Source organism: Onychomys torridus, chromosome 3, assembly GCF_903995425.1.
Source record: "Onychomys torridus chromosome 3, mOncTor1.1, whole genome shotgun sequence".
Taxonomy (NCBI): domain Eukaryota; kingdom Metazoa; phylum Chordata; class Mammalia; order Rodentia; family Cricetidae; genus Onychomys; species Onychomys torridus.
Genome location: NC_050445.1, coordinates 32,951,633 through 33,432,029, shown reverse-complemented (window position 1 = coordinate 33,432,029; position 480,397 = coordinate 32,951,633). Strand labels below are relative to the sequence as shown.

General features: G+C 41.7%; 1 protein-coding gene across 9 annotated transcripts; it reads right to left on the bottom strand.

Moving 5' to 3' along the window:
- Positions 1-18,088: 18,088 nt before the first annotated feature.
- On the bottom strand, positions 18,089-470,887 carry Dgki (diacylglycerol kinase iota). 9 transcript variants are annotated; one of them, XM_036180454.1, is made up of 36 exons: positions 470,467-470,887; positions 323,330-323,438; positions 306,472-306,567; positions 282,752-282,826; positions 281,419-281,475; positions 272,627-272,692; positions 258,261-258,332; positions 254,752-254,868; positions 249,685-249,717; positions 249,028-249,150; positions 248,693-248,767; positions 248,089-248,187; positions 239,672-239,754; positions 237,660-237,720; positions 223,717-223,830; positions 222,010-222,147; positions 218,892-218,970; positions 205,191-205,246; positions 203,827-203,889; positions 199,617-199,690; positions 197,928-198,039; positions 183,878-184,077; positions 178,799-178,861; positions 153,666-153,766; positions 119,903-119,982; positions 117,399-117,443; positions 99,909-99,978; positions 96,639-96,679; positions 95,702-95,829; positions 92,812-92,934; positions 73,444-73,469; positions 45,054-45,091; positions 40,525-40,645; positions 30,456-30,492; positions 28,779-28,878; positions 18,089-25,314 (listed from the first exon to the last, which is right to left on the bottom strand). In XM_036180454.1, the coding sequence occupies exons 1-36, from the start codon at positions 470,850-470,852 to the stop codon at positions 25,198-25,200; spliced, it is 3,378 nt and encodes a 1,125-aa protein (XP_036036347.1). In that variant the 5' UTR covers positions 470,853-470,887; the 3' UTR covers positions 18,089-25,197. The 9 variants fall into 9 exon arrangements, with proteins under 9 accessions (XP_036036347.1, XP_036036348.1, XP_036036351.1 ...); XM_036180455.1 differs by having other exon boundaries at positions 248,089-248,184; XM_036180458.1 differs by lacking the exon at positions 178,799-178,861.
- Between the last annotated feature and the right edge of the window lie 9,510 nt (positions 470,888-480,397).

Sequence of the window (480,397 nt, the reverse complement as noted above, 5' to 3'; positions counted from 1 at the left end):
CCTAATTAGCATTTTAATACCAAGTGGTCATACCTAAAATCATATACATATAAATAACACTAAATAGACTGAGCATGTTATATTTATACTTCAAGCAACATTAAGTATGAGTGTGTATGTAACTAAAGAAGCTGGCTGGTGGTGGCACATGCCTTTAATCCCAACAGTTGGCTCTCCGTGAGTTTGAGGACAGCCTGGTCTATAGAATGAGTTCCAGGACAGCCAGGGCTGTTACACAGAGAAACTCTATCTCAGAAAACAAAACAAACAAAGAACAATAGGCCATGATTTTAAGGGAGGTGGTATATGGGAAGGATTAAAAGGAGGAAATGGAAAGGGGAAAGGATGAAATTATATAATACTTTGAAAACATGAAATAAATAATAAAAGAATAAACAAACAGGTTGGGGTAAAGAAACATATATACATATACATATGTCTAAATAGATCTTTTTCTACCTCAGCATAGATGCAACAGATAAATCAAAACTGGAAAAATTCACCAGGCCTATCTGTACAGATATTCTATTATTTACATAGCATTCTTAAAAAGAAATTGTAGGGGGAAGATTTGAATAGATGAACATGGGTCAGATCTGTGGCCTTGCCACCTTCATTGAGGAACCTGGTGTATTCTGTATGGCTATAGACATGACAAGTTTTAAGCTATGAAGCACCATGTATCAGATTTCCTTCTTTTTTTTAAGTGTAATTATTTTACTTTTGCTGCAGAATGTCCTTGTGTATGCTGTGAAAGTGTGTTGCTCTAATTGGTTGATAAATAAAATGCTGGCAATTATAATTTTAAAAAAGTTTATTGATACAAATTTAAAGTTAATTTTGTTATACTATATGTATATTTCTACTCTTGATAAAGTATTTTGTTTGTGCAAGTCATTTGAAATTGTAGTATGTAGTTGAGAAATACAGATTACTAATTAATCATCTATGATAATCAAACTTATAGTCATGTTGGTTAAGTTTTCTAGGTTACATAGATATATTTCAATTAGGTAGGTAATCTTCAAACACTTCAAAGACCCACAGAATATGGCATTTTAAATGTTTTAAAAATTTAGACTTTCTGGGACAATGAGACACATCTGCTCCTGGCAGCACTGATTTACTTCAAAGAAGAAGATGGGCATCAAAGACACTCCATATAGGGTTTATCTTCTTCTTGGCAAAAATAGCCATATGGGCAAGAAACTGTTCTTGCCTGGACTGCATAACAAAATGTTGTATAAACTGGACATGCACAACCCATAGGAAGGTGTCCACTGAACTTTACAAAGCAAGATGGTCCTTCAGGTTCCTGCTTCACAGAAAAAAAACTGCCAGACATTCTACAGGACACAGAGCAAAGCTATTGAGAGATTCTAGATCTATAGACTAAAGATGGATGCCCCAACATTGAAGAGGAACTTTGGGTGACTGTCCAGGCAGCCAGCTGTCTCTGTCATTCTATATTTTTGGAAGTTGCTTACAATACTCTTCCTGTTTACTTAGGTAATATTATATCCTTCTGGGGTCTTTGATGTAGTTGAAGACTAAATAGTTATAATTTTCCTTGGTTATGATAACAGACAAATTAGATATGAAACTTTAGACTCACAAATATAGTATAGATAGAGTATTTTCTTTAATTTTGCCAAATACAAATAGACTAGATATTATAACTGTAATTCTTGCTTGATAACTGTTCTATTTAATTTCACTATGTTAAAGTTAAAGCCTTCCTTTTCGATTAGACAAAAATGAGGAAGTGCTGTGGAATGCCATTCTGTATGCTGTGAATATGTGTTGCTCCGATTGGTTGATAAATAAAATGCTGATTGGCCAGTAGCCAGGCAGGAAGTACAGGTGGGATAAGCAGAAAAGGAGAATTCTAGGAAGAGGAAGGCTAAGTCAGGAGTTGCCAACCAGACACACAGGAAGCAAGATGACAAGGCAGAACTGAGGAAAGGTACCAAACCATGTGGCTAAACATAAATAAGAATTACAGGTTAATTTAAGTGTAAGAGCTAGTCAGTAATAAGCCCGAGCTAATGGCTGAGAAGTTATAATTAATATAAGTTTCTGAGTGATTATTTTACAAGCGGGCCATGGGACTGTGGGGGCTTGGTGGGACCCAGAGAAAACTTCCAACTATAAACCTTTTTATTTTGTGCACACTCATGTGAAGTTAACTGGAGTTACAGACAGTTGTGAGCTACCATGTGGGTGCTGGGAATTGAACCCAGCTCCTCTGAAAGAGCAACCAGTGCTCTTAACTGCTGAGCCACCTCTCCAGGCCCCAGATTTTCTTTTTTAAAAACTTCCATCCTGGGCTAGCAAGGTGGCTCAAGGGGTAAAGAAACATGCTTCCAGCACCAATGACCTGAGTTTCCCATCAGGGACCTACATGGTGAAAGGAAAGAATGAACTCCATCAAGCTGTCCTCTAATCAGCATATGTGCACTGCTGCATGTACACACACACAGGCAAACACGTACATGTGTGCGCGCGCGCGCACACACACACACACACACATTTTAAAAAGTCCTACTCTTGTTATGCTGTACTTACAATAAAAGATGCAGTATGTACCAGTTGAGGTAATTGCTGTGGGAAATAATGGCAGTCTCAGTAAGTAAACGCGAGCTAAGGGACAGCAGATTGGGGAGCACAGAACTGATTAGTGGCAGTGGTCAGTTTGCTATGAGTGGCAAAGTAAATGATGATCAAGAACAATAGTCCATGACTCTCAAGTTTCATAGACAAGAACTCTGGTCTTTGAGTTAAGGAGCAGAAGTGGACTATTAGAAACAAGCCCACCGTTATGAATCTTCAATTTGGAGGTCTGTCAAAGATCCCTGTGATGGAGAATGTATTGTACAGCAACAGTTAGCAGAACTATATACCACAGCACAAATTGGCAACTAAAACCTCCACTTTACATGTAAGTTCACTGAATGCTTCAAAAACTATGAGCTGATTAGTAGTCCACTCGCAATGTTTCTAAATTAGCTGCTGCGAGGAGACCTCACAGTGTAATAAAAACATCTTCAAACTGCTGTTCACCCTTTTAAATGGAGTAAAAATAAACTTTGCTAAGGGCTGACTTTTAATTACCTCTCTACTGTCTTAGTTGGCTTTCTGTTGCTGTGAAACAAGACTGACCAAAAGCAAATTAAGGCAGGAAAAGATTTATGTCAGCTTATGGTTTGTTGTCAATCATGAAGGGGAGTCGGGGCGGGAAACCTGGTGGAGGAACTGATACAGAAGCCACAGAGGAACACTGCTTGCTGGTTGCTCCCTGTGGCTTGATCAGCCTGCTTTCTTATACAACCCAGGACCACCAGCCCAGGGCTAGCACCACCCACATCAGACTAGACCTGCCCACATCAATCATTAATCAAGAAAATGCTCCACGGCCTGGCTTACAGGTCAAAATGATGGTGGTATTTTCTCAGTCAGGGTTCCCTCCTCCCATATGATTCTAGCTTCTATTAAATTGACAAAAAACAAAACAAAACAAAAAAGCCAAAAACCTAGCCAGCACACCAACTTAGGGAGGTAGCCATTCTCTGGTGATGCTTCATGTCTAAGTGAACTGGGAAAAAAAGAGAGAGAGAAACCATGTGTGTGTTCACCAAATTATTTTGGTTATCTTCTAGTTCAGGCTCAATGTTGATAGATTCCCTTTGGTTTTCATACTAATTGCCCTGCATTCTCATTCTCTCTCTCTCTCTCTCTCTCTCTCTCTCTCTCTCTCTCTCTCTCTCTCATTGCATATGTACTTCTTTAAATAATCTTTATAATAAACAGCAACTTTCAGAGAGATGTGCTTCTATGTTCAAGAGCTGAAGTTTTGATGTCTTTAAAATTTCTGGGGTTTTGTTTTAATCCATTGGCAATATTCTTTCATGTTCTTGCTTAAGTTTGGTTCTCTGTTTATATGTGTAAGAAGCTGTGGTGATTTGAGCGGCAATGGCCCCTATAAGCTCACATATTTGACTGCTTGGTCATTAAGAAGTGATTCTACTAGAGAGGAATTAGGGGATATGGCCTTGTTGGAGTAAGTGTAGCCTTGTTGAAAGAAGTGTGCCACAGAGGGATGGGCTTTGGGGTTTCAAAAGCCTAACTAGACCCAGGGTCTCTTTCTTCCTGCTGCCTACAGATTCAGCTGTAGAATTCTCAGTTACCTCTCCAGCACCATGTCTGTCTGTGTGCCACCATGCTTCCTACCTTGGTGAAAATGGACTAAATAAACCTCTGAAACCATAGCAAATCCCAATTAAATTATTTCTTTTATAAGAGTTGCTGTGATCATGGTATCTCTTCACAGCACATAACACTGACTAAGACAAAGGGTTAGCAGCATCTTAATTGATCCTCTACCTCCAGTGATTTACAATTATCCTGGCGTTGTTTTTACATGTGGATCACTGGGTACCTGCCTCTAATTTTACACTCTCATCCTGCAGCCTTTGCCCCCAAATTTCCTTGTGTGCACTAATTTTTATTTCATCTTCAGAGAATAGTATAATGAGAATTTGGACATATTCTCTGCCTAATTTAAATAAGAAGTCAGAAAAAAAGCACCAATCAAAGTTATGCTAAAAAAAGGAACAGATTCATGTATCTGTAAGGCAAATGCAAGCAAAGTCTGTTGAAACATTTGAAAGTTAGAGCTACAGAGATGGCTCAGTGATTAAGAACACTAGCTATTCTTTAAGAAGAACTAGGTTCTGTTCCCAACACCCACAGAAGCTCACAACTGTTAATTCCACCTTTAAGAGATCTGGTGCCCTGCTTTTGGCCTTACCGGTCATACACACACACACACACACACACACACACACACACACACACACATACAAGAATGCAAAGCCACTCATACAAATAAAATAAATAAATCTAAAAAAATCCAGAAAAACTTGAAAAGTGCAACTTAATTTCAAGATTACTCTAAAATTGAATGTCTATTTTTATGAATAAACTCAGGGATATAAATAACGGTAAGTTGAAATTATCCTAATTGTTCAGGAACTGAGGAGTTAATTTGCATATGCCTAATGCTAACTTCACAACAGGCCTACAAAGTAAATGACCTTATAGACCTAGGTTTTCAGATTGAGTCTCAAACCTCCAAGAGGTCAATTTGGGATTTGAACCAGACTTGATCAAGAATGCACTTTGGTCCCTTTTATGTATCCCTTCTCAAATTTTTTTTATTATATTTTTGCCTTGCCATGTAATATTTTGCATGTAACATTTTGATCATAAAGATCATGTATGAAGGAAGAAACTACTACTCTTTTGTTGATAAACAGACATAATAGCAATAGCAACCCTCTCTCCAAATGCTTATCTTTATACCCATAGATTACTGCGTCTCTCAGTCCTCATCAGAGTATCTTTTTTTTTTTTTTAAGGAGATGGCTTAATCCAAAGACCCATAGCTGGCCAATGAGCAGAGAACAAGAGACCGCGGGATGCGCAGCTCTAAATGGAACATCTTTATCATACCCACGCCCCTCAAGGCTCAGGGATCGATGTAGAAGAGGAAGCAGAGAGACTGTAAGAGCCAGAGCAGTAGAAAAGTGCTGGGAAATGATCTTCCAGACATAACAGAGCCAATGTACATATGAATTCACAGTAGCTGTGCCTGCATACATGAGGCCTGCAGAAGACCAAGCCAGTGAATCTTCCTAGCTGAGGAGTGATTGGCAGTAGATGGCTGATGGAGGGGGAGCTTCTGTTTTCTTCAGGGAGATAGCCCTGAGCATGGTACCCATGCTCCAGTGGTGGAGAGGTCTGTACCCATACACCCATCAGCAGCACCAGTTGGAGTCCAAAGAACATGTGAAGTTGAGAGGAAGGCTCAGTGAGGCGCATTTGGGTAACTGGATGGGAGGAGCTACAGAGTGGATTTAATTAAAACACATTGATTGATACCTTAAAAAAACATGATGGACTTTAGATAAGAGATGTATATCTCAAGTATGGCCTCCACTTGTACAGATATTTAGAAATGCTTTAGCTCCATAACGTCTGATTCACAATGCCTCATATAACAAAGGGTTTCTCACATTGGTTTCTTTTCTCAAGGATGTTTGATATTCTGTGTAGTTGTGAGATGTCTGGGGCAGGGACAGGGGTGGAAGGTTTATCTTTCAAGGTCCCCTTTTCAAGATAAAAGAAGGAATCTTTCTAGAACTTTCTGGAAGATTCATCCATGTGTGGTATACAGCAACAATAGGATTATATGTGTTCTTGCCTTCAAGGATACCGAGTACATTAAAGACGAATTTTTGCAGCCTCTGTAATGGAAAGTGGACAGATGACATGTGTGCTAAAGGCTTTGATGTGGCCCAAACTCTGCATCTGCTACAACCAGTGCATGACACATGTGTGCTTTCCCCTGCAAAACTATGACTGTGTGCTAATTATATGCAATCTCTTCTCAAAGACCAAACAAACTTTTCATATAAGGTTTATTCTTTCTAATGCTGAGCTCAAAAATGTTTAGCTACATTTTTTATTTCTTTTAACTTCAAGAGACTTAGTAAGCAGCTGTGACAACAGAGGTCAGTCCCATGCAGGCTCCCTGGTTGTCGCTTTAGTCTCTGTGAGCCCCTGTGAGACCTGGTTATAAACTTTAACTTTTTAATCAGCTGAAAATTGGAGAAAAAAGTGATAGATTATTCCCTAGGTTCTGCTCAAACCTCATCAATAAACAATTTAGGATTATAATTCCTTTTTTTCTACACAACAGCTGACTGACTTCATCCAAGTTACTTAACTTTTAGTGGCTTCATCTTATATACAAAGAAACTACTGACAACCATTTAGAACACTGTGAAGAGAATTTATAATAAGAAAATAAACATAGGTGCAAGGATGAAGGCTCAGTGGTAAAGTGTTTGCCACACAAGCTTGAGAACTTGAGTTCAGACCTCCAGAACCCATGTAAATTCAGGCACAGCAGCTCATGTCTGTGAGCCCAGCCCTCCTACAGTGAGATAGCAGGGGGAGCCAGAATTACCAGAAGCTCATAGACCAGCCAGCCTGACAAATGCAGCAGCAAACAAGAGATCCTATCGATGTGGAAGGCACCCAAGATTGTCCTCTGACCTCCTATGACATACATGTGATGACACATATGAACACATACACACAGAGAGAAGTAAATAAATAGCAATTAATCAAATTAAATAAACATAATGTACACCTAGTCAAAAACATAGGATTTAAAGGATGTCCAGTAAGTGGCTTCCTCTTTCTGTCGTTTGTGCAAAGATCTAAATGTAAGACATAATGCAACTAATAAAAGAGGAAGGTTTCATCGTCTAAGGATAAATAGAACTGAAAAATAAGCTGGGCCGTGGTGGTGCACATCTTTAAGCCCAGCACTCAGGAGGTAGAGGCAGGTCGAGCTCTGTGAGTTTAAGGCCAGCCTGGTGTACAAAGTGAGTTCCAGGACAGCCAAGGCTATTCAGAGAAACCTTGTCTCAACACCTCCCCCCACCAAAAAAAAAAAAATCCCTAAACATATTTGTAAAGGAAATTAAACTTTCATAGCAAATGATGGTGTTTATATTGTTTTAATTGCAAATATATACTGATTATTAACCTAAATAAAAATCAAATGTGAATCTATTTACATTTTACTTTTAGTTCAGTCCACAAAATTTTATAAGAAAAGATAATATGCCCCATCTCACCTTTTGATTCTGCATCGTTATATGTACAATACATGAACCACTAGTCAAATTTCAAACATATTTCCTAGTCATTGTTATTTAAGTCATTCTCATCACAGAGAGTATTTTGTCATGATCCTCTGTCTTTAAAAAGTCTGTAATTTATTTCCATAATTTAGTTTCCTCATATTACATAACATTGGTAGGATAATAGCACACTGAAAAAATAGCTGTGATAGACCGGCCAACAGATCTGGATGAGAGAGTGAAGACAGATAGGAGTGTCAGAGATAGGAAGTGGTCTCAACGGAAACTAATTTGATTAGTGATATATTAAAATATGGATGGTTCTGTGCCATGGCAACTTTCCTTCTGACTTCAATGCCTGTTTGCGAATACATGGACTTGTATAATATTGCCTTACAGCATTACTGGCCGATTGCCTCAAGTTTGCAGTCATTTTGATGACACTTACATTAAATTGCATTTTTAAACTTCAGTAGTCTATCATAGAAGTGGTCCTGGGGTGAGAGAGGGAAGGAAAAAGAGGGGAAATATGAAGAAAAACAGAGACAGACAGACACACACACACATACACACACAGAGAGAGACAGAGACAGAGAGAGAGAGACAGACAGAGAGTTCTCTGAAAAACTTAAGAGCAGTTCTATATATCACCATGGCATTAACAGAGCCTTCAAATTAGAGGTTACTGAAGTTCTGGGTTCCAACATAGCTACTGCTTTGATGAGGAAAGAAAATATATATGCTATTGAAAATTTACCTTCACTTCACCCCTTTCTTCTCAAAAACCTGGTTATCAGAACAAGAACTACGGATCTAGAAGTTTAGATTAACATTAGTAGAAAGAGTCCAACAAATTCATGTTGATTTAGAAGGCTCTATAGTCCACATGTTGCTAAGAGTGAACTTCCTCCATAGCAGTGCTAAAAACCACTAACACCAGCAGGGCAGGTACTGGGGAGACCCACAGAACATGACTCATGCACCTACATTTGCCTTTCCAGAATTTAAGTGGTTTTAGGGGATCATTTTGTTTTTCCTCACTTTTCAAACTAGGGAGTTTGAAATCAGAATAAGTGCTGTGTGAGAACTTTCCAGTTCAGTCGTTCTATGACTACACAGCATCATTGGAGCCCCTCCAACACCACAGATTAAATTATTGGTTGAGTTAAAGAATGCAATATGCCTTTAACATCAACATAAAAGAATGAATCACAAATTGTCGGACTATCTCCTTTCAGACACTGAGGGGCTGAGCCATTAACTATCACTAGGTGACTAACTTGATGGCTTTTTCAAACCAGGAATCATGGAAATCCATCACTCAGGAGGCTAGAGTAAGAGGAGGATGACTTCAAGGCCAACCTAGACTACATAGGAACTCCTTGTTTCAAATATCGAAAGTGTGAAAAGAGAAAAAAAATGATCTATTTGTGATTGTGCATCATGAACAAGGCTCATTGGAAACAACTCCATGCTGCTGTATGTTAGAACCTGAACAGCCCACATGACATCTTTAATCACTCCTATGCTTGAAGCTAGGATGGCAAGAATACACACAGGCTGGCCAGGCATCTTTCTCTGCACCTCTCTGTGAGGCTGGCTTAAACTTTCTCCCAATTGATACTGGGCTCCAGAAAGGATGATATCAAAAGGATCCATCAATAGCTTTATACCAGCTCAAGTCCCAAACTGCAGTTCTAGTTAAATCAATGATAATGGTAAGTGGGGCTGTTAATACTGCCTTTGTAGAACAGGAGAGAGAGTCACTTAAATCTCACAGATAATTCCAGCTATTGATTCCTCTTGCCCCATCCTGCATGTAGTCTTAGAAGATGCTAGAGTATATGGGAGGTAGAAGGTTATGAAACAACAGAACTCCCATTTTTGAGCTTTTGTGAGGTGGTCACCTGTGCCAGGATGGGACTTTGAAGGTGATGGAGTCACCTACCATGATATTTGGTGTTGTCAACTTGATAGAATCTAGAATCATCTTGGAGATAGGACTCTGGACATGTCTGTTGGGAATTGTCTTGATCACATTTGAGGAGGGAAGAACTACCCACTGTGGGTAATGCCATTGTGAGGATGAGAGCCTGGACTATGTAAGTGAAGAGAAGGAGGTGAGCAGTGAGCACTTGAGGCATCCAAGGCTTTTGATGCAATTTGAACAGATGCTTTACCTTCCCGCTCTTGCCCTTAACTTGCTTTTGTCAGAGTATTTTATCACAGCACCAGGAAAAGAGATTAAGACACCCAAGGTCCTCTAACTAAAGCTTCGTACATACCTCTACAAGTAACTACAGTCAATCCATTGCTTATCAAGCTGCACTTGAGTGGAATCCTTTGCTTTGCCATTGGTGCCCTGTTTAAGGTGGATAGACTTTTTTTTAACATCTTCCCAGGAAAATCATGAAACAGAAACACAAAACTACCATCCACCAGAAACACTCATGTGGAATTTCAGACTCCTGTTGTGCCAGTAAGTACCTACCCTTCTCCAGTTTATAGGACAGACTTCTACAGCAACTGCTTCTTTTGAATACAGACAAAAATTATAAGATATAGAATAAATTTCTGAGAAATCCCTTTCCTTGAGTATACCTATTAAATAAAATGACTAATACACTCTTCTACTGAGACTCTCACAGATGATAATCGTTCATTCAGCATTTACTCTCTACTTCTTTTTGGATAAGAAAAACAGAATGGAAAATATGAGTCTAACTGGGGTCAAAGTTAGAAAATTCCATTCTTCCAGTATTACTATTCTGCTGGTGACTTAAATGGGCATTTTGCATTTGATGATTAAGTATGCAGTTCTTACCAGAGGTACCTAGAGTAGCTACAGCCCTCTATGCTGATTGCCTGAGTCAGAGGAAAGTGTATCATTGGAAGAAAGAGTGGCTGTCACCTCTCCCCATGTGAACCAACAGCTCACGGAGCCAGAACAAACTGCTATGATGATAATTGAAACCACCCAAAAGCTGTTTTTCAGACTAAGCAGTGGTGGCATCCAAAAGGCTTAATTCATATAAGTATACCATGGTCCTCATGGTAAACATTAGATTTGAGTTGAAGACACTCTTTTCCCACTATTTCTGTAAAAGCACACAAAATTGTAAATCCAGAGGATTCCGACCTCACTTAGAGTCACTCTGAGCTGAGCACGTGGGAAGAGGGAGACTGGTACAACAGGACAAGGCAGGGACCTGAACCAGCACTGAGCAGGACCAGCAGGACCCACGGTGAGTGTCACTCCAGCCAGGACAGGCACTTCAACACTGTGAGAGAAGAGTGGCAACTTTAGCTTGATGCTCTCTGAAGTTGGAAATATGGCCACAGTTTTAACAAAAGGGGACTTTAAAATAAACATATCCGGAGACTTTAAATTGCTAATGTGCACTTTGCATGTGTGTTCATTCCCCAGAAGCTAGCGCAGAGTGGTTTCCCTTCAAATTCACTGTGCCCACATACTGATGTCATAGGAACATAGATTTGGAAGGAGCTAATAATTTTCCATTTACATCTCAAAACTAGGAGGATGTGTATTCCATATTTTCTCTCACTATCTTCTCAACTGTATCCTTATTTGTTGCTGCCAAAGTTTGCACCTCCTCTTCCTTCTCCTAACTCTTCACATATTCATCACCAACCCCAGCCCTCTCTATTTCATGTTCTCTCTCTCTCTCTCTCTCTCTCTCTCTCTCTCTCCTCCTGTCTCTCATGTTTCTGTCGTCTCTTTCTGTCTCTCTCTGTCTCCCTTTCATCAAATCCAGTTTATGCACCTCAGATACTCTGTGTTGTGGGAACATCTCCTAGAGTGTGGCAACCTACCAGGGATCATACTCTGAAAAGAAAATTAACTCTTCCTTCCCCCAGAGGCCACCAATTGTCAAGAGCTCCTCACCCAGGGAAGGGGACTCATGAGCCTGCTCTACCTCCATCCTGGGATGCTGACTGGCTTAGATATACAGGTCTTGTGCATGCAACCACAGCTGCAGGGAGGTCATGAGTGCAGGGCTCCTGTCAAGTCCAGAAGACACTATTTAGCCCCAGTCATCTTTGACTTCTGGTTCTTATAATTTTTCTACTCCCTTTTCTAAAGTGGTCCTTGAGCCTTGTGGAAAAGCGGGTATGATTTAGACATCTTCTTTATGGCTGAGCATTTCACATATGCTTACTCTCTGCACTTTGACCAGTTGTGATTTTCCACATTAACTACAACGTACTTCACAGAGAAACTTCTCTGATGAGGTCCGAGAGCTTCATCATTTATGGGTATGAATTTAGAAGACATGAGCTCCCCAAGTAGCACTTCTTGGCCATATTTACAGTATTAGACATGCTTTTCTTCCTGCAAAGCATGCATTAAAAACCAATCAGAAAGTAGCTGGTTACCACCTAACATTTGTGTCATTATGTGCCACCCATGGACATATCTTGCCAAGCCAGCTATTATCATAAATCACAATGTTCAGAGCTGGGTAAAACTGTTGATAATTCCCTCCTCAACACCCCCGGAACCCACATAGTAACTTCTAGCACTGTGAGAACTAACCAGTAAGGAGGAAACTTCCTAGTCAGTACAGACTTGATTTTCCCATGTCCATGTCCTGTGACAGATGTGTGTGCTGTCTTCAGCAATAGGGTCTTACCATCAAGCCCTGGTTGGCAGTGAAGAACACTGGCATAGTATGCATTATTTGGAAGATCGCCAGAACACTTCTCATGAACAACTTAAGGGGACATATCCCACACCTGGCACTGTTTTGTTGTTGTTGTTTGCTTTTAATTTAGTAACCTATAATAGTAGGACACTGATAATATGAAAAATGAAAAGTGAATAATAGATCATGGGCTTAAGGGTAGGGTGGATGAGGAGATAAGGAGATGACCAATAGTAAGAATGTTTGAAAAGCCATATGGAAACCTAATTTTATAAACACACACACACACACACACACACACACACACACACACACACACACACACACGGTTTAATTAGAGTCACCCTACACAAAGTTAAGGCAAAACTATATTCTATTTTTTTTCACCCAGTATCATGTTACGAGCACACCAACTCAATTTAATTTATTTTTCCTACTTCCAAACAAGGAAACTGAGGCTCAGAAAGCAAAGTGGTGTGTGCCAAAGTTCACTCAGTTCGCAATCAGCAACATAAGGGCTAACCCCAGAGCTGTCCATATTGATTCATTAAATGCCAAGCTGAGAAGAAACCCCACTATGTAATTAGATTGATCCTTGAAGGAGAAACATCCTTCCTTGTATCATTATCATATCCTTAATGTAGTTGTGAGACATAACAGCCATTGAACATCTGTGCTCTATGTAAGTTCCGGTCCTTTCCATCTGTATATGCTGAAGCAAATTATCTTCATGCCTTTGAACTGATAGCTTGTAGTGCCAATAACCCAGCAACATTTGGCCCTGGAAATGAGCACACATTAAAAAAAAAAAAAAAAAAAAAAAAAAAAACCCTCAAGGATTTTTGCAGTCAACAAAAAGCCAGGCTTCATGGCTTCTTTCCATAGACATCTTATCCAAATGGCATTAGTATTTAAAAACAACAACAACAACAACAACAACAACCAATTATGAACACTATATAACATATACCACTCACAAAGTGTACTTTAGATGGAGTTAGTGGAGACTTCCAAACCGAGGGCTTCCAGTGTAAGCATTTTGAATGAATCTCATATTCAGAGATGCCCTTTGAGAAGGGTTCCTGAGACTGTCTCACACCCCTTAGTCTTCCTCTACAGATGTGGAAAGCAATGAGCAATCCTGGGTCCTTTGCATTGAGGCAGGTCTCCAGGCTGCTCTGCATTAGAACAACCTACCCTGCCCATACATCCCTCCCGGGGTTTCCTCTTGTGGCTCCTGCAGGGGAATCCTAAGCCTGTGCACATGGCATTGTGATGCAAGTGCAGGTGATTCCCTGGGCTTTGGGGACATCTTCCTATCGCTAGGTAGCTGTGTCATCTTGAGAAAAATTTCAACTCTTTGTAGTACAGTTTCCTCCTTGGTAAGAATAAAGTTGTTGGCCTGAGGTGTTAGCAGACTCTAATTTCAGTCTGTTATGTTTATCAATTAGCTTCAACTTTTCATAAAGCACACAGGACCTTATTTTCCTTAGTCCAGATCTCTGGACATCTCAATAATAAATGATGCTGAATCCAGAATTTCAAAAACAGATAAACCCAGAGGAAAGGAGAGAGCAGACATTTTTAGAAGACAATCCGTTTCACTAGACCTTAGTTTAATAAAGGAATTTGTGGGTAGACTCTAGCAAATCAACAACTAAGAAAAAGAGAGAGTTAAACTAGAAAGAAAAGAAAGCCTTAAGGTGGCTGTATAGCATTCCTGTGAACATGTGTTAAAGTTAGAGAAATATCAAAATTCATGAGGATTTGAATATTATCCTGTTTGTTTTGTTTATTTGTTTTACACCTTAAGAAAGTATCTTAGACTTTCCATTGTTTTAACACTGCTTAACCCGTCATGAAACCAACATCTAAAAAGATGAAAAACTTGTTTTTGAATGACTGAACTTCATTATCGTGGAAGAAAATCAAATGTACATCTAACATCTAATACACAGGTTGCCAGAAAGCAGGAAAACATGACATTGAAGTGTAAAATAAGTGCCTAATTGTAACCATCTCCAAACTGGTGCAAATTTTGATTACCAGAAAACAATATAAAAATGCTGTGTGTGTAAGGGCACATGTGTAAGCATTGGAGCAGAGTGCATGTTCCCACATGTACATGTGAAGCAAGAGGAGACTGCTGGGTGTTTTGCTCTATCACTTCCTGCCTCTTTTCCTGGAGACAGGGTCTCTCACTAAACCTGGAGCTAGGCTGGTGGCCAGCAAGCCCCAGTAAGCCTCCTACCCCACATAGCAGAGAATGTAGGTTTATGTATAGCCACACCAGGATTTTGGGTTTTTTGTTTTTTTTGTTTTGTTTTGTTTTGTGGGGGGAGGAGGGGGAGGTGTTTGTTTTTTTAGATACAGCAGATTTGAACTCAGACCTCAAGCTTGTGCAGCAAGCACTTTTACCTGATGATCTATCGCCCTTCTTCCTACAGTTCTCAGATTTGCCACCATGACTAGTGACAACTGGCATACTCTCAGTCCAGTATAAAGCTGCCAATTTGAATCCTCTCAGATTTTTCCCGCTCAGACAGTTTCCTCACACACCTACGTCCAGCAGCCCTCTAGGGGAACTTAAAGGGGAGCTCTCTGTCATATCCTTTCTTTTCAAAAACTCCTCTGTCCAAGATCTGGCTTCCTGTAGACTCTGAACTCTCAGCCCGGTCTCTGCAGCCCAGCAGGCTGTGCCAGAGCTGGTGCTGTCTGAATTACTGCACTGTGTAAGGTGGGGATGATTAGAAACTGTGTCATTTGGCTCTCATCTTTCAGGGACCCATGTCTTCAATAGCTGTGTTCAACATTTTAACAATGATTCTTTTATAATATGTTTTTATTGAGACTGGAAGGTAAACCTGACATTAGTTCATTGTAAAAGCAGAAGTTTAATTTTTCAAAATATTTCTGCCTTATTTAGGATCCTTTTTGCCAATTCTTCATTTACCCTTAGAGCTAAAAAAAAAAATCTGATTAAACTAAAGTTAAAGTTACTATTCTAGAAAGAAAAGAAACAAATAAATTATATTTCATTTTTATTCTGTACATTTCCACACAATTCACAATACAGAAAAAGTGTCCAAAAAGTAAGTATAGCTAGTCAATATCTTTTTCAGAGATTAACTCAGTCTCCCAAATTAATTCCATTGAAAATCTCTGTAGAGCAACACAGTGATCAAGATTCTTTATATAAATAGGAAATGTGAGAAAATTAGGGAAAAATACTTTATGACTTTATTACAAAAAAAACTCCATTCTTCCCTCTCCCCAACCCACCCTTCCCTCCCACCCTCCCTCCACTTCATAGTATCTGGATCCCACTTGACCTGGAAATAAAATTTCCTCCTTTACTGCCATAGCTGCTACCACAGGGGGATGGGGGGATCCCACCCTGCAGCTACCAGCTTTGCAGTGGCATGGCTCTGGGATGTAATCAGACAGATTCAGAAAGCATGAACAAGCCCTTTATAATGTGACTGCAAGTCTTCATAATGCATGTAGCCTCTGTGAGTGACCCACCCACAGCCAGGATGCTCCTCAGCCTACCTGAGGAGTCTTTTCACTCCAGAAAATCAAGTTCCATCAAACACTTCCCCTCTGCTGGCAAAATCAGCCACTTAATGCTTCACAGAATCACTTCCTCACTTTCAGACTGCTGTGGGCCACAGAGCATTCCTGGTTCTCCACCTAACCATCGGCAATTTGAAAAATACAGCTGAGCTAACAAATATGTAGCTGATTTGGACCCTATCTTTTCAATACATGGTTCTCAGAATATCCTACTGCATTGTAGCATTTGGCTTTTAAAAGCCCCCAGATTCATCCCCCGGGTTGGAAGCTCACTGTTCCCCAACTCACAATCGGGATATCAGCAAGCAACAAGACCCTAGCTGCACTGTAAATTCAGCATCAATATGCATGGGTTAATGCCTCATTCAAACCAGTGAGAAGTGTGGAGGCAGGGTGGGAAAGGAAAAAATGTCACTGTTAACTAATAAAACCCAAAGATAGGGGGCATGTGGATGCACTATACAAGGTACAGCATGTATCAGATGAGAAAATGTTTTCAACAATATAAATGTGAAGAATACATTTGTGAGAATTATTTGAGAGTTTAAACAAAAGACCAAGTCAATGTAGGGCTGTCATGTCTTTGGGTTTTGCAATTTTGTTTTGCTTTCATTTAAGAGGAGATTACTTATAAACAACTCATGTCTTTCTTTTTTTAAGAGGAAAAAGGCTAGGTTTATATCCCCAAATAACAAGGTCTACTATCTGAGTAGTTAAGATGAAAGTACATCTAAGTTTGTGGATGAAATTCTTCAGGTTGATCTTTTTCCTCTCAACTTTTATTATAGGCCAACACACATCTGTGAAGGAGTCTAAACTATGGGCAGCTGAAAGTCTCAAACAATATCCATCCCTTTGGGAGTTCTACGACAAAGATCTTCCATTAGCTTCCCCCATTTCCCCACTAAATGCCACATTCAATTCAGTTCTACTGAGTTGCATAAACTGAAACTCCTAACTCATACTCCTCGAAGCCACTCTGTACAAGTTTTTTTCTACACTGTGTTTTCATGAGGACAGTGTTTGTTGAGTATGTATGTTACCTGTGAGTGGCCAGGAGAACCTGCACTGATACCAGAGTCATCTCATTGTGCTACAACTGATAATCTTTTTCAAAATTTTTTTTGTCCCTTCTTACAAATCTGCTCTTGTTTTACTTTCCCAAGCCAAGGACAAAGAGTGGGGCAGAGGAGAAGAGAGAACGAGGTTATACAAGCTCCTTCAGAAGAGAACTACACATCCCCTAACTATCTAAGCTCTGACAACCCACCCTACCCGAGTCAGAAAACCTGGAAGCTAGGACTTCGGCATTAACATTATGGGCAAAGAGAAGATGGTCAATTAAGACTATAATCTCCTTCAATAAAAACAGTATGAAAACATTAGCCTATTGATATGAGTTTATTTCTTATTTGGTCACAGAGAGGTGTAGAAAAGCTTCCCTATCTCTTTATGGTCAGAAACACACAGGCATCTTCAGTCCTTTCTCAAAGCCCCAGTCCCAAACAAAAGAGCAAGGAGAAAAAAAACACCATATATACAAACAAACGTGTGTGTGTGTGTGTGTGTGTGTGTGTGTGTGTGTGAGAGAGAGAGAGAGAGAGAGAGAGAGAGAGAGAGAGAGAGAGAGAGAGAGAGAATGTACAAATATTTAAAGTCACAAAATTTCTGCCTTTAATGGATTTGGGCTATATCTGTTATATTTTTCAATGCCTGAAGTTGCCATCTAATTGTCAGGAATCTGGGAGCAAATGGGCTCTAAGTTTTACGTCAGCCTAAAATAACAGAAACAAAGCCTGGGAAATATTATATGTTTTTTTTTTCTCCAAATTCCCTCACAATTAAGGATTGACTTTCCTATGATCCCTGAGCTGACTTTTAATCTTCACTTTAAGTACTAGAAGAAACAGTTGAAAAACATGTTTCTCGAGGAAGCCCAACTGATTTTTTCTAGAGGCAATGTTTATAAATGAAAAGTCTTACATAATACAGCTCCCAGTGCTTCATGCCTTTTTTGATCTGTTCTGTACTTGGTTTAGAGTGTACACATTGTCCCTTAGAACTTGGATCTGACATCACCAAGCAGCTAGTCTCCTTTGGACATTTTTTTCCCAACCTAACATTGCCTTTTTTTTTTTTTTTTAAGGATCAAATAACCTACTACAAACTCACCAGTCTGCCCAATCCTTGGAGAATATGAGATCAGAATGGGAGAACATTATCTATTCTTTCCAGTTCAAGCACAGCATAATTCCCATATGTGTCAGAGTGTCTATATATGTGGTTTTGTAGGATGAACTTTGCACCTACACCCTCCCATAAACAGATCAATCATGCCTTGAATGATAGGGCCACTCTTAACACCTTTTGGTACAGCATTCTGAAACAACATCAGCCTTCAAAGGAGGTAAAATAGCACTTTCATTTACACACACACACACACACACACACACACACACACACACACACACACACAAAGAGATAGAGACAGAGAGAATGAGAATCACAAATAGATAAGTCATCAACCCTCACTCACCTCTAGCTTCTTTGCATGGAATTTACCAGTTTCCAAATCTTTTGTGTTTGAAATATGTCTACATTTGCATGCCTCTTGATAACAAAAACTCTAGAATTCTAATTTTAAGATCTCTCTTGGTTCTATTCAAGAATTTTTTTTTCAGTGGAGAAACCTTTGTATCATGGAAATCTGAACAACAGATGTAAAAGTCCACTGAAGGCAATGGTGCAAAACTATTTTCCTAGAAAGCATCTATTTGGGGCACGTTGGTTCAACAGATCCCTTATCTGGTGAGAACCCTGTCACTGTGTGAATCTTTGCAGGTTGATCACTATGCTGGAACCCAGTTTAGAACATCTTACCTGCATTATCTCCCTCATAAAATCGTATTAGATGCCAAAGCTCAGAAGTGTCAAAATGCATCAAACTATCAAAGCATTGACTTAAAAAAAATCTTATGGAAGTTGTTAGTAAACAATATTTGAATTGTTTTTTTAAATTACTTTATACTCTAAACCACATGTGTGTCTCAGTACAGAGCTGAGAAATGAGAGAGTGCCAGTTGTTTCCACGACCAAAGGCAGCCAACTTAGACACCATTACCCTCCAGATACTGTAACACTGGAAGCAGAGAGAAAACTTATCCCACCATTTTGTTCTTTATTTCCTCCCTTGCAATTACCAGGTTGGTACCAGAAGCCAAGGCATTCTCCATGATGCCTTTCATGTACATTTACTTAGCTTCTAAATGTCCCTCGGGCAGAATTCCCTTCTGATTAGGTTACAGTTAATTCTAAGAATCTCAAATCACAGCACTTTCTTATATTGGAAGAATGGCAAGATTTCCAATAAGGCTTTACTTGAGAATGTCCAAGAATATTCATCAACACCCAAAATGTTTTCAGAAGAATTTTGAATTTTTATCTCTTTATTTTTTTGAGTTCTTACATCTGTGCTTAGTTGTTTTAATTTTTAATGTTTTAAAATGAGAACTAAAGACCACCCCCTCCAAGGTTTTAAAGTTCTCATGTATAAAATGTTTTAATCAAAAAATCAAGGTTCTCATTAATTTTTAAGATCAAATGTTGCCATCAGACAAAGCCATTTTCAGAATGATGTAAAGAAAATAACAATCTAATTTCCAGCCCCTTCAGATCACAAATCCCTGCTTGTGTCATGCCTAAAGATGGTCAAATACCCTCCGTTTAAGTGTTTCCAGATGTTGAAAGTCTGTAACTCTGTACGGATGCCCACTGCACTATTTGGCAACTCATACTTCATCTTCTTTATATTTAATCAAAACCCACTGAAAATTCTGCTTATTATTTCTGGTTTAGCTCTTGAGGGCTGGTATAAATAAATCTTAGCCTTTACTTAAGTAGGGTTTCTAAGTTTCATCTTAAAGCCAAAGTTTCAAATATATTTTTAAGATTCCAGGGAAATGGAAATACAAAATAATACTATTGCATTTGCTTGCACAGAACTAAAATATGCTAGCCAAAGAGTAATACAAATAACAAAGATCCTGGTAAACTTTCAGGGCATGCTGAGGTTCCCTCAAGTCCAAACACATGGAACTTACAGAACTTGAACTACTTACATTTTTCTCTGTTTCCTTGTCTGCCACTTCCTTGAAGTCATTTATCCTTTGCATTCTTAGATAGCTATATTCTTACTGAGGTGGCTGTATCACAGTGAGTGACAGGTATTTTGAAAGAAATGTTGAAATACTTGCAAATACAATGGGTTTTTGAATATATTATTGGATGAGCATCACTGAGTGTGTGTGTGTGTGTGTGTGTGTGTGTGTGTGTGTGTGTGTGTGTGTGTTTTCCTGGAGGAATGCATCATCCAATATCCAAATTTCTACTGTAAAGTATTTGCTTTAATAGCTTTATGATTATTCTGTTTCCTCTTTGGGACCAGAATAATGAATTTCAATGTTCTGGGTGAGTGGATTATCCAGTGTGGTATCTTTTGCTTATTTCTGTTTTTAGGTTTCTCATTAAACTGCATTAACAAACTTGAAAAAAAAAAAAAACAAAAACCACAGATGGCCCTCAAGAGTATAACCCATATATAATCCTGTTCTTTGGGTGATGTTAAAAGTACATGTCACTTACACCATTTGAAATGGAAGAAATATCTGTAATTGTGACCTCTTAAGTGACTAGAACAAAAAAATAAACTAAACCTCAAAGACTGCTTCTAAGAATCAACTTGTCATAATTCTATTAGACAGCTGAGGTCACTAGGCACATACGTTCCTTTGGGCAACATGGGTACTTGCCTCAGAGGGAAATTTCATGTTGATATATTGCAATCACAACATCTGGGGAAAATTTAGGCAGCTGTGAAACAAAGTGATAGACAATAGTGCCAGAAATGTTGGCACAGCCAGAGAACTGGGGAACAGAAAATGGGCAATGGCTGGAGCATAGAAAAAGGACATTTTATCTGCTGAATGTGGAGCTCAGTGCTGAGAAGCACCGAGAGACTGAAAGGCAGTGTTTTTGAGATGTAGGCAGAAGGGAGATTATACTAGATACATATTACAGTGTGTTCAGATAGCTAATTTAATACATGGTCTCTCTTTTCCTAACACACACATAATTTAGTTGCATAGAACAATTAGCAGTCTTAGTTGGTGGTTATGATGAGCCATTTAACAAAGATCTATTTTAGCTTTTCAAGAGCATAACTGAATAAAACACCATGCTGTGCTCAATGATTTAATTAGCTTCTCCTACTGGAAGACAAGCTGCTCCAACCCCCAGACCGCACCCAAGTATCTACCCCTTCCTGACAATAGCTTGCCCTAGTTAAAGAGCATCAGAAAGTCTGGGTGTTGATCTTATCAACTCATCTTAAGCAGTGAGGGGATCAGAGAAGAAAGAATTCTCCTTTACTCCCTTGAGATCCAAAAGCAGACAAGCCACAGGGCTAATGTTGGTTTCATGCATCATGGAAGGCAACATACAAAAATAAATAAATAATATTGGTCATGGAATTTATGACTCTGACAATCACCAATGCTGTGTGCAGCTACAGTGACACAGGGATAGAAGTAAGCACAGGGATGGAGGAAATAACAATCAGATGAAAATTCTATTACTGTACCGATCATCACCTAGTAGTGTTAACTATACACATAAAGATGGTTTGCATGCTTTTAAAATGTCTTCTCTTCTAAACATACGTAATATGTGTATATGGCATATATGTCCATATGTATACAAATAAATACATTTCTATTTATGTATGGATGCATATGTGTATACATGTTCAGGTATGTGTGTATATGAGCAATATATGTTTCTGACATAACATACAAGCAATCATGTTTGTCAACATTGACAGTGTTTCTTGCTGGGTACTGAGACACACCAGCACAGAGGATGCCTTTCTGCTGCATGTGGTACTTCCTGTGGAGTTAGAAATGTTATTAAACGCATGTGCTACTTCCATAACTAAAATGTGTGTTCATATAATTGCCATGTGATTAAATGAAACTGCCACCTCTCATTTTCTTAGACATAAATATCCTAAAGAGTCTATCAAATACATGGCAGAGGTCCATTAGCCAAAGTAATCTCCACTAGGTCCCAGTGGAAAGAAATGCCCTGTTGAGCATCTCAGAACCCAGACAAATCTGCCTGGGTAGTTCTGGGAAGACAGAAAGCAGCAGGACACAGGGGCCTCCCACCATTCCTTACTAATTTCGCAGCAGTTGAATTCTGTTTTAGAACTCTCACTGGGTTTCAATCATCACCTCTATGGAGGTGACCAGAAATCTCAAGGCAAAAATCCCCAATCACTCTGTTTTAGCATTCTAGGCTAAGCAGTCCTCTCCTGGTCTCTATTGTGCTAGTGAATGTGGTAGGGGCAAGGCTTGGGCTAATATTTCATGGTCTATGTAATACAAGGTTACAAAAAATGATTACCTTTACAGCTGTAGAGTTCTGTCTTTTAATAACACTTCATTTTTCATACTTCTACCAGCCCAATTTAAAGAGGAATTCCATAGAAGACAGTTCTACAGCACAAGGGACTGGATACAGGCGAATCAGCTAGGTTGGCTGTTCCTTGTAACATAGTCCCAGCAGGATGCATAAAGATTGTTTTCCTATAGGTACATATTTTTATGTCTGAAAGTTTGCGGAACCAGGATTGTACCATTTTCTTCTGTACCTCCTGTTGGATCAGTAAATGTGACACTATATACTTAAGCAGAGGCAGGCACCCTGGACCACACGGTTTTAGCTTTCTAATGCTCAGAACTATCACACACAACAAATAATTTAAAGAAAATCCTACAGGAGGTAGACTTAATGCTGAAATCATGAGATTTGTGCCTTCTCTGCTCACATTGTTGTTGAAACTCCAAGTTCTAGAGGTGCTATTTTTTCCAGAGACAGATCATGTATATTGCTCCTCAACAATAATGCAGAATCTATTTTTTTTTCTTTTTTTGGAGGGGGGAGGGTAATTTCAACATGTACCAGGACCCTTACAGTAGTCAATACTGCATCTACTTTCATGCCAGGGACTTATTTGTGCCTTGGAGTCATTGGGAACTGGCCCATAGCCACCTCTATCCTAAATATTCTCTGGGCTGTTTTGAAGCATTCTCACAGAAATGTGAGATGGTGGTTGATGAAAATATAGTCCTACATCTCAGCAGTGGCCAGCTGGATAACCAACTGCTTGGCCAAGGATTTGGCTCAATCTCAGAGATGGAAGGTTCCATTCAAAGCCAGGTTCCAGTCCATTCTAGGGATTATATTTGTCATCACAATATTTCCTTGACAGCCCCAACAACTGAAAAACTCCTAACAGAAACTCAGTGACTTCAGTTCCTGGAAACAATCTAGTCCAGACCCTCTGCTTTCCCTCCCTGTAAAATCTAAGAGAGAGTTGCAGTTCGGAGATGGATGACTAGAAACATATTACTCTTAGCCAACCCACTTCCCCCCAGCTAGAAATGATGCCAAGTTTGATCTTGAAAATGACTATAGGGAGTGTCTGGTAATGGAATCCCCACCTACTCAAAGCTTGCTTACACTTAATATGGTACATCATATCCATCCTTTCAAAATGATGACATAAGATTCTTTAAACAATTTGTCCCCATTGGACTGTGAGATTAATGGTCACATGCAGAAACACAGAGGAACATTTTCCTGAGTTCAAAAGAATAATGGAAGGAAGCAGAAAGAAAAGCCCCCACATACACCATTTGTATTCATGACCCACACCTAAGTCAAGGAGATGTTTGAATAGAAATTGTTTTGCTTTTTTTCCTCCTCTTTATTACCTGATTCCTCCAGATCCACGGGCATGAACAGAAGTGACAATTTCATAAAGTGTTTCTGTCACAGTGGTTTAAGTTAAGAAGTTTGTGACAGGAGAAAATAAAGTCAGGAAAAGAGCTTCATAGACCCCCCAAACATGTGGGAAATAGGGTCATCAAACATGATCTCAGAACCTAAAAAATCATAGGGGAAGCACAGACTAGGAAGGGCCAGGCATCCTGAGAGTCTGGCCATGGAACTGGTGAAATGAGGCTTTGTCCTTGGCTCAAGCCTTCCTTGACACCATGAAAACTGAACTCTTAGAGAAATAAATGTGGACCCCCTTTCACCACTGTATCCATGAGCCTGTAGTAGTGAGCCTCAGCCCAAAATGCTGAGGCTGTTTTCCTGCTGAAGTATATTGTTGTAACACACATTGCTACTTTTATTTTTGCTATTTTTTTTTTCAAGTCAACCAGACCACTTCCTAGTATCAATTTACAAAGCTTAGGATTTGAATGCTCCATTTCCTATACCACTGTCCTACACAGGTCCAACCCTGTCATTGAAACAGCACTTAGAATCACACGGCTCTGTAAACGAGCTATGGGCTCCCATTGAAGCCTTGACGCATCTCTACTGCGGCAGAAGGCAAAGATGGCGACACATAGGCAGTACCGAGCTGTACAAACAGCTCAAGCTGAACCAGTCCTCCCTACCACCGACAGCACAGCTGCCTGCACTGACTTCAAGCACAGACAGCTCCCATGCTGCTTCACCAGACCTCAGAGACAGAGCACACAAGTTGACCTTGCCCCCATGGCACTTCCCGGCTCCTAAGTGACGAAACCAGAGGGGGAGGGGGCATGCAAAGCCACTAACTAGTCTTGGTATATTTAGTCTGCAAATGGAAGTGGTTTTACAGATATATTTCTGCAAAACATCCGGGAGGGTTTCAAAGACCTTCAGACAACCTTGTGGTTGGAAGACTGAAAGTAAAGAGACGATATAGTATATTTTCTTAATTGATGGGTGATTACAGTAGAATTCTGGGGTACAGGGGAAAGATGAATGCAGAGAGGGATAAGGGAGCAGTGCCATTTATGTGAACATCCTCGGAATCTTTAAAATAAATTAGACAGGTGAACACAGAAGTTCATGCTACTTGCTGGAAGCAATAAGGATCAAATTTTGTGGAACGAGTACTCCACAAATCTCCAGGTAGCCTGCCTCTTTCTCAATGGGCTATCATGTCCTGTTGTACATCCCGGTAGCCCTTAAAACCTGGTAGTGTGGTCTCAGATAGATCCTTGCAGGAGAGAGGCGGATATGGATTCCATTAGCTTCTTCCAGGGGAGCTGCCCAGTGGCCAGGAGGGCGTAGGTGATACGCTTGCTCAAGTTCTTTTTGCCTGTCAACCAGGGTCAAACAGCGGTCTCCAAGTCTTCATGGCCAATGATCTTATAGTTCTGTCGGCTTTCTAGATAAGCAGCCAAATCTGGGTCCCCAGCCTGCTGTGCTCGTTCTTGGGGTGTCTTTCCCTGTAGATAACAGAAGAAAAACAAATAGTTGGAGTGAGATGATATCCGTATATCACAAACATGGGCTAGCCAACCATGAGTCACTACACAGAATCCTCCCATATTTGATGCTTTCACATCTATTTGCTTCTGTAATCAGGGTCATGTAAATGTGTGCTGGTAAATTAAAGGACGGTGGTAGAGGATGCATCTCAGTAAAACAGGAAGTCGTGGAGTCTCCCCGAGACAGTGGGGAGAAACCGTGTGCCGTGAGTTTGAAAGCCAAGTGCTTTTCAGAAGGAGACAGGGGAAAGACTGGATGAAATGGGGCTTCTATTTCAGGACAGAAATAGTTCAGGGTTCCTTTTTCACTAAACACTGGGAACTAAGTAGCCGAGGCTGAAAGGAAAAGCGCTAACTCACAGATCAGCTAGACGGTACTTCCTGTGCTGGTTTCAACACCAATCTTCCTAAAGGTCCACTTTTTAGTTCACACCTAGTAGTAAATCATTAGGTTAAGGTTCTTACAGCAGTTTTACATAACTGTAGTAGACCATCTTGCCCTTACTTTGATAATGATGAGGTTGACGTCCCCACCTTCCAAATATTGAGGAAACCAGGGTGACTGGTAGTGAATTCCTTGCTAAGAAAGATCTCCACGGATATTGCTTCTATCCCAAAAATTCCAAGGGAAGTTCCATTCACAGGAACTTCACAGGTATGTTCAGCTTTGATCTAGCACCGTGTTACAGAAATGGTAAGATTAAAGGATTCTGAGAAAGGAATGAAGCACAGCTACGTTACTATGTGGTAAGAGCTATAAAACATAATTTTGAATGAAAAAGTTGGATGTTCAGTACCATGTCTGGTGTGACTCCAACTGAATTTTAAAATAAAAGTCAAGCAGACATACCTACATGGAAATAGAAATTAAATTTTAATCATATTTTGGCCTAAGGGAAAGGATTTCAAGTGATTTGTGCTTTTCTGTATTTCTAGTTTTCTGTGTATGATCATAAAAATCAGAGTCATTTATATTTTGAGAAAAAAGAAAGCACTTATATACTTCTTCAAACTAGGAAGAAGTCTCAAATACCTTGAGTCCATTTGTCTAAGAAACTTGGAGAACAAAAGACAACTGTTCCCAGGCCAGACCTCATGAGTTTCAGTTTGTTTCTCTGTTTCTTATGTCTCTTCCCTTTGTTTTTGGTATCTGACCAGTATACAGGACCAGCCTTTGTGTGACAAGTAGGCAGCAACCATACTGTGGTCTGAATTGCCTTTGCCAAGCCAGTTCTCTCCAGTATGGCCTAGACTAACCCTGCCTACAAAGTATGAATTTCTGGATTCAGTTAAATACTGAAATATTTCAGTGAAACTTCATCTGGGAAGGATGCCACATTAAGCATTTATCTGTCATTTGAAATGTGTTGTCTGCTTAGCTAAACAGGTAACAGATTACCTAGATACCAAGAGCAGGTGTGTTTGGTAAACTCAGAGAGAAGCTGAGGCACCCAGAGATCAGGGACGCCAAAGGGTGCCAGGGAATCCCATGTACTGTAACTGGCTCAGAAGTGGATGAGAGGTCCATTCATAAGGCAACTTGTGTCATAGGGTTTACTGTCTTCTAAGAAAAGCCCAAACTGTACATACGCACATTTTTATCATTTAACCAAATCTAATCGAGTTTACAGCTCTAATGATCAGGCTTCCAAGTTCTGTGTATGCACCATAGCTACAGATACTGGCTCAAGACCTGTTCTTATTTAATGAAAGCCTCACCCATACTTTACAATTCTTCTTTGAAACACAGAGATACAGCTAGTGATAGCCCTTTCTTTACTGTCTACTCAAAGTCCTTCAAAACTCCAAGTGCCTATCAGAACAGAAGATGGACTCCTATGATTGATATTCTCTTTCCCTCCCCCCTCCTCCCTCTTTCTCTCTCCCTCCCCCCCCTCTCTCTCCTCTCTCTCCTCTCTCTCTCTCTCTCTCTCTCTCTCTCTCTCTCTCTCTCTCTACCCCTCTCTTCTCCCTTTTTCTCACTCTCTCTCCCTCCTGTGTGTGTGTGTGTGTGTGTGTGTGTGTGTGTGTGTGTGTGTGTGCCTGTCTGTCTGTCTGCCTGTCTCTGGTCCTGTTTCTGTCTCTGCCCTTCGTCAACTTCCCTGAGTTACAAGACCCCCATACTCCATTCACCAACTGTCTCTTGGTAGTTCTCTGGGAATTGAATCTTCTAAGGATGGCATCATATCTGTCCCGCCTAGACTCTTCCTGGTGTCCTCCCTCCACCTAAGGGCACTTGCTGATCAAAGGGGCTTACACACTCTACCAACAAACAACCTCTGGCCTCAAGACCATCTTAATATGTTTACATACTTTGCAGATTTAGAACCTAACCTAAGAATGTAATCATGACTCTAGCCTCATTGACATAAGTGTCATTGTGAGGCAAAATCTGGGCTATTAAAGTGATACAGGGCAGTGAACTCTGTTACTCTTTGTTGTCACATGTCACATGTGGGATATTCTGTCCCAGATGAGGAGGGCTGAGTGGCTCAGATAGCATCAGGCTACACGTCAACAGAGTTAATAGTGCAAGAGCTATTCTTCCTCTGGCTTTCTGCTCCCATGCCTGTCAATAACAGTGTTTTCATGCTAATTTCTATGGTTGACATTTAGGGAATAATGTAAAAAAAAATACATAGAAAGACTTTGAAAAATTACAGGTAACTGTGGTTGGAAAGATGGCTCAGCATCTAAGAGTACTCAGTACTCTTGCAGAGGCCCCAGGTTCGATTCCCAGCACACATTTGGAGAATCACAACCATCTGGAACTCTAGTTTCAGAGAATCTGACACCTCTTTGGGCCTCAATAGACTCTAGAACACATGGTGCATATCTATATACTCACACACATAAACATATACACATGCACTTAAAATTAAATAGATAGTTACAGAGTGGTGTAGATATACCAGGGTTACAACTGTTACCATCTCAAAGTGAAGTCCCACCACCTGGGGAGTCGGCCAGCAGGCAATCACCTTTGGTACCCATGCATGGAGCAACACAAATAATAGACTTTAAATTAGATTAGATTTGGTGCTATAGAGGAACCCTAAACATACTTTCTGGTAGCCAAGCTAGGACATGCACTCCATCTCATCCCTGTCTTCTGGCTGTGAGTCTCACTTCCCCACTCCTTGCCTGTGGGTGTTTCATAACAACACCTCGAGTCCCGTGTCTTTCTTTAGCATGCATAGAGGTTTATCAAGTACCCAGGCAAGCACACACCCTCCTTTTGTGCTTCTACATTTAAACTGCAGTTTCTCTAAATGAAGCACTCTATTTTTTCCTCCTTTTCCCAATGCTCCAGGCCCTTCCATGAGCATAGAAAGGATGCCTGTGCTATGGGCACAAGTGGAGGCCACAGTGCCTGCGATCTCTCACAGTGGGAGGATGCTTGCACTCACTCATCCTGTTACCTTGGAGTCTGTCTGTCTCAGCGATGCTCCTGCGTCCACCAGAAGCTGGCACACAGCCCGGTTCCGTTGGCAGGCAGCCTTGTGCAGTGCGGTCTCGCCCCTAAATCAAAGATTAAGAAACCAGGCAAGGGTTGGAGACATATGAGGTGATGGAGGCAGCAGAAGGGTGGAGGGACTTATCCTGCCCAGTTGCTGACACTGTGCTCCTTAGCCTCCTCCACGGTGAGAAGCTGAGGCCGAGGCCAGCAGAATACATGCATGCTAGGGAGGTGGCCTAGGGTGTCTGCAAATTCTTCAAGTTACTCATTAACAGACCTAACATCTAACTTTAGCCACTTGTCTAAACTGGATGAGGCTTGGTAATATATATATTTTTTTTAAAATCACTACTACTGTTGGATTTAGGACACACTCAAAGACACTGGGTAAAATTGTGAAGATATGTCCAAACACTGGAGGCAGAACATGAATTAAGCTCCATGGAGCTCACACAGTCCTGCCCTTTCCAACATGGTAGAAGCCATTCTGGCCTTCATGAGTCTGTCCTGAGAATTCAACTTTGAAGAGCCAGGCTGCCCTTTCCCCTCGCTAATCAGCTAATGTTGGATTACATCTATCAAGTGGAAGGATACCTGAGATGCTCTAGAAGACTCCAGCAGAATGCACAGCCCAAATCCTCCCAAGTAGACAACATGCCTGAGACCAGCCCTCAGTGTGTCAGGGAGGGGGCAAGGAAAAGCAGACAGGCCCCCATCTGTCTGTTAGGTAGACCAGTGAAGGAGGTACTGCCATTCTGGATTCTAAGGTATAAAGATGTTTAATGCCAACATGTTTCATGAAAAATCAAATGTCACCACAAAGAAGCCAAACCAGGATGAATGGTGGCCCCACTTACAATGGTGCCAGCACGCCATCTATAAGGATCAGTGGCTCATTTCTGTGACCACCAGCTCATGGTTCTATCCCTTCTCACTTCCCCTGTATTCCATCCATCCATTCCCATGTTTACTCCCTGATCACTAGCTCATCCCTCTCTAAACCTGCTCACTCATCTTTATCCTTTGTTTGACCTCTTTGAAACTTCCCGGTGGTCTCCATATGGCTTTCTGAGTTAATTATTCATTTTTTTCTTATTCCTATTAGTGAAAAGGTAGCTATTTGGATGCCAGAAGAGTAAGAAAGATGTAAACAAACATTTTCAGTGTAGGGACCATCCCAGAGCTTATAATTGTTTGAGTAACTACGTTTTCAGTTCTCCAGGGGTGCTATACAGCTTGTTCCATCACAGACTGACTAACAGAAGTTGTACCATTACATGCAGCAGATGTCTTAAAGCATGGATTCATCATTTTCTCACAAATCCCAGATGAGAAAAAATGTTGCATATGGTGGAGATAACTATAAATGTATTTATTTATTGTTAGTAGTAGAAGTACCAGTTTAAAAGTACCTTGCTGGTAGGATGATAGGTAATGATAGCATTGACTATGTATATAATCATCACAATATAAGTTATTGGTTTTTGTTGTGACATTTTATGCAGCAGATTACCTCTGCACAACCATTAATACAGTTTAAAGTGGGTGTTTAATCAATGAAATTAAAACTGATATGCCTCATAGACTAGATATGTATTGAATACAACTGTACAGACTATAAATGAAAGGCAACACTCACGTTTCACTGTCTGCCATATCCAATAATTCTGCAGGTCCTAAACAATGACAAAAAAAAAACCAAAATGTTTAAAAATATTATAAGACTAATTGTTGACAGAAAATCTATAGGTGAATAATTTAAATGATGAGGAACGGTGAACTGAAGAGATAAATTTGGTGACATGATTAATAATAAGACAAAGTGGGGGTAAGAGGTTCTCTATCACCAGTTTCCCAAACTCCACCAGTCAATATGCACAGAGATGGCTCAGTGGATGAAAACATCCGCTGTGAAAACAAGAGGACCTGAGTTCAAACCTCCTCCAGCACTCAAATTTTTATAAAGCTGGGCATGGCCCTGTGTGCCTGTAACCTCAGCATAGGTGGGCAGAGAAGTAGATCCCAGGACTTTCATGGCCATCCAGCCTAGCTAAGTTCAGTGAGAGATGCTGCCTCAAGGAGACAATACAGAGAGCTGTAGAGAAAGACACCTGACATCTTCCTCTCTGTCTAGATGAGCGACTGCACCCACATGCATGTGTGGATCCACCATGCACATGACAGACACACACAGACACACACACAGACACACACAGACACACACACACACACACACACACACACACATTGAAAAAAGATTATTTCTCAATGAAGTTGAAGAAATGAAATTAATTTGTAATAGAATAACTGAAAAATAATTGTCTCAGTAGAGAGAAAGGGCCAACTGAATGGGCTTTGGGTCTTTTTCATTCTTCAGCTACAGGAAGGGGCCTTCTACAGTACAATGAGAAAAGTAAAGACACACATATGTCATCTAATAGACATATTCTGGAGATAGGATAAAAGTCCACTTTTTGAAATTTTTCGTTTTTAAAATGGAATAACTGCCATGCATGCATGTCAGATTATTATAGATGCACCATTGCATGATATTTCTTCCAAGTGTTAGAATATAAACATACAATGAGTTGGCCTTTTTCTTTCTAAAAATGTCCGTTTACTAATTCATTAATTTCTTCTACAAACATTGTTTGGGATTTTCATTATTCTGTCTCCTGATCACTACTTCCTTCCATGAAATTCCTCGCCCTATTTACTCTGAAGGTATCAGCCAGACACATTTCTTCCACAGAGCTCCCTCTGAGCTGACACCACTCCCTACCTACATGACACCTACCCTTTTGGTGTCAGTCCTATTTGTCATACTTAAGTACTATAAATTGTCATCTAAATTGAACCTATCCTAGCCAAGTGGAGACTGCTGGTCACATTATTCAACATGACACTTGTCAAACTGTTTTAACGTCACTAGCTTAGTTGTGTTTCTGTCCCTTGGAACTCTCATAAACCTCTGAGAGTTTTGTCCTATGCTTTTTCACCACTGTGTCTTCCTTTGGTACCGACTGTAGAATCTGGTCCCAAGCAAATACTTAAATGTTTGACTGAACTGATGAATAAACCTGCTTCAGAGTGCCAAACATGGTTCTGGCACTAAACAGTTTACTCTTTAGAGACATGATCCTTGTGATCTATGACCTATGTTGGTGGAGAGCATTATCCCTGAAAATTATTCATTATGTAGAATGTGAAAGGAAATGAAGAGGGTGTAAGTTTCTAACCATGATTGCCATTAGCAGGGAGATGGTTGAGATGTCCTAGGATCTTTGGGACTCTCCTGGTCATCCAAGAGCTAAGTCACCTTGAACCTTTGTGTGGAATGCAGCTAGCATGCAGAAACCATTACTAAAGAGACTATTACGTATCACTAAGTTTCCATACATCCCATCTGGTACTTACTCTCAAGTGTTCAGATGATGCCCAAGGCCTTCCTCGTGGAACTCCCTCTCCTTAATGTGTTAGTAAGGTTCTATCTTTTCACCTAAGCTAAACTATTGATGGCCTACCTCACTATGTATTTCTCAAGCTTTCCCCCATTCTAATAGCCTGTCTCCCAATTTCCCTGTCCGTGATAGCCTTCCCTCTCCTGACCCTGTACCTAAAACTGAAAACTTCCTCAAAGCCCAACTGTGGCAAGGTCCTCCAAAGAGACATCTGACAACAGAAATCTAACCCTTCTCTGAATCCAATGATGCTCATAGGTTCCACCTTATAGTGTTGTTCAAATATATGTCTTGCTTCCTTAAGTGAATTATTCTCAATCTCTGAAATGTAAGAATCACTTTGTTGATAAAAATTTTATATCAATAATTCTATGGATCAATTCATGGTAACATTTACCTTCCACCTTGAGTTTCCACGAGTCAATACAATCTGTTTAGCAACAGTGCCTGGTACCTCATAAGTACTTCATAAAATGTAGAGTAACAATTGTAGTGCTTTTGGGCACACTGTAGCTAACCATATTAAGTCAAAACACTGCAACATCAGGGAAGGAAGGTGACAAAAAAGGGCCGCTAACTCCCTCTTGATTTTAAGCCACTTGTTGACTCAAATTCTAGAGATCCACACATTCCAGGCTTATTCAATTGTTCAGTTTCTGAGAGGAAAGCCTCAACAGGATCAGGAGCAAGATGATCACAGCACCTGAAGTTCCACCTAAAGAGAACCTACTATCTTCAGAAAGCCTTTTAAGCCATTTACTTAGAGAGATATTCCAGGAACACAGCAGCACAGCTTCATCTGGCAGCTATATCCTCATCACTGCTGCTCTCTGCACAGTGACTATGGCAACAAAGGCCTTATAGCATCTTCTCCTTTAATCTTTCCTAATCTTTAGGACCCTAAGGATCTTTGGTGAGTTCCAAGACTTGCTGGGTCTAAGGCTCTGTGCTGGTAAGGAGCTCTTGCAGCATTTTGATTGGGCTAAGACAGTAATAGTTTGACAATGTAAAGATGAAGATAAGGAAAAAAAGACTTTGTTCCTCACAGTGCTGACCAGGAGCACCACAACTAGACTCCTGAGTTATGCCACAATGCTTATGCAGTCTGATTTGGGTATGCCTCTGGCTACTCAGGGTTCCTCAGCTGTTCCTTCAATCCTCTGCAGCTGGCAGAGGTAAGAGGAAAAGCCACCGGTGCTGGAAGCTGGCATGTGTGCTCTTAAGTCCCATCTAAAGGGACTCCACTTCAGTGAATGACTCAAAAATGATTGATACAACTAACCTAATGTCCCTGGTCCTCCATCAAATAGACAGCTGAATGATTAAACAACTTTTCAAACACTCAAGGGAATAGCCAATGAAGGAGAGGGAAGGGCAGTAGCCAGATCACTCCAGGTGGGAGTAGGGAGCTGTGTTTAAGAGAGCAGGCCCTAGCCTTGGAACCTTTTTCCTCCTACTGGGTTGCCTCACCCAGCCTTGATATGAGGGTTTGTGCCTAGTCTTATTGTAATTTGTTATATCATATTCACTCGATAGCTCTGGGAGGCCTGCTTGTTTTAAAGGGAAATGGAGGAGGAGTGGATCTGGGGGAGAGGAAAGGTTCAGGGGGCCAGAGGGAGGGGAAAATGTAGTCAGGATGTAATGTATGAGAGGGGGAAAAAAGGGTGCTGGCACATTTACTTGTCATTTTCAGAACCAGCTTTTGAAGAAGTGCTTCTCAACCCATGGGTCACAACCCCTTCAGAGATCCTGCCTATCAGATATTTGCATTATGATTCCTAGCAGTATCAAAATTACAGTTAGGAAGTAGCAACGAAGTAATTTTATGGTTGTGGGTCAGTCACTATGACATGAGGAACTGTATGAAAGTGTCAGCACTGAGAAAGTTGAGAACCTTAAGGAGCAAAGACACCAGAAGAGTTGATGCCAAACGCATCTGAATTCAAGCCATCATTCCCTCCTGGTTTGTACTGTGCTGACCTATGGGAAGATACACTTTATTTAACACTGTGCTGACCTATTTAGTAACCTCAGTGTGCAGCTTGGAGAATGGTTAGCTAAAAAGATCAAAATAATCAACAAAACCCACACCAAATTCTTTTAAAAGATAAAATAAATTTTAAAATATAGCACCTAATGTTTTTTGTTGATCTGAGTCTCACTAATAAAGGAAAAAAGAAAGACAATAAAAAGTCAACAGAACTGTATTTTTCTAACGTGTGTCAATGGTTTAGAGTTGGACTTGGGATATAGATAGATAGATAGATAGATAGATAGATACATACATACATACATACATACATAGATGATAGATAGATAGATAGATAGATAGATACATACATACATACATACATACATAGATGATAGATAGATAGATAGATAGATACATACATACATACATACATACATACATACATACATACATAGATGATAGATAGATAGATAGATAGTTAGATGGATAGATAGATGAATATCCCCATTATGCATGCTGTACTCTTTTCCCCACAAAATTTGAAATAAGAACACTGAACTGTCAGCAGACAATTCACAATTCTTCCCCTAAACAGAAGGACTCTGGGGTGGTGTGAGTGAGAACACCCCGCATAGTCTCAGGCATTTGAGCACCTGGTCCCCAGTTGGTGGTGATGTTTGGGTAGGTTCAGGTGATACAGATTTACTGGAAGAGGTCACTGAGGACAGACTTGGAGATTTAATAAGTGTCTGCCACTTCCAGTTTGTCCTCTCTGCTTCATGCCTACAGTTGAAGTCAAGAGCTCTCAGCTACTTCTACCAGCCGCCATGCCTGCTGCATGTTGCTGCATTTCACCTCTGTTGGACTCCAACCTAAAACTGTAATCCTCACAATTCTTTGCCTTGGCCAAGGTTTTCATCACGGCAACAGAAAAGTACTTAATACAGAATCCTTGCATCTGAAGGGTTCTCTCTCTCTCTCTCTCTCTCTCTCTCTCTCTCTCTCTCTCTCTCTCTGTGTCTCTCTCTCTCTCTCTCTCTCTCTCTCTCTCTCTCTCTCTCTCTCTCTCTCTCTCTCTCTCTCTCTCTCTCTCTCTCTCACACACACACACACACACACACACAGAGCTATCCTGCACCAGAAAATAAGTGTTTTGAAATCTTTATTGAACGACTAGGGTGCAAATTTCTCTATGAAATCTTCACCTTTCTTCCAGAACCCTATGCATGTTCTCACTGGAACTCAACAGAGGACACTAGCATGCAGCTACCATGTCTTGTGACTTCTTACCCATGCCTGTGTTCATATCCCCTCGAATACAGAGGGCAGAAACTATATCATACATATGCATGAGTTTGGTCACCTCACAGTGCCTCAGTTTTAACTCCCTGTCCATTGGAGATAGGAGAGTTTACTGTATAGAATTGTAAAAATTTACATTTAACATCTAGAACCACACATTTTAGCAACAATGGGTATGTATTGACCAATAACTACATAAAATTTTCAAAAGCATCTGAAACCAAAATATCACTTAAAAAAAAAATCCAATGGTGATCAATGCTTTAAAACAATTTTGGATCCCAGTTAATATCAGGTGCTTTTCTTTTTCCTTCAGAGAAAGACCCATAGCTGAAACATGTATTAAAAAAGCTTCAGGATACAGGGAAGTGTCTGAGGAACAGTGTTAGGTTCTATTCATGTCTCTGTGGCAACATATATAACAGAAGCAAAGGAGGAGAAGACCAATGTATGGGCTCACATTTCAGAGAGAACCGACCATCATGGCGGGGAAGGCACTGTGTGCGAGTAACGTGGTCCAGGGTGACGGAAGCATGTGGCAGGGGAGTGTTCCATAGAACCAGTCAGGCCTCAGCAATTGCTCAAAAGACCAGCCCCAGCTGCAGACCATGTGTTCACACAGGTGAAAAATGCATGAGCCTGTGAAGAACACTGTATATTCAAGCCATCACAGGTACAATTCAGACTAAGTCTAGGGAATGTAGAATGCAGCAAAATGTCACAAATCTTTCAATGTGAGAATGTGAATGTTGTGGTAAAGACTGGAACTTTCTGAAGTTCTGCCCAGCACTACATCTGTGAGCTCTTACACTGGCCACTCCAGTTCCTGTTCAAGTGACCTCATCATCTGCATTGCATATGCATTCTAGATGATGCGCCTTTTATAATGTGCATTCTTTCATTTGCCTCCTACCAATGCCTCCAAATCCTCTTTGCTGTTCCTTCCATTGCCCCAGACTCCCTCCCAGGACCTCTTTTCCCATCAGTCTCCCTGACGCTGCCAGCAAACCATTCCAAATCCTCCCCTGCCACAGGACAAAGGCTGCACAGATGTGGATCGAGCTGGCACTGGGAATGTTAACAGCACTGTCATCCCATCTCAGCAGGATGGTAGTCCTTTCTCTCTGGGACCAGAGGCAGAGAAAAAAAGTGGGGGTTAAACAAAAAAGAAAGAAAAGAAATACTGGGGTCAGAAAAAGAAAGAAGACAAAATAACCCATTGAAATAAAAAGGAAATGCATGAGTGCAGTTTCTATCTGAGGTAGCAGTAGGGGGCAGCGGGGTGGGCACTGGGAGAAGAAAAACAAAAGAGCAAAATTCTCTGGCTAGAAAAGGGAGAAAAACCACACAAAAGTCTTGGAGGGGCGAACTAGGGGGAGGCAGCCAATAAAAATGACGGTTGAAAGGAGCTGAAAGGTAGCAACCACTGAGAGTCCCTGCTGGAGTCCCTGGATCCACAGCCTCTGCCCTGTCTCTGGAATTGTTTCCTCTCTTCCTCCTCCCATTGGCTTTTCAGGCCTTGAAATGCCCAGATTCCAGGGTTGTTTTTTCCCCTATAAAAGAAAGCAGTGTTTTGTACGTCTGAGAGAAGTCCAAAGGAAGGTGCCTCCTATGGCTTTCTCAGGACACATCCCAGTCACACCCCATACCCCACAGCCATCTTAAAAGAGCCCTTTGAAGGAAATGGTATGGCTGGTGCTGGAGATAACTCATCTCTTGGGACTTTGGATCAGAAGATGTCCTCCTGATTGTGGATCACACTCTTCTCCCTAAGCACCCAACAAAGGGACAAAGCATGGTGAAGCTCAGGGATAGAAAGATGCTGTGAGCTGAGAACCAACTCAAGGGACCATGCAGAATATGACTTAGGTACCTTGAAAAGGGCCCAGCAGTTCCTAATAACAACTGTCAGCAAAGGCTGAGTACAGTCAGAAGATGACAGGGCAAGCAAGCTGTGCAGATCCCTCCATCTTGTGTTCTTGCTGAGGCCATTTCAGATTTAATTAGAAATTTATCTCCTTGATGGAGAATCCCATGGGAAATTACCCAACTCTATTCTAGGACCTGAGGCCAAGATGCCCCAGCTAACTTACCTCAGCTTCTGTTAAACTGCTTGTTTGTGCGAACGTCTTGTTGCAGTTGCTAAGATGTGGTTTTTGCCTCTAAAAGTCCCATTGCTCCAAATGTTTGGGGCTACACTTAGGTCTCAAATACCTGGGTGTTGTCCCAGCTAGCTGGAATAAAGACTTTCAGTTGGCTCTAAATTATGTCTGAATAATCATCCCTGGTGGGATCCCCATAAGAAGCTCTTTGAAAAACTTGTGGGAATTTTATTATCTGAAGCCATAGAAGAGACTTGAGCCAAGCTGATACACACATATACATGAATGTCAAGACATTTTCAGCATATGGAAACATTTCTGTTATTCTCCACTACTATGGAGTCAGAAGAGATTATGTTAGTCTGCAGAGAGTTCATAAAATAATGAGGACCAAGTATGCCCAGGGCAATGCTTTCCATTTATCACTGCCTGACCTCAAGAATACTGTGCACAAGAAGGCTTCCCATCATTTCAGAGAGGTAAATGGTTCTGCCAAGGTAGTGTATGGTTTGAAAATGCACAAGTTAGTTGGAAGTGATAGACAACACCTCTAATCCTAGTACTTGGAAAACAGAAGAGGGAAGATTGCTATAAATTTGAGGCCAGTCTGCCCAGAGAATTCCAGGATACTCAGGACTATATAGAAAGATTCTCTCTCAAATCAGATGGCCACCTTCTTGTACAAATCCTGAGGACTTTTCTTAAAAGGAAAATGTCCTGTAGCTAAGTGTGGCTTTAATTGGTGTCCATGTGCCAATATTCCAAAATTTGCTTCTGCTCCTCATCAGTCTTTTTGAGAAATCACCATGGAAAGCAGAATAAACCTATGGCATATGTGTGAAGCAGAAATCATGCCACTATTTCATTTGCAAGTCTTTCCCTAAAGTGTAGCAGGTAGATGATAGGGGAGCAGAATGAATGATGTCTACAACAAACTCAAGACCACAGTTCAGCTTTCTAGGACAGGCGAGAACTACCCAGTCTACTGGGGAAAGCCATTCTCCAGCACCCTCCATTCTATCTCCACAGCCCTTCCTTTCATCCTTTTAACCACAATTCTGGCCAAGAGTTGAAGCAAACTCTTCACAGTGAGAAGGAGTCACAAGTGATTGACAGCCTAATATCTACCGTACAAGGTCCTTGCAAAGATTAAATTATGTGGTGTGTTCTTTACAGGCATCTGGCATATTATATGAGCTTGAAAAATGGTGGCTGTGTTATCTGTGTGTAGCTTTATAGCAGGACCTAAAACATCCACATTCAACTGTGATGAATTGATTTGTACACTAATGGTAGTTTTTTGTTTTGTTTTGTTTTGTTTTCAGCCTGCTAGTGCTTGAAAATATTGAATGCAGTTTCTGTTGAGTGCATATTTGAGGGTGTCAGCCTATGGCAGGCATTCCGCATGGCTTTGTTGAAAGAATTAAGGAAGGAGGGAAGAAATGAGTGGAAAAATGCAAATGTCCCCAGCTGCACAAAAGGAGAGCAAAGGGATGTGAGTACTCATTAATCTACTCACTGTCTGTAGCCAACATGCCTGTGCAGAGGAAGTAAGCTCAAAGGGCTGGAGAGATGCTCGGTGGGTGTGTAAAGGAAGCAGGCTCAGAATCAATGCTCCAAGAAAGTTGCCTAGGCTTTCTGTGGACCTGGGTCTCACAGACAGACTCTCACTTATTTACCCTTAAATGCCCCCAAGAGAGGCATATTTTTCCTTCTACCCCCTCCCTGTTCTTCTTTATTTCTCATCACATTTTAAAGAAAGGAGCCGAGCCGAGTGGATTGTGTTCCTTATGTGTAATTATATTTCTGTTGGGCTCTAGAGGCAGATGTTAACCCGCCAGCTCTCCATCTTCAGAACGATCTAAGACCAGCCTGGAAGCCCAGTTAGTGCACCGTCTGGGAGGTGAGGTCAGCCAGCCACATGGGACATGGCACCATTTAGGACACACTCCAGGAGGTGAGGCCCAGGCAGCCCCACGGGACATAGCAGCATGAATTTTTCCGGAGGATGAAGTGTGAGTTGGGAGAAAAGACAAATGAGAGCCAAACAACAAAAACTAAGACACTAGAAAAGTGGGGTGGAGCAAACATGGGAACCTGCACAAGGATCAACTGCAAACACAGATGACCCCACTGAGCCCAAACAGCTAACTTATACAAAGTTCTGCCAAATAAAGACAACCAGGTCAAGCTTTATTTTGTTCATAAAAATTTGAATTAATTAAATAATTAAAGATAGGGGCTAGAGAGATGGCTCAGTGGTTAAGAGCACTGGCTGCCCTTGCAGAGGACTGAGGTTCAAATCCCAGCACCCATCCAGTGGTTCACAACTGCCTGTAACTCCTGTTCCAGGGGACCTGATGCCTTCTGACCTCCAGAGGGACCAGGCCCACATGTGATAAACAGACACATGTGCAAGCAAAACATTTGTAAAATAAAAATAAAGATATATTTTTTAAATTAAAATTAATTAATTTTACTTAATCATGTATTTTTGAAACAGGGTCTTACTGTGTAGCCTTGGCTGGCCTATCACTCACTCTGTCTGTCCTCAAACTCATAGTAATCCACATGACTCCACCTCCTGAGTGCTGAGGTTGAAGGCATTCATCACAGCTCCCAGCAATTCAGTAATTTTTGAAAGCTTTTTTAAAAACTTTAAATGAATGACTTCCCCAAAGCTTTCCCTTTTGAAATCTGGATATAAAAATGGTTTATCTCAATTGCTTGGTTAAGATGGCCCAGATGCACCAGTGGGTGTCAGAGAAACAATTGGCATTCCATTGTGAAGATCTCCTGGTTGAGAGTCAGTACAGATGATGCTATCTAGAATCTCGTGGAGAAGTGATCCCTGGTAGGTCACCTACTCACCATGGTCAAGGATGTACTTCACAATCTCCCCATTGCCAGTTTTAGCTGCGTAGTGAAGGAGTGAACAGTGGTCTGGTCCCTGAATTAACAAGCTGCCTCCGTTCTTATAGCTTTCTATGAGCTGAAAGAGAGACACACGAGGAAAGAATATCAGCAGTGTCCAGAACAGGGATAAAAGCTCCAAGGTCACACAGAAAAGTCATTTAGTAAACCACAGATGTTTTTAGCCTCAGAGGATGCAGAGAGAAGTGATGAAGCTCCAACCCTTCATCACTCACATAGATGGTCGATGTCTGACAACTCCGGAAAGGGTCTGAGGGGATCAAATAGCTCAAAGAAGCAGGAATGTGCTGAACTGGCTTTCTTCCCCCTCTTCGGAGCCCCAGACTCTGAGAAGAAAACTAAAATTTCCTGAGGTTTATCCAGATTTTGTTACAGCAGGAAGAACTTGGCTCTGGCTCTCTAGGATCCTTTCCTGTATCTTTAGCTGTTCTTTGACATATCATGAACACAATCACCAAATGCTTCATTTTCCTGCACACAGTGCTCAGACACACATACGTGTGCACACACATGTGCATGCACACACACTAGGAGGGAAGGTTAACTTTTTTTTCATCCTGAAACATTTTGTGAATCAGCAGTGTATACACAACATGGTTAGAGATGATCATGTAAAAAAGAGAAGCAAAATGATGGTGTGAAAGTCATTGTTTCTATATGAGAACAGCCAACAGCCAGTGGTAGAAGCCAAGAATTTAGCCACCAGCGAGTCGGGTGGCAAATGAAGATGCAGACCTAGTTCATGAAGTATCGGATACTCTACAAACTATAAATGTGTCACTGTTTTCCAAACTGTGGGATATCAGGACAAGAGGAGCCTTGGTGAAGCTTCTCATAGATTATTTGAAGACAAAGAAGAATCTACCAACAGAGCAGGTCTCAAGAATACTAACACATAAGCAACAACAATATGACTCAGTCACCAGTCTCCATGGCATCCAAATTCCATAGGAAAAACAGAAGCATTGATTGCAGGGAGAGATGGTATGAGGCCAGCAGAGGGACACCAGGGAAATAAGCAGAGTTTGGGGAAGGAGCCAAGGAAAGTAGAAATTTGATTGAGGAGAGTGGCTGATCTGAGGTGTTGGAAGGTCGGGGGCTAAGGGAAGCTGCAACCCCAAACTTTAGGCCAAGAGAACAGGAGGAAGCAGCATGGAAAGCCAAAGGAGAATCTCGCTGTGTTCTGCCACAATGTCTTGTGATGATACTATTTCTTTGTGGGCAGATCCAATAAGGATGGCAGCACAGACCTACCCAGGCCAAGGCCAAGTAGGGATCAACTGTCCTAACTTGCCTTGCCTTTTGGGAAAGTTGCATACCATGACTAAAAGTCAGCCCATTAGCAATTTAAGTTATGTGTTACATATCCCCACCTCATGGGAGCTCTTGGAGACTGCTCTCCTCTCTCTCTCTCTCTCTCTCTCTCTCTCTCTCTCTCTCTCTCTCTCACACACACACACACACACACACACACACACACACACACACACACACCCTGTTTCATATGTATTGTGCATTCTTCACATGAGTGAAGTAAAAGAAAACTGAAAAGATGAGAGATAAATAAACACACACACACACACACACACACACAGAGAGAGAGAGAGAGAGAGAGAGAGAGAGAGAGAGAGAGAGAGAGAGAAATGATTGAAAAAGAAAGCTTTTCATTGTCCGTATGTCATCTCATAGTAAATAAAGTATTACTGAGTCACTCCTCAGACATTTAGGGAATAATTATAATGTAGATTGTGCCAGGATAACCAGATAGATACAGTGATTGCTTGTATTTTAAGAAATTCTCTGTAAATTCTCTGTATTTTTAAATGTGTAGCAATACATCTAGGATCTGGGGAGTTGTTCACCTATAATAAAACACAAGGAAAGAGCTTCAGATTGCAAACTGGATTAGAAGTGTCCAAGGGCAGGCTTGTTCTTGCTTTCCACAGAATACAAGATAAGTAAGTCCTTGCAGGATTGTAGTGGATAGCCATCCCAGCCTTGGCCTGGAAGTTCCAACCCCCATTGAGGCTTAGGTAATGGTCATGCCCACAAGGCGGGGCTGAGGGAGGAAGCTGAAGACCCAGGATCGAGAGGAGAGGTCTCTCTTGGTTCTGGGACCCTGGACACTGGAGGTAGACCGAGCAGAGTTCTCCAGAGAATACCACCAGATTGCGCCATACCTTTGCCAGACCCTACAACCTATCCCTTCATTTGTAAGTTACCCCACAAAATAAACCTCCCTTTTAACTACATGGAGTGGCCTTAATAATTTCACCAGTACAGGATTATATACTGGTGCTGGCTAGCCCACTAAAGGGCAATGACCATGAACTTCCAGGAATCCTGTTTAGTGATGAGACTTCTCCCCTGGGTAACAATCATCTAGGATACTACAGTGGAAAACTGTAACATAAGTTGCTAAATGGTCTTAGATAGTCTTTTCAAAGAAAAGCCCAGAGCCAGGTATTGGGGTGAAAGCTGAAAGAACACAGAAGCAGAACAAGCCACAGCCAACCTCAACCTTCCAACTCCACAGCTGATCCTGTTTCCACAAATCCTCAGACTGAAAGCCTCTAAGTCCTCACCTTTGAGGGTCTCAGCTGAACTGCTCAAAAGCCTCTAGTTCCTGGTCCTCATGCCCTATACACTTTTCTGCTTCCTGACATCACTTCTTGGGATTAAAGGTGTGTGTGCTTCCTAAGCAAAGGCATGAGATCTCAAGTGCTGGGATTAAAGATGTGTGCTACTACTGTCTGTCCTCTATGTCTAATCTAGTGGCTGGCTCTGTCCTCTGATCCCCAGATAAGTTTATTAGGGCACACAATATATTGGGGTACACAACATATCACCACAGAAAACAGTCCAGACAGCATGGCCAGAATCACATGACTGAGCCTGCAATTGGCCCATATGTAGGCAACCCCCCCCTCTCTCTCATTTTGCTTTCTGCTAGTGATGTGCAGAAAATATGGAATAGGCATACTTTGGTTTACTCAATGGGTATGCTTAAAAACAGTAAGGAAAGAAGAAAAGGAAAGGAAAAGGAAGAGGAAGATGAAAGGGAAAGGGGAACATACTAGACAGGGAAAAGAAAAGAGGAAAAAATTAGTCATTCTCAGGTTCCTTTTACAGCCTTTGGTTTCTCAGCCTGTACTGTACATGGGCTGATGGGAAAGGTATATCCCCCACTGTGGTGGTCTGAAAGAAAATGGCCCACAAAGGGAGTGGCACTATTAGGAGGTGTGACCTTGTTGGAGGAAGTGTGTCACTGTGTGGGCGGGCTTTGAGGTCTCTTTTGCTCAAACTTCCCTCAGTGTATTATTCAGTCAACTTCCTTTTGCCTACAAAATGTAGCACTCTCAGCTCCAGCATCATGTCTGCCTGCATGCCACCATGCTCCCCACCATGATGATAACGGACTGAACCAGTGAACTGTAAGCCACCACTCCAATTAAATGTTTTACTTTATAAGAGTTGCTGTGGTCATGGTGCCTCTCCACAGCAATGAGAACCCAAACTAAGACACCCCTTCAGAGGCAGTCAGTGTCATTCTAGTGCCAACACACCAGCACTGCTGGAGTTATACAGAGACTCATAGGAAGTCATGAGCCCCCAGATAAATAACCCAAGGACAGTTAGATCTTCAGAATACTCACAGAATACATTATAACAAATATTTTTAATAACTATGCTTTTAGAAAAATTTTATATAGCAAGACTAAGCCAGCTAACATTCTTTCTATACAACATGAACAGTATTGGCAGCTTTATCATATGATTACATCCAGTCTCACAGCAAACCAAGACAGAAATAACACTGTTATCCTGTTTCACAGATAAAGAAATCAAGGTACTAAGGAAATGTGCTAAAGGCATAAAACCACACATAGAGTGAATGACAGAGGCAAGATCTTAAGTCAGGCAATCTAACTTCAGAACTGACATTTGCTTTCAAGGAGATGGTGACTATTTCCTTCCTTGTGACCCAAATTCACCAGAAAATACAAGCATGAGTTGAAATGCCCCAGATGGACTAGCCTGCCTTTTTTCAGTCAGCTGTGGACTTCCAAGTAGATGAGTTTATCAACAGGTACAAGCTCTGAGCCGGTACATGCATTTCTGGGTCTTACTAAGGCCATTCTTATATATGTATTCATTCACAGACACATCTGAAAAAGAAGCCTTCAGATTCTTCAAATATTAGTATTAGATAGCAGGAATTCTAGGCATGGTGAGCATTGCATCCTGGGGATACAATCCTTTTTTTAGGGAACCAAGGCAAGTCCAGGGACTTCAACCACACTCCTTTGCTGTTAAGAGATGCAGAGCATGGTGAGGGCTCTCCTCATTCTCTCTGTTCATTCCTTCTTCTCCTCAGCCAGTGCAGGCAAGGGAAGTAGTTTATAGACTGGATCATGATAATCTGGAGAGGTAATCACCAACACTGTGGTAGGAGAATAGCTTACCTTCATAAGGTCACCAGTTATTACTGCCTGCAAAATTGCTGTGAAAAACAAAAGAGAGATGTCTCATTAGTAGAAGACCCTCTCACTGAGAAGTTAGAACTGAACGGTTCCATATGTAGGAGAAGTAATCTATACCAGGGACAGGAACAGGGATTCTTCATTAAACAGATGAAATTCCCTTCTTCAAGCCCTTTCCTACCCTAGTACCAACCATGTACATGATTCTAGTACTTTCCTGCCCCCACCCCCCATCCTAGTACTGCAAAGATGATGTGAAATGTGGAGTCACATTAGATTAAAATCTTAGTTCTGACCTGAAGAGGTCTGAGGTGGAACACTGAACAAACCACTGTTAATCCCATGAGCCTCAGTTTCCACAACTGCAAAGGAGAAAGTCTAGAGCTCGTGGGCTAACTGGAAGGGTTAATCACCATGGCTCCTTCTTTCAGTCCTTCTATGTTGTTCTCTAGAGATTCAGTACATCTCCAGACATTTCAGCTGGGAATACTGAAGTGGCAAATACTCACTGCCACAGATATTAGGGGGATTAGAGTTATAGAAGAGGAAATAAATGTTTCAGTTTATTCTGGGGAGAATAATCATGTTTGACCTTAAATTAATAGGTGGTTGGTCATGATGGAAATAAGCATAAAAGTCTTTGGTAACTTAAGTTATTTGTAAGATACTTGTAGCTTTAGAATGAAAAATTAAAATTTCTAATGGTTTATGCATGTAGGATATAGAAAATAAACAATAAAATTGTGTTAATAAGAGGGAAATGGTAATGCACATCTAAAGACAATCATGGTTCCCAAAGGGAGCTACCTGCATTCTTGTAGAACTGATGCCTGTAGAAAAGGAGATGTATCAATTTGGAAAATATTCAAACAATGGACATTTCAAGTCACAGAGCTTTAGAAGAAAAAAATAAGCTAAGCTTATTTTACAAAGTACCATTTTGTTCTTATTTAATTAAAGTCTCAATTTGATTAAATTAAAGTCTAGTAGCAGGTATCAAGAAACAAGGAGTACAGCGCTAGCTCCATAGCTCACTCATTAAAGTGTTTGCTAAGCAAGCATTAGGACCTGAGTTTGATCCCCAAGACCCACATAAAAAAAAAAAGCTAGACATGGTGGCATAAGCATGTGATTCTAGCACAAGAGAAGGGAGACAATCAAATCCCTGGATCTTATTGACTAGCAAGCCCAGCCTACCCTGCAAGTCCCACGTTCCAGTGAAATATCCTGCCTCAAAAACTAGGTCCTTGAAGAACCAAACCTGAAGTTGATCTCTGGATGTGCATATATACATCACACACACACACACACACACACACACACACACACACACACACACTACGAGAGGGAGAAAGGGAGGGAGGGAGGGAGGGAGAGGAGGGAGGGAGGGAGAGAGAGAGAGAGAGAGAGAGAGAGAGAGAGAGAGAGAGAGAGAGAATGAGAATCCTGGCTGCCACTGACTCTCTATTGCACATTTAAGAGTCCTGAGTAAACAATGGCATCCAGTACTACAAGACTAAGTACCTTCTCTTTGCCAAAGCAGAAGCTTTGAAAACCTACAGAAAAGAGGGTGGCTGTTTGAACATGGAAGGAAGGAAGAGGCAAGGAGGAGGAGGTGAAAATGTGCAGGACTGGAAAGGACTATAAACAGCTATATAAGCAATGCACACTTAGCTTTGAGCCATTTTGTGACCCCAATCTCCCTTCACACAACACATGGGCTCATCAGTTAGTCTTTGAGTTGAATGAAAAGAAAGCAAGGGAAAACCTCATTGGGCCCCAGAGCAATTCAAAAGGACATGGTTGTAGAGGGGATTAGTGGGGGTGGGGAAGACTAACCATGAGAGGGAGAGGTGAGAGGAGTCAGAATGCATTGTAACATGCATGAAATTATCAAGAAAGCTATTTATAAAAAAGAAGCAAGAAGTGGAGAGGTATTGAAACAACAGAAAAAGAATTATGACGCCTACAGAACCTACAGAAATATTGGTTCTGCCCCTTCGTTTAATAAAGACCCTGATACTGGGAGTGAAATGGCACTTGGGGCACAGAGCCTAGCATGGTCTGCCAGCACCATAATGCATGCTTCTATACCTAGGCCTCTGTCCACTGCTACACTGAACTCACTGTGGGCTGAGCTCGACTAGGCACCATAACACCCACAGAAGGTGGCCGAAAACACTGTCCCCAGGTTTGTAGTGCTGTGGAAACAGTGATGGGTAAGGGCATAATTCTGTAGGATTTGCTGAACATGAACATTTTAAGCCATTTGTTTTCTCCTTGACAAAGAAGACCAACAGTTGTAATATTCACCTCTGTAGTGAGGGTTAAAGCTTTTTAAAAGGCTTTATAAATAGATGGAAGGGGTAGTTTTTCAACACTTCTGTGTGACTTCACATAAATACACACACACACACACACACACACACACACACACACACACACACACACACTATTCAGAAGGAAATTTCTGTTAAGGGTAAGCTTGACCTTTGAAGTTACTCATGGGAAGCTCTGTTAATACATCATATTTCAGGTGGGAAGGACAGATCAAGGAGCCATGAGGTGGTGTTTTCTTTCAGGATAGAAACCCCATAAGAGATCACAAGGAAGGGAAGGCTGAGAAAAACTACTAGCAATTTCAGCTTGGAAAAACAAATAAGTTTGGATTTTCACACTATTGAATGCTCCCTTCGCTGCAGTAGACTGTCCTGACTGTAAAAGAAAAAGGTAAACAAAACTACAATAATGAACCTTTATACGGTCTTGTAACCCAGAAGATCAAACAATAGCTCAGCTTATGTTTTCAAGACTATATAGAACTCTTCTCAGAATGTAAGTGATCATAAAAACTGGGAGAGAGAAAGAAAGCTGTGATAAAATGAGGTCATTATTTTTAAACATTTATGTAAAATCAGACTTGGCACGTGTACCCAGTAAAACAAGACAACAGAAGAAATCCCCAGGGCATATGCCATGTAAAGATGTGAACCAATCAATCAGCACGAGAGGGTAGGTAAGACCTGTGGCTAGCAGTACAGTTGAAGAAGATTTTGTGGAGGATGGGAAATTTAAACCGACCATGCCTGAGAAGTAAAATTAATTGGCAAAGAAGATTTGGAAAGGCCTTCTAAGATGAGGGAAGAATCTGAACAAAAACATGGAACTTGAAAATATAGTACTTGAGGGAAGCTGCCAAGAGTTCTGAGTGGAGGGCAGCCCCACATCACATCTACTGTACCTTCACAGGCCATGGAAGTGAGTGCTTGTATGCCTAGATTAGGTACTTGGACTGGCACTTCTTAGGTACCCATCACCATCTTCCAGGTGGTAAGAAGCAACAGAAGAGTTAAAATCAGATCACAGGAGCATCCAAATGCCCTCCAGCAGGCCAGCCTGCTTCTTCTCCCCTTCAGAAATCAGAGTCATGACTTGCTCTTAAGTCATTTACCACCAATCCTCCATGCAGGGCCTCTTTCAACTTCTATCTTATATCATTCATGAGTGATGCTGTTTGTTTCTGAGGCTCTCCAGCAGCCTCTCAGTTTGATATCCCTATAAGTATGTAGAAGATTGTATAACAGATCATAACCACAAATATTTTCCATTGTGTTGGATATGGAAAGCATGGGTACTTACTTTAAGCCAAGAAACACACCCAAGGGTAGCTATTATGCAAACATTATTAGAAACAAGGCTCTCCTCTCTCCCCTGATTAATGTCCTTCCTTATGAACATTTGTGTTTAAGATCTCTTCTGCATAAAGACAGCCTGAGTCCATTAATATTCAACTCCAGGAAATAACCTTGTGAAAGATCAGGCTTAAGAACAAAATAATGAGCTGTTATGATTACAGCGTTATTCTTTATTTCTTGAACTCTGAGTTTCCTCTTTGGCTTTCACATAGATCCTTCATAATGAAAATGAATGCTTCAAATTTCCAGAAGGAAAGGGAACTTCAATTTTTAATATATCACAAAGGTTACTAGGTTGATGACTAAGTTCTTTGGAAAAATAAGTTGTATAAACTTACATAGTAAGATAGGAAAGAGTGAAGAGCATTTTTAGAGGTGAAATGGCTTATTTTTCTCACTATACTATGCCTTCAAGTAAATGAGAGTCCATACTCACCCAAAGATAGACTAATAAGACTGCTGGGAGGGCACTTGTCTTTCTCACAGCCGTTCTTTGAGAACCTGCATTCATAAGAGCTTGGGTGCACTCAGACATCCACATAGAAGAAAAGTATGACTTCTACTACAGAGAATCTCCAAAAGGAGAAGAGGATGCCTACAACCAGAAAGTTTGTATCCCTCCAAAATTCACCTGGAAACCTTATTGATGTGGAATAGGTGATAGGAGGTAGTGAGTCCTCCAGGGAAGTGATTAGGTCATGAGCCTCTGCCTTTGTGAACCACACTGATGCCCTTATAGAAGACAGGTAAATGAGCTCCTGAGTCTCTCCATCTTCTCTGTCATGAGCAGAGGACAGAGCCCCCATTTCTGTGTTGTTCTAGCAGATCATGATGCAGAAAGTAGTTATCCCCTTGGAAATAGAGAGGGAGCCTGTGCTAGACATGAATTTTCCTAACACCTAGATCCTAGACTTCGCAAACTCTACATCAGGAGAAATACGATTCTCATGAAAGAAAGGACACTGTAATCTTAAGAGCTCATTATGGGTGCAACTTGAAGTGTTTTGTTATAACAGCAGTGATCGATTTAGAGCCCTTATGTTCCTCTCATGCAAGGCCTTGTTTTAGACAATGAGGATATAGTAATATAAAAGCAAAATTGATTCTCTCCTGGAATTTACATTTAACCAAAAAGTACAAACAATACCTGACTTTATACAGGCAGGCAGATATAGTAAATATGTTGTGATTCATATTGCTCAGGTATCAGTCTTACGTTTAACTAGCTATAGTCCTGGGCAAATCTGCTTACCAAGATTCAGTTCTCTCATGGAAAACTGAAAATTAAAAACAGGATATTTTGAGACTCTGTTTTGCAAATTGTGGTGACTAGTCTTAAATGTCAACTCGCTAAAAACTAGAATCACCTGGGAAAAGTCTCAGCTGAGAAATTACCTAGGTAAATTTGGCCTATGGATATGTCTGTGAGATATTGGCTTTACTGTTTATTGACCCCACTCATTGTGGTGGTACCATTTCATTGGCAGGGCCCTACATTATAGAAAAGTCAAGAAAGCTAGCTGAGCATATGGAGAAGGCAGCATGGATGAATTCATGCTTCTCTGCTCTTGACTGTGGATATGGTGTTCCCAGGCATCTAAAGACTGTCCCACAATGATGGAATTTCAAACCAAAGAAAGTCCATTTTTTCTTCCCTATGCTGCTTCTGATTAATGTGTTTTACCACAGCAACAGAATGAATTAGAACAGCAAGAAACTCAAGATCAGAGAATCTACTTGACAGAATACTGAGGCTTACTCATGTCTTGAACCTGGCCACAGAGGAAAATATTTTAGATAAAGGAAAATTATAATGCAAGAATTTGGTGTATGGTTACTTGTGAAGAAAAGTTTAAGTTGTTATTCTTGATTTGCCAACAAAAATAGTTAGGAATAAAAAGTATAAAGAATGTGGCAGGCAGGCCAGGCAGTGGTGGCGCACGCCTTTAATCCCAGCACTTGGGAGGCAGAGGCAGACAGATCTTTGTGAGTTAGAGGCCAGCCTGGTCCCCAAAGCAAGTTCCAGGAAGGGTGCAAAGCTACACAGAGGAACCTTGTCTCAAAAAACAACAACAAAAACAATGTGGCAGGCTGGAGAGATGGCTCATAGGTGGCTGCTTTTTCAGAACTCCTGAGTTCAATTCCCTGCACCACATGGTGGCTTACAACCATCTATAATGAGATCTAGTGCCCTCTTCTGATGGGCAGGGATACATGCAGACAGGACACTGTATATGTAATAAATAAATCTTTAAAAAAAAAAAGAATGTTGCAAAGGCACACATATGTATGTAATTCTTTTTTTTTAACTTTTAATTGTGTGTATATGTGTGTTGGTATGTGCACATGAATGCAGTGCCAACAGAGGCCAGAAGAGGGCATCAGGTCCCCTGGAATTAGACTTGCAGGTGGATGTGAACCACCCAAGATAGATACTGGGAACCAAAAATGGTTCTTTTGGAAGAGCAGCAAGTACTCTCAACCTCTGAGTCATCTCTCCAGCCCTGATGTAATTCTTAACAAATCAAATGAAAGAACTGTATATTATATATGGAACAAAATCAAAACCCTCCATACAAGAATATTTTTAAGACTAATATGTAGTCCCCAACTATTGTTCAGTCTTAAAAGTAACATATAATGACCTAGCTCATTATCATCTTCTCATGGTCGCAACCATCCAAATGCTTAAAAATATTGTAGAAAAAAAATTCAAAGGAAAAAGTATGAACAAAGAATGATGTGTGAAAATCTCAAAGGTAAGTTAGTTGATTCACTGAGAGTCATAACCATGGATTTGGAAAGCTGTACATAGCTTTAAATCAACATTTCCCTGTCTAGAGCAAGGATCACAACTACCTAGTTAAAAGAAATGTTCTGTGTCCTCCACCTGTCTTTGTCTGAAATCTAACTCTTATTTCACAGATATAAAATAAAGGATTTAGAACAGGAACTGTCATTTCCTGAGTCTCACAGACAGCAAAAGATCAAAGATACAGATGAGTTTCATTTCCATTATTTTCTGCCCCTCTCTCTCCTAAGGTCAAATGATTTTCACCATAATGATCTGGCTGGTTTGTTCTCTACTTGGACCATGATGCCTCCAAATTGAAACAAAAGACCTATGAAACAGTGAAGTCAACATGTAGTTTTAAGATCAACCTCCTTTTGTGTAAATGGAAACACTGAATGATGAACAGGCCCAAGGTAAATGTTAGGTGCGGAGATTGTTCAGTCTGGTGAGGACTGAAATTTTCAGACATTCCCTGGATTCAGTCATGTCTCTAGAGAGATTTCTCCACATAGCTTTTCCTGTGTTCACTTGATCAGAAACACTTGGTCCAGTTTTTCTCTTTGTGAGCAGCCAGTCATAACACAAGTAACTAACTGAAAGCTTAGTTTGCAAAGATGGAATTTAGTATAATCATCAAACACAGCAAAGGTAATCTAACACACGCTTAATGGTATGGACAGCCACTGTGAATTATGCTAATTAGGCATAAATGGGAAGCAGCTCAGGAAAATGATTGCAATTAATATTATTTTACATGGACACACTGAACAAGTCCAAGATGGGGTGAGGAAAAGGAGAAATCAGATATCTCTAAAGACCTCTGCATTTTAATCTGGGCCTAAGGGAATGTCTGACAATCAGAGCAGGATATGAGACAAGTGATTTTCTTTTTAATAGTAAGAGCTAAAGTACAGAAGTTGCATTGAGTAAAACAGATCTATTGAAGAGATTCATGGCTGTTCTTATAATAACACAGAGGCCTGCATCAGCTGTTATTGCACAGCGGGCGATCTAGAACACCGTGGTTTAGGACACAACTGTTTATTTGGTCCAAATCCATGTGCTGTGCTGTGGACAGAGGTCTTCAGAGAAAGTCTGTCTCTGTTCCATGGACGCCGATCTGTCCCCTGTCAGTATGACCACACACAGGGCTCTGACGTGGAGCTGGCTTTATTGGAGCCTATGGTTGATCTCACTTGTCCTCACAGGGGCTGTTCCAGCTTCCTTGGGAAATGATGGCTGGTTCCAAAAGCCACTGTGGCAGGGAGCCCATGGGAGGAAGCTCCCCATACCTTGGGGGTCATGAACCACTCTTTTCACTGAAGTTCTGGTTTAGCCATAATCAAGGAGGAAAGACTTGAGTTCACTGGACATAGTCACCCCCCAAGATGCACTCACAAATCCAAGTGACGCTGACTGCATTTGTTATCCCACGCTTTCACCTCCGACACCAGGACTGTGATATGCTTTACTTGGAATGCTCATTTAGGCTTTTAATTAATATTGAGAATTGACTCTGACCTGTGTAACCCGTGTCATTTGTGGGGACATATTACACATCTAATGTCATGTGTTTTATCATGTGTGTTTCAGCAGAAATAAAGTTAAAAAAGCCAAGAAATGCATATTTGAAGGAGTACCTTCTGGAGAGGAAGAAAGAATGGCAATAACTGACAGATTTACTTTCCAAAAGTGGTATTAGGACATCTCTCTTCCTGCACTTACATCTTGTGTTGTGGTTTTGACACTCTTCCTAGTGAGATCTGGGGTTTGTGTTACCCTTATCTTGAAGATGGGCAAGCCAGAATTTCAGTGAAAGGAATGGTTCATGACCCCCAAGGTATGGGGAGCTTCCTCCCATGGGCTCCCTGCCACAGTGGCTTTTGGAACCAGCCATCATTTCCCAAGGAAGCTGGAACAGCCCCTGTGAGGACAAGTGAGATCAACCATAGGCTCCAATAAAGCCAGCTCCACGTCAGAGCCCTGTGTGTGGTCATACTGACAGGGGACAGATCGGCGTCCGTGGAACAGAGACAGACTTTCTCTGAAGACCTCTGTCCACAGCACAGCACATGGATTTGGACCAAATAAACAGTTGTGTCCTAAACCATGGTGTTCTGAGATCGCCCACTGTGCAATAACAGCTGATGCGGGCCTCTGTGTTATTATAAGAACAGCCATGAATCTCTTCAATAGATCTGTTTTTCTCAATGCAACTTCTGTACTTTAGCTCTCACTATTAAAAAGAAAATCACTTGTCTCATATCCTGCTCTGATTGTCAGACATTCCCTTAGGCCCAGATTAAAATGCAGAGGTCTTTAGAGATATCTGATTTCTCCTTTTCCTCACCCCATCTTGGACTTGTTCAGTGTGTCCATGTAAAATAATATTAATTGCAATCATTTTCCTGAGCTGCTTCCCATTTATGCCTAATTAGCATAATTCACAGTGGCTGTCCATACCATTAAGCGTGTGTTAGATTACCTTTGCTGTGTTTGATGATTATACTAAATTCCATCTTTGCGAACTAAGCTTTCAGTTAGTTACTTGTGTTATGACTGGCTGCTCACAAAGAGAAAAACTGGACCGAGTGTTTCTGATCAAGTGAACACAGGAAAAGCTATGTGGAGAAATCTGTCTAGAGAAGTAGACCACGGGGCAGCAGATGGTACAAACTTGCCATTGGCCACGCAGGATGTCATACTGATTGGTTAAGGTGACAGTGTGACCTATACTTGTGATCCAATTGAGTCAAGTGTGAACACAGCATTTGTTTTGAGTTTGACAATCATTCAATGTTTTCACTGACACAAAAGGAATTGGCCCCTTAAACTGTATATTGACTTTTCTTAACTTTATGTTTTATAATTTCAAGCAGGATAAATTCGTTTACTTGTTGGTTGACTTATAAATTTAGTTCAAGATATGTTCTGGCCCCAGTGTCTTCTTAGCTACCAATGTGAGATAGAACTTCTCTGATTTTCCCCTTTTTCCTCCACCAAAATTTCCATTTATTATAGTATAATTCAGTGGTTCTCAACCTTCCTAATGCTGTGACCTTTTAATACAGTTCTTCAGGTAGTCATGATCCCCAACCATAAAAGTATCTTTGTTGCTACTTCATAACTGTAATTTGCTACTGTTATGAATTATAATGTAAACATCTATGTTTTCTGATGGTCTTAGATGATTCCTGGGAAAGGGTCACTCAACCCCCAATGGGTCACAACCTACAGTCCTTGAGCTATATTACCAGTGTGTCCTCCAGTTGAAGAAATCTCGTCTAAATGATATAAGCACATATTTCATGTCATTCATCATGATCTTCATTATAGGGACAAAACATTAGCAGCATCTAATACTTCAGTGATCTTATATCTAAAGCACGGCCTGTGCCACATCTACTTCAGAGTGTATAACCATTTATGGGAGACAGAGATAGGCTTCGTTTCCCTCTAAAGATAGACCTAGTCCTCAAATTCAATTAGCTCCTAGTAATTGCATGCATGAGTGTATATGGGTTCTTTCCATCTGCTGTTGCAATCCTTTTGAAACCCCTGTGAGAATGGAAGAAGTTTTCTGTTTGTACAAAAATAGAAATGCAACTATCTAGTGTTCCCTCCAGCAGAAAAAAACTCTACCTTGCTGCCAGGGGACCAGAATGTGCCCTCTTTGGAAGTCCATTCACCCCTTTTATTCACCACTGGAATTGGCTGTAAACAGTGCAGCAACCAGATGTTTCCTAGCAGCATCTCATTTGGTATTTTGTTGTTGTGAAAGTGTTAGTTGTTCTGTGTGTTTAAATCCCAGCACTGCAGTTAAGCTAAAGGTATGTAGAATGTGCTTTTATATCCCCTTACTTTAATGATGCTACAGCTTTCTCTGAAAACTTTATGGTATGGGAAATTAATAAAGTACTGAGAGTCTATATGGTTGCCCCCATAGTGAGTGGTCTGCCTGGTTATCACTTCTCTTGGCTTTTAACTAGGGACTGTGGAAGACATTATAGGGAGTAAAAGAAAGCCTCCTGGGCTGGAATTCAATTCTTCAGTGTTAGTGTCCATGTTTAACATGTACAAGGCCCTGGGTTTGAGCCTCAGTACCACAGAGGAAAAGAGAAAAGGAGAGATGGCAGGTGGGAGGGAGGGAACGAACAGATCCTCCACTGGCATCTGTTTTTACCTGCAAGTCAATTTCCCAGTTGCAGAGATGTTCTACATCCCTTTGGAAATTTAATTGTGCTCATTTGGTGTCTCCAAAGATTTGAAGACCAGAAATACCTACATTAGAAGTCAAATCAGAACTCTACATGAAGTCATGATGCATGCTATTTTGTTAGAACATGGGGAGTAAGCCTTGGATATCTGGATCAAGTCCAAATTCACAGGCTACATACTTTGCTTTGAGCGCTGAATTCACAAAAACCTCCATAGGTTAAGGGGCCAATGGAGCACACACCCTTCATCACTCATTGTGTGTTAGCTTCAGTCAGCTGTATAAAATACATCACAACAATCACAAGAGGAATCAGCAGGGTTCTTGGAAATACCCGTTGGCCGACCTCTACAACTTTCTCTAGTGGTAAATTAATGGCATCATGCTCGGGTATAATGGTTACTACATTTTTTTTTCTTCTGTACCACCACCTGATATAAAGCCCAACTCCCCCTCAACTAGAAGAGAACATCCACTCAAGGCATCAATATCAGAGTCCCATTAACTCTTCTGTGCAGTTAATTATAAGCTTGTACAAACAAGGAGGAGGGTGGTTTTTTTTTTTTTTAATTTTTAAAGGGCTTAACCTAATTATAATACCTTACTAAACTCATGGACCCCAAGTAATTACAGTAGACAATAACACTCTTTTCTTTCTTAACATTTGAATGAAGTAATGCAAATTAAGATGCTGAGCATATTGCAAACCAATTTGGATAAGATATGCAACACAAATGCCAGTATTCTCTGAAGTTCCTATCTCCTCCTATAATGTTGAGAGGATTTCATTTAAATTGACTCACTTTGTTTATTTTTGCTTCTCAATCATTTGGATGAGAAAGCTATAATCCTGTGAGTGAGAGTATTAACATAAAGCCCTGCTGAGCCTCACTAATGAGTGGAAGGTGCCACATAGCAGGGGAGGCTGTGCTGACCCACAGCTCCTCTTGGCTTTTACAGAGCTGATAGAAAGCAGAACTGGGGCTCTGGCTTCACCCCTTCTCTTAGACTGGCATGCTTTTGTGATTGGCCTCTGTGAGTTTATTTGCTCTATTTTAACAGTGACCTTCAGGACCTCTAGAAGGAATTCAAGTTGAGAAAAGTATACAAGTAGTGCATTCAGAACTAACTGCTGATGGGGCCAGAAAAGGAGGATGGTTTTTGGCTTTGACCATACAACACTGCAGAGGAAAGGAAATGAGGTTTAAGGCCAGGATTCAAGTAAGAGTGTGTTCTAGAGTTCTGGAAGATTATAGGTTTATGGGTCAAATGGCTATCAGGTTGGACACTAAGCACCTTATCAGTCTCTAACACAACTGGCCACTCTCTCTAAAATGAGACATTTTTAATAAAAAAAAAAGCAGTGTTAAAACATCCCTCAGTGGAACCAAAATGAAGCCAAGAAGGAGTCAATACAGCAAGAGTTACTTTCAGAAACAGATGCTGGCAAAATATATATATATATAAATGTGCAAAATTTTAAAAACAGTAAGGTAAAGACAGATGAGGTAATTTGTGCTGGCAACTGCTATAATATATGTATATATTATATTCCCCATATAAGCACATGACAGATAGTCATTGGAAGAGCAAAAAGATTTAGAATATCTAACCTGAGAAAAGTAAAAATTAACTGTTAACTTTCGTTACCTACTAAGCTGTCTATGCAACAACATGCCCACGAAGCAAGAGAAGTGTGGTAGTGAAAAATGGTGAGTTCTGAGCATGCTCACAGGAGAAATGTCAGCTAGATTTCAGTATAGCCTGAAGTCATCAGTGACATTCATGAAGGGCTGGATTTTTATGGCCCAGTTGTCATAAAGTGAAATAAAGACTAGACCTTCACAGGAATTCAAATGTTCTTCAGAAAGAAAAGACAAGGGAGAAAATTAGCCCCTGGATTCCCACACAGCCAGATGTGTCCACAGATCATTAAAGGACCAGCCATGTAGGGCAGAGGTGCCTGGCAGGATGAAGAAGTTGTGCAGAAGAGGAACGTTTTCTCCAGAGAGAAGAGATGAGAGAGGGTGGCTAGTACAGATGCGTGCAGGAAGTGCATCACCTGAAAAATGAGAGGGCAGGCAAGAAAGGCAGCGAGCAGACAGTATGCAAGGGATGAAGACAAGACACTTAGTCAAGTGAGAGGTTGGAGCCCAAAGTCCCTTCTTCCACCCCATCACTACACCACCATGTAGAGCTCCCCCAGGAATTTCATTTTCATAATATAATCAAGACTACCACCTAAAAGTTAAAAAAACATACAAAATGTATTAAAATATCTAAATCCGAGAGGTGCCTGGTTAATCCGAGTGCTGAGAAAGAGTAGCATCGTAGGAGGTTTATCCTTTCCGAGGATGGGAAGACAGAGTGGTGTGAGATGAGGAAGGTAATGTGGTCATATATTGTGTACCCTAATAAAGCTTGCCTGAGGATCAGAGATCAGAATAAGCCACTAACATAGAGGCCAGGCATTGGTGGCACTTAACGTTTAATCCTAGCACTCAGGAGGCAGAGATCTGTCTGGATATCTGTGAGTTCAAAGCCCCCCTGGACTACATGAGATTGACTCAGTCTAGGAGAGAACACAGAGCCAGGCAGTGGTGGCACACATCTTTAATCCCAATACTTGGGAGTCACATGCCTTTAATCCCAGGAAGTGATAGCTGGGCAGAGAAAGGTATATAAGTCATGAGGAGACAGGAACTAAAAGCAGAAGCATCCCTTTCAGCAAGAGGCTTTTTCAACTGAGGAATCAGAGGATTTCAGTCAAAGATTCATGGAATTGGTGAGGTGACACATGGCAGTGACTTGCTCCTTTGTCTCTCTGATCTTTCAGCATTTACCCCAATATCTAGTTCTGGATTTTTTTTGTTAAAGACCATTTAGGAATTCGTGTTACAGGTCTGATGATTGGAGGGACACACAGGAAAACAGTTCATTTAACAGGAACACTGGTGGTATAAGATTCTTTGTGTACTCTGATGCAACTTTTGGCCCAATGGCCCAAACAATTTCTTTCATTTGCTAGGATGAGAGGTAGCAGAAATGTCTGTCAGTAGATGAGAAGTGAGCAGACTCTATTGGATTATAAATTATCCTTCTAAAAATGAACAGGTTTTACTTTGTCTCAAGAAGGAATGGACATTGTTAACTTGCAAGGGGGACACAAGCCGTGTGGAGGCACCCTGGAGCATTGCAGCGGCATCCTGGGTTGCTATCACCAGCACAGGTATCACCCTGGCACCTGTATGCCGAGACCCACAAACGTGGCTAGGGGCCAGCACACAGGCGTCTGCACAACACTTCCTCAAAGTGTAGGTGTCATTTTGGTTCTCCCACAGGTGTTACACCACTGACATTCTTTCCTAGCTCAGAACCAAACACACACACACACACACACACACACACACACACACACACACACACACAGCTGAAGGGGACTTTCAAGGCAGCCAGTGCCGCCTGATCCATGAAGAAATTAAGAACAAAGAGGAATGCCTTGTTAAGGGTTACCCAGCCTATGGAGGGCTCTCCCCTCTTCAGACCACAATCCTTATCCTGGCCTGGCCTGCCTTCAAAGCTCAAGTGGCTAGCCATTACTTATAATGACAGAAGTCCCCCTCTGCCTATTGGACTGTCACCTGAAAGAAATGTCTAGTCCTGGGAAATCTGCAAAATAACAGGTTTACTAATTAATGCTGAAAGCCCATGTAAGTAGGACATGGGGCTATAGTTACAGAAGAGTGTATTCCGATCTGGCTATTGAACATTGATTGCCTTTCTCATACTTTTTAAAATTTCTCTCTCTCAATATTTGCAAACATTTTATTTGTTAGGCTTAGATTTAGAAGCTTCACCTTTATAACCTAATCTAATGCTCACTAAGTCTATCATATATACATAAAATTATTATCCTCCCAGTTTCCAAGATGGCACCACAACATGAAACATGTTCAAGGTCACATAGCTAATTTGGAATAAAATCAGGGTGTATATCCAGGCTAGGAGAGGCTTCCTAGAGAGTCTAGCTCTCTAGTGAGGCAATACTCTACTTCCCTTAACTGGCTGCAGAGCGTGCCCAATACCACTATAGTATTGTTATGTGATGACACCTGGTCCTCCTAAACAGACATTTTCATGATTGGTCCAAGAAGTTAAAGCCTTATTAGCTCCACAAACCAAGTTTTTGGTTCTTATGTGGGAAATGTAGAGAATCAAATTGCCTTGCTCTGGATGCTTTAGGATGCCAAGAAAAAAAATTGTAAAATATACAACACCCAAACCTACCCAGATGACTTGCAGGCACATTGTGGAAAACCGTTCAAGAAGCATTTAGTTGATATTATGATTTTGTTGCAGGTCTGGACAGATGAATCTATCTCTAACCAAAACAGTCCAAGCCTAAATAGTTATAACAGACTACACAGGCAAGAAAAACATCAACTGATTAAAAACAAACAAACAAACAAACAATGCTTCCAAGGCTGTGGTGTTATATACATACAATCCCAGCACTTAGGAGGTAGAAGGAGGAGGATCCGGAGTAGAAGGTCCTTTGTAGCTATATAGCTAGTAACGGGACAGCCTACGCTACATGGACCTCTCTATCAGAACAAAACAAATGCTTCCAAAGTACTAGAGCATACTAGTTAAAGCGACACGTCTATGAATGACCTATTAGGAACTGACTGAAATAGAGTGATGCATTCGAATATGTTGCAACTGATTATTGTTAGGTTTCAAACCTGGCACAAATGGCTGAGAGGCCTATTTAACATAGCAAAGCAGACTCTGGCCTCCAGGTTTCCCCTGCATCCCTCAGTCCCTACCTGTTACAGGGCCCTCTTGACTGACTGGCATACTTGGCACCCTACCATGAACTCTCCAGCCCAGGGGGCCAGGCTGTTCATCCCTATACAATCCAACCATTTGGGGTTACCCACTACTCTTTTTGTACCTTTGGGACTCCTGGCTGCTGCACCTGCTTCCCCTCTCTCCCCTCTCCCTCACCCCCTCTCCCCACATGGCACAGCAAAGTCTGGCCCTGTCCACTCTGGACTCTCCCAGATGTCTCTACCTCTGATTAGAATACACTACAATATCTATATCTATAATAAACTTTCTTCTCCACCATACCTGGGATCAGTCATGTCCTTTCCTTTCCTTTGTATTTCTTTTTTTTTTTTTTCATTCAGTTATCATAATGATTCAGGGATCATGACCATTGCAAAAGGAATGAGTGAATCAGCATTAGGTAGAGCACACTGGAGTTTTCATGGAGTATTAGGATTTAAATTACAAAGAAGAACAGAAATGGAATGACAATTATCCTCATTGAGGAACACATGACAAAGAATGCCATTGTGTCAACCTAGCACCATGGTCATACTGGATATTAATATGTCAAATCACATGTTTTCATACAATAAAAACCTTAAACAAATGGCTAGCTTCAATAAATAACCATACTTTAATTCTCCATTTCTTTTCTCATAAATGCGTAGATAGAATCCAAGGCTCAGAGCACCCATGCTTTCTTTTCAAAAGCCAGATTCACTTTTCTATGGGGGTAGAAGACTCTATGGTAACCATTTGTGCCAGACACATCAAGTCATGTGATGGTCTTTGATCTTATCCTTTCATGTAAACACAATCAGAAGGTTAACTCTGCCCTTCCAAACTTTCCATTTCCCCGCTAGTTTCTTATTTTTCAGTATTTCCAAATTATTCTTTTAACTGTTCTCTGTGCCAGAGGGCAACCCACAGCAATGTTGTGAGTCAGTCTTAGTAGAAAACACTCCCCTAGCACAGCACACTCAACAACCAGCCTTCACAGATAGTTAGGTAGTTATTACCAACAAAGCACTCCCAAGAAATCCAAAGGTTCAAAAGGATCATATGCTTACAATCAAGGAAGGGGAAGAGCACACTAGGGTCAGAACACATACAAAATAACATTAACCAGATTTGGGGAACCCTAGTGGGTAGCTGTTTTGTTCCCTTGCTTTATTTTTAACCAGAAGCGGATAATCTACTTTCTAGGGATTTGGGAAAGAAGACTAATAGGGTGGGTGCGCTGTTATTTCTATTTCTTCCTTTTCACACAGTCTTTGGGGAGTGCCCATTCAAACTACTGCAAAAGGCCATCTTCTCAGTACATTAGTAACTGAATCTCTTTGGAAAAGGACCAGGATTGACCTATCTTCTACCACAGGGAACAGCATTAATGAGGCTGCAATGGGATTCAAAGATGTGCCCTGGAAGTTTCTGTTTGCCAACACCACAGAGTGAAGCAAATTTAACAGTAAGGCTTGAATAGAGAAATTCAATTCTGTGCCAGGGCATTGCAGAGAACAGGGCAATGTCTCTATTCACTGGGCTTAGAGTCAATTAAGAGCAACACCGCTCAAGAGGAAATATTTTTTAAAGGAATACATTTTTAAAAATCAGTAAGAGAATAACGAAGGAGAAAGCCCGAGCATTTAAGTTGTCAGGGAAATTCATCTCCGTTTGTCCTTAGGCTCCTGGAGGTGGCTCCAACACACAGGAATTAATAAAGTGCCGAGGAGGGTGTAGAATAAAAGACAAAGAAGGTGGTCTGCCAGAGGGACAGTAGGAGGTGGCGGAAGCTATATGGATGAATGAACCCCAGGGAATTGGGTCCCAGAGGGTTTCTGCAAGCAAAGGAGCAGAAATTACTCACGGAAGCAGCAGAAACTGAGGGGGCATCAGCCCTAAATGCAAGCTATAAAAAGTCTGAACCTAATTAGAAAACCAACGGGGGACTAAAGGGTAAGAAACTGGATATGGGGGAAAAATATCCTCTAGCAACTAAGCATTAGCTAGCCCCAAGTCATTGCAAGGTAGCATACGGTGGAGGCCAGTATTGTAAGCTCTTCCTAGCAGGCAATTAAAGGCTGCAGATGTTTCCGTCTCTATCTCCACTCACCACATTTTACTAATAAGCAGCTTACAGGAAAGGGGAAAGCACCTTCTTTCCTCGGGTTATTCCACTCTTCTAGTCATGAGGATGCCTCCTTTATTGTACCAGTTCCCGAAGAAGAAGCTACATGTCAACAATTTCAAGGGCTACTGGAAGGAAGTGGCGCTCCTATTTCCCTAATTATGAAGCATGGGAATGGGAAAAATGGATTTTCTTCAAGGCCAAGTTACATGAAAATGAGCACTTCTTCATCTTTAAAGTTCAGTTCCCACCAAACATGAACTGGAATGCTTCAGTTTTAGAGGAACAGAATCGCAATGATGCAAGCCCAAGAGAGATGACATGCTGCTGAGCCCTGAACAGAGGGCTGATTCAGAGTCAGTCCTGGATCCTGATGGCCTGAGTCTGCATCCTTCTTTTCACCCTCATGAACTATGTCTGGGATCTCGGACAATCCACTCACTAGGTTTTTGTCTTAGTTTCCTTATCTGTGAAATACAAATAGGAGGACAAGTAAGGTCTTCCAGAAATAGATGGCTCAAGGGTTTGGTGAAGTATCTCAGAGGTTGGAAAAAGAGAATGCATTTTTCATTCATTTGATGGAACAAGGAGTAGCATACAGTCACTAATAAACAGAAATAGAAGAAATGAAAAGAAATTAAAAGGCTGGTCATACCCATGAACACAGATGTCAGATAAATTATTAGCAAATGACATCTAGCACTATGTAAAGGAGATAAATGTGATAATCAATTTGAGTTCTTCTCATGAATATGATACTGGTTTCCACTGGAAAAACCAATTACTGAGATGCATTATGGTAACAAGTGAAGGAGAATAAATAAGATGAAGAAAAGAATACTGACTGAAATTCATTGTATGTCAAATTTGAAAATGAAGATGGAAGAAAACACTTAAAATATCTACAGTCAACTGCCGAGCATTGAAGTGTCAACTTAGTAGAAATTATAGATGGCCTTCATCTTGGCACCGTGAGATCATCAGTGATGCTGACTGTACCAACATCTATTCAATTCTGCATCCATGTGAATAGGAACAGAGAAAAACATGCATAATGAGAGGAGAAAGTAACGTGAAGTCCTCAGTATTTGTTGATGATGTTACCTATATGGAATTATCTCTCCAGAGAAAGGCCCTTCGTGTAAAGTTTATGAAATTAAAGGTTATCAGGAATCTTGATACAAATACAAGCTTTTAAAAGTCAACCTCACTGCAGTATGCCAGAAAAAATAAACACTTAGAAAACGTAATTTTAAAATCACAACACATGAAGTATCACTAATGATATAAAATGCCTAGAAATATACTGAAGATGATAAAACTATAAAATACTATTGATACCCAATTAAATGTAAAGAGATACAACTAGGAACCGAAGGCTTTTTGCGATAAAGACATTACTCTTCTCCATACTGTTTAACAAACTCATGTGATATTCATGAAAAACATGGAAGATTTATTTGTATTTGTATGTGTGATTTGTGTGCAGGTGACTGTGAAAGCCAGAAGAAGATGCTGGATCTCTTGGGGCTGAAGTTGCATGCAGTTTGATCTAGGTGATATGGAGGCTGGGATCCTAGCTCAGGTCCTCTGAAAGAGCAGCACTCACTCTTAACTACTGAGCCAAGCCATCTCTCCAGACTGTGAAATTTTAATACAGAATATGACAAACTGCTTTTAAATTTTATATAAACAGAAAAGGCTACTATGACTAAGTCCCTCTGAACAAATCTGTAAATTTATCCTCTATCAGACTTTAGGATCTTTAACAGTGACAGAACAATTAAAACAGTGTGGTTTTGGTATAAGACCAGTTGTGCTGGGGTTGGAGGGATGACTCAGCAGTTAAGAATGCTGAGGACCCAGGTTCATTTCCCAGCACCTACCTGGCAACTCACAAGTGTCTAACTCTAGTTCTACAGGATCAGACATCCTCTGTTGTCCTCTGACAGGCACTAGGCTTGAATGTAGTGTGCACAAATACATGAAGACAAAATATTCATGTAAAACATATAAATAAGCCTTTAAAAAAGTAACGGACATATTGCTCAATAAAACAAATGAGAAAATCTATTACAATATTGGCATTTATTTCCTGTGATTAACTAACAGCTATCTAATTAGACTTAAGATCTATGAAATAGGAAGAAATCCATGCCTGGTACTGTAAACCTAGCCAATTACTTGTGGCTGGTGAAATCATGGGCCCTAGAAGAGAACCTATTACTCCTATGTTCTCAAACCAGTATAATATCTGAATGTATTATTTTTTAAGATTTCTTTATTTTTATTATGTATACAGTGTTCTGCCTTTATGTACACTTGCATGCCAGAAGAGGGTACCAGATTCTCATTACAGATGGTTGTGAACTACCATGTGGTTGCTGGGAATTGAACTCAGGACCTCTGGAAGAGCAGCCAGTGCTCTTAACCTCTGAGCCATTTCTCCAGCCCCTCTAAATGCATTCTTAATACTTATCTTTATACCCACAGTTGATTTTAGCTTTCATTCTTCACCAAAGAAACTTCTCTTTGCAACAGAGGGAGACCATTCCAAAAGATCCACAACTGGTCAAAATGCATAGAACAACTGTCTATGGAATGCTCCCCATTGATCTATCCACAACACAATCCCTAAAGCTAAGGAAATATCACAGAAAGGACAGAAAGATTGTAAGAACTAGAGAACTAGGCCATCTTTTGTGAGAGGCAATGTCTTCTGCACCCACAAAAATCTCAATGATACAGTATCCTAAGACCCACACACAATGACAGCACTCACTATGTGCCAACATGGATGAGGGAACTCTACAAAGCCCTACTCCTAGGTGAAGACAATTAGTGATTAGTGAAGGCAATTAGTAGATGCTGAGAGATTCAGTCTTCTACAAGGATGAGTCACTTGATAGGTTATCTCACCTAAGCAGTCAGCTGTAAACACATACAAGTAAATAGACTCAGCAGGTTGTATTTATATTTTATGTGTATGTATGTACATATATACAATGTGTGTATTTATACACACAGATACACACATATATAACAACAATTAAAGAAAGAAGAGGTTATAAATTTGAGAGGAAGTGGGAAGGGACAGGGAGGATTTGGGGGAGAAGGAGGGATGAAAATGATGTAAATATAGTACACATGAATGAAATAACCAACAAAATGAAAAAAAAATATTTATGATAGTAATAATAATTTCTCTGTGACCAGCTGAAAAGTATTCCATGATAACTGAGCCCTTTGATTATAATGTTGTATATAACTTTTTGTTCATATAATTTTATGTCATCTTACCAATCCTATATTTATGTGGGTTGGTTTACAATTTCATCTTTGAATTTTCCATAGTTTTTATTTTAGAGATGTATTTAAGCTGCATGTGTGCTTATAATTTTGCTATGTAAATTAATCTATATCTAATAAAAATCATTCTACTTTTAAAAAGCAGGTAAGAAAATGTAAATTAAAATAAAAAATTAAAAAAGGACAAGACAAGAACAGGCTTTATAAAACAGTGAAGGAAATAGATAATAAATGAAATGGGTGTTCTAACCCGTGAACCCCTCCCGTTATAGGCTACCCACGCTCCAGTACAGGGATACGAACACACTGACGGCACTAAGTGGACCCCATGGACTTTAAAATGAATATATGAATGTCTGAAAGAAAAGACGGTAGAAGGATACTGGAGGAATTGGAGAAGAGTGGGTGGGTTTGATCAAAACACACTATATGTTTATATGAATTCTCAAGCAATAAAAAAACAAAGCAAAAGTGCATCTTTATTTCTTACCAAACCACAAATCAATAAAGAATGCAGCTAGGCTTTTTTCTTATTTTAGAATGTAATAAGGATTTCAACTCTGTGTTACACAAGTCTTTAAAACATCCCAATACATCAACTACAGGAAAATACTAATAATTTGAAATATTTTAAAATAATAAACATCTGTCTATTGGATGAAACCCAAAGGAACTTTCAAAAGTAACCCACAAGCTGAAGAAAATTTATAACAGAGAGAAGGAAAAATGTATCCATAGCATACAAAAATATGTTTTTGGAATCATTAAGATACAGATAACCCAAAGGAAGAGCAGTTGGGCCAATAACAAAATAAAGCATTTCATAGATGAATAAACACAAGTGGCCTATAAATACATGAAAAGATATTCCACAAATTTGTAAATACTAAATACAAAATATGTTCTATCACAAGCTACAAGGTCACACTATCATCAGACTGGCAACTATTTTTTAATCCACTACCGTCAAGCATCAGCTGGGTAGAGCAATGGAGGATCTTTTCCACTGTAGCTGAGAGTGCATGTTTAAAGGACCGCTTACACTATTTACCTGAAAAGCTGGAGATGTGTACAACCTGTCACCCAACTAAGCCATTGCCATTGAGAGGCTTAAACATTAGAGTAATTCTCATACAAGGACACCGGAAGAAGTTGTGAAAAAGGACATCCATAGTGGTAGTATTTTCCCAAACTGAAACTCTGTAGTCTGTATAAGCATTTATTGCTCCAATTTTAGTATATGTGCTGCTGAAGTGAGCACCTGTATAATCATTTATCAGTGGCAGATTATACTTAAATTGCTATGTGTTCATATGGTAGAACATTATGCCACGTGACAAATGAACAAGATAAATATGACACTCATCAAAGGTAAATCACAGAAGTGTATACAATCTGATTTATAAAACCCATGACTGGGAGATTATAGAGCCCTGGGGGGTAATCTATCCCTACTGTCTTGTTAAGTGGTCACACCTTCTACATCTTTATGCTTATACTCACAGATTTAGCTAACTTTGCTGAGAGAAGTTTCTTCTTGCAGTTGGTAGTGGTATATAGAGTCAAGCTGCTGAGTATGAGTGACCATGAGTACTCAGCTGTGGATGGATCATCTCTATCAACCTTTTCCCTTCTCTCTAAGCCTCAGGAGACATTTTGGAAGAAGGGGCAGAAAGGGTGTAAGAGCTGGAGGATGGGAAAGAGAGCTTGGAAATGCAGTGTTCTAGAGACCACATGGAGGCTGCACACAATAGCTCATAGCAGCTGTGGTTACCTACACAAACCTGTGCAAGATCCAGCCAATAAACAAACTATCCTTGATAGGGGAGGGGCTCCAGGAACCCCACCCTTAGCCCTTTAGCAGAGAAGCTGTCCTCAGTTGATGGCATTCTCTAAGGGAGGGAGAGCATGGCTGCTGTTGTGTTGACCATATCTTACTGGATGGCCACATACCCATGGCCAGCACTAATTAACTGCACTCAGGATTATTAATTATATTAACAACAATTTAAAGGAAGAGGACATGAAGTTGGGGGGGGGAATAGTGGAGAGTACTAAGAAGAGCTGGAAGGGGGTAGTAGTGAGTGGGTATGCTCAAAACACATTGTATAAGTGCATGAAAATTTCAAAGAGCAAATAAAATGTTATTTTAAAAAATTCAAAGGTTCATACCAAATCACAGAAAAATATGCAGCCTGATTGACCTTGCAAAGATTTAAAATGGGCAAAACTGTATTACACATGTATGTATATATAATCACACATAAATTCACATGTGGGGTATGCATAGATGTAGTAAAATAAAAAAGAAATGATATGACTGACGAGGAAAACACAATTACTCTGAAAAGTTGGAGAAGTTAATATAGTCAGAAAGGCAGATAACCTGAAGCTCTCAAGTTATGTATGTTTTAATTTTTTAATCTGGGAAATGGTTCACAATGGTTGCTTTAGTTATTATTTGAAGTAAGCAGCTAGATTTTTATATATGTTAACTATTTTAGTATATAAATATGTGTTTATATCCATGTTAGAAAAACGATCAAGCCTAATAGCACAGTCCTGGAATCCTAGTTGCTCAGTAGGCTGAGACAGGAGGATTGCAGTTTCATGCCTACCTGGGCTATATAGTCAGTTCAAGGCCAACTTGGGCAAAATAGGATGTAAAAACAGAGGGCAGGAAATACAGTTTGTGGTAGAGTACTTCCCTAGAACACATAGTGCCCCTGCGTTCATTCACAGTACCACACATACAAAGAAAAGAGAAAGGAGTTGCAGACTCATGAGATGGTTTAGCAGGTAGAGAACCCATGGTCCAGCCTGACAACCTGAGTTCAATCCCTGAAACCCACAGAATAGAAGAAAAGAACTGACTCCTGCAAGTTGTTCTCTGGCCTCCGTGTGTGCCTTGCAGCATGCATGCACACATGCACACACATGCATGCACACACACACACACACACACACACACACACACACACACACACACACTAATAATAAATGTAAAATCAAAAACAAAAATCAAAACCCAGAAAAATGAGTTTACAAGGGATAGGTTTTGATATCTCAAAGACTTTTGTACCATATGACAATGTGTATTATTGGCAATACTATGAAGTACAGTCAACTCCAAGCCTGGCCCCCAGATTTGATACTTATGACCACAGTCACTACATTTTACAGATCGGTCACTGCCATCCTTTTCTGCTGTTAACTGTAGCAACACAAAAGAAGTGATCACAGGGGCTGTGTGTGTGTGTGTGTGTGTGTGTGTGTGTGTGTAACAGGGATGGCCACTCAGATGCTGCTGTGGGATCAAGTAGCTTATTGGTGTTCTTTTAAGAATCTAGTGATGCTTTTTATGGTGTACCACTTTTTTTCTTTTGTGAATTCTCTGTTCAGATCCCAGGTCCATTTTTTGAACGAGTAATTTCTTTCTTTTAAAAATTCTCTGATACTCATTTTAGTTCTTTATATATTCTGGATATTAATCCTCTGTCAGATGTACAGCTGGCAAAGATTCTCCCCTATTCTGTACCAGGACAGACATGCATTGGAAAGTGCCCTTCAGTTTGTTCATAGGGGTAGTAGCTCAAAGAACAGCATTCTAAGAGGCTTGGAAAATCAACATGTGCAACCTCCCTGTGGCCTCCAGAAAATCAACATTCGAAAAGAGCAAAAAAAAAAAAAAAAAAAAGGACCCAAGAGCTTAGGGCTTGAGCAGCTGCCTGGACTGGAGAGGTGACTCCAGCAGCAACTGAAATGATGAAGTGTGAGGCACTAAACGGAGAGGAAACTCAGAGGACAGAACCATCAATCACTGCCAGGCTTATCTTCTGACCGACTGGGACTCCAGCTTCCAGATGTTGCATTAAAATGTAATGCTCCCCCTGGGATTCACATGGCAGGCTTTCCCTGAAGCAGCGAGTTCACTCAGCTAACTAATTATGAGAAAATGTGACATCGGTATTTTACTTTTTCTACAGGGACAAATCATTCCCAGCAGGAGGTAGAAGTTGTTATTTTTTATTCAGTTTTCTTTTGTCATTAAAAAGAAATTACTTACACAGCAGTAAATAAAGTCTTGTTAGGGGGAAGGGACTTTCCTTCCCTCTCAATAACTCTGTCAATTTACCTTAATGCTGACAATCATTTCTTTGTTCTCCCAGAAATGTGGTGAAGTTAAAGAAAAAAAAAGGATATTTTGGACATTGAATCTGGCTTTAAATTAACTCTCCCACTTAGTGGCTATGTGGCATCAAGCCAGTTATTTAAGGACTTGTGTCCCCAGTCATAAAGTTAGGATGATGCATGCCCTGTAGGCTGTTAACTATTAATAATGAAATGGGATAATGCAGTTAAAGTGTGTTAGTACAGTTCTGAGTAAGTGCGCAATACATTTTATCTTCTATTCTTGAAGACCCTGATACTGTGTTATGAACATAAAAATAATGTATGTGTCATCTATGCCTGGTGTTGGCTATCTTACATGACCACTCATCCAATCCCAACCTCATACTTTACTTGAAGACTACAAGTCAAATTATGTATTAAACATTTTGTCCTTCCTTGGTCTGATATAAAAATAAAGGTTTCCAGTGAAAAGTTAATGTTTGTAGATAAAGCTAAAAGAAGCAGATTTCTCTCTGATGACCACTATATTTTTAAACTTTTCTTGTGTTTTTTTTTTTTCTGTTGTTGTTCATTGTTTGTTTTGACTAAAAAATAAAAACTCATTAAGTTTTCTATGCCAGCCCCCAAATTGTAACTTTCCTGCCTCTGCCTCTTGAGTAGCTGGGGCTGTATGCTTATGCCAACATGCCTAGCCTCCATGCTATGTGGAGCAAACATCAGCCAATCTACATTTCCTCTCACACTGCCTGGATGGAGGAACATGACAACAAGTGTCTGAGTGTCTGTTGTAACAAACTGAAAGATCATTTCTGCAGAAGATACATAGAGCAGATACAAAAAGCCCCAGTACACAGATGAACAGAGCAAGGAGGAGAGCAGTAGCTGCACCCACATAGTCTCTGAAGGGCACCTGTAAGGATGGGAAATGGCTGAGCTAGGGGACTTTCTAAGTTAGATTTCTCCAAGAATGAGTTCTGTTTCTGAAAGAGCCAAAGGGAGCAGCTGTCACTGAAGGAAGTGGGATTGCTGGTGGACAGGGAACAAAAGAGAACAGTGAGAGGCACAGACTTTTATATTCTGGTTCACAGTCCATTTGCTAATGTGCCTCAATTCTTTTAGAATAAACTGGGAAAACTTGGTTCACCTCTCTTACAGATGCATTGCAATGTTGTTCCAGCAGACGAATGTTATGCAAGAGTGGTGGTGAGACCCTGAAGATGTTTTATGATGGCCACAATATATAGTAATTCCTAAAATGTATAAAGATAAGGAAAGATACAGTATGTACTAGAAAGAAAATCATAGTAATAAAGAAACGTGAAAATATTTCCCTAAGGATGCACAGACTAGTAAATGATGAATAATTCAGCAGCATAGGTAAATCAGCATGCATGCTTAAACTATTTTTTAGAAGTTGCAGGAGACAAAGAAGCATAAATATATAATGCATTTTTTAATTCACCAAAATATAATACTCATCTAATTTTCATAGTAGTTCCTAAACTAATTACATTTAATAGTTATTAAAATACCAAGAGTAAGTTATTTGGGCAGGGACCACCTTTCAGATCTTCAAAGGACCCTCACATATGCCTAGAGATCTCCCCTAACCTGTTAAAAAGTCCTAGTGGATTGCAAAACTTTAATTTAGGATCCCCTACGCCTTGTGAATAGAGGATGTACTCTTATGGATAAGAAGACAAAAGCAACCAGAGGTTACTAAGGGTAAAAATAGTTCAAAATAAAGGCAAACACACATTTCTCATTTCTCATTTGGACATGGAAGCTGAAGGACTTATAAATATACAATCAAAATCCTATTCATACCAGCAACAATCAGCAAAATAGCATGTGATAACGATTTACCATTAGGTGGCTGATTACCTAATTCCCACTTAATGGGCCTTGAACATAATTTTCCCTACAATTCTTCAGAGAACATGGTACAACTTCGTTCCAATATTAGGACAGATTTCATAATGTAGCAGCAGGAGAGTTGGCCTAAAACTCCCTCTCCATTTCCTTAATTCATTCACTTAATAAATACATTTTTAATGTTTGCTTTTTGTTGGACACTATATCAAAAGAAATTCAGTCTCAAGAGCCAGCAAAGGAAAGCATCAGACTAGTGTGTTCTGCTTAGGGAAACATATGTCACCATAAGTGGACCAGAAAGCTTCCACAAAAGGTGAAAAAAGGTGAGCAGAAATCATCTACATGACAAGAAGGAAGAGGCATTTCCTTCTAGGGAATAGCAAGAATAAAAGCAGGAGGTGCAATAAATAGATAAAAATTTAAAAAGGCGGGAGAGACCAAAACTAGATACAGAGTCATGTGCTTGGAGTGAGGGCTATTGACAGGCAAATGGGAAAACAGAGACTAGAGCAATAAGCAGTAGAGGAAGATGGAGATCCCATCCTTAGAGCCTACTAGACCTTGTTTAAAATGCAGTATTAAAAAGCCAACCACAATTTTTGATCTGTTGCAAAGTGTCCATGCTATATGTGCAAGGAGCTATATACACTCAGGAAACTGGACAGCGGTAATCTACAGGTGTGGGTTATGTTTATGGGATAATCTCAAAAGTCCAAGAAAGAGAGACATCAACAAGCCCTCAGCTAAACCTGAATACCAATATTTGTGAAGAATCGTCCTATGATATGATGAACCCATTACAACCAGCTGACAAACAATTTTGAGAATAAGCGATCAAAGGTTAGAGATGACATAATTAGATGTTTTGTCCTTTGAGTGATGCAGCTGTCTCTTAGAATAACTCACCCTCACTTGCCGAGAAGCTCCATTTCAGATTTAAGGCACTCTGCCAATGGCTGTGCAGAGATGTGGCCTCACTGTCTGGAAGAGACTTGGGCGGTAGCTCCTATGATACCTCCTCATTGTAGAGGTGAAAATCAGACTCACAGAAAATACATGCTTATGTAAAAAATTATGTGACTATTCTGATGGTTGGACGGAACCAAGAAGAAGACATTAAACGTCATAATGCCTGTCAACCAAAATGGCTACAATGGATTTGAAAATAATACCAACTATCAAACTCGGCTTCTGTGGATCATGTTTTTAAAAGTGTTTAAAAAACACTTTTAAAACTATTTATTTATTATTAGTTTAAAAAAAAAAACTACAGGGTCAACATCTTAGAGAGACTTTCTTAATAATTTTCTGCTCTGACAGTGATGTATAAGGACCAGGGATAAATTTTGAGTGTATAATTTAGTATAAAAATGACATATTCTTACCATGATCTTCTGAAGAGACTGGTGACCTAAAAAAGATAATATAAACATGGTAAATATTTTATAAACAATAATGATAACAATTAGTATAAATAATTTTACAGAAATTATATAGTGAAAATTCAGTTAAGGTGGGGCTGGAAAGATGGTTCAGTGGTTAAGAGCACTTGCTGTTCCTGCAGAGGACCCAGGTTTGGTTCCCAGCATCCTCATGGTAGCTCACAGCCATCCTTAAACCTAGTTCCAGGTGATCTGACGCACCTTATGGCCTCCATGGATACCAAGCACACACATGATACACATACATACATTCAGGCGAAACACTCAAACACAAAAAATAAAAAAATAATTTTTAAACGTCAGTTAAGGAGAAACTGAGTAGAGTAGGTGATATGATTAATGTACTTGTTAAAAGGCACATTCTAGTTAATACAATTTCCATATTATCTGGATTGATTGAGTAATATTATGGGTTACTATAGTGACAGCAGCTTAGGCATGGTGTCACAGGGCTGCAATAAATTTAATTAAATCTGAACTACCTAGAAAGAATGAGAATGCATTGAAATGTTATCAAACATCTAGAACAAATGCCAGGAACACAAATGTGGGCTAAATTGTATGCACAAAGGAACATGCTTAGATATTTTTTAAATGGAACAGAAGTAAAAATGAATGTACCATTATCATTATTTTTTGTTTCCATTCTTCATAGAATTTAATGTTTGTATGAGCTTAAGACAGATCTGTGTGATGGCCTAATATCACCAAATCTATGATAATCAGAATGAGGCAAAAAACTGTTGGAGCCTCACAAATTTAATAAACCAATAACTTCTATATATCGTCTGTAAGTTTAGCTTCAATTATAATAGTTTTCAAATGGAACATCATGTCAACCATAAAAATACTTCCCCCTCAGTTGACACCCATGTGAGATATCTTGAAAATGAGCAATACCATCTTGAATATAAAGTATTGACTGGTGAGGAACATATGTTGTAGAATTCTTGGAAGCTAGAAGGTAAAAGGAGGAAATCCCATGCTTCCTCTAGATATGCTGTATCCTTTTCTCTTAAAAGCTGGTCCATCACAATCATTAGGGTGGCAACCCATGACAAGTGAAGATGTTGGCAAATGTAGCTAAGTAATCTATCATTGATATTCCTGAGACACGAGAGAGAAATATTAAAGATGTACCAGTTGCTGAAGCAATGGTAACAACTTGAGGATGCAACTGCTTCCCTTGATCTACTGATGAGCAATATGGCTTTTGATTACATGAGTACACGGCAATGGTTGCACACACGGTAGTAATGGAAAGAAAATGTAAACATCCATTAGTGCAAAGTGCTAACCCATTTCAGGCTCATGAGCCTTTTCAAGTAGAATTTTGCACATGAAAGAGAGAGTCCCAAGATTTGATGGGAAAAATGAGTGTCCAAGGGGCAAATAAAGTAGATGAATGATGAGCAGAAATTGACAAATGACTAACCCAAGAAACAGTTAGCCTCCCCTGTTGGAATTGATTTATGTGCCTTTTAAAGTTCCCAGATTTTGTGCTGTCCACACACTGGTCTTTGTAGGTAATTACCTCCTGGCAATGCAGAAACACATCATAGTTAGAAAAAGCAGGATATTGCTTCACAGTTGTTGAATTGAATGGATTTCAGTACTGCCAGGCTGGTATTCAGAATCAGATACATTCAGGAAAACTGTCGGCTTCTGAGCTATCTAGGAGAAAGGGAGCCTTGGAATGAGCACCCTCAAAGCCAAAAGATGCCCAAGACATCAAGCAATAGGGATATCTACATCTGTCTTAGCAAGGAAAAACTAAGTGGGGAGTGTGTTGAATAGAAGGTAAAATTGGAATTCAAAGGTGATTCTAAAGAACATAGATTGGAAACAGCATACACTAATGAAGTTGCCTGAGGCATGAAAAGTGAATAAGTAACAAAAGAACATCTTCACTTCTCAATTTATTTTTTATGAAAAGTAAAGCAAAAACATATTTATAATTAATTTCTGATAGAGACTTAGAACAAAGAGAAACCCATGCCCATGGCCTCTTGCAAGTCTCAGGTGGGAGCTTCAGAGTCTTTTGTCTTTCTGCAAAGCACTGAATACTAAATCTGAAAAAGTCCAGATGGCTCCATGAGAGTCCCATGGGAATGCATTCCGAAGTATGTCCAGGCAGCGAGGATGAACTATCCATTTCAGAGTGTTTTGCAAGGATTAGTCATGTTGAATTTCTGTGACTGAATGTCTCCCACACTCCTGGACGTGTGGAATTTGAAGACATATGGAGTATTTCAACCCTCACTCAGCCTTTCACCTTTCACTGCACAACATCACTAGATTACACTACTGAGACAAGCACATCATCCATTTAGGCTGGAAATGGGCATACAAAGTTTCACAGAACTCGGCTCAAGAGAGAAGAAGTATCCACAATGAGCAGTATAAACAGTTCTTTTTAAACTAGAGGTTGAATCCCAGAGATGGATCATCTTTCTATAGCTGAGTCTGACAGCTGAGGCACACAGGAGAGCTCTCCACTTACTCCCCTACATGCCTGAGCGACATGGGCCTCAACTTGTTCCAATTCCCTTCCATGTATGCGATCTTAGATCTAGAAACTACCTTCACAACGTGAACTATTACTAATTACTTACGAACTCAACAATGTAGAAGCCCTCTCTATATTTTCCTAATCACTGATCCTTATTATAATCTACAGAATATATATGTTTTTGTTATGCTTTATTGAGTACTTGGGACTATTTACATTCTTATTTCATTCAAATTCAGGAAATTGAAAAAAAATAAGATCTAAACCAAAATAATTCAAAGACTACACTTAAAATTTAATATTCTGTTTTATCAAACCTAAATTGTTATCATTCATACTAGAGTCTTTTAATTCATATTGATTTAATGAATGAGTCAAGACCCCAAATGTTTATCTCATATGAAGACATGAAGAAACAAAGGATAATATTAGAAAATTCATAATCTAGTGAAGAATAAAAAAATCCCTGCTTATAACATAGTAACATAACATAGAAAAATAAATGCTTATACCACAGTGAAAAGTATAACAATAAAGAAATATGTAGGAAGTAAAAGGTTAACAATGCAGAGAGATCAGTCATGTCCTCAAGAATAAAACAAACTCAAAAGGTCAAAACCATCTTGCCCCAGCTTTACAAGATTAATAAGAGCTCATTAAGTAAGTGAGAGAAAATTCTAGACAGAAGCAATAGGTACATAAAACAGCCAGAACTGAAATTTCATAGACGTTATCAGAAACATAAATAACTCAGTACTTCTGAAATGCAAAGGGATGATAAAACCCATGACTGGGGGAGTTGGGGCCATTCCATATGGAGCCTATAAATCTATTTTCAAGTGTCTAGATTTACTTTCTAAAATAAATACCAAAAACATGTTTGAAAGTCACATGCTCTGGTTTCCATTTTTGAATGTTCTAGAGAGAACAAAGAGAAGATAAACTCAGAGGTTCCTGTTAAGCTTCCGTGTCAAGAAGGAAGAATAAAAATGTCTGTTTCTCCATTCTCTTTGAAACCCATGAAAAATAACGGGGAGGATGGAAACCAGTAAAAACATCTTTTAATAATCTAAATGTTTATAAGCTAAACCACCATATAACAAGAGTCACCAAATATAGTAAAAGCTGGACTACATTTCAGGAGAATAGTCATGATTTTAAAACGCTATAAAGACACAGCTACATCATATACCACAAAGCCAGGGCAGAAAGCCCTCCTCTGAACTGAGATGTCCTGCTTTTGAGACCTTGGATCAAACCCCAGAGGACAGTCCTCACCAAAAAGCATCTGAAAATGAACAATGCAAAGTCAACCCTCCTGAAATTATCTACCCCAAGCCAGAAGTTGTGGGAAGAACTTACCCAGTGAAAATATCACAAGTAATCAAAAAGCCACCATAGATCCACCAAAAATAAAAAATAAAAAATGTCAGCCCAACATACTAAAAAGATGAGGACATGAAGTTACAGATGGTTACTGAATTTGCATGATTTCAAAAATGGAAAAAGTGAACAGAGTGGTGAGTTGGGAGGGAAACAGAGCCTTTGAGAATTACAGAAAGGAATGTAATGACCAGGAAATCCATGGGGGCAGAAGAGAGCATAGGCTTGCCTGGCCTTTAACCGGTGCATTAGAGAGAGAGAAGAGCCTACCTGTTGCCACAGTAAAGAGAAAAGTAGCATAAGAGGTAAATAATTTAGAATGTCAAAACATGAAACACTTTTAAAAGTGTTCCACCATTTTTCTGATAATTTTTATTTTAGTTTATATTTAAGTTAGTGCAGAAACAAAAGATGTTCAGATTCTTAAAGCGATTTATTAAAAAGTAAACATGCATTGAAGGCAGTTTTAGGCAATATCTCTAGATGTCTTAGGGGCTGAGTTTATTCTCTAGAGTAGGGGGCTTTCTACAGAAAAGTGTAACTGTACAAAATTGATAGAAGAAAGTGGAAAAGGCACAATACAGAGAAAGGCATGCCATGTTCATGGCAATACAAGTTGAGCTACTTGTTAAATACAGTACCAAGGTTATCTTTACATATATTGTAAACACTGTCCTAAAATTAATATAGAATCAAAAAGGACCTCAGGAAACTAGGGCAATCTTGATCTAAATGAACAAAGCTGGAGGCATCATACCATCTGACTCTAAAATACACACTGCTCTCTCCTTGACCATGGCTGCATACCCAAGACTGGAGCAACAGCAATCCCAATAGACATGCTAGAATGGAAAGAGAAAAACTTCACCCCCCCCCAAATAAAGAACTACAGGCAATTAGTAACTGCCTAGAGAAAGAGAATCAGCCTCTCCCATGGATGAGCCCCCTAACTGGTTATCTAACACAAAGTGGCTAGTCCTGAAACCATATATGCACAAACAACAAATATGAACAAATTGTATTTGTATATTTATTCATACATATACATGTAATAATATTAGTAAAAAAAGAAGCTATCAATTTGACATAGAGGAAAGGAACCCTGGAGGTGCAGGAAGAAAGGGATAGGGTTAAGTGATATAATTCTACTTTAAATGTATAAAAATAAATTGAAAGAGAAAAAATACATTACAAAGATTTAGTAAGCAAAACAGCATATAATCTCTATATAAACAGATACACAAACCCAGAAATAGAATAAGAATAAAGATTATCAGTAAAGACACGTAGTTCACCCCACCAAATCGCTACAAAGGCACCAAGGACACCCAATGAAAAAATGTCAGTCTCAGTTAGTGACTCTGGGAAAACTAGAAATCTGCATGTAAAAAGAGTGAAATCTGATTATTTGTTTATATATAAGAGTCAACTCAATTTCCCATAAATGTACAACTATTGTGTGCTTAATTAAAAATGTATTTTAAAAGACCAACACTAATGGGTGAAAGACATAACTGTAAGGCCCTCAAATCACAAAGTTACTACAAAAAGTATTAATAAAAAGTGTTCTGATACCATGTACAACATTTTCTAAATAGAACTTTAAAAGCAATAGAGACAAAAGCAAAGTCAGACAAATGGAATTCTATCACACTGAAAAAGTTCTGCATATCAATGGAAACAATCAACAGACTGGAGATAACATACAGAATGTGAGGAAGTATTTGCGAACTATCTGATAAAGGAATAAAATCTGCAATGTGTATAATGAAAAATGACAGCAAAAAACAGAATCAATTGAGAAAAAAATCATAGTCAACATTTCTCAAAAGATATAAATGCCCCCCCCCCCAAAAAGTAAAAGACTGTTTACAATCATGTCAGCAGGAAAACGGAAGGCCAAAGCCATGAGGTCTTATTCCTGTTAGAGTGACCATGGCCATCAAAACATGCAAATAGTAATATGACAGCAAAAATGGAGGGAAAGAATACTTGCAGGCTGGTGACTGGAATATCAATTTATAATTCCATAACCCACATCTAGGGATGTTATCAGGCTGTGAAAGGGTCATTCCAACCCCAAAGGGGTTGGGACTCACAGATTGAGGACCACTGAACTATATGTTTTTACAATGTATCATTGTACTAAATGCAATGCAATTATTCTATACAATAGGAGGAATCTGAGGGAGTGAGACCTACGACACATACTAACCATTGGTTGCTGTATTGGTCAGTGCTGTATCAAGACTCTGTCAATTATAAGGCACAAGATCAAAGACCATTCTTAAACTGCCATCTATCCACAAATTTCCATTCAACACTTCCTGCCTTTCATGTAGGTCAGCCACAAAGCCTAAGGGCACTGAAAACTTCATGTCCAATTTCCTATGAGCAAAGTGACAAGATGTAATAGCAAAAGACGGCTAAATTCACAAAGGTACATGTTCTTAAAAAGTGTGGTACCTCTTGTGCCATTTCATCATTTTCCATCAGTGAACTTAGAGCTGAAGTAATAGATGTCATGACTATTCTAGTCTTTATAACCTTGCACAATGCTTTGCAATAGGTTTTGGAGTTGTGCATTTGTGGTAGCTCCCATGTGTTGCTCTAAATCTGTAAGATTTATAAATTTATTTATTTTGATGACAGTATCTTAATTCTGTTTTTTAAGTCTCAACTCAGTGTTTCGCTCTCTTCTCATCTCATAGCTTTCATTTAATGGCATCCCTAGTTTGGTCCTTCCTCAGGCTATATGCATCATTTGTTCCCTTAGAAACTGGATGTCAAAGAGGACAGGGTGGATGAATGCTAGGAGCCTGCCCACACACTTCTATTACTTTTTGGAAAGAGTTAGCTACAAAATACTTGTCTCCCTTCCCAGCATCCCCAAGTACATATTTAACATCTACAAACCATCACATAGCTGGGAGACCATCAGAACAATGGGGCCACCACATGGACATGAGCTTAAAATAAACATACAAGAAAGGTATGAAAAACCTTGTCTGAGACACAGAGTGGAAATTATATTCCAAAAATATTAAAATATTCATCTAAGACAATAAACTGTAGATAGGGTAGAAGAACTCTGAGATATTTATAGACTCACAGACTTGTCCAGTATGGCAAAATTATAGCAGAAAACAAAACAGCCACCTATGGCTGGCACCTGCACTGCCTCTACACACTGCTCAGCACATTGTGAATAAGTGAACCGGTCTTAGTGGTCAGATCTTTGTTGAGGAATAAAGCAGGGAATAAACAGAGCTACTGTGTGCATGGATTTTATTAATATTGCTTTCTCATGCATGCCTTTGCTCCTTACCTTTCAGGTGAGGACTATAACTAACATAGTGATTTCTACAGGACTGGGGTGACTACACATCCTATTCAGTGAGTGGCTATATTCCCAGCACTCAAGAGGCAGAGGCAGACAGATCTCTGCAAATTCCAGGGCAGCCAGGGCTGTTACACAGAGAAACCCTGTCTTAAAAAACCAATACACACACACACACATACACACACACACACACACACACACACACACACACACACACACACACAGAAAGAGAGAGAGAGAGAGAGAGAGAGAGAGAGAGAGAGAGAGAGAGAGAGAGAGAGAGAACCTTCTTATCTGGCTTATCAACTCTCCATGTTCTTGCCCAACTCATCTCTTCTTTTTCCTTCTTCCTTTTCCTGACCACAGCCCTCAGATCTTCCTAGGCTCTCCTTATCTATACTTCTCAGACTTTGGTAGAACACAATCTTTTTGTAGTAAAGCCCAACACACAGGAACACTCTGTTCCCATGGTGAATTTTCAGACATATCTGGGCATGGTCACTCTCATGCTTAAAGAGGGTATTCTGGTTCCCTGTGAGACACCTAAGAAGTCTTAAATGGGGACCAATTTCCCATGGGACGGTCATTCCAGGCACATTTTCAAGCTCTGTCTTACTGCTGGAAAAATCCCCCCTTTGTTTTCCCTCTGTTACCCTGTGAAAGGGTGCTGCACACACTTAGCAGTGTCCGGAGCCTGCTGATGGGCAAGAACCTCCATTTAAATCAAGGAAGTCTAGGCGTGGTTTAACATACTTTGAAAGCGGACTATAAATCCTTATCTCTAGGCAACAGCTTTCCTCTAATGAGCTTCCATCCAAGGCCCCTATCCTTAAACAACACCACTCCATGAGCTCACCCCCAGGACTGGGTGAGAAACAGTGAGCCAGCTGATCTAATGGACAACTTTGCTACCATCACTCCAGCCCCAGAGCACCTATAATTAAAGAACACAGGACCAAGAAGTGTTTGCATCGAGAATCTCTGTCAACTCCATAAACCCCCCTTTGTTGGCTTCGGTCCTTTCTGATTATGCTCATTTCTCTAAGACAATGAACAAGGCGCAGACCGTAGAAGAGCGGGCGAGAACGAGAGCAGGGATGAAAGTTAAGCACCATACAAAGTGGCATTGAGAGGAGAGAGACAAGCACACTCTATTCAAGGAGTCACAGACCCCTTCAGGGACAGCCAGGGGGCCTCCAAGGTAACATTCACTCCCAACACAGGGGAAGGGCAGAGAGAGAGAGTGGGGTGGTGGGGGTGGAGAGCACAGAGATGGGCATTGCCGCCAAGGTAAAAGTCCCCAAACGGGTATCACACACACACACACACACACACACACACACACACACACACACACACACGGACCTTCATTTGAAGTGAATATCCACTCATTTGTTTTCCTTCTCATTACTCCCCCACCTTGAAGATTGTCTGTGCAAATACACCCATGGATGGCCCTCATGTGAGCTGTGTTTGAAATATACTAGTTTTGAAATAGATTCTTGCATTTACATATATTAGGCTTTTTTTTTTTTAAGTAGCAATTTCACCATTAGCTTGTACAATCTGCTTTTTCCTCCTGAATACCAACAACCTTCAGTGTGTAGAGTTCCCTAAATGTCCTTTGAGTTGAAATGTGACTGCCACCTACCGTTCCTTTCCAGGAATGTAAACAAAATGAGAAAGGAGTTTCTTCAAAGAGAAGGGATGAGGAGGAATGGAGGAAAGTGGGCCTTCAGCACGGGAAAGCAATAAATAGATAAAAGAAACAGGGAGACTTGGGTTTACCTACTTAGTCAATATGGAAATCTAACCATGATCACACTACATGAGAGCATTTTAAACCCGTGAGGATTCACTGCAAGAATCAATCTTTGCAAAAACATCTGTCAGAGTGCTTCTTCAAAAGGGAAAAATGGAACAGAAAAGATCCAAACAAAGGAGACAGACCCACAGGGGACCAGGGGTGTAGCCTTCAAAAACCAGACTCATTGCTTTAGCAACATTTGGGACACCCTAAGTAACAGCTCAGGCTGAGACAAAATTCACTTCCATTTTGGGAGTATGTAGCTTATTTTATTTAGAAGTTGTATTACAGTAATTTGTGTTGATGGGGGAGGGGGTTGCTGCATACAAGTGGAAGTCAGAAGACAGCTTGGTGAATTGGTTTTTTCCTTGCACCATGTGGGTATCAGGGATAAAACTCAGGTCATCAGGCTTGGCAGCATATACTTTTACCCAGCGAACTACCTCACCGGTCCTTGTGGAGTTTTTAAAACCACACATCATAGAACTATGATGCTCTGGGCTATGAAGGTCTACTGAGGCCTTTAGGATTAGCACTTGAAGCTTCTAAGAAAGGTCATCTCACACAGACATGCTGAAGATACTTAATATTTATGTTGGGGTGTCCAGTAATTGAGAAAGCCTTACCCAGCTAATCATGAAGTCCAAGTAAGGACTCTGAATCCAGCAGTAAATATGGAGAAAAAAATAGTAGATAAAGCCACAGCAGTTTCAGTTCTCTTCCCAAAGAATTCTATTAGGGAGCTGAGGCTTCCCTTAGGAGACTGTGTCCAATGGAGTGGGAATCCTGATCTCAGAAGCCACTGCCTCCCCCAACACATCTATATTCACATGGAGGTCTCTCATAGCACAACCACCCACAAAATATGGAGGAACTACGTGAAAATAAGCTAAAGACCCAAGAACCATAGCAATAAGGCCAGCAAAGTACCCACAGATTGAGAAAAAATGGGCTCTTCACACAGCGTTATTAAGAACTTAGCTCCATCCACCCATGAGAGATGCTCAGAACACTTCCCATGGCACTGTCTAGGAATCTGAGGCGGGTACAAGACTAACTGCTTCATGGCATTGAGTGTGGAGTGTTACTGCATGGCACTGAGCACTGAGTCAGAACCTTAGAAAAAGAGAAACACAGTCTCCATCTCCCTAATTGGGGTCTCTCTCTCTTACTCAGATAGCTTTCTCTCAGTCTCTTCAAAATTATGGGCTCAAGGACCACAAAAGCTCTCACCAATAGTCTCACTTTCATAACCCCTTCTTCTATTTCCAGGAGTGACTCAAGCCGATCATATCCCAGACCACACACTTGTACATGTCCCCATGCCAAACATCCATCCTTGGGATGCACAGACAATTCTTTCAGAGCAGTTTTAAAAATGATTGGCTGTTCATACTCTATACCCATTTGCTGCAGTTTTCCCCAAAGGCAATCAACAGAGAAAACAGGGATTAGGCTGAAGTCTAAGGAGGTAGATTAATTATTTCAGAGGCAAGTACAAGGGAGGAGAGAAGACCATCAGAACTTTGAAACAGGCTTCAGGATAGGAATCTCTGGACTCTGAGAACAGAGGCAAACGGAATGCTGGTGGGTGGTGGACAAGTACACAGAGGTCCCTGCAGCCCTCCCGGCTCCCCAAACACTTCTTCACCCACATGCCCCGAGGGATCTTCCCTTCTCCGTAGAGACAAAGATAGAAGCAGGCCAGCCACAAGCTGACTCCTTCCTAACACCGAGGGGAGACAGGGATGGAAGCACTGGATTTATAGCAGAAATACTTCACGGCACAGTAGAGACAGTCAAGTTGCATTTGACACAGTTATGACCACTTTAGGGTGGTCGGTCTTAACCCTGATTCTGAGTGGTAATCCCCACACTGCTTTCTGTTGCCTGAGTATCCTGTTGCTACGTCCAGTGATATACTGGAAATCCCAAGGTACTGGGGCTCCCCTGGGTGTAACTTGGAGAAGAATGACTCAGTGCTGGGTTTGGTTCCCTTTCAGAGAATGAGAAATAATCATTTTGGACCCCAGTGAAACCGTGCTCATTTTTCTCATAGTGTGGGTGCTGCCCCTGAATGCTCTATAGGGTTATTAATAATCCTAACTGGAACTTGGCCCTTTAAGAAGAGAGGCACTATCAGTTAGCAGAACTAGCTTTGCTTGTACGGATGGTCACTTGTTTCAGCTTGGACATCATCTTCCCTATGCTGTATCCCTACTCCATTTATCAAACTGATAAGAGCCAATACCAGGCTGTCACTATGAGGCCCTCAGGGATGATCCAGTAACTGGATTAAAAAGAGCTGACTGTGCAAAGACCCATGGCATAGAGCACCTGCTACCAACATGGGGCTGCTCCCAGGGGAGACCAGACAGGCTGCACAGCCTCCACTTTTAGCATGCTCTTGCAAAGACTTTTCTTTTTCTTTTTCTTTTTCATATGGGCCTAACAGCATTCCAGCTTCTGCATGCAGGGAGAGATGGAGTTACCACCATCTAGTTTTAAATGATAAAGAAGCAGCTCAATCACACACACACACACACACACACACACACACACACACACACACACGCACACACACAATCGCTAACATTTTGCCAGCTTCTCATAATGCCTAGGGCAAAGTGTGTTGTGAAAAGCAATGCTATAGTCTATGTTCTGACTTTATTTTTTATTTAAACCTTTTGAGATTTTTAAACTTATTTTTATTTTATGTGCATGAGTGTTTTCTTGGTTGTATGTCTATATACCACATACAGGCAGCTCACACAGAGGCCAGAAGATACCTTTGAATTCCTTAGGACTCAAGTTACAGAAGGTTGTGAGCCACTATGTGGGTGCTGGGCATGGGAACCAGTCTTCTAGCAGCCTGAGCTCTTACCCATGAGCCACCTCTCCTGCCCTTCTGCTTTGGTTTTGAAGGATATTCTTACCAATCCCCTGGAGTCCCTGCCCACTGCTGTTCCCAGCCTACTTGGTAAGCCTAGGAGAAGCAGTGAGCTTTCTGCCCATAAGGGTCCCACACTTTCTCTTGCTCAAACTTCCCCTTGTCTCCTTTGGTTTGATTCACTTATGAATGTCTAGGATACAGAATCTTTAGACAGTTAGGATCCTATATGCCAAGTCATTTCCTTCTTCATTCAAAGAGCCTCTAATTATTTAGTCATCAAAGACTAATTAATTAAGAAAACCTCAAATACCCAGGGATGCAGTATGGGGAATATCTCATGGTATAGACTGCTTGACACCACTCTTCCTGGCTCCTCCATCTTTCCACTCAGTTCATCAGAGTTGTCTCTAAGTCCCTGTACCTATCATCTGGACTTTCTACTTTTTAACCTGTGGAATATAAGCATCCCCCAGAAGGAATATGCATACATCTTTATTATTTTGCCACATACTCTTCCTATATCAAATATATTTTAATTGAAGTTTGCAACATAAAAATGGATTGCACAGCCAGACAAAGCACTCAGTATTTTACCCATTATTTTGTTGAAGTGTGGTTAAGATTAGATTCAGCACAGCAATACATCAGATACCTGTTTACTTTGGTCTGTAGCCAGCGAGGCCTTGAATTTGCAATCTTCTTGCTTCAGCCTCCTGGGTAACTGGGAGGCAGGTCTTCAGCACCAGGCCCAGCATGCCTTTTCTCTAAGAGCCAGCATTCATTCATTCATTCATTCATTCATTCAACCTTCCATCTTTATAACATGCTGCTATTCCACATACAGCACAATATGTTGTAGGGATGGAATTAGCATTGCACAATTTGGCCAATCAGGGAACACATAGGATTTAAAGGAGTCTCCAGTTGCTTTTTATGCATTCCAACTACTGTTGCCCAGGTGTGAGCAAGTAAGGTTGCCAACTTTTACAAATGAAAAAAAAAATTAACAGTGATATTCCCAGTGCTGTAATTGTTGGCAAAATTTTGAACTCATAAAAGTGGAAAGCCAGAATTTCCTGGCAGCATTTGCAATAAAATATGTTTTTTAATGTTGGAATATATTTCTCCAAGCCCCTTTTCCCCTTGCAATGCCAGTCAAAACAAGACCTGCTCACAGGGAGTCCATGATGACTATTCTCCTAGGTGAACTTGGAAGCCTGATTTGATTGCCCCAAGTGGAGCAGGACTTCTGTGTGAATATTTTTTTGAGAAGTGGTCATAAAAAGAAAATAAAAAATATCTTATTAGGTACTTTTTACACATCTCACATAGAAGGCCAGAATATTCTTGTGTGTTTGGCTCTCAAAAGGCAGCAAAGAAATAAATTAGACCAAAGGAAGATATGGTTTTCCCGCATTTTTTCCAGCTGGGGTGATTATTCAAGGTGAGGAAGACCTAGACCAGTCAAAGGGGAGCAGGTAGGGTACTCGGACTATCTTGGCAAAACACATGCCAGGGATGATCTCTTTTCTGACGGCACCGAGTCCATCTCACAGCCCAGCAAAACCACGCACCCCACTAAGAAGATTAATTTTCTCCTTCTTATCTGACTGTGACGCTCAAAGGATATCTCTGCAGTTTAAATCCTCACCCAATCATCCCTCTCCTTCCAGGAACCTGGAGCTTTGACAATAAGTGCGACCCCCATTTTCAGTGGGGTCAGGTCATAACCTAATGTTTCCAGAGGAAACTGGGGAGAGAAAAGAGCTGAGAACCAGAAGGGCATGAAGCCTTTTCTCTTCCAGCCCAGAACATGTGAATTTTCAAAAATAAGGAAGGACATAAGGCTGTTTTCTTGATATCATGGCTGAATGGTAAACTATATGAAAAGGCCAATTTTTGGTTTAAAGAATGATGGTATGTTTTGGTTATCCCTAAATGGTTTCTCAGTTACAGATTTCTTTGAACATATCCAGGTAAAGTGATGTTAATTATCAGAGTGTTCCCTGAGGAGCATTTCTATTATATAAAGAAAAAGTTGGTATTTACTAGCTCATGGGCAATAGTACAATAAAGTATGCTTAAGAATCCTTTAAAAGTGTTCTGCTCTTAAAGCCCATTTTCATTAACTATTCCTATTTTTCCACATAAGAAAAAAAATAAAAGTAGAGTACAAGGGGAAGAGAAAATTCTAGTTTCTAGTTTTTTTTTTTTGCGTATGTCCACTATGATATGTATCAGTAAGAATTATAACCAATGGTTTCTGTAAGATTTCCCCATTAAATATAAGTTTTTCAAGGTTAATGAGTTTCTTACTTGGGCTTATATCTCCAGCACCTTTCATGGCTACTGAAGGCACCCAATAGTGATTCAGTAGTCCACTGTGTTTCCTACAAATGAAACGAAATAATAAATCAGACTTCACACACTGTAGCTCAAGCTTGCTAACTGTGACTCTGGTCTGAGGATGAAATATTCTGCCCATGGCAGAGATCCACCAGCCTTGATCAGCTGATGAGGTAACAGATAAATGTTTACACATAGGCATCTCCATGTTTTCATAATGAGCTCAATTTCACTTTTTGTTAGTGTCAGGTTTTGGCCTGTCCCGGGGCTGCTCACTACAGATTCACCCAGCATCTTAGGCCAGAGCCAAGTAGTCTCTTCTTACTTCTGAGATATTCCTTCATCTCGGACCTTTTAGGCTTAGGACTTGGGGGAATAATACATTATTATTATTGTTATTATTATTATTATTATTATTATTATTATTATTATACAATATAACAAACAAACAAACAAATAAATAAATAAATAAATAGATAGATAGATAGATAGATAAATGAATGCATGTCATTCCATTAATTTAGGAGAGTCTCCTAAACCAATAATCTGAAACCTGGATGATTATTGTTACTGGGAAACTAAATCCATCTCTGGGTCCTGTGCAATATCTAGTGAAATGTTAGTCTTCCCTGTTTCTAGAATGCTCATAGCAACCTGGAGTTTTCATTCCTTTCTCATTTCACAGATGCAGTGATGAGCACTCACATAGACTGTTTGATTAAATTTAAGTGAACTGTATCTTTTTTAGTCTTCCATCCAGACAAAATACAGTCTCACTAAGGGCAATTGTTGAACAATTAATGAAAAGGGCAAAGATGTTTTATATTTTAAAACAAGACCTCATGCACTTCCTCTAACTCACTAAGTAGCTAAGGATGATCCTGTAGTTCTGATTTTCTTACCACTAACCCTGGGTGCAAGCATATGTTTGATCAGGTGTTGTTATTGAACTCAGCACTCTGTACATGCTAGGCAGGCAGTCTACCAACTGGGTTACAACTCTACCCACATGCTATTTTAAACAAACTTTCTTAGGCACAAAAACTATTTTGTGAAACCTTTCATTAGGATCCTAACAGGAAAATGTGTCAGTCATCTCTTGCCATTTAATTTCACAATCAGTTCTTCAAGGTTGTCCTTTACTCTGTTCCAGGTTTGAAGACAGCATACATACACGTTGTGTGTCCTTCTTCGGAATGACAGACACTCCTGCAGGACCTGTATGTGCATGGGCACGCACATACCTATCCCCAAATCCTCAGGATTCTAAATGGAAACAATATGAATTCAACAAGACACAGCAGAGACAAAAGTAGAGTTCTTCCTGCTCACAGCTTCCTTCTCATTGTTCTTGAAGAAAGATGGAGAATGATGTATCTAAGAAACTAAGTGTGTTCAAACAATGAGAAAACACTGTGATCCAAGGAGACTTTTGGGTGGGGAAAAGACTTGGAGTGACCTGACTGCTGTGGAGGAAGAATGAGCTGGAACAAAGTATGTACCAGTCTTCTCTCTTCCATCCCTTGGGGAAATCTTTCCAGAATATTGCCTCTCTTATTTATGTACTAGAAGAATCAATTTTTTAAATGTAATTTACATTTTAAAATGTCATTTACATTGTTTTATTCTTTTTGCTATTGATTTATGTCTTTATCTTTATTGTTTGTCTCTCTTTCTATGTCCTTATTCTTTACTGATGTTCTGCTGTCAAATGAAATACTGTACATATTTGTATACAAATACCTTGTGTTGATAAATGATTTAGAGTCACAAATCATTCTGTGAATGCTATTTTAACAGTCAAAATTCTAATAAAAATAATATTTTCAGTTCTAAGGCTTTGAGGATCTTGATTTGTTCTTCAAGAGTCAGTTACTTAGTATCATCAATATGTTGAAATTAAACCCATTTTGTCTTCTTGTTGATTGAGGCTTTAGGGCTGGGTTAACAGAAGCCAGTCTCATTGCAATAATTCCTCATGTCCTTTCCTTGTATTTATTCCTAAATATTTCCACTGTGAAGATACTTTGCAATATTAAGAAACCATGGAACTAATATATATATATATATATAGAGAGAGAGAGAGAGAGAGAGAGGAGAGAGAGAGATAAATAGATATAGATAGATAGATAGATAGATAGATAGATAGATAGATAGATATACATAGATATACATAGATATATCAAGATGCTGCGACTTGGAGGGGAAAGGGTTTATTAGGCTTATACTTCCAGGTCACAGTTCATCATTGAGAGATATCAAGAGAGAAATTCAAGCAGGGGTTTGAAGCACAAACCACGGAGGAATGTTGCTTTCGGACTGACTTTCTGACTTGCCCTGTGGTTTATGCTCAACCCAAGCTCATCTGACCAGGGATGGTACTACCCACAGTGGGCTGGGTCCTTCTACACCTACACTACAGTGAGTGCTCTGCGTCCAGGGATCCATGGAGTCAACAAAGCAAAGATGAAAAGTATTTTAATAAAATATTGTTTGTAGTGAACAGGTATGGCTCTTGTTATTCTTCCCTAAATAATACAGTACCATAACTCCTTGGGCACTGTTCCCCTTACACTAGGTAGTGCATAGAACGGAGAAGTGGATTGAGTGCAAACACTGCTCACTTTACATAAAGCACTTTGGGATCTGCTGGGGTTCATAGAAACAGATGACTTCACAGTCCAAACAGAAACCAAAACCTCATTCCAACACAGGTTTAGAAGCTGGCTGCTATGGGAAGGGCTCTGTGCCTTTGCAATTCTTGGGAAGAACATGCACTACTTCAGAAATGATCACTTTATGTGTTATGAAGTATACATCAATATGCTCTCCAGAGAAAACTCTGACCACAGAAGGCTAGATTGTGATAATAGTCTACTCTCTGGAAATCACATATATACAGAAACACTCAGGTGGTCTGTAAAGACTTGATATTTATTTCTGCCCATAATTAAAACTCTAATTTTCCAATAAGTCTGCCCACAGATAGATGGCCACTTATTTAGCCATTCACGGATGGCTGACTCATCCCTGGTCACGAGCCCTAATACTGTACAAAAAGGAAATGGAAAAACACTCTGGATTGTAAGCAATCAAAATGCCACCCAAAATGAACAACACGGTTTAATTAAAAAGAGAAAATCCATAGCAATTCATTTTTATCCTTTCTCCTCTTCACATAAGAAAATAAGAGGTAATACAGGGAAGTAATTAAAATGAAGTCTCCTTTTGCCCTCAGGGTGTCTGAGTAGAACCTTTGCCAATGAAATAATTAGCTTGAGATTTCTCATTTTTCTCCCTTTGTCCTGGGGAAATTGCTTCCGGTCTTTCTTTAGAAACAATGCAGTGTCTTGCCTCTTCATTTAACTGTGGGCTTCTAAGAAGCTCAGTAATCTTGTTATTCTGTGGAAGGGTAAGAGTGAATGTTATAAGGCCAATGTCACCATTTGATTAGGACCCTGAACCAGACTGAGAAAAAAAAAGCCTAGTTTCATAAATGACAATAAAATTCTATAATGTCTGAGATGAGGTGATTGTCCTGAAGTCAAAAGTGGGTGCAAATGAATGACCTCAGTTTGCACTCTAGAATGTTCTCCTGTAGCAAAATATGAGCAAACAAGAGGGTTCACTTAGCACAAAATACCAACATCTCTGCAAAACTCCAGCTGCATGCTACTTTCCAGCCATGATCAGACCCGAAGAGAAAGGATGCTTGCAAGGCTAGCCTAGACACAGGAGTTGTGTTTGTTTACCCACACATGCCATGTCCACACACAAATAATACCTGGCTGTCTCAGTTTCCTTCCTGTCATCTTAGAGAAGAAAGAATTAACCATAGCTCACAATACCAGGTGACAGTCCATCACTGTGGGGAGGTTAAGGCAGCAGGGCAAGGTAGTGGTTGTCATATCACAGTCATACTCAAGAGCAGAGAAAGATTTAGTAATGTATGCATGCTGACTGCTCAACTACCTTGCTCCTCTTTTATAAAGTCCAAGACTCAAAGTCAAGAAATGCTACTACCCTCTGCTAGACAGGCTCTTCCCACACCAATTAACAGAATTAAGAAAATTTCTGACAGGCAAGCCTGCAGGCCAACTTGATCTAGACAATCCCATGCTGAAGCTCTATTCGCAGGTGATTCTAAATTATGCAAAGGTAACAATTATAACTATCATACCATTGTAGGAAAAAAAACCCTACTGGGCAGTATTACACAAGGCACACATGCATACATTCAGAAATTGAGATAAAGAAAGCAGCAAATCCCAGTGATCACACAATGAAAGCCTGGGTGTTCTTTCCTAATGATTTGCAAGGGACCTGACATACTCTTGTCTCCAGTAACAAGAATACTAGTGAAGGTTAAAATGTTTACAGACCCTGATGCACAATCTTAAGGTAGCTCACCAGGAAGATAACAGAAGATGGAGATCCATCATGATCCGGCATGTAGATAAACCCCAGCAAAGTAAATAAAATGTCAAGACTGACACAGACACATGCGACAGCTTGATCAACACTAAAAACAGGTCATTTTTCAGACCCTCCTTCCCCCAGCAATCACAGTGACACAAATGAAAACAGCAAGATCCAGCTTAGTGGCCCCTGGGCCCTCTGTCTGAAATAAATGATGTTTCAGCAATAAGAACGTACCTTCCACCTCAAGGGAAGAACCAAGGGCGATGACAATAGTCTCTCATGTTTTAGGAGTCTATTGGGTAACCCTGACCAACAACTCAAAATAGGGATTTTCACGTCTAGTGTTGAGGTTTTTGTTAGATAGTCTATGGATCTTCTACAAGTAATATTATTCAGCTGAGCTGGTTACACACACACACACACACACACACACACACACACACACACACCAAATAACAACAACAATTAATGAAAAAAGAGGCCATGAACTTGAAAGAGAGCAAGGAGGTATATGGGAGGGTTTGGAGGGAGAAAAGGGAAGAGAAAATGATGTAATTATACTGCAATCTCAAAACAAAAAAATTACAAAATAGCAAGAGACTCACTGTAGCACTCTGGAGTGACTGAGATCTTTCATATCTGAGTCCTCGTAGTGGGGTGTGATCATCCCCAACCCACTGTCACTCAGCATGCGTTTCCTCAGGGCAGGGTTCCACCAGTCAGACAGCCTGGGCCAAAATTAGTACCAGAAAGTAATTGCACATCATACTCTACTTTTTTCTCATAAGCATCTTGTTTTAAATGTGAGAAGTAAAACCCATTTTTACTACATACACCCTTCATATTCATCATTTCTCAACAGTTCTGAGCTACTTGTATGATTTTGTCCTTTTTATATTGATGAGGTATTTCATTTTGAAGATTAAGTCATTTTATTACATGTGACATGAGTAAAAAATTAATGGAACCAGATACAGAAATTAATTTAGAAAATGAAAAATCCTAACCTCATTCTTAGCATCTTTGTTTTTGGTTTATTTCCAGAAGGCATTGCTGCTGAGAAATAAGAAATCAAGGATGGATTGAAGATCTAATGGATTTTCAGGCTATTCTGTATTTGGATCTAAGTAATAAAACTATAACCCAGGACAAAGCTGCCCCTGCTTGGCATGGGAAGAATAAGAGGGAAAAGTTCAAAGCGACCTTGTTCCCCATCAAATAAATTTAAGAGTCTTAATTATGTGGGATGGACTTTAGACACCAGCATCTGCCTCTTTTTTGGTAAGATATCACACCAGACTGGATTCCTTCTGGTGAGTACACTTGTTTATGCTCTATGGTTATGGGTACACAATCTCTGTTTGCTTTGAGCGCCTGCATATGCTTTCTTGGGCAACCTGTGTTTCAGTCATCAGTCCCAAATACCAGGAAGCTGCTATCTATTAGACTTCACAAGGACAGAGATATTTGTCTGTTTTTATTTTTGCACTATTGGCTCTCACATGTTTAAAATGCTATCTGGTGCATAACAACTCCAAATAAGTATTTTTGAATTGCTAAATATTTTTAAATAACTTAGACATTTTACAAGATGACATTTTAGTAAACTCACCACAAACAAGGCATTGTGATTCTACTATGAATATGGTAACTGTAGTGGCATTTGGTTTAGAAACTTCTATGTTATGTGGGAATGCTTTTTTATACTTTTCTACTACTTTTCAATTTTGAATCATTCTCAAATATTTTTAAAGATTTATTTTATTTTTCATTTAGATGTAGAGTGTGTATTTATGTGTGGGTATGTACACATGTGAGTGTAAGTGACCACAATGTCCAGAAGAAGGAATCAGATTCCCTGGAGCTGGAACGTAGGTGGCATGAATACACAATATGAGTACTGGGAACTGAACCCAGGCCCTCTGCAAGAACAGTGCATGTTCTTAACTGCTGAGCCATCTGTCTAACCTCTCAAATAATATTTTAGTACAGTATCTTGTATATTTTTTCTTTACTGCTGATTAAATGGGGGGGGATAATATCTGCTTATTTAAACCATATGCAAACAATCATTAAGCACTTTGATAGTAACCAAAAGAAAAAAGAAAAAAAACACTGAGGGGAAAAATTATGTCTATAAAATGGAACAACTTTTCTTATCATATGAAAAAAAACAAAAAATAAAGCCAGCCAGGCAGTGGTTGTGCATGCCTTTAATCCCAGAACTTGGGAGGCAGAGCCAGTGGATCTCTGTGAGTTTGAGGTCAGCCTGGTCTACAGAGAGAAATCCAGGACAGGCACAAAAACTACACAGGGAAACCCTGTCTCAAAAGATGAAAAAAAAAGTAACCAAAAAATAAAACCTATTTTAGCTAAAACAAAATACAGAATCTGCATGAAAAACAATGTGCTGCTTAAATCTCAGGTTTTTTGCTTATTTTATATGCAGGATTATGCAAGCAATATAACTCTGAGCCTCAATTTTCTTATCTATAGATTTAGGACAATCACAGAACCTGATTGGTAGAGTCAGTATGAAATGATGTAATATGTCACGATGTCTACTAGTGACAAAAGTCTTCTGAGTACTTTGTCTATGTCAATTCATCTACACTAAAACCAATTCTCTGAGTAGGTGATGTGCTGCCTGGTTGTGTGTGTCCACTTGACACAAGCTAGAGTCATCAGAGAGGGAGCCTCAGCTGAGGAAATGCCTCCATGAGATCCAGCTGTAAGGCATTTCTTCAATTAGTGATTCATGAGGAGGGTCCAGCTCATGGTGGGTGGTGCCATCCCTGGGCTGGTGGTCCTGGGTTCTATAAGAAATCAGGCTGAGCAAGTCATGGAGAGCAAGCTAGTAAGCAGCACTCCTCCGTGGCCTCTGCATCAGCTCCTGTCTCCAGGATCCTGCCCTGTTGGAGTTCCTGTGCTGACTTCCTTCAGTGATGAACAGCAATGTGATGTAAGCTGAATAAACCTTTTCCTCTCCAACTTGCTTTTTGGTCATGATGTTTTGTCACAGCAATAGAAACCCTGACTAAGATGAAGTGATACTATTATGCGTAGTCACAGATGAGGGAAAAATACTCAAGAGAATTAAGTCACTATTAAGGAAGAGGAATAATACAAGAGTGACAGAAACAATCTAGATACTTTGTGTCAAGCAATTTAGAAACAAGACAAAAAGAACAGGATTAAATCACTTATGTCAACATTTCATCCGGATAACACACTAAATAAAACCCCCATATTGAGAGGCTGTGCAATAGTAAAGCAGGTTCAGACAAGGTAAGAGACTGGCTGGGCAGGAGGATTCCTACACAGCCATTTAGAAGATAGCCTTACAGAACTAGCTGCTACATCTTACTTTAAGGAAACATCAATAAATCTGAATTCCAAATGTTTTAGAATATCAATTCCAAAGCCAAAGGAGATAGATATAGAGGTCACACCACAGCCAGCCAATGCTAGCACTGAGTGAGGAGAAATACTCACCCCGAAGCCTGTTCAACCACCAGGTCAGGCATTCCTGGAGGTGTCCCTGCCTGCTGTGACACCACCATATCTGGGTCCAGAATAAAAATCTCATCGTGAGAAATCTCCATTACAAAGTGCAAATGTTCCTAAGGGAGAAAAAACAAGGCTGTCATGATGTTGACATCAACACCCTCAGAATAGGGAATGAACTGTGTGATACACCAAAGAGTTCCACAGTTTCACCAGAAGCTTGGGCATCTGCCATCCTCCCTAAATTAACAGAGTGGCAGACAGAGGACAATGGGAGAGATGAACCGCCCTGGTTTAGGAGTCACACCTGACCAGGATCTTGTTAGATGGAACCAGAAATGACCTTTCCCCTGCTACTTCCCAGATGGTGTAAGATCTGGCATCTGACATGCCATCTGGTCTAGTACAAGGACATGACAGCTCGGACTTCTGCCCCAGGATATAGCCAGAGCTAAGTGGCAATGGTTAAGAAAGACTTGGTTTGCAATAGTTCAACACTGTGTAGTATTTTTCCAGGGCAATCTCAATACTGGGAGGAGTTTTTAGACTTGGATAAACATAATTTTCCCTCATTATTAAATATGGGGGAAAATCTAAGTTGTCTAAACCAAAATGCATTTAAAATATGTAAGCTTCACTTTGGCCAGATTTACAAATACCCATATAAATGAAGACTTAGAGTGCAGGACTGTGATAATAGGTGTAATTTAAGTTATTATCTGTTTTCAATATCCATTTCATTGAGCCCATGAGTCATAAGACAAATGCAGAGAAAAAGCATTGTGGCTTAGATTATAAACACTATCCTATAATCTGGGGATGCTTTAATCTTTTCATTAGCAAAATCTGTGAGACCAGCTACCAACATAGTAAGTGCACTGACTTGGAGATGTTTCACTTTCATAAATACCTGGAAAGAACTTACCTGAGATCTGTCTATTCGATAAAAGCGGTCAGCAGAAGTTGCTAAGGGAAAAAAATATACAAGGCATTTGGAGTCATTCATGCTTGTCATCAGATTTGCACCTTGCTGCTGCACTATCAATCATAACCTTTGTAACAAACATGTTACATAGGTGTCCAGTCCCTAATCAGTTACTAAAAAACCATCACTTCTATGTTTGGGCCACTGCTCTTCCACTGCTCCTCAGCCCTTCCAGCCGCACTGTTCCCTTCATCTCACTTATGCTTAAACAATAATTCAAATGCTTCAGTCTCTGTGAAACTGTGATGGGGCACACAGTGCAGGGGTCCGTCCATCTTGAATTCTTGCTGAGGCCATTTCAGGTTTGACTAGAATTTGTTCTCCTTCATAGAGAATCCATGGAAAATTAACTAACTCCATTCTAGGAACCCATGGTCAAGATGTCCTAGCTAACTTATTATCTCAGTTTCTGTTCAATTGCTTGCTTGTGCAGAACGCCCACCTCCAGCTAACTGCTTATCTTTGCTTCTGCCACATTGCTTGCTTATACAAAGTCCTCCCTGCAGTTCCTGACTGAGACACTAGGATGTGGTTTGGGGCCTTCAAAAACCCTGTGCTCTCGATACTTGGGGCTACAGTTAGATCTTGAACACCTAAGTGTAGTCCCAGTTGGCTGGAATAAAGGCTTTCAATTGGCTATATGTACTGGGTCTGAGTGGTCATCTCTGGTGGGCTCCTCATAACAAAACTTTCCTCCATCCCAAATGCCTACAGCAGAAAGTCTGTTGCTCCTAAACCCCATATCCACTGTCGTTTTGCTTAAACCCTTTACAGAGACTGTCTTCAAAGCTGACTGTGAGACTTAAGCCTGCATCTTTAAAAGGTTCTCTTTCATTTCTTCTCTTCTGTCTCCAGGAACTAGCCCAGGGCTTTAACAGAGGGGAGGGCTTAATATCTTATTAAGGAAATAAACCTAGAAAAGAGACTGTAGTCAGATAGATGTCCCAGGAATGTGACTCTCATTTTGGAAAACAACTTGAAGATGCAGGCCAGAGACCACATGTGGCCGAAAAGAAATCATTTCCTTCCCACACTCTGCCCCTAGAGACAGGTCTGAAGGAAGCCAAATGACAAAACAAAGATGAATGTTTAAGCAGTCCTTAAATGGGATTGGGATGCATCTGTGGTTTGAAAAAGAAAATTTCTGAAGTAAAACATAGGGTGTTTTTGAAGCTAATTGATTCTTCTTAAAAAAAAAAAAACAACAACAAAAAAAAACTATGTGTTTCCTCACTTAAATCTAACAGAACCCAAATATGAGAGTTTTTACAAATCATACCAAAAGCAATAAAAATATAGAGCATAACAGAGAAAAGGATGCAAATATTTACTCATAATCACAAACTTAAAAAAATAACTCTGGCTTCCTCCAGCAGCAGATGGGGGCAGGTACAGAGACCCAAGCCAGACATTATGAAGACAGAGACTCTAAATCGGAGGTCTCCATTGTCTCTCCCCTCGGAGCTCAGGGAATTCAGCAGAAGAGGGAACAGAAGGATTGCATAAGTTGGAGGGGGATGGAGGACACCAGAAGACCATGGCCCACCGAATCAACGAAGCAAGGCACATATGAAGACTAGAGCGGCAAGCAAAGGGCTGCAGGGACCTGCACCAAGTCCTCTGTGCATATGTTATAGCTGTTGCTTGGTGTTTTGCTCACAATGGAAGAGAGGGTGTCTCTGACTCTTTGGCCTGCTCTTAGGACTCTTTTTCTCCTCTTGGGTTGCCTTGTCTAGCCTTGACATGAGAGTTTTTGCCTTGTCTTTTTTGTTTGTTTGTTTTGTTTTTGTTTTTGTTTTGTCCCTTGGAGACCTATTCTTTACTGATAGGATGATGGAGGGGGAGTGGATCCAGGGAGAGGGTAGGTGGGGGGGGGGCAGGGACGAGTGGAGGGAAGGGAAACTTGGTCTGGATGTATTGTATAAGGAAGAATCTATTTTCAATTAAAACAGAAAAAAGTAACTAACTCTCTGAAGAAAACTAGACTCAGAAATAAGAGAATCAAAGTCCTGCTTACAACCTAAGTCTAAAGCAATACAGTCCAAGTAGGACTTCTTCTCTCTTCTTTCAGCTTTGACTTCAGCCTTGATATCAACCAAGAATTGATCATAAAGGATTTTTTAATACATAAACATATCATTTTGTATGCTTACTTAAAAAAATTAAAAACAAGTGCTTGAAACAATGAAGAAAGGTTTACGATAGAACTCTCATATAGCAAAAACAGTTTCACAGCTAAAACCTTTACCCATAATACAGTTTTATCTAAGCCTATATGTGGAACATAATTACTTGTATAAATACTTTATTCCCTTAGATACATACTGCTTCCCTGGGAGTGACTCTGGGAGTGAGAAATGATTGTGCTTCCCACTGCTATAGATTGACAGGAATTGGAAGTAATCAGTCAGCTGAGTTAGGAATGGAAGCCTGTATCCTAGTTGATGTGTGCTAGATTTGGTAGATGCAAATGACCTTGTGCACTAATCCATATGGACTCTACCTCTACCCCTTGCATCTTCTCAGATGGACACACTAATAAACAAAAAGGTATCATCAAGGAAACTGTCTCCGTGCAAACAATAGAAACTTCAGTTAGCTACATTGGGTGCTAGCAGGAATATAGAGATGAAGATGTATTGCAGTATAGATAATTAGGTGGAAAATTGAAATTCAACAACATCTAGTAAAGTGAATAACGCATGAGATAGCAAGCAGACTCATTAAATGATCACATGGTAACTAACCCCATTATGTGTGCAATAGGTCACATTCAGCAGAAAAGTTACAGATACAAGTGAAACTCTCAGTTTCTCACAAATGTATGTACTATACTGAAGTGACAGCCTTATAAAACTAATATGAACATTCCAGGGTACGGAAATAATTCAGGAATTAATATCCATTTTGTGATTACAGACTGTAGTCTCTGGCCCGCAGTAATCTGAGGTAGGCACTCAAGATGGTTAAGAAAAAGATAACATTAAATGATAAAGGGAAAATGTCAGTTTAAACAATTTGATGCTGAGGTGCTTTGAGGGAAATTACTCCAGGAAAGGGCCAATGACATCAGCAAGTCTACATCATTGAAATGTAAATGGCAATCACAGGAAGGCTTTGTGAACAAACTCTGTGGAGAGCTGCTGTGACAGTCATACCTTCTCCTGCTGCCTCCCCAGCTCAGGCCCAGCCAGGTCCCCAAACACTCACCATCTAGGAAGCACCACCGAGGGGACAACCTCTGAGCTGAGAGCGCCCTGGGGAAGGAGGGTTCTTGGTCCTAGAAAGAGACACACAAGTTCTCATGGTTCCATTTGAATGACAGGAGGAGCTGCACCGCCTCCCCTTCCTTCCACTCCACATACTGGGAGGTAAGCAGTCTTTTCACAAGAAAATACTAGAGCAAAGAGCAACTCCTACACAAAAGTTCTAGGAGAGATTCCACTGTTGCCTCCCAGAGTGAGAAGGGACCTCTGTAGAGGCCCACTTCCGCTGGAGAAAGTGCATTACTTTCTTGCCCTTTGTGAAACGGAGAAGTGGCCTGAATTATGTTTCATTCTCTATATGTGTAAAAGGGATGAACACAGATAAAATGGGAAATGTCTGAACTTTCTCCACCAGTCAGACAAGACTTACAGCATGTAAGAGACATGAAAAGCCATGTATAGGTAGTGGTGGGTCTCCAGAGGACTTGGGGAGCAGGTGCTATGCAGAAAGAAACCCCAGTTCATGCTGTATTGGGTCTGTCTCTCTGCCCTTAGCCCTGCCCATCCAAGAGTACAGGTTGGTAGGAAAGAAAAGAATAATTGTGTCCTTTGGAAAACTTGTCTGTCCCACTGACCCATTAGTAATATGCACCTCTATCTTAGCATTCTCTAGGATTCTTGCTCCAAAGATGGCCAATACTTAATCTTACTTGATCCAAAGGCCATCTGATATAAATGTATTCTTTCTTCTAGTTTGAGACTAAAATATTTCCTCTCCAAAATTAAGCATTTTCTAGTCACCTCCATCTTCCCGAGAAACTTCCTTTCTGTCAGATTATTAAAACCCACTCTGCTACTCTTGACCTCATCATTCTCTTTGCAATGGCTTCCTCTCTCTAAAAGCAAATGTCCCTCAATTGATCCCACTTCATCTCCTGATGGTTTTCTTAGTCATCCCTTCTTTGCCCCACTAAACTCCTAACACATGCATCCTGTCCCTCTCCAGGGACACCCCCAGGTACACATTTTGATCATCCCTAGAAACCAATTCTTCAGAATCTTCCCAGACAGTGCCAAGAGCACCCCCACCTTCCTGAGTTAACACTCTGAGTCGTCACACTTCCTTGGAGTCATTGAAGTTTTTGTTTTTTTACTTTTTAAATTTTTCACAATTAAAAGATAATTACATCATTTTTTCCCTTTCTCTTTTCTCCCTCCAGCTGTTCCCATGTGTTCCCCCTCTCTGCTTTCTAATAAATTCATGGCCTCTGGCCTCTTTTTCTTCAACTAATGATAAATATAATCTGTTCAATGCATATGATGTTACTTGTAGGTATATAATTTCAGGGGTGACCATTTGGTACAAATAACCAATTTGGGGCCTGATACACAGAGCCAACTATTTCTTAGGCTCTCAGCATTCCTTGGCTGCCTCAAGTTCTTTGTCTAGTGTTGGGGACCCCTAGTCCATTAGCAAGTCTGTTGGTGTCCTCCAGTGTCCTCCAGGTCTTCTTTACTTTTGTCAAGAGTAAACTACAGGGACAGAAGAGCACACTGGGGCCTGGAAGCAGGGGAGAAGAGTGAGGATTGTCTCCTCATGCTTCCAGATGTGTGAAAGTGAAGACGCACTCCTCTGAAGAGGTGCTCACTCATGACTCCTGGGGAGGGGTGCTCACAGTTTACAACAACGCGTCTTGGATTCTTCTAATAATGGCTGGAGGAAACCTGAACTCACTGACAGAAATGGCCCAAGTACTGACGACCAGGCCTCTGTAGGGGAGATACAGGGAACTTGACTATTCTTGAAGATGTAAAAGTTTCAATGACAGGGAACATGTGTGGAAGACAGATGTGCTGAGACTGAGGTAGTCTTGGCAATGGAAGCCAAGTGTGGATGGCCTGGTATATCCTGATGAGACAAGGAAGGAAATGGTACTGGAGAAATGACAAGAGCCCATCAGAGGCCACCTGGACTTCCTCCCGAGGGAGGCTCTCCCACCAGTGCCTCACTGTGGGCGCTTGTTAGAAACAGAGACTGCAGCTCTGCAGAAGGCTGCAGTGGGGTGCAATCTGCTTCACATGCCATTCAGATGAGTCTGATGCATGGTGAAGAACCACGGGTTTGGGCAGGGCAAAAGAGATCCATTTTGCTACCAGAAACCGTATCTAGACAGAGTTTTCTGCTCAAATAGATTCTATAAATCCAAGAACTGATAGAGTCGTCACTGGCCTCTCTCCAGGCTGTCACAAAAATGGATCTTTATGCAGCTGATTTGCTAAAGCTATCGATGCAGATCTCGAGCTGGCTTTGTCAACTCGCCGGCTGAGCTAAATGAAATCTCCTGGCATTTGCTCAGTTGCCATGTTTATGAGAACTGTGTTTAATGCTTTGAGAATTGTATTTTGACATGTGACAGCTGTATCTAAAGAAACTTAAGGTTCTTAATGTATTTTTATAAAGTGTGTTATGCTACCAACACCTCGTAGGTTTGGGTAAAAGAAAAATATAACTCTATGCCAAGAAATCTGAAATGATTTGAAATGTTTATTGGTAGCTGTGAAAACTAATAAAGACATTAAGCAAAGATAACTATCTCCTTAAAGAATAAAGTGGCTCAGACACCCAGGGTGCTTTCTGAGTCTTAGTACTATTTTCTGTAAACAACACTCAACAGAAAGTGTATGGACGTACTTGACTTACTATTTTTAAAAGATAAGGACACGCACTGTGCTCCCTGCCCCACGCCCAAATATATGTAAGAAAACTTGTGAAAATTTTGTGTGAATTTGGCAGGCCCATGTGTACATGCATTTTCCAGGAGAGATGAACTCATCTTTCTACAGATTATCAAAGTAATCTCAGATTCCTGAAATGCTAAACTAATCTAAAATTTAAATTTAAACAATCCAAAATTTAGGTAAAAGGAAACTCCACACAAAAAGAATATGTGGGTCAGTAGAAACACCTTAAAACATCTGAAGACTCAAAAGCAGGAACTGCTGTTTCCAAGTTGCAGGTGATTCAGTCCAAAGTTGTGGCTATTCCCTTAGTGGGAAGTTGAATCAGTTTCTGTCCTAGAAGGAGTCAGTGGTCCTTGTGCTCATTCCCATCATAGTCCCTCCAATGTATTCATGTTAGAGCCTTAGGTTCTATAGATAGTCATTAAAATTTTTTTAATTGCTTCTACTGATTTTATGTGTATGGGTGTTTTGCCTGCATGTATTTCTGTGCACCATGTGCATGTCTAGTGCCAATGGAGACCAGAAGAGAGCATTAGATCCCTTGAGACTGAAATTACAATCAATTGTGTGATGCTATGTGGGTGCTGGGAATTGAACCTGGTGCTCTTAACCATTAATCCACCTCTCCAGTTTCCTTTATTGTCCTTATTTTTTTTAAAGGAGGAAAGATTTAGATTGAATACAATAGAGCCTTAATAAATGAAGTTGAATAGTACATCATTAATGACAATATAAAGAGCTGTGGTAATAAATCAATTTTACTGAAAGGAAAATGGAATACTTGCTTGGTAAATGAAGATTTAGCTGAATTGGGGAAGCTGTTAGAGAAATAAATATAGAGACCTAACTTCTCTGGGATGCTGCCTTGAAACAGGTCTGCATTCTCTCTAAGTGAGCTCATAAAAGGACAGCTATTAGCATAATGAGGTCTTATGCCACAGTCATTAGCATTCCAAAGAAAATGTAATTAATATATTCTAGATATATACTGAAATCAAAGTATCTATTTTTTTTAAATGTGCATGTGGAGGGCTGGGGAGAGAGCTCAATGGCTATATTCCCAGGCAGACCTGTGCATGGTGCTGCCTTGGCACACTGACGCACCTGTGCAGTAGAGCTCAGGTGAAGAAAACTCAAAGAAAAGCAGGAAATGTCTCTGAACAGACACGAAGGAAGCATGGCACTAAACAAAGGCTGAAACCATGCTGTTTGTTGGTTCTTTCAAGGCTTGCCTCACCCAGCCACCTCACAGTTCTTTGTACATTCTGAAGGGTATGTGAATTACTTAAAAAGAAAAAGGGGCATCAATCTCCAAGGCAATTGTCACCTATCACTGACAGCAAAGCTTTTCTGAACAGTGTCTACTGTTTCTGTTTCCCATCACACATCATTCTGCTTATTGGATACGTAAGTTTTACAAAAATCAACTTCTCCTGTGCTGACATGGTTAGCCAATTGTTACATAACTATAAAATGATTATTATGGCAATTGATTTTTAAATGTTTATTAATTAAATACATCAAATTATAAGACATGTCTTTTAGAGGCTATAAACAGTGAAGTTTGGCACATCAACCCCAACAAGATGACCTCTAAACTGAATGCTCTCCTCATTCTCATGTGGATCTACTCTGGGAATTCCTGTGCAGCCAATATACCAAGTTTCAATTTCTTTTCCAAAAGGAAGGGCATTTTAATTATGGTTTAAACTTATTTCCTGGCTATTGCTACAAATCCACAAATGTAGGGTGAAAGATTTTTAAGTCTGCAGCCAAAAGAATCAAGAGTCAGCAGAGGACATAAATTAGGAGCGAAACACAAGGCTCAGCTCACATTTCATAAAGCCCTTCCCTTCTAAGTATGAAATGTATGGCTAAAGTCTTTGGTCTGAGGCAGCAGATTTCAAACAGTTCTGGAGCAGATGGATGACTGGGCCTTGCCAACAGACACCATCCAGAACCATCTGGTCCAATTCTCCTGAGCTGACTGACAAGGCATCAAGGAGGACAGGCAGCTGCTGACTCTTTCCCTTCTGGTTCCTCCCTTCTCTTCTTGGTCCTCCACCTACAGCTTCGGCACTGAGCCATCTCCATTATCCAGCATTGAAAGATGGGAAACGACAGCTATCTAGAAAATATCCAATAATCTCTGGAGAATTTCAGAGGCTGGTGACTTATCTTATTTCTTTAATAGGGAGCCCCCCTTCCTATGCCCCCAATTATTTTCCAAAAACCTGGATTTACATATATATCCTTTGATGGCTCTAAATGAAATAAAATGGAGGCTATTTGGAGTTATTACTAGTCCATATAACAAATATTTTTTAATGGGGAAATGCTCTCTCAGCAATATGTATTACCAAAATTTACAATTTGAATCTTTAAGTCTCACAAAACTGCCCTACCTGGATAATACAATCTGCTCACAGATTTTATTGGGGAATATAGGTACATCTCATTAAATAGGTTGACTTTTAAGGCTCATGTGCAGGATACTCACTTTGTTATTAAGAAGACTGTACAATCATACCCCCACCTTCCTCTCCTGCCATTCATACTGCCGCTCTGTCTGAACCTCCATTTGCACCCAAGATCTGGCCAGAAATGAAGAACCATGGTTTGAAGTACTGAAATATATCAAGAATTACTCTTTGGATAATTTAAGTAAACTATTTACAGATCCCCACTTACCAAGTGATGGAGCCCATAGACCTCTTTTGCTTGAGAGTTTGTAATCTTATGTGGTACATTTTAGTTTCCTGGGGACTTAGAGCTATTTGAAGTTTTGAGAGTTGGGAAATGTCACATCTGAAAGAGAACCCCCTAGACAGTTTAAGCAAAATCTGGAGACAAAAAAAATTCTAGAAGGATCCTGATGGGTATGAAGACTTTCCTTCTAGTACTACCTAACACTAATGGCCACAGATTCAGCCATTATTAACAGTCAACTTAATCTTCTTTGCTTCTTGTCAGACAAATCATTCCTGGTAACTAAGATCCTTCCTTCTCAAATTCTGCACTCGCATTCCCTGTCGATTTCCTTTCCATGGACCCTGCTGCTTGAGAGTACCATAGAATATGGTGATCAATGAATTCACAGAGGAAACACTCCCAGAGGAAAGGAACTGACCACATTCATTCAAAGAGAGTTCTATCCACTATACTTTCTGGATACATACTATACTTGTATTATGCTTAGGGCCTGTACAAGTATGGCCAATTTTAGCAATTTTTTCTCCTTTTTTAATTTATTATATTTGTGTTTTAATTTTACATGGGTTCCCCTGTCCTCCCCCCTCCCACCCCCACCCCGACCTTCTCCCCAGCCCCTCCCCTCCACTCCCATCTCCTCCAGGGCCAAGACTCCCTTGGGGATTCATTTAAACCTGGTGGATTCAGTACAGGCAGGTCCTGTCCCCTCCTTCCAGGCTAAGCAAAGTGTCCCTGAGTAAGCCCAAGGTTCCAAACAGCCAGCTCATGCACTAAGGACAGGTCAGGATCCCACTGCCTGGGTGCCTCCCAAACAAATCAAGCTATTCAATTGTCTCACTTATCCAGAGGGCCTGATCCAGCTGGGGGCTCCACAGCCTTTGGTTCATAATTCATGTGCTTCCATTAGTTTGGCTATTTGTCCCTGTGCTTTTCCAATCTTGGTCTCAACAATTCACACTCTTACAGTCCCTCCTCTTTCTCGACAATTGGACTCCTGCTTGCTATATGTTCATCTCATGATGTTTATCGCAATATTTTTCACAAAACAATGTAACACCTGTCTATCACCTAAATGTTTATCCAGAGAGTGCTAAAATATACAATGAAAAGAAAAGAATGAGCTAAAAGTTCATTTATCAGCGAGGCATAACAGCAATGGTGCACTATGATGAGAAACAGGCCATATGATAAGAACAGTTGTGCTGTAATATGCATAGTGAGTGCACAAGGAATGCAAATTCATTTTCTTTTAACAATAAACTTGCATATGTATATTTATGCATCCATCTAATGGGTTTAATTCTACATAGACACTAGGAAGGTAGGAAAGGCATCACACCAACCAAGTGCTATCCTATGGAGTATATGAGGGAGGGAGGTGAAGCTAAGCCTGATTCTGGCTGTGTGTGTAGTCTGTAAACTAACAGAAGCCAAGATTATACACCTTTGTAGACAACACAACATGAATGGCTCACTTAGAAAAGCCCAAGGAACTATCAAAAGAACCTTCATGATATCAAAGACAAATAAATGTTGGAGGGGTGAAAAATGGAGCAAGAATGAAGGAAGTATATTGCCAAAGAGGAATTTACAACTTAAGCCATGGTCCTGAAACAGCTTCTATTGGATATTCTCAGTAAACGATGACCTCACGGGAAGGAGTGCAATCCTTGTCTTCTACTCAGACAGACAATCAGAAGATACCTGAGGACAGTGATGATAGAAGAGGGTAACACCAAAGAAACTGCAATTTTGGCTTAACACAGCTTTCATGATCAGCCCATTGTGTGCAATGCATTTCCATCAGGTAAATACCTCACCATGCCCTCATCAGGTGCTGGCAGACAGGAATGCTGGGTTTATGGCTGTCCACCAATGCAATGTGGACAATGACTCTGATTTGAGGAAGAAGAAGAAGAAGAAGAAGAAGAAGAAGAAGAAGAAGAAGAAGAAGAAGAAGAAGAAGAAGAGAAGAAGAAGAGAAGAAGAAGAAGAAGAAGAAGAAGAAGAAGAAGAAGAAGAAGAAGAAGAAGAAGAAGAAGAAGAAAACAAGGGGCTAGGTATTATTTCTCAGGCAGAATTTAATATCATAGAAATGCATCTGTGTTCATGTGTTTCTGAAAGCCACCTAGAATTAATTAGATATAATTAATATAGTTCTGCTCTGAACTACTACTTGGCAAGCATATGCAAAAGCTGCTCTTAATTTATATTCAATTATGCATAACTAACGCACACAGCATCCCTGTTATACACTCCAGTAGGTTATCCAATTAGGCAATATTCACCTAGCATTTAACTATACCTTCAATGTGAATGAAATTCATCTTTGATAAAAATTGAACAGAAGTCATTTGAACTGGGAATCACTGCTTCATTTAATAAGGTCTAGCCCATGATCACCTTTCTCTTAAACATTTCTTACCCATTCACTCTTTCTTCTCCACAATCTATATATTCACTTTCTCTTTTTAAAAATATTTTAATTTTATGTTTTTATTTAAAACTAGTTTACAAGGGAACTTGTTTCTAAATTACATTTTCATGCATATTTTATTTTGGTTGATTCTCCCAGCACTTCTCCTTTCTCATCTCCCTATTCCTCACTGTACCCTTTTGGCTTCCATGCTCCACCCTTCCACTTTGTTCTATTTTTTTCCCATTTCCTTCCCTTCAAACTTCTTCTCCCACACCCATTTCTAGTTTCCTGGCCTTTATCTATGTTTACTCCTGCCCAGGCACACCAATTAAGCAACTAGAAGCTAGGATCTACATACAAGGAAGAACAATCAGTGTAGAGAGCTGCGTGTAGCCACACCCTAAAGATGGAGCTGGCTTCCACCCTCTGCCTTCCTGATGGCAAACACTCTTTGTGGTAAACAGCTCCTTATTTGGCTATGGCTGGATTTGTGTGCCGCTGGCATATGCGTGGACCTGTGGACAGTGCCCACGTGGCTGATTGGGGTTGGTAGCCCAGACCTACTTAGGGGCTGGGAGAGGCTTGCCCCATTGAGAGACAACGCAACTAACAAAGGGTCTGAATAAACTGTATTAAGAGGAGTCCCATTGTTGCGTCATCCTTGCTGGTCGAGGCGGGCGCGACAAGTGGTGGCCCGTATGGGGAAACGAAGAAACGAACGTACAGGAACACTCCCACATCTCTCCGTGGGACTCAGAACTTTTTACAGTCAGGCGGTATACCGGTAAGTCCTCAAAAAAAAAATTGAGGATCCGCGACAAAAGCGGGTAATTCAGTAGAGCTGCAACCAAAGTGGACGGGTAATTCAGTAGAGCCGCGACCAAAGTGGATGGGTAATTAAAATAACAAAACAAGCAGGTAAAACCTGCTCAGCGACTATAGCGGGCGGGTAATTTAAATAACAAAACAAACAAGTGAAACCGGAAGGCTGGGGCTGTTCCATAAAGGCTCCGAGAAACCTCCCAGAAACTTCTCAAATTGAGAAACAAAAGATATACTAACATGGGCGCTTCCTCCTCACACCCAATTTTTCTGGCTCTTAACGAGCTGCTTCTCTCTAAGAAATTGAAAATAAAAAAACACACCCTAGAACGGTTTCTGCAAGAGTGTGATGTAGTTGCTCCTTGGTTTGCAATTTCAGGAAGCCTCACAGTGCCTTCCTGGGAGAAATTGAAAAGAGACCTAGATTTGGATACTGGAGCGGATCGCAGGAGCAGATCTCAGTATCATAGCTAGCAAAGATTGGCCTCGAGGTTGGCCTATACAGGCTTCCTCACAAACATTGCAGGGATTGGATTATGCCAGTGTTCCCAATATTAGTGCAAATTTGTTAAATTGGCAAGATTCAGAAGGTCACTCTGGCGTTATGCAACCCTATGTTCTTGAACTTCCAGTGTCCCTCTGGGGGAGGGATCTTATGAAATCCATGGGCTTTCAATTGAGTAATGAATATTCCAAAGAATCTAAAAATATTATGAAAAACATGGGGTGTCATCCTGATTTTGGCCTGGGAAAATTTTTACAAGGCCGAAAGGAGCCAGTACAAACAGTACCTAGGAAACCCAAACAAGGGTTGGGTTTTTCCTAGGGGCCGCTGAGGAGGGCATTCCCATATCCTGGATAACGGAGGAGCCAGTGTGGGTTCCTCAGTGGCCACTCTCCTCTGAGGAATTACATGCTGCATATCAATTAGTGAAAGAGCAATTGGAGGAAAGGCACATTAAACCCTCCCTTTCTCCCTGGAATACACCCATATTTGTCATCAAGAAGAAATCAGGAAAATGGAGATTGTTACATGATCTTAGAGCTATAAAAGAGCAAATGAGAATTATGGGACCCGTACAGCATGGCCTTCCATTGCTGTCAGCCTTGCCTGAAAATTGGCCTATTATTGTGGTAGATATTAAGGACTGCTTCTTTTCCATTCCGCTAAATAGCAAAGACAGTGAGAGATTCATTTTCACTTTACTGTCCACTAATCATGAGGAACCTGATAAAAGATATCAGTGGGTTGTATTGCCACAAGGCATGGCCAACAGTCCTACTATGTGTCAATTGTTTGTAGCTACTGCTTTAGAACCCTTGAGAGCACGTTTTCCTGGCTTGAAATGCCTCCATTATATGGATGATATACTGTTAGCAACTAAAGAGGAGAGCATTCTTCAAGAAACATATAGCTCACTTGTAGAACTGCTAAAACAAAAGGGACTCTGTATTGCCCCTGAGAAGGTGCAACAGAGCAATGTCAATTATCTTGGCTCTAAAATAACTAATCATCATATCATGCCACAAAAGGTAGAGTTAAGGAAGGATCATCTTTGCACATTGAATGATTTTCAGAAATTATTAGGAGATATAAATTGGATAAGAGGAAGTTTAGGAATGGCCAATTATGAATTAAAACCATTATATGATATTCTGATTGGAGATGTAGCCTTGGATTCACCGAGGCAACTAACCAATGCAGCCCGAGAAGCCTTAACAAAATTAGAGGATAGGTTACAAAGGGCTTTTCTTCAAAGAGTGCAAAATAATGATGATATTACCCTGTGCATTCTGCCTACCCAGTTACAACCTACGGGAATTTTATGGCAAAAAGGACCCTTGTTATGGATTTATACTAAAATCTCACCTGCAAAATCAATTGAGTATTATACTACTGCTGTAGCATTACTTGCGCAACAAGGGTATTCAGCAATGTTTACAATATTTTGGAACATCACCACAAACGCTAGTTGTTCCTTATGATTCTACTCAAGTCAAGGTATTATGTGCTGCCATAGATGATTGGGCAATACTGCGTTGTACCTATCCAGGACACATAGATTGCCATTATCCTAAACATCCACTATTAACTTTCTTTAAAGAACATCCTGTAGTTTTCCCTAAGGTAACTGCTTCCCAGCCCATTCCAGGAGCAAGTGTTATATTTACAGATGGGTCTAAGACAGGCTGTGGTGCTTATATGGTGGATTCTACTGAACCTGTAAAACATCAATTCTTGCCAGGTGCACCCCAACAGGTGGAGCTTTCAATAGTTCTTGAAGTTTTCAGGGCTTGTCCATTTGCATTTAATTTAGTGTCAGATTCTAGTTATGTTGTTACTGCCTTGAAAAGCCTTGAATGTGCAGGGCCCATCAAATCTAGCCCTGTTAGCTCATTGTTTGGCCAATTACAGAAACTGATCTGGCAACGTAAGAATCCCTTTTTTGTGCAACACATCCGCGCACATACCAGTCTGCCAGGTCCATTGGCTAAAGACAATGATATAGTGGACCAATGTACTAGACAGGAATGGATGTTTGTGGCTTCTGCCATACAACGAGCACATGCTTTCCACAAAGAATTTCATGTTAATGCAAGGACATTACAACAAAAGTTTTCTATCTCACGTGCGGATGCACGAAAGGTGGTACTAGATTGTCCCCAGTGTGTCATTTTTTATCATCCTTCTAGATTAGGAGTTAACCCTCGTTGTCTGCTCCCCCTAAAAATATGGCAAATGGATGTTACACACATCTCTGAATTTGGACGTGTCAAATATGTACATGTATCTGTTGATACCTGCTCTGGAATCATTCATGCCACCCCAATGGCAGGAGAGAAAGCCTCTCATGTTATTGCTCATTGCTTAGAAGCTTGGGCAGCATGGGGTAAGCCTCAACAGTTAAAAACATGATCCTGCATATACAAGACAGAAGTTCACTTCCTTCTGTCAACAGATGAATGTGCAACTTGTACATGGCCTACCATATAATCCACAAGGTCAAGGCATTGTGGAGCGTGCTCATCGCTCCTTGAAGGAGTTACTTCAAAAACAAAAAGGGGGAATAGGCTATGGCCGTACCCCTAAGGACAGACTCTCTCTTGCATTATTTACTCTGAATTTTTTGAATTTGGATGCTTCCAATTGTTCTGCTACAGACTTATCTAAAAGGTTGTCTAGTTATCTTTTAGGCAATTGGACCGGAGAGTTTGATAACCTGATGGACCAGCTGAGGTTGGCTATTGTCACGGTGAATTCGACCCGAGTGGATACCGGACTGGCGGAGGGTTTATCTTCCTGGATTGCTACAGCCATGGATCACATGAAGGAGTGGGCAGGAATAGGAGCCCTAGTAGGCTTACTGGTGCTCACCTCCCTAGTATGCTTGTGGTGCATTTGTCACATTAGGATCTCACAGCGTCGCCATGCAGCCATGATTGTACAAGCCTTTATGGCCATTGATGCAGGACAGTCCCCCCAAGCCTGGTTGGCTACTTTAAAAGATATTTAGGCACAGGATGCGAGGCCTGCGCACTGCACTTGAGGTTATGATACGCTGACCTCAAGAAGAGCAAGTCTGATTGCATGTGGGTTGGTACCCTAACTCCCACCTCTGTGAAAAGGGTATTAGATGGGTCTAGTGTTCTCTGGGTAGACGACGCCTGGACAAACATTAGTACATGTTCCATTTTAGCAGAGATCAGACCTCTACTCTTGCCTGTTGCTTTGTAAAACAAAAAGGGGGAACTGTAGAGAGCTGCGTGTAGCCGCACCCTAAAGATGGCGCTGGCTTCCACCCTCTGCCTTCCCGATGGCAAACACTCTTTGTGGTAAACAGCTCCTTATTTGGCTATGGCTGGATTCGTGTGCCGCTGGCATATGCGTGGACCTGTGGACAGTGCCCACATGGCTGATTGGGGTTGGTAGCCCAGACCTACTTAGGGGCTGGGAGAGGCTTGCCCCAGAGAGAGACAACGCAACTAACAAAGGGTCTGAATAAACTGTATTAAGAAGAGTCCCGTTGTTGCGTCATCCTTGCTGGTCAAGGCGGGCGCGACAAATCAGTGCTTGTCTCTCTGAGCATGGGTTACCTTACTTAATATAATATTTCCCAGTTCCTTCTGTTTTCCTGAAATTTCATAATTTTTTGAAGCTAGTTGGTTTTTAGATAAAGGATAAATCCATGTTGCACTTACTATTGAACACTATAATCACTATAATTTCTCAAGTGAAATTGATAATATTCAAGGGTCCACAGGGCCTTCCTGGAGAAATACTAAGACTTAGGGCATACATAAAAATGTTTTTGAAACCCTAAGTACACTTGGCTTTAACATACCCGGCCATAATTGTAGCTGTTTTTATTCTTCCTGGCTACAGTTTCTTCCAGTTCCTCTTCCTTTCTCCTTCTGCCTTCCTCTCCCAGACTTCACATCTACTACAGAGCCTCATCATGTCCCAGTAAAAGACAATGACTCAGAGAGTCTTGGGTTCTAAACTGCTCACATTTGAGGATGGGTAGTGCATTGCTGTAGGAGATGCCCCAGCATTGTATTCATATATATTTAGTGATGCCATTGGCTTCCACTCAGTAGATTCCAAAAATATCTACAGGCATTGCCAGATGTCTCATATTGGGACCAAAAATCATCCTTAGTTAAGAATCATGACAATAGCTGATCATCAATTATTAGAGTACCACATACACACCTGGTACATAGACATACATGCAGGCATTCATACATCTACACAAACAGAAAACAAACTTCAAACAGAAGTTCCTTCCCAAGCACTGCCTTTTTCTGGGTTCAGATAAATTAATTCTAACTTGCAAACTTGTTTCAGTTTATACCAAAACAATCCATCCCATCTTCACCTCATGACTTGGGGTTAAAAATGGACATTATTTCTAAAACAAGAGGGGGGAAAAGGAGTTATCTTATGACAGATGGCCTTTAGGAAGCATTGTTTATCAAATAAAGTCTAATTTATTTATAAGTTCCAGTTTATTTGCCAATCTGAAGAAAATATGAACCTGGACACAATCTATTTGGCAGTTACAAGTTACACCAGATGCCATTAGCATGAAAGGGCTTTTTATATTTTGGCACTAGAGATATGTATGCCGGACCTTTCAGCAGATCATAAACAGCCAGCACGTTCTTGTGTGACCCACACTGCCTTGTTAGGTTAATGCAAGGTGTCATTTTCTGTGCCTCCATGCTTTTCTGCTCATTCTTTGCAACCTTGGATAAGGAAGACACAAAATCAAGGAAACAGGGAACCATGTAGGCAGTGGGAGCTGCCATGTGGCTCACTAACAGGGCATCTTGGGCACATGTACATCTCTGAGGGTTTATTTTTATTTTGTTGTTTGTTTTCCTGACTTAAAAAAAAAGTCAACTAAAACCCCAGCTAGCCATCAGTGGGCTGACAAGATTCTGCCAAGTTGTTCTAACTTACTGGTGTTTATTCATTCCCCCTCACATATATAATAAATTTCATTAGAGAGGAGTGCTGGGGCTATCTTTCTGTATGCTGTGAATGTGTTGTTCTGATTGATTAATAAATAAAACACTGATTGGTCAGTAGCCAGGCAAGAAGTATAGTATAGGCAGGATAAAGAGAGAGGAGAAGTCTCGGAAGGGAAGGCTGAGCAGGAGACACTGCCACCCGCCACCACCATGAGAAGCAAGATGTGAAGGCAGAACTGAGAAAAGGTACCAAGCCATGTGGCTATACATAAATAAGAATTATGGGTTAATTTAATTGTAAGAGCTAGTCAATAGTTAGCCTGAGCTAATGGCCGAACAGTTTCAATTAATAAAAGCATCTGAGTGTTTACTTGGGTCCAAGTGGCTGCAGGACTGGCAAGTGAGATAGATTTGTCCTGACCATGGGCCAGGTAGGACAAAGGAAAACTTCAGCTACAGAGGAGTTAAGACATTTTGCAGTCCTGTTTCCTAAAGCTTATTCTCCTACATCACCAACTCCTACTGAGACAGTCTAGATATCCTGATGTTAAGCTTCTGACTCAGGAAACAAAATTTAGTATTAAATTTCCCATTGGGTGGTTTTGTCATGTTCTACATAAAAAGGAGTGGCATCTGCACTTTGGGAAGATGCAGGAGTCAGCAAGCAGACTGCTCAAGGGCACTTGGCACTCTACCCTCTTCCTCACTCTTCCAAGCAGTCTGTACTTGGCTCTTAGGCACCACCTTCTCCTCACCCTGTACTCTGTGGCTAGGGTCAGTATCCATGGCTCTTTGTGACTGATAATTCTCCCCACTCATGTTCTGCCTGTGGCTAGTAAGGACACACAGAATGGCAGTGAGGCCTCTTTATAATCTAAGCTCGTCCCAACCCAGCAGGTCCAAGCACCATTCATTTGCTCAGGACTTCCCCACATTTTATCTCCAAGGTGGGGATTTTGAGTGGGCTTTATTATTTATATTTCCAACCTATTACTGCTCACCAAAGTTCTTAGATTCTTACAGACTCATCAGTGTGGTCCTTCTAATGGTCCTGAAAATCTCAATAAAGTGTGAAGGTTTATTTCCTGTAGCCCCTTGCCTCCACTTGCACACCTTTGCTATTTGGGAGACCCCTCTTTGTGCTAGAGTAATTCTAGAATATTCTCTCTCTGTGCATTTCTCTCTCAGATGCACACATGTAAACACACACACACACACACACACACACACACACACACACACACACTCATATAAAGAGAAGATCCTGGACTTCTTTATCATGCAAAGGTCCCTGATTACTCTCTGTTCCTTCATTTCAGCAAGATAAGGGGGAGGTTGTTGATGGCCTGATACTCATCCTTGATCACTATCCTTGTTATTCTGTATTCTCAATGCACAAAAGCTTTTGATGTGACATTTACATCATGACAATGTTGACACCAAAGTCTGAGTTGACTATAACTCATCAAAAAGTACAAAAATACTTTGGAAAACAATCATTAATATTTTCCATGTTGTCATTACTTAACAGGAAATGAGACAGCTATCCGTATCATATTCTACAGTGTCACTTATCTCCTAATCCGTGTGGATACACAGTGACATAAGAAGCCATGCTTAAAAAAGACTCATGTTCAAGAGTCTTACATCAAAATGACAATAGCCTACATGACAGTTTAGCTTATCAGTACATGAGTTTCATGAAAACTAGTTCGAATCAGTGTTTAAAGTATTTTGGCAAAATTACAAAAGTTCAAAATTTTCAAGAGGGAAAGTACAACCTTTGTTAAAACAATAGATTTTCTTCAGTCTAATTTCTGATACCAACTGTTAGCTACCAGCTCCAGTCTATAAAAGCTGATAAATTTTCCTTTAAAATGTTGATATAAAGCATCCTAGAGTGATTCAGTGGTTTGTTATCTTTGGGTCTCTTTAAGTGACTTCTGCTTTCAGTCACAGCCAGATGTGACTGAATATTCTGGAATAGTAGAACATGTGAGAGAAATAAACACACAAATAAAAACACCAAGGTCATCCCTGCCCCCTTTAGTCTAAAGATAAATGTGCTGCCTTGGCTGAGGGTATAGAGTAGATCTCAACAGGGAAATACTGCTATTCAGGCCACAAATTTCAAAGTCTTCTTTAAACTGTAGCTATTGTTGTTTTTATATAAAAGATGGCATACTAGAATTATCTGAGTACAGAAAATTAGACACTTAAACCCAAGTGAGCTAAAGGGGGGCTTTCACAGTCAATAGTATTTCATGACAATGGTCAGCAAAGGACTGTATACACATGGTGGACTCATAGACTGTATCTCCTGGTGTCATTGATGCCATACTATCCTGGTTTGTGGAAGTGGACTATGTGGTAGCCACACAATTAAATGCATTTCTCCTGGTGTGTCCTTATTATGTGACCAACTCAATATTCCTGTCATATGGATTCATAAAATGATCTACAGAGATTTTATTTGGAGAAGTTGTTGGAAAGTTGTGACCCTCACACCGCCCTCCTAGGATGGAAGGGCAAATGGCTTCCAAGAGAAGCAGGGAGAATTGTAGGCTTGCCTTACAGTCTGGGTGAAAACTATACATAAAACCTATACCATATCTGAGAAACTGGGTAGATCAAATGATGGATAAGGAGATGTGGGCAGCACAAGAAGGTCAGACAGCAGAGAAGAAACTGCACTTCCAAAGTGGGCTGGGGACAACTGAGGTTCTCCTGATGAGGGCGGGTAAGAGCCCAGAGATAAGAGCCTATCAGATTCCATCCAGAAGACAAGAATGGGAGAAGCCGGTTATATTATAGAACTTTGGGTCAGTGCTATAGGAGGCAGGGAATCTCTTCTCGGGGTGTGAGGGAAGCCACCTGGAACCAGGATAGTATCTAGCCCTGGGGTGAAATTGTTAGAAAAAGAACAAATCAGAAAGATCAGCAGACAAATGGAACATAAACCATAATTGACTGATATGTAAAAACCCACCTTGATCTAGTGTTGTGCTTATGAGACCTGATACACACATTCTCTGCGGAGCTAGCTTGAGTTAAGATTTGCTTTTATATATATATATATATATATTTCATTTTTATCATTTTTTCCAAGTTATCTGAGAGAGTGTCTACAGTCTAGATTTGTACTAGACTACATCAGTACAAAATCTGGAAAATGCAAAATAATCAGAATAACAACTCCAAGGGGTTCTCTATGGATTAAGCCTATTCCAGGATAACGTGTGGACTCTAATTTACACATGCAGTGAAAGAGGGAATTTGACTGGAAAAAAAAAGAAACAAGTAGAAGCAATTATGAGTTACCTGGTAATGAACTCTCTGTGACTCAGAAGAAACTGACTGCAAGTCCTAATGAAAAAAAATGAGGGGAAAAAATCCACACCTTACAGTTAGCTTGAACAGCTATTCCACATTTCTACCAACTGAACTCCCAATTCAATGTCGCCATGCTTATCTCAAAGGTTTCTTCATTCATCAAGGTTGGCCAATGAAGTTCATGCCAGAAACAATAATATCATACTAACTTGGATTGAGAGAAGGTGGGTCATTTGCATCTTACAACTCAAGGGTTTTATAGGTTAGTGATATCCAACTGGTGGTTTTATTATAATAAATGGCAATCCAGTTTCATTTGTATATAAACTCTCTGGCTTAGAGAGAAATCTTCTTGGGCAACCTTAAATGCCTAATATATATATATATATATATATATATATATATATCCATATACTTACAAGATGCTTGGCAAACAGGAGTTTTCATAAACATCAATCAAGAAAAGGTAACCACTGACCATGTCCATGTCATCACAACGGGCAAGTTGACAGATATGAAAAGAAATGGGCTTTTGCCAGCTGATTCTGAAGCTAGACTCCCCTTAAAAAGTTTGATAACTAAGTTGTCACCACTGTCATAAGCCTCAGGCATCCTTGCTAATGAGTATGCTAATCCTCTGTACAGATGTCAGCAGTCCTGGGTACCTCTGTCCTTACACCTGCTTCCCAGAGGGTTTGTCATCTGACTCTGTGCCCATGTCACCTTTGAAACTTCTCTTTACTTATTGAGATCATTTTTTCCTACTAAATCTACTTTTAGTTGAATGTTAGTAAGATAAGCATGCCAACAACTTGGGTAAGTTGAATTTCAACAACGCCAACTAATTAGACATGTGTTTTGCCACTGGAGAGTAATGCTAAGTCACTTGAGTATTAATTTTTTTTAAATGAAAAAAGACATAATATTAATTGTGAGTCACTTTTAAAGAAGACTTTATTTTGTCTGTATTTATGTGTATGTATGTATGTCTTTGTGTATATGTACACATACATGTGTACTCCTAGAAACTGGAAAGGATATCAGATCTCTTGGATCTGGAACTATAGGTGGTTGAGAGCCATATCACATTGATGGTGGGATCTGAACACAGTCCTCTGTAAGAGCAGCAAAAGTTCTTAACTATTTATCAACTCCCCAGTCTATAAATCCCCACCCCAGTTTTACTAAGGTGTAATGTGTAACAGTCCACAGTAAAATGAAGTATTACTTTGAAAACTGAGATATTATAGGTTCTTTAAACTTAAATTAGAACCCAAGTTACATGCTAAAAAGTTCACAGATGTTTTATTCTTTAAATAGTCACCCACACTAAAAATAGCTAAACAAAGCCACAACTATAAAATTTACTGACTTTCTAATTCACACTGGTGTTCAAATTTTGGCATTTATCCCTATATATCTTTTGGTCCACAATTATATCTATACCCATAAGAATTTTTAAAAATGAAATTAATTTTTAAAAACATCAGCATGTGCTTCCTATCCAAATTCCTTTCTAAGGAAATATAATGTTCAAAAATAAGTGACCACAAGTTAGCAGGATTTAAAAACTATATATTAGCTTTATTTATAATTCATTTAGTCTTTATTTTGTCATTATGTATTGAATGGAACAGAGTTATTCCTCTAGGAGAATATTTCAAATCACCTATTGGTTTTAAAATACAACTATTTCAATTAGCACAATTTGAGGAAAGATAATCTAATGAGAATGGGAGTCCTTCATCTGGAAGCAATGATGGAGAGAAATGTTTATGCTTCTAGCACTTCTGGGATGGAGATAGCTACCCACCCCTACCTGACGTACCTACATATACACAGTCTTGCTGAAACAACCAACAATAAGTGTAATGATGAGTTTGGGTCTCTTGACTTTGCTGGCTCGGGTTAAACTCATGAGAAGGTCATCTATGAGACTGATTCCTTCCTGTTTTTCAGTGGCAAGACCAGACTAAGGGAAAAATTATGGGTCAACAAATTATCCATTTGGTTCTGATATATTTCCATGGATAAGTTTCTTTTTCCTGTGGAAGAAGTTTCATTTAAAAAACAAAATCTATCTGTCTCTGACAGAAGTCTGTGCTAGACTTAAAACATCAAGTAGCCTCAAATCTCTATGTTCTTTTGCTATTTATTAGCTCTTCTGAAATTTTGAATAATTATCAGTATAGAGCTGTGTAGCCTGGCAAGAAGGCAGTATTTCCAAGCTAGATGATAGCTATTGAATACACCTGGGATCAATATCTGTAGTTAATCATCAGGGCCTCTCACAGCAACTGGCAGAGGGAACCATTGGTAGAGTTGGGAGGATATACACTCAACAGACAAGGCCACAATGCCACTTCCTCATCACATGTGTCATTTTAGAAAAACACACACACACATGCATATACACATATTTGTACAGAGTTGGTAGTTTCTTATTGAAGGGGAAATCTAAAGAGAATTAATAACAAGATAAATCAACTCACCTCCTGTAGGCGGTCTATGTACATACGGCAAGTCTCCAAGTCACAGTCTCCACGAACAACTAGAATACCCAGAGGGATGGCTGAGGGAGAAGGAGAAAAGAAAACCTAAAATAACATATCTGGTTTTTAGACTGACTTAAATGTGTTTTTCATGGGTAGAAAGAATCTTATAGACATTATGGAAATCTGGATACAAGCATGAACAGAAGTAAGTATACGCTCTATAAACCCCCTCGGTGGTCTCTGGGAGCTTCTTCTCATTCCCAGCAGGTGTCATATATTTGCCCTGCTTGACTCATGTTTCCCCACCACCTGGCTTTTACCTCCATGGGCCTGATATGAAATATACTGTCTAATATCACAGTAACAATAGGACTAGAGAATGAGGCAGCTGCTCACTGCCAGCTGATAATAAATGCCCCACATTTGCAACGGATAGCATGAAGGCATAGCTTGAGGAAGTAATTAATCATTCAGGATTCTGGACACTCACCCTTTCCCCTCCTAAACACACTAGCTTCATCTTTTGGCACATCTGCAATAGCTTGCTGTTTCTAAAATGGAAGCTATTCAAATACTGTGCTGCCTGACGGGTAACAGCAGAATTAAATACCTAAAATTGAAGGAGGAGGGAGTAAGCAGGAGGACATAGAAAGAAAGGATCCTTGAAGATAAGTAGTCATAAACTAAAGTGATTTTAAAGCGATTCAGCATTAACTGTGGTACCATCAAGACCTTGGGTAGTGTTAAGGAGAAGCCTAATTATCTACTCTCTTAGATATTCTGTTTAGGAAACAAGATGTTACACTGGTTCTAATGGGCAGACCTTCCTACTTCAAATATAAACATGGTGATTTCTGAAATATTGAAAAAATATTCCCCTTCCCCAAACAAAAAAAAGTCCACATTTCTTATCTTAAAGTACAATTGCAATATTAGATCCATGACTTAACACAAATGTGTCAAATCCATCAGCAAGAAAGTAGAAATTAACTATATGACTGTGGTGCTCACTGTTTTAAAGTCTTTCATGGATTAAATTTAGTTTTAAAGCTTAACAGCAAACAAACAGAATTATAAAGTTTGGAGCTATAAAAATTTAAAAACAAGATAATATACATTTAAACATATAAAAATGTCTTTAGTAACTCTCAAAGTAGTAAAGGAATAAATTAATAAATAATAAATAAATAAATATATAGTAATAAATAAATACTAAGTATGACAGTTTCTAACTAAGCAAAAGTAAAAGGGAAAGCTGCCTTCTTGAATAAAATGACAGATTTAGCAAACTTCTCTTTCCTCAAAAATGTTACTGACTATAGTAAAAATGTAATTTTAAGATAAAAAGATGTATTATCAAGAGAACACAGAAACGAGAAGTGGAGCAAAGGTTAGTGACTGAGCCAGGGTCCACCAGAGTCTATCCGTAAAAGTGTAAGATAGATACAAAGCAGTGAAAATATGCAGAAATATGCAAAGATGGAATCCCATGGCATATCCTCCATCATCACTCACAGGAGACAAATGCATCTGGAGGTAAATTTAAACAGGAATTCCAGCTGAACACATCATGGAATTGAAGATTTCTCATACATGGTTGGATCTAATCTAATCAACCATGATTTTCAGATTCTAAATAAAGTGTTGATAAGTTACTGCAATTTAATTATTAGAAAATTTCCTGATGAAAGAATTTTTATTTTTTTGTATATTTCCATGCATTTAACTGTATCCTCTGAGTTTAATTCTTATTTTCATCTTGTTGTCTTTCATTAGTTTTCATTATGTAAATTAAATTTCCTAATAATTTTTTGAAAGAATATCAAAGAGAACTAAAAGCGGAGTAGAAAACAGAAAGAACTTCAAGTTTGGATGGAAGCTTGTAGAACAGAGGTAAACAGGACATATGAAAAACGAAACTTCTACTGCCTCCTGGGCATTTGAAAACTTTCATTCTTGCCTTTGGCTTTATCTGAAGCTAATTCAAATTAAACACCTGTGAATGCTTTGGGCCTCCAAACTTTCAGCATATTATGAAAGGATTTTCTCTATATCAAGAGACCCTATCTAAAGGGTTATGTCATGACGAAATCACAGTATGCACACCATCAAATCTAAAACCCTCTCAACTCCAAGAAGTTTAGAATTCTCTCTGAAAAAGGAGAGGGAAGGGGAGGGGAAAGAAAAAGAGGAGAAGGAAAGGGAGCCTCCTCCAAGGGCTTGTGCTAAGCACCACCAGGAATGTCAGACACTGAGTGGAATAGGGTGGCTGAAGTTGAAACACTACGTGTTAGATAACTAGATCCCTAGTACTCCCTCATGTTAGGCACAGTTACTATCTAGAAAATGGGTAATAACTGGACATTTGCAGAGTACAGTGACCCGGAACTTCATCCCCTCATGGGGCTTGCCAAAATCTGGCATTAAGGGATCTACAGACTTGGTGTGAAGAAAGACTCCTTTGAAATCTGATAAACCCATGGGGGGATGTGTTTACATGGTGGCAGGCCCAGTCCCAGCACTTGTTAAGGTCCAAAGCAGGAACATCACACTTGAATTTCATATACCCCTATAGTCATAGTTTTAACATGCAGTTCCAAAATTGTAAGAATAGGGTACACTTTCCTGCTTTGCAAATAGACCTTTCCTGATGTCTGAAGGAGGTGTCAGAATCAGAATTCTGGAGTACTGGAACAAAGCAGGGTGTCAGAGACCCAAAATCAGAGACCTCTTCTCTTTCCACCACATGCTCTATTCAGAAAACTAGGCCTTCAACATGTGGATAAACCAGAACACTCTTTAGGATTCTCCAGAGCTCACACAAACAGTTCCCTGTACCAGGGCTTGCTTTCATCCACACTAAGTACTGTCCCTTCAAGACTAGATCAGAGGAAGAGGCCTGTAAGCATCCAAAGAACAGGCTTAGGGCTACCTAGAACTGCGAGACCCTAAAGCCTAGTCAAGGGAAGCAGTAATAAGTGAAGCCTTTCCCTCAGCACTGACATAATCCAGGAAGCAGAGCTAAACTGAAAAGGCCACAGCAGGGCATGCTGAAGCCAGGGCTCTCCTCATGTGAACCTAATGGGAGCACTGATTTGGAATTCTCAAGGATCAATTTGCCTAGTTCATATAAAAAAGCTTTAAGTCCAAAACATTTACCAAGAATCTTAGCACTCCTGGTCAGCTGTACATCTCTTGCTTATAGTTTTTTTTAAAAGATATATTAATTTTTATTTTAATTATGTATAGGGTTGTATGTCTTTGCACAAGTATGTATACATGAATGTGGGTGCTTGCAGAGGCAAACAAAGGTCATTGGATGCCCTGGAGCTGAAGTTGTAGGCTACCCAAAGTATGCACTGGAAACCAAACCCAGATCCTCTATAAAAACAGTAAGTGTTCTTAGCCACTGAGCCCTCTCTCCAGCCTTGTCTCTCTTGTTGAACAATGAGCAGAAATGTGGAAAATTATCAGAAAACTGGGACATCTGTCTAACCTAGAAGCTAGAGAGTAAAATAAAAGATGAAATAAAATGCAAAGTGAGCTCTAAAAATATTATATGTAAAATGATTGCAAAGTTTTGAGAAAATGGGTCCATCTGTGACATTGAAGTATGATCTGATCATGTTTGAAGAAGATGAAGAGTTTGAGGGGACAAGGTCCCACACAGAAAACAACCAAACATACAAAATATTTTGAAAATTAAAACTTCCTGGAATAAAAATATAGATCTCAGTCAAAAGGCCAGGAGATAGAGTTGAGATAAAAGTGATGATGTGTGTGTGTGTGTGTGTGTGTGTGTGTGTGTGTGTGTGTGTGTGTGTGTGTGTGTATGGAAAACATGACAGGAAAGTAGAAGACTAAGAAATCCAACATCAAAGTGTGAAAAATCTAAAGATCATGAGAAAATAAGGGAATTGTCAGAGACTAAACAATTGGTTTCCAAACTGAAAAGCTCCACAAAGCATCCAGCACAGCACTAAGATTAAGACACTCCACTGTGAAAATACGGGCATTGAGGGCTTCTGTTTACACCTACAGACAAATGCTATTCTCTGTCATGATCAGAGAAGCTTCTCTTTGCCTTATACAGTGGGGAGTGCAGAGAATCATGACTAACCAAGGTCCCTAGACCAAGTGATGGCTGAAAGCTCAGCGCTAAACAGGACAATTATAACAACCCCTCTAAGGCTCAGGGAACATGACTAAAGACGGAGCAGAGGGCATATAAGAGCAGAAGGAGGGAAAGGCGGTCAAATGTAGTCTTCAGGGTCTGACCCAGAGATTGTAATCTTACAGTAATCTTACAGACCCTGAGGTGGCCTATCCTGGGCCTTCACAAACTGAGCTTGTCAACAGCAATCACAGACTGGTGAGGGACTCATGTGGCCCTGTCCCTCCCTGCTGAACTGTTAGCTACTCGTGCATTCTGGGAGAGCCCAATAGGACCCAAAGGATAGTTCCACACCCACTGGAGATGAGCTCTGAGATGAAAGGCCTTGGGCTACCTCCAGTCAACTCTGTTTTGTGCTGTGATTAGGAGGTGAGCTCATCAATCCCTGTTCCTACCATGCCTGCTATTTGTGTTACACTTCTCCACCACAATGTTTATCCCTCCGGAACTGTGAGCTAAAACCAACTCTCCCTTCAGTTTCCTCGGTCATGGTGTTTTATCACAGCAACAGAAAGTAGCATCTTACTTTGACTTTTATTGCCAAAATTAAAAAAAAAAAAAATCAAGTTGGGGAAAGGATTTGTTTCTCCCAGAAGATTACAGTCAGTCATCAAAGGAAGTCAGAGCAGGAGCTCAAGGCAGGAACCTGGAGGCATCCTGAAGCAGTACCATGGAGAAATGCTTCCTCCTGATTTGTTCACCATGGCTTGCCCTGCGGGCTTTGGCGCCACCCTATCTCACGTCAATCATTAATAAAAAAAAAAAAAAAAATGACCTACAAACTTTCACAAAGGCAATCTAACTGAGGCATTTTCTCAACTGAGGTTCCTTTTCTAGCTTGTGTCAAGTTGGGAAAAAAAAAAAAAAAGGCGGTAACTGTCCCAGTTAGGTTTTATATTGTTGTGAAGAGACACTATCTATGACCATGGCAACTCTTGTAAATGAAAACATCTCACTGGGGCTGGCTTGCAGTTTCTGAGGTTTAGTTGATTATCATTGTGACAGGACATGGCAGCACGCAAGTAGACATGGTGCTGGAGAAGGAGCTGAGAGGTCTACATCGTGATCCACAGACAGCAGAAGGAGACTGTATACCACACTGGGAGTGGCTTGAGCATAGGAGACCTCAATGCCTGTCCCCACAGTGACACACTTCCTCCAACAAGGCCACACCTCCTAATAGTGCCACTCCCTATAGGCCAAGCATATGGGGACCATTCCCAGTTAAACCACCACAGCAACTAATACAATAATTTTAAAGCAAGAACACTAAGGACAGAGGTTGTATGTCCTTCAGGAGAGGAAACATCAAATCATATACAAAAGATGTGCAATCAGGATGTTTTTAATTTCACAGAGGTAAATACTACTAGGGGAAGCAGCAAAGCAGCAGCTGGCAAAGTCCTGTCTAACTGTCGACACTGCAGCAGAACACAGCTATCTACAGAGTTCACGCTCAGGAACAGTACAATCCAGTCACAAACCAAATGAAAACAACCTCATAATTTTCAAGCAAACTTGTGACTTAGTGTTGCTCTGCATTTTTATGGCTGTCTCTGGCTGCATGCCCAGGTCACAAGTTGGACTAACCTACAAGACGTTGCTGCATAATCTACACCATTAAACAAGCCCAAGCATGGATAAAGAATGAATGCCCTTTAGTGAGAAGCTACTGGATTATTTACCCCAATAAAAGTTGAGTTTTGTGACAGGATAAAACATGCATGAGATGGAAGAAATGGGAACTCCAAGGTCAAAGGATGTGAGCAAAGGGAATCTCCTGGCATTGGCTCCAAAATCCCAGGACAAGAGAATATACAGAGACAGATTTGCACAAAATGATCATCACTAAGACTGTCATATCGCTTATAGAGCTAGCTTTCAAACTAGTGACAGGTTGTAGGAAACCGTAAACTAGCTAGATGTGCAAGTGTATGTTTGTTCAACTGTTTGTGTGTGTGCACATCTGTGTGTGTAAATATACACATGAAATAAAAACATTATTGTTCCCAGATGTGCTCTTCCTTAATCCACTCCTGAGAACAAGAGTTAGATCACAATAAATCAGAAAAATTGCAAAGACTCTCTCTTCCTAACAGCACTTCCATTAAATAGTGGAAGCAATCCCAGCACCTGCCAAATGCTTCCCAGACTTATTTATCACAATACCCCCTAAATCCTCTCAGAACAGACCTTATGCACTCTTTTGGAAGTCAAAGCCAGATAATGACCAGAGAGTCTTTGTAGCAGCCCTGGAAGCATTCTAAAATTCATTGCATTGTTTGTTGTAGAAAGAGGATTCAGTTTGCTGACCCAGCCATTATCTGATTTAGAGATGTATGCATCAAGAGAATGACATTACAAAACCCAGCACAATAGTTATCCTGATAGAAAGGGCAGGAAGGTGTACATGTTCTGCAAAAACAAAACAAAACCCAATAACAACAACAACAAAAATAAAACTGTATGTGACAGATACATTTCTAATTTAGAATTAATCTTGAAACCTTTCCATTTTACATATATAGCATTATGGCACATTATGTATGCAAGTTAGATTGAGTTAAAGGATGCCCATATAAGTGGTAATGCCCTTTCTGGCTGTGAGAGTGCCCAGAAAAGATGAACAGTATTATCAGTTGACTAAATAAATAAGATCCACTTTTACCAGTGTAATGAGCATCATCTAATCTTTGGAGTACCAGAAAACAAAAGAGCATCCTCTCTTCTCCACTTCCCTCCTCTCCTTTCCCCTCCTTCCCTCTCCCCTCCCCTTCTCTCCTTCCCCCTCCCCTCCCATTATCTCCTTCCCCCTCCCTTCTTCTCTTCTCCTCTCCTTCCTCTCTCCTTTCTCTCTAAACTGGGATGTACCTCTTCTCTGGCCACCTTAGTTTCCTGGTCTTTGGACTACAGACTTTACCTCAGCAGTAGTACTGCTTCCACACCAGCTCTTGGGCTGTGGGCTTCAAGAGGGGAGGTAAACCTCTAGTTCCTATCTCTGGCTTGCAGGTGACATAGGGTGGAGCCTGTCCCACATAATCGCACAAGCTAGTCCCATCTCATAATAAATCCCTCAAGTAGCTTATGTGCCCTGAAGGTTCTGTTTCTCCCATGAATCCGCACTAATATCCATATGTGTAAGGACTTGTAGAGAAGTGAGCCAGGTATAAACCAGCAAAAGAGCCTCCAGGCAAAGGCAGAGCTTTGACAAATTCAGGTCTGGAAACTGGGAAGAAACTGTGCAGTTAACTGGTGACCCTCAATTCTGAGAAAATTATGCCACCAATTCCATAGTTCTACCAAATGAGTCCTGCCCTGGCCTCTTCTCAGGCTTCACCCAAACTCCATTAACCCTTTCCATGTTGCTACTCATTTAAATCTCTCATGATCTGGAATGTGATTAAATTAGTAAGCTGAGAAATACATCACCCATTTCACGTGTGCATGCTCTGGATTTAATGTTTGAAATAAAATGCCAACGGGAAATACTAATTAATTTTTTTCTTCTATACTTGAAGTTAGGAGTACTTGAACTCATTATTCAAATTTATGCCAAATGATGCATACATTAGCACTAGTCATTCTCAGTAAATGCTAATCCTGCAGCAACCAATCTACAAGAATAACTCTTTTATCAACAAGAAACTTCTACAGTTTTCAGGCACTAAAATCAAACATGTCAAGTATGATTTCTAATATATATATATATATATCCACAAACAGGACCAAGGAATAGAAGTAGCCTCAACACCTGCCGAACGGATTGAATTGCTCACACTAGTGAAAACCAAAGTTGGTAAAGGTTATAAGAGAAGGTGTTTGGAGTTTTAAGGAAACTTGAAAACTATTTTCCAATATCAAGAGATACGATGCAAAAAACAATCAAATAAAATTTTCAAGTTAATGAATTATTTGGTTGAAGAAACAAACAAAAAAATCATTGCTTGTATGCTGCCCTTTCTCAGTGTCTCTGAGTGCATTGTTGTTCTGGTATAACTTGGGGGTATGCTGAGAAAGCCCATGAGAATTCACAATGGATAGGAACCTACGGTTATTGCTCATGTAAGCTCTGTGCGTCCCCGAAAGCTGGGCTAACCTAGGCACATCCCTCCACCCAGCCACAGTGCTGTGAGCCCAAGTCTACCTGTTCAGAGAAAGATAGTGCTGGGGGGGATGCTAGTTACCTGATGTCATTCATTGTCCTAGAGGAGTAAATCTTTCTCCCCCTCTAGCAAGGCCAACCAGGCCAGAAGAGACTTTCTCTGAACATGCACTCTGGAAGCATGACATAACGTGTGCTGTATTAAAGGAATGTTCTCTGGAGTCATGTTATCAGGGCTTTGATCTGTAACATGACATGAGACGGTGTCCATGAGTCTCTGGGTGGATAGGGCAAAACTGAATTAACAGATGCTGATAGGAAAGGTCACATGCTAGGAGGAGGAGGAACAGGAGATACAGAGAGGAGTGGGGAGGAAGAGCAAAGGAAGAAAAAGATAGCAATAACTTTTATTAACATCAAAATAGCTATTTACTTCGTTATTTTCTCTGCTACAGTGCTGAGAAGTGGAGAACATCATTCTCAGAAAGATTAGGCAGCACACCCTCAATGGTACAACTTCCAAGCAGAGCAAGGCAGTGCCCATACCATACGCCTTTTATTCCTAGTAGCCACCGACTTGTTGAAGCTGTATGTTCAACAAGGTGTAAGTACAGAAGTCATATATAAGTACAGCGTGCTTTGAGAGACAGAATCTCATCAACTTTAATACTGAGCTCAGGAGAGTGAAGGCAGAAATGTGGGACGGAGTGGCCAATGATGGCCTGATCTGTCCTCTAGCAAGCTTCACAGGGAAAGCCATGAGTAGGCAGGGCCAATCACAATTCCAAGGCTGTACAGAAGAGCAGGACCAGGGAGTGCAAAAGGTATGAGTAAAGCCACATGTTTCTGCAGGAACATACTCGGCACATGTAGAGTCCCTTCCAAAGCTGCCTGATTTCCAACAGACCACGTTCTAGGTGGTTCACAGGCCATGCAGGAAGCTTGCTATGACTAGATAGCCCTCTCTAGAATTCAGTGTTCATGGAACTTAAGTGAACGTGGTTGTCTTTATAAAGAAATGCAACTATAAATTGCAAGCAGTTGCTAACGATTTTGAAGGCCACAGACACAGTAAGAGTACAGTGGACTTTAATCAGATTTGTGATAGACAATCACATGAGTTGGTTTGCTATTATAATCCTTACATTTGAATTTCTAACATGGAACTGAAAAGCTGATTGAAAGTTAACATACTCTAAACAGGAATCAAATCCCACACTCCCCCTTGAGGTTTGGAAAGTATACTTCAAATAGGCAAGATATTCAAAGTGTTTCCCTGAGAGATTTTAAAATGAATTTTTATTAAACATTTGTGTATAGCTGTTATCCATTTGATAGTGGTGCTGTGATAGGTTTCACATACCATTCTGATGCTGAATTATCATTGGCAAATATTAAGAAAACAATGATAATTATAGACCCAGTGAACTTAGCTTGCCCTTCATGCTTCTGCAAAGCCTGACAGTCCAATGTAATAAATGAGATCATGATGTCCACCTCCACATTACCATAAAGATTAAGTAGTGCCTGCAAAACACTTACAGATAGCAAATCCATCCCATATTCTCCCTTCAGACTTACTAGAGTTATCAGGCTTTTCTCCTAATTCTATTATCAGCATATTCTGGCCACTGATAAATAGTCTAAGCAAATTTCAGCAGACCATATGTGAGACCTTTGATAACAGATAAAGGGCATCACCAAAGTTCATCTAAAAGAAATAAAATAATGTACCAAATTGATAAGAACAAGAGGGACCCGCAGCAGGCAGCCCTGCCATCTAAGCAATGGCCCTTGGGGACAGAGCAAGAAAGAGCTGCCTCTGATACCCAGCCTACCTGAAACTAATAATGGGATTAATAAAATGGAAGAAACCCATGGCTGTTAATTCATTCTCTGCAAGGTATTGCAATATGTTCAACAAGGTATCAGTGTGGAAGTAAAGGTATTACAATGTTTGAAATAAAAACAGGATTGACTAATCTGACACTTCTGCTATTACGGTATACCACCTGTAGGATGAAATTGCAGCTTATTCCGAGAACAAGCAACTATCTTCAAAGGGATCCTGGGAAGAACATGTGACTCCTTAGGGAAAAGCTTCTCAGAAACTGCATGGGGTTTGCAGTTACCATAAGTAACTGCAAAGTCACCCAGATAAAGTACACAGATGAAGACTACAGAGGTCGCCCAGGCTTTTCAAAAGGTTGTCACCATGATGGGTGATTGTCAAGTGACATGATCTAGAATCACCTGGGAGGAGAGGCTCAATGACACACTGTATAGATTAGATTTGTCTGAGCATCTATCTGGGAGGGATTGTGACACATATGTTAATTGAAGTAGGGAGACTCAGAGTAAATGTGAGCAGCACATTCGCTGGGGCTGGGCCCTGGACTTTGTAAGAGGAGAAATCAAGCTGAGTGTGGGCATTCATGCATTCATTCTCTATCTGCTCTTGACTGAGCATGTGACCTGACTGGCTGTCTGAAGTTCCTGCTAGTGTGACTTCCCCACAATGACCAACTGGAACCTGGGACTACAAGCTAAACTAAACTGAAACTTTTTCTCAGGGTTATTTTGTCAAGGCAAAGGGAAGTAAAACAAAAGACCAGTTTCTAAAGAGCCTGGTAAATATAATCATGGAGATAAAAGGTCATGAACTAGGAAACACTGAACAACAGAGTAAACCATCAAAATACAGATACTAAACATAGAATCAAGGTGCTTCCTGTGAGCACAATGCAGACATTTTATAAAACCGACATTTCCTTAATCATCCAATGTTAGACTTACTGTCAAACAACAGGGTTTTGTCAAGTATTTCCTACATTTTTAACAACTAATATGCAGCAGTAACAAAGAAAAACTATGCCTTTCAAATTAGAAATTGACACAGAGGAAAAGCTAGGTAAGCTTGAACCGGCAATGATACTTTACACACAATATCAAAATTGTGGTACATGAAAGAAAATATAACTCCACCAATATGAGAACAGCTCTGTGAAGACATTATTAGAAAAATGAAAAGACAAGGCATAGACTGGGAACGGGTCTTTGCTAAGCACACACCTGACAAAAGAATAGCACCCTCAAAGCATAGATCTCTTAAAATTCAACAATAAGAACAACTTTATAATGGCTCCTTTCTTGCTTCCTGGGCTCTACAGATATTCACTCCAACTTAGACACAGTAAACATAAATTTGAAGCTAGGATCTTTATAGGAGAGAGAACATACAGTCTTTGTCTTTCTGATCTCAGATGGCCTCCTCAGTGGGATATTTTCCAGTTCTATCAATTTTATTGAAGATTTCATATTTTTTCTTTAGTGTTGAATAGAATGTCACTGCATATGAACCATGTTTTTATTATACATTCATCTACCAGTTGGTGGACTGAGCAACTGTTGATGCAGAAACTTGTAACTGGTCGAAGTGCTGAGAATAAGTGACCATTGGGCATTCATCAATAAACAGAGCATTTAAATCCTCCAAGCTGGTTTGAAAGAAACTGACCCCCAAAGGGAATAGCATTATTAGGAGGTGTGGCCTTGTTGAAGTATGTGTAGTCTTGTTTGAGGAAGTGTGTCACTGTGGAGGTGGGCTTTGAGATCTCATATGCTCAAGCCATACCCAATGGGACAGACCACTTCCTGCTGCCTGTGAATCAAGATGTAAGGACTCTCAGCTTCTGCTGCCTGCATGCCACCATGTCACACCATGATGATCATGGACTCAACCTCCAAAATTGTAAGCCACCCAATTAAGTGTTTTTCCTTTATAAGAGTTGCCATGGTCATGGTGTCTCTTCCCAGCAATAGAAACCCAAACTAAGACATCATCCCTCCCAAGACCATGGACCAATAAGGAAGAGGAAGTTGAAAGACTGCAAGAGTCTGAGGATGTGAAGGAATACTATGAAATGTTGCCTTTTAGATATGGCATGGCCTTGAAATCATGAACACACAGCAACTATCACTACCTACACAAGACTGAGCTCTCCAACATTCCATGGCTCGGGGTGAGGATCATGAGGTCCCAGCCCTCCCTGAGGTGCTTTACCATATTTCATATATTTTATCATACAAAGTTAAATATAGTCTTAGCATGCATTCCTTTGCAATGAAATAAGCTGAAAATTCTGTCCATATAAAAATGTACGCATGAATGTTTATAGCATCATTTAGAAAATAATTTCCAAAATGTGGATGCAACCATGGTATTCTTCAGTAGGGAAATAGATAAATCAATAGTTGTATGTCTACACAATGAAATGAGCTCTGAAGAAATCAAAGCCATATTAGAATTTTAAATACATGCTGCTAAATGACAGACATGAATCTGAAAGACTGCCTACTATATGGTTCCAACTATATAATATCTTATTAACCAGTAAAATTATAGAGACAAAAGAGATAGATAATGGGGATAACAGCTATGAAATATTGTATTATGGGCACAATCTGCCCACGGCACTCATGAGCTCATGAACTCTGACTGCTTGTATAAAGTCAAGACTAAATCCCTAAACATTCTGTCATAGATGTGGAAAGGGCTGATGGGGCCCAGCCAAGCCCTGCCCAGAAGAGCTAGTGGTGTTAGGCACTACTGGAAGAGAAGGAGCCAGTGATGGAGCCACTGTTGAATTACCAGTTCACCAATGAATGGCTCCACAGCCGTGCCTACATGGGTGGCCCCAGTTAAGTCCAAATAGTTCACAAAATAAAAATAAAAGACAAAACACAACTACGTAATTGTGGAGGTCTTGGTTGAAGAAAGGGATGGGAAGTTGAATGAGTGGAGGATAAGGGAAGGTGGGAGAGGAATGTGACCAGAATATGTTATATGTACTTGTACAAAGTGATCAAGGAATAAATTATAGGACAGTCTAAAAGACGTTGGGGTTGGGTGTCTAGTGGTAGACATATGCTGAGGTGAAGAAAGACAAACATGGTACAACCACGCATACTTTCAGAGTAATGGACATATTGCATGGGACAGTATGGTCATGAACTCATGCCATGATACACTCACAGAGACACGTGGTGCCCAAGAGCAGTTTCTGGGGTACCACACAGGTAGATGTTAGTAACAGGGGTAGGGATAGGGATTTGAGAAGGAGTAGGTATAAAGGAGGGAGGTATAAAAAACTCTCTACTCTCCACTCAAATTTTGTATAAACTTAAATTTGCTTTGAAAAGCTCTCCTAACTTTTTAAGCATGGGAAATGCTCTGAGTTTGCTGTGGGCAGGTACTTTGCTGATAACAGATAACAGACTGATAAATGTGTGTTCCTTTCTGACTCAGCCACAGCATTAACACTTAAGAAGTCCAAGTGGGGCGGAGAGGAATTAGGGACTGAAAAAAGAAGCCAAGAAAGAAAGGCAGGGATGGAGGCAAGGCAGAAAAGCTTGAGAGAGGACAGAAGGAGACATGTGGAATCTCTCCACTTTTTCTCATTAGCTTGAAATGTGCCAAGGTTTCCAGGGACTGGATTCTTACCTGACATCTGATAATAATGAGACAGAATCAATTGGTGGTATTTCAGTTTTCCCCAACCTTGAGCCATGGATACATTTACTATAACTTGACATCATTAGCAGCCCATTGCTTACCTGGAACTAGCAAGGACCACTAATAAGCAGATTAACATACAAAAGGGATCCAGGCACCCTATGAACAGTGTGCCTTGCCTTGTCCTGCTACATCTGGGGCCTGTGAACGATTTCACAACCTCTGTGTCTTATGATTAAAATTTAAATTCTGTAGTTTAAGCTAAAGCAGGCCCTGCCTATAGTTAATTTAACATGTCAGTCACAAGATAACAGCAAGCTTTGTAGATTTTGTTGAACTTTGTTAGAAGGTAAGTTTTCTAAGGCATGTTTTCTGGAAAGTAGCTGGCTCTCCACAAATCTAGGTTTCAAATTATACTGAATTCTGCTTTTTATCACAATAGCATTCTACCTGAGAAAGTATTTCTGGGAACATGGAACTTACATTTTTAAATCTCCCTAAATTATTTTAGCATTTGTAATTTTTAGTAGCAACTTCTGTATTTCCTTTACTTTTAATTTGGCGGACACATTCTATACACATGGGACTGTGCAGAAGTATTTTCAGGCCTTTAAATCATTCAGTGAACCACTTCAGAAAACAGGCTTAAAGCACTTTCCGACATGAGAGACAACTGTAATATAAGCCAGGAGTTTGACCTTTAGTCTTGAGTAAGGTACAATACCTGCCTTGAAGGTGTCAGTGGACCTTGGGAAGGGCTTTGTATATAAAACATCCTACTATTGACAGCTTTATGATGGGAATTCCTATGGACAAATATTAAAGTATGTTTAGCATTCTAAGAAGCTACACATTACCCAGAACTAGACAGACTTTCGCAGCAAATGCTCCCTCTAGTGACAAACATGAGATTTCAGTAAGTGGAAGAATTTTAGACAAAGGAAATTGTAGTCCTGGGCCATCCCTGTACTGTGAGATAGCAATGCCTGGGAAGGAGCTCAGGGTCAGAAATTAGGAAGGGCAGCCTGCACAGACAACTAGAGTAGAGATGAGCTCAAAGACGTCGCCGTTTGTCTTAGTTAGGGTTACATTTGCTGTGATGAAACACCATGACCAAAAAGCAAGTTGGGGAGGAAATGGCTTATAAGGCTTACACTTCCACATTTCTGTTCATCACTGGAGGAAGTCAGGACAGGAACTCAAGCAGGGAAGGAACCTGGAGGCAGGAGCTGATACAGAGGCCATAGAGCAGAGCTGCTTACTGCTTTGCTCCCCATGGCTTGCTTAGCCTGCTTTCTTATAGAACCCAAGGCCAACAGCCCAAGCATGGCCCCATCCACCATGGGCTGGGCCCTCCCTGATCAGTCACTAATTAGGAAAATTTGCCACAGGCTTGCCTACAGCCAGACCTTATTCAGACATTTTCTTAATTAAAGTTCACTCCCTTCAGATGACTTTAGCTTGTGTTAAGTTGACAAAAAACTATCCAGCACACTATGTTATACTGTGAAGCCAAGATTTTGTTCTCAAAAAAAAAAAAATGGGGAGACTGAGGCAGGAGGCCATGCATGAGTACAAGGCCAGCATGGGCTATACGTCTAAGTTCTAGGCAAACCTGCTCTACATAGCAAGAAATCTGTCTCAGAAAATAAACGGGGCTAGTAAGATGACTCAGCAGGAAAAGCTTGTCACTATAAGCCTATTGGCTGAGCTGGGTCCTCAGGACCATCATGCTGAAAGAGAACTGACTCAGAAAGGTGTCCTCCAGCCTCCATATACATGTGGCATGCACACACACACATATACACACACACAATGCATACACACACACATACACATATAAAATACATATACACATATTCACACACACAAATACGTATACACCTATTTCACACACATAATGCATACACACACATAAAATACATATATACATATTCACACATACAATGCACACACACAAATACATATACACATATTCACACACACACCATGCATACACACACACACACACACACACACACACACACACACACACACCAATAAAAAAAAAAAAAAACAAATACCAGAAGCAAACAAACAAGGATGAGTGGATGTCAACAGGTTTTTAACAGGAGATAAAAGTTTCAGATCTATGCTAACGATGACAACATTAATGTTCCCAGGTTGACTAAACTTCAGCCAGTGTCCTCTGAACTCTTATTCTGTAGAGCATTTACATAAGCAAACTTACAATGGTAATGTCTTTCCCTGACACACTGAAATGTGAGCCTTTCTTACCCATTTATAACCTAGCAATTAAAAAAGGAAAAGGGAGATTTGAATGTTCCTGAACACCATTGAGATGTGACCAGCATGAAAGAGAGAGCTCTTACCTCGTAATCTACTAGTAGGAAGAACTTCCATTACTGGCAATAAGATACAACCAGTGTCTTAGTCAGGACTTCCACTGCTGTGAAGAGACACCATAACTATGGCAAAACTTATAAAGGAAAACATTTCATTGGGAATGGCTTATAGTTTCAAAGGTTAAGTCCGTTATCATCATGGCACCATCCAGGCAGACATGGTGCTGGAGAAGGAGGTGAGAGTTCTACATCTTGATCCACAGGCAGTGGATCACACAGAAGCAACCATGTTACACTGATCAGATTTGAGTTCACAAGACCTCAAAGTCCTCCTTCACAGTGCCACATTTCCTCCAACAAAGCCACACCTACTCCAACAAGGTCATACCCCCTAATTAGGGCCATTCCCTATGGGCCAAGCATTCAAACACATGAGTCTATGGGTGCTATACCTATTCAAACCTCAGTAAACATAGATGGGCTATCACACTGACCAACTTCCCACCAACATCCTGCATGTTTTTTTTACTAGCTTACCCCAGGGCTTCAAAATGTTCTCCACCTTTGCCTTTGACAGAATTTTACAAAAATCATTGCCAACAACACAAAAGGTAATTTTATGGTACAAGATGAGTACCCCAGGGTGATGTCTGGGGTGAGGGAACAGCAAAACACACAGAAGGAGGAAAATAAGAGAGGGAGATTGAAAACTGACAATATCTCCATGACCAATTAATTGGGTAGTGAGAAATAGGGGAGCAAAGGTCACTCGGGAACGGCTTGCATGGCTGGAGGAGCACATCTGCTTCAAGCTCCAGCTGTGCTGAAGAAGGTGCAGGAGGGTACCACAGGCATCAGAGCGAAAACGGCACAGAGAATTACATAAAGTCGAGTAGACATCAAGGACCGTGGATTGCAAGACCACGTATAAGGCAGTTTGATAATACCCCAAACATCAGCATACAGCTCTTGAGTTATAGAGAGAAATGGGGAAATAACCATTCTGATGGCTGTAGAGCCAAGATCCGAGTTGGGTGAAGGAGGAGGAGAGTCCTCGACCTCCCTGGACACCTCTTAACCTACAGCTCACACTGCGACATCTCTGGTCTTAGCCACCAATAGACACTTTAATATTCCACTTTCCAAATCATTGTCACACTGCACAAGATACATGGAAAAATGGATGTGAGGAAGTAATAAGATGAACAGATTCAAATTGAAGCCCAGTGATGAGCACTATTTACATTTGTTCTCGTCTTCCCTCTTGTTTCTGATAAATGTGGTTTCTATATTGTCAGTGGCAATCTGGAAAGACTACAAGCAATAAATCTCAAATGCCTCTTTCTTCTCTTACACAGTAAAGATCAAGAGTTCAGGTTGAATAATGTTACAAAGTAGCAGCATTTTCAAATTTAATATGGAAGTCTACCATCATAACGCAAAACCACTACTTTTGGTTTATTGACTCCTATGTCAATAAGGATTCCTACCACCACAATGAAAATTATAGTTTAATAAAATGATCAGTAATCCCTTGGAGTTCACATCCAGTATGATGGTGTTGTCAGATGGAAGAAGGTTCTCTGGGTGTGTCAGTGAGGTATTATCTTGATTAATTTAACTCAAGTGGGAAGGCCTACTCACTGTGGGTGCCACCATTCCCTAAGCATGATTTCACAACTCTATAAAGTGGAGAAAGCAAGCTGAGCACAAACATTCACTCTGCCTACTGTTGACTGTGGATGTGACTCCAAATTGCTGTTGTTGTGATTGTTTACAATGATGGACCATAACTAGGACCTGTGAGCTAAAACAAGCCCTTTCTCCATAAGACGTTTTGTGTGACAGCCGGTTTCCCGACTTCCTCCCAGGGCGGAGCCCTGGGTTGTTTACCACATCGGCTCTCCTGCTCAGATGGCGCTGACTTCCTCCTAGGGCGGAGCCCTGGGTTGTTTACCAAGTCGGCTCTCCCGTTCAACTCCGCCCAGTAACAGCAATGCACCAATCCCAATCCGCCTAGTGTATCAGGCCAGCAGAGCACGCCCACATCCTGCATAAAAAGCCCGTCAACTGCCGTGGTCGGGGCCCCTCACCTTCAGCTCTCCCTTAACCAAGCAGCGCTTCAATAAACCGTGATTGAAGAAGGATCCTCGAGTCGTGGTGTTATTCCCTGCTGGTCAGGGCTCGCCGCAGTTTTGTTGGGGTGTTTTATCACAGCGACAGAAAAGAAAGGAAGATATCCAGTATTAAATCTGATTAAAAAGCCTTTGTCTGTGAGGTCCATAATAATTTGAACAATGGGCACTTGAATATGGTGTAAGTTATTTTTGTTTGTTTGTTGTTGTTGTTTTTCTCCTAAGTGCTCCATCAAAAAAATTTGTATTTGCAAAATTCTTAGATCTATGGAACAACCATTACTGACACTGTACTGCCAGCCCTCAAGTGTTTTGGGAGGGAGACAACAATTACTTAACTGTGACATGGAAATAATTAGGCCAGAGCTGAAGTCAGGCAAACAAATGTGAAACTTCAGATGAAGTTCCTAAAATAATGATTCATAACTGTATCCAAAATTTAAATGCATCAAAAATGATGATCACAGACACACTGGTCCAAATCATTTTCACAATTTCAGCAACTTCTCATCAATTACCCTGTGTGGGGACAGCCAAGGTCATCACTACTAAGTAGATGCTGGAGACTTAGTCATGTAGTTCTGAATTTCTGAACTGATGGGACATGTGTGGAAAATTAATAACAAGGCCTCAAGTCTCTTTTTGGAAGCAAAGAGAATAAACAAATTATGAACAAAGAGCTGTGTTGAGATGTGGGACAGGGCAGCTGACACCCTACAGAGGCCTCTCATTCTGCTCCTGGGAGACTGTAGAATGGCTGGAATCATCAGATGCTAAGAAAGAGTGTTTCCTTCCACTGTGAACTGTGATGGACCTGGGGGCTGAGCCACATATGGCCCGGGGCTTGAGCCACATAACTGGCACACCAATTTGTGGTTTTGAGTCAATCTGCAAAGAGTTTATTTTCAGAGCATCACATACATTTCTGTCCCTGGCTCTGTTCAATTCAATGTCACTACAGATTAACTTGATGCCTCCAGAAGAAATACCCATCATGTTGAGAAACTGACTGAAGCCGTATCTACTGACTATGGTGTGAGAGTAGAAATCACAGCTGGAATTTAGCCTGCCTTGAATTTAGGTTGTAATTCCTCAAATTACAAATAATGAACGTTGGGTTTGGCAAAAGTTTATGCCAAAAGCAATATCCAAAATAAGGTCAGCATTCACTTATATTCTATTTTATTTGGCTAATTTGGATTTGTAAGAAAGTAATGGCTGTCTTGTTTTCCTAGGTAGTAAGCAGGTGAGATTAAAAATTCACAGAGTTGGCCAGAAGGATGGTTGAATGCATAATGATGCATACCCATCTTCAAGCCTGAGTTTCATCCCTTGAGCCTCCATGAGGAAAAGAGAGAACTTACTCCTGCAAGTTGTTCTCTGACCTTCATATGCTCACCTTATGCCAACTCTACCCACTCACCCACAAATAAAGAAAGCTAATTAAAAAAATCTAAAAACGCAGAGAAAATCTAGGGACCAGTTCTCAGGTAAGTTGAACCCCAGGTTACAGACAATTCTAAATATATCTACTTTATCTAGTTGATAAGTGATGAACACACTCAAGGATTCTGTTATGTGAATAGTTCCTTCATCCATTACTTCAAGCTTGCTCTGACAGCCAGCATAGTATTTCTAGACATGAAGTATCCCACTCAGATCAGCCCCATGAGCCTCTGGAATTCTAGGTATAGCTCATGTCTGAGTTTCCCTCCAGGAAGGAAGTTGCTTTATTAAAGGTTTGTCCCTTCCACACAGGAGCCTATTCAAGACGCAGTGACCCTGGTCTCCTATGAGGTAAGTCTACAGGCTGCTCCATATTCAAAGGTCACCATGGGAGTCCTCTGCCACTACTTCATCATATCTCAGCTCCCCACCCTGCCCAATATGTGGTCCTTGCCCTGGACATCTGTGGCTTCCTCTTGGTAATACACCATTAACCCAGTTAACCTCCTGTATACAAAACTCTGTCAGATTGCATTTCACAGAGAGCCCCAATCTATGAACAAAAATAGTGACCCCCCAAGTCTCTTAGAATAGCACATTTTTAAATATGTACAAATGTGTTCAGAAAGAAGCTGAGTATGTACTACAAATTGAACCAAAAAGGGGCCAGAAAGCTAAAATATGTAGTTCAATTTCCTTCTCCACAAGGTGACCCTGTAAGAGACAATGCTTCAAGTGTCTCTGTAATGACATATGTGGCTAATGTAAGCAGTGGACCTCTGAAAAGTAGGAAGAACCAAATGAATAAGTGTTGTGTGTGTTATTATTTATTATAAAATATATTGGCTACAAAGCTATAGTGTCTATTGCACAACTTGTACAATAATATGATAAACGGAAGAGTAATAATTCACACTAGGATCTTAGAAGAAGGCTTTCAGAGAGAAACCAACTACCATGTAACTTCCCATTCACTAGCAGTCAATTTGTGTGCTTGTTTGAATAAGAATGGCTCTCATAATAACATGAATTTGAATGCTTAGTTCCCACTTGGTGGAACTGTTTGGGAAGGATTAGGAGATGGGGCCTTGGTGGAGGAGTGTCACTAGAGATGGTCTCTGAGGTTTTAAAGACCCACATCATCCCCAGTTAGTGCTCTCTCCTCCTCATGGTTGTTGCCTCAACATGTTAGCTCTTGACTTCTGCTCCCACACCAGGCCTGCTGTTCCTGCCATGTTCCATGCCACGATGGTCAGAGACTCTAAGCCTCTGAAACTATAAGCAACCCCCCAATAAATTCTTTCCTTTATAAGTTGCCTTGGTCATAGTGTCTCTAACAAGTAAATACACTACACTAGTATTAAGCAGAAAAAGTCCACCATTATCTTGTGACACAATGTCATACGAGATTAAGCCAGTAGAAAGGGAGAGATTAGTATGAATGGGGCTTAGGAGTGTACCACCAGGATTTCTCTTATTTCCAAAGACTACATCCTAATTAATAATGCAGGATGGAGCAAATACCATTAGCAGCAGTTTGGGACCAGTTGTCTTGTCTGGGACTTTACATTGCTAACCGCTAATAGAATAAGGCTCTAGGCACTTTTGGCCAGTTAATTCAACTATCCATTTCTAAAGTGGTGCACAGCAATTCTATTTGCATCCAGCTTGTCTCAGCTGTCAGAAGGGCTACTTCAAACTTTCCTGTCTCTTTCAGAACAGTGATCCCCCCCCAACCATTACTGTATCTGTCATCAAAACTTTGTATTTTATTGAAAATATTAAATTAATCTGAACAGAACTTATCCCTAGTATGGAATCTAACAATCCACTAGAATACATGTCTTCATTCCTCTCTGGAGGGCCTGCTCCAGCCCTCCCTACACCATTATTGCAATAGGTCCAATTCATCCCTCACCCAAAGGCACTGCCCCAGCAGCTAACCCTATTACTCTTGCATTCTGTTCTTCTTAGTGGTGGGCCCCGTCAGCATGCTTGTCTGCTGTACTATCTTACTAAGTAGAGAAAATCCCTCCATTCATTCTCCATTCTAGATGCCAGTCATTTATTCTCCTCCCTGTTGTAACATAATATAATAATGTAAGATAATTAAAGACAACAACAAGAAAGGAGGAATAAGAGGAAGAAGGGAAAGGAGGGAGGGAAGAAGGGAGGAAGGAAGGAAAAAAGAAAGAAGGAAGGAAGGAAGGAAAGAAGGAAGGAAAGAGGGAGGGAAAAGCAATTAAGGTTGGAGCACTTCTTTGCTGCCATTTCCGTATGAATGTACTTGCTCACCTTCATCAACTTACATCTCCATGTGAAGTAACTTCAATCCACCCTCCACCTAAATCCAATTATCAGTTATTAGCATGCATCTTTTTCAGCCTCCTAGAGGGAATTTCGTAGCTACCCTCTTTATGAGAATTTTTTCTTCTCTTGACTTTTAAAGAGCAAGTGCCTGCTGACTTTCTGGCTCATTGGCTGCTGTTTGCTAGTTCCTCTTCATTTCTCCTCACAAGTCCTCAGGGGCAATCTTCAACCACTGCTCATTCTTAGCAGAGCAGTTTATTACAGTCTACCACCACTGCTTCCAAAGTATGTCCAGAGTCCCAGTGTTTCCCTTCAACTCTGTTAACTGAATGCCTGATTGCTCACACTCTGCCCCTCCACTGTCATAGTCCCTTTGCATGTGTCCCTATGGCCACTCTTGAAACCTGATGGTCAGCCATGTTCCAAACAACATGGACACTTTCTCTCCCATTCTACTACAAGTTCTCTCTTACAAATCTAAAATCACTCTCTATACCTACCTGGCTACAGCCATATAGACTTCTTTGCTGTTCATTAAACATACCAAGAGGATTTACATCACTAACCTTTTCCACATCTCATTCCTTCTGCCTGGGGATAGATACTCTTACCTCAAGAAATCTGCATTCTCTTTGTGGATAGGTACTCTGCTGAAATGTCAGCTCCTCAGAGAGTTGCCTTGTGATTGATCGACTTGTGGAAGGAGGTCTATCACTGCTCTGCTTTCCTTTCCTTTCTAGTACAGTCTGCCGAGCCATATTATTTATTCCCCCCTAAAATGGTGAGCACTTTGAGTCACTCTGCCATCGCTTGATATAGTGCTGAAGGATAAAAAGCAGTCAATAAAGGTAAGTTAAATGCATGAGTGGGTGATTTATTTGGAGCTGAAGATATAAAACTTGGATTGTTTTCAACAAACCAAAGGACAGTAAGCTAAGATAAAGTCGATTGAATGTGAAAAGGACTTTGCCAATGCCTCATGAGCCCTGAGCATGCAAATCTTAACTTGTTCTACAAAATATTTTTTATAAGAAAATCCAGAACACCATATGGAAGACACTGAAAGCATAGTGATTAGAAGAATATTCAGAAAGTTGGCCTCCTCCACAATTCCCTTAAGATTTCTACACATCATACTTTCCATGTGAGATGGGGTTAAGGAGCCTACTACCTAACATACACGAAAGATGAGAGAGTTAAGATGTCATGATATGTGTGGGAAAGTAAAAGTATTTCGTAGCTCAAAGCAATAGCACAATATGCCTTGAACTATAGTATTCATATCAACATTTCACTTTAAACTCAAATAATGAATAGAATGTACAGTCAAAGATAAATAATGGCAGTAAAGGAAACTGACCGGAGAACTCTGGAGAAATAGCCATTTGTGGCCATGGAAATAAACACACTGGGAAGGCATGGACGGTGACTCACAGCCAACACTGGAATCATTTAACTCTGACAGATTTCAAATTGAATGCCTACCTTCATCAAATGAGAGCTAATCTTTACTGACCAGCTCTATTGTCTCATGTGTTAAGTGAGGGGGGAACTAAATTTAGATAAAGAAGTTGACAGAAAAAATACCACATATCTTCTAGAAAAATCTCGAAACAGAATAGACTTACACAATTTGTTAATACTCATATTCTATGGAGCTTAGAAAATATACCAAGAAAATACCTCAGAGGAAAAACTTTCAAGTCTAATGCAATTTCTAGACTTTGATTGTATTATATTCTATATAAGAAATACTCAATCACTCATTCAGGTGATATTGAAGCTGAAGTCTAAAGATCAGTCCATTACCATAATCGCATGGCTTGAAGTGAGAGTTGCTTTTCTTTCTTGTACTAATGTAATTTATCTCTTTCATTCATTATTTATAGGATGCTTGACAGGAAATAGGTTTCCATAGCTCACCCACTCCTTAAAGCAGACAGAAAAAGAAAATCAATTCCCAGAACAGTTCTGTTTTGTTTCATTTTCCTTTTTCTTTTTTGGTTTTTTGAGACAGGGTTTCTCTGTGTAGCTTTGCGCCTTTCCTGGAACTCACTTTGTAGCCCAGGCTAGCCTTGAACTCACAGAGATCTGCCTGCCTCTGCCTCCCGAGTGCTGGGATTTAAGGCATGTGCCACTACTGCCCAGCCTGCTTCATTTTTCAAACAATTTTTACTTACAGTAAGAACTCAATATAGATACTGGAGGGTAGGTCAGAGGGTGACATCTTGAAAGCCTTTCATGAAGCCTTATGAAATTAGCATGGGGGGAAAGAGTTGGGAAAGAAAAAAAAACAGGAAATGCCCAGGCTGAGGGACTTAAGCCAGCTGGTGCCACTGGTACTCCAGATAGTAACTTATGTCTCATAATATTAAAATGTATACCCTTGGTGGAAATTTAAGATGCCAATGAGATACAAGATACATGGATTGTATGCGGAGCTACTCATAATAGAGGAAGTATACCATGAAAAGCCAGGGCTACAAACGTAAGCCAGAAAGCCTGTACTTCGGAGTATGGTGAGAGCATTGCCGTAGCCTCTCTGCTTCAGCCTGCTTCCTACCTCTTAGCAGTGTGCTACCTCCTGACAAACTGTCTCTGCCTCTGCCTCAATTATGTGTCTCTCTTCAATTACTTTTCTGGGATACAAGAACACAGAACCTCTCTGGATGTGCCATCTGAACTGCAAATCCCCTATCACATTGAATGGTTTCCACTGAACTGTGAGATGTCTTAGTCTTATCTGCCAAAGCCCAGGACAGTATGTGGGACACAACTATGCAAGTATGAAGTTGTCAAAAGCATAAATGCATGATGATTGACTTACTCTGCCAGTTTTGCTTACTGAATTCAACCACAGTCAAACACGGCAAATTGAAACAATGAACACTCTAGGGATCCATCCATCTTTTTTTCTCTCTTTTTAAATGTGGCTCAGACTTAGTGACTCCCTTATCTGATTTGACTTAAGGCTTACTCCAGGAGATATGGGTAACTGATTGGGTAACCAAGAACCTAGATAGCTCAGAGACCCAGGATCAAACCAGATACTACTATTCTAAAAACAAAAACAGGAAAAGAAAAAGAAAAAGAAAGTGGCAATAAAATGACTAATAACATTTTGCTAAACTATATCATGGATCAGTGCCTTGCTCAGCGATCATCAGAAAAACTTCCTCCTGCAGCAGATGGGAACAAATACAGAGACCCACAACCAGACATTACTCACAAAGTGAGATGTCTCCAACAAATCCCCCTTAGGGCTCAGGAAACCCTGCAGAAGAGGAGGCAGAAAGAGTGTAAGAGCCAAGGGGATGGGGGACACCAAGGAAACCAGGCCCTCTAACTCAACACAAGCAAAGCTCATATGAACTCACAGAGACTAAGGCAGCATGCTCAGGGCCTGCACCAGTCTGCATCAGGTTCTTTGTGCATATATCATAGTTTCCAGTTTAGTATTTTTATCAGACTCCTGAGTATGCGAATGAGCGGGTCTCTGTTTCTTGTGCCTTCTCTTGGGTCCTCTTCCTTCTGTTTGTTTGTTTTGTCCAATTTGGATGTGTTCATTTTTCTTTTATTTATTATATTATATTTTATCATTATTCCTTAGAAGCCTGTTTGTTCTCTAATGAGAGACAGAAAGGGGATGGACCCAGATGGTAGGGAAGGTGGGAAGAACTGGGAGGAGTAGAAGGAGAAGACACTGTAATCAGAATATAGTATGTGAGGGAAAAAAATCTATTTTCAATAAGAGGAAAAAACATTAAATAAAATAGTAGTGACGGCAAATGCGGCCAAATCAAATACTATGGCTTGGATATGAAGGCCCTCATCCTCCAAGTTACTGTGCTGAGGCTGGATGCCCCCGCTGGTAGTGCTACTGCATCATGAGGCTCTCTGTCTTTGTATGGGCTAATCACCTGATACATTCATAGCTGAATGGACTTGGCTGAAAGAATGTCTTCCTTAGTATATCTTTGAAAGGTATGTTTGTCTCTGGATTCTTCTCATCACTGGTTTTCTGGATTCCACAAAGTAAGAGGCTCTGACCCACCTCACTCTCTGACACAATATACTGCCCCAGCATGAGCCTAAAGGCAGTATGGGTCAGCCAACCATAGACTGATAACCTCTGAACCCCTGAGTCAAACAAGCCCTCCCAGCCTACAGGTTTCCTCAGCCATTTTGTCACCAAGTTTAACAATGAAAGCTACCAGAAATACCATCATCATGGATGTCACATAGTTATCTGGGGAGTCCTAAGATAATGGGTCTGTGGTACTCTTTCCATAACTCATTATTCTGTTCAAACTGAGTCAAACAACCAGACAAATCAGATTACCAAACATCATACCAGTCTCTTCAAGGTCACTGGGAGTGGGTCTAAGAAGCCATAACACTACAGAGGAGACTGGGTAGACTTGCCTGACTCAGTAGAGGTAGTACCCTAGGTTGTACCCTGGAACAGGAAGTCTAAGAGTTAATAGTAGTTAATAACAATAAAGTATTAATATTTGGGAAAAGTATTGTGGTAATGGGAAGTTGGGACTACCTGTGGTCTTAGCAACTTTATGAATCTCAAATCATTATTGAGTAAAAAATTCATAAAATTTGCAAGAGACTTGATGAAATTGGAAAATACTGAACCGATAAAGTAGCTCAGGCCCAAGAAAACAAATACTGCATGTTCCCTCTCATACAAAGACACTAACTTCTATTTTTTATGTTTGCATATTAATGTGGAAATGTGAAAAAAGGACATGAAAGTAGAAAGAAGCATGTGGCATGGAGGATGGGGCTTTGAGGAATGGGGTCATGGGCAGGTCAACAGAGCACATATACTGTGAATGTGGAAGGCTGAGCACCAGAGATGCAAGGTACAAACACGGTGTGTGAGAATGGGGATGAAGAACAGAAGTGGGTAGCAGGGGGAGTCCACCAAAAGTAGGTTTGAATGGAAGTGCCGTAAGGAAGCCTGGTACTTTAAATGGTAATTTGAAAATAAAACTTAAGATTACACTTTCAGGGATCGTTTCTACAGTTTGTTAAAAATAAAACTTAATAAATAAAATTTAAAAATTCAGAGAAGGATGCCAGGTGATGCACCTAGGAAACTGAACTCAGAGATGCGGAAAGAGAAACTGTGATTATCTGGTCAGATGACCACATATGAGCACAGTGTTTACATGCTTCAGGGGCTTCAGCATCTTACCATCCCAGTACTGCCATTCAGGCAGATGTAATAAATGCAACTTGAATGAGTAGAGTTACACTTTCTTCCCATGATAAGGTTGCCCCTATGATGCCTATTCTTGGCTGTCAGACACTTGGCTATATCTGGAATGAACTATAATCCAGAAATGGAGGACATACTTGTGATACAGATCTTGAAGCTGGAAGACACACAACTTTAATCCAGGCCTTGAGGCTGGAAGACACACTTTTAATTTGGGCCATGTCTTCTGCTAGAAGCCTACATAAGGACAATAGAAGAAGGAAAGGTTCCTTCTTTACCTGCTTGCCCTTGCCTTGTGAGACTGAGCAGCTACTAGGTTCGTGAACTTTCCATTCAGAGCTAGTCATTGTTGGACTGCAGACTGTAAGTCATTACAATACACACACACACACACACACACACACACACACACACACACACACACACACACATATGAGAGAGAGAGAGAGAGAGAGAGAGAGAGAGAGAGAGAGAGAGAGAGAGAGATTCATTCCATAAGTTCTGTGACTCTATACTCCCATATCAGAGGGTTCCTGTTCGGAGAACTCAAATATTTCCAAGCCACAGCAGTTAAACAATCCCCTGCAGGGGAAAACTTCATGTCATTCAACTCCCCAGATTGATCTTTTGATGTGTGAACTTGTAGAGATGTTTTTCTTAGCGATACTCTGTTTAAAATTCATTATAATAATTATCTATATAGTGTTTGCACTGTATTGGGTGCCAAATTGTCAAATGATCTAAAGCATATGGGCATGAGATGCCCAGACCACGTGCAAACACAACTCCTGTTACTAAGACAATCAAAGCTGTGGGTTTTAGTAAGGAAGCTAGAGGTCCTAAAACCAAACTGCTATAGGATGACTATATCAGCATCCTCCAGGCTGTTCTCAAAGGTGAGAACGTGAGTTGGAGGGTGGTGGGCTGTAGTTTGCCTGAGGTCAGACTAACCCCTGACCCTGCTTCATGGCCTTGCAGACTCACGGGTAATGTGAAGACTGGCAGTGAAGCTCTTTAATAACAGCCTCACCTCACAGCACCCACATTTGCAGATTTGCCCAGCATGGTAATGTGCCAAGTTCAGCACCGGGGGCTTTATATACACAATTATACATTTAAACCCCTGCACTCTGAGGCTGCAATCACATTCTCATTTTGAAGATGAGAGATTTGATCATCAGGAAAATTCAATTACTTTGCCAAGGTTGCAACTGAGATTCAAATACAAACTTCCTGGCATTCTCCTTTAACTCACTTACCAAGAAAATCCCATTAGTGCAGGTGCCTAAATGTTCTAATTGGAGTGTGATCCTGATAACATTAGTCTGAACCAATATACTGAGGAAGCATGCATGATACATTATAGGCATCCACATAGCATCAATTATCCTGAAATGATGCAGACAAAAATTTCTTAACAGTTCATTTGATATGCAATAAATGTTACCCCTCCTCCTATCTTTGTTTTTATTGGGCCCAAACTGACTTCAGTTGTATTTTAGACTCCTGTGAATTATCATAGCAATTCAAGATCCTGAATTTCTTTTTTCATGGCTATTGTAATCACTTCTGTCTCTCCTGAAGGTTTGCCTACCTGCTTATCCTAGACACATCTTTACCTGACTCTAGGAGAGGCTACTAGCCATGCTGGCCATATGACAATACTTACCACATGCCCAAAATGTAATGCTTGGCCAGTGGAGAAACTAACTATAAACTAAGGTTGCAAAATGAAGCCACACCTGTGTTGTTAGAACTCTAACTGAGGTCAACGAATTTGGAGAGTTAGAATGTTACAAGTCCAAAGCCAGACTTTCTGAGTTATCTTAGTCCTTTTAATGAACAACCCTCTACCATCCCCTGTATATGACTTAAAATTCTTGTGATGGGAACTCCACACTGCTCCATGGGACATCCATAACAATTCTACTAAAACCCATCTTAACTCTCTGATGTCCCTCCTACTGCCTCTCCTAACTTACCTTAAATACCAAAAACACACCTGAACTTCAGGGTACCTGTTGTCATTAACTCTTCTATTGACCCCATCCCTTCCTCTTAATAAATTCAATTCAAAATTAATTCTAAAACTCTTCATGGACTTTCTGACCTCTACCAGTAAATATTACTTAAACAATCACTTTGATTCTTCTATCTGTAGGTCCCTTGTAGTCTGTGTGATACCTCAATTTACTCAGACTATTGTTCAACATACTATATTGACTTACATGGACAATGTCATCCTGGTACAGAACCTGAATGCCAGTCTCTGCTGCAGAGACCTATACCTTACAGCACTCCCTGATACAAGGAGGGTCTGCCTCATCCTACTATACTCCAGCTCAGTTCAAAAGCCAGTGACTCAGGTTTGACATTCATCATCCATCATCTCCTACATCTCCTTGACTTTCCTTTCCTATAAAATCACACCTGTATCTGTCCCCCTCTGTGTAACTGAATCTCTCTCTCTCTCTCTCTCTCTCTCTCTCTCTCTCTCTCTCTCTCTCTCTCTCATGTGTGTGTGTGTGTGTGTGTGTGAGTGTGTGTGTGTGTGTGTGTGTGTGTGTGTGTGTGTGTGTGTAAAAATGCTATGAGTGTTAGAACATGGGCCTGCCACTTTAAGAGACTGGTCCTTCTAAGAGGTCAGATTTGCAGCCTACAGAAATCATGCCACACATCCCTGCCAATTTTCTCTTGAGATATAGAACTGACAAGCCCTAATGTGAACATATAGATCTTAGTGAGGGGAAAAAAACCAGCTGCAAAAGTCACAATATCCCCTGTATTCCAGGAACTTCTCTGGAAGCCTGGTCCTCCGCCTTGTTCTCCACAGAAGTAACTTCCCCTCATGTGTTCATGTCTCTAATGTGCTCCCATGTCAAGTCCCACCAATGCTATGTCAAATATGACATGCCATTCTCATGCTTCCCCACCTCAAGCCCAGCCATGCCACCCTTGGTCATAAGACTCTCTCCCAGTGAGGCTCCTTCCTTAAAAGTGGCTTTTAGTCAGTGCTTTTCCCAAACCTGCTACTCTTACTCTACAGTCTCTTGTGCATGTGGACTCCCTGGACCTTTGTCCTATTCCCTGTACATGGTCACAGTTTTCCATTTTGCAGTTTCTCACAGAAACTCCTCAGATGGTGAAAAGAAACCCTCTCCCACAGAGCCTCGCCCTTGCTTCACATCCCTTTAGTACAAAACTCTGGGATTCCCTCCAGATTGACTTGAGTCCAGTCCTTTCCTGCCACCTTGTGTCTTTAACCCCCTTTTCCTACCAATGTCGGTAACATTCTTGTCACCATGCAAAAGTGACAGCTCCCTACACAACACACAGTACCCCGAATCAGGGGTCTACACTCCCCAGAAAGCTTGTCTCATTTCCCCCAAGGGTTTTTTGGAGTATAAATGACAAATAAAGGCTGTGTCTGTTTGCGGAATAAAAAAGTGTAGCATTAGCTTGTATCAAAAGTAAAGTATAATCAGCCTGGGTAGGAGACAGGTCAACTTTGACCTCAACCAAATTATTCTGTACATTGAACTGTATGCCCAGTTAAGTCTCTTTTGTAGCTAGAAGTGTAACTGTCAAAAGCTGCTTCTCCATTGCATGGACTGTGTAATTGCATCTGTGCTTTATTGGTGACTCATTTGCACACCTAACTCGGTTGGTGGAAGTGATTTTCTGTTGTCACTTTAAGAGATTTGATGGAACCTTTCCTTTACACTCCCTCTTCCTCTCTTGAAAAGCATCACCTTTACACCAAGAATTGATAAATCATAACCAGTGAAGAGACTGCGTTTTAAGCAGCAATTATATTCATCAACACGTGCTGGGAAGGAGACTGTTAAGCATTTATATACCCTATCTGGTATATGAGGAATAGGTTCCCCAGGAGAGATGGAGCTTAACAGAAGGGAGACGTGTGTCTCAAACAGCGAAGGTGTATTTCTGACTGTTGTAATAAGCAGAACAATAAAAGGGCTGCCATGCTGCATTACCAGGGAGCCCTGAGTTGCAGGTGGAAGCAGGGCTTAGTTAGACAAAAAAACACCCAAGCTTGTAATCTAATATGAACAACCATCCAGACACATGAACAAAAATCAACTAGATAGTGATGGCAAGCACCCCACACTGCCCAGGCAAATCACTTGATCATGTCATCAAGAAAGAGCACTAGTGTTTTAAACCTGGTGTGACACCATTGCTCAAGCTGAGACTTTGTTGACAATAGATGAATCTCCTGGGTGGACTCAGTTCCTTTGTTCTTCTAGAATGCAGGTCAGAGTACACTTGTGGGGACGCTTTTATCTAGACGTGTTTCGGGAACTTCATTTAATTAATGCTTCTGAAATAATGTGTGTTTTGGCATGCACATCACATATGAACTTGAACTAGCTTTTATTCATTCTCAGCTTGAGCTCTGTCACCCATTCTATGGCTCTGGAGTCCGCTGCAAGGTAAACCCAAGCAAAAGAGCAAGGGTCAGCAAATCCATAACCTCCAAAGCTAAGCTTCCCTGTGCACCCACAGCTTGTAAGCATCACCATTTATTAAAAGTAGAATGACTGACTTAGCAAGTTTTACATTCAATCAAATTTTTTCAGACTCAGATCTTTAATATATTTCCTTTCTGGTCCCCTTTAAGAGTTTGTTCATTCTCTTGGGTTCCAAAGATACTGTTGAATTTATCTGTGCTATGCTTATGCCAAGTTACTGTTTCCAATTTAAGAAGTTTGCTCAGATGGAAGTTTTATCATTTCAGATAGGATGAGTCAAGAAAGCATTTGCCAAGAAATGTCATCTTCCTGGAAAAACTCAAATCACAATTACCTCCAGCAGCAATGGAGAGATAGAGGCCTAGAGAAGATCAAATAGATAATTGGAAGTTACAGATAAGCCTCAAAGCTCTTAAATGTATCCCACCCCCAGCCAGCTTCTTCGGAGTGGATAGTAAGCTGTAAAATATTACTTGAGATGCATTATCTCTTATTGTTTTTAATAATTGGAAGCTATTAGTTTGGAATCATGAAAAGGGGAAGCAGGAAACATTGCTCTTTCTGAGCAGTTTCTATTTAATTCAGCTGTGGCTATACCTCATCATACATGTGCACGGCTGTCAGTTAAATTGGACTTTGTACTAGTCTGTCACTTATACCTCATTTATATTAGAAAACATAATCCATAATAGATTCTTAACAAAATGAAGAGATGCAGAGGTTCAGAGAACCACTTCTGTCCTGTGGTTCACACTTCCCTGCCAAAGAAAATGAGAGTCAGGGACAGAGAGGGAAGCTGAGAGGAAACTAAAGGTACCAATACCTCTAGAAGAAGATGCTTGCCGAGGCAGACAGCAGCTGAGAGAAGTGAGACAGACTCCCCACAGATCTTCCCAGCAGGCTCAGTGAAGGACCCACCAGGAAAAGGACCTTTGCTCACTGCCACCTGCAGATCCTAGAAACCCTTACACCCAATGGAAAGACCCTCCTTGGGTTCAGGATTTCCATTTGCTAAAGCTTGTGGCAGCTCACCATCAAGGGAGAAGAATCTAGAATCCACTCTCCCAGGAATGCTTTGCAGGTTTTGTCCCCAGAACCATTTCTGCCATTTCAGCTAGTGCTCTCGTCTACGCTTCCAGTTAGGGCCACTGCGAGCCAATCAACACTGGGCTTGACGAAGCCTGGGTTCTACTGAATCCTTTCTTTCCAGAGATACCCCATCTTATTGCATCTGACTATTGGTTCCCACAAGTAAGAAGGAACCCAGAACCTTAACATCTGCAGCACTCACAATAGCAATGTCTTATCTATTTTACTCAATAACCTCTAAACATCAATCAAGGTGTAGAAACTGATCTAAAATGGTGATCAGAACATAAACAATAGCCAATAAGCACCATTTGATGACATAAATGAACCACTAGCTGTGCACTGAAGGATATAAAAGAAAGGTAAACACTGACAGATAATTCATAGGTTGACTCAAATTACAACCTCAGAAACAGTACCCCCTCACAATCAATGAATCACCCCATCACCTCAGCATTCCAAGGTCATGGTCCTTGATGTGACGTCCTACAACAGCATAGGAGATGAAGGAACCAGTGCACCTTCCTGGGTAACTGCTCATGATCCAGAACATGCTGGAAGCATTTTATGAGGCAAACTTCAAGAAGAGATTTGTGGTGGCTCGAAAGTTTCTAGCTGTTTCCGTGTCAACCTTCTGCATTTCTAATTTTAGATGAAGTTGAGACTTGAGAGGTGCCTAACCCAAGGGCACATGTATCAGAATGCCTAGTTTCACAGTTTTTCTTCACTGGTTCCATTCTCTGTGGCCCATATAGCATCACCAGAAGCTCCCATGTTACCCGAACTTCCCCCTTCCCTTCTCTAACCACATTTTTGGACATGAGGTCTAATGAATCTACCCATCAAAAACCCACCATGAGCTGAGACTGAAGAGACTCATCCCATGAAGTCCCTTAGGCGCTGGTAACTTACAGGCTTCCCGGAGTTTCTCTTTGTCATAATGGAGTCCTTCATAGTCTTGTAGACTGACTTTGTTCACTCGGATCCTCAGGCGATCTGGGACAGACTGGGGACTGCAAGACAAGAACCAAGTGTCAGGTATAGTGAGAGAGAGAGAGAGAGAGAGAGAGAGAGAGAGAGAGACAGAGACAGAGACAGAGAGAGACAGAGAGACAGACAGAGACAGAGACAGAAACAGAGAGACAGAGAGACACAGAGAGAGAGACACAGAGAGAGAGACAGAGAGAATGAGAATGAGCAGAACTAGGAGTCAGGGTTCTGGAGAGACTAGGGGCAATTGCGTCTCCTATGGGTTAAAAGAAAAGGTTTATGTACAAACCAGAAGTATATCCTGTTTACTGGGACACAAAAATTATCTGAAGAGTCCTTTTCTAGAAACCTAGTGTACCCAAAATTCAGGAAAGAACACTGGACCAGAAACAAAAGGCTCTGGGGAATATCCCTATGTAATATTGGCTATTAATTTGTCAAAAAATTAAGTAACATCATGCCTTTTATTCTGTCTAGTAAGCTAGACACAAAATAATGAAAAATAATGAGAAACATGTTGGAGCTACAGAATCCTAGTAAGTATGTCCATAATAGTCAAAACTGGTTAATAATGGCCTTACCTCAAAAGAAATTTTTTAAAAATGCATTTGAAAATACAAACTAGGCATCTAGAGTACATAGGAAGGACCAAGGTTGATATTTCTCATCCTATTGAAGAGTCTTTGAAAGTACCACTCAATTAAGGCATGTTGTAATTGACACTGTCTGTAAGGTACCTTGAAATGAGGCACATAATTCATGCTGAAAGAACTCACTCAAGCTAGCCTAGGGTGAGTATTAATTAACTAAACAGGAAGCACAAAATTCTCTGAAGCATCTTGTTCACCCTCCTAGATTCCTTAATTTGTCTTAAGTCACATCTTCAAAGTGATTTCATCCTAGGCCCAAGTTGGGGTGGAACTTAATATTTATCACCTTCAGTACGGATCAATATATTCCTTTTGGTCCATGAGCATCCTTCATTTTCATTGGTTGAAAGAACTTTCTCAAACATAAGATTGCTGCTTAGTTTGTTTGTTTGTTTGTTTGTTTGTTTGTTTGTTTTTATAGTAAATGGTAATAAACATTGCTAATAAGAGAGAGGAAGAGATTTAAAGTATTTCAAATATAAGTATATAAGTACACAAATTCTAAAGAGGGTAATGAGTAGACATTTATGAGGTTCACTGTTTTATACAAAACCATACAAGCAAGCCCTTGAGACAGATGTGATGGCTGCCTGGCCCATCACTCAAAGTACAACTGCTGAGTGCCCAATCTACTGGCATTGTGTGGTCACGGGTAGAAGCACAGGATAACAAATCTGATATGAGTATGTTAGTGATGACAGGAAGAGCAGAGATCTAGTTTGATGGAAGAGCTATAATTCAGTAAACAAAACCTTAGTATCATATGCCTCCAAGCATCACTTCACCAATAGATAAAACTGTGACTTCCAAATATAAAGTGATTTTAAGGTCATATAACTCTATAGTGCAGAGATAGAGGCAGAGATATGATCCCCACATTCTTCATCGTGATCTTCCTCCTATATGATATCCCTCTGAGGAGCTGAGACCATGAAGCAATAGATAAATACACCCAAGAGTCCATGCATAAGATAGTAACATCATAATATGGTTTAGCCTGGCCAGCTGATTTCTACCTGGTGCCAAGAGGGATTTATTTGTCAGTAAACAGTTTACATAGGTTTGTTAAGTGAACTATGGCACATCCTAGCAAGAAAACATGAGACAGATATTATAAATGGATGCACAGATCTATATTTATTTAAAGGGAAGACTGTCTACCACATACTTTAAAGTACAATTTTAGAAGTCATAGAAAATTCCGTGTGTGTGTGTGTGTGTGTGTGTGTGTGTGTGTGTGTGTGTCTGTGTGTCTGTGTGTGTCTGTGTCTGTGTGTGTGTGTGTGTGAGAGAGAGAGAGGTTTCTACATTCCTGCATGTAAATTCTGGGACTTAGAAGTTTATAGGTATAAAAAATATGTCTAAATAAAAGTTCAATAAATGGTTTCAAGTGGCTGTCTCTAAATTACGGATTGAGGTTAATTAGCATTGAATATTATTATTCTGAAAGAAATAATATAGATATTTAAAAAGCATATCAATCTATAAATAAGTGATAACTCCACACAAGAGGAAAAGTAACGATGATGGTAAAGAATGTCAGGTGCTAGATGTAAGTAGAGAGAACTGATTAGTAGTAATCACACTTGTTTCATATCAAGTGCTTATCCTCTTATCAAGGGGTGTCATCTTTTAATTCCCAAGCTCACCCAAGTAATCTTCATAGATTGTAACTGGCATTTTCTCCCCACAAACTGAGCAGACCAGAAGGAGGCTGAAGCCCTGGAAGACTAAGGTTCTTCACAGTCTGTGATGGCAGGCACAGAGAGTGCAGGGTAGAGTGAGTTCTGCGGAAACACTCTCTAAGATAACATTGGATCAAGTATCACAGATCTCTAGCTGTCTCCTGTGGTTAAAGACAAGAAGAGCGACCTCATTAGGGAAGCAGTTGCCAAGTGTAGACAGAATTCAGAGAACTGCTGGCCAGTCCTTCCGTCCACTTCCACGTGTCACATCCCTCTCAGCCCCAACAGAGCCTGTTTCCTCTCTGCCCACTTCCATCTCCTGGCTTCTCACATTGCTATCTGGTTCCACCCCACACAATGCTGCTTCCAGAAACACTGGCCTCCAAACTTCCTCAAAGCTCACTGTGATCACACAATAGGATCTAATATTTGAACAGAATTTTCCAGACACCAAGTGAATTGGCATCTTATTTCATTTCTTCTCCAGGATTGCGTCCCTCACCAGCACTGACTCCTCTTTGCTTTCTTCCTCCTCTCGCTTTTTGCTCCCACCTTTTTACAACCACTTAAAACCCACAGCAACAGGAACTCTCTTAAACCAAGCCGTAAGCTGTCCCATGTTCTGCTTCCTATTAAATGTGACTTAAAACCTTTAAAAAAATGTTAACTTAACTGAAACCCATTGATAAGTTTTAAGGCATCAGAGCATGGGCTAAACAATTGGAAATCCCTTTCAATCACTCTCGACTCTTGTCTAAGAAGTAGGTGGGGGGCAGGAGCAACAGAGCCAACTGCTGGGAGACACTGGGCTCCAAAGCAGCTTGACTGAATCTGAAGCAGCTCTCCCGCCTCCTGGTTAACCTGTGATACAGTCTCCTCATGTGAAAGACGGTGACAACAGGATCAACCTCATAGGCACAATATGGGAACCGAATGGGTCAGTGCATGTGATACACCTTGGAAAAGTGCCTGATACAATCCAAGTGTCAAACAGGTATTTGCTAATATCATTCTGATAATTACCCTCCCCATTTCTCTCCTAAACAAGATTCTGCCTAACCCTAGCATCTGCTACTTCCAAACACGGGGAGAAATTTGGAACTAATACAAGAACCTCCCTCAACATTTCTAACGAGGTTCCTGGGGACACTGTCTCTCTTGGCTGGTGTCGTGACATTCCACATTCATGGATCTTTTCCCACTTGGTTTGTCATGAAGCCAGCTAATGGCAAGGAACTGGACAGCTAAAACACAGGGGACAGAAAGTGCACTGAAATTAAGTGAAAGCCAAGCAATTCAATTTTATTCCTATGTCACATTATATTAGTGTCCCATTACTGGCTGACTGAAGGTGGATTGACAACAGAGCTGTTCCCTGGAGTCTGGAGAATAGCTCTGCATTAGTTTTCTAAAATTACATTTTGTTAAGGAAGTTAGTAGAGCACAGAAGAGACTCCTAACTTCAGTATAAAGAAATTTGTCTCCATGCCAACATCTACAACAAGCAACCTATATTGACTTAGGCATTGTATCAAGAGTTCTAAACCTGACTTCCAGAAGACCCTGAGTTTCCTAGAAGAGATCTAGAAATCTGTGAGCTGCTCTTTCTATTGAGGTTGGATTGTCAATTTCTCACTAATTTCTTCTGCATCCCTTATACAGATTGGAAGTTCACAGTTCTGGACTTAACTCTCAAATGCCCCCAGGAGTACTTCCTCAAAAGTCACAGTGTAATCATCTCTCATTAGTTCACACATGGGGTTTCAACAATCTCAGTAGTTTCTCTTAGCCACATAGCACACAGTTGTTGCCTTGTAAGTTTGGAAGGTAAGGACCACCATCCTTGCAACAACTCCCTGGGTATTCAGTGCCATTCAACTTGCACCTGCTTCTCATTATTCTCTATTCCTTCATAAATGCTGGTGGCAATCTGTCTGTCTGTCTGTGTGTGTCTCTCTCCTCACCCTTCTCTCTCTCTCTCTCTCTCTCTCTCTCTCTCTCTCTCTCTCCTCCTCCCTCCCTCCCTCCCTCCCTCCCTCCCTCTCTCTCTCTCTCTCTCTCTCTCTCTCTCTCTCTCTCTCTCTCTGTGTGTGTGTGTGTTCCAATGAATTGAACTAAATTTGGGGTTTCATGCACACTAGGCAAGTGTTCCCCTACTGAGCTACCTCCCCAGAGGTGGCTCTGATTATCAAACAGCAAACTTTAGCATGATGAAAGTCTGTTGACAAGGAATACAATTAGAGAGAGTGAATGTTTGCAAGAAATTTTACCCAAAGATGTTAATAATGTAAATCCTAATTCCTGTTGCAGACAGGACCCTTAGAGTTATATAATCATTCTAAATGTTATACCTTATGAATCTCCTGTTTTAATTAGCATTTCTGAGATGGCTCATTGCAAGATGCACCCTCTGAAAAACTCATTATACAGGTTCATCACTTTTTTATGCAGTATCACAAAGAAGGTTGGTTTTCTTTACCAAGACAGAAAACCATCACAACCCTGTCTTTTTTTCTACCTTTAGGCTTGATTTAACAATACAAATGAAATTCCTTAAATTCTTTCAACCCATGCAAACAAATACAAGGTTCTACTTGAGCATAATCTAGGTACAACCAAGTGTGTTTCTAACTAATTTTTTTTTCTTTTTTAGTCTTGGTTTTTTTGGTTTTGGTTTTTCAAGACAAGGTTTCTCTGTGTAGCTTTGCATCTTTTTCCTGGAACTCACTTGGTAGCCCAGGCTGACCTCGAACTCACAGAGATCCGCATGGTTCTGCCTCCTGAGTGCTGGGATTAAAGGTGTCTAACTGATCTTTTTTGTTTGTTTTGTTTGTTTTTGAGACAGGGTTTCTTTGTATAGCCCTTGATGTCTTGGAACTCACTCTATAGACCACACTGGCCTTGAACTCAAAGATCTGTCTGCCTCCTCCTCCTGAGTGCTGGGACTAACGGTGTGCATCATCATGCCTGGCAGTCTAACTAATCTCTAATAGAAGTATTTCAACTAGTCCTTATGTTATGAAGGGTCTGTAGTTAAAATATTAATTATTTGTGTAAAATCCTAGCAGGACTGAGTCACTTCCTTTTTGCAGTTCCAACACCTATAGTGCCACTTTGCCCACATTTCCAGTAAACATGCATGAGTTCTTCTGAACTGCCCATGGCCAAGAAGCTGGAGCACAGGTTGGCTCTGGAGTTTCACATAGTAGCTTTCCAGGGGGCTCTCTCTTTGCAAACCCCAGACACAAGTCTGACATGGCTGTCCATTTATGTGTTCTGTCTGATCCCTATCCATTGCAAGAAGTAAATCCATTCAGAGTTATACTTTTCCTACCTATCACTGTATCTCTAGTGGGATCCACATAGATTAAAAGAGAATTGAGAACTAGAAGTCCTTACCTGAAAGCCAACAGTCCACCTCAGGATGCATGGTGTTCAGTTATAGTGAGCCTAGAACAACTACCACCAATTCTTTACATCAGCTGTCAAGCTGGGATTTATTTAAACACAATTATAATCAATAGCTTCCTTCAGGAATTTTCTATAAATTGCTGAAATTTTCCTTTGGGTATTTTTCAACTGACACTGAAAATAACCTAAATACAGATGCATCCAAGAAGCCTTCTACAATAAAACCAAATTGAATCAAGGTTTCTGAGCAGAGATTTAAAATGGAATTTTGACACCTGCCAAATTCAGACAGAATACTCATCTTTCATTATCTTCTGTCCAGAGAAGTGAACAATGCCTGAGGAATCTAAAATTGTGCAGAAGTTTTTGAATCTCATTAAGAACAATCCAAAAATTATATTAATGTTGGGTTGTCATGTGATCCCATATCAGATATGTTACTGCAGAATCCTTCATAGGTTTTTCATTCTTCTGTACAAGGGTGTACTGGGTAGTTCTTTGTCAACTTGACACAAGCTAAAGTCATCTGACATGAGGGAACCTCAATTAAGAAAATGCCTCCCTAAGACTGGGCTGCAAGTAAGCCTGTAGAGCATTTTCTTAATTAGTGATTGATGTTGGAAGGCCCAGGTCATTGTAGGTGGGGCCACCCCTGGAATGTTGCTCCTGGGTTCATAAGAAAGCAGACTAAGCAAGCCATAGGGAGCAAGCAAGTAAGCAGCACCCCTCCATGGCCTCTGCACCAGCTCTCACCTCCAGGTTCTTGCCCTATTTGAGTCCCTGTACTTACTTCCCTCAGTAATGTACAGCAATATGGAAGTATAAGCCAAATAAACCCTTCCCTCCCCAACTGACTTTTTGGTCATGGTATTTCATTGGAACAATAGTAACCTAAGCTAAGACAGCGGGCTATATGGGCTGGTAGGTGTCCAGGGTGCATCACAGAGGCCAGAAGAGGATACCAGATGCCCTGATCTATAAGACTCTGCCTATTCCACTCAAACACTTGGAACTAAGCTGCCAGCCAGCTCCTATGGTCTCCAGCATCTGCCCCTTCATTGAACTAGCATTACAGACACATGTGTGCTTACACCTGAATTTTTACATGAGTGCTGGGGATTTGAACTTGTATCATGCTTTCACAAAACTGATCTTGACTGCTGGGCCATCTCATCTGCCTCAGGCTGTTCATTTTATTTGAAGGACAGTTCTCAGTCTCTACAACTCCTGCTTGTGAAAGGACTAGAGTACTGTGCCAACATACAGATTGATTGATACAGCAGCGATCCCTTTAGATCTTCCTGTAAGATTACAGAAGCACTGGAGTTGAGAGGTATCTTAGATCTTACGTAATTAAATGTTCATTGTTCCAAATGATGCTATGTTTCCTATGATGGAATCTTCAAATGGTGATTCAGTGTGGGCATAATCTTCATCCAGGAATAAGATGCTAGATGGACGTGGCCCAGTTTTTGTTCAGATCATTCTAAGCAGGTGAAAATTCTCTCCAAAGAGTCCAAATCTGCGTCTCCATCATTTCTCTATTGGCCTTCCTAATAGTGCTTTGGCATATAATATGTTTTAAGTCACTCAGAGAATCAGTCACAGGTTTAATGCCAAGCAAGTGCAAACATATCAGAGAAATTTTTTTTTACTATTCTCTCTAAATATCCAGACACTTTTATGGAATAAAATTTAATTTGTATACTTCCTAAAGACCTTCAAGTGTGTGTTGTAATTCCATACTTCTTCAGAAATATGTAGTCAGTTTCTATCCTTTGAAACTGTGTGCTAAATGAATCTGTTACAGAATGAAATATCTATGTGGTAACTGTTCCTTACATGTTTTACCAAGTTTGTATTCATGTCATGGGAGGAGACAAAGGGGAGGGACAGCAATGGCTTTACTCCATGACACCGGAAAGCAGCTGCCAGGTTTCATTATTTCTTCCTTGAGGATGTGAAGGGCCAACAGCCTTGATCATTACATCAAAGGCTCCCTATCAGCTGCTTCTCCCTGCAGCCCCAAATGTCATCATTGCTACTATCCAAGTCAGTCAATTCCAACAGCTTTGTGTGCAGCCACCCCACATCTACACCATGCCCCAATCAAAAATCTGCACCACACCAAACCGCCACACCTGCACCACACGCAAACCACATCTGCACCACTCCAAACCAGAGTCACACTGATTTTTGAGGCTACTGAACAGCTGACTGCCAAACTAGAGCTTCCTCTCCACAAGTTCATACTGTCTCATCGCCACCTCCTCCTTCCTCTCCATCTCTGCAGGCGGAGTCCATCCTCTGTTCTCACCCTAACTCACATTCAGGCAGCACTCCACAATGGTTAGATCTTCTCCCAGGACTACTTTTTCTCTTGAACTTCTGTTGGAAGGTGTCTTCTGACTTCCCACCTAAGCCTCTGAAAAGTCCCCCTTCCTCTCTTGTGCCTCTCCTTCTCTTCTAAGCATCTTTCTACTGTCCATGCTTCTCTTCCACTAAACCTACTACAAACCTGGGCACCACTATTACCCTGTACCCAGAGAAGCTCCCTGCAGCGAAAAACACCTTCCCATTGCCCATTGTTTGAATTGCAAGCATGACCAGGACAAGATGATCTCGCTTCCTCCCACCTGTTAAATCATGAGAACATTGGGGTCAGGAAATCACCTGCAGCTGTACTTCCATCTCTCACAATATATAAGCTTTTAACATGGTAGCAGCTATCGTGTAAATGGAGAAGAATTTCTACCTGTAATCGGATACCATCTACACATTTAATTCTCACTGGGAGGTGGAATCTCTTGGCCCTGATATTTGCTATGCTGGCAATTAAAGATGACAGCCTTTAAGGAAAAATGTCTCTAAGTCCCCGCCTCACAAGGCCAAGTAATGCTCCATGCTCAGAGAGCATAAACACGGAGGGAATGCCATGATGGGAGGTAAAGAAGAGGAAACACACCAGAAATGAAGACGTGTGGGATTTTGATGGAGAAAGAACATTCGTTTTCCTTTTTCTTTTCTTTTCTTTTTTTTAAAAAAATAACATTCTGTAGATTTGAATAGTTGGGATGAAGAGCAGTTGGGAACAATACATTATATACTTGTATGCTCAAGGTACATTACACGATAAAGATGTCCTTATGTAACCCAATACCACACACAATGAATAGACACCAATGGAAATTAAAATCAAAGCTTTGTAATAATCACAATAAAATAACATAATAACAGTGGGAACTGAAGCAAGGGCAGAATTAAGTCCCTATGATTCTAACCTATCAGACCAAAGTCATTTTCACATTAAAAAACACGTCCATGAAATAGAGGGTTCCTGGTTACTAAAAAGTTTCTTAGGATTCTAGGATAAAATGCTGGTTTGAGGTACTTTTAGGACTGTAGCCTGCAAAAGCAGGGAATGTTATTTTGTTGTTCTGACTGGAGGGAGAATCTTGAGAACAAGGAGTTCCTCGGATGGAGCCAGAGAGACATAATGTGACTCACAAGCCATCCGGATGACTTAGCTCTCCTGTGACAGACATTTTCTATGTCAGGACTCAATGTCTGTTTAGTAAACAAAGATCTCACACATATTTGCTGTTTAGAAAGCTTCACATGGGTTTACAATCCCAGACTGTTTTATTATCCTGTTAAATCATATTCACAGATGACAAATTGAGTTTCTTTTGTTGAAGAGGGGTATGGGGGAAGTGCTATAATTTGCACAGCTTTAAAAAATGTCATTTCACAGAAGAAAATGTGTGGCCTTTCACACGTGACAGGAAGAGCACTAGGATTAAGTTTGCAAATACAGGCATGTATGCCCCCTTTCCAAATTCTCAGAGTCCTTGGGTGAACTGAATAGTGTTATTTGAATGAATGTACCAAGAAAATGAGGCAAAATAAATTGCCATAGTTATGTTGCAACATTTATTTCATATACAAACCAATGGGGAGATGAGATAAAGAATTAAGCCTTGTTTGTTGTTTGTTTATGACTAAAAATAGTCCATCAAAGTAATAAAAGCAATGGTCAAGAAACATGAAGCAATAACAGAGCAAAAATCAATTTAATGCAACATGCTGTTCCTCCAGAGGATGGAGTGTGGCCACCACAGGAGTAGTTAAGGTCAGTTAAGGGCACTGGCTTCGGAAGGGATCACAGGACTCCAGGCTCCTTGGCCCTTCATGTTTGGTGAAGTGACCTCTCATTCACTCTCATAAATGCTGCTGTCATCTGCCTGGAGTAATGCAGCCCAGGTGAGCCCTCAGGGAAGCCCATGTCACCCTGTTTCAACAGTTAGCCTCTAAAGCTGTGAGCTAAAAATAAAAAACAAAACTCTTTAGAAAGTTACCTTGCCTTGAAATTCTTGCTACACTAATAAAATAGTGACACCGACAGCAATGCTTTAAGCCCACTGGGTCAGGAACCTTGGGATGAGTGCACTCCAGTGCATGTCCCTATTGAAATGAGACACTGAAAATTATGCATTAGATTTGCTTTCCTGGGAAAGAGACTTGATCAGAAGACTAGTCCCTGCTTTATTCTAGATGAATGTGACCAGATGTGATGAGTAATCTTCACTGTTGTACTGGCTTCAGAATCACCTAATAGACAGCCAGCCTGTGGGTGTGTCTGTGAAGGTGATTCCAGACATGACTGAGAAAGCAATATCTACCGTAAAGTGGGTGATAACAGCCCATGGCGAGAGACAAATCTCTATAAAAATGGGAAAGGTGACCACTGGCAATCTTCTTCTTGTTTTCAATCTGTCCAGATGTGAGCAAACAGCCTGGCACTCCTCCAACCACACCTTGACAGGTGTTCTGGGCACCAGGCCTTCCTCACCATGCTAGGCTGTGCCCTCAGCTCTGAGCCAGAGTAAACCTTCCCTCTGGTGAGGCATTTGGCTAAAGCAATGGAAAAGGTAACTCATAAAACCTCAAAATTTATTTAAACATTGCATAAGAAACATTTTTTGCTGGGTGGTGGTGGCACACGCCTTTAATCCCAGCACTCAGGAGGCAAAGCCAGGCAGATCTCTGTTCAAGGCCAGCCTGGTCTACAGAATGAGATCCAGGACAGGCACCAAAACTACACAGTGAAACACCTGTCTCGAAAAAAACAAAAGAAAAAAAGAAAAAGAAAAGAAAAGAAACATTTTTCTTAAATGGCTTAACAGTACACATAAATATGTTATGTATGCTTGGAATTTATTTATTTACTTATGTATTATTGGGTTTGTATGCATGATGTGTGTTCAAACATATGTGCCACAGCATGTGTATGGAAATTAGATGACAATTTTGTGTAATCTTTTTCTTTTTCCACCTTATATAGGTTCCAGGGAGTGAACTCAGGTCACCAGCATGCAAGGCAGGACTGCCTGTAGCCACTGGGCCATCTCACTGACCCATAAAGTATTTTATAGTCATATTTACAAACATTTTAGAAAATCAACTGTCAAAGAAACTTCTAGAAATTTACTTTATCTTGACTAGACGGGAACTAATATTTTCTCTTCTCTGTTTTGACTTCTTTCTTTGCTTCAGGTTCAGAATTGCTTGCCAAAGTCCAGAATGCTCAGTGCAGATGCATCAACCAGCCTTTTCCCCTTCTTATGTCTTTTAAAATACATAGTCTTGGGGCTGGAGAGATGGCTCAGAGGTTAAGAGCACTTGCTTATTCTTCCAAAGGTCCTGAGTTCAATTCCCAGCAACCACATGGTGGCTCACAACCATCTGAAATGAGATTTGGTGCCCTCTTCTGGCCTGCAGGAATATGTGCAGATAGAATACTGTATACACAATGAATGAATAAATCTTATTAAAAAAATACATACTCTTTTCATTTCATGCAAGTGTCTCAGGGTGTTATGACAGACCAGGAAAACTCAACTGAATTAGTGTAATTAAACTCAAATTCTCTTAGAAGTGAAATTGCCTGGTGGTTCATCACCACGTCAGCAATGTAACCCAACACAAACAGGCTCTTGAACTGCTCAAAACAAAATGCTATTGATAGGTTCTTGTTGCTAACTCTGTTGGAAGACATTAGCTACCAAGACAGTGCTGGAGCAAAGGTGAACTGTGGCTCTTTTGTTCTCAAATGCAGTAACTATAGTGATAACATCCTACAGACTTCTCTCCTGGGTGGAGAATCCATTTATAAATAAATCTGTTGTTGATGGAGATGATCAGAATGACTCTCTTTCCATTTACAGTCTGAAGCCATTTCATGGTTGTCTTATAACAACCATGTTGTCTTAGGAGTTCATATTTGAACTAAATTGAAAGCACCTCTTGTTCAGCTACTTTATTTTATAGAAAATGAATCTGAAGACAGGCCAACAACTTCACTCTGAACCCATGTAATGAATTCTGAAAATACGCTTACATAAAAGGGCAATTTCCTTCATCTCCCTCTATATCCTTTAATAAAAAATATTTTCAAGAATTAAATGAGTGCAAGAGCTAGGCATAAGGCTGTCTTCAACCTGCTAGTGACACCCAGAGAAGATTACAAAAGTCCAAATCCAATGGATTTAGTATGGTGCCGCTAGAAGACTAGTGCCCCACCCCTATATGCCAAGTGTCTCAGCATAGGACTTGGAATATGCAGAGAATAGGTATTTTATGAGGAAATTAAGTTAAAATAAGATTGTGATCGTGGAATCAAGCACACCAGACCATTTTCTTTATAGGAAGAAGGAATCTGGTGGACTCCATGGAAGCATGTAGAGAAGACAGCCATCTCCAGGTCTAGGAGACAGGGTTCAGAAGCCAGCCTTGGCCTCACCCTGACTCAGTGGTCCAGCCTCCTGAACTACAAGAAAACCAATTCTGTGACTTCAGCTGCTCAGTGTGAGGGGCTTTGTTAAGGAAGCCCAAGAAAATTCACAGAAGTGCCAATCCAAATGCAGTGAGGGCCCACTATTTGGTTTAATGTCACAGTTAAAATTAACAAATATGTATATTTACACACACGCACATATGCACGCATGCATGCATGCATGCACGCACATCACTATATATAAAATGATAAAATAAAAAATTTCACTCTCCCAAGTTTCAAGAAGGCCCCCAAATCCCTGTAAACTCCACACATCCCTGGCATGGCTTGTTAGGCCCCAATTTCCACTTCCCCTGACAGAAGATGTGCTATTCAGGAAAAATTGAAACCATGACTTCGTGTTCACTGAACTTTTATTGTTTTTTTTTTAAATGCTAGAGTTTTATATGTTTGTTTTCCCTTCTTTACAGTACAGGGGAATCAAATCCAGGCTCTTATACAGGCTAGCTAAATACTCTTTCACTGAGCTACAGATCCCAATCCTAAATTATTTTATACTTTAAAAAATTATTTTTTGTTAAGACCAGCAAGATGGCTCAATGGCCCTACGCCTGACCACCTGGGCTCAGTTCCTGAAACCTACATTGTGAAAGGAGAAAATTAATTCCCACAATGCCCTCTGATTGCCAAACATGTGTAATAACACATGTGCACAAAAAAAAATCTCAAACAGATAATGCAAAAAAAATTACTAAAAAATACACATAAATTATTCTCACCCCTTTTCTGTTACTCAATAAATATACTTAAGAGCATGTTTGATTAAGAAACATTGCCAAGGATTCTCTCTCTCTTGTCCCAAAGCTGACTTTGACAATGGTCCCTTATGCCCTGCACACCCAGGCCAGCAAAACTAGCCCCAAATACTAACCCTACTCTTGATGTGAACTTTTATTATATAAAAAGTGCTGAGTCTAAAGATTGTCCATCCACCTACATAGATATGAATAATTTACCTATAAATATAAATTTTAAAAGCAACGTGATATACTTTTCAACATCCAGGGAATCCTTAATGCATTGGGCCTTTACATAAGTGTACTGGATCCTGAGTCCTGTACTGACCTCTGCTATAGGAGAACACAGAAGCCAACCCTCACTGGAGGTGGAAGCATAGCCCTTCCTGGTAAGCCTGACTCTGACCCTCCCTGCAGGAGGAAGTATGCATGGCCCTTTCTGATAAGCCTGATGCTGACCCTCCCTGCAGGGGCAAGTATGACCATTCCTGCTAAGCCTATACTCACAGCACAGTCACTAAGCCTTCTAAGAGTTTCTAAGTCCTTCAGCTGTGCTAGAATTTAACTAGCTGTGCTAGGTATCTTTCTAAACCTTTATAAATATATATATAAATATAAATATAAATATAATATATATATATATATATATATATATATATATATATATATATATATATATATAAAACAACACTTGAAATCTGCAACTTTAAAGAGCCAAACACCTAAGATGTGTAAAACTGAGTCCTTGTTCACAGAATCTCTCCTCTCTCTCATCAATTGGATTCCTGGCGCCTGGCTGTGGATCTCTGTGTCTGTTTCCATCAGTCACCAGATGAAGGCTCTATGATGACAGTTAGGGCATTCACCCATCTGATCACCAGAGAAGGCCAGTTCAGGTACCCTCTCAACTATTACCAGTAGTCTAAGGTGGGGTCATCCTTGTGGATTCCTGGGGACTTCCCAGCACTCTGCTTCTCCCTATTCCCAATGATGTCTTTATTTATCATGGTATCTCTTTCCTTGCTCTCCCACTCTGTCTCTGTTCCAGCTCAAAACTCCCATTCCCCTATGTTCTTATCCCCCATCCCTTGCCCTCCATTATGAGCAAGGGACATTGAGATCATGATGGGAAATCGTACAGAGATGGCCAGCCAAACTAGTGGAAATGCATGAACTGTGAACAATAGATGTGGAGCCCCCATGGTACTGGACTAGGCCCTCTAGATAAGTGAGACAGTTGTTTAGCTTGAACTGTTTAGGGGGGCCCCAAGTAGTGGGATCAGGATCCATTTCTAGTGCGTGGAGCCTAGTGTCTATGGTGGGACACCTTATGCAGCCTTGGTGCAGGGAGGAGGGGCTTGAACGTGCCTCCACTGAATGTACCAGGCTCTGCTGACTCCCCATGAGAGACCTTGCATTGGAGGAGGTGGGAATGGGAGGTGGGTTGTGGGGGAAGGCTGGGGGGCAGGAAGAGGGACGACAGGGGAATCTGTAGTTGGTATGTAAAATGAATAGAAAATTTAATAAAATTTTAAAAAAGGAAAAAAACTGAATCCTTAGTAACTCACATCTGCTTTTCTTTATTTAAAAAGCTTATGTGGTACAATTTGATTAAAATATGTAACTCATATACAGATACACATTGGAAATGATTAGAGTTTGTATTGATGATAGAGTTCAATGTCTTAAGCACCATCCTCAAAGAAAATAGGCCTGTGTTTTAACCCTAAATTTATGGACTTACAGTGTTTTAGAAAGCAAGCTTCCTACTATTTCTTTTCCATTTTCTTATCTATGAAAGAGGCATGACAATAATCAATAATGCAATGCAGTCACGAAGGCGCTCAGCTGATCACAATACAATGCTTAATGCCATGTAGGTATATGTCACCTCTCTGGCCAACTGTAAAACCCACGTGGGTTCTTACAGAAGCAAGATAAGGCCTTAACTATGTTTTCCAAGGCAGTGCAGAACCTACCCTTTTGCTTAGTGCCCAGAACCAAAAATGACCCTGCAGTCCCATGACTGATCTTGTTGATGTCTCCTTTGGGGGCAAATTTTAATGGGATTTAGAGTCATGCCTTGGATTTACCACAACAGAACTTCAGAGCTGATGAGAATCCCAAGAATCAAATTTATTTTAAAATCTGTCTTAAAAAATACAAAAGGATAAGGGAAACCATCGTCTGTGCTGTACAGACAAAGGCTGGTGTGTCCAGATGCCCAAATCAGAAGCTTGCTGCTGTGGGGGAGGAGGAGGGTCAGGTTAGGAGGGGATGCTTCCCCAGAGACCCTTGCTTCCCCTGTCCTTCTGTCATGACGTCCCTGGGCAGACTAAAGACGAGACAGAAGGAAGGAGCTCAAGGGAAAACCTGCATGACATAAAGACCCAAGAAGACCATCGCTCGAGTTGCAGCCTGGACATTGGTTTGGAAGCAGCCTGAGAGAAAACCAGAGAACTCCTTACTTGCTTCCCCCACCCCACCCCCGTACTGCTCCATTTATCATGTCTGTCACATGAACTATCAGGGAAGAGTGACAGAAGGAAAGAAAAGGAAAGGTGTGTGTGTGTGTGTGTGTGTGTGTGTGTGTGTGTGTGTGTGTGTGATGACAAATGATCCAGAAACTGGGGACAGTGGAGTCAAATGATTAGTCTGATAACAGAAAATGTGAGTGTTTGTGTTTAGGGAGAGGCAGGAAAGAAAAGCTGGGACTGGGCAAAGCTGGGCAGAGGTTTGGGTCAATGGAGGCTCACTAAAATTATAAGGAAAAGTATTTTTATCCCTCCTGTTCAGAGGCAATTGTTCAAGAATATAATAAAAATAACAATTGTGAACAAATTCATTAAACACAGTTGGGGTGACTACATCTTTTAGTATCCTTAAAACTGGTTTTGGAAGTGAGAAAACATGATACAAATTTTCAAATCCACGAATCTGAATCTGGACATTTTCTGTCTCAGACCCTTCTAGAAGCTCAGCTGGTTTGGCAGTGCCATTCACCCTGAGGCCCTCATTAAGGTTTGTGCATTTTCTATCAAGAGCTTGATCTGTGAAATCAAACCACATCTGAGGTCCCATCCTTCTCCATGAAAGGCAAGCCTCACAATTTACAAAGACGTGCATGTAGATACCTTTCGCCAGCATGTGTGTTGCTTCCTGATACCATCCTTGGTGAAGAAAAGACTTTATCAAAAGAAGAAAAAGGAAAGGCCATTTGCAGAATGTTTATCTTCCAATTCCAAGTCTTATTTTCTAATTAGAGGGTCAGGATTACATAAACAAGACAGGCAGATGTGGTATGATATACCACACAAGGTTAAGGGGATGTCAGGAAAGCTTTGATGTGACTAGCTGATGAAGACAATTACAGAATTTTCTAATGAGTTGCAGAGACTAGTATACCTCCTGGACCAGAAGCATGCAGACATTAAACCACAGGTGGGTGGCCTGTTTGCTTCAGTCATGAAGATTGAAGGTTCTTGGTTCTGCATCTGCAGTTTTTCAACTATGGAACTTTAAATCTAACCCAAAACAGAACCTTAAAAAAATGGCATAGTGACAACATTTCTCCTTCTCTCTGTCAAACTCTACTTTTGCAATGAAAATCAATTTACTTTTTACCCTTTACCAAGAAGCCTTCATTTATCAAAATCAATTTTGCAAAGCTGAGTCATATTCAGCCCCTCGTCAGATATGGCAAGTTACCCTGTCCTTCTGGGTCTGTCTCTAACCCTACATTCCCTAAGGCAGTAAGCAAAACCACACAAGTTATCATCAGGCAGATCCTGTTTGTGTCTAGATCATAACTTTGGTGTAGGACAGTGTGTTACATGTAACATATGCCTATGGTAGTTAGGATGGCCTGGCGTCTGCAGAGATGCTTTGTTGCCATTAGTTGTGTGGCATGTGCTGAGTAGCTGGAGTGGGTAATAAGGAAAGACCCAGGACGATGGATCTGTGTACTGAAGATGCTCTAGACCTGGGATGTTGGCCCAGGTGATCTGATGGATGGAGAGCTCTACACCATTCTTTCTCCCTAACTAAATAAAGCAATAAAACAGCCATAGGGGAACTTTGGAAAGTGAGAACTAGCAACAGACTGGGGAAGGAGGCCTGAATGCAGACTCTCTTCTCCCTGCTAGTGAGCTTCCTTGCTCTCTGCCTCCTGTAGACCAGTAGACCACAGTTGGACTCCAGCAGCATCCACACTGAGATGTAGGCAGGGAGAGGGCTGGGAGGAGGCCTGGGCTCTGCTTTGAGTTCAAGAAAGGGACACCTCAGAACTGAGTCCCTGAGAAAAACAATTTTTCCCCTTCATTTACTCACACTTCAGATTTGGGTTGTTTCACTGTACTGGCAGCCACCATGACAAAGTCTCTAAAGTAGCTAAGACTACTAACATCAAGAAGAGGATTTCCTTTCTGATCTCAGGAACTGTGATGCCCAGAGGGTGCAACCAACCTTCATTGCTTCCCTCTCTCTTTCCGTCACAGTCCTAGGCACAAACACATAGGGTAGGGAAGTGACTGACGCTTTAATTTTCTGGTTGAAGGACTAAGAGAGGAATGACTACCTAGAGGAAGGAGCTCAGGCAGTGACTTCATAAAGGTTTCTGTGCCCTGCACTCAGGGCCTCTCTCCAGGCAGCATTTATGTGAACACCATCCTCAGCATCTGGCCATCGACTTTAAGAAGCTAGAAGACTGATCCTGCCCGGGGCCCTATACTGGTGACATGGTATGGACATGCTGACCAATGGAAGAACACCAAAAAGCATTTTCCAACCCTGTGGACAGTCAGAATTTGTGGCTTGAACTTCATCGTGTCATCTGTCTACTAAGGATAAAAGAAAAAAACAAAGAAAAATAAAAATACTCAAATTCCTTAAGGTGCCAGAACAAGATTAAACAAAACAAACTCAACCTGAGCAGAAGAGAGGAAGTTATAAATGGCAAAACCCAATGACATTTCAAACAGGAAATCAACCAGGAAGGGCAATGTGACCAACAGACAATTTGAGGGGGTAGGGATAAAACAGAACTCTGCCAAGACTGACTGATACATTGAATTACAAATACCAGGAATGAAAGAGAACTCTCACTACAGACTCCACACAAATAAAAGAGATAAGGAAATCCTTTTCACAATCCCATACATATTAATTGCCAGCATACAGGAAATGGACAAATTCTTTGAAAAATCAAACAACTATAAAAAATTCACCAAAGTAAAGATAAATAACCTGAATAGTCCTAGAACTTATAAAATAATTGTATCTGCTGGTTAAAGGTTTATTACTTTTTTTATTTTCTGTGTATAAATATTTGCCTGCATGCATATATGCATATTATATGTGTGCTTGCTTAGTACCCAGGGAAGCCAGAAGAGATTGTTAGGTCCTCTGGAACTGGAGTCACAGGCAGTTGTGACCCAGATCATCAGGGAGAGTACTATGTGCTCCTGTTGAACATTGTCTCTCTCTTTCTCTATCTCTTTCTCTCCCCACCCCCAGGTCCTTCAATATTTAAAGGTTGAAAGAAAAATCCTGATGCCCACATGGCCTCCCTCACTGGCAAATTCTAACAAACAGGGAAATGGTTCAGCAGTTCAGCGTGCTGGCTGCTTACCTAGGACCTGGGTTGGCGACTTGAGCCACACGACAACTCACAACCATCTGTAATTCCAATTCCAGGGGTTAGGACATCCTCTTCTCTCCTCAGGTGACACCAGGCATGCATGTGGTGAACAGACATACATGCAAGCAAACACCCACACATAACATAAATTGAAATTAACCTAACAGTGGAAATAAAAGTGACTTCCTAAAATTGAGAGCAAAACAAGGGTGACCATTCTTATTTAATACCATACTAGACACCCTAGCCGATACAACAATTCAAAAGAAACACACGTAGACAGATTGGAATAAAATGAGCCAAGCTATTCCAATTGATAAACTGGAGGATGTTGTCAGATTCAAACTAAAAATAGTTCTTAAGCTGGGCTACAGGATATGATATAAGGTCAGTGCATAGAAATCCACATTACTCTATAGACTATCACTGAGACATTGAAAACCAGCGCCTTTAAAACATCCAAAATTATCATTAGAAATAGATACAAAAAAATGAAATACCTAGGAACAAATACAGTAAAACATGCACAAGTCTGTATGTTGAAAACTACTATAATGATGGCCAAAAAAAGCATTCCAGGATTACAAAGTTCAGCACAGCCAAATAAACAAACATATATAAAAGAAAACCTCAATAGTTTTTATTTTGGCCTACAGTCAGTACAATTCTAGTCAAAATATTGTTAGGATGTTTAAAAACATAGGCAAATGGCGGATGGCACATCTGTATTAACCACCCCTTCCCCACCCTACCCTACTCGCTCCACCCCTGCCCATCCAAGGCTCACGGAATACCAGAGAAGAGGGGGTGGAAAGAATGTGAGAGCCAGAGGACTGGGTGGGATAAGCAAAATTCTGTCTTGTGGACAGTACCTGGCTATTGTATCCATGAATGAACTCACTCAACAGCAGCTGTAGTTACCTGCATAAGACCTGTACCCGATCAAGCCAGTAAAATTCCAGCAAAGATAGTGGAGCAGATCCTGAGGCACTGCTCCTAGCTGAAGAGCTATTGGCAGTTAGTGGTTACTGGGGAAGAGACAGGCATTTTTCTCTGGGGGTATGGCTGCTGGTAGGTTGTCCATGTCCCAGTGGGTGATCCTACACCCATGCATATACAGGCAGCACTAATTGGACTCAGTGGGCTATATAGATGAAAGAAAGAAAGAAAGAGAGAAAAAGAAAGAAAGGAAGGAAGGAAGGAAGGAAGGAAGGAAGGAAGGAAGGAAGAAAAGAAGGAAGGGAGAGAGAGAGAAAGAAAGAAAGAAAGAAAGAAAGAAAGAAAGAAAGAAAGAAAGAAGGGAAAGAAGGAAGAAGAGGAAGGGATGGATGGATGGATGGAAAGATGGACAGAGGGAGAGAGGGAGGAAAAAGTAGTACATGTAGTATGGGAGGGAGAGGTGTTAGGGAACCCTAGAAGAAGGAGGAGAGGAGTGAGTGGCAGATATGATCAAGATACATTGACGACATGCATAAAAATTTCAAAGAATAAATAAAAATATTATTTTAAAAATAACTGATCATAGGCTGGAGAGATGGCTCAGAGGTTAAGAACACTGGCTGTTCTTCCAGAGGTCCTGAGTTCAATTCCCAGCAACCACATGGAAGCCCACAATCATCTGTACTGAGATCTGGCTCCCTCTTCTGGTGTGCAGGCAGAACAATGCATACATAATAAATGAATAAAAAAGAGTGTTCAAAAAAAAAGAAGTACTTAAAAAAATAACTGATCACCTAATCATCATTAAAATTTTTTGCTGTACTTTGTTGTACAAAGGATTATCAGAATATTGAAAACACAAGAGGCATATATAGAGAGAATATTTTAAAGGCCTGGGGTTTACAATAAGGACCAAAGTAAATTCAACAGGCAGAAAATAAATGACCAAATAAAAAGCAACCAAAGGGCTACAGACAGCTAAGTTAATTGAATACTTGCTTTAACAAACACAAAACCCTGGGTTCAGTTCCCAGCAGCAAACACACCTTGTCAGGTGGTAGTCAACTATAACCCCACCCCTCGAGGTGCAGAGGCAGGAACACCAGATTTCAAGGTCATCCTAGGCTATATAATGAGTTGGAGGCCAGCCTGGGATATGTGAGACCCACTCAGAAACCAACCAACCAAATAACCAACAACAACGACCAAATGATTTGAACATTTGCAAAGAGAATAAGTACATGACAAATAAGAATGTGGAAAGATGTTTAGTATGGTTAGCCACTTGGGAACACAAACGAAACTATCATGTAACAAAACCAGACTCCCACCACAGAGATTAATAGCTAAGCTGACAGTGCAACCATCAGCAGAATACCAGATGCAACAGGGCATGATGAGAACTCTCATACGTCACTGGTAGAAAGGCAAAATGGCAAAACCACCCTGAAAACCGTTTTCTCTTTGCTCTCCTATTAAGGAAAGTAAATCTACTTGCCATGTGGATCCAACCACCTCATTTCCAGACATTTAACCCAAAGTAATGAAAACTTGTTTTTATACAAAATCTACTCCTAATGGTTTGAGCATTCTTAACAATCATTTTAAACTGGCAATAACCCAGGTATCTTTCAGTGGGTGAATGGAAACAGCCACAGAGTGGAAGGTAGCTCAAAAATAAAAACCAACAAATGACCGATCCATATGGCAACTTGAATAAATATCAAAGATGTTATTATATTCAGCTGAAGTGTGTTACATATTATTTGACTCTACATTTGTGGAAATCTCAAAGCCACAAATCTGTGGTGATCAGGGGCTGTCAGATGTTGGTTGATGAGAGTAACCAAAGACAATGGGGTGAATTACCGGGCAGTATTGTGGAGGAAAATTAGTGACACACTATCTGTATCCTGGTGAAGGTGATGGATATATGAATTTACACTTGCTTCAAAACTCAAAGGACTATGCCAGAAGAAACAATGTTGCTGCATATTAGTTTCACATATTTAGAAAACAAAATCAGCCGTGACAAATACTCGGTAAATAATTGCCAACCTAGAAATGCATTTCAGATCTCTCTGTTGTTGTTGTGTAATTGCACTCTAGTCAGCTCAGTCAGGTCTGTGGCTGGCATGTTAATTTCCCCAGGCAGAACTTAGCTTTTTGATCTCAACATCTTTAATAGCCCAGCATATCTGGTGTCTGAAGTAAATAGCGTTGAAAGATGGAAATGATGAGTCAAATGTAAACGGATCACATTATTTCGTTTCTATGCTGGAAGAGCAAGAAGGAAATGGAACCCGGGGAGAAGTGGCCACGAAAGGGGGAAAGAACTCTAGAAAGCCTCACTTCGAGGCTTCATGTGCTTTGTATCAGATGCGAAGTTGGAGTGAGTGGCTGAAGGATTTAAGGCTATTATTCACAATGTAAGAAATGAAGTGCGCATGTGCCCTCCAGTGACTACTTCCCTTTGAGGACACTTATCACAGAGCTTATTAACTCTCTAAGCTTCGTTGTAGAAGATGTGTGTATAAATAGTCTCAGCTTAGCTTTGTTTTATTTAGTGAATGGAGCATTAAACACTTTTGTTTAAAATCCATCAATTCATATGTGGCTACACAGGATCAAAATATTGCATAATGCTAGGGGCTGGAGAGATGGCTCCAAGCTTAAGAACATGTACTGCTTTTGAAGAGGGGAGGGGTTCTATTCCCAGGACCCACATCAGGGTTGCTTATAACCACCTGGAACTCCAACTTCAGGGGATCCAATTGTCCATTTCTGAACTCCATTGGCACCTGAATTCATGTGCACATACCCCCACACACAATTTTTAAATAATAAAAATAAACCATTTCCATAGAGCTGAAATTTTGTATGTTTTTGGGTATGAGTTTTATGTCATGATTCCTAACAATCTATGTCTTACCTTCTTATCACCACATTACAAAAAAAAAAAAAAAAAAAATCACCAGAAAACTAGAGAAAAGGATGCTTTCCAGAGAAGGGTACTTCAGATCATTTCAAGGAGCTTTAGGAGCAGCAGAGGGGCCCCTTCAAAGATTCTAAGAGCATCTATTCCAAGAGCAAAAAACAGGTTCTGAGAGAAACAGAAAACCAAGCTATCTCAGTTCAGGATGCCAAGTCGGGACTGTCACAGGAGCAAAGCAATGTTAGCAAGCTGAGAATGTCTAGGCTTCTCACACAGCATGGGTAGAGAAGGCTAAGCCACCACCTGTTCATGATAGAAAGGCACAAAATGAAGCTGGGCTTGGGCTTCTCTCCATGTCCTTGCTCTATTTGAGAGACTGTACCACCCCACCTGGTTTCTATATGCCACCAAGGTGTCCTAAGTTTTATTACACAAATACTCCCATCTGTTTGTTATTCAAGGCAGTAGTATCTGTATGCTGTAATAGTATGACACAGACAAAATATTTTCATACTAATGCTATAGTTTTAAAGTAGCCACACCTACTTTCTGCTGTACCTATAGAAATGAGTACCATTTATCTTACTGTTGCTACATGTTCCTAGAGTACAAAATAAACAGCCCCACTTAAGATTCATGGCTATAATGTTGAAACAACCAAGCCAGGGATAGAAATTCAAGCGCTCTCACAATCCACTTCTGTTGCTGACATTCTCATGTCTTTGATCTCTGTCAGTGGAGCCTCTAAGAGCAGGATCACAGAAGACTGACAGCCAGTTTTTCCAAGACAAGTTTACTGAGGAGCCTACAGAGTGGAGAATTTTACCCTGCAAGCATCAGTAGATTGGAAATGAAATACTATCACCCTATTGGGTTTTGATTGTTCAATTATAAGCCTCGTGCTCCACATGGGTACTAAGTGGTTGTGCTGGTCACTCACTAGATCTGCAGCATAAAACAGTACCTGGAACTCAGCCAAGTAAAAAAGAAACATTCCTCAATTAATACATAGTTTTAATAAATGGGAATCTATAAGATGGAAACAAGGTCGAGTAACTAAGCTTTGGAAGTACCTGTAACACCAGTAGATTTCAGATTTTACACAGTTTCTCATACACACATATTTTCCTACTCATCAATCCCACCATCTAACTGTAGCTTGGTTTCACAATGCTCTAACAGGGTCTGTGGATAGGTCTGGAACACAAAGATTCATAGGGATATATTGTCAAGCACCTCAAGTGTGGGATATACACATAGAGAGTTCAGACAATGCAAACCAAATTAAACTTTAGAAACTATAACATATTCATCACCAGTGAACTCCAGTGAGGAATGATAGATTCCAATAACAGGAATCAAGGAAGAATTCTTTGAGAATGTGATCACTCCACCGGGTCTGGAGAAATACACAGACTCCAACGAGGTGGAAGGTTACATGAGTTTGGAAGCTTGAGTTTGAGTCTCACTGTATGGCTTGTTAGTGTGTAACCTTGGACATGTATATAGAAAAGAGAGTGCTATTACATATGCATAGTATCACCTGAGAATAAATTGCTTAACAGATGCAAAGCACCTAGTAGAGTACTTGAAGCATAGTAAACAGTAGGTAACAACTATTACATGGGGCAGACAAACCACTGTTTAGCACCAAAAACTAATATTTCCATTTTGTTTATTTAATTTCACCAAAAAATAAAAAGACCCTGGAGTACATTGAGCATAAACCTCTAAATATGCATAATAATAAATTATTGCTAACTCGGTGACAGCTCAGGGCCACTGGTTACTGTATAACAGCTGTGGTTCTTTGGTACAAAAATAAGCTCCACATACAATGTTAAGGCCATAAGCACTTCCTCAAATGTATCTGTAATGCTATGGTCCAACAGTCCTACCACACTTTGAAAAATAACAATGCTTAGCATAGACTGTTACACCGACCCACACGACCACGGGCCCTGAAGTATCTCATAGAAAGATGAAAGTGCAAATACATAGTGCTGGAGACATACAAAGCATAAAGAACTCTACTGCTCCATTTCACATAACAAAAAAAAAAGAGGGTAATGAAAGCATCTATGATTAGGTGGTCCCCTTCTCTGAGCAGCAGACCTGTGGAGGAAAAGGATGCCTCAGGTGATCTACCCCTGAGGAGGAGAAGTTGGGGAAAGAGTGTCAAAACAGAATGGCACTGTACTCACATGGTAAAGGAGCCGGGGGGAGCAGACACTCGCCGCAGGTCCGCAGCTTGCACCTGATGGATGCTAGAGGCAGCAGGGAATGAGCAGCGAAGACAGGGTCAGCAGGACAGCGTGGACAAACAAGGAACAAGCCGGGGAGAAAAAGAGAGACATACAAAGTTTAAACAGAAATTAAATGAGTGCATCACCAACAGTGATGAAAGAAAAAAAAATAAAATTAAAAAAAAGGAAATCAAGCCAGCCACAGGAAGTAATCCAGAGAAGCCGGTGATAGCAGTGAAGCCAACAGGGACACATGGAAGCAGCAAATTCCAGGCAAGCCACACACTGGAGCACAGGGCCAAGGCGGGAGGGCAGGCTGCGGGCACAGGACGCATCGTCAGCGGCACCTTCGCTCCAGGACATTCAAGACAGCTCAAGGGCAGAGGTACAGGTTTCCACATCAGAGTGGGAAACCAGCACCACTGACTTCCACTTGAGGAGATGAGCCAGTTTCCTCTCTGTACCTCGCCTTTGAGAGCCATCAGAGAGACATCTTGAAAAGAGGGACTCAACTACCTTGAGCTTCATTCAGCGAAATAGAAAAGGCTTTCTGGGAGCTCCAGCAATCATTTTTAAAAAATCCATTTTCATCCCTCGAGTGCCTTAGTTTCACTCATATTCTATGTACAAAAGTGAAACCATGAACATAAACCATAAGCATCTCTCGCCTTCCTTTATTCGCTTGTGGTGGAGAGAGTCCACAAAAACTATTAGAAAATGGACATTGCACAATGTAACAAGAATAACCCCCAAACTCACTCTCACTTCTGCACTGTCACCCTCTTTCCCTCTTTGATTTAAATTTTTCTAAGTGCTAAGAAACAGCTCCCAAGATTCTTCATCTACTGGGTACATATATTCTCACAGAAGGTCACCCCATAAGTTTCAGTGTTCTATCCACATTATCTTCAAAGACTCTCTGTTAAAACCAACAATATGCCTCAGTAGCAAAGGATGGTGAGACCCAGTTGCCCAATCCAAAGGTAGCTAACTAGAACTCTTGCTGTTGTGCAAAATGTCTGTCTTTCATAGTTGCTAGTGAAGTTAAGGGTAACAGCTGAAGCCGTCTCTTGCACACCAGTTATTTTAAGCTTCTGACCACATTCAATGTTGCTTCATAATACAGAACATAATAAAATGTATCTGGTTATCATATTGCTAGGATATTAGTTTAAAAAAAACTGGACAACATATCTGACATTTTGTGGAGAAAATATTTACTGGACTCCATAATCTTTGTAGATTCAAATGTTATAATAAAATGAAGTATGTTCCCTTGACAATATGGAGTTAGTGAACACATTTTATTTTTGTATATACTAATAAAATTGGCATTATCTTCTAGAAAATATTTTTCATTTCATAATAAATATGGACTAAGTGGTATCATGAAGGCCTATTATTTAGCTGTCTCTCATGGAGATCCTTCCAATTATGCATGTAACCATATCTAAATGATCCAATACCTGTCCTACACTTGTAAGAGAACATCTTCAGAACATATTTTATATTACCTCTATATTCTTGAGATTTTAGATAGATGTTATTTTATTGATAGTTGCTAAGAAATGTCACATAAATCAAAGTATAATGGGGTCCACTTGTGAGTCAATACGTGTCTCAGAGATGATGACAGGTACCAGAAGTCCTTAGAGGAGAAATCTAGGGCCTCCCCACAGAGCAGAGCAGAGAGAAGCCAGAACTGCTAAAACTAGCTAGGGGACGGTTCTTGGTGGAAGCAGTCCACAATGTGGATTCTGCACTGTGAGCCAGACTGGCAGATAAAAGGAGCAAGGGAGGCCACTGTGAGAAGAAAAATCAGGGGCAAAAGAGTGATCAAGAAAGGTAACAGTTTCCTGTGACAAAGGAGAACAGGATGAGGATGGCAAAGACCAAAAACATCTGTGAAGATAAGGAACATGAGCTTTCCACTTTTAGGAAGACCATTCTAATTGATGTAGAGGAAAAAACTGTCTTTCTGAAGAGGGGCAGCAGAGTGAGCTAGAGAACATATTAACAGTTTCCTAGAGAACAGAAGAGATGGTGTGTATTAAGTATGTGAGTGATGAACTGAACGTGGGTTTCAAGGAACGTGCTAGCTAAGCCTGCTAAGTGTAGAAAAGCGGAGATGAGTGAGATGGCCCCAGGAGCCAGAGGTATGATGAATGAGCATATGGGTGAGAAATAGACTCCTGTGGATGACAAGGAGGAAACACGCAGGGAACAGAGTTAAGAGTCTGGTTCTCCGTGTGCAATCTAAGATTGCCACAAAACCTCATTAAGGAAAACACTGTCAACGGCAGTGTTTGAGGAATAGTCTTCAGTTTTGGAAAAGAGTCAAGGCTGAAATCACAAATCTAAGATTCAACATCCCAAAGAAACAGCAGACGTGTGAGACACACCAGCATTCAAGGGAAGAAGATACAGTTATTTCAGGAACCACACTATTAAAATAGCAAGTCTTCCCAGATAACAAGAATGAAAGGAACTCAATTCCTTAGATGAACTAACAGCTATCTTCCCTTCATTGGGAATAATAAACACATACACACCACCCCCACCACCACCACCCACACACACATGCATACATACACATTTGCACGCACACACATATGCATACACATGCACGCACACACACGCCTTTGAGATACAAACTTTACCACTGTAAACTAGTTGTCTGCCTCTTCTAGTAAAAAAAGATATATAAGCAAATGAATCAAATGGAATGGTTTTTAGTTTATAAAAAAATAAAGCAAGAAAGAGAGAAAGGAAGGAAGGAAAAGAAGCAAGGAAGGAAAGAGAAACAAAGTAGGCAGAAAGAAAGGGAGATAGAGAAAGAAAAGAGTAACATCATACAATGGTGGACAAGACAGAGAGATGTTCAAAGGCCCAGAAGGCTAAAGAAAAAGTCTTCAAATCCAGGTTGACTTTAAACTTGAAACTCTACTTGGAAATACAGAGGAAGAAATTAGATCTAAAAACAGAGAGAGGGAAATAAAGTAATGTTTTATAATGAAGTAGAAATAAACTAACTATAAAGATGAAAAAAGATTAAAGAGAGGGAAAGCCAGGTTTAGTGAACAAGTATGACTAGATAACCAGGTTTATTCCTTTTTCTTTAAAAAAGTACTGTTAGTACTGATTTCCTTAAAATATAGTGAAGTAATTTCATATATAGTGATTAAAATATTTCTTATTCTCCAAATTTTAATTCCTTTTTGAAAACTGAATAGTGTGCTCTGACTCCCATTGCATATAGGTCTCCTGTGTGACATGGGCTGTTACAATGGAACACTACCCCAGCTAGGAAGAGTCAGTATTTTTTAAGACGAGGATGCTCTTGGACACCTGTACAATTAAGTGCAAGAAATACCATATATCATGCATGCCATGAGGACAAAACCAAAAATTTTGTGTATTTATTTTGCATATGAACAAACCCAAATGAACTCTAATTAATAGGATTACCTAGAAAAGACAATTTCTTGTTGACAGAAGCATAAACGTTGTTTGAAACTGAACACCTAAAAACAGTTTTATGTCTAAGAAGGTCATGAGATCATACCCTTCACTTCAGCAACAGCAAACTCACTGAGCTTTAATCTAATCTTTTCATAGATGATCTACAGGTGACCTAGGCACCTCAGCCACTGTACAAATTCAGAGGTAACCTTCCATTCATTACTTCTTAGGTTTCTGTCAAACCACTGTGTCATGGTTTGACTAGCATTTGTAGAAGACATAAGGAGAGCCAGATACAACTGCTGATGTCTTGTCTTTTTTAAACAATATAAACTCAACCATTATGTCTTCAACCTAGAAGAGGGAGAAGGCAGCAAGGACAGAAAGCATCAGCAATGTGCCAAGAGTTTTGCCAGCTGCAAACTGTAAATAAAGCAAGAACCATCAACTCAGAGGAAATGGAATAAACAGAAGCTGTAGGAAACAACCAGGACAATGTTCCAGGAAGTCCAGACTCCAAGAACAGAGGAAGAGGACTTCTCCTGCCAGCCTCCAACTGAGAAGCGGATGCTGAAAGCTGAAGTGCCTGGAGAGCACTGTCTGGTGCTCTTCCTGAGCATATGCTGCCATGGAGAGAGGTGACAGGAGCTGTGGCCCCTGCGTCATCAGCTATTCTGGGAACTTGTGCAGATTCTCCCCTTGACTTCATGAACACATGGCAAAGCATGCCCCTGCCTTGCAGGCACCACCAGGAAGCTAGCCATTCAGTAAATAGGTAACCATGCAACACGGACAGCAAACAGGAGGTGCACCTTTGAGGCCCCTCACTGTGACAGAGAATGACCCAAGTCTAAGCCCTGAAATGACCTGAGGCATGATGGCATGATATCTAGAAGATACTCAAAAAGATGACCCAAATCCTCTTCTCTCTCCAGCTACCTCTCCAATCCCAAGCAGACAATTAAGTCACCAATTTGAGTAAAGTACACTAGAAAAAGAACATATGTTCTGTGTTACCTATTCTTTATTGTCTTACCTTGAATCAATTTATCAAAACACCTAAAAAAAAGGAAAAAGTATAGGAAGGAAGGGATACAAGGTGTTTGAAGTAGACATAGTGAGTTGACTTAAGTATGGACAGTAGTTGCGGACTTGGAGGGCAAAACTGAGTTGAAGCATCAGAGGACATGGGACCCCAAAAGGAAAGGTAGGGAAAGGGACTACTCATTGACAGGCAGAAAGAAATACAACATAAAAAGGGGCTAGTTACAGACCTCTCTAAACCAAACTAAAAATTAAAACCAGCTCACCTGAACACAATAGATACCTAAGAGGTCAGTGAAGGAGAGTGATCTATCTTACATCCAACAAAATTTACCCCAAAGAAGGACAAATAACCATCAAATAAAAGGTAAAACTGGTTGCACATGTTCCCATGACAGCAATCTAGGGCCTGTGGTGCTTTCTTGACTTTTCTCCCCTTTCCAACACAGTGAGGTCCCCAGACCATGCACATGCTCTGCCATCTGCTTTCCAGTATCTCCATGTCACCCAGGAAGGCAAGCCAAGACTCACTCATTGAGCAAAGGCATGGAGGTTCTCCGCTTGCTCTTCTGTACCATGTTGGCCTGATTCCTCAAGGAGATCCGAATCATGGCAGGTGCCAACCTACACGGTTCCCCATCTACTTGCATGGGGATGGACTTGTAAGTCAGAAGCATCACTTCCCGACACTGGTGCAGCCTTTCTCCGTGGCCCCCAACTTGCAGGGCAGCCTATCCAAACAAGGCAAAGAGGAGCCAAGAGTCAGTGACTAGGATTTCAGAACGTCACACCTAAATCCATTGCAGATAACCAAAAGCCTTTGATAACATCAACAAAACTCATCAGCAAGTACTTGAAGAAATGATAGCTACAAATGAATTAAATATGCAAAGCTTCTGAGGAACTGTACCATAAATTCCCATAGATAACCACTTTCCATTTGACACAGTATAAATCTAAATGTAGCTGTGCCAGTAAAAGGATGAATGCATTTTTATGTATCTTGCATGTTGGGGTGGCATGCTATAAGTCAGAGAACAATTTGCAGGAGTGGATTTTCTCCTTCTACCATGTAGATCCCAGGAGTCATAATGCCAAGCTTGGTGGCATGTGCCTTCATCTGCTGAACCATCTTAACAGCCCCCATGCCAAATTAATTAACACGAAATCTTCCCTTAAAGTTATCTATTCCCATTAAGTAAATAACATCAGCATAACAACATATAAGTAAAACGGGCAAAATCATCTTTGCCAACTCGTAAATTGCACTTACTAATGCTTGGATGTACAGCTATCCTTAGCAAAATTTAAAACTTGGACAAGATTTTTTTTTTAAGTCAAGCCTCTTCAAACCATTTCAAATCTGTTTCAATAAATACAGTGATAAAAATAAACAAAAAATGAGTTATTCAATTTAAGACATTCTGAAAGCTTTAAAGTCTAAAATATAACCTAGTACACTTATGAAATCACTCTGTAACTAAGTTTGGAAAATAAATGCCCAAATATAATTAGAATAATGTGGAAGAATATAAAGATCAATGGATATTTTACTATCCTTATTAGAGACAGAATCAAAATGTTTTATTTGAAAAAAAAAAAACATGTTGTTAAAATACTGGTGTTCGTCCACCAACAGAGACAATGAATGGGAATGTTCAGAGAAAAATACACTCATCTTTCTGAGGACATGATCTTATGAATGCAACAATACAGCTTATTGAGTGAATGATGAATAATTTAGCCAAGGGTGTTGGGAATAGTTCTCAGTACATATAGAAAACTATAATCAATATAATATTCCATATCAGATACAAAGAAAAAAATGAAAAAAAGAAATACAAAAATTTCCACCCTGAAAGACAAAGCAAAGTATTTGTTCCATCTTCCATGGTTTGGAGAGTTATTGTTGTGGATGATGATATTGTTATCGTTTCTTTTTATCAAAAGAAGATGCTACCATGAAGCTGATTATTCTGACCTTGAAGCACCAATCTCCCTGCTTCAACCTCTTTAGTACTGGGATTACAGACCTGTACCACTACACAGCACTACTGTTTGGATCTCAGTTGGATGTGTTGAATGTTTGTTTTCCAGTTTATGGCATTACTGGGAGATGGTAGAATCTTTAAGAAGTAGAGCCTTGTGGGACTAAGTTAGGTCACTGGTGTCATGCCTTTGAAGGGCCACCAGGACCCTAGCCCCTCTCAACTGAGTTTACTCTTTCTATAACATGCCCCTGCCATGATGTGCTGCCATGGCATAAACTCAAATACAACGCCCAAGTGACCACTGATGGAACTGTGAGCCAAAATAAACTTCCTTTAAACGCCAATTGTCTAGACATTTGGTCACAGTACTTGAGCTCCTCTCTCTTTTTCAAGCATCCTCTCTGGCAGTGGCTAGTCCTCCTCTGTGATTCCATTCCCAGGCCACCTCTCACTCTTTGACTCACACAAACAGTGCAGCAACGGGCCCACTTCTCGTGGAATAAATCACTCCCTTTCAGAAAACTGCCTCCTGCTTCACAACCCTCAGGAAAAAGCCAGCTTTTCCAGAATGTCATGTCTCCAAAGTTCTAATGATTACCTGGGCTCCTTAGAACTAATACCACCATTTAAGCCCACTCTCTTTGTAGCATCTAAAGTGACAGAGACTGTGTGGCTGGTGACTTATGAGCAGGTAATCTACAGACTGTCCTCTTTTCTGTTCTTCTAACATCTTCTAACTAACCTTCTGTGCTTTGACAGCCTCAGTGAAACTAGCCCATGTGGGCTCCTCCCTCTCTGACCCACTATGCGAGTCAAGAAGGAAGAAATTCTACCTAGATGACTAGTAGTAGCACCATGACCAGTTAGTTCACAATGTCCCACTCAAGCTTTGGCAACCATTCTCTTTCCACAGAGCTATGTCATTAAGTTTTCTTGTTTTCCCCCCCATTTCATCAAGAATTATACTGAACACCAGCATGCTGGAAAGTCTCATTATGCTAGATGCTGTAGAAGCCTTGTAGTAGCAACAGTAAGCAAGAGTACTTTTCCAATGAGTGCCCATATAATTAAATACTTACAAAGGAACTAATCTTACCTCCCTTTTCCCAGATGGGAACTGATTTGGGTTTATTGTTATGATCTCTTTCAGCACTAGTATTTTATGATTCTAGGTTATGCCTATAATTCAATGATAGCATGTTCTCAAATACAACCTCCCCCCCCCCATCTTGAATCATCTCTCCTTTCTCTCCATCTGCCATGGTATTAATGTCCAGTCATTGTCAAGATAAAATGGAGCAGATAGCATGTGGTGTGAGTAGAAAATTTCCTTAAAAAGAAAAATGAAAAAAAAAAAAAAAAAAGGCAGGGAGTTGATCTGAAAATTCTCTTCTAGCCATTGCATATAAGATCTAAAATTCACTAATAATTTTACTTATCTTATGCTTGCAAATCCCCTTTTAATGACAAGATAAAGACTTTGAAAAATCTAAATATTCTTTCTCATTGAGAGTATTTGAATGCATGTGTGCCCTTTTCTCCTTTGTTCATTAGACATAGATTCTAACCAGTACTAACAGGTTATGACTAAGATCATAACAGGACAAAGAGGAAGAAAAATGCCCACTTGATTTCACAGCCCTTAGAAAGACATTAAGCTAAGGATCTATGGCACAATTTAGAGAAAAATCTCTGCTTTAAAGTTACTTTAAGAAATAACCGTTACTCTAAAATCTGTAATATCCTGAAAGTTAAAATAGTGACAGAATCAACAATACATTCTGAGAAATGGGATAAGCCAGGTTTGTATAAATCTGGGAAGAAACACATCCTACTGACATTTTTAAACTCTCAACTGTTAGTATTCATCATTTATATTAGACATGTTTTGTATCTTGTAAAGAAAGAATTTAAAAATGTAATGTTAAAACAATATGTACTGGATAAAAATAAAATAGAATCTAGATTACATTCAATAAATCATCTACTCAGTAGATGATCAATGGAACTTGATATAGAAAGAAGAAACTGTGATCCATACAGAAGGAAAAAATGAAATTATCTCACAGGAAAGCTTAGTAGCAAATTGGATCCTGCGGGAAGAAATGGGTCACAGAAGATGGAAACAGATCGATAGATATTACTGATCTCAGCAACACAGACAGGAATGTTCCACGTTATCCCACTGTCTTTGAGACAGTAATTAGCAAACTCTTTAACTTAACCCATAGGGATAGAATAATAGTGCAGACAGGACATGGATAAAAGTCATCCTTCAATTTCATGAGAATCAATGCAACCAAAACAGACTGCATACAAAGAAAACCACAGCAGTGTGCAGAGCAACGCCCATGCCACCATCACCAAATGATTTCCATGTTCTAACTTATCAAAACTATGAAACCCACACACAGCAAAGCACATTTTCCAACATGAGTAAACAAAGGATGGGAAGGAAGGACAATTGCCCTGGTTTACTGGAGTGAGGACCACATTATCACAAAGGTCCTTGTAAGGGAAAAAGCAAGGTGACAGGAAAGAGCCAATGAGAGGTGACATAAGAACCCAGAGCAGTAAAGATGGAGCTATCAGCCAAAGAATGCAGAAGACCATAATTCCACCTTTCTGAACAAACACATGTAAAAACCATAGCTATGTGATCTAAAGTCACTGTCTGTGGTACAGTCTGTTTACAGACTCATGGAGAGGGGAATCAGGCCTTCATACCCACAAGTGAGTCCATCCAGCTTTGATGGACAGTTCCAATCTTTTGGTCAAGTATATAGCCTGGTGAAACCACAAGTCACAAGTATGTAAAGGGGATAGGTAGAGTTGGAGGGTGGGTTTGATAGGGATAGGGACTGAAAGGAGGTACTTTAGGACATGTGAAATTGTCAAAGAACAAAATTACTATAAAGGCAACTAAGCAAGACATAAAAATAAATGGATGGAAGGAAATAGAATTCAGGGAGAGAGAGATCCAGGACAATTCCTACAGAAGAGGAAACTTCACTCAGCAATAACACTAGAGAAAAGAACGAATGTATTTAATGGAGGAATACTAATTTGTATAACACACAAATTTTCTCTAGTTCGGTTACTTACTTAAACATGAAACCTTAAACTTTAAATAATAAAGGAGAATGCTTTCCCAGGATAAATCAGAATTTATAAAGATTTTAAGTGTGTGTGTGTGTGTGTGTGTGTGTGTGTGTGTGTGTGTGTGTGTAGCCCTAACACAAATTAGGCCTAATTATAAAACTAGAGGTCTCAAAAGTGTTCATGGCGAATCTTAGAGGAAGCAGGTTATTAAGGTGGGGTGGGAATGTTGAAAGACTAATGAAAATGACATAAATACAGTGTATTTATGTATAAAATTCTCAAAAAATTATAAATAAAATAAATAATGTTGAAAATGCATGTTCCTTAAAAGAGATACGAAGAACACACACACAAAAAGCAGATAGGACACATTTGCAATAAATAAGTCTCTCAAAAGACTCGTATCTAGAGTATATCTCTTGCAACTCAATAATAAAGGGTGAACCACTCATAAACATATACAAAAATATAGATTGTTTTGAAAGACGAAGTGTAATAATGAAGATGTGCCTGTCCTTACTCATCTGTGTTGTTTAGTAGGCAATAACTATTTGTTCCAGAGTTCTGCAACTTCACAAGGCATACCTAACTCCTTCAGGCATTTGTTCTCCATCACCACTTTTATTATCTGTAGAATTTCTACAACAGCTCTCATCACTCAGCACATTATGACTGTGTCAGTAAATATTAAAGAAAGTGATGTTGTAATTTTTAGTAAGAGTTTTAAAAACATTTATAGCATTGAATCAATGCCTCCTTCCCTGGGGATTTGTCATAACAACTTGAACTGAGAGAGTTCACACACAACATTAATTACAGGGTTGTTTATGACACCAAACATCAGAAGCATGAAAGTTACATAAAGGAACGATTATTATGTAAATTGTGGTATGCTTATACAATAAAAACATAGTTTACCACTTGTAGTGCATTTTTGTGATAATGTTTAAATACAAAGAAAGTCACCATGGTATGTAGAACAATGCATACTGCCATACAGATGTAACTGTGTGTGAACCTCTGTGTGGGTTTCCATTTACTTTGTTATGACAAATCCCAGGAAAGAAGGTATTGATTCAATGACATTAAAAAAACTCTTAGAGAAATTATACCACTTGTAAAATATGTATGTTTTCAAACATAAAAACAAAGTCAAACCCACTGGAATATGAGTAACTATCTGTAAATGTTATGATTAGATCTGTTATTTTCACTTTAGTTCTTACACTTATGCATATCATAAAATGAGCAAACACTTAGCATTTCATTTTCTAAATAGTATAAGAGATCACATAATGTAGAAGGCTAAAACTTCAGCCTGGGAATCTGTGTATCTTTTTTCAGACTGAATAACCCTTTGCTTTCCTCATTCAGAAATGTAAAAGAACTTACACATTTTAATGTCAACTGACAGAGTGACCAATGTGCTTTCTTCAAAGTTGAGGAGCCTAAAATCAGGCAGAATTGCAAATGAGGGTCCCACTTCCTCCATGAGTCATGCTTTGAACTAAAGTTTTAAATTACTTAGAAATAAACTCAACATGAAAGGCCCTTCCCAACCATAATAGCAAAAAAAAAAAAAAAAAAAAAAAAAAAATTGTGGCAGAAACAAATACAAATTATAATGCCTGATTATGGGTTCTGTAAAACCCAAAAAGGCAATCAGGATACCCAGTACCCAATGAGGAATCATCTTAATTAGCAGGAATGCATCACAACCAACAGAGTCAACTGAAGATTTCTCTTTGAAGTTTGCAATTACAAGATAAACACTCTAAAAGAAAGGTTTTTTTTTTTCCTATTCCAGTAATTCAATTTAAAATTTCTTTCAAAAAACCAGTCTAAGTTTCCTATTGTTCAGATGTACTTAAATTATAAGCAATATACAAAAATATTTATTAGTTGATTGCATGTTCTTAAAAATATGTAGTCTTTAATGACTTCAGACATGTCAATCTCTAAGAAAAAAATAATTTGCTGCATAAAAGCTTGACCTACAAGTTAAGGTTTTAAATGATATTGAATATATTTTAAGTATACACACACACACACACACACACACACACACACACACACACACACACACATATATATATACAAAGAGTACACATACTTTCAAGTACTCATACCATTTTGTTTAGACAGCCATTTTAAACACAAACTTACCGTTTTACATAATTTACCTTCTTGAAAATATAATCAATAGACTCGCATCAATGAATGGAAAATTCAAGGACTAAACATAAAATTCTTACATACTAAATGAAAAAAAAAGTACTACAATACTAAACCATTGCATGAGTGATAGAGTTAGATGCGTGTGAACATTCATAAATACTCTACCAGGGTTATTTAGAGCACATACGGCATTCAGAGGTATACAGCTCTTAACGGAACACTTAAACAGTTAAGCCGAGTTAACTCCATTTTTCTAAGGCAGGATTTTCGGCCTTGGCAGCAACTGCAGTCACTAGAATTGGAGGTTCTATCACACACTTGACACTACCCCATGCAACACTGTGCTGTTCACACTGCGCAAAGAGGAAACAATAGTCGGCATGACTTTAGGATTCCATTTCCCCTTCATCAAATCTCATATATTAATTTTCTCCCCTTCCCATCCCCACTAGCAACAGGATGAGAGAGAAGGGGGTTTCATAGACCCACCGACACCATGTAACGTAGAGAGATTCCCTGACCTCCGCCATGCATCTTCAGTTATCATTTTGTGAGGATATGCTGCCTTCTTATGGGGATTCCAGAGCTCTGTTCCTTTGCAATGCTGTTTTATAGTTTCTGCCTTGTTTAAAGTATTCATCCTTTGACTTACTGCCCCAAGTCACCTCCTAGGATTCACTGATGCTCTTCTCCCTTTCACAGTGGGTCACTATGTCCAAATAACTCTGGGACTCACCAGTCCCTTTCATCTTTGTAGCACCTTCCTCCTCCACACTTCCAGTACATGCATCTTTTCACCCGACACTGACGCCAATGTGACGGTCTCTCTATTAAGCCCCAGCGGTAGAGATTCTGGATCCACCTCACATCAGCTTCCAGGCACAAGTCTGATCACGCCCAATCCTTTTGCCAAGGCACCCCCATCAACAGCTTAAAGGACTGTTTCTTCCCTGCTTCCCCCCTTGACTGCAGTTTTATTAATTGTAAGTCTCCTAAGCCACCACTTGTAGCTCTCCATGTACACGCGCTCTCAGGCTGGTTGCCCTGATAGGTCACCACATCCTAGAGAGTCTGCCTCGCCTAGAAATCTTTGCTGGGAGTATACTGAAGAGGCACTGTTGCTTCCAGTGCTCCTCTCTAGTTTTTCCCAACTCTTTCCTGGAAGTTGTTGCTTTATTCTTGGTCTTCCCTCCATCATGGATGGAGCTGTAAGCACCCCAAAGACAGGGCTTTTCTTTTGCCTCACTCCTTAGCCACTTAGCCAGTTTTACCTAGTAGCATGTTATTTATGTGTGTGGCCCTTGTGGATTCACTAATATTTATAACTGATGCTGAGTGGAAACAGAGGCTTTTTAATTATTCCTCTGAATTTACAAAATTGTGATCAATTAGAGGTGACCGTTGGTGTCCACTTCCTAAAATCCCCAGAAGTTGCACAATATCACACTTGTGTGTGTGTGTGTACATGTGCGTGTGCAAGAGAGAGGGGGTGAGATAGAGAGAGAACACCTGTATGGGTGCACAAATGCTCATGGAAGCCAGACATAGGTTGCACTGGATGCCTTCCTCTCTATTTTCTGAAACAGAGGCTTACATTGAGCCTAGAGCTCGCCCATTTGGCCCAACTGGCTGGCCAGCAGGGCTTATCAAGCCTGCTCTTGCTTCCTTTGCCCTAGAATTACAGGCACATGTTAGTGCACCGAACATTTTACATAGCTGGGGACTCTGAACTCCTGAGCCATCTCTAGCCTCCCACTCTCCTTGATTCATCAGTAAATTCACAGGCCCAACCAGACTCTAGGAGAAGACCACAGCCCCAAACACATGATGGGATATGTTTCTAAAAGCCCAAGTTCATTTTAAATCTACTCTCTGCCTGAGAATGCCCATGGACCAACTTGTTATTGTGAAAGGAAATAATGAAAATGAGAATGGGCCATACTGCATAAGTGTGCAAGTAAGCAACCAAACAGAAGGTGAGAAGGAATTTCCCTTTCTTGAGATATTCCAGTTGACAGATACAGGTCAGAACTAGCATGCTGCTATTTTGCAAGGCTCAATTATTATTGGATTCAGTATCCACTAACATTACAAAAAAAGGTTGAGCCACATACTATCCACTTTTTTTTCTGGAAGAAAATTATGGCCTACAAAGCAGACTGGAGTAAATAACCACAATTTGTCAAGTTCATAGACCCAACTCCAGGCTGAATTTTCCTTATCCATAATGTTTGGGTCAGAAATGTTTTGGGTTTCAGAGGTATTTCTTTTTCTTATTTTTGAATTTTAGAATATTATGTAGACTTCAGCAGTTGATCAATCCTGGTGTCAAAATCGAAAATGGTCTGAAAAATGGTTTTATTTGAAATGAACTACATTTAGACTCTGAAATGAAAAACATTCACACTTTGGACATTTGGACTAGGAGTACTTATCAATGCCATTTTATAAGGACATGCATGTGGGAGATAGGAACCAGAGAGGACCAAAGGACATCTTAAGTGATGCTTCAGGAAATTCAAACTCAAAAATATCACAAAACACTGGCCTGGTTTGATCAATAAATAAATGAGCTATAATAAGAGTTAAGGTGGAGCTATAGAGACTTGGTAAATTTGCCAACTGGTCATAAGAAGGCAAATACTGCTTAAGACACCAGAAAGGCCAAGCACCAGGCAGATAGTCGGTGCTGCCTGGATACACTGATTTTCACATAATATTAGTATGGTTTTCATTTATTAAAGAGAGTATATTGTTAAAAATCATTCTGAGATATTTGTGGGTTAGATAACATAATGTGGGATTCATTTATGGAGAAGGAGTTATGATTGTGTATGAGTAGCCAATATGAAGGCTGGGTGCTGTGATACTTGGGGCTTTATCCTATTATTTTGCCTGCTTTTTAGTTTATTTTATTATGTATATGCCTGTGTGTCTATGTCGGAATATGTGCATGTGAGTGCAGGTGCCCACCAAGGTAAGAAATATCAGATCCTCCAGTAGCTGGAATTTAAGTGGATGCTGGGAACTGATCTTGAGTCTTCTACATGATCTTAACCTCCAAGACATATCTCCAATACCTGTTTTGTCTACTTTAAACTTAAAATCCTCATTAAAATGAACATTTCAAAAAGAACATTTCAGTGTCTGGTAGATGGCTAAGTGGATAAACAGCTTGTCATGCAAGTCTAAAGACCAGAGATCAGATCCCAGCACCCATATTATATGCTGGGGCAGGTGCAGTAGCCTATTGGTGATCCACTGCTCAAGAGACAGGGGACTCTTCAGAATGAGCTGGTTATCTAGAGTAGCCAAATCAAGAAACTCAGGAGGCAGCAAGAGACTCTGCCTCAGGAAACAAAGTGGAGAGCAACAGAGGAAGACATCTAAAGTCAACCTCTGTACTCCACAGAGTCATGAACCAATGTAAACCCACACATGCAAACACTCATACACACACAGAGACACACAGACACACATACAAAGTTTAAAAATAAGTAAATAAAATATCTAAATAAGTCCTCAGAGACACTGAATAGAATGAAAACCCAGATCAGTTCACCAGAGCATCCTCTGTTCCCATGTTCTGGCCCTTTCTTTTTGCTTCATCTGTTGCCCCCTAACTGCTCATCTATATTTATGCACCATTAAACCACTTCCCTGCTGATGATTATGGTTTCTCACGTTTTCACATGTTTATAAATTCCCCTGTTTGCTGATTACTGAATCCCATTCATTTGGTCGACTGTATTTAGACAGTGAGGGTACATAGTGCTGTGACACAGATAGGTTAGATCTGGTACACTGCAGGGGTGGAAATCCACCATTTGCCTCTCCCACCCCTCTATTCTCCCTACTCTTCCTTCTGGCCTATCAAGCTGGTACATCTGGATTATATCTGTGGCTCCCCTATCTTCTACCCCCAGAGAAAGCCACTGGACTTTCAGCAACTGCAGTAAAGAAGCTGTCTTTGTAACAGAGCCCTTTTCCTAGTTACTTGGCAGGTTGGTATCTACAAGACTTCCCCTTCCTTGGTACCCTGTGTTATAAATGATGCTTATTTGACATTGCATCTTCACCTGAGGGTAAACCAGATTAATATGAGTAAAGAGTCCCACCATTAAGCTCCCAGTTAACTACTCAGTTTCTATCTGCTGCATCTCTCCTACTCAGATATTAATTATACAATCATAAACAAAACCACCACCACCCAAAAAAAAAGAAGAAAAGACTATATTAAGATCCTGAGGAAGATAAAGCAGAAGAAAACTAGCAATGGGACACCGTAAAGAAAGTACAAAGGTTTAGTGTTGCAAAAGAGGCAAAGGATGCTCAAAGCTCTGCTTTACTGCAGAGTACTTGAGCCAGGAAGCAAGCAAGGAAGGGGATAGTGCTGGAGAATCAAAGAGAAATCCCTGATTCTAGAGGCCAGGTGTGGTGGTTTAAATGTCCCCCAGAGATTCTTGTATTTTAGGACTTGGTCCCCAGTTGGAACTGTGTGAGGAGTTTATGAAATCCTTAGAAGGCACAGCTTTGCTTGTGGAAGCATGTCACTGGGGGCAGGCCTTGAGAGTTTGTATATCTGTCTTGCTTCCTGTTTCCTCTTTCTGTTTCCTTTGTAAGGATAAAAATGTCATTATCCAGCTTCCTGCTCCTACTGTCCTGCTATGCCTTCCCTGCCATGGTGGACTCTGCCCCTCAGAAACCATTAGCTAAAATAAACTCTTTCTTCTTTAAGTTGCTTTTGGTCATGGTATTTCAACACAGCAACAGAAAAGTAGCTATTACACCAGCTAAGGGTATAAATCTTGATCTTGAGCACAGAGAGAAAGCATGGAAAATTCTCTTTGGCCACTCAGGCCTTAGTAAAAAAATTATCATCACCAAGATAATTCCTGATCCCTTCTACCTCACAGGTAGCATATGAAGCTGTGGTATATGGTAACAACTCAACCAACTTTCACCGGATCAAGGTATAAGTAAGTGAGAAAAAATACAGGAGGGCTGTTTGGGGAGGTATATTATATACCAGCATAGCCTTGTCACTTCGAATAATTTTTCCTTGCACACATACTTTCTGAAGTTAATCCTGTTTTGTCCTTTTTATTAGCTTAGAAAGCCTTGGTGATAAAGAATGTCCTATGAACATCATCTCTCAAAAATAAATCCACAGCATACTTTCTTCTTTTTATCCAACTCCCTCCTTCTCAGAAGCTGAATTTTCAGCTTGCCTGCCCTGATATCTTCCCTTTCAAATGCTGATGAAAAGGTCAGTCTCAACTTTAGAGACATTATCAATTGAAATGACAGATTCTTGCCATATAGTCACAATAGGTTATTGTGCTAAAGTGCTTTAATTTGAGGAAGAAACCAATGTCACCCACAAGATGGGTAAAATGAGATCTATGTTAATTGTCAATTTGACAGTCTATAACCACCTAGGAGACATATTTCTGGGCATTCCTCTAGAGTAACTATCTTGTGATTACATTAATTGAGGTAGGAAGACCCATCTATAACCAGGGGCACCATTTGTTGGCTGGGATCCTGGAAAATATAAAGTAGAGAAAGGGGTTAAGTAGCAGGAGCATTTACTGCTTCCTTATTGCAGATGCAGTGTGACCAGCAGCATCAAGGTTCCACTGCCTTTGCTTCTCCACCATGATGGACTTTAAGCCAAAACAAACACTTTTCCCAGAGTTCCCTCTGCCAGGGGGTGCTGTGGATATCGCTCTGTGTAAATACAATTCTGATTGGTCAGTAGCCAGGCAGGAAGTATAGGCTGGACAAGCAGGGAAGAGAATTCTGGGAAATGGAAGGCTGAGGAGAGAGACGCTGCCAGCCACCACCATGACAAGATGTAAGGTAATGGTAAGCCACGAGCCACATGGCAAAGTATAGATTAATAGAAATGGGTTAATTTAAGATAGAAGAAGTGGATAACAAGAAGCCTGCCATGGCCATACAGTTTGTAAACAATGCAAGTTTCTGTGTGTTTACTTGGTTGGGTCTGAGCGTCTCTGGGCCTGGCAGGTGAGAGAGATTTGTCCTGACTGTGGGCCAGGCAGGAAAACTCTAACTACAAAGGGGTTTTATCCCAGCAATGGGAAAAGAAACTAAGACAGCTGTGTTGTTTATTAAAGCAGAATGCGACCTTCTGCTCTTTCACAGATAAGAGCTAGCACAAGCCCTGCTATCGCAAAGTTACAAGTGGGGGTTTTATTCTGATTTGCTGTACAAACTATGAGTTTATAAATAATTTATGTAATACAACATAAAATAAGTTGTTCTTATAATTCTTAATTGGTCAACGATAATTGAATAAGTTAAACTGTTTGGATGGACTTATACTACAAATCCAGTTTTTAATATAAATATACAATATTGAATATGAAGAGATATGGATACTGTAGCAATTGAACAGTACTAAGGTGAATATAATGGTGTCTTTCTTGTCTGTAAGTATTTTGTGGTAATCCATACACTCATCTCATGCTAAATAAACAAGATGAAATTTGATGTAAATAGCTAGCTTTTAAGTTAAATTTTCATTTCCTTAGTAAGGCAGGAAAAGCATCGATCGGTTGATGTGGTTTTATGTTAATGATAGCTTCATAAGCACAAAATGTCATATTTCCTAGAAAATAAAACAAAATCAAACTGATGTATTATTGAAGTTCAGATGATTATAAACAGATTTTCAGACTTAATTCATGTTTATCCTAAGCATTTCTGTACTATGTACAGTTTATCAGTTGGTAAACCAAGAGAAAAAAAATTATTTGAAAAATATCGTTTTCATACAATGTAGCCTGATCAGTTTTTCCTACACCCTATACTTCCCAGATCCTACCCACCCACCCAAATCCATACCCTTTCTCTCTTATTAGTAAACAAACAGACATTTTAAAACTACAAAGTAAAATAAAAAGAACAGCATGAAACAAACACTTAAAAAAAACAAAGAAAAACATGAGAAACAAATACAGATGCAGAGACACACAGATTTGCACACACACAGAGAAATCCCATAAAAACACAAAGCCAGAAACCATAATATATAAGAAAAGACCGGTAAGGTAAACAAAAAGAAAATGCTCAGATAAAGTATTATGAAACAAAAACCCTCCAAGTACTGTTGATTCGGTTTTGTGTTAGCCATCTACTGCTGGGCATGAGGCTGCCCTTGAGTGTGGTCTGTACACACAGTGAGATGCCATTGGAGAAAACTAATTTTTCATTTGTGAGCAGTTACAATATATTTGTAGCTTACACATAAGGGTTTTCAGTAAAATTGAGAAATTGCTCACCAAAGAGGCCATGGTGAATCCGATGACTTCAATATAGCCGTCATCGTGACGCTGGGGTTCAAAATCATGGTGATCTCCAGGGTTTCCCCAAGGCATTGTGCCAGCACAATATCTGCAGACAAGGTCAGCATCAGTTAAAGAGTCCTCATTCTTCTCCTGATTAGCTCTAGGAATTAACTGTGAGTTAAAGTATACATGAACCAAGGTCTCACAGAGTATGCTCATGACTACACAGGGGGTTTATGATTCTGGGTCAGTTTATAAATAAACTTTTAAAAATAATTTCTTGTGAAGCTCGATGATTATAAAATATAAGAACAGTTTGCTGTTCTTGATGCATACTGTCAGTTATAAAAAAATGAACTTATCTCCAAAATATCATAACCTTGCAAAAATAAGCCACAATTTTACAACAAAAGCATCCTGTTGTACCCATCTTTCCCTTCCATCATTATTTGCCAACCTTTCTCACTCTAGGGTTCATGTTTTCTACATTGTGAGTTACCTTTAATAATTTAACCATCACCTTAAATGAAGACAAATTCATGCTAATATAAAAGAGGACATGAACTAAGGTGGTAGCATTTACCACTACATATAAAATTAAGACAAGAAATTCCCACAGGAAAAGAATAAATGAAAATTACTTTGAATAAGTAAATAAAAGATAAGGAATAAACTATGCTAGGCATGGTGGGGTGTGCCTGCTGCTACAGCACACAAGAGGCTAAGGAAGAAGAACTGTGAATTGTCTAGAGAGATCCTCTCTCAAATGGAGATGAGAGGGGTGAGGCGAGGAAGGTAAAAAGCAAATAAAATTGTAAAATCGGAGAAGCAGACACATAAGAGGGGAGCATCCGGAGTAAAGAGGAAAATATGATAGGAGGCATTGCCAGCTAGTATTTTCTCCAAATCTGTAAGCCTTCTACTAAACCCACGCAGACCCATGCTCCTAAACAGGCTTGGGACTGAGTGTACTGAGCACTGCCAGGAGTGACCTGGAGACCTTGATAGGTTTTCCTAGATATAAATTTCTATAAATCTCTCATTGTCCTTGAATTAAGCAAAGGTCAGCATATCTGCAGATTGCTGTCTGAGTTGGTAGCAAATAATGAAGGGTAATAGGCCTGTGCCTTCTTCTAACATCTTGGCTTGGGAACCTAGAATCAAATTGTATGCCACTGAAGTGATATGCTTCTTCTAAAAATAGTCAGTCCTAAGTGTTCCTTTCTCATGGTGTGTAATAGTTCTAAAGAACATTTAAACCCTGTCTGTAACATGCCTCTCTGATGGGATTCTAGCATCTGGCAGAGAAATCCATACTCATGTGGCTGGATGCATTCCTAACAGCTTTGGAGAGACTGAAAGCAGGGTTCTATTCCCAGCTGCCTTCCTGGAGGCTGTGGGGTGGGTGTGGGGCAGTTACGAGAACCAAATGGCAATGTTCAAGAAAAGGGCCTGAGTCTCTCAAAGGCTGGGAGAATATCAATAATGAATTCTACATCATGGGCAAAATCTCCTACCACAGGGATCAAGTCAAGCAGGAGAAGAAAATCAGCAGACATGGGACCTTTGACAGGACATTAAAATTAGGGATTTCATGGGCTGGATGTTTCACTTATGAAATCTGATGCCCCAAGTCAAACAGAGTTTCCATCAAACAAAGGCAAAGGTATGAAAAGAGCTTACCTGGGTATATTTAAAAATACTATACACTGGAACTTCAGGTCCTGGATCTTTGGGGTGAGATCTGTCCCATCACACTGCAGCAACCAAAGCAGAGAAAGCAGGGCTTCTGAAGTAGTCATGAGTCTGAGAGCCTCATCCAAGAAAACTGGGTTGACAACAGCATAAGAGCATGGAATTCTTTCCCTTGCCCCCGAGGGAATGCCTGCTACTAGGACTGAAATTTACGCTGAGTCTAGTAGAACCAGGGCTTCACTTAGGTTTTGATCTGATTTTATATAAAATAAAACTTCCATTTGACCAGAACAAATTTTGCTGTTCCAATATTCAAAGCAGACACTGTTACCCATTGCCTTGAACTATTATGACACATTGAGACAGACAGTGCTAACATTTAAAGACTACACGCACTTCAAAAATGAAGTCTCCAGTGAAGTCAGCAGCATTCCCACTGTAATCAATTGATCCAAACACAGCATGAACATGGCCATTTGTTTTCTTTCCTGCCTGAGATAATGTTTATTTTGAAAACCAGGAAACATGTTTTGAATACATTATCTGAAAGATTTCCAGGAGTCTGTTCTAAATTGGTATCTCCTGTCCCAGATCCTCTTCTGTTTGCTACAGGGTGAAGCCTGTGTCCCAGGTGTAGGAGTTCACAAGCTCTTGTACAGATGTGACTGTGTATATTAACACTGGGTCAAGAAGACAAAACAGTGTCAAGTGATTTGCTCTCACAAGTCTAATCTCTTACCAAACTGGATGGCACTTCTGAGATTAAACTGTTGGAGTTTGGACATGACCTTAGTCTCAAGGGCCCCTTGACCATTGGCCTCAGTAGCCTTGTCCACAGCTTTCTTGATCACCTGATGTTTTCCCCAAGAGTTCTGTCCTCCAGTCAGTCTCAAAAAAGTCTCCATTCCCCTTTCTCCATCTCCACAGGTGACAAGGTCCAGAAGAGAGGTCTAATCGTAGTCAAGGACACAGCGCCACCATGGAAAGCCATCTTTTCGGCTGGCTTTCTCTCCACTCAACCCCTGCATGCCAGAATCCCGTTGGTTTATTTTCTTCGGGAAGGGGGCTAAAGCATTCCACAGCTCACCACAATTTGATAAAGATTCTTTGAGCAGAGTTTCACTCTAAGCATGATGATTTTCCAAGCAGTCTCGGTTGCTTTGAAGCACCACACTCTCCCCATCTGATCTGAATACACCTCAATTTTCATAAATGGACTCAAAAACAATTTCTGGGAAATCATATGACCCTAAGTTAAATAGTTCCAAAAGTAATTTAGAATGAAATCAAGTTCTAAATAGTGACCAAAGATGTTTTAGAGTACCCCCTATAATCTAAAAATCTTCCAAATCATTTAAGGGCTTTAAGCAGATGGATAGATGACTATGCCCATGAAGAAAGCAGAGTAATTTTATTTAAATGATCAAAGTTCAAGAGTGTAAACAACAACAACAAAAGCCTTACATTCAAAATATAGGGTGCTATACTCTGCTGCTACATACATTACAGAAAAAAATACTATAGTAAATACTACTGAACTTGGACCCAAACTCATTTTTAAATGTTTTAGCCTTTCCTCCTGGGAAATATGTCAGTAAGAATTCATCAAATTATTTAAAGATTTATATCATACAACATGTAATATTTTACTATTTTTACATATTTATTCATGAAAATGTACAGTTCTCTAGAACATCAGTAATCAGTGTTCTCCCTAATTCAAACACACAGAAGGGAAGACATCTGCTTGCAAAATATGGTTCTGTATCTATTCTCATGTGTTGATAAATCAAACAACGGACAATAAATTGTCTTATATGTCATGTTTTCTAAGTGCTTGGTGCTTTCTTGGTCTAGAATTATAACCACCTGACTTCCGTATTACATCCAAGACACTGACTTCATCTGTAACAAAGATAAGATGGTCTGTTTTATATACATCTGATATAGTTAGGCTGTGATGTATCCCTCAAAAAGGCCTTGTGCCCAAGCTGGTGGCACCACTGAGATGTGACTGGGTCATGAGCATGCTGCTGCTTTGCTGAGTTCATACTGAGTGAGATGTTGGGGGTGGGGCCTACTTGGTAGAAGTAGTTGACTCAGGGCTTGCCTTGAGGGTGCCTCTTGTCCTGGTCAGTCATTCATCAGTCAGCATCTCTCTCCTTCTTCTGCCTCCTCTTCTTTTCTTTCCTTCTTCTTCTACCCATCCTCCCTTCTTGGCCACCATGAAGTGAGCAGCTCTGCTCTGCTCCCCTATACCCCATCCCTTCCACATGAGTAGCTCTGTTCCCCTCACTCTGATCTCTTCCACCATGAGTCTGTGCCTCACCCCAGGGCCACAAACAACACTGTATTGTACAGGAGCTGAAATGCCCTGAAGGGATGCCAAGGTTAGCTAACACCAGCTATACTTAACCCTTGTCTTGGCTGATTTAAGGGGTTTGTCTTCCATGCATATTTTGCTAAAGGTGACGGACTTCATGTTATGATAAGCAATTGAAATCATACCATGTTCTGAGTACTCATGGTTACAATGAAAAGACTTAGAAACTCTACAATAAAAATTAGAAAGAGTTCCAAAGCAGGGTTCGTATTAATGCTGATACAGCAGCAACAGCATCTTCACAAATGTTTACCTATCAGATTTCTGTAATTTTTCCTCTTTTCCTCCTCTTTTGAGACAGGTTCTCGCCAAGCTGTCCAGGCTGGCTGCTGGCCTTGAATTTACACCCCTTCCAGCTCAGCCTTCCAAATAGTTGGGACAACTGACAGAAGCCACTGTGCCCAGCCTAGCATTTTGAAAACAAACTTTGTATCCTATAAGAATGAGTAAGTCATTTCTACTACATGAGCACTGTATGTACTAGTTTATTAACATTGGAAACATCATCAGTGCCCCCCCAAATATCATCCTATTACAGTCCTCAGTTGTTTTATTTTCAGTGATCATTTCTCTTTTTTATTTAATATAGAAGCAGTTAGCATGTTTTTAAACGTTTGCTGGACTTGGCAGTGCATGCCTGTAATCTCAGTACATGGGAAGGGGAGAAACAGATCAGAGGTTCAAGGCCATTTTAGCTAAATAGCAAGTGGGAGGCTAGAATGAGCTACAAGAGGCACTGTCTCAACAAAGAACCATCTAGAAGCAGATATATCTCATTTTTGTAAACAGAAATGTGGATATCATGAGTAGGACTGCCACTTCAATGCTAAAAACTGCTTTTCATTTTAACTGTCTCATTCTCCTATATCAATTTTCTAAATCTCAATAACCTAGTATCACATACCCTCTTTATTTTCGTATATATGTACACATACACATGCAGGAACACACACATGTTCTGTTTCATTACCTGCCTGGTGATAGATGAAGTCCCTGCCATATTTCTACATAGATGTATTTTTTTTATCATCCAGCCTCATTTTGATCCTTACAACAATGCAAATCAAAGCTATATTCATCTCAGTTATTACCAGAAACAGTTTGTTTTTCTTAACTGATTTATGATATATCAGAATGTACCACCTAGACAAAGATAATTTAATCTCTCTTTTGCCTCCAATAGAGATATAACCTGAGCTAGAGACTTAAAAAGAAATCGCAGGAAACATCCACTCAGGGTGAGGAACCTTGACCAGGCTGGAGAGCAAAGTCAGAATAAAATCATTGTTTGTTCTAAAAATGGAGACTCCTCAGAAAGATCTGGAACAATTGTTGGCTAAGTATTTTGTTTATCCTGGAAGAGCCAGCTCACAGCTTTTCTTCCAGGAAGATTTTCTGAATCCTATTCTAAGTAGGATAACAATTCAAACTGAAAGATGAAGTAGAGATTCCTCGTCAGAATGTGTTTGTATGTGTGTGAGTGGGTTGAATATTGTGCCCTCATGTCAGATGTTTATGATTGTCCAGTGTTCTGTATTATGATCAAATAAGGGCCTATGAGTCTGCAGTGATTATGTATCCTTCTCCAAGATTTCCTCAGGAGTGAAAAAAAAAGTCCTTATTTCACTCTAGCAACTAAGAAAGAGACTGAGAGACTGATATGGTGAGAATACATATACATGGTCTAATGAGCTTCCCTACATGATTTGTAAACTATATGCAGCCCAGGGACTAATATGCACATCAGCTGGCATGGGGGGGTGGCATCCAGATTCACATGCACATTAAATGAACATATACATAGTCAATACTCACAACAACTTTGACGTGCTTGGATAGATCTCTAGAACTTCTCTGTAGGAAATCAGAAAAGGCTGCCTACACCACAAGGGAGAGAACAATTCTTTGTTACATGGTTTCCACCAAATCCTTGCTTCAATTTGATAGACTGTTCCCTGAGATTCCACACTATGAAAAATATATATAACAAATTTTCCTTTGGTTTAACCCAAGGTAAAATAGGGTAGTGTCTGTGGAAATCTGTGTTTTCAGACTATAATCTATAATAAAATTTAAGATTATAGGAGGATAGAGGAAAAGTGGATGGTACCCAGAGTCACTGGGAATCCAACACTAAGATCACCTTTAACCTCTACCAAGAATGCTCTACACAGCCCTTGTATTTTTTAACTCCTACCCAGTGCTATCCATTTAAGCTGCACGTTATTGATACATTCAGTGTCTTCTGTTTTCATCTCTACTCACTCCTAGAAATGTCCCTGAAGATTAAAGAAACCCCACCCCCCCCCCACCCTGCTGTCTCTTGTGTTTCCACAAAAAGCTCCTTGTTCTGTCAATTTCTTAACCAAGGTCACTGGGTACACACCCTGTTAAAAACTATATGCTGAGCTAAGACTGTCTGTGATGGATGGTATTAGCTATCAACTTAACCCAGTCTACAATCACCTGGGAGAGGAGCTTCAGTGAGGGATTGTCTAGATTAAGTGGGCCTGTGCATTCATGGCTGGGACAGGGGGGTAGTTGTCTTGATTAGTGGAAAGACAGGCTCGGTGTGGGTGGCACCTTTCCCTGGGCAGGGGATCCTGGATTGTAAAGGGGTGAAGAATCAGTGTAAGCGTGTTTGTGTGTGTGTGTGTGTGTGTGTGTGTGTGTGTGTGTGTGTATACTCATTCCTTGCTCTCTGCTCTTGACTGTGGATGAGTGGTGGGTGACCAGCTGCTTCAACTTCCTGCTGCCTTGACCTCCCCCAGTAACAGAATGTAACCCAGAATTATAAATTGCTTTATATATTCCTTTAAATTGCTTTCTGTCTGGATATATTATTACAGAAACAGGGAACAAACTAAAACGCTATATGTTTGTTCCATCTATTTTCCCCAATTTCTTCATTGATATCTGTTTCAGGCTCCCTAAAAGTCACTGGCTCTTGTAGAACCTGAGGAGCTTAAAATTCAATCACGCACCACCCTCTTTGCTGACCACTCATTTAAAAAACATTTCCTCTCTTTCATTCCTTGATGAAGGTTTTAAAGAGTAACTATAAATTAACATAAATGGACGTGTCTGGCATTGCTAATTTTGATGTGGTTAGTTTCTTTAGTATTCAGTGAATTGGCATTAAATAATATTAATGATAATAAGATGAAATATATACTTACGCCTGCATAGAACATTTTATTTCGAAAACGACTATTGAATTTCTCTGGATTTGCTTCTGTAAAAAAGGAGAGGCAGTTTTGTTATAATTAGGACCTTTATGAAAGATTAGCTCTGTTCTTCACACCTGGCCTCTACCCTGAAGACCCACACGATCCAACTGTGCTGTTAGGATTCCCTCAGTTCCAGGTCTTTGCTCCAGTGCCCCAGTGACACAGGTGTCGCTAGCTATCTGGTGCTAAGAAGTTCAGCTCAAGCCAGTAGCACTGGTGTGAACTGGGAGTGTGTTTGTAATGCAGACCTTTTAGGTCCCACCTACCCCTGCTCTACTGGAATGTCTGAGTACGAGATCCAGAAATGGTGGTCTGACAAGCTCCCCAAGGTGCACTCACAAACACTAAAATTAGGGACTTTTCTTGTTAACTTGTTTTGAATCAGAGGGATTTGGGACAAGGATGGACAAGAAAGATAGTAAGAGATCTGGGGGTGAGATTATTCTCACTGTGGCCTATGAAGGTGTGGCTTCCGTAAACTATGTGTAAAGCTTCCAAATGCAGTTAAACAGGATGGATTTGAAGAAGCATTAATAGAAACTTGTTTTCACATTTAGAGGACACTCCAAACCCACTCCCCTATGTGTGATATACCTTGGGAAAAAATGGAAGTGAATGAGAGTTAAAAAGGTAGGGAGGGAGATAAGGAGGTGGGGAGGGAGACAAAGAGGGATGGAGAGAGGGAGGAAAAGTGGGAGCTCCTGAAAGATTTATCATATTACAGAAAAGTTCTGTATGAAAAATGATTTAATTGTCAGTTTGCCTCTACTGTTATTTAGCTCAAAGAGCCAAAAAGATGAAATAATCCATATCAGCGAATTTTCACAGGAATTCAGGGGCTAAGGAATGTCTACATGAAATATAATTTCCTCAAATGTTTCTCTCTGATGCAATTCCAAAGTTTCACTGAACAATCTACTGGTCTACCTTAGCCCTCTGCCTTCATACCCATCCACCAGTGGTTTCTTAGGCTAGGTCTTTTTCCCAGTCATTTCTCCCTAGAGAGCCAGGTGACCAGAGGAAACTAGGAAACAGTCCTAACACTGTCTGAAGACAGGATTTAACATTCTCTGCCAAAATGAGGGAATGTAAGAGTTCACTCACCGAGACTGGTCCTAACAAAGCATATAGGACCTCAAGCAAAAGTCCTACACAATACTTCCTGGGTTATTGTCAGGATTCTAAGAGTCAACTAATAATTGCATGTGACACAGAAACTGGGTAAAGAATTGCAAACTTAACTAAGAAGAGAAGGGAGTGTTTGTAGGTCGGTTCTCAACAGCTAACTTCAGCTATGTAGTCTCTTAATCCCAAAGCTTTCCTAATACTGCTCTACTCTTCTATTCAACAATATTCTCTGATCCTGTACCCAGAGCAGAGCAAAATGTTATGAGGAATAATAAACAAAATATAAAATGGCATTAATTGTGCTTTCTCTTGCCCTGTTACTCTTAACCTCTTTTTAAGATTTACTTTATTATTTATTTATTCATTCATTCATTCATTCATTTATTTAGTCTCTCTCTCTCTCTCTCTCTCTCTCTCTCTCTCTCTCTCTCTCTGTCTGTGTGTGTGTGTGTGTGTGTGTGTGTGTGTGTGTGTGTGTGTATCCCTCAAAGGCCAGAAGAGGGTGTCAGATCCCCTGGAGCTGGAATTATAGATGATTGTGAGCCACGTGACGTGAGCACTGAACTCCAGTGCTCCTAACCACTGAGCCATTTCTCCATCTCTGGGCTTCTCACTTGTTTAGAATCAACTTGCCTGGCTTCCACTTTCTTTTTTGGTTGCATCACCTTTGTTGTTTTATAAAACCAGAGGTAAAATGAGAACTTTTTTTTTTTTTTGCACTGTGTCTGAGTACTTGGGCTCTAGTTTAAAAACAAACAAAAATCCACTCTACCTATCCATCAAGTTAATAAAAAAAAAAAATGGAAATGTCAGCCAGCCACAGCTCTGGTGTAGAACTTTCTCAATATACTGATGCCCACAGCTATTAAGTGAATCCTAAACCAGCCAGCCACTAACATTTATGTGCTTTATAATTTATAGTCTGGAAATATTCACAACTCTATGTGGTTTTTCTATGAAACTCGATTTTTTAATAAAACTAAAAAGAAGATTCATTTTCTCCAAGGGTAGACTATTTCCCATAAGACCACCAAAATGGAATAAAATGGAGAAATAAACTGAGTTTTTAGTGACTTAACTCACACCTTAGATGAAAATGGTCACTGCAGATGTAATTTAGCTGGGAGTAATAAACTTTAACAGGTCTATCGAGACACCTAACATTCAGAGAGTGGTTAGGAAGACATAAGAGGAAGGGATGAGGAGTCACCCATACCTCTTGACCTTAAGGGTTTAAGGGGAATCCTCTTAGTCCCAGGACAATGCACTTCCAAAGGCTGGTGGGTAAGCATTCTACTTCTAAGCCACGTTCCTAGTCTCGTTTCCCTCTTTTGCAGCTTCTGTGTAAGCAAACATGAGACTCAGAAAGAGAGCTCAGCTAGAGCGTAGAGGAAGCTCAGCCTACTGCTGGAACTGGGTCACCTCCCACGAAGGCCAGGCCACAGAGGGAGCCAAGGAGGCAGAGGATGGCTGGCAAGTGCAAACAGCAGGGCTCAGTCATGTCCATCACTGGAAGAAGGAAGGACCGGATGGCTGAGTGTGCTTATGTGCATTATACAGAGTTGATGGACCCTTAAGAAGAACCAAGAGTGTGGACATCCCACTCTACCTTGCACACTGCATCAAGAAAGAAAGAGGGAATAAAGATTTGGGAAGGGGCCAATGAGAAAGTTCAAGGGCTTGTTCCTTCAGGAAGTTATGTCTGTGATGTGAGGTAAACATGAGGCTAACAGTATGATACCTCTGCTAGAAGGATCTGGGATTCACTGTTTGAATTCCTAGGTTATCCATTCTCCTCCTTCACAAGAAGTGGGTGTGATACAGTAAGTCCCACTCACTATCTTTCTAGTCCATTATTCTATTTACAATGTGACTTCATCCCTTTCCTGTTCCTATCATAAGAAATTATGACCAATTTGGAATATTCAAACACCATTTGTCAATTTGCTTATAATTCTCCCTGCTGAGGGTTTGGGAAGGTGACATACTGTGACATCCTCACTGAGGGATCCTGGGAAACATTTTCTGGTTATCCGGGTTGTTGGTAGAATGCACACCCTGGAGGCTGTAGAGCTCTCTCTGGTGGCAGCTGAAGGCCATTTGCAATAATAGAGTGCTCATTCACTGCCTGTGCTCTTGGGTTCTGATCCCTGCCACAGTCAACACCAGTACATCAAATCCTTGTAAACTGAATCTCTCTGACTTCTTCTGTCCTCTACTTCTGCTTTTAGGAGTTCACACGATTATACTGGGCCTACACAGATAATCTGAGAGTGTCTTCTGACATTGAAGTCAGCTTTGCTTACATGAGTAAAGTTCTTCTGTCACACTGGGCACAAGCATGACCCCAGGTGACAACTGTCATGGGAGTCAAAACTGCCCAAGTCCCCCCATTCTAGCCCTCATGATTCACATTCCTCCTAGTTGAAAAAGGCAGTTAGTACCTAAGAGGTTCCCAAGGGTCCCAGTTCACTATACCATCAACTTAAAAATCCCAAATCTTGTCTAAATCTGATTACCTCAAACCTTCTCTTTTGTCTAAAGTATCTAAATGATTTAGATCTAAGGATAATCTGTTTATAATGATGATGGGGTTCTGGGTGTAATCCATTAAGCCTATTAGAAACGTTAGTTCCATCCTTAAATATAGCACAAAGGCATGGTATGTGCCGTCAGACTGGGGACCCTTAAACTCTGCTTCTCTCTGCGACTGGTCTTGTGGGCTTAGCTGACAGACCATTTTAAGCATTTATTTCAGCCCAGCTTGTTACCTTCCATGTCTTGAGAGGGTCTGATGAAAGCATGCCAATGTTTATCACCATTTATTCATCCCTTTACATTTTATGTTTACCCCTCTTCCTGCTCTAGCTGTTAGTAGCCATTCATACATTGCATCTATATCAAAAAAGCAGAGAGTGCAAGAAATGTGATTCCCATGGTGTCCAGGTTGCTTTCTGCATACAGACATACAGCGCTGGGTATAGAAACATTTACAGAGCATAGAGTAAGTAGCACACCCAAATCATACCTAAATTTCTAGCCAACAAAAGCACATGTTTTTAATAACCTTTAGAGTTGCAAAGTGTCTCAAAGATGAGTTACTTTTCAACAAAATTTCCTAGATGCTTATTTCTCTGCAGGCTTGAAGACAGCCCATACCTGTAGTTAAATGGTTCAGAGAGTTATTGTCACACTTATTGTCACTGATCACCACCCAATATCACCACACTCCTCAGAAGGCCCAGTAGTTCTGTTTAACAAAAGGGTGCAAATGGAAAGTATACTGGCTTACCTCCCCAATACTCAATTTATATCCAATTATTATAATGCAAAGATCAACAGTCTGACATTCTAAATATGCAAATTTGTAAAGATTTTTGGCCACAACTCATTGATGAAAAGCTTCCCAGGTTACAAACAGATTCCTCTCTAATATAACACATGTAAACAGAACCACAAAATCATTTCATGTAGAATCCTGCCATGGATTTCCAGGAAAGTGGGAACAGGTTTACAGGAAAGTTTGGAGGAAGGAAAGGGGGAAAATATTAAAATTATATTCACTTCAAATACAAAAAAAAAGAGCTGTTGTTCAACAATGCTTTTAAAAAAGGCATTGAGGTGTTTTTAGAAAATATTTCAAACAAAACTTATAAGCTTTAGGAATATTTGCTTGTTTAGTTTATGTGTATGTGTGTACATTTGTGTGAGTTCATGTACAGCATGTGTGAGCCCTTGCCTGTGGAGGTAAAAAGAGGCCACCTGACTCCCCTGGAACTGTCCTTTTAGGTAACTGTGAGCTGCTCAATGTAGATGCTAGAAAGTAAGCCTAGGTCTTCAGCGAGAGAAGTAAGCACTCTTAACCACTGAGTCATCATCTCTCCAGCTCCCACATAGTTTTTGTGGTTGTTGCTTTGCTTTGTTTTTAAATTCAGTGTATAGAATAAGAGATAAGCAGTCGAGCGTGGTGGTGCATGGTGGTTCCTGTCTTTAATCCTGGCACTCAGGGGGCAGAGGCAGGCAGATCTCTGTGAGTTCAAGGCCAGCCTAGTCTACAAAGCGAATTCCAGGACAGCCAGGGATGCTACACAGAGAAATTCTGTCATGAAAACTCCAAAACAGATAAGTGATCCTACAGTTTTAATTTTCTCATCAAAATGTGAAATAAGTAGTTGAAAATGTCAGTACATTTGTTACTTACATTTCAAAAATAATACAATGCAATCTTACTGATCCTAAAGAAACCTTGGAATCTAGAGTTTTTAAACATAAAGATCCTTAGTCTGCCTTCACTTTCACTACTTAAAAATGGACAATGAATGGTTAAAACCTGCTCTATGTCTATGTCTTATTGGATTTGACTCATCTTACCTCCAACCTGCCTTTGATGACACACTGAAGAGAATCAACTCACACTCAAGGTGGAGTGATGTGAGCCCAGATGTATGTGCATAAGAGAAAATCGTCCTGACTGTTCAGAACTGGATCATGGCACTCACATTATCTACACAAACATTTTTTCCAATCTATTCCTTGGCAAGCAAGGCCCTCCACACTAGAGTTTTTCAGCTCTCAATCATTACCAGTATCTAAGCACACATATATAGATTCAGTTTGCCCATCCATACCACACGCCTCCTTTGCTCTAGCTTCGAGTTCTTGACTAGCTCATAAACAAATGCAGTTTGCCTGAGGCACATGAGGAAGGCATTAGCAAGTATAAGTATTACAGCACAGTCACAAAATATTAGATATAAACACCCCAAGGAACTCACACATCTGGCATACTTTTTCCATTGGATACTTACTCAATTTTTACATTTTTATTATTAGTTATCAATAAAAATGAATTTCCTTATGACACGTTCATAAGTGTGTGTAATATATTTTGATCATACTCACCCTCCATTACCATGTTCCCCTTCCACTGAACCTTCCTCTTCCCAACTAGTCTCTCTTCTACTTGTGTGAACTTTCTTAAAGATGTGTCTATGTGTATGTGTGTGTGTGTGTGTGTGTGTGAATGTGTCTGTGTGTCTGTGTGTGTGTGTGTATGAGAGAGAGAGAGAGAGAGAGAGAGAGAGAGAGAGAGAGAGAGAGAGAGAGCACTTGAGTTTTATTAGTGTTTCTCACGGGATCATGGGTGAGGACTTGTTTATAGGACCCTGAACACCTTACCAGTGGTTACACCAGTGAAGAAAATGTCTCCTCCACCCCCATCAACCATCAACTGTCTCAGGGAGGGGTGGAGCCTTATGAGCCTCTCTCTTCTCCATAACAGGATGCAGATGGGTTCAATCTTGTGGCCAGTCTTGCACAGGAAATCACAGCTGCTATGTGCTCAAGAATGCAATGATCACTCATATATGCCCAGAAGATGTGTTCTACAGCATTCCACTCTTTCCTCTGACTCTTGCATCTTCTCCATTTAACTACTCCAGAAATCCAAAACAAAATGCCATAATCTATGCATACAGTTACATGACCACTTTGTAATTCAAATTTTATATACTAAAATAAAAAATATTCCTTCTTTTCAATATCAACTCCCATTAAGGACATTTTAAAAATGCCCCTTACCTTTTAAAATACTGTTTTTACCAGTATCATTTTTCAAGCACTGTAGAAAAGTCATTCATTGTGCATTCCCTCTTCTTCTAACTCATGCTGAGGACAAGTAGGTGTGTTCCTCGTCTTCCTTCCTTCCTTCCTTCCTGATATGACTTTTACCTGTATTATATCTTATCTATTATCACATGTCTCCCTTAACTTCCATACTTATTACCCTGTTTGCACAACTCATCTATAAATTCCTTCTATGGACACTTTTTTTTTAAATCAATGGGCCATATCCTCCAATGGAACATTCTGGTACTGTAACAAACACTTACTGACACCATTGGACTGATAATAAAATAAATAAATAAGATGGGGAGGCAGGTCTGAAAATGAAAGGTAAGACATCATTGTAAGTGTCTTAGCATGTACCTGGGTCACTGTCACCACACCTTTAGGAGTGAGCTGATTTTTTTCTTTTAAAAATGATGGCATCCCAGGCAGTGAGGGTTAAGATCAGTTGAATCAAATCAGATCATACAGACACTCCGTGTATTTTTATCAGTCCTTCTGCATATGCAGCAATGTGATGACCACATGTTACAGGAGCACACTGAAATGATGAATGGTTTTCACACAGAAACTCAAGATGGAAGATTTAAGATGGTTAGGATTTTCTAGGACAAGCTGTCTAAGCTCTGGTGCCTCAACCAACGGCATGCAGTGTGTCTCAGCACCATCTTCAGCAAGGATGAAATTTAGCAAAACTGCCACACATAACAGCCTCTTAAAGGAAATGTCCTGTGATAGGAATCATGGAAGTCACAGTCCTATGAGTCACACTGTCTGCATGCCCTGTATATTGAGTGCAAGTAGTAAATTCTAAATTGATTTCAATGCAGCCTCCTCTAGAGATATAAGTGTATCCCCTGACCTTGTGCACAAGATTCAGGTCCTCTGAATCATAATTTCAATGAGGCAGTGATAGAGAAGCAACTGATCTCCAACTAAAAGTTTGATGTATCTAATAGCTATGTCCAAAGAGTGACAATCTCATTCCCAGGGCTGGTGAAATGAGACCTGAGTTTGTCACTGACAGCTATAACCACTGTTAACACGCCTGAACATTAATGTATTGGGATATTTTCCATGTACTCCCTCAAGCGCTATGATCACACAGCACTGATGATGACGTACAAGGCAATACTCCAAGTGAAAATTACGTGACCAACCTCATTATTGCTCCAAACCCTCTCCCAAACATTTGCTTTCTGATGCATAAGTAGCAAGCATTCAATCAGGTATGTTCTGGCCACTTTGGGAAGAATTAGCATTTTATTTCCAACCAAGTGAGGTATGCTTTCAGTCTCATCAAATACAGAGAGACCCAGACTGTTACATTTATCTTCTTTATCCACAAAGACAAAAAACACACTAAGAATGCCTCCCCTCCCTGCCTGCCTTTCAGCTGATAATTCTAAAGCCATCTGCATAGCAACAATTCTAATAAACTGTCCTGAGACTAAAGTGATTTTAATTGTCCTGTCTAAAAGAAAGACTATATAAGTAGGTATACTAAGAATTGTCCATTTGATGAAATGTTTCCCATCTATGTCAAAATTTCTCTCTATAGTTAAAAATTCTGCCTTTGTGTTCTTAACCGCTGAACCATCTGGATAAAGAAAATATGGTACATATACACAATGGTACATATACACAATACTACTCAGCAGAGAAAAACAATGACATCATGAGGTTTGCAGGCAAATGGATGGATCTAAAAAAAAAATCATCCTGAGTGAGGTAACCCAGACTCAGAAAGACAAACATGGTATGTACTCACTCATAGTAGGATACTAGATGTAAAACAAAGATGACTAGACTGCTCCACAACTCCAGGGAGGCTACCTAGAAAACGGGACCCTAGGAAAGACACGAGGATCGCCCAATGACAGAGAAATGGATGAAATCTACATGAACAACCTAGACGACAGTGGGAGTAATGAAGGGCAAGGTTCGAGGGAAAGAGAGCTTAGGGAAGCAAGAGATCCCAGCTGGATCAAGAACAGAAAGGGAGAACAAGGAATAACAGACCATGATAAATGAAGACCACATGAGATCAGGAAGAAGCAAAGTGCTAGAGAGGTCCCCAGAAATCCACAATGATACATCCTCTGTAGACTACTGGCAATGGTCGAGAGAAAACCTGATCTGACCTAGTCTGGAGATCAGATGGTCAAACACCCTAACAGTCATTCTGGAACTCTCATCCAATAACTGATGGAAGGGATGCAGAGATCCTCAGCCAGGCCCCAGGTGGAGCTCCAGGAGTCCAATTGTCGAGAAAGAGGAGGGACTGTAAGAGTGTGAATTGTTGAGACCAAGATTGGAAAAGCACAGGGACAAATAGCCAATCGAATGGAAGCACATGAATTATGAACCAAAAGCTGTGGAGCCCCCAACTGGATCAGGTCCTCTGGATAAGTGAGACAATTGAATAGCTTGAACTGTTTGGGAGGCATCCAGGCAGTGGGACCCGGACCTATCCTTAGTGCATGACCTGGCTGTTTGGAACCTTGGGCTTACTCAGGGACACTTTGCTCAGCATGGAAGGAGGGGACTGGACCTGCCTGTACTGAATCCACCAGGTTGAATTGAATCCCCAGGGGAGTCTTGTCCCTGGAAGAGATGGGAATGGAGGGGAGAGATTGGGGAGGAGATAGGGGTGGGGGAGGGAGGGGGAGGACAAGGGAACCCATGTCTGATGTGTAAAATTAAAACACAAATATACCAATCCTCCTCTCTTAAGTAAATCAGAGGAGGATTAGCATTGAAGACACTCCATATGGAGCTTATCTTCTTCTTGGCAAAAATAGTCATTTGGGAAAGAAACTGTTCTTGCCTGGACTGCTTGATCGACTGGACATGCAGAACCCATAGGAAGGTGACCACTGAACTTTGCTTGGCAAAATGGCCCTTCAGGTTCCTGCTTCACAGAGGAAAATGCCAGACATTCTGCAGGACACAGAGAGAAGTGACTGAGATACTCTAGACCTATAGACTGAAGACAAATGCCCCAACTTTACAGAGGAACTTTGGATGTGTGTGTGTGTGTGTGTGTGTGTGTGTGTGTGTGTGTGTATATAAAATAAAAGGAATCTTAAAATTAACACACAAATATAATAAATTTTAAAAAATTCTGCCTTTGTGCAATTGATAGTTGTTATCCATTACAAGTAGATGGGCTGGCATAATTCCCATTTAGAGTAACATATTTTCATGACATTATTCATACTTTTTTTTTCCACAATGGCTCTCACAAGACTTTGAATCACCCTTAAAGTATTTTGCAGCCAATTATGCGACCTTTATCTTGAAGCCTTAATTTGCAAGCAGGTGGAGCTCCTAGCTGAGGATCCTAGCTAAGAAAAGGAAAGTTCATCTTCTTTGGAGTATGTCCCAGGGAAAGTTGTCCACATGTCCGTTGATGGCCCCACACTCATGTGCATGTGGCCAATACTCATCAGACTCATTGGGTGAGGGAGTGAGAAAACATGAAGATGCACATATTGGAGGATATGTTATAGGCAAAGGCAGTCCATGGGGAGAGAGAGGGAAGAGTGTGGGGTGCTTAAGATGTGTGTGTGTGTGTGTGTGTGTGTGTGTGTGTGTGTGTGTGTGTGTATGTGTGTGTGTGTGTGTGACATATATGTGTGTCATATATACATGTATATGTATGTGGGTGTGTTATATGTATGTATATATATATACATATATGTGTGTGTGTGTGTGTGTGTGTGTGCTGACTGTCAAGAATAAGTAAAAATATTTAAAAAATAAAATAAAACACTAAGCCTTATCAATAAACTTCCAAGGTTATTGCTTGGAATTTGGCATCTGTTCGTCAATTGGTCTCCTTTCCCGAAATTCTTTCGTAAACCACATTCTTTTGTACTGTGCTGTCTCTCTGTGTTCTCCTCATTTTGATGCATAAAAATTCCTTCTTAGTACAAAGGTGTATATTATTAGAACAACTTTCAGAATTATTAGGTCCCAAATCAGGTTCTCTTGAATGAGCTTACTCGGGGCCACTTACTCAATTGGGTCTCTTCACACCAGGATGCCTAGTTTTGTAAATTCTTGTATTTGTGATACTATGTCACTTTAGAGATTGTTAAGAAATTCAGGAATATTTTTTCTTTTTTTTAATTATATTTGTATTTTAATTTTACACAGGGTTCCCCTGTCCTCCCCCCTCACACCCTCACCCCTACCTTCCCCCCAGCCCCTCCCCTCCATTCCCATCTCCTCCAGGGCCAAGACTCCCCTGGGGACTCATTTAAACTTGGTGGATTCAGTATAGGGAGGCCCAGTCCCCTCCTTCCAGGCTGAGCAAAGTGTCCCTGTGTAAGCCCCAGGTTCCAAACAGCCAGCTCATGCACTAAGGACAGGTCCAGTCCCACTGCCTGGATGCCTCCCAAGCAGTTCAAGATATTCAATTGTCTCACTTATCCAGAGAGCCTGATCCAGCTGGGGGCTCCACAAAAAAATAAAAAAATTATTGCATATTAAAAATATTTCTCAGCCATTTGTATTTTATCATTTGAGAATCCTTTGTTTAATAGCATGCTCCATTTTACATTGGGCTGTTTGTGTTCTTGTTTAATTTTGTTATTTTCTAGATATTAACCCTGTATCAGATATATAAGTGATAAAGATATTTCCCATTCTGTTAAAAAAAAAAAGAAAGAAAGAAATTCAGGAATATGATTATTAAGAAGTCCAGATGCATAAGACCTTAAAGAAATAAGGAGAAATATGCTAGGAACCAAAAAATAATTACTGTTTACTGGCCAAATAAACTCTCTTTAAACACAGGAACAAAAGCATGTATTTCCAATTTGGAACATTCAAAGTTCTTTTATTTCCCATCTATTCTGCCTGTGATTTTCTAGTCTTTCAGAGAGGCAGCACAAAGAACGGTCCCTTCTTCACCTGGGACTTCTGCTCTTCCTTGATGCAGAATTTAACTCCAGACACTTTCTCCTAATCACCTTAGTGAAGCCTTAGGACCAGACTTGCTAGACCCGGTTAGGGCTTCACAGGGCTGTGCTTCAGCTATATTTTGGATTCTAATAGTCTGAACTTTAGTGCTCCACTGTGGATGTCTAGTGTGTAAGAGTTAGACTTTGCTTTGCCTGGTAACCATAATCTGGTGTTTGGGGTTCTGGTTTTTGGTATCCTGTGTTTCAAGTTTGGGGTTTTAAACCGCTTGAGTCCTGCAGAGCCCACAGGGAATGAAGGCAACAATTCCTCCCTAAGGACTCGACTTTCATCTCCCAAGTTTGAGGCCTTACATAACTGTGTCACAGTTACAGCTAACACATTTACAGGGAACTAGGCACCGACACACCTACAGATCGAGGACATGGAGTATACTGCTGTGGGATGTTCTGTATGTCAAATGTGTTGCTCTGATTGGTTAAAATAAATAAAATGCTGATTGGCCAGTAGCCAGGTGGGAAGGATAGGGTAGGTGGGACAAGGTGGAGGAGAATGCTGGGAAATGAAGGCTGGGGCAGGGAGACACTGCCATCTGCCGCCATGACAAGAAAGAGATAAGGTACTGGTAAGCGACAAGCCACGTGGCAAAGTATAGATTAATAGAAATGGGCTAAATATAAGAATAAGAGCTAGACAATGGTAGGCCTGAGCTAATGGCCAAGCAGTTTAAATAATATAAATGTCTGTATGTTTCTTTTACAAATGGGTTACTGGACTAACAGGGCTTGGTGGCACCTGGAGAGAAGCTCTCCAACTACAGTACACACCCATAGACAGAGTGTAGGAGGCAGAGAGATGGAGGGAAGAGGAGGAAGAGAGAGGTAGAGGGTAGAGATTGTGACAACCTATATCCTAAATTTTCTCTGTTCTGAATGAGGAAAAAATGAAATATTTTACTATTGCATCCTTTTCTCATGTATATCTAAATTTTTTTCTATGATATATATAGTTTTAATTTTTCAAATATTTTTATCTTTTGAAAATTCATGTATGTGTACAATGTATCATGCCTGCACCCACCTCCATTCCCCCACTTTGCACTCCCTAGGCCCTCCCAGCACATCTTCTCTCAAGTTTATGTGTAATCCACTGAGTCCAATTAGTAATTAGTGCTGCACATGGATGTGGAACTGTCCACTGTGTCTTGCCCAACCTACCAGGGACCACAACCCGAAAGACAGTGTTCTCCCTTCCACAGCAGCCACTGGCTGCCAATTCATCTTACTCGCTTTCAAAATATGTTCTCCCAGAGTCTTGGACCCACATCTTCTCATACAGGGAGTTATTACAGCCTTGTTCTCACTTGTCTCACCCAGTGAAGGTCCCAGAACCTTCCTCGCTACCTCACCACCATCACACTCCTTCCTTTCAAACTAAAAGTCCCATATTCCCTTTATTGTGTCAACATGGCTGTTCCTTTCCTCTTCCTCTTTCCTATCACATTGCAAAGGCTCTGGATAGACATATTAAACTTGAACCTCTGGTGGCTTGTGAAGGAAGCTAAGTGCATGCTAGTTAGTAAAGAAATCTTCATCCAAGAATTTTTTTTTTCCTTCAGAATTTCCATTCAAAGTGGGGGAGGCATGCTAGTGGCAGGGAACTTGCTTATCATGTGCAAAGCCCTGGTTCGGATCCTCAGAACACAGTATAAGAGTCAAACTTAAAGATTAACATCCCATGACTTGGAGTGGACCTCTGTCCCCGCCCTTGTGCTTGTAGACAGCTAGGTCTGAGGTCTCTGTAGAAAGTTCCCCTCTGGTCCAGCTCCCAGGGTCATCATGAAGGTGAACAAGAGGGAAACATAGTGCAGGCGATATGCAGGTGATATGCAGGTAAAGGGGAACATGTAGAACATGGCTGGAAACTTCCTCCCAGGGAGACAGAAATGGGACATGTCCTCACCTCGGGATTCATGGAACTCCAGGGTGACGTGGGCATCAAATCCGAGGCTGAAGTAATTGTTGAAGACATTCAGAGGAAGCTGCAAGAATAGACAAGGATGAAGGTGACTTTTTCACAGCCAACTAGAAGACACCAACCTAGACCCAAGACCAGACCCTATTTCTGGGGCAGCCTGTGGGAAACCGATCAGTCATATCTCACTGTAGAGCGTGTTTATGGACAAGACACAGGGGCTCCTGAATTAACTCAATAGCACAAGCTCAAATCAAGAAATCTCACAACTCATAAATCATAAGGAAACAAGGGATACAAATACAAATGACTAAAGGAGAGCCGTTCTTGTGCATGGTGCAGTAATATAAGCTGGGGGGGTGCTCATTTGTAACAATCTCGCTACAGAGAGATTGATTCCGTGAATTTAGAAAGTAAACGCAATTGCTAGATCCAGTCCAGTTTCCCTAATAAGTGCATGTGCCTTTTTCAAGAGTTTTTTATTCAACACACAAATACTGCAGCCTGAAATAAACAACTTACATATAATCTATTTTTAAACCATTTTTGTTTTCACAAATCTCATATAAGAAATAAAGCAGTGAGAGTCAACTTGATTTGTATCAGTCATTGCTGATAGAAAAAAGAAACAACAGCTTTGTTGCTTAAATAAAAATATTTAATGACATATAATTCAGATTCCCACTTAACTGGTTGACCCTGTATCTTTAATAGGACATCCACACCAACCATAGAGAGCACATGTAAGCTCTAGCTTTTTCTCCTATGCTCTCTGACCCTGACTATTCTTGTGAGCCAGGAAGAAGGAAGGCTGTGAAGCCTGAGAGGCCCCATTGAAATTGCAAACATGATGTCATCTGAAAGCTCCAGTTCAATATTAGAACAACCAGAGAAGCACATAGAAAATGCAAGAAAGGAAAGGAGAATTCCCCCACATTTCTTTCCATGGCTCAGGATGCAAGATAAATACTAAATTAAAAGAGGCCATGTCCCTAAACAATTGTCAGGTTTATGGCCCAAATTGAATATGTACCCTTTTGTTATTAGAAGTAAGTGTGGAAGCCTTTAAAGTTCCTAAGTCATTTGTTAGAGAGTGTGCACATACTTCTAAGTGATCAGAAAGATCTCCTGATAAGCTAAAGGGAGAAATATTGCCCCATTTAAATAAAGGGCAGAGGAGGACAGCCTTGCTTTCTGTCTCTGATGAAAAGAAAGCCCCCCCGCCCCGCATCGAAGGCCCTGAGACCGAGCCTTGATGGGTCAGGGGCTACATCAGCCCTTAGAATTGGTTTCAACAAACTCCAGAGTAGAGAAAAACTCAAGCTACATGGCCATGCCAAAACCATGTCTAACTCTCTTGGCTTCGTATTTGAGACTGTCCAGTCTCTGCACTTAAACAAAACCCCAGACCCTGTAAGGACAGCACGGTGATTGTGCAGAGAGCACAGAAACATTCTACCATTTATATTACTTTGGCTACAATTCTAACCTGTGTCTTAGCAGCCACTGATAGCTAAGGAAAACATCTGGTCACAATTCCCTAAGTAATATTTCAATTTAGTCTGTGTTTAAGATATTCACATTTTCCAGGAAAAAATGTGCCCCAATTTTCTACAGATCCCCAAACCCCATTCCCAAAGCCCTTTAATTATCTGGATTGACAGTCTCTGGCTCCATCAAGAAGTCTTTCCATTTCTCAAGCTTTTGGGAAAAGAGTTAAATTGTAGGTCTAGCCAGTCCACATTTAGCAGAATGGCCTAAATGTTTCCATTTCAGTAGAAAGCCCCCCTCCTCCTACTTTGGTGGTTTTTCTATCCAATCTCAATTAAGTCAAATACACAGTTAAAAAGTATCACATATGTTTATGTTTAAACAATGTTCAATTGTGAACTCAGCTTCACATGGGCAATCCTGATGTCTAATAGAAGATTTATTAATTTCAGCAGTGGAGTTTAGGTGGCAAACAGTGGAGATGAGGAGAGATGTTTAAGCCAAACAAGACACTTGAGTATCTAACATAATCGTTCAGGACTGTGATGAACAATAACTTGGGCTCAATGGATGGATCCAAACTAGCAAGGACGTTACTTGAAGTGCAGGTGCAGGGGCCTTACCCCTACATTAACTTACTCCAAATCTCTAGAGAGACATAATCTTCCTTCTAACAAGTGTACCAGGAGACTCTTAAGCCTATGCAATGGTGGGCACATTATCACGGAAGAAAAGTGAGAAGTTACATAGAGGACCTGTCTACTCAGTGACATACCAAGTTAATTGGAGATCCAGGTCAGAATTTAGAGTCAGGTTCTGAAGTAAGGCTGCAAGTAGTTGATTTACAACGATGGCCTTGGTTTCGTCTAGATTGTCTTCACCATAAATGCTCAGTCACCAAAGAAAAATCCCAAGACAGACTACTATTAAGGCCATTTCAAGTCCCAAGTAGATGAGGCCACTGGCTACACAGAAGGGATGTTTGATGTCAGGCCAGCAAGATCTAAGGGTTTCTTCCTGCTGGAAGATCATCTACCTAATGCTTAGGCACATACATGTACTCCATCTTCTCATAAGGGGTTTGCATCTAGCTCAAGAGATTAACAAATGTTTACATGCTTTCCCAGTGTAGAGCTGAAGACAGAGAACAGGTCCCTGAGCTCTGGAACAAGTATAATATCTGAGTCCTGAAGGGTCTGTGGAGCGGGAACAGGGAGCGAGGTGGTGACAGTACACTCGAAGCCTTAAGAGCCAGAGTCCCAAAGCTATCCCGTTATCTTTTAGAAGGCAGAAGCCACGAGTGTGTCTTAAGGAATATGTATCTTATTGCTCAAGTCACTGCCCAGTGCTCCATCAGCAGAAAAAGAATATCTCTTCCCTTCTGCCCCCCTCTTGCTATTTTTATTTATCTGTATACGTATGTGTGAGTGCACATATATGCAAGTGTCTACAGAGGTAAGAAGATGGTGTCAGATCCCCTGGAACTGGTGTTCCAGGCAACTGTGAGTCACCCAGCACAAGTGCTGGGAACTGAACTCCAGCACCTCTGCAGGACCAGTGAGTATGCCTAGCTGCCGTACTACCTCTCCGGCCCTCAAATGAAGAACTGTCTAACCTTACACACGCCATCTTCAAGTTCCTCGGGGGGCAAGTCTGGGTTTCTCTCCACATGAAGGTTCCAGCGATCCAGCTGTACAATGGTGCCATCTTCTACCTGGCACAGGATCTTAGAAACAGGCTCATCAGTGTAACCCTAAGGACAGAATCAGAGCACAGACCCTCGCTGTCTGGATCAGAGAGTCACGGTCAATGCCACAGCAAGGCGAGGCGGAATCAGCCATAATCCTACTGGTTTTAAAACATAAAGGCTGGAAGAGGGAACAGTTTCCCCCCTCTATATGCTCAAAAGAAGGTGCGTGTAAGCAGCAGCTTTGCCTGATCTGAGCTGAGGAACAACCTGCCAGCACCAACAACTAGTGGGCATGTGCCCGATTGCTGCTTTTACTGGAGTGAACAGCAAGCTTCCTGCTCGCTGTTGGAATTTGGGGCCATACGCAAGTGTGTGTGGGAAAGGGAGGGAGCTTAAAAAAAGACTGAAGGCCCTCTCTCATTCACCAATCCTTGACCTTGTGTTGGGAGGCCATCAATCTGAGGCCGGAGGAGCGGGGCTGATGAGTTAGTCAAGGTGGTCCCACACTGGATTTGGATAGGAGCAACTGATATTAATTGTTTCATGTAAGTGCGCTTGGTTTTATTTCAGCTACTTAAAAAGGAAAAAAAAAAGTAAAGCAAAATATAACAGCAAATAATACTTTGACAGATTAAATCTGCTACAAGCTGGATCAATGTCTGCTATGGATCTGAAGGTCACTGCCCCATAAAATGAAGGCCAGCAAATGACCTGGTAAGAGGGACTAAGAAGTTGGCAAGCAGACATGTTATTATCTTTTAAAAACATTTTAATGTATTCTCCCACAATCGCATACATGTATAGAATGTATTTTGATCATACTCACCCCTACTTCCCTCTGGTACTCCCCTTGCACTCCCTCTGACCTCTTCTTCTCCCCAAGCCCTTTGCCAATTTTCATGTCTTTTTTAATGGTCCATTGGGTTTAATTAGAATTTCTTGGATGATCATGGATTTGGGGTAATTAATTGGAGCATGAGCTGTTTACCAGAAACTATATCACTGAAGAAAAATTCCTGCCCCAGCAGCCTTTAACGCCAATAGTTAGTTCCTGGGCTAGGCATGTTAGTATCATGTGGCTTCTTAAATCTTAGTACACTAAGATAAACATACACATACAATGTCCAGTTAGTGACAGGAAGGGAGTTCCCTCACAACTTCAGAGAAAGGTCCAGCATGGGAAGGGCCATAGGACAATGGTGTCATCCAAGCTACAACAACAATGATCAGAAAATCTCTATGTTCAAAAAAAGTTGTGCCTGTCTCAAAAGATAGGTCTGAAATCTAAACCAGATTTGCAATTATGGCAGGGGCTAAGGGTCAGGATGAATGCAAATTTGCAAGATTGTTTCATATGAATGCTTGAGGCCAAACCACCCATGGTGTCTCAGTGGATACCTCAACAATCATACTGTCTGTGTACTAACCATGTGTTTGTCTCATACCCAACATCCCCCTTCTTCACTGATTCTAAGTCTAAACCAAAGAAGCTACAAATAAACAGGCAGTTCGAGTCCCAAGTCGAACTTGTCCCTGGACTGCCGCCGCTTACTGCTTCTAACAGCAAACACAGAGTGACCAGGGGGTGTGGTTTGCTGCTCCATCTTAGGGGCAGCCTCCTCCACTTCTTACCCCTCCCCAGTTGAGCGTCCGAGCCAGGTCATTCCCAGTCCCCAGTGGAAGGACCCCCACAGGAGGCTGTGGACTCAGCTGCAGCTCATCCAGGATGGAGAGGATCCAGCCCACCTACAGACACATCGGGGACCAGAAGAGAGAAAAGAAAGACAATAAGTCACCAAGAAGGCACTTACAGGTGGAGGCTGGAAAGGTCAAAATGCTTAAAACACATGCTTAATCCAGTGATCAGGAAACAAAAAGGCAACTTACTTCAAGTGGTTTCAAAATGGTCAACCCCTTAATAGGAAAAAGACCACTTTATGCATGCTCTATTATATAAGCAAATTGGGCCCCATTCATCTACATGTTTATCTAGACATGTACTTTAAAATTTAGGAAAATTTAAGGCTATTTAAATACAGAGAGAATAAAAAACTCAGAAACAGACTAAATTTCAATGCTGGCTCAGACAGACTGCAGAACCTTGATTAAACTGCATAGCTTCACAGAGACTCATTCATCTGATTTTCAAAATTAGATAATGATACCCACCTCACAGGACCATTTATGGCTTAAACTGCAATGCATATAAAGACCATAACCTTGCCTATGGCCCATGCAGGCCACTCATTAGAAGACAGCCCTCCACACCATCATTTTGGAAATTCATAGTATTTTCTTAACTGTTCCTAAATTCTCTTTAATGATTCACTATGAAAACATAATTATGTGTGGACTTAATGTCTAATATAAATTTAGGCAGAAAGTACATACTTGTACACTAGAATCACATTCCCCACTTAATCTTTGTTCTAGGAGAAATAATGCTTTGAATACAGCTATATTATATTTTAGACAAACAGCTCCAAACACAAAGGTAGCAAAAAGAAACAAATCTTTATGACATCACACAGACCCATATTCCATAGGTCTCCCTAAGAATTTTTCAGCTATGACTTTCATAGTGGAACTACAAATGTCATGAAGAGATTACTTTAAGTGATGGCTTCGGTTCCCCATTGCACACTAACCAATTTTATCTCAAGCTTAGAAAACAAAGTCTTGCTATAAACTATATAACCCTTGGCCTATTCTCTGATAGAGGAGCTTTATTATCTCACTGGTTCATTCAAGAGCTCAGCAAAATGGTGGCACATCTTTACTCTATACTTGTATGAGTGTCATGATTTTTTAAAACAGCATGCTAGTGGTGCATTTAATGAGTACTGCCAACTACATGTACAACAGAGCAGAGCAGCTGAAATACAGAGATTAATGGGTTGGGCTATGCTAGATAAAACAAAATGGCTGCCCTCAGAGTTCACACCAATAAAAGATGGTACACTGATTACAATCTCCACGCTATCCCCGAGCAATAACAAATCACATTATTAAAATTCAAAAAAAACATCAGGATGAAGCCATTAATAATATGTTAACATAGAAAGACTCTATAAGATAGTTTAACTTTAGTTTCCACTTTGTAAGAGAGTTGACTGGTGAGTGGCATTAGTGTCACACCATTCATACATTAGAACTGCCATTCATAATTAGATAAGACTAACACCAGTGAGGGTAGTCTCATCACTACTGCTGGGTAACAAGTTTTCATAAAGAGGTGAGTGTAACTGGGCCTGCTGGCACATGCCTACAATTCTGAACTCCTAAGGAGGCTGAGGGGGGAAGATGGGGAGTGAGACAAGCCTAGGCAATGTGTAAGACCCTATCTCAAGAAAAAAACAAAATGAGGAGGTGTCTGGGATAGAGCTCAATGGTAAATCACCTGCTAGGCATGCCCAAATCCCCAGGCAGAGCTGCCAGCTCCACGGAATTACTAAACAAATTGCTAATACCAAACTCAGTTCTGGAAATGGCCTGACTATCTTAGAGGCAGCAATATGTGATTTTGGTATCTCTGGAACTAGAGAGAGTTAGAAACAGATGATTCACAGCCAGGCATGGTAGCACTCGTCAGTAGCCCCATTTACCCAGGAGCCTGAGCCAGGGGAATTGCTTGAACCCAGTAGTTCAAGACCAGCCTGGCAATAGAGTGAGTGACAGTAACTCCTACCTCACAAAAAGAAAAAGGAAAAAAAGAGGGGGGGGGGGAGAAGCTGTTGAAGCAAATCCAGATGACCTTTAGATTTTTCACCTAGACTCAGAAAGACCCGGGGGATTTTTCCACAGCAAATGTAAAGGTAGAGCAAGCGTAGTTCCAACTTTAACTTCGTCTTAAATCCCATCTCCTCCAGAAATCCCTTCCCAGGATGTAAGCCTCGACACCTACCATGGAAGCCCAGAGGCAGGTTCACTTTCTAGAAAGGCACACCATGACATTCACTGAATGTGATCCCCTAAAAATACAGACCTTTAGAAGTGTCAAGAGACACTCGTGGACCACCCTTAGATCGTGACCTGGGTTTCTTGAGCTCTTCTCAGCCAAGTGTTCCCTACGCTAAGCCGGTTCTCACAGCTGTGTTGGATAGCGTTTGGGTGCTGCTAAAAGCACTGTATCCACAGGGAGGGCTAAAAGCACCAGGAAACTTCAGAAAGCATGTGGAAGTCACCGCAGAGCATTCAGAGTGCTCAAGGCACACACAAACAGCACAGAGGAAAACCAGATCTGTAAATATGCAGTAGAACTCAGATTCAAATTCAACAACTCATCCAGAGAAGAAAAATGGGAGCTTCCCCAGAACTTCTCTGAGAGGTGGTCTTTTCCATCTCTAGATTTAAGTAAGAAATTGTTCTTATGTCAGCTGGCCTATGTTTCCATTTCCTTTGGGAACTCTTACATTAGTTTACCCTTACAACATCTGATTTTACCCTAAATACAGCAAAGACAGACAAAAGAGGTGAGGAAGACATATCTTCTTGGCCCTTTGACAAAACACCAAGTGTCAAAGGTGAGGTAAAGGTTTGGGGCAGACTGTCTCCAGGTCTTAGAAGGAGTGGAGGAATTGAGTGTGCCCTCATCTAATCATGAGGGACGAACGCACCCCCTGCTGGTGGGAGGCTGTACTGGCACCAGGGCCCTCTTGACAGGGGAAAGGGTGGTTGGGACAGAGTGCAGATGCCCACTGCCTGAGGCCATGGCTGCAGAACTGTGGCTTCTATGTCTGGTAGAAACTGAGAAAGGCTCTGCCTGGCAAACAGGCCAACCTCCCAGTATCTCAGGGATGTCTTCTAGCACGGAAGTCTTCACCACTTACAGCAAACACTGTTTTTGTCTGGTAATGCTTAAACTGCTCTGTAAGAAAACTAAACAGAGATAGGAAGTGAAAAAGCAAACACCTGCCTCTGAACGTGAGCCTACAAAGAAATTCCAAATCACCTGAAGGCTCACACTGAAAGGGATGGAAAAGTAAGAGGATTAGCCACCAACTGCAAAGTTACAAATGACTTTGAGAAGTGTCACCTGACTTCCTGTGATGGGTAGAACAGTTGCCAATCAAACCTTCTCAGGCTCAGCTGCTGTCTGCTCTCTCAAAAGAGTTTCCCAAGAGCTCTGCTTGATCTGTGCTCAGCTCCACACAGAGCCCTGGGGGCTTGTGGATTTCATACCCTCGTCTCATAAGGACTAAGCGTAATTCTTCAGAATTTGCGCACACAAACACGCTTTTCCTTTACAAACTGCATGTCCATGTGTTATGTGTGTGCATGCACCTGTTTGTGCCTATGTGTATGTGTGTGTGTCCACATGCATTTGTGCATGCACCTGTGTATATGTATGCACGTGTATACCTCAGTCTCCTTACTTCATTGATCAGTTTTCCTTGACTACAAGCAGCCCATCTTGTATTTCCTTGTTGTCATCATATGCCCTCTTACAACACTTTCAGTGTCTTGCTATTCTCGGAGACACCCACTGTTACACATATGGCCCTCTGGCTGAGGTGAATCAGCATCTACTCTTCGGGCAGTCCCAAATAGTTTTTTCCTCTTTCCAAGAAGTACGTTGTTACTATTCAACATCCAGCTGCCCAGAAGGCTGAACAGTAGTGGGGCAGAGGGCACAGAAACCAGAATGAGACACTGGCATTGAACCAAGCTCCGGTGGGTACTGGAGTGGACAAGTCACACTTTCTCATCTATAAAACAGAAAGCAACTGCACCTGTGCTTGACTGTCGTTTTACTCTATAAACATGTAGACTTTGCTTTGAGCATGGCTGACAAGTAGGAAATGCAAACTAACATTAGCTGCTACACCCAGTTCTGCTTTTATTCCCATCATCTTACTTCACCAGTGAAGGTCATTTCCTAGAAGCCAAATGCCATCTTCCCACTACTCTACTTGAAGAAAGTTGAGCCCTAAACTTAAAATCAGCCTCACCCTCACCTGTCTTTAAACCACAAAGTCTGATTTTTGCAAACTAAAAACAACACCAGAAGCCAGGCTTTCCAGCAACAGAAAGAGGCCATGGGAAAGAGGGACACAAATATGCCACAGTGGCAGGAGAAATGAAAGATCATGGCTAACACCCTAAGTGTTTGTCCTGATGAAAGCCAAACAAAATTATATAAAAGATCTTCAAGCCCCAAAGCTGTTTTTTTGGGGGGTGGGGGGTGGGGCGGGGTTCTGCCTCCCTGGTTATAATCAGAGGCTTGCTGTTGCCATGATCCCAAAGACTACCAGCTTTCACATAGGTTCCCCATTTTATTAGGCTTTAATGTTCCCCCAAATTATCTGTGCCGGCCCACTAGCAAGCACTCTTCCGATTCATTATTTAATTCAGTACAACACACAGCACTTAATGTATTTTCCCCAGAAGGTCATCCTGATTGAGCCCAAACCTTTCCAGTTTACAGAGTTCTGCCCTTCCTTCATTAGGAGCAGCAGGACTGACAGATTGAGAACACCCGGTCCCCCTGCCTGGCCTCATGCCTGAGCAGGCACAGCACTGCAGCAGCAGCTGGCCAATGCTGCCACCACCTGCCTGCGCTCAGCTCTAGCTGTCACAGAAGGACATCAAGTAATCTCTGCCTTCCACGGTGCACTGACATTAGATGGGACCACAGAGTGTGGATGACAGTGAACTGACATTTTCCTCTAATAGAAGAGGCGTACAGTGACTGCTTGGTATGCAGCAGGAAAGAATGAAGGACACATGTATTGGGAGATCAAGGGAGAATGACAGCGACATTCCTCCATTCTCAAAGAAAAGAAAAGCATGACATTGGACTCTGACAGGTACACAGTCAGCCTTAACCCTCTGTATCTAGACCCTATATTCTGAAGGTTCTGTATCCAGGTTTTAAAACACTGTGGACTAAAGTTTTCAAGCAAACATTCATGTCTATACTGCAGGGACAAGTTTTCTTGTCATTGTTCCCTAAAACTGTAGCTATTTACATAGCATATAGGGTTATGCATAGCCTAGAGATGATTGGACATGTGTATAAGAATATTTGTAGGTTCCACACAAATGTTACATCATTTTACATGAAGGATTGTGCATCAGCAAAATTGTTATCTATAAGGGGTCACCCAGGAAGGCCAAGGGAGAGCTAAACTATCGTTTTTCTTTTAATATTTTATATGCTTAACTTTTAATTTATGAACTTCATAGCTTACCACGAAGCCTAAAGAAAGTTGATTAAAATTAAACCAGGAAAAATATCAAGACAAAACAAAGTATAGATTTAAGACATCCACCCACTCCCTAATACGAGGAATGCATGCTGAGGACACAGCACAAGCCTTCTCATGTGAGGGTGGAATACAGAGAGACAGAGACCCAGGAAGGAAAGGAGGCCCTGCCACAGTCTTGTCTATATAATGTCTGCCCTGTACTCCCACCCACCCAGAAATAGGGGACACCTACAACTCTTGATCTAGGAAAAAGAAATGAACAAGAAGTAAGTGTGAAATCAATGGCAAATGTCAACCTAGTTGTAGATATTTAATAAGCCTCTAGAATAACTAAAGCTGAACTGATGATCCTGCCTACTTCCCCAAAGTCAGCAGCCAGAAGGGCAGAGTTCACAGGTCACTCTATGGGGAGCCACAGTTGGAGTGGCTGTGGCCGAAGTAGCTGAGTTCATGGACACTTCCATATGTAAGCCGAGTAACCAGCACAGGGCATTGGGCAGTGGGGTATAATCAAAAGTAAAGACATGTATATACAACTTGCCTGAACAGTGATTATTTCTAGTTTCTAAGCATGAAAGTTTCAGAACACTCTTGAGTTACCTGAGTTCTATCTCAGCCTAAGGATGAAAGAGGGAACTACAGCGTCTGACACGTACCTACACATCTCTGACTTAGGCAAACCAGTTCAAAGAGACCACGCCATCCAAAGACGAAACCACTGGCCACTGAATGGCAGATCCACACTGGATGGGTTGCCTATCTGCAGTATCAGTCAGATTTCAAAGACACTGAAAACAGTACATAAATTAGGTCACAGTGTATTCATACCTTGCATATTGGGGAGTTTTCTATCAATCTTAAATGAAATATGAAACAAAATTCACCTAACTCTTTTTCATGTTCTTCTTAAAATACCTCCTAGAGAAAGTCAAACTACAAATATGGTTTACCCATAATGCCCCTGCACAGCAGTGTTCTGAGCTACTGTACCTCTGGTTTAAAGGAACCTTAGAGATCTCAACAGTCATCTTTGTAAATTTACAGCATCACAGAAATAGTGGAAAAGCCACCTCTTCCATGTCTTCTCCCAGTGTATTTTGGAAGGAGAGATAACTCTCTCTCCTTTGTATGTTCTATTAACATACAATCAAAATAACTGATATTGCAGCCTGAAAACCTTTTCCCAAAATAATACAAAATTTCACATTACACAACATGTTGCACACTTGACATGGTTAGTTAGTATGGTGGCAGCAGCAGCAGCCAGCAATGTCCCATCTGTGATTCCTCCTTGAGTCTTGTCACCACTCTGCAGAATTCTGATAGCATCTACAGTGACAGATGTGCTCACTAACTGAAGGCTGCACACCTCGTGTCAAATAAGTACCCAACAGGCTGGAGAATTACACTCCACTTGCTTAAAGCTTGCAATTTTCCCTTGTGGGTCCACTAGGCTGTCTTATTATATAAATTCTGCCTCCGTGCAAAATAACAAGTTTTACATTCCAGAGGCTGGAGAGGGCTCAGCATTTAAGGACATTGGCTGCTCTTCTGGTGGACCAGGGTTTGGTCCCTAGCACCCACACAGCTGTTCACAACTATCCATAACCCAGTTCCAGGGGAGTCAATGCCTTGGCTTTGACCATTACCAGGCATGAACCATGGTGTACAGGCATACATGCACGCCAAACATTCATACACATAAAAATGTTTGAAACTTCACATTCCAAACCGGTTATCACATGTGATAAACATTTCATAAACCTCCTATGTCTTCACAGATGCCTCATTTTAACATGGAAAAATGAAGTAAAAGCGAGTTTTTTTAAAGTCGATAATTCAAGTTTCATTCTCAGTGATAGGACCACAGATGCTGTTGCTGACAAAAATGATGAGTCTCTAAGGCGCTGCAACCCGAGGGGAACTGTATTGCTTTCCTTTTAGTCATGACTACTATCACAAGTGGCCATGAGATACAACAAGACAACCAAAGTTAGGAACACAGACAAAGTTCCTAAGAGGGAAAGGAACCCAGCACATTAAGAAACGCTCAGTGTTGTGTAGCAGCCATTAACTGTGGTGTGTATGGCGAGAAGATGGAAGAAAAGATCTCACTAGAAGAGCAGAGGGAGCAGGAAAGAGCAGCTCAGGAAGGTCAGGACACTGAGTGCCCGGGCTGAATGGGGCTGGCAGCAGCAGTTCCCCACCACATGACTGAGTTCCACCCATCACTCTGGCTTTTGCGGTTTGTTTGTTTTTGTTTTGCTTTGTTTTGTGTTTCCAAATGCCCTACTGAGATTGCTTTCTTGAAGATACCATTATTTCCTGGTCTCCAAGGAATGTCAATTGTTCGGTCTCCTATTAAAATGTAACAGCTGGCTGTGACTTGAAACTCCTGTCTTCTGGACAGAACAAACTTCTAACTTTCCATCTATTCTATCATTTTTCAGTTTTCTTCAGGGCTTTAGCTCAAGGCCCATTAACTATCTCAGAAGGGTTGGGCTTGGCTGTCTTTCTATCATGTAAGCATTGAAATCCCATCCTTCAAAACATTTACCTGGTTGTGGAGAATGGTTCAGTACTACATGACCTACACTGTACTTCTTATATGTACCTGCCTAGTAGAGAAACAACAAAGGGTGAGGATGGTGGGGGCAGCAGGGTGTGGATATGGGGCAGGGGGATTGGGATGTGAGGCTCACTAGTCAGTAAGGAGCTGAAGCTTAGGAATCATAAGTAGGCTATGCATATGGATTTGAGTTAGTAAAGAACTTGAGTCCATATCACCAGACATGCTCTCAAGTTCTATCTGATACTTCAAGGAGAAGAGAGGAGAGCAGGGAACTGAAGTCACAAAGGAAGTTCAGTAGATTCTGAGATAAGGAAGATAACTGCAGCCAACTCATAGTGAGTTTCACCTTTCATTAAACAGCCAACCTGGAAGTTGGTGACACTACAAAGAACATTCTGTATCTAGACCCAGAGGAGTCATCCGGATATAGTTCTTAATATAGGAAGCTGGTAAAATTCTATTCTAGTGTCAGAGCTTGGAAAATGGTCGCCTAGCCTCGCTCTGGCATGATGAGTGCTTTGAAATGAAAGACACAGAAAGCAAAGATTTCGCTCTGACTTTCCTATCTGTCGACCTATCTCTTCCCCATAGTGAGTCACAGAAATCAGAATCCCTCCTCTCCAAGGTAACTTGTAAGCTAGAATTGCTTTCCCTAAATTCATAGAGCTTAAAAATACAACTCTAACTTCCCCCTGCCTTTCTGACAGTAGAGTGTAAGAGCCACATGCAGAAGGGCTCCTGCCCCATGCCTGGGAGGAAGGAAGGATACAGAGTCCAAGGATCTGAACATGCATCCTTGCTGGGCATCCCCCTTCAGCCCAGTACCATTAGTCCTCATCAAATCTAAGCAGATGAGCAATTCATCATCCCTGCATCAATCAATGAAACTTGGATTAAATAAATTCACCACGATTTCCCCTGCTTGCTTGTCATCTATTCTGGACATCAGCTGTGACCCTTAGAACAGAAAGGAAAGGGACCATGACCTTTTCACTCCTGCACTAATATATACCTAAACATATCTCTACAGAACCTGTGACCACTGCAGATTTAACAGGCATTGTGGGAAGAAATCCATTACAAAATACAATTTGGAAAAGACAGGGTAGTTTTATTATCTATTGCTATGAAAGGTACCATGACCAAAAGCAACTTGGGGGAGGGAAAGGTTTATTTAGCTTACAATGTCAATCACAGTCCATCGTTGAGGGAAGCCATGGCAGGAACTCAAAGAGGGCAGCAACCTGGAGGCAGTAACTGATGCATAGACCAAGAAGGAGTGTAGAATATTGGCTTGTTCCCTGTGGTTAGCAAGGCCTGCTTTCTTATACAACCTAGGACCATCTATCCAGGAATGGCCTTGCCCATAGTGGGCTAGGCCTTCCCACATCAATCATTAACCAAGACAATATCTCACAGACTTGCCTACAGGCCATTCTGATGTAAGCATGTTCTCAATTAAGATTCCCTATTCCCAGACATGTCTAGGCTTCTGTCAAGTTGATGAAAACGAACCAGCACACACACTTAAAGCACATATGTTTTCCTTTTATGTTACAAGACATAAAGAATTTTACAAGCTAATAATTGCAAATCTTGATGAATGGCAAACATTATGTTCTCAACTAGGCTATTCCACCAAGCATCTTGATGGACCAAAAGGACCACTGATACATCCTATTCCAGTTTCATTCACTAGCGTATACTATATGCATCCAGTGTGGTGTCCGGGGAGGGCTCCCAGCCTATGAGAGGAGATTCCGTTGCTACCTTTAAGAATAAAACATCACAATAAGGAAGATGAAGAGAAAACCAATGATGGCCCATAAAGCATCCTTAGATTCTGACACATCAGACTCCAAATCCAGGAGAAAGGTGCACACTGTCCTGATTATCCTCACCTTTGCTAAGTACATGAAGACAGTGGCCAAGTGGAGATACAAGTGTGACATGATAAACATGGGCATCTAAGAATAGAATTTAGACCAATTCTATACTTTCCTCAAGAATAAATACCAATGAGGTGCTAGGGAGGTGGCTTAGTGGGTACAGTGCTTGCTACACCAGCATGAGGACCTGAGTTGGAACTCCAGTTCCCATAAAATGTAGGATGTGGTGCATCCTTTACAATCTCTGCATTTGGATGGGGAATGGAGGGGCACAAAGATCCTGGGGCTCCTTGGCCATCCAGTCAGTCAAAACAGTGTGCTATTGTTCAGTGAGAGGCTCTGTCTCTAAGGGCTGGGGAGGATAAACAGGTGCAGAGGAACTGAGGAAGATGCCTGAAGTTGGCCTCTGACCTCTACATGCATACCTGCACATACATGAGCATGCACACACAAATAAAAAATAATAAATGCCAATAAAATGAATTACCCTCTGAGGCAACACAGTATTATCCAATGTTTCTACATTTTACTTTCAACAACAACAACGAAAAAAAAGAGCACAGAATTTCAATAGGAACTACAGATTTCTTCTTATTAAATGCGATGGATTTTTAAGAGCAAACAGCAACATGGCAAGATAATGGCTAGGTAAAATTCTCCAGCGATCATCTCATCACCAATATCCTAGTTTGAAAAGCTGTCTTGCACCACACTGTCCTCACAGAAGCTAACAACTCTGGCGAGATGTCATAGTATCTGGTCTCAGCTCAAGAAGACAGGAAGGGGTCAATCCTAAGTGCTGGGGAGAAAGCTAGCCTCACTTGGATGGAAGGGAGGAAGTTAAGTTAGACTTGAACCCCAGTATCAGTCTCATCAGAGCGAAACCAGATGTAAGAGAAAGAACCCCCAACTCCTGCTGTAGGTCAGTTCTCAGGAAGTAAGCTGCTAGTCTGCCCTAGTGAGTACTACTCTGTTCTCCAACCTCAAGCAGAAGCAGAGACAGACTCAACCTGCTGGCTGGGCATGAAAGCTAGCACAGGTCTTTGCCTTAGAGCTCAGTACTAAGCCTCCAACAATAGGTTCTAACACTCAGCAAAAATCAAAAGACCCATAACCAGGTTAGAGCTCACCAATGATGCCCTATCTGAAACAGACCAGTACTCCAGGGAGACAGACTAAGTCTTAGAATTGGTCTGAGATGTCCCAAGATTTCACAGATCCCTATGGTTGTAAGACTCTGCGGTGACCCAGCTTAGTGTCAGTGCTAGTAGACAAGGAATAGTCTCTGACCTCAGATTTAAGCACAGCCCATCCCCAAGCCAGTGCTCAAGGATGGAGCCCTAATCCTGCATCAGCACCACTGGTGCCTAGCCACTTACCTTGAGCCTTACTATGAAAGACTCATATTGGCCACATTCCTTCTGGCTGTGGTATAAGCCTCACTCCTGAGATTGTACTGGTCCTTTGAGCTTGGGAACATAAATACAACCCAAACTGGCATTAGAAACTACTTTAACCAACACCAACCTTGACCAGCATAGTGTGGAGTAAGATTCCAATTGCTGATAATAAGTTAGTTAGTCCAGCACTAAATCTTAGAACCCAGTGCCAGCCATGACACTGAGAAAGATTTCAAGCCTGTGGTAGCAAAATGGCCTCTAGACCTACTTTGGTGCCAATGGAGGCATATGGCCCCAGTCTATCAGACTTCTATTTGGGCCAGTACCAGCTTTAGCTGGTTCTAGTTGTCTTAGGCCATAAATCTATGTCAACCATTCACAACTCATAGCATCATGGACCTTGGTGTTACTTCAGGGCTGTCTAGAGGAACTATGGGTTCATAGAAAAAAACAGCTTTGCAGCATGCGTGACCAAGGGCCTGATACCAGTCTCTCTGTGAACACAGGCAAGTTGCTGTGAATAAGGTGTTTAGGTGAAGCCCAGATCTACAGAAAGGTTTGGGAGTCAATTACTCATTTTAGGTTATAACTTGGTTCAAGCTAAACTAAGTACCAGGTAAATTGGATGAAACATGGGCTTAGACTGCCCTCTAGTGTTAGAACTGTGACAACGCACTGATGATGAATGCAGGAATCAATCCTGTAATACTGAAATAGCAAAAGCCACTGCGGAGGTTGTGGGACAGTTTCTTGAAGGAAAAGCACAAACAAAAGCAAGGTGCAAAGCCTGGGACAAGAGCCTAAAGCTTCACTGCTCAGATGACGTCACCAACCATCACCAAGAGCTGCCAGGAAACCACAGCCTCACCCACCGTAAAAATGAAGCTCGGGAGTGGTCATAGCAACTGGTGTAAGCGAATTTTTAGACTGGGAATTTAAAAACAGCCGTTTTGAGGAAACTCAAGTAAAACCAGAGGGAAACTTAACGAAGATGAAAGAATTTTAATTGTTTATTTATTTACAATTTGTGAGAGTCTGAGAGAAGGGGAAGGAGTGGGGAAGAGAAAGAGAATATGAATAAACAGGTGTGATCCTTGCATGTGCCACAATTTGCATTTGAAAGATGGAGGCCAACTTTTGAGAGTCATATCTTCCATCCTACCATGTGGGTCCCAGGAATTGAACTCAGGTCATTAGGTTTGACAGAAAGCGCCTTTACCTGCTGAGCCATCTCATTCATTGGACCATAAACAAACAAGCAAACAAAAAACAAACAACAAACAGAAATCCTGAAAATTAACAGCAAAATTAAAAGCTAAATGTTAAGTTAAAAATTAAAAAAAAAAAAAAATAAGACAAGTGTCAAGGGAAGGGCAGGGTGCTCCTGGTAGATGTTTCGGCAAGTAAAGTGCTTGATACGCAAGCCTGGGGACCTGAGTTTGACTCCAGGGCCCATACTCTGCTTGCATAGGGAATCTTCAGAGTTCCCCATATTACTATCAGTCTATGACGTCATCAGGTACAAACCGACCAACAGCTAGGAGTCTTGTTTATCAGTGTTTTACGTTTATTCATTCGTTTGTTTGTTTGTTTTACAAACTATACATCTGACAAAGGATTAATATCCAGACTGAACAAGGAACTAAAAACTTCAATCACAGAAACACAACCCAATTTAAAAGGGGCAATCACAGTGAATGTTCCTATGGGGGAAAGTTAACCAAAGCCATGATGAGGCAGCATTTTACTTTAGTAAGAAGCTCCTCTCAAGGATGACTAATAATGACAAAAGGCTGGTGGTAGCATCTTTGCTTTTATGTATTTTTTTAAAAAACAAATTTGACTAATACACGACAGCTATGAAAGGATAAATGGACATATGTCAGCATATATTTGAAAAAGGATTTAACCATCTGTGAAAATCTTTATACCAGCGAAAACAATGTCATTACTCTGCAACAGAAAATGGTGTAGTACTGTAGAAGGCTGACTGTGCACCCATGAGTACTATAGAAGGCTGAGTGTGCACCCATGAGGACTGTAGAAGGCTGAGTGTGCACCTATGAGGACTGAGAAGGCTGAGTGTGCACCCATGAAGACTGTAGAAGGCTGAGTGTGCACCCATGAGTACTATAGAAGGCTGAGTGTGCACCTATGAGGACTGAGAAGGCTGAGTGTGCACCCATGAGGACTGTAGAAGGCTGAGTGTGCACCCATGAGGACTGTAGAAGGCTGAGTGTGTACCCATGAGGACTGTAGAAGGCTGAGTGTGCACCCATGAGGACTGTAGAAGGCTGAGTGTGCACCCATGAGGACTGTAGAAGGCTGAGTGTGTACTCATGAGGACAGCTAAGCCCTTCTCAGCCTTAGGCATTATGACTCTCAGCAGACAGGAATTCATGTGGAGGTGCTGCAAAGACATGGGCTGAAGAAAGAAATCTCCCACAGGAAACCCAGTCAGGAAGATAGATGGGAGTGAACAGATTCTCTTTCAAGGACCTACCGTTCCATCCCCACCACAGGCCAGAATTCTCAGATTTGGTACCTTCCTGTACAACTCCAGCCTGGAGAGGAAATGGAGGACAAGGTAAGCACATTGTTCTCTGCAGAGAGGTACCACAGGACAAAATGAATGGGTACTACCCACCAAGGACACTATGATCTACCCATTACCCAAACAAAGGACCAAGGCAAACAGACTCCCACAATTGGATCAGAAGCAAACACTGGTGTCCCGTGACCAGCACTGGGGTGGGAGTTGGGGTGTCCTCCAGCCTTCTCATGAGTCTCCACCATCCTGCCAATCCACGTTATCTTCCTCTTCAGTTTTTTACTTCCTTTCTTCTTCTCCATTTCCTATCACTCTTCCTTCTCCTTTCTCAGAGAAAAACCTAATTAACTGATAACCAGTAATCTTTATGTGCTTCCTCCTTGTTTAATTTTGATAACTTTTCCTGGGTCTATTATCCTTTGAATCCACACTTGCCACTCTTAATCCTGGAAAATTTCAGAAAGGTGGAGAAGGTTCGCCACTGTCCTTCCTACAGGATGTACCTTAGTTACCCACTCGCTCAGCCTTTCCTCCCCACCAGCCAGAGGTAGCGTAAGTCCACGGGCTTGTCTTTACTTTGAATGTGCCTACCTGGGGTCAGAGCATATTCTCTTTCTGATTGGGTCTCAAGAAAGATGGTCATTTTGCCTTGCAAATGAAGGCACATGTCAGCAACTCTGCTCTGGAAACCACCATCCACTTATGAATAACAGTGTGGGTTTTCCTGAGAAGATTTCTTGTCCTGCTATGATCCTTATGAAACATCTACATAAAGTGTAACTGAAGTCATAAAAAATCTTAATAAATATAAAAGCCAAATGACCACAAGCAATGGAAGCAGATTTTCACTTTAAAGTAAAGAAGTGTTTCTTTCACAAACATTAAAGAAGTCTTACAGCCATCCTTGGTGGGGAAGAAATGCAGAGTAAGGGAATGCTCGAAACTTGTTCCATGATTCTTATTTCCTTACAAGTTTAAAATATTTAATTTAGCCATTTTGTATAGGAATGCCAGTTTCTAGAGACCATTCATATTCACAAGTCTTTCACTCTGTCATCACTGTTTACCAAAAATAACTTCCACCTCACATCATCAGAACGATCTTAGCAATGTAATAGGTCTAGGACAGGGAAGCAAACAGCAATGTCAACACCCCCGCTCTTTCCCACCATGTGGGGCCATGTACATCTAGACCTAATTTTCAACACTTCTAAGCAAACGCATAAATACAGAGAGCGTCAGGGAGAGAGATGAAAATGCTTGTCCCACTGAACTGGAGCAGCCAAAGCTACAATTGGTTATCTCAATACTTCCCACCCCTGCCTGCCCTCCCTCTCCCTCCCTTCTTTTCTCCCTCCCTTCTTCTCTCCCTCCCTCCCTCCCTCTCTCCACCCACCTATCTATCCATCTTTCCCTCTCTTTCCTTCTCCTCTCTCTTCTTTCTTCTCCTTTCTCCATTACCCCCACATAAACATTCTGGATGCATTCACACACACACACACACACACACACACACACACACACACACACACAATCTCTCTCTAGATCAGATGTTTACATACTTATGTTAGCCCCTTGGTTATAAACTTACATTTCTGCTAAAACGTATCTCAAAGATTGGACATGGATAAACACAAGAGCAAGGCCTCTTTCCACATTCCCTGACTCACTGAGGAGAAGCTTTAGTCCTACACACACAAGCAGTAAGCACCAGAGAAGCAAGACTGACCCACAATTGATCAGACAGTGGTTTGAGGCAAACAGATGCAGTGACAGTGGGTAGGTGGGGCATTAGGAGGTGTCAAGCAAAGCAAAATACAGGCAAGAAAGTTATTAAGAGGTGAACAGGAAAAACTTCAGCAGACCATGAGATAATAAATAACCTTGACCCCTCCCCAATCCTAGGGTCCTCACTTGCCTAAAATTCAGAAGGCCCATGGGCTGAGGGAGGTTTCCAGACTTACGCATCTTTTGGCCCTTCCTGAGAAAGATCAAAGACTTGCCGTGGATTCAGGTACCACATGAACATCTGAAGGACTTTGGTTCCCTATAAAGGAATAAATAAATAAGTAAATAAATATATAAGAGACACAATTTTCTGAACTAGAAAATATAACTCAATCATTCTCTCTTAAATCTTAATTAAGGGGTCTGGAGATAGGGCCCAGAGCTTAAAAGTGAATACTGCTCTTGCAAAGAGGCACCATTCCCCCTAGAACTCACAATAGGTAGCTCAAAACTGCCTGTAACTCAAGCCCCTCAAAGATAATCTGATGCCTGTGGCCTTGGCAGGCACACACACACACACACACACACACACACACACACACACAATTAAGCCAATCCTTTAAATAACATTTGGTTACAAACCATATGGAACACAGCCAAAATCATGAGCTTTGATCGTAGATACACACAGAGTATATGTCTAGTTGAGATGGTTGTCCAATCTGGATAATTTCATTAGATCATGTGTTCTCTTTAATGTAAAGTGGAGAGTGCCCACTTCTTCAAGGCTCAATTGCAGTAACGTGTGATATGTGTTTAATGAACAGTATTTAAGAGTTTGGTATCACAATGTAATAGCGAAAGTCCATATAGGAAAGTAGCTAGCCTGTGTGATTTAACATCAATTTTTTACTTTGTCTGAACATAGAAACACAGGCATTATTAGTTACTTGTGCTTTTATTAAAATAACTTTTCTCATTGAGGCAGAAGAAATGGAAGTGTATTTATATATATATATATATATATATATATATATATATATATATATATATATATATATATTGTGCCTGGCATGGTGACCTGGGCCCATAATCCTAGCATTTAAGATATAGAGTCAAAGATTGTGAATTCAAATCCAGTTTGGATTATACAGTAACAGCCTATATAAAAAAATTGTTATATATAGCAGAACTAACCTTTTATACATATAATATACATGTTTTCATTTATTCTTTAGCGTCACAGAGAAAATTTATTTCAATAAATTCATAACTCGCTATTACATATAATTCATATAATATGTGGACAATAATAATCTAAACAATAAAGTTTAATGTTAAATGACGTGGGCTGGTTCATCAGCTAATTCTATCATAGCCTATTTTGACTCTTTCTGATCTACATGTCTGTGTCAGCTTAATCCTACACCTCCTCAGTCACCTGCAATAGTTTAAGAAACTGTGATGTTCATAGAGATGACCACTGGGACAGACACAAGGTAGTTTAAATGATTCTTAAATTGTACTGAAGGAAAAAAAAGAAACACAGCAAGTAGCATTTTGATCATTTTATGGTTGTCAAGGGCAATGCTGTTCCTTAGTAGAGCCTAGATCTTTTCATAAACGATTCCTGTAGCTAGAGAGTTTCTCTCCAGCTCCCGCCAAGCCCTACAAAGAGAAAACTCCAGCTAGAGATTCCTGTTTGCAGGTGTAATCCACTGTGTTGATAGACTACCCGGGCAGTGTGGGAAGAGCTTCAGATGTGGAATGAGAGCTGACGAGTCTGTTCTGTGTGATGGAGAGTGCTCAGAATCTGGCACAGGTGCAGTATGTAAATGCAAAGGGAGGTCTCCCTTTCAGTGATTACGGGAATCATCTGATGTCCCAATGGTTCTGCATCTAGCCCAGCATGTGGCACAGAAAAGACCTTAGTACGGGCTGGTCCCATTCTTCTTTACCCTTTATTAATCCATTTGTTCAATTACACATGCTGGCATGGGGTCACCCTGTGGTTCCTAATTATCTGACTACTGTGTCAGTTGGTATAGAAGCCAATGAAGCTCTTTAGTTCCTCAGATTCCCCTAAAACTGTAATCTAAAAGTTCATCACATGCTTGCTGTAATTTGGGGAACAACATTCCATTCTTAGTTATCAGAACACCTTTTTCAGCCTCAGCAAATGATCTATATTTTGCTCCCTATCAAACACAAACATGGATTTGCGGACATCATACCAGCAACACGGACATTATTTTCTTTCTTTCCAGGCTGGGCCTTGCTACCAAGTGCATTCAGGATTATTTTGATCAGATTGTATGTTAAATAACTAACATAAGCATTGCTTTAATGACCAACTAATTTCTAGACCATCTCCCACTAACTGGCTAGAAAGTCAGTTTTTCTGTTTCTGATTCCTAAAGCAGCAAGAATGGCTGCTGTTGATTCTGCCTTTCCACCTCTGCTACGGTGGAGTGCACATCTCAATTTCAGCTTCTTCTATTATGCATACAATGTGAGATAATTAACAGCTTTCAAGAAATGAAAATATAAAGCAGAGGGAGGTTGTTTTGCTTAGCCTAAAATTTCTATAGACGATCTGATCAGCTGCACTGCTCCACTTTTGCTCATTTTAAATCTGTGTTCACTGGAATACCTAATTATCTCAATGTATCCTTCAAGAAAGAAATGTCTACAAAGCCTGGCAAGTTGTTCTTTCTATGCCCCAAAGAGTCTCTTCTCGGATCGGTCTCTCATACTAGCATCCCTAGACTTGAGCAGAAGTAACTGATGCAACAGGGCTTAGCTACCTCCACACATGGATAGACTTAGCTCCTGTTAAAGAGTAATGTCAAGCAGGAGAATGGGTAAAGTACTTCCTATGAAAGGATGAAGAAGCTGAGTGTCTATCTCAAGCACCCACTTAAAAAGCCAGGCACACACTTAGAACCCCAATACCAGGGAGGTGGAGACAGACATATTCCTGGAGCTTGCTGGCTAGCCAGTCCAGCCAAATCACTGAAGAAAGAACAAGAAAAGCAATTGAGAAAGACACCAGGCATGGACTCTTCCCACACACCTCTGTCTGTCTGTCTGTCTGTCTGTCTCTCTCTCTCTCTCTCTCTCTCTCTCTCTCTCTCTCTCTCACACACACACACACACACACACACACACACACACACACAAATAATCTTATTTCCAAAATGAAGAAAAATGACAAGAATTTAAATGAAAGCATTTCTTTAAAGCAATCCTAGTGAGCAGGGCATACAAGCTAGATGCTCACAAAAAGTTAGACACGCCCACATTTAAATGAGATCCACTGATTGCCTCTAGCACTTGAATAAGCTACTTTCCCAGAGGCAATTTAGTAAATGGAACCAAATGGTCACACAAATAGGATTCACTGAAAATGGGTAATTCGCATCTTTCTTGGTGTTGAGATGAAATCTACTCAGTCATTTACACAACTGTCACTAGCAAGTCTAAGCACATGACAGCTCTCAAATGCTGCATGCCAAATGCAATGCCTGCAACTTTTATGCAAGAGTCTGGTTTTCTTGAATGGGGGGGGGGGGTGGGGACAGTGCTCATAAATTCCAGTTCAATTCACAGGTATAGTAACTTGCGGACCACTGAGCTTTTTGGCTATTATGTGATTGGGCACTCTTGGGATGAGGCTGAAGAATGTTATCCTTTCCCATTTGGCTGTGGAAAAATGCAACTTCTTGGAAAGCAGGTGGGTTATTACAGACATGAACAAGATGCATTCACAGCTCCACCACCCACTCTTACGTGTGTGGCAGATTTAGGTGGGAAAATGAAGACATAAATCAAACAGGATCCCCTGGCTGCACAAGAAAGTTCTATGCAATATTCATAAAGCAACATCCGATCAGGATGGAGGAGCCATTCAGAACAGCCCTGTCCACAGCACACAGCTCTCCACCAGAGTACTGCAGGGGTATCCTGCAGGAGCATCCTACAGTATCGTTAAACCCCAGTTCATATCATGTAGGCATGATATAGATAATCAAGACAAAAAGCACCTGACCAGACAATAAGCAAGCTGGAGGAAAAGGATCACTGGGGATAAGAGCTTAGGAATAACTATTTCGAGTACACACAATCCCAAAGAACCCACCACTTAATCAGCAATTGTGGATTTAGCCTCTGTTCTGTGTTCGGGCCTATACTCAAGAGCACAGCCTCTACCGGAAGGAAACCAACACGAAACATATGAATTCACTGAAGCCAGTGAATGCTGTGCCAGAGCTGTCCAGTGAGAAGCACAGCCACCCAGGGGAGATACTGTCTAAACATAGGTTCAGATCAGACGAAGGTATCCGAAGCGCACCATTTGAGTTTGATCGTGAAAAGTTTAGTAGAGCAGTCTCTCTCCATAGGAGCAGAGGAAGGGTGAAGGTCCAGGGTGAAGTCACTAGAACAAGACATGCCACAGAAAACTACATTTGGCAATGCCTCCGAAGGCAAGAGGCAAGGAGTGGCGCAAGATGAGGCAACTGGAGCCAGCCACAGACTAAGCCCCGTGTGCTACAATTCTGGACTTGGCTTTGTGGGAAGTAGTTACTGCGATGTTTTACCAAGGAGAGCCAGACTAGCGCCTTTCCACACCGCCTCTGTGGCTACCAACAGGTATGCTTTAGGCTGTCAAAGAACCAGATGGCTTCGTTTGAGCCTCAGCTTCCCTCTGTGGATGCTCCCAACAATTGTGTGACATAAAAAAAGATTTGTGGCTTTTGTGGTTTTCATCTCGTCTGTTGAGATTGCTCTGGCAATCTTGAGACTGGATTTTGATGTGTGCCCTCATCTACTTACTGTCTCTCGGCTCTTTCTCCAAACCAGTCTGACCCACAGAAGCCTGAATTTATAGAAAACAATAGAGTTGTATTGAGCTCCAAGGTGAAAATTTTCCAGCTCTTCAAAATCTCACTATTTCACTGAGGCTGTGCATCCAAGTATTTCGGAGACTATTTATAGAATCAGAGTTCTCATGTGAAGTCGATTTCTTTGTCTGATCCCCATGTCCATGTTGGTGTGACTGACTCCTGACTTAGGGGAGTAGCTTTGCTGGGGGAACACTGGTTCAGAGGAGGTGGTATGGACTCAGCCAACGTGAACCTGCCCACCAGCAGCTGCCCCCCCCCTCTTGTCTGCATCCTTCTGCTTTGTTGGATCCCAAGAGCTCTGGTCCAAGAATCAAGCTCCTACCTCACATCTGACATGGAACTACACAATGGACAGTGTAAGCAGCACCTCAACCCCTCAACTCCCAGGACTATGGAGATCATCTGTTCTAGTGGCTCACATCTGTGCATCTTTGAACCCACATGAAATAACATGAAAAGAGACACTGGACTCAGTAAACGGGGTGAAAGGTGGTGGGGAGTGGGGTGTCCCTAGCCTTTCTAACTTCCTACACAGAGGAGGGGACTGTGTTGGAGTAAATCTGTCCCCTACCTTCAGTCCCCTTCCCACAGGAAGAGTAACTCAAAGCTAATGCTTTAGTCCTCGAGCCCAATACCTGTCTCCTCAAATATTTTTGGTACTAACATTACAACCAGTGTCTAAACCTTTACAAAAATACTAGGTCCTATGTACCCTAATGGTGCTGGAAAAATAGAGACAACTATTGTGAAGTTTAAAGAAAGGGTGATGGAATAATGTGTCGTTTAATAGAAGCAGTCCTGGTTTAGCCCAATATAACCCTTCAAAATACTGACATTATTTCTTTTCTTCCATTCCTAAGGAAGGGGGGAACAGTTCTTTTTCTAGCCACTAGATGGCAATATCATCTAGTTATTTACTAAAGATTAATGATGCAAGTTAAAAAAAAGTTTTGGAGCCTACACTTCAGAGGGGAAATGAGTCAGCAATGCTCTTCACCTACAATCAGATGAGTAGGTTAATTGAATCATTAATTGTTAATCTGCAAAAATCAGAATATGCCCACTCCCTACCCCACGTATTGCAGCAGGAAGCCCCGTCAGGCAGTGAGATCTGTCCCCTAAGGCATCTGGAACATGGGAGAAATGAGGGTCAACCCAGGGAACTCAGGGCCTCCCTGACTTACTGAGATGGCACCTGAACCTTAACAGGCTCTCGAGTATCTGCACACTAGTCATGTCATCTTTCTGCTCATAAGCCAAAAGATCTTAAAAAGCAAAGTACTTTAAACCCGGTTTCCATAGCACAACCATTTTTTAAAGCATTTTCCACGAGCTGGTTCCAATCTTTATCCTGTATCATATTCCCTGTAGTTTTTCTGCATGTCCCACCCACCACAGTGCAGAAATGCAGAATGACCACCCTACACCTGCTCTGTTATGTGTATTCCTCACTGTACAATTGTTTGCTTACTAAGCACCATGCTCTAGAAATCCAGGATTGCAAGATGCAGCCCCCTAGTTTGCTGATGGCTACATTCCAAGAGAACACACACCCAGAGAACACTACTATTATCGTCCATGACAGGTGGGTGCATCCCAGGGTCTTAGAACACAGTGGAGAGGGTGACTGATTTTGATAACTGGTTTAGACAGGCACTGGGGAGCTTTGAAGGATGATCAGAAACTTCCCATGGTTGAGAAGAAAGGGGACTTTCCTCCCTCCCTGTAACTACATAGTACCCTCTCCCAGTTCAGCTCCTTCCTATTTCTTCACCATGCCAAAGTCACTGTTTCCCTCTGGAATTCCACAGCTCTTGCAGTCTGGTTCACTCAGTTTGGAACATACAACAAATGTCATCTGACTTATTTCCCCCCAATAGTCCCTTTTATGTCCTTAACAAAAAAGATGTCCTCTAAATTCACTTAAGCCTCCTTGGTCTGTTAGTACTTAATGAACTTGGAAGTAGCATTAGATAACATATGAAGTCTCCATCACTATTAATTTGTAGAGACTAAAACAGGAATGTTTTAACTAGCTTGCTGACGTCACAATGGCAAGCAAAACGGAAAAAGAAAAATCTGAGTGTCCAATGCAGGGGGGTGCTTAGCATGGTTAATGAATTCACTTCAGGGCTGGGGATGTAGCTCATGTGGTAGAGTGTTTGCCTAGCATCCATGAAATCTTGGGTTCTGTTCTCAGCAGCATTGCATTAATCAAGCTTGGTGGCAGGTGCTATAATGTCAGCACTCAGAAGGGAAAAGAAGAGGTCAGGAAGTTTGAGGTCATTCTTGACCACACAGTGAGCTCAAAGCCAGCTTGGGCTACTTGATATTCTACCTCAAAAACTGTGCTTTATGTCAGAAGTGCCTTGATAAAATATAGCTAATACTAACTAGCTTGCAGTGGTCAGACCACCTGAACCATGAAACTAATCGCATCTACTTTGCTCCATTTCTCAATTCTCAACTCACCCTTGCTAGGTTGTAGGAAGGCCAGCCCCTGAGTGGGTGGGTATCAGGGCAAACTGAACATCAGTCCTAAGAAACTCATCACGCGGTCCTTTTCTACTGATTACTGTAGAGCCACACCATTAGAAGAAGAAGAAGGGCATCATCACTAACACAAAAATGAAGGTTATGGAAAATCAATTGTTCCTTTGTTATAACATCTGTTCTCCAGGGTACTGAGACTGATTTTTAAATTGCAAGTGACCAGGAATCTTGAAGAAGGAGGAGGAGACAGGGGTTCCTTTTCAATCTTATGCTCTCATATGACAAGTGTCACTGTAGACAGTTCATCCTAGGAAACATCCATTATCTGAAAATGACATCACTTGGAGGATCCAGTCAAAACCCTGACAGCATGCCATGACATCTTTCCTAATATGGGTGATTAAAGTCTCACATCTCTTCTTGCTGATGGTGACCCACCCAAGAGTCTTGCCTTGAAGTATAAAGTGTAGACCTAATGGTCAGAAAAAAAGTATTTTCACATCCAAGTTCCCAAGAAAATAATAGAAAAATCAAAGCCCAGAGCGGAGTCTTAGTAAAAAGCCCCAGGGAGCACAAGAGAAATAGATAAAAAGATAAAGGACTAGATTATAGAAAAAACATGTTCTTACAAAGCAAGGTTACTGTAGGAATGCCATTAACATCTGTAAGGATATCTTTGTATTCTGAAATGGGGTCAATATTAAGCTACACTGAAAGAACTGGGCAGAGAGCAGAAAGGATAACAAAGTCTTTAGAAACTGATTATTTATCTGGCCTTAAGGTACTTGTTTACAATTGCTGTGACAAATGAACTCTGGTTGCTCTTTTCCCAGAGGACAGGGAAAAGGGAGTCGGGTTAAATTATAATTGGAAGAAATAAAGACAAGTTGGTAAATGTATTCCTAATTACGAAAACTGAAGCAAGATGGACATAGGGGCCACTCAACTCTTCCATTTGCTCTCCTCTTCCTCGGTGTGGCCACATGGAACATGAATAAATCTTTCTTTGCTTTGCCCTGAAGCCTATTAACTAAGAGAAACTCTGGGAGGATCCTTCTAGAACATTGTAAGGAAAATGTCGGTCTGGTCTGGCTGTGTGTGGAAGAAGGGCAGGCTGCGAACTCTAGGAGTTTTGTACCCAGTCCTGGCACACCTCAGATGCTGTGCCCTTGGGATGCTATTTTACTTCATGCTGGGGATGGTGTTTTTGACATATCAAATAGTCAAAGCTAAACTCATGGAAAACGACTCACCTGGTTGCCCCCACTCTTTGGGTTCACAAACACAAGCAAAGGCTTCATGAGAGGAGAGGATATGGGCTTGATCACAAAAGGACGACCTTTGTTTTCCTGCTGGAAGAGGCAGGCAGCATTATTAGAATCAATACCCACAGCTTGGAAGCAATCACGAAGCAAGGGACAGGTGAATCCGGTGCATCTCTAGGACCCTGAGTCTTATTTCATAAGGCATGAAGAGGGCAGTGTGTACACGTCACCTGAGAGGAAGCACCTCCCTCTGTAATTTACTCCAGAAAACCGAGCTATGCTTTGCATTTTATTCTGCATACTCTAGGAGTTCTGGAAGTGGCAATTCTCACTGTCATCTTTACCATCACTGTCACTTTGGGGAAGACATTCCAGGCAGGGGCAGATGCTCTGACTCTGATAAGACAGGTCAGATTTGACTAATTGATGGATAGGTTGGTAGATCTGGAACAGGAAGGATTCCAATGTGAGTAGAATGGGCTGAAGGACAAAGCGAGTGTAGAATGCACATCACAAGAGTGAGTGTGGGCCAGATCCTCAGGGCTAAGTAGCCTCTACTGAGGAAGCTGTACGTCTAATACATCTGACTTACCTCAGTTCCTCTTTTACTGGCTTTCCTTTTAAAGCTTGTTCTTTTCTTCTTCCGACTGGAAGCCTTCAGGGAGTTCTGTGGGGAACGAAGGGAGAAGCTAAACTCAGAGGCCAGCAGCCCCCGCGTTTCCACGCACAACCATGTAGAAGAGGACAGCAGCGCATGCTGTTGGCTGCATGCTTCTCATGCTTTGACACTTCCAAGCCACTGCTCATGGGTAAGCCACAGACAGAAACCAGTGCTCCAGAGTGAGCAACTGACTCCCCGCCACATGGAGGCAGGGAGTTAGAGCCGCGGGGGGCTCTTATGGACTCACATAACAACACATGGTATACCTGCCAACCCTCCCAGTAAAAATGGAAGAATCCCAAATTCTCTGAGGGGCTCCAGTCTCCCGCCCAACCAGGTCCGTCTCCCGCCCAACCAAGTTCAAGTTCATCTCCTGGTATGGAGATCACCTATGTGGAAATGTAAAAAAGGAGGCCATTTTTTATGTTTTTCTTTTTCTTTTTTTTTCATTTTCCTTCTTTGTTTACTTTTTATGATCTGCTTTAGTAATAGTTATAAAATAACACTTGACCCCAGTAGAACTTCACAATCTTATCAACACTAATGCATAATATTTTAAATGCTTGGAAGACACCTTATCATGATATAATAGTGGAGTGGTGAGCATTACTCTTTCTTTCTCTGTCTGAAGATCCATTAATTTAAATGTCTTCTCTCCACTAAGTAGCTTTGAACATTTTTATGGAAGTAACTCCAAGTTGTTGACATACAGTGACCCTTAATTTTACTTTCTCTTTCTAGAGACTTTATGAACCACAATTTTTTACTAACCATTTTCTCTTAATATTTTCTCAAAATACTTGGAGGAGGAACTCTTACAAGACAATCACACTTACTGGTTAAAAACCAAACATACATCAGATTTAACTAGTGGACTCAATATCTATTAGACTGTATCTTCACAAATGTAAGATAGTACTGACCATATAATAGATGTTTGACCAAGTGTTGAGAGCCTGAAATGCAGAATTCTTAACTTAGCAGTTGACATTAGAATACATACTTATATTATTTGAGCAGTTAATAGTTTTCAAACTAGCTTGAAGAAATTCAAATAGCTAATCTGCAAGTATTTTCTTCTTAGCACATTCAAAACTAAACATTAGTCTAGAACACATTAATTAATGCATCAAATTCAACAAGGTCCAAATGAGCTAGTATTTATTTCACTTTTGCTTAAATAATGAAGAGAGGCGGGAGAGACTGAATGAAGGAAGGAAAGAAAGAAAGAAAGTGAGCAAGCAAAATGATGTGTAGCCCATGTTCACCAAGGCAGGGGAAAATTTTGAAGGACCACCATGCATCCCCCAGGTTTTCTTCTTCCATCAAATGAAAGGGTCATCAGGCTCCCTGAGACTCTCCAGAAAAGAGATTCGTGAAACTGAGTACTCCTGACTCCAGAGTTTTCTTCCCTATTCATTGTTGACTACACTTTCCCTGCAAACAGGTCTCCTGGCTTCTAAATCCTAGGCTAAAGGAACCTTTTTGTCATATTCTTGTCTTTTTCTTTTCATTTTATAGGCCAATGTCATTTTTCAATAAACTCCATTTATGTAGAAGGACTGATCTGGAGTCTGGAAGAGCTGAGACCGCAGGAGAAGCTTCCACTGGGTGCCATCAAATGATGCTCCAAGCATTCCTCAACCAGCACTACACACTGGCCTTACTTAGACAGCTTTTAAAAATGTTCAGCCCTAGACCCTGTATTAATCTGTTTGAAGTGAAGCCAAAGCAAAGATTAAAAGCTTCCAAGTGATACTATCATGTATGATGCTGAAAATGTGGGTTGTAACTGAAAAGTGGCATTAAAGAGACCCCAGTGAAGTAGATCACCAGGAGGACCATGAGCCTGATGGATTTGCAAGAATCCATCATCAGCTCCCTATGATGAGATGCATGCACTTACTGAGTCAGGCAAATGGTTACTAAAACAGACTCTTAGTATTAGCATGAAGTGATAATACCTACCTCACAGGACAGTTGTAAAGTTTAAACAAAAAAATATATATATATATGTGAAACAGTTGTTTTTGCATCCATTCCATAATATGCATCTGTTCACGTCCATTAACCTCACTGTCCAGCATAAATCTTTTAGTGCACAACCACACCCTAATCATGGTCAAAACAATGAATAAATATTATATAACTAACAGTATTTATTAGGCCTCTTCTGGGTTGCATAATCGTGCCTAGGATATGATGGCTTGTCTCCCCACTGCTTTGGTATTTTAGCTCATTTCCTGCCTAGACCAAATAAATATAAATAGAAGTTGCTTTCAGGAACACACTAGGGGCCTTGGTTCATGACAGAGTTCAACAATTAAATTCCAAGATGTAGTTCTACTGCATCAGGTAAGGATCTTACACAGCTTTCTTAAACTTATCATAACACGTATAGCATTTTGTGTGATTCTGATGGTCAAGCACATTTGGGAAACATGGAGTTAGAAACGAGGGACATCTGAAAACAGAGTAGGCAAGAAATTCAACTTGAGTAAGAAGCAGACACACAAAACAGTCTTTCAACATAGATGTAGCAAGTGCCTCTGAGTCTCCCCAAGACCCATACATCTGGGACTTTCTCTACAGAACAAGTATAGTGATTGACTCAGAGTACCTGGGCATGTCTGAGATTTAAGGAAGTTTATAGCATCAAGAATGATCAAAGAACAATAACAAGTACTCTGGAATTTCTCAGTATGCCTCATTATTCAGGTGGCTCCCTTCTGTTTGAGTACAAATGTCCAACATCACTTCACTTGCAAGGAATCAGCATCTTGAGAGGAAGAAATGGCTACAAAGGCAGATTTGGAATGTACCACAGCCATGACAAGTTAAGATACCTATCTGCATTAATTTATAGCAAAGTGTGCCCTGCCTGGGTTGGTACTTGGGAATTCAACAAAGTAGCCTACTTTGTGAGAATATAGAGGCAATGTCTAGAACTTATTGTAAAGTACTGGTGATGAAAAAGAGTTGAGAAACCTTTCACACTTCTCCAATGTTCTAAAACAAAGCCTGCTTATTCTAGCAAGGGCAGCTAACTCAGTGGTGTGATCCCTTTGCAAGATCAACACTATTCGGACTGGTTTTCATGGCATTTTAATATCAACAGCAGTTGCCTTCTAGGCATTTTATACCTATCCTTCTGTGAAGACATCAGAAAAGATAAAGGCCCTTTGTCTTCTTGGACCAGGTGTCAGAGAAATCTCACCTTGCCAAGAAAGTAATCCTATCAACCAACCCATTATCAGAGTTATGACTCCTTCCTGGGCAGTTAAGAAGTCCTTATGGATGAATCATTTAACTGTAAACAAAACTTTAGCTCTTATTACCCTTGAGGGATATTTTCCAGGTTATGGGATCATAAATAATTGGTTATATTAAAAGACCTAAAAATGATATATCACTTCATTATAACAAAGGAAGTCTCTCCCACAAACACAAGACAACAGTTTGACAGGTCATAGAAGGAAGAAGGCAGAGCTTTGGTTAATTTAAGGGATGCTCACCTCCTGCTCCGGATGCCACACTGGAATTAAGGTGGTTCTGACGACAGTAGATAACAAAGAAAACTTGTCCCCAAAGTTGAGGAGCAGGTCTCAAGAGCTCCAAGTAACATCAGACCATGCATGCTAATTGATCTTCATAATTCACCCACGGAAATAGTTTAAGCAAGTCTGAGGGATTGTGTCAGTCACTGAATAAAATCTGTTATTCCATTTCACGGTACTCAGGCAATGAAAGATCATCCAGTCATAATAAGATAAGAAAGAAAGAAAACTAGCAAGAAAAAGAAAACCTCATTCAGGAGGAAGAAGGGTTGAACACAGCACTGTTTGCAAACAGTCCATTAGGAACAATGTAAACATCTACCAATAGGGATGTGGACCAAATGTCTACTGAATGGGAACAGCTTCAATGATTTAGGACTATGTATAATACTAGAAACATCTACCCAAGATTCATTTTTTTTAAACTAAGTGAGTTCTGAAGAATTATCGGTAGTACAGCATCACTCATTCACTAACCTCAACTCTGTACACACTACAGTTCTGTATCTAGTCTAATGGTACATTTCTATGCCTATAAACCAGTAATGAAATCATGGGTATGTGATGGAAAAGCCAGGAGGTGTCTAAAATTTTATGTGTTAGTGAAAGGGGACATCTTTTATCTGAAGTTTCTTTTGTACAGGGATAGTGTGTGTGTGTATATTGGTCATTATGCACTAAGTATTAAACTAAAAGACTAATAAGCACAATCCTCCCTTCAAAGACTATAGTGTCCCAACTCGATCCTATGGGTTTATGCTCCCTAGGGGAGACATCAATGTATATAAAACATTATTCATAGATTCTGGGAAAGGAAGGCTGGATTGCAGGGGGAACTAGACGTTGCTCTGATGTTGGGCAGGTTCTTGATTCATGCAGACTTTATTGTGAAGCAGTAGGCTTGCTTACAGAAAGGAAGTGATCAAGTAAGAACAGTATTTTAGAAGGGAAACCCAGCCAAGTGTGTAGGGAAACAATCAGAAAAGAGAACCCTGCCAAGTGGGGAAAGTGCTGTTAGCAGGGTCCCATTACCACAGGTGGAAAGATGCTGAACTCCATAGCTGTAAAATCAGAGGTTGACAGTCACACTTGAATTTGTGATCAGGTTATGACTGGCAGACCCATAAAGTATAGAGTGCAGCTCAGTAGAGGTGAGCTGTTAATAACACGGGGACAAAAAATGTCAGAAAATTCCTTGGAGTCATTGAGAAGAAGCTTAAAAGAAGGAAGATGGAGGTATAGTAGAGTAGGATGGCTGTGCAACTTTGGGAATCTATCAACTGCCTGTCTTTCTATCATCTATCTGTCTATCCACCTCATCTCTCACTATGTGTGTGTGTCTCTCTGTCTGTGTGTGTGTGTGTATATGTGTATGTGTGTGTGTGTGTGTATCTACACATCTGTGTTCACATTCTAATGCTCCTCTATCATATTCTTCAAAATATAAAAGGTCAAGAAGATATTAATTAAGTAACTATTTAATTAGCCATGTTCATGGCTACATTACATTCAGTATGATGGCTAAAGATGAATAAGATGAGATATATAGCTCTACAAATATTCTATTTTCTAGGAAAACACAAATATAGCTAAAATATTATTGTGCACTCTGGAATAAGAATTTAGCCATATAATCACCCTCAACAAAGAGTGGCCTCCCACTGTTTTAGACGTTTCCTCCTACATGCCTCAGCAGAGACCTAGTATGATCTAACTAAACTCACAGGCTCAGGACTATCATTTTGTACACCGTGTACTGTTGTCCTGCCTGCTACTTGTTCTCTAGTCTACTGCTCTAAATCCTATCCACCTTTTAAACACAAGGATAATCCCTACAAGGATAATCCCTTCATCCTCAGGAAAGTCCCCCAGACTAATAAAAAGATTGGCTTGAACAGGAAGGCTACTAAGAGCACAGAATGGGATTAGGTACTAAGATAGCAGATTCAATTCGCCTTAAGAAAACACTGTGGCTCTCTAAGCAGGCCTTGTATGTAATGGAGGTCATAACTCACAGTCTGCCCTTTAGATTGGCAGAAATCTTAACCAAACTATGTTCCTTGACAACCTTGCTCTCTGTTGACTCCTCTCAGGCTTGGAAGAGAAGAGATCATGTAAGAATCCACTGTATCCTCACTGGGGCTCACTGAAACTCAGGAAACCTACCTTCATAGAGCATCATTACACATGGATGAGGAGGACACACCCTTGCTCTGAAACTGGGTTTTTGTGAGGATGGGAGTCTGGTTCCACGAGAGAGCCCAATGAGGTCAGGTGATGGGCCAGTGAGATAAGCCTGGTAGCTAAGCACCAGACCACAGGGACAAATGTGTGGAGGTGATAGGCGCCTGAAGACGACTGAAGGAAAAAAGCAAATCTAAACAGTTTCTTTTCCTCTGCACTAGACCAGCAGCACCAGGATCCTGCAGTTACCTGAGGTTTCTTCACCTTAATGATCCAGGTGGGTGGGACAATGACAGCAGCGTGGGCCCCCAGGGAGCAGGGTTCCTCAATGTGATGCAGCATGAAGCAGGTCACCTTATTGTGAAACTGAAGAGAAAAACAGGCTAATGAGCAAATCTGAGTAAGAGGTCATTCACAGCAAGAAGGGATAGCTACACACACACACACACACACACACACACTCATACTCACCCACAGCAGGCTCACAGGCACACAAACACACATAATTACACATTAATAAACACATGCATCTCACCAGCATTCAACCATCTAACCACAAGCTTAGAGACCAGATCAACTCATCCCAGTATAGACAGAACAGTTGTAAATAAGAGCCTAGAAGGATGACACCTGCTAAGCCATTCGAACTGTTTAATGGACTATGTATGTAAAGATGCCGAGTCTTGGAGGGCTCTACTAACCTTAACTACACACAACCGTTTCTATTATATGACATAGAGAAGAAAATGACAATTGGGAAGGCAATGGCCATCTCCTTGACTTTTTGTTTCCACAGCTGTTGCTGTAAATCCTCCCAAGTAATCTTTCAAGTGTAGGGAGCCAGGATGGAAGCAAGTGGTCTCTTCCAGAAAGCTATTAACCTCAGTGGTATCAGACCACAAAGAGATTGTGTCTACTGGGCTTATCTAGAGCCTTTAAAAACACAGTGGTCCTATTACACTCTGCAGGCCTGAGGAGCTTTTTCCTTACAGGAAGGAAGAAAACATGAACTAGTAACCGTCACCAGAACCCCCCAGTGTGAGGGGGTAACTCACCACTCTATTGCTGGTACTGTAACCTCAGTCTAATCATATTTTCAGTCATCTTCTGACTATGAGGTGATAGTCACGTGTGGGGATATTTCATTTCTAGTGAGCATAAAAATCAGCTATGCAATAATTAAAGGGTTTAAGTTCTAATCATAGTGACTTTTTATTTAAATTAGTTTGAACTTGAATTATACTTATTATAAACAACACACAATTCACATTTCAACTGAACTGGAGCTGAAGAGTGAAAGAAACCATTGATAATAACAATGTCGGGAGAATAGACATCAATTAGGACTGTCTGAGGAAAACTGGCAAACAACTACCCTAATTTTATACTACACTATCACAAAGACTTTGTTTTCACTCCTGCGTACTGTCAAGATCTCCTGTGATCCAGTAGTTCATTAACATCAATCATGGGTAAAATACTGATTAAATAATTAATAATTCTCCATGCCACCCATTATTTGGGATCCACAAACTAAACCTGAGGAATGTCACATCAGAAAAATATCCTTTGAACACCTCCTTTCAAAATTGATTGCTTTTTAAGCAATTCAAATTAAACCTCAATGCATGCCCATTACATATTTACAGTGGTAAGAGTCTCAAACACTGTCTAAGCAACTCTTTCACCTTACACTTGAGTGATCTCTAAGCTACAAATTAACAGGTACACTCAGGATTGCACAGACTTTAAATGTTAGAGCCAAGACATATACACAGGAAACCCAGCTCCCTAACCTGAGGTTTTCCTCCTATATCATAGAGGATCAGTTATTTGTTTATTTATCTGATATCAAATTTCCTGGAAGGAATTATTTGTACTATTAAAAATATATCAATGCTATAATTTTTGTGAATATATTCTGTATATAAGATCTTGTAAAAGTGATTGCCATACTTTCTAGGATATTAAAAATCTGTGAAATTGGCCAAAGCTCTGCCACAGCAGTAAAGTGAAAAGTAAGTCTCTGTAGTGAATCAGTAAGATGGCAGTTTAATGAAGAAACTATGGGTGTTCACTGTAAAGTAGGATTAAAGCTTCAAATTAATGGACCCTGAACAAGACACCTTACTCCAGGGTCACAGGAGCAACAGTCTATCAGAACAGGCTCTTTCCAGCTTAGGAAAGCCAGCAGCATGGGAAGCATTAGGGACTAGCTGACACCTCCATACCAGAGGGAGATCCTGTGTTTATGACGTAAAGTTTCACTATAAGTAGGATAGCCTTATACTTCTGAGCATGTTTTTAAACAGAAGCACAAAGTTTACATGTATGATGACTGGGATGAAATGGAAATGCCAAGAAAAAAATCACAGTGGTATGATGGTGGTACAGCAAACACTGAACCTTCCAGACCAGTGAGTGGGTTTGTACCTAATAAGCAGACAGAAGAAGGCCCTGGGGAAATTACATTAGTGAGACTATTGGGTTGAATCTTATAGACTTGCTATAATGCAAAGAGTTTAACCTACAAAAATGTCAACTGCAATTGTTTCAAACTGCATCTGTTCCAGCCCCTTTGCTGGTTTTGAATCTACTGTGTGTAGACCTGTGAACCTTGAATCTAGCTAACACACACAGACCTTCCTTTCAGGTCTCCTTTGAAATAAGTGGGTGATATATTTTCATCTACACGGTCACTCAAAAAAAGTAGATGGGAAGCTGTTGTGCTAGTGCATATCATATAATCCAAGCATCCAGGAGGCTGAAGCAGAAGGATCACAAATACAAAGATAGCACACGCTACATAGCAAGACTCTATCTTGAAAAATAAGAGTAGATAGGTTGAGAGGCTTGAGGGGGGTGGTTAGCAAACTGTTTCTGTAAAGGCCTGGGTGTGTTGCAAATACTCAATTCATCACTGAGACACAAGCGGAGCTGCAGATAACCCATAAACAGTTGGGCACAGCTGTGTTGCAATGAACTCCTATATAAAAATAGGTGGCAGCCATACTTGGCCCTGGATGCCATAGTTTGACAACCGTGTTAGAGAACAAAAGCAGCCACCGAGGAAAGCAAATAAGCAAGTGCAACATCTGTTTTGGACGGAGGGGTCAAGTGCTTTTAAGAGTAGAAGAGAATGAGGCAGGAGATAGAAGAAAAGCAGAGTAAGTAGGAAATTGGTGCGGGATCTTAGTGAATGTTCATGGTCAAATATACAGAGGGGCTATATTTCAGGGGGCACATGGATAGCTGGACCTAAAACATTTAGATAGCTAAAACATCGAAACCTAAAGACCGACAAAAAAGGCACTCATTCTCCACAGCACCATAACAAAGTCACTCACATCAAGACCAGGATGCCTAGACCCCCAGGATGCAGAGTTCACTCAAGGCTCCCCGTGTTGGGCTTTAGTATGATGAGGAACCCTTAGAGGTCTAGTGGACGGGGAAGACATGGGGGTGAACTAGGGAGCAGGAGCTCTAGATTCTAATCCCAGGGTGAGAATCATGGAGGGTTTCCAAGCTTTCATTCCAGGCTTCAAGTTTAAGGAAAGAAGTATAATTTTTATCTCTGTTTTTTTTCCCTACTTATATTTGCTTTTGATTTATAATTTAGCTCTCTTCTTCTGAGGATGCTGTATGAGAAAACTGAATGTTTTTAGGGTAATCTTCCACATTTGGCAGGAACCCCAGCACTGGAATGGCCAGTGACGGTCACACATGAGCCCCTGTCACTTATTTCATCCCACACTTACCGCCTGCTTGCACCAAGAACAGCTGATGGCCACGATCTCTTTACTGTGGAAGGAGAACTTTTGCTGGAAGCCCTGAGACAGTAGGACAAGAGACAGAGAGTTTAAAACCTCCTCATTAAAGCCCGTATTTGCCCTCCTGAGGTTCACTGAAGTGAACGAGGCCAGAATCGTCAGCCATTGCTATAGTAACCATTACTGCAAGTGCCACATAGCACTACCCTCTCCACCCTCTGCCATGAAATCACTTTCTATTTCTGAGCCATCTGGAGCATGAAACAAAGGAGGCAGTGGTGTCTCCCACACCATGAGCATCTCTAAGCTAGCCACACTAACATAAGAGATTTTCCTTTAAAAACATCTCATATATACATGTACATGTGTGTGTACACATACAGCAGATGTACACACACATATCTATCATAAACTATATATTATAAACTACACTATATAGTTTTAACTAAAATAAAAATCACTGTTTCACCTAGTCACATACTATTGAGACTCTGTTCAACTTTAGTATCTGAGAATCCAGGAAAAGAGAAATTAAATACCAAAGGCAGTACCTAGATGCCAGGGTCTGGGAGAAGTCCGTGCCTAGAGTAATAAATACGAAGGCTTTCACTCTCCCCTCAGGATGTTCCCTCTGAAAACAAGCGCTTTTCAGTTTCATTCTCTTTTTTTTTGGTTTTTCAAGACAGGGTTCTCTGTGTAGCTTTGCACCTTTTTCCTGGAATTCACTTGGTAGCCCAGGCTGGCCTCGAACTCACAGAGATCCGCCTGGCTCTGCCTCCCGAGTGCTGGGATTAAAGGTGTGCGCCACCACCACCACCCGGCTTCAGTTTCATTCTTAACCAGCAAGCAGTAACAAAGACAGCACAATGGCCAAAGAGTCTCCTCAGACTAACAAGCAAACCAACTCTCCCATCAAGATAAGTAATCCCCGAAGGAAGTACACAGCAGTGTTCAAAGAATCTTCTCCCAGGTTCAGTCACTTCCCTCTTCCTAGGTCAAGTCTAAAAGATTCCGTCTCACAGCAGACTTCCTGGTCTTCTGACTCTTACAATCTTTCTGACCCTCTTTCCAAGATGTTCCCTGAGTCTTAAGTGTGTGTGTGTGGGGGGGGGGGTGTTGTAGATGTGTCCTTTGGGGCTGAGCACCCAACAGTGAACTGTGCTCTGCATTCTGACGAGCCATGGCGTTCTGTAGTACTCTTCATCTGCCGTGAAAAGAAGCATCTTTGACTGAGAAGAGAGCTATACTTCACTGTGTATATAAGGACAGGTCTCTAGACTGCAGTTAGGAATTACCATGAGTTAGGAAAGTGGCAGTAGTAGTCTCTCCTAAGAGATCTCTGACCTCACTTGCCCCAGATAATTGGCTAGGTTTCCAGTCCAAGGCATGATTTCCTGCCTGTTCAACTGGCCTTAAGTCCAATTTAGAGAGCTATTGGCTACCACCAAGATAGACATGCCGCTATTGTACCTTCATGACTGTCTTGCTGTGCTGACCATTGGTCTGGTTCATAGGTGTCACAGCTGAGTAGGACTACTGAATGTTCTGCTCCTTTGAGATTGAGTAGCACCTTATGATACACAAAAGCTAATCCTAAGGGAGGAGGGCTTGGGGTCAGATCCAGCTCAAGTCTGCTTTGTCTTGTGTACATAGTACTAGTGTCTTCAGTGATGGGGACTTACCTTCAACTTCTGGGAATCAACCGAGGGCAATACCAATAGCCTATATCGTTTTAGAAGTCTTTTAAACTCCCATGACCAACAACTCTAAAGGAGGTTTCTTGTGCCTGGCACTGGGGAATATATTAGAGTCTCTATGGTTCTTGGGTGAAGTATTATCACTGTAAGTGCATAATTTCATTTAAACTGTGTGTATGTGTGTGTGCACATACCTAGACTTATAGGTGTTATATGTAAATTTAAATAAATATAAAATGATTCCTTAAGGCTTTTTCAAGCATCCTTAGTGTCACTGTCTTGCTCCCTCTTCCTTCCCTTCCCTTCTATATTGACCTCCCTTCCTCTCCCCAGTGAAAGCCCCTTCCACAGAGAGGATAGAAGGGAGGGGGGTGCTGGAGAGATGGCTCAGAGGTTAAGAGCACTGACTGCTTTTCCAGAGGTCCTGAGTTCAATTCCCAGCACCCACATGGTGGCTCACAACCATCTATAATGAAATCTGGCACCCTCTTCTGGCCTGCATGCATACATGCAGGAAGAACACTGTATACATAATAAATAAATAAATCTTTTAAAACAAAAAGAAGGGAGAAGGGGGGAAATTGGAAATATGACTTCTTAATTTAGAATTGGAACAAGCCTCCCTTGGCTTTGTAGCAACTTCTCCATAGCAATCAACAACAGTGATAATATTTTTACTCTGTCCAGGGAAGAGTTAACACCCTTCGAGAGACTCCTATCCTTAGTTAGGAAAGGTGCTTGCAAAATTGGCACAGGGTTGGCACCTGGTATCTCACCCTTTGGGAGACTTTGTTCAGTTCCCAGAACAATCTGAATGGCTCCTGGCCTAATGCTGCTTATGCTGAACCCCTGCTTTCCTTCTGGGAGTCCAGTACTGTGTTTTGTGTTATGTAAAAGATACTTAGGCAAACAAGCCTCAGTGAAATTCCTGGGCAAGGAGTCCTAATGAGACAGATAAATAATATTTCTATGTGTTTCACAAATCACTACTGGAGAAACTTAGCATAGTCCACAGGACCCCCGGGAGAAGCTGGTGGTATCTGATTTCTTCCAGGGTTTCCCCTGTGTTTCCTTGTGCTGACCTTGTTCTGTGTCTTTGTGTCACAATAAACCATAGATAAGAACTCTATGTGCTGCCTCCTGCAAGCCCTCTTGTAAAGCATTACAACCTGGGTGAACTCCAGGACCCCTGTCACAGCCTCTCCAGTGATGTCCTGCTAAACCTTGCTCTGTTGACAGCAGGGGCTTTTCCCCAGGACAATGCTGCTTCTGTGCCACACATTAACTGAAATATAGAGTCAGCTTTGACATCCATGTACCCACAGCAATCACCGGCCCACCTCCAGTGATGAAGTGTCAAAGCCGCTTGACAGGGATATTACTGAGGGGACACAAAATGTAATGGGCTAGAAGATAAGGTGTGCAAGGCTTTTCAAAAATGATAGCAAACTACTCAATGTGTCCCAAAGAGGCCAAAATGGCTTAGCATTGGAGACACTTGAAAAGTTCATTCCAGTCAATTTTGAGGGAGTAATAAGAGAGATAGATAACACATGTCTTCAAAGCTAGAGCAGAAATCTGTGACACTGTCTGATCAAAGGAACAAGCATCTAAGAGAAGGAATGACAGAGCCCAGGAATTTCTCAGGCACTAGATCACATGTCCACCTAGGCATCCAGGTGTGTCCCCTGCTCATTGCACATGTGACACTGTTCATGTTATGTCTCATCTCTTTATCAACAATCCTTCCCCCCTTTACTGCCACAAAGAAAGCTGGAATTCTTTCAGTGTGTGCCTCCTGATCAAAGGCTTCAATGACACCTTTTTCATTGAAGAATAAGCTGTCCATCCAAGCATTTGGTACTACCCACAATCCTCCCATTCAGCTTTGGGTCTCTCTCTCTCTCTCTCTCTCTCTCTCTCTCTCTCTCTCTCTCTCTCTCTCTCTCTCTGTGTGTGTGTGTGTGTGTGTGTGTGTGTGTGTGTGTGTGTTTGTGTGTGTATGTATGTGTGTTGTGGCACACGCATGTGTAAGTGTATGTGTATTCTGGAGGCCAGAGGTAAACATTTGGGTGTCTTCCTTAGTCACTCTCCACTTTATTTTCTGGAGCAGGGTCTCACTCAATCTGGTACTCACTGATTCAGCTAGTGTAGCTAGCAAGCTTGGCCAAGGCATCACCTCTCTCTGCCTCCCAAGAGCTGGAGTTATAGCCAATCAAACTCACTCAGCTTTTATGCAGATGCTGGGGGTCAAAACTCTGTTCCTCATGGTTGCATGGCAAGTGTTTTATCCTCTTAATCACCTCCCCTACTCCAGATCGATGTTTTAACATTAATATTCCACTATTACTATAAACTCATGTCTACACCATGCTTTGTTCTTTTAAATTTGAATGTCTGGGCCCACCTTCATTGTTTATTCTCACCCAATCACCTAGAAAGCTATCATCACTCTATTCACAGTGTCTACATTTCAAATCCATGGCAAAATCTACAAAGTCCCCCACATGACTCCAATTTTTTCATGATCTCTCCATTGGCTATGGGCTGTGTTGCCTGGGCCTCACCCCTGCCACTATTCAGTTGTCCTAAGTTATTGGTGGTTTGATATGCTCACCCATCTCCAATAGAAGAATAAGGTCCTGAAGTAAATCACTTCCTAGCTCTTGGGAACTTAGAATAGTGCTTTAAATATCACCATGTACATATTTTGTTATTAACTAAATGAGAAAGTTGCTGTTTCCATGTCTTAACTCAGCTATGAACATCGTGCTATACAAGTTTTAACATCTTACCCCAAGTCATCTGATATTATGCCTCCTCACAGTACCCTCACATCAGTCAGGCAGATAACAGCCACTATAGACACTCCAAACATGCTAGGTTTCTAAATTTCACTAATAAGTGTTCAATATCGCAATGCTGTGTGAGATATCAATAGGGTAAAATGTATGGCATGATACCAACTGTAACCTTATTGAGATATCTGTTAAATGTTATGACCCAGGTACCAGTCCCTCCATTCATACATATCAGACAGCTATACATCAAACAGAAGCATAGGGATGGGAAAGCCGAGAACAGTTCTTGGAACTTCTTATTGCCTAAGTGACTTTAGGCAAATCATGGACTTCTAACTTCTCTCTGAACCCAAAAATGGGAATAATTCAAAATCTCCAATTCATGATAAGTATCAAATTAGACAATATATTGAGAGGGTGTTATAATATCACATGCACACATATGTGGGAATGTCTATAAGTACATATGAAAGAGTACTTTTATTGAAAAATCCATCAGCAGGGACCTCTTCTACCTCCTTGCCAAGAAAATCTTCTTTCTAAAGTAAGACTGGGTGCTACTCTATTTACTGATTCAACTTGTGTGCACTCAGTTGCCTCCTCATTGTATTGCATATTAGCCTTCCAGCTTCATGAAGAAAACAGTCTATTGGGGTGCTAAAGCCAGACTGATACCCAAAACAAATAAGGCCAGTCACAACTAGGGCACTGAGCACTAATGGTTATATAGAACTGTGTGGGAATTGAACTTCGAGATAAGCAACTTGGTGCTTTATTTTGGATTCTATTCCAGCTGAGTCACAGAGTCCATGGCTTCAGACTTATCTAATACATGGACATAAACAGAGCTTCTTTAGAGCTTTTATGGACCAAGTTCCCTTAGACTACCTACTATGGGGAGAGTTTGGTCAGTCTCTTAAGTGTAATAAAAAAGAGCCAGATCCTAATCACTCCAGCTTAATTCTGGTCCAGATCTGCTATTATGGTACTGACAGATGCCTTGACTGAATTTTAAATGGCTCTGTGGTTTTTCAGGGCTATTTTGCTCAGCCCTAAGAAAGAGGAAAGTAAGGACAAGAAGCCAGATGCTTTGGATCTGGCTGACTTCAGACTAAAAATATCAACCAAGTGACTCCGCTGGTTCTTTGGAGATTTTTTTCCCAATCAAATTGAACCTTTGGAATAAAGTTTAAATGAGAATTATTCTGAGTAGCTTCAAAGTCTGTTGCCTCTCTCTTCCACCATGTAAGAAACGGCACTCAGCTTTACAGCCTTGGCTGAAACCAGAGAAGGGGGCTCTACATGAAATGGGCTGAAATCAATTATTATATTGATTTTATTTTAACTGAGGTTTGAGGTGGGAGAATCTCTTGACTAGAGGCCAGTCCTTGTTTGATTTGATCCAACCCTAGAGTAGATAGTCTACATGTCTCCAAAACTTTAAATGGCAACAACAAAGTAAGTCTCTCCAATGTCCACCAATATGCCCAAGGCTCATAAAATGATAAAAAGTCTAAACCCAAGGGAATTATAAAATAAGACTTAACTGATTTGTCCCCCATTAATATCTGTCTTTGAAAGGAGAACTTCAAGTAGTTTTATTCAGATATGCCTAAGTCTTGAAATGTATATAAATATATACTCATATATTTTACACTTACATCTCTGAAATGCATGTTATAAATGAGGGGCCAAGATGATAAGAAAGGAAGCAGAAACTTCACAGTACAGTTGTAACTCTTTCAACTGTATCTTGTAGGATATAAACACCAAGTGATTTGGGACTCACTGATGGAGAAAGAAACATTTCTACTTTAAACAAGACTTCAAGTGAGGTCTTTCAACAGAACCTCTTCTAACCAGCTGAATCTGGTCAGTGACCTAGACCTTCACGTGAATGAGTTGTAGATTCACAACAACCTAACTGAAAAAACAAACAAACAAACAAAAACAAAAACATTTTTTGAGCCAGGCGGTGGTGGCACACGCCTGTAATCCCAGCACTCAGGAGGCAGAGGCAGGCGGATATTTGTGAGTTCAAGGCCAGCCTGGTCTACCAAGCAAGATCCAGGAAAGGAGCAAAGCTACACAGAGAAACCCTGTCTCGAAAAAACAAAAACAAAAAAACAAAAACAAAAACAAAAAAACAAAAACAAAAAAACAAAAACAAAAACATTTTTTGACCAGGAAAGCATGGCATTTGTTTTAACCTGTTATCCACTGCCATTTAGAATAATCTCATCCAAAGCACAGGCTTCGATCCTTGCTTAGCAAAGTCACCAGGAACCAGCCTCTTCCCTAATATTTACAAATTACTGACATTTTCCTTCTCAACAAACTCTTCAGTTCCATTCTCCACCAACATTTGTACTTTGCCTAGCACTTTGGCCCCTTGGAAATGAGGCCAGTGTGATAACTATGTTTTCCTTGGTTGGGTGACACAGGGTAAAAAATGTTAGCAATGGTTTCCTTTTTGTAAGACTAAAGTTCATTTATTCCTGGAGAGTTCAGTTTGTCTGAACTGTCTTCATTTCTTACACTGATGTCTGTCTTGAGCAAAACTTGCTGCAAATATTTAAGATTTTAAAAGTAGAAATGTGTGCATTCATCTGAACTGGATCAGAAGGATCAGTGAGTGCCTTTACAAATTGAATCAGAGTGAGTGGTGTCTTCCTAACTCCTGGGATTACTTCAAAATAGTCCATTTAAGGTTACATTATAAGAAGCATCTTGAAAATTCCAAACTCTTCTCTATTGGGTTTGCCCATGGCATTAATTAAAGATGCTGCATATTTTAGGTTGATCTTATTGTCCATAAGATACTCTCATTCTGGGGCTGTGCTGAGTCACACCTGCAGATGGATATTTACCCTTCCTCAGTAGCATCTGAAGTTGTTCCTTTCCAATATCACTTGCAATTAGCATATACAAGTCAGAACTGGTCAATGATCTTCTCTGATAATTTCTGCTTTTTTGTTTTTCATTCATTTGTCTGAAGATCCCTGCTACAAGCTAAAGATCATAAATTGATCCTCCTGGTGGAGAAGGAAGTAAAAAAAAAAAAAACTTAGGGAGCAGAATTCTCAGTACAACTTAACACCCTGCCCACAAATATGGCCATACATATAGAGAAAGACTTGATTCCAGGATTTACTGACCATGGCCCATGACATTTCAGAATGGCATAGCTCAGCCTAGGACCTTGAAACTCAGGCAGAAACCTGTAAGAATGGCTACCAGCTTGTATTTAAATGTATATATGGATATATCTATCTAGTTAACGATACTTGTATTTAATCTTTTATAGCCATCCTACTTTGAGAACAAAAAGTATGTGTCTGTAAATGTGTTTACGTATACGTATGCGTGTGTGTGTGTGTGTGTGTGTGTGTGTGTGTGTGTGTATGTGTGTGTGTAGTACTTGGTGTTCACATGTGTGTGAGTGTAGTAAGCCATGCACTCCTGTATTGCTGTCTGCCTTATTTCCTTGAGTCAGGATTTCCCACGGAAGCAGAAGCACACTACTTCACTGGTGTTCTTCTGTTGTATTCCCCACCCCCTGCTATGATGGCATACCAGAAAGCTCCAGATAGCATTGTACTTCTGTCTACCCTCTAGTGTGGGAGTAACTGGTACATGAGTCCACACTCAGCTCTTTACACCGGTGCTTGGGATCTGCCCTTACATCCTCATGCTTGTGTGGCAAGTTCTCTTACCCACTAGGCTCTCCCTAGCCCATAACGAAAACATTTTCTACAGAGAGTGAGCATTCTGTTCAATAAAGACCAAGCTGTATAAGACTTTAAATTCTGGGCTTAATCCTTATCCTAGAATTCCCATGAGTTTTCTTTCTTTTTTTTCTTTTCTTTTATTGTTTTTGGTTTTTCAAGGTAGGGTTTCTTTATGTAGCTCTGACTATTTCTGAACTCACTCTGTAGACTAGGTTGGATTCGAACTCACAAAGATCCGCCTGCCTCTGCCTCCTGAGCAATGGAATTAAAGAAACCTCCTGGGGGCCACCACCACCTGGCTCCCAGGAGGTTTCTTAATCATTTTCCTATCAATGCAAATATTGGCTAAAATAGTTTAAATTTTAAGCTGTAGAGTTATCAACAGTTAACACAGATAACACATTATCAACAAAGAAATCAGGACATCTTGAACAGAATCATATAATTGATAATCATGCCATCTGTATGGCTGTGCAAGAAATAACTGGCTGTACTCTACCCCTAACTACTAACTTGAAGAAAATACACTTCCACTAATGGGACTAACTACAATTTATTTTTGTGTGAACTCGAGTGGTTTTATACACACACACACACACACACACACACACACACACACACACACATAATTCAAGACAATTTTGACACTAATTTGAGAAAGAGACTTTTAAAATTCTCTGAAATTAGTGAGACCCTGTCTCTCCTGGATTAACAAGTTCTATTGAGGGTAGTGAGGGTGAGTAGGAGATGCCTTTGGGAGAAATAGTCCAGCATCTAGACATAGTTTTGACTTCGTTTGGGGGTTGCACTGCATATAATCTTCTAGGAGGCATCTAAAAGTATCTTAGAAGCTGCAGCTCAAAAGGCCTGGCCCCACATCTCACTGATGCCTATGAACAGGAGTAGGAGAGTGAGAGAACCTGAGTCTGGAGAGTACAGGGTAAAGAGGGGCAGGGCTCAAGGGTGTACAGAGCTTCTCTGTGTGGGAACATTCTTCTATAACATAATGCATTAGTTATGAATGTAACAATGTATAACCCTAGTTACACTATACATATTAGACATGATTTTTGAACCAATAATAGATGAATTATCAGGAAGCACAGAAGATAATTCTAACACTAATGCCAGAATAAGAGCCTGAACAAAAATGTGATCCATGCTATGTGCAGTAGAGATGGCTGAGTTGTAGTGATAGAGGCAGAGGCAATTGAAATTTCATAGAAACTGGCATGCTAGAGAGCCGCATTGGGTACAGAAGGAAAACCCAGTTGACTAGGATCTCTAGGAGGTCCACAGGACTCAGAGGGGCAGTGCACACAGAGAATGTGCTGACATCAGGATCATGAAAGATTAGAAATCAAAATGGAAGATTTATTACCAGGCTTATGCCTAGCATCAGATTCTGGGGCACAAAGAGATTAAAAAAAAAAGGGGGTTATGATGTACAGCCAATAGAGGAAGGAAGTGAAAAGGGACCTTTGTCTCAGGACCATCTGCCTTGGGATCCAATGAGCCACAGCAGAAGGGAAGTTGCTATTGGCTGGGACATCAGGAGGATTTCCAGTCTGGCCAGGCCCTGCATTTTTGGACTTCGTTCCACACATGTGACTGGAGTTCACCTACACCAACAGCCTTAGTGGCAGCAACCGGAAGGGAATGCAAGTGTGGGTAACTGCTGAAGAGAGAGCAAAGGATTCTGGGGTAATGATGGCACTTCATGTGCTGTATCCATGAAGAAACTGACAGGTCAAAGTCAAGAAGAGAAACAAGTGCAAAATGGCTCTGCAGGTACATCCACCCAAGGACTCCAGAAAAACCCTGAGCATCCTGTCTTCTTATTTTTAATGCTTTTGTGATGCCAATAAAATGCGAAAGGCTGTAGGTTTTAAATATATAACTTGATGAGCTTGAGATAAGTAGATACCTGTGAAACCAGATCCACAAACTGTGCCAACAACATATTCATAGCCTCCAAAAGCTTTCTCCCACCTGCTTTATTTTCAGAAATAAGAAAGTTTACATAAAGGCTGGCGGTGTAGCTTAGTAGGACAATGGTTGGCTAACAGTTTTGAAGCCCCAGGTTCAATTCCAAGCACCAGAAAAAGCAAGAAAGGGAGGAAGGAAGGAGGGAAGGAAGGAAGGAGTGAAAATAAGGGTGAGAAAGAGGGAGGAAGTAAGCCAGTTTACATAAAATCAACCCTCTTAGCAAAATGCCATGTATCCAACACAACACTGTTGAGTCTAGGGACCACATGACACAGTAGAGCTCTAGGACTTACTGGTTTTACGTGACTGAAACTTTGTACCCTTTGACTGCAACCTCCAACTCCTCCTCCCTGCATGAACCCAAATGAGATTACACTAAGTGAAATAATCAGATGGCAAGAAGGACACCCTGAAACCACCTCTAGGCTACACCTAGTGTAGGGAAGAGTGAAATGATCGCTGTCTCCATCATCTCTTGCTCTCAGCTCCAGATGGGAGAAAAGCCAGGCTTCTAACAGTTCTCTTGGAAGGGCCACTTGGAGAGCACAGGCAGCTTATATACCCTGGTTCTTCCTCCATGACTTCCCCACAGCTAGTGGTGAAAAGCCACTCTATTATAGCAGGACAAACACACAGGCAAGCAAAGAACAGAATCTGCCAAAGCAGTGCACACAGGCTCACCCATGTACTTCCACCCCACACCCAAACCCAGCAGTGTATTGAAAGTTGATTCTGGCACACACACATTTTCAGATCTCTATAGAAAGGGCCTTTCCTTTCTTTAATGGAACATCCCCCAGTGTTCCAGGTGAGTATTTGCCATTATTTCTCAACCTATAATCCCTTTCACTATGATGTCTCAATTGTACCCCCCACAGAATGTTTTTATTTACCTTCTTATTTATCTATTACAAAAGCTATAGTGGATACTTTAAGTGTGTATTTTTACATACTACTCCTCATTCATCTTAAGTTACTATTTTAAAAACAATATCTATCACAATCAAAGAGTAGTTTTCACCTTTTCCTGTTATATATACTTAACTATTTGAAATGTATACATGTAAAAGTATATATCCCATGAACAAATAATTCATACTGACATGTCCTATCTAGTTAGGGGACTGAAAAGTATCAGAACTCCAGACCCAGGTTTCATGAAGTATCATGGTACAAAAAAACTGCCTCCAAGATTTGATGTCTGGGGGCTGGCAAGATGGCTCAGTAGGCTCAGTTCCTGGCACCCACACTGGGGCTGTAATTCCAGTTTCAGGGAGTGTGACACCCTCTTCTGGCCTCTGTGAGTGGGTACTTCATACATGTGGTGCACAGACGTATGTGTAAGCAAAACATCTATACACATAAAATATAAATAATATTTTAAATGCTATAAAGTGTGCTTAATACTTCAAAAATATTAAATATCCAAAAATTCAACTTATGAATTTTAAAAAGCAGCTGCTTTGTTTTGCAATATTTTTATGTTCCCAGACAAAGAAACGAAAGATAGGTTTTCAAACTGTGATTGAAAAACAAGTTTCTATAGTTACACTGACTAGTAAGAAGGTTTTAATGCCTGGTATTCTGAAAAAATGGAGGGTCCAATCAGCCAAAATCATTACTATACTTTTCCTTGGCATTTTGACATTTTAAAGAACTTTGACAACTAATTACTGAGTGCATTTGGACTGAATGAACACAGTGGATTATCGTAACAAATAATTAGTTACAGGCAGACTTAGCATATATCCTGGCTTTTACCATAGATTGTAGACCCTATATCCCACAGTACAAAGTTGGCCTTTATAGATTAGCCTTGAACTCTAGTTTGCATTGGCTCTGGCCATTATTGACTGGAAGCAAATAGGGCTATGTATGTCCCTCTCTGGCTGAACATCTCAGCTGGTGAATCATGTGATCCTCACAGGCTCTGGTCTCTTTGGGTCCCTTGTCAGCAGTCATCTTTGTGACCCTCACCACACCATTTTAAATATTTTCTTTATGTATCAAAGCCTCATCAGACTGGATGATTTGAGTGTGAGTGTCTTCTCTCTTTTCTGACTCCACTCAGCCTTGTTGATAACACAGAATATAAAGGACAATGTAAAACTATGCACAATGGTTCTACACTTGGTAGGCTGGAGTCCAGCTCATGTTAAAGAATTACATAATTGCATCAAGGGCTCTCTCATGAGATAGCCACTAACAGTCATACATACACAGCCAAATCACAGGCAATGCTCAAGAGAACACCACTCCAAATATTTATTTTATTGTTGAATTAAAATTAGAAATTGAAACCATCGATAATTCATTAACATTCCTTTAAAATCCCCAAAGTTTACAAACCACCAAAAAACACACGTAAAATTATATACACATAAAGAAGCTTTCCTAAGTGAAGTGCTTATTTTTTAATCTTATCCCAATGAGTAAGTTACAAAATTATGGAACACACACTCCTCCTCTGCTCTCTTCTGAGCTCACTCTCGATCTCGCTCTCTCTCTCTCTCCCTCTCCCCCCTCCCGTGTGTGTGTGTGTGTGTGTGTGTGTGTGTGTGTGTGTGTGTGTGTCTGCCTGTGTATAAGGGAGAGGCTGGGTAGGGTTTAGAATCTAAGAAAGTGTAAGACTTGGCAACAATGCTAACAGAAGTTACATAAAGCACCTGGACTCGATGTGACTTTGCAATCTTTTCCTCTGTAAATGGAAACAGAGTCATTAGCTTGCTTCCAGTCTAGGGTAGAAGCTGGAATCCAATGAAGGTTATTTATTATCCAACAAAGAGGCATATTTCTAAAAGCACCCATTTCATAACTGCTCAAGTCTAAGAATTTATAGGCAACAGGAATATAAACTCAGGAGATGAGTATAACAGCACTATTTTTATGGGAACATTGTGTGATGAGCCAGGACATGTCCACTGATACCCATGGTGTTCAGCAAGCTGTGAGCACTTGTGGATGCTGCTTAAGAGCAAAGGCCAGGGAAGGAGGCAAGGCCACAGCATCATAGGGTACAGAGTCCAGCACTTCCCCACTAGCTGACTAAGCCACCATAAAAAGAGGCTACAAAGAAGGTACAATATGGCTGCAGGGAATATTCCTCACAAAAGACATGGTGTTTATGGGTTCTCATTTAATGAAATTCATCCAACTCTATTATGGCCTGAACTACTAAGTGGTGTGACATACGGAGTTCTCCAGGATGGTGTTTTGTTTTCCCCAAAGAAAGGAAAGTATTCACCAGGGTGTCACCACAATGACATCCTTGCCTCCAAAACTAGCTACCCTGCCATCAGCCTCTTCTTCCACATCTCTCTCTGTTCTTGCAAATTACATTGCTCTCTGCAAAAGCAGAACTCCCCTTGACCACCCATCTGCTTCTTATTGACAGCATTCAGTAGAATCCATGCTGAGTGCTACAGTGTTGTCACCCCAGCAGACCACAGCATCTGAAAAGTCAGCCATTGTACACTGGGAAGAGCTATGTCTCAAATAAGTCAAGGTCAGCACAATGGAGAATGTACAGCACCTATGGCATTAGTCACATTGCCCACTACCTTTGCCACACCTCACTCTTTCTTCCAAGCATCACTGAATACTGGGGTTGGGGGTGGGGTGAACAGAAACCCACTGAAGAAAGCATCTTTTACCAGAGACTAGACAGTGTCTCAAGAAAGTAATACTTTTCTAGCTTCAGTCCACGTGGTATTCTGGACAATTCTGCATCATATTATGCATCATGGTATACATGTCCACACTCGTGTATCAACTCAATTGCTCTCTATTTTATTTTATTTTTTTGATATTGCTGATCAAATGAATAGGATGGGCCAGTAACCTTCATGAAGAACTTCAACAAAATAGACAAAATTCCTTCTCAAATTTCAACAGGTCCTTGCACCAATGTAGCCATCTCTCCGGGGGAAAAAAAGCAATCATAATTTCCTTTTATTTAGATTATCATTGATTATAGAGACACCTAGAATAATTGAAAAGGAGATCTGGAGAAAGAAGGCCTACCAGGAAAAAAAGATACAGGGGACATCACATTTAGAGACAGGGCTCATCTACCTTGGGAGCTTGCCAAGGCCTGAGGAACCTGCTGCGGTGGCCGTGGGTGGCTGGGCCCTTACCTTACCACACTGCTTACATTTCCCCTCCTGCCGCCGCCTGTGGACCCAGTGATGACGCACAAAGTTCTGCAAGAAAACAGAGAGAAGTGAGCAAGTTTTAATTGGCAGTCCCCAGCATTCATGGTTTGATGTTTGGGATTATAGATTTCTATACGCTATAATCCAAACCCAGAGAAGCACAGAAGTAAACATGTGTGGGTGTGACTTATTCAACAATAAACATGAATACACTCAGAACAAATGAAATTCCTTCTCCACTCCCAGCAATCTTCTGCACGTGCATTCTGCTCAGCACCTTGTCTTTCCAGTGCCCAGGACACAGCACATGGCACTCACTGCACTTTCTTACTAGAAAAGCCCATGCAGATTTGTGAGTGGGGGAAAGGATCTCCAGCTGGGAGGCAACTATGGCTCATAAAAGAAAAACCCAAAGAGTGGTGAACAGTTGAAGAGACTGATGGGATAATCTCCAAATGAACTGCACAAGTGCACACGAAGTGCTTCATATGGTGGATGTGCCACACCATACTAAACCTTACAGCCACAAGGAATTCCAAAGATCATATTCTCAGACACATCTCCCAATATAGGACACTGATTTGAGACACTGTCACTAGATAAAGTGAAGAAAGAGAAATGTCAAAGAAAAGAGATGTCGAAGACAAGAGGACTGGCGTATGGATGACAGCTGTTCGTACACCACCCTTGGTCACCTTGAACTAGACCACCTTTTTGTTTGTTTGTTTGTTTGTTTGAGCTGAGGATCGAACCCAGGGCCTTGCACTTGCTAGGTGAGCGCTCTACCACTGAGTTAAATCCTCTAGACCAGCTTTTAAGGTTGATTCTTGTCATAAACTTAGGAAGGTATTTTTTCATCCCAAGAAGATGATCATCACTGGGGTAGACTCAAGTAATTCAATCTCCACTAGATGTAGAGTGCATAGCAACATGGAGTGTCATCTACAGCAGTAAAGGGAAACAGGAGCCCTGGTGCACATCATCCCTCTTACATCAACAATATAAAGCGCTTCCTTTCCTCTGACTCCTGTCCTTTCCTGAGAAAACACACATTGCCTCTTAGAGAATTTAGCCACAAACCATATTCTCCCTTTAACAGTACCTTTAACGTATGTTGTCAGCAGACTGCCTATTACATACTATAGGCGCTGTTCTACGTGGAGACAGACAAAGAAAGCAGATCAGTCTAGAGCCACACCACCTTGAACTTGTCTAATGGAGGAAGCTAAGCAGAGTTGGGGCTGGTCAATACTTGGACGGGAGAAAATAGACCACTGTGAAGGGAAGGAAGGGAGGGAGAGAGGGAGGGAGTTAAGGAGGGAGGGGGGAAAGGGAGCAGAAGAAGATGATAAGAGAGATGGGGGAGGGAAGAGGAAGGGGAGAAGAACAGAAGGAGGAAGGTTGGTTGGTTGTGTCAAGGCATGAAATTCCAGGCATGAAATGACAAGACCTCCAACAAACATTAGCACTTTTAATACTGAAATATTACCTCTATTGCTCTTTTATGTCAATTAAATCAATCAATTTAAAATAAATTAAAATATGGTCCCTGGAGTGGTAACGGTCTTTTGATGATAGTAAGATCTGGGAAACAGGATAATCCCAAGAACCAGTATGATTTTCATCTTGCTTTTCCTACTGCCCCCATTCATTAAACAAAAACACAATTTCACACTGTTCTCAGAAAGGAGATAATAAGAAGAGGTAACCCTAACTAAGCAGTCTTTCACACTTTTAATGATATTTTATATATAGTAATTGTTTTAATCTTCCTAAGAATAATAATGGATAGAGATACTTCTCAGTAGGAATGTACCAGAAAAGTTCCAGAGCTGTTAAAATGCTGAAATGTCTTCATTTGGGTCATTAAGTTGTAGTCTAGCATCCTCACAACTCCCTGCCTCCTCTTCTGCTGTTAGAACAACTGCTGCCACACCCCCTTTACCCCTGGAAACCATGCCTTCCTCCTCATTAGTAAGCAATTAGAATGTAATTGCCTGAGTTAGCTAGTATCAGGCTCCTCTTCCAGTGAGAGCACCTCAGTGACCTGAACAGTACTAATGGTTTTCCCTGAAGAAGTTCAGAGGACTGTGCTGGCAAGGGCGACATCAGATGCCTGTGTAAGCTTCAACACCCACATGGACAATGGCTGTCTGTGCTTGTCAAGACAGCAACTGCAAGAACACGCAGGGCTTCTGGTGTTCATCCCACCAGTTCAGGCAAAACCTACAGTAAGTGGAAATGAAGGTCCTGGGCCACCTAGCTGCTCATTTGGCACGTGACATTGATGCTGAGCCTTCAGTCTCTTCTAGAGATTAGTACCTGCTTATGAAGAAGGACTGGGAAGGACAGAAGTCTCTACCAACTTCAGTATGTTCCAACTCACTACCGTAGAGGGCACATCCCCAAAGATCTGATTTTACTTACATATAGAGAGGTCACTTAAAATGTAAGCATAAAAGCAAAATTCCCACTCTTGCTGGCCGGGAGCAGGTTCTCCTCCAATTGGGTCTCTACCTCTCTTCTCTGAAGATTAGATTCACTACTTCCTCATGACACCCCAATAAACAATTGCAATGACAGTCAGATGTGGAAATGTTGAATATATAAAAACGTCAAATAATAATTAAAAGGCATAGAACATTTAATATAATAGCTGTTAGTTTAGCAAAAAAAAAAAAAAAGAAGGAAAATGAACACTGTCACTGATATTAAGAGAAATTCTGTACTTGGTGAGATCACAAGTCACTCAGTGACTATCAATTTAAGAAGAGAAATGTTGGGAGAATTGGATGCAATTATCTATGAGAAATCACAGCTGACTCATGGGATCATTTAGCTAGTGACAGCTCCATTCAAAAGATTAAGCCAATAATTCCCACAAATCAACAGTGACTTAGAAATTAACCACAACATAGACCATTTGGCAAGCAGATTTTTTTTTTCAAGATAAGCTTTCTCTGTGTAGTTTTGGTGCCTGTCCTGGATCTTGCTCTGTAGACCAGGCTGGCCTTGAACTTACAGAGATCTGCCTGGCTCTGCCTCCTGAGTGCTGGGATTAAAGGAGTGCGCCACCACCATCTGGCTGGTGAGCAGATTTATGGCACCCCAAAGTTAAGTACATTTATGATATAAAAAACCCAACTTTATGGAAAATGTTTATGTGAACTTAGGTGACTCTACCATTCAATATCATTAAGATTACCCTTCCAAAGAGTACATAGGAAACTGAAGCCATGAAGGCTCAGATAAAGTAACTGATTAAACTTATCCAAATTGCTGTTATAGGAGAAGCTGACAATGTTCCTGAAATCTTTAGCTATATAATTTGAGATGTCACACATCCTTGTGCTTAGAGTTCTTCTTAGGCCTAATACAAATTTGTTCTGCAACTTAAGCATCATTGAAACTAAGTAAATAGTCAATAAATGTTTATTGAGTTGAATAGAATCATAAACCTTATTTATCTGATAATTAAACCATGTGGTTACCACTTGGGAGAAGGAGAACCATAAGCTGTCTTCATCAGTAAGGAAAGAAAATCCATTAGCATCAAATCACTACTGTTTTCTAACCCTTATTGCTCTGGGACCTTCAATTTTCATACCATTTTCTTCTAACTGTTATTCATATCCCCTAAATTATTAGACCAAAACCAGATTCTTCATACTTTTTTCTTTAGATGGTTATTCAGAGCTCCTGAATTGTTGGGCTGAAATTAGATTTTTCACACTGTGTTCTTTTGACTGTAATTCATATATCTTACATTGGTGGATTGGTATTAAACTTGAGATCCTTACACTGCATATGTGACTGTCAATAGATTGTTGTTAAGAAGGCAGTGAAAGTTTCTAAAACAATATCACAGTTTCTGAATTATTTATATACCACTTCAAGCACTAGGCAGGGAAAAAGCTATTACTTACAGGTGTTAAAACATCAGTGATACATTATTTCAAGGCTCATAAGAAAAGCATAATATAATTGTTCAGTTACTTTTAAACACCTAACACAAGATATTGTTCACTTGAAAAAATTCTTAGAAATCATAATCCAATCCATAGATCATGAGTAAGAAACTTGACCTCACAAAAGCACAACATAGAAGGTGTCCACAAATACTCTTTAAGAAACTGCCTTACAAAGGTAGGACTTGGTAACCATCAGTCTTGAGTCTCCAGACTATCACCAATTAGTAGGAAAATAGTTGCAGTGGATTTGAGCCAAGGTCAAACTAATTCTAACAAGAAGACTCTTTTATTTACATTGAATGATTGACTTAAAGTCTCTTTGTTAAGAGACTTGAGTGAGTCACGGTCACAAGTTTCATCTTCAGAAGCCCTTCATCAACCAAGAGAGCTAATTAATTTTGCAAGAAATGGACCTTCTTACAACTGCATCTAGGCAGCACATACTCATTGATCACTTGGTCCGTCTATGTCCTGGCACAATTATTTGGGGACAAATTCCATGCATAATCCCTAAGGTTTACACTAATGGAGAGAGATACTATCAGACAAGCCAGTGACAATGAGCATAAATAATTATGACATACAGCATGACCTGAATGAACAGAAAAAGGTATTCAGCAAAAAAGGAATAAGCTCTCTCTTCACAGGGGTCAACCAAGAAGAGCACTACAATGGGCTAATGGGTTACCCTAGAATATTCATATGTTGACATTCTAAGCCTGTAATAACAGCCAGGAAAGGAGACCTTTGCAACCTACTTGGGTCAGGGGGATGGAGCCCTCATCAATAGGGTTAGTGCCTTATAAAAAGGTCCCCAGGGGCCCTTTCTTTCTTTCTTTCTTTCTTTCTTTCTTTTCTTTCTTTCTTTCTTTTCTCTCTCTCTCTCTCTCTCTCTCTCTCTCTCTCTCTCTCTCTCTCTCTCTTTCTTTCTTCCTTTCTTTCATGCAAGGACACAAAAAGGCAGTAGTCTGATACCTGCAAGAGTGTTTTCACCAGCACCACACCATGCTGGCTCTCTGATCTTGGACTTTACAGCCACTAAAGCTGTTTAAAACAAAAACAAAAAACAAACAAACAAATAACAAAAACACCAGCCTCTTTGCTGATAATGAAATGGTCAGTAGTACTTGGTTATAGCAACCAGGAGTGATTAGGACAACTTCTGAGGATTTGATGTTTTTAAGCTGAAAATATAAGAATCTAAAAGATCTGGAATACTGCCATGGAAGACAGAAGTATCCATGAGTGGGGAATACCTTGTCACATGCCTCTAGAACTTAGAGAATGTCCCTTTGGCAGCTGGAAAGGCCTTAGATGTATGCAAGGTCAGATTACACAGGTCTTTCAAAAGAAAGAAATCAGTGGGAAATGTCCAGATCTGACTGTTAGTAAAAAAAAAAAAAAAAAAAATGACCATGCTCCTTAAATCACAGGTACATTGGAGGAAGTAACTGGAAAATCATGAAAAAGCTACTGCAGTGCTTGGGATGGGAAATATCCATACCTTAGTCGAAGTTGCTAACAGCAGACATGCAAGGAAATGGATGGATTTTGAATACATTTATAAATAAAACTGACTGAACTAACAAATGAATTTGAGGTTAAGAGTACTAGAGAGCAAGAATCAACATGACACTCCCTCAGTGTCTACAACTGAACAGCTCACTTTCTAGGGTAAAAATAGATTGGGGAAAAAAGTTTTATGGTCACAATAATAGTTTGAGTTTTGATCTATTGTATTTCAGATGACCGTGGCATATTCAACAAACATGTCAAATGGAATTTCAAGAATGTAAACTGGAAATAAATGTAAAGGCAGGAGCTGTCAGCTCTCCTAAGGTCAGTGGACAGAGGCTGGAGAATACAGATAAACCCACAGGGCCCTGCAGAGATGCAGAGGCTGGGGGAAGGGGCTGAAAAGCAGACAGAGATGGCCAGGGAAGGGGAAACGTGAGTGCTGCTGGGAGTCAAGAAGAATGGACTGTGTGACTGTCCTGAATATTTTTGAGAGCTTGGATAAGAACAGAAAAATTCCTCCTGGATTTTCTATGATCGTTAGTTACAGTGACAGACAGTTTCAGAAAATGGACTGTGTAAACTAGACAAGAGCAGGTTAATGTGCTAGAAGATGACATACTAAACATAATCCACACCGATAACAGTTTCTGGAAACGTAGCCATGAAGATCAGAGCAGCCACAGTTGGTAGGTAAGGAATGCTTGTGTTTTTCTTTTTGAATTTCATTTGGAAACTGTTACAACACACATTTGCTGCTGGAAATACTCTAGACGGGGAAGGTAGGGGGTCGAAAAGCAAGAAAGGAAGAAAGATCCTTGACAAGACTTTCATAGGAGGTCCAGTTTTAGAGCAAAGAAGTATTACAGTTAATGAAAACCATTTTTTGAGACTTGCAACAGAGACATTTTACTTACAGTTAGTTATAACTGAGAGAGAGGCAGAGAGAAAGGCAGAGGGAAGGCAGGAAACCAATGGTAGACATAAACATCCCTTGGTTGGAAATTCAGTACCTCCAATTTAAGAATACAAAAATGCCCCTGCAACTTTCATAAGGAAGACATCTTCATTTGAGCTGTCACTGAGTGACCTTTCAGCCACCACTGCAACTCAGCAGGACAGCACCAAAGGCAGGACCACAACGCCATGTCTCTACATGTCCCTCACCCCTTGTTGTCATATTGGACAAACCATGGGAAAAATCAACTCATGGAAGTGTTCAATTCTCCTGTCCCCACCACTACCACCTCCAACCTCCCCATCTCGCCTCTCACCCTGCTGTCTCTCAATCCTCTTGTTTACATTATAATAAAACATTATTCTTCTTTTACCGTTTTCTTGTTTTTGAGACATCATCTCACGTGTTGTCCAGACTAGCCTCAAACTCCTCCTACCTCAGCCTCCTGGATATCTGATGTCACAAATGTTCCCCACCTTGTCTGGCCTCTACAATGTCTTTCTTTCTTCAGTGTGTTTCAAACGTTTGTGAACTCCTCTGTGCTCACTCAGGTTCTACCCCTGCTCTATGCATTTTTCTAGTCTCACAGTACAAGTAAGTCTCTGTACATGGTGGCCACTCACAGATAGCTTATTGTTCTTCTTTACAAAACACACCCACACAGGTATGTACTGGGCAAATCCATCTGGGGACAAAGTGGACACCTCAGACCTGATGCTTCTACAAGTAAAGCCATCAGATGTCCAGTGCTTTCTCAGACCAGGCTCATCCTCGGGTGATCTTCCGAAACCTAACCAGTTTTGCTCACCCAAAGCCTGACTTATTCTAGGGACCACTGCCTTCACATGCCAAAGCCATCCTTTACTAAATCCTGCCAATCTGTCTCCTTTAAACTCATCTCCCTGTAGCATGGTTCTCTTAGCTCAGACGCAATCGTTTCTTAACCAGTCTGTGGCAAGAGCTGCTCAGATTGTCTCTATGCCCCCAATATCAGCCCTGAACTACAGGATGTTCCCTCTACACGGCAGTCAACATAATATAGTCTGCTTAAACAGAGTAATGCCCATTTCCAAATCCCTGATGACTTCTAGCCTGGCTTCCAGAGACTGTCATTGTCTACCTCTTACTCATCTCCCAAGTTGTGCATGTTACTAACATCTCTCATCTATGCCTGTGTGCTGCAGTCGTTTCTGTCTAGAAGGCTGTCACTTTGTGCCTATCACATCTCACCCCTTGCCCTAGATAGCTCCTGAAAGAATCAGCCAGTGCCCACGTCTTCCAGGAAGCCCTTCATTTGACCAGTTTGCCCTTCCTCTTTACTACACAGGGCTCACTTGAGGAATACATTGGCTGGGAAGGTTTCCAAGGGGTAAATCTCTAAGTGTATCTGACTCCTCTCACTAGGAATATAAGTAAAATGGAGAAAGCACACTTACCAAGAATTCTTATTCTTAAAAGAGAAAACATAAGCCTCTGGTGCTTGGGGGACAGTGGACAGCACCAGAGCATTCCACACTGCCTTCTAAGGAGAATGGGTTGTGTAACTTGAAAGCTTTTGTTTTGTGGATTAGAAAGTACAATTTGGAGCTTGGTTCTAGGCTGTGTAGAATAATACAGGGACACACACGCGAGCGCACGCGCACACTCGTGCGCTCCTCTTGCCTTCTCTGAATTGTGGTAGCTGTCTCCTCCACACAAAAGCAGTAAAAGCAGCCCTATCTCCATGCTGCTTCCTCCCCTCACACTCCCATAACCAAACAAACTGCTCTCCGTCCCAGTCTATCCTCACAGTGACCTGTCTATAAGGAGATGTTCTGAGCACTGAACCTAACTTCCTCCTATGATGACTGTGTGTATTGCTTCAGAGGTCAAGAGAGCAGCAGAAGCAGAACTGGAAAGCTGCCCTGGGTCACACAGCATTAAGGCTGGCTCTGGAAACAACAGCCCAACTCCAGGATGCACACGGGAGACCTGTGACTGTGCTGTGCCTTACCCCCAGAATAGCTTAGACCCACCGCAAAAGAGAAATTGGCCAAAAGACAAGGACAAGATTTTGTTCCCTTACCCCTTGAGTTCCACCATTTCCCCCATCCCCACTTTTCTGTCCCATTCATTAAGAGCTTGGCTCCTGAGCACATGCCAGTGGCAGGATGAAGTGCAGTGTGCTGGAGGGACTTGTAGAGTCCCTGTACTTATTGGTATATCAGGAAGAATCTGCTGTTTATAATGAAGGAAGAAAGAACTCATTTGTCAACCTTAGGTGAATCCCTGGGGGTTCGCTGTACCCATGAGAGTTCGTGGTGGTTTTTGAAACAACTCACAAAACTCACTTCTCTTGGTGATCTGGAGCCTCCTTCCCGAAATGTTGGTTTACATCTGAAATTAATCTGCCATTTGAAAGGAAAAGCATGTTATGTTAGTGATAAGTGTCAGGTTGAATAGAATTACAAAAACAAGCAATAGCAGTAGACATTGAGACTATAAAACAAAACCCACAGAGAATAAGCAATCTATTTTAGTCTATTCCTCATCTCCTGAAAGCATCTCCCTAGATAATCCACACTGGTGAGGAGTGATTTCACACCTTCAGCCAGCGTTCCTGTGTTCTCATTGATGAAATCTAACTTTGAACAAAAATGCTCTTAGTCTATGAATTTAAGAAAGAGCTCAGAGTCAAAGGTAAAGCATGCAGCTGCTGAACCCATTGGTTGCACTAGATTTTTAAAAGTGGAAAATGTAAACCTGAGAAGTCCTAATGGCTGGGATAACTATTCAACACATGCACAGATGTTCCCTGTCAAGGACTCAGAACTGCCTTGCTTTCTGGACAGGATATGTCCTTGTGGTCACTTTTGTTCCTGTATAAAGTAAAACAGAGTGGAGACGAGAAAGAATATATTCAGAGTGTTAGGTATGGCTTTAAGATACAAATTAGCAGCAGCTGGTGGTGCTGGCGAAGCTAAGCAAACACTACATGAGGCTAAAATGGCCCCACTGTGTTTGTGAAGGGCTGCATGAGAACAGAGATACCATAAAGGGTCTTGCCTGGACACAGAGAAGAATTATAAATGAGAGCGGCAGGCAACTCTCTATTAGAGATCTTCCCTTCCCCTAGCTGATAAATAAATAGACCATTGAGAATCCACTTCCAAAGACAAGACACCACCCTTGGGATGCCACTTCCAGCTCAGCCACACATTGATGCTGCACCAGCAAAAACCACTGCCCATGAGGTCTTCAGTGGAGTCTGGGAGCTGCTTTAAGCTGTCTTGGCTCTCTCCCTCAGAGCTACTTTAAGAATATGTGAACTCATAAAGAGAAACATATGAAAGCTACAATATTTAAAAAAGCTCATTGCATCTTTTTTTTTTTTTCCTTAAAGGAAACATCTTGTGGAAGTAGAGACAGAAAGAGAATTGTTGTGTGCTAGGCTTTCCCAAAAGTCAACACAACATAATATCAAATTAAACTTAGGAAGACTACAGGATGAATGGCCTTTATATGTTGTCCTTTCACTGTTACTCTGGTAGGCATATTAAACTCACAGTTTTCATTTTTGTTTTTGTTTTTTAAGGCCATTGTTTTCAAAAAGTTAGAAACTGACACCTGATCTTGGCAAGTAATTACAGTGAATCCATTCATCAGCAGGTGGCGCTCTCTTACCTTCTCTAGTTGCTCAATGCAGGCAGCGTGGACCACAATTTTGCAGACTGCACACTTCCTCCTTAGAGCGGATTTCTACAACATTCAATTCAAAATACAGGAAAGATATGTTAGCACTCTACTCTGGAGACTTCTCTGGTAAGAGAGACTCCAGAAATCAAGCAAAATTGTAATTACTTCTGTTACTAAGCACATTGAAAATCCCTAAACATGTCAGGGTAGCTACCTACCCACATACTAATGACCTAGATGGCTTCTTCCAAATATGACAACAAAAATACCCTCTAAAACTAGGGCTTGTAACATAAATCAAGCTCTTTATTCTGTTACCTCAGTTTTAAGAGTTACAGCTGAACAACAAAAGCATTGTCCTTAAGTTTTCTAACTCTTCCATACTTTTCTTCCATTTCATTTGCACTGATGAGGGACAGAGGCAACCTTCTTACTTATGTCTTATGTATGAATCAAGCATTCTGTCCTTACTCTCCGAGGCTATATCTCAATGACTGGCCGTTTTATGCTTCTGTTCTAGGCACAAATACACACTGTGCGGTTTGGGTTTCTACCCATACTGTCAGGAGGGAGATTACAAGTCTGGATTCACACCCAGGAAACAACAACATGAACAAGAACAGCAATAATAAAGAATAGCAACAAGGACAGCAGGAGCCGCTGGTAAGATTACAGGTCTTGCTCTGTCCTCATGGCACTTCACAGATGGTAATTCACTTAACTCTTACAGTCCTATGAAGTAGAGACAGCCCTATCCCTGCTTCACAGATGAGAGAACCCCCACACACAGTGAATGACTTGTCCACAGTCTGCCAGTTGGGGCACAGCACACCCAATCTGTCTGGCTCCTAAGCATCATAAAATGTGGCCCTGATAACCTTGGACGCATGTGTAAATTCACAGTGCAAATCTTTCTGTGGTCTAGCTCATCTCCAACAATTAAAAACCCGAACATGGTGGAGTTAGAGAAATGACTGAGTTGGCCCCTGATGTCATCGGTGCCAGCATCATCTAGGGGCACTACTAGGGATGTGCAGAGCCCCTACACAGACATGCCTGAAGAAGAGCTGCCTTGATAACTCTGGTGGTAGTAAACAACGTGACAGGAAATGCATTATGCTACATGTAAGGATCTTAGACATTCTAAGTACTAAAAATACTTAGTTTCCCCAACAGATCGTCTTTAAATCAGTGTTTCCTTCCCTAAGATGATGAACTGGAATCAAGTAATTAACACATCATTTGGTGGGTCAGTTGTTTTTGTTGTTCATGTTAAGACACAGTTGTTTTTGAACCTTGTACAAAAATATATAATTTTTAAAAACTAAATATTACCTGAACATCAAACACATTTTGAGCATAGAACCACACAATAACAAGAGACTACCAAAGATCCCAGGTGGGAAAGGCTGGGAGTCCCTGTACATTTGGAAAGCATCAACATAGACTGCTGGTGACCTGTGTCTGGTGAGTAACCTGCTGAGGAAGGACAATGGAACCCAGTGGAGCAGACAGGTGAGGAACACACATAACACTGCTGTTGTGGAGAAAGGGCCCAGGAGAGATGGACTGCAGAGCCCTGGGGATGCTGGGGGAGGCAGGAGGAAAGAAAAGATCACCCTCCAAGCCCCATTATTCCTCCATAGTCCCATCAGGCAACAATGCTAGACATCAGCCTCTGTAAACAGCAGTGATAGCTGTGTCACCAGCTACCAGCGTAGTGCACAAAACAGTGCAACAATAACACTGGTAGCTGTGTTTGTGGACTGTAAACGTGTAACCCCTCTCTGGCTTTGATCCTCCTAATATGACATAGAACAATAAGTATGTTTGGCAATTAACTGACTTTTCCAACAACAAAAGATAAGGGAAACCAAGACACCTAAGATGCTATTCAAAGTGTCTTGTTCTATAACTAAGGACAGAAGGAGGAATAAGGAGGAGGAGGATGAAGAGGAGGAGGAATACACACAGCCATGAGAGGAAGAGTGTGGAACAGTAGGAGCAGCAATTGTAGCAATGGTAGTAGTCACAAAAATAGCAGCAGCAGTAATAAAATTTGATTGCAAATTTTCATAACTAGAATGCTCTTAAACAAATGGCCACTGCCCCCTCTTTCCTATGGATATCCTGGTCAGATCTCTGCATGAGCACCACCTGCAGAAAGTGCATGTGATACTTGAGTCAAGAAGCCAAGGAAACTGGAGTTGATACTTGTCCATGCCCATCCCCATCCCTAACAGATTATACCATACATGTGCCAGGCAATGCTACTCAAAATGGGCTAATATTTATGGACTTAGGATATCATATGGCTTGGAAAGCATCCTCCCTAACAATGATTCCTACCTTCTTCTGCCACTGTATCCTCTGTTCTCTTTATTTAGTCTATAGAGTACCAGGAATTCTAAGAACCCACCATATCTTAGAGGAATTAGCAGGCTCCTAGGCCACTGGGGTTGGACTCCTTCCTCATCATTCACTTTGGACACCAGAAACATCACAACCATCCCTCTTTAGCTTTTATGTTTGGAAGAGAGACTACATCCTCTTATCTCTACATACTACATAGTCTTGTATTCTCTCTTAAGTGTTATTCCACCTGGGCCTGTCAATTACCTGGCCGTGAATCCACCTCTCAGGAAAACAGATTCATCTGAATGCACATTAAGGAGATGGGAGGAATAATTATCCCTTTAATGAGATAATGTACTTCTCAGAAGCCTCTCCTCTGATACAGCTACTTATCACATGGTGCACTACTAAGCCTGTGCACTTTCCTGAGTTCTAAAACCTGAGACTACCAAGTATAGCTTTTTCTTTACTTCCTGTCTTTTTCAGATCCTGTCCAGAAACATAAATGTGCTTTCCCTAATGCTCACTCCTACCATGCAGCTGCTTGCTGACCTCCACTGCAAAACAGGCCGGTTTTCTCTCTTCCTATTCTCCATTTTCCTCACCCAGGCAGGTTTAGAGTTTGTTTGTCCTATTGTTTTTCACACAAATTCTAGTAAAATTGCCCTCTGGTTTTCTTCCAATTCCATTTCTGAATTTGTTTTTATTAATGAAACAAATACAATACCTATACAAAGAAACTCTGATTTCTCTAACAATATGTGGAGGGTAGGAAGGAGAACATGAGCTAGACTCCAGAAGTCGTGTGTACTCACTGAAACCAGAATGCACACCCGCTTCTTTCCTCACTTTTCATGTCACAATGCTGAATCAAAATCATTTCTAGAACAAGGGATCCTGGTTTATGTTGGGAAACCCTGCTGGTCAGAGGTTGCAGTCTACCATGGCCTGGCAACTCTTTCCAAGCAAGGCAACATGGAGGACTCTCTCCAGGTGGAGGGCTTCCTGCCCTTTATCTGACCTTGTGTGGAGAATGTCTCTAGGCCCAGAGGTCTGATTTATCTCCAGTGTGACCCTTGACACAGTTCCCTACAGACCAGATGCTTCCCCGTGCCTCCCATATGGTAATTAGACATTATGTGAGGAGCTTTACAATAGGACCATGCTTCCACATATGATAACTAAGACTTGTACGAGGAGCTTTACAACAGGAACAACAGGGGCGTGCTATTTAATGTGAACTAGGTGAAGCCTCAGCCACTGTCCCCAGCCTTTCTGTCTCCCCTCACTCTGGAGTAAACTTGAGCTGTCTCCCAGAAAGGTTTTGCCACCCTGTTCACAAGCCTTACAGAGCTCCATCTCTGCTTCTGCCCCTTTGTCCACACATACTGGTGGCCAACAGATCTTGAAGAAAAAGGGGACCCCACAGTTTACAAGAGTGTAAGAACCACAGGGTTAATATATATCTTCACTCAGCTTTCTGGGTTATGTAAATACACTAACATCATTCATCTTAATTAATTCAAGTATGAAAGTCCATGGAAAACAACACATAAAATAAAGTGCTGTAACTCCTAAGGCTAATTGCATTTAAATAATACAGAATTTTTAAAGACCTTCTTAAAATACATTACATGCCTCTGGGTCTTTTGATGGAGAATACCCAAGTCATGATCTGAACTCCCATTCATGACAATAACATAATGCATTGTACAACAAAAATCAGCCCATTTCCCTTATCCTCTGACCAGAGCTCCTTGCAAACAAACCAATGCTCCTGGTGCAGTCAGCTTCCTAAGCAATAGGTTCTAAACAGCTATAAAGTCAGGTAGTTCATGATTCCAGCCCTGGTGGTTGCTCCTCCTTATCATCTTGATGGGAGATGCACCATGAGGTGTGTCTGTGAGGATGTTTACAGAAAGGACAGTAGGAGGCAAAAGCAGAGATGCCTGCCTGCCTGCCTGCACCTTTTTCTTCCTGAAAGCATGTGTTCTGAGCTGCTGCCACCATCCTCTTTTAACATCAGATTCCAGCTTCTTTGACTTTCTTATGTAGACAGCACCAGTGACTCTCCAGGGAGCTTCTAGGTCTCTGCATTGTGAACTGTGCAGCCACTGGGAACAGCATCCAGGCAACCAGTGTCAGACTATCTACCCCCTATCATGTGAGCCAATCTAATAAGTCTCCTTCCATAATACATATGTAAGAGAGAAGACAAGAATGTGTAGTGTATACACACACGCACACCCACACATGTTCTATTGGTTCTGTTCCTTTAGAGAACCTTGCCTGATATAATAATCAAATATGAAACTAAGGCAGTAAGTTCTCAATTACAGTCCAAGGTCTTTTTCCACGGTGGTAAAGAACATGGTTTTATTTCCTCCATTGCTAGAAGCTGTTTCAGTGAATCCAACATGTTAACTGCCTACTTCGTGGTTTATGTGTTAAGACTTTTCCAGGCAAATATCTGAGAGGGAATAGTTTAAAGGAGGAAAATTTTATTTGGGTTCATGGCTTCAGGGCTTTCATTCCATGGTCCCATGGAGAGCTTTTGCTGAGGCAATGCATCATGGCAGGGAGGCTTCGTGAGACACAGCTGCTCACTTCACAGCAGCCAGGAAGTGGAGAGAGGAGAAGAAACATACACTCTTTAAAGGCACTGCCCTTAAACTCTACTTCCTCCACCTGAGCCCTACCCACTAACAGCCCATTTGGCAAGCCCTCTCATACTCTAACTGCTTCTCAAAAGCAGCTCACATTCGGCACTCCAGCCTTTCAGTGGAATACCTCACATCCAGCCTTCGACAGTTTACCTGTCAGAATGTTGGTGTTAGGATTGTTGAAGCTCATTTGACACAGCTGGAGAGCAAGCTGCTGGGCAGACACGGCTCAAAACATAGAAGTCCTGCTCCGTTATGCTAAACATCCTTGATTGAAATTTTAAAACGAATACAGGAACACAGTTTGAATCTGAACCGCACTCCATGGGCTCATGTGTTGGATGCTCAGCCTTCAGTTTGTGGCTTTTAAGGTTGTGGGACATTTCTGAGGTAGGACCTGGCTGGTAGAATGGAATCACTAGGGTGAGGCCTTTGACTCCACCTCTGGCTCGTCTGTTCTCTCCAGTTCCTGGTCCACCACCGGTGTAAATAGCCACCAACACAGACTCCTGCCACCGTAGACTGAGACACTTCACTGACAAACTGATTTTTTTTTTGAAACTTTGAACTAAATCAAACCTTTCTTCAGGCACTTTTTGTCACAACAAAATTGTCACAAAATTATCCACACAATGGGAAATACAGCCTCAGTACGTCACATATAGGAATCGAGATGGCTTCCAAACACATTCACACTCCCCCAGCAAAAATGTCATTGAAGCCAATATTTCCTTCAGTTTGATAAGTGATGAATTGAATCAAGTATAAATAATTAACAAAGGATGTGAATGGTTGTTGTTTTTATGTGGGGGTCCCTTTATTATAGAACCTCACACAAAAACATGACTTACAAACTAAAGATTGTCTGAGACACTAAACACATTTTTGTTAAATTAAAATGATAAAGAATGTATGGATTTGCTCTCATCTGTGAATTTAAAGGCTCTAAGGACTTGCTGCTCTAAACATCAAGTAGGTAACCTCCATTCTCTTAATAAAGGTTTCCTTCTTCTGCCCTTGCTGGTATTCAAATGAAGCCCAGGAATCTGTCAGTGTGTGGTGGCAAGTGGCACAACTGTTAACGTAAGTCTGACAACAAGTACGTGGTTTATATCCCCTTGAATCTCACTTTGGCATGGGTGGGGTGGGAGTGGGAGGGGGTGCGCAGGACATGATAGGATGACTGGAAGGGAAGACGCATGCATGCCCAGTGCTGGCTTGACACTCTATCCATTCCCATGCAGCAAGCTCTGATGCCACTCAGTGCAGGAACAGCTCCTCTTGTCCAGTCAGGAGGAAAACTGCCTGGACCCCAGCAGCTGGTCCCCATCAGTTAGTTCCTCAGCCCCTTGGCCCTCCTGGATTAGAAACAGAGAGAGGGTCGGAAATCAAAGAGGAAACAGCAAGCCAGCCAAACAGCGGTTCCCACGCCCCACCCCGAAGACCCCAAAACCTAGCAGTGTTAGCACTGGTGTGAGTGGGGAGCAGACTCACTCTCGCATAAGGCTGGCCTGGTCCTCGTCCTCTCTGAGGCAGAGGCTAAAGGAAGCCTGGTAAGTCTTTAGAGTGTCAGGAATGCGGTATCCTTTAGAGGAACTCCGCACCTCTGGGTAACATAAACAGAATTTTGTCACTGTACGATGCAAGGTAAACAAAACCAAGAGTTCTTTGATTTATTTTAAAGTCTAATTAGGAGAAATGACAAGCGTACTTGTGGCAGGTCCTGTTTCTCTGGGGGACCTGGGATGCAATCTGCAAATTGGCATTGGGAAAAATGAAGACGAACACTATCTGAGCCCCAGCTGAAATTCTATCATCGCTCATGATGTCTCCTCCTGTTTACTCACACAACCCAGGACATTTTAGACCAGCCAGGAGGGTGGTCAGCTGGATTTCCAGCATAGCCTGATTAGAGGAGCTCAGGCCATCACTTTGTCTTTGTGTGACAATGGCACCTCAGGACCTCAGTCAAAGGACCACTTTTCCTCAGGAGTCTGACTCATGTGGCAACTCAGATTGCCCTACAAGTTTCCAGATGACTGGCCCTAAGTTAGTGGTTTCCAGGACTCATCCTGAGTCATACTGGCCACGTTAAAGAAGAGGTCTTCATCTATCATCACTATTAGGAAATGTTCTCTAGTGAGGGACTGTGAAGGCTATGTCCCTCAGAGACAGCTCTACCAAATACCATGGATCCTAAATGATACCCCAAATACCTCAGAATATCTGAAAGCAGGGACAACTGGATACTAGGTGGAAAATTAAATGGGTGCACCAAATTCCTCAGGCCATGTCCCGATATATAACAATGTACCTGAATCCCTCCATGCCAGTTATTGGCAGCCATGATGGTCTAATAGGCCCTACAGAAGCAATTTCCCCACGTGGCTATATATATCAACCGTTTAAATACTGACTTTTCCAAACAGATCATCACAACCACCATCATGTCTGCACAACAGTGAAAGGCTACACATGCTCTAAAGAGAAAGAAATCCCCATTCTCTGAGAAAACTGGTGATACACAAAAGAAGGAGAAAAAAATGAACTTGAGAAATAATGTCATTTAACAGGGCAGAGCCACGCTGAGGCTAAGTGTTAAAGGAATGGCCTGAAAAATAAAAGCTGTCATATAGAAGAGAGAAGGGGCTCAGAGGCTGGATCTCTGAGAAGGAGCCAAAGGAGACAGTGGAGTCTTGATTTCAGCCTTCAAAAAATGGAGACATTTGGAAACTCCAGTAGAGGAAGACCTCGTCTTGTTGTGTAGGAACACTGTTGTCTCCTAACAGGAGAAGAGGGCAGCCCTGGTGTGTCTGCTGGGTACAGTTGCTGGGCTCATGGGGGTCCATTTCCATGTGTAATCAGACACAAGGTTTGGTGGCTGGATCTGAAGTGGGGGGAGAGGGGTAAGCAACCCAGATGGGGGAACAGCAAGAGGGAAGACAAGCTCAGAGGCATGAGGACATAGGGATGTTTGAGGAGAGGCCAGGGTACCAGTTTCAGGTAGCAGAACACATTCAGTGGCCATGAGTCCAAGCACCAGCAGCAACCAGACTGTATGGGGTCATTCAGATAATAGTTAAAATATTGTCCTTATTTCTTAATGAAAAAAGTCGACTATGGGGATGAGTTAGAATAGGTGATCAGGCCCTGGTCTAGAAATGGAAGAGAAAAGCAAAACAAGGGGGTAAACATTGTGACAGATACTTGTGATAGTCAACTTAATTTTTAAGAACAAGGTTTCTTTTGACTCAAGATTGCAGACTTCTCAGTCCTCAGGCCTCTGGCCCTGCTGCTTTGGAACATGCTGTATCATAGCTGGTATGCACAGTGACGATGGCTTCTGGGGAACAGAGAAGACACAGAGGAGCCAGGACTCTTCAAAGCCACATCCCCAGAGACTCCTCTTCCTCCCATTAGAACCATCTCCCAAAAGTTGTACCACCTCCCAGGAGAGGCAAGGGCTGTGGTCCAAACCTTTAACATGAGCTGTAGGGGGAAATGGTGGATTCAAGCCACAGCCATGATGGAGCATAAAGGCGCTTTCCAGTCCACCCAAGGTTTCCACTCAAGTTGACATTGACCTCTCACACTTCCAGCCTGTTTTTCAGTAGAACAATCAGCAATCCAGGATGGCCGCCTCCCACACTTCGGTCAACTTTTCTATGAAGTATACCTGGCTGACTGCCTATTTAACAGTTTCCTCCTAGGCTGTGGCTGAATCACCTTGGAGTACTGTAATAAATCCCTTTCCTACGCACTTCCTGCATAGCGCTTTGTTCTGAGGAGCATGAGCCAAAGCACTCAGCTTGTGAAGTGTTTGTGTTCCCAGAGGCTCTTCTGCTGAGTAGTAGCCTCAGGTATCCTCAGAAACCTTGAGCTAAGCCAGGAGCCCACCTGAGCTGATATATACAGAAGGACAAACTGCATGGCCTCCTAAGAGACACAGAGAAAGAAGAAAAACACCTTCTGGACATTGTTTGGATGTATAAAAGGTGCATCATTTCCACAATACCCAGTATACTTCATAATTCTCATCTGAAAAGAAAACAGCCCAAATCTTAGAGCAGACAGCCAAGGGAGGCAGGGCGCTGACTGTGAGGAAAAAAGGGGGTACATTTCTTCCTCCTGGGAAGCAACCAACCCGGACTCACTCAGGAAGCAATCATGGTAAGGACCAGGTTCCTAGAACCACATTGATTCAAAGCTGGAGCAGACAGTTGGCTAGAAAGAGTGGCACCCCATCCTGTCTTCATACTCAGTGTCAGGAAAAGCTACCATCAGAACAGGGGAGAGTTCTTCAGGATGGGTCAAGTGAGATATGTGTCTCAGCAGCTGATCTTGTATTACAGTCTCACTCTTTGAAGAATGATTTAGGAGTGATTTGTGTTAGTGGAAAAAGAGTGATAAGTACATTCACACACTGCAGGATATTTTGACGAGTAACAGACCTCATTTTTTACAATGTGATATAACATATACATATAGTAGGCTATATCACATTTTGGATAAGCACATTCTTTGATGTTTATGCAATATGAACTTGCCTAATAACTCATTTGTTTTCAGATCAGATCCACGTCATTAAACAAGACAAAACTGTGGTGCAGCGTTTCCCTGGTAGGATTTGGTAGAAAGTCACCACATGGATTCCGTCAGTCTCTATTGTGGAACTCAGTCAGGTGACTGCTGCATACCACTGTCATTTTGTAAACCCCTACCTAAAATTTAGGTCTAGTCATGGAGACATGGAACAAGCATAGACTTGTCAGTGTACCTTGCGAGCAGTGTAGAGTGGCCCATAACTGCGTGAGCTGTCACCGCTGAATATAGGATGGCGACAGAGTTGGAGATGACTGAAAGGGACACTTGCTTTCTGCTCCCCTCCACTGACTGGTCCTAGATTGCTGCCATTCTTAGCCCTTCTGCCTCCTCTCACACAGTCACAACACAAGGAAAGGGATTTCATCCCAGTGAATTCAAATCCTCCAAGAGCATCGTTGCATTCCTACTTCTTCACCCTACCTCCTCTCTTGCCAAGGCTGTCTCCTATTCAATAGCCACGGTTACTGGCTGTCTCTGGAGGTTGCTGCTCTCTGCTCTTGTTTATCCCCTACAGCCTTCAATTTGTTTGTTGTTTCTTTATTCTCCCATATTTGCTTCTCTAGGCTTCCCAAAATACCCCAGTTTACAGAGCAATGGGCAGTCACTAATTTAAACGTTGGCACATGCAAACTTTTACTGTGTCTCTGGCTCTGTCACTGCTGGTTTTGTGGCTTTTCTGTTAGAGTTGGACTCTCTATTGAAAGTTATTTGTGTAACAGAACACAGCTGTGATATAGATTATAGAGAGTCAAATGAATTGATGGCATATGCACAAAATGGTGTATGTACATACACATATATATGATTATGACATGCAAACACCAATAAATAGGTCTGACAGAGTCCCCAACACACACACACACACACACACACACACACACACACACACACACACACACACACACACACATTTAAGCACATTAATTAAAGATATAATTGATAACGGCTACATGTATGTATTACAAAAGTCATAAGGCACAGAGGTTAATGGGAAATGGTGTCCTGAGGTCATCTCAATGGTTTTCTCACTTTCCAGGGAAGTAGGTTGTGGACATAGCAGAGATAACAGCAGATCCAAATGATAAGCCAAAATTGAGCAACAAGAATATGTTTTAAATAGTTAATATTCAAACATGCATATAATGTGCTTGGATCAAATCCACCCCTCATTCCCTCCCCTTCCATTCCTCCTCATCTCTCACACCACTTTTCCCTCCCAATTTCATATGATCTCTCCCTCCTTTTTTTTTTTTTTTTTTTATAAACATCCAGTGAGTCCACTTAGCACTGGCTGTAAGGGCATAGTGTAGAACCATCTACAGGAGCCTCTCCAGGGCCATTTCCCTGAAGGAAATGGACTCCATCCCTGCCCTGCCACCACCACCACCCCAGCACCCATCACTTGCCAACAGCTGATAAATAGGGGTGGAACTTCATGAGCCCCTCCATCATCCATGCTGGGAGTTTGGCTGGCTTGATCTTGTACAGCTGTTGTGCATGTAGCTCCAGCCACTGTGGATTCCTATGTAACTGAGCTGCCATCCCCAACAAACACTGATTTGCTACAGACATCTCCTTCCTCTGTCCCTCACAATGTTTCTGCCCCTTCTTCTACAATGATCTCTGAGCTTTGGTGGGGGGTGGATGAGACAGGTGTCCCATTTAGAGAGGAGCACTCCACAATCTCCTATTCTCTGTACATTGACTAGTTGTGGATTTCTGTGTTAATCACTATCTAAGTGGAATCTATGCCTAGTACTATTAACTGAGGGAAAGATGGTACCTAGCTACTAGGCCTTAGTATTATTGTTATGTTAAATGGCATTCTTAACAAATTGCCCCCTAAGTTTGTGTCTTCATAAACATAGAATGGTACATTTCTCAATCTTCATCGAAGAGAATTATTTTTGTAGCAGATGGTGATAATGTAGAGACCCACAACCATTCCATATGCAGAGAGAGTAAGAATATTGTTTACAATCTACTGTTCTGTGCCATTGGCATGAAGAAACTCTGGAAAAGGGTAAGAGCAACTCTGTGCACTTGGCCATTGTCTGGGTGACATGCAAACACAACACTGAGTTGGATGCAAGTTATCTATATCATCAAGGGACAGTATTATATAATATCAAACAATAACAGAGCTGATTCATGTAAACACACACCTACATACAAATACAGACATAGTCCCAATCTAAAATTGTCACTGCAGGAGAGATGGCAGTTACTCAGAGCCTCAAACTACACACACACACACACACACACACACACACACACACACACACACACATGTGCATGTGGTTCAATATAAAAGTTTAATATAAAGGTATATTAGCTGTACAAACATACAAGAAGAAAAGATTTCAAAGCTGTGAGTATGCTTAGGATGTGGTTTTTACTTTTACCTTTCAGTGCATGAAGACTTCAGGGTATGACCATCCTGCAGGGTCATTGTTAACAATCAGAGATAAGCACAAGTCCTAGGAAAACCGCAAAGCATCGTGGTGCCATCTCTCAAGTAATTTTCTATGGAACACTGAGATCCTGTGAGACACTGACACATGCTCTGAGAGGCCAGCCAAGGGTCCCACAATCTTCCCTCCACTCAGAGAAGAAGCAGCTTTAAGCTTCCTAAAGCTGATAGACATCTTAAAGGTGTTTCGTGTTTTATAAACAGTAGCATTTATGCAAATAACATCCCCTATTATATTTGCATGTGACTTTAGTCTTCTCTAGAATATGATTTGGAAGTAAAATAGACTGTGCAAATGGACAATGGGACTCCTGATCCAGTCACCTAAGTGACTAAATCTTAATGTACCCCAGATGTCACATCCTACTTATCCTGTGTGAAGCAGGCTGATCAGCAGTGCATGGGGGGGGGGTATTCTGTACAAATCACAACGGTAACACCCATCGTGATAACTGTGGCAGTAACAATGGTTGACAGCCACTGTGAGAGGACCATCCCTGTGCTATTCTACACATACAAACAGATGATCCCATTGAAATGCCCAGCCCTCATCCACCAGACACACAAAGGACAGTGTCACTTCCACTCATGGGGGACTCCACTTTCTCTTCCCACACAATTCCACTGCCAAGGGTAATCAGCAGCGGAGCGGCTGTCTATGAAAATCTTTCTATAAACCATTGTTGCTGCTGGCCCTGTTTTCCCTGAGTCATTTTGATTCATCGGACCCTCAGTATCCCAACAGAGGAGTGGCCTCTGGCAGACAGCAGCTTTGGCAAGTCCCTGGATGAGTTGGCTACAGACTGGCACCCAAACAACCCCAAATGCTGGCTTTGCCTCCTGGACACTCCTGCCGCACAAACACATGACTCCTTCTGACAGCTTGCACCCACTGCAGCCGAGCTGCCTGCCATCTGGGTGTGGATCATCAATCTGCCATGCTGGACAACCCAACCTTTGTGTGTGGGCCCCAGAGCAGAGCACATGCAGGTTCGCTCCTAGGAGAGTGGAGGTGCTCAGTGGTGAACACCCGCCTGACCTGAATCCATAGCAGGAGGAAAAGCCCCCAGCCATGCGTGCTAGGCTCTGATTCTTTCATTCTTCTTACTGGTAACATACATACTGTTACATAGCAACATAGCAGGAGCTCTCCTCTTCTTGAGATGAAACAGGTTTGTGATCACTGGTGCGTGTGTGTGTGTGCGTGTGTGTGTGTGTGTGTGTGTGTACATTTGGAGGCCAACTTGAACCTCGGGTATCATTTCTCAGAAGCCATCCATCTCGGTTTTGAGCCTCAGGTCTTACACTGGGACCCAGGGCTCAATGATTATCAGAGATTGGCTGGCAACCTGGAGGATTCTGCTTGTTTCTACCTTTTCTTTGCTAAGATCACAAGGGCATCCACCACACCCAGTTATTTTTGTTTGTTTGGTTGGTTGGTTGGTTGGTTGGTTGTGTTGGTTGGTTGGTTGGTTGGTTGGGGTTTTTGTTTGTTTGTTTGTTTGTTTATTTTGTTTTTTAACATAAGTTCTAGGGAATCAAACTTAGGTTCTCCTTCCTGCAAGGCCAGCCCTCTACCAACTAAGAGATCACCCCAGACTGCTCATTGTATATTTTAAACACCAGAAAGAGAAAAGTCTCCTTTACATATGACAGATGGTGGCTGCCATTGCAGTCTTTTTCCAAATCTACTCCAAGAACCCAAGGCCATCCCTGTGCACAGAAATCACAGTACCCAGTGACAGAAGTGATGAGGTGTCTGACCTTCCCAAAAAAAGACACACTTGGTGAGATGTGTCCCATAACGGGACACTTTGATTGTTGCACATGGTTGCTCCACCTGTGGCCTAGTGAAAAGACAAAAATCACACATGGGAACAAAATGAAGGTGTCGCAGTCCCAGGAGGAGGGCCATACAGACTCACGTTAAACATTAGACCTTGTTAAAAGCCAAGTCTGACAAAATGTCCAGCTGTTGTATTGAAATCAATGGCACTGAAGGAGGAGCAGGAGAGCATGGGGAGAACGAGAGCAGGGACATGTGAACTCACTCAGTCATTCTGTGATTCTGACACTAGAGGCAGTCACTACTGCTTCAAAGAGGAAGCCAAGACTCAGAGAAGCCAAGCAGGTCTTAGGTATCCATTCAGGGCTTCTGGCGCACAGACCTGTGTGCCGCCACCTCTCAGCCAAGCCCTTGTCACACAGCCTCCCCAGCGCAATCTAGTCACTTGTCAAATTATAAGAAACAATGGAAATGGCTGAGAAGGAAGGTCAGGTGTCACAAGGCATATCGCTTTTCACCAGCTCTTACACATTAGGAAAGAACAGAGGAAAAAAAAACAGCACCCATTAGCCACCCCACAAAACCAGGGTGACATAAGCAGGCCTAAAAATAGAGGCAATATATCTGGTAAGCGCATTCTGAAGTCTGACAGCTCCTTTTCCTTCTCACTCAACCTACATGCACTCACTCACCTAACCATCCACCTCCGCCCCCTGTGCCTCACACCGACCTGCCTATCCAGAAGCTTTCTCCAAAATCATAGCCCCTCCACCTAGATCCTCAAGATTGCAAAACTGTCTTTCTTCATGAGTACCTGTGAGCCTGCATGCTAGAGGAGGTGTTTGTCTAGCTAGACTAGCTAACAGCTCACGGCATAGCTGTAGTGTTCATTTTGAGCAATGCCCTTAGTGCCACAAGATGAGTTGAAACACACACACACACACACACACACACACACACACACACACACACATTTGCTCTCAAAGTCATGGAGGTCAGAGTACAAAAGTCAAGGTGTCATGGCAGGCCAAGGCCCTTCTGAAAAGGAAGCCTCTGCGCGTCTCCCTGAGCTTCTGACAGCAGTTTTAAGGCATCATTATGCTTGGCTCATACCTCCATCAGTCAAGTGTCTACCTTGTTTGTTAAGTGGTCCTGTGTGTGTGTGTGTGTGTGTGTGTGTGTGTGTGTGTTCTCCTCATGAGGACACTCTTCACATAGGATTAGTGCGTACCCTCCCCTAGTATGACCTTATTCTAAAGGATTGCTGTCTACCATCATGTGATTCTCAAATAAGGTCTCATTAAGGAGTTCTGGCCACTAGGACATCCCTGTACCTCACAGGAGTACACAATGAATGCACAACCATCTGCCAGGTGCCAAAAGCAGTCTCCCTGACTAGCTCTGACAAGTGGCTCTCTACCCTAACAGTGCACAGCCTGCAGAGATGATCTTGCTACTTTATTCCCTGCACTGAAGACTCTCACGAGGCAGATCCGACCTGGGATCCATGACTCCAGAAGAACATAAATAAAAATTAAATGGCCATAAGTGGCGACACAGTTCATCACATCAGTTACTTTCTGCTCCTGAGATCAAATGTCATGACCAAAGGAAACTGACAGAAGGAAGGGTTCCTTTGGGCTGACAGTCCCAGGGGAAGAGTCTGGAGTGGCAGTGGAGACATGGCAGTTGGTAGCCAGGGCAGAGAGCTGAGCAATCATACCCCACACGGGGAGCAGAGAAAGTGAACCAGATGTGGAAAGAGGCTATAAAAAACTGAAGCCTGTCCTTGGTGACATGCTTCCTCCTGCAATGCTCCGCGTCCTAAAAGTTTCATAACCTCCCCAAACAGCACCACCAGCTGGGGACTCAGTGTTCAAAAACATGCGTTTATGCAGAACATTTCTTGTTCAAACTGCAAGCATTCCACCCTTGTCCTTGATAGGCTCATGGACATACCATAGCGCAACACACATTCAGTCCAACTTAGAAGTCCCTATGGTCTTTTTTAAAAAACAGTCTCAATACTATTTAAAAGTTCAAAGCCTCTTTTGAAACTAAAAATCATCTCTTAATTTTTGTTGTACTGGATAGTCTCATGTCGACTTGACACAGGCTAGAGTCATCTGAAAGGAGGGGAACAGCCATTGAGAAAATGCCCCCATAAGACCCAGCTGTAAGGTATTCTCTTAATTAGTGATAGGGGAGGGCCCAGCCCCTTGTGGATGGTGCCATCCCTGGGCTGGTGGTCCTGGTTTCTGTAAGAAAGCAGTCTGAGAAAATGATGGGGAGCAAGCCAGTCAGCAGCCCTCCATGGCCTCTGCATCAGCTCCTGCCTCCAGGTCCCTGCCCTGTTTGAGTTCTTGCCCCGACTTTCTTTGATGATGAACAGCAATATGGAAGTATGAGCCAAATAAACCCTTTCCTTCCCAATTTGTTTTTAGGTTATGGTGTTTCATCATAGCAACAGAAACACCTGTGAAAAAAATGACTTACTTCAACAGATAAAAGCACAGAATATACACTTCCATACCAACAGGAAGGAACATGGGCATAATCAGAACCAAAGGAAGACCAAAATCCAGCGGAGCAAACACCAAATCCTGTAGCTCCGTGTCCAGTATCAGGGGCTTCATATCAAAGAGTTTAAATAGCTCTGCCCCTTCAGCTTTGTTGCCTACCACATACACCTATTTCTGGTTATACTCCTTCTGTATAGTTCTACTTGGTATACAGCATACAGATCTGACATCTTGGGATTTCCACTGTAGCCCAGGCTTTACCTTCATAGCTTCATGCAATGGCATCATACAGCTCCTTGCAGGAATTCCAGCCCTGCCATATGTTGCCTGGCTTTAGTGGCTCTCTGAAACCACAGAGAAAGAATCCATGACTCTCTCATTCTTGTATCTTTCATGACTTAAAAAAAGCAAGTGCTACATGGAGGGCATTGCCAAGTTTGGATGACAACTTGGGAAGAACACTTGCTCCCCTGGGTTGTATTTATAGGAGCCTTATATTGTTTTCTAGAGATGGGAAACACCTTAGGCCTTTTCCTTTCCCAAGTTGGAAGGTTAGATGGGTGGGTCTTTCCCTGGGAGCACCCTTCCTATGCAGAATAGGAGGCTTTTCTTTAGTGGCAATAATCTCCTCAACAATTAAACCTTTTCTTCGGCACATGACCCAGTTAGAATATTAACGCTCTTTCCCTCTAAAGTCTGCACATTTTATATTTCCTTCTTCCCCACTTGCTGCCTTCTCATTGTAGACCTGCATAAGACTAATAAATAATAACCACACTAAAGACTCAATCTGATGCTGTCCAAAAACTTCTTCCACCAAAGAAACTGGTCCATTACTTTTCATTTAACTTCATACAAGTTCTTAGGTTGCAGGCAGAAGACTAAAATATCCAGTGAGTGGCCTTCAGCCCTGTTGCTAATAAAATCCTTGCTTCCCTCTGAGACCTCCAGTCCAGGCTTCCATAATCCACGTTACTGTCAGCACTATGGTCTTCCAGGCTTCTGTGAGGATGAACTGTTAAGCTCTGCTTATACTTTTGTAGTCCAAAGTTCCAAAATTTTCTTTCTCCAAAACAAAAGAAAAAAGAAAACAAAAAACAAATAAACAAAACACAGGGTCAAGTTCTTGACAGCAACAACCCCATTTCTGCATTAGTTACGTTTTTGTTGCCACAATAAGATACCACAGCCAAAGGCAACTTAAGATAGATATTTTGGCTTCTGCTTCCAGATGACTAGAGATCCATAATGGCGAGGAAGGCATTCCTACAGGAGGAGCAGGAAGCTGAGAGATTACATCTCCATCCTACCCACAGAAAGCAGAGAGTAAGCTGGAGGCAAGGCTATAAACTCTTAAAGCCAGCCCCATGTAACATACTTCCTTCAGCAAGGTTGCACTATCTAAACCTCCCCCAAACAGCGCCTCCAACTGGAGACTATTGGACTCAAGTATATGAGCCCATGGGGGACACTTTTTGTTCAAATTACAATACTTATTCACAATTGAGAATCCCTAATGCAAACTCCATAATAACATTTCAGATGTACAAAGACAAATATGAAAACAAACAAACAAAAAAAATAGTGAAATAATGGTCAAAGTACAATCAGTTCATGAAACTAGAGCAGTCTATCTGGAGTTTTGCTCACCACCCACACTACCTCTTTGTGCTTACCCAGCCCCACATGTTCAAGGCTGGTGTTTAAGCTTACAGATGGATATACATGAGTCTCTTTCAAGTATAAAACTAGGTGTGCACTAGTGTGTTCTCTATGGACTGTTAGAACAGAGCTAAGATCTCCGAGGGATAGACACAGGGGTAGACATCTTTGCCTATCATCACCACAATGATAGAATACATTTCTATTATAGTTCCCACTGAACAATGATGGTGTCACATAGTAACAGTTAACTAGCTTGCATTCCCAATGCTTCTCAAGTTCTCTAGTGCTGGGTCCTCCATGCACATACAACAAGAGAATAAATGAATGCAGAAAGGTATGTCAAAATAACTTCCACCTGGCATGGCAAGGTTGCTGACTTACCACAAAGGCTCACAATCTGAGGAGGATCTAAAAACCACACGGTGAAAGGGGAAGACTGACTCCTACCACTTTCTATTCCAGCCTCACAACAGCATGCTATGTTGTATATCCTCCCCTAAATTAATTAATGTAATTAAAACCTTTTAAAGAAATATCACCAAACTAGAGTGGAATTTACATCAGGTTCTTCTCCCTATGATCACCCTGGGAACCAGAGAGATTTCTGCTCCAGTTTCCTTCTATTTACATCCCTTTCTCTTCCTTAAACCAGGAAGGAAAGAAGGAAGCCAGGAAGCCAGGAAGGCAAGATGAGTGATTTGGGAAATCTGATTACTTGGGAATAACTTGACTCCCATTAAATGTTGGCACAGAATCTACAGTACTGAATGCTGCCACCAGAGATCCATGAGAAAAATTTCAGATCAGGTGACTCAGTACTGAGGCTCTGGAGCAAACTCTTCCCTGACAGTCCTCAGTCATCTGCAGTCACTGCCTTCCTTGCCATATTCTCCAACAGCAGCTAGAAGCATCAATCTACACAGCACCAGGATGCCATTCCCTTGAGACAGGGTCACATGTAGCCCAGGCTGGCCCTCAAAACTAATTGTACCATCAAGGATGATCTTAAATTTCTGATTCTTTGGCCCCCACCTAAAAAGTGCTGGGATTACATGCTGGATGTAAGCTTAGCAGTGCTAAGGACTGAATGAGAGCTTTGTGCACACTAGGCAAGCATATATCAACTGATCTATATCCCCAGCCCAACTTTGGTTTTAAATAGGTGTTCCAATATCCATGCAAATTAGGGTGACCATCTCACTATCCCTGATACAGCTCTCATTCACCCCTCTGGCCTCTAGTACCACTGATATCAGCAGCCATGTTCACCTTTAAATTTGCCTTGGTTTAGACAACACAATATGTGGTCATGCTTTGTGAGTCGACTGACCTTTATAGCATGCTCCCCGTTTTGGTTCAGAATCATGGAGACATACCCGAGCCCATCTGTTCTTTCCTTCTTTCCCATTCCTCCTGATAAACACCTTTGGTGTGCTCACACACCATGACTCTTCTCTTGCTCCAAAGAGCTTACTTCTGCCTCTTAGCTTGATTGTGTTCTTCTTTCTGTCTGAAAAATTCTTTCCTCACCTCCACTCACATACAATGAGCATTATTTCCATGTCTGTGAAGCAGCCTTTGTCTATATCCAGCCACACAGATGTAACTTCACATGACCTTTGCCTTGATAAAACATGGTAAGGTGGGAAAGGTCTGTCTTCAGAGATGTATTCCTTCCTCCCCAAGAACTCTGCTGTAATTTGTTTAGGCGCTAGTGGTGGTACCTGGCTACAATAATGCCAACAGTTCATCATTCTTCAAAGATGGCAAATGAAAGGAAACAAATCTAATATATAATCGACATGTGCATGCTTTCTCACAAAAAAAAAAATTATTCACTTCCAAGGGTGTTGCAAGTAGAGCATCTTCCTTGTCTGAACTCTTGCTGGAAGCAGGCACCCATCACCTTTTTCCAGCATCCTTGAAAGAGAGCTGTCTACATCATGCCCAAACAGATCTTTTGAGTCCACTTCTCCAGGTGCCTAAGTACTCCAATGGAACTCTGTGCTACAGAAATTCTTAGACTTAGGTTTGTGTACCACCTGCACCAGAGTATTTAATATGCCTCTTAAAATCACTTGTTTACAAGTCCAACTCCAGACACAGCTGAGTCAGCACTTGGAGTAAGGAAAGGAGGGAAATAGTAAAAATGCTCACAAGTGCCCCAGGGGGCACGTCATGCCCATTGGAGAGGGTCATGACCACTGTTAGAGACACAGGGTCTAGATCTAGAGTTCTGCTCCATCTTCCTGATGAATGGAAAGTCACTTTCCTTTTATTCAAAGCAGCTCTTGAAGTAACAGGATGTCTTTCTCTACACATTCCCTCTTTAATACTCAGTTGTAATCATGCTACTGAAGTTTTCTTTATCAAAAAGTTTTATACCCTAAACCAACTTGGTCACTTGGTCACTCTCCTCTGGATCTTTCATTGCTTTTCAATGTCTCTCCCAAAACATGGCATTCAAGATGGTCATACATCACAATCTGAACTGGGTGGAGGGCTAGAAGGTACTGAATGTCTTCACCATATACTGCCAGTTATGTGCCGACTATTCATTTACATCCCTTATCAAAGGATCATGTGACAAGCCATCTCAGCTTAAACCAGCCATCAGGAAATCTCATCACTTTATAAGCCTCTGCTAATTAATGAGGCCCATGAGGCTGACTCATTCCGAAGAGCTGTTTTCATTTGAGTGGCTTTGCTTAAATGTCCCATATATAGATTGGCAATATATTTCCTTTTGTGTATTGTCCATTCCCATTCTGATTCTGACTTTAATTCACTCTAGCAGTCCTATGCCAAATGCATCCTATCTGTGCACTGTATCAAATTCTCACACAACATTTCCCTACTTCACAGGGGAAGAGATTCTACTTAGCAGTAAGGACCTTGCCATGAGGAAATACGGGGGAATTTTCTACTTCCTTATTTTTTTTGTGACTTGGCTTAAACAACATCTTTTTGGAAGACAGCTCCTCATCTTGCAGACGTTTTTTAAATGGGGTTGAAAGTGCTAAGTCCCTAGGGTAAAATCAAAGATGAAGGTGAAAGGACACAGCATTCTCACAGCTCTGCCCTGGATCTTCTGCTAACATTCTCCTTATTCGATTTGTGTTTCTCCTGGCCTAGAGGTAATAGTGGCCAAACAATGATGGATAGAAATGCTAACTGTGGACACAGAGTAGGAGGAGTGTAGAGCTGGGTGTGATGGCACACCTGTAACTGCAACACGAGGACAGTTGAGGCAGGAGGATCTCAGCACCACTACACAGTCAGTTCAAGGTCAGCCTGCCCTACCTAGGGGCATGTCGGGGAAAGGTGGAGCCTGTATTAATTCATAGATTTGTCAGGAGAAGTAGCATGCAGCTGTCCCAAAATGACTGCCCAGAAGAGGACCAAGGGGAGCAATTTGGAGAGAGGCAGGACTAGGTAATGAGCCAGTCCACCTGTTGACAGCAGCATCCACATAGCACACATGCAAAGCAAACAAAGCTAGCCTTCATTTCTTCCATGTCATACTTACTATCTGATATCCCAAGACCAATGTTTATACAATTATCTAAGACCTTAATGTTAATTCATTATTTATAGCATTTTAATCCAAACAGCTAAGCTTCTCACAGATTTGGTTAATTTAATCAAACTCCACGCAATTATACTTTAATTAAAACTACATATGCATAGAGTTGAAATGCTGATATTTAAATCAATTGAATTCACAACAAGATTAGAAGAAATGCAAACGATTAATTACAGATCCAAATTAGAAACAAAATTAAAGGCAATTTTAATCCTTCTTTTTCTGTCTAGAAGGTAGCCACGACCCAAAGGTTATGAATCTTCAATGTCATACAGTGGGTGGAAACACAAAGACTCACTGACTTCAGATGCACAGCGTGTTCATCTGGGCCATTCTAGGACCTTTTGTTGTTCCCTATATCCATTAAACAAACTTGACTCTCACCTCCCCCCAAAAAAAACCAACAGTTTTTCTAAACACTTATCTACCAATGAGGGGATCGAAACTGCTATGGTGATGGAAAGTTCTTGATGCTGAGACTTGGTCATTTTAGCACCCCAAGAAAGACCTCAGGTTCTTTACTCCTCTATAAGTTCTGACAGAAGTTCACTGTCTCCCTTGTTACAGAACACATTCACATATTATTTGACTGCCCTACATTTTGCTCAAACCATTTTCATGCATTATAAAAAAGTAATAAAAAACCTGTAAAGCTCTTTAAGTTATGACATCATTTTCTTAAATGGGAAGGAAGCCTTCTCTTCTTTGTTCTTTACTATTCTAAGTTATCTGCCACTCTATTTTTAAGCTAATTTTTTTAATGTAGGCAAAAATTAAGCCTACTTTCTCAGCATTAAACTTTGAGTCTCTCCATGACTTATTGAATGGTCACTGATCCTTCTTCATGGGTTAGTTTCTTTTTTCAGCATTGGGAATCAAACCTACGGCCTTATGTATGCTCAGCAAATATTCTACTACTGAGTTACATCTTCCACCCATAATTCTTACTATAATTCAGTGTTTAGTTGTGATTATTACCTTGGCACAATCTAGAACTGAGAAGAGAGTACATCAGTAAGGGATAGCCTTGATCAGGCTAGCTGGTGAGCGTGTCTGTGGGGGTTGTCGTAATTACCTTAATTGAGGCAGGAAGACCTAGCCCACTGTGGGTGACACCATTCCCTAAGCAGGCGATCCCAGACAGTATAAATGTAGAAAGGGGGCTAAGCACAAGTAAGTATGCATGTGTTCACTCTCTCTCTCTACTCTCAATTGTGGTGACTAGACATTTCAAGTTCCCGCCTTGACTCTCCTGCAATGGTAGACTGTGACCTGGAGTTGTCAACTTAATAAACCTTTCCCCCTAAAGCATGCTCTGTCACAGTAACAGAAAAATGAGACTATTTAACTATGTAACCCAGACTGTTCTCAAATGTGTCATCTTATACCTTCCTCCTTAGTGTTGTGATTTTAGGTTATGTGCTCCTATGCCAAGCTCAAAAGAGAAGTTTAAACCCTGAATAGATAGTTCTAAATAAGGGCACACAGTGATTTTTAATAAGCAAAAGCCACTCCAACTCACCTGGCTGTTGATTTATCAAATCATTTCTGGAACTGTGTTCTCAAGATCTCAGTGTGGAAATAGGCTAACCTCATCCATATCCTGCATAGCTGTTTCCAGCCTCACCATCAGCATCTCCCACCCCAATAGCCACTGCCCTGTGGGTAGATTACCCCTTTCCTCTCGACAAAACCTCCTGCCACTCCTCAGCCTACCATAAGTGACATTCCCTCATCTACATTCACCCTCTCTCTGATTCCCAATGAAAATAACACCCCCACAATCACTATAGTGGTCAGCATCACATGACATTAATGTGTAGCCTCCCCAATGAAACCTTAAAGTCATTAAAACTGACAACCTGGAGCTATGTGAACTTGATACACAATCTGAAAACCTCAAAAGTAAGTGGGAAGTTCTATGTCATGAGGATAGAGCCTTTCCAAGCCCGTCCTGGGATATTTGGGCACAGCTTTCCTCTCATCCCCACCATCCACAGACATAAAGGCTATTTCCTGGAAAGACTAAATGGGCATTGTGGGACATACTCACTGCAAATCGGACTTGGCAGTTCTCCTCTCCCAGGTAGCAGAGGTCGCCTGAGACGTTGGTCTCCAGCCATAGGTGTTCCCCATTCACAGCATTCTCCTGTAAGAAAAGACCCACCCACTTCAGTTTTCTCTTCAGCATCAAGGGGGAATTATGCAAGACACTTATTGACTCCTAGGAGTTTAGATACCCTTCATGGGATCTTCAAAGACACTGATGGAGTTGATCCTATGGAAATTCTGGATGGGAAAATGCTGTGGGAACTTTGATCGACAACCAAGATAGATCTAAAGTCTATGAAGGCCTTATCCATGAATGTGTCACCTTGAAACATTCTCAAGCAATGAGGAAAAGACAACACTGAATGGCTCCATGGACGTCTTGTTTATCCAGACCCCAGATGTGATGACACAGGAGACCAAACTAGGACAAAAAACTTGCCTCTGCTTAGTGAATCAGCTGAGAAGAAGGATAAGAATATGAAGATACTTTCGGGAAGAATGGCTGACAATGCATCTACACTCAGCTTGCCTCTCTGGAACTCCAAGCACAAATGCATTTCTGCTAATCCAAACATGTTGCTACTGTGGCAAGGCTTCCCACTCAATTCTAAATTTTATAAACTAAATAATGTGTCTGCTTCCTAAGAATACACACTATATTTTGGTGGTCAGCAGAGCTGCTGTGATGTATGCTACAACTAGTAACAACCCTGTTCTATCCATAAACGTGCAGTATACCATGGAGAGGAGGACAGCCCTCTGGCCTTTGAATATGGCAAATAGAATTCTCTGATCTTTCCTCTGATACACCACTTTAGAGACCACGAATTTATGTACTGAGTGTATATTCTGCTTATTTGCTGAAAGGATGAAATATTGGAGAGAACACTGTGTGACATTAACCATAAAGGAACCTAAGACTAAGCCTGCAGAGTTTATAGAGAAAAGGCCTGTTGTTTTTATCTTATTCCATGTCAGAAATACAAGGACTAGCAGTTATCCTTTGATGGAGGATGCTGTGGGCTGAACTATGCCCCTGTCCTCAATTCATCTATTAAAATCTAAATCACAGTGCAATGGCGTCAGGACAGGCCTTTGGAAAGTAATCGGGTCATGAAGGTAGAACCTTCACCAAGGAATGGATGCCCTTACAGGAAGGAACCCCAGAAAGCTCCCCCTTTCTATACATGCATGCAATAAAGAAAAGCCACCTGAGTTCACAGCAAGAAAGCAACTACCTGCCAGACAGGAGGAGGGCTCTCACCAGGAACTGCATGTGCCAGCACCTTGCCCTTGTACATTCTTGGCTTGAAAATGATGGGAAATCAATGTCTGTGGCTTAAGCCACCCAGTTTGTGACATTTTGTGGTAACATCCTGATCAGACAGCAGAGGACAGCTTCAATGAAGAACTTTGCAGGATAACCAAGTCATTTAAAGTCCATCATACATTTGAGCCATGCTTAGGATACCTCCTCTCAGAAGTGTCCACACAATAGCCTTCTCAACGCCAAGGCTTAGGAGAGAGAAACGAAATATAGATCAAATGTTTCCAGCTGGAAGCAGGGAGGAGAGCACCAACTGTCATGCTATTTTTTTAAAAAACACTGGATGCATTTCTTCAGATTCAAATAGAATATATTTTCCTTTCAGAGTGAATGGTCTCACTCCACTGACCTCGGATTCAGATCAGTGGTTCTCAACCTTTCTAATGCTGTGACCCTTTAATACAGTTTCTCATGTTGCAGTGACCCCCAACCATAAAATTGTTTTCATTGCTACTTCACAACTGTAATTTTGCTATTGTTAAGAGTAACAAGTAAATGTCCGTGTTTTCCGATGGTCTTAGGTGACCCCTGTGAAAGGGTCATTTGACCCTCAAAGGGGTTGCGACCCACAGATTGAGAACCACTGCTCTAGATGCTTCAAGATCCAAGAAAAGTGAGGAAGTCTCAAAACAGCAAGAGCAAGATGTGAACACAGGGGAAAAGTGATCAGGTATACAGACGACAAAGGCCTCGATTGCCTTTTTTCCCTTCTCCCCAGAACTACTCTCCTTTGGTGAACAATGTTCAATTTGTACATAAATAGTCATGGAAAAACAGACCTCTCCTCACCTTCTGGGACACTATCAGAAGGAAGGAAGACTAGGCACAGGGCTGGACCCTAAAAATCTTACAAACTGATGACAGCATTAGAGAATAAATCACAAAGGCATTTCTTTACAAGGTAGCCTGAAGAAACTGTGCTCACCGTCCACATCACTACAGAGGGGTTACCTACCATCCAACTTGAACTTCTAACCAACTATACAAAAGCCATCCCTTTTCATTTTATCGTCTGACTCATTCAGCAAACATTTATTCTTCAGTGCTGACACCAGTCATAGGGATACTGTGATATCTCACAGTGGGAAACTGGCTCGCAACGTTGGAAACGAAACATGACATAATCACAAATCCTAAGGGGGGGACTTCAGAGGAAATCTCGCCAATATTTTAAGGGGTCCGATAGAAAACTGTTACAGTGGAGCAAATGTCAAGAACCTTTGACAGTAACAAGCTAGGTGTGCCGAAAGTGAAGTCCTGAGAGGGCAGGTGAGGCTGGCAGGGGTGGGTTAAGAACCTGGGAGTCAGACTGTTGCAAACACCACATAACTAGGGCCCATAGCGCCTAGGTCTCAGACTCCTTTGTTAAATGGTATACTACTTGCAAGCTTTCAGAGGCCTGCTGGTCAACTTTGTCTCAGAGTCATCCACAGAAGACCACTACCTTCAGTTAGCCTCAGTTTTTGATGGGAATTTGATTTAAAAGAGATGGACCTTTAGAAGGTGAAAGCAGGAGGCTTTACTGCATTCTGTCACCATCTAATGGGCTGGTTCTCAGTTTGAACGATCTACTCAACATCCTGGTAAATTTTTAAAATATGTGAGTATGATTCCAGAGAGTCTGTGTCAGTGAATCTCAATGAAACTTGTGTATAGTAATTGTTCAAAGGTTCCAAAGTGGTTCCAATGTGCTTTGGAGTCTATGACCCAATAGACCACACCCTCCTCTTCAAGTGTTTTAGATAATAGATTTTAGATAAATAGATTTTAGATAAATAGATTTTAGAGTGTGTCTATGAGCCAAAATACTATACTGCATCCTTCTCTGTCTTGTACAATCACTAACAAAGATAAGCATAAGAAAGACATGTCATGAAGCATCTCCATGAATTTTAAGAAAAGACACAAAGCTATAATCATGTACCCATAGACCTGGAGTTCAGCGTGATAAGCCAGGAGATGATAGGGAAGGAAAGAAACATGTACAGACATCCAAAGAAAACACAGAGTAAAACATTCATTCCCTAAATTACTATGCTTACTTTGGGAAGTAGTTCCTGAAGAAATAGTTCTAATGGAAGGGAAAGGTAAGTATACATCTGACTAGATTAATCTAAAATTCCTTAATGGGGGAAAAATGGTCCCAAGAAGTACAACAAAACAGAATATTGTAAAATCAAGAAGTACAAATGTAGAGATGGGTCACATGGAGAACTTCATGATAAAGAGTCACAGAAATAAAAAATAAATTCAGGACTGACTTGCATCATAGTCATACATACATAGGAAAATAATGAAGTATATTAATAGTTGAGTTATTCACACACATATGTTTCCATTCTTCTCCCCCAGGGAAAGCTCAACAGAGAATTCTTATATTTTGTCACTTCCTTTGCACACCATTGTAATTTCCTGAGCCCATTCCAGGTGTTCTTCTTTTACATGACAATACTATTTCCCAGGACACCAGTGATGTCACATGGCTGAACCCAATGGCCAATGATCAAGCTACACACTCATCAGCAGCTTCAACACTGATGATTGCTGTTTTCATCCAGAGCTACTTTCTTTTCCTCTGCTGTTTACTTTTCCTAGTCTCTGCTGTTGGATCCTCCTTATTCCCAAATTTTTAACACTAAAGTGTTCTGCAGCTCGACACTCTGATCTTTACACCTTTCATCTACATTCAGTTCGTAGATTATTGCGCTGAGATTTCTTGGCTTTAGCACTCATTGAGTACCTTCCAAATTATTTATTCATTATGACCCTCTTCTTTGAGCGTCACTCATAAACAACTGCCCACAGCATCTCTGCAGAAGGCCTAATAAGCATCTAAAATCCTTACAGTTGCAAGAACCAAATTTCCTCCACCAATAGGTTCTTCTCTCTGGATTTTCAGTAAATGGCATTACCATTCTCCCTACTTAGGCTAAAACTCTGGAGTTCTTCTAAAGCTCTCTTATTTATAACTAATCTCATTTCATCATGATTTTAAAATGCATCTGAGGTCCAGCTACTACTCACCACTTCTGCTGTTACCACCAGCTCTGTCTTAGAATATCTCAACAGCCAACCACAAGTGATAGCCCTACTTTTGTCTCCACCCCTCAGGGTCTACTTTTCAAAATGCAACATCTGCAGTAGTTGGGGTAAAAGCCTGAGACTTTCTCCTGCATTGTTGCTACCTGTGGTGGCAGCCTAGGGAGCCCTATTTGGAGACCTTGACTGAGGTGAAGTGGAGGTTTGCTGCAGGAAAGAATTTTAGGGTACACCAATATGAAGCAGAGCTGGAGTGCAATAAGAGACTTTTGACAGATTTCAGCACAGAGGTTAACAGGGTAACACTCAGGGGGGGAGATAAAACCTACCCAATATAGACAGGCTTCTTGGAAGATGCTGGAGTATAAGTATCTGAGCAAGAGCCATAAATATGATTTGACTGGTTTAATTTGGTTTTGGTTTTTTGAGACAGGATCTCGTGTGGACCCAGGTTGTCCTTAAACTTGCTATACAGCCCAGGATGAGCTTTAACACCTTATCCATCTGCTTCAGTCTCCCAAGTGCTGGGATTCCAGGCATGAGCCACCAAGCCTTGTGTAGACACATGGTTTTGGTGGCCATCAACTTCATTTCAAATAGTTGCTAAGAAACTTAATTCTTCCCTTTCCCCACTTTGCAATACATGACATGACAGGGTGAGTCCAGAGGTGCCTTGGATAGGACTGCAATTTAATACGGCAAACCATGGGTCAATCACAGGGTTACCAAAGAGGATTCTTGTGTGATTTCATAGAAAATTGAAGGTCTGCTACTGAGAAAAGAGAAAGGCCATACTCAAAGGTCATGTTTGCTTAGGCCTTAGTACATGATTTACTACAATGTTAACATCTGTATTTGTAGCATCTCCATATTAACAGAACATTGTTTCTATGTCAGCAACCTTAAGAGCAAATGTTAACTGTGCTGGAATTCTTGACTCTCAGCTAGAGAGAGACTACAACCACATTCCTGGGCAAGGGGCTACTTTTCCTTCCCATCACATCTCCTTAATTTCCTCTTCCTACATAGCTTCAAAATAGAAATCTGATCAAGTGGCTGTTCTGCTTATCAGCTACACGCGCTGACGGAAGGATGTTTAGTATTCCCTTGCATAGCCCTTGGGTGGTTTTCTGTGTTCTTTCCCTATCAGCAGTCTCTCAATTCCTGTTCTTCTCACCTCCTTTCCTGCTATGCTTCCATCCAGTGGTCAACTGACAGGCACCCTGCTCACCTTGCTGCTTCTCAAACAGAGTGGAAGGTCTCAAGTCAAATCCACTGAATTTGCTGCCCCTTTGCTTAAGCCTTGCATGTACCTGCAGCCAGTATTGGGTGTTCCTCACTTCATCCAGGTTTAATGGTTCAGTATGCATTTTTTTTTCTTTATCCAAATTCCTTACCCCTCTCTGGACTAATGTATATGGCTAATTTCTATTTGTAGTTTAGTCACCAAGAGTTATTTCCTCAAAAAGTCCCCAATGCCCCATAATCCGAGTCAAGTTGCATTGCTGGTTTCCATCATAAAATCATGTTTCTTTCCCATTATCTACCTCAACTGGCACTTATTCATATATTGGCATAATTATTTGATTAACATTTCCTTTCATACTAGATTCTAAGAGCCACAAAACATTAAATTTACAACTAATTTATTGCATTATTATCATTAAATCTCAATAAATTTTAAGAAGTTAAAAACCAAAAAGTCATTGAATAAATGAGTAAATACATATCTTTGTCATGTCTAATTGCTAGGGGCAGAAAGGAAAAAATACTATTATTTTATGTCCCCTAGTTTGACATCATAAACTACAACACATGGAAGAGCAACATGGTTGAGGCGTGCACAAAATGATGACACACACTTTCACCCACACTACATGTTCCCGCTCTCTCTTTTCTCCTTGTAGATCAATCTTGTTTGCATGGTAATACTCCAGAAGAGTGAGTTTAACAGCTTTTGGTGACTAACACAGTTTGCCTACTGAATTCTCCAACCTCAATATAGTCTTAGAGATTTCTAAGTCACAACTAATGTTAGAAGTGGGAGTGGTCCTGAGGACTCGTGAATTTTACATAAAGGATACCTGGGTGGTGTCAGCCTTAGGAGGGACTAAACAGATGACTGACTTTAGCTTGCTTTGGATATTTCTCCTGACTCCTTTTCTAGCTGTGAGCTAATCACATGAACTCTGTTATAAAGTAGATAGGCTACTTAGCATTTAGGACCCTATCATTTCCCTAGACCCAGGGCATTTATCAGTAAAATTATAAAAATAACTGTTCCTCTACCCCAGGATCACTGTGAAATTTCAGTACAAAAATGAAAATATGTCAATAGTGTGTACATGATAAGGAGTCAGCAGGTGTTTGATTTCTTATCTTTTTTTTTTTTTATCTTGTTGCTATCTCTTTCTGGCTTTCCTTCTTCTTCTGACTCCATATATGCTGGTGTTTTTCAAATTCTTCTCCTTGGACATTGTGACCATTTTGCTCTTCTTCTTGAACATATAACTAGATCTGATTTCCCAGCTTTCCTTGCAGTTAGGAAGGAAGAAACCAAGTTCTAAGCAAAAGAACAGGAGCAAAGGTTCCAGGAAGGATCCATCAGATCAACCAGAAGCAACTCGTCCTTGCTTCTGCCCCAGAGACTTATTGGGGTGATCAGCCTTGGGGGTGATTTTGGAAACCTCCTGATGAGATGTCAGCAGGACAGTCAGTGTCTATTCTTGAATAACCATCAAAAGAGTCCAGTTCCCCTCCAACCACCCACACTAGTCCTGGTCTACGGCATGGGTGAGAGAACAACTTCTCTATTGCCACACTACACATCCGAGTCTCTGATTCCAGCAGCCTACTTTATTCCCAAGGAGTGCAGACTTTTCTCGTTGTTTTTACTTTTGTCTAAGTTCCTTTTTTATGTCTAAGTCTGTCCCCAAGTTCTTTAGTATACACTAGACAGCAAATCTAATCAAGTCCCAGTTTCTTCTTTGAACTCTGACATCTGCTCTGACTAATTTTACATTGTTGTACACTCACTTCCCTTAAGACACACCTATGATTGTGCCACTCCATGGCTCTGAATACTTACTTGATTCTGTTACACATAAAATGAAGTCCACTTCAACCTGGCACTCTAGATCTTCCAACAGGCCTGCCAACCAATCTATCCTTATCTTATTTTCCTCCCTTACTACTGTTCTTTAATCATATCTTATTTCTGGTGCCATGTTTTATTGATTATCCTTCCCACCTGGGAACATCTTTCTTGCTTCTTCTCTAGAAATCTACCTTGAAATGACATCTCAAATAATATGTATCTCAAAAACTGTCCATTTCTAGAAAACAGAAAAATAACCACCCTATTTCTAAGAGATGGCATTTTTTTTCTAGTCTTTGGAATGTGGAGACAAATCACCTTGGTTGGACACAGACACACACATATGTACTCACTCACACCCACACTCATCTGTGATCCTTGCATGCATATTCACACAATAGATGTAGTTACTTATGACCCTCAATATAGGTATGTATACATACATACACATACAAGTAGATATTACTAATTGCCAAAGTTAAGCAAAAGTCCCAGTAATGGTTATAGATTTTTAAAAAGATAAAGATAGGGGAGTGTTACAGATTGAATAGTATGAATAACAAGTGCGCCAGCAGGAGCCAGGCATATAGATACACTTATGCGATTCCAACACCCAGGAGAACTGCTAAAAGTTCAAGGTGGTCTGGGCTACCAAATAAGCTTCAGGTCAGTCTAAGATACAGAGAACTTGACTCAAAAAGGGAGTCAAAGAAGTAGTGTATATGCACCAGAAGCAAATAATCCAGAGAAATAAAGACATGTGATTAGAAAATGGTTTTTATTTTTATTTTATTTTATTTTTTTTGCTTAAATACCTTTTGCTGTGGGATGTTCAAGTATGTCAAATGTGTTGCTCTGATTGGTTAAAATAAAACACTGATTGGCCAGTAGCCAAGCAGGAAGTATAGGTGGAACAAGCAGAAAAGAGAATTCTGGGAAGTGGAAGGCGGAGGTGGAGAGAGCTGCCAGCCGCTGCCATGACAAGCGAGATATAAGGAACAGGTAAGCCACGTGCCACATGGCAAGTTATAGATTAATGGAAATGGGTTAATTTAAGATAGAAGAAGTAGATAACAAGAAGCCTGCCACAGCCATACAGTTTATAAATAATATAAGCGTCTGAGTGATTATTTTATATGTGGGTTGTGGGACTGTGGGGGCTTGGTGGCACCTGGAGAGAAGCTCTCCAGCTACAACCTTTATTGGTTTTTTTTTTAAGTTATTTAGACATTGATAGCTCTGCAAAATACTTCTCCCACGGCAAATTTTCAAACCCTTTCCACAGGTCTTCCATAAAGAAACAACAAAATATTCATACTTTGCACCCATTCAAATCTAATTTAAAAAAAAAAAAATTTAAAATTCAAAATCAAGTATTTTTCTTTCCCAGAACTTGTTAGTCACTGATAAGCTGATTTTTAAAAAGAAATGCCATTAAGTATTTTACATTGTGGTTTTAAATTACTAACAAGAAAACAGTTTTTAAACAATTGGAGTTATAATATCTCTCTTACAAATATCCATGCAAAATTAAAAAAAAAAAAAAAACTTAAATGTGCATTGCCTGAAAACCTACAGGTTAGTAATAGGTGACAAATTGCCTTGGATGGTCTCCACAGGAGCTGTGTGGAAGATGGCTGCTGAACACTGGGAGTGTGGTCAGCATCGATTGAGCTGTGCCAGAGACACTAAGGCACAGTTTAGAGACTGCGTATGAAAAAAAGAGTGCTAATGTCCTCATAGAGTCACCATCTGTTACTTCAATATTGAATGAGAGCATTCGGGGACAATCAGGTGAAACAAAGCATGGTCCTAAAACTGGGTTTCCCTATCTATTCATGTTGTTTTAATGTGAATCCCTAATAACATATTTAGTCTAGGGCTCACATCTGTTTTCCACTAAAGAGCGTTAAACAATCACTTCCCTAGCATCAGAACATTTGGACCAAGACACTTACTTACTGCAGACCTATGGAGCTATGAGCCCTCTGGGACACCAACCGATTTTGGTTGTTGATAAAGATTGCCAAATTGACACAATCTAGGATCACCTAGAAGACTACCCCTGGGCTTGTCTGTGAGAGAGTTTCTAAACTGGTTAATCAGTGTGGGCAGACCAATCCAAAGTGTCAATGCACCATTCCATGGACGAGTCCCAGACTGAATAAAAAGGGAAAGTGAGCTGAGCACAGAGTTCGCTCTCTCTGCTTCCTAGTGTAGGCACAGTGTGACCAGCTGCCTCATTGGTGGGCTACCAGCCTTCCCTGCCATGATGGACTGGATTGCTTCATAAACCACACATCAGAATCAATCCTTCCTTGGTTTGCTTTTGTGAGGAATGTTGCTGCAGTAATGATTAAAGTAATTAATATAGGACTATATCTTCAATTACCCTGAACTCAGAAAATAAAGAGTGAGAGCCAATCATAGTAGATCAGACCCGCAATGACATCATGGCTATCCACGACCAGAGGTATCATCGCCCTGATGATACTCTATGAGGTGTTTTTCTCATTTTCTCACATCCAAAGGCAGGATGGGCTGTGGCGATGATGCCAAACCTGACACACAGCACAGGCTTCCTAGGCTCACACTCAAAACAGGGCTGGCAGGAGAACATATGCAGAAAACACTCACATATGTATGCGCACACACACCCATGTTGGCATACACACAGACACACACATGCCCCCAGCTGCTTCCTGGCTTTTCATTCAAGGTTTCTAAAGATAAAATAACCTAATTTCATAACCTAGTTTAAAGCAACTCCATGTGAAGACTCTGGTTCCCTGGTCTTGTCCCTAAACTGAACTAGGAGGCAGTCTACCTGCTGGGGAGAAAGCACTTCCTCTCTTAGTCATCCGCTAAAGAAAGGGAAAGCTGGTGTGGATGGGGGAGGGGGCTGCTTTTGTTCCAGCTGAAGTTCTCTTCTCCAGGGAACTCAAGCGGGAAGGATGTGGTCCAGAAAAGAAATGAAACAAACTCAGAACTGAAGATGCTGAGGTTAAGATTGACATGAGCTTTAAGGAAGAGTTTCTGGAGCCCCAGCCCTGTTCCTCATCTCCCACACTGGCCTGTGGCTTGCTCCAGGCAGCTTAAGGGGCAAAGCATAATTACAAAACAGTATGGACAGAAGAGAGACCCGCTCCAGTATGACTGGCTACGATCTTAAAAACAGAGGCGAGCGAGCTCTAACTGTAAATTGAGTCACCTCTGCAGAGAAAGCATGTGACATTTAAGAAGACACATATTATCTGTGGCGCTGACACACTTCTAAATGGGCTAACTCACTCTAAACTGAGAGCTTGGATTCCAGCCCAGGAGACGAATATTTTTGGTTTCTATTTTGAACATCACTTCCTCCCCATTCTAGTAATTTAGCTTATTTCCTCCCAAACTGGCTTGGCTGACATTTGTCTTAATGGTATCAGAGGGGACAGCCTCTACAGGTTGCCACTGGGAGGGTGAAGAGAGCCACTATTAGGAGAGGGAGGACAAGCAAGCCTCCATAATCTACTACAGTAGGAGGAGCCTGAAAGGGGGCATTAAAACAGGTTGTGTTTGTTTCTTTTGGCGTTGGAGTCATGTTTAGCAAGCCTTTCAGGAACTAAAGATTATCTGAGTGCCCATCAGTTTCCAAGGATAAGTTCACTTCTCATTACTGGAGCAGAGGGGTTACAATAGTTTCATGCCTTGGCATCAGTAATGGGGCAGCCCTTAGGCTGTCCTGAGCTCTCCACTTTGAAGAGAAAACAGGCAGAAGACACTGTCTGGCTCTCCAGGTATCTGGAGACCTAACAAGCCCTCCAGTAAGTCAAGCAAGAAGCACTAACTTGGTTCTGTTTGCAAGATGGGTCACTATGAGCAGAGGAATGCATACAGGAAATGGGATGATCGAAATGGTATGAGGAAGAGATGATCAGAGCCTAGGGGAAGGAGGGAAGGAGGGAGGGGGACAGGAAGGAAGGGAGGGGTGACAGAAGGAGGGAAGAGAGAGGGAGGGAGAGAAAGGCAACAGAAAACAGCAGTCCGCATGCTGGGTTGAGCCCAGTAGCCACTGCTAGGATACTGGGGCACCTAATCGAAGGCTGTCTTGAACACTCCCATGTGTCATCACTAAGGGGTGACATGCATGGGAGGAAAGCCTGTGTGCAGGGAGCAAGAGCAAACATTGGCAAAGTTACCAAAGAAGTGGGACTGTCATGAGTCATAGTAAACCACAGAAGAGAAGGGTTTTGAGGAGGAAGTTCCAATGGTGTGGGGGAGTGAGTTCCAGTGGTGTGGGGGAGTGAGTTCCAGTGGTGTGGGGGAGTGAGTTCCAGTGGTGTGGGGGAGTGAGTTTCAGTGGTGTGGGGGAGTGAGTTCAGTGGTGTGGGGGAGTGAGTTCCAGTGGTATGGGGGGAGTGAGTTACAGTGGTGTGGGGGAGGAAGTTCCAGTGGTGTGGGGGAGTGAGTTCCAGTGGTGTGGGGGAGTGAGTTCAGTGGTGTGGGGAAGGGCTGGAATTTGTGTCACTAAGGAGGGAAAAGGGAAGGGGAAAATGGAATCCCTGAAGGAAATTAAACTCACTTACACAAAGCCTGAACACTGTCCCCCACAACTGTCTAGGCCCAGGCATGCAGTACAGGAGTCCCACCTGTGCTCACTCAGTCAGCCTCAGGACCCTCACTAGAAGACCCCTTCCCAAAGCCTGTGGCCATTATTCTGAAGGGAAGAATTGCGTTCTCAAGAAGACTTTGACACTATACCAGATTCAGAGTGGAGTCCACATATACCAGATTCAGAGTGGGGTCCTTTCTACAAAAAGTAGGAGCCCAGACCCAGAGATTCCAATTCCAGGTTGACCCCACCTGCCCTGATGCACCCTGAAAAGCTTCTGCCTCTGTTTTCTCATTGGTGAGCTGATGTGACCACACAGTACAGAGTCAGGGTGTGGGAGCAGTCGCAGTCTCTGAAATGATGCCTAGTCTCCTGAGCTCAAGAGGTAGGAAGCCACGTATTTCTCCAGGAGAGTCAAGGGAACTGTGAAGAACAAGGGGCCCCCACCAACCCTACTGTCCATTGTGCTCCTGGAGCCAAGACCCTCAGAGGAACCACATAGCACTCTGTGGATCCAAGGACTTTAACCAAGACCAGTGACCAGAGTACCTGCACTTTGTTCCTTTGTTTGTTGTTTGTTTGCGGTGCTGGAAACCCAACCCAGGGGCTTCTAAATGCCTGTCAAGTGTCCTACCATTGGTCTATACCCTGACTTTCTACTACACATCCCCCATCTCATCTTTTTAAAAAGTTTTTGCTATTCTCATGCTTATCTGGGGGACTCTTAAGAAGCTCTAAGCCTCATCAGTCTTCAATAAACAATACTACCAAGTCAGTAAGTCTTATCATTAGTACATGCAGACCAGTGGCTAGTGGTAGCACATATGTCATCAGACTGCTTTTCTGCAGGGAACCAAAAGTCAGGGTTCTTGCAGAGTGATGCTCAAGCCTGGAGACTCTTCCTGTGTTTTACGCAAAACAAGGAAATGCCCAATTCCTCATTTGGTCTCTTGAGCAGAAGGACCAGTTAACACACACTGTATTTGGCAAGGCCAACATTTTAAAACCAGTGTGAGTCATTTAAACTATTACAGAAAAAGTCAGAGGACACTGAACTATGCCTAGCCCTCTCCTCCTTCTTGAACATTCTGTGCGATTGGTTCCGGGTACTGGTACCGTGTGATTGGTCACTGCTGGCCACTTCTATCTGCCGACACCAATGACAGACAGGAGAGATTGACTGTTCCAGAGCCACATCTGAGTCTCCCAGAGGGGAGAGTCCTCCTGCCTTAGCTTCCTACTGGACTTTCAGCAGATGGCCATCACAGAGTGCCCACAAATGCCAGGGAGGGAACAAAGAGGAACCAAAGACAACACACACACACATACACACACACACACACACACACACACACACACACACACAGCCTGAGGTCCTATTTGTTCAGCCCCTATTGTGTGTCAGAGCCTCCCACCACTAGCCAGAAATGCTATATGGATGAATACTAACTATAAGGTATACCTCTCCAGGGCAATCAGAAAATAATGCCTGTAGCCTAATGCTGGCTTAGGCAGGAAACTTACCAAACGCATTTGTTGATAACTATTCCTAACATCAGCCTTGACTAGAGGGTCCTTTCTTATACCCCAGTGATACTTCCCACCCTCATCCCTGTGAACTTTCCTGGCCCAGAAATCACTGTACTATGTCCTCACTGTTGATTTTTTGCTATCCATGGATTTTAGCTTTATAAACCACATCTCCATCACCCCCTTAAGCCTAAGGAATGAAAAACCTTCTGGGGTAGAAAACAATGCCCTAATACATGGGAGAGTCAACTGTGACCGACACACTTTAAAAACACACCAATAGGCACCTGGGTTTAAGCAAAGGTATGGGAACATGTGCTGGAAAAATGACAGCCTTTTCAGTAATGACACTGATAAAAATGGATGTCCACAAGCAGAGGATGATGCTGGACAGCTATCTCTCACCAACTTAAACAGACCAGTACTTAAATATAAGACCTGACACCGGAAGATGTTAGAAGAAAATGCAGGAGACATGACTCAGAATACTTCGATTGGATGGATTTTCTAAAGAGGGCCCCAAACAAGAAACAAAAAAAAAAAAAAAACGGGAAAACAAAAAACTGAAACATTTCTACACAGCAAAGATAGCAGACAACAGAGATAAAGGACAAATACAGAGTAGGAGAAAGTATTTAAGACTGCATTCCTGATATGGGCAAATACCCAGAATATTCATATGTATGTATGTATGGATGGATGGATGGATGGATGTATGGATGGATGGATGGATGTATGGATAGATAGATAGATAGACAGACAGACAGACAGACAGATAGATAGACACCAAAACTTGAAAAATTCTATAACCAACAAATACCCCATAAAAATGGGCGGTAAGTCTAAATCAACTTGTCTCAAAAGAAGACATGTAAGTGACCAGCAGATACATTGTTAAAAAGTAAGCCTCACTAATCATCAGGGAAATACAACTCAAGAAACAGTCCCTCCTTTCCTAAGAGCGGCACAGAAGTTAACGTGTACTGGAGAGGATATTGAGAAAGAGAACACTTCATGTTGGCGATGGAAACCATAGCGGGCATAGCCACAAGAACACAAAGGCTGCTCCTCAAAAACGTCAAAAATGGAACCCCTGTCTGACCTAGCATTCTCACCCCCAGGTCTGTATCCAAAGGAAATGAAAATCCTTTGATTTGCACAAGTAGGAGACACATCTGCCATGTTCATTGAAACACTATTCACAACAGTCAGGAAACGGAAGCAGCCCTGAGTGTCCATCAATCCCAGAGCTTGGGAGGGAGAGACAGGTGGATTACTGGGGCTCCCAAGGTGGGCAACAAGCCTAGCCTATTTGGCAAGTCGCAGGTCAGTGAGAATCTAGTTTCAAAAAAAAAAATCAAAGTAGATAGTACCTGAGAAATGACATCCAAAGTAGACCTCTGGCCTTCACACTCATGTGCACAAGCACCCCCTCCTCCCAGAAAAAAATGCGGTATGTCTGCATGCTTGTATTTACAGGTAAATGGTGAAAAGAGTTACTGGAGGCAAAGAAAATGCCAAACAACCTAACTGAGAACAAACACAAGGTCAGTGGGAGGATATGAATGTTCTTTTCATATAAGAAATCAAAAACTTAAAGAAGGAATTCACATCAGAAGTAAAACACAGACTATTATTTTTGCTCAGGTTTGTTACACTTTTTGGAAACGCTGATTCATAAACAATTGGGAAGCTAGGCTGAGTGGCACATGTCTAGAATCCAGCTCTTTGGGAGGTTAGATTAGGAGGCTCAGGAGTTCAAGTTCTGCTTGGGGTACAGAGTGTGTTCTAAGCTAGCCTGGGCTACTGGGAGACACCTTTCTCTCCAAATGAATAAAAGTAAGGGCATGGGATATAGTTCAATGGTGGAGTGCTTACCTAGCTCACGGGAGATCCTGGGTTCAATACCCAGTGCTCTAAAGAGAGTTTGAGGCCCTTTCACTTTATATGCTTACAAGTCTCGTGTGACTACATATGTTACAATGTTATTTAGAAGTAGAAACTGAGGCAGGAAGATGTTGCAGTAGCTTCTTTCCCTGGTCCAGCAAACATTCAGATGACTTGGGGGCAAGAGAAAATATTCTAACATTATTTTTGTACCAATAATATTTAACTATTGTTCCAATAATTTTAGCTTTAAAAGCAACACATTCTTCCCCCAGGGGAAGCTGAGGCCAAGTCACACTTGCTACTGGGCAGCGCTTTTTCTATTTGTGAGAGACTGTGCCGTTGGCTTATGGGAGAAGCATCTATCATATCCCCTGACAGTAAGTCCCTCTAAAGAATTTCAATTCTGCCGAGTTGAAAGAGTGTGGAAATAAGATTTGCCCTTACATACACAGGCATCGAAAACAGGCATGCCTTTAAGTCTTAGTAGAAATTAAAAACCCATTTAGGGCAACGTGAAAATCGGAGCTTACTTTTTATAGCCCGTGACCTTTGCTAAGGGTGTTATTTTTAAATGCAATAAAATGTCATATTATCTGTCAGAAAAAAAAAATGTGGTGCCTATGCCCAGTGGAATATTATTTATCTGTACAGAAAAAGGAGAGCCTGTCATTGGCAACATGGATGGAAATGGAGGCTTTGGGGTTTAGTGAAATAAGCGAGGTGCAGAAAGTTGAGCACCATGCCGCCAAGTACTGAGCCATCTCACTTACATATAAATTATCACAAAGTGTATTCTACACTAAGAGCAAAATTGTGCTTACCAGAGGCTGGGAGAGGGAATGGTGAGATAATCAAGGGAAAGGTTCTTCAATGGAAAGTAAGTCCCAGATACCATTTCACAGTACAATGACCCTAAACAGTGGGAGTGTAGTGCACTTTTCTTGCAGAAGGGGGATTTAGAATGTTTGTAGCACAAATAACTGATAAATGTCTGAGTAGGTATACTTTGTGCTGATTTAAACATTACACATTGTGTCCATGTGTCAAAACACCACATGGCACACCATAAATACATATGATTTTTATGTTTTAGTTGGTTAAAAAAAAATAAATACTCCCCTCCTTTCTCCCATGTCTTTCTCCTCTAGGCAGACAAGGACATGGATGAGACAGCACGGAAGAACTGAAGAGCAGCCCTGCACATGGCTTCAGGTGGGGACGGACAATGGCTTTTAGCCCCCAGCCAGTGAGCTCATGAATGCGACCCTGAAGATGTGTTCTGACTTACAGAATCCTGGGGGTGAGTTGAGAAAAACACAGCATGCAACTGAAATGAACTTAAGATAAAACAAACAAACAAATAAACAGCAGACACCTACGCTCCAGTCCAGAGTTGCTCTGGGCTCCTTTGCGGGACCGTTCGCCACAGGAAGGCCAAGAGGATGTGCAGGAGCCAGGTGCTGGAGGCCTGTCCGGGAGATGGCTTTCCTGCAGCAAAAAATATAAATATATAAATAAATGCATACATACATACATATATACATACACATATACATATACATATACATATATATATATATACATATATATATATATATATGAACACACAAACATGAGAATCTTGTACAGAGCTCATAGCTCCGTGTGAGGTAAAAACTGTACCCAAGTGACCTGAGTGAATCTCTAACATCTGATATCCCTTACAACTGTGCTGAGATACACCTCTGCTAGGATAGAGAGGGACAGAATCTGAAAGCTCAACTTCTTTTCAGGGTAGAGGGCAAGAGTGGAGCCTCTCCACTTACAGAAATGGACATGGTGCGGATACTTGCGATACTTGGAAAGTAATTCAAGTTTCCAGAGACGACATGTAAGCAAAGCCCTCTCCTGCAACCCAACTTCCCAGAACAGCACTGTTCAGGCTGGTTACCAATGGAAGGCTGCTCTTCCTCCCTTCTCCTGAGAGCATCCTCCACATGGAGGACCACTGTCCTTTGAGCTGAAAGTTCTCAACGTGAAAAGACTGCACCCCTCAACACAAGCAAGAGGACCCACAGCAAGAGAAACAGAGGGAAGCAAGGAGGGGAAGAGCTGCTGTGAGTGCCTTCCTCCCTCCCCCCCCCCCCCCCCCCCCCCCCCACTCCATGAGAGTCTCTGGGGGGAAAGGTGCTTACACCAGAAAGATGAAGGACCAGGAGCAGAAGGGGGGAGATGTGTTACACCCTAAATGGCAGGTGGCCTCTCTGCATGTTCACTGACCTATCCAGACTCCACTCAGGCATGGAATTGGTGAGGTTAGGCAAGAACAGTAGTTCTCCACACCCAAGGGTGGACATGTGCCACCACTGGTCTCTGTGTATGTCAGAGAGCTTAGCAGGTGTCTGGCTCTCTGAGTTTCTTCTAAGGTCTCTTGGAGTCCTAACCAGGAAGTTCCAGAAACAGGTCTTCAGTAGCTGGAAATTATCACAACAAGCTTGCTGACAATTTTCCAATGCTCCATCAGTATGCAGGCAACACATTTGATGTATATAATCCCCTAGACACATCATAAGGGTGGAAACCTTAAAGGAAGACAGCTAATTAACAACAGCAGTTTTGACTCCTCACACCAAAGTGTGTTCCACAGCTCCAGCCATATTCTTATGAAAGAAACAGTGGCTAGGTAACAGTGACATGGGCCTGGAATCCAGCATAGCTAAGGACACAGGGGCAGGAGGTTCTGAAGAGAGAAAGTTCAAGGCTATCCTGGGATACATAGCAAGACCCTGACTTGGAAAGTAAAAGGTAAGTAGACATTTGAAGGTGCTAAGATAGTCTAAGGTAACAGAAGAAACAAAGGGCTGAGAATGGATGACAGAGGGATAGAGAATCTTCTAGGGCAATCCTTCCCTCACAAAGGTTTTCCTCCCACATTGAGGGGCCTTCTCTGGCATGATTCTTAGGGTTTCCTTCTTTTTTTTTTCTCTAGATTCATAGGCCTCCCCACCAATGCTAAACCAGTTTCACTGTTAATAAAAAGGTATTTTTGTGGCTTCAGAAACTACAGGCTCTGCCTTTGGGTCTTCCAGAATCGCCACAACCTAAAGTTACATGTTTAAAAACTACCACAGCTAGAAGCTGGGACAGGAGGGTTATAATTTCAAAGTCTGCCTGGGCTGCATAGCAAGTTTGAGGATAGCCTGGGCTACTTAGCAAGACTTAAGATATAATTCCATAACTCCATGTGAAAGGCCCTGGTTGAATTTTTTGGGGGGTCTGGAGCAAGAAAGAGAAGGGAGAGAGAGAAGGAAGAGAGGAAGGGAGGGAAGGAGAGAGGGAAGAAAAGGAAAAACAACCTTGGGTTTAGGCTTTACACACAAACACACACACACACACACACACACACACACACACGCCCCTAATACCACCCAAGCACAAAGCCTTGGTATGGCTGAAGAACTCTTAAATTTTAGATGAATGAGAGAAAAACAGCTCTTTCAGAGTTTCGCAAACTATCTCAGAGAGTTATAATCAGAAAATAGAAGAGAGAAGGGATGGAAGGAGCAAAGGAGATCAAGGAGTTAAGGAGAAGAAGGGGAAGATGGGGAAAGGAATACAATTCCACTGTCAGGTCCTGGCAGAAACCTGAGCAAATGAGTTCAGCTCCTGAGCACCTGTAGACTGTGACAGGCAAACTGTCATCACCCTCAAGGACTCAGAACCAAGCCCCTGACCCATCAGCAAGCTACCCAAACTACTGACACAGGAGGTAAGGCATCCATACAACATAGAACATCATTGGGCCTTGAAAGATCAACATGGTATTTCACTGGGACTCCAGTTAAACCATACCCTTTTCTAGCCTATGCACAGAAGCAATGAAGTCCTTTTATTACTTCTCATTTATTCCTCATTATGGACCAAATGTAAAGTGAATTTGTGACATTAACAGAAGAAAGTGGTATATGAAAATGAGTAGGGGACATTGAGCATACCTACCAGTCCATGACCAAAAGCGCATCTTAGGGAAGTAGATATATGAAACACAGAATAGAAAAAGCATAATTAGGAAATATTGGGGCCTGGGAAGGTGCTTCTGATTTCAGCTTTCTACTCTTCTAAGTGGCAGACAGTCATTTCTTTTCTAGCAGTTCATACATGTACAGACATTTTCCTTCAAAGAGTACAGGATTCTCATTATATCTGAGACCTCAACGAAAATCAGTGTTAGTTTTCTATTTACATCCATCATGGTAGTGGAAGATGACATGAAATTCTAGCAGAACCTGGTGTGAGGATAGAAGAGGTGAGGGCAATTGCTTTATGTGACAATTTTCTCCAATAAAACAATAAATGGGAGTCAACATTTCGTTCTTTCTTCCTGCTCAGAATCTTCCCAAATGCACAGACTGCAAAACATGAAATGCCAAGAATTCTATTAACTTCACAACATCACTTTGTGGGGAGTGAATATTCTCACAAGAGCATGTCTGAAAAGAACTGTGATATTAACTGTGAAATAAATATGAAAAGAAAAAAACTTCATAACGTGGTTCCCAGAGCATAAAGTCACAGTTAATGTCAATTACCTGACATGAAAGACCACTAACACATTTCAAGTACAAAAGCCATCTTACATCTTAAATAGCATTCTATTATTCTCTTTCCTCCACTCAGTAAGACTATAAACTCCTAAAGGACAGGGCTCCATTCATCCACTAATCCTGTTACGTCTTGCCCAGGGGTAGACTCTGCAAATATTCAATAAATGCTTTCTGAATTAATGAATGAACTTGACCAAAAAGCTAAGCAAAACAGCTTGCTGATTAGATCAGGGCTTGAGAAATCCAATTAGGATGATTTGAATAACGACCCAGGCTTTACCTCAGAGACACTCTTTGCTGAGAGGGTCCGAAGTCCTTCAAAGCAGCTCTTTAAAAATAAATGCAGCTGGCCATGGGGGCACGTGCCAGGATTTCAATCCCAGCACTCAGAAGGCCAAAGCAGAGCCAGGAAGGCAGTATGTTCAAGGCCAACATGGACTGCATACATAGGGAAACTTTTCCAGACACAACACACACACACACACACACACACACACACACACACACAATGTAAATGAGGTAGAACTCATCCCTGAGAACTCTAGGGAGCAATCCAGGCCTGAGAGCGCATGCTTATAATACTAGCAGCGGGGAGGCAGAATCAGGAGGATCACCAGGTTATCCAAGGTCTGGACCAAGCCATCTCATAAGAAAAGAAAACAGAGAAAGAAGGGAAGAGTAGGAGGAAGTGGGGAGAGAGGAAGGCGAGGAAGGAAGGGGAGAACCAAAATCTAAATAATCAAGAGGGGAAAAAAATCTAACCTTGGAGACAATGAATCAGCTCATCTTCTTGGTATGACTACTGAAATATCATCCCATGGTCCTATTTACAAAGGACATATTATGAGGGTATTAATGTTTTTAGACAAGGTCTCATCATGTACCCCTAGCTAGCTAACTGGCCTGAACATACTATGTAGACCAGTACAAACTGGTCTCAAACTCACAGAGATTCTCCTGCCCCTGCCTCTCAATTGCTGGGACTAAAGGCATGTGCTATCACCTCTGGCCAGAGTATTAATTTTTTGTACTGTACTCACCCAAAGAAACATGTAGCATAAATACTTTTCATAAACAAAATGGAAAGACATGCAGGACTGATTATTCACTATGTTACCCTCTTGGGATCCATTTCTAAATTTCAATCTACTCTCATTTCAACTTTATATGACTCCCAGATTCAAGCCATGCACACCTGACCCACCACTCTCTGAGGGGTCTAACACATGAGGATGAGATTGAACTCGTATGTACTGAGTGGGAAAGTGCCAGAAAATGCAAAGTGTAGTTTGGCCAGGATACCTAAAGACTTACAGGAGAAACTGATGCATTCACCTCAACATTCTAGAAGGGAGCTAGATATCTAAAAAGTAACTCTGTTCCTTGGTTATATTCCCCAAGTGCTTCAAGAGACATGGGGCGGTAGGGCTGGCAATGCAACTCAGGAATAGACTACTTGACTAGCGTGTGAGGACACACAAAGCAGACACGCTATACAGTTTGTGTGTGTGTGTGTGTGTGTGTGTGTGTGTGTGTGTGTGTGCTTTTCTTTATGTCATGGAGACCTTAGTCATTTTTATCCAAGGCAACCCATACTGCTCCTCAGTTAACCTAAACAAACAGCCTGAAATGCCAATAGTCCACACAGTGAGAACCAGTCCCAAGCCCCACATAAATATAAATATCCCACCCGTGATTTAAGTAGGGGAACGAGCTGTGTAATTACTGAGCCAAAGTCTTATTCTACATTGCATATAAATTCAAAGTCGTTTTTGACAATTTTAAATGTGCGTCAACATCCTCAAGGATGTAATTACTATTGAAACAAAGGTTGAGCATAGTCCCCTAAGGTGTGTTCAGCCAATCAGAAAATCACTTCGGAATTGAATCTTCAAAACCATACACCTTTGGAGTCTGGACTTTGTTATTCTGTGGTGATTCCTTCCAAAACAGTAAGACTGGGATGCTGAACTTCTGGCCACAGTACGTCCTTTTAAAAGCCTCCTGGGAGACTGAAGCATAGCTCAGTGGTAGAATAAATACATGCCAAGCATGGGTAGGGCCACAGATTCAGTCCTCAGCACAAGGAGGAGAAGGAATAGGGGGAGGAGGGAGAGGAGGAAACAAAAAAGGAAATACAGGCATTTCTTCGGTGATCCCAAGCTGAGTAACACCCTCACAAAGCTGTGCACGCTCTGACTACTGTGCCTACTAAAGTGGCTAAGCCTATGTTCTTATTCATTCTATATTTTCTATTTAGAACTTTCTATGTTCATTCACATATTCATTCATCCAACAATGCATTTATTGAGTATCTATTTTATGCCCAGCACTGTCTTAGATGTGTAGACTCATGAATGAATGAAACTGGCATAAGTTGCTGCCTGTGCAAAGCTCACAAAACATATTTGGCCACACATTGAATCACTTTACATATCTTACATGTCCCTTACAACAATGAGGCAGGGACTTTCATTATCCCTAGTTTGGAGTGTGAACAGTTAAGCTCCCAGCTCAAGGTCATGTGTATAAAAATAGAGTCAAATGAATGTGAACCAGGGAATTTAACACCTTTCTGTGAATGCCTCATCCTGTTATGCAATCCCACACTTGCATGGCCCTGACAGCACACATACACACACATACACACCAGATGACATACCGTAGAACTTGCATCTGCTATACTTGCCTCCTAGTTGTTTTAATTATGTCTTAAGGATGTAGGCTTCAACAAACAAGGGGGAGGCCATGTTTGAGAGGTACTAGGATGCAAAGATTCAGAACAGAACTTGGAGGAATATGGGAGAGAAACAACCCCTCATCAGAAGAGCTGTCTCCTGCCATAGACAAGAACTAGCATGGAGACCCACAACCAGACAATATGCAGAGAAACTTTGGGTCGGTCAGTCCTAAATGGGATGCCATCATCAAAGCCTGCCCCTCAAGGCTTATGGATCTATATGGAAGAAGGGATGGCAGAAAGATTATAAGAGTCAGAAGTGGTGGATAATTCCAAGGATGCAGCTCTTCCAGACACGACAGGACTGATAAACATATAAATACATAGAGCTGTGACATCACACACAAGACCCGTACAAAATCCTAGCACCAAGAAGGGGAAGTGGACACAAAGTTAGGATGTGGACCAGGAAGGTATTTGCAACTGATACATACTGGGAAAGGGAAAATCAGTTTTCTCCAATGGGCCCATAGACTGTCACTACATCTATCAACTGCAGTCCAGGGCAGAGACAGTTGAGCAATACAAAATGCACTCTATTTTCTTGTGCACTTTATTTTTGTTAATTTTTGAATTATTGGATGTTTATTCTGATTTTTGTGGTTTTGTTTTTTGAGGTTTTTTTGTTTGTTTCGGGGGAGAGAGAGACAAGTGGGGGCAGAAAGAACATGAAATTGGGTAGAGAGGTGGGGAGGATCTGGGAGGAGTTGGGAAAGGGAAAGAATATGATCAAAATATGTGAATATTTTTGAAGAAAAAGTTTAAAAACATAAATAATATTTTGAGAGCGAAAGGATGACAATTCACCTTGCCAACAGGCAAAACTTTTTTTTTTCTTTTCTTTTATTTAATTAAGAGATTCTCTATTCATTTTACATACCAACTACAGATTCCCCTGTCCTCCCTCGTCCTGCCCTCCACCCTTCCTCCCCCACAACCCCCCCCCCATTCCCACCTCCTCCAAGGCAAGGTCTCCCATGGGGAGTCAGCAGAGACTGGTACATTCAGCTGAGGCCGGTCCAAGCCCCTCCCCCTGCACCAAGGCTGCTCAAAGTGTCTCACCATAGGCACTAGGCTACAAAAAGCCAGCTAGTGGAAACACATGAACTGTGGACCAATAGCTGAGGAGCCCTCATGGTACTGGATCAGGCCCTCTGGATAAGCAAAAGAGTTGTTTAGCTTGAACTGCTTAGGGGGGCCCCAGGCTGGGGTATTGGGACCTGTCCAACAGGTAAATCTTAACATTTTTTAGTTTCAATTTTCATATAAGTATATAATGTGTTTATATATTCATATATACACAATCATGGCCAAGTCAGAGAATAGTGAAGAGAAATTTTTTATGTTGCAGGATTCTAAGCACACACTGTTCTAATCCTGGCATTATTACACATTCATCATTCCCACAGCATCTAGCCACAGCTAGGTACTTGATAATCTCTGGATAAACATGCTCTTTTTGTTGCTTTCAAATATTCTAATTCCCCTGGACACATCCATTCCTTCAGTAGAGAGCTGTCCGGCTTCTGCTACATGTCAGGGAGTTCAAAGGCAATTATTCAAACGGAAGTTTCTTCTGCTCAGGGAGTGATTGTCTAGCTGCCTACAGAATCACTCCTCTGCCCTAAGCTGCCTGTCTGACTTAGGCACTCTACTCCCCTCAGACCAACTCAATATGTCATAAATAAACATGCAAACCAAATGCTACAGGATTTCCTTGTTGTTCTGTATTCATGTGAATGAACACAACAGCAGAAAGATGTGTTTAATTTATAGCAATGGACTCACTATCAAACGTAAGCTCATCTGCTAGACAGTAGTTATTTCCAATGGAGAACTCATCATAAACACATCCATAAAGCAACATTTGGAATGATGGAGGCTGTGATAACGAACCTCCTCTTAAAACAAAGATTTCTTAGCTAATCCTCTCAGGAACCAATAGCCTTTTCTCCTTAAGGAATTATGAAGAAGAGAAAAGTTAGTTACCCTCTGGGATGGCGAACAAGCAGTGATATGGATGGGCTGAATTGTGTCTCCCTGTTTCTTATGTAGAAGTCCTACTGTTCAATACCTCAGAATCTAATCTTAGTTGAAGACTGGGTCTTTAGAGAGGGGACTGAGTTACAATGTCCATCAGAATGGACACCTGATGCACAGGAACTGGTGTCACCATGGAAAGTGGAAATATGGACACAGACTCACACTTAAAGAGAAGGCTACATACATGAAGACAAGCGTCAAGATGGAGGCGGTGTGGCTGCCAACCAAGGATGGTTAGAGATGACCAGTAGATGGCCAGTGGCTGGGAAAGGGTCTTGGAGCCGATTCTCCCTCACAGTCATAGCATGTTGGACTCGAGTGTAGAGCAAGTTTCTAATGTTTGAGCCGCTCAGCTTGTGAAACTTGGTTATAGGAGCCCTAGCAAACCCTCACCCTTCAAAACTGGACCCCCATGCTTAGAGTGAGCACAGTGGGTTTGGCGAACCTCAGATTTCTACAATTGTCTCTTCCTATTGCCCCATGAAACTTCTGGGACCATCTTTTCCACCCTCGGAAAACAATGATATTTAAAGACAGACACTTTCTAATGAAAACCCAAGGTGAAAGACACCTTTCTCATGCAAACATCAGAAAATCTGATAAAGGTTTAAATAACTCATTAATGAAGGAAGGAATAGATTGGATGCAAAGTCAATATAGGGATAAGAAACCGAAAATTCTGAAAGGACAGAGATACCCAAGAAGAATAAGTTAGAAGTAAGAGTAGATGATTGGCTAGAGAGATGGCTCAGAGGTTAAGAGCACTGGTTGCTTTTCCAAAGGACCTGAGTTCAATTCCCAGCAACCACATGATGGCTCATAGCCATCTATCATGAGATCTGGTGCCCTCTTCTGGTCTGAAGGGACACATGCAGGCAGAACACTGTACACATAATAAATAAATCTGAGAGAGAGAGAGAGAGAGAGAGAGAGAGAGAGAGAGAGAGAGAGAGAGAGAGAAGATGATTGTGTGCATGTTTAAAAGATTACAATTTGGAAGACTTGGAAAATGCTTGCCATGCAAACATAAAGACCTGAGCTTGGATCCCTAGCACCCCAATAAAACACAAGAATAGCAATGTATGCCTGGAATCCCAGTGCTGGGGAGGAGAGACAGGGGAACCCCTCACTCTTGCTGACCAGCTAGTCTCGCTTCATCAGAGAGATCCTGATTAAGTACGAGACCATGTTTGAAGGTGAAGAGCAATTGAGGAAGGCACTCAGCATTATCCTCTGGCTCTACACACATATATGCACATGTGCATACACACATATACACCACAAACACATGCATACACAAACACAAATATACACACAAAAATTTAAAAAGAGATTCACTTTCTATGATGTTAGCTTCTCTTTTACTCAAGAAAATAACATCTTAACTTTGTGCAAGTCAACTGCTAAATTTATAGCATCAGGATCGTCAGCCTCTGTTTCCAGTTAATAATCAAATATATAGAGACAACAAAATCACCACACACAGAGTGTGAGATGAGAGTCAATTACTGAATGACAAGGCTCTATTTTTATTGGGGCTAATTAGAATAAAGCTGTATTAAAATAGTATTTTAAACACCAAGCAATATCCATTTTCCCAGTGCCATAATGTGTGGTACTTTTATTCTCACTACTCATGGTTCCAACTGTGACTTGGAATTCCTGAAATAGCTTTATGGCCATCTCAAATATCCCAAACAATTTCTTGAAATAAATTCTTCCTCCCAAAGAATAATTTATGAGCCATCAGGAATGCACTGGGCATTCTTGTGATCCTCTTCACTTGGGTCAAATCTACTCTAAGACAGAGCATTGCAAGTTTTCTGTAGCATGCCTGTAAGGAAGCAAGGAAAGCAAGCCCAGCAAAAGGAAGAGCTAAACTATGCTTTGGTAGAACAGCAGTTGAGGTGAGGAGCTGGTGATAAGCCAGTCCTTCAGAATTGGCACAATTTGAGGTAAAGACACAGCCTTTGAACCTCCACAACAACCAGTGTTTGGACTTGGGACAGCCCCTAGGGAGGAATTCATCATAGGCAAGAGATTCTCTTATGCCTGGGGCTCAGCTGTTTAAGGAAGATATCCAAAACTGAACAAATTTAAGAGAAAAACATTAGCTTGGGAACATAAGCCATTTGAGACTTGATAGAAATTTAGGAAAAGATACAAATCCACAGAGTTGTTCCCAGTAAAAAGACTGGTCCAGCTTCGCTTCTGCTGTTATTTCCCTGGTGGAAAGCAACTTAAAGGATTAGGACATTTATCAAGCTTACCATCTCAGGTAACAGCCAATCGTTATCAAGAAAGTCACAGCAGCAGGAGCTTGAGGAGTGCAGGCATGCTCACTTGTTGGTTTAGTCTCAGCTACATGCCTCCACTCTTACATAGTCCAGGACCCAAACCATGGAATGGTGCCACCCACAGTGGGCTATATATTTCTACATCAATTAACATTACTAAGAAAATCCTCCACGAACATGCGCATGGGCCAACCCAATGAAGACAATTCTCCACTGAGGTCCTCTCACCTAACCAGCCCAACCACCAACTGGAGAAGTTTATCTTTAGGAACCCTTTCCCATTTCCATTCTAGCACACCAGTCCTGACCTCATTCGATTTCCCATCAGCACAGTACAAATTAGGGTAGATCCCTTAGATGGGAACCTGGATCCTCAGAAGGCACTCATCAAAGTAGGAAAACCTAAATGGTGGAAATAATTTTCCTAAATAACAATCCATAAAACCGTAAATATAAACGGCAAGGTTTGTGGTCAAATTCAGAGACCTGCCTAACTATTTTGAGCCAAGCCCTAGACACAAAAGCTAAAGGGATGGAATCTTAGCATTCCTGTAGTTAGAAGAAACATTGACGCTTTAGATCTGTGAGGGGAGGGTACTGGTCTCCAGTTCAACAGATACGTGCTAAACCTGCATAGCTAATGAGTCACAGACTTCAAGTTTCTCACTCTGGTGGGTCACCATGAGAAATGAAAGCCCTCCCCCGGGGGGGGGGGGGTTCAGGTAGGAGGAGAGAGAAAACAATCAGAAAGCAGAAAGCATTTATTTCCAAGCATTTCTGGTGTGTTCTCTAACAAGAGTTTAAAACGGGAATAGGGAGAGAAAAGCTAGACCTCAAAGAGGCTACATGCCTGAAACTCCACAAGAAAAGTATCTGTCTTGAATATTGACACAATATAAGAGGAGAAAAGCTTTCCAAGGCATTTGACTATGCTGGTGCCTCATGTTTTTCATGCTCACCCAGTCTTATGTCAAGTATTTAGTTGGTAAGTTTTCCTTAGTATCCAGGAAACAAATACAAATTCCTCCAGAGTGGGGAGGGAGTGAGCAGATAACAGCTCTCAACCTGGGTCTCCAGGAATATTTTTAAAGTATCAATACCTATGAAATCTACATTAAAAATTACTGACATGGGAGAAATAAAGAGACGGCCAGCAAAGTCTATGAAACTGAAATAATCATAAATAAATAATAAAACAGCATGGATTTCTATAAAAGAGCAGAGAAAGGATTAAAACTAAGCAAGAGAACACAAATACTTTAAATAACGTTTTAAAAATGTGTATGAGTATTTTGTCTCCATGCAATTCCATGCCCCACATGTGCTCAGTGACCACAGAGGCCAAAAAAGGGCATCAGAGTCCCCCAGAACTGGAGGAACTACAGGTGGTTGTGAGCAGTTTTGCAGGAGCTGGGGTCCTCTGGGATAGCCCCTGATGCTCCTAATCGCAGAACTGTCTCTCTAGATCCACAAACATACCTTTTAATAAGAAAAACAATAATTAGATTTAACATGTCTACCACGGCTTTAGAAAATAAAAAGAGAATCAGAGACAGAATCAGGTCAAAGGAACATTTAAAGATAGATTAGAAACCCATTTAAAAAATCCAATGGAAGGGCTACCTTCATGCAGTGGATAATTCAATATTTTGAAGATGTCAATTATTCCCTGAATTATTTATATATTTACATAATCTCAATCAAAATTGCCATTGATTTTAGGCTCACATTACAAGCTAGCTCTAAATGTGTTCAGAAGAATGAAGAACAAAAATAACGTAGACTCCTAAAGAAAGAGACTAACAGCAGGGCTCAAGTGGATCTGCTAAGACCCAGAAAGCACTGGCCACTGCTACAGCATAATACTGAGAGAGGAGCAAACAACATGAACAAGGAAAACAAAGGAGAGACTAAGAAATGGACCAAAATACATATGGAGATTCAACCCATAACAGCACGAACGAAGAATAGATGAAAACAATGAATGCTCTGGTTTGAGTATGAGATGGCCCTCAGAGGTTCACACATTTGAACACTCGGTCCTCAACTGTGCTATTCTTTGGGAAAGTTGGGGAACCTTTGGGACATAAAGCTCTACTGGAGGAAGTCAGTCACTGGGGACAGACCTTGAGGATTTATAGCCCAGCTCCACTTCCTGTTTACTCTTGACTTCCTGAGTGCAGCGGCAATGTAACCAGTCAACCTCCTGCTCCTGACACTATGCCTTCCCTGGCTGCTGTCCATCTTCTGCTCCATGGTGCACTGTACTGTCTGGAGCTACAAATCAAAATAATCTCTTTCTTCCTCCACCTACTTTTGTTGGGTCTCATTATCACAGGAAGGAGCAAGTCACTAAGACACTGCATTTCCAAGAAATATTCTTAGAATAATTGCTTATCTTGGAAAAAAATGAAATTAGATCTTTACCTCAAAACAGATATAAAACTGATTCCCAGTAAATTAAAGATGAAAATGTATAATGTAAACTGTAATTGTTAGCAAATGATATAAGAAGTATCTCTTTTTTTTCATAAAGAAGGAAGGAAGCGTTTAACAAATAACTGTAACCCCAAAAAGTCTACAAATTCTGAGAATTACAAAATTAAGAAATTCCGTTAATTAAAACCACTAAGAAGAGAGTAAAAAGACAAGTAGAAATAATGATTTTATTTTATTTTGGATATTCTCTGAAACTATAGCAGTGTAATAATTAGAAGATATAAATTAGAAAAAATACAGTCCTACAAAATGGTGGAGCAAAAGTTCAAACAGGTGGATTACACATGTAAAAACCCAAATAACAAAAGGAGATAAAATGAAAGTGAAAACATGCTCAAATTCATCCAAGAAACATGCCACCATCTCCATGCCCTCCTCCCCTCAGTTTTCCTCCCACCCCAACATTTCTTTTCCTGGAGATTCAAACACAAATGATGGCGAAAATTTTTCAAGTGCAACATAGTTTCTTGGAAAGATACAGAAGTTACATAGGATCATAGAGAGCACCTGGAGCCTAATGAAGCTGGAATACAACTTGATATCTTGTAGAAATGAAGTAACACATAGCACAGGAATAACTAACTACATGCCACAGTGTAGAGCCACATAATGTCTGTCAAACAAACAAAACCTTAACAAAAACGTGGTAGCATTGTTTACCATATGAAAAAAAGAAGTGTCTCAAATGTCCAAATCAGAATACATCGCAGTATACATGGTGAAACAATCTATAAACATCATCTCCAGTTCCACCAAATAAGATAGATGAAATTCAAGAAATCAAATGTGACTGAGAAATATCAACTGTAGAATCATTGCCTTTTTTATTTAAATAACATTTAGCATGCACATAGAACAGCAAATATACATGTATGTGAATGATAGCATGTGGGTCTGTCTAAACTTTTGACACTGTAGCATAACATTGTCATCTACAAAGTTTATGTTCCAGAAGCACTCAAGCTGTCAAAAAAAATTTTTTTTTTTAGTAGCCTTACAATTTGTGTCAGACCACATGGTTCTGGGACTTGATTTAAAATAGAGATGCCTTTTTCAGATATGTTTTCAGAATCTACTGCTTTTCTTTTGAACATTCTAAATGTTGACAGCTCTCATCCTTTGAGCATAGATTTTATTTCAGTAGCAACAAGTTATTTGAATGCAAGTTTGATGGATGAGATGGGTGATTCAGCTCCGTAATAGATAATTGAAATGATTGTTGTTTCATAAAACAGTTTCTCAAAGTAATTCTGAAGGATAATTGACTTTTGGGGTTTCAAAGTAATCAAATCCAACCTTCTGCATGACTTAGAAACCAGCTCTGCCAAGAGCTCTGATAAATGGCCAGGCAGCTTTTCAGCAGCTTTCTAAGGAACACGGAACCAGACAAAACACTCTAGAGCACAATAGGGATAAGACCTAACAGTGACCTAATTTAATCTAAGTGCCACAGTCTATATAATCTTCATAACAGTTAACATTGGACCATGGTTCCCACGTACACATACTCACATCCAATATTGATCATCATGTATTTCTAAACATTCCTGTTTGACTAATTGATTAGAGCAACAACCAGTACATGGCCAAATGCTAACTCCTTGCTCAAATAGATACCTCTTCCATCTTGGAATTAGTATCTATGGGGTGTGGGAAGGGGTGAGATGCATCCACCTGGGGGTTGGCCTAAGTTTGCCCTTTTTTTATATCATGACCAAAGGCAAATCATGAAAATTATCAGTTGCATTGATGAAACTTAGACAAAATTTATTTATGGAATTTTCCAAAGCAATCAATACTGCAAGCCCATTCCATAAATGAAGTGAAGCAAGTTGTATTTTTTCAGGGAACTCATCCCATCCCATTACGATGACTGCTTCCTTTCTACAGTCTACAAAGAACATCTGTCTATGTCATTTACATTTATTTTGTAGAGGCCACTACCAAACAGACAGGCTAAAAATCCATCCTCAAAGATCTCCACTCCTCCAAAATCTATCTATCCTATTTCAATATTTCTTATTTGTGATCAAATTTTCAAGATTTCTCACTATCTGTGGTATAATTTATTGGAATTTGGAAATGGTTCACTCTTCAAAGATATCTTTCTGACCTTGGAGTTTTTCCTAATCTCAATATTTATTTCTTCTAGCTTTAAAATAATACTCCCTAATATAATCATCTAAAGCAGTACTGGTCAAAAAAAAATCATGTTCTTATGAGATCTAAAATTCTAACGTTGTTTTCCTTAGGATTGTTTCCAATATACAGCAGTGTTTAAAACACCCTAATTTTTTTTTGAATACCGAATGCCGTTTATTGAAGGAGGGAGGAGGTCTTAAATACAGGCTTATAGCACAAAGGGAGAACCCCAGAGGGCAGAAGTTCACTTCCGATGTTTTACAGTCTTGCATCTAAGCTGTTAATGCCCAATATGCAGGATACACAGACAAGAAATTTCCCATAAGCATTCAGGAGGGTGGAATCTCAAAGGGAATTAGCATAGGGAGGATATCAAGGTCAGGGTCAGCAAGCAAGACAACAGTTACCCAAAATGGGGGCCAGGGCCCTACAGGTACCCCCTTTTACTAAAAAATAAACTTCTGACTTAGGTTGTGAAAACACCCTACTTTTAAACATACTTAGTATATCTGCTCTTAAATACATATTTCAAACAATATAAATGATCCTAGGATAAGAAGTCTGAGCTTGACATGATTGCTACCTCTATAATCCCTGGAGGTAGGAGGACCAAGAGATCAAGGTCAGTCTCAGTTATATAGGGATTTCAAGACTAGCCTGGACTACGTGAGACTCTGTCTCAAAAACAAAGAAAAAGAAAGAGCAAAGGAAGGAATGAAACTAGGAAATAAATCAGAATGTACCAAACCATTGGTATTTAATGTTCCATTATCTTGCACTTACTTTAGGTATTTGCATAGTTAGAGGAACAAGACATATTGAGCAGAGAATGACAGGAAGTGCAAGGACAGGAGAAGTTAAGATGGCGACAGGAAAGAGAGTGGGTACCTGGGTTCCAGAGTAGATGGTGCTCCATCTAATTGGACATGCACTGTAGGAGGGACCTCCTACTCAGCACATAAGTTGTTGCTGTAATCATCTCTTTTCTGTGGCTGGGATGAAATACCCTCACAAAATGCAAGTTAGGTGAGAGTTTATTTTTGGCTTATAGGTCCAGAGGGGATACAGTCCTTCACATGTGAGACTGGCCTGGCAGGCTGGAAGCAGACTGATCACACATCCACACAGAAGAAGCAGAAAGGGCAGGAAGAGGGGCAAGACTATAAAAGCTCCAACTTGCACCCGTGACATGCTTGGCTCAGCAAGGCTCCATCTCCTAAAACTTCCGTAATCATCTCAAACTGCACCACCAGCTGGGGACTAGTATTCTAATACACGAGCCTATGGGAGATATTTCACATTCAAACCACAACAGTCCTTAGGAAAATCTTTGCCTGTCCACATTTATTTCAATCGCGCCTCATTATAACCATCAGCTATCATATAGAAATTAAACGTTATCTGGAAAATGACTCCCTGCTTAGAAATAAAGTAACTCCCCAGTATCCCCAACATTAAAGTCTTAGTTCCTTCACCCACCACATCCCTGCAGTGGTCTGGGCAAAGGGCTCCCTCGTGATTCTACCTGTGTAGGCTTCTCTCAGCTGAGGAAATTGCTCATTTCCGCGCCTTTCCAAGAACCGATCCCACCACTGGAAATGATCTCGCCTTTCTTTCTACTGGTACCATTCCTCCTTCTTTCAAAACCAAGACTGAGACTAATCCCCATGCAAACGATTAAGATTGAGCCTTCTCTGTGATGTCTCATAATGTGATCTCGCTTCTCGGCTCACTGCCCTGTTCTTTCGAGTCCTGCTCTTAGGAGAAGATCAAGTAGAATGGAATGTAACTCAATAGTTTGAAAGCCTCTAATTTAAACGGTGGGGTAGGACCCAGGCCTTGATCTTCAGAAGACCTCCCTGGGGGAGAAGAGTGCACAGTCAGGCACAAAAAAATGACTGCAGAATTGATGCTTCTCCACCAGCTGTGCAGTCACTCGCCAAGCTTTAGAAACATTTTCTTAATTAGAAGTCATCCACAGACAGACTAAAGTAGACATTTTGAAACCCAGACATTTGTATTATGAAACAGCTCCTGACAGCCTGCATGGTGAAAACCCAGACCTAAGGGTGTGCCAGTCTGATGGTGGAGCCTGTCATTGTTAACCTCTTCAAGTCTAGGAGTACTATGCCTTTTAATGTCACCAAAATATCATCTGGCTAACTCTGACAGAGTCACTGTTAAAGTCAATGCTTCATTTAGTGGAGTCCTGTGATCTACGGCAACAGAACAGGCAAGTGTGAGTCCATAGGCCAGCGCCCTGTACTGTGCTGAGAGGATAAGGAGTAAGCACAGAGCAGCAGAGAGAAAGGAATGGCTCCAACAAACTCCGTGCTCCCTGAAAATAATCTGATGGTTAAGATACATCCCAACTCAGCATACCAGAGAGATGGCTCATCTTTGGTCCCAGGGAAAAAGGGAGTAAATTCTATGTGAAGGAGGAAGATGAGAACCCTCTGCAGAGCATAACACAGAGGCCAGCCAGGAGAGAATGGTACAAGGGGAAGAAGATAGTAGAACAGAGCCAGAACCCAGAGATGTGGCAGAGAACGTTCTGTGCTAGTTACAAAAGGCTATTGCTGTTGCTAAAATGTAAGGAGCCTGAAGGAAAGAAACAGAATGTGAAACTGGATCACTGAAGGCAAATGTATAAAGACCCAAAGGCCCTCAGGAGTACACACACACACACACACACACACACACACACACACACACACACACACACACACACACACACACACACATGCCTTCCATAAGAGACCACCAGAGCATTCTGGTCTCTGCAAAAAGCATCTTATTCACAACTTTAACAGAATCACAATAGAACCCTCAATGATACAGTTCTCTGGGAATCATGGAATATGCTTACAACTATTATAATTCTGTAATGTCTTCAGACAATCTGAACATTTGTGAAAAGATTCATTATCAGAATAAAAGCTGCAAGCAAGATCTTTAAATGACAGTAACGTTTCCTAAGCAAAGCTTCAAACTCAGGACCAATCCCCACAGGTATCACAAGCTGATATCAGATTCAGTTGCTATAACAACCTGCCACTCACTTCCACTTTATACCACCAGTTACCCGAAGACAGCTGGATCCAGAATAGGTTTAACTCAACATAAAGCCAAAGACGCCAGTGGAGGAAAACCCAGCAGGGAGGTAATTAAAAAATGAAATCACGACTCTCTTAATGATCTTTAAGAGCAAATAATCATGTCGAGTCCATAGTGTATGAAGTGTGTGTTGAAAGGCTAAAGGACACACCAGGAGGAAACACTACATCATTAACCACAGATGGTTGTCTGGACTCTCAAGATTCAGCTCTACCTGCAAACTACCTCTCCGTTCCTCTCTCCCCTCCTCCCTTGTCTTCCTCATGGATAAGTTTTAAATCTCCGGTTGGTGGGTATCTGCCACCACTGATGTAATAAGCCAAATCAAACTGAATTAATAAATCCAGGTTTAATGAACAGAGCAAAGCAATCCTGGGTGACCCTTGGGAAGGTAGGGGAAGGGTCACATGGCAAATATGGCTACCAGGCCTTAAGTAACCTGTGGAGTTGTCTTGAGCAGCCCCAGGGAGGAGCTGGCTTTTGGTGGGCTTTGAGGGGGCAGGGGTCTGGAACAGGAGGACAGCTGTAGAGGAGGGACTGCTATTTAGCAGGCTTTGAGGGCGTGGGTTTGGGGAGAGAGGTAGGGAAGGGGAGCTGAGGTGGAGTTTCCACCAGAACATTCCAGGCTCTTTGGGTATATGGTGCCAGGGACTGAGTGGAACTTCCCTCAGAACACCCACCACCACAAAGGATCCTCCTTAGATCTAGTACTTCCTTGAACTCTCTTCCCTTGAAGGTAGTTGCCCTTCAGTACTGTAATCGACCTATTCTTCTGCCTCTTCCTCTGAGAAAACACAGCACTCTCCCTGTCTCCCCGTCAAACCAATGCCCCATCATGCTGTATTTACCCAATCCCACCTGCCTCATAGAAAATACGAATTAGCACCCTTATGCATTTACTGGGTCCCCTCCTTCTTCTCAGACCCCTTCTACTTCTGCCAGTACAAGATCTCATCCTGCTCGGTCATTCCACCAGCCCTTCATACTATGAAACACTCAAGACCATGTCTTTTTTTTTTTTTCTTTCTGTCTTTGGTTTTTCAAGACAGGGTTTCGCTGTGTAGCTTTGGAGCCTGTCCTGGAACTCACTCTGTAAGCCAGGCTGTCCTCGAACTCACAGATATCTGTCTGCCTCTGCCTCCCAAGTGCTGAGATTAAAGGCGTGCACCATCACTGCCCAGCAGACTGTGTCTTTCTTATTCAGGACCACAAAACGGCTAATATGTAGATGGTGGCCAATGATACTTGCTAATATACTGCAACTGCATGAAGAAATTTCCCTAAGCAAAGGAAAGGGTCATTGTCTTTGGTTTGGTCAATGAGAGCCTTTGTGATGGGGAGGTTGTATCTGACGTGAGCAAAAGTGGTTCTCACATGCTCTTTTTGACAGTCAAGAAAGAAATAGAGGAATGAAGATGTTGGTTTGCTTTATGTTATTCTTCCTTAGAACTTGACAGTAAAATAAATAGTTGGCATTTTGTCTGGAGGGGGGCAGTACTCAGGGAAATGAAGGCTGAAGTCAGGTCAAGGAGCAGTCAGACATGCTTGAAGTGACAGCATCTTAGAGGATGCTATGGGTCTTTTCAACCAAATGTGTCTGCTTGCTCACTGAACATCAAGCATGAATACCATTCAATAACAGCCACAGTGTGTGAATATGTGTACACACGCTCAGATGAAGAACTCTTATTCACTTAGATATGTAGAAGTGTGGCCAAACTAATGAACATAAACACTAATAGAAAGAAGACTCACTTGTGCAGTAAAGGGAGGTATAGAATAGCATCTGCACAGCAAGGAAGTTCAGGCTCCACCTTCACGGGAAGGTTTCACACATACACATGTGGCTAGTTCCCACATACCATCCCCCAGTTGATTTCATCTTCCTTTCAGCATCGTTGTCAGGAATGCCTCAGTCCACCCAGGAAAGACTGGAAGGAGCTTTCATGAGCCCTGTTCTCCTCCACCAGGCAAGCCAAGTGTTCTTTGGAAGCTGATTGGTCAGAATGTGCTTAATGTCATCCCACCTAGAGTGAGGGCCAGTGACTGCTTCCAATAGTGTGGCCCTCTCAGAGCACCCCAATAAAATTACAACAGGAGCCACTAGACTGTCAGATGACTTCTAGCCTATGATGATGACTGTGGGAAGACAGGGAGCATCTTAACCTTGCTGTACCCAAGGATCATGGCCATAGGTAGTAAAAAAGTCCAGCGGGGAGAGGAGGAAAGGGAATGAGAGAGGGGGGTGGAAGCTACATCAGAAGGCAAACAGAAGCAGAGGCATTGTATTTGGGCTCATTGCCAAAACAAGAGGAATGGCTTGAGGGGATATTCACCCCTGTCTGCATTTAAGGTGGCATGAAACATTGTGCCAGTGCTGTGGAGCTGCTACAACATCAGGGGACATTTATTTCTGAGGAAGTGATTGGAGAGGAAGCCAGTAAGATGACACATTTAAATTTTTTTCGTTTATATTTATTTATTTACTTATTTGTGTGTGTGTTTGTGTGTGTGTGTGAGAGAGAGAGACAGAGACAGAGACAGAGAGACAGAGAGACAGAGAGACAGAGAATGAGCACATGTATACCACAGTGAAGTCCAAGGACGAGTTACAGGAGCCCCTTCTCTCGTACCACCATATAGGTTCTAGAGTTCAGACTCGGGTTTACCCACTGAGCCATCTCTCCAGCCCTACATTATTTTTAATGGGTATTTATATATGCATCTGAATCGATCGCTTGAGTTAGCCGTTGACTACACGTGGAAAGGGAGGGGAAGAGGTGTCCTCTGACTGTGACTGGCTTGCAACCCTATTGCTCCCTGCACCCAAGACATTCATAAAACACCTAAAACGAAATTCCTTGTTGAAACTATGAAATGGTCCAAGTGCAAGCAGGCTTAGAACCCAACACAGTTTTTGAAAGAACAAAACGATTTCCAAGCGGATCCTGAAGCCTTTTTGTGGAAATAGATCTAGAAAGGTCAAGAGCGACCTAGTGTTCTCACAACACCATGAGTTCTCACAGAGTAAGAGCACAGAGGCACACTCCATCCAATGGCCGGAACCTGCCCCACTCTGCTTCCCTTACACGATGCGTTTATCTCTAGAAAATGTAACTAGGAAACCACTAGCTGTAACTAGCAACGTGCTGCTCTACTCCCACTTAGTTAATCATTGAACCGGCACCACGCTATCAACTTCCTATAATTAAGTACTTCTAATTTTCATTATTTTTAATAGTTAATTCATATAGATTAAAAAATAGGAAGCACAAAAACATTCCATCACCTTAGAGATAACCTTGCTGCCTCCAAATGTTATTTATCTTTTGAGAAATACGTTATGCATGATTATTTACATAGACAACCAGATTGTATAACACAGACCACAACATACTTTTTTTTTTTTTTTTTTTTGCTTAATGATATATCTTGAAAATTGTTATTTCATCAAAACTCTCACACCCTTCTTGGGAACTGCTGCATTATATTCCAGTGTTTAGACACAATGCAAACTGGTAATTAACACTTTCTGGTTGCACAAATTCAGGGAGCCCTCCACATTGTATCTTCTGTGAAAAAACAGCCCCAGGGTTCTGCAAGTCCCCAAACTCACATATTTTTCACCTTCCTACAAATTCCTAAGGTGAGTATCCTTGCAAATAGGGCCTTCTTCGCATTCACTGAAACCAAATCTATCTATATGTATATGGTGAAATCCTAGAAGTGCACTGTTCAAGTATTGGTCCCTCGAAATAATAGCATCTTCCATTGCCTTCCTAGTCAGGGATCCGAGAGTCAGCCTCATGGGCTGCACATTCATAGAATCCTGCTACCTTTACTCTCTCTCTCTCTCTCTCATGTGTCTCTACCTCCACTTTAGGCCATGTCACCTGGACCTTTCATCGACCTACCAGATCTTCCTGATCCACCCACCTGCCTTCCTGTCTATCTTCTACTGATCACAGTGTGACTACATAAAGCAGGTGTTGGTGCAGCTCATAATTCCTGATAAAAACCACTGTGTTTCCCACTAGGCCACCACACCCTGGTCCGTGCTAAATGGCTAGGTCCAGCTTCTGCTCTAGCACACCCACTTTCTCCTCCAGCCACACTAAATTTTTAACACAACCGTGGAACAAGGTGTGATCTAATCCTTACATGTATGGGTCCAGCTGCCCAGAACACTAGTTCCAACACAATTCCAGCCCTTCCTTCATGTGGCCAGCTACTCTTCCATTCCCAATCCTCAACTTCACTATATAGCACAGTGAGGGGTTAGAACCTAGCTCCAGGACCAGACGGAGTAGGTGTGCCTCTACCATTTACTAGCTTTAGATCCCATATATGCTTTCTGGATCTTCATGCTTCCCTCCTGCACAATGGGAGCATGATTTGGTATCAACTTCAGGGCACCTTGTGAGTTTTTCAGTTAGCATGCATGCAGAGGCAGTTGGAGGTTCACACATGCCCTGTGCATGTGGGGTGTGATACTAGCCTAAACCTTCCTCATGGAAGCCTTCAAGGAACCATACATAAAGTGGGGCTCCATTGTACAACAAAGGGATCTGAAGAGTCGGTGAAGGCAAGCCAGCAATTAACAGGCAGATCTGAGTGTACACATTCATTCATTCCTTTATTCAACGTATATCGAGTACAAACACATGTGAAGAATGGGCAGACTCGTTCCTGTTCCCAAGACTGCTAAAATAAGAAACCAGACATCTCAAAATCGTTTCTCCTGTTATGGATTTTGATAGGGAGTGAGCTAATACTTACAGAGCTGGTAGTCACGGACCATATACAAGTAGTCTACTGAGTGCTAGGCACCGAAGAGAGAACGTCCAACAAACCCCTACTTGAGAGAATGTGCTGCTTGTTAAAGGGCTCAAAAGGCAAACATGCTTCCAATCTAGAGCTCAATCATGGTGGCAGAAGCCAATAACAAAAGCCAGAGGACACTCTTTTTGATAAGGTGTTATGACATCCTTTCGGAATAGGGGACACCTGAACGGACCCTAATGAAGTGAGAGTGAGCTGACTATTGGGTGGAAATGAGTTCCAGATAAGGGACTCCAACTGCAGAGACCCTCTGATTTGAGCTTGTTCAGAGAAGGGACAGGAAGTAGGTGACATTGAATCTCAATAACTGAGGGACAGGGGATAAGGCTGCAGAGGCATCCAGAGTCAGAATGGGCAGGGCTTTAGGTTACAGTGACAACCTGAGATACTCCAAGTATGGAAATGAGCCACTAGAAGTTTTTTAAAGCCAGGAAGTGACACAAGGAATTTGGGTTTTGTTTTATTTATTATTGTTAGTGGGGGTGGGGGCAAGGGGGTGTCTGTCCTCAGAATATAGATAGTACTGAAAGTGATAGAGCCAGATGAGAGCCTACCGGGGAGCAGTAGGGAACAGAGTAGACAAGAGGTGCCTTACATTAACATTGTACCCTGGGGGTTCTCTAATCATGGATTTAGAAGGGAAGATTGTTCTAGAACACAACAAATAAATACACGAGTAAATAAGGAACCACCAATAGTGGAGGAAGAAAATTAGAGTGAAAAGGGGCCTAGTTATGTGACGAGTAAGAAATAGAAAGGCTTGAGAGAAGGTAAGGGGATGCTCCTGGAGGGACCCAGTCTGGAGACTCCGTGAGCAGTGGGCCGCCTAACACTCCTCCATATCTCTCCCTCCAAAAGCCTATAACTCCCTCTCTATGCTTTACTGTATGCTTCCTTATTTGCCCTCCAATTTGCCAAGACACATTTAATTTAGAGAAGAAGGGATACATTAGTAGAACTTTTCATTTTTTTGCTTTTAATTTTTAACAAGTCTATAGCTCAGTGCATTTGAAATAGATTACTCTGAAGGGAGGCACTCACTTTTAAGACCACCTTGACGAACAAAAAAAAAAAATAAACAAAATTGCCCTGGAACAATCAATCTTCCCCCCACAACTCATTAAATTATCAGTCTTCCAACATTCTCCCTTTGGTTTTCCTTATAACAGCACTCTGTCCCCAAGGTGACCTGAGAACATCACAGGGTGACATGAAAACCTTAGAGCCTGCTGAGACGATTCCTCTCAGCTTTTACGTTAGTGGCTTTTGCGTAGCTGTGGCCAAAATAACTGGGCTAGCAGCTTAAAAGAGAAGATTTATCTTGGCTCAGTTTCAGAGGGTTCAGTTCATAATTGTTTGGGCAGAGCATACTGGCCGTGCGGGCATGTGTTGAGAGTCAGACACCTATCTCGTATAGAACAGAAAGGGCACATGATAACACATAACCACCAAAACACACCCCTGTGACCTACTTCCTGCAATTATCCCCCACCTTCTACTATTCACCTCTTCCCAACCATGTTATGATTCCATCAAGGGCTTAATGCACCCGTTAATGGTCAGTGGCCTCAATATCTTACCATCTATGAGAGGGGCTGTTGGTAACTGGTGGCTGATGGGGGAGGGAGAGTCAGTTTTCAAGGATGCAGCCCCTGGTAGGCTGCCACACTCCAGTGGTAGCCCCCAGCCATGCACACACTAGCAGCACTAAGTGCATGCAGTGGGTTTTTGAAAAGAGTCTATGAATTTGGAAGAGAAAAGTGGGGGAGGGCAGGGAATATGGAAGGAGTCGAAGGGGAGAAAATAGAAGATGGATGTAATTAAAACATATGTATGTATGAAATTCTCAAATGCAAAAAAAATATAACTCTGGAAACACACCACAGACTCATCAGGAGGTGTGTTTTGTGACGGTTCTCAAGCCAGTCAAGTTGACAATTAACTGTCACAACTTGAAAAGGTGTAGAGTTATCTCTATTCAAATAACTTTTAAAGTGAATGGATACATTTACAATAACTTTTGGGAGGTTTTTCATTATCATCATCATCATTTTGTGTTGTTTTCTTTGTTTGTTTTTGAGACAGAGTCTCAGGTAGCCTGGCCTTGAACTGGTTATATAATAGAGGCTGGCCTTAAATCCTAGATCTTCTTCCTCCATTTCCCAAGAGCTGGGATTACAGGCACATCCTACCACACCCACCTCTCAATTACAAAACATAAATACAAGTAGTTAGTATTGGGAAATTGATAGTCGTGGATAAAGTAGTGAAACTTTACTCTTCTTCTTCCTATACCTTTGTTTCCTGCCTTTTGTCAATGGACTCTATTTCACTTTCAATCATAAATTTCCATGTCAATTTATCCAAAAAGAAACAAATGGTTAACTCGGAAGGATTTAGACAACAAGGACCTTTCTCTGTCCCCTCTGTAGGGCTGCGTTTCCATAATGACAAATGAACAGACGAAATAGGTGGCAGAGGCTTGCAAATGACTAAACTCAAAATGCTTACACATTTGTGAACCTCTCAAAGCGTACATCGAACATTCAAATGACTAATTAAAACAAACATTTCTCCCAGATGCCATCCCATGATTAGCCTTGAGCCTTCTGGGTATGATCATTTATAAACTGGGAAGCAAGTTCTATGTAATTTTTCATAGCAGAAACTTGAAAGAAAAATAATTATTCGTGGTCAGAGCTGGGGGTCTAGAGAACTATCTTGCTGTTGAATCACTATTTTTCAGGGCTAGCTTAGCACCCCCTTTCCTATATCAAGCTATGCACTCCAACACCCCTTTCCCAAAAGGCAGCTCTCCCCTAGCAATGCCCTTTTGATGGTTATGCTCTGGTCAGACACATCCAGGAACACACCTGTAAGTGGAAGGAAGTGAGCCAGTCTGACCTGAGCCAGCGAACACACAATGAAACAAGCTGTGTCCTTAGAGTGAACGGAGGGGAGCATCTCTACTCACCATCTTAAGTCTAGCTACGTCCGGATATACATATAATTAAAATGTCAGGGTGCATAACCTACACCTGTGCAGAAGGCCCAGGTTTCCATTTGTCCATCAGACAAACAAAACACAGCCTGTGCCCTGTCCTCTTCCAGGATCCATGACAGGGAGCCTCCAAATGTTATCTAGTGCTCTTAGGGATCTCCCTTGACCACAAGGATCCCTTGCAGTCTATCTACCTTGCACCTTCACTTCTAAATAAATTCCCTCATTCTTTTTTCTTGCTGTTTATTTACTTCTTTAGTTCTTTGAACAAAACACCAGGAACCTGGGATACAAGGGATCTTGGAAACAGCCACCAGTAACATCACGACTCTCTCAAACTCTTTCAGAATCTATATAACAAATAACCCATCATGTAGAAATAAAAAGAAAGAAAGAAATAACTTGGGAATCAGCTTTCCAGGGCTACATGCCTATGAGAAGAAAATCGAGTATATAATTGACAAAACCTTGTGCGAGGAACAAAGAAAAAAATTTCCAACTGGCTGAAAACTGCTTAATGAAAAATGGCAGAAATTATTCAGCATGGTGTTCTACAGATGTTTGATATTTCCTTTAAAATGGTACACTGGATGGGAACATTGAATGAAAAATTATAGCTGTCATAATGTGGTCCAAAATGACAGCGGTGTCAAAGTCTGTATTTGCCTGGGGACAGTTTCCTCCTTAGGGTCCTCCAGCAGAAACTATAAGAGCCTCAAGCAAGACTTTGCCCACAGGCTCAGAAACCTGACTGTTAGCACATTAAAGAGTCCTTCTCTCAGAGCGGAGGCAAAAGGGTTAAGTCCAGAATGCAAGCATATGAATTTCTGTTGAGGAACAGCCCATACAGGGACTTGGACCCACCCTGAATGTGTTCAGGAAGCAACCTGGCTATGTTACACCCAGTACTACTGCAATCCTTTTCTATGGGAAGCCAAATAAAAGCAGGAAGTATGGAAAGAGGTGAGGATGAATGTAGTAAGTGGCAGGGTGTAACATGAATCTTAAAAGGTCTTATTAATAATAAAAAAAAAAAAACTGGTGCCAGTTATTAGAGTAAATTCTGAAAGATCAGAGAAACATAACAAGCCACAGCTAACCTCACCTCGATAACTTCTTAGCTGATTCTGTTTCCTCAATCCTCAGACTGAAAGTTTCTGAGTGCTCACCCAAATGGATCTCAGCTGAACTGCTGCCAAAAAGCCTAAAAGCTAAAAAGCTCTAGTTCCTAGTCCTAATGCCTTATATAGCTTTCTGCTTCCTGCCATCATTTCCTGGGACTAAAGGTGTGTGTCTTTTCCAAGCAAGACATGAGAGCTCAAGTGCTGGGATCAATGGTGTGTGCCACCATGTCTGGCTGTTTCCAGTGTAGCCTTGAACTCACAGAGATCCAGATGGATCTCTGCCTCCAAAATGCTAGGATTAAAGGTGTGTGCTACCACTGTCTAACCTCTATGTTTAATATAGTGGCTCTTCTGTCTCTGACCCCCAGATAAGTTTATTGGGGTGTACAATATATCAACCACATTTCCCCTTTTGTTGTCTAATAAAAATCTTAAAAAAATAAAAAAGTTATAACTAATATAAGAAAAGCTATATACAATATACACAAGCAATAAATACATCAGGCCCACCTGGCCTGGCCTCTAGGGCACTAAATGCACTTGGCCTGAGCCAGGGTAACCCAGCTAACAAAAAGTCCTGAATTTCCCACAGTTCCCTATTAGAGAACCAGCATTCAGGTGCACAGCACTAGCTTCATCCTCTGGCTTTTCTCTGTTGCATGACAACCAACCTACAGACAGATCAACATCTTTTGTCACCTTCAAGTTGAATTTGGTTGGCCAGGGAGTCACTCTGGGCCTTTAAGGTGACTGGCTTGGGGCTGATTTTGAAGTTCAAACTGAGACACTGTAATCTCCTTGCCATCACAATCAGAATCATCTCAGATCCTTCATTTGGAAGTCCTAGGCTGCAATTCTGTGGCTCCCAGAGACTATCAATAATCTCACTGACCCTAGTGGTTCATCTTCCCAGATTAACAATGTCCCAGAGAAGACAAAAATTTAAAACAACAATAAAATGAAGGCTGTTTATAATGAAAGCTATAATGCATTAGACATTGAAGATGTTGAGGTAATTTGAAAATCTTTTATTGTTTTCTTTCTGCTAAGTAGACATTCAAAACAAAAAAAAATGTATTAGTTGCTTTTCAGTTGCTGTGATAAAGCACCATTACCAAAAGCAACTTCCAGAAGAAAGGCTTTATTTTATCTTATGGTCTCAGAGGGATAGTCTTTTATGGCAAGGAGCCACAGCGGCAGGAACAGAAAGCCATCTAATCATATTTGATCCTCACACAAGAAGCAGAGGGGGGAGAGGGAGAGAGGAAGGGAGGGAGGGAGGGAGGGAGGGAGGGAGGGAGGGAGGGGAAGGGAGGGAAGGAAAAACAGAGGAGAGTAGAGGGAAGGGAGGGGAGGGGAGGGGAAGGGAGGAGGGAAAATAAGAGGAGAGGAGAGGAGAGGAGAGGAGAGGAGAGGAGAGGAGAGGAGAGGAGAGGACATGCGCGTGTGCCTTTTAATGCTTCCATAACCTCCCCAGCAGCACGATCAATTGGGGGATCAAGCTTTATGTGTTCAAATATGTAAGCCTCTTGGGAACATTACTTATTCAAACCACCATAACAATCTACTAATGTAAAGGTACTTCAACCCAATAGGAGAAAAGACCATCTCAGGATAAAGCAGTGCCCACCCTTCACAGTACTAGCTTTTCTTGAATCAGGAGCACACCTGGTAATTCCAGGATGGATGGGGTAGATGCAGGCTGTGAGCAGCACTTGGGAAAATCTCCTCCTCCCAGACCCCCAGTGAGTATATGGCCCAAAAGCAACCTATGTGCTTTGGGCTAAAAAGTATCCTGACCAAGAGGTTCCAAGGACCTTTTAACATTTAAGAAATAGATATGACAGTCTTAACTACCATGATTATTTGATTTGAGAATAATTTTTTAAAAATTACAATATTGTTATAAAAATTGTAACGATACAAGCTACTCAATGAAATGCTTGCCCCTTTTTTGCAGCTTATGTCCTGGAAAATACAGTCCTCAGTGTTACACCCCATCTACTCTTTCTTTCTTTCTTTCTTTCTTTCTTTCTTTCTTTCTTTCTTTCTTTCTTTCTTTCCTTCTTCCTTCCTTCCTTCCTTCCTTCCTTCCTTCCTTCCTTTCTTTTTTGTTGTTGTTTGATTTGTTCTTTGATGTTTTTTGAGACAGGGTTTCTCTGTGTAACAGACCTGGTTGTCCTAGAACTCTTTTTGTAGACCAGGCTGGCCTCGAACTTATACAGATCCACCTGCCTCTGCCTTCTGAATGCTGGGATTAAAGGTGTGTGCCACCATACCCAATTTTTAATGAATCACTGTTAACCTTCTAGCAGCTCAATCCAATGCATTCCATTGTGTATAGAACTCAGGTCTATGCTAATTACATCCTTTTTTTTTTTTTTTTTTAAGTTTGGGCTTTGGAGCCATGATTATTTCCCTGGCCTTTGCTAACTTCCAGACACAACCCTACATCTACTTAACAGTTTTGTGTTCACTGCTTAAGTCATGAATGGAAAACAGGATTCATCTTATTTATTGAGGCTCACAGAGGCCTCCATGAACACTGTTGAGACTTCTCAAGGCAAAATGCTGTGCCTGGCCTACTATGTCTCCCATGAGCACAAAAGGCTGCATGGGGCAAAACATGTGCCATGATTTCTTTCTCTCAGTCTCATTTTACATATTCCACATGCTTTCATCCACACCTGAATCTTCAACCACCGCCTATCCACTGACCCCCAAAGCTCTTTCTAAACCGGAAGTCTCCCAAGTGTGAAATGAGCTCTCACAGCAATTTCCCACCTCACATGTCTGCAACTGCAGTGCCCACCACTCCTCCAGAATTTTATGTTGTCACTCATGAGACCCTGGCGCACTTCTCACCACACTCTACCTGTGCTGGCCCAGCGATTCCTTCTTCCTCCCACAACTGACATTCAGTACCCTCTGGGCCTTGTTTGTCCGGCATCTATAGCCTACCTACCTTCCTCTGAACACTTCTTTCACTTGGCTCCTTACCATTGCTTTTCTAGATGGCATAATGGCTCTCTAACAGACCAATTCATCTCACAAAATATCGGTCTTATTTATGTGCTTCAAAATTCTACAAGATCTCCCTCACTTAAAAAAATATTTACATTGACTACAGCTGTTCTAAGGTCATCACTAATACATGAAAAACTGCACATATTCAAAGTATGAAGCTCCAAGAGTTTTAACACACATATGCATGTGCATAATGATCACTACTGCCAAAATAATGAACATACCTACATCCCATATTTCCTTATGTCCCTTTGCCCATTCTTTCTAGGCAATCTATGTGTGTTCTAAATTCAGACACCCCATGTTAAAATGCTCGTGGGAAAACTTCAGGGCAGTCATTCAGCTTCTCCAGGTGTCAGTCAGATCACCAAAGTAAAAGGCAGACAGTGTTTGTTTCTTATCTCATGACAGTTTGGTGATAATCACAGAGGTGTAGCTTGAGTCTCAGACCTCTCAGAGCTGCTTTCAATGGCTTTCCATTGAAGGGGAATCCATTAGGTCAGCTCTTAGCAAAGGCACTGTACTGTCTTAATACTGCACCTCCACCCCACTGGCCCCTTGTTCGTCCTTATCCTTGCCAAGCAGCTGCCTGCCCTTCTTTCTTCACACCCATCCTCTACCCTATTCAAAGCCCCTCCCCAGTCTTGCCCAGCCTTCCCTGTGCTAACTTGGATCTCTGTTCAAAACCCCACTTCCTCAAATATCCCATGCAAAGTCTTTTATCCCCTTCCAACTGTCCCTCCGCCCTTCATTCTTCTGTTTTCCAAGGGGTTCAGTACACTTCAGCTTACAACAGATTCACCTATGCATTTACAACTCTTCTTCCATTTAAACATAAGTTCTATGGAAGGAAGAACCTTGCTTGTTTTGACATTTCCCTAGCTTTTTGTAGGTGATGTACACACTGGTTGAAATCTCTCTCATTGATACTCAACAAGGAACAGCTACTCCCATAAGTGTAGTAGACATTGTGTGCGCTCCAGCATGACCAACAGGCATGCCAGTTAACTTCTAGCTGGAAAAGCAGACACAAAACAAGACTTCCCACCTCAAATCAGGTCATCCTCCATGCTCTGGTGGCGACGCCTTGTTTTGATTTACATTTCTCCTCAGAATCTACCTTTTTTTTTACTTATTTATTTTACTGTGTGTGTTCCGAGTGTTTCCCCTACATGTTTGTGCATCACATAAGCGCCTGGTACCTGTAGAGGACAGAAAGGGGCATCAAAGCCCCTAGAACTGGATTCACAGAAGGGCATGAGCCATCTGGGTGCTGAAAACCTGAACCCAGGTCCTCCAGAGCAGCCAGTGCTCTTGACCACTGAGCCACCTTTCCAGATCCTCTCTTCAAGTTCTTGCCTGATTTGGATTTCTAGAATTTACAGCTCCTCGTGTCTGATTTCTGAGTTTCCTAAATCTGCTCTGATCATTGAGCATTGCTGATTCTCCAAATCAAAACATGCATACAGCTCCATCCATCCTGTTCCCTGCCTGACATTCCTGTAGTGAACCAGAAAGCTTCAGGTGAATTAGCCGTCTTTAATTTATAACAACGCTTTTGTGTCTTAGCATATTTTCTGCCTCCCAATGATGCTTTAAAACATTTTAACTCAAAGTTCTTGAGAAAACCTGTCATCTGTAACGACAATTCATTTGCCTAGACAATCACCAAGCTAACACCAGTTAAGCAAATAGCGGCTTGAATACCAAATGGGGCTGGTTCTGCAATAGAACGTACAAGCAGCTTTCAGCAAGCATTTGCATACATGTGTTTTGTGCACTTTTCCTCTCAAGGAGTCTCGTGGGTAACCAATGAAGATGTATTGAATTGATTTTGCCTAAATTATGGAACCTGCATAGTGGCACTGTCATACGTAATCCTGGGTCACCAAAACCTTGAATGACTTAAATGCAGTGCCCGAGTGCTCTGCATGAGATATATTTGATATAATAAAGTATTCAAACCCTGAGTCCCTGATGACTACAACGTGCTATAAGAATCGCCAGTAGTCTGTGTCTCAAAGAAGCCTTTCCTAGAAATTACTGGAGAATTTGTGTTCCTAACTGCCCTAAACCTTTCGGCAGTTCAGCATACTTCAGTCTTACAAATCTCACCTTGGATCTGGTAAACAGTAGCCTGAAAGATGCCACCAAATGATTGCTCCAAGTTACCCAGGTACCACACCTTTATCTGTGTATGTTGCTCTTACTAGAGAGTGGACATGAAGGGCTGCATCAGTAACTGGGCTCCTCACTGTCTTAGCCCATTGTTTTCTGCTATTATTCATTTATGATTTAATAGTGCATTGCTAAGTAGCCTCCTCACCCCTGTACTGAATCTCCAACACACACACACACACACACACACACACACACACACACACACACACACACAATCACAAACATATAAAAGCAGAGATAATGCATCAATACTGAAGACGAGCTGCCATTTAAACATGGTCAAGACATAGGCAATGTTTTGAGGAAGTAAGGGAGTCATTGCTTAAATGGCTTCCTACAACAGCTAGAAAACAATGACCTGCCCCAACCTACCTCTCCAGCTATAATTCTGCTGCACATGTTCACCCTAATACTATGTTAGTTCTTTCTTCCTGTTGCTATAATTAAATACCCTGACAAACACAATGTAAGGGAGAAAGTATTTATGTGGGCTCACAATATGACGGTACAGTCCATCATGGCAAGGAAGTCCTGGCAGACTTGAGGCCTCTGGTCACATTGCCTCTGGTCAGGAAGCAGAGAACAATGAATGTCCATGTTTAGCTAGCTTCTTCCTTTTTGTGTGGTCCAGAACACAACCCAGGGAAGGGTGCAGCTTCAGGGTTGGTATCCCCACCTCAATTAACCTAATCAAGGTATTCCCTCATAAACACACCCAGAGGCTAAGTCAATCTCAATAATCTCTCAGGGCTTTGCCCAAAGGGTTTTCTTCTAGGTGATTGCAGGTGCTGTTGAGTTGGCAACAGACAGCAGAAAAAAGTAATTCAGCAATGCCCTTCTGTTTCTATTTTGTGAAATCATCTGAGGGGTATAACCCAGCTACAAACTCTTTGATCTACAATGACGACCTGCCTGCCAGATGCACTGGTGCAATAATGGCACAAAGCTTGTGGGAGCAACCAACCACTATCTGATTGGATTTTAAAGCCCACCCCATGAGCTAGAACCCATCCCTGACATTGCTCAGGTGGCCAAGAACCTGAAATGAGGTAGGTCAGGGACCTAGGGGAAAACCAAATACTACTGTTCTGCTAAAGATACATAGCCATAAAATGACTCCTAACAACTCTCTGCCATATTCATAGATCAGTGCCTTGACCAGCCATCATTGGGGACATTTCCTCCTCCAGTAGATGGGAACAAATACAGATACCCACAGCTACACAATGTGCAGAGCCACAACAGGACCAACATCCATATGAACTCATAGAAACTGTGGCAGCATGCAGAGGGCCTACACAGGCCTCTGACAGATGGGATACCAGCACTGAGGGAAGTAGACATGGGCCCCATCTCTAACCCAGAAGCTAGCTCCAACTTTTAGTCATCCACAAATGGGAAACTTGTTCTCTTCAATGGGAAACCACTCTACATCCACCCAGCAGCAGATGGCCAACACAAAACAAACTCAGTGACATGCTTGGAGGTTCTTTGTCTCATAATGCTTTGTCAGGGCATTTTTTAACCCTACAGGTCCTTTGTATATATATTACGGCTTCTGGTTTTGTGTGTTGATGGGATTCCTATGTGTGTGAATGTTGTGTGTTTCTGAGTCTGTATACATTTCTTGTGCTTCCATTTGTTTGCTTTCTCCTATTCTGGTTTGTTTTTCTTTTATCTTATTTTATTTTATTATTAGTCTTTAAATGTCTGTTTTCTTAGGAACAATAGAAAGAGATGGATTTGGATGGAAGGAGAGGTGGGGGAAATCTCAGAGGAGTTGGGGGAGAGAAAACTGTAATCAGAATACACTATGAAAAAAATCTATTTTCAATAAAAGAAAAATAGGAAAAAAAACAAATACACAAGAGTTTCTGTCTGAAATGAGACTCTTCATAAACCATCTAAAAATCCTCTCTTTCAACTCTATCTCTGATTCTCCTTAAGGTGCTTTCATCTTCTCGGTCATGCAGGCATGATAGGCTGCCTCTTAGAGGGAGGCCCAAGGACTCCTGTGCCCTGGCACTGGTGCTGTTACGTAATGCTTTCACACATGTGTGTATAAACTGGACTCACTGTCCAAGTGCAGTAGCTATTCTTCTCAACGCCAAAGTCTGTAAAAGACTATAGCTCCCCACTTGTGTTGTCTTTCTTGGGAAAGGCGGGCCCTGAAGTAGCATCTGTGACACATGACATCCATCCATCTCAGAAGCCCATTCCCCAGCGCCAGTTAAGTCTGAACACTACAAAAGCTATAGTATCGCTTGGGAACCTGGGGTGAGACCTCCAGTCCAGCCTCTCCTCCCTGTCCTGTAGATCTGAGATAACCAATGGTGTTCCCAGCCACTCTGCTTAGGGGGCACAGTTTCTTATGCAACAGTAGATAACTCATTCCTAAGGGGAGACTTCAAAGATGTTGGGATGCCAGGCTTCCATCCCCAGAGACATTTAGAGTGTCTTGCACAGTATGTGATTAGTAAATACTTGTCAACTATTCTCTTTCACGTCACCAACCACCCGTACCTGCCAGTCTTCCCCTCTGCATAACCTGCATCTTATCACCCCAGGTGGGTCCTTTCCCACTTCACATTCATACCATGTGAACACCTCTTCACTGGCCTCCTGCCTCCAATGTACCTGCTGCCTCTGACGTCCATCCCTTCCACTGTGATTCAAGTAATTTGTAGGAAAAACACATCTGCCCCATTTAAAACCTCCCAGCAGCATCCTGTTGCCTAAAATAGACTCAGCTCTCCTTGGTGCTGCTTTTCAGAACTTCTCCCTGAGTGTGTATCTCGCTCAGGTCCCCTCTTAGCTTTCTGCATCAGTGACTGATATCACCTATTGCTTATGCTTAACAAACCATTGGTTAATCCATCCCTTGTTCGGTTTGCTGTGGTTTGTTTCCTGAGACGGGGTCTTGCTCTGCAGTCCAGATTGTCTTAAAGCTCGCTATGTAGGCTGGTCTGGGCTAGCCTTGAATCTGTTGCCATGTGTCTGCCTCTGCCTCCTGAGCTGGGGTTTCTTCAGCACTTGGATGAGCTACCAAACTCAGCTCATCCCTGGCTTTGTTCAGCTTGTGTTCTTATTTGAAACTCTTTGAATTTCTTCACGCTGGTTCAATTTAACCTATCCTGCAAGACTTGGATAAGAAAGCATCCCTCATAATTTAGCCAGCTGATTGTCTTCTGTGCTCCCAAGGATCCTGAAGCTACTAGCATGGCCGGTTACATGCTTATAATATATCTGAGGCATCAGGTGAAGTTTGTATTTTTTAAAAAATTATGTTATTTTTAATTACATATGTGGGGGGGGGCAGTGTTGTGCACATGTGTGAACACAGCCACTCAAAGAGGCCAGGGGCCATGGGTCCCCCAGGGCTGCAGCTGCAGGAGGTTGTGAGCTACCATTACATGGGTGCTGGGAACCAAAGGTGGGTCTGTGTCCTAACTACTTTCCTACTGCTGGGAAGAGACACCATAACCAAAGAAGCTTATAGGAGAAAGTTTCAGAGGGTAAGTTCATGGGCATTATAGTAGAGAGCATGGTAACAGGCTTGGCAATGTGCAATAACTGAGAACTTACATGTTGAAGCAGCAGCCATGAGGCAAAGAGCTAAGTGGGAATGGCATGAGCTTTATGAAACCTCAAAGCCACCTACAGTGACACACCTCCTCCAACAAGGCCACATGCCCTGGTTCTTCCCAAAACAATTCTACCAACTAGGGACCAAGCCTCAAAGATGTGAGCCAATGGGGGCTGTCCTCAATCAAACCATCACGTTCTGCAAGGGTAGTATAATTTCAGAACCATCTTTCCACCCCCAAGATGTTCTTTTCAAAAAAGAAAAATGTATTTGTGGACAATAAATTAACTTTTTCATGATGCAACAGAACACTGTTAGACATGTAGACATGTCTACATGTTAAAACACTGTTAGATGTAGACATGTTAAACAGGAAGCTCTTTTCATATGATTTGAAAGTAAAAATTTGTCACTATAAAAAAAAAAATGGGTCAGTTTGCCTAGGAAGCTCAAGGCAATTCTGGGAATTCTGGGAAGGAAACAAACCTGTTACCAGTCTTCTAAAGGCTAAAAGGCCAGTGAGATGGCTCAGCAGGAAAGGAATTTGCCTCTTGCCGTGACTGGTGACCTAAGTTCAATCCCTGGACCCCACATGGTGGAAGTAGAGGACCATGAGCGACAAACTATCTTCTGCCCTCCACACATGCCACGGTATGCATGCACACAAGCGCGTGCGCGCGCGCGCGCGCGCGCGCGCACACACACAAACACACACATATGCCATGGTGTGCACACATCTATACAAACACACACATACGCATGGTATGCACACACACACATACACAGAGAGAGAGAGAGAGAGAGAGAGAGAGCAGTAAAATAAATTAATCAAGTTAGAATAGCAACAAAAGAAAGACAGGCCAGAATGGGCCCAGAAAGGCTAAATAAATCACAGGGAAGTACAGAAATTTTTGCAAAACACCACTACCAGGAGTTGGGGCTAGACTTCTACCTGTGGCAGACACTGTCAGTGACATGGGATGTTCTTCTGACACTCTGCTCAGGGTCTGCACCAGAGAACAATGGGTGGCAATGAGCATGGAGGGCCTGAGTACTACCATCTGTGGGGTCACTCAATAGTAGTTAGCTCAGATTCTGTTTCTCTTGACCCACACAGACGACTCTTCCCTTCCACTATCCCAGTCCACTCTAATGTCTCCTAAGAAAAAAACAGCGGAAAATCCAGATGTCAAAGCTCCTTTGTCTCTGCTCTTTTTCTCAGTCTTTACACATCTGCAGTCTGGCCACTACAAACACTGCAAACACCAATGATCTACTTGCAATATTGAAAATGAGACACATTTAGCGTGCAATAGCTCTCCAGTTTGTACGTAAGACACATTGTATAGCTAAGACAAAGGTTTGGAGCTTCAAATTTAGACCTGAGACAATGTCTTACTATCTGTGTCACAGTGGACAAGTTACTTAGCTCCAGGGTGGCTTATTTGTGTGACGGCAAACTGAGATTAATAGCAGTCCTTATCCCCCCAAGTTACCTTGAAGAATAAATGAATGCATTAGAGTACTTAGAAATCGATAAATTTAACTTCTAAAATGGTCAGCTAAATGAGGACACACTTAAAACCTTTTTTTATGAGAAGGTCAAACAACAACCCCACAAATTGCCTCCTGTTTGTCGCAAGTAAAATAAACATCCAAGAAAAATACTGGAAGCAAGGGAACTTGAAATGACCATGTGGGATCTTCCGCAGAGTATATAAACAATATAATTTAATCAGAAGCTCCTAGCATCCAAAAAGCCTGAATGAATCTGTGGAGGAAATAGATTTTGTCAATCAGGACCTTATTTTGGGCCTACTACATAAGACACAGAGCCTCAATTAAGCCAATCAGAGGTCATATGAACTGGGGTAAGAGATAGGCAGTGTGTCCATTTCTTTGTATTATTTCCCCTACCGGCTTCCATGAGAGTGGCTTTAAGTGTAGATCTCTGTTGCCTCTTAGGAGATGGGTAGAACTGGAAGTCTAAGGAATCTTTGAACCAAATTTTAGCAATCAAAGCCAACAGGTTTCACAAACTGGGAGCTATGATAGAGCTAAGTGTGATTGATGACATGAAACACAGTAAGCTTTTAAAAATGGAGTAACCCCACACGAAACATGCAACACTCTATGATGGGTCTATGTGTACTCACCATGAGGAGCTATCTTCACCTGCAAATATTCAAATGGGCCTCATTTTACCAAACACAACGGGGGCTGGCAAGCTAAAGGTACTTGCTGGCAAAAGTGTGGCAACTTGAGTTCAAGTCCCCAAAAGTGACATAGAGGGGGAAGAGGGAAATCGAGCCCTGAGCATTCCTCTGACATCCACATGCCCATCATGAGAGTGCCCTCACACACACATCACACACACAGCCACACAATAATTAAAATAAATCAAATTTTTAAAGAAAAAGAAAACAATATACACAAATTTTCAAAACAAAGACATAAGTAGACAACTGAAATGTTCATGGGGGGATTCCTTTCAATAGGCAGTGCCTGGTGTGATGGTGCCTATAAATCCCCAGGACTCAGGAGTTCAAGACCAGCTTGGAGTACATAGTGAATGCCAAGTCAACCAAGACTACAATTGTTAAGACCTTATCCCAATTAAAAAGTAGTAACAATTTGAGTCTCTAGAATATAAAGAAGCACTATACAAATACTATCTATGTATCTACCAAAACATTTAAGGAATTTGAAAAATAACTAAAACGTAAACACAAGAAATGATAGTGACGATCATGCAGCTTAACCCTTGCATTCCATCGAGTTAATTCAAGACAAGCAGCATAACCTCATTTCTAACAGATGTGGGACCAGAACTCGGAACCCCTTACTGGTGACTTCCTGCCTCCCAATCACATCTCCTATTCCCCAAGTATTATTTGAAGTGCATTTTGGAATGTCTCTAAACATTCACTCTCAGTTTTGGTGAAGCTGAACACTAAGTCCCCGTTAGGCCCCCATCTTTCTGTAAAAGTAGACCAATCTGGAGTTTAACAAAGTATGGCAGAGTAGAAACACCACACTGAAGAAAATCCCCAGCCACAAGGGACTTCATTTCACATACGACACTCTCAGCAATCTGAGGACTAAGCACACTGGAGCTATGAAGAAATGGGAGCGTTCAACATTTTTCTTTGTGTCTACATGCGCTCAACAAAGCACTCAGGATAAAACAGTCAATCCCTCACAATACATGACAGGGTCAGCCAATGTTTTTAACAGTTTCCATGTTCTGGGCATAATGCTTGGCAATCTACATGAATTGTCTCACTAATGCATCCCCTGTGAAGCCCTTGATGTGCTCTGTATTTACTGGCATTTTGTTGACACTGAATGAAGCACAATGAGCTGAAGTAACCTGGACATTCTCATGTGTCTACCAAGGGACAAAAATAACACTGGAGGCAAGACCGCCAAGGCTACACCCTTCCTACTGGGCCACACCGATTTCCAGCTACTAGAGGAGACACGGTAAATGAATCCTTGCCAAAGATATGTAACTTCCCATTGGGATGGCATGCACAGTAGAGAATTTGGAAGGCGCAAACCACATTTGTGAGATGGGTGAGTCACTATGAAACTAGGGTATTGGACCATGGGAGATGTCTGAGTTGTTAATTGCTTGCCATACAAACCTGGGGATTTGAATTTAATTCCCCAGAACCCTCTTAAAAACTGGGTGTGGCAATGAACATCTTTAATCCCAGTGCTGAGGAACTGAAGACAAGAGGATCCCTGGGGCTTGCTGGCCAGCAGGTCTATCTAGGTTGAGTAGTTACCCTGTCTTAATGAAAGGTAAAATGTAACTGAGAAAGATGCCATTTGTCAACCTCTGGCCTCCCTACATAGGTATACACATGCATGCATGCATTTACAAATATGTATATGCATGCGCACACATACACACACCAAAAAGGGGCTCTATTTTTATCACCCATTAATTATTCATTACTTGACAATAGTATAGTGACAGTATTTTTTATTTCAATATAAAATCCCATATTAACAAAATACATTTGTAGTGATGTGGTGGAGAAATTTTTTTTTTAAGTTTTGGGAATTAACTACTAACACAAATCTGACTTTGTCTCTTCAAATTCTGGCTGCCAGAATAAATTTCTTCTTGTACTATTGTGAACTTGAAAGCATGGCTCTTCAAACTATCCAGTCCTGTCTGTGCGGACACCTTCTTCTGTAAACCAAAGATGGTCCCTTCCTTTTCAAATTCAATTCACTATTTACTCATTGAAGTTAGCCAGACTTCATTATATCTCTGTTTCTTTGCTGTAATTTTGAAAATTTCCAACATCAATCAAACCAGTACATGCAGGTCTGGTTTTACAATAATTATTCATACCCATAACTATAAAAAAGAAAACACAGATATACCCCCACCCCTCAGGTCTGATTGATCTGTGCCAAATGACAGCAATTAGGAGACATATGGACACTCTCCTCTACCTAATGGAAAGCTAACTGCCTCACTCCATCATGGTTGCCATCCAAATCTGTTTTAAATGAACTGGGAAAACCATACGGAGCCACTTCACACACAATGCAATTTGCAGATCACCAGCAGAGGGACATGGGGATGAACTTGTGTCAGGCGTCAGGCCTGTGCCCAGGCATGGAGATGTACCCACAATAAGGAAGGATGCTGCCGCTAGCGTGTGTCCTCAAATCCCACACACTGGAAATTGAATTCCCAATGCAAGCAACAGTGTTGAGAGGTAGAGCCTCTAATCAGTAATCAGATGATGAGTGCTCCAGCCCCACAGGTGACTGATCCTATTATCAGGGCAGTGGGCTTGCTACAAATGGGAGCTGAGCAAAGCCTGTCACTCTCTGGCTTGCTTTCCCCTCTCACATAGATCATTAACAGGAGGAAAGCCCTCAGCAGACACTGGCATCTTGATACTGGAGCTTCAAGTCCTAGAACTATGAAAAATAACTGCGTTGCTCTTATAAATCCTCCTGTCTACAATACTGTTCTATCAGTATGAAACTGCCTGAGACAATGGGTCACTCTTCTTGCTCACAAGGGCACTTCAGATTACCAAGTCATGTACCCACAAAGGCTGCTTTCTCATCTGACACCTTTGGTTTGTTGTTGTTTTAATTGCATCAAGCCTATCCTATAGCTGGGGCCATGGAACTATTGGATCCTGTGAAAGTCACATCTCTGGATCACAGCTCATTCATTCCCAAATGAAAAGGCAGACAACATGATTCTAAGCTTCCTCCTATATTGAAAACTCTATACAAGAAAAGCTCAGGGTCCTCCGGCGTTTTCAGAGTCGCAGTATGATTGGTGAATGAATAAAAAGAGGATGGGCCTGGAGGGCCAGAAGGTGACCCACTACGCCTCAGGCAAGACCTCTCTGGAACTCTAGCCCTGGCTCCTTCATTTCCCAGGGGCTGCCATGGGTTCCTGCTCCTCCCTCAGGGAGAGACTGAACCTTCTCTCTGACACACAACATGGTCAGGATGGCCAATGAGAGAGGCTACAAAAGGCTTTGGCCAAGGTCAACAGTGCTATGCCAGTGTGCATGTTGGGTCCTCCCAGTGCATCTTAGCCCCAGACTGTCTCCAGGCAGCTATTTTTATCCCCACGCCCTGAGCTCCTCTTTTCTGCCTTTCTTATTTGTCAACAGCGTGTATGAGATTGACCATCTGCTGTCCAGTCTATTTTCGCCGTTTGTAGACAGAAATTGGCAGTCAGAGTAGGTTGAAATGTAGGTCTCTGTCTCTGTTTCTCTCTTTCTCTGTCTCTCTGTCTCTCTGTCTCTGTCTCTCTCTGTCTTTCTCTCTCCGTCTCTCTCTCTCTCTCTCTCTCTCTCTCTCTCTCTCTCTCTCTTTCACACACACACACACACACACACACACACACACACACACACACACACAGAATAACTATAGGTTGAATTGTTCCTGGTATTGCCCAGTGATTTTGCTCTATGACTCCCACAGTTCTGGAGGAGAAGGAAAGCATCTCACCACCACATAGAACATCACTACTCCCTCACCTGAGGAGAAAGGTAAAGAGCAAGTCTGCTGCAGCTTTTCATGATGAGCCAAACCCAGGCACTACCCTGCTGCTCTGAAAGCCTACACACCTGGGCTGAAGCAGTCACTCTATTGCACAAATGAAAATCCACATTCTCAGGAACTGAAAGCATTTGGTTTATTCATTTTAATTGCTTCCTCTTCTTCCTCTGTCTCTCACTTTAGATTGTATCCCCATCATTCTGGTCAAAAAGGGGAGAGCCAACCAATACTGCCTAACATGGGCTCCAGATGCAACATTTAAGTTCTTTCCCCAGGAAGATGCCTGAGGTCCGGCTCACAGGAAACCCTCTATGGTGGACTGTCTGGCTGCCTGTGGCTTCACTCTGGTCTCAACTCAAGAATTTCAGCCATGCCAGGTGTATAGGGTCACCCACCAAGCTGTCTCCCGGAGTTTAGCACCATGACTCTATCTTTTCTCAGAACTACAGAAAGAGAGAAGGTCTCAGTGCCTCGAATATAAACTAGGAATTTCTCAGGTCATCCCCTCCTTCCACCTGACCCAACAGCTCCTAGATGCTTGGTGTCTTCAAAAGCTGCACAAATACTGAATCAAGAGAACCTCTGTAAAGCAGTTATGACTTGTCAGTCACTTAGTGCTCAGACTATGACCGTAAATGTAAATGACTCTCAAACATGAATGAAAGAACTCTGTGTACAATGAAGCCATGAAAGCTGAACACTCTTTGCCAAGCAGCAGGTGGCTACAAGGACTGAAGCAGAGCTGGATTCTGAGGTGACTCTAGACCAAGTTCTAATTCTACAACACACTGGATGACAGGGGAAACCCTGCCTCAGCTTCCTCATCCATGAAAAGGGTTAATAACTTTTTATTTAAAAGTTATTTTGAGAACTAGAAAAATGTAGTCACGCCTGAGTATCTGCTGGGGATTGGTTCTCGGATGCTCTAGAGTAAGAAAATCTGTGGGCAGGACTAAGAGAGAGTGAGAGGGCTTTAGTCAGTAAACTGCTTGCCTTACTAGCATGAGGACCTGAGTTCAATCCCCAAACCCCATGTAAAGGAGTAGAGGCATGGTGGCATATGCTTGCAACCTGCAATGAAGTAGTGGAGATAAGCAGAGTGCTGGGGCTTGCTGGCTAGGCAGCCTAGCCTAATCAGCAAGTTGCAGGCAAAGGAGAAACCTTGTCTACAGAAATAAAGAACATAGCACCCAAGGTTGTCCTCTTATCTCCAAACACATGTACATGCATACACATGGATACTCAAGTCCCTTATATAAAAGAGTATGTTTTTACATGTAGCCTATGCACAGCTTCTCATACAATTTAATTCATCTGCAGATGAATCGCCTATAACACCTCTAATAATGTGTAAATGCTATGTACAGAGTTGTGCCCTATTGTCTAGGGTAACAAAGGAAAGTCTGTGCATGTTCAGCACAGATGCCATTTTTGGAGTAGTTTTGAGTCTACTCAAAACTGGCACCCAATGTTCGTGGTACAATTTTGCAAAAGAGCTGCTTGTCTGTGGCCTTGCAGGGGCCCCAGCTCAGACCTGAGCTACCCTCAGCTGGTTGTGGTGGTGCATGCCTGTATGATTTACTGAAGGAGGCAGAGGCAGGAGGATCCTGAGTTTGAGGCCAGCCTAGGAGCCTTACTAAGGAGAAGCTTGAGCTGGGACTGAGCCACAAACGGTGGCAGTGGGACCATGGAGGCAGTGGCTGCTGCTTCTCATCGTGTTGGTGACTGCAGAGATGCTGCTACCTGGAACAAAGTGTTTACTGCTGCTTGTTCAGAGAACAATTGCAGGACCATCGAGTTATAATAGAGCATTGACAAAGGTCAGTTTGGAAAAGTTTGGCAAGACAAATGGTAAGAAGAAATTGCTATGAAGATTATCTCTTCTAGGGAAGAACATTCATGGTTCCAAGAGACAGACATTTATCAGACTGTGATTGCTCCAAACCACAGAGGAGGGAAAAAATGTCTGCAGGGAACCATGACCTCACCTAACAGTGACTTTGAAATCTTCAAAAGGATGACAGGACCCCACAACAATGATTCCACATGGACTATGATAAAGCCATTAAGCTGATTAACACCACGGAAAGATCGACTTTGGACTACAAATTTGTCAGGACAATTTGAGATGGCTAGCTGAGATGATCCAGCCTGACAGACTACTTGAACAAGGATTTGAAACAAGCCCTGTACTTTCTCATTATGCAGCGACTGGACAAATAATACAGAACTTGACAATTAACCCAAAAATTTTCTTTTCAGGATCCCCTAAAGATGTCTTCACCCCCAGAAAACAGAAAGTAATTTTAAGAAAACGACACCCACATTCCCAAGAGGTGGGATGGGAGGTTTTTGGTCATTTAATGAGTTTTGGATATTGTCATTGTTTACAATGGTTGGTTACATGTTGTTAATTGTTAATGGACAGGAAAAAAGCTGAAGAAGGAGATTAGATTCAGAGTTTTGGTTTTAAAAAAGAAAAAGGAGAATATAGATACAAGGTAGATGATTGAATCTACTGTGAGAAAAAAGATAAAGAAATAATAGTATAAATGGGTAGATCATTGAATATACTCTAAAAAGGAAAAGGGGAAGATATAAAATGACAAAAAGTAGATTATTGAATCTATTATGAAAAGAAAAAAGAGAATATGGATATGATAAGATAAAAAGGTCAATTATTGAAACTACTTTTAAAAACGAACTACTTGTTTTAAATAGGATAAGTAATGAAATTTTTTTGTCTGAGTTTATCAAATGTTACTAGACTGGACATTGTTAATATATATATATAATGGAGTTTTTTCATCTGAATCTGTCAAATGTTAATGGACTAGACATGGTTAATGTAATTCTTGACTGTATATATTGTATATACTTATTGGATATAGTTTTTCTTGTATTAGTTATAAGCTTTTTTAAATTTTAGACAAAAAAATGGGGGAAATGTGGTGGTATTGTGTTCCCTAAAATATTGTGCACCCTAATAAACTTATCTGGGGTCAGAGAACAGAACAGTCACTAGATACAGAGGCCAGAAAATGGTGGCACACATGCCTTTAATCCTAGCATTCCAGAGGCAGAAATCCATCTGGATCTCTGTGAGTTCAAGGCCACACTGAAAACAGCCAGGCATGGTGACTCATGCCTTTAATCCCATGAATAATGGCAAGAAGCACAAAGGTTTTTAAGGTGTGAGGACTAACTAGGAAACTAGGCATGTTAAGCTTTTAGACTTTTAGCAGCAGTTCAGCTGAGATTCATTTGAATGAGAACACAGAAGCTTCCAGTCTGAGGGAACAGGATCGCTAAGGAACTGGCAAGATGAGGAAGCTGTGGCATTTTCTGCTTCTCTGATCTTCCAGCATTCACCCCAATACCTAGCTCTGGGTTTGATTTTGTTAATAAGAACTTTTAAGATTTGTGCTATAGTTTTTACATGTATCCTATGCACAGCTTCTCAAACATTTTAATTCATCTGCAGATGAATTGCCTATAACACCTAATACTATGTAAATGCTATGTACAGAGTTGTGCTCTATGGTCTAGGGTGACAAAGGAAAGTCTGTGCATGTTCAGCACAGATGCCATTTTTGGAGCAGTTTTGAGTCATGCCTAGTTGAATCTGTGGGTGCAGAACTTACAGATACAAAGGACCAACTGTACTTGACATGAGCTAATAACAAGTCTGTCCTTGAGTCAGGCATCACAGTTACCACTTGCTACAGACCATTTAGCCCCCTTTCCTGCTTCTCCACCTCAACCAGAAACATCCCACGAAGAGACACAATCCAGCAGGCGCCGTATACACACGAGGCCTGGCGGAGACATCTTCTCAGTATTAACTAGGAAAAGATAGTGAGAGTGCCAAAGCCAGGCACACTCTTCTGTGCATCAGCATCAGAACTGTTGTCCATCCCAGCACTGTTTTACAGAGGCTTCTTCAAGCAAACCTGAGAAGTGAACACGTGAAACACCCGGGGAAGATACAAGTGAACAGGGGAAGGGGTGAGGAGAGAATACAGGAAAGATCTAAAGAAGAAAGTCAATTCCACCCTGTCCCTCCTGGCTTGTCCCAGCTTCAGGTTCTGAACATGCCACGCCCCCCTCCGCATGCTGCTGCCTTCCTGTTCAGATCAGTGAGAGGTCGTGGTTTCTGCAGTAGTATTCCATTAGAAGGCAGAATGCTATGCTCCCAGGGGCTCCTGCGTGTGAATGATTAGACTAAACAAAACACAGGTGCAAAACTGATGCCCAAACCTGCTTGCCAGACACGGGCACCTGCTTCCAAGTATCGATTTGAATCACAGAGAATGACAGCCCCTTTAAGGTAATCTACCTACCCATATGAACTTGGATGCTCATGAATTCACAACATTGGGTGATTCCAAAATCCACAGGCAGAAACAAACACGGGAAAGTTCTTGATTCTGCCATTCTAGTTGCTCTCACAACAAAACTGTGTTTCCAAAGGCTCTGTCATCTATAAACAATGTGCACATGTAATCCTGACACTTAAAAAGATTCCTATCTTAAATTTGTATTTGCCTCCTGGATAGCTAGTTCCTAGTGACCCAACTCATGGAGCTTTCAGGCCAGCACTAATTGAAAAATCAAATGTCTATCCTTTAATAATGATCCCCCATAAATAGTTCCTGGGTTGAGTCAGAGTTACAGTGCACCTCTTTCCAAGGAGACAAAGAGACAAACCCATGCTGTTCTCACACACCAAAGGCATTTCTTTGGCTCAGAGATTGTTCCCAATCTAAGGATTGCCAACCTCTTGCCACCCCCATCTCCTGCACCCACTACTGACATCCCCATTCTGTCAGCTTTGGCAGCGGTGGGTGAGCTATTACATCAAAGGTGGGGAGGGGGATGACAACTTTCTAATCCTTCCTAGTTTGGGCACCTTCTGCATTGGGAGCAGAATCAAAGAAGCTCAGATCTCCTCTAGGCAGAATCAGCCTCAAGGATAGAAATGGGAGGTGTCTAGACAAGGTCACACTTCTGTGAACCAGCTGTGCACAAGACAGACCCCTGCAGACACAGTGCAGCCCTAAGTCACTCTAAAGGCAGAAATAGGTGCACACACACACATGTTCACACACACACACATACACACACACACACACACACTCACACACTCATACACACACATACACACACTCACACACTCACACACACTCACACACATGTTCACACACACTCACACACATATACACACATACACACTCACACACACACACACACACACACACACACACACACACACACACACACACACACACACACACACACACACACACGCACACATTCAGGAATGAAAGCCGGAGAGTGTAAACAGCCCATGCTTTATTCCATGTTATAAAGATAATACACTTCTCAGGGAGGGGGACTGAAGTTGGAAAGGAAAAATCGAATGAGTAAAACCCACCTATCCCAGCAGTCAAGTGCAGCCTGAGGTTTTATAGACAGCAGAGTCTGTTATAGAAAATAAGTTATGGAAAGCTGAAGACTGGAAGCCACAAAGTGTCTCAGTACCACCTAAGTAAGGAAGCTTTCGTAGAAGAGGACATCAGACTGTTGGGAAGCTGTAACAACACTCACATGTAGGTTTTTGCCCTGCAGAGAGCAGAACGCATTTTTTTTTTTTCATTTGGGTAGAACTAGCCTGAGTCATGGAAAAGATTACTTTGGTGGGGCTTCTACTCATGTGACTGGAAAGCAGCATGCATTTCCTCTTCCCCTTCTGGAAAACTTGAATCCAAAGAAGTAACTTGGGGTACACTTTGGACCAGGGTATTATCTACTGAATAATGGAAACTGACTACATAAATTGCACTGGTTTACAGAGGTAGGATTCTGTTTTGTGTGTTTTGGTTTGGGGTTATTTTAATTCTGCTTTTGTCATGGTCTAATTTAGGACTGACACTTCTTGACATTCCAAAGTGTCCTGAGACACTGTGCTCAAGGTGCCCAGCCATCTGCTCTTGGGAGATGGAGCTGAGCCTAGACTCTCAGGAGGGAAGTACAGTTGACTTACATCCTTACATCCTCGGCTTTTAGAAGAAAGGTTACACCAAGAGTCTTGACCACAACCCCCACCCCCATGAATAGGCTATTACTGGTCTCTAGTGTGGTATGATCTGAGCTTGAAGAACCCAGGTATGGAGCAATGTATTTTCAAGTACTGCATTATATTTTCAGAGACAGATTAGTCCAGTCACACTGTGAAATCTCCATGTTTGTGGTTCACTGCCAGTTATCCTGGGATGAAGTAACCCAAAGGTTTAAAAATGCCTAGAAACAAGCAAAGTCTAGATTCTCAAGCATGCAAAGGCCTCAAACTTCCCCTTTGATGAGGCAACATGGGGCTGAGGCAATAACATGAAGGGCAGGGGGCTCTGTAGCTGGGTCCGTGGCTGTGACTCTATAAGGATAAGGCCATAAGGAATGAGCTGCAAACCACTGCTCATCATGCCCTTCCCTTCTCACATTCAGTCCATTACAAATGAGGCCTCATGGTGGTCACTCTGATGGGACAAGGTAGAACATTGGTAGGCAAGGTAGAGGAGGCATTCTGTGGTGGCTACTGTGATCTACACGGTAAAATGTATACAGAAGGCATCTTCTGTGCAACTTCAATGTCAAGGCAGTGAGAGCTCATGCCTTGGAACAGAACCTTAGAGGTCACGTGCTAAGGTCAGATGGCCTCACAAAAAGAAGATGCCCTGCTTATCCCCGTGCCTCCCCCTTGATTCAGGCTTCTTATGAATGAGATACTCTTCTCTTGTGCTGAATCAGTCAGATTTCCAAGTATAGTTGTTATGGAAACATGCTCTAGCTAGCCTCTCCTGGAAAATGCAAACCTAGTTTACAGACAAAGAAATATAAGATGTATAGTGCAAATCATCTGTGTGGAGTTATATGATGTAGTGTAGGGCTGTGGGAGAGGAAGGCTTTAAGGTCCAGCATCCTGGGTCTAGTGTCTAAACTCTGAATTCTGACTTTCATCCTCTTCTTCTTCACCATCAAGACCACTATCACTGAACATCAACTTTATGCATTGAAGTCATAAAGAAAGCAAGGTGAGATATACAAGGAAAAGTCCAACTTTATAGTTCTTAGTCATTACAAGTGGAAATAAAAATAAAAGACTCTTAAATCGCTTCAGTGATGAGACCATTTGCTTTATCTTTGCTTCTGATCCTTATAATAACTTCTAAACCTAAATGTATCCATGGTCAAGAGAAAATAAAAGCAATATAAAACTGAGACACAGGATGTCATGGGAAGCTACAAAGGTCATCAGAAGTTGATTTTTCCTAGAGAAGTATAAGGACCCAAATTCCAATCCCCAGAACCCACATAAAAAACTGGGTAGGATGGCATAATCTAGACTGCAATAGCAATGTTGGGGAGGCAGAGACAGAGGATGTCTGGAGCTCACCGCCCAGCCAGCCTACACCAATCAAAGAGCTCCGGATTCAGAGAGACTTTGCTTCATATATAAGGTAGAAAATGAAAAAAAGATATCAGAGGTCAACCTGCTGGTCTCCAACACTGACTGTGTTAGTCCCTAACCAAAGAAAGTGGGGAAAGAGCTGCCAGCCAGCACACTGCTGAGGTACTAGCCTCTTCTGTTGTAAGAGATTTCTGTGAATGAGAAAAGAAGCTTATCCAGGCCCTGGAACATGTAGTTACAAAATTAGGAACAATGTTTCCTGATGTGATTTCATTAAAGAAGTCCATGTGTTTCTCAGAATTCACAAACCATCCACATGTGGGTAAGCATTCATGAGCACGCACACACATAAGAAGCAAACAACAACAAAGACACCATTCCCAACTTTATGCCCACTGTATAAATCATGATGCAATTATTTAAAAAAGAAAAAAATTCAGGATACTATTGGCCAAGGTTAAAAGAGGATGTCTTATGGGATTTGGTAAGGGAAATAATTTGTAACTAGGATTATTATCCATTTCTTTATGATCTAAAAATCAATGGGGTTTTTTTAAATGACCTAATTTTAAAAAAAAACTAAATTGGATGACACGATAATGTAACATAATGCCTTGTAGACAGTATTAGCAACCACTGTGTATACTTCCTCAACTAAATGCTGGTGTCAGGCCATGACTACAGGACAATTTATGGAGACAACAGAATGCATTATTTGAACTTGGTTCTGATGGCTATCATATTCACACAGTGATACCTAATATCTAAAAATTTAATCAGCTTTTCTTCCAAGATTTAGCCATTCTACTACTTATAAAACAAGAATCATTTGATATAAGATAGACCCAAATGGCTGTTTTGTATTCTGTCTTTCCATAACACAAACTATCTGGGATTCCTGCTTCCAAACTCTGAAAATGGCACAAGATCAGAATCTTAAAGAGGACACTCTTTAAGAGATGGACACTCCCAGCCTTCCTTTAACTCTCTCCTTAGATGTTCCTATAAACACTGGAGATCACCCACACAATCTTCTGGTGACCTCCAGGCCACAGATGCCAGGGAGCATTCCTATCCAGTCCTACAGAGGTCTCCTCCCCACACCTCTCACAGACTCCCTTGGAACTGCTTAAGAAATACTGGTTGTTTTTATAACCTTCACCTATCAATTATAGGCAGAGGATGTGGTGAGAGGTAAGGTGGGAAGAGACTAAAACAGATTATAGACTCAGTGTTGGAGCTAAAGAGACAGTAAAGATGCCCCAAATTCATCACTTTGCTGGCGAGGAATCAGGATCCCTGAGTCGGCCAAATTCCACTCCAATGTCTATCTGCTGATGTCAGAGCTGTGACTGGATCTTTTTTCATCATTATGTCCCAATCTGGAATTGAGCTCAATCACAACATGGTTTAATAAAGGGATTAGTATGCAGTGAATAAATCCAGTCAGCGACTTGGAAAGTCCCAATGCCAGGAGCAGAGCTGTCCTCTGCAGTGGCTGGGCCAATAGGCAGGATCCCTGGGGTCTGGAGCTAGCCTGTTCAATTGGATCTGGCAAGGAAACAAGAGGGGAATGAACTGCAGAGAGTGGGGAAAATGCAGCAACAGAGGAGTGCTGTGAGAGCACAGAGAACAGCACAGCCACATACAACTGTCAGCAGACATCAGAAAGGCCGACACACCAGAAAAGCTCAGCAGAGACTCAAGGGTCATGCCTGAGCAGGAGAACCAGTGGAGAAGTCAGGTACCTGCAAGGTGGGGAAGACACCTCCATCCCAGAGAGCCTGGGAGAGGGGGATCCTAACTTGCTCTGGAGCCAGAAAACACACAGGGCTGCTGAGCTGCTAAACAGGCTGCAGTTCAAACCCAGATCTTCCCACTACAGGTTCAGTTCCCCAACCACCACTCCAAGTGGCTCAAGCCCAGGCTCCCTTAATGAGGTGCATACAAGGCTGTAAAAGCCAGCTGAGGTCACAGTTGTATCTCAAGTAGCCCACAAAGTCTGGCACAGTAGGTACTTAACTCGTTAAATGAACAAACAATTCATGATTGCAAGCCATAGAGACTAGACTTTCCCTTCCTAACTGCAATCATAAAAGCAAGCAAGAACCCCTTTCTACAAAGCCAGCCACAAAAGCTAAACTCATTTCTCTAACATCATCCCTTTCTATGTAAGAGCTGGTCATAAAGAAGTTTTCTCACTGCCATATCTATAGTTGGTTTCAAAATGCCATTCCAAGGCAGACATGGTAGCTCAATGGTAGAGTGCTTACCTAAGTAAGATACACGAGACCCTATGTAGGCTCTCTAGCTCTGGAAAACAAACAGAAAACCCCAGAAGAGGACCTGGCCCTTCCCCAGAGGAAGGAAGGCTGAAAAGCAGAAAAGAATCTGGACAGGTCCTGCTCAGCTTCTTTGCCCAGTCTTTCCTACAATTTCTGCTTAATCGCATTTCCACACAGTGTCTTCGCTTCGTTGAATCTGAACATAAAAATAGATATTTTCCTTGGGTCTTTAAATCTTCATTCAGAAGGCCTCTGTGCCACAGAAAGCTGTGATCAAGTAAATGTGTTAGTTTTTCCTTTCCAACCTTTCTTTTGTTATATTTATGCTAGTCGTGACTCATATGAGGAAAGCCATCACACAATCCTACCACTGCTGCAAATTAAAGGCAGCTTGAGTCCTGGCCCATCATTACTTTATCCCATCTACCTCCCTCCAACAAAACCCTTGCTGTAGATCATCTAGGCACCAGTAAAGATCCATGGAAAAATAGAGCACATCCTATCAGAACCCCAGCCTCTCTCCATAGCATCTATCCACATTAGAATCACCTCAAAACTTCTAGGAGAAGCTTACATCTTAACTGACTTTTTCTATTTCTTAGCCCCACCGTTGTGACCTGGGGCACTCCTGGGAAGGATGAAGAGGATGCAGTTAACACATCTTTGTGGTCAGTTCACAGGTGAAGACTTCAAGATGTCTTCCTTGTCAACACACAACCTGATCGACGTCAAGAAAAATTGGATTAAATTTAGTGAAAACCAAAGTTGGCATCCTGCTTATAAGAAAGAGGCCAGGGCAACTCACTAGGTCTCTTGCTCTAATTGATTTTGTTTTGTTCCCCTGCTGTGAAGTAAGCAGAATATTAGAAGTCGGTCTGTGAGTCAGTTGTCCCTATGTCTGGCTAAGTTTGACGTCAACCCTAAATTTTATTCCTAGGTAAGGTGTGACGTGCAGCACCACTAAGTGTGTTATAATGGAGTCTCATGCCAAGTGTCTCCAGAAAGTTCCTCTGCCTTCCCTTTGCTAAGAACAAAAACAGAAGCCAGCCTCCTGCAGCAGAAACAGGTATCTCATTTCCCAGATATCTGGAAGCTGCAGATGAAGACTTCCTTTGATGGTTAAGAAGGAAAGAAGATGGGTGAGAGGGAGGGAGGGAGGGAGGGAGGGAGGGAGGGAAGAAGGAAGGATTCATAACTACAGAGCAGTGGTTCTCAATCTGTGGGTTACAGCCCCTTTGAGGGTCAAACAACACTTTCACCAGGGTCACCTAAGACCATCGGAAAACACAGATATTTATATTACAATTCATAATTCATAGTAGTAGCAAAATTACTGTCATGTAGCAACAAAAATAATTTTCTGGTTGGGGGTCACCACAACATGAGGAACTGTATTAAAGGCTCACAGCATTAGAAAGGTTGAGAACCATTGATATGGGGGGCTCAAAGAGATGCTCAGCGGCTAAGAGCACTGATTGCTCTTGCAGGAGACCAGTTTAACTTCCAGCACCCACATGGTGGCTAAAACCATCTGTAACTCTTAGCAAAGGATCTGCTCTCTCAGGCACTACACACACATAGTACACAAACATACGGGCAGGCAAAGTATCCATATACACAAAATAAGAATAAGTAACTTTTTTCTAATTCATCACTGTAGTTTCTTTATATCATCCTAGTTTTTACTCACTAGACTAGACTACAGAAATCATTTTAACTCCTTCAAATTCCTAACTGCATGGTTTCCTGCAGCCAGTGTCCAATTTCCTCATCATAATGGATTTCTCCTACTTGCAACTCTGAAGAAAGAAAAAAACAACAACTATGTTTCATTCTTCAGTATCCATCACAGGGTATCCAAGACAGGTTACCCTGAACTTGGCTAGACCTGGTAAATATATATTGAGAAATAACTGTTGAGGACCCTTTCAGAGATTGGCTTCCCACCCCCAACCCCCTCACCCCCCACCCCCACCTACCACTTACCAGCCATCTCTGTCTTCCTCTCTCTTTCCTGCTCTACTGATTGGTTGACCATCTTCAGGAGATCAGAAAATGGCTCCTGGTTCCATTAAAGACCACTAACCATTCCCTGTTGCTCTATCCCTCTTGAAAAAAAAATTTGAAAGGGAGAAAAAATGTAAGTTAAGTTAGAGAAAGCATCTTACATCTGTTAAGAGTCAAACACTAAATATTTTAAGCTTTATTAGCTATTAAATCTTCACCACCGCTGTGTCACTCTGCAGTTAGAGCCCAAATGCCCATAAACAATAAGCCACAGCCCACATTTCAATCAAACTTTATTTATAAACAAACAACAGAAAACATAGACAACAATCAAATGAATGAGCGAGTCCACATTGCAATACACTTTTTATTTATGGGAGTCAGTGGACTCAACTGACCTATGGATTATAGTTTTCCAAGCCTGGCAGTAAATCTTGGAAGAAATGAAGAAACATACACACAATTTCTAATCATTTTTCCAGCTAAAAGGAGCAACACTCGGTCCCCTGTGGCCTCTTTAGGAGCAAACTAAGAAAGAATAATAACATGAACTCCAAAAGCCAAAGCTAAAACCATACTGCTCGGCTTATTGATTGTCTACTCACTAGGCAATCATTAGACATCATCTAACATGATGCACATATGGCTGGTTATATATTTAAATGCAAACTGCATGTAATCAATCTACCAATATACTTCAAAGCCATAAATCATGCCACAGGAGACTTTAGACTAAAAATTATGGTTATTTCCAAAACTTGACGCCTAGAAGACACCTCTTTCTAGCCTGTTTCAGAAACATTTCTGCCTTGACAACAGCAGCTGTGAAAAATAAAGGGGAAGAGGTGACAAGTGCCACAAAAACACTGTGGGTGCTGAACTTCCCTGGCTTAGGGATGACATCATTGTTAGGTGCCTATTTAACACATCAAAGTGGATCTTGCCCTCCTGGCTGACATGCACACCCCCTACCCTGAACTCTCCAGCCCAGGGAATTAGGCTGCTCTTCCCTATATAATCCAACCATTTTGGTTGCCTGCTCTATTTTGTGCTTTCCTGGATGATACACCTGGTTCCCTTCTCTCCCCTCCCTCCTCTCCTCATTTGGCCCTGCTCAGTCTGGTCATGTCCACACTGGACCCTCCCAGATGTCCCTTCCCCTGACTATGTTCTCTCACACATCTACAATAAACTTTCTCCTCTGCCATACCTAGTTTCCTTTCTTTTCTTTTTCATTTCTTTTGTTCATTCAATCAACAACACAAAAGGAAGGTCAAGTCTCAGACCCCAAAGGTATCAACATAGGGCCTTGACTTCAAAGCTCTAATCTACAAGGGGAAGAAGGAAGTCCTCAGGGTTATAACCTATATTTTTGGTTATAACGTAAAACAGAAAAGCAAAGGACACTTCCTTACCAGCCACCTGAAAACTCTGACACAGTCACTGTACCTCTGTTTTGGATCCTGCTGTCTGCAGGAAACATCCCCACCCCCACTCCCACATACACAGCCATCCTTCCAAGAGAGCTAGGAATACTTACAGATGCCCACATGTTATTCAGTGCACCCAACCCACGTGTGTTTGTGTGTGTGTGTGTATATATATGCATGTACATGCACACACAGACATGTACATGTATACCTGAACACTGGCTATTTTATACTCAAGATAATCATGTCAACTTCTCTCCAAGCACTTCCTAAACAGGAAAGCAAGTTAGATTTGAGGGGTCTGACCATAGAGAAGAAAAAGACACACAGCCCTGCCCCAAAACAACAAGGGCTGCAAATGTGTCCCCAGGCACTTGGAGACTTGCACAGATGCAGACATTCTCAGGCACTGGACACTGCCCCAGAAGGAGGATGACATTAGCTTTGGAGTAAGGAGTCTCGGATAGTCAGCCAGAATTGGAGAAGCTGACAGTCCTCACAGGAAGCCCAATGCCTTTCAGGTGACAGCTCCTCTGCCCCCAGAGTTTAACAATAGCACCCACCTTCGGGGCAGTTGGATCTTTACGGCCAAAGGAAGGAGTGACCAGAGGAGAGGAGGAAGAGCAGAAGGGTGGTGGGCTGAACAGATGAGCCAGTTCCTAGCAAGGCTCTCGGAGCTTCCATTATTTCACTTCTTCCCCTGGCTCAATCTTTTCTCTTCAGATTCAAAGGCCACAGGAAAGAGAGGGCATGGATAGGAAGAGAGATACTACAAGAGGCTGCAGCCGGGACAGGAGAATCCACCACCTCCCTGCTCAGAAGCCATTCAGTTCTTGCATCTTCAACAGCAAAAACTGTAGCATGGTTCTAGGCGCTCTCAGAGTAAACCCCGCCATGTCGTTCAGTGCAGTCCCCAATTGATCACGGATCAATGAGACCATGACTGGAGGGTAGTCTGTCTCACACAGTGATAAGTGCTTCTGCTGAAGCATGGAGAAGCAGGAGAGAGAAGAGAAAAGAGGAAGAGGAGAAGGGGGAAGGAAGAAGGAAAAACAGGAGGAGGAGGATAAAATAGACAGGAGAAGAGAGAAAAGAAGAGGAAGATGGAGAGTGAAGAGGAAAGAGAAGGGAAAGAGGAGGGGGAAGGGATGAAGGGAGAGAAAGAGGAGAAGGAGAGGAGGAGGGGAAGAGGAGGGAGATGGGAAAGGAGGAGAAAGAGTAGATGAGGGGGAGGAAGGGAGAGGAGGAGAAAGAAGAGAGAAGAGGAGGTAGAGGGAGGGGGAGTGGAAGTAGAGGTCAGGAGCAGTTTCCAAAAGTGGCATCTTTTGACTAGTCAGTGAGAAGATGAACAAACAGGTTAATAAAGTTTTCTGGGGGCTGAGAAAACTCTGTGGGGAGAGGTGGCAAGCCCCCGAGCCAGGGCAGTGGGATTGATTGCCACTGCAACATCCAAGGATAGTCTCCTTGTTGGTCCAGAGACAGCCATCAGCCCTAGAACACATCCCCACCCTCATACAAAATGTCCCTGGTGGAGGACCAATGTGCAGTCCCCGCCACAACACACTCCATCCTCAGGATCCCACATGGGCTTCCAGCAGACTCTTTTTCTAGCTGGAGAGGATAATACAGATGGCCTTCCCAGGAAGGAGGTCGCCATCTTTGTGTCCCTTTCCCCGCTTTTCAGATATCAACAGACACATGGACAAGGGGCAGAGTGTAAGACGGCCTGATCGGTCTGCAGCCATTCACCAGCTTAGGCCAGCAAAGAATGTCTCTTTTACCCTTCCCATCTGGATCTGTTCCTATGTGACCTCCACCACACCCCCATCCGTCACCTCAGGGCACCTCCTCAAATAGTGTTCCTTCTGTTGTCATTCACCTTATGGATAATTGATAGCATGTCAAGCCGATGCTAAGAAAAGAACAAGGTGGTTAGATGTGTGCATGCTATAAATAGACCCACGACATGACCAGCATTTGCCAACTTTTGAGCAAAGGCAGGCGGAAACAGCAGCAGTGGAGGCTGTAGCTTCCCCTGGGTCCTTAGGTGAGCTGGCTTCAGACTGCAGCCACCGACCTGAGTGAGCAGCTTCCTTGAAGACCCAGGGGCTGGGAAAAGGCCTGCACCATTTGGAAGCAAACTTAAAAAGACCAAATATTCTGGAGCTGTGTGGCTGTGGCTAGGGGTATTATGTAGCAAAAGCACACAAACAACACAGACTGGAGAAGACCTGACTTCTTCCTCCCATTAAACCTTTCTCTACAGGCTTCAGGCAGATTAGCTGTCAATTTTGCCCTCAGGAGCATTTCTGTTGCTAGATTTTTATATATACATGGAATAAAGTATTGATTCAATACTAATTCTTATCTACATGGACTGGTTTTGGCTCACAGTTGGGCCGTGCAGGTACAAAGAGGAAAATAAAGAATGACTTCCAGCTTTGTATTGCACTGATTACTTTTGTGACTAGTAGGGAAAATAGAAAACAAAATATGAATGGAAAAATTATAAAGATGAGAGCCTTTCTCAAGGCTTTCCACGAGGAAGCAGAAACAAGTGAGATTTTTAAGTTTAAAAATTACTCCTCTTTCAGAGTGAGATCTTTGGGGCAAGTGCTCTGCCACTGAGGCATAGCATATGGAAACCTGAAGTATGGTGTTGGTGTATATGCCAACAGGAGGAGTTGAGAGTGGGTGAAGCCTATTAAAACAGACAGGAGACCATTGGGGCAAAAAGATGCTGCTAGGAAGTTGAAAAGCAGCTACTGGGAGTGGACGGGCACAGGGTGGGCAAGGAGGATGGGCAAAAAAAAAAAAAAAAGGAAGAGAAGACCACACAAACAAACTGAAAAATTCCATAATGCTACAAAATATTTTTTCTATATTTAAAAAAAAAAATACTACATGTGAGCTCGTTGGTTTGGTGGTTCACATATGGAATAAGCTGAGTGTTTTTAAGACTATGAGAGAAGGCCTGGTTTGCCAAACAAACCTACAGCCCACTCTGAGGAGACTTGTATGTGCCGTGCCTACCCCTAACAACTGCCGCTTCCTCAGAAGGCCCACACACAAGAAGGGACCTGTGAAAGTTATGTAGGTTGAGGGAAGGCCACTGCCTACTGTCCCCACATCAAATACAGCCTGGAAGATTAGGGATAAGGAAGACAGAGACTGAGGCAAGGATACAGCCAACAATGAGGACTGCAGGGCACCATTGTTCCATGGTGTGTCTACAGGGGACACAGCTGTAGAATGGAATGTCCCCCCCCGCACAGGCTCATGTGATGTTTACTGACAGACTGAATAGGTAGATGGTGGTGACTAGCTGGAAGATGTAGGTTACTGGGGACGTGCCTCAAAGGTGATACTTGGTCTGAGTACCTTTCTCATCAGCCCTGCTTCCTATCACCAGCAAATAAATGCCCTCCTCCTCCTATGCCCCATGACTGGCCCAGGGTCAACAAACCAAGGAACATAGCCTGGAACCTCTGCAGTATGAGCCATCCCACAGGCCACTTCCTTTAAGACACTGCCAAGCACTTTGTCCCAGCAATGTTAAAAGCAGCTAATAACGGCAGCCACTGGGAAACACTGAAGAAGTAAAGGAAAAGGTGTGTGTCCACCATTCACTTTCCAAAGAGTGAATGAGCAAGCCCTTGAACCTATAGAGAGAAGGCCAGCACGGCAGGCTCTTTGGAGGGAGGTGTGTTTTGAGCCAGGCCTTCACCAAGCACATCACTTCCACAAAATAAACAGTCCTACCTCGGCCAGTCATCAACAACAGCTGACATAGAAGAATCCGAATTGAGAATGCAGCAGACACCGCGGGGCTCATAGATCACCAATAAACCTGCTTCCTGCAGAGGCTTTAATAACCAAGCAGCTAGGAGATCGCCCTCCTCCCTGTGGCCACACCACACATCTCATCAATAATCCAGGCAGGAGATAATGTGCCAAGACCTGCTGTGCCCTCCCAGCCAAGCGTGACCTCGCAGGTTCCTGCTTTTGCACGCTCTGAGTTCACGCCTGGGAAATGATAGAAATAAACCCTTGGCTGCACAGGCCTTTTCTGATTCATTTGTAAGCTACACTAATAATCCCAAGACGCAAACACAGGAGGGGGGAAGTCATTCGGGAACTGACAGAAAGGTTATTTTTGCAAGACAGAAGGGAATGATTATAATGATTTATTAAAATCTTACAATGTGAGAAAGTAAGATCGGCAAACAAAATCCAATTAAGGAATTCACCAAATAAAAGGGAATTGAACTCCCCCAGCCTGGGGCTGACAAAGACGCCATTCAGGAAAGAGTTTTACATGCTAAACTTAGCAAGATAAACCTAGTTATTTTCCATGCAGTGCTGTTCTTAAAAGAACTATTTAACTTCATCCATCTCTAGGACTAAGTATTTAGACTTGTGGAGTTTAAAAAAAAATTAAACTCCAATTTAAAATGCATTTGCTTCAAGAACTGCATTGTGTAGGTTTGAGCTGATTAATTCAATGTTCACAAGGCTAACTCAGTTTGTTTCCTTTCCCTCCCCAAAGCCTTTGCAAATCATACAAGGGCCCCTAAAACCTGCTCATTTAGTTTTCAACTACTCTACCCAGATACATTAATCTACTCTTATTCTTCTCTCAACCATGTGGGCTCTGTGCTTTTTGGATGTACGTTTGCATGTGTACCATGTTTGTGAAAGTTCAGTGGACAAAGTAGTGAGGGCCTGAGTTCAATCCCCAGCACCCATCTGAAAAGCCAAGTATGGTGGGACAAACTTACCCCAGCACCGAGGAGGCAAAGACAGGAAGGAAGTTCCTCATGGTTTGCTGGCCATCAAGCCTAGCCTAACTGTTACCTCAGGTCCTGGTGAGAGACCTTCACTCAGAAAATGAAATGGTGGAGATGGATAGCTCCTGAGAAATGACACCCAAGATTGACCTCCACACTTACGCTTGGGCAAGTATACCCAAACACACACAAACCTGTGCACGCACAGAAACATTCACACACATGCAAAGACTTCAGTACTTAGTTTTCTCTTCAGTTTCTACACAAAAATTCTCCCATATCTAAAAATCTCTCAGAGAAAAAGGAATCTATGTTGCCCTTGACTTTTAAAGTTGGCCTTGCCCTGGGTTCCCACAGTTGGGTCTCACTCTGTATAATATATTCTTCACATGTTCATTCTCAAGCTTCAGATTTCACTTCTTGCTCCAGGAAAGCTTCCTCCCAAACTCACAGATGGCATCCCAGGGCCAGGACCCCTTCTGGGTCTCCTTGGAGCTCCACAGAAGACCTCCCCTCCACACCACTGCTTCTTCTCTTCCCTTCTAGCATTCAGCTCAGTCCGGGTCTTCCTGGCCTTTCTCCTCCCCAAGCATCTCATCTCCCCATTCCTTCACTGGAAGTTACCCCCCACGTGTGTCCACACTGAGAGACTGAACAATCTCAGTATCTTTTCTCCATGCCTGACCTCTCTCTCTTGAACACCAAGAAACAAATGGTCACATTCAAAATATCAACACTGTCCCCATGACCTGCCTCTCAGTGTCTCTTCTTCCACCTCTATCTCCTTCCAGAACAAATCAATCAAGCCAGAGCCAGAAACCAGCTCAATACCCTACTCCACCCCACATGCAGCAATCAACAAGGCCCCTACTCTGTAATTCTCCCTCACTTGGACCTCCTGGCTCTCCCCTCTGCTGTCCCACCTCATCTGGTTCTCCAGGGAGGCTAGACACATTGTTCCTTCTTTCAAGTTTAGTTAGTGACTCCATCCCAACTCTACAACAGGCCTAAGCCCCTGGATATACAATACTCATGTTTCCTCTTTCCATCCCAGCTCCACCAAATGGGTTGTAGCCTCCCATTGCATAAAGGCATGCCATCCCATTCCTTCCTGTGGGTTTCTTTCTGGCAGCAAGCATTCTTCCCCATGTCCCATCACTGGGTAACTGTTTGGGGTTCATTTCCACTGTTACTCACTCCGTGAAGCCTTCTGTTCTACATGAATTTCTGTATCACCTTAAAATATGCTCAGCTGGAGCATTGACCCCAAATATGGCTGGTTTGGTAAAAGGAGGATGTTGTTGGTTATTTTTGCTCTTTGAGGGTCCTGCCACCCAGCTCCCAAATAAATCACACCCAGAGGCTTATTCTTAATTATGGATGCCCAACCTTAGCTTGGTTTGTTTCTTACCATCTTTTCTTAACTTTAAACTAACCCATCTGTCTTTTGTGTCTGGGCTTTTACCTTTCTCTGTTTTTGTATACCTTTCTTTCTTTCTCCATTGCTGTTTGTGTAGCTGTGTGGCTGCCCCTGACGTCCCCCTCCTTCTCTCACTCCTAGATCTCTCCTCTCCCAGATCTTTCCTTCTATTAATTCTTTCTGCCTTCCAGCCCTGCCTATCCTTTCTCCTGCCTTGCTATTGACCATTCAGCTCTTTACTAGACCATCAGGTGTTTTAGACAGGCAAAGAAACACAGTTTCACAGAGTTAAACAAATGCAACATAAACAAAAGTAACACACCTTAAAAATAATATTCCCTAACAGGAGGAAGCTCTAAGGAAGTAATGAAGGTTAAAATAAATAATAAGAGAAGAGCTTTGGGAACACTGAAACAGCTCAGTGAGAAAAGTTGCTTGTCACCAAGCCTGACAACTTGAGTTTGATCTCTGAAAGCCACAGGGTGGAAGGAGAGAACTAAACCCCACAAGCTATCCGCTTAGATAGTGGGACTCTGATCTGACGCGATTGGGACATTTATGGAAAAGACATCAGAAAATGTGTTCATGGGTTCCATCACCTTTCTCCTCTATCCTCTTCCCTCATGAGGGAAGACATCTCCCCAGAGATGCAACCCTATCAGAACCTTGGTTTGGGATTTCTAGCCTCCAGAACAGAATGATGGCATTTTGTTGATGGAGCTTTCTAAATGATACTCCATCTTTACCCTCTTGTCCTCGTCCACGAGAGGGCTGGCCATTATGTCTTGTAACTTGCTCACAGATCCACCCATCAGAGTGCCTATGAACCTATAACACAACTCCCCAAGGCTGTGCTTCCCACCCAATAACTGCGAACTCCGAGAGAAGAGAAATTGTGTCTTATCTGCATCACTGTGTTATTTCTCTTGTTCTGATACAGCACCTGCCCAGAGACAAATTGTGCTTAATAAATTAACTTATAAATAAAAAGACTAGAATTGACTTTCATTGCCTCAGAGTTTACACAGGGATAGTCATGTGTGCTATACTATGTGCTTGGGTATTGTCTTAGTTAGGGTTTTTATTGCTGTGAAGAGACACCATGACCATGACAACCCTTATAAGGAAAACATTTAATTCGGTTGGCTCACTTACAGCTTCAGAGGTATAGCCCATTATCACCATGGTGGGGAGCATGGCAACAAGCATGCAGATGTGGTGCTGGAGGAACAGCTGATAATTCTACATCTTGCAGGCAACAGGAAGTAGACTGACTCACTAGGCAGTATCCTGAGCATAGGAAACCTCAAAGCCTGCCCCCACAGTAACACACTTCCTCCAAAGATGCCACACCCACTCCAACAAAGCCACACCTCCTACTAGTACTACTCCCTGAGATTATGGTGGCCAATTACATTCAAACTACCATAGGTATCTACATAGTGCAATGGTTTATTCACAAGGCTGCCTATTGGAAATCAATATGTTTTACACACCAATATAGAGCTTTCTTCTATCCTCCAAATCTTCTTGGATTATCTTACTGCAATTCCCACACAAAAAGAAACACCCTATTCCATTCTACACCTACATCTTCCTTCCTTTTTCTTCCCTTTAGGGCACTTGATGAATGACCTCCCAACAAGTAGTTCTGTGTCAGACCCTGTATGTGCTGACAACACAGAAAATTGAAGTCGATATTTCTGGAACTCTCTCTCTCTCACCAACAAAATCTCAATGCACAGCCTGGCCCCCAGGGTTTTGGGAACTCTGTATAACTGCTGAACAAAACTGCATGCTTCCAATTCATGATGGAGCCAAGAAACAAGATGGCTATATCCACCAGAGAAAAGCAGGCTTGAGGAAAGAAGAAAAAGGAAACATCATTTTAGGCTTCTAACAAAGTGTTCACCTCTTTCCAACTCTGAGCCGGCTCCCCTCTGTACTCAGGGGAAATCAGCTACCTTCGCTTGCTTTGTCTCTTCCCATCTATTTATGACAGTGTGCAACAAAGAGCTTGGACCTATATCTCTTTTTAAAATTTTCTTTCTTCATATGCTGGGGCTACACATGCTTCCGAGAGGAAGCCATTTGGAAAGGCTATGAATCCATTTTGCCACCGTCTTCCTCAGTTAAAATTGCAAAGTCTCAGAAATGTTACCTGTGATTCCTAAGCTTCCAGCATGTGTATGGCTGCAAGGTCCCAAGGGACTATGGCCTTCAGGCTCTCAAGAACTCATTCTGCACCCCAACTCCATCCACACCCTGCCCAGGCAATTTGTAGCTCTGGAACCTGCATCTATAGGAAGACAATGCAAGGGTCTCAGTGTGGTTAGGAAGGGAAGAAAGAAGCAGCTGACCTCCAGGACCACTTTCACAAAGCTCTTTACATTAGACCAAGGAGAAGTCTGTGTCCCTCTCCAACAGTGCTGGTGCTATTCTGGGATAGATCATGCTGGGCATGATGAGGAGATACTTAAGCCAAAATGCATGCACGCCATTTATTTGTGATGCTGCCAATGTCTCGCTGCTCCCACTCAGGTACTTTGATCTTACTCAGAAAAGAGCGATGGCATTCACCTATCTTTTTAAAGCACTACGTTCTTATTGACAGACTCCCCGGGCAGTTCTAGAAGAGGCTGGCAACATCTCAAGTGCAAAAGACTTCTAAGAAATTCTTGACTAATTCTAGACATAGGCTGGGTAAAGAGGCTACATCAACATGAACACTCAGTCTCTCTCCCCTCTCTCAGATGCACACCAACTTGGAGCATGCCCAGAAAGGCATTCCTGACAGGCTCATGCCTCTTTGTCCACAAGTGAAAAAGGTGACATCCTAGAAACTACAAATAGAAAAGTACACTTGTGGTGGCACCTTCACTACCACAGCACATGAGATAAGTAGGACCCAACAGAGAAACACCTGTACCGGAGGTAGACTGAGGCAATGCACTCTGAGTTCCTGGTGTCCCTGAAGTCACCATCCCTATTCCCAGGTTCCTCCCTTTCTGAGTCAGCGAGGCCCATGGTACCTACTAATCTCCCCTGTCCTCCCTACCCTCCCTCTCTCTTTTAATTCCTTTCCAGTCACCCTGGGTGACTATGGTGATTGCTCTAACAGCCAACATCCTGAGGGAAGAAATGGCATTTTCCAAAACTCTGGGCTTTTACCCAGCCGACTCATTCCACCTCCCTCCCTCTGCCCCAAACCCCAGTCTTTGCCAACAGCTTGTTGTCATGGTTACTCTAATCTTTATCTGCTTTGCTTGTTAAACAAGCTGGCTTTACCCCAATCCACCTCCTGGCTGCCCCCACCTCTAGTGACTTTTCCCCTTGCCTCCATCCCTTTCTTCTTTTCCTGAGATGCAAACATCACTGCTCCCTTTTCTCATATCCATCTACCAGATTTCATCAGAACAGTTTCTCTTACATCCCTAATAGAAAAGCACCACTCATAAGAGAAACCATGCATGGCTGGAAACTAAGGTTCTACACAGGCTCTAGAAATAGAGGCGAGAAAGAACACAGTGGAATAAGTCCACTAAGAACTCTCTTGGTTGGCCAAGAAACTGATTGTTAAGTTCTTGAACCAGCCTGCTGGGACATGCTGCGGCCACTCTGCCCAGGGAGCTACCTCAGTCGAGGGTATAGGATATTTCTTCAAAGACACAGTCCTCCTCTCAAAGTGTCATCATCACCAAGCTGGTCACTAATATTAGATGTCCCCACTCCTTCTGCTTTTGATACCATCTACCACCTTCTTCTCCTTCTCTTGCCTTGTCCCTCTTGAGTTCTGTCATGAATACCTCATTAGTTCTCTTAGAGCTTTCCACAGACTTCTGTTCCAGGCATTCCACTATTCTCAGTCTGAATGCTCTGCCCCCTTAGTAATCTGTTACACACAGACTTTAAATATCATGGTCGATGGAAGCCTAGAGAATCTCTCACCTAGACTCCAGGCCTTCTTATTTTGCAGTCTGTTAGAGATCTCCATATAAAATCTACCTAGGAAGCTTGAATTCAACTTGAAAAATCTATCCCAAGGAATGATAGCATCTATTAGGTCCCACCTGAAAACAGGTACCAACAGTCATTTCTTCCTCACTTCTTATGATCTGCAGTACATCTAGTTCATGGCCAAGTACAACTGACTTGACTTCAGTTTCTCTTAAGACAACTTAAGCTTTCTGCTATTATCTTATCTTTGGTCCACATTATTTATGACACAGATCGCCAAAGTATGTATCCTTTTCAAATCATCCCTTATCAGTATGACATCAAAATGATCACAGTTCTTCTCAGTTTTAAGCCTCTACAGCTTTCCTTGGTCTATAATTTCACCAACTTAACTATGGCTCTTCTGAAATAAATCCCTGAGTCCCACCTTAGAACAGAAACAAGATTCTTCAAAAGAGTGGCCTGAGAAGGGATTCCAATGATCAGATGAGTATGAACATGACCTTCTCTAAGCTAAGAAGGCATGCCCTTCATGCTACAACTGCTCCTCCTTTGGGTATTCCATGGATATTCCTCTCATTGCATAATCCAGAGACACAGAACCATAAAGTAAGGGAAATATGTAGCAACTCACCCCACCCTTGCTTTAGCTCTCAATCATTGACGACCACTGAAAATTGGTTTTCCAAGTTATCCAAGGTTTTACTGCTCCTGCATACTGTGATGTCATGCATGCCCTCAATCTGTAATGCCAAAACTCCTCCACATTCTCCAAAACTATTCAAATTTAGCCTTTGCCAGTGCTTCATATGAATATACCTCACCAGTCCCTCGTCTTCATATGACTCATTTTATCTATGCCACAGCATCCTAGGCTTACTTCCATCAAGAACACTACCCATCTCTTATTATCCTGCCATGGCCAATGTATCTCCTAGCCTCAGTATCTAGTCTAGTTTCTGACAAATAGGGAGTTTAATATTGTGGCCTGAAGGACAAAGAATGAGTTCATTAAGATTTAGCTCAAAACCTTCTGGCCACATCCAAGGTATTCATTATCCCCTCCCAACTTTGTGTCATCTAAAGCTTGGATACCTATGTTCCCTTGAACTCTAAGTTGCTTATTAAGGAGACACATTTTCAGAAGGGCCCAATGTCCATATATGAATTCTCTGGTGAGGCACTAGTTTCTTCAAGAGAGAGATGAATATAGGACATTTTTATACCTTAGTAAGCACACTCAGTATTTCCACATGCATTTCCTGTCCTTTTGTAAGCACCAATGACCACAGTCAAAATTGGCATATTTATGAGTCACTGGAGAAGTTATGCACAGGAGGGTGAAATTCTAGCTGCTTTCATGCTATGCAGTCTTGCCCAGGACAATTGCATGGGAAGTGAACTTACATAGAGAGGGTGTCAAATGGCAAAGGCCCAGGTACATCATGTCTACTGAATTTATCCCACATAAATTGATTTCTTGAAAAGAAATCATACCACCTGGACTAAGCATTCTCAGTGGGCCAGTGTTTGAATTCAGGCATCCGCTGACTTCTGTCCAAGAATTCACACAGTGTTTCATAACCCACCCAAGACCATCTTGATGGAAATGATGTCAGATTCTCTCATCATCTTCATTTGTGAAATCCACAGACATCCAGTTTTGGAAAACTTACAAAATATTTGCCTACCTTAGTAACTTTCTGGCTATTATATCCCCTTTATCATCCTTGATTCCCCCCAAAGAACATCTATTGTCACTCAACAGTTTTTCTCTGCCACTTAGGGTACAACTCATCCCCGAAAAAAAAAATCCTAAATCATGGCCCTTGGGCTAGTGTGTGCAGAGACTCCCCAGAGTTCCAGAAAGGAACAGTGCTCTTTCCCCCTGGGCTGTCAGGATCTGGGGGTATACCCTAATGAATGAGTGACTCTCCTGTCTCTGTTGGAATCATTACCTCTCCCTCTCCAAGAATGAAGTGGGCAGGGGGCAATGGTGAACAAAGGAAGGAGCTTTATTTACATGGGAGTGACAGCTCCAACAAGTAGAGGGTCGCCAAGTGGGAGTTACACCCCAAACAGGAAAATGAACGGTCTGAACTCAGTAACAGAGGGATCCAGCCAGCAGGTTGCCAGCAAGTGATACAACTCCAGGCTCAAGACTTCAAGAAATTTCCACCCTCTTGTCATAACTGTAATGCAACACTAATGGCCTGGACCTGAAAATCAGACACAGGAGGGAAGTGGCAGGTTGTCACCCAGAGCTGGCCTCTCTCTGGGGCATGCGGAATATTGCTACATCTGCTTTAAGACACTGAAGGTGTCAGGTCGTGGCTGGTGAGATGCTGTCACTGATCCAGGCCCTGGACCAGACAACATTTAATAACTGCATTTAGATGCACACTTCAGCTGCAACTGGGGCCATTCAAGAATATTCCAGGATATGTGTTTCCCTGAGCAGCATACCCTAAGTTTAGGACACCATTGTTCTAATAAGCCCCCTTGAACACACCGAGATCGACTGTCCTGATGGATTCTAGATCAGTTTTATCACTCAGAAGGAACTTTGATAGGTGGTAAAAGGGTGAGAATTCTCTTTATTGTTTTATTTTTATACTTGTAAAATACAGTAAACAAGGCTAGGGTAGCTGGCACGTCATTATTTAACTTATTTTACAAGCCCCCTCCACCTAGCAGAGTATGTAATAAGAACCTCCAAGTTCATTCAGCACACTCTACCCTACCAGAAATGCCAGACTTGTTCCTGCAAGCCCTGCTTAAATGCCTCCCTAGGTAGTCAGCCCATTCACTAACTCCATGAGGTAGCTCATCCCTAGCCACAGTGCCCATTCACAAGACAGACTTTCCTCCAGCTTGACTGGCACACAGCAATAGTTCCATTTCCACCTGTTGTCCTGGGCATTTAATAAGCCCCTTCCTGTGATTTGAATGTGTCACCCAAACTCACGCTGAGGTTTAATCCCCATTGTAAGGGAGCAAGAGGCAGACACAAAGCAGAACTCCCAAGAGGTGATAAGGGAGAGTGAGACTGTGTTCATCTGTATGTCAGGATAAGGCATTTGAAGTACGTCTTCTGCAGTGGTAACTGACATGGCCACACTTATCTATCTTCCTAACCAAAACATTACGAGTGAAAGGAGATGACACAGTCTGGTGTTTGTTGGTGCTATCGCAGGATATCTAAGGCTGGGTTATTTATAAGGAATAAAGGTTTATTCAACCTACATTGCTGGACTTGGGGAAGTTTCAGGGCAGACTTCTGTCTCTGTCAAAGTCCTTGTTGCTGGGTGATTTTGGTAGAGTCTTGATCTAGCACAAAGCATCACATGGTGAGAGAGGCATGTACAAAGAACAGCGCTTTCACAGCTCACCAACTCTAGAGATATACTCACTAATCTGTACATAACTTAGCCCATCTATGAGAGCAATGCCCTCATGAGCTCCTCGCCACTCCTCCCTGCCACCACCACACAGAAATCACCCCCTCTCCATTTTACTCATTGAGGCTAGAGACGCTCAAAGAGTAAGTAGCTCACTTAAAATTCCTCAGCTAATGAGACAATTTTGTTTTGTATCTAAATACGCTCAGTTCTCTCCATAGTTTCTCTTGAGACATGCCTCCAGGCCCTAAGGCCCCTTGCTTTGCTGGAAAACTCTGATCTTCCATGTGTAATAAAAGGTTCACCAGTCAGCAAACACAAGACACCAGGTGTAGCGTGCTGTGGGATAATGCTTTTGTAGACTTGTTTAATAAAATGCTGATTGGCCAGTAGCCAGGCAGGAAGTATAAGCGGGATAAGCAGACAAGGAGAATTCTGGGAAGAGGAAGGCTGAGCCAGGAGATGCTAGCCCACTGTCCAGGGAGCAGCATGTAATGGCACACAGGAAAAACCATGGAACACATAGTAACATATAGATTAACAGAAATGAGCTGAGTTTAAGTGTATGAGCTAATAATTAGTAAGCCTGAACTAATGGCTGAGCAGTTTTAATTAATATAAGCCTCTGTGTGTTCACTTACTTGGGGGAAGCAAGTGGAAAAGATTTGTCCTGACTGCAGGCCAGGCAGGACACAGGAAATCTCCCGGCTACAGTAGCCTAACAATTTCAATGGGGAGGTGTGCTACATATGGCATCCATTATGGTTCCATCACCCCAGCTACATTTGTAGTGCTCCATTGAATTCACTGACTCATATTGAGCTTCTAGTCCTGAAACCTGATTCTTCCTCTTTGTTTGACACATCCAGACAGGAAGAGAAGGGAGCTAGAGAAAGTCACCACAGGCTGAGAACCCTGAGACAAAAGGAAGGAATAAAGCCAGCATCCACTACCAAAGCTCAAATAAGACAACAAAGGGCCCCATTCTAAGACCATCATCCCGAGGTCTCCAACCCAACAGGAAAATGAAGCGAACTCCAGGAAATAAATCTCCTTTGTGATGATGTAATCAGGTTTTCACTATTGGCATCTTGTTTTTCTCTGTTCCCTTCCCAAACTCCAATCTACTGAAAATAATTAAGTTCTTGAAATGTGAAATTCCACACAGACAGAGAGAAAAGGACAGGTGATCGCGACCAAAAAGAAATTCTAGAAAGGGGAAAGTGAATAAACAAGACTCCACTGACCTATCAACACAGGAAAGCTGGAGTCTCAGAGGGAAGAGTGGGGACAGGCAGACTGGTTCATGGCAGCCAGATGAGAGAACCACCCCTTCCTTCTCTCTCAGGACAGGAGGGGAAGGACTGTAGGCCATGAAAGAGATGACCACAGAGGAAGAAGAGATCTTAAGGGGTGAAAGGGAACAGAGAGCAACTGAACACATTGACTAAAAGCAGAAGGGAGGGTTTACTTGGGAAGAGGACAAGAAGCAGCCAGGGGAGCCAGGGGAGCCAGGGGAGAGCAGCGAGGCTGAATAAGAATGAAGTGCAATGATGGCTGAGTGGGGATTTGCTACAATAAAACCCATTACTAACTGAATCAATTATAAAAAGAAGAGCTGTGAGAATGGACTCCAGGAAGTGGGACACAAGTAGAGAGAGTTTACAGGATCATGGGGGTGGGGAGGGGGTATATAAGAGTCTAAAAAGGAGGACCTGAACTGGGGAACAGAATCGGTCAATAAAACACTTGCCCGGCAGGTATGAGGATCCAAGTTCATATCCCCTACACACAGGTAAAAATCTCAGTTTGGCAGCACACACTTACAATCCCAGCACAGCTGGAGGATCCCTCCCTGGCGCTCACTGGCCAGCCTGGTAGTCAAATCAGTAAGATATCCTGTGTCAAAACTAAGGTGGCTAACAATCAAAGAAGAAAACCAGCATACATACATGCATACATATACAAACATGTACACCACACCCCAGCTCAAATGTCACTCCTACAACACCTGCAACAGGTACATAGCACCAGAAACAAGTCCGCAAGATTCTATTACAGGAAACACAAAGGATACCTCTGTGGTCCCTCTGCAGGAGAACCAGTATCAGAACCAGAACCTCGGGCCATCCACGGACCACCTGCCGAGTTCTGGAGTCCCATCACAGCTGTGACTGACAGCAGCTGATCCCAACACTGGAGGGAAGCCACTTACAATGAAGGGCAGGACCACAACCCACAACAGAGAAGAAGAAAGACAAATAGGGCAGGCCAGAAATAAGAAGTCACTCTTGAGATGGGGAAACAGCACTGAACAAAAGCCATTGGGAGTGCGAGGAAAGGTCGTGTGGTCTTTCTGAGCTTAAACCCAAAGAGCTGTAGGGTTAAAGCAAGGAAAATAATCAGAACATCCTACTATCAGGAATCCTGAAAGAAATAAAAACAAAGAAAAGGATAATATCTATGTGGCTCCACTAAAAATCATAATAATTACCCACATGTCTGTAATCCCAGCACTCGGGCTGAGAAACAAAGATCATGAGTTCCAGGACTACACAAGTAAGACCCACCTTAAAAAAAAATAAGTAAGCCAGATGTGGTAGCTCACATCTGTAATCCCTCTACTTCAAATAACTGGGGTAGGACTGCTGTCACAATTTGTTGGTGAGTTTGAGGTGAGTACTGACTACAGAGTGCAACCCCATCTTAAGAAACAAGAAATAACCAACTAAATAAATACTAAAAATAATTTAGATTGCCATGGTTAAAAGCAGGCTCTAGTGCTGTGGAATAATCCTTCTATATGCTGTAAAAATTGTGCTGTGATTGGTTTAATAAAGAAGCTGACTGGCCAATAGCTGAACAGGATAAGGTTAGGGGGAGAGCCAAACTGAGAATACTGGGAGGATGAAGGGTAGAGTTGGGAGTCACCAGCATAGGCAGAGAGAAGCAAGATGGACATGCCATTCTGAGAAAAGGTACCAAGCCACAAGGCAAAGTGTAGATAAAATACGGATTCATTGAAAATGTAAGAGTTAGCTAGTAACAAGCCTGAGCTATTGGCCGAGTATTTATAATTAATATTAAGCCTCTGAGTAGTTATTTGGGAAGTGGCTGCTGGCACAGGAAAACTCTGCCTATACTCTAGAGCCAGATTTACTACAGTAAAATGCCACCATTATTGCTTATGTGGCTTTAGAACAGCCATTTAAACTGTGTCTGTGAACAGGAAGAAAGCAGTTCTATATGTTTGCTACAGAGTTCATATATGTCTCAGCTCCTCAACACTGTGTTACATTTGCCCAAGAAATGCCATCTAGTACTTAATATGTCACAAAACATGCAGTCCAGGTGATTGCTCACTGATTCAACAAGTCTGACTGATGATGCTACAAGGAAGACAGAGAGGAACTGTGTTGGGTGGACACAAGGGTGTTGGCTTCAAATCTTGCCATGCATAGAAGGAAGACAGATCATTCATGATGTAATTATAAAACAAACAGGAATTAGAAACACAGAGCTAAGTCAATGCCAAAGGAGGAGTACGGGGGTTTGCCAGGGAGAACAAAGCTCCATAGTAGGGAGAGGATGGGCCCGTTTATGTGAATTGTTTATTTTGATAGCCATTTAAAAACACACATATTTAGGCAACCTTCTCACACAGAGCCCCAAACCAGGGGGTGGCAATAGATGACTTGCATCAGACAGCCTCTGCACAAGCTAAGGTCTGACTCAGAGCAAAAAATATCCTTTCCAGCTGCTTCCACACAAAAAAAAAGTAAGCAAAGGGCATGTTTCCAAGGAAAAAGAAGCAGGTGTCTGGAGTGAGCGTCCCAGCTCGGGGCAGAATGGAGCTGTGTCTTCTGGCACAAAGTGCCCTACATTTTCACTCTTGCAAACTCCTGGGGACCTTAGAGCCCCCTAGCCTCTCCTATTTCACATCCCTTCCTTGAACTATCTCCTTCCTGCTGGGGACAAAAGAAATTGCTACCGCTTGATTGAATGGCTGCTAAATTGTGTTCTGAAGTCTTTTGAGTTTTCTATTAAATGGCCCATATGCTGGTTTCATCAGAAAAACTAACTCTTGCAGAAAAAAAGCATTGCTTTTCTGAGATGAAGTGTTGGCAGTCGGTATTCTGTCTAAGGCATGCTGTCATGGTCTTTGTGAGAGGTAGCAGAAAAGGAAAATGCCAATCACTGTAAGAGATTTTTGAAGAAGGCAGATTGGAAAGAAAGTCGATTTTGTCATCTTTAAAAAGAGAGAGAGAGAGAAAGGGAAATGGGTCAGGAAATTCTGAAAAAGAGACAGCATTTGTGCTCGGGGACTTAGAATTTTGATTTTGGAGTCCTGATTCATCGTGGTAATCGCTCCTTCTGCTTCTATTGCTTGCAAGGGAGAAACAGAGGCAATGCAGGATGAGCCAGAGGATGAAAATGCTGGGGCCTAGAGAGAGAAGTGTTGAGGTGGCCGAGAGCAAAGACCTGCAGCACTATTTTGCCCCTACACATGCCTGAAAATTCAGAACTAATGTGAAGACTGTTTGAATCAAATAATAGGTTTAATGTGATCAAGAAAAAATTATTTTTTATCAATTGAGGAAGACAAAAAAAATTTAAAAACCTTCCACCAAGCATTGATTACTAAGAAATGTTACTTTTATAATAAAAATATAATAATAAATAGGGCTAGGGATAGAGCTGTGTGGTAGAGCACTAGCCTAGCATGTGTAAGGTGCTGAGTTAAAAATCCCACTATAGAAATATGTATATGTATGTGTGTGTGTGTGTGTGTGTGTGTGTGTGTGTGTATTACACCTTTTAATTCATTTAAAATTTCAACATCAGATAGTCCTGAGGTAAACTAAAAACAAAACGGGCTAGCTACCTCTTTTAATCAAGGTGTGTGAGGCAAACCTTAAGTGAACAAGTAGTAACTGGACCTTTATAGTCATCAGCTTCCATTTTGGTAGAATCTGTTTTTTTGTTCCCAGAGTTTATGTTGATTTTTCTAAATGCATTCCCTATTTTTGCAGAAGTCAAATGCTTTACTAAGATCAGTAGTGAAGCACTCACCTACTGGTTAGATGAAACAGAGTCATGCTGCATCATATGGACATGAGAATCACAGACCCAGACTGGGGAGAGCTCAGTGAAGAACATTTGCAGCTTTTCCAAAGGACCCAGGTTTGGTTCCCAGCACCCACATGGCAGCTCACAAGCACATCTAACGCCAGTTCCAGAGGGTCTGATGCTATCTTCTGGACTTCCTAGGCACCTACACTCATATGTGCATATTCTTACACACACACACACACACACACACACACACACACACACACACACACCTAATTAAAAGTAAAACATGGGGAGCTGTAGAGATAGCTCAGTGGTTAAAAGCACATACTACTCTTCCAGAGGACCCAGGTTCAGTTCCAAGCAACTCCATAGTTACTCATGACAGCCATAATTCCAGTTCTAGGAGATCCAATACCTCTTCTGACCTCTTTGGGTATCAGGCTCTCTTGTAGTACACATACATATATTCGTAGGATATTTAGATATATACAGGCAAAACATCCATACATGTAAAATAAAATAAATGACTCTAAAAACACTTCAAAAAAAAACACAAACCCATAAAATTAAATAACCCAAATTGTACTTCACAGACACAAAAGTAAATACTCTCCTAGGTGAGAGAGGAATTCCAACAAAATTTTGATTTGTTTTAAGACAGATTCTCACTATGTATGTCAGGCCAGCGCTGAACTCTCAATTCTTCTGCCTCAGTCTCCAGAGTGCAGGGATTGGAAGCAGACACCACCATACCTAACTCTCAGCAGCACTGTAATGATATGACTGCTTAACAATTTTTTTCAACAAGCATGGTTATTCAGAATGGCAGTACTATGATCCTTGGAGGAAATGCCCTCACCACTGGACAAACTCAACAGATTGACTGGCTTATGTCCAACAGACCTAACTGAGTCTGGAAGTCCTGTTGGAAAACCCAAAGGTCTCACATCCACAGAGAGACACCTGAGTTAAGCTAATGCCAGCTCAAATTGAGGAACACTTTCCAGGAAGGTGAAGTTGCTCCTGGGTGCTCTGCAATTGCTGAAGGGTGGGAACCTCTTGGTGTGGACACAGGGATTGCAGCTGTGGGCTTCTGGAAATAAACATTTGTACAGTACCTTGCGTTGACCTATGGGTTAGGGGAGCTCATGTGGCTGTGCACGCATGGTAGGAAAGGAAGTAACTAAATAAAACGACTGGTTTTCTTGCCACTCTCTGCGGTGTTCCACTGTCTTTGCATGTTGGAAAAATTAGGAAACTGATAGAACCTCATCTATTATTTTTCCACTAAATTAGATAGAGAACACAGTTGAGATACAGTCATCATAAGACAGAATTTTAAGAACTCAAGTACAGATACTGGAGAGATGGTTTGGTGGCTAACAGCACTTGTCCCACTCACCTAGAACCAGAATTCAGTTCCCAGCACCAACACTGAGTAGCTCATAACTACCTGTAACTCCAGCTCCAGGGGATCTGATGTTGTCTCCTGGACTCTACAAGTACACACACACACACGTGGACATCTAACACACACACACACACACACACACACACACACACACACACACACACACACACACACTTTAAAACTGAAACACAGCGTTTCTCTGTTCAGTTTTGGTACCTGTCCTGGATCTCTCTGTGTGACTAGGCTGGCCTCAAACTCACAGAGATCCATCTAGCTCTGCCTCCCCAGTGCTGGGATTAAAGGCATCCATCACTCAGCCTAAATTTTTTTTTTAAGTATGAAAAATAATTTCCAAAGAGGAAGAGACTTAACTCCAAGGTCATCATCTTCTTAACCAATCTCGTATTAGACACTATCTTCTGATGGTCATCACTGACTCATCTACTGAACTATGAACCCCTAAGAGGGAACTCTTCTCACTGATTCCTGAGCCTGGGACAACCAGTGCACCACCTAGCAATATGCTCAGAGATTTCCCCAAACCAAACCAAGCCGATTCAAAGGAAAGGAGACACACACACACACACACACACACACACACACACACACACACACACTAAAGCACTACACAAATCTGTGTAGACAAAAGCAGGCAAGCAGAATGATTTCTAAGGATGAGTTCAAGCCCCGGACCTGTGCCCTCCTCTCTCCACCAGAGGCAACCACTCTTAACTGTGAAACTTTGCTTTGAAGGTTTCATCACATTTATTGCTAATGCAAAAAAAAAAAAAAAAAAAAAAAAAGGATGCCAGTTCCAAATTATTCATGTCTCTTTACTTAAATAGGGCCAAAATATTTGGAAACACTGTCGGTGGTTATTCCAAATTGTTGTATTCAAACAGGCAACAAACAGAGGCTTCTGTTCTCAGACTCCACCAACAGGGATGAGCTTTCCTTCCCCCACTTGGGATAGAGAGGCAGAGAGGCCACGTGACCCTAGAATTAGTGGGGACAGACACATCAGAAAGAGACAGGGGGTGGGGAGAGGAGGGCTGAGTCAGGGTCTCTGGTGGAAGGAGTTGTTTTGCTGAAGGAGAGGGTGGAGCCCCAGAACAGATCTGTCCCTCTTCCCTTCCTCTCTGCCGAGCAAGATGGGACCCATTTTCATCCTATAATTGGCAGTGAACAGTTCCACATTCCTCAGTAGACTCTGTTCCTTTGAACCAGTAAAAATATTCTGTAAAACACTCCTTGTGATTACTCATACTAAGGCATTTTAATGTAACCAAAGTCAATTTATAAAATGATACATAGCAGATAGTGGTAAGAAAATCCTTGCAAAGATGTGACAATGGGGGAAGACCTCACACAGCTCAGGTAAATAAGTACAGCCGGTCCCTGTGATGATGTTAGTAAACTCTGTGGGAAGAAAACTAATACCTTCCTTTGGAGAGCCGGTCTCTGAAGGGATGTCCTGACTACCAGAAAAGGCTGGAGCCCTGAGATGCAGAGCCTGAAGGGCGCCTGTGATGAGGCCCCCATAGATGGAGAGCACCCAGGAGATGCTGAGCAAGGGGCCGTCTCAACAGGCAGCTCTCAGAGAAAGAGATCTAGGTGTGCTGGCTCCCGCCTGTAACCCCAACACTCAGGAGCAGATGCAGGAGCATCACCTCTACTTCTAGGCCAGCTTTGGCTACACAGTGAGTTCCAGGGCAGCCCTGGGTACAGTGAGATATCCTGTTTCAACTCCTTCCCTTCCCCAAACAAAAGAAACCAGTTCAGAAAAATTCCATTGGCAAATCCATAGTTACACACTTCAAGACGATTGCATTCTGCTTAAAATAGCAGAGAAACCCAAGGCCTAGAAAGAAAAGTCAGTAAACCCAAACCTTAGAAATATGGACATAAGACCAACTGCTTTTCATTCAAACACTTTAAACCTTCTACTGAATCTGAGCTCTCCCTCACTGCAATACTACTTTAAGCATCATTTCCACTCTGTAGATAAGGAAACAGGGTCACAGAGGCCACATGCCCTGCTCAAGACCCAAACAGTAAAGTGGCTGAGTACAGCAGTGCCCAACCCTAAGTCATCTCCATAGGACAGGTGCCTACAAAGAGGGAGGTCTGCAAACCTAAGCCAGTCGGCAGTGGCTATGGAATACTAAGCCTGACCAATTAGTTATTTGGGGTGAGACCTTTCTGAACTCTGTTACTTAAACTTTTCTTTTGTCTCTTTCTTTTCTTTCTTTCTTTCTTTCTTTCTTTCTTTCTTTCTTTCTTTTTCTTTCTTTCTTTCTTTCTTTTTCTTTCTCTTTCTTTCTTTCTTTTCTCTTTCTTTCTTTCTTTCTTTCTTTTTTGGCTTTGAGACTAATATTGACAAGTATTCTTAAATATTACCAAATTCTACTTAAAGGGTCCCTAAAAATTCAAATGAAATTCCATCAGTACTCTCCAATTGAAAAAAAGGAAGGAAAAAAAAGTCTTCAGAGTGAGTCAGGGAGGAGGTACCAATGAGTAACCTGCCTGTGAAGAGGGAAGTCTATGCCCTAAACTGCCGCCTCCAACCGCCAGTCCTTGAAGAATTATGACACAGGCTCCCCAATCACAGAGCGACCCTAAGAGTAATCACCCACCTAGCACACTGAGCAGATGAATTTCAAGGAGGGAGGAGGGAAAGCTACCCCTACTTTTAAAAATGGACAACAGAGAAAATGGCTCAGCCGGGAAAGGCACCTGCCACCTGGAGACCTGAGCGGAGTCCCAGGACCAACCTGGTAAAGAGAGAGAACTGGATCCCAAAAGTCACTCTCTGACCTTCGCATGTGTACCAAGGCATTGACACAAATGCACACACACACACACACACACACACACACACACACACACACACACACACCACATATACCAAACCAAACAAATAAATGTAATAAAATACAAATATTACATTTTTCAAAAAAGGAGACAATAAAGTCCCAATCGCATTCCCTAGAGACCACAGTGGGATACATCCGAACTCCTTAAAGGTTTCGCTATTGACTCGAGAAGTTACGATCATAATCTGAGCAACATGAAATTACATTATAAACATCTTCACACTGGAAAAGGGAAATCACATTAGCTGCTGTTTTCCTGATTAGTTTGTTCAATAAAACTCTCACATTGGTCAGTCGAGGGGAGATTTTCTCAGACAGTTCTGTTGGTGAGAACAGCATATCTAGGGGCCTCCGTTCAATTAATTCCCTAGACCACACCCCAGCTCTGAAGTTTCTCCCTCTGTGAGAAATAAAAATTCGAATGTCTGCTTTCTGCATGCACCAGTGAAGCTGCATATCCTTTCCTGCTCATGTTCATGTGTGGGCAGCACACACATTGACCCTTCCTCCCTACCCCCTTCAGAGAGAGACAGACACAGAGACCGAGAGAAAGGAACTCAAACCTCCGCCCAGTCCAGGGGTGTTTTTCTTTCCAGCGGTCCCACATGTCTGACTTGTCGGCAGCAGCAGAGTACTCCAGGTCCCTTTACCAAGTGGCACCTCTTCCAAGACCACCTTGCCAGTGGGCAGACATGGCTGCTAGGTGGGCAGACAACTCCAGCTTGCCTCACTCCCTCCTGTAAGTGACGCTCTTCTCTCCCCAGGCCCCTGTGCTGCAGCCCTATGTGAAATGGAAGTGGGGTGCTAGAACCGAGTGGGAAGTGGGACAAGCAAGAGTCATGGTTTCTGTGACATCATGGGACCTTTATTATTGGTGGCTGCTTCTTCAGAAACATGCAAGTCCATCCGCCACCAGCATCTTTGAACTAGTCTCAAGTGTTCCATTCAGCAGGTTTTCCAGGCAGGTCTATTTAACATGCAGCTGGCTCAGACTCACAAGAAGTTCTCTGACTCACTTTGTGTTTCGTCCCTCCTCCCCTCTCCTGTCAACGCTAATGTGTGTCCAAAGAGCATTATCTCATATAAAGACGGGAAGTGGTTCCACGATTAATTTGAGCAGTCTTGATCATGAAATCTCAGGGAAATGAGCTACAAGATCATGAGGACAGAAAGGAAACAATACTCAGAGAGTTCTGTCTAAGCCTGACAGACATTCCTCACTCTGGGTAAGCAAGCACTGGCCCCTCTCTGACTCACCAGCCTTTCCTCACTGCCCACCCAGACCCCTCAATGGTACCCCTTTCTTGCCTACATGCTATCTCTGACCAGAAAGGTAGAGTACATACATCCACGGTACCAAATTTCCAAGTGAATTGTAGAATTTGAGTGAGTGTATTCATGTTTGCCTTGGAGTTTCAATCTCTAGGAGATATTAAAGCACATATCAGTGCAGGCAACATAGGATGTCTGTACAATTCTTATAGGTGAATAAAATACTGATGACCCTGTACATTGTGAACTGGCAATTCCTCCCCTATAAATCTATCCTATAGCAGTATCCACTCAGCTACAGAGAGATATTAAGACGATATGTGGGCATCATTACTTATAACACCAAAACATTAGAAGAAATTAAATAGTAAAGAGCTTTATAAATAAATTGTGTGTGTGTGTGTGTGTGTGTGTGTGTGTGTGATGGGATAATATCCTGACGTAAGGAACAATGAAGTGGACCTATTCTGTTCTCATATTTTAAAAGAGCATCAAGTGGAGCTGGAGAGTTGGTTCAGCAGTTAAGAGCACTGACAGCTTTTCCAGAGGACCTGGGTTTCAGTTCTAGCAACCACATGGCAGCTCACAACTGTCTATAACTCCAGTTTCAGGGACTCTGACTCCTTGTCTGATTTCTGTAGGCTCCTACATGTACAAGGTCCACATAAATAATTCAGGCACACATGTATACACACAAAATTAAATAAATAAACATTGTATAACCAACACAAACGTATTTTATTTTGTGTGTGCGTGCGTGTATGCATGTGCAAAGGTACCCCCTAGAGGCCAGAAGAGAAGGCCAGATCCCCCGAAGTCTAGGCAGCTGTGAACCACCCAATGAAGGTGCTGAGAACTGAACCCAGGTCCTCCAGAAGAGCAGCAGTGAGCCACTGAACTATAACCACCTCTCTAGCCCCCAAAATGCATCCTTGAATGAAAAGAGCAAAGAACAGCTCAATATAGAGCCTGGTGCTTATTACTGCAATGCATGAATCACTGGTGCAGATTGATATGTTTCCCTGTTTTAAATCATGGTTGATATGGAACTATCAATTAGCTAGAGACAGCCACATCATCAAACAAAGGACCAAACCAGCTAAGAATTTAGAATTTATTAGACTGATGTGGCAGGCTGTTACCTTTAACTTGGTTCCCCCTGGTAGCAGTTAAACTAATTTCAGTTTACTTAGACAATAAAAGAGTGTATTTTTAAGTGCTCAGTTTTCTATTTACATATTATACCATTTCAGTGTCCAATACTTTCATAGTCACCTTAATGTGTGTGTTCATTCATAGAGACTTAGAGAAAAATATGGAAAGATACACAACATAATAAGTGGTAGAGTTCCCCCTGCCTCTGGTGCTGGGGAAGAGGTATATTTAGAGCAGACGTAGTTAAAGAAAAAGCTTTTATTTTTCATTTTTATATTCTCAATTTCATATGAATGCAGCACTTATTATTAATATATATTATTACTTAACAGTTAAAAGAGTGCTTAGGTCTGGACATGCACATTTATACACCATGGAAGTCAACCATGATCATTTCCAGGGAACTGCGTTAAAGAGGTCAACTACAGTGTTTTTTTAGAAAATGGTATGAGAAGCCTTTGAGGTAAGTGAGAAGATGGAGAAAGCAGGTTTTATGTGGATGAAGTTCAAAGCAGTGTTGTAAGGGCTCTGTTTAAGACAGTGGTTCTCAATCTGTGGCTCACAACACCTTTGGGAGTTGAACAACCCTTTCAGAGGGGTTGCCAAAGACTATTGGAAACCACAGATATTTGCATTATGATTCCTAACAGTAGCAAAATTACAGTTGTGAAGTAGCAACGAAAATAATGTTATGGTTGGGGTCACCACAACACGAGGAGCTGCATTAAAGTTTGCAACATTAGGAAGGTTGAGAGCCACTAATTTAAGGGAAGATGGAAAGGAAAAAGAAATAATGAGATAAACATCAGTTATTATGGAAGGCCTTAGCCAAGGGTGGTGGTTCATGTCTGCCACTTGGGGAGTTGAGGCAGGAGGATTGCTGCAAGTTCAAGGAGAGGCTGGCACCCAGCCTGAGTTCCACCATAAGAACTGCCTCAAAAAGCTGAAAAAGAATTAAGGTTTTTAATTCTGGAAAGGTGTTTGTGCATATGACTCCAGACCTGGTATATTTTCTGAAGTGTCTGAATGACCTGCCTCTGGGCAGCTAAGGTACTTCTATGGGGATTTCCTATTGGTATTTCATATACAGTGACATAAGTGAAAGGAATGAAGATTGTTGGACACTTAAAACTTGCAGAGTGTCCATAACTTGACCATACAGTCTGTCAGACAAGGACATATATCCTTGGAGGAGGTATGCCCCTGGGCGCCAGCTTTGAGGTTTCAAAAGTCCATGCCATCCCAGTTACTTCTCTCTCTCTCTCTCTCTCTCTCTCTCTCTCTCTCTCTCTCTCTCTCTGTCTCTCTCTCTCTTTTGGTTACTGCTCCAGCACTAGGCCTCCTTCCTGCTGCCATTGCTCTCCACCATGATGGTCATGGCCTCTACTACCCTCTGGAGCCATGAGCTCCAAATTCAATGCTTTCTTTTAAGTCACCTTGGTCATGGTGTCTTACCATAGAAACATATAAGTAACAGAGATCCTACTCATAAAAAGAGGTGGTCCACAAGTTATGGGGTGTAATAATAAACTACACAGAGGAGGGAAAATAAGAAATTGGGAATAACCCCACAGCAGAGATTTCCTCCAATAAGCTGATACTCTGAGCTGACTGCTGAAGAACTGAGGGGTTAACTAGGCACAAAGAAGGTGAAGGTACAAGAAATTCTGTCAGGATCCAAAATACAGGCAAGGAAGGGAGACTTGCAGGGCAGCGTGTGTCTCAAGAATACAAAAAGATTGCAACCAGAGAATACAGACGAGAAGAAAGTGGGTTCCGAGGATCTGGATTCAGGCTGCCATGCTTACACAGCACATCCTCTATCAGTGAAGCCCTCTCCTACAAATATTTGTCTTTAGAAAACTGTTGAAAGCATTGGAAAGTGCCCACAGCCAGGCAACAAGCAGAGCAGAGACCACCATCAAAAGAGACATTATACGGGACAAAATTTGTAAGTTTGCAAATTCTTGCCTCGGGACACTCTTAACCCACACATAACTGGGCTGCTGTAGAAGCCCTCTGTTTCCTGGGTTTACTAGGTGTACAATGAATTCAGAAAAGGCAGGAATGCATAAAGTTAGAAGACATAAATGTTAGCAAAAAACCCAGTAAGGCAATGAGCTCTTAAATGATTAATAAATCTTTTCTTTCAAATCCTTAGATATCAGAAACATGAATGTGCACACTTGGAGTTAATACGATCTCAGCATAATCCCAGTACAGCTTTTAAAGTAAAAGCTGATTCTCCCATGTGTATATAAAACAATACTCATCAAAGAAAAAGGGTTGTCAATCTGAGGGGGCATGGGAGGGAGGGAAGGGAAAGGAAGAAGTGATGTCATTATGTTTTAATTAAAAATATATTTAAACAATAATAAAGTAAGTTGACATGCTAGTTTTCAATACTAACTGGAAACAAAAAGGATGAAGGAAACTTAAGACAATCTTGAAAAAAAGCAAAGGTAGAGAGTGTGTACCACAGAACTTCAAGACATCTTATACCCAGTGTGCAATTGGCATACACTCTGCTATTGATGGGTTTTTAGCAAAGTCATCAAGTCAATAAAGCAAGAGAGAACTTTTCAGCAAATTATGTTAGAATCACTAGATATACATGAAAATAATGTTTCTCAATCCCTATTTTACAACATGCGCAAAAACTTAATTCAAGGTGGATCATGGATTACTTGCAAAAGTTAAACTATAAACCTTTTGGAAAAAAAAATGGGAGACTGATTTTGTGGCCTAGGAGTATGTATTGAGTTCTCAGAGATGGGATACAAAACACAATGTGATAGAAGTAAAACATAGTAGGCCGGGCAGTGGTGGCACACGCCTTTAACCCTGGCACTCGGGAGGCAGAGGGAGGCGAATCTCTGTGAGTTCGAGGCCAGCCTGGTCTACAGAGCAAGATCTAGGACAGGCACCAAAACTACCCAGAGAAACTCTGTCTCAAAAAACCAAAGAAATAAAATAAAATAAAAAGAAGTAAAACATAAATTTTTTACTTATTAGAAAAATAACATTAAGGAAATGGATGGGAACGCCTCAGATTGACAGAAAATATTCAGCAGATACCCACCTGACAAAAGATTTATGTATAGAACTTTTCTTGTTCCTGAAACTCACTATTAGTGAGTTTTAAACAATTAAAATGCCAAAAACAAGAGCAGGAGAGATGGCTCAGTGGTCAAGAACATTGGCTGCTCTTGTAGAGGACTGAGGTTCAACTCCCAGCACCCACATGGAAGCTCGGGGCTCTCTGTAACCCTAGTTCCAGGGGATCCGATGCCTTTCTCTGGCCTCCACAGACACCAAACACACATTTGATACACAGACATCCATGCAGGCAAAACACTAATACTCATAAAATAAAACAATAATTTAAAATTTAAATTAAAAGACCAGTAAAAAAAAAAAAATCTTGAGTATTCAATAAAAATCAGCTTGAAACACCAAGAAATGAAAGGTGAAGCCGTCAGACTTTGAAGACTTGTGACTCTTTACACAGGCTAGTGAGGGTGTGGCCAGCACAAGCCAGGCCTCTCACACCTTTCGATTTCTTCTCAAAGTAAAGATGCAGATCAAACTCTTTTAGGCCCAGTCTCACCTCAGGGAAATTAAACAAGTGAAATGAATACTTATGCCTACAAAAGCTTCAAGAATGTTCAGGCCAGCTTCTTTCACAGGAGGCAAACAGGACAACTGAAACGCCCCTCTACAGGAAAGTCTTGAGCAGCCTGGGTTTCCTCATATAACAGAACACTACCCCCATAGTAATAGGAATGGACTACTAATTGGGAAGCAGTATGAGTGAGTTTCATGCTATTATATTAGGCGAAAGAAATTGGACACAAAAGAAGGCCCACTGCCAAGGACTAGGGAATGGCTTGCCTGCCAGCACTGTACTAACTGAGCATTCTTTCATGTCTAGTTAGTCAAGTGCTTGCAGACAAGAATGAATACTGGAGTTGATCCCCATAACCAAAGTTTAAAAAAAAAAAAAAGCCAGATGTACCGGCAAACACTTGTAATTCCAGCTCCAAGGAGACAGAAAAAAAAAGCTGATCCTGGGGCTCCCTGGCCAGCTAGTGGAGCCTAACTAACAAGGACCAGGTCCCAGGGAGAGACCCTGTTTCCAAAAATAAGATGGATGGCTTCTGAAAAACTTGACCTGGAGTTGACTTCTGACCTCCACACACACAAGCATGCAACACCCCCCACAACACACATACACATATATACACACACAAACACAAACACCCCCACACATACATATAAACACAGAGGGAGGTGGGGGAGGGAAAGGGAGAGAACACACAACCATTTATTGTGAATTCCAGAACACACAGAGCTAATGTGGAAAAACCTGAGAACAGTGGCTGCCTCTAGCTGCATGGAAATGAAGTGGAAAGGCACATCTAAGGAAAGAGGAAATGTCTGGAGAAATGACATGTTTTCTGTCTCTGAGGGGCATCAGACTATAAAGTGGGTTTGTGATCCACATATTGGAACTGTGTACCTCAGATTTCCACATATCAGTGATCATGCTACAGTCTGAATGTCTATGTGGTGTTAGTCCCTTCCAAAGCTCAGGTGAGTGCTAAGGAGATGACTCAGTGGTTACAGTCCTTGCTGCCTAAACATGAGGACCAGAGTTTGGATCCCCAAAGGCTGCATAAATGCCAGGTGGGTGTGCTGGCCTATCTGCAATTCCAGAAGGCCGAGAAAAGGTTTCTCCATAGCAAGCTGGCTATTGAAAGCAGCTCTATCAGCAAGCTCTGGGTTTGATAAAGAGACCCGGTATCAATGAATAAGTCAGAAGAGCCATTCCCAATTTCAAGCTTGGGCCTCCATGTGCTGACCCACCCATGTACGTGTGCACACCCATGTAACTGGGTTGGAATTTAAATGCCACTATGAAACCACACAGAGTTGAAACCCCTGAGAGGTAAATAGGCCACAAGGGCTTCCTTCTTAGAGAAAGGGACAGAAAGGGAATCTGGCCTCCTTTTATGTCTTTACTTCTCTGACATGTTACCATAAAGCAAGAAGGCCCATAGTTGACGTTGGCACCTTAGCCTTGAATTTCCCAGCCCTCAAAACTGTGGGGAAAAAATTCCTATTCTTTATAAATTATCCAGCCCAAGGGGTTTTGTTACAGCAAAACAAAATGGGCTAAGATGGAATATAAGTTTTATTTAAAGCTTGTAAAGTCATCAATATCAAAGAGTGTGGAGCGGGAAGCAAGCTGAGGCATTATCTTGAGTCTCAAAACTAGGTGACGATGTCACTAACGCTCATTTTGTTACTCTCTTATATATTCGAAATGTTCCAGGATATCCATACTTTCTGTTTAATTTAGGTGCATGACTTTAAGCAAGAGATGATGAAGGCCTGAATGAAGAAAGTAACTGCAAAAGAACACACAATGGAAGGAGTCTGCCTGCTTGCCAGTGATTTGTGACTGATAAGGGCAGTGCTGAAAGAGAGGGACACTTTATCGACCTCAAGTCATCCATGATAGACTGTTTCTGTCCCACTGCGTTCCATAACAGCCTTTTACACTTAAAAATAAAACCACTATTTTGAAAGGTGGTCATGGAAACCACCAAACTGCTAACAGGTCAAGGCATTAAGAGCTTAAGAATACAAGAGGTGATGCCCAGGCCTCTGACTTGAGCCACTAGAGGGAATTTCTAAGGAGCAATCATTAAGACTGAAGAGAAATGATATGAAGATGAATGGACATTTGGGGTGGGGAATGGGGTCTAGAGCAACACTGCATGTTAAGCTTGTGATATTTTAATATGAGAAATCTATCAGGCTGTCATACAAAATTTTGCCCAGGAAGAGGTCTGAGCTACAGAGTCAGGCTGAGACTCATTACTGGCATAGGGAAAAGTTAGTCATTGTAAATTGAGTATTTGTGACATGTACAACTGCTCGTGAAATGGTGGCCCAAGAAGGTCAACATGTCTCTGGTGAAGGTACACATACAATCTCTGTCAAGATGCCTACATCCACCCTTGCCATCTGGTACAACCCATCCCTGGATGTCACCAATTCTGAACCCAGGGAACAAAATTCCCCAAGTACATGAAGTGTTTTAAAGAAACAAAGGCAGGAGGATTGTTCTTGTAGAACAAGGCGTCCATGAATATCCCCTTTGAAACTTTAAGGAAGGCCTGATATATTTTCAGAAAAGAATAAGACCATTTTTGAAATTTGACAAAGAAGATGCCAACTGACTATAAAACTCATAATTCCTTCATCCCATGATGGGCCTAAGAGGATAAAGAATCTGATGATTGAGGGAGTAATTGTTCAAGGGGGTTAGAGATGTGGGTGAGAGTTAATGCCCCTCAAGCCAGGGAGCACAGTATAAGAGTGCTTACCTCTCCACTTCAGATCAAAAGACAGGAGCTTTAAAGTGGCAGAGAAAGGACTTCTCCTACACCCTTGACAGCTCATGAAGCTTAGAAGACAAGCCAATTTGCATCTGATTTACCTAACATGGGAAATGGGCTTGCTGACTGCTTTGAAGGAAAACCAGAGCTTGAAGAAACCAAGTATGCTTAGTTTCCCCCCATGGTTGAGGTATAGGCTATACCCAAGAGGCAGTCATCACAAGATTGCCCGAAAAAGTGAAGTCAGGAGCCACAGGATTGAGCAAAGTGCATCTAGGATAGCAATGTACTATCCATGTGTCAGGAAACCATAGCTATGAAGCCGTCAGCAATGTGGAAGGAGGAAATCTGCAGAGCAGCCCAAGAAGTCAACTCAAATGCCTACTGGATTCATAGAGCTCTGTCACCATATCAACAGGTCATCAGTTGCCAGGTAAGAACTCTACAGTTTCCCTTTTCTTTGATTCTTCTTCCCCAGCCCAATTTCAGTTCCAAGGTCTGCAACAGAGGCCAGCACATTAAGAGAATGGGTGAGAACCTCCTGTAGAAAGGGATATGTGAGATACCCTTCACTTCCAATGGCGGGATCATAGGCACTCACAGCAAGGAGGGAAGAAGCCTCAAATCTAAATCAGCCTCAGGACTTTTACTGTTGCAAAACACTGGATATTTCAGTTGCTAAATTAGTGTGATGCTTTCTAAGTGAATAGTTTCTATTACCCAAATGGCCAGAGTTGCCTGGGCAGTGCATGCCTCACGGTGCAGATTAAAGAGAAGGAGTGAAGATCAAAGTGGTCTTGTGTTCTACATTCCACATGCCTAACTTGGTCATCTCAGTGATTGTTGATCATAGTTCCAAATCTTAGATCAGTCAAAAATAACTCTAATTCTTTTAATCACACCCATACCTCAGAACCTAGTTCTTTAAAATTATGGTTCAGTGATTATGAGTGCTTGCATGAGGACCTGAGTTCAAATCCCTGGCACCTATGTAAAAGCTAGGCATGGCCTCACATGACTGCCACACTAGCATTGTGGGATAGAGCCAGGCAGACCTTGGAAACTCACTGAGAGGCCCTGTATCAATGGAATAAGGTGGAGAGTGTCAACAACAACAACAACAAAAAAACTCTTCTAGCTTCCACATGTGTGTGCATGGGTACACACACACACACACACACACACACACACACACACACACACTAGTTTCTTTTCAATTCTATTCCAGGATCTTTTCCAGTGATGTAATAAAGCACTCTAACCAAAAGCAACTTAGGGAGTCAAAGTTGACTTCATCTTACATTTCCAGGTAACAGTCCATCATTGAGAGAGATAAGAGCAGGAATTCAAAGCAGGAACCAACCAAACAGCAATGTTTCTTGCTGGCTCATTCTCAGGCTTACTAACTAGCTGTCTTATACAGCCCAGGACTACCTGCCTAAGGATGCTGCCATTCATAGTGGTCCGGGCCCTCCTGTATCACTAACAACCAAGACGATGCCCCCACAGACATGCCTACAGTCTAATCTGATGCAGGCCATCCCTCAAATGGGGGTTCCCTCTTTCCATGTTGTGTCCAATTGACAATAAAAATTAACCGTGGCAGACATATACACTAAACACATCTAAAATATTAATCTCCTATTAAAAGTGAGATAGCACAGTGGGATTTGGGCCTTCCCTCCTCCGAGATCATCAGTTTCCATCCATACATCTTCGTCATTCTAGACCCACTTTTGTAGCTTCTTACTATACAGCTCGGCCAGAGGAGCAGTTCTAAAATGGAGCTTGCTGTCTCCTCCAAATCTTCAAATGCAACCCAAGGGACTCCCTTCTAACCCTTCATTATGAATCTATCTCATATATCATCAGCAGAAAGCTCTTTCATAACAAAAAAATGCTTGAACTATTCTCCTGCTCAAACTTTTCAGTGACTCACAATCAAAAGTCTAGTCTCCAAGACATGATGGGCCCAGCCTATATCTCCAGAATGTTCCATCATTCATACACATAGCTCTTTAGTCCTCTTGCAGGTAGCCAAGGACTAACCCCCTCATCTTTGAAGTTATTGGTCCAGATTGGTTGGAATGTGACGTACACTCATGCCCACACTCACAGCCCTAACTGTAAAATACCCATCTGTCTTCAAATCAGCCCAAATGTCACCTCTTTACAAAGTGTTTTTCCCCCTATGATTCATGGGCTAAAGGGTTATATGACTTAATGTCTCTGTGTTAGCATCCTTAACATTTTATTTTAACCATCTCTGCATCACCATTCTTCCATAAAAGCTCTTCTCCAATGAATTTCTTTTTTAATGCTAGCATAAAGCTCTGCACATGGCATGTGCTCCACTAATTTTCTGGAGTGAATTAAAGTGAAGCAAATGAATGACTTTTGAGTTATTTGCAATTTAAAGGGGAAAATAAGAATAAAGATTCTATCTTGTTCATCTCTAATAGAAAGTAGGTCTCAGTAAGAGTTTGAAAATATGTCGAATAAAAGAACAGATACAAAACAGGGTACCCCTTCAGAATGCATAAAGGACTATGGCTATTTAACGAAAGACTACATGACACGTTTTTCCCATTTCCCAATCCAGTACCCTTTGCTATGGAGTTTAAAATAAATAAATGCAAGAGGTTGGAAGTGGGAGAGGTTTTCTTTAAAAACTAAAGTAAAAATAAAAAGACTACCACCCACTCCCCTTTCTGCCCTCCCACCAGAATGACTATAGTTTTAGCATCCATAATGGGATTGTTGCAGTTTTGAGGGTGTTGCCATAGTAACCAACCTCAACCCTTCCCCTAATATAAGATAAAATTTAGCAAAAGGCATAAATAACAGACTCCCATTAAAAATATTATCAGACCTTTCCATATAAATAACTTGGGTAATTAAATGTTTCAAAACAGAATATTTAAAGAGTCATGAAAAAAAATTCTACCAAGTTTATTTTTAAATGGAGGGCTGGGGGGAATAGGAAACATCAGCTGGCACACTTGGCTGCTGTGTGGCTGCCAAGAGTCACAGTCTCCAAACTTGGCTGGATGAGCTCCACAGTCAGAACAGAGAGGCAAGACTTCACACTTGAACACAAAGGCCACATTCCTACAAGGAACCTCTCTCCTTACATGTCTTTTCAACATGTAAGCAAAAAAAAAACCCTCTCACTTCTAGCGTCCCAAACACAAAAGACACCTAGAAAATATTACCTCCTGTGGACTTCCTAGCACAGTTGCCTGGGTGACACCACACTCTTCCAACATTCACGTGCCTGGTTTCTCTGAGACCCTTTTTGGTGACTACAGCAGGGGGTCACAAACTTGTTCAGTACAAGGCCAGAGAACAAATATTCTAGTCCTTGTGAGCCTCCAGGCTTTGTCCCGATGACATTCTGCAGTGCTGTTCAAAAGCAGCCACAGGAAATACATACATGAACAAGCATGGCTACATTCCAATACATGTTTATTTACAAAGGCTGACATCCAGATCGAGCCCAAAGGCCACAGACTGCTGATTCTTTACTTAGGTGTATCTTGTAGACTCGCAGTTTCTACTGACCACAGGAAACACTGGACCACCATCAGCCCAGCAGGAAAGTTAAATGCACAAGACACTTCAGGCTTCAAAACAGCCCGAGATGGATGCTGGAAAAACCTGTAACGATCCACTGAGTGAAACTAGGAATGGTCTTATAGAAATCTAAGCTTCAGTTGAGGAGGTGGCTCAATGGGTAAGAACACTTACTCCTCAAACAAGAGGAGCCCAGTTCAGAGCCTCAGCACCCACGTATTTAAAAAAAAATAAAAAAAAAAAAACACACTTGACCACCTGTGCCTGTAATCCCGGCCCCATGGGGGGCATCATTGGGCTGATGTTCCAGGTGCAGTGATAAACTCTTTCCCAAAAGGATCACATGATAGACCAAGATAACTCTCTTCTTTCTCTGACCTCTGTGCAGAGGCCACAAGTACATGCACCTGTGTACGTACACACATACACACACACACGAATTTGAAGCATCAACAAAAAGTCATGCATCACAGAAAATCAAGTACACTATCACCCAAAACCAACTAGGTGCTGTTCCACTTTCATCAACAAGCTACTCGGGTGCCTGGCACCAGGCCCAGTGACACGTCTCTATCCAGCAAAGCGAACGATCATCACTCTAAAGTCTGGAGGAGTTTCAACACATTTGCAGACTTCACTGATTTTCTGAAGTTCCTTCGAGTTTTAGAAAGAGACTTGGATGGAGGGCTGGTGAAATCTAGAAAACAGGCCTCGGGATGGAGGACATGTGACGACTTCCAGCCCCCTAGTTACTCACTATCCCTGTTATCTGGCAAAATGGGCGCAGCAATGCTTGTTATTTTGAGTTAAATAACCCACAGAGGGCACCTGGAATGAAATAGAGACTGAATATGTATCAATTACATTTCTCTCCAGGGACCAGGCAACCCCCAGCCTATGGCTTGGTTTTATCTGCTTTCTCAAGGAGGCATCTTAGGGCAATGTTGCTACCATCCAGAGAGTATGTCGGGTTTTGAGGTTTTTGTCGTTTTGTTATTGTTGTTTTCTTTTTCCCTTCTGGCAAATGGCTGTGGAAGGAGCTACGAGCAATGTGTAAGCCACTCATTAGTGAGAAAGCCTGACCAAGTGAGCAACAGCCTGCAATAAGCACCTCACCTTGGCAGCTCTCACCTCAGCACTCACAAGCCTCCTCCCTGTTCCCAGTGCCACCGACTGCCACTTTCCTCTCCTGACATCCCTTCTACGTCTTCCTCTGCACGTCCTTCCTCATCTCCTGCAATCCGTCACGACACGGGCTTGAAGGACATTTACTGGTGGCTTCCCAGTCCCTCGCATGTGACCTAAATTAGGTTGTTCTTTCTTAAGTGTGTCCAATTAATCTTGCTGGTGAGTCAGTGGTTCTGATACAGAAAAGTGCCCAGCCCTGTACAAAATCTTGGTAGCAAATCTCCTCCAAAAGATTCATCATTATCAAGCACTAAAGAAAAGATCCAACGGCCAAAAGGCAAGCCCATTTTAAATTAAAAGACCCAAAGTTATCAGAAAGACTGGTGGCACTTCAGGTTTCCACAAACTTTTCCAAATGAGACCAAGTAACTTAACATTGGTGAGACCCTTCAAGACGTCATAAGCTTTAAACACAGTGGCGACTGTTTACAGATCTTCTCTTTATCATTGCAGGGATGCCCAAGTGACGAATGAAAGGCTTTTAGCCATGTGGGAATAGAGGTCACCTGGCAATTTTAATTCCATGTGGCAGCTTGCTGTCACATTGTGGCAGGTGTAGGGAAGGTTGCTGACTTTTTTTTTTATATCAGTGGCATGTCTATTCATATTACTCACCTTTTTGAACTGAATTCTCTGTCTTCTTATTGTTGAATCATGTGTTTCTTTTTACTAAATTTTAAAAGCTGGCATACAAAATAATGGGTTTCATTGCAGCTTTGCCATACATATATGTCTTTCTAAGTTTCTGACTTCTACTTTAAAGAATATTTTATTTTAGTGATAAATAAATCAACAGAACTAAAAATACAAACCATTTAATTTTCCCCCTTTTTCCAATCATGCTGTCTATAAATACCTAGAATTTGAAGCTCATACAGAAATGTATTTGAATATATTCAACCACATAAGATAAAGACATTCAAACACAGCTCATTAAACTGGTTCTATCACACATCTTAGCGGCCATCCAAAGATGATCAACTATTTAAAAGAGATGAATTAAACATTGTAGAGAAGAGAGAATATCTCTCATGGCTATCACTACTCTGAGGCTGGAGCCATAGGCCTCGAATCCATTGGTTCAGCAATTAATACGGATACTTACAGAGCATCTGCTGCAAGACACACATGGGAGCTGGCTTCCAGGAATCATGTATTGAAATTAAAATCTCTCAGAATGGAAGTGGGAGAAGGAGGAGGAGGAGAATTGATGAAAGTTCCCTTTAATTCTCTACTAGGCGATCATATTTTAATAGAAATCCAAAGCAAAATACAATTCTATTTAGAACCAACATATTTGGTTCCAACACTGAGCTATCTTCCCATTCATCCATTCACTGATCATTTACTAAGCATCTATTACAAAAAGAACCCGAGCTGGGTGCTGGTTGTAAGGAACAGAGAGGCTGTTGGGTAAAAGCGGGAGGTCCTCTTTCCAGGAAGCAAAAGCTATTCACTAACACTTATTGAGTGCTTGCCAGGTACCAGGCATTTTGCTAGGCAACTTACAAGAATTAGCTCAGATGGTTCTCACCGGTGCCTGGAGAGATTAGTAAATAGTGCTATCATTAGGTTCTCCTTTCTTCTCTCTTCTTTCTCTTTAAATATAAAGGCCAGAATGCTTGATTAGATGCCTTTCCTTTGTAATACCAGGGATTTCCAGTCACAACTGTCCTCTCTCAATCTGCCTTCATCTCAAAATTATGAATGCAGGGGCCAGCAAAACAGCTCTGTGACTTAAGGCATTTGCTGTTCTAACTGATAACTCAAGTTCAGTCCCTGGGATCTACATAGTGGGAGGAGAGAACTGACCCCTGAAAGTTGTCCTCTGACCTCCACATGTGTGCTGTGGCACCGGCTCCCACTGCCAGACACATACAAACAAATAAGTACAATCTTCTAAATTATAAAACAACTCTTTGTTGGTCCACCTAACCCCACACCTCCCTTCCAGCATACTTGATATATTGTAGTCATGTGCACATACCAGTAATCATCCCTGCTTTAAGGGCTTACAGTATAGGAAAAGTCTAAATGGCTTGCTGTTCTTTTTATTTTTTTCTCCATAATATCTAATTCCTACTACATATCCTCATTCAAATGGTCACATATAAGGTACATGGAAGAAACAAGAAAACTCTCAAAGGCTTTATTTTTCTGGAGTTTGGACATGACTATTTAATCTCTTAGTCATTTTCTAAAAACAACCTCAAATAACCCATCCCCAAGCCAGTGTGCCTATTGAAAAGTACCCAACAAGCATAAATATAAACTCCTCCAAACTCTTGAGGTCTCCACCATTGGGTCACAGTCTAGTCAATTTATATCAATTCCTATTAAGTCTTACATAAACTCTCACGTTCAATATACTCATCTTTTCACTATTCCATTTGCAAGAAACTTATATATCAATCCCATTGCTGAAGACAGATATTTAAGCAAGATAGAGTCAACTCTCTGAAAAAATTGGCAATTTAGAAATTTGTGCAAGATCAGCAATTCCTATTATGGTTATATGAGCCCATTTTTTATCCGGCTGGCATACACACATCCTCTTTACTTCCTTTTCTCAAAACACAAGTCATATAATGCCCTTTCAGACCACTAGAAATGCACAAATTTCCCCCTCCTCTGACACTCCTGAAGCTCAATGATTTATCTTCATTAAAAAGGAGGACAATACTCTACAAAGATTGGTGGTCTCTGGTGTTTTAGGAAATCAGGTAATGTATTTCTGGAATTTGCGTAGATAAAAATCAACATTAGACTAAACAAACTTTCATGATCACAAAGAGATGTCAATAAGCTACAGGCATGTACCTATCAAACCTGACAGTACATATAAATCTACTTGTTATAATACATACATTCTCATGTGCTGATCTGCAGAGGAACCTGAAATTCTGTTTCTAGCATGTTCTTAGTAGTACGATACTGTACTTCATGAGCCACAATTCAAGTAGCAAGTTGATACAGGACATATATCTTGAGTCCACAGCCATGAGCTCAGAACTAATTGGCCAGTCCTTGAGCCTCCCTGCCACAGTTCCTTCTGCCCTACTAGCTTTCCCAAGGTGCTAAGGCAGATACACTCACTCAGACTTTGTTTTCAGCAGCAAACACCCTTCCTTCTTCACTGATCTCAAGGCTTAAAGTATCCAGGCATATTCCTTGTTCACATGAGTGTTAGATACTACATCCCTCCAGAGGTAGCTATCAATCTCTGCAGAGAAGAGACAAGCGCCAGATGGTTCAGTCAGATCATTTCAGCAACACACATTTCCACTTTTCTGATTCTGTACCCACTAGCAATGTTCTGGTCTAAAGCTTTTAAGTCAAAATCTGTGACAACACCTGTCCGAAGTCCACAGTTTCAGAACCCTGGGAATTAAATAAAGGACTGGGATAGCAAAGAACCCATGCTTTGGAAGAGAGTGGGGGCTCCACAGCACTGAGACGGACATCTTGGTTTCTTTGCCCGTTACTATGTTGAAAGTGAGGAAGGGTTTATTCTAACTCACAGTTCAAGGGTACAGTCCATTACAGCAGAGAAATCAAAGAAAGAGGAGCTTAAAGAACTTGGTCACATCACTTCCACAATCAGGAAGCAGAGAGTGATGAATGCAGGTTGCTGCTCAGTTCCCTCTCTCCATTTACATTATCTAGGATCCCAGGCAGAGCCCTGATTCCTGTCCTGTCCCTGCTTCCTGGTTTACTGAGACGTGAGCAAAGAGCTGGCAAACCCTTCTGCCACCACAGAACCACCTATCAATATGCTTTCCCTGCCATGATCCCTGGTGGACTATAATCGCTTACACTGTGCGCCAAAATAAATCTCTCCTCCCTTGTTGCTTCTCCTTGAGTGACTTTTCCTGGGGAAACATGAATAAACAAGGCTTTGCTCAGATAGAGCACCAGTGACCAATCAAAGAAAATATTCCACCCAAGTGGAGCTTAGTCAGCCAGGGAGTTCATGGAGTTATTTACAGAAGTATGGATGACTCAAGGCCATCTATATCACCAAAAAGCTTACCCAAGCGTAAGTATGAATGCTTCATCTGAAGGTGTGCCTGCAATTTATCTAAGCTGAGTCACCTCAGCAACTGTTACTATCTACATGAACCAGGAGAGCAGCCCTGAAAGTCTTGTAAACTTTGCTGGCTTTCTGAGCCTTCTAAGTTTCCTTTACTTCTGAGTCTTATGAACCTTCCTCCTCCCACTGGAGGGAAATGTTTCAACTCAGAAGAAACAGTTGTACAAGACTTCCTATGAGATATTTGGTCACAGCAATGAAAAAAGTGACTAACGCAGATATTTATGTATTTATTATCTTACTTTTTCAAATCTAATTTTCAGTTATAGGAATGAAACACATACATAAATAATAAAGTAGAAAGGTTTGTTCTAAATACAAAGAAAAATAAACAGTAGAAGCTATCTTGAAGAGAGCCAACATATTGATCTCATATAGTTTTAAATTACTTGTTCAAAAACCTAAAGGTATTTGTGTTAAAAAAAAAAAAACTAAAGAAAATGCCTGTAAATGATGTACAAAAACAGCTAATTTCAACAAACAGATTTTTGTTAAAAGAGCCAAATATAAATTGTAGAGTTCATTTATCTTAAGATCCTATTGATGAAGATAGCACACACTTTAATCAGAGGACATGGAGAAATTAAGTTGGTACTGACCTGGAAGCTTCATCCCTATTGGCTAACTTTCATAGTACCAGAGGTGCTACTCTGGCTTGAGGAGAGAAAAGTCATCAGTAGTCTTACCCAGATGTGAACCCTGAAAGCTAGATAATATCCAGCCAGGAAAGGCAGGTGTTGTGGAATGTTATCTTAAGATGTGTTGTATTTTTTGTGCTGTGGAGCATTTGTTTAATGATGCAAAGATGTGTTCCATTTTTCTATGTTGCATTTGTTTAACTCTCAGTGAAGCTGTGTTATTTTGCCTGTATAGAACATCTGATTGTTCTAACAAAGAGCTGAACAGCCAATAGCAAGGCAGGAGAAAGAATAGGCAGGGTTGGCAGGCAGAGAGAATAAATAGAAGGAGAAATCTTGGAGAAAGGAGCAAGAGAACAAGGAGAGGAAGATGCTTGAAACCAGCTACCCAGCCACAGAGTTAACAACGGAGTAAAAGTGAAAGTAAGATATATTGAAGTAAGAAAAGGAAAAAGCCCAGAGGAAAGGGGTAAATGGGATAATTTAAGTTAAGGAAAGCTGGCTAGAAATAAGCCAAGCTAAGACCAGGCATTTATAAGTAATAAATAAGCCTCTGTATGTGTATTTATTTGGGAGTTGGGTGGCAGCCCCCCTCAAGAGCATAAGAGTAAAAAATAACCAACAACAGATAGGCCCATAGGTGCAATAGTGGTGTGAATATTATGGTAGCAACCAACAGATTTGGTTTAAGGTCCACTAAAGGAAGAATTCAAGCATGATACGTTAAATCTGGCCAAGAACACATGGCCATAAACCTCATAGGCCCTGGAGGAGAACTAACTACTAATGTTTTTGTAAATGGCCACAGCATCAAACTGTACCAATATATGTATCTTTATGTCCATAGATTTGTACATCTCTCAGCCTTCATCAGAAGCTTCTTTGTATGATGGATGGCAGCTAATTCAGAGGCTCACAGCTGATCAAACTATAGAAAATAAGTGCCTGTGACATACTCAGCCATAAACAGGACATCTAAATCCCACTACCACCCTAAGAAGCTCAGGTAATGTGTGGAAGAGAAGGTAGAAAGATTGTAAAAAACAAAAGGTCGGAGAAAGCGAGGAGAAACAGTATCTTCTGGACATGGCAGGACCATTGAACTCATGGACTCACAGTACTATGGTTGCACAAGACCTGTAAAGATGTTAACATCCCTGCATGGAGGGGAGGAGCACATAAGCTTCCACTTCCAGTTGAGGAGCTAGCAGTCTATGGGTGCTACACAAGGGAGTCAGTTTTCTATAGTGATGTGGCCTCTAGTAGACCAACCATCAACCATCGCCCATCCTCATGGTTTAAAAAAGAAAAAGGACATTAAGTTTGGAGAAGGATGGATGGAGGGAGAGAGATACATGGAAGGTATTAGAAGGGGAAAGAAGGGAGTGAATATGATCAAACTATATTGTACACACATGAAATTCTCCAAGAATAAATACAAATTATTATATTTAAAAATTCGTAAAAGACATTAAAACTATCTCCATCTACTAAACCACCTGATTTCAGATCCTCAGTATCCATGTAAACTGTTGGGCAATGTGACACACACCTGTGGTCCTGGACTTGGGCAAACAGAGACAGAAGGATCCCTGAGGATTTCTGCCCACCTAGTCTAACTGAATTGGTGAGCTCCAGATTCAGTCAGTGTTCCTGTCTCAAAAAAAAAAAAAAAAAAAAAAAAAGAGTTCAGAGTGATTGAGGAAAACATCCAAGGTAGCCTCTGACTTCCATGAATATCCATGCTCAAAAGCACATACACATACATGCTGCACAAACACAGAGAGAGAAAAAGAAGGAGAGAAGACAGAGGGACAGAGACAGAGAGTTACAAATGATGAAAGACTGAATGTTTCCACTCTTAGATCAGGAAGATGACAAAGCCATATTCTATCACAACTCTGTCCATCATCCATCATCCTATTGGTATACCCAGACATATAAATATTATAAAAAAACAACTGAAAGGAAGGCCTGATACATGCTCCAACATGAATAAACTTTGAAAACATGCTAAATGAAAGAATTTAGTTATAAAAGACCACATAGTATGTGATGTCTACTTTAAAAAGTCCAGGCAAACAAACCTATAAACAGAAAGTGGATTGATATCTGTGAGGGGAGATGGAGAACAGAAAATGGAAAGCAGTTAGTCTTGGGTACAAAGTTGACTGGGGAATGATTACTCCAAAAATACACAGTAGTGATGACTGCTAAGTTCTGTGAATATACTCAAATCAAACAAAATGCACACTTTACAAGGACACATTTTATACCACATGAATTGTATCTTAACAAAGTTATTATTTTTAAAAAATAGTCCAACTGCTCATTCAAGACCATAATGAGTTCATCTGGTTTATCTTGAATCTATTCCTTGAAAAGCAATTGTTTGGGAATTATTGTTCATTTAATTTGGGCTAGGCTAGTTAAGTAATTAGTCATCTACTTCCCTGTTTTGGTTTGACTTATGTAGCTATGATAAACACCATGACCAACAGAAACCTGGGGGAGGAGAGGGATTATTTGGCTTATTGGTTTATCCATTGGAAGCAAAAGTGGGAATTCAAGGTAAAAATCTGAAGATAGGAACTGAAACAGAGTCCACAAAGGAACACTGCTGACAGGCTTACTTACCCAGTTACTTTCTTATACAGCCAGGTCCCACCTGCTTTCGGGGTAGCACCCCCCCAGCAGGCTGAACCCCGCCCCCCGCTACATCAATTAGCAATTAGTAAAACTCCTTGCAGACATTCCCATAGATCAGTCTAGTGGCAACAATTCCTAAGATTCCCTGCACCTGGATTGACTCTAGGTTTTGTAAGGTTGATACCTGAAGCTATGACATTTCCTAAAGAAAATTTGCCAAACTCTGTTTCTGAACCTCCAGGAACTAAAGCCAGAACACACAGACACCTGATCTCAAACAGTAAGACAATGAGCCTTGCCTAACCATCAGTCAAAGAAATGCTTGGAGAAAAAAACAGCAGAGAGATGGTTTCCATCACACCCAGAGTTCAGGCATCTAGCTCTATCAGTGGTGTCTGGGTGGATCAGTCTTTAACTATCAAACTCACCAAATATTTGAATTTTTCACTCTTCTGTAACAATTAATTCTCTGTAACAATGTAATATTTAAGAGTGGTTCAAATTATCTGCTTCAATTCTTTAGTATTTTTTAGGTCAACACTTCCAGGACCATCTATTTATTTTTCTTTTTTATTTTCTTTTTGAGACAGGGTCTCATATATCCTAGTCTTAAACTCCTTTTGTAGCTGAGAATAGTCTTGAACTTTTGATACTCTTGCCTCTGCTCCCAAGTGCTGACTTCCTGCTGAGATTACACGTACATGCCTAACACCACACCTGCTTTGTGCAACGTTGGAGACTATATCCAAGGCTTCCTGCATGTGGAGCAAGCACTCTGCCAAATAAACTGAAGCCCCAACCCTCTGGGATCTTTAGAGAATGATAAATACCTGGTGCTCAAAGGATCTGAGAGGCCCAGTTTCCCATGCTGTGTAATGTAACCAGGTTGGGATCAGGGTCAACCTGTTGCTCAATAGAATTGGCAAAGTCCTACCAGATCTTCAGGTCCAACTGGGCTGAGTTATTAGCCATATGACTTCTCATTAGTTTCAGGAAAAGAATGAAAACAGCTTAATATCACTTTAACATGTTTAAAGGTAGACCTAAAGGAGGCTGGCATGGCAGAGATACTCAGTTCAGTTGTTCCTAACTGGTGCTCAAGTCTTATCTCTGGTTGTAGATGGTTAGATGTAATTTATATCATTTAATTTTTACAACCCCCTATCAGATGCTTGTCATGTCTGACCAAGTACCCGCTAATTGAACTCCAATGACTAGCGACTCAGTGAAGTTCAGCCGTTTAACCAATTCATCAAACTCTGAAGCAAGAAGTTTGTAGAATTTAGAGCAATTACTTCCTTACCTTAAATAATATTCTTCGGAGATTTCACATGGTTCAGTTGTTCCAAAGTGTCTAATGCAGACACCCTTTTAGAAGGTTGAGGATGAGCATTCTTCTCACTGGCTGACTGAACAGAGTTTTTGGCATAGCGTCTAAGGGAATCATGTAGTTTTTCATATTCTCTCTCTCTCTCTCTCTCTCTCTCTCTCTCTCTCTCTCTCTCTCTCTCTCTCATCTCCCACCTCTTCTTCCTCCTCCTTTCCTTCACTTCCCCTCTCTTTCCTTCCTGCTATTGCTTCATCACTTTGGGTGCTGGGAAAAGTCTGATGAGGCATGACTCAGAGCTCAGAGAGAACCGAGGAGGGACTAGATGATTAAAAGAGCTGGAAGGTCATCTGTCCCCCTAATTACCCAGTCAGCACCCAAATGCCTTCTCTACAGACTTACACCTTGCTAGTCTTGTTCATTCGGGAAGCTCTTCTGTGAGTTCACTGATCTTCAAGCATATTCTTAGTGTTGTCTTGAACACAAAAGACCCGGGGAAAGACGAGAATAGAAGGAGGGGGAAGAGAAGAGAGGAGACGAGAGAGCCAGGGGAGGAAAACATACAGACAGTGATAGAATGCCTGATAGTGAAGGCTACCACCCCGCCCCCGCCAACCACGTGGACTTGCCTATGTTTCTGCTCCCTGGATTTGGTAATGGGAACAGCTTTTCTGGATCCCATGACCTGCTAAAAAAAATAAATAACTCAAAGCTGTGAAAAGACAAGGCAAGGGTAAATGGACTCTAGAAAAGTAAACAACAATGTTGGCACTGTCTTTATTATTATTATTATTATCATCATCATCATCATCATTATTATACACAATATGAAAATAAACAACGAAAGTATTAGCCCACTAGACGTAGAACTAGAAATGATGTAAAACTAGAAAGTACTGGGTTTTCAAGCCCAGCACTTGCATAGGCTTCGGCTGGTACTGTCATCCAGTTACCTACTGTGTGCCTGACTGTGGTCCACACATCCACTCTATCTATACACAGGATGGGGGCAACAAGTTTCTTCTACATTGTATCTACAACTCCTGGAAGGAAAAGAATAAGTATGTTTGTTGGCCCAGATTTGCACCGTGGGGTGAGGGACAGGCAAAGGAATTAGCAATGCTGAAGAGTCCATGAGGGTATGAGGCTGGAAGAGAGTAGTCTGGAAGAGTGGGGGACTCAACACTCTTCAGGCCCAAGATCTTGCTTCCAGATGTGCTCCTGGTCGCTTTACAGAAACTTCATGCGAGAATGCCTTTCCGGAAAGAACTCTGTTGCAACTTTATGCTTGTGATATCTTTCCCACATGTGGCTGACCATAGTCCTTTGTCCCAGCTGTTTGCACAACTGAAACCATAGCATCTTGTGTTTATGACACCTTTGTTGTTGCCAAATAGCCAAAAGTGTCATTAGTGTGGCTTTTTGGAGGGTGTGAAATCTGTTCATTAGTTTGTAGCAGTTCTGCATGATAAGGGGGATAGTTAGTCACCCTCAGGAGAAGGACAAAGGTGGCTTGTGGAGACATGCTTGTTCTCCAAGGCAGATTTGTGATTAGTGCCATATCACAGAGGTGCCCTCCCGTGCTACCTGCCTTTCGTTCCAGCTCTCTCCCTTGGGTAAAAGCTGTTTATCCCAAATTCTGAGAAAGTCTGGAGCCCGGCTGTTCTCACCACACACTGTACTCTGGCTTTTACTCAACTAAGGTCTACCAACATTCGTTAGTACAACTCATGAAGCTCTGTACCAAAATATTACAAAGAATAGAATCAGATGACCAAAACCACTGTGAAAATTATAGCCTAGATGGTAGAGTAGTACAAGCACTGAAGATTACAACTATAAGGCAAAGCAAAGCAAAGACCCACAGATAAATACCACTACTTCAAAACTCCTAAGGAAAGGTGGGCCAGTCAGTTACATAAGCCAGGGGCTGAAGAGATGGCTCAGCAGTTGAGAGCAAACTGCTCATGGCAGCTCACAACCATCTATGAGTCAAGTTCCAGGAGATTCCATCCTCCTCTGGCCTCCAAGAGCACTGCACACAAATGGTGCACAGACATATAGGCAGGCAAAACACCCATAATCATGACATAAAATGGGAAAAATCCCTGAAGAAAATGGATCAATAAGACATCTTGCAGAATCAAGTAGGCACCAGGTGATTCTCCACTTGTATACAGAAAAGCTGGAGGCTTGGGGCTTAAAAGGAGCAGATGTGATAGCAAACAGGACAACATGGGGTCTGGTGAGGATAACAGATTTATTGCCTGTCCAGGTAAAAAATAGAGATAAGACAGAAAGGAGCATGATGATCAGCTCTTGGGAAGTCTTATACCCCAAGATAAATACTTTACACAAATTACAGAGACCATGACAGAAAGCCAAATAAGGTTTCTGTACAAGACCAGAGCTGTGCTTTATGATCCTAATATCGGCAAGGGTGTAAAACAGATCCTCCTAGGAGCCCTGCTCACCAATTTCAATTTTTTCTTTTGCAAGAGTTGTGTTTACCACTTATATCACCAGAAGTTTATTTGTACAATATTTTATTACTTCCTGACATTGTTCTTCTCTCTGTTGTCTGCCGACTAAGCTAAGCAGCCCCTCCTATTCATGGAGAGGCACGTGCACAGGACATTCATTTAACCTGTAACATCAATCTACATGACTATTTTCCCTGAGCAAAGTGAACACCCACCCACCCACCCCCGCACCTACATGCATACATTTATCTACAAATGTCCTCGGTAATGTCGTTTAACCAACAGGGGCTTCAGTAAGAGTGGAAGTGCTTCTGCAGATGCAGTATCTTATTTCCATGTCAAGTACCTTGGAAAAGTTATAATAATAGAGATTACGTATGTGTTGGACAAAAAGCTAGGGTCTGCAGGCTAAAGCCGCTCTTTTGGGAGTGGGTCCAGACCCCAATCACTTGCCAGATGATCTCAGCCCTGTGAGGTCAGCAGGCCAAGCATGTGTTTGTCATTATCTGAAGAGCGAGCTACTTACTGCATTCGGTCCCTCTGCTCAGTGATCTGCTCTGCGACTTGACTGCCTTAGTGCCTTGGTGAGAGCAAGCAAAAACAGCAAGCATTCAAGGCATGCTTTGTGAAGTACTCAATAGTAAACACACGGCTCCTTCACATGCCCAGAACCCAGCACCACTGCCAGAAATACACTAGGTGCCGTATGCCTGAGTTAGATGTTGTGGAAAAGAAGGCGGGAGATACTGATTTGGGACACCATCAGTTTCCTCTTCGGGACAGTTTCCTAAAGACAATTGCCACTTTACAGTTACTGTAAAGGTCCTACAAGGCAAGCACTCACAGCATTCTAGGTAGACAGATCTAAGCTGGCGTTCTGGGTTGCTACGAATTAATTATGACTCTGCACAGTTTCCCCAACACAAGAGAAGTCCTTCCCTGGTTCTGCTTTCTCTATTTGTATCTGCAGTGTTGAGAACCAAACCCAGGTTCTCACACATTTGCTCAGACTCTCCCACTGTGCCTCATCTCCTCTGACACATTCTTTTAGAAAATTTCTTTGGTCCTTGTGCATCCATTTAACATTAATAAAACTACACCAGGCACTGATAATTATCTATAGGGACAAAGGTGGCTTTGAATTCTTTAAAGATAAATAAGAAGATTTCAACTGTTAGGGGCGTCTCTATGCTGTTTAGAAGATATGCTAGCTAAGAGAGTGTTCAGCAGAATCTTTTTGACAAGGTTTGGTAGGCAGCAGAGGAGAGGAAAGAAGCCCACACCAAAAATCCAGTTCAAGTCAGGCATGTGCCACCATGCCTGCAATCCCCACACTCAAGGGGCTGAGGCAGGAGAATCACAAGTGGGAAACAAGCCTGAGCTACAGGTGACCTTGTCTATTCATAGCTTTAGCCTACCCACAAAAATGAAATGGAAATGATGCAAACATAGTATAAAATTTCTATTTAGTTTAATCTTAATTTTGGGGTTATAGGTTGAATTAAACTGTGTATGTAAGTACATAGGATTTATGTATATAGTGCTTATATGTATATGCATGTGTTGGAGAGAAAGAATAGGTATGCACAGGCCATAGCACATGCATCAAGGTCAGAGGCCAGATCTGAGTGCTATTCCTCACCTTCTACTCTGTTGGAGACAGGTTCTCTTCTTTGCTGTTGCATGTGTCAGGCTAGCTGGCCCCCGAGCTTCAGGGATGCTTGTGTCTCAGTCAGCCATCTCACTGCAGGCGTGTTGGGGTTACAGAGATCTAGAGACCCAAACTCAGGTCCTCAAACTGGTGTAGAAACACTTCTCCACTAGGCAGCTCCCAAGCCTTTGAACGGGGTGTTCCTACCAAATCCTAAATCCTCACCCGGGAACCCAGGTTACCGTAATTAATTACTCCTCATCTAAGAGTGTGCTTTTCACTGGTTTTCTACCACTTCATTCTCAAGTGAAGAAAAACCCCAGCTGCAGCTGGGCCGCATGTCACCTTCTTGTTTATACATTGCTGTCATTAAAAACTACAGGTTGACACACATGGATGACTCTGCTATTGTACTGATGTTTATTGAGTGCTATTTTGCCAAGATGCTTTAAAAAGATAATTTTGTTCTGTGTGACTTTCCCCCTCTTTTATTTATGCTTTTTTTTTAATATAATAGGCACTAGTTTGTTTTCTTCTCTGGTAAATCCATTTCTTTGTCTTTTCAGCTGTGCTTGGGGGAAGCTAACGATGACTCACATCGGGTCTGACATCTCTATTGAGTGTGACCGGATTTTCTTTACCTGCTTGGTAATCACCATCGCTGATCCTGGTGAGGAATGAATGGAGATAAAACACCTACTGTCACAGCTGGTATCTAGGGAAGTGGAGATGACACATTCTTAGCCAGAAAGGAGCCAGCCTGGACTCATCATGAATTGTTCAGGCAAACTACTGGCTTCAGAACTTCCTGGACATAGATGCAAAGAGAAGCAGCCACAGTTGAGTTCCACAACAAATGCGATATGTAATTGTGACAATATAGTATTGTCTCCACAACAAACAATAGAAAAAGTCACATTATTCAAGGGCAAACAAGGGCAGTTCATAAGCATGCATGTGAGCATGAGTACAAACATCTGCCACAAGGTTCTCTCAGCTCAGAACATCTGTGTTCACAGCTGTCCTTGCTACCATGCTAAGCACTCACGTTAACTCCACTTACGCTCAGATAGGCATCACCTCTTAGAATTGTGTAATTGGAAATGGCTTAATGGCTGCAAAGATCCATGCTCTCATTTTCAAGACAAGAAAACAGAAGCTAAGAGAAGGAATGCAAAAGCTGAGCCAATGTTGTATCTGTGGTCCTGAATAGTATTGATCCAAGAACAAGAGGGTCATTTCTCTGAAGCTAAATGGTAATACAGGTAGCACTTGAGTTCACAAGCAGCAGGGGACTGGATATTTTGTTTTCTCTTCCCACTCATATACCATGGCTCCCGTGTGAGCCCAAACCTTTATTAAGTCTTTTGTTTACTTCCACCCTTCTTTAGCATTCTAACCTACCAGAGGAAGCTCCCCGCCTGATTGACAGGTGAAGAGGGGGGCTTTAGCAGATGGCACATGAGAACAATGGAGACAGTTGTGTGGGCTTTAATTGACTGTCGATGTATACGAATGACTTGCAATTATACTCCATTCTTAGAAGAGCCCAGTAAGTCAGGTGTTGTTATTATCCTGTTACAATGAAGAAACTGAGTCTGAGAGGGAAGGAAAACAGCCCAATGTTGTAGAGCAATTTGATGCAGTCTTAATTTAAATCCAAGTCTAGCTGATTCCAAGGTCAATGCCACATTAGAAGAGAAGGATGAGAAACAACATAAGCATTTATACTCAAGACCCAGACTAATAACATAGCCAACCTTCTTATCTGCCTGCCTCCCCACCAAGCATGACACCATTCAAGCCAGCAACCCACCTGAGGCCAAGAAATGGAGTGAGAACTCCTCAAAATATTTAAAAGGCTCTTTTGCCACCTCCACACACCAACTATCACCCCCAACCTAAAAAAGCAGAGGATCCAGAGAAGAGATCAATCAGGTATTTGCTTCCTCCGCCCAGCATAGGTCCTAGGAACAGGAACTGATAGTGTAAAGTCCTGAGTTTGAAAATTATACCAGACCTTTATGTCCTGAGTCGCTGTAACAGCTTGCCATATGCTGATGATTTGTTCCATTTAGTGAAGATACATATTTCGCTTTTGATCCAAACTCATCTATGAAAACCCAAAATATGTATATGCCGTGCTGAAAGAAAGTGCATGGGTTCTCCAACACTGCTTTTCAAATATAATGCCTATTTCAAAAACCGTCATCCCAGACCTATTTTTTTGTTTTACATTTGTATGCCTGAACAAAAGGTATAATGACAAAAAAAAAAAAAAAAAAAAAAAAAAGCTCTAGGAATAGGAATAGGCAACGCTTCCAAGTGGATGTTGTGTTTTGTCACAGAAGAATCCAGGTAAGCTTGAAATAAAGACATATTGCATTTATTCATTAACTCTATAGACTATGCTGTCTCAAGCTGTGCAGGATGTGCGTGTGGATTTATGACCCCTCTATACTGACACCATAGCTCAGAAGAGAATCCTAAACAGGCACCATCACTAAGGCCAAAGTACTCAGCATCCCTGGACCAGTGTGTCTCAAACTTGCACATACTAAGTCATCTGCAGACCTTGTTAAAATGCAAGTTTGAATTCAGCATGTCAGAGCTAGGCCTGAGATGCTGTGGTCCCAGTAGACTCTCGGGTGATACTACCGTTTTGAAGGGACATACTTTCAGCAATATAGCCTCAGCACTCACACTACTCTTACACTTATCCACCTCCCTACTTGTTCAAACTGTATCTCTCAACTGTCAGGTCATATAGTCCTTTGTTATCATTTGTATGTACGTGTGTGTGTGTGTGTGTGTGTGTGTGTGTGTGTATGTGTGTGTGTGTGGGTCTGTCTGTCTGTCTGTCTGTCTGCCTGACTGCCTGTCTGTCTGTGGCCTGTGTTTGTCTATGTGAATGTGTCTCCCAAGAAGGTGGATCTCATCTCTTGGATCTTACCTATTCCCCCTTCCTTTCCTTTGCCCCACAGACCAGACTTACTGTTATGCACTGAATCCAACTCTCTACCACACTTGTTTCACATCTGTCTCATAATTGTTGGTGCTGATGCTGGTAGTCAGTAGTTAGAATCTCCTTAAGTTGTCAAAGATAAAATAGTTTATATTCGTCACAATAACCAATATTTGTTCCATAAGTACTTGCTAAAGTATGAATTATAAGTTATACAGATGGGAAAGATACATAGTAGAATAATTAATAGGTAAATAATTCAGTATTTGCACAAAAGAATTACATATACAGATTAGTCGACATATATTTGTTTGATAAAACTGGTAGGTGCCATTTCTTGAGCACTCTCTAGGAATCAGGCATTAATTCTTGTGTTGTGTGCCTGTTATATACCAAAGCTCAGTCTAACCTTACAGATCACAGAACCCAGGCATCTGCCTACTCTCCAATGGTTGCAGGCACAAAGAATAAGGCTGAAATATGCCAAGAATAGCAATGTAGGTCAGTATACAAAGCACCATGAGAGGTAAAGAATGCTCATCTGGGAAGGCTGGAAAATACCTGTCTTCATTAGGGTTCCCATCGCTGTGACAAAACACTATGACTAAACACAAGTTGTAGAGGAGAGAAATTATTTCAGTTTACAGTTCTACATCACAATCCATCATCAAAGGAAATCAGAGCAGGAACTCAATCGAGCAGGGCAGGAACCTGGAGGCAGGAACTGATGCAGAGGCCATAGAGGGGTGCTACTTACTCGCTTGCTCCTCATGGGTTGCTCAACCTGCTTTCTTATACTATCCAGGACCATGGGCCCAGGGGTGCACTGTTCCCAGTGGGCTGGGTCCTTCCAAATCCATCATTAATTAAGACAACACCCTATTGACTTGCCTACAGGTCAATCTTATGGAGGCATTTTCTCAATAAAGATTACCTCTTTCCAATAGGTCTAGGTTTGTGTCACATTGACAAAAGCCAACCAGCACAACACTTGATACTTGACTGATATTTAAAACTAACTCCTAAAATTAATATAGGAGGGACCCAAGCAGAGCTAGGAAGAAGAGCATAAAGTGAATGGGAAAGCAGATAAGAAGCATAGGGTGTAAGACAGCTTAACAAGGTCAAAGAGCTCTGATAGTCTGGCGCAGTTACAATACACTGCACAGTATCATGATAGAACCACGTGGGTTTGGTCCAGGAGAAGCAGAATGGCTAGATAAGGAACAAATGGTCTCAGGATCACTGAGCCTCTCAGGTGGCACCCTCCCATCCCACCCACTTCTCTATCTACCCGGAGCTTATTAGAATCTCAAGGAAAAGAGAGGTGGGCACAAAGAATTTACCAAGCTGTCCTGCAGACTCAGGTATGGCTAACATGGATGAGAATCACAGCTGATGAGGCATGTATGAGCTCAGGATGTGGGACTCTGTCCCCCAAGCAGTAGAGACAAGAAAGCATTATACAAAGGGAAATGACAGAATCCAGTCTATTTTTAAAAGATGCCAAGTATGGATCAGAGTGAGGAAAAACTGGAGAGAACATGAGGCTGCAGAAACAGCACTCGTAACGATAATAATAGCTTATGTTTATCGATGTCCCAGGAACCATTCTAATTTAATAGTGCAATCAACAGATTTGAGAACCTGAGCTGGACCAATGATGGCAGAGTCGGGGGAAGGAATTGATTCCAGAGAAAACTCCAGCAGGGCTAGGGAAGTGCTTGGTGTCAGCCTGCAGTCTCAGGATGTCCTAACCCCAAGTCACTTTCCCCTCTCAGCATTTAAGGAACACAAAAGCAACACAGGTCCTCAGGAGAATAAGCTTAGAAGTTTTCGTTCAAACTGCCTAAGTTTAAAAAAAAGAAAAAAAGCCAAAGTGAAAATTTCTCAGGAGCCTGCAGCAGTTGACTGCTCCGCCCTGTTTTCCAGTGTGACTCAGAAGGAACTCTGCTACATTCTTGGGCAAGAGTCCCATCTATCCCTCTGTTTGCTGAGCTCAGAAAGTAATGTGTCCCACAGAGGATGCTGAGGGGCAGGAGTAGCATCTCATCAGAGAAGCTTTAAAAAGGAAAAATATTATGACCTAAAGTTGAATTAAGCAGAAGAATAATCAGTAGCAGTGAATTGAGGGAGAGTAAAAACCCTTGTAGTGGCATGTTTCCTTCATGTCAATGGCTTTCTGTATGGACTCCTTCATCACTCACTCACTGTGTGCCCTCTACGTGCCAGGCACAGCATTAAGGGCTAGGACAGAAAGCTACAGGAAAAGATTTTTGGAGGAAAAGAGAACTAGACTGTGGACACTCCTGAGCAAATTTCACTGCCCCAAGACATGTATTATTAAGCTTACATTTTTTCAGACTGCTAGACAGGGCTTTATGATAACAATAAAGCAGAGAGAACTGCCACCACAGTTACATCGTGACTGCTCACCAAAAGAACAAGTCTCTGTCCATAGATAATTGCGTGAGAAGGGATGGAGCAATTTATATTTCAAGAAATAAACCATATCTCATTTACCAAAATCACCACAGTTTGTCTAGCCAGTGCTGCCCATGAAGGGTTTGCTGGGGCCTTCTGAGACCAAGCTGAAAACGAAGCATGTATAGTCATCGTAGAAGGAAAAGAAACCCCAGGTGGGGCTTACATTAGCACATGCACATCCTATCCCACCATCAGCTCCCATCATTTACAGGCACAAAACACTGTGTAGAACTAGCCATGGCCCTCACTAAACACAAGGGCACCAGGAGGTACAGCTGGCCCATGCTCCCAGAGTGGAAAGAACCAGGACAGTTGGCAACAAGCAGTTGAAAAGTCATCTCTCATAGTTCATGTGTTTCCATTAGTTTGGCTATTTGTCCCTGTGCTTTTTCCAATCATGGTCTCAACAATTCTTGCTCATACAATCCCTCCTCTTTCTCGCCAACTGGACTCCCGGGGCTCCACCTGGGACCTGGCCGTAGATCTCTGCATCCACTTCCATCAGTCATTAGATGAGAGTTCTATCACGACAGTTAGGGTGTTTGGCCATCCGATCACCAGAGTAGGTCAGTTCGGGCTTTCTCTCAACCATTGCCAGTAGTCTACTGTGGAGGTATCTTTGTGGATTTCTGGGGACCTCTCTAGCACTCTGCTTCTTCCTATTCCCATGGGGTCTTCATTTATCATGGTCTCTTTTTCCTTGTTCTCCCTCTCTGTTTTTGATTCAGCTGGGATCTCCCGCTCCCCTAAGCTCTCTTTTGCTCGACCCTTGCCCTTCATTACCCCACCTCACATCCAGTTTGTTCATGTAGATCTCATCCATTTCTCTGTTGTTGGGCAATCCCTGTGTCTTTCTTAGGGTCCTCTTTTCTAGGTAGCCTCCCTGGAGTTGTGAGTAGCAGTCTAGTCATCCGGTATTTTTTTACATCTAGTATCCACCTATGAGTGAGTACGTACCATGTTTGTCTTTCTGAGTCTGGGTTACCTCACTCATGATGATTTTTTTCTAGATCCATCCATTTGCCTGCAAACCTCATGATGTTATTGTTTTTCTCTGCTGAATAATACTCCATTGTGTATATTTACCACATTTTCTTTATCCATTCTTCAGTTGAAGGGCATCTAGGTTATTTCCAGGTTCTGGTTATTACAAATAATGCTGCTATAAACATAGCTGAGCATGTGCCCTTGTGGTATGATTGAGCATTCCTTGGGAATATGACCAAGAGTGGTATAGCTGGGACTACGAACCAATAGTTGAGGAGCCCCCAACTGGATCAGGCCCTCTGGATAAGTGAGACAGTCGATTAGCTTGAACTGCTTGGGAGGCCCCCGGGGACCTGTCCTTAGTGCATGAGCTGGCTGTTTGGAACCTGGGGTCTATGCAGGGACACTTTGCTCAGCCTGAATGAAGGGAGGAGGGGACTGGACCTGCCTGTACTGAATCTACCAAGCTGAGCTGAATCCCCAAGGGAGTCCTTGCCCTGGAGGAGATGGGAATGGAGAGGGGTGAGCCGGGGAGGGGGGAGGCGGGAGGAGGGAGGACAAGGGAATCCGTGGCTGATATGTAAAATTAAATTAAATTATAAATTTTTTTTTAAAGAAAGAAAATTCATCTCTCTTGCAAACAAAAATCACTTTAACTGTCTGCAATCCCAAAATGTGGATACATGCATCAGCCTGGATCAGACAGGCTGATATATTCATCACTGACAGATAACCCAAAGTTGCTGACGGAACCCTACCCTTAAAGCTGCAATGTACTGTCAGAAGATACAGTGGTAGGGACTGGAAAGATGGCTTAGCACTTCAGAGCACAGTCTGCTATTGCAGAGTGCGAAGTTTGATTCCCAGTTCCCATATCAGGCAGCTCACAACTGCCTCTAACTACAGCTCCAGGGAACCCAGTGCCCTCTTGTGGCCTCCATGGGCACGTACATTCATGTGCACCCACATAATTTTAAAAGAAAAGAAAAAGATTCAGTGATAAAGAACGAGGGTGTTTAGGTAAGCACACATTACACAGTATCATAAAAATATGGGCCGAAAGCAATTAGACAGCAAGACCCCTGAGCTGCCCCTTGTCCATCTCTGCCAGAAAGCTCTTCAATGGTGTGACATCAGAAGTTACTAAGCACAATTCTGACCAAGGGCTGAAAACAGATCACACACACACACACACACACACACACACACACACACACACCAGAAACAAAATCCAACTTCTTCAAACAGTTTTTAGAATTCAGTTTGTTTTAAGTTTAAATATATACATATACATATATTCACACACACATACACATACACATGCTATTATAAAGTCTAGGAAATAGTGAGATTTGTCAAAAACTGTCAAAAAGAGCTGAAGTGCCAGGGCTGAGTTCAGTACCTAGACTGATCAGATTTACAGACAAGGGTTCCCTGCATGCCCACTTGGAGACAAAGCTGTTCCCCAAATCACAGGTTAAAAATGAAGACCCGCCCCGCAGTCTGATCTCAGAAGGAACTGTCCATCCTCTGCCCTGTGTGACAATACTATAGACAGTAGAGTAAACCAAAGAAACACATCCACAGTCTTACTTTTCCAGATTTTAATTACCAGAAGTCAACCACAGCCCAAAATTATTAAATAGAAAATTCTGGAAATAAAAAAAAAAATAACACATTTAATCTATGTGCCATTCAAAGTGTTAGAAAGCAATGTTAAGCCTTCTTGGCCTGCACTAGCTTATCACACCATGTTCTCACTGCCTGCTGGTGGCTCAGTGGCTATCTTGGCTACCAGATCAACCATCATGGTATGACAATGTCTGTTTTCAAGTAAGCCTCATTTTACTAAAATTTCTATGCAGTGATGCACTAGGGTTGTAGTAGAACATTATTTTAAGATGTGTTACTTTTGTTTATGTTCCTTTTGTTTAATTCTGTGAAGCTGTGTTACTGTACCTGTCTAAAATACCTGATGATCTAATAGAGAACTGGCCAATAGCAAGGCAGGAGAAAGGATGGGCGGGGCTAGCAGGCAGAGAGACTATATAGAGGGAGAAATCTGGAAAGGGAGATGGAGAAGGAGCCAGAGAAGGGGAGGACATCGGGGCCAGCTACCCGGCTACACTGCAAGCCACGGAGTAAGAGTAAGATTTACGTAAGTAAGAGACAGGGAAAAGCCCAGAGGCAAAAGGTAGATGGGATAAGTTAAGCAAAGATGGCTAGAAACTAAAACAAGCTAAGGCTGGGCATTCATAAGTAATAATAAGCCTCCATGTGTGAATTTATTTGGGAGCTGGGTGGTGGGCCCCCCAAAAGAGTACAAAACCAAGACAGCACAGGGCATATAGCATGGAAGGACAGATGAACTCTGGGGTCATGTGGCAACACTAAAGTCCATCTTAAAGAAAGCAGTATATAGAGGGCTTGGCACTTTCCTTATTTCAGATATCCATTAGCAGACCTGAACAGATTTTTATGGCCAAAGGGAGCTATGGTACATACAATTGGATCTTCATGATTTCTGATTTCCCCAGACAAAACAAGGCAGGCCACCACTCTTGAATACCTAGGCTTACCTGTCACATATTTTCCTTTGTGTTGTATCTATCACTGTAACCTTTGGGAAAGCCACCGTCTTTAGTTTACAGATGGAAACTCTAAAACTCAGTCTTCGCAGCTTGCTCAAAGCCCTGCATATCTTCAGTTAGTCCCTTCATATCTCATCCTCTTAGCTTTCATCTTTTGAGGAGACCCATGCTATCATTGCCAAGAAACTCTTATATAAAGGTGGCTAACACACAGGCATGGGTGTGAGTTCAGCACCAGGTCTCAGTGTCACAGTTTGAGAGCCCTGGCTTCCTTAGCTCTAAAATGAAGACCAGACTCCTGTGGTATGTATAAGGAATAAGTATGATTTTGTATGGTGCTTAGGGCAGTTCCAGTTCATAGTAAGAGTCCCTGAGGAAACAACATATGGATGGAAGGGTGATTTGGGTTCACAGTTGCAGGAGTTGAAGCACACAGTGACTTGCTCCACCGCTGCAAACCTGTGGTGAGGCAGAGAATCACAGTGGACAGGGTATAGTAGTAGATCTGCACTGTTCAGCTCACAGCAGCCAGGAAAGAGAGAGAAAGAAAGACAGGATAGGATGGGCCATGATAAGATAGAACATTCAAAGACAGGCCCCCAGTGAGCAATTTCTTCTAAATATGCCCCATCTCTGGTCATAACTCATCAGTGGTTTAATCTACTTATTCAATCACCTCTCAGTGATTAGACCCACCAGCTAGGACCATATCTTCCACATATGAGCTTTTGTGGGGGGACACTTCAGAGACATACCATTAGAATAAATGCACAATAAATGTTGGCTATCATCATCACCGTTGTCCAAGCTGTAGACCCTAATATGCTGAAAGGCACTCAGCTAAGGCAAAGTGACACTCTTAAGAGGTTTCATGTACATTTTTCTGGTGTTATAATGGGCAATAAAGTACCCAAGCAGTGTGATGGGGGTGAAAAAAGCCAGCTCTTTGCAAGGTCACTATACTGTGCCCCCAGCATCATCACCATGAATAAAACCTGGTGTCTTCATGTGGACAAGACACTGTTTCAATTCCTTTGCATGTGTTAATGCATTTAGTATTAACTCAGAACACTGTGTGACAGATTCTGTTAATACTCTGACTTGATTGGTAAGGAAATCAAGGCCAAGAATTTTAAAGAATTTGCCCAATAGAATACAACTAGGGAGCGCTGTGGTGGAGATTTGGGTGGGGGAAAACTGACTTAGAAGCCCATGTTCTACTCACCTGTGAAATCAATTAGATGGACAGAATATTTGAGGCAGCAATGATTCAGGATGTGTGATGTGTACAGATACAAAACATCAGTCTATCTAGTCAGTGCTACCCAATGAAATAAATTACAGTCATAAACAATAAATACTAATGTATGCAGTAATAATAATAAATAAAACACAGTAAACGGAAGTTAGGAGAATGGTAAGAGGTCAACAAAGCAGGGGCTCAAACAAGAATGCTGAAAATATGCCTGGGACACAGGTTGGCACAACAGGAGGGAGGGAGTTCTTCATTCGAAACAAAATAAGCAGGGCATTGGCAATACTCAGAGGGGCTGCTATGGTGGCTAGAAGTTCCTGTGATACCCAAAGGTCTCAGGAGCAGTGCTGACACCGAGTGAGCAGTCATTCACTGAAATAATGAATAATGGGAGCCAGTTAGATGTACTAGAAACCACCTCTTGACTCAGCCTCTGATTTCCTACTTGACTTTGGCAAGTCTCTGTGTGTGAGAGAGCTGGGGAATCGAGACATATCCACTGTCTGTGTTCTCAAAGCAGAGGAAAGAAGGAGAAGGGACCACGGACATCATCAAAGATGTTGCAGGCTGGATGTTTCAGGACTGTGGGTGCAAAGAATGCTTTATGAACCAGCCCCTCGAGTGTTGAGTAAGTCAGCGCTGACTTCACACATATGGCATTGGGGAGCTAACAACACCAAGATTGATACCTACCACACTTCACCTTCAAGGGCTACTCCCCAAGACCTACAGCCTAGAACTCTCCAGCCCTGAATATTTCACAAAGATGATTGTAAGGCCTTTCAAGTCTTTCAAGCATTCTCAACATGAAACAGATGGAAAAATGAGGGGGCTTTTGGCAAGATTCTAACCCACTCAAATGTAGTGATTTTTCTCCAAATTAAATCTCAGCATTTCAAGCTGCATTTAGTACTGACAAAATGCAACCTCCTGGTTCAGGGTATCTAATAGCTCTAATGGTTATTGAGTGAGATGCGGGCAAATGTGACTAATCTCTGGGTAAAATTCCCTTGAAATAACCTCGGAAGTGAAAACCAAAGGGAAAATATGCTCATAATGAGGCAAATGGATTTTTTTGCTAAACATAAAGATAATGCAGGAAATACTGGTGAACCTCAGAGGACAACATCAGTGCCTCTATTGATCACTGCAGTCCTTCCTACTCTTTTTCCAGATCTCCAGGGTAGAGTGAAGGAGGCTGCAGAGGAACTATAAGGGGCAGAGAGGAAGGAAGGAGAACTGGGTGATCTCATCCACAGAAGCTCTTCCTGGTAACTGAGCTCTGCCTAGAAGTTCTGAACAGCTCCACAGCCCTGGAATGGAGTACTGTTAATCATTCCCATAAAATGAAAAAAAAAAAAATGCCAAGAAGGGCTTAAATTCCACATCAACTCTTCTCTTAGGAGAACTAAACCTCTTGTGCTCCTGAGTATTTGACAGCTTCTAGCTCCTCTGACAACAGACACTGGAGCTTCTGTAATCTGGCACAAAAACTGAGATTTGGAATGAGACTACAAAATGCCTCAGACTCTGTAAATATTACTATTATAAGGCTCACCAGAGAACCAGTGTAAAGAGAAAGCTGAGCTTGTAAGCAATCCAGAAGTGGATGAACTTTATGTGCATCATATACATATAAAAAGAGAAACTATACACTGACCTTAGACAGGGTAGGTATATAAACTGAAATAAAATACACACTTGGAGCAGCAATTTCCTGGCCCTGGATTGTTTAAGCAATCGCCAAAGTCTGGGCAACAAAAGATTATGTTTTTCTTAGGCTAATTTGAATCTAGCTATAAACACACAATCAATAATTACCTAAAAGATGCATTCTTCTTTTGATTCCTGGTAGAGGACAGCACTAAACAACACTGGTCTTCAGTTCATAAAAGTAGAATTACTAGCTTTTTTATGGTTTTTCTTAAACATGTATAGAATATGGACTCCTTCCCTCTGAGTCTTTCAAAAAGTCACCCTTCTCTTTCTCCCTGGAAGAGCTATAAAAGAGCTGTAGGACCCCAAGAGCAAGGAGAGCTCAGGCCTCTGTATGAGATGCCAACATATCTTATCACTCTCCACTTCAGAAATCAGCCAGATAGTTTGTTCAAGAAACTGGGAGCTTGTATCTATTTTTGGAATAGAAGAAAAGCAATCAAAAAGTCAATAAGTCTAAAATGTTCTTCTTAGATGGGTGAAAAACAGCATTTTTTAAATTAAAATAGCATATTCATTCTCATATTAAATACTTCCCAACTGGTGCATTGATGTGATTTAATTATGCTTTGGAAGCCCATTAGCTGTTGGCACACAATATGGGAGAAAAGATGAATATGAAGGCTTTAAGACACTTTGGGGGTTGTACAACATTTATGACACTGGCCATTGTCTAATGCCTCTATGGTACCACTTATCATATTGAAAATGCCAAATATGATAATGGGACCTACAGAAAACCAAACCTACAAGGAAAAGAAGAGGCGTCAGACAAGAGTGGTATCTAACATAGACTCTACTGCTCCTTCTGTTTCTGGCAGATTCCATCTTGTGGGTCCTTATATCCTGGTATGACCTGGCGATGTTCTCTAGGTCCTCTTTATTTCACACCCTACAGCCTATCCCTAAAAAAACTAGATCCATGTCATGAATTCAGTTCCCTTTTCCAAAATCCACATCTTTTGCCCACAGCATCGTCTTGAATATCAAAAATCCCTTTAGTGCCAACCTTTATCCAAACTGCCTTGGATGCATTACCAACATGGAGTTCACTATTTCTCCCAGCCAGTGTGGTTCATTACCCTCTACTCTTTATCTGAGGTGTTTGTTCACAACACAACCAAACCTGAGACACAGACATCATTCTTTATTCTGCCTTTATCACCTGTGCTTCATCAGCAAGTCCTCTCCTGTTTGAAAATCTGAGGATTTCCTCCCCACTTCTAACTCCCAGCTCTGCCATTTCCATTTCATCTCCTCTGGACTGACATCCAGGTGTCTGCTGCCCTCTCTCCTGCGAAGTCACTTGAATAACATGATTGAAAAGGAAACCTGAAACTTTTAAGTGCCTTGTCCCAGGAGCCATAAAACAGCAGCAAGCCCTCCACTTTCACTCCAAATCACTGCTTATAGCATCCACCTGCATAGAACCCACAGCATCCCCCATTGAGGACCCTCTCCTGCATGACCTGCTCACTACAGATCCCAGGTTTCAGCTCCTAACGTCCACCGTGAGGCTTCTGATCTTTTTTAAAGTCTGCCTCAAGGAGGCCTTGCTGTATCTAAAGCTCAGACTGGAAACTTCCCTTCCTACCCATTCCCCTGCTAAAGCTCAGCTACAACCGTCCCATGGGAGTTTCAGTTTCAGGAAACCCGGCTAAGAAAAGAGCACCAAGCTCCTATTTTATAAGTAAAAACATCAGGTTTCCTCCCCTTTCTAGTCTCAGCCTTAATATGCTGGTCCCAGGATGCTGTCCCATCTGCATCTGCTGCTCTAATTGGAACTTGCCTTGGCAACATGTAGAAGGGCTTTCTCTGGGTTCTTTAGGTCTAACCCCCCTCTACCCAGCCATGTATGTGTAGCAACTTCCCTCTGTACCCCATCCCTCAAAGGCGGACAGTACACTGCAGCACACACAAAGCTGTGTACTCAGAACCAACCTGATTTGCCTCGTCTCCGCTATGTGAGAAAATGTACCTCTGCGCCTTTTATGTACACCAAGACTAGACAAGCTCCAACTTGCAGCCCTACCACTGAGCAAAGGGAAGAAGGAAGAAAAGGAAATGGGGCAGGCATCTTTCCTGTCTCCAGGTAGCTGATGTTAGTAACCTCCTGATTCCCCCACAGGACTAGACCAGGCCAGCAATGTTATCTATAGGCTGGAATGAAACAGCTGTGTGGTTTTAGTTCAGAGAACTGTGAAGTCTTCAGGGCAGGAGTTCTGAAGGTATGATGCTGTGCATTTGTGATGTAAGGAGAAGCAGAAGCTCCACTGCCTGCCACAGAAACTCTGCCAAGAGCCTGGCAACTGGTGATCCCACCCTGAGCTATCTCAGCAGCTCATTCCTGATGCAAAATAGCCAACAGAAATGTCAAATGGGCCATGTCCAGATCATTGCTGAGCATAAACCACAACTTAAACCACAATATTCCAAACCCAAGACTGACTTGAAGGCCACAGCATGTCATATCCTGCCCCTCACCAACCAGAGTACTTTCCTTGAATAAGAGCACCCCAGCCATCCACTTTGTCCCCATCAGGGCCGTTAGTCACCCTTACCAGAACAGCACATTCGACATCCTGCAAGGCACTGGTCTTTCCATTGAAAGATCTTGTTTACAAACTACTTGCTGGCTTGATTTCTGCTCAACCACCTCATCTTGATGGTAACATTTTGTGGTGCTAAAATTTCTCCACATCCGATACTCAAGTCCCTGCTCCTCCACAGTATTCTCAGACCACTACAAAGAGCACTAGTGGACACCCAAAGATCAGCTGATTCGTCATTCATCTTAAGCACTGTCACTTTCTAGATGTACGTTCTTGGGAAAGTCCTTACCATCTCATTCTCAGTTTGGAATGAGAATAACCACACTCTCTACCCCTGTGGGATTATTTTAGGAATCACATGCATCAATATACATAAAATTCTTAGAAATGCCATGAAGCAATAGCAGAAAATAAATGCCAACTGCTGCTGTTATTCCACCACCACAGACTCTGCATCCAGCTTGCACCCGTCCACAGAGAGCTCCTGCACGTTAAACTCCTCCATGTATCACCTACACAGCCCACACTACTACAGGGAACCAGCAAGGGAGTCACAACCCTCAAGATATTTATATCTTAGAGGGAGGATATGGATAACAGAAATAAATTAATACAGTATCAAATGGTATGGAAAGGCACGAAGACAATAAAAGAGGGTTGTGGAACAGAATGTAACAGAGTAAAGAGGGTAAATGTCTGTGTAAGGTGGAGATGGGCCAAGATACCGCTGAGGATTTGAACTCCCTACACATTCAGACCTGAGTGATATAAACTGTAAGGGCGGAAAGAAGAATCCTCTTGCTGGCACCTTGGATACTTAGGGCAGGGTAACCTCTGTCAAGAGGCCATTCTGTGCCTAACAAGGGTCAACTGACCTCCAGCCACTGGATGCCAATAGTACCCCAGGAGTGCTTACAAATTTTTCCCATTGAAGCAACACATTGAAGAATGAAAATTTAAGTAAAAATATTGTTACCATATTGGTTTCATTTCTTGACCCAGCCTTGATCACACATTTGTTGTTGTTGTTGTTGCTGTTGTTATTGTTGCTGTTGTTGTTGTTATCATCCATCTAATCTTGTCTTTGCTTGTGTTGAACTCTTGACCTTTGTGAAAGTGCCTTACCACTCCACTTCAGTGGAACAACCTTCATTCCTTGTTGTTGTTGGTTTGGTTTGGTTTGGTTTGGTTTGGTTTGGTTTGGTTTGGTTTGGGTGTTGGCTTTGGGGGGTGTTTGTTTTGTTTTGAGAAAGATTCTCATATATCCCGTGCTAGCCTCAAATTCACTCCACAAACTGAGAATGATCTTGAATTTCTGAGTCTCCTACCTCCACCCACTGAGTGCTAGAATGCCAAGTGTCCACCTGGTTTAGGCAGTGATGGGATCAAACCCAGAACTTCATGCCCGCTGAAGAAGCACTTTACTGAGCCACATCCCCAAACCACCTTCTCCTTTACTACTCAACTCTCTAATTCTTTTGTAGTTGGTGCCTCAGACATATACTAAGCACTTCATAAATGTTTGTTTATTAATTAATTAAATTGCCAAGCCTTCGAAGATTTAACAATCCATGAGACTACAAAATATACCAGGACATAACCCAAATAATGCTAAAAGTGTTGTACAGCATAGGATAAATAACAGAAAAGCATTGTGAGAGCTGACACTCAGAAAAAGTATTTTCTAATGAACATTATACTCTTTAAAATGGAACAAAAATAAACAAACGCCATTTGTGATAGTCCCATGGCTCCCTTCCCCCAACACAGTCCCAGATCTTGGTCACAATCTCACTACTAATCAGCAAACATCTAACAGGCCAAACATAAAGGTGTTCATACTGACTATGGATCCTTCTAGGAAAACAACCTAGGTTGAGCCTGGTGGCACAGACCTGTAATCCCAGGAATTCAGGAGGCTGAGGTAGAAAAATCAAAAGTTCAAGGCCTGCCTGGCCTACAAACTAAATTCGAGGCCATCCTAGCCAACTTAGTGAGATTCTGTCTCAAAATAAATGTAGAGAGAGGCTGAAAATACTTGCTCAGTGACCGAGTGCATGCCTAGCATATATGCAAGGCCCCAGGTTCAATCCCTAGCTTTTAAAAATAAAATCCTGCAATACCATTGGATTATTCCAATTCTGTGATTCCCAAGTATATAAGGTAGACCCAGCCATGTGTGAACAAATCTAGACAATGCTGAACAGTACGTTCCATACCTTTCTCATGTCTACTCTTTCATATTCCTTTGCACATGTAGTGCAGTTCTGTCTACCCAGCTGAGCCAACATCAGCCAGTGCATACATATCTAAAATTACCTCTCATTCACTGCCAATGCCATGTCCACCCTTTACTGGCTGTTCCATAATTTGAATATTCCTCTTGATGTCTCCTATGTCTGGCTGTCAACACAATTAATGGTATGGTCTCAGAGCATGAGGGGCCTATGGAAATTTAACCCTTGGATTACACAGATAAGGTAATAGAAAAGTGTTTTGAGAAGATGGTAGGCTACCAAACAAAACCTCCTGAGATAAGCTTCGAGAACAAACTCCTCCCTCCAAAGCAGACCACCCAGAGATTGAGAACTGTGTTGGAGTTTTGACAAAATGCTCGCCAGAGTTTCCTGTGTTGAAGGGGAAGTTGAGAAGTACAAGTTAACACTTAGGAGTGCAAGAGTGTGTCTTCAACTATACAGGTACATCCCTAGTGTCCCAGCTGGAAACTAAGGCTTTTGTGTACCACTATTTTTCATACCTATTCCCATTTCCTAACCCTGGTTTGATTCTTACTTCAAAGATAAATGAAAAGTCAGGAACAATGCATGAAGATATTACACACACACACACACACACACACACACACACACACACACACACACACACTTTTCCTTGCTTGCTGACAGACACAATTCAATTACAAATGATGTAAAACTTTAAAATAATATTTTCACATCAAATGCTCTAAATAACAAAGCCATTATCAAATAAATCTGACCACTCCACCACATCACACCCCAGCCCCCCACAAACCCACTCCCAGCTTCACAGAATTGAAAATCTCCGTTGTGTAAGTGACAATCTTAAGACATAATCAGATAAAAGTGCTTTAGTCAGTGTCAAAGTTCGATCAAAGGATGAAACAAGTCCTGATAGTTAAGCTCCAGCTTAACTCAGAACCCAGTGCTCTTGATGTTATCTTTTAATATCCCTATTGGGTACAGCCCACATGCAAACACCTACCCACAGATGTTACAACAGATCAAACCCCTCAGCAAAGCTGTGTTCCCAGACCCACATCCCTGAACCCACACAGAAAATTCCAGAATTTCAGATGCCACGGGATCTGAAAAATCGTGTAGCCCAGCCTCCGAATTCAGCAAATTATCAGCTCTTCACATAGTTCATCAGAAAGTTGGTGCCCAAATTCTGTGTAGCAAGTTCTCCATCATCCGTTCTGGTCCACCGCAAAGCCTACAGCCTGCCAGGCTCTCAAGCATCTGCATGTCAGTATCAAAGGACAGCTTGTTTGTTCTGGGCTACATGATGCTTCCTCCAATCCCCATGACGATGCTGCCTACCTCCATGATAAGTCTTCAACAATCTGTTGAGCATCACCTCTGTTGTGAAGTGCTCTCTGACCCTCTTGGTGTGGAGTACCACTCTCCCTCTTTTGTCGTCCCCTGCTGCCTCTTGCATACCTCTAACAGAGACCTCTCACCACGTCTAAATCTGTGCTGTTTATGTATCTGTGTCCTTTTATTCTTAGTTGCTTGCTAGCTCTTGAACTGGGAGTTTGTCCTGGAAGTTTGTCTTAGAAGGTTTTTGCTTAGTAGTCTGTCATTTTCTCAAAATACTCTCCCACTGAGTCATCCTTGCAATGAAAAGGATAAACAATGCCTACATGGTTCTCACGCTCTGAGACAAGGTCATTGATGGTGTGTGACAGACAAACCTGCGAGACACCAAGAAGGTTATCCAAACTGTGGAGCAGCTGGCAGAGTGCAGGCATTGGGCATCAGTTGTGTGTAGTAGATCATACCATGCATGTGCATGTCTGTGGCATGCCTTTAAGGCAGCGCCAGTATTTCAGTTGCCTCGAGCATCCTTAAAGATGAGGGTACACACTCTTTAAAAGTTAAAGGAAACAAAATAAAGATAACAGAAGAAAAGACAGAGATGCTGAAGCACTTCAAAAGATCTGCCCAGGATCTCCAAGTGGTCACAGACTATACCCAGGAAATGCCAAGTAGCATGCTTTGCCAGACAAACCAGGAGCCACAGAGCCATTAACCGCCTGCACAACGTCTCCCAACCTCCTGCCTTCTCATCTCCTTTCACCAGAGCATAGCTCCTCGTTCCACCCACTCACTGCTCAGATGAGGACAGCCATAAGTGACAATCCCTACAGTCAGGCTTCCAGAAGTTAAAAGAGCAGCTGAAGCAGGCACTCAGGTGAATAGTTTAATGAGCAAATCTCTTCCATGCAAAGCAAATGCTCATGGGAAATGGTCATGCTCCCCTCTGCGGTGTCTGTCATAGCAATTCTTCAGCCACCAATCCCTAACCTCTTAACCATCTGTCATGCCAATTGCAAGGATGGTGTCTCATGGGATGGGGCTGGAGGTCCTCCTGGCTGTTTCTACAGTTACTGGGAAAGCCCCATGACTGATCGAGGCCTCTCCCACTTGCAAAGGAAACCAGCCAGCAAAACTAGCCAGCTGGCAGGCGCTCTTAGGGTGAGGCTGCATGAGCCCAGACCAGCCTCCTAGCACTTTGCAAGGCCTCCCAGCCAGGAAGCAGGCCATGCCAAAAGGTGAGAAGTCACCAGTTCCAGCCCACAGCCAGCTTTCTCTGAAAATGTCAGAACCATCCTCTGGGGCCTGGCCCCTCCTGAGTATCTGCCAATTTGCACCTTATTAGCAACAGCCTATCCCCAGTGATACTCCCTCAGAAATCCCACACCATGCACCTCATTGGTGCTCAGTGAACTGGGTGTCTGGGGAGAAAGACATCTGAGCTGTTAGGAGAGTGACAAGTCTCAGGGCCTCTCAGAAAACCAGAAGAACACATGGTCTGATACCCGTGTCTCAAGCTTAGGTGCTGAGAACCCAAGGGCTGAAGCCGGCTGATGGGTACAAAGTAAGGTATGAGCCTGGTGAATGGGACAAACTGCCTCTAAAAGCCACGGGATGTCATGGGGGTCCTTCTTTCACTTGGGTGCCTTCCCCACAAAACTGTTGCAAAATTATCTATCTCTTCTTCACTGGTCACAGAAAGAAACTCTATAAAGATGAAAAATCTCTGAAACTCTTTAGAGTCCTCTAGAAGAAAAACACATTAGAAACATTGCTTTTCTGTTCAAAAATTCTGAGAAAGCTTATGAATATGTTAACTTTTCTATCGTTCTCACTGTAGAAGATGAGAATAAATCAGTCTCGATGGAGAGCTGGACAAAGGCTTCTATTCTGATTGCCTCCAGAAACTCTCCTAGGTACCACAGTCAAGGGAGCCCACAGGAGAATGTCACAAAGACAGAAAACAAGAGGTACAGGCAGTACAAGAGACAGCAAAATCTTCAGACGCTGCAGAACACAGTGAACATAGGCAAGATAGAGACACCTGAGGGTGAAGGTAAGAAGGGAGAAGCAAAAACGGGGGTGGGGGATCACACCACAAAGAAGCAGAAATGCTCCAGGACCGGAGAGAAATCCAAGAGGAAATGTGTGTGTGTGTGTGTGTGTGTGTGTGTGTGTGTGTGTGTGTGTGTTCATATATGTACAAGTGCATGTGCACAGATATGGGAGGCCAAAGGACACCTGGTGTCACTCCTCAGAAGCTATCCACTGTAGTTTCTAAGGCAGGTTCTCTCACTGCCCTAGAGTGAGCCCCAGGGATGCCTATGCCTTGCCAATACAGGGATTAAAAGTTCCACCAAACCAGCATTTTTTATGTGACTCTAGGGATCAAACTTGGGTGCTCATGCTTACAAGGCAACACTTTCCTGACTTAGCTATCTCCCCATCCCAGCAAAGCATTCTGTACAGAGGTACCCAGACCCCATTCATAGTCACCTATGGTTCTCCTACCACACTTGAACTTGAAACTGAAGGTTTCATTTGCAAAGGAGCTAACGCCGGAAAGAACTAGAGATACCCACCATAACCAGGTTTAAGTGAGACCCTCTATTAAAGGCAGAGATCAAGTGCCAGTATACATTCTAAATAATAAAAATATAGACTCAGAGCTAGATGGTAGTGGCAAACACCTTTAGTTCCAGCAATTAGGAGGCAGAGGCAGGCAGATCTCTGTGAGTTCAAAGCCAGCCTGATCTACAGAGTGAGTTACAGGACAGCCAGGACTGTTTCACAGAGAAACCTTGTCTCAAAAAATCAAGTGTGTGTGTGTGTGTGTGTGTGTGTGTGTGTGTGTGTGTGTGTCCTCAAAGTAAACACAGTCAAGTATAAAGGGAAAGATGAAGGATTCTCCACTAAGAATGTCAAACAGAAAATACTAATAATTAGGGTTTTTTCCAATGAAAGAATTCAGGTCCCCACAGTGAAGCTTAAGAGCCCATGTTACATATGTGCACACACAGATTCTACACTGCCTCTTCCTGTCTTGCTTGGCCTTATATAAAATTGTGTCATCAGACATTTGAATCACCCAATATACAAAGACCAAACACAAAGAAAAAAAAATGTGTGTGATGTGTATGTGTGTTTTATGGTGTGCATGCATGTGTGTGTTTGCATGTATTGGGCACATATGTGAGGCAGTATATGTGCACATGTGTATGTATATGGAAGCCTGAGGTTGATGCTTTGATGCCTTCTTTGATCACTCACTACTTTTATATCGAGGCATGGCCTCTTGCTGAACCCAGAGCTCAAGAGTGCCAGCTGGGCTAGCTAGGCGGCTTGCCCAGGATCTCCCATCTCTGCCTCCCAGGCATTGGGATTACAGGCCACCACCATGCCCACCTGGGGCTTCATGCACCTCCTTGGCTCTTTACCCACAGAGCTATCTCCCCAGACCCAAGAAAGAAATGTCTTAAAGAAATTAAAATTTGAGTATAGTGAATAAGACATGCAAAATTATAAATAATATTGTCAGTGAGTAAAAGAAGGAGCTAGTAAGGCATGACACAAAAGAAGGGTACCTTGTAGAAAACAGAGAAGAATGTTTGGGGATTAAAAGTACAATTAAAATACCGGGCAATGGTGACACATGTCTTTAATCCCAGCACTCTTAATCCCAGGACTCAGGAAGCAGAAGCAGGCAGATCTCTGTAAGTTCAAGGCCAGCCTGGTCTGCAGAGCAAGTTTTAGAATAGCCAGGGCTACATAGAGATACCCTGCCTTGGGAAAGAAAAGTAAGAAGAAATGAAAAGAACAAGCCAATTTTTAAAAACCTTCAAAATCCCACTAAAAGGATTCAAAATAGAAAGATGATCACCCCTGTTCCCAAGAAGCAGAATAAGAATAAAGATACATGAATAGAAAATTAGAGGAATAATGTGGTGGGTGCATTCGCTACATAATATAAAATGCACTGGAACAAAAACAGTTGATAAGATGGAAAGAAAAGAACCTTCTCCCCGCCCCCAAGAAATAGCAAAACTCTCTAGAAATAAAATTTTCCATCTGAAAAAGTCTAAAACATATCCAACATTATGAATATTTGTATCCACAGTGTGACACGTGAGTTTCAAATGTTCTAAATAGGAAACATAAAGAAAAGATGTTTTAAAAACACAGGAAGGAAGAAAGAACAGAGTTAATGGGAATTAGAATGATGCCAGACTTTGCACTGAAAACTTTGGAAGTCTGTTTCCCATCTAGAATGGCACATCCTAAAATTTATCAATCAAGAGGGAAGGTAAGATATTCCCAGACATGAAAGGGTTCTAAGTATCTCATCCCATACACTCATTTTGAAAATCTGCTACAGGATGCTTCATATCCTTGGGAAACTTTTACAAATCAGTCATCTAAAAGTATTACAGAAGTTCCAAGGAGAAAAAAAAAAAAAACTCTTTTAGGATGCTGTTATTGCTATAAAAATTATATGCTCTACCAAATAAGGTATAGACAAAAATAGCAAGCTGTGAAAAGCAGAAATGAATAAAAAATAAAAAACACAGAGGACCAAACCAAGAAAAATGGTAATGGGAAATCAAGAAAACACAGTCCGAGCTGGGCGTTGGTGGCACACGCCTTTAATCCCAGCACTCAGGAGGCAGAGGTAGACGATCTCTGTGAGTTTGAGGCCAGCCTGGTCTACCAAGTAAGTTCCAGGAAAGGTGCAAAGCTACACAGAGAAACCTTGTCTCTCGGTGGTGGGTGGGGGGGGGGGACCAGAAAACACAGTCCGAAAGGGCAAGATGAGGAAAAGAAGCAGGAGGGATATCTAAAAGAAAAATAATGAAATTCATACATCCTTTAACATAACTGAATACTGTAGAATCAGGGTCCTGTTAAGGATTTGTGGACAAGCAGTATGTGGTGGCACACAATTTGCAAGCTGAGCTAGTAAGAATGGGAACTCAAGGCCAGCCTGGGCTACATAGCAAGCTCCTGTTTTAAAAAATAATTAATTAATTAATTAAAACATTTTAAATGTTACAAAATATTAGTTCATAAGACAGCTTCTGAAATGAGGTCAATGATACAAAAATAGGAACTCTTCATAGTGTGCCACATGGCTTCATTATGGAGACTTATATATCCTTAGCAGTGTGAACATGTATTAGGGATTTCAACAAACATATAATAAAAACCCATTAGATGGATGGAGGACATACTAAGCTAGTAAGTCTTTACCTTCTCAAACAAGAAAAAAAAACCAAGAAAAAATACACAATTTCTCTTAGTGGAATATTATATATAAATATAACTATGGTAGAATCCACATAAAACGAAGCTGCCCTCATATGGTTTCTGCTGCTATGTCAACACAGTGACCACACATGGAGGGACTCATGAGGGAGACTCATGAGGCATGAACTCAAGGCATGTACCTGGAGGCAGGAACTGAAGCAAAGACCACAGAATTCTGCTTACTGGCTTGCTTTCCACAGCTTGCTCAACTTGCTTCCTTCTATGACCCAGGACCATCTGCTCAAGAGGGACATTGGCCACAGTTGGCCAGCCAAGTCATTTCACATCAATCATTAATCAGGAAAATGCCCACAAACAGTGCCCACAGGACAGTCTAGTGAAGGTGATTCCTCAGCCAAAGTTCCCTCTTCCCAGGTGGCTAGTTTCTGTTAAGTTGACAAAAACCAGCCAGCACATACACTCTCCAAGCTTCGTGGAAATGGAAATGGCAAAGAGACATGGAAAAGGAGTGTGAGAAGCCCTCTAGTTATGACTTGCATATTAAGCTTTGCTTGTTACTTTTACTATGTTTTATTAAATAAATATAAAATACTATATTTTAAAATAAAGAATGACACACCTGCAGGTGTACATCCCTAAAATGATATGGACCAATAGTAAACCTATATTCCTGAGTGCCCTTAGGAAATGTAATCACCTCAAGAAATCCAGAATCTTCACAAGGGACAATGGCATGACTTGATGTAGCATGAACAATTTACACCCATCTAGACAATCTGTCGTGTGCAAACTCTCCTTTAATTAATCCCAACAACCATCCCAGACAGTAGTTTCATGAGCCTCACTTCTCAGGGAAGGATACTGGGACGCAGATAGAGAAAGTGATGCCCCATGTACACACACATGCACCCCCACAACACATACAAACTTGGAAGGAGGCCATAGTGTTTTGTAACCTGCAAGAACCAGCGACAAATTAGTAGACTTATTTTTCAAGTATGTTTATCCCTTTGTCTATGGAATAAAGAATAGACATCTTAAATATACTATCAGAAGTGGGGGAAATGTGGGTATCAAAAAGTAAATTCTTTTCTTTCTTTTTTTTTCCTTTGGTGCAGTACTGAGCATGAAACCGAAGGCTTTGTGCATACTTCCGAGCTTCACCTTCTGCCTTAAAACAAAACCAGCTTTATCGGCCTGATTGCATCTAAATTATCAACCGTTATCAACTAGTTTCCTCTTATTCTAGAATTCATTGGCAGGGTGCATCCTTGCAGCAAGCACATCACATGGGCCTGTGGAGGCAAAATTGCTCATCACTTTGTAGGTGGCCTTAAACCAAGATTGGATTTTTTTCCTGCATGCTAATATTACTTTGATCTCAACATTACTCTTTCTTCCATCCTACTTTCCCCTATTTTCCATTTATATGAGAACATGATGATTTTCTAAAATGCAAGGAGTAAGCCAGCTCTCGGGCGAGGCAATACGATGTACACAATGCAGAGACGGTGCTGGGTGTCACCCTAATCCTTTAGGAACAGGCATGAAAGCCAGCAGACAGAATTGGTCACACAGACTTTCCCCCACAATGTTGCAGTCCATTTACTAAAGATTAGGTCTGGAAAGAGTGCACGGCCTGCAGCTGAATGCAAAGCTCTTCTCTCTGTACAATTATCTCCATTTCTACTCACTGGCCCAGTTGATCTCTGTTTGAGTGAAAGCAGTAGGCAGTAACACCACCATCCCCAAAAGTGTAAGCTGCTTGACTACTCTTTCTTCATCACTTTAGAACACATGATTCTCTCATTAATTTGCTTAGTAGTCTCCAGGCATTAGAATCAAAGATGGGGGACAATCTGCCTCACTGAAAAAACAATCCACAATTTGAGACTTTCTCCCAACTAGTTTACAGGGTAACCCTTGGCTCAGCACACAGCAGCTTCCCAAATTTTCCATGTGTTTAGTTGTTTAGATCTTGGGGCAATGCTGCTTTGCTGAATTATGAATAAATGGCATTGAATCAGAACAGTGATTATTGTGTGACTTGATGTAGAAGTGAGGTCCCTGTGACTGAGGACAAGTCACATTATCCTTGCTCAGTCTTTCTCAAATCCTCCTGTAAGACTGGATTTGCCCCACCTATTACCTCTGACGCATGAGAAGAGCCTGTGTCTCCACTCCTGGTCACTGCACAAAGATCTCTCTCCCTCTTCCTGCCCAAAAAGGTCAGGAAGAAAGTTCTGTCCACAGTGGAGTGTTTGGAGATAGAGAAGGTTGGAGGCATCACTTCTGCAGCTGTGGCTTCTGTGGCAGTAACAGTGGTTCCAGAAGCAAGGGAACGAGCGAGCAACAGCTTCAGGGAGAGCAACAGGTTGCCCTCATTTGGAGGAAGGGATGTTACCTTTTTGTCCAAAAGCCTCCAGCTAGTTTCTGCTAACTATAATTCTTGTGATGACATCCCTGTCCTGACTGCCTTACTTCCCATTCCACACTCAAAGCAAAACCGGTCTACAATTCACACCGTTATGCCAATATATCCCACGTTCCCACCACTACGCAATTCTCAACACCTGCAATGTCTCCTTGCTCTGTCCCTGTGGCCCAACTGCTTCCTGTTGAATTCTTATCAACTCTTCAACATCAACAGCCCAGGAAAACTTCTCCTAGACATGACTAACTTTTCCCTCTTTTGTGTCCATGAAACTCAAACAGGAGCTACTTGATGCCTGCTGTTTACCTTTGTTCCAGCTTCTACTGTCTAACAAGTACAAAGGAGCCAGGACTCCCAGCGAAGATCCTTTCCTGTGTGGATTTCTAGGTTAAAAAAAAAGTCAAAGGGTCTATTTTGAGAGATCTTCAGAGGAGATTAGAAGCCAATGGATTGAGTTTCAAAAGATTGTTTCTACCTTGCCATCTGGAACCTAGGATAGGTTTTCTCCATTGCATCCGTGATAGGAGCGAGTCATTTGACCTCTCCTTGACCTAGTCATGTCTTCGTCCTCTTTCAAAGCATCTGTGCCCATCCCCAGCTCCAGAGTCTTCAGTCAGAAACAGGCACGTGTCATCTGGGCTACTCCACGTTGTTCCCTGCATGTCCCTTTCTTGGTGTTTATGATCCAACATTAATATAATGGCAGTTCAATGCTTTGCCTCTTTCTCACTGCACAGTAAACTGTTGATGCCAGAGCTTCTAAGTTCTCTTGCATTTCTATCAGCATAGATCTATGTGGTGTGACACAGAGTGGGCACCCCATACATTTTCATGTAGCTCCATAGTAAGTTATAAGCCTTGAAAATGTTTAAAGAACAGGCCATATACTATCTAATTTTGTATCCCTTATTAAGCACTGTACATGTAGCATGTGAGCATCTCATAGCTATTCCTATGGAGCAGCTAAGCTTTTATCTAGGGGACTGCTCATACCATAAAACACAGGTAAGAAAAAGAATAACAATAGGTCTCACAGAGATCCTTTTCATCATAAGTGCTTCTCCCCATTTTCAATATCAAGCCTTCAAAGGAGATGCTCAGTACATGGGAGAGCCGGAGAGACCATTGAAATTAGTGTCTTTCATTTCTCGACTTTTAGAGCTTTTCTCCTTCCCCATTACTCATCATCCTCACAAATTATCTCGCTCCCTTCAGTGAAGGATGCACATTACTGAAGTTATTTTTAGAACACCCTTGTGTGCAGTATTGGCAGTTCAAAGCACCAGAGAACCCACACAAACACACACAGATTTTCCTGGGGCTTTTGCTCTCTTCTTGCAGCTCTTCACAGAATGTCCTCAGGTGTGTTCTCCAGGCACCAGGTGAGATACATGAAAGATTTAAGTCCATGCTTATACTCTTATGCCTCTCTAGTGAATTTAACCTAAATATGTATGGAGCACAACAGAACTAACATGAAAAACAAAACAGATAGCATAACAAGCAGTCTCTGTGACTAACACAGACTGAAGCTACAGGTCCATAATTCAAGCTTATGCCTCCATCTTGGACCATGCTCTCATTCAAATTTCAAGAACCTATGATGGAGGGTCCTCTGTCACACTATCCCCACAAGCAACCATCGCAGGCTGAGCTATCCTAGATGGTACAGTTTCCAGGCTATCCAATCGTGTTCTCTTATGGCTAGGACTTCAGGCATTGAGTGATGTAGGAGAGAGCACGCTGTGCAATAATGAGAAGGCAGACTCCTTGACCTTATCCTTTGGGAAGTGAGTCACCACTGCAGTTTGGAGGGAAGGAACACATGGCAGGAGGCATGATGGGAAACACTAAGAATGACTTTCTCCATGCCCTAGAATGATCTCTCCCTTCCGCTTACATCCCTAACATATGACATCTTAGCTAGCAAGCGAGACGTCTTAGCTCAAGAACTATACTGTTGAAGGTCACAGTTCAAGGATGGCTGGCCAGAGGTGTTTCTACAGCTTTGATTAGTGTCTTGGTGTGTCCCTCAAATCACCAGCATTCAGATGAACTCTCTACAATGATGACAATGTTGTCTATCTGGGCTACCTGGTACGGCAGCCACTTGTGCATGTGGCTGCTAAGCAAGTTGTGTGTAGCTGGTATGATTAAGAAACTGAGTATTGCTTTGAGTTAATGTTAATTGGTTTCAAAAGGCAGGGGAAACCAATGCCTACTGTATGGGGACAGCACAGTCCTAGTGCTGAGATGGTAAAGAGCTACGCTCAAGGCAAAGTAAGTCTTTTTTCCCATTATACTGGTGACTTTTGTTGCTGTGATAACTGATCATGTCTAGGTAACGTGTCAAGAGTTTATTATTCCCAGGGTTCCACAGAGGGGAGGAAGACAGTTGCAATCCAGATCAGAAAGCTGAGAGAACACATCTTCAACAACACGATATGAGACGGGGATGGAGGGAGCACAAACAGGAAGCAGGGAGAGGCTATGACCTCTCAAAGCCTGCCCCAGGGATGTACCTTCCTCCCACAAGGTTGCACCACTTCCCAAACAGCTCCACCAACTGGAGATCAAGTATGGAGGAGCATTTCTCATGCAAAACACCACAGCCATGAATTATAGGTCATTTCTATTAGATATTCCCTTAAAAAATAATACATTTGTTGTTCCTCTAATAAAAACACTCTAACAATCAGTCCCAACCAATGGTGTAAGTATCTCCCTAACAAAGCTCCCTGGAGTAGAAGACATTCACCAGGACTGGCTGAAGGACCACATGCCAATGACATTTAGCTGTTTCTATTTTTAATTTTTTTTTTTTTCGAGACAGGGTTTCTCTGTGTAGTTTTGTGCCTTTCCTGGAACTCCCTCTGTAGACCAGGCTGGCCTCAAACTCACAGAAATCTGCCTGCCTCTGCCTCCCGAGTGCTGGGATTAAAGGTATGCACCACCACCACCCTGCAATTTTTTAGTTGTAAGCAAGAAAATACAACCGTTGTTAATGTAGTCAACAAGGAATTCAGTAGAGGAGACTGGTGATCTGTGCTGAGGGTAAAATAAGGGTGAGGAACAGCAGGAATTGCCCCCCTAATGTGTTGCTGATAGACGCAGAGAAGCTGGCAGGTAAGCCCCATTCAAAAAAGTCTGACTGCCCAAACACAAGTCTTAGGTGTGCCCTAAGGTGGAATCAGTGGTGAGAGGGCACCTTCCTACCCTACCACCCAATAGCTTCCAGAGATCTCATCAGTACTCCAGGAGACAGCCAGGCACCTTGATATTCAACCCCACAAGTAGTGCAGTGTACAACAAAACAGAGGTGATTCCCTAAAGAAAGATCAAAATTTCTACATTTATACAGGAGTGAGGAAGAGAGTCACACCTAAGGGCACTGGCCAGGATGTTCTGAGATTCAGATTCTGGCTTCATTGCTTGCTGGCTGACATGTTATTTCACCGTCTTGTGCCTCAGTTTCCTGTTTTATACAGCTATGGATAGTAGAAGTGTCTCTGCTATAAAAATGCTGAAAGAGTTAACTGAAATCATATGTGTATGACACTTAGCAAGGTGCCTTTCTTAGCACACACTAGGGCTCAGTTGATGTTACTGGTACAGCTCTGAGAGGTGCCAAGGGCAGATCACTGAGCACCTCCCAGACATGCCTCTCCTGACACCTGGATCTGTCTTCCCGTGGTTCATACCAAGTGGGAGTCACTGGTCTCCACCCTCTTTTCCTCAGCACTGCTTGACTGATTCCCTTCTCACAGGCAATGGGTTCCTTCACCAAAGCTCTTCCAAGCGACTGTTTAGAAGTACACAAAGAAATCTCCAAGTGGCATCAGTTGCTGAAGAGATGGGAATAACTGTCCTCCATTTATGAATCTGTCCATGTATTGCTACTTCCAGACACTACTTTTAGTTCCTGGAAGAGATATTCTGCCTTAAATGGGAGAGGAACTTACTGGAAGGTAGAGGCAGTGTCTAAGCATCCCAGCTACTCCAGAAAGAGGCATTTTCTCTCAGGTGGCTGCGTATGTGGTGGGTGGGGGGCAGTACATGTACAGTGCACTCTTGGAAAGCACAAAGTGTGATCACTCCTACAACTACCACGGAACAACCATGTCTTCTATGCCTAGAAGGAAGTCACAGGCCTCCCTTTGAACTCATGCTCTCCTTCCTGGTAAAACGGGACTCCATGGCTTAAGCTAGCCCATGTATAGTGTTTTATTTCTTTCCAAAAATCTCCAGTTGCCAGAAAATATTGATACAATGAAATCATAGCCATCATCCTACTTCTTGGCAGCAACCAAATTCTGTTCTAGGCCAAGTTACTTCAAACAACCTAAACTATCCAGAATACCCCTTTGGGATGGGACCTCTCATGTGATATGAAATGTGGCCTCAGAACATACCTGCATGTCAGCTATCTTTTCTGGAGAGAACTCCAAATCCTTAAGGCTGCTCTTATGGCCTACAGCTAGCCATGAACAGAAGGTGAAAGTCTGTATTAGGTAATCAGCTATACTGAATTTCCTCCATACATTCCACAAAAAAAGTTGAGGTGGTTACTTCTTCCCCTAAAGTCACTGAGCTGCCAGAACATGTGCTATGCGGAGACCTGAAATGCAGTTGCTATAAAAACGACATGCTATTCTTGGAAAACCTATGTCATTACTTGAACTGGAACTCCCTTACAATGAAATGGCTGCTGCTTAGCAACTAATGCAAAGGAAGAGCCCAGCTCCCTCCCTCCCTCCACACCCCATCTCATTTTCTTCCCTCTCCTAGTAAGAGTTGTACTAAACAGAGACCAGAGAAGGGTAATGGGATGGCAATGAGGTCATCCTTGCTGTTGATGCCATATGGATTTGGTGTGTGCCAGTGGGTAATTGATTCCATCTCTGGCTATTGTGATTAACAATGGAGATAAATTCAAGTAAATAAAATGAACAAGAGGGCAATGTTGCTAGCTGTCTTTCCAAACAGTCACTTGAGGAAACAGTGTCTGAAATAAAAAGAAAGTGGGACCCTAGATTCACAGTCCACCGTGGATCTGGCAGTGCCCCCTTGCTGGCACATGGCCCTAAGGAAGTCACTGAGCTGTCAGGGCTGTTTTTCCTTCTGTCTACACTGACTGTGGAAACAACACAGGGAGCCTTGGATTGTTTTGCAGTTAAAATGAGATCACTGATGTGAAAGGGGCTTACTAATGCTAAGCCTGAAATGCAGCACACACATTTTATTATTATTAAGTAACCTAAATTTAGTTGGTATTAACAGTTAAAGAAAGCTTCAGAAATTGGTCTTAAGAGAAAATCCCTTAGATTCTGTTGTAAGTGGTCTCATACTGGCTCATAGAAAACTTCGGTTTTAATCTTTAAATAGCTTCAATATTTATTTTCCCAAGACATTCTGAAGGTTTCTTCAAATGTGAAAATGACTCAGGTTTTTGATGTGCTGATGTGGAACCTTCTACGTATCTAAGCGCACACATGAACATACTTACAAACTCTGAAGAGTACTGCTGTGGAAAACTAATATAAATACAAAGCAGCCTGAACAGCCCACTGGTTAAAAAGGAAAGGCCCACCTCTTCTGATCATCGAATGGTGGTGATTACCAGTTCAGCCCCACATCATGCTCATATGTTCATTAGTCCTAACTTCCTTACTGGACTCCATGACCATCACTGATTTTCTTCAAGTTCCACCCTGATTACAAATCATGAGGTCTTACCCTGCAGGTAGCACTGAAAAGGATCAGTGTCAGTCTCTAATCCCCACAATCATTTATGAATCCAGGAAGCTAGATTTGCCTTCTCCATTCCTGTGGAATGGAAAGTTCACATTGTTTTAAAGGAGCCAGCATGGAACACTCAGTCTTATCCTCCCTACAACTGGTAGTAGCAAGGTATCCACCCAGACCTGAGTCTTGTGCTGGGGTATAAGACAAACACGCCAATGGTCCCTGGGTAAGGCCTTTCTCCAAGTCCTGGGTGAGGCCTGTCTAGGCCCGCTGAAATTTAATACATGCCACACACACTGCCGTGGGGAGTTTGATCTAATAAGACACTACACTGTGAAAATCTGACTCTTTTGCACACCAAAACTGGGAAGAGTTAAAGAGTAACCAAAACGAGAAGCCACACTTGGGAAGCAGTGTGTGGTGAGAAGTATGTCAACAGAAACACACATCTGAGCCTGCCACTCAGCCAGCTGTGTGACCTTGGGAAAACTGCCAGCACTGCAAATTTCGACGTCCTTATCAATATGAAGGACATAGTAGTAGCCCTTTCCTAATCACAAACTCGGCGAAATGCTGCACACTCAATGTTTAGCAGCTCCAGAGCAAAGCTCCTAACTGGGGCTGGTTACTGTTCCTGGGTGGGGAGATATCTTAGAGTAGGTGCTTAGCCCTGCTCTTTACAAGGAGTTTCAGAAGTACATCGGTTGCCTTTGTTGTCTCGAGAATGGTTCAGAGACCATGTGGATGACAAAAATAGGAATGCCCATGACTTCCTAAGACTCTACAAGAATACACAAAGTGTGCTGGTGTTGCAGGTTCAATGTCTGTGCTTACTCCCCCCCCCCCCCCCCCCCCCGGAACCCCACATGTCATGACTGTGTCATTTTAGCCCTATAACATACATACATAAAGTCCTAACTAACTTTTCTATGGAGGTCTAACATCTCCTTTGTGATAAGGGGAGGGGGGAGGATTAGATCATGCAAAGTGACTCCCTCTCATCAGTGAGATTGGCAGAAGCACACCCCATCTTGGCTATCTACTCTCAGCCACATGGGAACACAGCAAGATGGCAGCCATAGGCAACCCAGAAGAGAGCCCTCTCCAGAACCTGACTGGTCATCCAGGCCCCCGGGTTTCAGACTTGAGCCTCTAGTGTATGCTCTTTACAAGCCATGTGGGCCTGAGCACTTTGTACAGCAGGTGCAGGTGACTCCGATGGCTGAGAAGGCTGTATGGCCTCCACGGTTTTTCTCCTTCCTTCAAACTTCAAATGCTGGAGATTGCATTTCAAGGAGAAAGAGACAAGAGCATGCCACAGCTCCATCTCTACAAAGACAAGGGGTCCATTTAAAAGAGAGAATCTATTTTTAATCAAGTTTTTCCATCAAAACCTCCACAGGGAATGCTCCCCATCTGAGTGCCTTGCCTCAAAACCTGTCACACACAATGATTAAATCTCCAGTCCTTTTGGCCTGAGAAATATTGCAGAAGTTTTCCTTAAGATGATATGTGAAATCCCCTTTTAAAACTGCTTCCACACAAGATCCTAGACAGCTCCTCTTATCTCTACACAAATTGCCTTCAAGTTTGTTTTTTGAATAAAAATGAACTTTACAGGAGGCTGGGGAGATGATCCAATCTGTAAATACTTGCTGTTAAAAGATGAGGACTTGAATTCAGATCCCCAACACCCACGTAAAGGCCAGGTCAGCATGGCAGCCTGCTTATAATCCCAGTGGCTCAGAAGAGAGAGATGAGAGATCCCTAGAGCAAGCTGCCAGCTAGACTAACTGAATCAGTGGGCTCTGGATTCAAGACAGAGGCAACACTTCAACATGCACAGTGGAGACCAAGCGAGAGACCCCTGACACCAATGCCTATACATGCACACATACACGTGAACGTGCACCGGCACACATACAGGTGCACACACTCGTACATGAACTACATGGACACACATATACACACACCACACACACGTGCAAAAAAGAATAATTTCCCAGAGATCTGACACATCTCACACATACACACTTTAATAAATATTAGTTACTTTAAGGAATTCACTTTCTATTTCCTACAAATCTACAAAAGCAGCCATCCACCTTATCTTTGTCTCTTGAGGAAAATAAGTTACCCATACACACCCCAACACTGACGTCAGAATCTTGAGCTGGTTTTATGTACTCAACAATAAAGCCATCTAAAGTTCTTTAAAAATAAATGCTATTCTTTGGCCTGGTTGAGCTGACTGATAGAACATCCCAGGAGGTTTAGTCTCCAATTTCTGAAATAATCCAGACCAGAGAAGGTTTTTGTTTTTGTTTTTTTCCATTCAGATTGTCAGGATACGCCAGTCAGCCACTATCTGATAAAAGGAGACATCATCAGGACAAGGCAGGAGAGATGTTTTGTGTCCTGCAGTCACATGTAATAGCTCTGTCGTTATTCCTGACACTGCAGAGTTCTGCCACCCCTGACCCAGCTCTCCAGGTCAGGATTCCTACTCTCAGAGGGCCAGCTGGAAGCCTGGGTCACTGCACCCTGACTCCCTACACACTGATGTGGCCTGGCTTCTCTGCTCCCGGCCTTCTGCCTGCTCCAGTGTCCAGACCTCTCCACAGCAGAATCCTTTTTCACTGCCTGGTAAGAATGAACTATATTCTAATCCATTCTGGAAGTATGCTATTAGAAACCAGTAGAAATTCTACATTGCCATGAATGCCAAAACTATAGGTTTTCACATCTCGGTGTATGTCTACCTCATTTTCATATTATCTGAATCATGTTACTGTCAGTCACGGACATGGGACAGCTGGTCAATAGTTAGAAGAATAATACATTTTCCTGCCATGTCACTGAACTTCCACATAGATAACTGCACCTTTGCAAGCACACCTATGACATTTGCTCTGTGGGAGCCAGAATTGTATCAGCTCATTTAAACTAGAAACATTCCCACAGGATGAGTACTACCATCGTGAACGTTTTACAGACAGGGAAACCAAGGCACACCAAGACCTGAAGGGACTTGCGGAACAACACACAGTGACTAGGTGGAACTATTGGCACTTCCGTGATGAGGCTCAGAACCAGGGCTCTTAAACACCAACTCAGAGAGTAATCAATGGGTGAAAAGGAGATTATCACTCTTTAAACTTACAGTGTTTCCCTCACACCCAACAAAACCCAGAGTATTTGTGTAGCAAAGCCAGAATCAGTTCTTACCAGATAGCTATTTGTGAGTCTAAAATGTAAAGGCAAATCTCCACTTGAGCAAATCTCATGGAAGTTTAAAGCAAAACCATGAAATTCCTTTTTAAGCACTGGTGTTTGCTCCATTCCAAAGTTCACAAAACTCAGGACTAGTAAGAGCATCAGCAGCCAGGTGGTAGTGGCGGCACACAACCTTAATTCCAGCACTCAGGAGGCAGAGCCAGGCGGATCTCTGTAAGTTCGAGGCCAGCCTGGTCTATAGAGTGAGATCTAGGACAGGCACCAAAGCTACACAGAGAAACCCTGTCTCAAAAAAACAAAACAAACAAACAAACAAAAAAGAGCTTCAGGATTTACCTGCTAAGACCTTTCCCTATGGCTTTCCATGTGACAGCCCCCTCCTTCAGCCAGTGTGCATACATCTGACACAATGACTTACTTTTCTCTAGAATAATCCAAGCTTGGCCAGACCACTCCTCTTTGAATACTAGGGATGTTGGCAAACTCACAACCATCCTCTCGTGCAGTATAGGATACACGAGTATGAAATGCAGCTGTCACTCTTTTGAAGAGTTTGTTATTAAGCAAATTATAAACAAAGGTTAGAGTCACAGAGTGAGCTAAAGCATTCTTCAAGTAACCTTACACACACACACACACACACACACACACACACACACAACAAACACACACACACACTCATGCACGCGCCATTCAGATAGGTGAAGTAACATATAGCCTAGGTTGTTGGAGTGGCCAGACAGAGTGGACCCTCGTCAGGACAGACCCCGGGAATGCTGGGTTAAAACTTCTACTCACAGAAAGAAACATGGACAGAAAATTCCCTGGGGAGAAAATCAATACTGGCCCTTGGAAAGGGATGAGACAGACAGAAAGAGAACCAGAGAGCTAATTAGTGCTGCTCAGAAGGCAAATTAAGGCCTTTTCTCTGACAAGCTGCAAATAGATGGGTAAGGAAGAGCTTTTGCCGCCCTCCTCCGGCCTCCAACAGCTGGCTAGATGACTAGAGCAGGTACTCTAGAGGAAGTTGTAAACAGAAGCACAGCTCTGGGCTGCTAAGTAGTGTCCGTGAGAGAAAGGCGGAAGACGGGAAAATGGTATTTACAATGGACCCCAAAGAGGCAAGAGTAGCTGAGTATTTAAAGTTGATGATTAACTTTATTCACTCAATAAATATTTATCTTCTATCTATTGATCAAGATGAACAAGATTCTTCAAGGCAGCTAACCCAGCTGAGGACCCACATGAGGACCACCTTAACGTGGACCCTCAGCGCTCCCTCCTTCTGAGGAGTTTGCTGGCCCATGAGTCAGAGAGATCCTATGAGAGCACTGTGCTCAAACAGGCCTAGCTTGATATTTTATTTCTTTAATCTTTCACATTATGCTGGTTTTCTGTGGCTGGAAATATGTTCCAGCCAGGTCAAACAATTAGAAATTAGTCTGTTTTATCATTATTTTGTGCACATTCCACCTTTCTCTGGTAGCCATCGAAGAGCCACATGCCACTAGATGTAGCAGCTCTCACAAGATGGGACCTCGGAAGAAACCCCAAGGCGAACCCAAGTTAGGGAACAAATGTCTAGCCCAAAAGTAACAGTGGTTTCTCCAGATGCCTCTGGTCTCACAGGGGTCTCAACCCCAAGTATGCCTTGGGGTGGCAGAGAACACATGTACTCCAGATCCTAGCCCAGAAGAATGGAGAGGTGCAGAAACCAGGTTGCCCCCCCACTGGGAGTCCTCATTTTCTCAGATTAGAAAGTAGAGTTGCAAAGAGCTAGCTCTCCTCTAATTTAATTTGGCCCCATGAGGCAATACCACTGTTGCCACAACAGATTTGAAACACCAGCAAAGCGCTATCCCAATTCTCCAGCCCCCAACTCCGCAAGGCTCAGCATGAGAACTCTCCCATGCAAAGAGAAAAAAGAATCAAGTCCAACCTCTCAACCATCAGTGTCAGCAGACATCCTCTGGACTGCAGTTAGTTTGAAATCTCACCTGGTATGTGTCCCGGGTGAGGAAGCCAACCATGGTGGTACCTAACTAATGACTGGAGGCAGACATTAAATTACAGGCAATGTTCTTCTGCCTCATCCTGAAGTCTTGATCTAACCCAGGTATGAAACAGCACAGATGTTCAAAGCTGCCTTCGAAAAGAAGAATGCTACACTCTGATGCTCAGGAGAAGACAATGTTCTCTGTATGCTACTAACTCCAGAGCAAAGAAAAGTCATGCCCATGCTTATCCTGTTTAGCATCCAACACCTCAGCTGTCCTTTAAGAGTACAGTCTTGTTGTGGGGAAGAGAACACAACACAGGAGAGCAGTGAGCCCTCTGTGTCTGCAAGGTCTACCATTATAGACTCAACTAATCATGGACTGAAACTATTTGGAAAAAAAAGAAAGAAAGAAGCTCATTGTTCCTGGACCGAACATGACATATTGTCATTACTCATTTTATAACAGTATCTGACAACTATTTAGATCGCATTAACATTGTATTGGGTATTTTAAGTAATGGAGATTATTTAAGGTTTATGAAAAGGTGCAAATGGGTTCTATGTGAATGTGATGCTGTTTTACCGAAGGGGCTTGAGTGTCTGCAGATGTTCATGTCTGCACAGTAGTCCTGGGACTAATCCCCCACAGCCACCAAGGGACAACTCTACTCTGTTGTTGTCCACACAGTCAAGGACTGGGACCCCCAACCCCTTCCCACCAGCTGTCTACTCTAAGAAGTTCCATGTTCCTTGCCATTGCTTCTGTATTACACTAGGAACTTCTGTGAGAAAGATCAAGTGTGACCACCAAAGCTTTCAAGTGAAGAAACTGAAGCCTGTGACTAAGCGCTGGTAACTACCGGGGCCTCCTTACAAGCAAGCCTGTACTTTCTCCTTCACCGTGTGGGGCCGAGGAGGAAAGGCAACAGCGTTGCAACAAGCCCCGCTGCACCTACACAGCCCTGTAGGAATTATTGTAAAAGTGCATAAACTTGTAACATGGGTGTCTGGGTGGAGATAACAGGTGTCTCGGAGGTGGTTTTGTTCTCAGAAGCAAAACCAAACAATTTGCTGAGGATAGTGAATTTATACTCATTTCCAATTCTCAAATAGTAGAGGGGGTGTCTGAAAGCACTAGCCATAGAGACAAAGGCAAAGAGCTTCAGCCCAAAGAAACATACAAGGAGGAGCAGGGAGAGTGCACACCTTTAACTCCAGCACTCAGGAGGCAGAGGCAGGTCGACCTCTGTGATTTTCGAGATGAGCCTAGTCTTAGAGTGAGTTCCAGGACAGCCAGAGCTATGCAGAGAGACACTGTCACAATATGAGAGAGAGGGGGGGGGGAGGGAGGGAGGGAGGGAGGGAGAGAGGGAGGGAGAGTAGGAAGGGAGGGAGGGAGGGAAGGAGACACACACACACACACACACACACACACACACACATCCACATATACACAACGGAAAGAGTTCAAACCTAACACAGACACTTAGAGAAGCAACCAAAAAGGTGCAGTCTAAAGAGAAAGTCCTTTGGAGTCAGATCTGCCTCCAGCCCAAGGCCCATGCCTCAGGTTCCTTTTCTACAAGATAGAAATAGTCCAGTCATATCACAGGGCCACCCTGAAGCTCAGATAAGACTCAATCTACAAGTCTGGGGAGAAGGCTCAGGAGATAAAACTCTCATCCAGCCAGCATGAGGAGCAGAGTTCAGATCCAAGATCTACTTAGAAGCTGAGCTGGTGTAGTGGCCACCTGTAATCCCAGAGCTTGGGAGTCAGAAACAGGGTATCTATTCCTGGAGCAAACTGGTGAGCTAGACTAGTCAGAATCAGACAGCTCCAAGATGAGTGAGAGACCCTGCCTCAATAAATAAAGTGAAGAGAAATTAAAAAAAGACAATGTCAACTTCTGCCCTCCATACACACACACACACACACACACACACACACACACACACACACACATCCACATATACACAACGGAAAGAGTTCAAACCTAACACAGACACTTAGAGAAGCAACCAAAAAGGTGCAGTCTAAAGAGAAAGTCCTTTGGAGTCAGATCTGCCTCCAGCCCCAGGCCCATGCCTCAGGTTCCTTTTCTACAAGATAGAAATAGTCCAGTCATATCACAGGGCCACCCTGAAGCTCAGATAAGACTCAATCTACAAGTCTGGGGAGAAGGCTCAGGAGATAAAACTTTCATCCAGCCAGCATGAGGAGCAGAGTTCAGATCCAAGATCTACTTAGAAGCTGAGCTAGTGTAGTGGCTACCTGTAATCCCAGAGCTTGGGAGTCAGAAACAGGGTATCTATTCCTGGAGCAAACTGGTGAGCTAGACTAGTCAGAATCAGACAGCTCCAAGATGAGTGAGAGACCCTGCCTCAATAAATAAAGTGAAGAGAAATTAAAAAAAGACAATGTCAACTTCTGCCCTCCATACACACACACACACACACACACACACACACACACACACACACATATACATGCGTGCACACACATGCACACACATGTGCCCATACACATTAGCATGTACATGCACATCTACACACATGAACCCACACCCATGCTTACACACATGCATACACGCATGCACTTAAAAAAGATACAATATGCTATAATACTTCCCACAGTGCCTGACAAACAGAACACAAAAAATACCAACTACCTTCTCTCTCTCCGTCTCCTTCTCTACGTCTTTCTGGGTTTTCCCCTTTTCATTTTACTGACTTAAAATACTTACAGCAGTTTTAAAAAGTGTTCCTCCATATTACACAGTCATTTACACATATGTATCTGTTGCAGCACCATAATTTGCCAAGAAAAAGGAAGTAGTAATTTTAACAGGAAAGTGCCAGATCACTTGCATTGCCTGCTTTAGCTCTACAGTCTACGGAGACTGTTTGTTCTTGGGGTGCAGATACTGAAATAAAGGAAAAATTCTCATGGGAAAAATCATCCCCCCAAAAAGAACAGCCAACAAAGAAAAGATAATGAGGGGAAGTCTAGGGGTATATAAAGGAGTTTATTTTACTTAACAAAGTAAAAGTCAGCAAAATGAATAATCTTCCTGCCTCCAGAAATGGTTATTTAAAGGCTTTTTGTAAAGGGCTCTGGTTCCTAAAAAGACAGGAGTCACTGCATATGCCCACCCACTCTCCATTTATTTTTAAACTCTAGCTTATATGTTCCTTAGCAACAAGAGGAACAGATGAGACCCTCCCTACACACACACACACACACACACACACACACTCCTCCAAAGCCCCCTTCTCTTACACCAACTTTCACTCTACAAATATTCATGTTCTTCAAGACATTTCCACCTGCTCAAGAATCTCCACGTCACCACCTCAAACGATCCCCTTACATGGAAGCTGTACCTCCTACTCAGATACACATTTCGGCATTGACTCTATGCCCCAGGGCCGTCCTGACTCCTCTCCATGATTTCCCACCAGTCCCCATCCTAAGCTGCACCCAGAATCCTCAGGATCATATGGAGGCAGTGGGGTACACCCTGAGGAGCCAACACCCAACTCCAGACCAAACTGCTCCTTGCTTACAGATCCCTCATCCGCCTTTTGTCAGAACCCTCAGATCCAGCCCCATCTCTGAGTTCAGCACAAAAGGCCATCATGGCAAACAGGGAGACCATCATTAGTTCTGACTCTAAAAAATAAATAAATAGCAGTGACCAAAATACAGAGCTTACTCGGGACAAACACATGCCAGGTGAGACCACTACTCACTGCCCTTCTTGCCTTTGAGACTATCTGGCTTGGTTTGGCTGAGCAGTTTGTCGGTTCAAGGGTCAATTGTCGAGCCTTTGAGACAGCAACTCTCAGGTAGTGATGTGTAAGCATCACATAAGGAGTGTGATGACCGTCCTCACCCACAAAGAGTGGAGGCTGTACACCTTGGGACAGCCACCTGAGGTGCTGTGTGTGCCAAGTGTCACTATCTTGGAATCGGTGAGGCTTTATTTAAAAAGAAATCGCATCCAGGAAATACAACCCCACTACTGTGGGGTTTCAAGACAGGCCAGCATCATGTGCTATTCCTCTCCTGCTGCTGTTTGCTGTGTTTGTGTGTGTACACACGTCCACGTGCCTGTGGGAACATGCCAGCCAGAGAGCTGCAGTCCCAACAGTATGCTTTTCCAGGAGAGAGGCTCAGAGAATGACCCCTGCCAAGAGGCAAGCTGAAGAGATTTCCCTTGCAAATTCTGGCTTCACAGCCCTACCCAATAAGGAGTCTCATGAATACCAATGACCCAGGAGCCTCTCTTAGCCCAGAAGCCCAGACCCACAATGTACTTCACATAATAACACCACCTCCCGCAACTTACAGCTCCTCAATTAGGCTGAATATAGTCCCTGTTCCCCTAAGAGCCAGACAGACCATCAGAAGTAGAACTGCCTGTGTCCTAGCATACCTCCCTAGAGCTACCCCACTCCCCACCACCTGCCTATTTTTAGAAACCGAAAATATAAAAAGAAAGCTCCATTTGGATCTGATCTGCGTGAGTAACTAAGAGAACAACTCAGGTGGGAAACCCCCTCTTCGCGGAGAAAAAAAATGTAAGCAATGGGTGCAGCAGTAACCACCTGGCTAAAGACCATGTAGGAAACAGCAGAAGCCGGCAGGGAGACAAGGAGCACATGCCCTGGTGACAGGGCCTCCGGTCCAGGCAATGCCTGTGGGGATCCCAATGATTCACACACCTGCCCCCATAAACAGAGCACACCCTCGCAACCCACACACCTCTGTCATCTGCTTTTGCTTACATAACAGCACATGGTGTGACAGGCTTAATACTTTGGATGGCTTTTCTAAAAGGGACTGCAAACCCCAAGAGGAAGAAGGTTACCAAGATGCTTTCACCGACCCCTCTTCAAGTATTACTCTGAGACCCAGCAAGTACAAGCCTTCGTAAATCTATGCTTGGTTATTGCCTAAACTTCTTTTTTAAACCCACCAGTGAGGGTGGTCTCGGCACCTTCTCTCTTGTTTGGGGATGGGAGAAGAGTGTAGGGAACCCGTTCAATCCTCACTTTGGTTCAAACCCTGACACATTCTGAGCTCCTTTAAACATAACTGGGTGGACATTCATCCTCCACTGACATCCATCCTCAGGTGCCAGTACGGTCAGTCTCTTCTCACCCTCCCCCCCAGCTTGGGAGTAGGCTGCCCACATCCTCTGCTGGGCACACTGAGAGGGAGAGAGAGAACACATGTGCACGTAATCCCAACACCTACTGACAGACCTCCAAGTAGAGAGAGACCCATATCTCCCTGGTCCTTAACAGGAGATTTCAAGACAAGAACTTCCTTAAGGATTTCTCTTCTGCATAGGGTTGTTCTTTCCTGCCTGTCAGAACAGATCTCAGTTATCCAGTTAGTGCCCAAGGCTCACCCAGGGAACTCTGAAAGGCAGGGAAAGTGCTGGAAATGACACCAGCCTAGGGGCAACTTTGACGACTTTTCTTTAAACTGGGCATGTCTGGGTCTGCACCCACTACCCATACACTCACAGATGCGGTTTTGATCTTGTTCTGACCTTAGCATTCTCTCCTGTTACGAATGCACCCCTCTCTGGTGGTGTAGGGACAAGCTGGGGGCATCCTGCTTCTTCCCTCCAGCCCAGAATTAAAGGATGAGAAGAGAACAACACAAATCCCCAGGAGAGGGAAGAAGGGGAGAGACACACAGACAGAGATTCAGAGACAGAAAAAGGGAGGGGGAGAGGCAGAGACACAGAGAGAGTTAGGAAGAAAGAAAAAGACAGAGATACAGAGAGGGAGCGCCCTAACTCCACAGAAGTACCTCTCTGAAGCTAGAGCAAGTGTCCCCCGCCCTGGGCGGCACCTGTCTCGCTGGCTCCCGCGCCTACCTGTAAGAGACCTGCTTCCGGAAAGTTAAGTCCCTCAGCTTCTCCTCCAGCGCCTCTTCCTTCTCCTTCTGTCCGGCGGCCGCGGGCTCCTCCAGGGCAGCAGCAGCCGCTGCCCCAGCACCCCGCGGGTCCGCGCCGCCCTCGGCGCCTAGGCAGCAGCTCCCGGCGCCGCTTCCGCTGCTGCTACTGCCGCCCGTCGCCCCTTTCTCCTCTCCCGCCGAGGAGCTGGGGTTCATGGCGACCGCTCCGGCGGCCGCGGAGGAAGCCGAGGCGGTGCGGCTGCAAAGGCCGGGCGGGCTGAGGGCGCTGGAGGCAACGGGAGCGCGGGCAGGTCCGCGCGCCGCTGGCAGGGGCAGCAAATGGCAGCCCCTTCCCGCAGCATCCATCCGCGGCTGCACCGCACCGGGGCATTGTGGGAAACTCCGTGCCTCCACTCCCCCTCCCCAACCAATCAGAGGCCACCTCTCTCCGCCTCCCCTTGGCCTCGCCCGACTAGCCGGCTCCCTCCAATTCTCCCACCCCCTCTCCTTTTTCTAAATCCAGAGCAAAAGCCGGGGCTGAACTTGAACTCTGCCTTCAGGCAATGGACTGCAATGGAGCAGAGACAAGAAGGGATGGGGAGCCACGGGGCTTTGGACGCAGGGGATGAACACTGGCCATCAGGAAAGGAGAGTGTCCTGGGAAACTTGGAAGCAAGCCTGCCGCGCCCTGGTTAGTGCACAAGGGAAGCGGACTCGGACCAGGAGCTACTATGCCCTAGCAGTAGCTGGTGAGCTGCTGGGCACGGCTTGGTCCCAGACCACTGATGCCAGATTCCCAGGCAGCATTTTCTCCCTCACCTCCTTGCAGCATCAGAGCTGGCGCCAGGCAATAACCTCCAGACGTGGGGAACCTTTGGGGGGATGTATCTGGAGCACTATTGGTAGGAACCTCTGGGGGAATTCGTTAATCATGTGAATTATAGAGGGGGTTAGATTAAAGCGCCAGTTTCTTCTTCTCAAGGAGAGGGTTGGGACGTCTTCATCCATGAACGCCCTCGCCCAGATCCTCGCTTGATGCCTTCCAAAAGCTTAGAAGTGCTCCCTAAACAGCTGTTAATTAGATTGAATCGGATCACAGGATCCTCGTTGAGGCAGAAGTCTGAGGCATCCCTGAGGCAGAAGTGAGGACATGAGACACCTCGTGCTGTGGTTTCCCATGCTGTGGATTCGCAAGAGGAGGAGAGGAGGGGCTCGCCCAGGAAGGGGCTTCTATCAGTTCAGAACCCAAGGCTGAAACCAACTGCGCTGTAGGAATTTAACGACTGCTCCATTCTCTCTCTCTCTCTCTCTCTCTCTCTCTCTCTCTCTCTCTCTCTCTGTCTCTCTCTATCTCTCAGTTTTTGTTTCTAAGATTATTGAAGTCTGTGCAATTTGAACAATGGGCTGCAAAGTGTTTAAGACAGATCATTTTCCAAATTAGAGGGTTTTCACCCAAGAAATTTCTGCTGTCAGCAAACACAAGAAAGATCTATACTCAACAGTAGGTGTGTGTAACCAAACTACATGCATAGATGTACGTGCTAGTAAAGACGGATGTGAGAGCAGTTGCCGTCTGACTTTGCAAGAGCAGAAACTAATTCTTAGATTTATCTGCCTTTCTTTTGCCACGACTAAAATCAGGAGCTTGAGCAAAGGTATCCCAAGCCTCTTCCAGCTCTCACAGTCTGCAATTCCTCTCACATGCACATTATATAAGACAGAGAGGTAGGGACATTTCCAGGGAAAAACGAAGAAAGAATACCTGTTGGGGGTCAGCACTTCACACACACACACACACACACACACACACACACACACACACACACACACACACCTGCATTTCTGTAGCACCTTTCGAGTAACTTTCTTCACACCCAGGCTTCTTGGTGGTGACTGGTCTTTCTGCCTCCCTGAAATAGTGTACCCCCTCTTTCGAAGAGACCTTTAACGACTTTCATGACAAGTTCTAGATTAAATGTTAACCACTCTAAATTCTTGGACCACTTTCCTCAGTAGTCATATCTTCCCCAAACCATTTTTGCCATGTCACCCTTTGACTTTTAAATATTCCCCAAGGAATATCATCCTCAGGATAAAGTTCACATTGTTCTTGAGGTAGGTAGTTGGTCTTTCAAGGCCATAGGAGTGCATGGTGGAGGACTTGCCCACTTCCCTTTCTTCCCCTTCACACCATCATCACAGTCTCACTCAGAGTTGGCTTATGTGCAGATTCCTTTCATCTGCTTTCTGCTTTTCCCACTCTTATCCTTGCACAAAGCAGCCTGCTGTCTCCTATTCTATCTCCAATATCTGCCATGTTGTCTCCTACGCCTCCATCAGATCTTCATTTACATGTCTGTCTCACTCAGAAGCCTCCATTGATGACTCTTCTAGAATGTGTTGAATGTACATAAATAGGCTTCTATCGTGTTAAGCTTGGACCACAGTAACTGTTTCTTGTCAGTCTCTCCCAAGTGTGTGTTGGGGCTATATTGTATCCTCTATTAATAAGCAGATCATACAGTATATGATAGCCATGCATATTATATGCTATCATTGATTCTCAAGAAAAAAGTTTATTTGGTTTTGAACATACCAAATATGCTCAAATTGACTTTCTGTGAAAAAAAACATGAGTTTGAACTATAAAATGCCACTTGTTAGAATGATTTACTAATGGATGGTGTTGGTGAAGATGATGGGTAGGTAAATTAAGGAAATTTGCTAACATCTATCAATATATGGAATGTATTACCTAGCTGGGTGTGGTGGCTCACACCTGTAATTCCAGCACTTATTAGAGAGAGGCAGGAGAATGTCTGAAAGTTAGTCCTGTTTATGTAGCAGGTTCCAGGCAGCCAGACTAACACAGCAAGACCATTTCTCCAAAAACGAAAACAAGAGGAAAAAAAAAAAAAAAAAGCATTTCCTAACTAACTAACCCAACAATCCACTTCTAGAAATTTTCCCTCTGGTGTTTTAGTGAGGATTCTCATAATACTTAAGAGTTGAAACAGTCTAGTAATTCTACATTAACATTAAAATATGACTAATTACCTATGAGGAATGAAATTCTCTGGAGCCATTTGGAGAAATAGGGGAAATTATATTATTATAAAATGATCTCTACAATAATAGTGTCAACTAAACAAGAAAATAAGGGTCAAGTAAAATGTTCATCATGCTACCACTAACGGGAAAACTAGGATCTATATACATATACACACAACGTACATGCTCATGCTTGGAAAGAAATTATTGAGATATATCAAAGTGTATATACGTACAGAAAAAGAGAAAGCTATAAAGCAAAGCAGGGGAGCTCAAGCAAAGTTGAGCAAACCCAGCTAGAATCTTGAGATTTTGCATAATTCGATCAATATGTACTAACAGGAGACATTCTGTCTCCCAAGCTAATAGAAAAGCCTGCCCAACCTATCAGGGTGCATATTTGCATATTTCAAGAGTGTTTCTGTGGGCTGCTAAACAAAAGAAAATGAGTTTTTGAATCTTGGTCTGTGCATATGCACCCTAAATTAAGACAGGGAGACATCTGTAAGACACAGATAACTAAAGCATAAGAAAATGAGTTCCTCTATGGGAGGACCTTCGGAAAAGTTACTGGAAAGACACACCACTTATTTTCTCTGATATTGTACTAAGCAAACATGGAATTGTTCACTCAGCATCCTGTTTTCCTTTTTATTTACTGAGACATGGAATTCCTCAACATGGATCAGAAGCATCCCAATCATAGGAAGGGATATTCTGTTTGAAAATGTGTATGATTCTGAGTGATATGGTTGCAAACAGAATGTGAACATTGCTGAGTACAAGGAAACATTGGTTTCTGGACCTCAGAAGAACTGTAAGCCCATCAGTGAACTCCACTGCATGCTCCATAACTTACCTTCCTATTATTATTGTCCTTCGGCTGAAGCAACTAACATTCAAATCTCACTGAACTTGGTTCTCCATATTAAAAGCTTGTTTTCACATTATTTTACATTTATTTATTTATTTACTTACTTACTTACTTACTTAATGTGTGTGTATATGTACAGATGCTCATGTACCCACAGCGGGCATCCATTCTCTCCTTCCACCTTTTGGGTTCCAGGAATCAAGCTGTCAGGCGTGGCAGAAATCTCCTCAGCCATCTCACTGGCCCCAGGCTTGCTTTTAAAAGCAGTGTGGGAGGGTGGGATTTTAAAAGAGAAGATGTTAAGTGTGTACTTCATTCTAAGACAGTTGAGAAGGTGCTGGGACTAGAAATTTACCATCCTATAAAACTGTAAGGCAGATGACAATGCAACCATTATTCCTGAAATAAGTATGCAGGAATTTTTGTGTAATAACACAGGATCGTGTTTTGTAAAAAGCAGTCCCACAGGCATGCATATATTGAAGATCTCGGTTATTTATAGATCCAAAAGAATCATAAAGCTTTTAAAAATGTGTGTAAGAGAGACAGAAGGAAAGAGTGAGAAAGGAGAGAAGTTGCTATTACAAAATACCTAAGGCAGGCAAGGGTGAGGAGTGAGGGAGAAGAAGGGAGGGGAGGGGAGAGAAGGGAAGAAGAATGGAAAGAAGGAGAAAGTGAAGATTTTTCTGGAGTTGGGTGTATCAAATTCCACAAACTGGTGCCTGGAGTCTTCACGAAGTCTGAAAGGCCGTACAGGTCTCCCTAAGACTGCTTCTCTTCTACTCAGAACCCCAACCATCTGTCCCTCACCCAGGCTGAGCCAGCTCACACCTACACTAGCTAGACCTTTACGCGAGGAAGCCACAAACCTTCACAGTTCACTCCACCAAGACATCTCGGTAAGTATTTTTCCTGACACCTCCAAGGTGACATTTTGAAGAATCTAACCATGTGTGATTAGGTAGCTGGGTGACAGTTGAGTAAGCATTTGTGTCCTAACTTTAGTAGCCATTTAGTAGTAGGAAGAAAAATTATACACATAAATTAAAACAAAAAGATAATGTGTACAAATACATTTCTGTCTGAGTTCCTTGGAAACCAGAGCCTGAGGCAAAGCTTGTAAGCCAGGCATTTACTGGTGTCTTAGTTGGGGTTTCTATTGCTGTGATAGAACACCATGACCCACCTCAGGGGTGGCCCCACCTACAATGGGCTGAGCTTTCCTGAATCTGCCCTTAACCAAGAAAATCCCCCACAGGCCAGTCTGGTGGTGGCATGTTCTCGATTGAGATTCCCTCTTCCAAAATTACTCTAATTTGTGTCAAGCTGATATAAAAGCAGCCAGCACAATTAAATCCTTGTCATTTTGAGACGCACAAACACATAATTATTACTACATAACTTTTCCTTTCTTGTTCATTCCCCCAAATCTCATATTAGTATCAAAATCACAATATAAAACAGTGGAGAATTACAAATTTAGAACTCAGAAATGCAGAGACAAGGAAAGTGTACTTTCTGTGCTGCATTATTATGACTAAATACCCAAAGTAGGCAAATGTAATAGAGAAAATGGCTTATTTTATTCATCGTTCTGAATTTCCAAAGGCATGATGCCAGCATTTGCTGGATTCAGGTGAGGACCCATGGATGATGGTGACACAATTGTGAGAGCACAGGTAAGAGGGAATGAGAATTGCAGACAGGAAGCTAGGAAGACCCAAGTTGCTCGCTCTCTCTCTCTCTCTCTCTCTCTCTCTCTCTCTCTCTCTCTTTGTTTTTTTTGTTTTGTTTTTGTTTTGTTTTTCTAGACAGGGTTTCTCTATGTAGCTTTGAGCCTTTCCTGGAACTCACTTGGTAGCCCAGGCTGGCCTTGAACTCACAGAGATCCACCTGGCTCTGCCTCCCGAGTGCTGGGATTATAGGTGTGCGCCACCACTGCCCAGCTAAATTGTACTCTTTCTGTCATGCTGTCTAAACAGTGTATTCAGCCTGTGCCTTGCCCATTTTTCAAACAGCTCTTGAGTCCACGTTGAGGGAGAGGGATGACTGAAGCCCCTGGGTAGACCTATGAACTACACCTTCTGTCCGGAACCACCCAGGCAGCACAGACTAATTTCATGACTTGCTCTTAAGCAAAGGGAGCCACCCTAAGTTTATCAGGGTGCAATGAGACTATAGGGGCACACAAACATATTCAAATCAATCAGGAAAACCAGGAGCTTACCACACTCACCGGACCAAGGAAAGAGTGTGACTTCCTCACCTGGACCCTATAAAGTGGTAGACACCTAGCATTGTGACAGCATGACCCACAGACCTGACATCCAGTGTACATCAAAGACACAAAGGCAGAGAACACCTGATGGTCCCTGGAGCTTCAGCAAGGCTGAGTACCCTGCTGTTGGGATGCTGCCCATCTGCCTGTTGGTCCCCTTCTTTCACCTCACAGCTAGATTCCACCCTGCAGCTTCAACCTGAGCCCTGACCCAGGAGCTCAGTAACAGTCCCTCCCAGCACTGGTCTTGGGTTGTTATCTTATTAATACAGATTCTATTAGCATATCCATCAGTCTGCTACTGAAGTCTTATGCACTCTACTGACTCTTTGAAGTTGTATTCATTCTGTAAACCACACACACACACACACACACAGAGAGAGAGAGAGAGAGAGAGAGAGAGAGAGAGAGAGAGAGAGAGAGAGAGAGATTGTGTGCATTGTGATATGTGCTATGAGAGTTAATATTAGTAATCAAGAAGAAGCTGCACTTGCCTTGCCCAGTCGACGAACACAGGCAGCATTATCTGGCAAATTGCTGCCATAAAAACTGTTGAGCCTTGTGAACTCATTGTTATTCCATGAATTCCAGTATTGTAGAAAGACACACGTTTGTCTATGTTTCCATCATAGAGAGTTCACAGCAAGAACTCACATTTCTCTACTTTCCTATAAAGTTCAATCAAGAGATTCTTCTGTGCATCTCTCGAAATCCTTCCAAAGAAATGAAGCCAGTCTCACTTTTTAATTAACCCACCCTAATTTTCAGGGGTCACACACTGAACTTGTCTTTTTATTACAAACTTTTCTTGGGTCTCTTCTCTATGAACATGATGCTAAGGATTCAAAGATGAACAAAATTTAATAGCCTTTTTACATTGCCATGTAATTATAATAAGTCAAAACCATTTCCTTCCTATTTCATTTAAACTTTGAAGTCATGCAGCAAAAATAGCAGCCTTGTAAATGAACAACCAGTCACATCCCTTTACTTCCCGTCATTCTGGGCAACAGAGATACACATGGAAAAAACCCTCATACCCCCTTTAAGTGAAGTGTGAGGATGTGAATGATGAACTCAAAAGTCAGACTACTTAGATGGGGCTTCCTGGGATAGGTTTTGATCAGAACACAGAGATAGCATAGCCCCAAGCCTTCCCTCTAATTCCCACATGAAGCTTAGAGAGCCAGTTCAATGTATGGAGATGTGGTAGCCATCTTGTAGTCATGAAGCTAGACACCGTGTACTAGGATGGAAAAGTCACAAGTGTGCCCTCAGTCTTCAATGACTTTCTTGTGTATTTCCCGGTGCAGGACACCCACTCCACAAGACTTTTTAATTATATGAGAAATTAAACTCTGATCTGTTTAGCTACCTGCTGATTGCATTTTAACTTGTTATTTACTAATTGCTGAAATAAATTTATGGAGGTATTGAAGATAAAAATTCACATATTCACAATGAAATGTATCACATGGGATATTTGGACTCTATTCCAATAAGATTGTACTTTGTGGATATGATCCAAAGTTAACTTTAAAATTATCAATATTACTATTGAACCAAATCATCCTACATCTACAAACACATCCTAAGAAGACAAGCCCCAGTACAGAAGGAGAAGATCTGCTACAGATTTGTTTTTAATGCTGGATAAACAAGGCAGTCAAAGAGGTCAGCAATGAGAAAAAATGTACAGTTGTGTCAGCACAGAACCAATACAAATTGCTGCTGGGATACTGTGTGAAATTATGGGCACATAAAATTAAGTGAGTCCATTAGAACTATGTAAAATTAGGATAAAGACAGAAAAGGAATACCCAAATAAGAAGAGTTGGTTTTAGACACTGGCTTGTTTTCTGAAATTATTTACAGAATAAATTATAAGATATTTTAAATTTCAAATACTATTTTAACAATTACTGTGTTCCTTCAAAATGCCTTGTTGTGCCTCTAGCGGGGACAAAAGTATCACAGACTATGGTTTGAAACACTGGGTGTATAAACAGAGCAAACAAATGGCAAAAAGCATTTGCTTCAGTATAAGGATGAATTTGCAGTATCAGGAAAGCTCATAATGAGTAAAATGGTTTCTCTCGAGAATGACCATGGAAGCCAGGCAGTGGTGTCGCACACATTTAGCCAGGAAGCAGAGCCAGGTGGATCTCTGGGAGTTCGAGGCCAGCCTGGTCTACAAAGCGAGATCCAGGGCAGGCACAAAAAAAAAAGAATGACCATAGAATAAAGAGCCAAACTCTTTAGATGCATTTGGGTTTGTTTCTGATTTCCTTGCATATATCAGACAGTGAGTTTATCTTAATAATTGTAGTTGTCTTTTGCACAAATGGCAATAATAAGATGTCAGAGATAAGAGGGAGCTTGGAGATCATCTGCCATCACCAATCATTTTACAAATGAAGAACCAGAGATCTAAAGAAGTTAGGTGACTGCCCAAGGTCATCCAGGAAGTTGATGGAGAATGCACAGTGGCGTTCAGCTTACCTGCCATGCTATTTACTTTCCAGAACAAGGAGTCACTGAATGAGCATTTACCTAGTAGGCTTGATACCTTTGTATATGGACAGTATTATGCACACGTTATAAAGAGGTGCATTCTCTCCCCTTCAGGGATCAGAGCCTAGTGTGCTGAATAGTAGGGTGAGAATTATAAGACATGTTGGCATCAACACTTGTGTGGTAAATTCCAAGAGCCTCGGAATACAATCTTGCAAGACCTAACAAGGCTAAATAACTAAAACAATCTTGGAAGAGCACAAAGTTGGGGTATGATATTTCTTAATTTTAAAACTTACTATAAACATCTGGTTATCAAAACAGTGTGGGCCCTGCTGAGCTATACTGGCTATGGATGGATTCTGAGTGAGGGGGGAAGGATAGTCACTGTCCTCAGCTGTGTATCCACTAGTAAGCCAGGCACCAGCAGACATCCAAGCCCATGGCCACACAGATGGCTCTTCTTGAAGTCAGTGGGTTACAGCAGAGACTTTTTTCCATGCTAGCCAGATTTCACAGTGCTGGAAGGTACTGTGCAGGCTGGGGAGAAAAGTTACAATGGCCTTAGCCATTGGTGAACTGTGCATGCTACAGCACCAACCTGCCAGGCAAGATATGCTCACTGTTGCAATAGAAGCATGGTTGTTATGGGGGTCACCAATATCTTTCTGATTGGATATGAAGCATGCTCCACAGGAGGAAATTCATACCTGGTACTGTAAACCTGATCTAAATCTATTTGCTTGAGTTGTAGACCATGGAAGTGGTATTATTGATGTTTTGCTAATTATGGACATCTTGTCAAACTACCTTCTAATACTAAAGGACATACATGTGTAAAAACAGACTTGTAGGAGGTGAAAACGACATCATGGGAGGGCAATAAGGATGAGTAGGGCTATAAACATGCATGAAGTTGCCAAGGAACAGATTAAATAAACAACAACAACAACAACAAAAACTTGAATGAGGCATATCAAATAAAAAAAAAATTTAAAACCTTTCTGCCTCCATCTCTGTAAGTCCACTCACATTTTACTTCAACCCTGTGTTCCCATCACAATGCTTTTCTTAAGGAAAACTTGACTTGACTTCAGTTTAAAAACATCAGTTCGGGACTTGCCCAAAGATAGACATACAAATCAGTCAAGTATTTCTGAGAAGTAGACCATGGCAGAGAGGGTCAGATGATCT

What these genes read in the sequence shown, in the direction of transcription:
- Dgki (XM_036180454.1), bottom strand. Translation starts at nt 470,852, where the DNA reads ATGGATGCTGCGGGAAGGGGCTGCCATTTGCTGCCCCTGCCAGCGGCG. An exon ending in CAAAGAGTGGGGGCAACCAG is followed by an intron (nt 239,755 to 248,088) that starts GTGAGTCGTTTT and finishes ATTCCTTTATAG; the next exon opens with GGAACCAAAGTCCTTCAGAT. An exon ending in GGAGTTCCATGAATCCCGAG is followed by an intron (nt 205,247 to 218,891) that starts GTGAGGACATGT and finishes CCTTTTTTACAG; the next exon opens with AAGCAAATCCAGAGAAATTC.